This window comes from Erpetoichthys calabaricus, chromosome 8 (genome assembly GCF_900747795.2).
Source record: "Erpetoichthys calabaricus chromosome 8, fErpCal1.3, whole genome shotgun sequence".
NCBI lineage: Eukaryota > Metazoa > Chordata > Cladistia > Polypteriformes > Polypteridae > Erpetoichthys > Erpetoichthys calabaricus.
Genome location: NC_041401.2, coordinates 10,129,361 through 10,660,787, shown reverse-complemented (window position 1 = coordinate 10,660,787; position 531,427 = coordinate 10,129,361). Strand labels below are relative to the sequence as shown.

The following is a 531,427-nucleotide window of genomic DNA, read 5'->3' as shown; positions in this document are numbered from 1 at the left end:
CAGCACTCCGTCGCTGAGCCAATCAGCACACAGGAACTTTAACTGCGTGCTCTGATTGGGTAGCTTCTCAGCCATCTGCCAATAGCGTCCCTTGTATGAAATCAACTGGGCAAACCAACTGAGGAAGCATGTACCAGAAGTAAAAAGACCCATTGTCCGCAGAACCGGCCCGGACATCCTTCAGCGAGTGAGGTGATGAGGCTGACCCACTTGGCCCATTATTCATTATAATTTGCTTAAAATTTGTGAGGAGTTTGCAACTTGCTACTTGCTATGAGCCTATGATATGAACTCTTTCTAAACTGTTGCCAGACTTAATCTCTACACTGCTGTTTAGACACAACTTAAAATTTGACGACATGCTTAGAAATAAAATTTAATGAAAAATAAAAATTTAGTAGCACGGCTTACACATTATTAGAGTACATGTCAAATGTCATTGTCATGTCCAAGTGCCAGTACCCTAGTAGATTACGCAGTTCGCTGCTTTTAGCAGCCACGTCATCAACAATACTGTTAGTGTCAAATCTGGCTCAGATATTTTTCTCCACCGACATCAACATGAACACCTCAAGATGTTCTTGCGTCATTGTGCTTCTCAGGCGGCTTTTGATTCTCTTCGACGCAGAGGATGATCTTTCACACTGCACTTGTGACACAGGCAGCGTTAGCAGGAGCTTGTAGGCGAGCCCAGTGCTCTTGTGAGCATCAGAGGGTCAACCGGAGTAGCACCTTGTAGCAGCAGAGAGGACAGTCTTTACGAGACTTGCCAGTTGACACAGTTGTCCCATCTTGTTCACGGTCACCATCATTGTCATCTGCCACAGTATAAGTGTCTACTACTGATTGTTTAAGTGTTGACCACCGCTGTCCAAAGCTTTGCAGTTCTGTTCGTAGTTGTTCAGCAGTGACGCCATCATCAAATCTGAGCAAATGTCTATGTAGCTCTTCCATAACTCGTTAATCAAACTGCTCATTTACAACGGAATAAATTATAACCGAGGTTAGAATGAAAACCTCGCATGATTGAAATGTTCCATTAACTTGACGATAAACTATAAATGTTCCATCCTAATATGAATATTTCCTATCCCGTGCTTTATAACTTTATTTCATAATACTAATAATCACAGCTGAACACCACTAATTATCGCTCACACCGATGACCAGAGAACAATAAAATGCATAATACATAGTCTAAACTAACTATTAGCACCAAAGAATTTAAATACTAGATATGAGATAAAATAAATTGCAATAATGTATATGCTAACCTGAATGTAGCGGGTATCGAAACAGAAATCGGCAAAAGGCAGTTTGGACCAAATTTTTCGCTGCAAAGTTGTGTACTGACAAGTAAAACAACTTGATGACGTAATACGGTATATCAGGCATGTCAAACTCACTACCATTGGTGGGCCGCTTCGACTGCCATACGTGCGTCAGCGGGCCGTACTGTAACAAATACTATTATACAAAGTTACTGTAGCTTTCTTTCCAATACTGAAAACTTTAAAAAATATAACACTTAAAGTTTAAAGTTTAAAGAAAAGCAATTTATTTCCATGCAGTCTCCATACAACAGTGTAGAATTAGAGTCTTAACCTCTTAGCTAGGTCCTTATTATATTACTAGGCTCACCCTCCTTTTATCCTCAATTTGTGTGCGCTCCATGTGTACATGTAAGTGTAGGGAATGAGAACGTCAAAGTGCCCCTTCATAACATCTCCCGAAAACCTACGTTTATTTCATCCCCTCCAGTGCCTGTCCAAACTTGGAGTGTAGGACTCCATAATAATATACTTGAAACTCATAGGGGAACAACTCTCCCGCTGCCATTAGCTCAGAAATGGTACCATAAGTTTGAGACGTTGACATTTCAGTGAGATACTGAAGCTCATTTCTATAAGAGATTCCTGACGGCATCATTGTAAATGGCTGAAACCTTGACCAATTACTTAAAACATGTCATACAATGTCAGCCCGAATCTGTACCGCTAAAGACGGAGTGTCATGCACTAAATAAGCTATAGATGAGAATAAGCAAGCACCATCTCCCCTGATATTTACTACGCGGTGAGGCATTTGTACTCCATCAACATTAATTATTTCCAGAGACATCATTTTGTCTATTTTTCCAGCGCATCGCGCACAAAAGCAAGGGGACAGTGGCCAGTCTCAGCAGCCCAGTCAGTAGTGTAGCCTTAGCAGGGGCAGCTCTAGGCTCGTGGCGGCCGTGGCAGAGAAAGAATCGGTGGCCCCTTTGCCTGGCAATGTCAATACGGTATCTTATGAAAGCATTGCGGACACTGCATAGCCGCCTCGTGCTCATGACACGCTTCTATATACGCGTGTCCGTAACTTGAAAACCAAGTGGCGGGCAATGATATTCTCATTACGGCAAAACATTATAATACTACATATAGCTTACTGCTCCGACTCTAGCGACATTTGTAAATACAGCGTACTAATTAACAAGAAACACAATGTTTTTCAGCCACATTGCCGTCAGCTGTGTCGTTATTTTCTCTTTCTGTTTTATATTCAATATATATTGGCGTGGCGGCCCCTGGGATTTGGCGGCACTATGCAGGTGCATAGTTTGCACATGCCTAAGGCCACCCCTGCTGCAGCCTAGCACTTCATTTGTGACGCTGCGGCTCATTAACTTGTCAAGGCTCGTGGCTATACTAGCAGATGACGTTTCCGGTACCGTAATGCCGTGGGAAAACGCGCTTTTGTCAGAAGGCATAAGTAAGAAAAGTCAGTAAGTAACGCCGAAGATGCAGAATACTATCGTTTGTGATTGAATCAATCATTTTGTACAAGTTCAGTACTAACTAGGATCTGTCATGCGGGCCGCACAGATTTCTGTTGCGGGCCGCGTGTTTGACATGCCTGCGGTATATTATACAGGACTACAGAACTCGCAGTACCCGACAGATAATATTTAGTAGTGCAGAAATTTATTTTAATGTCAAACAGTAACCAATACATAAACTTCATTTCATGAAACGGCCAGCCCATGACCAGACCAGACTCCGCGGCCCACCGGGCAATGCCCAAATGGCCAGTCCGGCCCGGTGTCATGGTCGTGTATCTATAAGTACCCATAATGAGTTCATTTGTGCTTTAGAAACTGAAGGATTCTTATTTGGCCTATTTGAAGCGGTAAGGCTGGGATATACGTGACGCTCGGACCGAATATGCGCCTGCGTCATGGCTGCCACACGTTCCCAGCATTCTTTTGATGCGTCCTCTGAGCACATCATCAGAAATTAAACACGACGAATACAAGAGTTGCTGTAAACTTGGGTGGTGTAGTGTGATGGCAAGCCGGCCTGCAGCTCCAAGACGATCAGTGTGTGTACTTCAATGTTTGATGAACGGTTCGATGTGGTGAAGCAAATCATCAAACTTAAACGCTGACATGTGAATGCTTTTCTTCATCCACTTCTCACATAGGCAATACATATGTCACCATAGTAATGACGCGATACATTTAAAGGTCTCACATCCCATCTTCTGTGTCGCGGTTACCGTCTTTTCTTTGCACCTTCACAAAAGCATCAGAATGCAAAGAATTCTTATCTTTAATATTTTCCTTCCCTCAATTTACAGCGAAACCGGACGTTGTTTTCTCAAACCGTGCTGATGTCTTGCACTGCCACCTGCTGGAATCCCCCAGATTTACATAAAGTACATGTGCAGGTCTGGTCAGCACCCTGATTGTGTAGTAGCAGTCGCGTAACTCCCGGCCCTTAACTCACTTACATATTATTATGGGGTGTGTTATAAAGGGAGTTAGTACAGGGGATCCAGGCAGATACTTAAGTTTACCTTTTTCCAATATGAACATGGAGACACAGTTGGGCAGATTTTACCCAAGTTTTTATTGACACTGCAGACGCATGAAATAAATGACCAAGTAGTGTGGTAGACGTCAGGACTTCAGGGGCGATGTTATTTTGGACAATCCTGGTGAAAATTGTTGGGCTGAATGGCCTGTGCTCATCCTAGTGATTTGAATGCTGGGGTGTCCAACTCCGGTCTCGGTGGGCCGCAGTGGCTGCAGGTTTTCATTCTAACCATCTTCTTAATTAGTGAGCCATTTTGCTGCTGATTCACTCATTTTGCCTTCGTTTTAATGGACGTGACTCAGACCCTTTAGTTGTTTCTTCTTCCTTAACAAGGGGGCTTTGCCCCCTGCTCACTTCGCTCGCCTACCCACGGCGTTTTGAACCCATGCCCGCTGGGCAGCCGTAGTTTCAGACGCGCGTTGTAGGAGCTTGCGTTGTTTTGAATCCGTGCTTGCCCTGCTTCTGCGGTTTGAGACGCGCGTTGTAGGCGTATATCCGTCAGTCGAGCTCGTTCGGTTTGAACCCGTGCCTGCTTTGCCTACATAGTTTCAGACGGTGGGTCGCGTTCGGCGTTTTGTACGATCCCAAGCAGCACATTATTCCAAACTTCACTCCGCAGTAGTGCCACGCACAATATGGCGGTGACGCCTGCGCCTTCACTCCGCAGTAGTGCCACTCACAATATGGCGGCGACACCTGCGCATTCCGTATTATGTCGGGTTTTACCATGCTGTGTAGGCGCCTTTGCCTTTTGCACTTTCCCGCGCCTTCCGATGCGCGATGTAGGCGCCTGCACCTTCTGGGTCTGCCTCCGCTGTGTGGTGTGGACGTTTAACTGTCGTTGTTTCTGTCTTTATATTCTGTATCTCGGTGTGCATGTGTTTCGTGCCTAGGTTTTTTTGAAGCTGTTGCATTCCAGTTTTCATCATCTGTAACCTGCTCTCCATGTGTTTGGCCCCGTTCTTTAACCTCTTTATGACATTTTACTTTCTTTCCTACTCTGTCTTTTATTTCTGACCTCGCTTTATCCTGCTTGCGGCATGTCAGACGGTTCGTAGTCTCTCCAGTTTCGCTCTGGGGCGGGGGGGGGGGCTTTTGTGTGGCGCCTGCACACTATGTCTCCTGCGTCCACGGGCAGGTCCCTGCGTCCATATCCGGTTTACCATTCTCTGTTAGTAATATGGATGAGCAGCCAAACAATAATGAGAAACAAAGCAAGACCAGCTAACCTGAAAATAAAGAAAAGGTCTCGGTCATGCTGGTCTGCTCAGGTCACCAAAACATCTTGACGGTGGTCTTAGTAAAAACAGAAAATCAACAGTCTGCTGGGGCAGAATGAGAGCAGCGATAAGTCCTAATATTCAATAACTAACAGCAAGAATTGGCTTCTCATTAAGAAACTGGTTGGAGTGAAACTGGTTGGAGTTTGATATTCCAGTTTAGCTGGTCATCTGTCGGCTCATTTCTCAACTCATTTCGGTTTGGCTGCCATTTAACTCATTGAGGGCTGAAAATTTTCTCCAAAAAACAGTTTCTGAAAAGCAATGGTTTCACACAGAAATCAACATAAAACATCTGTTGCTGCATGCTGTGGCTCCCAGTTTGCCAGGAATATGTGTCAGGCTTGCTGCCAGGCTGTCTTTGCATGGCTGAGTCAAAGTCGCAGTGCACTGCAATCTGGTTTCTACCTCTTATCATTGTTAAGTGGCAGTCCTCCGTGGCGAACACTGTCAGTACAACGATTAGCTGGGGACCAATCAGCTGAAGCTGGAACCTGACATTCGTTTCCAATCACTTGTATCAAAATCTGAGTGCGACGTGTCCAGTTCAGAGATAACAGGCAAAACGTCTTCCACATAGTGTTTTGCTTTACACATTCACTTTGATCTCTTGCTAAATGTCAGTGCTATTTTTGCCGTTGTTTGCGCCTTGCTACTCACATGAGGGCAGGAAATCTCGGTCAAATAAATGAATCTAATTTTCCTTCTAGCAACAAGCGTCCAACTAAAACATAACGATTGGTTTTGTCAAAGCTTACAGTCGATTACCATCGTCAACTCCTCCTTTTGACAAGAGTTGACATCAGCCCTGAAAGAGTTACAGTAATCCCTCACTTATCGCGGGAGATAGGTTCCAAGGCCGACCGCGATAACTGAATTTCCGCGAAGTAGGGACACCATATTTATTTAATTATTTAACGTGTATTTGGACGTTTTTAAACCCTCCCTGTATTGTTTACAACCCACCATTTACTCTATTAATAACAAGGACAACTGCTAAGCAATATGAAATCGGTAGATAAGTTTACACTTACTGTATAGCGAAGTACACGTAGCAGCTTGTAGGCGGTCATGACGTCGTCGACCTTGTTGCAAAGATTCCTAAAGCAGATTCCATCCAGACTACTGCCTTATCACGTCCACTTGAAACTCGTTTTGCACCCTGGTTAAAGGACACTGCGGCCGTAGATCTTATATGCTTTTCCTCCTTTTTAAATAAAAAGAATCGTGGACTCATTGATGCTGTGATGGTGCCCTGCAGCGGTGTAGCTGTTCCCTTCCTTCAACATATCCAAAACTTTTACCTTTTCTGCAATCATTTGCATCTTCTGTTGGTGCTTGGACACGGCCCCTGAAGCAGTAGCATGTTAATGATGAATGAGTGAGATGAGACTTCCTGGTTAATGCAACACTCCGTCGCTGAGCCAATCAGCAGCACACAGGAACTTAACTGCGTGCTCTGATTGGGTAGCTTCTCAGCCATCCGCCAATAGCATCTCTTGTATGAAATCAACTGGGCAAACCAACTGAGGAAGCAAGTAAAAAGACCCGTTGTCCGCAGAAACCCGCGAAGCAGCGAAAAATCTGCGTTATGTATTTAGATATGCTTACATATAAAATCCGCAAAGTCGTGAATCCGCGAAAAGTGAACCGCGAAGTAGCGAGGGATTACTGTAATGAAGAAACAAATCAATTCAGAGGACTGAATCCTTAAAAAATAGGGCTAATAAAATGAAGGGAAAAGGAGTTAATTAGCAATGAAAACTGATCACTGATTATAATGAAAACCTGCAGCCACTGCGGCCCACCAGACCCGGAGTTCGACACCCCTGCTGTAATCTCTCCTCCGCCATACTGCTCGTCCTTCTTTGCCTGCCCCACATTTTGTATTTTATGCTTTGCGCCCTCCACCACCATTACCTGTCGTCTTTGAGGGAGGAGCGAAAGCTTTGGAGTCGTCAAAAATTTCGATATCCAGTTTTCGATGGATCGCGACATTTTTAGGGTCCCCCCCGATACCGAAAACATCAATATCTCGATGATGGGTGTGCGTCTGTACGTGTGTCGTAGTTTCTTGAGGACGTTCGAGAGCTAAAACGGCTGGACGGAAAAATACGAAACTCGAAACTGAAACCTGTTATGAGATGACGACGTGCTGATTGGTTTTTGAGCGAAATCGTGCAAGAGAAAGAGGGCCTCAAATACTGAAATTCTGCAATTAATTAAGAACTCTTCTCATCAATTGCTATCACAATGACCTATTTTATGATCAGAAAGATCAGCGTCAGAGCAGTAAATAATTACTGAAATGTTAGAGAAGAGTTCGGGTAACTTGGTTCCGAGGGTGCAAAGCCTTCTGACGCTCACATCCGAATTTTTGTTTTTCATTATTAACATCATGGAGCCATCTTGTCATCTTATTACTACGTTTTTTCTTTTCCCTCTGACCGGTCATTCATATCTCTTCTCAGGGGAACTACTGGAGCTCAAATGTTAATGAAGTCCATGGATTTGTGATGGACCAGGAAGGGAAAGTTGTCCATCGGCTGTTTGGGAAGTGGCATGAAGGCCTCTACTGTGGTATCCCACCCTCAGCAAAGTGTGTCTGGCGGCCAGGTGAGTTCCGGAGAGCCTCGGCCAGCGTATTTGAGCTGCCATGTTGGGGTTTGTCACTGCTGGGGCCAATGGCATGTTTTTAGGCTCACAGAGTCTCAAGGACATTAAGTGAAAGATGGCAGGGCTGTTTATCAGCTGAGTGGAAAACAGTTTTTGGGTTTTGGGACGCCAACTCTTTATCATTCACTTCCCAGGTCCTCCCTGCATGGAGTTTGCATGTTCTCCCCGTGTCTGCATGGGTTTCCTCCCACAGTCCAAAGACATGCAGGTTAGGTGGATCGGCGATTCTAAATTGGCCCTAGTGTGTGCTTGGTGTGTGGGTGTGTTTGTGTGTGTCCTGTGGTGTGTTGGCACCCTGCCTGGGATTGGTTCCTGTCTTGTGCCCTGTGTTGGCTGGGATTGGCTCCAGCGGACCCCCGTGACCCTGTGTTCGGATTCAGCGGGTTGGAAAATGGATGGATGGATGGATGGAAGTCTTCATCAGACTGATACAGAGATCACTGAAAATGTTTAGTGCGGGTCAGTGAGACCAGCAAAAACCCCAAATCACCAAACATCCAAGACCCAAGGTGATCCCATGCTTAAGACGTTTGATGCTGGGCACTAAAGCAGATCCTGTTTGGAAAGCCCATCAGAACGAGTGTCCTCTCATAGATGTTCTGCAAATTTCATTCTCGTTGACCAAAAGCATATTTGGCATTGGCGTAGGGTCAATCCATCTGCTTGTAGAACAATTCTTAGTCTATGGATGCAACCACAAAACTGTACCCATCAGAATGCTATCAACTGTATGCTATGGCTTCAAAGTCACAACTGCCAGGGTCTTCTCTCCTGATTTTGTAGGACAGCTCACCAGTTACCTAAGGGATGCTCAGAAGGCTGGATGCAGCAGAAAAACATTTCTTTCTTGTTTTGCAGGCTCCATGCCCACAGACTATGAACGCTACTATGGCTTCACAAGGTTTGCCATTGAACTCAACGAGCTTTGCCCTGAAATGAAGGACCTGCTGCCCCCCACTGATGCCCGATTTAGGCCAGACCAAAGGTAAGCCTCCTGCACTTTGTACTACCCTCTCAATCCAGTAGGCAAGAAACTGCTCAAGGGATCAGATCACGCTGCCGAGCCCCTCAGTTAGAACGTAAGAAGCTTTGTAGACAAGAAGGGAACACTTAGTGCGAGTGTCACACGTCTGATGAGTGAATAGCTAAGTGGTGCCAAAAATGACACCCTCTAAAGTTCTTTGGAGTTCTCAGGTGGCATGCTGGCACCATGTTTAGTGTCACACAGCCACAAGGGGCTGAGATTGAATCCCAAACCCAGTTCACTGTCCCCCTGAGTATTTTATACATGACCTCCTCATGTCCTGCCACATCCCAGAGTCACGCCAGTTAACTAAATGGCTCCTGTAGAGCAGACTGGTGAGAGTGACTGTGGGTGTGTGATCGACTGGTATGCTCTCCAGCTTTGTTTCCTATCTTGGGCCCAGTGGTGCTGGGCTGTAATAACCCGCTGTGTGTAAGTGTGGGTGGGGGACTGGGGGTCTCATTTATAAAATGTTACCTGGATTCAAGAATGAAACTATGGATATGTCAGAAAAAAGAAATCTTATTAAAGTTGGTGTGTGCACATTTGTACTCAATTTACCCTTTATACATCACAGTCATCTGTGCTTACGAGAATGCATCTTAAATGCCCCCGCCCCCCCCATGTTGGTCACCCTGAAACAATCATACGTGGCCCCTGCTGATCAGTCTTACACATAATAATAAGTGATGATCAAACCCTTCAGAGTTCACTTCGACAGGAGTTGTGAAATTACAGAAATGTTTGCAAACTTCGCCTAAACTCTGCAAAAAGTGCATCAAAAGTCAATGAGGAAGGAGGAACCAAACTACTTTAAGTGGGATATAAGAGTGCTGGGCGGCACGGTGGCACAGTGGGTAGTGCTGCTGCCTCGCAGTTGGGAGACCTGGGGACCTGGGTTCGCTTCCCGGGTCCTCCCTGCATGGAGTTTGCATGTTCTCCCCGTGTCTGCGTGGGTTTCCCCCGGGCTACTGCACTGTCCTGTAAGTAACTACATGGTGTCACAGAACAATGGGGCGGTGACATTGCTTTTGATGTTTTAGCTATTTACTAGTCACGTTACCTGTCAAGTAAGAGAAAAAAAATTTAAAATTTGATATTTGTTGCCCTCCCTGCGCGGAGTTTGCATGTTCTCCCCGTGTCTGCGGGCGCTCCGGTTTCCTCCCACAGTCCAAAGACATGCAGGTCAGGTGGATTGGCGATTCTAAATTGGCCCTAGTGTGTGCTTGGTGTGTTTGTGTGTGTCCTGCGGTGGGTTGGCACCCTGCCCGGGATTGGTTCCCTGCCTTGTGCCCTGTGTTGGCTGGGATTGGCTCCAGCAGACCCCCGTGACCCTGTGTTCGGATTCAACGGGTTGGAAACTGGATGGATGGATGGATAAGAGTGCTGTGGTCGTTTAAGTGCCCACTATGCTGCATTGATAATTATGGCCAAAAATGTGACCTGAGCCAACAGCTGCACCACGGTGCCTCAAACAAGAAAAGAGGGAAACAGAAAGATAAGCACAAAGTAGCAATAAGTCAAATCTATCTATCGTACAGTGCCTTTGATATCTTATCTATCCTGCCAACTATACTAAAACTAGCAAAATACCCGCGCTTCCCAGCAGAGAAGTAGTGTGTTAAAGAACTTATGAAAAAGAAAAGGAAACATTTTAAAAATAACGTAACATGATTGTCAATGTAACTGTCGTAGGCTCATTTTAGTATTGAGAGTGAATTTGATGATTGTAAACAGGTTAAATTTAAGATTGTAAACGTTGTGTATGAGAAATGCACATTTTTAGGATGTAAAGATCTCTTTGTAAACGACGTTTGCAGTTCTGCCCTCGGGCTGTAAAATGACCAAGCTGTCTGCTGAGCTTACTCTTCAGCTTGCAACGTACAGTCGGCCATGTGAGAAGCAATCCTGTGTCAAGTCAACGGCAACCTTTTTTAGAGTCTGGCGCTGTGACTTATTTATTGTCATGGCGAAGCAGACCCTTACTGGAAATTGGAGGGGTCTGAATTGGAATCAGTATGGGTGAGGTTTACAGGTAGCCTGAAAGAAAGCGGTGGAGTAAAGAAGAAGGGAGCAGTGAGCACGACGAACAGCTGAGGAAAGTAAGGAAGCGAGTGAGGAGGCACACGAGCGTGGGATGTCATTAATGTATATAGGCAGGGCGCCAACCACGTGGTAGGTGCGCGGAAAAAGGAAGGGGGACCGGGGACGGCCCTTGTGCGTCTCTGCCATGAAATAAATCCTCCGTTAATGGAAATAAGGAATGAAACAGCCAAAAGGAGAGGTCAGTTACGAAAGTTCCTTACGGCATAATGATGAGAACCAGCAAAAAGAAGACATTATTTTTGAAAGTTCGTTATGGGGCACGGCCCGAAATGAAACATACTTAACGTTTGTAAGTACAGTGTAAAGGATGAGCATGGGAAATTTGGGCTTCCTATCTATATTGGAAGTCAAAGAAATAGTGAGGAGGGGTTTCCCCTATCTATACAGTATATACAGTTTAGGGGGTACAGCCGTGTTTTCCCCCCCTTGAGTGTTGCAATAGGACATGAAACATACCTAACTTTTGTAAGTACACTGCAAGGAATGAGCACACGAAATTTCAGCTTCCCACCAATATAGAAAAAGTGGGAGAATTAGTGATGAGTCAGTGAGGGCTTTGCCTTTTATATGTAGAGATTAATATCTATCTATCTATCTATCTATCATATAGTGCCTTTCATGTCTGTCTATCTATCTATTATTATATAGTGCCTTTCAAACCTATCTATCTATTATATGGTGCATTTTACATCTATCTATCTATCTATCTATCTATCTATCATATAGTGCCTTTCATGTCTATCTATCTATTATTATATAGTGCCTTTCAAACCTATCTATCTATCTATCTATTATATAGTGCCTTTCAAACCTATCTATCAATCTATCTATCTATCATATAGTGCCTTTCATGTCTGTCTATCTATCTATTATTATATAGTGCCTTTCAAACCTATCTATCTATCTATCATATAGTGCCTTTCATGTCTGTCTATCTAGCTATTATTATATAGTGCCTTTCAAACCTATCTATCTATCTATTATATGGTGCCTTTCAAACCTATCTATCTATCTATCTATCATATAGTGCCTTTCATGTCTGTGTATCTATCTATTATTGTATAGTGCCTTTCAAACCTATCTATCTATTATATAGTGCCTTTCAAACCTATCTATCTATCTATCAATCATATAGTGCCTTTCATGTCTGTCTATCTATCTATTATTATATAGTGCCTTTCTAAACCTATCTATCTATTATATAGTGCCTTTCAAACCTATCTATCTATCTGTTTATCTATCTATCTATTATATAGTGCCTTTCAAACCTATCTATCTATCATATAGTGCCTTTCATGTCTGTCTATCTATCTATTATTATATAGTGCCTTTCAAACCTATCTATCTATTATATAGTGCCTTTCAAACCTATCTATCTATCTATCTATCTATCTATCTATCATATAGTGCCTTTCATGTCTGTCTATCTATCTATTATTATATAGTGCCTTTCAAACCTATCTATCTATCTATCATATAGTGCCTTTCAAACCTATCTATCTATCTATCTATCTATCTATCTATCATATAGTGCCTTTCATGTCTGTCTATCTATTATTATATAGTGCGTTTCAAACCTATCTATCTATCTATCTATCTATCTATCTATCTATCTATCATGTAGTGCCTTTCATATCTATCTCTCCATCTTACATGTATATCTAATTGCACTCTTGTTTTGAGATCAGGGCTGGGACAATGGCTAATTATGCCTCCAAATTAGCCATTCAGTTAGTGTTTGCTTTAAAGTTTAATAATACTTTGTGTATGTCATATATATGTATGAGACAACCAAATCTCAATACATAAAGTCCATTATATTCACTGCATGCAAAGTTGTATTTATGTGAATATTTCTGGGGAGGGGCGTCCATAGCTTTCATCAGATTCTTAAAGGGGTCCATCACTCAACAAGGGTTAAGAATCACTGGATTAGAGATCTTTATTGTCACATCTACTGAATGAGCACAGGCAGATTCTTGTGCCACGGTTTTGGTGATGTACAGGGTGGCGCAGGGAAACGGGAAGTCTTCAATTGATGTTCAATGCAAAAAAAAATTAAATTACAAAACATATTTAATGATGTTATTGTAATGTGCAGGATATGCAATTAATGATGGTAATCAATACTCATTCAATATTCATTTTATGAAGGAAACATCATGAAGGTGTTGTCCATTACTCCGTACTCATTCTGACAGCCTGCATTGCTTGACGTAACATGACAAGAGGAATGCCAGCGATTTCCTCTTCAATCTTCCTTTTAAGTTCCGCATATGACTGCTGGATGTGCGGCACCGTTGGCTTTAAAGATGTCCCCACGGGAAAATAAATAAATCACAGTGACATCTGGGGATCTTGGGGGCCATGGAATGTCACCGTTGTGTGAAATGACGCGCCTTCCAAACAATCGTCGAATAGCTGCCATCGACTGTCGGCCAGTAGAACAAGTGGCTCCAGCTGGGGACTTCTTTTTTTTTCAAGGCTGAAACCATTTATTCAAAACTACGCACCCATGTTGTAATCGCATGAGCAGACACGATCATGATGTCCAAATGCTTTAAGTATTTACGACCCGAGTTTTCATAACAGTTTTAATCGCGCCCCCCTAATGTTTTTTAGAAAGGAGCCCACTAATACCAGTTTGTTCTTTTTTAATTAATGATACATCATAGATGCATATTTTATTATTCCTACAGTGATACCTTGAGATACGAGTTTAATTTGTTCCGTGACCGAGCTCTTAAGTCAAAATGCTTGTATCTCAAATTAATTTTCCCCATTGAAATTAATTGAAATGAGATTAATTTGTGCCAGCCCCCAAAAAACCACCCCAATTTTTTGTTAAATGTTTTCAACATAAGAAAAATGTATTTATAATGAACAAATATTGTACACAAACAAAATAAAACCTAAAACATAAAAGAGAATCTAAAGAAATAAACAGACGTTGGCAAAGCCGATTAGCGTATTGTAATGTTTTTTTTCTTTCACTTCACTTTTGCTTAACTTAATTTTCTTCTTCACTAGTTTTTTTCTTTTTTGCCACGCTTTCATCACTTTCATTCCCATGGCATTTCAATAGAAACCTGTCCAAGGAGCTTTGTTTAGTCCTCCCCTTTAGAATGTTTCTGAAATGAGTTAGACAAGTGTCATTAAATAGCGCGCTGTAACCAGTTTTATTTCAGTAAAGTCAGGCGTTAGACAAGTGTCATTAAATGGCGCCACTGTATGATCAGTTGTAATTTTTTCATGGTGTTTCTTTTCTTTAAAGTTCGAAACTTTTTCCCACATTGCAAACACTTCCTTATACTTCCTTATACCACGATACCGATCTCCTGCAGAACCTCCATATGTTGCCGCGTCTGTAGTTCTGTCAACTCCTCTGTCATCAGTTCCTCGGAATGTGCGGCAACAAGCTCTTTGATGGCTCGTATTTCGAATTTTGGCTCGTAACACAAGACAAAAAATCGACCTCGTGACGGCTCGTATCTCAAAAAACTCGTACATTGGGGCACTCGTATCTCAAGGTATCACTGTACTTAACTTTTATCAACATTTATCTAACTCTACAGGTGCTGGTCATAAAATTAGAATATCATGACAAAGTTGATTTATTCCAGTAATTCCATTCAAAAAGTGAAACTTGTATATTAGATTCATTCATTACACACAGACTGATGTTTAATCAAATGTTTATTTCTTTTAATGTTGATGATTATAACTGACAACTAATGAAAGTCCCAAATTCAGTATCTCGGGAAATTAGAATATTGTGAAAAGGTTCAATATAGAAGACACCTGGTGCCACACTCTAATCAGCTAATTAACTCAAAAGCCTTTAAATGGTCTCTCAGTCGAGTTCTGTAGGCTACACAATCAGGGGGAAGACTGCTGACTTGACAGTTGTCTAAAAGACGACCATTGACATCTTGCACAAGAAAGAGGGCAAGACACAAAAGGTCATTGCTAAAGAGGCTGGCTGTTCACAGAGCTCTGTGTCCAAGCACATTAACAGAGAGGCGAAGGGAAGGACAAGATGTGGTAGAAAAAAGTGTACAAGCAATAGGGATAACCGCACCCTGGAGAGGATTGTGAAACAAAACCCATTCAAAAATGTGGTGGAGATTCACAAAGAGTGGACTGCAGCTGGAATCAGTGCTTCAAGAACCACCACGCACAGACGTATGCAAGACATGGGTTTCAGCTGTCGCATCCCTTGTGTCAAGCCACTCTTGAACAAGAGACCGCGTCAGAAGCGTCTCGCCTTTGGACTGCTGCTGAGTGGGCCAAAGTTATGTTCTCTGATGAAAGTAAATTTTGCATTTCCTTTGGAAATCAAGGTCCCAGAGTCTGGAGGAAGAGAGGAGAGGCACAGAATCCACGTTGCGTGAGGTCCAGTGTAAAGTTTCCACAGTCAGTGATGGTTTGGGGTGCCATGTCATCTGCTGGTGTTGGTCCATTGTGTTTTCTGAGGTCCAAGGTCAACGCAGCCGTCTACCAGGAAGTTTTAGAGCACTTCATGCTTCCTGCTGCTGACGAACTTTATGGAGATGCAGATTTCATTTTCCAACAGGACCTGGCACCTGCACATAGTGCCAAAGCTACCAGTACCTGGTTTAAGGACCATGGTATCCCTGTTCTTGAGTGGCCAGCAAACTCACCTGACCTTAACCCCATAGAAAATCTATGGGGTATTGTGAAGAGGAAGATGCAATACGCCAGACCCAACAATTCAGAAGAGCTGAAGGCCACTATCAGAGCAACATGGGCTCTCATAACACCTGAGCAGTGCCACAGACTGATCGACTCCATGCCACGCCGCATTGCTGCAGTAATCCAGGCCAAAGGAGCCCCAACTAAATATTGAGTGCTGTACATGCTCATACTTTTCATGTTCAGACCTTTCAGTTGGCCAACATTTCTAAAAATCCTTTTTTGCATTGGTCTTAATTGATATTCTAATTTTCCGAGATACTGAATTTGGGACTTTCATTAGTTGTCAGTTCTAATCATCAACATTAAAAGAAATAAACATTTGAAATACATCAGTCTGTGTGGAATGAATGAATCTAATATACAAGTTTCACTTTTTGAATGGAATTACTGAAATAAATCAACTTTGTCATGATATTCTAATTTTATGACCAGCACCTGTATATTTATTTTTCTAGTATCAGAATGTAGTTTAAGTTAAATACATCTATTGAAACCAAAACAAATTTTCATATTTTCGATTCTTGTTTTCTTTTTTTCACATCTTCACACCCCCCTTTTTGTTACTTTGCACCCCCCTAGGGGGGCCCGCCCCACAGTTTGAGAACCACTGCCCTAACAGGTAATGATGCTGAAATTCCCTTTGCGGAGCAGTGACACTGTCACCATTCTTATAAAAGGCTTTCACAGTGAACGCTCGTTGCACGCCACTCCACTGCTCCATTATAACTAATGGCAAGACGTTCTAAACGAGGTCACGTTGGTCTCAAACAACTGCCTTCTCTCCAGGGTCGCCAACACCTAGATCCAAAATTTCCCATTTCCCTGCGCCACCCTGTTTAAATAAATACAGTAAATAAAAGCAGCAGAAAATAAGTGTGAACGTAATGTAATGTACAGTATGATTTCTGATAAACTAGCCAGTGGGTACAGCACACAGTGCAGGGCAGATAGCATCAGGTCAGTGGGAGTTCGGTGGTCTTGCGGCTCTGGGGATGAAGCCGTCTCTGAAGCAGGTGGTGAAGCTCCAGCAGTGCTTCCCAGAAGTGTAAGCAAGAGATGAGCTGAGTGGCGTTCATCTCTAGTGTGGTAGACAGTAGGACTTTAGAGACCTTCAAACACGACTTGGTGCTATTTTCGTGGAGTTACGCTTCATTTACCTCATTGAATCACAACGCAGTATTTTATGAACTGTAAAGGTGAAATATTTTATATGTGGATCAAACATGTTAAGTAAGTTAATGAATGTAACATAGTATATTTTATGGAAGAAAAGAACACTAAATTAATAATCCACCCATCCATTTCCAAACTGATTTGGGTCCAGCTTCTCCACAACGCTGCTAATCTTAAACTTACCTGGCAGGGGAGATACCATGATCACTAAGGTGGTTCTCCCAGGGCGAGGCTCATCCATTGCCCTCTGGGTGTGCTGACCCCTGCGATTTCCCCAAATGCGGGAAACTCGACTGCATAATTTGTGGTAGTGGAGGACTGCGTTCGCGCTCTCCCCTGATAATTTTTTGTGAATTTCCCCTTGGGATTAATAAAGTATCTATCTATCTAATCTTCTACATCCTGTTCAGGATTTTAAAATCACCTGCAGCTCGCAAACCATTTGAACTGTTGACCTGAAATTTGGTACACATATACTACGTGACGTCTACTATCCGCTTTCGGGGTGATGCTTGACCTCCAAGGTTATTCCTCTTATTATTTTATTTTATTGTAGAATCAACTCTCGGTGTTGGCCAGCAGGGCGGCGCATGCGTATGGGCGTCGTTGTCATCCCTACCACTCTTTGCCGTCACTTCCCCTACCACTTCATAGCTTAAATCATTCTTTCCAGCTTTAGTGAAAAATTAAGGAAAACGTACTAAGTGATTGCCACACAAACACTGACTTGATCAGTTTTAACTTGAAAAGATGGCGACGAAAGAAGGGAAGAAGCGGGCCGCTAGGGTGGAGAGAAGAACAGCTGCTCAGGAAGCAGCAAGCACATCAACCTCTGAGCAAACGAATGGTAAACGTACAGAGAAAGAGGATGAAAAATAGGAATGGTCAAGTCAAGTGTTACTGTGCACGTTATTATTGTGCAGTGTACCGTTACTGGTTAATAATATTTCGGTAAATCTTGCAGTAATGAGACCGAGGTTTGCCTCCTGGGTTCTCCCCTTGACTGCTGCGTTTCCTCCGATACGCCAAAGAGATGCAGGTTAGGTGAATTGGTGATCCTAAATTGGCCTCTGTGTGTTCACATGATCAGGACCAAGCAAATTAGAAAAGGACTGATTGACTGACTGACTGACTGACTAAATCCATTGGTATTTTACACAGCATCTTCCTCATTGCACAAAATCAAAGGACTTCTTCATCAACTGTAAACTGCAACGTCTGAGCGACAGCAGTGTTCCAGGTGAACGGTTGCCGCAGTCGGATGCCTACGCTGACTCGCTCTCGCTTGCTTCCACGCAGGTATCTGGAGGAAGGGAACGTTGAAGCAGCAGCCTTAGAAAAGCAAAGGATCGAGGAGCTGCAGCGAGTACGCAGAAGGTACAACGATGAGAACAACATCAAGTATGAACCCCGCTTTTTCAAGTAAGTGGCATTGGGAATCACAAGCAGCACACATTAAGCACGTAGTGCAGTGCATGGACATCAGCGAGGCTTCAGTCTTTGGTCTCTCATCCCAGCTAAGCCTTCAACATTTGCAATATGCTTTTGAATTAAGTAACTGCAGTATGTAATGCCAATGTAACACCAGTAGGGGGCACCTAGCATATATTTTTTTTGGTAGCATTACAGGGTCATGGGGTCATTAATGTCACATGTACTGACGACACTCAAAACCTTACTTGCACATCTGTATTGTGGAAAATGACTAATTTAGCTGCTTCTTAGCGCTCCACCTATACAGCCTTATCTGCACATGGACCTCTGCTGTAGCCTCCTTCACGTTATGTGTACCCCCAGAAAAAACAAACCTAAAATGCTGAATTTCTACCAATAAGGAAAAAATATTACCATCCATATTACTAACCGAGAATAAACCGGATATGGACGCAGGTACATGGCATGCCCATGGACCCAGGAGACATAGTTGAGCTGTCGGCGCCTGCGCACTAATGGAAATACGAAATAAAGCAACAAGCACAGACAATACGGAACCCTAACCATCCACACTACACAGCATAGTCAAACCCGACATAGTACAGAAGGTGCGAGCGCCTACAACGCGCGTCTAACACACCGCAGGCAGACCCCCGAGATGGTACAGAAGCCCCAGAGATACGGACTCCACAGCATATGTGAATCACATTACAGTAATACAATAATATGAGTACTCACAGACAAATCAAACATAACAGGCTTCGGCGTCACGCCCCACAATCAAACCAGAGAGAGTACGACGTCCACAAAACACAGCATAGTCAACCCCAAGATAGTACGGAGGGCGCATGCGCCTATAACGACTACCACATGAAACACACACACGGCACCGGAGGTATAATATTAGCTCAACTAACGTAAATAAGCGCCTACAACGCGTCACGGCTCAAAAACAAAGGAGCTCAACTAACGTGAATAAGAAATGAAGCAACGCGCCCATAGGTAACAACATAGCCACACAAAAAAGTGGATTCAGCCCCCCGCCCCAGAGTGAAACGGGAAAAAGTACGGAGTCCACAAAAGGTCCACCATACACAGCATAATAGTACGGAAGGCGCGAGTTAGTACGAAAGCCGAAGGCGCCTACAACGCGTAATAAGAACAAACGAACGCTCCGTTTTTAACGTGCGTCATCCTCACACGTCCAAACTATACAGCATAAGTGAATCACATTACAGTGATGCATTATTAACAGTACAACCACAGAAACTGCTCCGTATTAACAGTAAGTGCAATTATTCATATAACTGACGGTAAACAACGGAGAACTAATGGAGTCACGATCACGGCTCCAAAACTATACAGCTCCACTAACGGAGCTACAAACACGAGCTCGCATGGACAAAAACAATAGACGTCAGCGCCTACAACGCGCGTCTGAAACCGCGGAAGCAGAACTGTCTCGGCTCCAAAATCAAACAGCTCGACTAACGGAGTTACAAACATATCTCATACATTCATCAATGTATTTCGGGTTACCCAACACCGGGGGTAGGCGAGCGAAGCGAGCAGGGGGCGGAGCCCCCTTGTGTGTAACAGAAACACAAATACCAAAGTACCAACCAGGGTCTGCTGATGGACCAACTGCTGTACTGATGCAGGTTTAGTACGCGTCTGTCACGTGACGTGTTTTGCGGTGGTCACCAACACACAACCCGATGCTACAACTGGAACAGCAGACACTCGTTTCTTTGCACACTTTTGATATTCTATTTTTTTTTTTCTGTTTCTTGCACATAAGGGGGTGGAATGTCAGAGCCTGATCCACACGACTGACTTGCCCCCTTGTGCCACATCAAAAGACTACCACAATTCCCCTCATTAGAACATTGACACTTGCCACCACATTGTGAACAGGGTTTAGGGGGATAACGTTTTCATTTTGCCCTTTTGCCACAATAAAGCTTCACACGACTGAATTCACAAAGGCATATCACGGCAGTTCAGTCGTCCAGTGCCGTAGGCGTCAGTTTCCGTTTGTGTCAACGTCTGATCACCGGTTCACGTTGTCACTGACGCCTGACTCAACTAATGCTTCACTTTCCATTTGTTTTAAAGCTGGCATTACAGCCTCCTGTTTACATGCCACTGTGAGTTTGGGTTGAAGGCTCCACCCCCTCATGAATATTGATGAGGTACCATAGAGCAGCAAAACATCTAGAAATACGCGTTTGTGCAGCATAATGCTATTTGATTCACCAAATAGCTGCAGAATACTGGCCCGAGATTTATTCAAATTTTACACTAACACTGACTTGGGGTTAACCATTTTAACATAGAATTATACAATACAATACAATACAATACACTTAATTTTTGTATAGCCCAAAATTGCACAAGAAGTGCTGCAATGGGCTTTAACAGGTCCTGTCTCTTGCCAGCCCCCCAGCCTTGACTCTCTAAGAAGACGAGGAAAAACTCCCAAAAAAAAACGTTGAAGGGAAAAAAGTGGAGGAAACCTCAGGAAAGGCAGTTTAAAGAGAGAGACCCCTTTTCAGGTAGGCTGGGCGTGCAGTGGGTGTCAAAAAGAAGGGGGTCAATACAATACACAGAACAGAACAAATCCTCAATACTGTTTAAAAATAAAAATTTTAGAAGTACGTAGCAGAATTTAACAGTAGACGATATCACATAATAAGATTTGGATTTGTTCAGAGTCCTGGAGACCTCATCCATCAAGCTGCCTCCCCCTATTGGCCATTCCACAGCTGAGTCAGCGCTGGGCCAGCCAATCCGATGAAAGGACCCCTCCTTCCCAGGATTCCTGCGATCCTCCATCAGGGATGACTTTACCTTAGGCAGGCAAAACAACTTGGCAGGTGGGCCGTGGGCACCAAGTGCCACATTTGAGTACCGAGAAGAGAAACGGAATAGGTGAGGGTTAGTAACAAATTCTAACTGTCATGTTACTTATGTTTTAGTGCTAACAACAGAGATGCAGTCTGTACAGTTAATCAGCAGCTCTAGTCAGGGTGTGCTAAACTGAAGTAGTGAGTCTTCAGCCGGAATTTAAAAGCTGAGACCGAGGGGGCATCTCTTATAGTAGCAGGCAGACCATTCCACAGTTTAGGGGCCCTGTAACTAAAAGCTCGACCTCTCGCTGTTATTTTATTAATCCTTATTTATGAACCCAAGTCACACTCGCCAAAGAGGATAAAGGAAAATAGGGTTTGGCGGACATCACTCCCAACTACACTGCAGTGTGTAATTTTGCTGTCATTGGAGTGGGTGAGTGGTTCTTCAACTTGGTTTGCAAAAAAAGCAATTAAATAGACGTGAAAGGCGGTATATGATAGAGAGAGAGAGATAGATGTGAAAGGCACTATATAATAGATAGATATTTATTTTAGCATAGTAGGCAGGATAATATAGACAAACTGTACATTTCTATGTAAATACAAAGCAAACTAAAACACATTAAATGTGTTTATAACTTCACACGAAAAACAATTCGACCACACAAATGAGCTTTCTAGCTGACCAGGTTGTATTTGTTATTTTATACAATTGACTAAGTTGAAAGGTCAGCATTTGCCGTGATCTCAAGCTCTTGGATGGATGGTAAATCTGAGTTGCTGAGTCAGAAATTCCATGTGAATGCTAGTTGAACAATTTGGACAAAACAAAGCTGCTCAAATTGTCCGAGTTGCAGCGTAATGCTGACCTTTCACCTTAGTCAATTGTTTCAAATAATTTAAATATATAACCTGGTCTGTCCAAAACACTTTCATACAAATGATGTCGCTCAAAGTGCTTTACATGATGAAGAGAGGAAAAAAAAGAAAATATCTAAAAAATAAAATTAGGCAATACTAATAAACATAGAATAAAAAAGTAAAGTCCAATGGCCAGGGAGGACAGCAAAAACAAACAAAAAAAAAATAAAATCTGCAGGGGGTCCGAGGCTGTGAGACCACCCAGCCCCCTCTAGGCATTCTACCTGACATCAATGACCTCACAATCAGTCCTCATGGAAGAACTTGATGATGACTGTCATGTGGACTTCTGGCTTTCAATCCATCAATGTCGTGACATCACGGTGCCCTGATCAGGTGGTGGTGGCGCAGATCAGCACCACAGAAAACCAGAACAAGAAAAGTAGGGTTTAGTATGGATTACGGAGCCATTTAGAAAATGATAATTCAATGCATATACAGAATATCAGGGTTACACTAAAATGAAGCTACGAGAAAGCCATGTTACAGTAATGAGTTTTCAGCAGTGTTTTAATGTGTTCCACTGTATTAGCCTGGTGAATTTCTATCAGTCAGCTATTCCAGATTTGAGGTGCCTAACAGCAGAAGGTCGCCCGCCCGCCTCACCACTTCTTTTAAGTTTAGCTCTTGGAATTCTAAGCAGACCCTCATTTGAAGATCTGAGGTTACAATTTGGAGATGTAAGGTGAGGGACATTCTGAGTTATTGGACGGAGCAGATTATTGAAGGTCTCTCCCTGCCTTCCATAAAAAAAAATGCTATTCATCTTTATTTTTTATTTTAAGTTGTATTTATTTTTATTTATTTTTTATTTAAAGTTTATTTTTTTTGGTAACAACCCACCTGAATATGGATGGTGAAACATCACAAGTCAGCGTTCTGAAAAGTCCAAGAGCTCACGAACACAGCATTTATATCCAAATTCTGAGACATACATACTAGAAAGATGTCAGCCCCCCAAGCACCGTTCGTTCGTTCGTAATGCAGCAACTGTCAATGTCTGTGTCAGTGGAAATGTGAAAATCACTAAGCCTTGCACTATGGCTGCCTATAATAACACAAGGGGGGCGTCAATCGTTCTAATCTCTCGTGGAAGAAACAGGGAAAAAAGAAATAAGAAAAAGCACACAAAGAAACAGGCTGTTGTCCTGATTGTGACGTTGGTGATGGTCTTAAAATATGTGACACAAAGGACGCGTATTAAATCTGAATCAGTACAGCAGTGGACACTCGACAGACCTGTTCTACTCTATTTATTTACAGTATGTTGAAGTTTCAGTCTTTGTGTGTTTCTGTTACACATAATTACATTTTTTTCTTGTCTGAAAGAAATTACCCCTCAGAAAAATGAGCCAAAAATGGTGAAACATATAACATGAAGGAGCCATTGAGTCTCACCCTCCTATTACTCAATGGACCGAAACAAAGATTTAGTAAATGGAAAGTGAATACGTTCAAAAAGCGCATCCAGAACTCCCCAATGACAAAATAAACGTACACATGTGCAGTGATAAAGAGAAAAATACAAAACAATCTCCAACCTTCTCTGCCTTAACTTCACCACATAAAAAATATAAAAAGCTCAAAAGGCTCGACTGATGTCTTGCGTAAAAAGACATCCAGATGGGTCAAACGTACCGGTGAGGTGCTGGCCAAAAAAAAAAAACTGAAGGGGTTTCAAAACGTTCATAAGCAGAGCTGATACAGAAATCTACGGCCCCCCACATCCGACTCGGACTCCTCTCTTTGTATATTTACTGTGTCGCCTAAAAGCACAAAACGTAACAAATACAAGGCCCTTCGTGAATCTTCAGGCCACTTTCTAGCATCTTCACCTGTTAACGTTTGGGGTGGAAGGCCGTAGTGATGCCGCTGCCTCATTAATATTAGGGGGGGTGGCTGCACTGATTGTTTTTTTTTTTTTAAATGATTAGTCTAGCGATCATTTTTTCGATTACCTTACATACTCCCCAACCAGTCTACATGTGTTTTGTGGACTTAGAAAAGGCATTCGACCGTGTCCCTCAGGGAATCCTGTGGGGGGTACTCCGAGAGTATGGGGTACCGGCCCCCCTGATAAGGGCTGTTCGGTCCCTGTACGATCGGTGCCAGAGCTTGGTCCGCATTGCCGGCAGTAAGTCGAACCCGTTTCCAGTGAGAGTTGGACTCCGCCAGGGCTGCCCTTTGTCACCGATTCTGTTCATAACTTTTATGGACAGAATTTCTAGGCGCAGCCAGGGTGTTGAGGGGGTCCGGTTTGGTGGGCTCAGGATTGGGTCACTGCTTTTTGCAGATGATGTTGTCCTGTTTGCTTCATCAGGCCGTGATCTTCAGCTCTCTTTGGATCGGTTCGCAGCCGAGTGTGAAGCGGCTGGGATGAGAATCAGCACCTCCAAATCCGAGACCATGGTCCTCAACCGGAAAAGGGTGGAGTGCCCTCTCAGGGTTGGTAGCGAGATCCTGCCCCAAGTGGAGGAGTTCAAGTATCTCGGGGTCTTGTTCACGAGTGAGGGAAGAATGGAGCGTGAGATCGTCAGGCGGATCGGTGCGACATCCGCAGTAATGCGGGCATTGCATCGGTCTGTCGTGGTGAAAAAGGAGCTGAGCCGCAAGGCGAAGCTCTCAATTTACCAGTCGATCTATGTTCCTACCCTCACCTATGGTCATGAGCTATGGGTAGTGACTGAAAGAACGAGATCGCGAATACAAGCGGCTGAAATGAGTTTCCTCCGCAGGGTGTCTGGGCTTTCCCTTAAAGATAGGGTGAGAAGCTCAGTCATCCGGGAGGGGCTCAGAGTAGAGCCGCTGCTCCTCCGCATCGAGAGGAGTCAGATGAGGTGGCTCGGGCATCTGATCAGGATGCCTCCTGGACGCCTCCCTGGTGAGGTGTTCCAGGCACATCCAACCGGGAGGAGGCCCCGGGGAAGACCCAGGACACGCTGGAGGGACTATGTCTCTCGACTGGCCTGGGAACGCCTTGGGATTCTCCCGGAAGAGCTAGAAGAAGTGGCCGGGGAGAGGGAAGTCTGGGCATCTCTGCTCAAGCTGCTGCCCCCGCGACCTGACCTCGGATAAGCGGGAGACAATGGATGGATGGATGGATGGATGGACCTTACATACTCGTGGATAAGTCGGGACTTGATTTTACCGTTTAATTTCTGGTATTTTAGAAAGTTGGTGGTATAAGTCAAATGCGGAAAACTTGCGCTATCGGTCCAAGAGATTACGATATGTTAACGCCCACCTGAGAGAGTAACCATGGGGCACACGGCCTTTTTGTTTTTTCTATGTATTGTGCCTACGTGACCACACGGTAATACCCGAACTATTCCGAAGCGACGTTTGCACTGTTTTTGTGTATCTCACACCCTCGTACACCTTAATCATAAGAGCATCCCTTATCTACAATGGATCGTTCGATCAGAAGAAAATAGGAAGCTGGTTTTATATTAAACGTTGTTGAAGTAACAAAATAAATCGGTAACTGCGCCGCTGCAACAAAATTCAACGTGTCTGAGAAACTGATACGAGATTGGAGGAGGCAAGAAGATGTTAAAAAAAAAAAAAAAAGTAAGTGTCGCGTTTTTGAACGGGTGTATAAGTTAGGGTTTGATTTTATGATCGATTTTTCGGGTTTCAAGACGTGACTTATATGCAAGTATATACGGTATTCAAGAAATGTGATAAATAACTTGTAGCATCTACAGAGATATCTGTTACTTTAAAATGTAAGGCTTATGGGATTAACTGCATATTATGGGATGGTATGTAGATTGTGGGATATTGATGAAGGAAGTAAAACGGCACAAGTGTAACGAGCCATCCTGCGGGTCTGAGTGCCTTTAATAGAACAAAGCGGCGGAACACACAACACACTTGTCAGTCAACAGTAATAATTTCAAATTACTGCATCAAAAATCTAACAAATAGCAAAAAAACAAACCTGAAAAAAAGTTTTATCATTAAGTTATCAACTCTGTATTGTGTAATCAAGTGCAAAAAGGAATGCAAACACTTTTTAAATCAAAACAATTTCAGTTCACAAATAAAAAGGGTTGAGAACAAAAGTAGTGCAGTTTGAATGTGATATCACAGACCAGATCAACCACACAAGTGCAAAAACACAAGATCATCGGACAGTGGAGTTTGAGTCGATTTCAACAACACACAGACGTGTCATCTGTTTAGCAATCTAATGTTAGTGCAAGTAACACAGCTTAGCAATTCAAGTAACACTTCAGATTATATAACAAAAACAAATCCAACGAATATAATGTGAGTAAAGTAACGTTATCACGATAATCACTAGCTAACAAAATGTAATCCTGCTTATTATATGCTACTGGGGGTTCACCCCCTGATCGCTTCACTCGCCAAACCCCTCCAGCCTGTGCTACGTGCCACCCACTTCATGTCTCTGCCGTTCGTGTTGTGAAGAGGGGAGCTGAACGCACCCCAAGGAGACGCGGTCGCTCCTCTGAAACCCCCTCTTAAATGGTGATACAATGGGAAACAGTTTTTTTTTTTTTTTCTTTTTTTAACCACCTCTTTGCTCGAGCATCATCATCATCATCATCTCTTCGCGTTGCACTTCGAACGTTTAAAAGCCCGTACAGCAGCTGTTCTACTCTTTGTCTTTTATTTCCGGCCCTGGGCATGGTTAAAGTCTTGGCACAAAGTCTCGTCTCACAAGTTCTTGATATTTTTTTAGTTTTTTTTTTTTTTTAATTATAAAGGGAATAAGAATCTGAAAATCACATCACATTAAAGTTTGAAAAATTCTGAAAAGAATGATACCAAACATACAGTCGTATGAAAAAGTTTGGGAACCCTCTTAATTCTTTGGATTTTTGTTTCTCATTGACTGAGCTTTCAAAGTAGCAACTTCCTTTTAATATCTGACATGCCTTATGGAAACAGTAGGATTTCAGCAGTGACATTAAATTTATTGGATTAACAGAAAATATGCAATATGCATCATAACAAAATTAGACAGGTGCATAAATGTGGGCACCCCAACAGAGATATGACATCAATACTTAGTTGAGCCTCCTTTTACAAATCTAACAGCCTCTAGATGCTGTCCTCCTATAGCCACTGATGAGTGTCTGGATTCTGGATGGAGGTATTTCTGACCATTCTTCATACAAAATCTCTCCACTTCAGTTCAATTTGATGGACAGCCTGCTTCAAATCATCCCATAGATTTTCAATGATCTTTAAGTCAGGGGACTGTGACGGCCATTCCAGAACATTGTACTTCTCCCTCTGCATGAATGTCTTTGTAGATTTCCAACTGTGTTTTGGGTCATTGTCTTGTTGAAATATCCAACCCCTACGTAACTTCAACTTTGTGACTGATGCTTGAACATTATCCTGAAGAATTTGTTGATATTGGGTTGAATTCATGCGACCCTCGACTTTAACAAGGACCCCAGTCCCTGAACTAGCCACACAGCCCCACAGCATGATGGAACCTCCACCAAAGTTGACAGTAGGTAGCAGGTGTTTATCTTGGAATGCGGTATTCTTCTTCCACCATGCAAAGCACTTTTTGTTCTGACCAAATAACTCAATTTGTGTCTCATCAGTCCAAAGCACTTTGTTCCAAAATGAATCTGGCTTGTCTAAATGAGCATTGGCATACAACAAGCGACTCTGTTTGTGGCGTGAGTGCAGAAAGGGCTTCTTTCTCATCACCCTGCCATACAGATGTTCTTTGTGCAGATTTCGCTAAATTGTAGAACGATGTACAGATACACCATCTGCAGCAAGATGTTCTTGCAGGTCTTTGGAGGTGGTCTGTGGGTTGTCTGTCACCATTCTCACAATCCTGTTCATATGCCGCTCCTGTATTTTTCTTGGCCTGCCAGACCTGCTCGGTTTAACAGTAACTGTGCCTGTGGCCTTCCATTTCCTGATTCCATTCCTTACAGTTACAGAAACTGACAGTTTAAACCTCTGAGATGGCTTTTTGGAGCCTTCCCCTAAACCAGGAGACTCAACAATCTTTGTTTTCAGATCTTTGGAGAGTTGCTTTGAGGATCCCATGCTGTCACTCTTCAGAGGAGAGTCAAAGGGAAGGAAGCACAACTTGTAATTGACCACCTTAAATCCCTTTATATCTCATGATGGGACACACCTGTCTATGAAGTTCAAGGCTTAATGAGCTCATCCAACTAATTTGGTGTTGTAAGTAATCAGCATTGAGCAGTGACAGGCATTCAAATCAGCACAATGACAAGGGGACCCACATTTGTGCACAGCCAGTTTTTTACATTTGATTTAATTTCATAAACTAAATACTGCGTCACTGAAAATTGTTCCTCCGCCACACTATGCGACTCTTCAGTTCCACCCGGTGGGTAAATGTTAACATTATTCAAAGTTATTGTCTGTTTTTACCTGCATTTTTATTACTCTTTAATTCAATATTGTTTTTTTTTTTTTTTTATCAGTATTCTGCTGCTGGAGTATGTGAATTTCCCCTTGGGATTAATAAAGTATCTATCTATCTATAAATCTTTGTTTGTAAAACACCGCAGTACTCAGATGTTCCTAGGAAATGAAAGACATACCACTGTTATCTTTTTTGTTTAAAGGAGAGTCAATTATGATGCAGGCTGAGAGGGGTTCCCAAACTTTTTCATGTGACTGTATATATGTAGGTTTTAAAATAAGCCCAATTTAAAGCGTGACAAAAAAAGTGACATAAAATCATTGCACTTTTAGGCTTAGGGTTTTATATATAGCGAGTAGATTTCTGTCATGCTGTACATTACTTTTAGAATTTTTTTTTTTTTACTAACCAACTACTGCATTGTTGTAGGGGTGACGGGTCCTTTATGCACCGATCTACCAACCAGAACTAACGTGCCACGCTGTAATGGTGGCGTCTTCATTGGTAACCCCGGAATGTTTCTGTCAGGAGTTTGTTCCCGAGTCTGTAGCGAGTTCCTCTTAATGTACGATGGGGAGTTCAGCACAACACGAGAATCTCCTGCACTTAGGAAGGAACTAATTCTATCGGGAATGGCACCAGACAGAACCTTTGCCCCAATTTGATCCCCTTAGCTAGAGATGTCCTTTATGTATTTAAAATGAAAATAACCATCCGAACAATTAAATAAATTAAAGAAACAATATATTATAAACAAACCAAACAAAAACTATACACAACCTTTAACCAATCCTACTCAAACCCAGCACAAATGCAGTGGAACCTCGGTTCACGACCATAATTCATTCCAAAACTCTGGTCGTAAACCGATTTGGTTGCGAACCGAAGCAATTTCCCCCATAGGATTGTATGTAAATACAATTAATCCGTTCCAGACCATACGAACTGTATGTAAATATATATATATTTTTTAAGTTTTTAAGCACAAATATAGTTAATTAAACCATAGGATGCACAGCGTAATAGTAAACTAAATGTACGAGGGCAATCCCAAAAGTAAGGTCTCCAAAGCGGTGGGGACGTAGAGAAACTGTTCGTACGGCTGTTGGCCACACTGTTGTGATTGGTGCTTCCTCCACTCCCAAACAAGCATGTGTGGCTTCGCTGGGATGCTCAATCTTGGCTTGGCAGCCCTTAGAAATGGAGCTCCCATTGAACGCTAGCGCCAAGTGCGAAGTTCGCGCAGGAGACCGTCAATTTCCGACAAGACAGTCACGAAGGTTGAGGAAAACGTGCGTAAAGATCGGCGGTTGGAACTTCATCACCCACTCACCCTATAGTCCGGACTTGGCACCCAGTGACTACCACCTGTTCCCTAAATTGAAAGAAGGTGATTCTGCTCCGACGAAGAGGTGAAAGATGAGGTTCAATACTTCCTGAAGGACATGGCGGCGAGCTGGTATGACATGGGCATTCTAAAACTACCACAGCGTCTACAAAAATGCATCGACCGAAATGGTGATTATGTAGAAAAACAAATAAGTCTTTAACCTTTAAAATGATGTAAACATTATAGAAAATAAACAGTCGTTTGTATTTCTAAAAAAAATAGGAGACCTTACTTTTGGGATTGCCCTCGTAAAAACATTGAATGACACGAAGAAAACCTTGAAGAACAGAGAAAACTAACACTGCAATAGTTCGCACTATAGTGCTACCAACCGCTGGCTAAAAACACTTTTTTAAATGAGTTTTAAGCACAGGGAAAAAAAATGAAGATTTGAAAAATCCGTAATTTAATAAACCACCAACAAAAGTAACATTGCAACAATGCACGCTACAAACCGATCGCTGTAAACAGAAGTGAAAACAAAATCAAGCCCAGTGCATCCTTTAACTGCCTTTTCTGCCTTAATAATAATAATAATTCATTACATTTATATACGAGTCCAGCTCTCTCTCGTGCTGTGTGTGTGTGTGTGTGTGTCGTGCGCTCTCACTGTCTCTCTTGCTCGCTGCACAGGGAGAGACTGAACATGTACAAACCGAAAGGGAAACTGGCTTATTCATATACTGAGTGTGTGGTCGTGAACCGAAGCAAAAGTTTAGCAAACTTTTTGGTCGTAAACCGATTTGTACGTGTACAGAGACGTTCATGAACCGAGGGTCCACTGTATACAGATACTAATTGATATGACCACCCCCTTTATAATGGACTCCCCAGAAAAAACACTGAAGAATGATGAATTTAAAAAAAAAAAAAAAGAAATCTGATCCACTTACAGACAGAAGCCAAATATTCACAGCACATACATTACAGTATCTATACAGTGTAAACAGATATAAATTAGACAGACATCCCCTACGTATTCCCCAGTCCCTTTTAGATTGACTTTAATTACCATGCTGGGAATGCCGCTGATCAATCCAGCATACTAGTCAAATATCCCACTGACTTGTTTGCTTTTTACAGATATAAAAAGAAGTGTTCTCACCGGCTTGGAGACAACTTGTGTCTTGAATGCTGAAGTCCGCCTCACCCGGGTGTAATGACGTTAACTTCCCTCCATGGAAGATGCAAGCGACAAAAATAAAAGGCAAAGCCGAGCACTCCGATGACCTTCCCTGCTCACTCTTTGTTTTTCCGTGCGCCCGAACCAATCTAGCTACGGAGCATTTCTTGCTTTTCAGATCGCTTCTTTCCTACCTACAACCACACGATCATTCAGGAAGTGGACCCCGGAGGCTGAGAATACTCTGAGAGAATGTTTTGGAACTACAGACTGGGATCACATAGTGAGAACATTGAGGAAGTTGTTGACTGCACTACTGACTACATCAACTTCTGTATGGACATTGTAGTTCCAGTAAGAACTGTACGCTGCTATGCTTACAACAAGCCATGGATTTAGTGAATTTCCCCTTAGGATTAATAAAGTATGTACCTAATATGCTTTCCCACCTCCTTCTCTAACAATCCTTTTCTTTTCAAAATGTGCACCTCCTTGTCCTTTTGAAGTCAGATCTTCCTCCTACGACACACACCAGCGTGTTTATTTATGCAAGGACCCACAGGCCCCCTGCTCCCCTTAAAGAGATATCCTTAAAATACTCATTCACTCGGACATCTATTCCAAAGGGAGCAAGCGGCAGAAACAAGTAAAGCACATAAAATATGGAGCAACCGTTACAAGTCTCACAACTCTTCCTGGCTTCAGTCCTCAATGCCCTTCCCCATTATGTCCACTGATGTCCTCGCAGACGAGATTCACCCTCAAACTGAAATGTGGATGGATCTACTTTAACAAGGCCTTGGAGGATGTTACAGACGTGTATGAGGTCCCCACGCTGCCTCCTCTGCTCAACGCTAAACGGGTTTCATGTTGTAGTCTGTCCAAGTGTAAAGAACAGGCAGGAGAAAGAAAGAGTTATACTTTAAACTCTGCATTACAGGTAATACCTTTTATTAGAACTAGTGCCACACAAGCAAACAGAATGTGGCTTTGCAGACTAAGACCATACAACCTGATAGGCAGCTCGTCATCTGCACAGGGCCAGGTAAGCCTGCTGTCCTCCGGATGCAACATGGCAAACCTTTGCAGGCCTCTGCGGCTCGCTGATATTTTCCCTTTTTCAGACCATTCTCTGTAAAGCCCTAGAGATGGTTGTGCGTGAAAATCCCAGTAGATCAGCAGATTGTGAAATACTCAGAGCAGCCCGTCTGGCACCAACCACCACTCCACGTTCAGAGTCTCTTCTGTCCCCTTTCTTCACAATTCTGAGGCTCAGTTTGAGCTTCAGCGGGTCATCTTGACAACGTCTACAGGCCGAATGGAATTGAGAGTTCCTACGATGTGATTGGCCGATTAGAGATTTATGTTAACAAGCACTTGAGCAGGTGGTCTTAATAAAGTGGCCGGTGAGTGTGTAAGTGACATACCGTAGGACTCCACTGCAGTGGGTTGCAGTTCACATGTTGCTTTTCTCCATCACCATACACTAACAAATCTATTTGATGCTCAAGTGGCAGGTGTCTCTGCCAGCGATTTTAACCATTTCCATTCTCCCTTTCCTTTTTTCAGGAAGGTGATCGATTCCAATCAGAGGGAAAGGTGGGTCAGCAACAGCACCTACTGGGACCTGCGCAAATCCCCTGGCTTCAGCAAACTGGACTACCTAACGCTTTGGTAACAGCTAGCAAGGAGGAGACGCTTACCTATGCACAAATATATAACGATTTACCGTGTTGCAGCTTTGGGTTTTCGGGGGGTGACGACGGTAAAGTTTTAGAACACCGGGGGACGGACGTTCACATCCCCGTTGACCGCAAGCACCAGCAGAAGCCCCATTTCAAATGAGGAGATGGCAGGATGACCTCCCCCCCCCATGGGCACCACAGGGGGGAGCAAAGCAGAAAGCTGTCGCCAGCTTTTAACCATCTGCGCTTGCCTTAAGAGAGACCCCTTTAGGAGTGGCACCATGCCAGTCTAGGTCAGCACATGAGAAATGGCACACGCAAGCAAGAAGGGACAACAGGGAGCCGAGGAAGCGCGGAAGGTTTTCACATGAAAATAAATACACTCAAGATATGGGTTCACCCAAGAGCGTTCTGGATCACGGTGCGTAACCCCCTCCCTGTCACCATGTGCCAACGCTCCCCTCCACTCCCATTAGAAACAACAGGTAAAGGCATTTTAAAAACGATTCAAATTGTGTGTGTCTTTAAAATACGGTGTCACCAGCTGGGGGCGCTGCGCTTACTTATTTTGATAGTAAAGGAGAGAACAGGGTTCAAGTGTCCCTCTGCTGTGGGAAGAAAAGATGCTGCCACAGGCTACATGTTCAGAGTTCTGGCTTTTGTTTTTCTTCAGATGGAAATAACTCTGCTTTAAGTTTGGTGCCTCGTTTATTTCTAACTTAGAGTCGTCACATGAAAAAGTGGTGAAAAGTCCCACGATATCTTGAGGGAAAAGTGGTAAGAAGCCCCGTCCCCATGTTGAGACAAACTGCAGAGAAGCCCCACCCTGTCTTCAAGTAAAAGCAGTGAAAGACTCAAGGCCAAGAAGCCCCGCCCAACTTTGAAGGAAAAGATGAGAAGCCCCGCCTCACTTTGAAATAAGTGCCGAGAAGCCCCACCCTCTCTTGAAGTAAAAGCAATGAGAGGCTCAGACTCATTTTCAAGTGATGGGGCGGGGCTTCTCAGCACTATTTTGAAGAAAAAGATGTGAAGCCCCGCCTCACTTTGAAATAAGTGCTGAGAAGCCCCATCTCCATTGTGTAGGAGTAGTGGTAAAAAGTCCCACCTCTCTTTGAAATAAAAGTGCAGAGAAACCCCACCCTGTCTTGAAGTAAAAGTAGTGAGAAGCCCCACCCCATTTTGAAGTAGTGGGAAGAAGCCCCACCTCACTTTGCTTTTACTTCAAGACACACTCTGCACTTTCAGAGGGAGGCTCCTACTCATTTTAAATAGTGCAGAGATGCCCCGCCCAATTTTGAAGGAAAAAATGAGAAGCCCCACCTCACTTTGAAATAAGTGCCGAGAAGCCCCATCCCCATTTTGTAGTAGTAGTGGTAAAAAGCCCCACCTCTCTTTGAAATAAAAGTGCAGAGAAACCCCACCCTGACTTGAAGTAAAAGCAGAGGGAGGCTCCGACTCATTTTAAATTAATAGTGCAGAGAAGCCCCGCCCAATTTTGAAGGAAAAGATGAAGCCCCGCCTCACTTTGAAATAAGTGCTGAGAAGCCCCACCCTGTCTTGAAGTAAAAGCAGTGAGAGGCTCCAACTCATTTTAAAGTGATGGGGCGGGGCTTCTCAGAACTATTTTGAAGAAAAAGATGTGAAGCCCCACCTCAGTTTGAAATAAGTGCTGAGAAGCCCCATCCCCATTGTGTAGTAGTGGTAAAAAGTCTCATCTCTCATTGAAATAAAAGTGTAGAGAAACCCCACCTTGTCTCGAAGAAAAGGTATTGAGAAGCCCCACCCCATTTTGAAGTAATGGGAAGAAGCCCCGCCTCACTTTGTATGTGCAGACAAGCCCCACCCTTTCTTGAAGTAAAAGTTGTGAGAAGCCCCACCCCATTTTGAAGTAATGGGAAGAAGCCCCGCCTCACGTTGAAAGTGCAGAGAAGCCCCACCCTGTCTTGATGTCTACCTCGCGCAATAATCTTCTGGTACTTCATTTTGGCTCAACCTGTACAACAATAAAAATGAGAAAAACTTTCCAATGGGAGAAGACTGTTCAGGCACTTGATAAAGTCAGATTTCATTTGCTGAGCAGAGGACTGGCCGAACACAAAACTGAGCTTTGATGTCTGAATGAGGGACCTCCAAGTTGCTGGTGGTTTGCGTCCTCTCCATCTGATGAGGCCATTCTGGCAGCGTGACCTACGACTCTGATGGATCCCACAATCTCGACCTGCAAAACTAGGTAACAAGACTGCAACTCGGATAGCACCGGAATGTGGGCGGAACAGGCACCTGTGTTTTTATTGGACAGTCACCGGTCAATGGTACCACCCCCATTAAATTACTGGGAGGAAAAGAATTTGAGGAAGCCTTCGGCCCCACTAAACGGCTGCACGTTTCATTGCCAGCCACCATCTGTGAAGGTCCGGGGTCGGCTCCACTCACCCTCGTTGCTTCCGGGAGCCTCTTGAACCCGAGCAAATGAGGACACACAGGGGTTGGAGAATATAGTGTGTTGGTGTTGCTATTAAAAACCAAATGAAAGACAAAGTCTCCAACAATAAATAATCCCTAAAATCCACAGTAACATGGAGGATAAAACAGTCACTCCATTCCAATTAAAAACTGTAGCAGCAGCAAGTTCCTCCTCAGCCAGCCCAACTCATAAATTCACCCCACATCTCCCCAGCGGGTCTTCTATCTGGCAGAGAGTCAAGACCACCTCTACCGACTCGACTGGCAGGATACGCACAGCCAGCCCTCCGTCATTCCATATGATAGCCACACACACTGATCCACAGGGATGCTCAGTCACTGCCAAGGCCCGGTCACTTTGCCACCTCTCTCCCGTTGGCGGCTGGTGTACCACCTGACCATTCGCCTCTCCAGCTCTCTTCTCGCCCGTATTTTTTTTTTTTTTGTTTCCACCAGTTGTCCCCTCCTGTGTCATGAAGGCTCCCTTCACAGGCCGGACTGGGTACAGTTCAGTCCTACACCTGCTCCAAGGTGTGGCCGAAGCACCTGACTGACCCACTCGTATTTTAATGGGAATCACCTCAATCAAGCTGAGTGACGCCTGCACCCATTTGGAGCCTGCCAGGTAGAAAATGCTTGGCGGCAAACACTTTCCACCCTGCTTTCACTTGCCAATCAATAATAATACTTTACATTTATAAAGCGCTTTGCATAGTGAGTGTGGAGCCACTTCAACCACCACTACTGTGCAGCAGCACCCACCTGGTTGATGTGACGGCAGCCACATTTGCACCAGTCGGCTCACCACGTATGAGCTGTTATGTGGTGAAGTGGAGACAGAAAGAGCGAGAATTAGAGACGGGAGGATTAGGGGGCCAGAATGACCAGACCATGGTGGGCAGTTTAGCCAGGACATCGGGAGGCACCCTACTCTTTCTGAATTGATGCCCAGGGATCTTCTATGACCACAGATAGTTAGGACCTCAGTTTTATGTCCCGTCTGAAGGATGGCAGCATTTTTACAGCACAGTGTCCCCGTCCCCGCAGTGGGGAATTGGGATTCTCACACAGACCCCAGGGTAAGTGGCCCCTGCCAACTGCACCAGGACCTCTTCCAGCAGCAACCCAAACCTTTTCCTAGATGGTCTCCCATCCAAAGACCAGCCGGCCCTGAACATGCTTAGCTTCAGCTTCTGAAATGCAGCTGGCATGGCTGCTCTAACCTACAGCCATTTGTCATTTATACCCAGCTGGATTGAGAAAACAAGTCACGGGTTACAAATTTCTTAAAAGCAAGATGTAACACTTAAACACTTTTACACGCCTGTACACTCCACCTCCTCGGCACACCGACTCCAATTTAGTTACCGCCAGTACTCTTCTTATATTACACACAAATTCAAACATTTGCTTGGCCTAATAGGAGTAAAGTTAATGCTCCCACTTCGATCCCAAGCCTTCCTTCCTACTGCTCACAGATTTTAATAATTGCAGTTATAAATTGATTGCCAACTCACCCCTGGACTGCTTCAAGATGGATGGGACGTTTTCTTGACGAGGATTTTAAAAATGTAAATTTGCATCCCAAGAGGAAGTTCAGGATGTTTCAATTTCCAAGTCTTGCATCTCAAAAGGCACAAGCTTTGCTCTACGTGGTGACCAATGGCCCACCTGAAGGGGGGGGGGGGGGGGCACTCAAAAGCCCAGAATTGTGCCTGCTGCTGGAAATCTCTTGCCGCGTATTTAGCGCGTTGCTTTTCAAGAAAAGAAAAAAAAAAAATTGTGCCGCTTTCTGAGGGCAATGATAGCTGTAAAAAAAAATGGGGGGGGGTGGGGGGGGGGGCCGAACGGGGGATTGGGGGTGTGTGGGTTTCAAAAAAAAAAATTTAAAAAGGTGCCGATTTTATTCACGGATGCCAAGCCTGAAGCGTGTGCTCTCTTTCTATTAGAAAGTTGCTTGAAAGAAACACAAATATTTTTTGCTTCAACGATATAAATCAGAGTTATTTATTTTTGGGGAACTTTGCTCAATTTCATGCTCTCTTTTAATTTCGAAACGCGATGCAAATCTTCTGTTGTAATGTAAACTCTACTTGCATGTGCAAAATGACAGCCTGCCAATGAATGTTGCAAATGCCTTACTGAAACGCTTTCTATTTATTTAATTTTTTTCTTTCAATTACTGTTATTAATTTTTTTTTATGACTAAGTACCACATGGTGCTACGCTAAACCATCTGCTCTCAAAGTCCATTTTTTTTGGTGGATTCCTCTAAATAAGTGCAATTGTATAATTTGGGACACATATCTCCTCATGAACACTCTGTACACTGCTGCTATATTAGTGCTTGTTCTAATAAACAACAAAAAACTAAGTCTGAAGTTCAGACCGGGGACGTGTGTGTCAATTGTGACATCGGTGTTTTAAATCGGGTCACCCACTTGACAGCGAAAGGGAGCAACTGACCGCTCAGATTCTTATTTAATGGGGGTTAGGAAGAAAAGTCAAAACCAACAAGTGGCAGACTTTCACGGTCGCTAGAAAACAGCGCAAAAGTCAAAGAGACACAAATGTGAATTAGCGATACTCCAATCAATCCAATCTAAAATTGTGGATTTTTCGCTATTTAAAAAAAAAAAAAAATGAAGAATTGATCAGTGATCAATAAATCGGCTGATCACAAAAGCTTTTTTTTTTTATATCCATCCATCCATCCATTTTCTAACCTGCTGAATCCGAACACAGGGTCACGGGGGTCTGCTGGAGCCAATCCCAGCCAACATAGGGCACAAGGCAGGAACCAATCCCGGGCAGAGTGCCAACCCACCGCAGGACACACACACACAAACACACCAAGCACACACTAGGGCCAATTCAGAATTGCCAGTCCACCTAACCTGCATGTCTTTGGATTGTGGGAGGAAACCCACGCAGATACGGGGAGAACATGCAAACTCCACGCAGGGAGGACCCGGGAAGCGAACCCAGGTCTCCCAACTGCGAGGCAGCAGCGCTACCCACTGCGCCACCGTGCCGCCCAATTTTATATATATATATATATATAAAATAAATAAATACAGCATCTGCTTTTCTGAGCTTTACACAGATTTAGTTGCCATGACATTTTACCGTAGTTGAGCAAGCAAACAAACACAAAGCAGTAAGGCAGACACCCTATCCTTTAGGCCAGGGGTTCCCCACTCCAGTCCTGGAGGACTGCAGGTTTTCATTCTAACCCTGTACTTAATTTGTGACCAGTTTGTGCTGCTAATTAACTCCTTTTACTTTCATTTTGTTTGACTTATCTTTTATTTTTAAGGTTTGTTCACCTGAATGGCTTCATTTCTTTCCTTAACCAGAACCAACTGTTCAGGCCTTCAACTCAGTCAGGGCCTCCAACTCCAACCACTTGCTTAATTAGGTGCCGATTCTTGTTGTTAATTAAACCCGCTCTTTTCTTTTTCAACATCTCTCCATTATTTAAAAAAAAAAATAAAATCTTGGAAGGTTGCAAGGAGACGAGACGCGACTTTCTCAGAGAGACACTTTCACATCCCGGGAGATGAGACTTTGTGCCAAGAGATTTAACCAGGCCTGGGGCTGGAAATAAAAGACAAAGAGTAGATGACAAAGTAGAACGTCGTAAAGAATTCAAAAACGTTTCTGTGATACACACGCAGAGCAGGTTAGAGATAATGAAAGTATGAAAATTCCAAAGTCTCAAAAAAATGACAGTAAAGATCGCATTATTGCAATCAAATGGAAATTATTACTCGGTGAAATAATGGAACAGGGAAAAAGAGATCGAATATATTGTTTGGATTTAAACTTCAAGTCAGAGACTTGTAGGTCGTCTAATTCGTGTTGCCATCAGTGAAAAGTAGCGTTTCTTCCCAATGAAGAGGCGTATCTGCGAGAAATAAAAGATTTGTTGTTTGGTGAAAGTGAAATCCCGCAAGAGAAAATTTCAAGCCCCGCGTGTTTATGCAAAGAGATTTGGAAAAGTCCCGCCCACATCTAAAACATTTACAACCACGCACACGGTTCAGTCATTTCGCATTTGTGCGAATGCTGTTATCAGACACGGTTCATGTAGAGAGAAAGAAATGATATTCACTCACGGGCAGTTATACGTTGCGTTGTCACAATGTAATTCCAAACACAGAATCAAAATTCAATAGGATATTGACGAAAAGGTAAAGAGCGTAAAGAGATTGAATATATGGACATAGGTGATATGACAGAAGTGCGCTGAGATGAAGATCACGTGGCACCGCAGCAGCTGATCGAGCAAAGAGGAGGTTAAAAAAAAAACCACCAACTTGTTTCCCATTGTATCACCGTTTAAGAGGAGGTTTCAGAGGAGCAACTGCATCTACTTGGGGTGCGTTCAGCCCCCCCCTTCACAACACGAGTGGCAGACACAGGGGGGGTTGCCGAGTGAAGCAACTTTTATTATAATCAAATAACATTTCATACAAGCAAGTCAAGTTGAACAAGATTAGTTTTAAAACAAATCAACCTCCACCCATGTGAGAGAGCTAGGCCAGCAGAGTAAAACTTTAATAATAGTAAAAAATATGGGGAAAGTCTTTGACTCAAGTCTGAAAAGACACCACTGCCATCCAGAAGTCCAGCCAGGAGCTTGGGACGTGGCTCACCAAGGTTGATTAGGTCTGGTCTGCCTGGATCTATCAGCACTCAATCCTGCCCCGAGTCCTATGGCCTCTGCTGGTATATGCAGTCCCAACCTTTGAAAAGAAGATCAGCAGCTTTCTTCAGAGGTGGCAGAGACTCCCACGCAGCCTCACCAGCACAGCACTGTATGGGACAAGTAACATCCTGCGGCTACCATTTAGCGGCCTCACTGAAGAACTCACGGTGGCACGCGCCAGAGAAGCCCTACAGTACAGGGACTCCAAGGATTGTAAGGTGTCAGCAGCTGGCATTGAGGTGAGGACAGGCAGGAAATGGAGGGCGGAGAAGGCTGTGGAGGTGGCAGTCATGCCTGAGACAGAAGGCTCTGGTGGGCACCGTGGCAATGGGTAGAGCAGGTCTGGGCTACATCCCAAAGACCCAGGTCAGCAAGGAGAAAATCCATCTAACTCCAGGAAGAGGTCTGAGCAGGGATGGAAGGAAGAGAGTGAGCAGGGCAGTAGGACTCCGGCAACAGGGTCCGTGGACAAGATGGGAGAGTACTCTCCAGTGAAAATCACCTGGTCAGACATCATGCCGGGAGATTTCTTTCGTGTCCAGATCCTGCTGCAGGCAGTCTACGGTGCTCTGCCAAGCCCAGCAAACCTCCACGTCTGGGGGAAGAGCAAGACACCCTCCTGTCCACTTCATTCAGGAAGAGGTTCTCTAGAACATCTACTTCAGCAGCTGCCCGCTACCAGTGTTGTCATCACAAGGTGCTCAAGGCAGTTGCTGAAAGCTTAGCTTCAGCCATCAACACAAGCCAACGCCTCCACGGCTCAAAGGCAGCAGTTACCTTTGTTAACGTTGGAGAGCAATCCCAGGCAAAGGCAGCAGGAACGACAGGCCTCTTGTACTCATGTGTACTGCATGTGTGTACTGTATAATATTAACAAAAAGAGCAGCTTACTACTGAAAACGGCAAATATAGGAGTGAGTGGGGATCGAACCAGGGACTCTTCATTGCACTTGGTTTGCGTCTGTACTTGCGCTGTTACTTAGAGAGTCAGACCGGTTGTGATGTTAGAGCGCGTGAGCTTATTCAGTGCAGCAGGAACAACGCACATGCTGATCTTTTTTTTCTTTCAGTACATGTGCCTTCCCTGTTTACCTCTATATCTAGTGACGTCTGTGCCTGTCTGTCTCTCTATTACGCAGTGCTCGGTCTGTCTGTGTGTTATGGATCTTAAACATAACAGTTACAAGGACAGTTGTTCATGTTAATTGCAGTCTCAATTGTTACAACAATACACTGCCTGGCCAAAAAAATAGTCGCCACCTGGATTTAACTAAGCAAACAGGTACGAGCCTCCTATTGGCTAATTACTGCAATGGGCGATTATCTTTCAGCTGGCAACAAGTTATTTAACCCCAACTGGTGCAATGAGTTGCTTCTCATTTCTTAAACAACCATGTGGAAAGACACATCTCGTAGTCGTGGAAAAGATGTTAGTCTGTTTGAGAAGAATCAAATCATTGGCATGCATCAAGCAGAGAAAACATCTAAGGAGATTGCAGAAACTACTAAAATTGGGTTAAGAACTGTCCAACGCATTATTAAAAACTGGAAGGATAGTGGGGACCCGTCGTCTTCGAGGAAGAAATGTGGCCAGAAAAAAATCCTGAATGATCGTGATCGGCGATCACTTAAACGAAAAACAACAGTAGAACTCAGGTCTATATTTAATAGTGAAAGTAAGAGCATTTCCACACACACAATGTGAAGGGAACTCAAGGAATTGGGACTGAACAACTGTAAGAAAACCACTAATCAGTGAGGCAAACCGGAAAAAAAGGCTTCAATTTGCTAGGGAGCATAAAGATTGGACTCTGGAGCAATGGAAGAAGGTCATGTGGTCTGATGAGTCCAGATTTACCCTGTTCCAGAGTGATGCACCCATCATGCAAGATCTTGGTGAAAAATTAATGCAACACTGGATGGAACGAAATCTTATGACATTGCAGAAGCTTATCGAAACAATGCCACAGCGAATGCGTGCCGTAATCAAAGCTAAAGGCGGTTCAACGAAATATTAAGTGTGTGTGACCTTTTTTTTTGGCCAGGCAGTGTATTTTAAAAGGAGCATCCCACGTGAAAATATAACGATCTCATTAATTGACCGTGCATACCAATTTGTAAATTTATGTCCGTTTGAAGTTAAAAAGAAAAAAAAAAAAAGTAACACTTTATCCCCAGCAGGGAATCGAACTCCGGTCTGTGAGGCACGGCAAAGCTGCTGCACTCTGAGGAGCAAATCTTAGCGCGCTACGCCACGGAAAGTGATGTATCATCCTTGAACCTTTTGTGAAAAAGTGTTCATTTGATCTTTGGCACTCAGGCTTTACACATTCTATAGTTTATGCCTACATTTTGTAACATTTATTACTAAAATATGAAAAAGTTTCTGTTTTAACAATGTATTTACACAGATTACTGCAGAAACGGAACACACATGAAATGCGTGTGTTCCAAATAACGATCCATTATTTCCACTCAAACTCCACTCCACTCCCAGATAATCAATCCAGGCCTGAGCTGGGAGAAGTTCATGAGGGGGGGATGGAATAGCCGGCTGCTGGCAGCTTGTCTTTATCAGCACATTTAGAGGACAAAAGACGCTGGCGGAGAGGTGCGAACGGATTTAAGGTGGGCCGGATCTACGAGTTTTTTCGTAGGCTGTGGTAATTCTAGTGTTAACAAGGTCCAAATTGTGTTGGCTGGATGACTGGGTCAGATCTCCAAAACGGCAGGTCATGGAGTGGAGTGGTTAGTGCCTACTAAAAGTGGTCTAATGATGGACCAATTGGTGAATGGTGGACAAGGTCATTGGTGCACATGGGGGAACAAAGGCTAGCCTGTCTGTGCGATAATAGCCCTTCTGTGGAATCGGACCAGACTGCTTAAAAAACGTAATGCAGCCCATGAGAGAACACAACACACAGTGCACTGCAGCTTACTGCATATATGGAGCTGTGTATCCACAGCCTGAGCAGAGCGTCCATGCCAAAGCAGTAGTAGATAATGAGCACACGAGCATCAGAACCGCACCACAGTCCAATGCAAGAAGTTGGCCTGGTGGGATGAAGCACGTTTTCTTTTTTATCACGAGGAATGCTGGGTATGCGTGCGTCATTTACCTGCGGAAGAAATGGCAGTAGGATGCAATATGGCAAGAAGACAAGACGGTGGGGATAAGTGTGGGGTATTCCTTTACTCCATAACCATCAATAAGGCTGGGTGATCACAGCCACTGCACCAGCGAGTACATACGAGGGGGGACCCAAAAATAACCAGAAATATTTTTAAAACATGTTTAATTTAATTTTCTGTACAAACTACAATTAGTCTCCTTCAAAGTACTCTCCATTAGCAGAAATACACTTATCTAGCCGTTTGTTCCATTGTTCGAAACATTTTTTAAATTCGTCTGAAGTAATGCCCATTAATGCTCTGGTCGTTTCTTGTTTTACCTCTTCGACGTCAGCAAAACGCCTTCCTTTCAAGTCTTTTTTCATCCGAGGGAACAAAAAGAAATCACACGGAGCTAAATCCGGTGAGTAGGGTGGGTGGTTCAGGGTTGTCATACCGTTTCTTGCCAAAAATTGGCGAATGCTGAGAGCAGTGTGAGATGGAGCGTTGTCATGATGAAAGAACCAATCACCCGACTCCCACAAATCAGGGCGTTTCCTTCTCACACTGTTGTGCAAAATTACTTTTACAAAAAAATTCACTGAACACAAGCACAACCTTCCAGACTGATGGCACTTGGCAGACTGACTTGTGAGGAGTGTAACGAGATCGCCCTAGCGGCCCAACCACGTACTACAAGTACCAACCTAACAACAACAAAATTCCGGTTATTTTTGGGTCCCTCCTCGTATTCTACCCTACAAAATGGAGGGAGACATCATAAAAACACTGAGTGAGTGAATGAGGGGTCAGACATCACCACATGAAAGATGGTGGCCTTGTTTGAAAATGATACATTAGTTCAGTCTGTGCCAGATTATTTATGTAATAGATGGTGTATGAGAGGTTCGACGCTAAGGAGGGAGAAAAGCACCGGCGGGCTAGACAGAGGGACCAAGCTGGGAAAGATGAGCAGCAGGTTAGGGTGATAAAGGATAAAGATGGAAACAAACTAACAAGGAGAAGTGTGACAGTAGTGAGGTCTGTGGTGGGAGTGACGGAGGTGGGATTACATCAGGGATCGGCTCCGAGTCCTTTCTTATTTGCAATGGTGATGGACAGGCTGACAGATGAGATTAGACAGGAGTCCCCATGGACTGTGATGCTGATGACATCGTGATCTGTAGAGAGAGTAGGGAGCAGGTTGAGGAGACCCTAGAGAGGTGGAGATCTGCTCTAGAGAGGAGAGGAATGAAGGTCAGTAGGACCACCAAGACAGAATACATGTGTGTGAATGAGAGGGAGGTCAGTGGAATGGTGAGGATGCAGGGAGTAGAGTTGGCGAAGGTGGACGAGTTTAAATACTTGGGATCAACAGTACAGAGTAGTGAAAAAGAGAGTGCAGGCAGGGTGGAGTGGGTGGAGCAGAGTGTCAGGAGTGATTTGTGACAGACGGGTATCAGCAAGAGTGACAGGGAAGGTCTACAGGGCGGTAGTGACACCAGCCATGTTATATGGGTTGGAGACGGTGGCACAAGAGACAGCTGGAGGTGGCAGAGTTAAAGATGCTAAGATTCGCACTGGGTGTGAGGAGGATGGACAGGATTAGAAATGAGGACATTAAAGGGTGAGCTCTGGTTGGGAGACAAAGTCAGAGAGGTGAGATGGTGTTGGTTTGGACATGTGCAGAGGGGAGATGCATGCTGGGTATATTGGGAGAAGGCTGTTAAGGATAGAGCTGTCAGGGAAGAGGAAAAGAGGAAGGCCTAAGAGAAGGTTTATGGATGTGGTGAGAGGACATGCAGGTGATGGGTGTGACAGAACAAGATGGAGAGGACAGGAAGATATGGAAGAAGATGATCGGCTGTGGCAACCCCTAACAGGAGCAGCCGAAAGAAGAATTAAAAATATCACAGTACATGCTGCATTTGGATGTCTTTTGTAACGGCCTTGGTCTTTTATTCTGTATTGACTTCAGAGTGCAGAGTATGAAAGGTTTCGTTTGAGAGGAGGTCGGTCTGACAGAGCTTCACATTCACATGGGTTTGCTTTGTTTGGAAAAGAATGTAACATCAGACATGTAGCAAAATTAATCCACAACAGAACTTCTTTTTTTACTTAAATATAAACCTCTATTGACGCACACTGTGCAGAGGTGAAGCTGCATGTGACAAATGGGGCAGAAAGGTTCCAACATACTGGGGACATAACCCATCCATCCATCCATTTTCCAACCCGCTGAATCCGAACACAGGGTCACGGGGGGACATAACCACTAAATGAAAAATAAAACACACACATACACATCATGACAGATTTCATTCTTGCACATGGTTATAGATTTAAAAATTTTTTTTTTTTTTTTTTTTTTTTTTTTTTAAACACAAAAAACAAACTGAGTCAGGTTAAAAATAAATAATAAATAAATACAACAAACTCACAAGTCCATCCCACAGTCGTGGAGACAAATACAAAGTCGCACTTCTTCAGCACAGCAGTTTCCAGAATATTCACTGGGCCCTTAGTTAGTTCATTTCTTTAAACTGTACATTTCCTCCAATACAAGATAAAAACATGAACTCATTTTACTATACCTGAAACTCTCCACATCTTTCAAATATATCTAAAGGAAATACCGGAAAGGGGGAAAAAAAAATAATAATAAGCAGAAAATTACAAACTTGACCCAATTTACTTCTCTTTGCATAGAACAGATAGCAAAATGAGATTAACAAAAAAAAAACTTTAAAGATAAAACAATTAAACAATAGAGGGCATATTTCTAAGTTTGGGTCTTCATTTATATTTTTGTCCCTGAATTTCTCCTGATCATCATCATTTGGACTTAACTGGAAAAATATATTGAAATTTTCTAATCTTTCTAATCTTTTTTAATGCATGTAAACTGTACAATATAAAAAGTTCTAGGACCTTCATTTTGATATTAGTTATATAAAAAGAAGTACGTCTCCAATTCATAAAGAAATTGCACCTGGCCCAGACCTTCATACAAATGAGAATTTCAGATTTAGACTTTAAAATCAGCCACACCATCAATAAAGTGACGGGCCACATGAGCTCTTATCAGACTGGTGAAGATGGCTGCTTTGGACTGGTTTATGTTTGCGCACCTTCTGTTTTTTGGGGGATTAATCCCGTACATTTTACCTAATCAGTGAAGACATCTATTTATATAATTCATATATTTGAAGGATGTCACCCATCACAGCTTTGTCAGTTGAGGCAATAAAAATGGGGGTCTATTTGAAGGCTTTGATCTTCAGGTACTGCAGTACATTGTGGGCTGCGTCCTCCCGAGCATTGCCTTGTGAAATCCCAGTGCCATGGCACAAAACAACTGGGACAGTGGAGAGTTCTGCTAAGCACTGGTATTGTCCATTTACTGTCAGCTCATCTGCAAAGAAAATACCAGATGATCAGCCATGTGCCACGACCACTGCATCATACAGAGAGAAGCGACAGGATAAAAGAGTGGGATGCATCGAGAGAAATGAAAGGCACCATTACATACACAGACATTTTGCTCACACATTATGTAGAAATGACAAATGAAATGACAACACTTCTTCTACATGGTCCTCCCCACCCCAATTTCATTGCACCCTGACATTTGGACACAGCAATGGGAAGTCTACTAAAGCCATTATATTTAGTTCTTTGTCACTTATCCCTCACATTCAGTGGCTGCTTGAAGTCTGCCATTCATAGACATCTCCAGGTGCTGAGGGTCTTCTCTGGCGATGCTCTGCCAAGCCTCTAATGCAGCCATCTTCAGCTCCTATTTGTTTTCTCTTCAGCATATGGAAGGCCTGCTCAGTTGGACTGAAACTGTGTGACTGGCTTGGCCATTCAAGAATATTCCATTCTGTAGCTTTGATAAACTCCTGTGTGGCCTCAGCAGTGTGTTTGGCTCATTATCTTGTTGTAGGATGAAGTGCCACCCAGCGAGTTTGGAAGCCTTCAATGGAACTTCAGCAGGTCAGATGTTTCTACACACCTCAGAATTCATTGTGCCGTCAGCAATGAAGAGAAGTGTGCCAGAACCTGTGGCAGCCATAACACCCCCAGCACTGCCATGTTTAACAGGTAAGGTGGTCTGCTTTGGACAGCAGTTCCTTTCGGTCTCCATACTTTGCTCTCGCCATCACGCTCATGCAGGTTCATCTTTGTCTCTTCTGTCCACAAGACCTTTTTCCCAGAATTCTGAATAGCTCTTTTTCCCCTCCACACTGTAATCTTGCTTTTGTGGCTAACTAATGTTGAGAATCTTGCAGTGAAGCCTCTTCATATCTGTTCGTGAGCCCCTGTTGCAGTTCTTGACACACTTCAGCTGAATAATTCATTGGCTGAAAGTCCTCAGTATTTGTGTGTCACAGAGAGGATGTGCAGCATTGGTTAGAATGGCCCTCGGTTTTCATTTCATTCTCTCCGTTTCTGCTACTACCATCTTACAACTGAGCCTGCCCTTTCATTAAGCTTGTTGATTCGGTGGGCCTCTCCGGACTGACATTACCTGCCCAGCATACCACAACGTAGAAATCTGCACTGGCCACCACTGCGCTGTAAAAGATGTGAAGGACGTCGCACTTCGTAAGTCATAACAGGCCATGCACTACATGTCCGGAGTGTCAAACTCAAAATTATATGGAGGACCAAAAATTACACTTTAGAGCACAGGTGTCGAACTCCAGGCCTGGAGGGCCGCAGTGGCTGCAGGTTTTCATTCTCACCCTTTTCCTAATCACTGACCTGTTTTCACTGCTAATGAACTCCTTTTCCCTTCATTTTAATAGCCCTGTTTAAGGATTCAGTCCTCTCAATTGATTCTTTTCTTCATTAAATGGCAGCCTAACAGAAATGTGATGTGAAACGAGCCAACAGATGACCAGCTCAACTGGGGTTTCAAACTCCAGCCAGTTTCTTAATGAGAAGCCAATTCTTGCTGTTAATTAAACCCGTTACTTAAATCCTCGGCTTGCTGCTGCTCTCTTTCTGCTACAGCAGACATTTCCCAAACTGTTGATTTTCTGTTTCTGATTATTGACCTGAGAGATCAAACTTAATAAGACCCTCATCTTTCTTTATGTTCAGATAATGTGGTTAAGCTGATCACCTGTTTGCCTGTTTTGTCTCTCATTATTGATTGGCTGCTAATTAAGGAAATAGAAGGAACTAAGGGGTCTGAGTTGAGTTAATTAAAACTAAGGCAAAAGAAGCTAATTAGCAACAAAAACAGGTCACTATTTAAGAAGGTGGTTAGAATGAAAACCTGCAGCCATTGCGGCCCTCCAGGACCAGAGTTTGACACCCCTGCTTTAGAGTATACACTCCGCGCAGGTCAAAATCAATCAAGTAACAACTGGGGCCAACAAACAAACAAGACAACACAGAAGGGGTCTGAAGACTTTCTGGATCCACTGTAAATGAACAGTTGTATCGTAAATGCTTTTGTCTAAGAGCTGCATGAGCTTACAAATGCAACTTTAAATCCAACAAAACTATTACACACTGCCTGGCCAAAAAAAAAAAAGTCGCCACCAAAAAAAAAAGGTCACACACACCAATATTTCGTTGGACCGCCTTTAGCTTTGATTACGGCACACATTCGCTGTGGTATTGTTTCGATAAGCTTCTGCAATGTCACAAGATTTAGTTCCATCCAGTGTTGCATTAATTTTTCACCAAGATCTTGCATTGATGATGGCAGAGTCTGACCGCTGCGCAAAGCCTTACTCCAGCACACCCCAAAGATTCTCAATGGGGTTAAGGTCTGGCCAATCCATGAACTTCTTCCATTGCTCCAGAGTCCAATCTTTATGCTCCCTAGCAAATTGAAGCCTTTTTTTCCCAGTTTGCCTCACTGATTAGTGGTTTTCTTACAGCTACACAGCTGTTCAGTCCCAATTCCTTGAGTTCCCTTCGCATTGTGCGTGTGGAAATGCTCTTACTTTCACTATTAAACATAGACCTGAGTTCTACTGTTGTTTTTCTTTGATTTGATTTCACCAAACGTTTAAGTGATCGCCGATCACGATCATTCAGGATTTTTTTCCGGCCACATTTCTTCCTCAAAGACGATGGGTCCCACTATCCTTCCAGTTTTTAATAAAATTGGGTTAAGAACTGTCCAACGCATTAGTAGTTTCTGCAGTCTCCTTAGAGGTTTTCTCTGCTTGATGCATGCCAATAATTTGACCCTTCTCAAACAGACTAACATCTTTTCCACGACCACGAGATGCGTCTTTCAACATGGTTGTTTAAGAAATGAGAAGCAACTCATTGCACCAGTTGGGGTTAAATAACTTGTTGCCAGCTGAAAGATAATCGCCCATGCAGTAATTAGCCAATAGGAGGCTCGTACCTATTTGATTAGTTAAATCCAGGTGGCGACTTTTTTTTTTTTTTTGGCCTGGCAGTGTATTGCGCACACTTGCAAAAACAAACGGACCTGGGAGTACAATTTGTTATTTTCTTTTGACATTACCTATGTCCAGGTACAGGACTTCAAAGCCTTGCTCTTGAGCCAGTTCGGATAACATCTGTTCATAATTGGCGTTAGGCAGACTTAACGGAGTTCTCTTCAGAAGTGAAATTTTTTCTGCTGCAGAATTCTTCAGATTCTCCCATTTGAATTTAGCCTTAGGTGAAAAAGAAAAAACACAAACATATTGATGTTTCATTTACAATTTGTATTTGAGGCTATGAAATTCTCCACTTCTTTTAAAGTTTTCATTAAGCCTTTTACATTCCCAAGTGCTTCGGCACTGGGGTGGGTCAAATTTGCTAACTTCCGAGACCTCCACCCGACTACGTAAACATTTGGGTCTCCATGAAAATAGACACCCACTTTTTTTTTTTATTCGAATAAAATCACGCAAAACCTCAAATTAAATATTCGCAAAGCACCAATGAAAAGGAATAATAAATAGGATTACTGCTGCTCTTTACGTACAAGGCTGGGATGTGGTAAACACTGTAAAGTACTTGACATTAAAATATTTTATATTTGGCCCCGTCTGTTAATGTGTGTGCAGACGAGTCAAAAGGCTTGTGATGGATGGGCCCTTTTTTTTTTTTAGGGATCGTCTCCAGGCCCCCACAACCCTGGACTGGATTAAGGGGTTAAGAGTGCCAATACCCAGAAAATACGAACAAATTACCCCCATCATCTTTACATTGTCTTTCTGTAAAATGTATAAAATATTGTTGCCCACTTGAAAAGCTTCATATGGTTTTGGACATCAATATTTTAAATGACATTTCATTACAATCCCTCAAGCCTGCTCTGACCACAAGGACCAGGAAGTCTTGCCGCCATGTACAGTGGAACCTCGGTTCACGACCATAATTCGTTCCAAAACTCTGATCGTAAACCGATCTGGTCGTGACCCGAAGTAATTTCCCCCATAGGATTGTATGTAAATACAATTAATCCGTTCCAGACCGTACGAACTGTATGTAAATATATATATTTTTTAAGTTTTTAAGCACAAGTCTAGTTAATTATACCATAGAATGCACAGCGTAATAGCAAACTAAATGTAAAAACATTGAATAACACTGAGAAAACCTTGAACAGCAGAGAAAACTAACACTGCAATAGTTCATGCTATAGCGCTACCATCTGCTGGCTAAAAACACTTTTTTTTTAAAAAAATGAGTTTTAAGCACAGGGAAAAAAATGAACATTTGAAAAAATCCGTAATTTAATAAACCACCAAGAAAAGTAACATTGCAACAATGCAGGCTACGAACCGATCGCTGTAAACAGAAGTGAAAACAAAATCAAGCCCAGTGCATTCTTTAACTGCCTTCTCTGTCTTATGAGTTCAGCTCTCTCTCGTGCTGCCTGTGTGTGTGTGTGTGTCGCGCTCTCTCTCTCTCTCTCGCTCACTGTACAGGAAATGCACAGGGAGAGACTGAACACGTACAAACCGAAAGGGAAACTGGCTTGTTCGTATACCGAGTGTGTGGTCGTGAACCGAGGCAAAAAGTTTGGTGAAATTTTTGGTCGTAAACCGATTTCTACGTTGTGAGGGATTGCCGGCCATATATTCCGGCCAACACCTCCAAGCCGCCAGATGGAGCCCTACCTGCAACATAGGGATGTCCCGAGTTCCAGCAGGGCATCATGGACTATGGAGTTTTAATACACAGCCCTGCTGGGTAACGTCAGGGCCGCCAGGAGTCGCTACAGGGAGGCTCACAGAGTGCTACGTGCCCTATAATCCGGAAGTGCGTCATAAACACATGACCGGAAGGAACGACGTGCTTCCGGGGTGAAGAAGTGGAGTTTTTATATGACCTGGAAGTGTTCCTCCTAGTCACGTGGACAGAGAGGGCGAAACACTTCCAGGTCAAGGACTATAAAAGGACTATGGGAAATCCCAGATGGCGAACTGAGCTGGGTGGAAGGGTGGCAACGCGTCTGGGAGAGGAGGATTGGTTATTATAGTGTATTGATTATTGATTGTATGAGTAGTGTGGAGTGGAGGGTGCTTTGTGCACATTATTATAAAACAAATAATAATTGGATTTTTACCCAGTGTTGGGAGTGGTACCTGAGGGTTCAAGAGGTCGATAACAGCCTCAACTGCGACAACGTGTACCAAGACATTTGTGAACCGAGGTTCCACTGTAATGGAGAGTAATATCTAGGATGTTGGCTGCCAATTCTTTTTTTTCTTTTAATGTCAAACAATACCTAGTTTTAAATAGCTTAACTTGGGATGGAAGCTGGATGAGCCAGTTGTTGTTTGGACCCCATTATGACCCTACCACATCATATAAGAACTTTAATGAAGTGCTTCTCAAGAGGTGGCGGCCTGAAGGCATTGCATCGACCTGCCTGTAATCGTCAGCACAAGAGTAACCCACATCACCGCCGAATGTGAAGCTGCTGCTTTGATACTCGATCTCCGACATCAAAAGTAGAATTTATGAGCCTCCGGGAGGAGGTCAAATTTTAGAAGAATGACAATCCCTTCTTCCTCTAGGAAGACAGCCTGGGGCATTGCAGGAGGTCAAAATAAAAAGGCCAGGGACGGAATGGAGTCTAGTGGCAGAGACGAAGAGACACAAACAGACCCCCACTCATCCAAGAGGTGTGTCAAGGACTGGATAAACTGGTGACGTGTCTCTCTCTGCAACTTCATTCATGCAGATGGCCACGCTGTCTTGTCTGCCATGCTATCCAAAGGCCATGCTGGACCACAATGCACCAGATATAATCAACATATTAAAACAGACAGCCTAAGCAAGATGAACTTCTTATTATCCTAATGGTACTGATATTATCATCACACTTATTTTTACTCGGCTTATAAATTTGGACACAATTTGAAATCCTAAATTAATCTAAATAAGAAGAAAAGTGCAACGCTCTCCCCTGCCAGTTCCAGTACTCCATTTAATTGCCTGGGGTTAGAGATGTAAAAGAAAGGGGGACATATTGAGCTACAATAGCAGCTAATCCGGACAATGACTAGATTGGTAAAAGTGAACATACGGTGGCTGCAGAAGGGATCTGGGGCAAAATAAAGAGTCGAAAAGAGAAAATAGGGTCACCATAGGACCCCACCATGACAAAACATATCCATAAAATTAAAAAAACACAAAGCCAGCAATAAAGTATTTGCTTATTAGGCATCCTATTTCAAGGTTGCTTTAATTTAGTCATGCTTACTCAAGAAAACACAAAATTTGCCGTCTCAGTTGCATCTAACAACAAGACAGAAAGAAATTAAATAAAACCAATAAGAGACCAGACAGGTTAAGGCAGTGCTTCCTAACCTCGGTCCTGGGGGGCACACTGTGGCTGCAGGTTTTTGTTCCAACCAGCTTCTGTTTTTAATTGGACTCCTGGGCTAATTAAGTGATGTGTTATTTTCCAAATTTTGTGTTTTGGGAACAAGAAAGAAATTAGAAAACTAAGTTTGGTAAAAAAAAAAAATTAGATAGATATATCTATATACACACACATATACAGTGGAACCTTGGTTCACGAACGTCTCTGAACACATACAAATCGGGTTACGACCAAAAAAGTTCGCCAAACTTTTGCATCTGTTCACGACCACACACTCGGGTGATGAACAAGCCAGTTTCCCTTCCAGTTTGTACGCGCAGATGATTTCCACAAATGTTCAGTCTCTCCCTGTACAGCAAGTGAGCGTATATATATTTACATACAATTAATCCGTTCCAGACCATAGGAGCAGTATTTACATACAATCCTGTGGGGAAAATTACTTTGGGTCACAACCAGAGTTTTGGAACAAATTAGGGTTGTAATCCGAGGTTCCACTGTATATTATATTATTTTATATTCATATATATACATACATACATACATATATACACATACATATACATACATACACATATATATACAGTACTGTGCAAAAGTTTTAGGCAGGTGTGATAAAATGCTGTAAACAAAGAATGCTTTCAGAAATATAATGATTGTTTATTGTTATCAATTTACAAAATGCAAAGTGAGCGAACAAAAGACAAATCTAAATCAAATCAATATTTGGTGTTCCTACCTTTTGCCTTCAAACCAGCATCAATTCTTATCGGTCCACTTGCACAAAGTCAGGGATTTTGTAGCATTCTAGTCAGGTGTTTGATCAACCAATTCTACCAAACAGGTGCTAATGATCATCAATGTCACACGTAGGTTGAAACACAGTCATTAACTGAAACAGAAACAGCTTCAAACTGGGTGAGGAACAGCCAAACTCTGCTACCAAGGTGAGGTTATGAAGACAGTTTCATGTCATGGCAAGATTGAGCACAGCAACAAGACACAAGGTAGTTTTACTGCATCAGCAAGGTCTCTCCCAAACAAAGATTTCAAAGCAGACTGGGGTTTCAAGATGTGCTGTTCAAGCTCTTTTGAAGAAGCACAAAGAAACGGGCAACGTTGAGGATCGTAGACACAGTGGTCGGCCAAGGAAACTTAGTGCAGCAGATGAAAGACACATCAAGCTTATTACCCTTCGAAATCGGAAGATGTCCAGCAGTGCCATCCGCTCAGAACTGGCAGAAACCAGTGGGACCCAGGTACACCCATCTACTGTCCGGAGAAGTCTGGCCAGAAGTGGTGTTCATGGAAGAGTTGCAGCCAAAAAGCCATACCTCCGATGTGGAAACAAGGCCAAGCGACTCAAGTATGCATGAAAACATAGGAACTGGGGTGCAGAAAAATGGCAGCAGGTGCTCTGGACTGATGAGTCAAAATTTGAAATATTTGACTGTAGCAGAAGGCAGTTTGTTCGTTGAAGGGCTGGAGAGCGGTACAATAATGTGTCTGCAGGCAACAGTGAAGCATGGTGGAGGTTCCTTGAACGTTTGGGGCTGCATTTTTTGCAAATGGAGTTGGAGATCTGGTCAGGATTAATGGTGTTCTCAATGCTGAGAAATACAGGCAGATACTTATCCATCATGCAATACCACCAGGGAGGCGTATGATTGGCCCCAAATTTATTCTGCAGCAGGACAACGACCCCAAACATACAGCCAAAGTTATTAAGAACTATCTTCAGCGTAAAGAAGAACAAGAAGTCCTGGAAGTGATGGTATGGCCCCCACAGAGCCCTGATCTCAACATCGAGTGTGTCTGGGATTACATGAACAGACAGAAAGATGTGAGGAAGCCTACATCCACAGAAGATCTGGGGTTAGTTCTCCAAGATGTTTGGAACAACCTACCAGCCAAGTTCCTTCAAAAACTGTGTGCAAGTGTACCTAGAAGAATTGATGCTGTTTTGAAGGCAAAGGGTGGTCACACCAAATATTGATTTGATTTAGATTTCTCTTTTGTTCATTCACTGCATTTTGTTGATTGATAAAAATAAATGATTAACACTTCCATTTTTGAAAGCATTCTGTGTTTACATTGTCTACCATTTACGCAGATTCACTCCATAGAACATTCGCAAAAAATAAAATCAGACCTTATCCAACATCTGGTCCAGGCTTTGGTCTTGACAGATGCTGGCGCTAATGCTACGTACCGAGTTGCAGTACTCCAGGCGTGACAATAAGTCAGAGCAGACGGTCCAGAATAGAGAAGCCAGTGTTGTATTTAACCAGCCAAGACAGGCGCATGTCACTCCTCCCTTTAAGTCGCTACACTTGCCCCCTGTAGCAGCACACATTAAAGTTCAAATTCTTGATGCTTGCATACAGAGTAGTCAGTGATCAGCACCTGTGAAGATACTCAAGGTGCTATGCACTTACTCTCCCACTCGAGTTGGCCAGTGAACAGTGACTGGTGATGCCACCTCTACTGTTACCAACTCTCAATACGGAATCTTTTCACTTGTACCTCCTAGTTGGTGGAACAAGCTGCCCACCTCCAACCAAACTGCTGACACCGTCAATGCTTTTAAGAAGTGATTTTAAACCCCTACTGTTGAGTGAATGTCTATCAAATTGTTAATGAAGGTTCTTTGCTCTGTGGATATATATCATACCGTTAATTGAGGATTTCCTCGATATGTTAGCTTTACAGCACTGCACATGTAGTGATCAACTTTTATAACCTGTCCTGCTACACTTGTTCAAAAATAATCCTTAGACTGAGGTTACTAGATTACTTTGACCTCTTTAGTACTAGGGTGTTGTAGTGTGTTGCCTGAAGTTGCCTCGAAAGCTTGCATATTGTAATCTTTTTAGTTAGCCAATAAAAGGGGTCATTTTGCTTGACTTCTCACTACTTTGATCTCCTCTTTGGATAAAAACATCTGCTAAGCAAAAAACTTAAAAGTAAAACGTAAATGCAAATCATTCTTATATTACAACAAACTCATGTTAGAATTTAAAAGATTGCTAAGGGGATGTTTTAAGGCCACTACACAGTCACTAAGTGCAGCTCATTAATATTTCAGTTGTACACAATAAGCATCATTAGTACAATCACAGGACACAATAAATGAAGTCATCAGTGGATAAATATACTAGAAAGTGAGAAACCTCCAGAGAAACTAACAGGGAACTATTGGTACTTTCCAGCCAGCGTGACTGAAGAAATTCCAAATCAAAAACAATCTGTAGAATGAGGAATTGCGATTTGTAGAATAATATTTCTGCTTTTGTAGTAGAATATTCGAGATGAGAACAGGCCATTCAGCCCATTAAAGCTTGCCAGTCCTGTCCACTTATTTCTTCCAAAAACACATCAAGTCGAGTTTTGAAAGTGCCCAAAGTCTTACCGTCTACCACACTACTTGGTTGCTTGTTCCAAGTGTCTTTCGTTCTTTGTGTAAAGAAAAACTTTACAAATGTTTGTGTGAAATTTTCCCTTCACAAGTTTCTAGCTGTGTCCCCGTGTTCTTGATGAACTCATTTTAAAGTCATCATCTCGATCTGCTGGACTAATTCCCTTCATGATTTTAAACGCTTCAGTCAGGTCTCCCCTTCATCTCTGTAAAGGCTCAGCTCTTTTCATCTTTCTTCATAACTCATCTCCTGTAGCCCTGAATCAGCCTAGGCGCTCTTCTCTGGACCTTTTCTTGTGCTGCTATGTCCTTTTTGTAGGGTTGAGACCCAAACTGCACCCAGGACTCCAGATGAGGCCTCACCAGTGTGTTATAAAGCTTGAGCAGAGCCTCCTGTGACTTGTACTCCACACATCAAGGCGCTATATAACCTGACATTCTGTGAGCCTTCTTAATGGCTTCTGAGCACTGCCTGGAAGTCGATAGCTTAGAGTCCACTACGACTCCTAAATCCTTCTCATAAGGTGAACTCTCGATTGTCCGACCGCCCATTGTGTATTGAAACCTCACATTTTTACCTCCCATGTGTAATTCTTTACATTTAATGACATTAAATTTTATCTGCCACAAATCTGCCCAAGCCTGTCTGCGATGATACAACGGATTCCAAATTATCTGCTAATCCATCTATCTTGGTGGATTATTACTTACTTATATAATATTACTTCATAAGGTAGTAGTACATCAAAAGATGTGTATATTTGATTATCTGGTGTCTCTAAAGTGACCCAGAGCTGACCAGTATGGAGTCACACACAAGTTTGCTGTGACAAGCTGGGTTTCTAAAAGTCGGTCCCAGACTTGACCTCTTTAACACAGCACAGTGTAAGGCACAAGATTATCAGAGAAAGTACAGTACTCTAAAAGTTCTAACCTCACAGTAAGTTAAGCTTTTATTATACATACATGCATGCTATTATGAAGCATCTCTTTGCAGTTAATGATAATAAAATTAAAGACCATAAGCCTTTTCATTCACATTAGACAGATTCCAACATTAAGGTGTTGGCTCAAGTTGTACAGCTGGATGCCCTTCCCGACACTAACCCTCTCTATTTATCTGGACTTGGGACTGGCACCAAGCTGGGCTGGTAGTCTCTCCTGGTGGCTATTTAAGCCGCAGGGAGAATATTGAAAAGACTGGGTAAGTGTAAATATCTGGGATCAGTGATAACCTAAGATGGAACATCAGATGAAGAGATAACACAGAGGAGAGCAGTGTGGATGGAACAACTGGAAGAAGTTATCAGGAGTATCACGATATTGAAGAATTAAAGTGAAGGTTAAATGTCAGGTTTTTAAGACAGTGGTGAAAGCAGCAATGACGCATGGAGCTGAGTCATAGGCAGTAAAGGAAGAGCAGGAGAAGCTGGATGTGGCAAAAATGAGAATTTGAAGATGGCCTCAAAAAAAGGACAGAATAAGAAACAAGACAGTTTGAGATACTACAGAAGTGGGAGAGATATCTAAGCAAGGACAAGAAAGTATGTTAAGTAAGGAATAATAGACAAGGAATATGTGAGGAAAAGAGTGATGGGAATGCAAGTATGGGGGAAAAGAGAAAGTGAGGCAGACCAAAATGAAGATTGATGAATAAAGTAAAAGACGACCTGAAGGAAAAGGGTCTGACTGGTGAGGGGGTGCAAGACTGAGCTGTATGGAGAAGGTCAATCAAGCACATCAACCCCACAGAGAAGTGGGACAATATGAAGACGACGACATTTTCATTCACTAGCAGATTTCTAGGACCATTTAATAGCACTAACCAAGGTCATTCTGCATACAGCAGAAAAATCATAACTACAAAACATAACCAATGGAACAAGCGGGTTATGTGAAAACTCCCGTGTATGTAGCGGTTAGTTCAGGCAGTCTTTATATAGTGCAATTAATACACCCAGACACACAGTATCAAGTCAAATGGTAATGGAACAGTTACACAATGGCAACTGGATTTTTGTAGTAATTTTCACAAAGGAAAAAAAAAAAAAAAAAAATCAATGAAAATGAATAAGACCTGCTTCGAAACCCGCTTCTCTCTTCCTGGTATTTTACTGTGGAACTTGGTGCCATCACTACATTTTTTATAAAAAATAAAAAATGTCTAAGACTGTACTTTTGCATTCTCATTCAATAAGGTATTAAGTGTTGCTGAACTGAACCAATCTTAGCACAGGGCTGCAACATAGCAAAATGCAAAAAAAGCACAAGAGGGTCTGAATGCAGTCAAAGTAAAAAGTTTGTGAACTATATTTATGTCTAATTCCCATATAAAACATGGTCGTATCTTCATGTCAGTCCCAATAATGAACAAACACAGTCTTCTATAACTAAATATACACAGATTTTCAGAGAATTTTTGACCATATTGAATAAATCATTCAAACTTTGAAACTGAAAACTGGAAAAAGTAAGTGACCCCTAAACTAATAACTTTTTAAAAAGCTCACTGCAGTCACAATTTCACACACCTGTAGTCCATTTAATGAAACGAGTTCAGAGGTGTGGTGCCCTAGAATGACTTTGATTGATCACAAACACTATAAAGTTTGAGTCTGAGCTTTTGACAAGAAGCATATCACGATGGGAATCGCGCCTCGCACAAAAGAGCTGTCTGAAGAGCTATGATCGAGAATTGTTCATCTACATAAGGCTGAAAAGGGTTACAAAGTCATCTCAAAGATTTGAGATATTCATCAGTCTACTGTTGGGCAAGTTGTCTATAAATGGAGACAATTTGGTATTGTGGCTACACTGCCTAGAAGTGGGCACCCTGCCAAGATGACCCCAAGAGCACAACGCAAAGTCAGCAATGAGGTAAAGAAGAACCCTAGAGTGACAACAAAGGACTTGAAGAAGTCATCAGAACTGGCTAACATCTCTGTTCATGAGTCAACTATACACAAAACACTGAACAAGAAAGGAGTCCATGGCAGGACACCAAGAAGGAAGCCACTGCTATCAAAAAAGAACATTGCTCAATGCCTGGAGTTTGTGAAAGAGCACTTGGACACTCCACAACGGTACTGGGAAAATGTTTTGTGGAGTGATGAAACCAAAACTGAACTATTTGGGAGAAACAAGCACAACTTCATTTGGCATAAAAAGGGCACTGCATATCAACATCAAAACATCATCCCTACAGTGAAGTATGATGGAGGGAACATCATGATTTGGGCCTGCTTTGCTGCATCAGGGCCTGGACAGCTTGCCATCATTGAGGGGAAAATGAATTCACAAGTTTATCAATAAATTCTCCAGGATGATGTGAGGGTGTCTGTCTGTCAACTTAAACTCAGAAGAGGCTGGATGATGCAACAGGACAATGACCCCCCAAACATCGCAGCAAATCCACAGCACAATGGCTTCAGAAGAACAAACTCAGCCTTGTGGAGTGGCCCAGTCAGAGCCCAGAGCTCAATCCTATTGAGATGCTGTGCACTAACTGGATGAGAGAGAGCCATACACAGAAGACAACCAAAGAATATGGAAGATTTAAGGAAGTTCTGCAGGGAAGAATGGGCTCAAATCCCCCCCACGCGATGTGCAGGTCTGATCAGCAGTTACAGGAAGCGCCTGGTTGAGGTCACTGCTGCCAAAGGATGGTCAACCAGTTATTAAATCCCAAGGTTCACTTACTTTTTCCACTACCACTGTGAACGTTGAATGCGTTTGTAAAATAAAGACATGAAAGAGTAGAATTGTTTGTGTGTCATTGGCTTAAGCTCAGTGTGTATATCAGGACCCGTGACTTAGATGAAGATCAGATCACTTTTTATGACCAATTCATGCAGTAAACCAGATCATTCCAAAGGGTTCACATACTTCTTACTTTGACTGTACTGTACACTCCAAACCTGTATGTTAACTGGCTTCCAAAAAAGCTAATTAAAAGAAACTTATTTATTTCTTTAAAAACACAGAAAAAACCTAAACATTAAGGGTGTACAGCTTTGCCCCCAATACAATTCAAAACACAAAATGCCATTTATTTTATACATTTGACTGTGGTAAAACGCCACAACTCAAGAGAATTCGAGTAGCTTTGTTTTCTTTGAACTGTCCAACTCAGATCTCCAACTCTGTAGGGCATTTATGTAAAATGTCCGACTCTGAAACTCCGATTACCCATCTGCCTTAGAACACGTGAATGGAATGCCGTATTGTCGTACAAAAATGCATAAGATCTCATTATGAGCTAGAATTGTTTTGTGACACATTTTTGCGAGGGGTCTGCATTCCCTTTAAAGCTCAATCTACAGCTCAGTTACACATTGAAGGAAACAACTTTACAAACTAACATTCACTCAATTTATTTATTATTCTATCCTATTAATGGCAAACAGGAATCTATTATCTCATCCCAAAATTAAAATATGCATAAGAAGCAACTTACCTTTGGACAGAGGCAATTCTCATTCTTAAATCCAACTTCGTTTTATTCATCTAGTTTAGTAAAGTTCATAAACTTGGAAAACTGACCCTCTGATATTGAACTTACCCCTGAAATATCAAAACACTCTGGGAGACTTTTCAGTTTTGAAACCATCTTTTCGGCTGCTAATTTTTTCGCTTCTTTTTTTGATCTTCCATTCCCTGTAAACACAGATATTGAAAACAGTCTTTCAATGGCACAACCTTAGGGGAAAAATCTAACGGAACACTTTTTGTAAAATACTTAACACAACTCAAATGTTATCCTGTGGGCATCTAAAGTAATCCAAGTAGGGACGATGTCTATCAACATAAAAGTAGCTACAACTTTACTCTACTGCCATAAAATGTTCAGTTTCATTTGGTGAAGCTCAAATAAAAAAAAAAAAAAGAAAACTTACTACAAACATACAATAGAACAGTAATCGTCGTTCTTCTGCAACCCTCAAACAACCAGTTTAATTTCAGTATTTTTCAATTCAAAGTTATTTCTTCATAAACATGCTAGATATTAATTTTCCAAGTGAAATTGTGCTCTTAAGTTAATTGCATTCTATTACATTTTAAAAACAAAATCTTGCCTGCACTGGCACTTCACATTTCAGTCTAAGCGCCACAGAAGAAAAGCTTACAAATTTACCAAATATGTTCAATTGTCAAGCTAAGACTGTTATCAAGTACTGATTTGTGCCTTGTGGTTACACATACCTTTAAAATTGCTTATACATGCAATTTTTTAAAAAATAAAAACACCAATATTATGAGATTCAGCCATTTGTTACTGTGAAGGACCAAGTGCTGAGCTATCACCTTTCACCCCCACGGTGTTTGGTTTCCTTACAACAAAACAAATCACAGCAAACTTGTTGTGCCAAGTGGTTGGTTTAGCTGCAATTTATGTTGGTATTTATGCCAAGCCAAATTAACATTTAGAGATATCTCAAAATGAATTTCAGATATCTTAAAATGTAATTTACTTTAAGATATCTGACACTTGCTTTGAGATATCTTAAAATAATTATCTTCACATTTTAAGATATGGGCAATACATTTTGAGCTCTCAAATACATTTTCAGATATCTCAAAATAATTGTGTCTGCATTTCAAGATATCTCAAATTAAAATGCATGAAAGGTTAATTTAAGATATCTGAAAATTCAAGATCTCTCAAAAACCATCCATCCATTTCCCAACCTGCTGAATCCGAACACAGGGTCACGGGGGGGTCTGCTGGAGCCAATCCCAGCCAACACAGGGCACAAGGCAGGAACCAACCCTGGGCAGGATGCCAACCTACCGCAGTCTCTCAAAAGCATTTCTTGTAAAAGTGCCTATTATTATTTCAATGGGACTTCTTGTTTATTTTGAGATATCTTGGTCAGTTGGTTGGTAGGTAGGTAGATAGATAGATATGAAAGGCACTTTATAAAGATAGATAGATACTTTATTAATCCCAAGGGGAAATTCACAGATATCTTGTATAATACATTATATTTATATTTCAGATATCTTAAATTGTATTGTAGATATCTGAAAATGCTATTGAGATATCTTGAAATAATTGAGTGTCATTTTAAAGATATCTTGAAATACAATTTCAGATATCTTGAAATACATTGTTCGATATCTGACAATGGAGCAGAGACCCATTTTAAGATACCATGAAATTAATTTTAGATATCTAAAAATGTATTTTAGATAACTTAAAATTCACTGTTTGAGATATCTTAATTATATTTTGAGATATCCTAAAATAACTTCCCACTAATTTTAAGATCTCAAATTCATTTTGAGATATCTTAAAATAGACATGAAGTCTCATTGAAAGAACAGGAAATTTTACAGGAAGTGATTTCGAGATCTCAAAAATGAGATATCTTGAAATGCACAGGAACTTATTTTGAGATTTCAAATTGCATTTAAGATATCTTAAAATGCTTTTCAGATATTTCAAAATGTACAGCATATCATTTCAAGATATCCATCCATCCATTTTCCAACCCGCTGAATCCGAACACAGGGTCACGGGGGTCTGCTGGAGCCAATACCAGCCAAGACAGGGCACAAGGCAGGAACCAATCCCGGGCAGGGTGCCAACCCACCGCAGGACACACACAAACACACCCACACACCAAGCACACACTAGGGCCAATTTAGAATCGCCAATCCACCTAACCTGCATGTCTTTGGACTGTGGGAGGAAACCCATGCAGACACGGGGAGAACATGCAAACTCCACGCAGGGAGGACCCGGGAATCGAACCCAGGTCCCCAGATCTCCCAACTGCGAGGCAGCAGCACTTCCCACTGCGCCACCGTGCCGCCCCATTTCAAGATATCTTGAAATCTATTTAAGATATCATAAAATGCTTTTTAGATATCTTAAAACTGATGCATTTTTAGATATCTGTAATTCAATTTGAGATATCTAAAATGCATTTCCAGATATCTTAAAATTCATTTTGAGATATCTCTAAATGTTAATTCAGCTGGCCATAGGAATTTATGTGGGAATTCGTACAAACAAAAGAAAAACCATACTAGGAATATGCGAAAAATGAGTATTTCCAGATCCCTTTTGTAGTCACAAACATGCATCGGGAACATGGAAGGTGCTGATCAGTACTCGACTGCTGTCTTGGCTTGAAAAAATGAACTTATTTGGCAAGTTTTTCAGATTCTTCCAAACCCATTGCCCTCTATTGTAAAGCAACAGAGTCGGCAAGATATTTTTTTAAACTTGTAGAAAGCACTTATCTTCAGAAGACAATTTTGTCTGACAAATGCATATAACTGTATACTATGTGCATGAAGAAATAAACTTTAAATTTGAAAAATCCCAAACTTTATCCTTTAACAAACTCAATTAGACACATTCATTCAAATTATTGTAAATAATCTTAAAATGGTGCTGCTGCTTCTGCCACTTCTTGGATCCCGTCTCTGAATCCTCAGATGCACTCAGTTGTTGTCCATGCCGAGTTTGCACATTCTTCCTTTGTCTGCGTGGGCTTTACAATGGGCTCGTTAGATTAACTGTCACTCTGTAAACAGGCGAGTGTGTGCATGAATGGGCCTACCTACCTTGCGTACAATACAGCTGGGACAGACTCGAGACCACACATGACCTGAATTAGGTTCTGCAGTTTGAGAATAGAGTGTTATGGCTCTTAAAGTGAGGTATCAAATAGGTTGCAGATGGCAAGTACTATGAAATTTAGATGGAAGGAGAGTGAACAGGAGGATTGCCTGTAAGAAATTAAGCAAAAGAACAAGCATCACATGGCAAGAACAGATGTGCCAGTGAACAGTCAACCTTGGTTGATTGTGTTTCACTGCTATGCTGGGAATCAGTAAGGAAGCAACAAAAGCTCACAATCTAACTGGTGCACACATTTATGTTGATTGTAAGAAAGCCAGATAAGAGGCTTCTAATCAATTCAAAAGATATGGGGAGTTTAAAATGCAGTATGTAAATGGATACAAAGTAGGCTTAAATATAGGAAGCAAAACGTTACAGTTAAAGTATAATATGATCTTGATAAGAACACAAATGAGTTGGGCAAGTTTACAGAGGATACTAAACTGGGTGGAATGGCAGATAATTTAGAATCCGCTGAATCATTACAGAGGGACTTGGGCCAAATTAAGACTTGGAGAAGTTGGGGAGTCAGATAGAGTTTAATGCAAGCAAAGGTTGTGAAGGATGGCTGGGGCCCTTAACACACATTGAAAGGACCGGGGGAGAGAGCGCGTCCTCAGGGTATTATCTCCCCTGGATTGCTAGATGGCAGCCGGCCCTTGGCTTGCTGCAGCACCATGGTCTCCCCACAGGGCATCGTGGGATTTGGAGATCTTTCAGTCAACCCTGTAGGGTGATACCAAGGGGTGGTTCGGGGACTAACAATGGTTACTGACAACCCACAGATCACCTCCAAAGACCTGCAAGAACATCTTGCTGCAGATGGTGTATCTGTACATTGTTCTACAATTCAGTGCAATTTGCACAAAGAACATCTGTGTGGCAGGGTGATGAGAAAGAAGCCCTTTCTGCACTCACGCCACTGTTATCTTTTTGTTGAAAGTACAGTAAATTATTATGCAGGCTGAGATGGGTTCCCAAACTTTTTCATATGTATGTAATTCAATATGCGTAACAGTGTGTATATGTGATTCAATACATGTACCAGCATTTCAATATAGCCATACTAAAAAATTTTTCATTTTTTTCCTTTTTCTAAAAAGGCACCTCACACATGGCCAAGTATTACATTGCATCAGCCCTTCCATTTTCACAAAGAAAGGCAAATGTTTACTCTTCTTCTTCTTCTTCCATCTCAACAGTTGTACTGCCATCCATTGCATTGTTTTTGAAGGTGAATGCCCACTCTCCACCACGCCACTGCAACACGTGCATCACATTGCAATGTGTAATAAGGGCGGCTTCCTGATGTGCTAAACCATGGTAAAAATGATGCATGAAAATTTCTCCCAGTTACCAAATTTCAATCAGCGTACCATGCACCACCAAGTTGGAAGTCTGAAACTTAGGAGGAAGGTCTGGAAGTCATAGTGGAAGACCAGTCCCTTCCCCACATTTACTAGTTAAGAAACCAGTTTTCAATTCAAAAGCATGATCATGTGTGTAGGGACTTCCTGTTTGTGAGCTACTTTCATTTTCCAGAGTTATTACTGAACAGTATTTTAGCAAAAAGTACATGGATTTTGCTCATTGTGAGCATAAGACTGAATGTGTGGATCTTGCATCACGATTAATGTGAGAATTTTCATGAACATTTATGATAAAGTTTGTGGTTGTCCAGCACTGGTCACCAGAAACGTTATGCCCATTCTCAAAGAAAATAGGCAAGAAAAAATTTTTTGCAGCTATAACTGCCAGCTACATAAGATAAAAAAAAAATGTGGATATACAGTAGCATTCCCTTAGGTGAACGATCAGCCGATTAGTCAGCTTGTAGCAGCAAGAAACCTGGCAGGCCCATCATCATGTCCAGAAGAGAACTCTCTTTAGTTTTACTGAAGTTTTTTTTTTTTACTAAACTTCAGTTCAGCCTCACGAGTGTCCACAGGTGAGGGTACAACCAGGACTGTGGAGTTGGACTTTGGAGTTACAGCTGCTTTGGGTTTGATATTTAGTGCCCATGTATGTGAAACTCGCACCCAAAACAGAAGCTGGGTTTATATTTTCACGATGGTGAAAACTATTTTTTTTTTTTATAAACTCTGCATCTCTAATCAAGTAACAAAAAGGTATCATTTTCATTAGGTGTGAATATAAAATCAATACTATACCAATTTCCTCAAATGTTTCCATTCTGCAAGTTACAGAATACTGCCATGTGCCAGCAGGTCCCACCTCCACAGTTGCAGAATAAACTGGAGGCCTCCATCCTTTCTGAATAGCCATTTCCTATGAAAGGAGTCAACACAGTAAGTCATCACATGATATGCTCGTAATAAGCTTGTCAGCCGCATCTTATACTGGAAGGAGGAAATAGTACTTAGCAGAAGGGAAAAAAAGCAAATACAGGTCTTCCCAAAGTATATTATGAAAAACAAACCTACACATTTAGAAAACCACAGGTATGATGGATACATCGTATGCAAAGCTGGTAAACTGCCAGGTAAGCATTTAAAATATTATTTCTGTCGGTTCCGAATTTTCAGGGTTAAAAAAAAAAAAAAAGCTTGAAATTATTGTTGTGAATTTAGTTTGCAACTTAAAATACATGTTAAAGAATATTTAGCCTAATTAGCTGTTCTACAAATAATACACTACAGACTACATCACACAGAAGAATCTCAGTTAAAGTTTTGAGCCCAACTCCGAACCACCCTAACAACAACAACTGCTAAAGAGTGAGGAGATGAACATGTTCACTAAAAACACATCCGCTTTAAGGTCTGAAAGAAAAAAAAAAATGATATACAGTGAAACCTTGGTTCACGACCATAATTCGTTCCAAAACTCTGCTTCGGTTCACGACCAAATCGGTTTACGACCAATTTCCCCCATAGGATTGTATGTAAATACAATTAATCCGTTCCAGACCGTACGAACTGTATGTAAATATATACATTTTTTAATTTTTAAGCACAAATATAGTTAATTATACCATAGAATGCACAGTGTAATAGTAAACTAAATGTAAAAACATTGAATAACACTGAGAAAACCTTGAACAACAGAGAAAACTAACACTGCAATAGTTCATGCTATAGCGCTACCATCTGCTGGCTAAAAACACTTTTTTTTTTTTTTTGAGTTTTAAGCACATGGGAAAAAATGAACATTTGAAAAATCCGTAATTTAATAAATCACCAAGAAAAGTAACATTTCAACAACGCAGGCTACGAACCGATCGCTGTAAACAGAAGTGAAAACAAAAACAAGCCTTCTCTAAAAATGAGGAAACCCAACATCTGGTGATGTCCAGGAGTTCAAGACTTCAGGCTGTCATTGTCAGCAAAGGGTTTTCAACCAAGTATTAGAAATGAACATTTGATTTCCAGTTATTTAATTTGTCCAATTACTTTTGAGTCCCTGAAATGAAGGGATTGTGTTCAAAAAATGCTTTAGTTGCCTCACATTTTTATGCAATCGTTTTGTTCACCCCACTGAACTAAAGCTGAAAGTCTGCGCTTCAACTGCATCGGAGTTGTTTCATTTCAAATTCATTGTGGTAATGTACAGAACCAAAATGAGAAAAAAGTTGTCTCTGTCCAAATATTTATGGACCTAACTGTATAACGTTGAGTCATGTGGATGGGTTCTGGTGAGCACTCAACAGGCAGAAACTAGTAAGTCCAGAAGTGACAAAGGTGAAACAGGATGTACAGTATGGTGAGCATGTGCTCCAAGCACCCAATCTCATAAATACAGTGGTACCTCGGGTCACAACTGTAATTCATTCCAAAACTCAGGACACGACCCGATTTGGTTGCGACCTGAACATAATTTCCCCATAAGATTGTATGTAAATATAATGAATCCGTTCCAGACCGTATGAACTGTATGTGCTTCATAATCTTAAAAAAATGTTTATTTACAGTTAATTATACCATAGAATGCTGCGGTGGGTTGGCACCCTGCCCGGGATTGGTTCCTGCCTTGTGCCCTGTGTTGGCTGGGATTGGCTCCAGCAGACCCCCCGTGACCCTGTGTTTGGATTCAGCGGGTTGGAAAATGGATGGATGGATGGATATACCATAGAATGCACAGTGCAATAGTAAACTAAATGTAAAAACACTGAATAAAACTAACATTGCTAGAGTTCGCGCTACACCCTTACGAACCGCTCGCTGTAAACTTACGAGTTTTAAGCACAAGGAAAAAAAAAATTAAAGTCTGAAAAATCCTTAATTTATACAAAAACTAACCATAAACAACCAAGAAAACTAACCTTGCATGAGTCGAGTTCTGGCATGAAGTGAGGAGGAAGCTGGGTGGAAAGGAGGTTAAAGTTTTGAGGGAGAGTCCGGCTCCGCGATGGAGGGATGTTCTCCTCCCGGTGTTTTCTCGGGTTTCTGGTGTTTTTAGCCGTTTACCTGGTAGACCAGACTTCACAAAATAGCGGTCTAATGTGACTTGCCTTTTCCTGCGCCATGAAAATTTTTCGGAAATGCAAGATGACATGGTCGTTCATCATGTTTCACTCTTTTCAATGATTTCTTTCTTTAATTGGATTTCAATTTTCTTCAAACCTTTCTTCTCACCAACACTACCACTCTTCACTTGCTTAGAGGCCATGGTTAATTGCAAAATTAATGGCAAAACACACGAAATAGAGCATAGCGAATGCACGCACGTCTGACCGAGAACGATGTACAGGGAGAGACTGAACATGTGCGGAAATCATTTGCGCGTACAAACTGGAAGGGAAACTGGCCGCCAGTGATTTTGTTCGCCACCACAGCATGTGGTCGTGAATAGATGCAAAAATTTGGCAAACTTTTGGATCGTAACCCGATTTGTACGTGTTCGGAAACGTTTGTGACCGGAGGTTCTACTGTAGGTCATTTTTGTGGATTGTAAGGCACTAGCAGCAGCCGGTTATTTGTCATTTTCTTTATTATTTTGTTACTATGTTCTTCCTGTTTTACCCATCTCTCTAAATTATTAAAGTTAATTAACAAGTAACATTCATTTGTTGACTTTTGGCAACCCTTTTACTGTTATAGGTTCAGGGTTGCCTTGTGGGTGCACTTACACTTAATACTAGGACTAAAACAGTCAAATGAAATTAAAATGAAGAAATCTGGAAATATACATTTTCAAAAATACCTGGAGAGTTCCAATGATGTTGCTGTGATTTGTTTGTTCTTTAGGAGAATCCGATCCTTCCACCTTTGGCACCTGAAAACTATTTAAAACAGATTACAAATGATAATCGATTATCATAATGTACTTCATAAAAATGAATAACATCAAAGAGCGGAAAAAATTAAACAATGTGTGTTTACTAGTTGAGCAAATGACAATTCACAGCCCTGCATTTGAATACACAAAGAGTTTATTTATAATGTTCCTAACTCCTAAAGTGGACATTTTAAAACATCGACAACACACTAAAACGCGAAGGTCTGCGTGTGTCCCGTCCCTCAGAGCAATCTGATTGGTCAGTTTGACTTTGGGGTGACTGGTCTGTTTGTGGCGACACACAAATCAAAAGCGGGAATGTGAGACACACAAGCAGAAGAAAAGCTACACACTGTTTGAGTTCACTAAAATTGTTCTAAGTAAGCAAACCATGGTTAGATTTTTAAATTTAAAATTCTGCAGGTACTATTCTGAAACTATTTAAAAGAGCCAAGGATATAAACACCTTGCAGCTGGACACATTGAAATGTCACAAATGTTGTGGCACTTCCCTATGCTACTATAGCACAGTAATAAGGATTAGGTGGATGGGACAAATTCTTCTAGAAACACTTAAGTGCAAAATTAAATAAAGGCCCGGTCTGAGTAGGATGATTTGTGATACGTAAAGTTTTTAAAATTCTTTCTTCAAGAAGCAAATGCAGAACCAGACTTTTCAAGTTCCCACACAAACATGGTCTTCACTTGAAAATAAGGAAGCACAGGATACTCCAGTTCTCTTTTTCTTGAAAGATGGTTTCTTATGCGCCTACAGTGCATCACTTGCAATTTAATTGTAATTCTGGAAAAACTTGGAAAACAATTTCAAGACAGTTCATTTTTAAAATTCAATTCATGCAAAAATGGGCAAAAACCCAACACCAACTCATTTATGTGATTGGTGTTTAGCATTCCCCCTCCCCCCCCCAGTAAAATATTAATGCACAGGAAAAATTAATTATACTGTCAACTGACGTGGCACTTGCATTACGTGCCAAATGTCAAATAATTATCAAGGAGTCCAATAACTTAACTTCACTATACAGGCATCAGCTCTGGAAACACTAATTTAATTTAGAGCCAGGCAAACACTGCAGTCAGTACAACATAAAGGACCTCAACCTTGCAGTTGTGATGTCGGCAAGATGTAAAAATGACTTGACTTATTTATTTTTTAAACAGTGGGTGCAAATATGTCAATAACGCCCTCATACATACTATAAAACAGGCAGACCAGATTCTTTTAAAAGAAAAGACTTTTGTTAAAACAACCACAATAAAAGGATTTAGCCCTCTGACAGAAAGTGACAGTAATCATAACATCCACACTACCATTTATTTCCCACTTTGTCCAAATCAGGGTCACGGGCATTGATGCCAAGCCTGATGGCATCACATACAAGGACGTTCACAGTCCCTGAGAGTCTTCAAGCAACTTAACAGGACTGTACTCGAGTAGTCTTGCAGAGACAGACGTATAAAACGCATAATTGGAGAAAAAGCAGTGTGAATTTAACTTAAAAATGATGTTACACTTGGAAGAATTAGGGGGTTCACTCATCCTACTTCGCTTATTCGAAGCTGGGTTACAGGGGCAACAGTCTTGGTAGTGGGGCCCATATGTCCCTTCCCCAGTCACACTTGTCATCTCATACTGAAGAGATTGAAGACGCAGGGCTTGCTGGGTGGAATACCTGTGGGTCTCTTCACAGCTCGTTATGCCAAGCTGGCTGAATTTCTGTTTGTGCTGTGGTACCGAGTATTGTAAAATGTTCACTGGCATTGGGATTAAATACAAAAATTCTGCCATTGTGACATCCCTACATGTATACATAGTTTCTGGACTCAGCAGACAAACTGATATTTATTACAATAAATTTAAAAAATAGACAAAAAGACATGTGCTGCCTAAAATGAACACAATATAAAAGGGACAACATCCATCCATTTTCTAAACCTGTTTATCCTCAGCAGGGTCGCAGGAAAAGGGACTAAATGTACTGCAGAATAATTTACCTAATTCTAATTAATTAATTTAATGGAAGAAAAATAAAGTGAGCAAAGAATTGTTTTACTAAATCTGACACAGCAATGAATAAAGTGTGAAGTATCTGTAAGTATAACTCACCTAACTCCAGCTTCGCCTTTTAAAATATTTAATGCAGCCTCAGATGCATTGTGTTTTGCAGCCTTTTTACTTGAACCTTGTCCTTCATTTAGAAAAGCAGAGAAAATATGTATTATTTAAGGAAGTGGAAGGGGGGTCTTAAAAATGGCATTTATCAAGTTTCAGTTAATGGTTTGCCATCAATTACATAAATTTCCTATACAAACATTTTAACAAGAATATTCCACAAATCAAAAGTACACCATAATAAAACAGTCAGTTATATATATATATATATATATATATATACACACACACACACACACACACAGTACTGTGAAAAAGTTTTACGCAGGTGTGAAAAAATGTTGTAAACAAAGAATGCTTTCCAAAATGGAAGTGTTAATCATTTATTTTCATCAATCAACAAAATGCAGTGAATGAACAAAAGAGAACTCTAAATCAAATCAATATTTGGTGTGACCACCCTTTGCCTTCAAAACAGCATCAATTCTTCTAAGTACACTTGCACACAGGTTTTGAAGGAACTCGGCTGGTAGGTTGTTCCAAACATCTTGGAGAACTAACCACAGATCTTCTGTGGATGTCGGCTTCCTCACATCCTTCTGTCTCTTCATGTAATCCCAGACACACTCGATGATGTTGAGATCAGGGCTCCGTGGGGGCCATACCATCACTTCCAGGACTACTTCTTGTTCTTTACGCTGAAGATAGTTCTTAATGACTGGCTGTATGTTTGGGGTCGTTGTCCTGCTGCAGAATAAATTTGGGGCCAACCATACGCCTCCCTGATGGTATTGCATGATGGATAAGTATCTGCCTGTATTTCTCAGCATTGAGAACACCATTAATCCTGACCAAATCTCCAACTCCATTTGCAGAAATGTAGCCCCAAACGTTCAAGGAACCTCCACCATGCTTCACTGTTGCCTGCAGACACTCATTATTGTACCGCTCTCCAGCCCTTTGATGAACAAACTGCCTTCTGCTACAGCCAAATATTTCAAATTTTGACTCATCAGTCCAGAGCACCTGCTGCCATTTTTCTGCACCCCAGTTCCTATGTTTTCATGCATACTTGAGTCGCTTGGCCTTGTCTCCATGTCAGAAGTATGGCTTTTTGGCTGCAACTCTTCCATGAAGACCATTTCTGGCCAGACTTCTCCGGACAGTAGATGAGTGTACCTGGGTCCCACTGGTTTCTGCCAGTTCTGTGCTGATGGCACTGCTGGACATCTTCTGATTTCGAAAGGTAATAAGCTTGATGTGTCTTTCATCTGCTGCACTAAGTTTCCTTGGCCGACCACTGTGTCTACGATCCTCAACGTTGCCCATTTCTTTGTGCTTCTTCAAAAGAGCTTGAGCAGCACATCTTGAAACCCCAGTCTGCTTTGAAATCTTTGTCTGGGAGAGACCTTGCTGATGCAGCAGAACTACCTTGTGTCTTGTTGCTGTGCTCAATCTTGCCATGACATGAAACTGTCTTCCACAACCTCACCTTGGTAGCAGAGTTTGGCTGTTCCTCACCCAGTTTGAAGCCTCCTACACAGCTGTTTCTGTTTCAGTTAATGACTGTGTTTCAACCTACGTGTGACATTGATGATCATTAGCACCTGTTTGGTACAATTGGTTGATCAGACACCTGACTAGAATCCTACAAAATCCCTGAATTTGTGCAAGTGGACCGATAAGAATTGATGCTGGTTTGAAGGCAAAAGGTAGGAACACCAAATATTGATTTGATTTAGATTTTTCTTTTGTTCACTCACTTTGCATTTTGTAAATTGATAACAATAAACAATCATTATATTTCTGAAAGCATTCTTTGTTTACAGCATTTTTTACACCTGCCTAAAACTTTTGCACAGTACTGTATACAATGTGTGTGTGTGTATGTGTATATATATATATATATATATATATATATATATATATATACACACACACACACACACTGTATACACACACACAGTCATATGAAAAAGTTTGTGAAGCCCTCTCAGCCTGCATAATAACTGACTCTCCTTTCAACAATAAAGATAACAGTGGTATGTCTTTCATTTCCTAGAAGTACTGCGGTGTTTTCCAAACAAAGATTTTTAGTGACGCAGTATTTAGTTGTATGAAATTAAATGAAATGTGAAAAACTGGCTGTGCACAAATGTGGGTCCCCTTGTCATTGTGCTGATTTGAATGCCTGTCACTGCTCAATGCTGATTACTTACAACACCAAATTGGTTGATGAGCTCGTTAAGCCTTGAACTTCATAGACAGGTGTGTCCCATCATGAGATATAAAGGGATTTAAGGTGGTCAATTACAAGTTGTGCTTCCTTCCCTTTGACTCTCCTCTGAAGAGGGACAGCATGGGATCCTCAAAGCAACTCTCCAAAGATCAGAAAACAAAGATTGTTGAGTCTCCTGGTTTAGGGGAAGGCTACAAAAAGCCATCTCAGAGGTTTAAACTGTCAGTTTCTGTAACTGTAAGGAATGGAATCAGGAAATGGAAGGCCACAGGCACAGTTGCTGTTAAACCCAGCAGGTCTGGCAAGCCAAGAAAAAATGCAGGAGCGGCATATGAACAGGATTGTGAGAATGGTGACTGACAACACACAGATCACCTCCAAAGACCTGCAAGAACATCTTGCTGCAGATGGTGTGTCTGGACATCGTTCTACAATTCAGCGCAATTTACACAAAGAACATCTGTATGACAGGGTGATGAGAAAGAAGCCCTTTGTGCACTCACGCCACAAACAGAGTCACTTGTTCTATGCAAATGGTCATTTAGACAAGCCAGATTCATTTGGGAACAAAGTGCTTTGGACGGATGAGACAAAAATGGAGTTATTTGGTCAGAACAAGAAGCGCATTGCATGGCAGAAGAACACCACCGCATTCCAAGAAAAACACCTGCTACCTCCTGTCACATTTGGTGGAGGTTCCATCATGCTGTGGGGCTGTGTGGCTAGTTCAGGGACTGGGGCCCTTGTTAAAGTTGAGGGTCGGATGAATTCAACACAATATCAACAAATTCTTCAGGATAATGTTCAAGCATCAGTCACAAAGTTGAAGTTACACATGGGTTGGATATTCCAACAAGACAATGACCCAAAACACAGTTGGAAATCTACAAAGGCATTCATGCAGAGGGAGAAGTACAATGTTCTGGAATGGCCGTCACAGCCCCCTGACTTGAATGTCATCGAAAATCTATGGGATGATTTGAAGCAGGCTGTCCATCAAATTGAACTGAACTGGAGAGATTTTGTATGAAGAATGGTCAGAAATACCTCCATCCAGAATCCAGACACTCATCAGAGGCTATAGGAGGACAGCGTCTAGAGGCAGTTAGATGTATAAAAGAAGGCTCAACTAAGTATTGATGTCATATCTCTGTTGGGGTGCCCACATTTATGCACCTGTCTAATTTTGTTATGACACATATTGCATATTTTCTGTTAATCAAATAAACTTAATGTCACTGCTGAAATCCTACTGTGTCCATAAGGCATGTCAGATATTAAAAGGAAGTTGCTACTTTGAAAGCTCAGCCAATGAGAAACAAAAATCCAAAGAATTACACACACACACACACACACACACACACACACACACACATACATATACACACATGGAGTCAAATTATGTTAACACTAATGGTACTGCTACGTATATACAATTTTTGTGGACAATTTATGTACCACATATGGTCCATGTGTTGAACATGACGGCGAACAGGCTGAGACATTCCTGTAAATCATCTTGCACATATGTTTTGTGAATAAATTGTTTCTACCACTCAAATGTTAACCCTTAAACTGTCACATACTTGGGGGGTTAATGCACCCCCCCCCCCCCCAGACACCAAATACTTTTTAAGGCAGTGTTTCTCAACCTCAGTCCTGCGGGGCACACTGTGGCTGCAGGTTTTTGTTCCAACCAGCTTCTGTTTTTAATTGGACTCATGGGCTAATTAAGTGAACTGTTATTACCCAAGTTTGGGAACAATATAGAAATTAGAAAACTAAGTTTGGTTAAAAAGAAAAAAAATATACATTTATTTATTTATTTATTAAAATGTACCAAGAAGTTATATGGGAATAATGTATTTTTTCTTTTTAACAATATTTTTATCTTGATTTTCATTCTACTTTTCTAGGTGTTCTAATTGTTTAATTTAATTCATTATTTACTAATTAGTGGATCTGATGCTAAAGTAATTGCTGCCTTTGCTTATTTAGTGTTTGCTAGCGTGTCTGCTCTGCTCATTTTTAATTCTCGTTAGTAAGATACAACAAAGGGGAAAAACTGCACAGAGAGAAAGGGCAAAATATGACGAAACCGACAAAAGAGAATTAAGCATTTAAATCTAAAGCAAAAGCAGAAATATTTCTAAATGTCTTATAAATGTAAAAATCATGCTGCTGTGCTTTTCTCAATGTAGGATAAAAGAAAAATAATAGCAGCTAATTAAATGAGATTAGTGCTATCAGGTGTTGTCACTGACTAGGAATCTGGTTGGAACAAAAACGAGGTTGAGAAACACTGTTTTAAGGAAACGTCACAATTCACAAAGAAAACTTTTTTTTCCCCATGCAAACAGCATCACAATTACTGCAATGCTAATCATTTTACACCCTGCCAATGAACTGTAAAATTATAAAAAAACAACTTTAACAATCTTATTAAATGTAGAAGGTGCAACTGACGTCAATGATGAAATTCAGTAACTCACTGACTGCAACTGCGCTTGAATTGGCTGCACGCAGGCACAGAGAGGCCAACGCTGATGCTGGCAGGCTCATCTAGTGCAGCGGCTCCATCCCAGTGATGCCGATTCATGGGGGAGTTAGTGGACAATGGTCCTAAGCTGGCTGCTCAACGAATGTATGGCACGGACTGATCAGCTTCAGCGTGCTGGCAAATTGCACTGAGAACTGCTTATAGCGGGTTGTGCCGTTCAACGAATGCACGTCACTAAATATACTCGGCTCCAGCGTGGTGGAAAATTGCATTGGGGACCGAATTTAGCCAGTTCCGGCGGTTTAAATGTTAACATAATTTTGACTCACCCTGTATTTCAAAAAGTGAAATCTCTCATTCATAGCTTTTATTAAAATTTGCAATATTTACATAAAAAAACCACACCCTTTTAGTTTATCAAGTGTTGATTCAAAGGCAAAACCTGCTAATTTTCTCATTTAAATCTACAAGACAATAAAATGTTCAGTAAGTGAAGGTGTCTGAATACTTTCTAAATCCACAGTGTCAAATTCATTTTTAAGGTTGCCCACTTCATAAATATTCAACACAGCGCATGCAGCCCACAATGACCATTAGTTTTCCAGCAGACCACCTCACCTTTATAAATGTGTACAGAAGGTGTTGGGGTCTGAATACTTACTAAATCCACTGTTCAAGCAACAGAACAAGAAACACGAATAAAATACCAAGTGCTGGAAGGCAACAAACAACAGAAAATCAGCGCAAGCACCTAGGCAGGCAGTGAGGTGTAGTGGTTAAGACTTTAGGCTTCAAACCCTCAGGAGGTGAATTCAAATCCCACTACTGACACCACTGTGTGACCCTGAGCAAGTCACTTGACCTGCCTGTGCTCCAAATGGAAAACCAAAAAGAAATGGAACCAGTTATATCATAAATGTGCTACATTGTCTTAGATAAAACGCATCAGCAAAATAAGTAAATGTTAAGTACCTGAACACACAGTGGACAGACAGAAAGGGTCAGAATGGCACTTTAATTTAAATCGATTCTTACGTCTGCTGGCTTGATTCTAAGCACTTGAGAAGGCCATTCCTAAGGCGCCGTTGTCCACAGTTGAGAAGTAAGGGCCGAGGTCAGGACAAGACCGCCAGGATCAGCAGACTGGAGTGCTGTGGGAGGTTACTGAGGTCATCCAGTGTGAGGTCATTTAAAGAACTAGAGGTTAGCAAAATGAACGTGCGCTCGATCGACAGTTCAACAATGAATTAATGGACAGCTAGCTCTGGGCTCCATTTAGGTTAATTGGTCTTGAACCACTTTGTTTCCGGTGTGTTTAAACAAATGTTTATCGTTATACAATCTCGGACTCTGTTGTGATGCCACTCTCTAAATCAAAGAGCGGAAGGGGATCAGATGTTGAAGACTTTGCAACAAAATGACTGTAAATGACTATACTTTGCTGTTTACATTGTTTAAATTATTATTAATACTAAAAACTTCCACTGAAAAGGCTACAGGTTAGTTGAAACTCTAAAATAACTGACTATCAAAAAAGTATTAACACCACCCCCCCCCCCTTTTTGTTTTAAATTGCGCATGCTCTATCGTTGATCTTCATGTTTTTCACATTTTCTTTTCTCCTTTGACGTCCCGTATGGGGTTGGCTTTTGCCATTCGTCTGTGCTGCCAAAATAGATTCAATAGATTAAATATTTTACGCCACTTTGTTGTTTTTTTTTTTTTTAAATCCCGTATCGTGTACCTCTCTCTTTGGCCCACCTCATCAACAATCATATACAAACACCAAATTAAACTTTCGACTTGCCCTTAAAAGGGTGCGTTGCAAAGTTCAAGTTTACCGTCCATGGTGCCATTAAATTCTTACTTGCGACTCTGCGACAATAAAACTACCAATAAAAGACAGACAGACACAGACACGACAGGTGCATCACATACCTGAGCAGGTAACGTCCCCGATCTTGACACTGAAAATAAAATGAGGCAGATGAGCCGGCCCTTCGGTTCTCAGCATCTCAAACACCGGCGGAGTGCCCGATAACGCGCCGTACTCCTGGAGCATCTGGATCGGTGTTTTTCCATCCTGGACAGCCATCGTTCTCTCCAAGCTGCACATAAAAAGCAGACGACGTTTAATTGCGGATTTAATTCTCTATACTCAAGGAAAGGTTTCTGTTCCCCTCCTACTTTGCTTGAACTGCGCGCATATTTAACTGAAAGCAAAAAAAAACAAAGGACTGAACAGCTCTTCATCTTCAGTAAGCACCCAATACGTATACAGTACACATCACTGAAATTTATATTTACACCTCACTGCACCCGAGACTCCCGACAATAAACATTACCTTGGAATTAAAATGGCATCAAAAACGCCTGGGAAAGCGCAGGAGAGAAGCATGGAGCAAAATGAGCGAGTCACCTCACCTGTGACACATCACTTTCTTTACACAGTTAGGTTACAACGTGTCATCACAGACAGGTATGTAAAATAGCAAAAGCAAAGCGTTGGTTTAACCGGAGACAGCAGCAACTTTAACACTCACCACGCCATCAGAAAATCTCCTTCGCCTCCGAGTCAAAGCGAGCGCCAACTTAATCCACTGCACACAAACTTCCTGTTCGCAATCAATGTGGGCGGGGAAGAAGTAAATCTGCACCAATAAGTATAGCGGCTTCTCAGCAACTTCCGGTTTTCCAGGTCACGCCGCGGGTGAAGCGTATGTCAATCTTCTAAATTCAACCAATCGTTTTCGTGCCGACGTTTCGAGGGGATGATCCGTTTCACTGGATTCCACTGCTTTCAGAAGCATTCGAGGAAAGTCAAGTTCAAATAGTGGAGGCGAAACGGCGGGATAGGTGGGTTATTTTCTTTCACTGTCCATGAAGTGTATTCCACGCAATGAACTGACTGACAGAGTGTCCTCAGCTACGGGCTGGCGTCCAGTCCCGTTTCCAACTTTGCCCACTATGCTTTTAAGATTGGCACCAGCTCCCCGTCACCCTAAACCTCTGTTCTGACATTTTGACCGACTTTATCAAGCTGTCCTTCCATTACAAACTAATAAATAAAAGTATCATGGAAAAAGATGATCCGCTGTGGCAACCCCTAACGGGAGCAGCCGAAAGATGACTAAGAAGATGATTAATTTTGATAAATATATCTACCATAATAAAACGTCAAGTGTCTGGTGTATGGGTATCTGCAAATCCATCATGTTATTACGTCTTTGTTATCCAGCACTGGACGTTAGCTCTGCATTTAAGATCACCTAACAAATGGCATATGGACAATAGGAAGCCGGTTAAATATCAATTACAAAATTTGTACCAGACAACAGGTGAAGTTAATACAGTCATATGAAAAAGACTGGGAACCCAAAAAATCCAGTTCTTTGAATTTGTGTTCCTCATTGGCTGAGCTTTCAAAGTAGCAACTTCCTGGTCTTGTAGCCCATTCCAGCCTTGTGCAAATCTTGATGTCCTTTGACAGCTCTTTGGTGTTGCCCATGGTGGTGGAGAGGTTGGTATGGAAGAAATTGATTCTGTGGACAGGTGGGCTTTATACACATCACAAGTTGAGATCGGGAGGATCTGAAATTGATCGATTGATTGAGTGTAAATCTGTGGGCCACATGGGCACGCGGCCAATCTGTGGGAGGCTGAATTCTGGCAGGGTTACAGGGAATCAAATTCTTATTTCTCTTAATGGCATGCAAATCAATTTATAACTTTTATGTGATGTGTTTTTTCTCCTGGATTTTTCGTTAATATTCTGTTTCTCTCCATTAACATGAAACTACCATAAAAGAGCAGTTGGCCCAGCACTGATCCTCGAGGCACACCTGTAGAAAGTTTCTGTGGAGAAGACAAACATTTGGATCGGGAGGAACAAAGGGATCGGTCAGAGAGGTAGGACCTGAACCACTAATTCTAAGCTTCTCAAGGGAAAAGACAAGCAGGGAGTGGTCACATGGTGATGGATAAAATGATGAGAAGTTCAATTCGTTCTTTGCCCGCTGAGCCGAGGGCACGTTTCTATATACAGTATGTTTCCCACATTCACAGGCTAAGTTTTCCGGCCAGGAGTAAAGACAGCTTCACCTGCCAGAAATGTTTAGTTAACTTAGAATTAGTTAGGAAAATAAGACTTCATTATGAAGCCGATAGCAATTAAACGATAGGGCAGGCTCTATTGTTGGCATGGAGCTGGACAGTTTGACATCTGTGGCAGAGCTACGGGCGCTGAGCAGACTCCTGTCAATCATGGAGAATCCACTGAACAGGATCATCTCCAGACAGAGGAGCAGCTTCAACGACAGACTGCTGTCACCGTCCTGCTCCACTGACAGACTGAGGAGATCGTTCCTCCGCCAAACTATGCGACTCTTCAATTCCACCATTGGGGTAAATGTTAACATTATAAAAAGTTATTGTTTGTTTTTACCTGCATTATTATCAATCTTTATTATTGTTTTTTGTATCAGTATGCTGCTGCTGGAGAATGTGAATTTCCCCTTGGGATTAAAGTATCTATCTATCTATCTATCTTAAGCAAACTGAAAATTGGATTGACTCGGTTTCTGGCCATTTCTGATTCAGCTTTAGTCTCTCCAGGCTCCACTGTAGTCACACTTGCTTACAAAACCTAATGTTAGTTAGAGAGAAATTCAACAAACAGGAGAGTCTTCCAGCACTTCTGGAATCGGGACTCTGAATGGAGGTGGGCAGCTTGTTCCACCAGCTAGGAGCTACACACGAAAAAGGATCCGGGACTGAGATTTGATGACTTGCAGAGGTGGCATCAGCAGACGTCATTCATCGGCAGACCTGAATGGTCAAGAAGGGGCAGTGGACCTCAGAAAGGCCTCCATTTATACAAGTGGGTATATAAAAGAATCCCCCCTTTGAAATATTCCCATTTTTTTTGCTTTATGGCCTTAAATGTAAACACACACAAACTAATATTTCTTCCCAGCTTTACTTACTCAATGCAACCTCTAACATCCAAGTGAAAGATATCACAGCTACAGTTCAGAAAAATGATTAAAAAAAAATCAAAAACAAGACTAATAAAGGAGACTAATAAAGCATCACCCCCAATGTCAATGTCATTTTGTTGACCCCCCTTTTGCTTTAATGACAGTCTTGAGTGTCTTGGGATTCTTCTCTATAAGCTTTGCACACCTAGAGTAAGCCCCCTCAATATTTGCCCCCCACTCTTCTTTACAGTTTAACTGTTCAGGTTCGGTCAAATTGGATGGTGGGTGTTGGTGGTCTGCTATCTTCTAATCTTTCCACAGATTTTCAATGAGATTTACGTCTGGGCTCTGACCGGCCACACCAGGACATTCACTTTTTTCTCCCTCAGCTACCGTGTGGTCAGTTTTGCTGTGTGCTTTGGGTCGTAGTCGTGTTGAAAGGTGAACATTCCGCCCATCTTCAACTTTCTGGCAGAGGGTAGCAGGTTTTCCTCCAGAATTTGACAAGATTTTGCCCCATCCATTTTTCCTTCGACCCTAACGAGAGCCCCAGGCCCCCCACAACAGGATGCTGCCCCCTCCATGTTTTACTGTAGGTATGGTGTGTTGTGGATGGTGAGCTGCATTGGTGTGCCGTTTGGTGTTGAGGCCACATAGTTTGATTTTGGTCTCATCTGACCTTAAGACCTTTTTCCCACTTGGCATCAGAATCTTCAAGGTGCCCACATGAAGGCAAAGCCCAAACGAGCCTTCATGTGGGCTTTCTTGAGAAGTACGACCCTCCCGAACAAAGCACAATTGTGGAGCGCTTGTGAAATTGTTGTCACATACATACCATTAATGACCACTCTTTGCCATCAAATCCTAGAACTCCTTCAAAGTGGCCATTGGCCCCTTGTTAGCCTCTCTTACCAGTTTCCTAATTGCTCTTCTATCCAGTTTGGAGGGTCCTAATAGTACCAAACACTTGCCTCTTCTTCATGATGGACTTTACTGAGCTCCTTGGGATTGATAAAGCCTTTGAGATTTTCTTGTCTCCATCTCCTGCCTTACGTCTGTCCACAACTCTATCCCAAAGATCTTTTGAAAGTGGCTTGCCATCACAGTCAGCTGTTTGCGGTCAGTTGCACTACCAAGCAAGGGAATGAATGAGCCAGGAACAGCTTCACTAATCAAACGGAGTACAACTGATCACCGGTGGAAGGAAGCCAGTAACCGCAATGGAAATGGTGGGCACTGGCACCCGATTGAGTTTTTTTTTTTTGGGGGGGGGGGGGGGGGGGGGTCATTTATTAATCTCAGTAGGTTTTGTTTTTGATTTTTTATCATTTTTCTGAACTGTAGCTGTGATATCTTTCACTTGGATGTTATACATTGCATTGAGTAAATAAAAGTTGGAAAAAATATTAGTGTGTTTTAATTTAAGGCTGTAAAACAAAAAAAATGGGAATATTTCGAAGGGGGGGGGGATTCCTTTCTATACCCACTGTTGATACAGGTAGGTGCTGAACATTGACTACTCTGTAGGTAAGCATCAAGGATTTGAACTTAACACGTGCTGCTACAGGAAGCCAATGCAATGACCCAAAAAGAGAAGCGACATGTGCCCACCTCCGATGGTTGAACACCAGACATGCCACTGCATTTTGAAGTATCTGAAGTGGTATTCCCGCCAGCAAAGAGTTGGCAGTATGTGAATTTCCCCTTGGGATTAATAAAGTATCTGTCTATCTAGTCTAGAAATGACAAGATCAAACCCTGGACTAGGAATTGTGCTGCATACTCCGTCAGATACAGTCTGATCTTTTGGATGTTATACCGACTGAATCTGCAAGACCATAGCAACAGCAGTGAAGGACAGCTGGTCATCAACCTCCACACCAAGGCTGTATACCAACTTGGCAGGTGTTGGTGACAACAAGCCAAGTTGAACAGAGGTGGGTTGCCAAATAGATGAATGAGCTGGGATAACGAGGTCGGTCTTTGTCAGACTGAGCTGGCAATGGTGCTTCCTCTTCCAGGCTGGCGCCCTGCCCGGGGTTTGTTCCTGCCTTGCGCCCTGTGCTGGCTGGGATTGGCTCCAGCAGACCCCCCGTGACCCTGTGTTAGGATATAGCGGGTTGGAGAATGATCGATTGATTGATTGACTGACTGACTGACTTTGTTTTAAATGCCATTCAGTTACAGAGTGGAAAATAAACAAAGATGAGTCGGGCCGATCATGTAAAAACGAACCCTTTTATTCCGATCAACAGCATTCCATCACTCGTTCTTAAAGCAGGTTGTTTAAAAATGGATTGCATTACAGAAAGGAAGCATTTTCAGTGGGCATTTCATAAAAAACGCTGTTCTTTGTTAAGGCAAACAAAGTTTCCCCCTCCATTAAAAAATCATTTAATATTAATGAGACTTTCATATTATTAGCGGCACATACTGGCAAAGTCATACCGACACGTGAATATGAAGGTGTTTGGGATTGGAGGTAAACTGTTAATAAAGCCTCTTTTACGGCTATCTACACATTTTTCACATTCAAACTGTGGTTTGGGTAAAACAATAACAATATTTTCACAATAACATTTTTATTTTGCCTTAAACTACAGCCCACATTTTTATTGCTGTCCACACCCTGTTTGAGCTTAGCTGTACCCTTAGTTCAAATTAATTTTAACGTCAAAAAAAAAAAAGTTGGTAACAAAAAGAAGAAGCAAGAAAAAAGTTCAATTAACTAAATGAGTGAAAAAGAAAAGAAAATAAATAAAAAGTGAAACCCCCCCCACCATCTGGCTAAAGCTGGAGATCACTAAGCATTCGCAATGACACGTGGCTACATTTGCGTGTCACTATATTGGATCCTGCTTCCCAAACACTATACAAAACTACTTAATATTTTATTTTATTTATTTATTTTAAACCAATCTGAAATTCACCATACTCCACACACTTTTCACCCAATGTGGGTGACACATTACACTCTGGAGTGGTAGTTACTTCCCAAAAACACGTCACTATCAGAAGGCAGTGATTCAAGGCTCGCCACTTCCTACAGGGTCTTACTGTACCTCTGTTTTGTATGCATGTCATGTTTAAGCTTAGTCCACACTAGCACGGATAAATCTTGACAAATTTTTAAAAATTTTCAGTCCACACAAACATTTTCTAAAGGTTTACCATTCCCACCGAAACGACAAAAACACGGAGGCCTTTCTTAATGAGTGTACGCAGCCTGTCGGCCAATCAGTTCTGTGTGTTTACGCTGCAAATCAAAATATCAAAAAGAATAATCTAAAACAAAACTGACGTCTTTGTCTGAAATATAACTGCTTTTAAACGTTACAAGCAAATGTAAAGATGCCAAAGCTTTGGATATTACAGACTGGAAGTCCCACCAAAGTAAATACAGCAAAACAGATGAGCAATCCAAGGGGCAGAACCCAACAGCTGAGGCAAAGACATTTAGGAATAAGTAAGATGAGATCACAAAAGGAATTATCAGAATAAACCATTAAACTATACGTCAATATTAAGAAAGCTCCACTACTAAACCACACTGCTACACGAGACCCAGTGTTTTTAAATTTACAACCTTCAAAGAACGTTGTCGAAACGATACGTTTTCGGTTGTCGCAAATTGTGTTTTATCGTGGACGAAGGCTAAACCTAATAAATCTTACATTTGTCAGTGTTAAGTTCATGTCACATTACACAACTTTTCCAGCGATTTCCAGGTACATAACTTTAGTGAGTTGGAGGCAGTCACCTAATGTGACTCCCAACTAGTCTGCGATTCATTCCGATAAGATTGGACAGGTTTAATTTTGTCGTTAGTTGTAGGTACAGGCTTGTGTGCATGAGCAGAAACCTTGATAACCTTTAAGGAGGAATTGGACGAGATTTTGGGACATCTTAGACATTAGCTAAACAAATGGGCTTGATGGGCTGAATGGTCTTGTCTCGCTTCTCAGATTTCTTATGAATGCCGACAACCAATGAGTGCTCATCTCGGAAGTACAACTGCATTAAATAAGGAATAAGGAACATGGGAGTTTTGAACCTCAGATGAGAAGTTCTTCTGTCTCGTGTTTTACATGCCACAGAATGGAGTTAGAAACGAGAAGGGCCGAGACTGTGTGGACTCTTCGCACCGCACCCTCTCAGAAACTGTACTGTAAATGTAGCAAAGTGTAATCTATCATTTGTAATTTTTTTTTTTTTTAAGTTCTAGCTATGAATTTCCCCAAAATTAATTGTTCTTGTATATAGTTAGCAGCACACCAATCGTGTGTTGTACTACGGCTGTTAATTAATGTTACACCCTACAGACCGCATGCCCAGGGCTTCTCTGTTAAGCCACCAGAAGCAAAGTGGATGCTGTAGGGATAAGTCGTGTTTTTAGCTCTCCCCAAGGCCTTTCTAATTTTATTTTATCTGTAATGTATATTATTTGGAAATGCTTGAGTGTGTATTAAGTCATGTGTTTTTTTTCCCTACTTCTTTACGTGAAGTTTTTGTATGTTTACTTTTGAAAAATAAGAAAAATTTCACGGGTTATTCGCGGCACAGCATTTCATTGTAATTCGGCTTGGTTTACAATATGGCCATATGTATATTTTGTGCTTTAATTTTTATTTTAAATCTTACTCTATTTATTTTGTATTAATAGTCATGTCTATAATAATTTGTAATCAACATGATTTATTATTTAGTATGCATAAGAGAGATGCTGTTTGTATGAAGCCCTGCCCTCTTTCTGTTTTGGTTTCTGGAAAGGTACACTACTCGATTTTTTGCTAAGGATATATAAGATTATAAAGTCAGAATATTATTATTGTGCAAGGCTATATATATATATATATATATATATATATATATATATATATATATATATATGTGTGTGTGTGTGAGGGATGGCCGGTCAAACATTCCAGTCCACACTTCCAAGCCTCTAGATGGAGCTCTCCCAACAACATGGAAGTGCCCCAAATTCCAGCAGGGCCATATGGTCATTGTAGTTTTTATAAACAGCCTTGCTGGATACCATGGGGACCACTAGGAGCCGCTGGAGGGAGGCTCACAGAGGGTTACGTACCCTATAACCCGGAAGTGCATCATGAACACATGACCGGAAGGAACGACGTGCTTCCGGGGTGAAGAACTGGAGTTTTTATATGACCTGGAAGTGTTCCTTCTAGTCACGTGGACAGAGAGGGCAAAGCACTTCCAGGTCAAGGACTATAAAAGGACTATGGGAAATCCCAGACGTCGAGCTGAGCTGGGTGGAAGGGTGGCAACGCGTCTGGGAGTGAGGAGGATTATTGATTTATTGTTTATTGATTGTGTTTATTTGAAGATTGTGGAGAACAGGGTGCTTTGTGCACGTATTGTCCTAATAAATATAATATTTGGACATTTGACCTGGTGTCTAACGTGTGGTCTGAGGGTTCAAAGGGTCACGGGGACCCTAAAACTGTCACAATATTATATATATATATATATATATATAAAATATATTGTAAATAGTTCTATATGTTTATTGTGCTATTTTAAAAAAATAAAACAGAAGCACAGTGGATGGTGTAGGGGGCACAGGGGAGAAGCTGTTTGTGTGATACCCTGTCCACTCCCCCTAATAACCCCCCGCCCAACGTTTCTCGAAAAAGAAAGAAAAGAAACTGCTGCTTCGCCCCAACATTCCTCCGAGTTGAGTTTCGCAGACAACGCGGAGTAGAATGGATTCCAGACGTTTACACAAAGTCAGCACCCAGTTGCTAAATTTGACCTGCCCAGTCAATTCAGTCATGTAAATTGACCCGGCCTGCCGATGGGATCGGCAAGTGCAGTGGGCAAAGTCTGATATTTCCTACAACTCGAAGTTGCGTAATGTGACATTGGTTTTAGTGTGGACTAGGTATTAATCTCTTCGAAATCAACATAAAATCCTTTAGCAGTGCTACTCAAATTAATAAGAAATCTAGTACATTTTGCTACAAAAAAGTAAAAGGCTACACTGTTAATTTATGTGACAGTAATGACCATAGAAAACCTAGAATTTCATTGTGTTCAACATATTTCGTAAAACAATGAAAATTCGAAATGGGAGTTTACGTAAACAGTAAGAAGGACCCATTGTATTGCACTTTTAAGAATTTATACAGTATAAAATACTTCCACAACCTGCACTTGAACTACGGAAGCTGAGAGAGGACATGCAATATCGTTATTTTTTTTTAATCGTTTCCTCCAACGGAATAATTTTATCGAGATCTCGATAAAACAAAAGATCTTGTTTTATCAAAATTATGAAATAATTGTATCTAACGTTTAATGTTTAGCTTATTGAAGCCGCGTCCTGTTTGAAAAGGCAAAAGAGCAGAACTGAATTGATCAGCACGTCACATTCTTGTTCAATCAACGGCTCACGCAGGCTGAAATATGTTTATGCCTTAGTTTAGAAAATAATAACGTTAGTGTCCGTCATTTAAGAAGACGGTTAGTAAGACTTCAGCTGTATAGACGTCACAATCTAAGCAAGCCTCATGCCAGGAGCAAAGGTTAAGTTTCGTTTTCTCGAGATCGCGATAAAATTATTCTGTTATCTCAAGAAAACAAATTTTCATTTTCTTGACATCTCCATAAAATTATTCTGTTATCTCAAAGAGACAATTTAAAAAAATAACGATATTGCATGTTCTCTCTTGGCTTTCGTATTGAACAGTCTGGTCATTGTGCATTTTTTTTTAAACACAAACCAACAATGATGACCATTAGGGGGTGCTAGTTCCCATTTTGCCATAAAAAGTGAAGTCTTATGGGTATGTATGAAAAAACACATTTACTTAGAAAACCTCTTTCTCTATGTGCATATAAATGTTACAATTAGCGTTTCACATACAAAAGTGTGCAAGATTTATATAAAAACAGTCAGAACTTACAATTTTATATTGTAGTAGTATTGGAAAAAAGCCTTTTTTTCTGGAAGGAAGAGGAGCAACTTATATTCCCATCACATTTTTTTCAGTTACGGGCTTCCCCTAAATTATTCACCGCTTTACAAAAATTCATGTATACAAAAAATGCTTTAAATATTTATTTTTTGTCTAAATTTTCATGATTGAACTGAAAGAAGACTGAATGAGCCAGTGCTAACACCCAATCATCTTCACAGTCATTCCATTTCCACCTCTGTTCTGCATGCAGAATTGGATGGGCGTGAATATCGTCATCTCGGTTGTTCATACACTGTCCACATGGCAGCCTGACAGACAATTGTGAGAATGCAAGGACGAGACGTTTCAAGGGGCTTAGCAATGTTAACGTTTCGCTAGAGAACTAGCAAGAGGTTTTTTTGAAAAGTAAGCAGGAGGAAAGACGTAGTCAAAAGTCAAAAGAGTCAAAAATGGGGATAGGCGAGTCACACAATCCACTCGTGCTACATTTTACTTATTAAAAATCGGTGAAAGACATAGACAAGCCTTAAGGAGATTTATTCTGAACTCATTTTGCCAAATGAGGCATAGGCGAGCCGCAGCGTAACCCTTAAAAATGACAAAACGTGCAAGTGAAAGGCAAGTTAAGTGTGTGTCGAAATTATAAGACAATACGCTTAACTGGAACTTACGAAAAGGAACAATGATATGCGTTTATGAATCTAATATCAATGACATGGATTACAAGAAATATTTTAATATGAGTCACGCTGTTAACCCAGGGACAACGTTAGAATTTGTCATTCCTTACCTCCTTTACTCTCAAATCTGAAAGGATACATTATGGAATTCTGTCTTTGACTATTTTTCATTATATAAATATATAAATATAAATCATTATTATGGTTTTCTTCCAAATTTCTTCTATGTTTTTCAATCATTTTTGATTATTATTCTACGTTATTTTTTGAATGTTTCTAAATTATGTTTGACTTGGTGCAGACTCAGAGTTTGTCATTTCTTATTTCGTGTTCTCCCAATTCTTAAAGGATACATTTGCCATTTTTGAATTTTAAATTATTTCTGAATTTTTCTAAAATTACATTTTTGACTCAGAGTTTGTCATTCCTTACTTCTATCATCTTAAAGACTAAATTCTATATTTTTTAACTTCAAATTATTTCTGACTTTATTTTGTCAAAACTTTTTTCTGAATAATGTTTTGTGATTTTTTTCAAAATTATTTTTGACTGTGTTTGAACTTTGTTGAAATTGATCACTCTTTACCTCGGTTTCCCCTACGTCTGGAAAGAGTAAATTTGATATCTTTTACTTGTATTTTTTTTCCTTTAAATTAATTTTTTGACATTTTTCTTAAATTATTTTTTCAGTGCTAGAATTTGTCACTCCTTACCTGTTACCTTAAAGTCTTAAAAGATCAATTCAGTGATTTTTTAAGTAAAATGTGACTATTTTTCTACATTTTTTGACTCTCAAATTTATTTTTTGATTTTGTTTTTATAAATTAGTTTCCACATAACAGTCTTTTATTCCTTACTACTGGTACTCCCAAATATTAAGATAAAATTGATATTTTGAAATACAAAATTATTTTTGACTATATTAATTTTTGACTTTTTTTCTAAATTACTTGTATTGAAATGATTTGACTCGGTGTACCCTGTTTGAATTAGTCACATTCCTAACTTCTGTTACTGCCAAGTTTTAAAAAATGAGTTTAGGATTTTCTAAGTCAAAATCATTTTCAGACTTTTCCTAAATTATTTTTGATTTTTTTAAATTACTTTTTTTTATTATTTCTTTTTTTACTTAGCACACTATCTTAAAATATGTCATTCTTTACTACTTTTATTCCCAAGTCTTTAAGGATAAATTTGGCAATTTTGAATTTGTTCTTTTTTTTTGCAGTTGTTTCAAACATTCATTTTCCCTGAAAACTTGTGCTGTTAAGTGTAGCAATCTTTATAGATTAAAAAAAGGAAATAAAGATCTCCCCAGCAGGATACAATGGTGACCTGTAGTGTACTGCCATTGTAAATGTCCGGCGAGGAGACTTTCTCTTCCCTCCCCAAACCACATTTACAAATAATTCTTCACTTATCAACACAACATTCCGTGGTCTGCCTAGTTGAAGAACTGGTAAAAAGAATAAAAAGAAGACATCTTTGTCTTGTGTAGGACATGAACGAGACATAAGCCAGTGCCAAAAGTACTAGCAATGGCAATTAAAGTCAAGAAGATACCAAACTACAAAACCCAAAATGTAAACCAAAAAAAAAACCAAAAAGACGAAGAGGCACAGTAGAGATTCTAATTATTTAAGCTGATTCCGCGCATTAACGACTACCACAAAAGTCATATGTTGCTCATATCCGGAATTCTGGACAACCAAGGAAGTGTGCGATGATGACCTTTATACTATGCTACGCCACATGCTTCTGGAAATTAGCAACCTTACACAAATGCTAACAAAAAGTAGTGGTGCCCGTAAAAAATGGCAGTGCCACAAGATGCAAAATATTTTTAGGTAATTCAAAATGACTTTAAATGAGAAAACTAATTAAAGAGGTTAAATCTGGATATTCCAAAACCTCCATAGGGAAGAAATAAGCAAGAAAGTATGTGGAATCAACAAAAAGAAAAATTAAAGTGTTCCTATTTGTGTTTTTTTTTAGTACTTAGTAGTTAGTTTTTTTTTTTACTGGTGTCAAAAAACACAATTTTTAACAGTACCATACCACCATTATGCTAATTTCAGTACCAGAAAAACATGGTGGTGTCAGGAACCTCACACTCTGTTGAATTTCAGCATGATGAGATCTTCATCCAGAACCCCCCCCCCCCCACTATTCAAGATATTATATATATATATATATATATATATATATATATATATATACACACACACATATATACATATATATACATATATATACATATATTATATATATATATATATATATATATATATATATATATATATATATATATATACACACACGTGTATATATATATATATATATATATATATATACACACACACACACACACACACACACACACACACACATGTATATATATGCACATGTAGATATATATATATACAGATATATGTAGATATATATGTGTAGATATATGTGTGTATCTATCATCACACCCAATACACAAAGGGGGAATGCAGCCCTCACCTCCGCCCCACTAGTTCCCATGCTGAACATTTCCAAATAATGTCTGCCTTACCTCCCGACAATTTGGCCCTGCCCATATATCCATCAGTTGTACGAGAAGCCACACCCCAGTTTTCCCAATCAAAATCATTGAGGGGAAAACCACATCACCGAGTAAGAAGTTCATTAAATCTAACATCATAGACTCAGACATGTAATCCCCCTGTGATGTCAACGGGTTTAACGTCGTGAACATTGCAGAAGCAGGTTTTATTTAATCTGCCCTCATTACCTTCTAAACAATCTAATGGTTCAAACACCCAGAGCTGACATGATTAAGGCCAATGTCTGTTTGAAGCTGAAACTCTGAAATGTTCTGCTTGAAAAGCGGTCTTTTGCGACAATGGTGAGCTTTAAAGTTTACAGTATCTACACACCATTTGTTTATGATTGTGCAAGCTGTGACTGGCCTATATAAAATGAACTGAAGAGTCCTGGTACAATGCCTATAAGGATTTTGGATTAGTTCAGACAGTAAAGAAGGCCACAAGAGTGCGTTAAAGTGAACAGAACATGTGGCAATAAACATTGCACTGACACAGCCCCTTACAGAAAGGTGACAGGACTCCAAAAGGTTTGTGTCGCTTTCATTTCATTTCATTTTATGAGTGCTTCACATCCAACACTTTCGTAGTCAATCCCTCCGATGCACTTGTGCAGGTGCCCCCCCACCGATGGAAGCCCCTTTGTCACACAGCAGAGTGGAAAAACCACAAAGAAGCAAAACAGTTGACAAAGAGCAGTCGTAATAGGAAGATTCGATGGGCTAATCAGTCTCTGCAAACACCAGAGTCCACGCCATTGATGTTTTCAAATGTTTGCTGCAAATGTTCTGCTCAAGTGTAACACCAGTAATTCATTTTTATTTTGTTTCAGACAATTCACTAATTTCTACTCAGCTCTCATTTAAAGGCGGCCATTTGGCATTTTGGTCTTTTTTTTTTTTCTCTAGTTTGTGTGCTGGAGAAAGAAGAGGCGCCGGCTGAGAGATTCATAAAACAAACCATCCTTAGGATCTTTTTTCCTTAGTCTTGATGTCTCATAGATTAAACAAAAAAAAAAAAAAAAAGACTTTTATCTTCATGTCCTGTGCCAAGCAACTGACCTCATCAGCAGGATATCCTGAAGAGAAAACAAAATCCCACAGTAGAAATGCTGGCATGACTGGCGTCTCTAAAGTTTGCTACCATAAACAACTAGCATAGGGACTTGAGTAGGTATTGTCTTTGGAAAGGAGAAAATAAGAATTTCATCAACACGTGTTATTTTCAGATGAGATGGTTAAAACATGCCCAGTGATGGCAGCTCTGAGCGTGTGCCACGATTCTCTGGTTGATTGGTTGGTTAGCAGTTAGTGCATCATCTGGAGTGGTTATTAGGAGTGAGAAGAGTCCGACCTGTGTGGCAGTGACCACTAGCGCAGCTCAGGCGGCAGGGCCAGTCCACTCACTTAGGCCTCTGTGATGCCATCGCCGTTTTCCTGAGGCTGCAATTGTTCTTTTTCTGTGCCATCTTTATGAGGCGGCCGGACGCGCTTAAAGAAGCCAAACTGCAGATGAAAAATACAAACATGCAGGTAAATAATGAAGAAAAACACATGTATAGTAAATCGACAGAAATGGAGACAAAGAGATAGATAGAAAGGCACTATATCACAGACAGATAAACAGATGAAAGGAAGTACACAGTAGATAGTAAGAGACGGACATGACACAATATATACATAGTATGGAAGCCATTATAAAACAATATCAAGCATATGAAAGGTACTACGTAAATAGCTAGGATATGAAAGACATGATAGGCAAGATATAGAAGCTACTATATAACAGTTTAGATCTGAAAAGCATTACACAATGATAGACAGTACATGAAAACCACAATATAATAGATAGTTTAGGTAAGCCATGATATAAAGGGATATCAATGACTTGACATATTAGGTAGGATATGAAAGACACCAAATAACTGACAAGTAAACAGACAGCTTGGTGGCTGCTAACGTTAGTGGCCATATGAATTGCTCTGAGTGTTGCTGCCTTGAGGACATGTTTGTAAATGTCACCAACACACTTGGGCTCTCCTGCTTACCAGTGAGTTATTGGCTGAATTGTAGAAAAGCACCAGGCATGCAAAGGTACTATTGTCAGGGGCACATATACATACATATATACATACATATATATACATACATATATATATATATATATATATATATATATATATATACATAAATATATATATACATACATAAATATATATATACATAAATATATATATACATAAATATATATATACATAAATATACATATATACATACACACAGGGAGTCCTCAAGTTACAACGTCTCAACATACGAGGTTTCAAGTTTACAACAATCACTTCCATAAAAACTTAAAAAAATTGAGACGTGAGAAGGAATAATGGTAAGAATTTTTTTTTTTTTTTTAACACTAATTTTTTCTGTTACTACAGTACAGTGTACAGTACAGTATATTTATGTCCTTTTCCTTTTTCTGTGGCTTAGTTGTGTTTTTATGTTCTAGATTATCCATCCATCCATTTTCCAACCCGCCGAATCCGAACACAGGGTCACGGGGGTCTGCTGGAGCCAATCCCAGCCAACACAGGGCACAAGGCAGGGAACCAATCCTGGGCAGGGTGCCAACCCACCGCAGGACACACACAAACACACCCACACACCAAGCACACACTAGGGCCAATTTAGAATCGCCAATCCACCTAACCTGCATGTCTTTGGACTGTGGGAGGAAACCGGAGCGCCCGGAGGAAACCCACGCAGACACGGGGAGAACATGCAAACTCCACGCAGGGAGGACCCGGGAAGCGAACCCAGGTCCCCAGATCTCCCAACTGCGAGGCAGCAGTGCTACCCACCGCGCCACCGTGCCGCCTGTTCTAGATTATGATTTTGCAAATGTGTTAGGATAGGTAACTGACTTAGGCTAGGGTGTGTTTCGACTTACACCAAAATTCGGTTTACATCATTGTTGTAGGAATGGAACTGTGTTGTAACCTGTGGACCCCCTATATATATATATATATATATATATATATATATATATATATATATATATACACACATACACACACACCGAATATTATGTATAAACAGAGAGACAGATGTGAAGGGCACTATATGTTGTACACATGGGTAAATAGGTGAAAAAATGAAAGGCACTATACATACATGGACAGGTAGACATGAAAGGCAGTATATAATAGATACATGTAAAATGTGCTACAAAGTGCTACAAAAGAGACAGACAGATAAGTATGCCACTAAATTATAGATATTATGGGATCTGGGAAGAAAGATAGGAAATAAAAAATACTGATATAATAGATACATAGGATATGAAAGGAATTAAAGTATATAAAATGATACAATTGGTACTAAATAACCATATAAAAAGATATGAAAGACTATAAAAAAATATGAAATGCATAACAGATAGTATATGAAAGGAACTATATAACAAGTAAACACAGACAGACAGATGTGAAGGATGCTATATAACAGATAGATAGATAGATAGACATTATCTCATTGTCAAGAGTGATTATCTCATGTAATAAACCCTCTGAAAATCCCTTGAGGACCAGTATAAAGAACTAAGACATGGCACAGTATGTTAGGTACGAAAGAAAAAATATTTACAATTTGTATAAAAACTCCTCCTATGCGGGGAATACATCAGGGGAATGTAACTTTTTATTTTTTTCTGCTAAGCAAACCTGAAGTGAAAAGTATTGACAGGGTTCAGTTGTCCATTCATCACTGGCTCTCACAATAATATATGAAGTGGACAAACAGCTGTAAATCTTGAGGACAAAGCCCAAATTCTCTAGTGCCCCACTGCTAACCCAAACAGACTGGTCATTAGTAAGTGGCAGACTTTACACCTCCACTCTGACTCAAGACGGCCATTCTCTTGGGGCAGGGGTCCACAACTGTAACAGCACAGAGTGAGCACACGCTTCCTAATGTTAAGTGCGGACATGACCCTGGGTTAACAGCTGTTCTCTTCTGTTGGAGTGGTTTTGCAGTTCTGTATAAGCACCCCTACATTACACCGATTTCCCTGGCATGTAAAGCCCATGTTTACACAGCGAATAGCTAGCGGTGGCTTGCAGCAAAGGATCTGCACGTGCAAGTGACTAAAAAAAATAATGGAGGCCTGCAAAGCCAGAGATGTTTCTCAGGTGTTATTGATGCTTAACAACCACCACAATAAGGAGACATCATAATAAAAAAATTCTGATATTTCATGCTCATGACTTTTCCTATAAAACACTCCGATTGTAAGAGCAAATACAGCATGCTAATATTTTATTAGAATGAAATGGAGGAATGATATCCTCCTGGTTGTGCTTCAGTTGGTGAAAAGAAATGCAAGATTATTCACTACTTCTGTAGAGTAAAATCACCTGGTGAACTTTTACTCAAACCGGTTGGCCTCCAGCATTCTGCTGCACTACTAACCAAGTTTCCCTCTGACTGAGTGTTTCAGACGTCAGGTCAATGGACTCCCATTCAGACGTCACTCAGACAGTGGGCAAATCGTGTTCATGACTGACTGGGATGTGTGAATCCATTGAAAACCTGAATTTGAAATAAAAAACCGTCTAACCCATCACAATATTCTCTATCTATGTTAATATCTATGGTGTATGTAGCAAACATTATTAACAGGAGTCGACCTAAGAACTGTTGTTAAAAAAAAAAAAAAAAAAAAAAAAAAAAGATTTTGCTGCTGAAGTGGATTGGGGGTGACGTATTAACACAAGTTTTTGAACAGACCGCCAAATGTAACTCGATGCCAGACTTACCTTATACATCACAAAGATGAGCAGGGCTAAGAGCAGGAGCCCTGCCAGTACTGCCAGTGCAATGACCCAGCCAGGGACGGGCTGTGAAGACTCCTGCTTGACCCATATGATGGACGTGCTAACCTAGGAAACAAAAATGGAAACACAGGCTTACAACTGATCTCGGGGGTCCACACATTGCACAGTACGAACTCGGCTATGGTCAGTGCTTAGGAGTAAAAGAGCACTTCAAGAAATGTTGATGGAGCAGGAGGCTGTGCCGAAATTTTTAAAAGCAGCATAGGATTAAGGCAATACCCTTGATTAACATCACTGTTACGCGTTCTTACACTGTTTTTCAAAAAGGGTAATGCAGAGGACAGCCTTGGATGTAAGAAGAGTCCAATCTGTGGATTTGGAAGGTCTTCAGACCCCTTCACCTTTTGTCACATTCCTATATGAACATCACACACTGTGCATGGGGCTTGTGATCGAAGGACTAATGCTGGAGGTGGTGGGGGGCACTTAACAGTCAAATTATCATCATAGACAGTCACCTGTTGTGAATATTTTTCATTAAAGGGTCAGGTTCAAATCAACACCAGTCAGGAACACATAAAATAAAAAAATGAAAGCATGGAGAAGCAGCATGTGCTGCACTTGCAGGTATGTTTAGAAATCTAAATATGTCCAACTTCTAGTAAACCCGCTAATGTTACAGCAATTGCCACTACAATAAACCATGATGTTTACTGGAGTAGCAATGGAGTGGCATGAGTCAACAATTTTGATATTGAGTGTTTAACAGATGTCATCTGACACAAGGCTGTGGATTATTTACAGTAACCCCTCGCTATATCGCGCTTCGACTTTCGCGGCTTCACTCTATTGTGGATTTTATATGTAAGCATATTTAAATACATATCACGGATTTTTTGCTGGTTCGTGGATTTCTGCGGACAATGGGTCTTTTAATTTCTGGTACATGCTTCCTCAGTTGGTTTGCCCAGTTGATTTCATACAAGGGACGCTATTGGCAGATGGCTGAGAAGCTACCCAACCAGAGCGCATATTACGTATTAAATAAAACTCCTCAAATATATTGTGAGCACGGGGGCTGTTCGCACCCCTAGTGGATACAGCCGCTCCTCAAAAAACGCTGAAAGATTACCTTCACATTGCTCTCTTCCTTGCTGGGCTTACATGTGGCTACTTTGTCAAGCGATATGCTTCCTGCACGGTGCTTCGCATACTTAAAAGATCAAACAGCACATATTGATTTTTGATTGTTTGCCTCTCTCTCTCTCTTGCGCTGACTTTCTCTGCTCCCGACGGAGGGGGTGTGAGCAGGGGGGCTATTCACACACCTAGACGATATAGACGCTCGTCTAAAAATGCTGAAAGATTACCTTCACATTGCTCCCTTCTCTGCAGCTGGTTTGTCAAGCGACATGCTTCCCGCACGATGCTTCGCATACTTAAAAGCTCGAAGGGCACGTATTGATTTTTGATTGTTTGCTTTTCTCTGTCTCTCTCACATTCTCTGCTCCTGACGGAGGGGGTGTGGGCAGAGGGGCTGTTCGCACACTGGCCTAGAGGATACGGGCGCTCCTCTAAAAAATGCTGAAAGACTACCTTTATATTGCTGCCTTCCTTGCAGCTGCTTTATCCGGCAGTGCTTCACATACTTAAAAGCCAAACAGCCCTATTGATTTTTGTTTGCTTTTCTCTCTCTCTCTCTGACATTCTCTGCTCCTGACGCGCACTCCTTTGAAGAGGAAGATATGTTTGCATTCCTTTAATTGTGAGACGGAACTGTCATCTCCGTCTTGTCATGGAGCACAGTTTAAACTTTTGAAAAAGAGACAAATGTTTGTTTGCAGTGTTTGAATAAAGTTCCTGTCTCTCTACAACCTCCTGTGTTTCTGTGCAAATCTGTGACCCAAGCGTGACAATATAAAAATAACCATATAAACATATGGTTTCTATTTCGCGGATTTGCACCTTTCGCGAGGGGGTCTGGAACGCAACCACCGTGATAGAGGAGGGATTACTGTATTACTGACATGCACACCTCAGGACATCAACACATTGTTAAAGGCTGCTAACATTAGTGGCCATATGAATTGCTCTGAGTGTTGCTGCATTGAGGACATGTTTGTAAATGTCACCAACACGCTCAGGCTCTCCTGCTTACCAGTGAGTCATTGGCTGAATTGTAGAAAAGCACCAGGCAAGCAAAGGTACTACATAATATATACATAGATAAATAGACATACAGATATGAAAAGCTCTGTTTAATACATATATACATATAGTAGATAAAACACACTGTATACAAATAGATAGGTATAAAAGGCACTACAAAACAGATAGGCCGAGAGACAGATAGGAAAGGCAACATATGTCAGGGGTCCTGGAGCTCTACTGCGACTACAGGTTTTCATTCTAACCTTTATCTAAATTAGTAACTAATTCTTGCTGCAAATTAACTTCTTTTTTCTTTCATTTCAGTTGTCTTTGATTTACAAAAAGAGCAATTAGTGGAGAATGACTTCAGCTGTTAGTTTATTTTATTAGTAGTTAACAATATGGTGTAGTTAACGTCATATTGCTATCTGCAGTCACTGGAAGGACAAAATGATGCTTAGATAAACTCGTGAGTGTATTTGATATATTCACATGTTCATTTTTTAAATATTAAATAATATCCTAGTGTTTACTGCATTAACTAAGTTCATTGAGGAGCATGTTTAGTAGTAGTTTTAGAAGTTGTTATTATTATTATTAGTGGTGGTAGTACTACTAGTAGTTGTTGTATTCTATAAGTAGTAGTAATACTAGGGGGTCGACTTGTTTTTCAATCCTATTTTTTGTAAAAATTGATCGATTTGTATAAATGATTACAATAAAATTAAAAAAAAAAAAGTAGTAGTAATACTAGTAGTATTTGGACTTTATAGTACTATTCTTAGTAGTAGTGGTAGTAGTACTAGTACTTGTTGTATTTTATATTATTAGTAGTAATACTTGGTCTTTATATTAGTCCAGTAGCAGTAGCAGTAGTAGTAATTGTATTTATTATTATTATAATAGTAAAATATAATAATATATGATCCCTGGGGCTGCTACTTCTTATTTATCCACCACTAAGTTCTCTTACTGCTTCTGAATTTTGGGATACCATTTCCTGATGTTTAAAGCTTCCAAAAAATAACAATAGGGCAAATTCAAAGCAAAAAAAATAGTCCAAATTCATAACAGTGGAAAACAGCAACTTACCAGTGTGACATTGGATGGATTTTCGTACGTCAGGTTCTTATAAGGCATTTCTATGACCTGGAATGATGCTGAAGACTTCAAGGAGTACGAATGGTTTTGGTTCTCACTCTGAATTGAAAAAAAAAAAAAACAAAAATCAAAAGAAAAAGGGAGAAAGAATAAGCATGAGAGTTAGAACAGAAAATTGAACATCCATACCAGTGCCTGTAGATATTAAGCTTCTCAGTGTAAGAATATGGATCTAGCTGGCTAAAACAAAAAATCTCAGAATGTCACAAATGTGATCGTACACTTAGGAACAGGAGTAAAAGTATTTTATCAGTTTTCCTAATTTATGAAGCTACTCCTAACTTCACCAAGGCTTAGAAGAACTCCTGGGCTGTCCTAACACACTAGGAGCTACCAGAAGATGACGAACAGGCAGAGATTGACATGTGCATCTCAGCAAAGGCTGAATGTTTAGGAAAAGCTGAACAATGAACTCAGAAAAAAGGTATTGATTTGACAAATGTTGTACGTTATGTGAACAGTCCATATATGTGGAGAAGACGTGTTGTCAGTCAAAACTGAAGTGCTGGTACTGTTATGATTTTTGGCAGTAAAGAAAACGCAGTTTTGCAATAGTTAGTATCTGGGTCTGTCACAACCAACTATTTCTCAAACTCTGAACGTCCTTGCAACTCATGAGGTAATATACAGATTTATATATTCCCCCATGACTTCACGTAAGGTAACTGTAAGAGCCAAACTTAGAAAGTTAATGCTTTAAGTCATATTTGCGTTTGCTTAATTTGAATAGAATATAATTTTCTCTGGGCGACACGGTGGCGCAGTGGGTAGCGCTGCTGCCTCGCAGTTGGGAGACCTGGGGACCTGGGTTCGCTTCCCGGGTCCTCCCTGCGTGGAGTTTGCATGTTCTCCCCGTGTCTGCGTGGGTTTCCTCCGGGTGCTCCGGTTTCCTCCCACGCTCCAAAGACATGCAGGTTAGGTGGATTGGTGATTCTAAATTGGCCCTAGTGTGTGCTTGGTGTGTGGGTGTGTGTGTGTGCCCTGAGGTGGGTTGGCGCCCTGCCCAGGATTGGTTCCTGCCTTGTGCCCTGTGTTGGCTGGGTTTGGCTCCAGCAGACCCCCGTGACCCTGTGTTCGGATTCAGCGGGTTGGAAAATGGATGGATGGATGGATAATTTTCTCTCATAGCTATAGATCATAGTATATAATCTATGTAAGTAAATATGAGATAGAACTTTCTAGCTAAATCTGTAATACAGTGTGTTCATTATGTCAGTGTGTGTTTAGAATTAGTCTCATCGCTAGCCATTTGCAGTTTATAAGTGGGATAAGCATACAGTTTTCTGACCGTTTAGAAATGGTTCAACTGTATAGGAAAACTTAAAGAAACAAACAAGATTTATAAGGCATAAACAGAACTTTTCTTTACTTTGCAATATCAATTTTTCTCTATTTTTGTGTGAACTGTTTTACTCTGAATTTTTACTAAAGCTTTTAGAAATTAAGATATTTTGTCTGTGGAATCATTTCAATGTGTGAAGCTATTGGCAGAATCCCATGAAGCAAACAAAAGCTGTAGAACTTTAGTAATTTTGGGTAAATGCAGCTACAGTAATATTAAAGCAATCTGTACTCACTGCAAATCAGTGTGCACGTAAAGACCACTGCCTCAAATGTGAATCAGCACACATATGTGAATCTCAAGCAATATCACAGCATCAACACCTGAGTTGTCATGGATGCAAACTGTACTGTAATAGCCAGCATATCCTCTGAAGATAGGTGGAGCTGGATGAGCATAGAATTCCCCTGGAATGTTCAAATTATACTTTACAGGGTACAAGAATGTAGGCGGAAACTCGTGCAGACTTGTAGAAAATAAGGTGGGAAATGGCATGCAACTCTGAAAGTTTGACATTCTGGGTTGGCTCCAGCAGCTACAACGCCCTTAAACCCGGAACTGTCAATAACATGACTGGGATGAAATGGGCAAATGAGGACACAAACAACCAAGAGGTACGGTGCAAAGGTGCTTTGTGCTTTTATTAACAAAAGCCAAACTGGGGTTCAAATCCCCAAAGTGCAAAAAGTGCAGTGCATGCTTCTTTAAATAATATTGGGGGATTGGGTTGGGGGGGGGGGGGGGGGGGGGGGGGGGTGTCAAGATAAAGTTAGAAAATGGGATTTATTAGAAAATGGAACAAACCTTAACAAAACTGAAAGTGTCATTTCTCAATGTCATCTTCACCCTTCTCAATGCACTTGCATCACCTGCCTGGAAGTGCCCGGATTCCAGTAGAACAAAAGGTTTTGTTGCGTCACTAAAGCCAAACTGACCAATCAGATTACTCAGAGACTGGACACAGGAGATCATTATTATTATCATCTTTAAGGTGAAGCCTTAGTGTTGGTATCCATCCATCCACTATCCAACCCGCTATATCCTAACTACAGGGTCACAAGGGTCTACTGGAGCCAATCCCAGCCAACACAGGGCGCAAGGCAGAAAACAAACCCCGGGCAGGGCGCCAGCCCACCACAGGGCACACACACACACACACACACACACCCCAAGGACAATTTAGAATCGCCAATGCACCTAACCAGCATGTCTTTGGACTATGGAGGAAACCCATGCAGACAAGGGGAGAACATACAAACTCCATGCAGGGAGGACCCGGGAAGTGAACCCAGGTCTCCTAACTGCGAGGCAGCAGCGCTAGTGTTGGTATCAGAAAACTAAAAAACGTCATCATAAGTGCCAATTTGTGACAGGATGTGCCGCAAAAATCATGATTTCATTCATTCTCTTACACGGTCTCCTGCTTCTCGCTGGGAGTTGGGTGCAAGACACTTCATAAATGCTTCTGATGTCCTACACTCTGGTAGTACAAACTCTTCTCCTAGTCAGACCTTTAGAGCTATTCCTAGGAGTAATTCTGATACACTTGAAACATGGACCCAGGTGTGTTAGCAAACGGTCAACATGACTTTAGACAGAGTAGGTTGTGTTTCACTAATAAGCTGGAATTCTATGAGAAAGAAACAAAAGCAGACGATCAGAGAGGTGCATGTGATATTCTTTGTATTTTAGAAGGCATCTGATAACAGAGGCTGGTGATCAAACAAAGAGGAGTGGTATGTTGGTGTGTACAAAACTGGCTTTAATCCATCCATCCATCCATTGTCTCCCGCTTATCCGAGGTCGGGTCGCGGGGGCAGCAGCTTGAGCAGAGATGCCCAGACTTCCCTCTCCCCGGCCACTTCTTCTAGCTCTTCCGGGAGAATCCCAAGGCGTTCCCAGGCCAGTCGAGAGACATAGTCCCTCCAGCGTGTCCTGGGTCTTCCCCGGGGCCTCCTCCCGGTTGGACGTGCCTGGAACACCTCACCAGGGAGGCGTCCAGGAGGCATCCTGATCAGATGCCCGAGCCACCTCATCTGACTCCTCTCGATGCGGAGGAGCAGCGGCTCTACTCTGAGCCCCTCCCGGATGACTGAGCTTCTCACCCTATCTTTAAGGGAAAGCCCAGACACCCTGCGGAGGAAACTCATTTCAGCCACTTGTATTCGCGATCTCGTTCTTTCGGTCACTACCCATAGCTCATGACCATAGGTGAGGGTAGGAACATAGATCGACTGGTAAATTGAGAGCTTCGCCTTGTGGTTCAGCTCCTTTTTCACCACGACAGACTGATGCAGAGCCCGCATCACTGCGGATGCCGCACCGATCCGCCTGTCGATCTCACGCTCCATTCTTCCCTCACTCGTGAACAAGACCCCGAGATACTTGAACTCCTCCACTTGGGGCAGGATCTCGCTCCCAACCCTGAGAAGGCACTCCACCCTTTTCCGGCTGAGGACCATGGTCTCGGATTTGGAGGTGCTGATTCTCATCCCAGCCGCTTCACACTCGGCTGCGAACCGATCCAGAGAGAGCTGAAGATCACGGCCTGATGAAGCAAACAGGACAACATCATCTGCAAAAAGCAGTGACCCAATCCTGAGCCCACCAAACCGGACCCCCTCAACGCCCTGGCTGCACCTAGAAATTCTGTCCATAAAAGTTATGAACAGAATCGGTGACAATGGGCAGCCCTGGCGGAGTCCATCTCTCACTGGAAATGGGTTCAACTTACTGCCGGCAATGTGGACCAAGCTCTGACACCGATCGTACAGGGACCGAACAGCCCTTATCAGGGGGTCCGGTACACCATACTCTCGGAGTACCCCCCACAGGATTCCCCGAGGGACACAGTCGAATGCCTTTTCCAAGTCCACAAAACACATGTAGACTGGTTGGGCAAACTCCCATGCACCCTCCAGGACCCTGCTAAGGGTATAGAGCTGGTCCACTGTTCCGCGACCAGGACGAAAACCATACTGTTCCTCCTGAATCCGAGGCTCGACTATCCGACGGACCCTCCTCTCCAGGACCGCTGAATAGACTTTTCCAGGGAGGCTGAGGAGTGTGATCGCTCTGTAGTTGGAACACACCCTCCGATCCCCCTTCTTAAAGAGGGGGACCACCACCCCGGTCTGCCAATCCAGAGGCACTGTCCCTGATTTTCCATGCGATGTTGCAGAGGCGTGTCAACCAAGACAGTCCTACAACATCCAGAGCCTTGAGGAACTCCGGGCGTATCTCATCCACCCCCGGGGCCCTGCCACCAAGGAGTTTTTTGACCACCTCGGTGACCTCAGTCCCAGAGATGGGGGAGCCCACCTCTGAGTCCCCAGGCTCTGCTTCCTCATTGGAAGGCATGTTAATGGGATTGAGCAGGTCTTCGAAGTACTCCCCCCACCGACCCACAACGTCCCGAGTCGAGGTCAGCAGCGCACCATCACCACCATATACAGTGTTGACACTGCAACTGGCTTTAATATAGCAAAGAAAAGGGTTTCGGTGACAGGAACGTTTTCGGAATTAGGCAATGGTAAAAGGAGTGTCTAGCAGGGGTCAAGTGCTGAGGCATCAGATCTTTTTAACAGATATACATGATCTGATAAAAATATAATCAATAAACTGATTAAGTTTGCAGATGATACCACACAAGCTATGAGATCAGATAATGGAGAATAAGCTAAACTGTTATAGAGGGACTTGGACAGCATACAGGCTTTGGCTGATTTGTAGCAGATGAAATTTAATGTGAGTAAATGTAAAGAATTACATGTTTTTAAGTCCTTACCTCTTTGATCTGGTTATGGAGGTGGTGAGTCATGACATAAATGACCATTTCCCTTAGTGCATGATTTTTGGTGATGACATTGTGTTGTGTAGCACCAGAAAAGAGAAAGTGAAGAGGAAGTTGGAGGAAGGGAAAAGGGCTTTGGATGATAGAGGACTGAAGAAGAAGACAACAGAATATACAAAACTTAATGATGATCAGAATTTAGAAGTTAGCCTTCAGGGAGAGCCATTAAAATGAGCGGACAAGTTTAAATACCTAGGATCAGTGATAGCTCAAGATGGAACATTAGATGCAGAGAAAACCCATAGAGTGCAGTGTGGTTGGAACAATTGGAAGAAGGCATCAGGAGTATTGTGCGACTAAAGAATTAAGACAAAGATTAAAGGTAAGGTTTTTAATACTAGGGTGTTGTATCATGTTAGCCACAATGAATGTAGTGAGAGGTCAAGCAAAATGACACCTTTTATTGACTAACTAAAAAAATCACATTATGCATTAAATCAACTGGCCAGACCAGCAATGATGTATGCAGCCAAGACATGGGCAGTAACGGGGGCGCTAGAGAAGTTAAAAGTAGAAGAAATGAGTGTTGAGATGAATGTGTGGAGTTACAAAGAAAGGACAGAAGAAGAAATGAGACAATCAGAGACACAACAGGAGTGGGAGAGAAATCTAAGAAAGGACAGGAACGGAGTCTGAAGTGGTATAGACACGAGAGAAGGAGATAATATGTGGGTGGGGGGGAGTGATGGGAATAAGGAGGAGAGGGTGAGGTGGTCAAACTGGAGATGGATGGATGAAGTAAAAGAAGATCTGAAGGGAAAAGGACTTGACTGAAGAGGAGGTGCAGGACCAAGCAATGTGGACAAGGTTGATCAAGCACATTGACTCCACAAAGAAGTGGGAAAAGATGAAAAGGGAGGAGAAAAAGAAAAATTGTAAAGAATTACACTTAGAAGGCAGGAATGTTAGATTTGAATACACAATGGGTGGTCTAAATCTCAAAAGAAGAAGAAGGACCCAGGAGTCGTAATGGACTCATCACTAGCTACATCAAGAAAGTGGACAGAAAGGATCAAAAAGTGATACTAGGTTATATAGTGCCCTCAATGTGTGGAGCACAAATCAAAGGAGGTTATGCTTGAGTTATGTAAGACACTAGTGAGGCTTCACCCTAAGAACTGTGTACAGAGAGTGACTAGGCTGAGAGGTAGGAGCAATGAGGAGAGATTGAAGGAACTGAACACCTTCTCAATTTAGGAGAACAGAGATTAAGCGGTGACAGTCCCTTCATAATTTTAAACACTTCAATTATAAGTACCGTGGGGGCCCAGCTGTTACAAAAACACATGTTGGAAATTTTGTTAGAGAGAGATTTCGCATAAAGAACCACAGACACATGGAATAAGTGAGTAAGTAATATGATGGATGGCAGGACTTTACAAACCTTCAATTCTTGACTTGATATTTACTTTGTATAATCTGGGTGAACAGGACGTACAGTATGAGCTTGTTAGGCTAAACAGCCTGTTCTCATCATAATATGTTAAACACATGTGATGGCATGACAGATGCTATTTATAGCATTACCCTTCAGTTTTTGCTTTTTGGTCTGTCAGTCTTCCATTCTCTCTACATTTACATTTACATCATTTAGCAGACGCTCTTATCCAGAGCGACTTACAACAGTGTTTGCTAGTTTTTTTTTGCATACCCCTTGGGGTCAGAGCGCAGGGTCAGCCATTGTACAGCGCCCCCTGGAGCAATTACAGGTTAAGGGCCTTGCTCAAGGGCCCAGCAGAGTAGGATCTCTTTTGGCACTGACGGGGATTCAAACCGGCAACCTTCGGGATACCAGCACAGATCCTTAGCCTCAGAGCCACCACTCCGCCCCTCTCTATGCATAGATATGTACCACCCTGTGATTTTGGCCTGCAGTGTTGTGTAATGGTTAAGGCTTTGGACCAAAGACATCAACCCCTGAGGTTGTGGGATCAAACCCTTGAGCACGAGCATGTCACTTCACCTCCCTGTGCTCCAACTGGAAAAACTGAAAGAAATGTAACCAATGGTATCTCAAATATTGTACGTCAACTTACATAAAGGTGCCAGTCAAATAATAATGTACATATGACAGTTAACTTTAAAAAAAGGCCCATTTTGTCTGACATGACTCACTTTTAAGAAGGTTGCAGCCCACAATCTTGATCTGATGTACAAGATTGCACTCTTTCCCCTTTCCAGGCGCCCAACCTGACATTTGATTTTCAGGCACTCAGCCTTGCCACAGCCCTGGAGATTAAAGAACAACATGAATGGATGAGCATCATCTTCATGTGGAGGACTGTGGATACATCAGAGCACATTCAATAGCAGCATCAGGTCTGGTTATTTTGACACATTAAATAAACACCTGAAAACATTATGGCACGTTGGCTAGTGTGGCTGCTTCACAGCTCCCTTCCAAACCCTGAGTTTAAATCCCAGCCTGATCACTGCAAATGTTTTAAGTTATCACTCAAATCTAAACAGGCCACAAAGTAAATGTGTACGTTGTAGTGGAGCGACATACAGGACTTCTTGTCTACACCTACCAGTGTTTCCAGCTCCCCTTCAATGTTCCTGAGGTCCCGTCGGTTAACATGGTTACGTGTTCTGCCATCATCTCGGGAATCGTCTCGTTTAGTGTCATTTTTTTCTGTCATTTTTGGCATCTGAAAATGACATGCAAACAGAATAGAAAGAAGTGAGTGACAATGAACAGAATTTTCTGACATCTGCTGGAGATGTCCTCCACTCTTTTCCTATCTTTATGACACCTTTACATTGCCTCACCGATCATCCAATTAAGAATTTTTTCTTCATTTTTGCAATTCTTGTGTGTATTTCACAGATTGCTATTCATCCATCCATCCATTTTCCAACCCGCTGAATCCGAACACAGGGTCACGGGGGTCTGCTGGAGCCAATCCCAGCCAACACAGGGCACAAGGCAGGAAGCAATCCAGGGCAGGGTGCCAACCCACCGCAGGACACACACAAACACACCCACACACCAAGCACACACTAGGGCCAATTGAGAATCGCCAATCCACCTAACCTGCATGTCTTTGGAATGTGGGAGGAAACCGGAGCGCCCGGAGGAAACCCACGCAGACACGGGGAGAACATGCAAACTCCACGCAGGGAGGACCCGGGGAATTGAACCCAGGTCCCCAGATCTCCCAACTGCGAGGCAGCAGCGCTACCCACTGCGCCACCGTGCCGCCACAGATTGCTATTGTCTGTTATAATATTTCTTGGACTTCTGTAAAAAGCTTAATTTACCCCTTGGGACAGATAAAGTTTGTTTGTTCATGCTTTCAGAAAAATGAAATGAGAAGCTTCTAAAATATCAAAAAATGTATAATTACATTTACGGGGTTCCCACTCTTTTTAAGGAATCATTTTCCAGGACATTTCCAGGAGCTTTTTCCAGAAATTCATGACAGGATCTGGTCATACAGTTATACACTTTAGTCGCAGGCTTAACGCCATTTTAATTTCTCTTTGATTATGCAGGGACTTAGTGTTATTGATATGCTAAATTACATAAAGGCAACACCAATTAATGCACTGATGTATAATGGAGTTGTTTGACCTCTTTTTGTTACACACTGTTTTAAACTGCAAAACTCTTTTAAAGAAATAAATGCCTCTTGGATTGTGGAAAACTATCCAAACACTGACATATACTGAGCAATTCCATAATGTTCAGTATAGAGCTGTTGATGACACTATGAAATAGGCTACCATAGTGACCTAATTTCAGTAAAAGTTACTTGCATATTACATATTATGTCATTGTTTGTATCAAATAAATTTATGTACAATGTTTGTATTAACTGCGGTGGGTTGGCACCCTGCCCGGGATTGGTTCCTGCCTTGTGCCCTGTGTTGGCTGGGATTGGCTCCAGCAGACCCCCGTGACCCTGTGTTCGGATTCAGCGGGTTGGAAAATGGATGGATGGATGGATGTTTGTATAAAACAAAACTGCATAAAGCCAATTTATTGTCTATATCATGTGTATGATGCCTATAACACTAATATATGCAACAATTGGCACGCGACAAAACAAAGTCAGAGTTAACTTTCAACTGGTAGCTTTACTGGGAATACAGCAGCTGTAGAATTTGCATAAATCAACGACAAAGATTATAATAAAGAACTTATCTTTGTGGGAAAAGAAGCAAAATACATCCATTTTAAATCATGATAGCCTTGCCATCAATTCCTGAGTTGAAAACTTGGTTAAACTAGAAAGAATACTAGGAACAAAGGATAAGAGCCTGAACTCCAGTATATTGGAAAAAAAACAATCTATAAGTCACTGTAGTGTAACCTATGAAAAAGGCATCTGGTGTAGGCCTAGGTTTAGAAACAATGCTGGTGTTGCTCCTTGAGGTCTGATAAAACTGCATCCAGACCGATGACCTCTTTCTTTTTTTCAGCAACACTTTTACGATAGGCATTAGATTTTGTGAGCAATGTAAAGTCCTGTTTTCTCTCAGCCTTCTCTGCCATTGCATCTGCTTCTTCTTGCATTGCCTCAATGCTAGTGATTATTTTCTGTCTCTTTGCTGCCACTTTTTGATTTCAGAGTGGAGCTCTTCTCTTTGCTTGTCATTTTCAGGTATTGGACATATTGCATCCTGGCATTTCTGCAATGCTGTAAGAGGGGCTTTGGCAATACTCCATCAAATGAGCCACCAGTCAAAGAGTCATTTATAAATATAATTGCCTATACATGTCTCAGTAGGTGGAGACATTGCGCAGCAGAGGCCACGACCTAGCTCAGCTGTCATCATATCTAGACTTACGAACAGCAAGCTGTTTCAAACAGAAAAATTAAAAAGCGAAAACAGAAATAAAATTCCAGGACAAGAAAGATTATTTCCAGGACATTTGGCCATTTCGATCAGTTTCCAGGTCATTTAAATGACTGGAAAATAACCCTCAAAATTTTCAGGTTTTCCAGGACGCGTGGGAACCCTGATTTACAGGCATTGAATCCTTGAACAATAAAAAGTACCTATTACAGCAGGTCTTTTTATATTTTCTTACAATGGTTGTGTTTTGTGAATGTATTTATGCTGTCAGTATAAGCAAACAACAAGTCAGCTACCTTGTATTTGTAAATTTATTTGGTTAAGCTGTGTTATTGTGGTACGGTCCTAGGGTGATCATTTTGTCTTTCACATTCTTTACCACATAGACCTGAACAGAATGCCCAAATGCCACTTATAGCCTTTCAATGTTTACTCTTACAAGCCTGGTCACTGTCAGGGTTGACCGTTATTGTAGTTCAAAATGTCCCTTTTAATTATCTATCTGCTCCACAAGGCTTATTCTCATCTGGACAAAGCTGGTCACCTTGTAAGGATTATGGTTTTTGATTTCTCCAGTGCCTTCAATGCCATCCACCCATCCCTGTTAAGGGTAAACTCCAAGATATGCATGTGGATGAGGCCTGTGGTGTCATGGATAATGAACTATCTGTCAGGCAGACCGCAGTTTGTGAGACTCAAACACTGTTTCTGATAGAGATGTGAGCAACACTGGAGCACCACAAGAATCAGGTCTTCATTCTGTACATCTTGGACTATAAATATAACATTAGGTCATGTCAGTTGCAGACATTCTTAGATGATTCTGCACTTATGGGGTGTATTCATAAAGGAGATGAGACAGAGGAGAGAAGTAAGGTGGAGAAGTTTGTTTCTGGGTGCAAAGAGAACTGTCTGCCTCTTAACATCAGCAAAACCAAGAATATGCATATTGATTTTCACAGCATCAAAGAACCTCTGTGTCTGGTCACTATTCAAGGAGTGGATGTAGAGGTGGTCCACTGAACAAGTAAGTACTTGGGGGTCTACATCAGTGATAGGTTGAACTGGTCTCTGAACACAGGGGAACTATAGAAAAAAGGACAGAGCAGGCTCTTTTTTCTTAGAGACCAAGTTCCTTTAATGTGGGAGGTGACATCTTTCACATGTTCTACAAATCTGCAATGTCCAGTGTGATTTTGTATGCTGTGGTGTGCTAGGCTGGTAACATAGTGTTGGGCAGTATACCAGTTCATACCAAAAACCGTTTTTTTATTTTTTTATGATATGGATTTTTCTTATATCACAACACCGGTTTAAATTGCCTAAACAACATTTGGAACGTGGCGCAGCGGGAAACTGTTTAAGGGGGACCTTTTTCACTGCTACACCGCTAAACACATGTAACAGTGTACATGCGGTAGTGGAGGTGTTGCGTGGTGAAAATAGAGAACATTCCGAAACTGAAGCTGTAGCAGACGATAAAGTTGAACATAATGACAAAGAAGAACTGTTGCTGGAAAAAGGAGCCGTGTCTGTTGTCTGGAGATACTTTGGATTTAAAAGGTCGGATGTATACCATTATGTTCAAATGTGTTTATACTGTTTCTATACTACTGGATAATACTGCAAGCCAAGTTGTACTTGTTTTATGTTTTTCAATACTGTGTAATGTACCTGGGTACTGTGTAATAGTGTGTCGACATGTTGACTTTATTCTCGAAGCTTATGACGAGAATAAAGTCGACATGTTCATTTTATTCTCGACAATTTCTACTTTATTCTCGCCATTTGTCAAGATTAAAGTCGTCATGTTGACTTTATTCTCGTAATTTGTTATTAAAGTAGAGCATCGTAAACTAAACTTCATCTTAAAATGAATATTTAATTTACTAGATTTTCTCAAACCCCGTCATAAGTTATGTAGCACATTAAATGCTTTGTGTTGTGTTCCCGGAGCCATGTTAATCGCTACTGCTTCTTAAATTGACTTCCTCTTGCACTAAGAGGAGGCGCAGGCAGCACCTAATACATTAATTTCATGCTATGCCTGCTCTTTAGGACATTTAGAATGCTAAGATAAATACTTAATACAATTTTTATGATGAAATGTATTAAAGCATGTATTAATCATGTGGGGGGCATGGTGGTGTGGAGGTTGCACTGCTGCCTCGCAGCAATGGGGTCCCGGGTGTTCTTTGTTTTGAATTTGCATTTTTTCTGGTGGGTTTACTTGGCGTGCTTCAGTTTCCTTTCAAAGTCATGTAGGATGTGGAGTTTTGTTCTGCTATATTGCCCCCTGCTAGTGTATGTGTTGTTCGTAGTCACCCTGCGATGTGCTGCCGCCCCGTTCAGGATTTGCTCCTGCCTCACACACAATGCTTGCTGGGATGGGCGCAACCCTGAATGGACGGCATAATTAAACATGTGTAACGAAGATTTTTTTTTTTTTTAAGTTCTGAACACTTCATGGTCTAAGTTTATATCTAGTTTTAATTTCACAAAGATGTTTATCGTGTGGTGATTGGTTATGTGGAGAAAGAAAAAGGAAGGATAGGAACTGGGGGTTTGGTACATCAGACAGATGGCACACATGCAATAAAGAAAGTCCAATCACTCCACAACATCCACTGAATTCTGTGTTCGTGTCTCCGACCACCAGATCACAAACCCAATATTTACACCTTAAATTAAGTTAAACCTGTGCGATACCCATTCATACATCCAGTTTTGTGGCGCCTCGTCACACCTGCCATAAAGTTCTCTACACTGAACGTAGACCTGGGGACCTCTTACTGCGAGGGAGCAGCACTACCGCCTCACTACCATGCATGTTTAATACCTGCTTTAATGCATTACATCCTCAAAATTATATCAAGTATTTATCTTAGCATTCTAAATGTTCAGAGAGCAGGAATATCATGAAGTGAATGGATTCTGTGCGGTGATCACTGCCGGCACCTCCTCTTAGCGCGGAGGATGTTAGTTTAAGAAGCGCGTACAGCGATTAACAACTGGGTCGGAGAACACTTAACACAAAGCATCTAATGAGCTACATTAACTTATGACGGGGGTTTGAGAAAATCTAATAAATTAAACATTGATTTTAGGATGAAGTTTACTTTACGACATTCTACTTCAATGACAAAATAAACTATAAGAATAAAGTGGAAATGTCGAGAATAAAGTCAACATGTCGACTTTAACCCCTTAACCGCCCTCTGCCGGATATATCCGGCACCGTTGTTTTATTGCTAACGCCATACTGCCGGAATTATCCGGCACATTTGCCTGTGGTTATATGAATGTCTGGCAAGTAGTATAACTGACGGTTTTGGCGTGGGTATTATTACTACGTTGTATTTCGACAAGTCTGTGGTTGTTTTGGCCGGTCATGTGACGTGATTCGCATGTAACAGCTGTGAATATGGCGAAACGTAAACTGACTTCAAGTGAGGCTTTGCAGGCGATTTTGGACAGTTCTGATCATGATTGTAGCAGTTCTGAAGAAGATTTTAGCGACAGTGATGAGCAGCAACGTGCGCTGCATGATACTGTGAATGAAGATGCATCGGATGACGGCGCTGAGTGGGTGTATCCCCAGCATCTCAGCTGGGCTGCTGCCCGTGGTGAACTACCTTTTCTGCATTCATTTGAGGGAACGTGTGGCTTTATTGTTGATGTAAACAATTACACTGCTGAGCAGTTTTATGAGCTGTTTGTGTCACCTGATTTGATCAGACATTTTGTTCATCAGACAAATCTGTATGCAGCACAGTTTATTGAGAAAAATCCCAATTTACCTCCACATTCCCGTGTTCGTGCTTGGTTTGACACTGATGAAAACGAAATGAAAAAATTCATTGGGATTTTGATGTTGATGGGAATAATCAGAAAACCAGATATTGAGATGTACTGGTCTACAGATCCTATGTATGCAACACCTATTTTTGCAGCTGTCATGACACGTAACCGATTCTCTTTGCTGCTGAAATTCTTTCATTTGAGTGACAACAGAAATGAGCCAGATAAGAAAGATCCAAACCGCGACCACTTGTTCAAGCTAAGACCTTCTGCTCAAAGTGTCCCAGCAATCCAGGACTTTGTGCAGTTCCCTGCTTTGGCCTGTGGCACAGCAAACTCAAATACTGGGAATGAAACTATGATCGACTGAACTACTTTTGACTTTTGAATTACTTTTGACTGTTCCGTTTTTGTAGTTGACAATAAATCCAGAAGCCTGAGAAAAGGTACATTTTGTGCTTTATTATGTGTTTGCCCATTTCTAGAACTTGCACAACATTTAGTGGTCAATACTGCTTGAATAAATGTAAAAAATGTAAAAAAAATGTAAAAAAGTAAAAAAACGAAAATTGTTCAGATTTCGCCTGGCGTGGGGAATATTTAGGGAGTTGGCGGTTAAAGGGTTAATCTCGACATATAGTTTTTTTTTTTCTTCCCTGTGTCCGTATTTTTTTTTCTTCACTGTGGCCCTAATACGCTTTCGTAGGGCTATATCACAAATAGCATTATAAATGCAAATTGCAGTTTTATTATTTATGCACATAGCTTAGCTTGAAGCAAGGTCCATATTAATGCAGCTTGCCTTAATGATGGTTCAGTTGGTAAAGATGTCATCACCAAGTTGCACTTGTTTTATTTTTATTTGGTGAATACTGTACTGTGTAATGCACCTGGGCTTGAAGTCTTGAAGTAATAGTATTATTACTGGAAGTTGCACTATTATTTGTTTTATTGTTGTTATTTATTAGTTTAAATATTATGCAGTTTAATGATGGTAAAGCTGTTTAAAAAGTCACTTTAACGTGTCAGTGGACAGAGATGGTTAACATTAACAGAAAGTGTAGTTAGTTTACAAAAAATATTTACTATTTATTCCTTTTCTAAGACATGTTCAGTGCAGTACAACTTTTGACAAGCACCTCTGGATATTTTACTAAGTCTAAATGCCTCTTTGGATGGTTGAAAATATGTTGTCAAAATTTTAGTTTAAGTTGTTTCCAAAATTTGTTCAATAAAAAGTTTCTATATTTTGACTGCAACTGTCATGCAATGTGATTCCTTCTCTTCATTAGTGCCACCCTCTTGAAAACTATCACTTTATGGGGCCATGCAAACCTGTATTAATACTTGTGTGCACATTAAAATGTTTTTTTGTACAATGTACAATTCTCATGACAATGGGATAGGTTATTCTTAGCCAGTAATTGCAGTGGAAAATGTGGTTAACATCACCTCATGCATGGGAAAAAAAAATACCGCCCAATACCGTGAAACCGGGATAATTTTGAAAAATACCGTGATATAGAATTTTGGTCATACTGCTCAGCACTATGATAACATCACTTCAAGAGAGATCCACCAAAACAATAAGATAATTAACAGGGCATGCTCAGTTATAGGATGTGCTCTGGACCCCTGGAAGTTATAAAAGAAATCAGAATTAAAACAAAACTGAGTGCCACTATGATCAATGCTGTGTATCCTCTGTGTGACACACTAACACTGAGGACTTTAAGCCAACAAATTATTCAGCAAAAGTGTGTCAGGAAATGCTACAGCGAAATGCCTGAATAGCACCTAACTGGGACTGAGACCGTCAAGTCAGAACTTTTCTTTGTTTTTAGTTTTCTTGTTTTATAGTCATTCTGGTATGTGTTCAGACCAAAGTTGTGCATATTTATTTATTCATTTACTTATTTATCTTCAAATGAGTGTCTGCTTATAATTGCAAGAGCTAAACTTAAAAGAAGTGGTTAGGTGGCTTTCTGCAGTCATGCACCTCAATTCTGAAATAGTAGACCAATAGAAATTCGCCAGGCTAATACGGTGGAGAACTTTAAAGAACTGCTAAAAACTCATTATTGTAACATGGCTTTCTCATAGCTTCATGATATTCTGTATATGCATTGAATTCCCTTTTTTTCATGGTTCTGAAATCCGTACTAACTCCTACTTTCTTTGCTATTCTTCTTCCGGTTTTCTGTGGTGGCGAGCTACGCCACCACCATTTGATCAAAGCACCGTGCAGTCCCTACAATGATGCACTGAAGGCCAGATTTCCGCATGCCCAACATCATCATATTCTTCCACATGAAGCCTGAAAGTCATGAGGACTGATTGAGATCATTTAGGTTAGGTAGAATGCCCAGTGGGGGGCTGGGTGGTCTCGTGGCCTTGGACCCCCTGCAGATTTTCTTTTTTTCTCCAACTCTCTGGAGTTTTTTTTTTTTTTGTTTTTTCGGTTCTCCTGGCCATCAGACCTTACTTTATTCTTAGTTACTTAGCATTGCCTAATCTTATTTTTATACTTTTCCTTTCTTTATCTTGTAAAAGCACTTTGAGCTACATCATTTGTATGAAAACATGCTATATACTGTAAATAAATGTTGTTGTACCTATTTATGAATTTATTCATTTAAAGAGCTTCTGTAAAAAGCCAAATTACCCCCTGGGGACAAATTAAGTTCATTTAGTAGTTCTGTATTTAGTAATTAGTATAAATCTATACTGACATTTTACCTGAGAATTTGTTCAAAGTGCTTTGCGCCTGCACTCAGTAAAGAGCACTACACAAAAATTAGTTGTATTATGCTGCAGAATGTGAAGTTTTAAAAGCAACTTATGCCGACTCTGTCTCGAGAAAATATCCCATTTAGGCCATTTACAATAAAAGTGATTGATTTGGCATTCACTGAACAAAACAGATACTGGGCTGACTGATCCATCAATACAAAAACAGAAGGGAAAAGTGAGTGTAACATGTTGGATTGCACATGCAAGTCAGAACTTTACTATACTCTGATCATGAGACAATAAGGATCCAATAAATGTATAGATCATTTAACAGTTGGGCACTGTAAAACTCCACAATTCAACTTACAGTGACATTCAGAGGGTTGATTTCCATATCCGTGCTGCAGTTCATGTATCCTTCAATGTCGTACTGAATGATGTAGAGCCGAGAATCATTCTTATATTTGTAGGGCCATTCAAGCTCTAGAATTGCTTTGCTGAAGGTGCTGGGACCGTTATTCCGTAGCTAGGAGTAAAAAAAAGAAAAGAAAAAAAAAATAAATCATACTTTAATCTGAAAACAGAACAGTTGAGAGAATTTAAATAAGTAGCCTGCCAATGCTATGTTACAGGCAACCTGGCTCAAGTGTCTCATTTTTCTTTGTTGTCTTTTGAATATTTTGTAAATTTTGTTATTGAATATCCATCCATCCATTTTCCAACCCGCTGAATCCGAACACAGGGTCACGGGACTGTGGAGACGATAATATCTGCAAACCTGATCTCAACCTGGCTGTCAAAAGGTACGTTTTAGTTGGCCAGCACACTCATGTGACAAATAGTATTTGCTCCACTTTATGTAGGTTTTGGTTTCATTATCCACATGCTGTTCTGCATTTTCTCCTTCAAACATCACCATCTTATAAGATGGTGTTTCTCAACCACTGGGTCATGGGCTGTCACCGGTGAGTTGTAAGTTGCTGTTATTTATATTGGTAGTGTGTCGCTGCTGTGACCATTATGCTCAATCCCACTCCTGCTCTAATAACTGCACTTGATTCATCCATCCATCCATTTTCCAACCCGCTGAATCCGAACACAGGGTCACGGGGGTCTGCTGGAGCCAATCCCAGACAACACAGGGCACAAGGCAGGAACCAATCCCAGGCAGGGTGCCAACCCACCGCAGGACACACACAAACACACCCACACACCAAACACCCACTACAGCCAATTTAGAATCACCAGTCCACCTAACCTGCATGTCGTTGGACTGTGGGAGGAAACTGGAGCACCCGGAGGTAAGCCACGCAGACACAGGGAGAACATGCAAACTCCACGCAGGGAGGACCCGGGAAGCGAACCCAGGTCTCCTAACTGCGAGGCAGCAGCACTACCACTGTGCCACCGTGCCGCCCTGTTATTGAATATGTTTATTATTATTATTTTATTATTATTATGTTTCTGTCAATTCAATGTATTTTTGAATATTGTATTGCTTATTGCTTAATTTGCATTTCTGTGTAATGTTAATGTATTTTTTGGTTCTTTAGGTTGTTTTCCTTAAGTGGAGCCTAAGGGGGTGGAACCCCATTGCTGTTGCAATTGTGGCACGGCCCACAAGCCTTTATTAGCCTACACACAGCATTATTTTAGCATTGTGTCTTTGTAGCAAATATTCTGCTGGCTATCATGGATTTCACATATAAGTACTACTTGCAGTGTTTCAGGTTTTTGACTCATTTTTCGCAATTTGTTGATGATTATTATGGACTGGCTTTAATGTTTTGAGGATTTCCTTTTTATGCATTCCATTCTTTTTTCTGTTCTTATCTTGAAACCTTTTGCTAATGTATTGCTGGGAACTCAAAACATGAAGTACAGGTAAAATTCTGTTACAACGAACTCCCAGGGACCTAAAAAATATTTCGTTGTAATGAAAATTTCGTAGTAATGAGATTCTGTATTTGTCACTATAGTGCTTTCTTTCACTTGCGTCCAGGCGTTTGCAATCATTTCAGTAGCTTCTTTCATGTTAATTTTAATCTCCTCCTGTCTACAAGTTATGCTGACAAGAATGTTTCTCAGCATTTCCTTGCGCTAATACACTTACAGGGTGCGGATGATGCCCAAATCCAATGGCTGAAGCACTGCTGTGCAATTGGGTGGGAGGAATTCCACATTTAGATAATGTTTGCGTTGAAGCATGTTGTGAGCAGCACAGTTATCAATCAGAAGCTGAATCATCCTTTTCTTCTTCTTCCTATTGTGAGGTTTCTGAGCTCTTTTGGGATCCCCCCCACTCCCCACACAACGGGAACGACACGCTGAAGTGCGTCCCAAAGCGCGATTGCTGCGTCTGTGGAAGATTGTTTGTCTGTTGCCAGGGCAGGGCAACAGCAGGCTCACATCGCTTCAGTGAAGCGCCACAGAAACAAATTATAAAAGATCGGGGTCACACTATAAGTCCCTGTCTTGCACCCCAAAACACGAGGCTGAGTCTCAGTACTTTAGCAAAATCAGCTTTATTCAGCTTGAAACAGGAACAGCCCGGTTATTTATTGTAGCGTGATCTGCCACTCTGCTATACACGGACACAGCAGTCAGGCAGGGTCATAGTCAGATTAGTGGCCAAGTAATCCTGTGCCCTTCATTTACAACCTTCCTTACATCACCCATCGAGATCTTTTCTGTTTGCTTCGGTGAAGAGACGCAGCAGAGTTGTAAGCCTACTGTTGCTCCGGCAACAGATAAACAGTCTTTGACAGACGCAGTGATCGCACTTCGGGACGTTCTTCAGCGTGTTGTCCAGTTGGGGGAAGTCCCAAGAGACTTTAAAAACCTCACATTTTCTTGAATGAGTGCCGCATTAATAGGAATGTTTCTTGAACGAGCATCACTGTACCACATAAAAACGGCTTTTTCGACATCTTCAAATGCAGCAGTTCGCATACGTTTGCAACCCGAGATTTTTCTTCTTTTTTGTTTGGTCTTTGAAGAAAGTTGACAGTATCGATGGCGAAATTCCGAATTTACTGGCAACATTTTTTCTTTTTGCAGCAATCAAGAGCCGCAAAAATGTAAAGTTTTTTTTTCTTCTAATATTAACTGTTATCGTTTTTTTAGTTCTGCCGTTTCTATAAGAGGGTGACAGTGAGTTAAATTCTAATAGATGGTTTTCAAATGTTGATGAGCAATAAGCAAAAGGTATCACTGAAAACCACCGAAAACAAAACCAGTACGAGGAAAGTTCGAAGAAGGAAAAATGACAGTGTTTCTGTTTGGGGATCGTTGTGCACAACTGAGCTGCGACCACAGAACTACCTGCTCTGTGGATGATTCATTTATGCAGTTCAAGGTGTTTTGGGCACTTCATTGTAATGAAAGTATCTGCTGAATGTATTTTGTAGTAACGAGATTTCTATAGACTTGTGTCATATGGGGAAACTGTTGGGTCCATAAAAATACTTCGTTGTAATAAAAATTTCATTGTAAAGATATTCGTTGTAACGGAATTTTACCTGTATCTCAGTTTGCAGATTTGCACTGTGGTGAACTGCCAGTGGTCTGTCGCGAACTTGCAACATCTGACTCAGAAGCAGTCTCCTTGCAACACGAGCTAATAGGAGAACTCCTTGTCTGAGTTGTACAGAGACCATTTTTGAACATTACGTGCATCATTACATCATCAACACATCAGCTCCTGCCTTTTCTGTGCAGCTTCACCACTACAGATGTAAATTCGAAAACATGCTTTTCCCAGCTATCTTATCACCAATTTCTAAGACTAATAAAACTTTAAGTAAACTTTTAATGACATTCCTGCCCATAGTCACCTCCACCAGTGTGAAGACTCAGTTGGGCAGTTCTTAAGCTCTTTTTAAGTGTATAGTACTTTGGGACTGAGTTCACTAGAGGAATGTGCTATATAAAATCTAGATAGGTATAAGGAAATATTGACCCTTTTTATGAGGGTAACTCAAATCACAACAGACAGAAGCTGACGCAATACAACACGTCTGCGATGGCTTATGGGTTCAGTTCAGAGCGCTATTCAACAGTGGTATAATCCTGCAGCAAAGTGTCCATGTCCATATGAACTTGGCTTCTACTAGACTAATGGCAGAGCACTGCACTGTGTGTGTTCAAATTACCCATAAGCCAATACAAATGTGTTGTATTGCGTCAGCATCTATCCATTGTGGTTACCGCATAATTTTCAAATTGCCCATACTTTTTGAGTTACCCTTGTACATTTTATCCTCAGCATTGTTTTGTTCAGCCCTGAATTGGATTCCCAAATGTCCTAAATGAGTGTGGAGTGAATTGAGATGTTTGCTTTCCATCTGTGCTCCAGATCTTTTTGCTGGGACATTTTTTTTTCCCAATGCTGACTTCTTTAATATTTCTTGAGAGCCTGTTCAGCTTCTATTATTATTGTTCTGGGAGGGAGCAAATCATAACTTTGGAACTATAGACACTGTATTAAAACCACAGCTAAAATCTGCCTTAATCATAAGTTTTTTTGCTCAGATGACTATGATGAACTGATTTTTAAAAGGTAATTTACTTAACTACATATACATTGGTTCTTTCTGTTGCACACTTAGTTTAAAATGACTAGTAATTTAAAAACTGACTACATTTATCTAAAGGCAATGTCACATTAGAGACTTTTACAGTTGTTTTCTGTCATAGCCTTTACTTACATTATCCCAGCAAGTCTGAGGCAGTTGGCAAGGCCTGTATTATAATCTCGACATACCCAGCATCTCCCTCCAAGTAGTCCACGACTTGCCCAGACAAATTCAAGTCAGATTGATTTTGTGTTTAGTCATAAGATGGGCTCTGTGTGCATGACAGATGACAACCAAGGAATGCTCATCCAGGAGTATAATTCATACAATGCAACTATGAGGAATAAAGAACATGGGACCTGACAAACAGAAAAGAAGCTCGTCTCTCTGATGTCTCATGTTTTACGTACCATGATAGAATAGGGGAAAAGGAAAAAAAAAAAAAAAAAAGTTGAGATTGTCATCCCTGTTAACCCTTCATACAGCTGCAGCACATTATTGGCTGTCACAAAAAAGGATGGGCACAACTGTACTGGAAAGTAATCATCATTCGCTAAATCGGACATACCCAGTGATTGTCAGTCGTGTAAACTGAAATGGTCTGGTGATGAAATCAGCAACTGGAGCCAGAAAGTCAGATATACCCAACAACTAGAAGCTGCATAATGCAATATCAGCTTTAGTCCGAACGGACTAGCAATTTATTGCCCAAAATCTCACTATGGTGCATTCTTCACCAATGGTGCAATCCCACAGTACACCATCTATGTTCATTTGACTGTGGCTTCAACTAGACTAATGACAGAGCGCTGCCCACAGGCAGTCACGAAGGTGTTGTACTGTGTCAGCTTCTACCCATTGCATTAACTGACTAATTTTCATATTGCCTTTGCCTTTATGATTTACTCTCGTATTTAGTCAATCAACAAATTCAATTCAACTATACTGTTTCCACAACAGGGTTGATCAAAAACGATTACAACCAAACCTCATAGATATGCTGTACAAGAGGTCCTATGTCGTCTTCCAGGACAGGATTCTCTTTGGGGTGCCAGTTGGCAATTGGAAGAAAGAGCTGGTCAGGTGTTGAAACGCTGCAGAAAATGGGAAGAGAAAAAGAAAATGTACAAGTCATACAAATTGCTGCCTGCCATTTATTTTTTTGCAACAATACGTCTGGGATTGCCAGTATAACAAGATGACTATTTGATATTAACTCATTTACAGGGACAATGCACAAAAAAATGAAAAATGATAATCAATGCTTTAAAAAAAAAGAGGTAGTTTTTTTTGTAAATATACTGGAAAAGTAAAGTAAAGAACAAGAAGTGACGCCTTGAATACATACCCTCTGATTTCAACTTTGGCTAATACCGCAAGTGCAGTCACGCTAGAAACAATGGGGCTTGACTTATTGAACAGGTTTGAGCTGTACAGAGAAGAAATGAACACTTGATGAGAGCACGTTCAGATGACACAGAAACAGAAAAAGAAAAAATAATTTGCATTCATGTGAGAAAAATATATATAACAGGAATCTGTGAAGAATTCTGAGCAGCATTTCAAGTAATCTTTAAAGCAATATGTGGCAAGGGGGTAAAGATCCCGTGAAAACACACTTTGTTTCCTTGTGGTTAATGTCCACAGTGGTTTTTGCCCTTGCCAGCCAATTATTGGCCAAGTGGTTAAGGTAACTGGAAACTGGGTTAAATGTCTCCGTCCTGTCAACATCTCTTATCTCTCTCTCTCTATATGTATAGAACTCTCTCTCTCTCTCTCTATTATATTATATATATATATATATATATATATATATATATATATATATATATATATATGTTGCAATGTTTTTACTGTCAAATAATGCTGGGCTTATCAGGCGTACACACTCGAACCTCGGACGTAAGCGTTAGAGGCGAAGCCTCTTACGTTGCGCCACGGCGTGTGGTTCGTTTATTTGACAGTATGTAGATCGGGGTAATTACATTCATGCCATTTATAGTTTGAATCACAATCTTATTGTATGGGTGGTTACCTACCAGGTACCACTTGTGGTTGGTCTGCAAGCCGGCAAACATCCGCCACGGGGCCCTCTTTCAGTTGCGAGAAGCAGATCATAGAATGTTGCAAAGTTTTTACTACTCTTTGCATTATTTGACAGTAAAAACTTCAAAGCAAAGTTGGCAAGCGAACCAAGCAGGGGGCGAACCCCCTAGCATAACAATAAAGAGTCAACTTTCTCCAAGTGCATACGCATCTGTCATCAAATCATGTGAGTCAATAGGTTTGATTGTGTGTACATATGTAATTCAAAACATTTGAATATAGCTGTACTTAAATCACATTGTTTTCCTACTAAAAGGTGCCTAATTTATGGTCAACTACCACGTTGCATCTGCCCTTCTGTTTTCACCATGAATCAAATTGACGCTGGCTGTGTACTTTGCATTTCAAGTTGTGTGAAAACATTACAATGCACAAACACTGCATACCTGACAGTGTGAACAAGAAAGGAGTGATGGAACATAGTACTTGGACATGAATGCGGTCCCTTTTACAAAAAAAGAATGATTTAAGCAGCAGCGATACTGAAATGCTGGTGCATGTTCTAAATCACATGCACATACACATGGTATGCAAACACAAGCAGAGAAAGGCAATCGTCTATTCTTGCTTTTGCATACATTGTTGGGTATGCGGTGTCTGTGCACTGTAATGTTTTTACAAAACCTGGGTTTTGCAGAGCAGCAAATTAGGAAAAGTCAAAGAGGGACAGGAGTTTGATGTGCACACTGACAAAATAAATAAAGATTTCAAAATATAACACCGGGTAGTGTTGGCTGCAGCACTTCTTGTGTTAAGGCACTATCTGGCTGAGTAATTATGATGAGAAAACCAACTGTGTGGCCTAGGGTTAAGTTACTGTGAAAACGGATCAAATGAATTTGGTATTAAATGATTAGAAATAAATGTTTCCAATGCAATCCCTATGTGACCCTTAGGAAAGTATTTAATCTGAGAAAGTGCAACTATAGTTTAGCCCTCGTAAAGAACTTTAGGATGGTTTTCACCGCAGACATCACAATAAAAATAATGAGTGTTAAAGCAAAGTAATTAAAAAGACAAATAAAATGTTGTGTTATATTGTAAAAACTGTAAAAATAAAATGAGGATTGTTGTGCTCAGACTATATAATGCACTAGTGAGACCGCATCTGGATTATTGTATGCAGTTCTGGTCTCCATGCTACAAAAAAGGCAGCAGAGCTTTGAACTGTGCAGAGGAGAGCAACCAGATGCATCCCAGGACTTGCGGGCACGTCAAACTCTGATAGACCCAGAGAATTAAACTTGTTCAGTCTCAAGTAGAGAAGACTGTGGGAGGACCTAATCCCAGTCTTCAGAATCCTTAAAGGGACAGATGAACTTTTCAGCTAAAGGGTGAATCACGTACTCTAGGACACCAGTGGAAATTAAGGGGAAGTGCATTTAAGACAAAAGCCAGAAAGCACTAGGAGTTGTGGGAATCTGAAACAAACTAGACTCATGGAGTTGAAGCAGAAATCTTGACAACCTTTAAGAAGGATCTGTATCAGCTAAACAAACGAGCCTGATGGACTGAAAGGTCTCCTCTCGTTTGTCAGATTTCTTATGTTTCTGAAGTAACTTGAGCCTTACTCTTCAAGATGAGCTACACCTGAATAACAGACCCTGAAGAAAAGTATTTCTGCAAACAGCCACTTCTGCCAGTAATGTGTGTTGGGAAGTAAATGCAGACACTTCAACGTGCAAGTACTCCTTTAAAATGAAAACAGTTTGCAAACAATTAAGTTCATTCACCAGGCACAAAAACAAAATTACAAAATGATCTGCTGGACAGTTGACGGAAAGGAGGAGAGGTGGGCTGACCAAAGTTCACACAATGTAATTCTTGTTAAACCGTATGGAATGTTTGCCTAGAAGAGCTGCATTTGATTGGCCCAGCACGAGTGTGGGTGCGCCTGTGATGGACTGGTGCCCATTCCAGGGTTGCTTTCTGCCTTGCACCCTGTGGTGCCGAGATAAACTCTGGATTAAGTGGCTGTGATAAGAAATGCAAACATTGCTAACTGATCCAAAAAATGCATTTACCTTTGAATCTGTAAATCAAATTTCACTGAAGTGTCCTGCTCCGACAACTGATGTACACTAAAGCGCAGACCAGCAACAAGCTATAACACAAGGAATAAAAGAAAGGATATGTATTTTAATTTTCAAGTAAAAATTCAGGGGACAAGTCAAATCAAAAGCAACAAACACATTCTGCTCTTCTAATATCAAGTGTGACAGTCAGTAGTTAAGTAATCAGTATGTAGAAATAAATAGTAATGCCTGAACATTTTACATGATTTTGAAATGTTAAGAAAGATAAACAGAAGTCGTATAAATGCAATTAAGCTTACAAATCTTACATAAACACTCTGGGTAGAAGCAGCAGACAAGCTGTGTGCCCTGTTGGAATGCACAAGTGCTGCCATCCAAAGAGGTTGGTCCTTATTTATATCCATTAATATGCTCAGTGTCCATTTTATTAGGTCCATTTGCACATTAACAAGTCACCTGCCACTCCAGAGGAATAGCTCTAGGCACTTGCATTGGGGGCTGGGGAGCCCATGGTGGATGTCTTGCAAGACTTTGTATGGTCCAAATGTGTTGAGTTTTTGCTAAAATATTAATAAACACTTACTTCCTGAAAAGCTGGGACTGAATTTAAACAAGGAAGACATCATTCCCACAATGCTGTGTATTTGAATTAAAGAAAAGGTTTGTACAAAACCTCTTCAAATCAAACACGCATATACTGTACAGGTATATATCATACACATATAAAGTATATACAGTGCATCCAGAAAGTATTCACAGCGCATCACTTTTTCCACATTTTGTTATGTTACAGCCTTATTCCAAAATGGATTAAATTCATTTTTTTCCTCAGAATTCTGCACACAACACCCCATAATGACAACGTGAAAAAAGTTTACTTGAGGTTTTTGCAAATTTATTAAAAATAAAAAAACTGAGAAATCCCATGTCCATAAGTATTCACAGCCTTTGCTCAATACTTTGTCGATGCCCCTTTGGCAGCAATTCCAGCCTCAAGTCTTTTTGAATATGATGCCACAAGCTTGGCACACCTATCCTTGGCCAGTTTCGCCCATTCCTCTTTGCAGCACCTCTCAACCTCCATGAGGTTGGATGGGAAGCGTCAGTGCACAGCCATTTTAAGATCTCTCCAGAGATGTTCAATCGGATTCAAGTCTGGGCTCTGGCTGGGCCACTCAAGGACATTCACAGAGTTGTCTTGAAGCCACTCCTTTGATATCTTGTCTGTGTGCTTAGGGTCGTTGTCCTGCTGAAAGATGAACCATCGCCCCAGTCTGAGGTCAAGAGCGCTCTGGAGCAGGTTTTCATCCAGGATGTCTTTGTACATTGCTGCAGTTATCTTTCCCTTTATCCTGACTAGTCTACCAGTTCCTGACGCTGAAAAACCCCACAGCATGATTCTGCCACCACCATGCTTTACTGTAGGGATGGTGCCAGGTTTCCTCCAAACGTGACGCCTGGCATTCATACCAAAGAGTTCAATCTTTGTCTCATCAGACCAGAGAGTTTTCTTTCTCATGGTCTGAGAGTCCTTCAGGTGCCTTTTGGCAAACTCCAGGCAGGCTGCCATGTGCCTTTTACTAAGGAGTGGCATCCATCTGGCCACTCTACCATACAGGACTGATTGGCGGATTGCTGCAGAGATGGTTGTCCTTCTGGAAGGTTCTCCTCTCTCCACGGAGGACCTCTGGAGCTCTGACAGAGTGACCATTAGGGTTCTTGGTCACCTCCCTGACTAAGGCCCTTCTTCCCCGATCGCTCAGTTTAGATGGCCGGCCAGCTCTAGGAAGAGTCCTGGTGGTTTCGAACTTCTTCCACTTACGGATGATGGAGGCCACTGTGCTCATGGGGACCTTCAAAGCAGCAGAAATTTTCCTGTAACCTACCCCAGATATGTGCCTCGAGACAATCCTGTCTCTGAGGTCTACAGACAATTCCTTTGACTTCATGCTTGGTTTGTGCTCTGACATGAACTGTTAACTGTGGGACCTTATATAGACAGGTGTGTGCCTTTTCAAATCATGTCCAGTCAACTGAATTTACCACAGGTGGACTCCAATGAAGCTGCAGAAACATCTCAAGGATGATCAGGGGAAACAGGATGAACTTGAGCTCAATTTCGAGCTTCACAGCAAAGGTTGTGAATACTTATGTACATGTGCTTTCTCAATTTTTTTTATTTTTAATAAATTTGCAAAAACCTCAAGTAAACTTTTTTCACGTTGTCATTATGGGTTGTTGTGTGTAGAATTCTGAGGAAAAAAATGAATTTAATCCATTTTGGAATAAGGCTGTAACATAACAAAATGTGGAAAAATTGATGAGCTGTGAATACTTTCCGGATGCACTGTAAAGCTGTTAGACAATTGCAGTAGTGTTAGTTAAAATTAAGAATCATAAGATACAAGGTTGAAGGCTATTGAACAGCCAGTCAAGATAATCTCTCTATTATATAAAAAAAATCCTGCGGAAGATTTTTTTTTCCCCAAGTCCCGCGAGATGAGACTTTGGCCATGAGATTTTTTCCAAGTCCCGTCCTCCTCTCAACCATTTTCAACCACGCACACAGCCCTCTCACCTCTCATTCGTGTGAATGCTTTTGACAGACACAGTTTCTGCTCTCTCAGCTCTTAAAAATTTTAACGTTTTCCTCATTTTAAGTTCCCAATGAAAAAAGACTTATTACGTCCAAATCTTATTGAAGAATTTCATCACGAAGGGTTATCAACATAAAACATAAGTATACGGGCAATCCTAGCACTGAGAAACAATGAAGTCAAATGAATTAACGCAAAAAATGACGATCGGTTACACGGCTAATTGGTTAAATGCATATCAATAGACTCGGCTGAAACGGCTGGTGGTGATGGTGCCGAAGATGAAAACATCAACTTACAATATCACGAAGAATATCTACAACCGTTAATACCATCCGGTCTTCCACCGCATGAATTACTGTAGAAAGAAGGATGTATCTAAGAAAAGTAATGTAGTACATCTTCAGGGGATAACATTACACAACAAAGGAGATCTTGATATGCCATTCGTATTAAAACGTTAACAGTTTCCCGTTAGAATAGCTTTTGCAAAGACAACAAATCTCAGAGACAAACATTTGAAAAATTCGTTTTATTTAATAGAGGGAAAGAAATGAAATTCAACCACGGGCAGTTATACGTTGCGACACTACGATGAAAATCCAAACACAGAATCAAAATTCAATGCAATATTGATGAAAATTTTATTAAAAAAAATTGTTTTTACTGATGTTTTACAGTAAAAGTATAAGTTTAAAAAGTATTTGTGTGTTAATTTCAAAGCCAAACAGAATGAAATTATATTACGCAGCAAATAACTCTTAACACCACATGAAACAATTTACTTTCAAATTATTATGTTTTACTCTTTTTTAATATGGTCAATTACTCACTGTAATGTAAAATAGTTCTATTAAGCATATGTAACAATTCCCATGCAAATAAAAATCTGTTTAAATTGTACAACCGCATCCCCATACGCGAGCAACAGAACCGCAAAGAGGCTAGCGCGTAACACAGGCCAGGGGGATGGCGACCGAAGCGAGCAGGGGGGGAAAAACCCCTAGTATTATATATAGTAATGTATTAATGATCAACTTGGCATAGCATTTGAGACACAGATGTGTCAAAGTAAAAATTAAACAATCTTAATGACTGTTGACTTCAAATGCACTGTTGAAAATGGATTTAATTGGAAGAATAAGCATCTCTTAAATGGGCAAACATTAAAACTTTTGTTAAAACTCCACAAATACTATCCTCAATTGTTCATCACCATCAGCGACTTGTTAATTATACTCTACACATGTGTTTCTCAAGTCTTATTCTGTAAGTGCCTTGAGCATGGGAAAGGCGCTATATAAATTAAAAATGCATTATTATTATATTATTATTAAGTCGTGCACCATGGAAAAAAGACAGTGTAGTGCTCCCGGGTTCAGACCTGAGAGAGACATGCTCCTCAGGTGGTTGAGGCCTGTCTGAGGAGGACAAGACTACGTTGAGAAGCCAACATAAAAACAGCTTGGTGATCACCATTTTGCAAACAGTTTAGCACGTGTAATACACATATACATTTACACACATACACATATATACACAACCACACTCCCTCTCACACATACAAAGTGTGATGTAAAACCAAGGAACTGCCAGTTCAATCCCATCCTCTTGAGTCTGAGTGACTTGCTCTCCTTGTGTGGACGCACATACTTAAAATACTGTACACAGTCTATACAATGTACATTGTTAAAATGCTGGTGATAGAAACAACAATGCAATAAGCACCTTTTGTTTCCTATTAAAAGGCACAACACAAAATGAAACTTGCTGATAAAGCAAAAAGGAATGTGACATTCAAGTACATCAGTAGAAAAACTAACAAATATTCAGTAGTTTAGAGTTACATAATTATGTCTTTTTCCACTTCCGTAGGCCTGGGAAATAGTGGCACAACAGCTCTAGGGTGTTTTAGTTCAGACCACTAAGGGTAACTAAAAGTATTAGCTGCTAAGAGGTCAATCCCCTCCTCACCAACTTCATCTATGTGACCCCAAGCAAGCCACAGAACTGACATGTGAATTATAAAGAGAAAAATAAAAGTAAACATTTGTAATATGTTGTAAGCTTGTCATCTTGGGTAACAGTATCAGTCAAATATGTCACAGTAACAATGATCCAGTAACTCTAAGTAAAAAGAAGCCTCAGAGAGATTCAGACTTACGCTTGTTCCTCCTTTCATTGGATTTCCAAGGTCGCAGACAACCATGCGGGTGTTGTTCTCCGTTTTGTAGGCACATGAAAGCTTGGCCAGCTTCTGTTTTTTTGCAAAGAGATATCTGTTAGTCTGTTTGAGCTAACATCCAAAAAGTGATAAAAAAATGTCATTAAATAAAATACATGATGCAAGATATTATACTGCTAAACGTCCCAACATGTGAGGAGTTTTAAATAAATCAGCTATCAGAATAAGGACCACTATACCAGACTGATGTATGATATCCCAGCTGCTCAGATGTCTCAAATGTCCCAAATGAGGAAATTTACCTTACGTTTTCAGTAATATATCCATGGTCCCTTCACCTGCCCTGGCTTTCTTTCCTCATTCCACTCCTAAACAACCTTTTTAGGTAAACCTCAATGAAGGCTATGCAGCGGAAATGTTCAGTCTCTCATCTCCTAATTTTTTCAACATGGAAATAACCTTTTCTTTTTCATTCCTTTGAGGATGCATGTTGATGCACTATCTACTTTAATTACAGCAGATAAAGTTACATTTGAAAGAGTGCCATAAGATTACCATTAAAATAAAGGTGCTTTTAAACTGTGACTATTGTGTATCTGGCACCACACGCACATAAATGGCAGATAACCACAGGATTTATTATTTGGTAATTCCACCCCAAGTCAAGGGCTGGCACTCTCACTCACTGTCTCTCCTTTCCTTCTATCCGCAGAGCAAAAGATTGATGGTACAAGGACCACTGACATCACTTCTGGGTCTGGAAATGTTGAACCTGCCTCTTCGTACCAACAGCCTGGCTGTTTACTTTGCCATTTTGTTTTCTTTCTTTGTTTTTTGCTATTTTGCTACTTATACAGGATTCACCTCTGGTCCCCCAACATTTCATCTTGTCGGACACCCATTGCATGCCCAACCTACCTGGAACAGGGTGTCTCCTGCAAGTTTTTTTGGGTTTTTTTTTCTTGGAGAGGTAAGGCTGGGGGGCTGTCAAAAAGCTGGACCTCTTAAAGCCCACTGAGATATTCCTTGTGTGATTTTGGGCCACAAATTGTTCTTATCTACCTCTCTTTACATTCACAGTGGTTTAAAGTATCTATAAACATTTCTTACTGTGAGCATCAGCACTATGAATGTATTCCATTATTCATTCTTAGAACATCCTACTTTACCTTTTTAAAGTATTTGCATGCTACCAGCTATATGTTAAAGATGCTAATAATTCTTTGTTCAGACAAAGATTTTATAGATATGAATATACAAAAGCATATCTACGACTACAATGTAAGTGTCATATTTTATATGGCATGCCCCTGAAATGACTGTGTTAAATACATTTTTTAAAATACTTTCTGTAGTCCTGACAGAACTTTGAATTCTATCGATATAGTGAAGCAGGGATGAAAAATTTTTCCCTATCTTTCCCTATCTAAAGAACCTAATTTGCTGAGAAGTATTATTTACTAACTAGTCATTTAGCCCGTTACAATAACGGGTGCTAGAACAGTAGTGCATAAACATTAGTAGGAACAGTCTATATTTAATGGCAAGGGACTTTGACCTCATTCATTTTTGTTGGTCGTATTTTTCTTTCTTTCAGCCTTTCTTTTGTTGATGTTTACTTGCTGAGCTGACCGTTCTTCGTGGGCTGCCGCCGTGTATTGTGTGTCTTTAATTTTCTGTGACAGTTATACTGTCTTGTACGGCTCTATTCAATAAGGGCGCGCACAAAAAGGCGAGCTTCAAAAGGGCGACCTCAATTGGGCGCAGCGAATAAAGGCGCACGTAAATAATGATCTGTACCTTTGTTGCTCTTCACATATTCCAGAGCCATTTGAACTAAATTATCTACGAACGCCTTTATTCGCCGCGCTCAATTGAGGTCGCCCTTTTGAAGCTCGCCTTTTTGTGCGCGCCCTTATTGAAGGATGCCTGTGCGCGCCCTTATTGAAGGATACCGTCTTGTACGTCCGCTGGCTTGTACGTCCATAATATACCTTAAATTTTCTCTGGCGGTAATACAGGCGTGCGCATCGGTAATATGCCTTTAATCTCCTTGACAGAATACTGGCTTGTATGTGGCTGTAATATGCTTCACTGTATTGTGTACCTTTAATTTCCTCTCGTAGTAATACTGGGTTGTATTTCCGTAAAACGCCTCTAACTTTCTCTGACAGTAATATTGCGCATCGCACCGTCCCCCGCGCATGCGCACTTCACCAGAAGACACCCACACACGGACACCTGGACGCACATAGGGATTTTATATATATAGATATTTTAAAAAGCAAGGTGCCTAAATTTAATTTTGATTACATGTTATGTCTACAAACGTGTCTTCAGACTCAGAAAAGTGGTCAAACTATGGTCAAGCGAGTCTAAAATGTGTAAATCCTTCGAAAACTAGAAGTCGTAATTTTGACCCTATCACAATAGAGCATAAAGTATATTGTGATAAGGATAGAAAGTAAAACATTGCGCTATACAGAAAGATTGACTTCTCTGTAGTGTGACTACTCACCTCACTGTTCCGAACCACCCCAATGAAGTCAGCCTGCGGTGGCATAAAGACAAACAGCTCAGCTTCATAGGCCCCCTCGCCTTTGTTCTCTGCAGTAACTTCAAGAGTCAGCGGATTGTCATCTCCTATGTACATCTGCGTCTGATCACTTTAAGATAAAGAAACAAAATACTGTCATGCTATTGCGGTGGACTGCATAACTGCATTTGACAGATAGGAGGACCGACTGCCACACTTGTTGGAAACAAATAAACATTAAAAGAGCTAAATCCTACTATGGAGTAGGCGGCATTTCTGCCAGCGCCAGAACTCTGACTTTGATCCTACTTTAAAGTAGAGTGTTTTCTTAAACGTAGAGAAGTGCCAAGTGCTACATGCAGGCAAAAGGAACGTCAACCATAAATACAAGATGGGAGACACTGACCAACAGGAAGTAACCTCTGAAAAGGGTTTAGGGGTTTACAATAAAACTGCATTCTCATTGTCTAAGTACCATAAAGAAATAAAATGTTTGGTTGTACTGTAAAAAACCATTGAATGTAAATCGAGGGACGTTATGCTCAGACTACATGATGTACTAATGATATCACAACTAGAGTACTGTGCGCAGTTTTGGTCACCAGGCAGCAGCAATTGAGGCGGTGCAGAAGAGAGCATCCTAGGATGTCAGGACATGTCCTACAGCGACAGACTCCGAGAATTAAACCTGTTTAGTCTGTGTAACACTGACCATGTGGGGACTTAATCAAGGTCTTTAATGTCTTTGTAAGGCATCAATATAACAGATCCAGCCAAATTCTTTTGACTAAACGATGAATCATGTACCACTACTACAGTGGCTTTCAACCTTTTTGACCTGTGGACCTTAACCGGATATATTTAGTACCATTAGATCAAAGAGCGGGAGACGGCAATCCTCCTTGGAGTTTTGAGTGGCTACATTTACTAACATTAAATCGAAGAGATGTGGGTGGAAGTCCCTTTTGGAGTCTGTAACATTAAATCAAAAAGTGTTGGTCACCTTGGAGTATCGAGCAGCTAGATTCATTAACACTGGTTTGGAGACATGGGGTGAGAATGCAATGGCTGACCCAATCGTCAGGACTGGGAACTACACCACCAAGATCTGTGGCCTGGCAACCTGAGGGGCGTCAGACTTACAGGTAGACAAAGCGTACTTCTTCCAATAACTCTCCCAATCAGCAATCAAAAATAAGCAAAAGGACAAACAGTATGTAAAATAATAAAGTGAATATATATATATATATATATATATATATATATATATATATATATTAGGTAGCCACCCATACAATCAGATTATGACACAGACTACGAATGCAATCAATGTAATTACCCCGATCTACATACTGTCAAATAAACGAACCACACGCCGTGGCGCAGCGTTAGGGTCTTCGCCTCTAGCGCTGACGTCCGAGGTTCGATTCCCATAAGGGAGTGCAATAAGTGTGTACGCCTAATGAGCCCAGAATTAGGGCGAAACACGTGTATACATACTAGTGAAAAAGAAGTGAAACAAAATGCCAAACAGTATAAATATCTCACCGTTCCTCTCCCCTAATACCCCCAACCGCACAAGTGAATGGCGGAATATTATAATAAACGGTGCAGCAATAAAAAAACACTGAACATAAAACAGATATGACGCACAAGAAACACACATCACTCATAAAGTCCAGGAAATTGTCCAGAGAACGATTAATGGAAATGACCTTGAACCGGTTAGAAACTCTCCAGCAGTAACTGCAATATGGAAGCACTTGATTGTTCGCTCCTCTCCCGAAATAAAAAAAGAAATGGTCTCACCAAATGGTCTTCAGCATGTCCTGATACAACTGAACCCCAGGGTTTTGTGAGAATGGCAAGATCGTTACAGGTCCAGCATTGAGAGCAGCATGCTGTGGATAAGTATGTGACGACCCGGATTGGCGTTTCTCTGTCTGTCGTGATGCATTCAGTGTTGTGTTCTGTTTATTTTCCTTCTCCTTATCTCCCTCCTCTTGTTTAAATAAGAAATAATCTGGATGGACTTGATGGGTGAACAGGAAAATTACCTTGAGGGGTCATGGTCCTGCAGCGTTCTCCTTTCCCCCTTTGTTTCTAGGGGGACGACATTTGCACAGACGCACCATAGATGACATAAACGGGACAATGCTACAAAAGACGTGACTCGGCACAAAACACATTAAGACATCCCCATTCATGTAGCACCACTACAAGGTGTTTGACGAGCACCTACCATACGAGTTTCGAGCTTACAAATGTATTAATAATGGAGAAGGCCGTGGACCAGTGACATGCCTTTCTTACTTTTTTGCAGACTAGCAGTTGGACATGACTGCACTAAAATACATGCCTTACCGGATTCTCATGGACCACTAAAATTTTTATACGGACTGGTGCCCTTCCAAGGAGCTACAATTGGGATACAGTACACTGCTCTAGGACGCCAGTGTAAGATAAGGGGAACTGCATTTAAGACTGCAGCCAGGGAGCATTTCTTTATGCTAAGAGTTGTGTGAGTCTGGAGTCATGTAGTTGAAAGCAGAAACCTTGACAACCTTTAAGAAGTATCTGGATGAATTATTGGGACAGCTGCTTACCCAGCTTAATGGACTGAATGATCTCTTCTTGTTTGTCACATTTCTTATGTTCAGATACAAATCCATCCACAGATGTCTGAAAACTATGCCTGTCACATGACTGCACAACCAATTTACAGACCATAAAGTCCCCAGCAAATCTGGGCTCAGGAGATTTACAAGGACACTCCACTAATAATGGACTTAACTATCTATGAGGAGTGATGAATGGATAATGGTTGGTTGATAAATGGCCATTCAATATTACTAATAAATAAAAAAATAAATAGAATACAAATATTCTAATGAGCTATTCTAGCTTTGTTCCTTTATAACAGTGTCTGTTAACCTTTTTGGGTTCACGACTCACATTTTTCTGTAAGTGTCTTTGTGACCCACCTAGTGAGGCTGGGACAGTCCAGTAAATCATCACAACAGAATGGGTTTCCCACTTGGTGAATCGAGTGCAGTTATTAGAGCAGGAGTGGGATTGAGCATAATGGTCACAGCAACGACCCGCTACCAATATAAAAACAGCAACTTACAACTCACCGGTGACAGCCCATGACCCAGTGGTTCAGAAACACCATCTTATAAGATGGTGATGTTTGAAGGAGAAAATGCAGAACTGCATGTGGATAATGAAACCAAAACCTACATAAAGTGGAGCAAATACTATTTGTCACATGAGTGTGCTGGCCAACTAAAACGTACCTTTTGACAGCCAGGTTGAGATCAGGTTTGCAGATATTATCGTCTCCACAGTCCAATAAAATGTGGGCCTGTGAAAAACAGCACAAAGGTCAGAAAGGCACAGACTATTCATGGACATACTGTAAGCTCTGGAGCTCTTGACATCCCAGGTGAGACTCAGCTTACCTGCCTGGTTATGTTAGCAGGAGTAAACTGGTCAGGAATGGGCGTTAGGCCAGTCTTGTCTGCTGCTGTGGTAGAGTCCAAAATATATTCCATGAAAACGGTTATGGGGGTAATTTTATCTCTGAATTCGGATTCATCCTAGAAGCAGAGACAGAAAATAACATGAATTATAAAGAACGACCAGCTGCTGGCTGAACAACGATCTCCATTTCGATAAGCAAGAATTCCAGTGACCTCTAGTCACACCGCAGTGTCCTCAAGTGTAAGCAGAGGAAGCCACTGATTCATAAAAAAGCCATCTACAGCCAGCAGGCAGGTGGAACTTGCTGAGTGTAGGTGAAGTTTGACATTTAAGCTGGGGGGCCCACGAGGAAAAACAAAAGTTGCATTTTTTTTTTTTTTTTGGAGTCACAACTGTACTTCTACATACTGTATTTACATCACAGCCCAAGTCAAAAATCATATTTTTCATAATACAAAGTTACAATGTAAACTTAATCTCACTTACAATAGCTAATTTAAAAGTTTGAAATTACAAAAAAAAGTATACAAGTACTGTTACTGACATTTAAATGACAGAAAGCACTTTTAGATTGTTTAATACATTTTGTATTGTGGCAAAAGAAGTATTTTTTAAACAGGTTAGAAAATGTTCACATGGCATAACATTCTGGTGTGGTTGGAGGTTGGGGTAACGGTTTTGAAAGTTGGAGTATGTAAATTTTACTTTGTTCATTCATGAAAAAGACATTTAGTTTTTACGGTGGTCTGTGTGATGTGTGATTGAGGTTTGCTCATAACACCACAGTTAAAGCTAAATATTAAATAGTAAACTAATTTCAAATGAAGTTATGCACAATGTTTCTCCATTTGTTTTAAGGGCAAGCGATATGCAAGAGAGAGTTGCTTAGGGTAAAATAATAATCAAATGTAATTAGTAAGTCTAACAGTTAAATTAACTGTGGCCTAAAAAAGTATCCTTTATTGCATGTGTATTTTAGTAACATAGTGTAGTTCAGGAGTTATAAAGTAACACTGACCTTTCAACCGAGTAAATAATATAAAATAAAAATTTTAAAAAGCAGGTGAGTTTTTTCATAGTAGGGTACTAGGATGACCCTCTTCTTCCTTTCTTTATTACAAAGACCTGAATTTAGTTATTAGCTAAATAAATGAGCTTGGTAGACTGAATGGTCACCTCTTGTCTGTCAAATTTTTTATGTATATTCTTATGAGAATACCCCTAATCATATGTAACAGTTCTTAAAAGTTTATTCTTACTAGCCTAGACAATGTCAGGAAAAGCAGAAACAGACAGTGTGGCCATCTGTATACAGCAGCAGGGACATTTTGCTTCTCTCTTAGCCCTTAGATAGATAGATGTAAAAGGCACTGTAAGATAGATAGATAGATAGATAGATAGATAGATAGATAGATAGATAGATAGATAGATAGATAGATAGATAGATAGATAGATAGATAGAGTGGTGTGAAAAACTATTTGCCCCCTTCCTGATTTCTTATTCTTTTGCATGTTTGTCACACAAAATGTTTCTGATCATCAAACACATTTAACCATTAGTCAAATATAACACAAGTAAACACAAAATGCAGTTTGTAAATGGTGGTTTTTATTATTTAGGGAGAAAAAAAAAATCCAAACCTACATGGCCCTGTGTGAAAAAGTAATTGCCCCCTGAACCTAATAACTGGTTGGGCCACCCTTAGCAGCAATAACTGCAATCAAGCGTTTGCGATAACTTGCAATGAGTCTTTTACAGCGCTCTGGAGGAATTTTGGCCCACTCATCTTTGCAAAATTGTTGTAATTCAGCTTTATTTGAGGGTTTTCTAGCATGAACCGCCTTTTTAAGGTCATGCCATAGCATCTCAATTGGATTCAGGTCAGGACTTTGACTAGGCCACTCCAAAGTCTTCATTTTGTTTTTCTTCAGCCATTCAGAGGTGGATTTGCTGGTGTGTTTTGGGTCATTGTCCTGTTGCAGCACCCAAGATCGCTTCAGCTTGAGTTGACGAACAGATGGCCGGACATTCTCCTTCAGGATTTTTTGGTAGACAGTAGAATTCATGGTTCCATCTATCACAGCAAGCCTTCCAGGTCCTGAAGCAGCAAAACAACCCCAGACCATCACACTACCACCACCATATTTTACTGTTGGTATGATGTTCTTTTTCTGAAATGCTGTGTTCCTTTTACACCAGATGTAACGGGACATTTGCCTTCCAAAAAGTTCAACTTTTGACTCATCAGTCCACAAGGTATTTTCCCAAAAGTCTTGGCAATCATTGAGATGTTTCTTAGCAAAATTGAGACGAGCCCTAATGTTCTTTTTGCTTAACAGTGGTTTGCGTCTTGGACATCTGCCATGCAGGCCGTTTTTGCCCAGTCTCTTTCTTATGGTGGAGTCGTGAACACTGACCTTAATTGAGGCAAGTGAGGCCTGCAGTTCTTTAGACGTTGTCCTGGGGTCTTTTGTGACCTCTCGGATGAGTCGTCTCTGCGCTCTTGGGGTAATTTTGGTCGGCCGGCCACTCCTGGGAAGGTTCACCACTGTTCCATGTTTTTGCCATTTGTGGATAATGGCTCTCACTGTGGTTCACTGGAGTCCCAAAGCTTTAGAAATGGCTTTATAACCTTTACCAGACTGATAGATCTCAATTACTTCTGTTCTCATTTGTTCCTGAATTTCTTTGGATCTTGGCATGATGTCTAGCTTTTGAGGTGCTTTTGGTCTACTTCTCTGTGTCAGGCAGCTCCTATTTAAGTGATTTCTTGATTGAAACAGGTGTGGCAGTAATCAGGCCTGGGGGTGGCTACGGAAATTGAACTCCGGTGTGATACACCACTGTTAGGTTATTTTTTAACAAGGGGGCAATTACTTTTTCACACAGGGCCATGTAGGTTTGGATTTTTTTTCTCCCTAAATAATAAAAACCATCATTTAAAAACTGCATTTTGTGTTTACTTGTGTTATATTTGACTAATGGTTAAATGTGTTTGATGATCAGAAACATTTTGTGTGACAAACATGCAAAAGAATAAGAAATCAGGAAGGGGGCAAATAGTTTTTCACACCACTGTAGATAGATAGATAGATAGATAGATAGATAGATAGATAGATAGATAGATAGATAGATAGATAGATAGATAGATAGAAAAGGCACTATATAATAGATAGATCGACAGACAGACAGATTAAAATGGAAGAAAATTAAAAAGAAAACTGACTGAACAAGTCTGACTTGGCTGTCCCAGTCCCAGTCCCAGTGAGGTGCTATACCATTGCATTCTTACAGAATCGAATATAAAATCCTACTAATAACCTACAAAGCCTTCTCCATCACTATGTGCCTGCCCGCCCACTAAGGTCCTCTGATTCTGGCAATCTTGTTGTGCACCCCACTAATCTACACTCCATGGGTGACCGGGCCTTCAGCTGTATAGCACCCAGACTCTGGAATGACCTACCAAAATTAATTAGATCAGCTGACTCCATGAATTCTTTTAAAAAAACAACTCAAAACTCACCTGTTCAGGAAGGCTTTTAGCTCTGTTTGACTTTATTACCCTTCTCTCAGTTTACTTTTCTGTCAAGATGATCATGTAACCTGTGTGTGTGTGTGCGCGAGACCATCATTTATGTTGTCTATTAGGCTTTTTCTCTGAATTTACTATCTTACTCTTCATTTATTTATTTATCTGGTTTGTACAATGCTATATACTGTATACCCTGCCATTCTTTCTTATATTCTGTAAGGGCCTTGAACATGGGAAAGGCGCTATATAAATAAAATGTATTATTATTATTATTGCCTTTTGGTATAAAGAAGCCCCAATCATGTTTCCTGGCCCACTTCTACTAAACGATTTGCTGGTTGAATGTCCTCAGTGTAAGTGTGTCATGGAGGGGAGGTGCAGCATTGTTCCTAATGGCACTCAGTTTGGTCTTCATTCTCTCCTCCTCTACTATCTCAAGGGGGTCTAAGAGTGTGTCCTATAATGGAGTTTGCCCTTTTGATTAGCTTGTTGAATTCAGTGGACCTCTTGTAAAGTGATGTTACCAGCCCAGCCCACCACAGCGTAGAAAATTGTATTGGCCATCACAGATTTGTAGAAGATGAGAAGGATGTCTCTACCCACATTACAGGAACGCAGTCTCCTAAGACAAATGAGTGTGTTCTGCTCGTTCTCCTATAGTGCGTCTGTGTTATGAGACCAGTCTAACCTGCCATTTCTGTGGACCCCCTCTGTGCACCACTTCTACATCCACTTCCAGAACACAAAGTCTTTTTGATGTGACAAAAGTCAGGTAACCAGTTCCTTGATTTTGTTGAAGTTTCGGGCAATTCTTACTGCACCAAGAAACAAAAGTTCTCCACCTGACTCCTCCTCTGTCTAATTCCCCTTATCAATGTACCCAATAAATGCAGAATCATCTGAGAATTTCTGCAAGTGACATGACCTGGTATTATATTTATACTCTGAAGTGTACAGAGCGAAGAGAAAAGGAGACAGGACTTTTCCTTGAGTAATGTTAAGTCCTGTCCTGTCCTGTTGTCCTTGACACAACTCTTGGATCCATGAATGTGCATTGCCAGCTCAGGCAGACTCAGTCCCAATTCTATCCCTGGCCTTTCATTTCAGTGGCCTGTATCCCCCCAGGCTATTTTCCTGGAGTTGGGAATGGAAGCTTGTACTTCCAAAACTTGTCCTTCTTGCAGAGGTTTATAATTTCTACCTGTACAACTAAATTCACACTTCTGATGACACAGTTGGAGTATTCGAAGTGGCAGCTTGCACTCAGCAGGGGTGTGGGTTGTATCAAAACACTCTTGTGGAATTATTTACAACCAGATTGTAACCTACTCCTACCATAAACTGCACACCTCCCAAAGCGAAAAACACTTAGTAAAAGATCTTATTATATCTGTAAGGCCATAAATGTTCCCAAGGAACAACTGGCTTATCCAGCTTCCCCTTAAACATTATTAATTTTAAAACAAAGGCATGGCTCAAACCTATTTGATAAAAACAATGTTACCAAAAAAATATGAACCTATGTGTTAGAGCCATTTGCTAGTTACTTAAGTTATATGAATGTTTTATGAAATATTAGTGCATAATCTATGGGAGGTTCCTGTAACCCCCATAAGATGACTGAATTGGTATACTGTAGCTATTTCTAGCTTCTCTGACTAAACATTATTCTCAGTTAGTGATCAGCCTTGCCATGTGTAAGGCATAGAGGGCACATGGTTTTAAACCGGGCCTTGCGTGCATGTTTTGTGTGCCAAGCAACATAAAAGACAATGCACTTAATTGTATGTGCTGCTCCGTACGTTTAAAGCATATAGAAGAAGTAAAGAATCTTTAAGTATAGAAGCAACTAAAGTTTTACACGAAAAGCTAAATTTTTTTCAAATTTTTTGCCTTTTATTCTACGTGTGTAACTACTTTTTTCTTTATTCTTGTGTGAACGGTTTGCTTTGAATTTTCATTAAAATATTTTAAAACGAACTTCTGGACTGAGAGATTTCTTTTGGCACGCGTTTTACCCGTGCTTGAACTCGCCTTACACTCCTGCGGCTACACTATATGTTTGATATTACTCTTCATTAAACCAGGAATGGCATTTTTGTGGTTGAATTGTATTTTGAGAAACACAAAATACTTTTAATATGTTTAAATTGCTCTTTATTGTCACAAAAAAAAAAAAAATAGTGCTAAGCTGTTGATGCTTCCATGAGAACCAAACGCGAATATTGTCAGAGTTTCTTTGCAGCCTGTCGATGTTCATAAAGCGTTCGACTCAGTTGATCGAACTGCCCTGTGCAACATCCTGAGGGTTTGTGGGAACCCCTCGAGGTTGCTGGATATCATGGCCGGCCTGTACACTGGTACTGTGAGTGCTGTGCAGAGTGAAAGCAGAACCTCTGTGTTCTTCCCAGTTGATTCTGGGGTTCGTCAGCAGTGTGTTCTGCTCCTACTCTGTTCAAAGCTTGTATGGACTGGGAGTTGGGCAGGTCGTGGGACCAACAGCTGTGGGGCATCTGTTGGTGAAGAAAGATTCACGGATCTTGACTTTGCTGATGATGCTGTGATCTTCACGGAGTCAACAGTGGCTCTTATCGGGGGTGTCGAGAGACTTAGTGAGGAGTCTGAGTGTCTGGGCTTGCGAGTGTCCTGATAAAAACCAACATCCAGGTCTTTAATGACCTCTTGGGCATGGCCATCAGCAGTTTGTCTATGGAGAGAGTGTCGACCTCGTCGAGCAGTTTACTTACCTCAGCAGTGACATTCATGTCTCTGGTCAGTAGACTGATTGGGAGAGCATGGGGGGGTCATGAGGTTGCTGGAAAGGGGTGTGTGGCGCTCCCAATATCTGTGCAAAAGGACGAAGGTCCAAGTCTTTAGAGTCCTGGTGCTTCCTGTCTTGCTATATGGTTGCGAGTCATGGAAGCTATCCAGTGACCTGAGACGAGGACTGGAGTCCTTTGGTCCTGTGTCTCTCCGGAAAATCCTTGGTGTGACTTTGTGTTGAATAAGCAGTTGATCATGGAGTCCCGAATGAGGCACATGACCTGCATTGTGAGGGAGCGTCAGTTCCTGAACTATGGCCATGTGGTGCATTTCCAAAAGGGTGATCCAGCACGTAAGATCCTCATTGTTGGGGACCCGAGTGGCTGGACCAGGCCAAGGGGTCGCCCACGTAACACCTGGCTGCGGCAGATAGGGGGTCATTTCCGGAGGGTGGGATTGGACCACGGGTCTTCCTGGGGAGTTGCCAACCGGAATCCTGAGTTGTTTCGTCTTGTAGTGGGTGCGGCAACGCACTGTACCAGTGCATGCTCCCCAACTTGTTGATGCTTGTATGTGAGGACCAAACAGCAAATCAACAGCAATCTAATGTTTGTCTGGAAAATCTGACTGGAATTTTACATGAACATGGAGATTTAGAAAATTCTGAAACACACGAATGCAGCACAGCTAAAAAAGCCAGTTTGAAGCCACCTTAAAATTTCAGTGACCCAAGTTTGACTCCTATTATTGCAGTCTTAGGGCTGGTGGAACAAAACCCTGAGTGAATTCCTAAGCAGATTCCAATGGGCCGCTGGATAATACTCACACGTAAATAGGCATCTAGTTCTTCACAAGCTGGTGACATCCCATTGGAAACAGTCATATTTTTTAAGTGGGATGCAGATTTGCTGTGCAAAAACAGCACTCTTTTTATAGCTCCTTTCTGCTTCAGTTTATCCAACAGTAGCTCCACCTTGAAGTCTAATGCCAAAAAACAAAAGAAAGAGAAGCCCACGTGTTCATTTCGTTTATGATTTACCAAACTTTGAGGACTGCCCCATAATTAACATTCAATTCTTGAACTGTTTTTCTCTGTCATTTTGGGGTACAGCTTGGAGGGAGTGAAGTTCAAACAACAACAAACTACATGAAACTGACATCATTATGGCAAAGAAAAGAAGGGGAATAAAAAGGCATGCATTACTTTTGAGGTGGCCCTGGTACTTTGAGAAATAAGAATTTCATTTATTTTATTTTGCCAACATAACTCAAACTTTACAGAAATGAAACAATTATCTTTAACATTGGTATTCTTTCATCTATTTAAAAATCAGACCGTTACAAAAAGACAAAAGAACTTCAGGGGTCTATGAAAATGCACAAGGCTGTCTGTCTCTTGCAGTACTTGCACTGCAGACAGCACACTTACCCAGTTTTGAAGGGGCTCCTCTTCCACTTGCCTTTAAGCAGAATTTGACCTTGAAGCTGCAAGATAAAAAAAAAAAAGAAAAATAATAAAACATCAATATTCCGCGTAATTTTTGGAATGGCCTCATAGTCTGTCCTGGGAAATAGAGTCAAACAATCACTACAGGATGCTGTGCATCTGCATAAAGTGTCCTAAACCCAACATTACATTAAATGACTTCATGTCAGAACGGATATCAAACTTGATGGCTGCCGCTGCTGATCTTGTCGCCTATGAATGTCACATTCAGGTTTGGATCTACCGGGTGTTCTGGGTGCACGCACAGTAATTAGCCACAACTTTAAAGCTACTTAGGCCGGGTTTATACGTCACGCGACGCGATGTGACGCATGCTGCAGCGGACGCTCCTGCTACGGAAGCGTTGTAGTGTTTATACTCACGCGCGTACTTTACATAAATCTGGAGGAATCCGCCAGGTGGCAGTGCGAGATATTATCACAGTGAGAACATGTTCAGCTTCTCTGTGTTGTGAATTACCTAAAACACCCATTAAATTCCAATGACACCTTACCACAATATCTCTGAAAAGGATGTTTATTGATTAAATTCAGGGATGTGCCCATTCCAACAAGCATTGGGCACGAGTGAGAAACAATCCCTGGACAAGGCCACAGCTCATTGCAAGGTGAATACAAGCACACACATACACTAGCGTCATTTTAGCGGCACCAAATCCCCAAATCTGCATATCTTTGGAAGGAAACACTGGAGCACACTGAGGAAACCCAGCAGGAAAACATGTCAGCTCCAGGCAGGGAATATCAGCGACGTGACTCCCTGCAAGACAGCAGCGCTAACGCCCTGCTACTGTGTCACCCCCATGTGTGTAATTATTAACAGTATTCATTATTTAAACGAAATTACCGATTTATCTGTAAAATGTAATATACATACTTTAATGCTTTTCATCATGAAAGTGATATCAAGTATAAATCTAAGGATTCTAAATGTGCAGAGAGTTGGAATATCATACATTTAATGTGCGATCTATAGCTGGCGATTCGCTGCTGTCAGGAGCAGAGGAAGCCCTAGAAAAAAAGACGGCACAGAAGACGGTATGTGAGACTTTTAAAATGTATCGTGTCATTACGATCGGGAATATGCGACGCTTGAATATAAAAGCACCACGAATACATCTGTATGTATTCCATACAGATCGAACCATTTATCAAACATCGAAGCGCGCACACCAATCTCGTAGGATCCGCAAAGCGGCTTTCTGTCACATGTAGATAGTAAACAGAGACTCTGACGTCACATTCCAACTTTTAGCACACTGCGCCCCCCGACTTTTTGCTGGTACTGCAACTCACGCACGCGTCGCTCAGAGGACGCATCAATGAACGCTGAGAATGAGTGGCAGCCATGATGCGGGCGTGTACGCATTCTGAGCGTGAAGTATAAACGAGCCCTTAGAGGTGAAGTGAACAACACTGATTATCTCATTACAATGGCCCCTGACAAGAGGTAGGATATATTATGTTGCAAGTGAATAGTCAGTTCATGAAGATGACATATTAGGCAACATAAGGATCTGACAAGGGGCAAATTATGATGGCTGGACGACTGGTCAGAGCATCTCTAAAATGACAGGGGTAGTGGGGGTGTTCAGGATATGCAGTGGTTAGTACCTACGAAAGGTTGTTCAAGTGAAGTGACGATACTGTGCCCAAGGCTCATTGATGCATGTGGGGAAGTGCAGGCAAACCCATCTGGTCTGATCCCGCAGAAGAGCTACTGAAGCACAAAAACTGCTGAAAAATGTAATGTTGGCCACGAGAGAAAGGGGTCAGAAAACAGCGCACCACAGCTTGCTGTGTTTGGGGTTGCATAGCTACAGGCCTGTCAGAGCACCCATGCTGACCCTTATCCATTTCCAAAAGAACCTGCAATGGGCATATAAGCTTCAAAACTGGACCATGGAGCAGTGGAAGAAGGTGGCCTGTTCTGATGAATCACATTTTCTTTTAAACCATGTGGATGGCTGGGTGTGTGTGCATCATTTACCTGGGGAAATGATGGCAGTAAGATGCTGTACGGAAGGAAGGCAAACTGGCAGAGGCAGTGTGATGCTCTGGGCAATCTGCTGCAGACCACATACACTTCTTCATGGGAACAGTACATTTTCCGATAGCAGTGACTTCTTTCAGCTGGACAATACACCCTGCAAAAATTGGCAGGAGTGGTTTGAAAAATGTGACAAAAAAGTTCAAGGTGTTGACTTGGCCTTCATATTCCCCTGATCTTCATCAGATCGAATATCTGTGGGATGTGCTGGAGAAACTATTCCAATTCATGAAGGTCACACCTTGCATCTTGCAGGACTTAAAGGATCTGCTACTAACATCTTGGGGCCAGATATCACAGGACACCTTCAGAGGTCTTGTGGAGTCCACGCCTCAATGGTGGCATGAGGGAGACCTACACAATATTAGGCAGGGGGTTTTAATGTTGTGGCTTTTCGATGGTACCACTGAGTCAGCAGGTAGACCTCTTCTCTTGCCATTGCTGGTGATCAGGCATGTGATTGCAATGTCATCAGCAAATTTAATGATGGAGTTGGACTTGTTCCATACCTACGGTCATAGTAGGAGACCCTGCACACTACCCTGTGGAGTGCTCATGTCAGGGTGGAGGATGTGATGCTGCCAGGCCATGTGGTGTGGTATCTGTCAGTTAAGAATGCCACAATCCAGCTACAGAATGTGACACAGGGTCCTAAATTGAGGAGTTTGGTGCAGAGCGTCAATTGTACCACAAAAGCTGAATCTTTAATGATTTTTGCTACTAATGAGACATAATTAAAGCACACAAGTGACACGCTGGAAGGTCCCCCCCACTGTTTGCTTTGGCCATTTATTACTTGAGACAATCAAAATGCAAGCACTGATTTTCATGAAGTTTCACAGAGAGAGTAACACAAATGCTCAGTTGGCAAAAAGACAAAATTAGATCATGAAAAATTAGCAGACCTCCAACTCCTGAAACTTGATTTGCAGTTTTATTTTAGACATACATTTTTGGTGAAGACATCCAAGTCATTAATATCTTTTTGGCTTGTAACAGCACTTTAAATATAACACTGTAAAATGTTTATCATGTGTATAAATATTATTGCTGGTCTCTCAGGACAGATGAACTTTAGAACCTAAACACTGGCGCCAAAGAAGTCATAAAGCACTCCTGGCAGCCATTTCTCAAACTGAGGATGGCAAGTATATCCACAGTATCTTGGGTGTTACGGCAAGACCAAGGATTGGAATTAATTTTCTGTTAAATGTGATATTTTCAGTCATAAAAAGAAATAAGGATTCATTACTTAGTGGGAAGCATCATGGCACAGTGATTAGCACTACTGCCCCCACAGGTCCAGCATGCAGGGTCTCAATTCCATATCTGGTCCTTGTCCATGTGGACTCTGCATGTTCTCCCCAGCCTTGTCTTCTGGGTCCTCCAAACACATGCAGGTTCAGTTAATAGGAGATACCTATTTGGCCTTATTATATTGTAAGGTGCTGTTATCTTAAATTTTTATTGCTTTCATATGAGGAGGTCTGTATGCATGTTGTATATGAAATATGGGGTTTTTGGCATTCAGGGTGGTGGTGGGATTACATCAGAGATCGGCTCTGAGCCCTTTCTTATTTGCAATAGTGATGGACAGGCTGACAGACAAGATTAGACAGGAGTCCCTGTGGACTGTGATGTTTGCTGATGACATTGTGATCTGTAGCGAGAGTAGGGAGCAGGTTGAGGAGACCCTGGAGATGTGGAGATCTGCTCTAGAGAGGAGAGGAATGAAGGACAGTAGGACCACCAAGACAGAATACATGTGTGTGAATGAGAGGGAGGTCAGTGGAATGGTGAGGATGCAGGGAGTAGAGTTGGCGAAGTTGGAGGAGTTTAAATACTTGGGATCAACAGTACAGAGTAACGGGGATTGTGGAAGAGAGGTGAAGAAGAGATTGCAGGCAGGGTGGAGTGGGTAGAGAAGAGTGTCAGAAGTGATTTGTGACAGACGGGTATCAGCAAGAGTGACAGGGAAGGTCTACAGGATGGTAGTGACAACAGCTGTGTTATATGGGCAGGAGACGGTGTCACTGACCAGAAAGTAGGGGACAGAACTAGAGGTGGCAGAGTTAAGATGCTAAGATTTGCATTGGGTGTGACGAGGATTGGATTAGAAATGAGGACATTAGAGGGTCAGCTCGAGTTGGACGGTTGGGAAAAAAAAGTCAGAGAGGTGAGATTGTGTTGGTTTAGACATGTGCAGAGGAGAGATGAGGGGTATATTGGGAGAAGGGTGCTAAGGTAGAGCTGTCAGGTAAGAGGAGAAGAGGAAGACCTAAGAGAAGGTTCATGGATGTGGTGAGAGAGGACATGCAGGTAATGGGTGTAGCAGAGCAAGATGACGAGGACAGGAAGATATGGACAAAGATGATCCACTGTGGCAACCCTAACAGGAGCAGCCGAAAGAAGAAGAGGACATTGATTTTCAGATTTATTTCTTGCTTTATTCAATATTTACAAAGTTGAAATTTTGATAACATCTTATAGCAACACCATATTGTTTAGAGTAGAGAGTCGCCATTTTTTATGGAACACATTAATTCACCTTGGAATATACAACATGTGATGTCATTTAGACTGCCAGTATAAAGCCTGCCACATTCTGTTCCAAAAGCCTGCCACAAAACTGTCGTAAAACAATGAGCGCAAAATTGAATGGGCAGTGAAATAACTATCACAAAATTAAATTTGCAGCAAACCAATTCACCCAAAATGAAAATCACAACAAAATAATTACCATAATAAAATTAAGTGCCGCAAAACAAATCACGCAAAACTGAACTGGCAGCGATATGACTAGCACAAAGTTAAACCCGCAGAAAAACAATTCATCCAAAATGAAATTTACGGCAAAAAGATTCATGCAAAATTAAATCTGCAGTTAAATGATTCACATAAAAATTCATCTGCGGCAAAATGAGTTGCACAAAATTGAATCAGTAGCGAAATGTTACACAAAAGGCAGTGAAGCGACTAATTGAATTCACTACAAAATGATTTACATAAAAATTACTTTGCAGCGAAACAATTCACGGAAAATTGAATTGGCAACAAAATAATTTAGGTAAAATTGAATTTTCAGTGAAAGGAGGCACAGAACATCGTGTTTGCAACCAAAAATGAAATTGCCACATGGGGCTTTGCTTCACACAAAAAAAATTGCTAAAGAAATTGTATTTTGCTTCCAGTGAAATCTAAGCCTCCCACACAAGAAGAAATGTGTTTATTCCCTATCTGGACATGTTTTCATGCATCAATACTGTGATTCAGTATTTAAAAAAACTAGAAAAATAATCAGAAAATGGGTTTGCATGGCTTGAGCAGCTGCACACAAGCCTCACATCACTATGCACAATGCCAAGTGTTGGTCGGAATGGTGTAAAGCACACCCACCACTGGACCCTGGAACAGTGGAAATGTGGAGTAATGAATCACACTTCACTATCTTGACAGTCTTCTTAACGAATCTGACAGATCCCAGCAGAACGCTTCCTTTCAGACTGTTAGTTTGAGGAGGACGAATAATGGCAGGGTTGCTGCTCAGCCCCTTGGCTTCAAGGAAGGGTCATCCAACCTCAGTATCTGACATCACAAATGGCACAGATTCCCAAAAGACACTCCAACATCTTGTGGAAAGAGGAGTGGAGGTCGTTTTACAGGGGCTAACTCCACATTCACATCCATGGTTTTGGAATGGGATGTTCAAGAAGCTCAGATGTTTGTGATGGTATCCACAAACATTTGGTCATTTAGTGTACTTAGGAGAAGCTCTACTGTGTATGAAAGATAAGATATGAAAGGCACAATATGACAGACACCGAGATGAAAGATAATAAGACAGAAATAGACAAGATATGTTATGTCTTTGCTAGAGTTCCTCCCCTGAATGGGTTTCAAACCCATGTTTTATGTCATCCTTCTTCATTTTTTTTATTCTTTTGTATGTATTTTTTTTTTTGGTTAATTTGTTATTGATTGTGCTGTCGTGAACATGCACATAGGGGATAGCGTAATGGCTCTGCCACCGTTCCAGGGGTTGGCGCGGTGTTCTAATGCCTGTTCCCTTCCTCCCTCTCCAGACCAGATGACTGACAGCTGTAACATCTCTGACATCACTTCGGTGTCTGTCTATCTGAACTCGGCTTTTCCTGCCAGGAGAACGTATAACAGTAAATCTTCCATTTTGAGATCAGTTCACTGTGGAACTCCCGCCAGAAAAGATATTCTTTACAATTATTGTTTGCTTTTCTATTATATGGGGTCACTGGGTGCTGCACCAGCTCTTTACCGTTGTCCATCTAATCTCTTACATTGTTTCAATGTCATGGTGACGTTCCATGTATTTTGTGGGTGGTCCCGAAAGAGGCAGGGTCAACTGGCCATCACGGTCAGGAACCGCCCTCAGTCTATAAATTCAGAAAGTCTCCCACAGATCCTGGTGGTCCAATGTGAGTTCGCTCTGGATTTGGTGAGTTTGTGCGTCTTTCACTGTGCTTTTGTAAACTTCTGGATTGTTTTCTTCCTTCTGCTATGCGTTTTGACCTTGCAATTGGAATCTGTTTTAGGATTTGTTTGGTTTGGATTGTTGGCACTGGTAACGGGAATAATAATGTGGCGGCGCCTGATTGTAAAACAAAATAATATGGAGGTACTGTGAATAATTAATCATTACATTCTGGAAACATAGAATTGTAAGGAAATCACAAAGAATGGTGCTAGAATACATTATTCGACAAATAGAATTCTCATAGTGAACAATTCATAACACCGCTCTTGCTCTTTGGAAACAGCTTCGAATAAACAAGTATAGCTTTTGCAATGGATGCGGACATATAAAGAAAAGAGTAAAAATACATATTGTTTGTGGTCAAAAGCTTATTGGTGGTGCGTGCTGTATGGAACCAGACTATTAGCATAAGGCATACTAAAGGCCATATTAGCAGAGTAGAGCGAGTGTATAACTTTATGTATATGTTGTTGTAAGAGTGTCAGAAAAATGTCTGAATTCAAGAAGTGTTGCCAGGGAAAAGCAAAATGTAATGTGGGGGGTGTTGTCCCCTTTCAAACTCTATAGATGTCAGTGTGCATTTCAATGGAGTAGGCTTGTGGTAGGCCTACAAAGTTTAACTCTTTGAGGGCTAAATATTTTTTCCAAAAAACTCAGTTTTCTGAAAAGCACACAAACCAATGGTTTCACACATAAATCAAAAGAAAAAGTCTGTTGCATCAGTGGGGCAAAAAAGTATTTAGTCAGCCACCAATTGTGCAAGTTCTCCCACTTAAAAAGATGAGAGAGGCCTGTAATTTTCATCATAGGTATACCTCAACTATGAGGGACAAAATGAGAAAAAAAATCCAGAAAATCACATTGTCTGATTTTTGAAGAACTTATTTGCAAATTATGGTGGAAAATAAGTATTTGGTCAATAACAAAAGTTCATCTCAATACTTTGTTACATACCCTTTGTTGGCAATGACAGCGGTCAAACGTTTTCTGTAAGTCTTCACAAGGATTTCACACACTGTTGCTGGTATTTTGGCCCATTCCTCCATGCAGATCTCCTCTAGAGCAGTGATGTTTTGGGGCTGTCGCTGGGCAACACGGACTTTCAACTCCCTCCAAAGATTTTCTATGGGTTTGAGATCTGCAGACTGGCTAGGCCACTCCAGGACCTTGAAATGCTTCTTATGAAGCCACTCCTTCATTACCCGGGCGGTGTGTTTGGGATCATTGTCATGCTGAAAGACCCAGCCACGTTTCATCTTCAATGCCCTTGCTGATGGAAGGAGGTTTTCACTCAAAATCTGACGATACGTGGCCCCATTCATTCTTTCCTTTACACGGATCAGTCATCCTGGTCCCTTTGCAGCATGATGTTTCCACCCCCATGCTTTACAGTAGGTATGGTGTTCTTTGGATGCAACTCAGCATTCTTTCTCCTCCAAACACGACGAGTAGAGTTTTTACCAAAAAGTTCTATTTTGGTTTCATCTGACCATATGACATTCTCCTAATCCTCTTCTGGATCATCCAAACGCTCTCGAGCAAACTTCAGACGGGCCTGCACATGTACTGGCTTAAGCAGGGGGACACGTCTGGCACTGCAGGATTTGAGTCCCTGGCGGCGTAGTGTGTTACTGATGGTAGCCTTTGTTACTTTGGTCCCAGCTCTCTGCAGGTCATTCACTAGGTCCCCCCGTGTGGTTCTGGGATTTTTGCTCACCGTTCCTGTGATCATTTTGACCCCATGGGGTGAGAACTTGCGTGGAGCCCCAGATCGAGGGAGATTATCTGTGGTCTTGTATGTCTTCCATTTTCTAATAATTGCTCCCACAGTTGATTTCTTCACACCAAGCTGCTTACCTATTGCAGATTCAGTCTTCCCAGCCTGGTGCAGGTCTACAATTTTGTTTCTGGTGTCCTTTGACAGCTCTTTGGTTTTGGCCATAGTGGAGTTTGGAGTGTAACTGTTTGAGGTTGTGGACAGGTGTCTTTTATATTGATAACGAGTTCAAACAGGTGCCATTAATACAGGTAACGAGTGGAGGACAGAGGAGCCTCTTACAGAAGACGTTACAGGTCTGTGAGAGCCAGAAATCTTGCTTGTTTGTAGGTGACCAAATACTTATTTTCCACCATAATTTGCAAATAAATTCTTTAAAAATCAGACAATGTGATTTTCTGGATTTTTTTTTTCTCATTTTGTCTCTCATAGTTGAGGTATACCTATGATGAAAATTACAGGCCTCTCTCATCTTTTTAAGTGGGAGAACTTGCACAATTGGTGGCTGACTAAATACTTTTTTGCCCCACTGTATGTGCCGTAGCTGCTGTTGGTGCATGTTTGCCATCTCTGGTGGCAGTGGTTGCATGGGGGCACCTCAGTGGTCAGCAGGAATACACGGTGGGCCAGCTGCCTGGATGTTTTCACACAGCAGGTGGGTGGCGGTGGAGGTGTGATGCAATATGGTTTGTACCTCTTGTCATCATAAGTGGTGGTCCTCCCAGGCGAATGCTACTGTAGGCACATCAGCTACACAAAAGTGTTCAGCACCATGATCAGCTGGGGACCGATCAGATGATGCTGGTACCTCACTTTCATTTTCGATATCCATCTCTAGATCACTTGCATCAAACTCGGAGTCCAACAAGTCAGGGTCCTATTCAACGAAATTACGTAAAACGTCCATGGAGTATTTTGCTTTGCACATTTGCTTTAGTCTCTCGTCAGATATCGGTGTCATTTTAGAGGATGTTTGCTCTTCGCTACTCATTCACGGGGAGGGAATCGAGGGTAAATCAACAAAGCTATGTAACTTTCCTTCTAGCAGAGAGTCAAACTAAAACATAATGGCGAGTTTTGTTGCAGTTTACAGCTGATTACCGTCCTCTACCCCTGAATTTTGACAAAAGTCGACATTAGCCGTGAAAGAGTTAAACAGACATTAATCCCTGCCTGTGCTGGATCTGAAGAAAGCAGTTCTTCTTCTGCTTCTCCTTACCTCCCTTTTTACTTCTAGCGAAGCAACACCAGATCTCACATACGCAACTTATAGCACCCACACTCAAGCTGTAAAGCGATGTTGCTAAGCATATGTTCCTTGAGCTTCACCGATTTTCCTCTTTCCATTTGACGCCTCACTTTCCATGCCAAATATGATGGTGTCTCCTGTCCAGGACACCACCCCTTCTTCATCCATCTGTCCATGCTATCAGTCAGTAGGGCTGTTTGAGGGGCCTGTCAATCACTTTTGCTCCACCCTTCTTTTGCATAAAGACCCCTCTCACTGCAGCCAAGTCAATGAACGTTAGCATGGCTACAGTTTTTACCCTGAAGTATTGTTATGTTGGGTCAAAAATTTGAGTTGAGAACATAGTCTACAGTCTTGCACTTTTCAAATGAGGGAGCAGAGTTTGATCCAACGGTGTGGATTTGTGTATTCAAGTCCTTCTGATTATGTTTTCAGAAGATACCTATTGGTTTACTTCAGATCATAACAGTGTAATTTCCTGCACAAGATATATCTAAACATGGATTTTTTGGGTCTAGAGGGCCAAAAATAGGGGGGAAACACCAAAACACTCAACGTGTTTAATAATTAGACATCCAGACGAGTAAAACGTTAAATGGTGGGAGTTGGGTGAGTCATACAAAAAAAAAAACTGAAGTGATTTCAAAACAATCGTAAGTAATTCTTATGAATACATAAACATAGACGTAATAGGCACTATATAATCAATTAAGACATCAAAATGAATGTAATAGAAAGAGATACAAATTGCACTGTACATCTAGTAAATATAAATGGCACTATATAACAGTTTGACCTGCTGGTGCCTTTAAATAACTCTGATTCTTTTATCCCCAGTCCATCTCTTCCCAGGTCATGTTAGACTCTTCTTTGTAAGTTAATCCCATATCCAATGATCCTACCCTGTACTTCATGTTATATGAAGGGCGCTATATACAATAAATGTTTAACCAATTGATCTCTGCTTGTGGAGTTCATCTGTACCCTCAGGGGCTCAGCCTGCTCTTTTCCATTTTTGGTGTGAACTGCTCTGTGGCTTAGTGAACACAAGGCACTTCTCTCTAATCATGTCCATTTAAAGTGGCACCCAATTTGTTTCGGTCTTTAAGCTTCGCTGTCGCTTCCAATAACAGATTTTTTTTCCTGTTGAAAGGAAGCAGTCTGGTTGGCACAAATACCTTGGCTGTGAGGTGTAAACACTCGCTTCAGCAGAACACCATGATCATTAGGCTGGCTGCTTATTACAGATCGCCTCTCAGTCTCTCGTTTTTCTGGTCACAATTTAAGGTTCTTTATTTGTAGACACGTCCTCCGGCAAACTTTACAGCAAGTCTTTTGGGTATATTCATCCTTTTTACACGTTCTCCCTCACATCATGTTTATATAATATTTTTATGTGCTTTGCTTCATGTTTCTTTTTGACATTCTGTGGTGTCCGTTTCATTCTATCTTGTTAAATAACTTCAATCCACTCATTAATTTTCTAAAGCCACTTTGTGTTGGTGTTTCTTGGTGTTTCTCTTTCTCTCTGTGACCTGCACATGTTATTCGGTTTGCCAGCTTCATTTTACCTTTCACACTTTTGAAAAATAAACTTAATAAAAGACGTTCCATGTTTCCTGTCCTACTTTAACCCATTTTCATAATTGTATCTCGGCTGTTCATATTGGGTTATGCCAGGACATTTTTACTGGGCGGGGGATGGAATGGCACAGTGGTATAGGGGTAGGGCCAGGGTTTGCACCCCTTGTCCTTGGACTTTGCATATTCTCCCCATGTCTGAGTGGGTTTCCTCTGGGTCCTCCAGTTTCCTCTCACAGTCCAAAGACATATAGGCTGGGTGAACTGGAAATGTTAAATTGGTCCTGGTAGATGGGTGTGTGTCTGCATGTAAAGATAGTGATGGCCTTGCGCCCTATGCATCCTGGAATTGGGTCCCCTTCTGGCTTCAAAGCACCACTCTTTTCTAGTATTCATCTGCCAATCCAGGTTTAACTTGAGACCCCCAAAGCACTATGGGATCAAGACTTAAAAAACAGTTAGATTCAACAATAACCTCATTCATTTGGAACTCAAAACACCCACGTATCCAAAGAGCAACCCTACAAAGACCTCAGGCAGGAGGTGGCATGGCTTTACCTAATTTTCAGTTTTATTACTGGGCAGCAAACATACAAGCCATAAAAACCTGGACACAAATAAATGAACATACACAGGCTTGGGCCGCAATAGAAGTAAAATCCCTAGTACTTCTTTATATTCCCTGCTCTGCTCTCCAATAAATGAAAGTTATCACAAATATACTAATAACCCAATTGTGCTTTACTCACTCAGAATATGGAACCAAATTAGAAAGCATTTTAAGATGGAAAATCTTTTATCAGTGGCACCTCTGCAAGAGAACCACCTCTTTCAACCTTCGGAAGTATATCCAGTTTTTAATACCTGGAAAAGTTTTGGGATTAAAATACTCAGAGATCTTTATATAGACAACATATTTACATCTTTTGAACAATTACGTTCAAAATTCAACCTTCCAGCTACACATTTCTTTTACTATCTTCAAATTAGAAATTTTGTTAAACAGAAATTGCCCGATTTCCCCCACCTTGCACCCTCCACAATGCTGGAAAAAATACTGCTCAATTTTGAGGAAATAAACACTATTTCCGCAATATATAAAATCTTATTAGAGTCCCTACCTTTCAAAGATCCAAGAGGACATTGGGAAGAAGATCTCTTAATCAATATATCAGAAAAGGAGTGGAAGGTAGCAAAGCAGAGAATTCACTCGAGTTCTATATGCGCAAAGCATAGAATTATTCAACTAAAAATTATATATCGAGCCCATCTGTCTCGCTTAAAACTGTCCAAAATGTTTCCAGGGCAGGATCCAACCTGTGAACGCTGCAACCAAGCTCCTGCCTCACTGGGTCACATGTTCTGGGCCTGCACCAAACTAACATCATTTTGGACAAAAATTTTTAAGTGCCTCTCAGACAGCCTTGGGGTCACAATCCCTACTAACCCACTAACAGCTGTGTTCGGTGTTCTTCCAGACGGACTTGAATTGGAGAAGGACAAGCAAACGGTGATTGCATTCACTACACTTTTGGCACGCAGACTTATTTTGTTAAATTGGAAGAATCCTAATTCTCCTCTTATAAGTCAGTGGGAAACCGATGTTTTATATTATTTGAAATTGGAAAAAATAAAATTCTCAGAGGATCTGTACAAAATTTTTTCAAAACATGGCAGGATTTAATCAATATTATTTTAGAATAAGAGAAATAACTATTACCGCATTTAACTCCCTTCTCCATCTCTTATTTACATAGATATTTACTTCTCCCTTTCTTTTGTTTAATGTTGCCTTATTAAAAAGCCTTAAGCAATTTTCCTTTAGCTAAGCTCTCCTTCTCAGGGGTGGGGTTTGATTTGTCTTCAAATTTGTTGGGTTATAAATTGATCTGTTTGTATGGAATGATTACAATGAAAATTAATAAAATAAAAAATATAAAAGACTTAAAAAAGGTAGACAACCCATTAGAGGGACCCTGAGCCTTTAAAAGGCCAGTCTCCAAGATCCCCCCTCTCCGCAACAAAATGTACATAAAACCTGTTACAATTTCACCCTCACTGGACATTATCTACTACTCTAAACCCACATATTCACATTTCAGGTTATTGGGACCCTCATCTGCCTTGATACAGTTTCTCCAGTTCTCTATGAAATTCCAAAGATATGTGTATTAAGATGAATGCCAGCTCTGAAGGTGCCCAGTATGAGTGTGTCCCGTGGCCGACTGGTATCCCATCCAAGGTGGTTTCCTGCTTTGCTCACAATGCTGTTACCAAACTCCATGGTGGGCTCAGAAAATGGATGTGATCCAAAGACTGGGGAACAATATTCCAACTTCTATACATATTAATTGCTCTGCAGTAATAACATGAGGATGTCCTCAGTAGTTTTATTACAGTGATCTTGTCAAAGCTTCTGAAAGCTTTCTTTTTATTCTGTAAGGTATCATTGGGAGCTCACCATTAAGAGGTGATACAAACTGTGAGAGAGTGGCACAGAGGTGGCACTGATGCCAGGGTTCACGCCCCAAGTCATCACTAGACAGACAGACAGACAGACAGACAGACAGACAGACAGACAGACAGACAGACAGACAGACAGACAGACAGACAGATAGATAGATAGATAGATAGATAGATAGATAGATAGATAGATAGATAGATAGATAGATAGATAGATAGATAGATAGATAGATAGATAGATATTATTAATCCCAAGGGGAAATTAATATATAGTCTGAGTGGGCTTACTCTGGGTGCTCTGGTTTCCTACCACAGTCCAAAGATACGTACTTTAGGTGAACTGGTGATGTTACATTGGCCCTACTGTTTGGATGTGTGAGTTTACCCTGTGAAGGTACCCTCTCTATGGTTTATTCCTGCCTTGTGCCCTAAACTCGCTGGGATAGGCTCTAACCCCACCTACAACACTGGTCTGGATTAATTGAGCCAGAAAATGACAAACTGTGGGGACTGGTTATACTTTAAATTCCCTCTAGTGTATGCATGCTTCTCCATGTCTGTGTTGTTTTTTTCCCTGCCAGTCATCTCAAAATGACATTCAGGTTAGTTGACCCCCTGTGAGTGGACCAGTGTCTTATCCAGGGTTGATTCTACCTTAAGTGGGTTTAGTAAAGGATCAATGAATACCTTTTACATTTCGCTCTGAAAGGCTCATATCGTACTTACCATGAAACTGCAGCAGATGTGCCCGGCAGTTTGCACTGTTTGTCATCCGGGTTGACGACCGAAGGTGTGATATCCAAGGTGGCATTCACGTTGATAACGGGTCTAGCCCTGGGAAAGACACAATAAACAGAAGGTGATGTCACAGAAATGTATGACGAAAAATAAATACAGTTAACCAAACCACCACAAGCAGATGATCAGTATGTTTGAATCATGCTGTTGCATCATAAACAGTGGATTCAGGAAGTATTCTATCCCTTTCACATTCTGTACAGTTTACTGTGGTATTGATTTAATTTTAAATGGCTAAATTAGCCATTTTTACCCATCACTCTACACTCAATAACCCATAATGACAAAGTGATAACATGTTCACGTAAAGGTTTGCAAATTGTTTAAAAATCAAAACTGAAATCTCTCATTCCTCAAGTGTACATTCAATCCATTTGCTGTGGCACTCCTAATTGTTCTCAGGTGCACCCGGTTTGCTTTAATTCTCCTTGTGTCGAGAACTTGATTGGAGTCCACCTTTAACAAATTGCATTGATTGGACATTGTTCAATGTATATATGGACCCACAATTCATAATGTCAGGACAACAACAAAGACAGGACGTCCAAGGAACTCTCTCTAGACCTCCACGAGGTCCAAGGAACTCTCTCTAGACCTCCACGAGGTCCAAGGAACTCTCTCTAGACCTCCACGAGGTCCAAGGAACTCTCTCTAGACCTCCACGAGGTCCAAGGAACACTCTCTAGACCTCCACGAGGTCCAAGGAACACTCTCTAGACCTCCACGAGGTCCAAGGAACACTCTCTAGACCTCCACGAGGTCCAAGGAATACTCTCTAGACCTCCACGAGGTCCAAGGAACACTCTCTAGACCTCCATGATCAAATTATGGTAAGGCACAGATCAGGACAAAGGGACTTTAAGAGTTCCCTGGAGCAAAGTGGCCTTGGTAATTGTGACATGGAAGTTTGGAATCAACAGGACTCTTCCTAGTGGTGGCTGTCCAGCCAAACTGAGCAACTGGGTAAGAAGAGACTTAGTCAGGAATGAGATCCTCAGGTCTAATGAAACAAAAATTGAACTCTTTTGTCAGAACTCCAAGCGCTACATATGTCTGCTGAAGGCCAGGCACTGTTCACCACCTGTTCAATACCATCAGCTACGGTGAAGTGTCCTGGTGGTGGCATCATGCTATAGGGGTGCTTCTCAGAGGCAGGCACAAGAAGACTGGTCAGAACTGAGGGAAAGGTGAATGCAGACAAATACTGAGAGGCCCGGCACCAGAGTGCACTCCACCTCAGACTGTGGCAATGGGTCACCTTCAAACATGACGATGACCCAAAGTACACAGCCAAGACAAAGCTGGAGTGGCTTTGGGAAGAGTGAGTATCCTTGTGTCGTCCAGCCAAAGCACAGATTTAAGCCCCATTGAACATGTGTGGAGAAATCTGAAGATGGCAGTTTACAGACGCTTCCCATCCAATCTAATAGAGCCTGAGAGGATCTGCCAGGAAGAATGGGATAAACTGCTCAAATCCAAGTGTCTAAAGATTGTAGAGATTAACCAAGAAGACTTGAAGCTGGAATTGCTGCCAAAAGGGCTTCTACAAAGTCATGAATTACAGGTCTAAATACTTCTACGAATAAGCGACTTCAGTTTTTGATTTTTAATAACCAAACAAGGAATCAAGTGTTTTTAAGGCATGTTCCATTCATGGACACTGCAAGCTGGACCTGCATATTAATGAATCTGGAGTTAAGCCTCTGGGACAATCTGAGCAGGTCCTAATCTTGATGACACCTACAATCCTGTTATTAGCAGCAGCACTCTGTTATCCAAGCCAAAAGTGTTTATGTGTTTGGGTTGTTCTTTTTATTTATATATACATTTTTTTATTTATAACATTTTAACTTCTCCTTGGGGACAATAAAGCATAATCTATCTACCTACCTAAAAACCGCTATCTGTTGTATATTGCAGCTGTCTTTCCTAAAACCAGTCTGTTGCTTACTTAAATGTCCATCTTCCAAGGCCAATCGTTCTTGAAGGACGTTCAAAATAGCTTTGCTTATGTGTGGCATTAATGCTATTGACCCATAATTTGCTCATCTTTTCATGTCACCCTTCTTTGGTAGTACCCCCATAACTGACTTACATCAGTCTTCTGGCAGTTGCTGTCAGTAGCCTATTTCTCTCCCAGGTGATCGGAGGTTGTGTGTGTCAAATGACATCAGAACAATGAATCTACTTAAGACAGAATTACTCTGTGTGAGGAGCCCAAATTTGTGGAAAATTAGAACAATCTAGACAAGAACAGGCCATTCAGCCCAACAAAGCTCGCCAGTCCTGTCCACGTAATTATTCTGAAATAACATCAAGTTCGAGTTTTGTAGGTCCCTAAAGTTTTACTGTCTGCCACACTACTTGGTCACTTATTCCATGTGTCTATGGTTCTCTGTTTAAAGAAAAACTTTCTAATGTTTGTGCAAAATTTACCCAGCTTAACAAGTTTTCAGCTGTGTCTCCGTGTTCATAATGAACTCATTTTAAAATAACAGTCTCAATTCACTGGACTAATTCCCTTCATAATTTTTTAAACACTTCACTCAGATCTCCTATTAATCTTCTTTTGCTTTAACTGTAAAGGCTCAGCTCTTTTAATCTTTCCTCATAACTCATCCCCTGTTGCCCTGAATCAGCCTAGTTGCTCTTCTCTGGATTTTTTCTAGCCCTGCTATGCCTTTTTATTAGCCTTGAGACCAAAACTGCACCCAGAACTCCAGATGAGGCCTCACCAGTGTGTTGTAAAGCTTGAACAGAACCACCTGTGACTTGTACTCCACACATCAAGGCGCTATATAACTTGACATTCTGTTAGCCTTCTTAATGTGTTCTGAACACTAAGTCTGGCAATTGATAATGATGAGTCCACTACAAATCCTAAATCCTCCTCATAAAGTGTACTTTCGATTTTCAGACCTCCTATTATGTAAAACAAACGTGTATAGCTTGCTTTTGGACGACTTTGGGTAAAAGAGTTTTTTATGTATATTTCAGGCAAAAATTTTCTTTTGATTTGCATTTCGGATTTGGAGTTTGGTTATTTCTTTGATTTTTGGTGCTCCTTCTCACATGCTGTAGATGTACATTTCTTCTCTGTATTCACTTTCTTCCTTAAAAATAATGCTCCCCTTTGAACTGGCATAATGATAAGATGCCAGTCTTGTCAAGAAGATCTACAGCCTTCAATGGCATGCAGAGGAGCTCTGTGTTTTGCCAGTATGCACCACATTACTCCACTTGGCACCCACTTCACAAAAATACAGGCTGAAAAGAACAGTATACACCAGCAGAGAATTAAAATGTCATTTTATTATTAATGTAGCTGCTACTCTAAATTCGTACAGTATACTCCTCCACATGTTACCATTATAAAGGAATTCAAAGATCTGTTTGTGTCTTACAGTTCACTAGGATTTAAAGTGTACTGAAAGGTCCTTGGAAGAAAGAAATAAAAAATGGGGGAGGACAACGCTGACGTCTGCCAAGCCCTGCACTGAAATGCACAGTTGATGCCTTTGTGTTACTCACGTTGTACGCCTGGCTATTGGTGGTAATCAGTGACAGAAGGCAACTCAGTTATTTGTAAAAAATAAATGAAAATGTGGACTCACCGGTAGAGCACAGCTTTATCAGCACCAAAAACTCCAACAATCAGATCTGCAGAAAAAGACAAAAGGTCAAGTTTTAAAAGCACATCCTCCACATTACATTGTTTTGGGATTACAGTCTGTGAACAAATCACCACAGCTTTGACTACCTCTACAGCAACAGCAGCCAACATCTTGGATTGGCAGCATCTCATTCTCCAGGCTTACCCTGTGGCACTCCACAGGGTAGTGTGCTGAGCCCCCTGCTATGACCATGTGTCCCGATTCAGCTCCAACCTCATTATTAAATCTGCTGATGACACCATAATTAAATGACCTGATCACCAACAATGGCAAGATGGTTTACAGAGAAGAGGTCTAACCTGCAGACTCTGTGGCACCAAGACAACAATCTCACCCTTAATGTCAGCAAAACCAAGGAGCTGGATAGAGACAAAGCAGAAGACACATCACACGGCCATCGACATCAGAGCGGATGACATCTAAAGGGTAAACATCCTTAAATTTCTTGGAAGGACAATCGCTAATGAACTGAAGTAGACAACACACTTCATCTCTTGTCAAGAAAGTTCACCAGCACCTCTACTTGCTCAGACAGAGAGTGGCCTGCATTTCTCCATCTGTGCTCATCAACTTCTACAGGTGGAGTTCATCATGTCCTGGTAGGGCACATGCTAAGTCAGGGTCACGGGGTATTAAAGGAGATGGTAAAGGTGGCACAGGTGGTCTCCTGTCTGAATGACTATCGCCCGATTGCACTGACATCGGTCATTATGAAGTGCTTCGAGCAACTGGTCAAAGGTTACATCTGCTCTTCCCTCCCCGACACGCTGGATCCTCTCCAATTTGCTTACAGAGCAAACAGATCGACAGAGGATGCCATTGCGCTAACAATAAACACTGCCCTCACCCACCTGGAAAGAGGAAATACATATGTAAGAATGCTGTTCATAGATTACAACTCGGCATTCAACACCATCATCCCCTCAAAAGTCGTCTTGAAGCTGGACGACCTTGGGTTGGGAACAACCATCTGCAGATGGATTTTCTCTTTCCTCACAAACAGGCCCCAGGTGGTGAGAGTCGGCAAACACACGTCCTCATCACTCATTTTAAACACAGGAGCGCCGCAGAGCTGTGTGCTTAGCCCCCTCTTGTATTCCTTGTTCACCCACGACTGTGTTGCAAAACACGGCACAAACACCATCATCACGTTTGCAGACGACACAACCATCATAGGCCTTATCACTGACAACGATGAGAGGGCCTACAGAGAGGAGGTGCTGGCATTGAGTAATTGGTGCCTGGATAACAACTTGTCTCTTAACGTCAGCAAAACCAAGGAGATGATCGTGGACTATCGAAAACAACAAGGCAGAGAACACCCGGCCATCTACATCAGCGGCGTAGAAGTTGAAAGGGTTAACAGCTTCAAGTTCCTCGGAGTAAACATCACCGAGGATCTCACGTGGACCCTTCACATAGACAGTGTGGTCAAGAAAGCTCACCAGCGGCTCTACTTCCTGAGGAGGCTGAGGAAGTTTGGCATGAATGCCAACATCACCTCAAACTTTTGCAGGAGTGTGGTCGAGAGTCTGCTGACAGGCTACATTACCGTCTGGTATGGGAGCTGCTCTGCCAGCAGCCGCAAATCACTACAGAGAGTGGTGAAGGCAGCAGAGCACATCACGGGCAAGAGTCTCCCTGCCATTGAAGACATTTATCTCCATCGGTGCTTGCATAAGACAAGCAGCATCATAAAGGACCACAGCCATCCAGCACGCCAGCTGTTCTCCTTGTTACCGTCTGGCAGACGATACAGGAGTCTGGCTGCTCGGACTACAAGACTTAAGAACAGCTTTTACCACCAGGCCATTCGACTCCTCAACAGCAACACCTGAACACTTACATACACTTACATTACACCTACATTGCATTACATCAACATTGCACTACTCACACACAAACTCTGAATACTGACTGGAACATGCATCTGCACTTATAAAACATTATCTGTGGAATAACTGTCATTTGTACTTGCTGCTCATTCAACTCATATTGCTCTATAACTTCTTTTAAAACGTACACATTTTATTTTATATAGCTTGTCTATTTAAAGTATCTATCTATCTATCTATTTTTAACTTGTAATTATTTTTTTTAGCTTTATTGGATCTAGGCTGAGTGACTTGTTTTTCTCATCATACACATTTCATTGTATGTTGACCCTGTGTTAACCTATATATGACAAATAAACTTAAACCTAAACCTACTCTGTACATATGCAGCACTCGTTAAGGTAGAAAGGCAAACGCGATTATTAAAGAGTTAAGCCATCCTCCCACAGTTTTTCAGACTCCTCCATTCCGACCATTGGCACTTACATGAGTAGAGTTTGAGATAGATTCTACTCGCAAGGTGCAAGATTAATGAACAGTTCATCAAAATAAGAAATGCTGCATATGTTATTATGCATGTATCTGTCCATACACATACATATACTGTACATATATATATATATATATATATATATATATATATATATATCAAATAAACACACACACACAGGGGTGTATCTACCATCAGGTGGGTGCCCAGGAGGCCATGACGGCTAGGGCACTTTCACCAATATATCACTCTCATCTGATGAAACGATTGAATAACCATGAGACACAAGGACCAAGGAGAAAAACAAAACCCACTGGCAACCCCATATTGAAATCAAGAGTAAGGAATGACATGCTGCTTTAAATGAGCAAGTGTCTCTGTGCATCACTGTTAAAAGTACGATCCACTCTCTGTTAAGGAGCCAAGTCACCTAGGGGACTGTGGGATTCTTAATCAGGCATTGTGTGTGTGTATATAAAATACACACACATACAGAGAGAGATATTTTATTATATATATATATATATATATATATATATATATTATCTAAATATCTCTTACTCTTTCTCTCTCTGTTGTGCTAGTCATTTCTGTAAAGCAGGATTAGTGAAATTGTAGTAGAACTTATAGCATGGCAAAAACCAATATATTTTATTTTATATATATATATATATATATATATATATATATATATATATATATATATATATATATATATATATATATATATAGCCAACCACAAGCGTTACCTGGTAGGTAACCACCCATACAATCAGATTGTGACACAGACTACGAATGCCGTGAATGTAATTACCCCGATCTACATGCTGTCAAATAAACGAACCACACGCCGTGGCGCAACATTAGGGGCATCGCCTCTGGCGCTGACGTCCGAGGTTCGATTCCCGAGAGGGAGTGCAGTGGAGTGTGTACACCTGATGAGCCCAGAATGAGGGCGAAACACGTGTCGTGTACTCTTTGCATTTATTTGACAGTAAACTATTTCAACCATTCTATGATCTGCTCCTCACAAACTGAGGGCACTGTGGCGGATGTTAGCAGATTGCTGGCCAACCACAAGCGTTACCTGGTAGGTAACCACCCATACAATCAGATTGTGACACAGACTACGAATGCCGTGAATATTATATATAAAACACATACACACAAAAAAAACTAAGATTCAGATTTGCTTAAGAAACAAAATGTCAGCGGCTACACATACCTGGGTACCCATTCAGATCGATATCCGTGCCACCATTCAAAGAGTATCCAAAGCTAGGTGGCATGGTGGAGGATGCCCACTTGCCTTCTAAGATCTGGGATGGTGTCAAGCTCAGCCCTGAAACTCTTCCGTTGTAAATGTACACAAGGCCGTTATTTTTGGAGCCTCCATAAGGGGCAGCGACAGCCACATCTGGAAGAGTAGCAAAAATTGAAAATTAAAAAAAAAAAAAAAAAAAAAAAAACCACAACATTCCTGAAATACCAGACTCTGCTGATGGACCAAATGAAAAAAGTTCAGGTCATGATTTTGTATTCTTTGTAGATTTTCTCTTGGTCTGCTTTGTGCTTTTTAACAATTTTTGTACTATCCGATAGAGGTTTTGAAGTGTAAGGAATCAATTTCTGTTGTAATTTCTTTAACTTTTTAATTTACACGAAAACAACCTCACACACCTTGACACTTCCTAATTTATCTATGAAATGCCACAAGGGCCTACTATCCATCCTAATCCATTGAAGCCAACAATTATAGCTGTTGAGACTTCAAACTAGAGACGAAGTCTCAATCAAGTAGTTCCTTCAAAATTTACAGGGGCATCTCAATAAATTAGAATATATCATAGAAAAGTGAATGTATTTCAGTAATGCAATTCAAAAAATCCAACTCATATATTATATAGATTCATTACACACAGAATGATATATTTCAAGTGTTTACTTCTTTTCATTTTGCTGTTTATGGCCTACAGGTAATGAAAACTCAAAATTCAGTATCTCAGAAAGTTAGAATATTACTTAAGACCAATAAAAAAAATATTTTTAATACAGAAACGTTGGCCTACTGAAAAGTCTGTCCGTATACGCGCTCAATACTTGATCGGGGCTCCTTGGACATGAACTTCTGCATCAATGTGGCATGGCATGGAGGCGATCAGCCTGTGGCACTGCTAAGGTGTTGTGGAAGCCCAGGCTGCTTTGATCGCTGTGTTCAGCTCGTCTGCATTGTTGTTCTGGTGTCTCTCATCTTCCCCTTGACAATAGCCCATCTCTATGGGGTTTAGGTCAGGCGAGTTTGCTGGCCAATCAAGCACAGTGATACCATGGTCATTAAATCAGGTATTGGTACTTTTGGCAGTGTGGGCAGGTGCCAAGTCCTGCTGGAAAATGAAATCAGCATCTCCATAAAGCTGGTCAGCAGAGGGAAGCATAAAGTGCTCTGAAATTTCCTGGTAGACAGATGCGCTGACTTTGGACTTGATAAAACACGAAGGACCAACACCAGCAGATGACATGTCAGATTCACTTTCAGATGAAAGTCAATTTTGCATTTCATTTGGAAATCAAGGTCCCAGAGTCTGGAGGAAGAGTGGAGAGGCACAGAATCCAAGTTGCTTGAGGTCCAGTGTAAAGTTTCCACAGTCAGTGATGATTTAAGGAGCCATGTCATCTGCTGGTGTTGGTCCACTGTGTTTTATCAAGTCCAAAGTCATCCATATTTATTGAAATGCACCTGTATATATTTAAGAAATAAGCTCACCAGACAAAAAAAAAATTAAACAGCCCTGGATAAATCTCATGTAATAACACACAACTCCTCAGCGAGATCAAACAGAAGCTACAATTCTGTCTGGCATGGATGCCACCAGTTTGCAGAAGCAGGAAAAATCCATTTTCATCCGCTCTTCCAGCACCAAATCCCACCGTTTGGAGAGATTGGTCTGCTGACTCCACCAGCGTTTCACTCTTTGCTCCAAATAATCCCACAGATTTTCAAAAAGATTTAAACTTTGGGGATTTTATGGGCTAGTTGAGATGCAGGAATGCTTCAGAATATTCTTTTGTGTTCACTCTGGAGAAAAAGTAACACATGGTCGTGTAGAAGCCCGGTGTGGCTCTTCTAGTTCAAGTTCATCATCACCTCAACCAAAGGACCCATTTCCTTGTAATTGAAACGCCCCAGTAACATCAGAGAACCACTTCCTGTTTGAACAGTAACTTTGATGCAGTCCTCACGGCAGGCTTCATGCGGTTTACCACGTACCTGTCGCCTCGCATCATTTGAGTACAAGCAGGGATGTGACCCATCCAACCAGGTAACACAGTGAAGGCATCAACAGTCCAGTGTTTGTGGCTCCATGCCCTCTAACCGTGCAGCTTTGTGAACAGCTGTTACCAAGGACATCATCTGTAGTACTCTGCACCAGATGTCCATGGCATGAATTTTCCTTCTGAGCGTTCCTTTGAAAATTACTTGTTTTTCGCCTGCGTTGACTGTATGCAGCAATTCTTGCCTTGTTGTCACAATGCGTGACACATGGCTATGGTCCTATCTTTCAAATGAAGTTCTGACGATGATTAGCAGTTGACTGGGATGTCTGCCACTGCTGGAAGACCTGCTGGACACACCTGCAAAGTTGGCAACTTTCTGTGCACTATGCCCCTTTGGCAAGGTTGAATACTGTTTGCCAATCATTCAGGTGTGTCTGTGAATGGTTTTTCATGGAGAAAACCAAACACATGTGGCACGCCACTACTCCTCATCACTCTATGAATGCCATTGCACACAAAAAAGTTGGAATAAGGAATAAGTAACCCAGTAGCAGGGTGGACATTAGGGACATTCAAATCTTAAATTGATGTTATTTTGGGCATTTGAGGTGAGTAGGATAGGTGAGCTTGTTGGGCTGAATGACATGTTCTCTTCACAATTGTTTTAATGTTCAAATCAAGTCTAAACCTGAGTGAAAAAACAGAAACATCTGGACTATCACTACACTTTCAATTTTAATTGAAGTGGATTTTTAAACCATGATAAAAACACTTTGAAATTTACCGTTATAGCCGTCAAGGTCAAGATCTCCCAGTGGTGCTATAGAGCTTCCAAATCTTGCATAAATTTCTGTGCCAGTCAATTTGTTTGCCTTTTGGAAGGAGGTCGGACCCTCCCGAAGATAAACATACACCTGTCCAACTTCTCGGAGTTTGCCATCAGATCCACGGTCCATAAAAAGTGGTGCCCCACTCAAGAGATCTACAAGACTGAAGAGAAGACATTCTTCAGTGGACATTAAAAATGATGTCTGAAAGGCATGGTTGAACATGCAGAGTTTCTCCTACAGCAATAATGGAACCTAGAAGAAATATCAAGGTTAATGGTGCCTTGATATTTTTTCTCCTAAAGGTGAACTGCACTTAGGCTGTTCCCTCATCTAGGACCAATTTGCCCTAGGTGACGCTACCGTGGCGACTTCGCCGGACAACAAACTGTAGACCCTAGGATCATCTAACAAAACCTTCCACCACGATAAGGTGGGAAAGGGAAAATGTAGAATGCCCTTTTCAGGCTGAGGATGAAGAAGAAAGTGGGAGAGTGTCAGCAGTCATGCAAACATTGTGCTGGTTGGTTGAGGTAAAGAGCGAGTTCAGCCAAAAAGGCAAGGCTCTCAATTTACTGGTCGATCTATGTCCCTGTCCTCACCTATGGTCAAGAGCTGTGGGTAGTGACTGAAAGAAGTAGATCACACATATAAAGGACAGAAATCAGCTTCCTTTGGAGGGTGTCTGCGCTCAGTCTTAGAGATTGGGTGAGAAGCGCAGAGATTCAGGAGGAGTTCAAAATAAGAGACAATGCTTCTCTGCACTTAAAGAAGGCAGTTGATGTGGTTCAGGAAACGGATTAGGATGCCTCCCTGGAGACGTATTTGGAGCATGTCCATCTGAAAGAAAGTCTCAGAGCAAGACTCAGGACATGCTGGACAGATTAAATCGCTCAGCTGGCCTGAAAATGCCTCAGTATCCCCTTAGGCAGATTGAAGATGGAGATGGGGAAAAGGGCTGTTTAGCTATCTTTGCTCAGACTTTTGCCCCGTGACCCGGACCTGGAAAATTGAAAGAAAATGGACCGATGGATGAATGCAAAACCTCATAATAAACAAGAATAGTTGCATTAAGTGTTTGATGATCTAACACGTCATCAGACCAGGCCACCTTGTTCCATTGCTCCTTGTCCCAGTTCTAATGCTCAAATTCCCCTTAGGCAAGTTAGAGGAGGTGATGGGAAAAAAGATTGTTTAGGCATCTTTGTTTAGACTGCTGCCCAGACAATCCGGACAAGTGCCAAAAAAATGGACAGATGGATGGATAAAAATGGAGTAAAAAAGAATAGTTGCACTAAATATTTAAAATATTAAAATGCGTGTTTCAATTTAAATGTTTAAAGTTTAAGTATCCCCGATTGTCACAGAAATTTGTCACACTCTGATACAAATCCATGGAGGGCTTGATCTCTACTAAAGGATCAAAAATCAAAAACAACATTTGTAATTACTGACCTTAAAACAGTCTAACATGATACCCCACATGCTTACAAGCATGTTTGAAATTTGTCATTTCTAACCTTCTGTGAGTGTCTCTTAAAGGACTAGGACCACCGGAGACAAATCAAATATCAAAAATAGGATTATATTCATGATCAGCTATCTATAAATTGCATAAAACACTCCACATGCACATATTAACAATCCCAATTTTTTGTGAAAAGAAGTCATTTTGACTCTTGCAACCCATTTGGGATGAACCTCTGGGATCTCTCGATATATCCTGTACAAAGTCCAAGTCCTTCTTATGATTTTTGCTGAAGACACCAATTGGTTTTTACTCTATAACATAATGATGTCATTTCTAGCAAAAAATGGTCCAAAAATGGTCTAAGAATTAGGTTTTTTTTATTTAGAGGGTTAAAATTAGGGGGGAACCCCAAAAAGCTCAATATCTTGTAAGACTAGACATCAAGATGAGTTGAATGGAATACCAAATGTGACAGGTGAACTTCAAACAACTTTTTCATCTACGCAGGTTCTGCAGGACCGACTTAATACAGAAATACAAAAAAAGCAATTTACAGTAATCCCTCCTCCATTGCGGGGGTTGCGTTCCAGAGCCACCCGCGAAATAAGAAAATCTGCGAAGTAGAAACCAAATGTTTATATGGTTATTTTTATATTGTCATGCTTGGGTCACAGATTTGCGCAGAAACCCAGGAGGTTGTAGAGAGACAGGAACATTATTCAAACACTGCAAACAAACATTTGTCTCTTTTTCAAAAGTTTAAACTGTGCTCCATGACAAGACAGAGATGACAGTTCCGTCTCACAATTAAAAGAATGCAAACATATCTTCCTCTTCAAAGGAGTGCGTGTCAGGAGCAGTGACTGTCACAGAGATAGAGAGAAAAGCAAACAAATCAATAGGGCTGTTTGGCTTTTAAGTATGCGAAGCACCGCGGCACAAAGCTGTTGAAGGCGGCAGCTCACACCCCCTCCGTCAGGAGCAGGGAGAGAGAGAGACAGAGAGAGACAGAAAGAGACAGAGTTTGTTTTTCAATCAAAAATCAATACGTGCCCTTCGAGCTTTTAAGTATGCGAAGCACCGTGCAGCATGTCGTTTCAGGAAGCAGCTGCACAAAAGATAGCAACGTGAAGATAATCTTTCAGCATTTTTAGACGAGCGTCCGTATCGTCTAGGTGTGCGAACAGCCCCCCTGCTCAGGATCAGAGAAAGTCAGCGCAAGAGAAAGAGAAAAGTAAGCTGAGTAGCTTCTCAGCCATCTGCCAATAGCGTCCCTTGTATGAAATCAACTGGGCAAACCAACTGAGGAAGCATGTACCAGAATTTAAAAGACCCATTGTCTGCAGAAATCCGCGATATATATTTAAATATGCTTACATATAAAATCCGCGATGGAGTGAAGCCGCGAAAGGCGAAGCGCGATATAGCGAGGGATTACTGTATTATCTTTTTTTTACATGACTGAGGCTACTCACCCATCATTGTTAATATCAGTAACTGCCACCGAATGACCAAAGTAGGCAGCCATCTGCAGAATTAAGCACAAAATAGAAACAGGATAATCATTAAAAAAAAGCAAACATCATGAGACACAGCCATCCATTAGTTCTCCTTTATGCCTATTGTGCTCTTTGGAGGTTAATAGTATTACAGAGCCTTTTTTGTGAAAATAAACTATTTTATTAAGTTCGCCCACCTTACCAGCCGGGGTTTGACGGGACATCCCCCCAGTGGGCATTTTTGGGACTCCAGGTCATGAAACAACACTGTCATGTTCAATGCACAAAGGAAGACAATACAGTTAAAATGCACAATTAAAATAAGAAAATATGTTCAAGGATCATAAGTGAATAGGAATTATTTGCATGATTCTTAGGTAATGACTCAGTGAATCAAATGAACGAGAATCATAAGATTCATTCTTGGGGAATGATTTGTTCATGAATCAAATGCATGAGAATGCTGTGCCTCATTTTCGGGTAAGGATTTTCATGTGACTCAAATGAACGAGAATGATTTTGGATCACAAATCAAGTAACCAAGAATGAAGTGCCTTGTTCTTAGGTAATGATTTATTTCACAAGTTAAATTACAAGAATCTGGAGACTTGTTCTTGGGTAATGATTCGGTTCACAAATCAAACAAACAAGAATTGTGAGACTCATTCTCAGCCTCGGGTAATGACTCAACTTAAACCTGAAAGAATCAGTGAATGACACCTGCCCAGTGCAATCAATGAGCCATAAAATATGTGCATTAACATTCAAAGCAAACAATTATTACAAATCGAATAATGCTTTAGTAAAGTTAAATTTTATCTGACTAATTTTGCATCTGCTTTTACCTTAATACATTGACTTAACTGAACACATCTATAAATGTAGGCATATTATAAGGACTGGCCCTGTTACAATGCAAAAACCTCTCCATCCTGGCAGATCAAAATGGCACACCACAAATATTTGTAGTAATAAAATGCATTACATTTGTCATTCCAAGAGATGTGGTGTCACAGACATTAACACTGTTTTTACGAATCCCATGTCAAATGGCATGTATGTGTGCGTATATGGCATCCTGTTCAACTATACAAGGGCAATCCCAAAAGTAAGGTCTCCAAAGTGGTGGGGACGTAGAGAAACTGTTCGTACGGCTGTTGGCCACACTGTTGTGATTGGTGCTTCCTCCACTCCCAAACGAGCATGTGCGGCTTCGCCAGGATGCTCAATCTTGGCTTGGCAGCCCTTGAAAATGGAGCTCCCGTTGAACGCTACCGCCAAGTGCGAAGTTCGCGCAGGAGACACTCAATTTCCGACGCAACAGTCGCGAAGGTGGAGGAAAACATGCATAAAGATCGGCGGTTGGAACTTCATCACCCACCCACCCTATAGTCCGGACTTGGCACCCAGTGACTACCACCTGTTCCCCAAGTTGAAAGAACATTTGTCCGGAAAGTGAATCTGCTCTGACGAAGAGGTGAAAGATGAGGTTCAACGCTTCCTGAAGGACATGGCGGCGAGCTGGTATGACATGGGCATTCTAAAATTACCACAGCGTCTACAAAAATGCATTGACCAAAATGGCGATTAGGTAGAAAAATAAGTACGTCTTTAACCTTTAAAATGATGTAAACATTATAGAAAATAAACGGTTGTTTGTATTTCTAAAAAAAATAGGAGACCTTACTTTTGGGATTGCCCTCGTATTATCCAAAATAACATCAAGTCGAGATTTGAAGATCCCTAACGTCCCACTCTCCACCATAGTATATAAATGGTGGATGTGTGTATGTAGATAGGTAGGTAAACGGTGGGTATGTAGATAAAAGTCTTTTGTACTTTTATACGTGCCACCCGTGCCCAATCTGGATCGGGTCGGGCGCTATATAGCGTCTTCTTACAATATATATAAGATAGATAGATAGATAGATAGATAGATAGATAGATAGATAGATAGATAGATAGATAGATAGATAGATAGATAGATAGATATGAAAGGCACTATACAATAGATAGATAGATAGATGTTAAAGGCACTATATAATAGATAGATAGATAGATAGATAGATAGATAGATAGATAGATAGATAGATAGATAGATAGATAGATAGATAGATAGATAGATAGATAGATAGATAGATAGATAGATAGATAGATATTGTGGCGTACAGTGGAGACGCTTATATGCTGGAACGGAGCCAGAGTCTCGTTAGGTGGCACTCATCAGGGCTGTAGCGATGCCTCGGACTCCCGCAGGGCTCCATGGGAGTTGGAGTTTGGTGCAGACCTGTTGGGTTCCATGGGAATTCCAGGGGGTACTGCAGCTGCTGCTGAGCCCTTAATTGCGGCAGTTCTGCCACACCCGGAAGTGCTGCCATAACTAGGTCAACGAGCACCTGGAGCACTTCCGGGTTCCTTATAAAAGGAGCCAGCAGCCACTACTCGGGGATCCAGAGTTGGGTGGAAGAGTAAGAAGCTTGCTGGAGAAGGAGTAGAGGTGGAAAGAGAGAAAGAAGAAGGAAAGGCTTTTGTGCTGGACTGTGCGTTTGGTGCTGGTATTGTGTACTGTGCTCTAGGGAGCAGGAAAATAGCGCTCCCCACAAAAAATAAAAACGTGTGCTGTGCAATACTTGTGGTCTCTGCCTGTCTGTGTTGAGTTAGGGCAGCTGTGCGCACCTGGGGGTCCACAATATACTGTATAAAGATTGGTGAAATTGTGCAATGTTTTTGTGTGACGTTTTCATTCGGCCAGTTGGCTGAGGTCTCCAGGACTGTGACTTTATTTTTGAGTTTCTCTTTTACAATTTTAATCTCCTCTGTTGTCAACTGTCCATAGTTCATTGATGAATTAGTGGACAGATATTGTTGGTTTCCATTTATGTTTAATCTGTTTCTACCTTATTCTCTGTGTGTTTAAAAACAAACTGCATTTATATATGTACCGGTTCAGTGGAATTTTTAACTGAGAATTGTTCATAGTACTCGGTGCCTGCACTCAGTGAAGAGCACTATACAAAAAATAGGTTGACAATATAAATTTGTGGCATTAATGCATGGAGAGAAAACTGCCCACACATCGCCTTTATCTCACTGTAACCTGATCTGCTGTTATTCCACAAGGCCTTCAATTGGGTGAATGCATATCAGATGAGCTTTGGTATATCTGCTGCTCTGCACAAAATGGATGACTAGTCAGAGATCTAAAACATATGGGCATCATCTCGTGAAAGGGCACAAGCTAGAACCTGTAGATGTTTGTCATCCCAGAAAATGTTGTGCTGCCCTTTTCCGTCAGTTCAGATAGGAAATATAAAGCGAACAAGCAACACATACAACCCTTTACTATATGTAAGAGATGGTATCTTTAAGGGTTTAATATCAAGCCGACTGGGCAGACACAAAAGTGTGGTCAGGATTTTAAAATGGAAGGGCTAGTTGATGTGTGGTTATTGGTCAGTTCAGGACTTTAATTATATACTGGACCTCCCACACATGAATGATGATTCTGCACTCTCCTTCCTAAGCCCTAGCCACAGTGACTCTGCTTAAAAGAACTGTAATGGACTCCAAATGTTATGGGCACTCAGTAAAAAAGACAAATGTTAATGTTGAAAATCAGCAAAGACATTCCTGGTTGTGTAGTCAGAAGGAAATTATGAGGTCATAAAAAAATCCACTCTTTAATAAATAAAAAAAACCCTCACTCTTTACTTTAGAAAGAAGGACACCATCATAATCAACATTTTTTTAAACATTGTATTAATTTTATTAAAATCATACAAGCAAGTCAAGTTTAACAAAACTAGGTTTGAAACAAATCGACCTCCACCCATCATAATGAACATTTATAATTTGCATACCTGTTCTCCTGTGAAGTTAAACATGGACTCCATATTCTTGCCATTGAAAATTGTCGCCTAAATAAAAAGAAAATGACAATTAAAAAGGCGCTAGTATGAAATTTGACAGTACATAGCCATCCTACTGAGAAGCTTCAGTCTGAGAAGTTTGGCAGCCACAAAGATCTGATCTGCAGGTCTAAGAACTCAAATTTAATTCCACAAAGGCGCAGGGTTTCTGTTTGTCCCCCATCATTGCTGTCTACTTGCTTGATGTGTTAATTGATTTTGGGCTGTTTCCACATTATTTTAAGCTGGGAGATCAAAATATATGCAAGTCATCGTATTAAAAATAAGCCATATTAAGATATTAACGTTCAAAATTCGAAATACTGACCTGTCATTTAATCAACATATAAAATAAGAAAATGGACTGCAAAAAGTCATCAAAATGTGAACTGTGTGAACTAACATGAATTAACCAGCAAGCAATAAGGACAGCGGAGTAAACAGCCAGCAATTAGAAGACCTGGAGCTTTTGATTTTATTTAAACAGAGCTTCCTAAAACTTTTAAACTCAGGACTCTTTAATCCCATTCTAAACACATTCTGTTTATATTATAGTGACAGCTATAGATTGATTTTAAATTCTGTACCATTACAGACTTGAACCTGGTATCCTTTAGATCAATCTTTTAGAATCTTAACCCTTATCCCGCCGGAACCGGCTATAGTCGTTTCCCAGTGCAATTTGCCAGCACGCCAGAGGCGAGTATATTCGGTGACGTACATTCATTGAACGCTGCAACCGGCTATAGTCACTTCCCACCGCAATTTGCCAGCACGCCGGAGCCGATCAGTCAGTGCCGTACATTCGTTGAACAGCCAGCTCATGACCACTGGCACCCCCTGCAGCCTCACTGTCTCTGGGATTGAGCCGCTGCACTCGACTAGCCTGAGAGCATCAGCGTTGGCCTCTGTGTGTTTGCGTGCAGCCAGTTCAAGCGCAGTTGGCTCGGTGATTTACTGAATTTCATCAATGGCGTCAGTTGCACCTTGTACATATTGTTTGTAGTTTTTACAGTTCATTGGCAGTGCGTAAAATGATCAGCGTTGCAGTAATTGTGATGCTATTTGCATGAAAAAAAAAAAAACATACCCCATTAAAATTTCACTTTTTCTTTGTGAAATGTGACGTTTACTTAAAAAGTGCAGCAAAAAAGTGTTTGGCGCCCAGGGGTGCATTAACCCCCAAGTATGTGGCAGTTTAAGGGTTAAACAGAATATTCATTTATTAATCCTGGAGTAATTAGGATCTGAATGAACAAAAAAACCTGAGAAAGGCAAACACTTATACATTATTCTTGTATTCTTTGTTAATTTCACATGAAGTTAGGCCTTTAAGTTTGGGGTGCATGCTGGGCAGATCAGGAAGGCAGGCAAAACAAGGAGAGTTGAGAAACAGAAGAGCCCAAAGAAACTGACAAAGGACCTCTGTGGACTGAACACCAATATGAAGCAGCTCTACGCCCAGACTCTAAAAGACTCCTCTTCCATCACCTTTATTTGATGCGGAAATATTAAAAAAAAAAAAAAAAAAACTCTTTATCAAATACATTTCCTAACTTTTAATGTCTCTTTAGAGATATATTTCATACTTTTGCTACAATCGATTTTACTGTACTTTTTATAATTTTGCATTATTGATTTGACACGGTTTGATTGGGTCAATGTATATTGTTAAGAACACCTAGTGTGGCTGACTGCCATTTTCCCATTGGAGTTTGGGAGAGCAGCACAATGAGTAGACACCTACTTTGCGCTTGGTCTGCGTGTGCTGAGCTAGTAAGTCACTTTGCTTTAAGCAGCAGTCCCTATGCAGATAAGACTGTACCTGAGGGGCATTACAAAGGGGTGTCACACACGTGCACATGGGAGGCAGCTAGAGGGACCAATCAAAGGTAATTCCACGGCAGGACAGGGGACGGCAAGGTGTACTAATATTTCCTCTCAAATTCCTTCAGATCAAATGCAAGAAACTCTGCTGGAGTCCGATGACATCGCTTCCAGTCCCCGGGCCCAAAGATGTCACTTCCGCTCCCTGAAGACATCACTTCCAGTTCTGCCCCCCAACCCCCACCCCCACCCCGAGGACGGCACTTCCAGAACCCCACCCCTAGATGACATCACTTCCGCCAACCTGCTTTAAAAGCAAGACAACCTCCATTTGTATTCAGTTCTGTTTTGGACTCAAACCCGTTCACAACTTTACATATTTTTACCCTTATGCAGCCAGGGATTAAGTATACAGGTGGCTGCCCCAAACCTTTTTCTGTGCGTCGAGGCTGTTTATTTTCACAGTGGCCATATTTAGGCAAAATTGCACATACTATCCGTGTACACATTACGCAAAACAAAATGGGCAGATTTTAGTTTGGTTACTAAACTGGAGATCGTGCAACAACACTGGGCGACAGTGACACTGTGCACAACAGAACAACGTCTTCAACTCAGTTTGGGTTCTTTTTGTCTAGTGTTCTTCACTGAGAAGAGACTCAGAATGCTGTCACAAGTTCACAGGTAATATGCAACTCAATCTTTATAAACTATTAATTACTCTATATAATGAATAGACATAAAGACACTAGGGCTGCCAGGTCAAATTTTATTATTCGAACATACAGTAATACCTTGACCGAGTGTCCCAACTAACGAGTTTTTTGAGATACGAGCAGTTTCTTGGCCGATTTTTTGCTTTGAGTTGAGAGCTAAATTTTGGGTTACGAGCCAGCTTCAGATACCCCACCCCACCGCTAGTTCGTGCAGCTCGCCACAGTGAACGCCACAACATCCCGTGTCTCACTCGTTCACTTTAAGCAGTTAGCTCGCAGTGGAAGCTTCAGCGTTGTGCTCGCAGTTATTTTGCAAAACTTCATTGTGTGAGTGTGAAGGACAGTACAGAGAAGAAGAAGTGGATGACGTGCATTGAATTAAAGGAAGAAATTATAGAAAAACATGAGCAAGGTGTGTGTGTAGTCGATTTGGCGAAGCAGTACAAGCATAGCACTTCTACAATCTGCACCATACTGAAGCAGAAGGAGTCGATAAAGGCTATAACGCCAGCCAAGGGAGTTAAAATCATTTCTAAACAGCGGACATCTATTCATGAAAATATGGAGAAGCTGCTGATTGTGTGGTTGACGGAGAAGCAGCTCTCAGGAGATACCGTGACGGAGGCTATAATCTGTGAGAAGGCACGAACGATTTACGCTGATTTGCAGCAGCAGACCCCAGGCACTTCGACAGACTTTGAATCATGCGAGCCGTTTAAAGCCAGTCGGGGCTGGTTCGAGAATTTTAAAAAGAGGACCGGCATTCACTCCGTTGTCAGGCATGGTGAGGCAGCAAGCGAGGATATGAAGGCAGCTGAGGATTACCTCAAAACTTTTGCAGGAATAATAGCGGCCGAAGGATACATCCCCCAGCAAGCCTGGACATGGATGAAGGTGACATCAATGAGCTCATCGAGGAGCACTCTGAGGAACTGACAACGGACGAGCTAAAGGAGCTACAGACGCAGCAGCACACGGAGGTTTTGCAGGAAATAAGTGACGTGGAGGAGGCGGGGGAAAGTTATCTCTACAAGTGAGATAAAGGAAATGTTGGGAATGTGGGAGAAACTTTCAGACTTTATTCAAAAGAAACACCCAGAAAAAGTTTCAACTGGGCGCGCGACTGCGCTATTTAATGACACATTTTAGAAACATTCTGAAAGGGAGGATGAAACAGACCTCATTGGACAGGTTTTTTTTCGAAAACCCCTGCAGATGAAAGTGAGGAAGGTGCGGCGAAAAGGGCAAAAATCAGTGAATAACATTCAGTTACTCACTTCAGCCTTTCTCCACCACCTCCGTCAGCATCTTCAACTCGTCTGATCTCCAAGGTAAATGCTGTACATTATACTGTACTGTACTTAATAAAACCAGTTTATTGCAGTACATTCTATTGTATTGTGTTTTTATACAATATTCATTATTTATAAGTACATTTTTCTTATTTAAAAACATGTAACAAAAAAATTGCAGTGTTTTTTGGGGGTCCGGAACGGATTAATGGCATTTCAATTCATTCAATGGGGAAAATTAATTTGAGATAAGAGCATTTTGATTTACGAGCTCGGTCACGGAACAAATTAAACTTGTATCTCAAGGTATCACTGTAATTAGACTTTATTTTTAAAAATTCTTCTTCAAAGGCAAAAGCTGACATTAAAGTGTCAAAGAACATTTGTTTGTTTTACCTGCAATCATTTTGGAATTGAGTTACTCCAGACGTGCTATGCAAATCTGCAGAATTTTGCTGATCTGTTTCTGCGCTTTACTTCCAACAATGGGTGCTTTCGTAATTTTGAAAGGTTAACTTGTTATCTTCATTAGTACAACTTACAGTCAGTGTTTTTATTTCTTTCCTTGCTTTACTGCTATGCTCTTTGATCTACAAATGTACTTAGGCCAGTTTTTCCAAACACTTCTCCTGTGCCCTAAAAGTATCATTTTGCATCTGATTCTGTCCCATTCACTCTTAAACCTGAGACCTCCGACTGTCATTTAATTTTAAGACCTTCTCATTACAGTAAATGGAAAATAACTGACATAATTCTGATTTTCATTTTATTATAGGGCTCCGTCAGCAAAACACAGTATCCCACAATTAGTCAATGTCTTACATGGCTGCTGGCTTGACAAATAATGCCTAAAAAAAAAAGAAGGCTGGCGTCCTTCAACATCTGCAATAAGATCTATCTATCTAAAACAATGAGGCGCAATTACAAATTTTCAGGCCATCTTTATTAAAATACTGGGCATCTCTAAAAGAGAAAAAAAAAAGTGGACAGGTAGTGTGGACCCTAACTTGATACTGTGATGATCCTGCTTTACTGGGTGAGTGCATGGGTGCCGACTGGTTTTTTATTCTGAGTGCTGTCATATTAACTGTACCCTGCTGCTGCTAAGGTGTTAAGACACCTCCAAAATAATAAAATACATCCGACATCGACCTGCCTGACTCTTGCCTGTTCTTTTACTTTGCTCGTTTCTCACCATGTCAGGGTATTACTAAATGACATGTATTCCTCCTGATCTTAAACTGCTCCGCCTGTGCCCATTTGTCACAAAGACACGTCACAATACGCTTGCACCGCAGGGCTCCAAGTGGAAACTATACAAAAGTGTCATAAGCGCTTCATGATATGCAGACACACAAGTAAAATTATTAATAACTATGTAGTCGAGTGTGGAACCCGTATTTGTGGTGCGTAAGGTTTTCCACTGCCTTTTCTGTGGTTGCTTTTATTGTGCCTGTCCTGAGAAGGACTTACGCACCTAGTTGTCAGTACTAGACTTAAAGAACGGAGCTGATGCTCGGGATTTTGATTGACACTTGTATTTAAATAACAGTTACCTGAGTACTGCTAGAATATTTGCTGTTGGTATTGAAGGGATTGTGTTAAAAAAATACTTTAGTTGCCTCACATTTTTATGCAATCGTTTTGTTCAGTTGTTTCATTTAAAATTCATTGTGGTAATGTACAGAACCAAAATTAGAAAAAAGTTGTCTCTGTCCAAATATTTATGGACCTAACTGCATGTACAGTATAATAAACGTGTGTGGTGTGTTGAACCATCGGTGTCTGCCCGTCTGTGTCCGGGCTGGTCTCCACAATACATACATACAAAGAACAAATAATAAAAAATAACAGTAGCAACAAGTATAGCAAATGTACTGCCTATAATAGGAGCAGATCTGTGGGCAGGGGGGCAGCACAGAGTTTAGAGTCCAGACTCTGAAGGGGTAGAAGCTGTTGCTGGTGTCGGAGGTGGACAGCTGCTGGGGATACTTCTTGTTGCTACAGTATGGTAAGGTGAGGTGGCGAGTAACTCTGCTGCCACAAAAAAAAGAGACGGAGATTACTGCTAGGTATTCCTAGGGTCTATGGGTGGGCCAGAGTGTGAGACACGGCAGAATCGGCTAGAGCACAGGAATATGCTAACCTGTGATGATGACAGATGGCCTGTATCCTAGTAATGCTTATTATGGGTTGCCAGCATAACTGACAATTATTTTATGTCGGCCTTATGAACTACTAGGGGGTCCACATAATATCTTGAGTGTTGAGCAAGTCCTGGCACAGTCACGCCTGACACAGACAGCACATCCTAGTGACAGTCTACACATGGTGATTACTGAAATTCTTTAAACTCAATATAAACACTTATGGCAATGTGGAGAAACATTAAGATATTCTTACATATCCCAGGGCACGGGCTCCTCGGGGAACACCAGTCACGAAGTCTGGAAGAAACAAAAATTATTTAAATATTAATCACTATGAGCTCATTTTTGAACACTTTAATAAAAACACATACACTATTAGGGTTTAAGCCTGACTTATGAACAAAATGAACAAGAATCATCACCCATCCTACCCTGTTTAGCTTTTAGGATAATAAGGCACTAGAAATTTCTTCAGATTGCAGGGCACAGGCTGATATATTCTATAAAGTTTCCCCTCAGTGCTTAATGCACTACAGCATTTTTGAACCTGTGGGTTGCAGCAGCATTCCAGGTAGGCTGTGCCCAATCCAGGATGAAACCCTAATTGCTCCAATGATTGCGCTTGATTTACAGGTGGATTGTGGCTGACCCTGGATTGCCCCCCCAACCCCTGCTCTGATGATCGCGCTCGATTCATCTACCGTGATGATGCTCTGGTGATTACACAGGACTAAACCCCTTCCTCTTGCTTTGACAATTCACTGAGAGGGACCAACCCACTCCCTAATGCTCAGATGGTCATGCTAAATTCACAGAGGGGGACCCCTGGGTGGGCGTGACATGTAAAAAAAAAAAATACTGGGCTATGGCAGCACAAAGGTTCAGAAACACTGCTTTAAATTTCATGCCTTTGCTTTTTCACACTGAATCTTTAAGAAAAGAAACACCAAAGCCAGGGGTGTTCAATCCTGGTTGGCCTCAAAGGTCACTTCTTAATTTGATGTCAATTGTTCCCATTATTTGGACTTCTCACAAGTGTGCCCTACAATGGACTGGCATCTCACCCAGGTTGAGGTCCTGACCAGTCTTCAGTGATGCACAACCCACAACCTTACTTAAACGTAACATGTGAGGTACCGAAAAGAAAAGGAGGACTTTGATGTTTACTCAGAGGGCTCACCCCAGCTCTCAATATATCCATCCATCCATTTTCCAACCCGCTGAATCCGAACACAGGGTCACGGGGGTCTGCTGGAGCCAATCCCAGCCAACACAGGGCACAAGGCAGGAACCAATCCCGGGCAGGGTGCCAACCCACCGCAGGACACACACAAACACACCAAGCACACACTAGGGCCAATTTAGAACCGCCAATCCATTTAACCTGCATGTCTTCGGACTGTGGGAGGAAACCGGAGCGCCCGGAGGAAACCCACGCAGACACGGGGAGAACATGCAAACTCCACGCAGGGAGGACCCGGGAAGCGAACCCGGGTCCCCAGGTCTCCTAACTGCGAGGCAGCAGCGCTACCCACTGCGCCACCGTGCCGCCCAGCTCTCAATATACCACCCTGGAAATTTGATTTTTACTTTGAAACTATTCTGCTTTTCAGCTAAAGGGTTACTGAAGAGAACAAATAGGTAACTACACCAGTGCAATGAGACCTGGTGTATTCAGAGTGTCAGCACAAGCGAGAGACGGATGCAGGCAGCTGCAACCTGATACAGTATTTAAACTGGCAAGTGTAAAAATGAGAAGGCAGTATTTAGGCATTGGGCAATTTAACAAACAGGGCAATTAAGTCCCCTCTTATGATCTCTCCACAATAAACCAGGAAAGAAATTTCAGACTTATGAATATGCCATTTGATGGGGTAGCATGTTGGCTTAGTGCTGTCTTATAGGTCCAAAGTACGTTTTCCTCTGGGTATGTCAGTTTTCCCTCCATTTCCTAATGTCAAGAGGTTTAAGTCAACTGACAGCTCTAAATTTGAGTTAAATAATGAGCCACCTGTAAAGACTTAAACATCTAGAAGTTTCACACTTTGTTTTGCATTTGTTTATGGCACTATCAAATAATGCTTCAAGATTAAATTGTATTAAAGCCTGTGGCAACACGCTATCAGCACATGCTCCCAGTCTCTCTCTCTCTCTATTTTCCTGCCTGTACATCTGCTGTATTCTGCCACCAGGGGCTAGGAATCGAGCTCCTCTCTCAGCTAGGTCAATAGCACATTTCCAACGTGAAGTGCACGGTGACAGTCATACCTGGGTGAAGTCTGAAAAAACTACGGACACAAGGTAGTGTACCATGGTCGTGGGTGCAAGTGTATTGCAGCTGTCAACTGTATATCCCCAAAGGTCAGAAAATGTTGAGAATAAGCAAATTAGTGACAAAAAAATTAAACACACGTACTGTATGTCCACAATAAAAGAATCTATGCATTTGATAAAGGGAATTTAATTTTTAAGGAGCGGTGTCCCCAAATACCTTTTCACAATGAAACATTTCAATGATGTTTAGGGAAAATTAGTTGGGGATTTTCTGACAGGCTAGGAATGCATTGTTATGTCTTCATTTAAAATAAACAGGAAATAGTTTTTCGATAAATGATTTTCAGGAACAGATTATGATTAATTAATGAATGATGACTGTATTTCACACACTAGTCAGGCAGTCTAGTGTAGTCGACAGCAAGCTGGACTGTAAACCACCATGCAGCAGGGTCAATGCCATCCTCTGACTCGCTTATCCTGCCACTGCTATCACTGTAAAACAGAATACAAAGAGCACTATACATCTGTTCTTATAAAGGATGGCAAGATTCTACCATCAGATCAGATAGCCCAGTTTAATGGAGAATGACCAGAAGGGGGTGGGCAGGTAGTTGGCGGAGGTCTCCAGGACCCTCACTGTGTCTGACATTATCCGTTCTAACTGATCACTGACCCTCCAGGGGTTTCATTTTCTTCACTTATACTGCAGAAGTGCAGTTTTTGCTTTTCTCTGCTCCATCGCCAACTGGCCACAGCTCAATGATAATGAACATACAGTGATGATCAGTTTTTAATTGCTTTAGGTTACTCTGTGTTTAAAGTAACTTGAATATTTATGAGTATGCATTATGCAATTAGGGTTTTGTAAAGTTTGTAGTTGTATCTTACATATGAGATGATTATTGCCCAGTGAGGGCTGGGTGGTCTCATGGCCTTTGAACCCCTGCAGCTTTTGTTTTGGTTTTTTTTCTCCAGTGCTCTGGAGTTTCTTGTTTTTTCTGTTCTCCTCATCATCGGACCTTACTTTATTCTTTGTTACTTAGTACAGTGATCCCTCGCTATATCGCGCTTCGCCTTTCGCGGCTTCACTCCATCGCGGATTTTATATGTAAGCATATTTAAATATATATCGCGGATTTTTCGCTGCTTCGCGGGTTTCTGCGGACAATGGGTCTTTTAATTTCTGGTACATGCTTCCTCAGTTGGTTTGCCCAGTTGATTTCATACAAGGGACGCTATTGGCAGATGGCTGAGAAGCTACCCAACTTACTTTCTTTCTCTCTCTCTCTCTCTTGCGCTGACGTAGGGGGGTGTGAGCAGGGGGGCTGTGTGCAGCTGCTTCCTGCAGGACATGCTGCACGAGCTTCGCATACTTAAAAGCTCAAAGGGCACGTATTGATTTTTTATCTCTCTCTCTTATCTCTCTCTAACTCTCTCTCTGCTCCTGACAGAGGGGGTGTGAGCTGCCGCCTTCAACAGCTTTGTACCGGCGGTGCTTCGCATACTTAAAAGCCAAAAAGCCCTATTGATTTTTTTTTGACTGCTTGCTTTGCACTCCTTTGAAAAGGAAGATATGTTTGCATTCTTTTAATTGTGAGACAGAACTGTCATCTCTGTCTTGTCATGGAGCACAGTTTAAACTTTTGAAAAAGAGACAAATGTTTGTTTGCAGTGTTTGAATAACGTTCCTGTCTCTCTACAACCTCCTGTGTTTCTGCGCAAATCTGTGACCCAAGCATGACATTCTAAAAATAACCATATAAACATATGGTTTCTACTTCGCGGATTTTCCTATTTCGCAGGTGGCTCTGGAACGCAACCCCCGCGATGGAGGAGGGATTACTGTACTGCCTAATCTTATTTTCTTTTTTCTTTCTTCATCTTGTAAAGCAATTTGAGCTACATCATTTGTATGAAAACGTGCTTTAGAAATAAATGTTGTTGTTGTTGCGGTTATAACACTCTGAAACGACACTCTGTGAAAGAGCACTATACGAAAATAAAATGCCATGGGATTGTGTTACTATTGCAGGTCACTATATAAAATAAAGGCTGGTTCATCCTGTGTTATTCATTTTTTTCCAGACAACCTTTCCCTGTAAATTTAACAAAACAGACAAACATATATAGCATTTACTTCAGGAGATTGTTTTTCACTTAACAGATGTTTCTTAAAATGAATACTTACCATCAATGCCATCACTATTAAAATCTCCAACAGCCACAGAATAGCCTGAAAACGCACACAAAAAGGGAAGAAAATTAGAAACAAACATTTGTTGAAAAATGACAATTGACAAAACAAGCATTAAAAATGAAGTGTATAAATAAAGGTATCTGAGAGCAGAAGAAAAAGATTGTCTGATGAGACACTGACTGAACTCTTTGGGCAACACTCTAAAGCACTAAAACAGGCACTAAAGGCACTCTCCCATATCAGGAACTTGGTTTTCTTTTTTTTAAATTACTATACAGTGTAGGCCAAGGGCCACATTCATGTGCTGTGTACCCCCTGGCAAAGCAGGAACTGTAATCTTTATGCAAAATATATGATGTACAAAGAAGAGTGGTGCAGTGTGCAAAGTGAAGCATGTTTGGAAATTCACAGAGACCACACTACTGCCTTATTGCTTTGACATACTCTGAAGTTCATGGGGGAACCCTTTGATGGAGAGGATGCATGTCACACCAGGAAGGCAGCTATGAAGAGTGGCGTGGTGCAAAATGCGATGCTACACCTTGGCAGATAACTCTTCAAAGTCCAAACTACTAACCGATTTGTAAGATGGCTCCAGTGCTTTTGGTCAACCAATCAGCACAATACATCACCAAAGCTTCACCCACAATAGTTCCTGGTTGAACGAATATTACATACTCTAGAGCAGTAGCTAAAAAAATAAAAAAAAAAAAAGTACCTGGAACTTCCTACCAGGAACTACAAATGGTCCGAGTTCCTGTAGGGGTAGTGCTATAAAAGGTCCACAGTTTCTAAAAAGTCCCTGGAAAAAGTTCCTGCAGCAGGAAAGCACCTTACATCTGCCGAAGATCAGGCACTGCTCTTCACCTGCCTAATACCATCCCTATGGTGAAGTATAGTGATGGCAGCACCATGCAATGGGGGTGTTTGTCAGGTGCAGGGACAGAGAGGCTGGTCAGAACTGAGTGGAGGATGAATGCAGCCAAATACAGAGAGATCCTTGAAGAAAACCTTCTTCAGAATGTAGGCCACTGACGGTTCACCATTCAAACTGGCAATGACCCGAAGCAGACAGTTAAGACAACAATGGAGTGGCTTCAGGGTAAGTCTCTGAGTTTCCATGAGTGGCCTAGCCAAAGCTCAGACTTAAACTCCAAAGAACGTGTGGAGAGACCTGAAGTTGGCAGTTTACAGAACTTCTCATCCAGTCTAAGGAGGAACGGGATACACAGTTCAAATGCAGATGTGCAAAACTTGTACAGGCTTACCCAAGACAACACAAAAGTTGCAATTGCTGGCAAAAGGGCTTCTACAAAAGTACTGAATTAAGGGTCTGAATATTGCTATGAGGGCGGCACGGTGGCGCAGTGGGTAGCGCTGCTGCCTCGCAGTTAGGAGACCTGGGTTCGCATCCCGGGTCCTCCCTGCGTGGAGTTTGCATGTTCTCCCCGTGTCTGCGTGGGTTTCCTCCGGGTACTCCGGTTTTCTCCCACAGTCCAAAGACATGCAGGTTAGGTGCATTGGCGATTCTAAATTGTCCCTAGTGTGTCCTTGGTGTTTGGGGGGGGTGTGCGCGCCCTGCCCAGGGTGTGTTTCCTGCCTTGTGCCCTGTGTTGGCTGGGATTGGTGACCCTGTAGTTAGGATATAGCGAGTTGGATAATGGATGGATGGATATTGCTATGAAGGAAAGATTTCAGGGTTTGATTTTTAATTAATTTAGTAAACTTTTCTGAAAATCTGTGTTCACTTTGTCGTCATCGGCTATTAAGCGTAGACTGATGACCAGAAGTGGCAAATGTATCCATTTAAAATTAAATCTACAACACAAGAGTGTTCAGAAAATGAAGGGGTCTGAATACTTTCCGAATCCACTGTATACAAAAAAGTATACATTGTATATACAGTATATGTTTCATTCTATTATGAGAGGGAGTCAAGCAAAAGATAGAAAATGGGATTTATTAGAAAATGGAACAAACCTTAACAAAACTAATCATGTAATTTCTCTAAGGTTGCCGGTTCGAATCCCGTAAATGCCAAAAGGGACTCTGCTCTGTTGGGCCCTTGAACAAGACCCTTAACCTGCAATTGCTGAGCGCGTTGAGTAGTGAGAAAAGTGCTATATAAATGCAAAGAATTATTATTAGTATTATTATGTAGTCTCCACACTTCTCAATGCACTTGCACCATTTGCCTGGAACTGCCAGGATTCCAGCAGAATGAAAGGTTTTGTCTTGTCCTTGAGAGTTATCGTCGAACACTCCATGTCGAGGGGTACTCCAGTCACTAGTGCAGGTTACTGTGACATGCTGGAGACTAATGAGAAGCCTGTTATTCGAACCAAGTGGTGTGGACTGCGGTCTCAAGGAGTCCTTTTGCTTCAAGACAATGCACGGACACTGCTAAGAACACCAAGGCTTGTCCGGAGAAACTGAAGTTTGATGTATTGCCACATCCTCCTTATTCGACAGATTTGGCACCATGTGATTTCCACCTGTTTTGGACCACTAAAAAAACACCTGGGTGGTCATCGATTCAAGACAGATGATGACATGAAGAAAGTGCTGCACAAGTGGTTGCAAGAACGAGACCAAACCTTTTACTCTGCTGGAATCCCGGCACTTCCAGGTAGGTGGCGCAAGTGTATTGAGAATGATGGAGACGACATGATCAGTTTTGTTAAGGTATGTTCCATTTTCTAAAAAAATCCCATTTTCTAAGTTTAGCTTGACTCCCCCTCGTATATACAATATCCATTTGCATGTATTTGTTTATACACACACACACACTGCAGTCATTTACAGTCATTGCTCCATCATTACAACTTGTCCTGTATTATAAATGTATGTTTATTGTCATTTGGCATTACAGCATAAGGCAGTGCACTTGCTGCAAGTCTTTCTGGCACAGAAACATCAGTTTTCACCTATGATTTTGGGAGATCCATTCTCTTAAAAAAAGCACCATACTGTTATTGTCAGCAGTTCTTTGTCAAAATGCAGTGCAGTGTCTGTAAAAATGAGCTAATAATTCATACAGCTACCATGTATGAAAGCCAGAGAGCCTTATTACAGTAAATCACACTACACAGGCTGCGCGCTGTTTTTTAGAAACAATGTTAAGTTCAGAGTAGGAGCTACAAATGGATATCTTGTACAGAAAACTCGACAAACTGCAATACTTACCCAAGTAACTGTCGTCAAAGTCACCACTGGCCACCTTGCTTGCAAGCTGATCCTTATATGGTGTATAAAAATTTGCTGAATTATATTTAGTCATAATCTGAGATATCAAATCAGAGATTAATTGACCTGTGGAGGGGAAAAGACAAAAAAAAAAAAAGATATGACATATTGAAATATACAGATGTCAAATTGATAAAGAAAAATTCCATTGGAAAAACAAAATATGCACAGTGTCTTGCTTTTTAGCAGAAATCTCATGCACTCTAAACATCCAGTCACAAGTCTTCCACTAAAACCGTTACAGCAGGGGTGGCCACCTTCAATCCTGGAGGGCTAGGACAGCTGTAGGTTTTCCTTAATTAGTAAGCAGTTTTTGATACTAATTAACTTCTTTTGCCCAAATTTTAAATGATATGCTATTTAAGACTCAGACCCTGTAATTGTTTCATTTTCTTAATTAGCCGCCAAACAATAATGAAATGCAATATGAGCCAACACAAGTCCAGCTAATATATATTATATAAATATTATATAAATATTATATATATATATATACACATATACACACACGTATACACACACACACACACGTATACATACACATACACAAATATATACATATACACACACACACACACACACACACACACACACACACACATACACACACATATACATACACATAAAACCCACAAACAATTTGCGCACGGTCCACTTTAATGCTAAAAACAAGAAATCGACAGCAGAAACATGAAACACAGTTTATAGCATTCCATGCAGTTCTTGCTCAGCGGTATACATAGGACAAACTTCAAAAAGAATCGCAACACGAATACATGAACATCGCAACGCCATCAGAAGAAAGGACTCACTATCATTGATTTATAGGCATACTAAATCAACAGGACATACATTTAACTGGGACAATGTACAAGTAAAATTTAAGGCCAGTACTAAAAGTGCCAAAGAGCTGGCCAAATCTTGGCTATCAAATGAGAACGCCATCAACAGACACTTGGACATAAATCCAGCATATGCAAACTTAAGAAGAACATGTACATAATAAATAAACTGTACACCCAATACCCCCCCACCTCCTGATCACACTGACTTAGCCACCTCCCCCACACGTAATTTTTTGCTATATATTGCCTTTGATTCTTGTAAGTCTAAGCATTATCCTCTGATGAAGACCCCTGGCAGGGGTTGAAAGCTCAGGAATAAAAAACTACTTTATGATACGCGATTTATTTTTTTCTTCCTTATATATATATATATATATATATATATATATATATATATATATATATATATATACACACACATACATACACATACTGTATATATACATATATACATATACTTATATACATATATATACACACATATACATACATAGGCGCACGCCCAGGACACCTCCTTGGCACTGAATCCGAGGGAGCAGCCATGGGAGGCTTATTTCTCCCCCCCCGGTACACTTGACTTGGTGGCAGCCCCCTGGGTTGCATCGGGGCCACAATTCTGGAACACTGGAGCTCATCCCTGTTGGGTTCTGTGGTCACCGCCAAGGGGAGATGCACGGCTTCCTGAGCCCGTGTGGGCTGTAATGCAGCCACAGCCGGAAGTGCAGCCTGAATTAGGTTATTTATCACCTGAAACACTTCTGGGTGGGCCATAAGAGGAGCCTGTAGCCACTACTCGAGGCACCAGAGTCGGGAGGAGGAGGACAAAGCTGCCTGGGAGGAGTGGAGGAAGAAGAGTGTGTGTTGGTGTTTTTCTTTTGTATACTTTGGGGACTGTGTAGGGTCTGTGGGACACTGGGAAGACAAGTCCACATCAATGTCAGGTTGGACTGGTTGCGCAACACAGAGGAACTGTGAAGAAACGGCAAACAAGGCTCTTTTTTCTGGGGAAAAACTGCATTCCTTTAATGTGGATAGTGACATCCTTCACATCTTCTACAACTCTGTGATGGCCAGTATGTGGAGGGCTGGGCCGGTAATTTCACTTCAGGAAAGGCTCCCTGAACCATCAAGTTAATTAAGAAGGCAGACTCAGTTTTGGGATCTGGACCCACTGGAGGCATGAGTGGTTTTGAAGGCTGGATAGATTTGGTTTTATTTCTTAGGGCTCTTATGTGTATGAGCAGTGTAAATGTGTCTGTATACAACACTGTAAAGCCGCAATACCCCTAAGTTCTTGCTCACCAATAACCAACCCCACGTTTCTTCAGAAGGCCCAGCTCATATTCATTCAGGTAGGTGGTCACCCTTTTCTTTTTAATCCACCTGGGCATCCTACAGTATCAAAAGTGAAGACTAAAATCTACTTACCTTGCCAGTAAAAACTACCAGGCCCTCCAACAAGAACTCTGTTCTCCTGCAGATAAAAAAGCATAAAATAACTTAACAGTATTTCACCATCATTTCCAACTTGCTTTCATTCTGAGGAATCTCATCTTCACTCCCTATCAAATACATGCTGTGAAGAATGTGGAGAATGGAGAATATTTTGGACAAAAGTAAATAGAAGAATATATCAATTTTTTTTTTTTTTTTTTTTTTTTTTTTTTTTTTAAGTAAAACAATTTTATTTACTTTAGTTATAAATGCATGCACTAAAAAGCAAAAAATTATTTTTTTCTTTAACTACAATTTTTGTGGTTATATGTGACTAAATAAAATTGTGGGGCACACATACAGTAATTGATTCAAACAATTTTTGAAACTTGTAAAAGTAAATAAAAAATTTTTACTTAAAAATTATTTTTTATATATTTTTTACTTTTTAGTTTTGAGTAATTTGCAAATGATTTTCCCTTAATTATTTTTCATGAATGGGAAAGTTCTTTAATTATTACATAATATATCTTCTTTGCAGAATTATTTGAATACTAAAAGAATTATATTCTGGTTTTTATTTTTTTGCTCAGGCCCCTATAGGATGAGTGGTCAGTTGCTGCAAAAAAAAAATATCAATGACAGAACGGCAAACTTACGGCAATACTTCCTCACTGCCATCATCAAGGCTACACCTTCACAAGAGTAAACAAGTCAAGTCGGCACACGAATATATCGACTCCACTCACTGGAAGAGTCAAGTGGGGGCAATCTGGTGCATCTCTCACTTGTATACTCCTATATCTCAGTATATTCTCTCTCTGTCATCTTTGTGCATGTGTTAATTGGAATCGCATAACCACGGATTACGGCAAACTTTGTTATGCAATTGCATCAGTTTTGACGGATTACTGTATTGTCATCGATACTGAACACGTAAGCAAAATTTGAAGAAATTGACTTCACCAAAAGTGGGTTTAAAATCAGTTACAAGATTTGACCCAGACAAACAGACAGACGGAGGAGTCAAGTGAAATAAAATCATTTAATAAACATACAAATAAATATATGCACTGTGAAATGTGACAATTTACTATAAATCTACTATACAATAAAACCCTAAAGTCTGTGTGTTCAGTTCTTCTGAGCAATCTCATTGGTCAGTTTGGCTTTGGTGCGACTGGCAAGTTTGGCTTTGGTAACACAATGGAAGAGGAAGCGAGAGTGTGAGACACACAAGGAGGAGCAATGGCATGGGAAGCATACAGAGAGTCACATTCAAAGGCGGCAAATATAAAAGCGGACAGGATGTGAGAAAGCCGCCTCAAAAATACAGTAATGAGAGTCTGAGAAGCAGGCGTCACAGGAACGCACTTGAAAGAGGGACCGCCGGTGTAGAAACATTCACACACGTAAATTCCAAGGAAAGTAAAAGTGCACGTAGGGCAAGAGATTGTACGTATTTTTTAATTATTCAATTACCTGTGGCAGGTAGCATGGCTAATATGTAAACAGAATCACAAATGATACGTGAGCATAATTAAATGTCTTTTTTTATTGCTCATTTCTTTATGCAATTAATTATTTCAGTTCCCTCTAGACCTTGGAATGACCAATAGACCTTAACTAGACGATCTTTGATGAAGTGTCAGCAATTCCGTGACATATACAGGAACTAAATTATGAAAGGCCTTATAAGTAATCAATAAAACTTTTAAATGTACTCTAAATGGAATTGAAAGTGATTGCAGAGAAGCCAAAATTGGAGTAACAGGATCACAAAGTTTTGTTCCTGTCAGTAATCTAATTGCAGAATTCTGCACCAACTGAAGCCGAAAAAGAGAAGAGCAGTTTAATGTGGCAAACAAAGCACTGTAATAATCACGATGAAACGTGACAGACAGACAGACAGACAGACAGACAGACAGACAGACAGACAGACAGACAGACAGATAGATAGATAGATAGATAGATAGATAGATAGATAGATAGATAGATAGATAGATAGATAGATAGATAAATAAAGGTGTGCATGATCCCTGCACTACCCTCAAATAATAAAGTTTTAATTTTGGCAATGTTTCTGAACTGATAAATACATGAAACTGTCACTTTATATACACGAGTTTTTATTTTTGAACAATGTCAAAAAAGTGAAATTACAGTACATCCACTGTGATTCAGTGTTGTATAACCATTAAATGTAAAAGCTTTAGAGGTGGTGAATACTTTTTTATAGGCACCGTATGCTATAAAGACCGCAAATTCAAGCTTTGAAGTGCAGACTGAGTGCAATCAGGTACGACATCCTGTATATTTTGAACTTTAAATTGCATATCTGATGGCTTTTTTGAATGACAACTCCCGCTTCCCTGAGAACATTCTAGTGCAGGCCTGTCTACTATCTTTTGACCACATAAGCGACTTTAACGCAGACTCGCCCACCTTCTCTCTACACAGGTGTTTATTTAAGGCTTTGAAAATGCCAATTAAGATTGGGATGCGCCTTTTCTTACACTTTTAATGTGAGAGCATCACAAAGGCTTGCTGGGAAAACTGCTGACTGGCCACATACCTGTGTATGTATTAGGATTGTGTCGGCTCAGCGAGATCCGCCTCGGTTACCAAGGCAGAAGTGGTGAAGCAGCAGTAGGAGGGCGGCTGTCTGCACGGTGGGTCATGCCGTGCTGTGACATGTCTGGTAGTTGTGTCATATTGCTCAATTTTCAGATTTCCTGTTTTTATTCCCATCCCATCCTCTTCTCACTCCCTTTCCTGAATAGGCCATTGTCTGGTAATGTCAGCACTTGTTCTGCTGATCAGTTGTAGATTTGAAATAAGGCATTTAGATTCAGCAATTACCCCAACACATACGATGCAGATGGACACAGGGAGAACGCAGGAGTGGCGTTTGAACCAGGATGCTGGATCACTGAGGCAGCACCGCTAATCACTGCACCGCCTCACCACAGTGATAATTATTTTTAAACCATGCAAGAAAAACAATCCATCAAATTGACAGACATGAGGACATTGGTGTTAAAAAGCTTGAGACCTGAACTGTATCCTGATCCATCTTCCTTTCAAAGAAAACTAAAAACAACAATACCATTGTGATGTAGGACTTAATCCAATCAATAATAGGGCTTTTCAAAACATTAGGACTATCATTTGAACATGTCATACACAAAAAACTGCAAGCATGCCAATGGTTGATGTAGGTTACCTGGACAAAGTTAATGCTGAAGCCTGCTTGACAAAAGCCTTGGCCTTCTGGTTTATTTGAAGCTGAAAAACACAAATAAAAATAAATTAAGCATTTAGTGTTTTATAGTAGAACAAAATGTTAGGGGCTCCAGATAGAACTGGGCTGTCAGCTACCATGAGTGAGACAGTTTTACTTCAGTTTCAGATGTTAGAACCCAAACAAGTTGTTTACCTGTAAATGTATCATGGAAGAATAATTTTAGGGTAACATGGCATTCATCTTAAAAAAAATAGCATAAAGTCTTAATAAATGTCAGACACCTGTACAGGCACACCAGGAAACCAGATAAAGGTCAAGTGAAAAATAAAACGTACACTGAAATATATGAATTGGTTTAGAAAAAATATTGAGGTGGTCAATTAAATAAAGAATGTACCAGAAGAAAGGTTGATGTAATATACAAAATGTATTGAAGGATGACTAAGAAATCAGCAGATGTCCTATAAGCAACGAGAATGGACAATTGTTACATGCACAGAAATTTCAAGGGTGGTGGCTCAACTCAAAAGTATTAGAAGTCAAGTTAAGGAGCATGCATTGGTACAGCGCGTTGCCGCACCCACCACACAACAAAACAATTCGGGATCCCGGTTTGCAACCCCACAGGTAGACATGTGGTCCAGTCCCACCCTCCGGAAGTGACCCTCTATCTGCCGCAGCTAGTTGTTACGTGAGCGACCCCTTGGCATGATCCAGCCACTCGGGTCCCCAACAATGAGGATCTTACGAGCTGGATCACCCTTGGGGAAACGCGCCACATGGCCGTAGTGCCGCAACTGATGTTCCCTCACCATGCAGGTCATGTGCCTCATTCGGGACTCCATGAGCAACCGCTCATTTGACACAAAGTCAAACCAATGGTACCCAAGGATTTTCCGGAGAGATACAGTACTGAAGGAGTCCAGTCTTCATCTCAGGTCACTGGATAGCGTCCATGTCTCACAACCATATACTGTAGCAAGACAGGAAGCACCGGGACTCTAAAGACTTGGACCTTCATCCTTTTGCAGATATCGGGAGCGCCACACACCCCTTTCCAGCGAACTCATGACCCCCCATGCTCTCCCAATGCGTCTACTGACTTCATAGGAAGAGTCACCAGAGATATGAATGTCACTGCTGAGGTAAGTAAACCTCTCGACGAGGTCGATGCTCTCTCCGCAATCAGACACAGTGCTGATGGCCGTGCCCAAGAGGGCATTAAAGGCCTGGGTGTTGGTTTTTATCAGGACACTAACAAGCCCAGACACTCAGACTCCTCACTCGAGACCCCTGATCAGAGCTTCCATTGATTCCGCGAAGATCACAGCATCGTCAGCAAAGTCAAGATCCGTTAATCTTTCTTCACCAACAGATGCCCCACAGCCACTGGACCCCACAACCTTGCCCAATACCCAGTCCATACAAGAGTTGAACAGAGTACGAGCAGAACACACCCCTGACAAACCCCAGAATCAACTGGGAAAAACACAGCGGTTCTGCCTCCACTCTGCACAGCACTCACAACACCAGTGGACAGGCCGGCAATAATATCCAGCAACCTCAAGGGGATCCCGCGAACCCTCGATCAACTGACTCGAACGCTTTACGAAAATCGACAAAGGCTGCAAAGAAACTCTGCCAATATTCGAAGAACCAGAATATACTTTTATTTTAAATAAATTATTTGGGTGTAAACAAAAGAACCAACCAAAGTAAACTGTATGCACTGATTGACACTGCATGTAAATTGAACGATTTATAAAAATTGTTTTCTCAGACCATTCACACCCTGCTGTAACAGACTGCTTTTGAAGAATGCTCCCTCTCTGGCATTTTGCTGAGGAGTAATTAAAAGATACAGTAAACAGCATTTCTCCTGCCCGATTACTGAATTGTCCTGTTAAGAGGATGTTTCTTTCTTTAATAAGATGTTAAATTTCTACCTCTAAACTTAGGAGTGTTCAATAATTTATCTATCTGACCATGAAAATAAAATCATTACTTCTCAATGTAAGCCTGCTTGCCTCTAGTGATTTAATCCCTTTGGGATGGAAGGGTTCATCTTGGCCCTCCAGCCAACCCACTACTGCCTCCTTGAAGTCTTCATCACCCGGAAATCGCCGTTCATGTAGGAATTTAACTAATCAGTGGGACGGGTCTGGATTGTACAGTAGATGGTTAAGGCTTTATGAAGCCACATTCCCCAACAGCAGCCTTTGATTTTGGGAATTTGTGGGATGGTGAGATGTCATGAAGCAGCAATATGCTTGCTGACAATTTCACACAATATTTCTACTAAATGGCCTCATGTAATGCCTTGATTGTGAAAGTGTAGGTTTTTCCAGTAATGGCTGATTTACCTTGACATGAATTCCAACAGCAGAACACCCTTTGTATCCCAGCAAACATTTTTTTGCCATGTCTTTTAAGACAGATTGCTGCACATGAAATTTCTTGGGGGTCAGGGAGCTCTGGTCTGGTTTCCGAGTCATGGTGGTGAGCCTATGCTTCATCCCCAGTCAAAATCTATGAGATTTTCTCCAAGAAGGTCCAAGTTCTCTTGACTGAATTACTGGCTATATGCTTTCTGTCAGCTTTCGGGAAGCCCATCAGGAACCAACCTTCAAATGAGTATGGATGATTGTGGAAGCTGTGCACGCTGAACCGCTTAGCTCCTTAGCTATAACATTTAACCTTAACACGACCATCTTCCATTATCATGGCCTCAACTTTTTGGCACATTTCCTGTGAAGATGCCTCCACAGAACTCACCTTGAGAGGGCATCTTCATTCAACTCCCAACTCCATTTAAACTGCTTGGCCCAAAATGTCACCTTATAGTATGATGGAGCATCAACACCATACACAGCATTCCACCTCTCATTGATTTTCTTTGTCTTCTTCCCCTCTTTTGTAAGAAGCTCTGACTCGATTTCTTCATAGACTCACATCCTCCCTCTCTAAGTGCCTGATATGAAATGGCTTCCAACTGCATGTGTGGCATGCCAAGACAGTAACAAGTTCAGATTTGTAACACAAATATACAATAATGCAGTAGATACATTAGTGAACACTCCTCATAAAAATCCACTGAGCTGCATCAACACTGAACTCACGTAACATGTTGTTGTTACAAACATGCTGTTTGTTTTAATTTATTGTTTACCCCACACAGTTTGTAATGATGATCAAGAACATTTTTAATCTCGTGCACAATGGAGAGAAAACGTTTTATGATATAATAGCTGTACCCTACGGCTTCATCTGCGTAGTAGTGAAACTGGACAAACTTTAAAAATCAACAAACAAACAGGTATCGCTAGCTAAGCGGAGGCAAGGTACCCTCCAAAATTCAGAGGTAGACCGACTCCCCGCCCCTCCACCCACAGCCTCTGTCTCAGGTTAGTGCGAAAATATCACTCCTGCAAGCGAACTATGATTCTCAGCGCGATGAGAGAAGTCGCAAAATTCAACCAGAATGTTCAAGCAAATTCTAGAAAAAAAAAACAATCTAATCAGTTAACTAGTTCTCCTCGTTCGCTAGCTAAGCTGATGTAAGGTACGCCTTAAGGCTGGCATGTGAATGAGGATGGCCCTCCCCCCTCCCCTCGGCCTGCTGTGTCTCTTTAGGATTAGTGCAAACAAAATTGGTACCACAAGTTAACTATGATACTTAGTGCGATGAGAGAAGTCGCAAAATCAACCGGAATATTCAAGAAAGTTATAGAAAAAAAAACCCTATCTAAATCCGTTAAGTAGTTCTCTCATTTGCTAGCTAAGTGGAGGTAAGGTACACCCCTAAGGCTGGCGCGTGAGTGAGGAGGGCCTTGGCCCACAGCCTCTGTCTCAAATTAGCGCAAATATATCACTCCTGCAAGCAAATTATGATACTTAGCGCGACGAGAGAAGTTGCAAAATCGATCACAACATTCAAGCCAATTCTAGAAAAAAATCTCAATCTAAATCTGTTAAGTAGTTCTCTCATTCGCTAGCTAAGTGGATGTAAGATACAGCCAGAGGCTGGCACGTGAGTGAGGAGGGCCCTGCCCCCTTCCCCTCAGCCCGCTGTATTTCTCTCGGATTCGTGCAAATAAATCGGTACCATAAGTGAACTATGATACTTAGTGCGATGTAAGAAGTCACAAAATCAACCGGAATGTTCTAGCAAATTATAGAAAAAAACCTGATCTAAATCCGTTAAGTAGTTCATTCGTGAAAAGCGGACAGAAACACAGACAGACGTTGGATTTTATTATACATACACATACATTATATATAAAATATATATATATATATATTATAGTGGTGCCCGGCGGGCGTTCATGCCCGACCGGGACGCCCAGGAGGACCGGAGGAGGGCTTGTGGATCCTCCGGAACATGAGGGGGTGTCCTCCCTGGTTGCTGTGGGGACCACAGGTACAGAGTTTGTAGGGGCCCGTGGTCACCACCAGGGGGCGCCCCAATGCCTTGGGAGTGTTGGACCTCAATACTTCCGCCACACCGGGAAGTGCTGGGGGGAAGAGCATTGGAGACACCCGGTGGACTTCCGGTTTCACCGCTGGAGCTTCCGCCAACACAGGGGTGTGGCTACGAGCCCTCGGGATGCAGCTGGAGCCCTTCCGGGGTGAATAAAAGGGGCCGCCTCCCTCTAGTCAGTGGCAAGAGTCGGGAGGAAGAAGGACAAAGCTTGGCGGAGAGGAGTGGAGGCGGACCAGAGACTATTAAGGCATTGTGTTGTGGCCAAGGACTTGAGGGGTGGTTGGTGCTGAGGCACTGGGTTTGTGCACTGTAAATATGATTAATAAACGTGTGTGTGGTGAAACCATCGTGTCTACCTGTCTGTGTCCAGGCTGTACCCCACAATATATACACACACACATTATATTATATTATATATATGTATATATATTAAATGTGTAAACCCTTGTAATAAATATTTTCACATTGTCATTATGGGTTTTTAGGTGTAGATTGATGGGCAAAAATGGCAAATTTATCCATTTTAAATTAAATCTACAATAGAGTGAAGTGAAGGGGTCTGAATACTTACTGAAAATGGTGATGTGGTAAATTTCGAAGTGAAAAAAAAAACTGAAATTAACAAAGCTTAGAAAGTAATATAAGGGTAAATCAAAAAGTGAAGACAATTTGAAAATTAAGCGGTAACTACAAAGGATAGAGGTTGACGCAATGTAACACGTTTGTTATGGGCTTATGGGTAGATCGAACATGCACAGTGCAGCACCCTACCGTTAGTCTAGTTGAAGTTAAATGAACATGGACGTTCCGCTGAGGGATTGCATCACTGCTGAACAACATACCGTAGTGAGACTTCTTTTGGCAGAGGAAGTGAAACCTGCTGAAATTCATGATAGCATGCTGTCTCAATTTGGAAGTGAAAATAGTACAACTCAATGCAAAATTAATGAATGGGGAGAAACTGATGAAGCTCAATCTGGTCGAACATCAAAATCGTGCACGCTATTACGCTATTTAACATCAACACACCAAATGCCTTCATCAGAGAAAACAGACTGATTATGTTGTCCACAGTTGCTGCACATTTGGATATCAGCTATGGATCTGCACACGTCATAGTGCATGATCATTCGGGGCACCATAGTTTGTTTAAGACGGCTACCCAAACAGCTTGCTGATCTGCACAAGCCAACCATTCGTCTGTGAATTTCAAGATTTCACACATATTGCCCAAAGAAATTTCACTATGATGCATTGCTTAGGGGGATAGTATCTTTCTTGTCTTTCCACTTGATCACATTCATTTTACCTTTCATCATGCTGAAGCTTCACGTGACTGAGTTCACCAGGCATATCATGTCGATATCGTGTCATATGCATCAGCTTCCCTATTTGTGTCAACATCTGATGACCAATTCACATTGTCATCACTATCACTTGATTCGGCCAGATAGACAAATAGAACTTGATTTCATCCCCAGAAAGGAACTAAAGGTATAGCTTGAGTTTGTTCTAAAATTGGCTTTACATTTTATCGTTTACACACAATTGTTTGTTTTGACTGAAGGCTCTACAACACTTGTAACTGATGAATAACCACAGAGTAGCCAAAGCACATAGAAATATTCATTATTTTTTTTTTTTTTTTTTTGCAGCATGATGCTATTTTGTCCACTAGATGGCAGCAGAATATAGTCCCGAACTCTGTACATGTAAACAATGCAGCTTAACCCGAGAGGAACTACAGGCTTAACCATATTTACATGGAATTCTGACACTGAGAGACACTCAGGGTTAACACAATTTTGAGTCACATTATGGGGCTGGTGCCGAGCCAGACAGAAATGGATATATTGTATAAGACATCACTGAGCTCACCAACGCACTCATCCACAGTAACATACAGGATATATGGAACTGACAATTTAATCCACCTGCATGTCTTTGGGATTGAACACTGTCAAATCCACTCACACACAGACAGCTAAGTTAGGATGGATAGTTAGTTTAAAATGGACATACAGTGGTGTGAAAAACTATTTGCCCCCTTCCTGATTTCTTATTCTTTTGCATGTTTGTCACACAAAATGTTTCTGATCATCAAACACATTTAACCATTAGTCAAATATAACACAAGTAAACACAAAATGCAGTTTTTAAATGATGGTTTTTATTATTTGGGGAGAAAAAAAAATCCAAACCTACATGGCCCTGTGTGAAAAAGTAATTGCCCCCTTGTTAAAAAATAACCTAACTGTGGTGTATCACACCTGAGTTCAATTTCCGTAGCCACCCCCAGGCCTGATTACTGCCACACCTGTTTCAATCAAGAAATCACTTAAATAGGAGCTGCCTGACACAGAGAAGTAGACCAAAAGCACCTCAAAAGCTAGACATCATGCCAAGATCCAAAGAAATTCAGGAACAAATGAGAACAGAAGTAATTGAGATCTATCAGTCTGGTAAAGGTTATAAAGCCATTTCTAAAGCTTTGGGACTCCAGAGAGCCACAGTGAGAGCCATTATCCACAAATGGCAAAAACATGGAACAGTGGTGAACCTTCCCAGGAGTGGCCGGCCGACCAAAATTGCCCCAAGAGCGCAGAGACGACTCATCCGAGAGGTCACAAAAGACCCCAGGACAACGTCTAAAGAACTGCAAGCCTCACTTGCCTCAATTAAGGTCAGTGTTCACGACTCCACCATAAGAAAGAGACTGGGCAAAAACAGCCTGCATGGCAGATTTCCAAGACGCAAACCACTGTTAAGCAAAAAGAACATTAGGGCTCGTCTCAATTTTGCTAAGAAACATCTCAATGATTGCCAAGACTTTTGGGAAAATACCTTGTGGACTGATGAATCAAAAGTTGAACTTTTTGGAAGGCAAATGTCCCGTTACATCTGGCGTAAAAGGAACACAGCATTTCAGAAAAAGAACATCATACCAACAGTAAAATATGGTGGTGGTAGTGTGATGGTCTGGGGTTGTTTTGCTGCTTCAAGACCTGGAAGGCTTGCTGTGATAGATGGAACCATGAATTCTACTGTCTACCAAAAAATCCTGAAGGAGAATGTCCGGCCATCTGTTCGTCAACTCAAGCTGAAGCGATCTTGGGTGCTGCAACAGGACAATGACCCAAAACACACCAGCAAATCCACCTCTGAATGGCTGAAGAAAAACAAAATGAAGACTTTGGAGTGGCCTATTCAAAGTCCTGACCTGAATCCAATTGAGATGCTATGGCATGACCTTAAAAAGGTGGTTCATGCTAGAAAACCCTCAAATAAAGCTGAATTACAACAATTTTGCAAAGATGAGTGGGCCAAAATTCCTCCAGAGCGCTGTAAAAGACTCATTGCAAGTTATCGCAAACGCTTGATTGCAGTTATTGCTGCTAAGGGTGGCCCAACCAGTTATTAAGTTCAGGGGGCAATTACTTTTTCACACAGGGCCATGTAGGTTTGGATTTTTTTTTCTCCCTAAATAATAAAAACCACCATTTACAAACTGCATTTTGTGTTTACTTGTGTTATATTTGACTAATGGTTAAATGTGTTTGATGATCAGAAACATTTTGTGTGACAAACATGCAAAAGAATAAGAAATCAGGAAGGGGGCAAATAGTTTTTCACACCACTGTATTTAGGAACATGGGAGGAATAATGAAGAAAGAGAACATGCAAACTCTACAGACACCAACCCGGAACAGGTTCATGCAGGTCTGAGAGTGTTACGTAAATTCAAAGCTGCTTCAGTTTGGCTTGGATTTGAACTCTGAACACTTGGTCTATGAACCAGCACAGACATCATACCATCCAGCTGAAAAGCTGTCAACATGGATTTAAAAAAATGAGTTACCACTGATACCAAATTAACATCAGCAGTCAGCAAAGAATGCACAGTATTCTTTTATAAATAAAGACAAATCAATTGGTCCAAGTTTTAATTTTACAGTATGTCATTATATGCATTAATGGATTAATTTAAAACACCACATTAACACAAAAATAAAAGTTACAAGCAATTAATACAGATCACCACTCAGGCAATGAACTCCTTGAAAAAGTACCTGTTCGGCACGGAGAATATTCAGCAATGATATTTCCTTGCTTGAGGAAGCAAGTGCCCACGGGTTCTCGTTCAGGTGACCCAAATGTTCGCCATTGGTACAAGGGGGCACAGGCCTAGGAACAACAAGGATATCAATTAAAGTGCTGCTTTTTATAAAATAACATGCTCAAGAAAAATAAGAAAGGTCCATATATAATTTCAAAAGTGCAATCTATATTACTAACCCACAGTTAATTTATGCACGGCGGATGCACCGAGGCGCATGCGCACTGCGGCCTTGGCGCCCGCCCCAGAGTCCAGAGTCAAACGCAGCGGCTTCCCAGAGTCAGTAGGTGGCACCCAGACAACACAACCTGTGAGCGCCCAAACAACACAACCTGTACAGTCATGGATACAAACAATGAACGAAGGCACCCACACAAAGAAACCGCTTTAGTTCAAATAGGGTTATTGAATTAAATGAAAACTTTACCGTGCCTACGACCTGTGAACTACACCTGAGGTAAAGCGTGCACGCCAGGTTGTACAGCCGCCCGGACGCGACTGCCCACACCACCGCATATACCCTCCATAATATGTCATCACGCAGCGGCTTCCCACCGAGGCGCATATTGTGCCGTGGCGCACGCCCCAGAGTCAAATGCAGCGGCTTCCCAGAGTCAGTAGGTGGCACCCAAACAACACAACCTGTTCACTACACTTGCTCTAATCCATTGTGCCAGTAATATAGATCACACACCGGTCACAGACTCAAACCCAGCGGCTTCCCCGACTCAGTGGCTGGCACACGAACACCTAGGGGTGGGCGGAATGACCAAAATTCTATATCACGGTATTTTTCTAAATTATCCCGGTTTCATGGTATTCAACGGTATTTTTTTCCCCATGCATGAGTGGATGTTAACCACATTTTCCACTGCAATTACTGGCTAAGAATAACCTATTCCACTGTCAAGAGTATTGTACATTGTACAAAAAAAACATTTTAATGTGCACACAATTATTAATACAGTTTTGCATTTCCCCATAAAGTGATAGTTTTCAAGGGGGTGGCACTAATGGAGAAGTTATCACATTGCATGACAGATGCAGTCAAAATATAGAACCTTTTTATTGAACAAATTTTGCAAAAACAAACTATAATTTTGACAACATATTTTCAACCATACAAAGAGGCATTTAGACTTAGTAAAATATCCAGAAGTTCTTGTCAAAAAATTGTATTGCACCGAATATGTCTTAGAAAAGGAATAAATAGTAAATATTTTTTGTAAACCAACTACACTTTCTGTTAATGTTAACAATCTCTGTCCACTGACACGTTAAAGTGACTTTTTAAACAACTTTATCATCATTAAACTGCATAATATTTAAACTAATAAATAATAACAATAAAATAAATAATAGTATTATTACTGATAGTTGCACTATTACTTCAAGACTTCAAGCCCAGGTGCATTACACAGTATTCACCAAATTAAAATAAAATAAAACAAGTGCAACTTGGTGATGACATCTTTACCAACTGAACCATCATTTAGGCAAACTGCATTAATATGGACCTTGCTTCAAGCTGAGCTATACTGGGAAGAAAAAAACAAACTATATGTCGAGAACAAAGTCGACATTTCCACTTTATTCTCGCCGTTTATGTCGAGATTAAAGTCGACATTTCCACTTTATTCTCATAGTTTACTTCATAATTAAAGTAGAACGTCATAAACTAAACTTCTTCCTAAAATCAATGTTTAATCAATTACTTAATTTACCCCGTCATAAATTAATGCAGCACATTAAATGCTTTGTGTTACATTCCCCTACCCAGTGGTTAATCAGTACGCTTCTTAAACTGACTTCCTCCGCACTAAGAGAAGACAGCGATCACCATACAGAATCCATTCACTTCATGATATTCCTGCTTTCTGAAAATTTAGAATGCTAAGATAAATACTTGATATCATTTTCATGATGAAATGCATTAAAGCAGGTATTACACATGCACGGTAGTGAGGCGGTAGTGCTGCTCCCTCGCAGTAAGGGATCCCCAGGTGTATGTTCGGTGTAGAGAACTTTATGGCAGGTGTGACGAGGCTCCAAAAAACTAGATGTATGAATAGCTATCGCACAGGTTTAACTTAAATATTGTGTAAATGTTGGGTTTGTGATCTGCTGGTCGGAGACATGAACACAGAATTCAATGCATGTTCTTCTGAGCGGGCTATCTTTATTGCATGCATGCATGCTGTCTCTATCTGACGTACCAAAACCCCAGTTCCTATCCTTCCTTTTTCTTTCACCACATAACCAATCACCACACGATAAACGTCTTTGTGAAATTAAAACTAGTTATAAACTTAGCCCACGGAGTGTTCAGAACTTTAACAATATCTTCGTTATACATGTTTAATTATGCCATCCATTCAGAGTTGTGCCCATCTCTGAACGAGTCGCCAGCATATCGCAGGATGAATACAAGCAAAACATACACTAGCAGGGTCAATATAGCACAACAAAACCCCACATCCTACATGACTTTGAAAGGAAACTAAAGCGCCGAGTAAACCCACCAGAAAAACATGCAAATGCAAGGCAGGCACGCCACCGTTCCCCCATATGATTAATGCATGCTTTAATGCATTTCACCATGAAAATTATATTAAGTATTTATTTTAGCATTCTAAATGTTTAGAGAGAAGGAAGATCATGAAGCGAATGTATTCTTGACTACAGATCGCTGCCGGCGCGTCCTCTTATTGCAAGAAGAAGTCAGTTTAAGAATCACTTAACACAAAGCATTTAATGTGCTATATAACTTATGACGGGGTTTGAGAAAATCTAGTAAGTTAAATATTCATTTTACGATGAAGTTTAGTTTACGATGTTCTAGTTTAATGACAAATTACGAGAATAAAGTCAACATGTCGTCACACTATTACACAGTACCCAGGTACATTACACTGTATTGAAAACAAATAAAACAAGTACAACTTGGCTTGTAGTATTATCCAGTAGTATAGAAACAGTATTTACACATCTGACATTTTAAAACTAAAAGTATCTCCAGGCTCTCTGTCCATTTTCACCGCGCAGCATTCCTATGCTACCGCCCACTATTTGGTGGTGTAGCAGTGAAAAAGAGCCCTAGTGCAACAAATCTGTGTTTAGCGGTGTAGCAGTGAAAAAGGTCCTCACTTGAACAGTTTCCCGCTGCGCCACGTTCCGAACGTCATTTAGGCAATTTAAACCGGTGTTGCGGTATAAGAAAAATCCATATCATAAAAAAAATAAAAAACGGTTTTCGGTATGAACCGGTATACCGCCCAGCACTACGAACACCACAACCTGTAAACTACACGTGCTGTGCTCCACTCTGCCAGCAGTCAGCAAAGGCAACAGAATCACGTCTCCACAAAACGAAACCGCTTTACTACAGATATGCTTATTGAATTAAATGACATTTCCCCAGACGCAACCACCCTCCATGATATGTCATCCATCCAAATATCGGACGGAACAGAAACTGATTGCCATTTCTTGAATTTCTTGTGTCTCTCTAATACAGTGTTATTCAGTCTGTGAGCCACAGCACAGTGGTGTGCCATGGAAATCATAGTGTAGCTCACTTGGGTCTGAACCAGGGAGGGACAAGCTCCGCAGGTGGTCAAGACCAGTCTGAGGAGGACAGGACTACCTGGAGCAGCTGGCATAAAAGCAGCTTTGTGATCGCTATGTTAGAGCACTTTGGATGCATCTCCTGGCTGCTACAGTCCATCCGTGTGGATGTGTGGTTGCCAGAGAGTCTCACGGGGCTGGTGGATAGTGGGCATACTGTATGAGGTGCCTCTCAGGCAGAGTGGGGTGGGCAAAAGGACAAAACAGTTCAGAGATGTCACTAAGTGCCACGTCTGAGAACAGTGATCTTGGAGCTGCTTTTTACTGGTTCCTCCCGTAGCCCCGCCCCTTCAGACAGTTGAGCATGTGTATGAGCTAAAAGATGTTTAGGGTTAATTCAACAGTGGTGTGCCTTGGGAAGTTTTTGGTTACACAAAGTGTGCCCCCACAGAAAAAAGCTTGGGAAACACTGATCTAATACAAAAGGGTTTTGGAGTTCAGTTCAGGAGGCCCCCTCCCGTGGATGCAGGTTTTTAACGCAATTAATTGATTTTGTTTTTCTAATTGTTAATTGGAATCCTCCATTAATTAACTAAGCTGCCACTTCCCAGTTTCTAAGCTTTACTGTGTTACTGTAGAAATTCTAAACTGGTTAAGCTAAATCCAGTGAAGTGAGCACTTACTGTGCATGTGTCATACTGGAATAAATTCATTTTTTGATCTTTCCTGTTTAATATTTTGTTCTTTGTTAACGTTCAGGCCATTTGAGAGATCTGTGCTAACAAGTAAACATGTTGACACGTAAGCATTAGAACATTTCAACAATCTGGAAGAGAACTGGCCATTTAGCCCGACAAGGCTTGCCAATCCTATCCACTTCATTCCCTCAAAATAATATCTGGTCAAGCTTTGAAGGTCCCTAACATTCTACTGCCCGCCACATGACTTTGTCACTTATTCCATGTGCCTTTGGTTCTCGATGTGAATAAAAACTTCCTAATGTTTGTGTGAAATATTGTGTCCCCGTATTCTTGCTGATCTCCTTTAAAAGTCACAGTCTTGATCCACTGGACTAATTCCCTTCATTATTTTAAACACTTTAGTCAGGTCTCAATCTCTGTAAAGGCTCAGCTCTTTTAATCTTTCCTCATAACTCATCCCCTGTAGCCCTGAATCAGCCTAGTCGCTCTTCTCTGGACATTTTCTTGTGCTGCTATGTCCTTTTTGTAGCGTGGAGACCAAAACTGTACACTGGACCCCAGATGAGGCCTCACCAGTGTGTTATAAAGCTTGAGCAGAACCTCCTGTGACTTGTACTCTTCTAAGCATTCTGGCTGTTATGAATATTGTGGCACCCGACTGGGGGTGGTACCCAGCCGGGACGCCCAGGAAGACCGGAGAAGGGCTTGTGCCTCCTCCAGACCACGAAGGGGCGACCACCCTGGTTCCTTTGGGGGCCACGGGTACGGAGCTGGGAAGCTCAACCCTGTAGGGGCCAGTGGTTGCCGCCAGGGAGCACCCCCATGCCTGGAGAGCCCTGGACCCCAGCACTTCCGCCACACTGGGGAGTGCGGGTGGGAGATTGCCGGGAAGCACCTGGAGCACATCTGGGTGCATATAAAAGGGGCCGCCTCCCTTCACACAGTAGCTAGAGTCGGGTGGAAGAGGACAAGGTCCGAGGAGAGAGAGAAGTAGGCGGTCTGAAGAAGAAAGGCATACTGTGGTATTGGCCTGGACTGGGGTGATTGGTGCTGTGGCACTGGGGTTTGTGCATTTAAATATCGTAAATAAACGTGTGTTGGGTGCAAACACGATGTCCATCTGTCTGTGTCCGAGGCTCCTTCCACAACGTACAATTCACAAAAACATTTGTCTCATGACAGCTCAGTTATGTCTTCTGAACTAGTGTGTCAATAAAAAAGGGCAGATTTTAAAGTTCCATAAACTCCTTTTGCAAATGTTCAGCAATACAATTCATGAAGGTCTTTAAAGTAAGAAACTTCTATGGATATTGGTGAACTTTAACTCCAGTTCAAAAACTTCAGCACTTTGTCTGCAAACAGCCCAGTTCTTGATGAACTTGCTGATGATGAAGGTAGAGCCAAAGTGGTAGACTGAAACAGAAATGGCCATGCTGAGGGCATAATACTGGCCAGGGAGACAGCCATACTGAAAAAGAGAGGCTGTGGTAGATTTGACAGTTTAACCTGCAGATCTTACACCATAGAGACATAAGCTGCTCATCCTGCATCATCAAGGTCTCTACCAAGCAGACAGGTGTTTCTAGATGTAACATTTAATGAAAATGTGAAATGAGAGTAAAAACTACTCACCAGAATCTGATTTCCTTTCGCCTTCACTGTGGCGCCAAACCACTGCTTGTCTTTAAACTCCATCTGGTCTCCCGATTGATTGTAACGCTCATCTGTAAGGTGAAATAGCACAGGATGATTCATTACATTACTCTACCAGCATTGCGGGCACTCAGTTTCACTCCAGGCCCCCAGGACACATTTCTACTTTCCTTGTAACTATAGACATGCAGTGTGGTCTTATGACCAAAGTGATGGATTTTGAACTTCAACGGTGTTGCTCAATTCTCACTGGTGACTTACAGTGAAGCTCCGAGTGAAACATCTAACATCACACATAAAACGTAACATACCACACAGCACAATACAACCATATGACATCTACTGTCCCAAGTAGCCATTGCAAGTTGGTGGTCAGGTGCACTGTGAACATTGGGCATTGAAAATCACAGATTGTCCTTCTGTGGTAATACAAGAAAAAGGCCATTGACATGAAAGACAATGGCGAGCAGGCCTGCAGAGTTGGATTATGTTCATCGATTACTTTAAAGACGGCTAGCTGAGGGTTGCTATTCATGAAATTGACCTCAATTTTAAGTAATACAAGGTATCCTTGTACTGAGGGAGAGGGTAGACATCCGTGCGAGTGGGCCCAGTGACAGACTGGCGTGGCAGGTTTGATGGTGAGTGGATGGATGTTCATTATTACCACCACTCTAAACTGGACTCTGCAGGTTTGATAAAGGATGGATGCATCACCATTATTATTATTATTATTATTCCTAAAATTTTTAAATACATTAAGCCAGTTTGATTAGTTGATAGAGGTATTACTATTATTCTTACACAAAGCCTGGACTGGACTAAGTGCATTTGATAATGGATGGATGCTTAATTGTTATGAGTAATTATAATTAAGACACTGAAATGAAAGGATTTGGTTAGATAATGAAGAGATGTATTACTATTATACCCACAATCCTGAATTTTATTAAGTGTTTGCTAATTGATGGATACATTGTTATTACTATTACTATTACTAAGATCTTGAAACAGATTAAGATATAATGTATAGATGCATTACTGTCAAAATGTTTTTGCCAACAGACAGATACATAATTATTACTGTTAATAAAATTAATAACAAGTGAAACATGCAAACCAACAGTCCTAAAATAAAATGCAAATAAAAGATTAATTTTATTAAATACATTTTTTTTTTAATTTTCTAGTACATACAGTAGAAAGGTTCTAGCCCCTTTAATTTATGTAAAATCACATTACAGACAGACGCATATATAGAGATATATAGATATAGAGATAGATATAGATATATATATATATATATATATATATATATATAAATATAGATATATACACACACACAAGATTATTCCTAACACATTGAAATGCATTAAGATTGTTTGACAATAAATAAAAATAAATAATCCCGGAATCCACACTGGATTAAGTGCATTTGAAACGGAGGGCTACATTATTATTAATTACTGTATTTCTAAAAATTAATTGAGTTGGTCCGAAAATGAACAGATTTTTTTTATTAATATTATTACTATTACTACTACTACTACTAAAGCCTGAAACAGATTAAGTGTATTTAATAATGGATGAACAGATGACTATTGTTATTAATATTACTCAGTATTAAGACCTTGATCTGGACAAAGATGATCTGATAATAAACAGACACACTATTATTATTATTATTATTATTCCCACAATCTTGAGTTGGATTAAGTTAGTTTGTGATAGATTGATGCAATATTATTATAATTATTCATAATTTCTAACACGCTGAAATAGCTTAAACTAGTTTGATAACACTGCGGTGGTGTGGCGCCCTGTCTGGGGTTTGTTTCCTGCCTTGCACCCTGTGTTGGCTGGGATTGGCTCCAGCAGACCCCTGTGACCCTGTAGTTAGGATATAGCGGGTTGGATAATGGATGGATGGATAGTTTGATAATAAATATTAACAATTATTATTATTATTACAATGTATTACTAAAACACTCAAAGGGATTAAACCAGCTTGATAATAAATAGATTCAGTATTATTATTCCCACAATTCTGAATTACATTAAATGTTTACTAGTGGCCGGAAACATTATTATTATGATTATTATTATTGTTTATTATTAAAAATTCTTATTAGCAAGACATTGAAATAGATTAAAATGGTTTCATAATGTTGGTGAGGCCAGCAGGGTATGCTTACCATGTGAACTGTGTGTGGAGCCCACTGCCCCAGTGCAGCGACAGGGACACTGTGCTATAAAAATGACACAGTCATTCAGAGGAGATGTAAAACTGAGGGCCTGACTCTCTGTTGTCATAAAAAATCCTTGGGCATCCTTGATGAAGAGTAGGGTGTATCCCAATGTCCAGACTAAATTGCCCACCATTGCCTAGTCATTCTGAGCCCCTAATCATCCGGTCTCTAATCGTCTCTCTCTTTCTCACCACTTCACCACCTAAGAGCTAATGTGTGGTAAGCATACTGGTGCAAAAATCGCTGTCACTGCATCATACAGGTGGGCGCTACGCATTAGTGGTGGTGGTTGAAGTGGCTCCCCACTCACTATAAAATATGCTTTAAGTGAGAAAAATGCTATATAAATGTAAAGAATTATTATGATTATTATTCCTAGAAATGGATTGAGTGTGTTTGCTAATTTATCAGCACATTATTATTCCCAACAAACTGAAATGAAATAAACTAGTTTGATAATAAACAATTATTACTAATTATTAAGGATAGAGCTGCCAGGGAAGAAGAAAAGAGGAAAGTCTAAGCGAAGGTTTACAGATGTGGTGAAAGCGGACATGCAGGTGATGGGTGTGACAGAGCAAGATGGAGAGGACAGGAAGATATGGAAGAAGATGATCCACTGTGACAACCACTAATGGGAGCAGCCGAAAGAAGAAGAAGAAGAAGAAGAATATTATTACTATGACACTCAAATGGATTAAGCCAGTTTGATAATGAATAGATGCATTATTATTATTCCTACCATCCTGAATTGTAATAAGAATTTGCTAAAGGATGCAAAATAGTAATAATAAAATCATCATCATTTTCATAAGCATTATCAATATTACTTGTTACTAAAACTTTGAAATAGACTAAGCTGATCTGAATGTATCACTCACTACTAGTATCATCTTTCCCACAATCCAGACAGAATTAAGAGTGTATCTTAATAGATGGATACATTGTTATGAATATTATTTTTGTTATTATTATTGTTATTGCTTGAACTGGACTAAATGTGTTTGATAACTGATAGATAGATAGATAGATAGATAGATAGATAGATAGATAGATAGATAGATAGATAGATAGATAGATAGATAGATAGATACTTTATTAATCCCAATGGGAAATTCACAGTTATTGATGGAACAGTTACTATTACTACTTATTAGTAAGACAATGAAATGGATTAAGCCAGTCTGATAACAGAGGCACGATTATTATTATTACAATTTTCCCCACAATCTTGAATTCTTTATTATCATCAAATGGATACATTTGTATTTACTATTCCTAAAACATTGAAATGGCTTGATAATGAATAGATGCATGGTTACTATTACTGTGCTGTTATTATCATAATCACTATTCCCACATCCCTGAACTGGGGTACATTGCTTTGATGATGGATGTGTTCTTATCCTTTCCCTGATCTTAAACTGGATAAGCAGGTCCAGGTTATGGACGCATGGCCTATTCTAGGCAGATTAGGATTCTTCCAGGAGAGCAGGATAAAATGGCACACAAATAGTGAACTGCAAATTATCGCAACACAGTAATAATGAAGATAATAATAATAATAATAATGCATTTTATTTATAGGGGCACTTTACATTAGCAGTAAATCTCAAAGTGCAACATAAAAAGTTTAAACAAAGGCAAGGCAAGATAAAAACAGACGAAACAACATTAATTATTCTTATTCTTGTTAATATGCTTTCCTAAATAGAAAAGTCTTTAGCTCTTTTTTAAAACAGCCCACAATGTGCTGTGTTCTCAGGTTCTCTGGTAGGACATTCCAGAGCCGTGGAGCAGCGGCTGCAAAGGCTCGGTCTCCCATTGTATGAAGTTTGGTCACGGGGGGGCAAAGGCGGTAGGTATTTGTAAAACGGAGGTTTCTTGTAGTGGATTGTAATATAAGGAGTTCTTTAAGATATTGTGGAGCATTTCCATGGATACACTGGTGAGTGAACAGAGTTTGTATTCGATACGGAGATGGATAGGGAGCCAATGAAGTGACCGAAGGATTGGTGAGATGTGTTTATATTTCCGCACCCTCATCAAGATTCTTGCAGCACTATTTTGAATTTGTTGGAGCTTTTGAAGGCTCTTGTTGGGTATCCCGATGAGGTGTGCATTACAATAGTCCAGTCTGGATGAGACAAAGGCATGAACCAGCTTTTCAGCATCACAGAGGGAGAGGTAGGGACGAAGTCTGGCTATGTTTCGGAGATGAAGGAATGCAATTTTACAAAGGTGATGGATATGTATATCAAATGACAGATGGGAGTCTAACTTGACACCCAGATTTGTAACTGAAGGGGAGAGGGTAATGATACGGTGAGAAAAGGAAATACAATTTACAGAGGAACGCAGTTGATGGGGGGGGGGGTGCCAATTAAAAGAGTTTCAGTTTTGGTGCTGTTCAGCTTGAGAAAGTTCTTGGACATCCAGGTCTCAATCTCATCTAACAGGAAAAAGTTGATGGAGGTGTAAGAGAAGTCGAATCCAGTCACACATAGAGCTGCGTATCATCGGCATAGCAATGGAATGAAACTCCATGCTTGCGGATGATGTGACCCAGGGGTAGTATATAGATATTAAAGAGGGTCGGCCCAAGGACTGACCCTTGTGGGACCCCACAGGTGACAGTGTGGGTATGAGATTTAGCATCCCCCAAGGCCGCATCGAACCACTCAAAAAGCAATGCCAGAAAGTCCAACTGTATAGTGAAGATAATAATAATAATCATAATAATAATAATACATTTTATTTATATAGCGCCTTTCCCATGCTCAAGGCACATAATGAAGGAGAATATTATGATCTACCGTATCAAATGCAGCTGTAAGGTCCAGGAGGATAAGGAGTGATGGAGAGCCCTGGTCAGCAGCCATCAGGAGGTCATTGGTGACTCTGACCAGGGCGGTCTTTGTGCTGTGAGAAGTTTGGAAACCAGACTGAAATTTTTCAAACAGATTGAATTTTTTGAGGTGATCCTGACGCTGAAACAAAACAACCTTTTCCAAAACCTTAGACAAAAATGGAAGGTTGGAGATCGGACGATACTGTGCTATCACTTCAGGATCCAAAGAGGATTTTTTTAAATGAGGTCTAATTTTTGCAGTTTTCAAGGCCAGTGGGACTAAGCCGCTCTGGAGAGAGTGATTGATGATGTCAGCAATAAGAGGGTTTATATCGGATACATTAGCCTTTACCAGAGGAGTAGGAAAAGGGTCCAATGAACACGTTGAAGGTCGCATCCCCTGTATGATGTCCTCAACTTCTTTAACTGTAGTACAGAGGAACTGGGAAAGGCAGCCCATTGGCTTTGATGTAGAAACATCCAGCGATGGAAGGCTGGAGGCAGACCATGAGGAGCGGATGCTGTCCACTTTAGAGGTGAAATATTCAATAAAATTATTGCACTGCTCCTCTGTGAAATTATTACAGGTGTAGGTGTGAGGATTGAGTAAATAAATGGTTTATCACGGAAAAAAATTTCCAGGACCTGTTGTTGATTAAATTTGAATAGTATTGAGATCTGGCAGTGGTCAGTGCCCTGGAGTAGTGTTTTTGGTGTTCCCGATAAGCTAATTTGTGGACCGTTAAACTGGTTGCAACAAAACGCCGCTCGAGGGCTTGCCCAGGTGTTTTCATCTGTCGAAGCTCACTTGTAAACCATGGGGCAGATTTTACAAAAGAGATCACTCGTGATTTAACTGTTCAATAAGACACCACTTAGGACTACCATAGAACTACAATTTAGTCCGATTCCAAATGTGTGAATATATCACTTTAATCAGAGGGTGCCAGAACACACAGATGCATGATGACAGACTCACCAGCACTAACAAGGCCTCCGCTATAGGACTCGTAACTTTTTGAACAGCAACCTCGGCTCTGCTTGTTAGAACGCATGCCTCCCGCCTCCAGGCCTGGCAGTGTGAAGGCATCTTAATGCAAGTTGAGACAGGGAAGATGTTCATGACTTAATACTAAGCTGGTACTACATTGCCTTTATTTTTTCTGTCTTAAAATCTTCACTCCTTCACACCGCTGAGTGGTGAGCTCTAATATGCTCAAGCATGAGCTGCAACTAAGCTGTTTAGATCTCTTAAGAATGCCCTAATTTGTGCATAAGAACAATTTGGCCTAATTAAGTGCTGTGCCAGCTATGAGTGAATATCTTCGGTGTTATTTCACGTTCACATAATGACTGCAATGTACAAACACCATTGGCCAAGGACACAGAGGAGCAGAAAAGGTCCACTCAACTTGTAGTTTTAAATTGCCCACTACGCCACGCCAAAGTAGGGGAAAATAAATAAAGACACCTTTCTAAATGTAAAAGTGCTTTGGCTAACCTGGAAAATTGCTGTTAAAGCAGTGACGATGGCGCATCTGTTCACTCAGACTTTTTATGACTTAATTGAAGGTGAGATCACAGGAGCCATTCATCCAAGAATAAATACAGAACATTCTAGAAACGTTTGGCTCACAACTGTACAAGCGCCTTTGAGAGACACACTGCTTATGGATGTTTTCACGTGCTGCTGCACTCAGCGGGTGTGGACGTGTGGTCTGGTGGACGACTCCACTGAGTGATGCAGGCTGAGCCATCCAGACCTAAATTGGTACCAAAGCCAAGAAGATGGCAGAAGATCAGCCTTACATTTCTATTTACCGTATATACTTGCGGATAAGTCGGAACCTGATTTTACTGTATCATTTCTGGTATTTTATAATGTCGAATGCGGAACACTCACGCTATTGGTCCAAGACATTACGATATGCTAATGCCCGTCCACCTGAGAGAGTAACCACGGTGCACACGGCCTTTTTTTCTCTATGTATTGTGCCTACGTGACCACACGGTAATACCCGAACTATTCAGAAGCGACGTTTGCACTGGTTTGTGTTTTTTTGTATCTCACACCCTCATACACCTTTATCATAAGAGCATCTCTTATCTACGATGAAGCGTTCGATCAGAAGTAAATATGAAGCTGGTTTTAAATGAAAAGTCGTTGAAGTCGTGAAAGAAATTGGTAACTGTGCTGCTGCAACAAAATTTGATGTGTCTGAGAAACTGATGCGAGATTGGAGAAGGTAAGATGATGTATAAAAAAAAATAAATAAATCTAAGTGTCGTATTTTTGAACAGGCGTATAAGTTGGGGTCTGATTTTAGGATCGATTTTTTGGATTTCAAGACCCGACTTATACATGAGTATATACACGGTCTGTTTTCTATTTAGTGCCTGCGTATAGTATACAGAGTTTCTGGTGAAAACTTGACTTGTATGTTCGGTCAACATGCAACACATCACAAATCTCCAGTACCATTAGTCCTGTTTCTATGCTGTTATTACCTAAAACCTAATAAAAGAAGTGGGAGAATCAGAAACAAAGTAGCAAGTGGTGTGGCGCTTTCCGCAGGAACTTTTTCAGGAAACTCAGGAAATTTAATAGAATTCCCACCACTGGCACTCCGACATTTGTAGATTTTGGTACTTTCTTTTTGTTAGCTTGTACTGCACAGGATGTACTTTTCGTTCAACCAGGAACTATTAAGGGTGGGGCTTAATTGATGAAATGTGCTGATGAGTTGACCGCAAGCACCGGCAACATCTTACAAATCTGTAGGTAGCTTGGACTTAGGAGAGTTATCTGTGAAGATGGAGCAACATACTTGGCACCACATCACTCTTCATTGCGCCAACCACCACGTTAAAGCAATACGTGGGGGTTGGGGGTCCACAATAAACTTGAGAGAGCATGAAAGCAATAATGGGGTATGGGCACCATGAACTCCAAACACATGCCTTACTTTGCATTGTATCACTCTTCTTTGCATGTTACATATTTTAGATGAAGGCTGCAGTTCCTGTTGTGGGAACACAAAACACAAAAGTAGCCAGACCACAAGTGGCCCAGGGCCTACCACCTGCACTTCAGAACAGGTCATCCACCTGAAACCCAGCAAGTACTTAGATGGGAGATCATCTAGGAGAAGCTAGGGTTGCTGCTGGATGAGGTGTTGGTAAGGCCAGCAGAGGGTTGTGGAAGAATTATTTTAGGATAATACAGCATGCATCTTAAAGAAATAGCATAAAGGCTTAATAAATGTCAGAGGCCTGTTCAGGCAAACCAGGAAACCAGATAAAAGGTCAAGTGAACAACAAAATGTACACTGAAATATAAGAATTGGTTTAGGAAAAATGCTGAGATGGTCAAGTAAATAATGTACCAGAAGAAAGGTTGATGTAATATACAAAATGTACTGAAGGATGACTAAGAGATGACTTAGAAATTAGCAGATGTCCTATAAAACGACGAGAATGGACAGTTGTTATATTCACAGAAATTTCAAGGGTGGTAGCCAATCTCAAAATATATAAGAACCACCAGAATATAATGTAATATACTTTTATTTTATATAAATCATTTGGGTGTAAACCAGTGAACCAACCGGAGTAAAATGTATGCAATAATTAACTATTTTGTCTTGGTAGAGTAATATATTGCTCTACTTTCCCCTTTTGTATTATTAATAAGTAGCCTTTGTCAGAATGCCTAATCTCCCAGACTTACCACTGTTTATAAGGTACAAGTAAGCCCGCGATTCTCTAGAGCAGCTGTGCGCAACCTGCGGCCGTACGGCCGCATGCGGCCGTGGGCAAGGACTTTGGCGGCCGTGGACGTGTATATTAAAGTGTACGTAATGGCGGCCGTGCAGGTGTAGGGTCTCTGGACTCCAGCGAGTAAGGGGTCAACGCCGCGGAATCTTTGTCGGCCGGGTTGGTATGGTGACGCCGAAAGCCGATTTGCTTACTTGAATATTAAGTTCGGTTGAAATGGGCTGACACCCAGGAGTACATTTGAAGTCACGTGACTAGCGGCTAGCCAATATGGAACTGAGAAGGAAATGGGAGTGTACGCCTGTACGGCCTTGTGGCTAAGTCCATACACTGCCTATCGCCATTAGCAAACGGTCATCATATGTGCGAAGCAGCGTTTTCCAGAATGAAATATCTGAAAAAACAAGTACCGAACCCGATTGGTAGACAGCAATCTAGAGTCTGGAATACGGCTAATGGTCTCCAGCGAGTCCCCTGACTTTGCAAGTCTGTCTGCAAACATGCAAGAGCAAGGAAGCCATTAATGGCGATGTTTTCCAAACTTCCTGAAACAATTGCTGTAAAGGTTTTTTGTCCTATATGACGTTTCGTAGACATTTTTTTACATATGTAGACCAGTAAATTGAATATTGTCAGATATATCATACTCTTGTTTTAATGTGTAATCTGTAAATTTTTACATAAATCATAAAACATTAAGTTTACTTGGACTTACTGGCGGCCGTTATTAAAGTAAAAAGTCTGTAGTGCGGCCGTCAATAGCGGAAAGGTTGCGCATGCCTGCTCTAGAGAATCGTAAATCCAAGAATGGCAATCAGTTTCTGTTCCGTCCGATATTTGGATGGATGACATATCATGGAGGGTGGGTGCGTCTGGGGAAATGTCATTTAATTAAATAAGCATATCTGTACCAAAGCGGTTTCGTTTTGTGGAAACGTGATTCCGTTGCCATTGCTGACACCGACTGCTGGCAGAGTGGAGCACAGCAAGTTTAGTTTACAGGTTATGGTGTTCGTGTGCCAGCCACTGAGTCTGGGAAGCCGCTGGGTTTGAGTCTGTGACCGTTATGTGATCTATATTACTGGCACATTGGATTAGAGCAAGTGCAGTGTACAGGTTGTGTTGTCTATGCGGTGGTGTGGGCAGTCGCGTCCGGGCGGCTGTACAACCTGGCGTGCACGCTTTACCTCGGGATTAGTTCACAGGTCGTAGGCATGGTAAAGTTTCCATTTAATTCAATAACCCTATTTGAACTAAAGTGGTTTCTTTGTGTGGGCGCCTTCGTTCATTGTTTTTATCCATATGGGCTCGTTTACAGGTCGTAGCCATACAGGCTCGTGTTTGTATTACTAATCGTTGAGCTCCCTCCATTTGGATACGTGCCTCCTTTACCTGTGCTGTGTCAGAAGCGCGTTGTGGGCGTGCTCGTTCAATGTGTTTATCCATACGAGCTCGTTTTGTATTTCCGTTAGTTGAGCTCTTTCATTGTGGAACCGTGATGTCTTTGCTTCTGGTGTGTCTGAAGCGCGTTGTGGGAGCCTCCGTGTATTGTTGTACCCATGCGGTCTTGCTTGTGGTGCTTTTGAAGCGCGTTGTAGGAGCCTCCGTTTATTGTGTTTATCTTTGTGGTCTCGTCCGTGTTGTTCTGTGGCTGTGTCAATAGGTAGATTGAACATGCCACACAGACTGCTGGCACAGTGGAGTAGAGCAAGTCTAGTTTAAAGGTTGTGTTGTTTGGGCACCACCTACTGACTCTGGGAAGCCGCTGCCACGCTTCGGTGCATCCGCCGCGTCTGCCATGCATAAATTAACTGTCATTTAGTAATATAGATTATAGTATATAACTTCTCCCCACCTTCCCATCTATATCTATAACCTCAGGCAATTAGGTATAGTAAAAGACAAGTAGGAGTTAAATTACAATTTAAACAATGTATTATTGGTAATATTAATAAATAATAACAATATGCAAAGAACAGTTGAATATTGGCAACCATACAACTTGATTAAATGGTGATGTGTAGTTTCAGGTGGCACACAGACTTGTTAGTTACTTAAAAATGTCTTTAGTTAAGGCATCATTTGTGGTCAGCTCGCCGCATGCCTGTTCAATATGGATGGCGAGCTGTGCTCTCCATTGTGTTGTCCTTTCAGTTCATAAGTTTGGTAAGAGAGAGAGATGCTCCTTCATCAGATGTTAGTAAGAAAGAGAGTGTGAGGTTAAGCAAGTAAATTTATAGATTCTCTGTCCAACCCCTATAACCAATAGGGCGTCATGGTACTTAAAGGCTTCTGATACAAGCCAATTCCAAACAGCCATACTTCAGACCAATGGGGAAATAGAACATCTTAACACCTGCCACCCCCCAAAACCATATGTTAAGGTAAAGCTTGGCAGTTAGGCAGCCTGGCTTTCTTGCGGAGGTTGAAAGACTTTAGCAGAGGAACAATTGTCAGACTTGTTTCAGGCACTTCCCCCCCAAACTCTGTCGAAAAATTCAAAGAGACTCAGTCGTAAAACGGGGGGTAAACATGAATGCTTCTCACTAATGTAACACTAAATTACATTGCTTTGCCTAAAATACAAATAAAGATATACAAAATATTTATCAAGTTATATGCAAAATCTTACACCACAACATTAACTGTATGTAAATTCAACAGTTTATCAAATGAACCTCTATTCTTTGTTTTCTCTGACCATACTGACCCTGCTGTTACAGACCACTTTTGAAAAATGGTCTCTCCAAGGCATTTTGCTGAGGAGTGACTAAAAAGATACAGTGAACAGCTCTTCTTCTGACTGATTACCGAATTGTTCTGTTAGAGGACATTTCTTTCTTTAATAAGATGTTAAATTTCGACCACAGGGTGTATACCCCGTGGTCTGAATATGGATCCCAATGTCCCAGGGCAGTGACAGGAATGCTGCGCTGTAAAATGGCGCCATTCTTAAGATGAAAAATGAAAGCAAGGTCTTGACTCTCTGTGGTCATAAAAGATTCCTGGGTATCCTTCGTAAAGAGTAGGCGTGTATCCCGATATCCCGGCTAAACTGCCTATCACTGCCTTCTCCATTCCAGCCCACTAATCATCCCCTGTCTCTAATTGTCTCTCTCTCACCACCTAACAGCTAATGCATGGCGAACGTACCGGCACAAAAATGGCTGCTGTCGTATCATTCAAGGGGATGCTGTACATTAATGGTGGTTGAAGTGGCTCCCAAATTGCGCTTTGAGTAGTGAGAAAAGCACTATATACAGTTAGGTCCATAAATATTTAGACAGAGACAACTTTTTTTCTAATTTTGGTTCTGTACATTACCACAATGAATTTTAAATGAAACAACTCAGATGCAGTTGAAGTGCAGACTTTCAGCTTTAATTCAGTGGGGTGAACAAAACGATTACATAAAAATGTGAGGCAACTAAAGCATTTTTTGAACACAATCCCTTCATTTCAGGGACTCAAAAGTAATTGGACAATTGACTCAAAGGCTATTTCATGGGCAGGTGTGGTCAAGTCCGTCGTTATGTCCTTATCAATTAAGCAGATAAAAGGCCTGGAGTTGATTTGAGGTGTGGTGCTTGCATGTGGAAGATTTTGCTGTGAACAGACAACATGCGGTCAAAGGAGCTCTCCATGCAGGTGAAAGAAGCCATCTTTAAGCTGCGAAAACAGAAAAAACCCATCCGAGAAATTGCTACAATATTACGAGTGGCAAAATCTACAGTTTGGTACATCCTGAGAAAGAAAGCAAGCACTGGTGAACTCAGCAACGCAAAAAGACCTGGACGTCCACGGAAGACAACAGTGGTGGATGATCGCAGAATTATTTCCATGGTGAAGAGAAACCCCTTCACAACAGCCAACCAAGTGAACAACACTCTCCAGGGGGTAGGCATATCGATATCCAAGTCTACCATAAAGAGAAGACTGCATGAAAGTAAATACAGAGGGTGCACTGCAAGGTGCAAGCCACTCATAAGCCTCAAGAATAGAAAGGCTAGATTGGACTTTGCTAAAGAACACCTATAAAAGCCAGCACAGTTCTGGAAAAAACATTCTTTGGACAGATGAAACCAAGATCAACCTCTACCAGAATGATGGCAAGAAAAAAGTATGGAGAAGGCGTGGAACGGCTCATTATCCAAAGCATATCACATCATCTGTAAAACACGGTGGAGGGAGGCAGTGTGATGGCTTGGGCGTGCATGGCTGCCAGTGGCACTGGGACACTAGTGTTTATTGATGATGTGACACAGGACAGAAGCAGCTGAATGAATTCTGAGGTGTTCAGAGACATACTGTCTGCTCAAATCCAGCTAAACACAGCAGTCAAATTGATTCATGATACAGATGGACAATGACCCAAAACATACAGCCAAAGCAACCCAGGAGTTTATTAAAGCAAAGAAGTGGAAAATTCTTGAATGGCCAAGTCAGTCACCTGATCTTAACCCAATTGAGCAGGCATTTCACTTGTTGAAGACTAAACTTCAGACAGAAAGGCCCACAAACAAACAGCAACTGAAAGCCGCTGCAGTAAAGGCCTGGCAGAGCATAAAAAAGGAGGAAACCCAACATCTGGTGATGTCCAGGAGTTCAAGACTTCAGGCTGTCATCGCCAGCAAAGGGTTTTCAACCAAGTATTAGAAATGAACATTTGATTTCCAGTTCTTTAATTTGTCCAATGACTTTTGAGCCCCTGAAATGAAGGGATTGTGTTAAACAAATGCTTTAGTTGCCTCACATTTTTATGCAATCGTTTTGTTCACCCCACTGAATTAAAGCTGAAAGTCTGCACTTCAACTGCATCTGAGTTGTTTCATTTCAAATTCATTGTGGTAATGTACAGAACCAAAATGAGAAAAAAGTTGTCTCTGTCCAAATATTTATGGACCTAACTGTAAATGTAAGAAATTATTACTATATTGTACAGGAACTCTTAGGTTGCTGAAAACAAAGTTTCTATGATGGGAAAGCACATTTAGTGCTTGAAGTTCTGCCCAAGGGGTTCAATTATTGTCTCATCAGACCACAGAATCTCTTTCTTCGTCTCTCAGATACCTTTAAATACCCTCATATGTCTTATTCTCAAGAATAGCTCCAGTCTAGCCACACTGTAAAAAATGTTATAGAGTGGCACACTTGGCACCACATCACTGTTCACAGCCTTCTCCAATGGTGCGCCACGCCATGCACTGCACTGAAACAATCAAGAGGTGGAGGAACCCCAGTGAACTCCCAAACACACCTCATTTTGCTCTGCATCACTCTTCTTGGCATGTCACATATTTTACATAAAGGTTCCAGTTCCTTCCTCCAACTTGGTTTCGTCCGTTTATAGGAGATGGACGTCTGAAGCAGAGCTCCGCTAGCAGCGGCTTTACTTTCCCACGTATTTCATATTATTTAGAGGTATCCTGTATTTAACCCGACCAAGGAACTTCCACTACAATATACAAGCATGAGTAACAAGAAGAAAAGTCAGAAAGAACCGGAAAAGAAACTTAAAGCTGCATCAAAGTCCGGACAGACTTCCGGCCTGAGTGCAAGTGTAAGGTATGGCATCACGGAGACTGACCTGGAACAGGCAGAAGAGTGCGCAGAATTCCTGGGACCCCGCTCCATTGTATCGTCTCCAGTCGAGAGTGAAAATGGGAGCGAAGGCACAAGTGATGCAGGTCGCGAGGGATCGCCGATTTCTGAGGATCATTCGAGACTAGAAAGGGCTCTGCAGGACGTGCTCTCATCTACTCATCGCGAGCCTGTAACAGGAGCTGCATTTTCACTTGCGGAGCACGAAAGCCGGAGCGAACTGTCCGAACTGAAAGAGATGATCGCTACACAGAAAGAGATGATCGCTACACTGGCCATTGCCATGGTTACGGCCATGAATGAGCTTAAGAAAAATAACACAAATGATCTTAAGAAGGTGGCCATTGAGCTCAAGAAGGATAACAAAGATAAGGAAACTCGTCTATGTAAACGTTTCGACGTGAACTTTAAAGGCATGTTGGAGAAATTAGTGGAACACATTGAAGAAACTAATTCCAAACTGAAAAGGCTTGATGATCATATTAATGACGTTTCAGATCAGCTGGAAGACGTTAAGCAGGGACTCACGGCTCGAGTGGAAACAGCGGAACAACTGGCATCTAACGCCGATGAAAAAGCCACAGCTGCGAACTCGGAATGCAAAAAACTTGGAGACAGACTTGCAGCCCTGGAGGATGGGTGCAGAAGAAATAATATAAGAATTGAGGGTATACCTGAGAAACGAGAAAGCTCAAGCCCAGTGAAATTTGCAGTAGAATTACTATCTAAAATAATTGGAGATGACTTTAAACTCGACAATGAGATAGCCACGGCTTATCGCACAAAGATACCAAGCGCCTTTAAATCTAGGTCTTTTATTGTCCGCTTCGACCGACTAAGATGTAAGCTTGATGTGATGGCACTTCTCAGACACAAGCAAGAGATTATATTCGAAAATAATCTTATTCGTATTTTTCCCGATTTCTCACCATCAACAGCTGCAAAACGCAGATCCTACATCGACATTAAAAGGATGCTACGGGAAGCCGATATCAAATACAGCCTCTTGTATCCTGCCAAACTGAAAGTGGAAGTTCAAGATCGACATTATATTTTCTTCAGCAAAGAAGAAGCTGGAAAAGAATTAAAGAAGCTGTTTCCGACACTTTTTTGAAAGTTAATTAAAATTAAAGAGCCGTATTCTATCAAAGCACGGGGAAGACCTATGATCTGATCGCTGGATCCATGTTTAAAGAGACTGGTATTATAATTATACATCCCTTATTTTCTTTTTTTTTTTTTTTTTTTTTATCTGGACTTTATATGTTATATGTTTATGTTTTAATCAGAGTTATAGAGTTATAGACGTGAGTGTGAAAATGTGGAAGTGATTAAAGTAGGATTCGTTTTATTATTATTATTTTTTTATTTTATTTATTTATTTATTTATTTATTTATTTAATTTTTTTATTTCACTATACCTTAAAGTAGACTGTTTAACTTCATACCCTTGGTTTATTGCTTGTTCTACTATTTATACAATTACCATTATACTATTACAGTAGGAATTACCAGGTTTATCCTAGACTAGTTTTTAAAATCATTCCCAGGGTTGTTTTTTTTTTTTTGTTTTTTTTTTAAAATCTTAATATCTTAACTTAAAAGTGCTGAAGATTATTTCAAGCTTAAATATTGTTAATGAGAACATTTTCGGCAGATAGTATTAAGGATTTAACTGTAAAAGATATCTCTGTTTTAATTCTGTATCGCCGCTGCAGGGTGGGGTTTGTTTTGTTTTGGACGTGCTCTGTCTCTTCGTATGTCAGAGGACTGGAACATCGCGAAGTGGGATCTAGCCTCATGTGGGGAGGCAAAATGGGGGGGGGGGGGGATAAAGGGGGGAGAGAAGGAGAGCAGGTTATATCTAATCTATTCTTGTAATCCTTATAATTATAAATATCAATGCAACAACAGGCTAAAATGCAACAACTCATGGGGAATCTTGAAACTAAGATTAAAACTGCCATATTACCAATTAAAACTATAAATGACATTAAAAACTCAGAATCAATGTCTCCATGATGGGACAGTTAACTTTGTGAGCTGGAATGTTAAAGGCCTGAATCATGAATTAAAGAGAAAGAAAGTATGCTCTCACCTAACAGGCTTAAACGCTAAAATAGTATTTCTACAGGAGACCCACTTACTAACCAAGGATCAGTTCAGATTACGAAAAGGCTGGACTGGCCAAATGTTCCATTCTAGATTTATAAAGAAAACTAGAGGGGTGGGAATACTCATACATAGAACAGTTCCATTTGTAGCATCAGAGGTAGTGTCGGACCCTGAAGGGAGATATGTGATGGTCATGGGCAACTTATATAACAGTAAAATGATTTTGATAAATGTTTATGCACCCAATGTTGATGATAAGGAATTCATGCAAAATCTATTGGCATCCATTCCCAATGTGAACACTCATAAAATTATAATGGCTGGGGACTTTAATTGTGTTTTAAATCCACTCTTAGATAGGACTCCTGTGACAGGGGGGACGACATCTAATACTGCAAAGATAATTACACAGTTTTTAAATGATCACAACTTATCAGACCCCTGGAGGTTTCTTAACCCAAACTCAAGAACATATTCGTTCTACTCACCAGTGCATTACAGCTACTCAAGAATTGATTATTTTTTTTATAGATAATAATTTCCTGCCTACAATTAAATCATGCAAATATGACACAATTGTTATCTCTGACCATGCCCCTCTAGTCTTGGAGCTAAAATCAATAAGCCCCTCATACTCACCTCGCAGATTGCGTCTTAACCCTCTTTTATTGGCAGACGAGAACTGTACAGAATTTATATCCAAACAAATCAGCTTCTTCCTAGAGACAAACACGTCCACAGAGGTTTCTGCAGGAACACTCTGGGAAACTCTAAAGGCCTTCTTAAGAGGCCAGATTATTTCATATCTTTCCCATAGAAATAAATTAGAAACCAAGAAAGTGTCAGAGCTAAGAAATGAAATTACTAGAATAGATGAAGAACAAGCCAGGCGTCCAAGTGAAGCTCTTCACAGGAAAAGGCAGGCCCTGCATACAGAACTTAACATCTTAACAACTAAAGAAACTGAACAACTTATTTATAAGTCTAGACAGCATTACTATGAACACGGAGAAAAAGCTAATAAGCTTTTAGCTCAACAAATTCATAAACAAGAAGTTCACAATGCAATACCAGTAATCACCAACAAGAATGGAGAAGAAATCATCGACCATAATAAAATAATGCACACATTTAGAGATTACTATAAGTCTTTATATTCCACTGAGCCCAAAGAAGACAACACGCAATCTAATGCATTTCTGGATAATTCACAAATACCACAAATAGATGCTTTAAGTGCTGAGGAACTGGATAAACCTCTAACGCTAACAGAATTACTAGATGCTATAAAGTCACTACAAAGCGGGAAATCATCAGGCCCTGATGGTTACCCCGTAGAGTTTTATAAGAAATTCTCCACTCAGCTAGCTCCACTCTTATTGGTAACATTTACAGAAGCTAAAGACCACCAAATACTACCTCAAACATTTCGACAAGCATTAATTACCGTCTTTCCTAAACAAAATAAGGACTTGTTACAATGTGCATCATATAGACCAATTTCACTCCTGAATAATGATGTTAAGATACTCTCAAAAATCCTAGCTAGAAGGATGGAGAAAGTGCTGCCCTCGGTAATATCACAAGATCAAACTGGATTTATTAAAGGCCGACATCTATCTTCAAATCTCCGACGCTTGTTTAATGTTATATATTCACCAGCAAAATCAAACACCCCAGAGATATTACTATCATTAGACGCAGAAAAGGCATTTGACATGATCGAATGGAATTACCTTTTCACTGCATTGGAGAAATTTGGGTTTGGCCCGAATATTTGTGCTTGGATCAAACTACTGTATACCAGTCCAGAAGCTTCAGTTTGTATTAATAACATTTGCTCAGACTACTTTAAACTAGAACGTGGTACCAGACAAGGATGTCCCTTGTTGCCACTGTTGTTTGCAATCGCTATTGAACCACTGGCGGTTCACTGCCGAAATTCTTATCAGATAAAGGGGATTGTCAGAGAAGGACTGGAACAAAAAATTTCTCTATATGCAGATGATATGGTCTTATATATATCGGACCCAGAAAACACTGTCCCTGCTGTTTTAACAGCACTAACAGAATTTCAAAAGATATCTGGTCTTAGAATTAATCTGAATAAAAGTATACTCTTTCCAGTGAACTCACAAGCATATAATATTAAATTAGACACCCTACCTTTTAACATAGCAGATCAGTTTAAATACCTAGGGGTAAATATCACAAGTAAACATAAAGCTCTTTATCAACAAAATTTTGGCGTCTGTATGGAAAAAATTAAGCAAGACTTGCATAGATGGTCAACCCTTCATCTCACTCTAGCTGGAAGAATTAACACTGTTAAGATGAATATCCTTCCTAAACTTCTCTTTTTATTTCAAAACATTTCAATATATATCAATAAATCGTTTTTTAAACAGTTAGATTCAATAATAACCTCATTCATTTGGAACTCAAAACACCCACGTATCCGAAGAGCAACCCTACAAAGACCTCAGGCAGAAGGTGGCATGGCTTTACCTAATTTTCAGTTTTATTACTGGGCAGCAAACATACAAGCCATAAAAACCTGGACACAAATAAATGCACATACACAGGCTTGGTCTGCAATAGAAGTAAAATCCTGTAGTACTTCTTTATATTCCCTGCTCTGCTCTCCAATAAATGAAAGTTATCGCAAATATACTAATAACCCAATTGTGCTTTACTCACTCAGAATATGGAACCAAATTAGGAAGCATTTTAAGATGGAAAATCTTTTATCAGTGGCACCTCTGCAAGGGAACCACCTCTTTCAACCTTCACAAGTATATCCAGTTTTTAATACCTGGAAAAGTTTTGGGATTAAAATGCTCAGAGATCTTTATATAGACAACATATTTACATCTTTTGAACAATTACGTTCAAAATTTAACCTCCCAGCTACACATTTCTTTTACTATCTTCAAATTAGAAATTTTGTTAAACAGAAATTGCCCGATTTCCTCCACCTTGCACCCTCCACAATGCTGGAAAAAATACTGCTCAATTCCGAGGAAACAAACACTATTTCCGCAATATATAAAATCTTATTAGAGTCCCTACCTTTCAAAGATCCAAGAGGACATTGGGAAGAAGATCTCTTAATCAATATATCAGAAAAGGAGTGGAAGGTAGCAAAGCAGAGAATTCACTCGAGTTCTATATGCGCAAAGCATAGAATTATTCAACTAAAAATTATATATCGAGCTCATCTGTCTCGCTTAAAACTGTCCAAAATGTTTCCAGGCCAGGATCCAACCTGCGAACGCTGCAACCAAGCTCCTGCCTCACTGGGTCACATGTTCTGGGCCTGCACCAAACTAACATCATTTTGGACAAAAATTTTTAAGTGCCTCTCAGACAGCCTTAGTATCACAATCCCTCCTAACCCACTAACAGCTGTGTTTGGTGTCCTTCCAGATGGACTGGAATTGGAGAAGGACAAGCAAACGGTGATTGCATTCACTACACTCTTGGCACGCAGACTTATTTTGTTAAATTGGAAGAATCCTAATTCTCCTCTTATAAGTCAGTGGGAAACCGATGTTTTATATTATTTGAAATTGGAAAAAATCAAATTTTCAGTTAGAGGATCTGTACAAAATTTTTTCAAAACATGGCAGGATTTAATCAACATTATTTCAGAATAAGAGAAATAACTATTATTGCATTTAACTCCCTTCTCCATCTCTTATTTATATAGATATTTACTTCTCCCCTTCTTTTGTCTAATGTTGCCTTATTAAAAAGCTTAAAGAAATTTTCCTTTAGCTAAGCTCTCCTTCTCAAGGGTGGGGTTTGATTTGTTTTCAAATTTGTTGGGTTATAAATTGATCTGTTTGTATGGAATGATTACAATGAAAATTAATAAAATAAAAATATTAAAAAAAAAAAAAAAAAAAAAAAAAAAAAAAGGTTCCAGTTCCTGCGGTGCAGTGGGAACGAAACTTACGAAAGTGTCCAGGGCCTACAAGTGACTCAGGGATTGCATCACACAGGAACTCTTTGGATCCTGAAAAACAAAGTTCCTGTGGTGGGAAAATGTCTGTGGAGTTGAAAGAGAAATTTTGTCAACCTTTAAGAAGGTACTGCATGAGATATTGGATGACAGATGCCAGAAGACCTGAATGTTCTCCTCAGATTTCTTATATTCTACAACATACTCCATCCTGCTCCAACTTGTGCTCACAGACACCAGAGCTAAACCTGTCAGGACGTTGCGTAAAGCAGCATCCAGGGATTCTGACTCACTGCTGAGATAAGCATGGGAAAGGCAAACTATTAATAAAAAAATTATATATATAATTTTTTTATTAATAGTTTGCCTTTCCCATGCTTGTATGTTGAACAACTAATGTCATATTTTCTGCTGTAACAATCCACCCATTGCTTAAAACAGGCCATATCAGCTTGGGAAACAAATGTTTACCACCAGCCACAGTGAGAACAACTTTAATGAATGCAAACAAATGCTTCTTATTTACGGGAAAAAATGCAATTGCAACATCTCAACCACAATGACATGACATGGTATGATGCGAGGGAGAAAAAAAAAAACAAAACAAAACAATCCAATAATGTACTTCAGTCATCATCTCTTTAAGTTACCAGAAATGCAGGCCTTCAAAAAATGAAAGCCTTATTTAAAAGCAGGACCCATGGTGTAAGGGACAGACTGAGGGTACCTTTCATACTTTCACAGAGGACAGCTACACCTCCCATTGTGGATTCAAGTCTAAGATTTTTACTCCGACTTGTGCAGTGGTACTCAAAGTGTTTTTGAACTTAGGACAACCTCTAAAAAGTATCCAGATGAGATATTGCTACAGCTTAGATATTACAAAACAAACCAGCCTGATTGGCTCAAAGGTCCCCCTCGTCCCTGTCTCGTTTGTCAAATTTGTTATGTTCTTATGTGTTTGCTGGTTGCCAGCCAGCTCTGTGCTCCAGAACAACGGACTGGTAAATTTTCGTGTTGAGGTGGATGGGCATCGCGCAGATGCAGAGCACTCAAGTAACTTGGCATCATTTGAGCCATGTGGTGTTGACTCATACACAGGTGTCAAGTAGCAGAAGGCTGACCCAAGATACTTGAACCGGATGACTTTCTTGAGATCCAAAGTGAATGGTACAGTATGTCTGCAAGCTGCACTTCATATACTCTGCCTTCTTGAAGCTGACCCACTTATCCCTTTTCCTTCATGCAACATCCTCCATTACTGCATGTGATACTCCAAATCATGATGCATCTCCTTCACAAGCAGGACGTTACTAGCATTAAGTAGCATACAGGGCTATGGCGCCTGGATGTCTGCTGTGGCCGCAATCATGTGGAGGAAGATTAGTAAGCGCATGCAGGGATAAATCCTCGGTGGATGCTGACTTGAATGGTGAAATGGTGGCAATACTGCGGCAGAACATCGTACATCGCTCATGACGTTATCATAGAAGAGTTGGATCCAGTAATAGGAAAACATATATGTTATAACATATTGATTTTGACACTTACTAGGTTACTAGTCATTTAAAAAAAATATATGGGTTTACCTTCCAATTTAAATCATCATGCTTTTAGAAATAAACCTCAGTAAAGACCCTCCTTTCCACTCCAAATAACTTACAAAAACAAAAAGACGGTGTCGTCAGACCTGGAATGGACTAACCATTGTCTAGTGTGAGAGCCACAGGGGATGGACGGGCATCCCAGAGGGCGATTCCTTGGCTGGATGGGATGGTACAATACAGTAGACTGGAAGGACAGTCTTTATGATTGGATGATGACAGGAATCCTAACCCGGCAGGGAGGCCAGTGTGTTGGAAAGCCTGGGGGAGACAACAGCATGTGAGTACCGTATCCCCAGATACGCTAGAGGGCAACATTCCTGGGATTTGGGTTCCTTTTAGATACCCACAAAGCATCATGGGATTTCAAGTCCTAGAGTAAAAGACCTGTTGGGTTCCACAGGTGCCACCTGGAGGAGCTGCAAGAAGATATGGTCCTTACTTTGTGTGTCCTAACCCCAGAAGTACTCTTTGACTGGGGAGTCAGCAACTGGAGGCAGGGGACTAAGTTCTTGTAACAAGTGGAAGGAGAGAGGAAGAATTCTTTATAACTATGTCTTTGGTTCTGTCGCTGTGCATTGTCAGTTGAAGTCTGTGAAATAAAATAGACATCATATGAATCCATGGTTGTGTCAAGATTGATTGTGTCTGGGGTTTGGGGCTCGGTGGCACCCCGTACTGGTTACATTGGTGTAGTCGGCAGAATTTCCTGGCTATCCGTTTGGCAGGGTCCTGAAAACCTTTTTACAACCAAACCAGACCCTCAAACTCATACAATTTTAACGGGCGAGGCCTGGTCGTCAAACATAAGAAAAAAGAAAAAAAAAAATCAGCAAAGAAGGTCAGCAAATTGGAAAGAGACCAGCGTCCTTCAGACATCAGAACTCCCGAGGGAAGACTGGACATTCGTGATTAAAAGCTGACAAGTACAGAGTCCTTATTAAAATCCTGGTCCTGAGCCCTACGTGATTAAACTCCTACCTACTCGTATATTCCTCTGCTACTGCATCCTTATATTACATCCAGGTCCTTGGGGTCTTCTGATTAGGGTTTGTTAGCTGTCCCACACACCAGACTTAAGACTATCGTGTGTTTAATGCTGTGACCCCTATATTGTGGAACTCTCTTCATATAGATGTAAGATCAATAGACACAGTGAATGTTTTATAACAAGAAGCATAAGACCCATTTATTCAAGCACGCCTTTGTGTAAGTTTACTGTGTTTTACTGAGTATGTCTCAGCATTTTATTCCACGTTTTAATGTATTAACATACTTTTTTGTTAGTGTCTGTGATGACTGTTTGTCAAGCACTTTGTGACACTTGTTCTTGAAAAGTGCTATATAAATCAAATTTACTTACTTACTATTGTGAGTGCCCACCTTATGAAACGACATTGGTTTTCGGGAATGTAACATCTTTGATTTGCAAGGGTTTTCCCTTCACTATATTTGCTCTTATAATGGCCATACTTAATAACTGACAAAGTTTAGGTTAATAAAATTATGAAAAATTGGATGTACTCCATACAACAGGGCCCTATATAACATCAGAATCCATTAAGAAGGCTAAAGACTGTCTGGCAGTTGATATTGTCGAATCCACCACGACTCCTAAGTCCTTCTCATGAGGTGTACTTTTGATTTTCAGACCTCCCATTGTGTTTTCAAGTCTAACATTTTCACTTCCTACGTGTAATACTGGTGCACACATAATTTGTGTTATATCACAAATTGTTATTTGTTCAGGCTTTTCTTCTAGTATTGAATTAAATATTGTGTTTTATTCTATTTAATGGTTTGTATATGGGTGTCACGGTGGCACAGTGGGTAGCGCTGCTACCTCGCAGTTGGGAGACCTGGGTTCACTTCCCGGGTCCTCCCTGTGTGGAGTTTGCATGTTCTCCCCGTGTCTGCGTGAGTTTCCTCCCACAGTCCAAAGACATGCAGGTTAGGTGGATTGGCGATTAAATATTGGCCCTAATGTGTGTGTGCTTGGTGTGTGGGTGTGTTTGTGTGTGTCCTGTGGTGGGTTGGCACCCTGCCGGGGACTGGTTCCTGCCTTGTGCCCTGTGTTGGCTGGGATTGGCTCCAGCAGACCCCCATGACCCTGTCTTCGGATTCAGCGGGTTGGATAATGGATGGATGGATGGATGGTTTGTATATCCTGTACTTATCTATGTTAGTGTTCTGTGCAAAAAATATCTTTATCCAATTTTATATATACCGTGTTCTTTGTGAGATATTGTGAAGTGCCTTGAGCATTGGAAAGGCGCTATATAAATAAAATTTATTAATTATTATTATATTTACTGACAGTACATTTCACTTGCTATAAATCTGCCCAAGCCCGTATGCTGTCCAAGTTCCTCTGTGATGATTAAAGATTCAAGATTATCCGCCAATCCACCTATCTTGGTATCATCTGCAAACTTGACCAGCCTGTTATTTTTGTTCCCATCCAAATCATTTATACACAGTACCCTCTATAATGTTTGGGACAAAGTCACATTTTTCCTTGGTTTTCCCTTCTCCTCCACAGTTTAAAATTACAAATCAAACAATTCAGATGCGATTAAAATGCACATTGCAGATTTTAAATTTCCGGGTATTTGCATACATTTTGGTCACAGTGGAGGACGCTGTATATTAACAACTAGCTGTCCCCCACGGCTCCGCCCATGTAGTAGTGAAACAGGACAAACTCTAAAGATCAATAAACAAATAAATAAAATGTAATTCTGGCCAAGCAGAAGGTAGGTACGCTCCAACGTCAAGCATTGGCACTGTAGCTGATCGTGTTTACCTCTGATGGGACAGAGTGTCCCCCACGTGGGGAGAAAAGCATGTGGCCGTGATATCTTTGGCAATGTGCAGCTACCCTGTAAAACACACGTGGCTCTGATCTCTCTCTCAAAAATGTCAAATGTTACTCCTTAACAATCTGTAGATGATAATGTCTGTTGAACAAACAGGTATCGCTAGCTAAATGGAGGCAAGGTGCATTCCAACATGTGGCGAGAGGTAGACCAACTCAAACGGAGGCTGGCGTGTGAGTGAGGAGGGCCCTGCCTCCCTCCGCTCGTCCCACAGCGTCTCTCTTGGATTTGCACCATTAAATAGGTACTGCAAGTGAACTATGATACTTGCGAAGAGAGGAGTCGCAAAACTGGAATGTTTAAGCAAATTATAGAAAAAAACACGATCTAAATCTGTTAAGTAGTTCTCTCGTGAAAAGTGGAAAGACATACAGACGTTGGATTTTATATACATACCAGTAACTTGACTTGAGCATTCATAGTGTTCATCCTCTTTCTCTGTACGTTTAGCATTCGTTTGCTCAGAGGTTGATGTGCTTGCTGCTTCCTGAGCTGCTCTTCTTTACTCTACCCTAGCGGCCCGCTGCTTCTCTTTCGTCGGCATCTTTTCGTGTTAAAACTGATTAAGTTAGTTTTTGTGTTGCAATTACTTAGAACGTTTTCTTTAACCTTTCACTTAATCTGGCACTTAAGTCTTCAATCTGCCTCAAGAATGATTAGCGAAGATGGTAGGGAATGAGAATGGCGCCCGTACGCATACGCCGCACGGCCGCCCTGTTGCACGGTGCTGAGAGTTGATTCTACAATAAAATAAAATAAAGATAAAAAGCGTAATAAAATCATCACCCTGAAAGCGGATAGTAGACGTCACGTAGTATATGTGTACCAAAGTTCAAGTCAATAGGTGAAACAGTTTGCGAACTACAGGTGATTTAAAATCCTGGACAGACAAACGAACAGCCACGGTAGTGTATTATAGAAGAAGATATAGATAGCAGCGGCTCTAGCATGGATCCATGACCCCAACACAGTATTATGAATTAGTCTCTGGTTCGGCCTGGCATTTGATGGCATCTCTTTAGGATGGCAAGTGGCAGAAACAGGCAGCATGACCCATCTGCAAAGGATAGCTGAGACATAGAGATAGGCCAGCATGCCACTGCAGGCCTCATTTATCTAATTCTAATGGTCGTTGACATGCCTCTTGCAAGACTGGGAGTGTGCAGTTCCTAATGACTCTGCATCAAGTAGATTTAAAATCCCGGCTGAAGACTCACTACTTCAGTTTAGCACACCCTGACTAGAGCTGCTGACTAACTGTACAGACTGCATCTCTGTTGTTAGTCATTAGCACTTAAACATAAGTAACACGACAGTTATAATTGGATACTAACCCTCACTTATTCTGTTTTTCTTCTCGGTACTCAAATGTGGCACTTGGTGCCACGGCCCACCTGCCAAGTTGTTTTGCCTGCCTAAGGAAAAGTCATCCCAGATGGAGGATCGCAGGAATCGTGGGAAAGAGGGGTCCTTTCATCGGATTGGCTGGCCCAGCACAGTTTCAGCCGTGGAATGGCCAAATGGGGGAGGCAGCTTGAAGGATGAGGTCTCCAGGACTCTACACAAATCCAAATCTTATTATGGGATATATCATCTACTGTTAAATTCTGCTCTGGACTTCTAAAATTTATATTTTTTATTTCTTACTATATTGAGAAATTGTTCTGTTCTGTGTATTGTATTGTATTGTATTGTATTGACCCCCTTCTTTTGACACCCTCTGCACGCCCAGCCTACCTGGAAAGGGGTCTCTCTTTGAACGGCCTTTCCCAAGGTTTCTTCTATTTTTCCCTACAAGGTTTTTTTGGGAGTTTTTCCTTGTCTTCTTAGAGAGTCAAGGCTGGGGGGCTGTCAAGAGGCAGGGCCTGTTAAAGCCCATTGCGGCACTTCCTGTATGATTTTGGGCTATACAAAAATAAACTGTATTGTATTGTATTGTATTGTATTTATGCCTCACTCTAGTCCAGTCCTGTCCAGCTGCAGCCTCTTCGTGCCGTTTCATCTTTGCCAATTCTAGTCTCACAGGCTAGTTGACCAGTCTGTTTACAACCACATCGATGCAAAGCCTTCCATCCCCCTAATCAAGAACAAAAATTCTTACCTGATCTAGTAGGGTCATAAATGTACAGTACATGAGCAACAAATCGTTATCCAGCTACCTTTACTTTAAATGTAGATACTTTTAACACTAACTTCCCTGTCAGAGTAAACATTTTTAAATTATCGTAAAAAAGTACAACTCACACATACTCAATAAAGCTTTCTACAAAAATATTTATCATATTAGATATTAACAATTCTGTCTTTACACTACAGGTGGATGCACTGGATAAGTGGGTGCTACCCTGAGAATCACCGATTGATTTTGTCCGTCTGCGGTGCATGCTTAGTGCTACATGGGGAACCTTAAACCACGAACTGTAGATTATTTCATGTGTTTTCTAATGGCTTTTCCTGTCCTCTGTGTTTCTCACTATCGGACTTACACTTGTGTATTATCTTTACCATCTGCTGGATACTAACAAGCATACAGTAACAACAAAGTAAGGTGGTTTGCTATTCCGTGTAAGAAGGTTACAGGTCACAAAGTAACGCAGTACAATAGTAGCTACCTAGTTTGGATGGAACACACTTAAAATGATCAACAGAAAAATCATTTGTACACCAGGGACTTCCAGTAGATCATTGCATTCTACATTGAACTCTGTTCAATGCTTGCATGGACTGGGTGTTGGGCAAGGTCGTGGGGTCCAGCGGCTGTGGGGCATCTGTTGGTGAAGAAAGATTCATGGATCTTTACTTTGCTGACAATGCTGTGATCTTCGCGGAGTCAATGGAGGCTCTGATCGGGGCACTGGAGAGACTGAGTGAGGAGTCTGAGTGTCTGGGCTTGTGATGGTCCTGATAAAAACCAACATCCAGGCCTTTAATGAGCTCTTGGGCACGGCCATCGGAAGTGTGTCTGTCTGTGGAGAGAGTGTTGACCTTGTTGAGAGGTTTACTCACCTTGGCAGTGACATTCATATCTCTGGTGACTCTTCCTATGAAGTCAGTAGACTGATTGGGAGAGCATGGGGGGTCATGAGGGGTGTATGGCGCTCCTGATATCTATGCAAAAAAGTATTTATAGAGTCCTGGTGCTTCCTGTCTTGCTATATGTTTGTGAGACATGGACGCTATCCAGTGACCTGAGACGAAGACTGGACTCCCTTCATGTGTGTCTCTCCGGAAAATCCTTGGGTCCTGCTGGTTTGACTTTGTGTTGCTCATGGAGTCCTGAATGAGGCACATTACCTGCATAGTGAGGGAGCATCATTTACAGCACTACGGCCATGTGGCACATTTCCCAGAGGGTGATCCAGCTCGTAAGATCTTCATTGTTGGGGACTCGAGTGGCTGGACCAGACCAAGGGATCGCCCACGTAACACCTAGCTGCGGCAGATAGAGGGTCATTTCCGGAGGGTGGGACTGGACCACGGGTCTGCCTGGGGGGTTGCAAACCGGGATCCCGAGTTGTTTCGTTGTGTAGTGGGTGTGGCAACGTGCTGTACCAGTGCATGCTCCTTAACTTGACTTGATTTGATTGCATTCTATCAAAACATGCCAAAGCAATATGACAACTGGAAAAAGCATGCCCCCCACAATGTTAATGTTATTTATTCTACGGATGGCCACCGTTCTCTCTTTCACTCGGCGAAGTGAGTGAAAAATACCCTTTAGGCCGCACCCATTGGACCCCCTTATAGTGCCAGCACTGGATCCGGCATTCCTTTATTTGCATTTCAATGTCCCAGATTTTAGCCAACGATCCATGATAGCCCCTTAGTCATGAAGACTGATTAGCAGCTGGCTGCCTGTCAGCACTGATACACACATCACCGCAGTTCTACCGATTTGTTCTTCACTGTTTTACTACTGTAACACAAATCAATAGATATGTCTGTCGGTTATAGTACAGCACTTAAACTGTTAAACCCTGACCTAGCAGTATGCAAACATTTCTATGCCCTGCACCCCTAGAAAATATTTGATTTTATGTTCACACCCCTTACAAAAGTAATATTACATTTTAAGATGGAGTCAAATTTCAAATTTTTTGAGCCACACACAGTACTGTGGGTTAACTAATCGAACTCCAAAATAAAACTGAAATATAAATTGAGCAATTTACCTTTAGTAATCGTGTAAATGGATTCCCTGTGAAGTTTACACTCTCGACTGGCAATCTGGGGGCTGGGATATTCCACAAACCATCAAGTGAGGGAATGACACACGTTCAGCAATGGAGACCCCCGTGAAGCAACAAGCGCCAGCGCACTGCTAAGCAGTGAAACAATCGTCAAGCTTTGTCCCCCTGATAACACCCGCAATGCAGCTCCAAAACTGATACACCACACAGTTAAAATGGTGGCCTTAATGCCGAGACTACCAGCAGGAGAGACAGACGGAGTGTAAGCAGCAGGTGTTGAATCCGACTCCACATTGTCGGGCAAAAAAGTCAATCAGACCTCAAACTCAGTGACGATTGGGGTTCGGGCAGAAACTAATACTAGAGCTCGCTCTTCCCTACAGATCATTGCAAGGTCGAAATTCCATTCTCATAAAAAGAAGTTATTCACTTTTGCAAATGTGCAGCCCCCAGCAAGGAACCCATGAGAACGAGCATTTCTGGGGCTCATTCACTGGGTGACAATTGTGCACACAATGCTCAGTTCTCACCATATCATAGAACAAGAGCACAAACTAATAAATACCTTCAATTGATGGCATTACTGCAAGACAACGATAGCATCATGATGAAGTCAGACAACGCACCTTAATCAATTTTGGCAAAACGCAATGCACCCTTCCTCTTTTTCGTATTCTCTTACCTATCCTAACCAAATCAACCCTTAAATCAACATCCATCATAAAACTGTACTGACATAATGGCACTGGAGCTGTACAAAAAGGTGATATGATACGAGAGAACACAACGTAATTCCAAAGTAAGCATGTGCAATAACCATAAGCAGTGCTGCTTGACAAGTAGGATATTCTGGCAGAACACCTGATGCATGAAGTTAGAAGACTGCCTTGACCAGACTGGATTGACTGTACCGACTCCTTTCATAATTTTAAACACTTCAATCATGTCAACTCTTAACCTTAATTTGCCTAAACCGAAAAGGTTCAGTTCCTTCAATCTCTCATCAGAGCTCAAACCTACTCATAGTTGCTCTTTTCTGAACTTTTCTTTCTTTATATATTATATATATTATATATATATGAATGGAAGAGAAGGTCTGTGATACGGTTTGCATATTTGCAGTTGGAGATCCACGAAGGGAGAAAAAACGAATCACGTATCATAAAATAGTTTTATTCCTGTGCTTTCAACCCCTATCAGGGGTCTCGTCACCTCCACCCACCCCACCCCCCCATTCTGAATGTGTTGCTATATATTGCCTTTGATTCTTGTAAGTCTAAGCATTATCCACTGATGAAGACCCCTGATAGGGGTTGAAAGCTCAGGAATAAAACTATTTTATGATACGTGATTCGTTTTTTCTCCCTTCGTGGATCTCCAACTGCAAATATATATATATATATATATATATATATATATATATATATATATATATATATATATATACATATTTATTATATATATATAGTGGAACCTCGGTTCACAAACGTCTCTGTACACGTACAGATCGGTTTACGACCAAAAAGTTTGCCAAACTTTTGCCTCGGTTCACAACCACACACTCGGTATACGAACAAGCCAGTTTCCCATTCAGTGTGTACATGTTCAGTCTCTCCCTGTGCATTTCCTGTGCAGCGAGCAAGAGAGAGAGCGAGAGAGCGCAACACACACACACACACAGGCAGCACGAGAGAGAGCTGGATGCATAAGGTAGGAAGGCAGTTAAAGAATGCACTGGGCTTGATTTTGTTTTCACTTCTGTTTACAGCGATCGGTTCATAGTGTGCATTGTTGCAATGTTACTTTTCTTGGTGGTTTATTAAATTACAGATTTTTTCAAATGTTCATTTTTTTCCCCTGTGCTTAAAACTCATTTAAAAAAAAAAAAAAAAAGTGTTTTTAGCCAGCGGTTGGTAGCGCTATAGCGCGAACTATTGCAGTGTTAGTTTTCTCAGTGTTATTCAATGTTTTTACATTTAGTTTACTATTACGCTGTGCATCCTATGGTTTAATTAACTATATTTGTGCTTAAAAACTTAAAAAATATATATATTTGCATACAGTTCATATGGTCTGGAACGGATTAATTGTATTTACATACAATCCTATGGGGGAAATTGCTTTGGTTCACGACCAAATCGGTTTACGACCAGAGTTTTGGAACGAATTATGGTCGTGAACCGAGGTTCCACTGTATATATATTATACAGTGAAGGTCACTCATGACCGAATGACAGCAGCCCCGGTGGTTCAGAAACATTGATGTAGCGTATTCTCCGTTATTTGCCCTTACACTTAGTTTGGTACCATCTGAAGATTTAACCGGCTTTCTTGACAATATTTTTATCAGACGATTTGTCTATTAAAAAGAGGGGTGTGCCCAGCACAAAAAGCCCCCATCATCATAACACCTTGCTTCCTGTGTTTCAGCCAAAAGCACAGGAAGCAGATCTGTGTATTCTATTAATAAAAATAAAAGTTCTGTATTTTAGTTCACTCTAGTTTATCATGGAGCTGGAGAGTGATTATGTCTTGCACGATGGTTAGACATGAGATTAGAAATTAAATGGATTCTGCCCACCTGACAAAATCAATGCTACAACTACTGGACATGTGTGTACCATGCACTGATTTTTGCCAACAGGCAGAAAGTGCCAAGTCATGAGCTGTTAAACTGATGGGATGTGCAGTATTTCATCAATATGTTCAGGCATAGCCAAAGCACACATTACAAGTGCATTCCTGGACATGTTCAAGCAGGCCAAAAAAAAACTGAACCAAAGTCATAAAATAGAGAATTATTGGGGACATACACAATTTAGTGCATGGGCGCTGAAGTGCAGTCCTTAGAGGGCTGCAGTAGCTGCAGATTTTTGTTTCAACCCACTTGCTGAATCAGAAAAGCCAATTCCTGCCAATAACAAGTCATGTAATTGTAAGGTTTTCATTCTCCTACATCAGATTGTACTCGTATTTTTGTGGCTATCATTCCAAATGATTTGTGGATCAGAGCAGATCAGTAATGTTTGGTCCTTCATGATTTCCTTTCCCATTTCTTTCTAAAAATTGTATTAAATCGGCATCATTGGAAGTTGGACCATTACTAGGAATGTTCATATAGTCACATGTGTAGAGTCCAGTGAAATTCTTACTTATGTGTGTGACCAAAGTGCCACCACAATAAACAAAGTCAGGTCAGGTTGGGGAGCGTGCATTAGTACTATATTAGTATTAGTAGTAATATTGCCAGACCCACCAGACAACGAAACAGCTCGGGGTCCCAGTTGGCAACCCCCCCAGGCAGACAAGCAGTCCAGTCCCACCCTCTGGAAATGACCCTCTGTCTGCCGCAGCCAGGTGTTACGTGGGTGTCCCCTTGGCCTGGTTCAGCCACTTGGGTCCTCAACAATGAGGCTCCTACGAGCTGGATTACTCTTGGGGAACGACACCACATGGCCATAGTGCCGTAACGGACGCTCCCTCACAATGCTGGTCATTCGGGACCCTGTGAGCAACACAAAGTCAGACCAGCAAGACCCAAATATTCTCTGCAGAGACACAGTACCAAAGGAGTCCACTCTTCGTCTCAGGTCACTGGATAGCATCCATGTCCCACAACCATAGAGCAAGACAGGAAGCACCAAGACTTGGACCTTCGTCCTTTTGCATAGATATCAGGAGCGCCACACACCCCTTTCCAGCGACCTCATGAACCCCCCCATGCTCTCCCAATCCATCTACTAACTTCATAGGAAGGTTCACTAGAGACATGAATGTCACTGCTGAAGTCAGTAAATCCCTTGATGAGGTCGACATTCTCTCCACAGACAGACACACTGCTGATGGCCGTGCTAGCTAGCTAGCTAGCTAGATAGATAGCTAGATAGCTAGATAGCTAGATAGATAGATAGATAGATAGATAGATAGATAGATAGACATGAAAGGCACTATATAATAGACAGACAGACAGAGACTTTATTAATCCCAAGGGGAAATTCACATAAAGGCCTGGATGTTGGTTTTTATCAGGACCCTCGCAAGCCCAGACACTCAGACTCCTCACTCAGTGTCTTAAGAGCCCCGATCAGAGCCTCCATCGACTCCGAAGTATTCAAATACTGAACTTTATTGTATTGAATAGAAAACACCAGGCAGCTTAACTGATGCACTCCTGACCCTGTTTTTAGAGCTCTAAGTCAGAGACATTTCTCATCCCTCTACTCTGTTGTTATCTGGCCATAGCTTAATGGTAATCTTAATGGCCAGATACTACTGGGTTCCGTTTACAGTGGATACAAAAAGTATTCAGATATCTTTCACTTCATTGTTCTGTAGATTTAATTTGACATAGATAAAATTTGCCATTTTAGATAATCAATGTACACTCAACTACCCATAATGACAAACTGAAGACACGTTTTCAGAAAAGTTTGCACATGTATTTAAAATCAAAAACTAAAATCTCCCATCTCTCAGAGCAGTCAGCCCTAGTCAAGAATTCAATAGGTGACATATTCAGCTGCCTAGGGCGCCATTACCCATGGGGTGGCATTTATCAAAGTTAAGGGGTGTGTGCTTCAGACACCAACAGTAACCCACATCCACCTCTCACCACACTCGCCTAGGGTTCCATACGAGATCAGACCAGCAATGCTCCAAAATGTGCTTAGGTGCATCCTCTTTGCTTTAAATTGTCCTTGAGACGTGTCTAGAACTTGACTGGAGTCCACCTTTTGTAAAATGAATTGATTGGATATCTTTTAGAAAGGCACACATGTACCTGGGAACAAAATGTCTAACTATTCACACCACGTCAGGACAAAAACCAAGACATAAAGTCCAAGGAACTCTCTGTAGGCCTCCTCAACAAAACTGGGGTGAGGGACAGATCAGAGAAAAGGGTTAAACCCCATTCTAAAGCTCTGAGTATTCCCAGTAGCACAGTGAACTCAATAATCGTAAAATGGGAGAAGTTTGGAACCCCTAACACTCTTCTGAAAGTTGGCAATCCAGCCAAAATGAGTTATTGGGTAAGTAGTGTCTCGGTCAATTAGGTGACCAAGAATTTAAAGGTCATTCTAACAGAGCTTCACAAGCCCACTGCGGAACCTGATAGAAGGACAACCATCTCAGCAGCACTCCATTAATCAGGGGTTTATTGCAGAGTGGCTAACTCTTGCATGGAGTTTGCCAAACAGCATTAAAAGGACTCTTCGAGTACGATGGAAAAAATTGTCTGGTCTGCTGATACTAAATTTGGATTATCTGGGCAAAACTCAAAGCACTACGTCTTGCAAAAACTGGGCACTGCACATCACACAGAAAGCAGAGGGTGATGGTGTGAGGAACCCTATCAGAATTGGCTGATGTGAAGAGTGGTGTCCAGCAGAGAACAATGTTAGGACCACTGCTATTTTTAATATACATATATTACTGTGTTACTATTCTGTGGGGACAATTTATTGCACTGCATGCAAATGATAAATCGACTTGACCTTCAATTTATTCACGTCAGGCTGACCACTAACAGAGCCACCTGAGTGGTTCCACTGTACTGAAGCGCCAAACCAGATACACATTTCACCCCGGCCAAGAAAACCAACAAATTTACCTGAATTGTCGAAGGCCACTTGTTCGCAGGCATTGCTGGTCTTCCATGGACAGCTGTACACAGCTCCCCTCTCCTCGACTCTCGGCAAGGACACGTTGGCCTTTGGGGCTCCAATTAAAACGTTTAACCTGAGGGAAGAGAAAAAAAAAAGGGTTTGCTACATTTTTGACAAATGAATTTGAGCACCACAGCATAAGCATTTTGCCATGGGACTTGCTCCCTGGCTCTTATGTGACCTTTACTCTCTTAACAGTCCTGGCACCTTCACCCACATACATTGTGGTACAGCCCTCCTGCTGCTTCTTTTTTTGTCTTTTGTCGCCAACTCTCTTTCAAAGATCTTGTCTTTTAATATTCCTCTTCTTCCTCATATCTTCCTTCTTTTGAATCTAACTGCATTAACTACCTCTCCGATTCAGCATAAAGTCCTGTTTTAAGCAGCTAAACTTGCTTTGGATTGAAGATGGAAATCTCCAGATTCTCTTTTGCCAAATTTCTCAAAATCCTCTTTTTTACAGCTCTGCTTCCTGGATTAACAATCCATCCAGTGCCACTAATGAGCATTGGCACAGGGTACCTCCAGATCCAAAGGGTCCCCTCATCAGATTTACACAAATACAAACCTCAAAAATATATACATTTTTGAAAACAAATAAATATTTTGCTTTTTTTTTTTAATTTTTTTTTACTAGTCTTATATAATACGCTACTGTGGCTGTCTGTCCAGGATTTTAAATCACCTGTAGCTTGCAAACCGTTTGACCCATTGACCTGAAATTTGGTACACATATACTATGTGACGTCTACTGTCTGGTTTCGGGGTGCCGATTTTTATTCCTCTTTTAATTTTTATTTTATTTTATTGTAGAGTCCACTCTCGACAGTGGCCAGCACAGTGGCCGTGTGGTGCATGTGTACGTAATGAAGAACATGAGGATCACTCTGGCTGAACCCCAGAGAATCTGTGTGGAGATGAGAGAAACTTCCAGAAAGACAGCCATCAGTGCAACACTCCACTACCAGATCGCACATGAGTCTGGTTGGAGTTTGCAAAAAGGTAACTAAAGGGCTCCAAGACTGTTAGAAACAAGATTCTCTTCTTCTTCTTCCGGCTGCTCCCGTTAGGGGTTGCCACAACGGATCATCTTATTCCATAAGAAACAAGATTCTCTGGTCTTATGAAACCAAGAATGAACTGTTTGTCCTCAGTTCTAAGCACCAGAAGGGGAGGAAACTAGGTGTTACTCACCACCTGCACAATATCATTCTAATGGTGAAACATGGTGATGGAGGTATCAATGACTGGGAGACTGGTCAGAGTCGAGGGGAAGCTAAACTGAGAAATGTACGGTGATATCCTCAACGAAAAGTTCTGGAACTAAGACCAGGCTGAAGGTTCACCTTTCAACAGGACAAAGCAAAGACAACAAATAAGAGCTTAAATGGAAGATGCTTTGAACAACCACATCTCTTCCTAGAGATGGCCACCCGGTCAAACTGAGCAATTGTGGGAGAATGGCCTTGGTAAAACAGGTGACTGAGAACCCAATAGTGACTGGCTGAGCTTTAGAGAACCTGTGTGGAGATGGGAGAAACTTCTAGGAAGGTCAACCATCAATCACTGCAACACTCCACCAATATGGACTTTCTGACAGAAGCCTCTCCTCAGTAAAAAGATACATGGAATCCCACTTGGAGTTTGTAAAAAGGAAACTTAAGGACCCTCAGACTGAATGTGGCAAAGTACAGAGATATCCTTGATGAAAACCTTCTCAGAGTGATTGGGACCTCAGACAGGGCCAAAGGCGACACCAAACATAGCAAAGACGACACCAAAGTCACTTAGTGACAATTCTAGAAATGTGCTTGAGTTACTCAACCAGAGCACAGACTTGAACCTAACCGAACAGTTCTGGAAAAAAATATATAAAAAAAGAAAATTTTAAGTGACATAATTTTATTCAAAAATGCACTAAAAAGTAAAAAAATATATATATATATATTTCTTGCACCAAGATTTTGTTGGTCATATAGGACTAAAAATAAAATCAGGGACACATAAAAGAAATAATTTAATTCAATATAAAATGCATAGATTTGTTAATCTAAAAATAACCAGCTTAACTATGGAAAGAAAAAGACACATCATATAAAAGTTGATTAAAGTATGTAGGATAATGGTAATAATTGGAGAAATTTTCAAACCAAGTTATTTTTTTTTTTTGGAATCATTTAAGGAATGTTTCATATACTGTATATGTGTTTTGGCTAAAAGCACTATATATGTGTGTAATCTGTAATAGTATAATGTAAGGCGGGATTGGCAACCTTTCAGCAGTGTCGTGCTGAACCTATGTTACAATGCTATTCCACATGCCGACACAATTCTACCTATTTTGTTATATATACTGTACGTAGTATCAAAATTGGTCCGATTATAATGGGCTTCAAAAGTATATCTATCAATTATATAAAAAAATTTTGGGTCGAGACGTGATCATCTCGGAGAGACACTTTGAAGTCCCGCGATACAAGGAAGTGAGACAAAAGGATAGCTGTTGTACAGGCTTTTAAATGATCGATGCGCAGCGTGACATGCATATCACGCACCTCGGTAGCAGCAGCTGTTGTACAGGCTTTTAAATAAATGATCAATGCGCAGCGTGACATGCAGATCACGCAGCTCGGTAGCAGCAGCTGTTGTACAGGCTTTTAAATAAATGATCAATGCGCAGCGTGACATGCAGATCACGCAGCTCGGTAGCAGCAGCTGTTGTACAGGCTTTTAAATAAATGATCAATGCACAGCGTGACATGCAGGTCACGCAGCTCGGTAGCAACAGCTGTTGTACAGGCTTTTAAATGATCGACGCGCAGAACGACATGCAGATCACGCAGCTCAGTAGCAGCTGTTCTGTCTTTAGTGTGCGTTCAGCTCCCCCCCCCCCCCCCCCCACCCTTCACAACGCGAGCAGCAGAGACACGAAATGGGTGGGCAAGAGAAGTGAGATGGGGGCACAGCCCCCTAGTGTTTTTATATATTCAAAAGTATATACTTTTGAAGCCCATTATAACCGGCTCTTATATTTATTGGTCATTCAATATTTTAAAATACATAGGACCATGTGTGAAAATAATGTTTTGTCAAATTTAAATTTTCAATATATTAAAAATTGTATTACTAATTATAAATTACAAGTTTTTTCAATTCAAAATACATAGTTTGAATTAAGAAAAAAAATTATCAGGAATTCTAATATGACTAATTAATCTTTATTATTAATCAGAGCTATTAATTAATGTGAAGCAATTGTATTACTACATTCAGTGGCTTTACTTTTGGTTTCAGTTTTTTGACTAAAATAGTTTGTTTCGTAAAGCTAGAAACAGCCCTTTTTATAGTGATGTTTAGTTTGATGATGTCTTTATACATTCGAGTACGACACACAACACTTTCACAGCATAACGCACACACAGCACAATCTTTTTGTTGTACAAATCCACATTCATTCGTGCAAGAGTCTTGAAAAAGGCGAACATTAAGTTTTTGTCTTTTATGAATCATTTTAGGGCAGTGTATTACTTAATAATAACGTACCACGGCCTGCACTGAACACATGGTTTCCATTTACATGCGAGTCACATAGGTGACAGTGAGAACGCATGCGCTGTAATTAAAATATATATATATTTTTTACTATATTTCAATTCAATCAGAAAATAGTTCCAGTTGCCGACCTCCTTATGCAAGAAAATGCAAAATTTAAATTTGATGTAATTAATATACAGATCCTGAGTCAAAACTGATGAAATATTGCAAAAAAATTGATTGCAAAATTTGACCCAGACAAATAGAGAGGGCAAGTTGAATTAAACTGTGTAATAATAAAAATTGCTGTCCACCTCGAGTCTCCATCCAAGCTGACATAGCTTACTTAAGTGGATTTGTAGAGGAAAAATGGTAGAGAATCTCCAAACTCAGAGGGACATTTTTTTAGCCTTCTTCAGATCAGTGCCTCAACACGATCCGGTGTCTAAGCTCTACAGACAATACTTTCATCCTCATGGCTCGATTTTTGCTCACCTGGTTGGCCTTCCACAGACGGGTGTATGCCTTTCGTAATCATGACAGGATAGCTCCTGCTACAAGGATGTCACCTACTGTATAAGCCTCAAAACAAGAAGACTCCAGGCTGGCATCAATACAAAAGAGGCATCAACTAAGTATTGAATAAAAGGGTCTGAATGCTTATGTGAATTTGATATTTCAGTTTGTTATTTTTAATAAATTCCCAAATGAATTACTAAAATCCTGCTTTCTTTTTGTCATCCTGGGGTATTAAGTGCTGCTTGATAGGGGAGGGAATGAATTTATTTGATTTAATTGAAAGGTTGCAACAAAACAGAATCTGAAAAAAGTGAAGGAGTCTGAATACTGTCTGAAGGCGCTAAATGTTTGTGATGTTAAGACATAAGTCCAGTTAAAAAGTGTATACGACTAAATAACTCCAAATCAAATCGAAGGGTGTAAGAGAACATGAGGGGAAACCATTAAGAATGGTATTAGGGAAGCTAAAAGGCAGAGAGAAACACAGCAGATAAGGCGGAGATCGACTCAAAGAGATCCTTTTCAGTATTTTATTAGTAAACAAACAGTCAAGTGAACAGGTGAAGTGCATCAGGAGTAATAAAGTGGAATTAAAAAATACCCACAGCAAAATAGAAATTGCCCTAAAGTTGCTTCACTCGAGGACGCGGCTAACCTTGCAGCAGATAACAGGGACTACTAAGAAGGTACTGAGGGAGATTAAATAGGGAGAAGAGCTGCTTAGATTAAATAGACTGAAATCAAACAAATCATTAGGACCATATATTTAACCTTGAGTACTAAAGAATATTACTGACTACAGATATAAACCCTTGAGGCATATTTTTAGGAACTATCTATACACTTGGGAAATTCCAAAGAGCTGGAAAATGCCAAATATTATCCTGTTACATAAAAAAGGCAGATCCAAGCAACTATAGGCCAGTAAGCTTAACGTGCATCACAAGTAAACTAATGGAAGGAATTATTAAGGGAAAGACTGAGTAACACATGACAAGGACAGGAGTTTTACTGAACAGTCAGCATGGGGTCAATCGAGGGAGGTCAAGTTTTACCAACATGTTGGAATTCAATGAGGAAGTAACAAAAGGATATGATCAGAGCGGAGTATTAGATATTATTTATCTGGACTTTCAGAAAGCATTTGATAAGGTTACACATGAGAGGGTGGGCATCAAACTAACAGAAGTGGGAGTTTGGGGTGTGGTGCAAAATTGGCTCAGACACAGGAAACAGAGTGTGATGGTGCGAGGAGCCTTATCAGAATTGGGTAAAGTTAAGAGGTTTGTCCAGCAGGGGTTAGTGCTGCGGCGATCGCTATTTTCAACACATAAACGAGCTGAACAGGAATATAAGTAAGCTGGTTAATTGATACCAAGCTAGGTGGATTGGCAGATAATCGGGCATTGGTTGAATCATCACAGAGCGACTTGGACAGCATACAGGCTTGGTCAGATTTGTGGCAGATGAAATTTAATGTCAGTAAATGTAAAGAATTACATGAAGGAAGTAAAAATGTTTGGTTTGAATACACAATGGGAAGTCTGAAAATCGAAAGTCCCCCTTATAAGAAAAATTTAGGAGCTGTAGTGGACTTGACGCTATCAACTGCCAGACAGTGTTCAGAAGCCATGAAGAAGGCTAACAGAATGTCAGGTTATATAGCGCCTTGATGTGTGGAGTACAAGTCACAGGAGGTTCTGCTCAAGCTTTATAACACACTGGTGAGGCCTCATCTGGAGTCCTGGGTGCAGTTTTGGTCTCCTGGCTACAAAAAGGACAATAGCAGGGCTAACAAAAGTCCAGAGAAGAGTGACTAGGTGGATTTAAGGGCTAAGCCTTTTTAGTTTAAGGATATTAAAAGGAGACATGACTGAAGTATTTAAAATTATGAAGGGTATTAGTACAGTTGACTGAGACTGAGACTTTAAAAAGAGTTCATCAAGAACACAGAGACACTGTGTAAAATTTACCTTTAACAAGTTTCTAACTAACATTCAGAAGATTTTCTTCACACAGAGAACCACAGACACAAGGAATAATTGACCAAATAGAGTGTAACACAGTAGGACTTTAGGGACATCCACATGTGTGCACATTCGGGATAGCTTGGCTCTGGTGATGGTATTCCCCGCTACTCCACGGGTTGGCGCCATATACTAACTCCATTCCTCTTCATCCCCCTGCAGACCGGAAGGTTGTTGGCTTTAACACCAATAACTAACTTCTGGTTTCGGTCCCCCTGGACCCGCCTCTTCGTGCTGGAAGTCTGCCATATTGAGCGATCAAGATTTAAACTCACGTCTGAAAAGACATTTTTCCCCTCAACGTCATTTTTTAAACCCATTTATCTTCAAATCTCTTTGCTTACGCTTGCCCCAGATCTTTGTGTTTCCATTTACTTTCGTAGAGGATCTTTTGAAAGAATTCAGTGGATTGGACCGGCGAGTATTATGGGCCTGAATGGCCTATTCTTGTCTAGATTGTGTTAAGTGTTCCAGATCTTGAGAAAACATGGTTCTCCTCTCTTGCTAAATGAATCTTAGCCTGAAGAGGTCTATTAATTTGTTACATTTAAGATATCTCACTTAAAGGTTTTCCAATTTTGTTAAATTATCCTAGTGTGTGTATATAAACACAGGGAACTCCAGTTTCTATATTATATCTTTGCCCGAAGAAGGGGCCTGAGTTGCCTCACATATTGTAATCTTTTCAGTTGGTCAATAAAAGGGGGCACTTGGCTTGACTTCTCACTACATTCATAATGGCTAACACGGTACAACACCCAAGTACTTAAGTGTTGCAAAAATAAAGCAGAAACTGACTGAAATGGAAACCTGCCATCAATGTTGCCCTCCCTACAGGAGCGGCTGTAATAGAAGAGGCTGGATTTTCTCCTGTGGATGAATAGAAGAATTGTGAGGTGAAAAAATATATCAAACGACTTTTAATAATAAGAAGAATTCTTTACATTTATATGGAGCTATTCTCACTACTCAAAGAGCTTCCACACAGGGAGGGCCATGATAAAAAAAAAATTATACATATATATCAAATGAGAACGCCAACAACAGACATTTGGACATAAATCCAGCATTTGCAAACTTAAGAAGAACATGTTTATAATAAATAAAATCTTTACAACCAATAACCCCCCCCCCCTACATAATTTGTGCTATAAATTGCCTCTGATTCTTGTAAGTCTAAGCATTATCCTCTGATTAAGGCCCCTGGTGGGGGCTGAAAGCTCAGGAATAAAAACTACTTTATGATACGCGATTCATTTTCTCCCTTTGTGGATCTCCAGCTGCAAATATGCAAACTGTATCACAGACTTTCTCTTCCATATATATATATATATATATATATATATATATATATATATATATATATATATATATATATATATATATATATACACTAGACAAAGAGCCCGTTTCGACAACGTAAGATGAAACGGGCACGAGTTTGTGTCAGCAGTGTATGAAGAACAAAATGATAAGTAACGAAGAAGTTGTTTTGTAATGATTGTAGTCCGATTTACTCATTACTGTACAGGCTTGTACTGTTAGTTGAAGAATTTTCCAGGCCTATAGTATAATATTGAATGATGAATGTTCCAGTACAATATGGAATAGTAATAAGTATAAGCACCACAAACCTGATATAGGTGTATTGAATGAATGTGTAATTGAATCAGAATGCATAATTAGGCCTCGAGCTGTAGTCGAAATTGCCTTTCAGGCCTCTAGAGCTTTAATCGAAGTCGCCTTTCTCTTTGAATTTTTGCGGCCGTAAATCCATCGCCTGCCGCGATGTTGGGGTTGGATGTCGGTATGGTAAGGTTTTTCGGGCAGCAGCGCAGAAGGCGACTGCACATTCGGCTTCGGACGGACATGAGTGAGTGAGTGAGTGAAGAGGCAGGCGAATTATGTATTAAGATTATATATATATATATATATATATATATATATATATATATATATATGTATATATATATATATATATATATATATATATATATATATATATATATATATATATATATGTATATACACACATATACAGTAATTCCTCCTCCATCGCGGGGGTTGCGTTCCAGAACCCCCCGCGAAAGGTGAAAATCCGCGAAAGTAGAAACCATATGTTTATGTGGTTATTTTTATATTGTCATGCTTGGGTCACAGATTTGCGCAGAAACACAGGAGGTTGTAGAGAGACAGGAACGTTATTCAAACACTGCAAACAAACATTTGTCTCTTTTTCAAAAGTTTAAACTGTGCTCCATGACAAGACAGAAATGACAGTTCCGTCTCACAATTAAAAGAATGCAAACATATCTTCCTCTTCAAAGGAGTGCGCCTCAGGAGCACAGAATGTCAGAGAGAGACAGAGAAAAGCAAACAAATCGATAGGGCTGTTTGGCTTTTAAGTATGCAAAGCACCGCGGCACAAAGCTGTTGAAGGCGGCAGCTCACACCCCCTCCGTCAGGAGCAGAGAAAGAGAGAGAGAGAGAGAGAGAGAGAGAGAGAGAGAGAGAGAAAAAACAAACAATCAAAAATCAATACGTGCCCTTCGAGCTTTTAAGTATGCGAAGCACCGTGCAGCATGTCGCTTCACGAAGCAGCTGCACAGAAGGTAGCAACGTGAAGATAATCTTTCAGCATTTTTAGACGAGCGTCCCTATCGTCTAGGTGTGCAAACAGCCCCCCTGCTCAATCCCCCTACGTCAGGATCAGAGAACGTCAGCGCAAGAGAGAGAGAGAAAAGTAAGTTGGGTTTCTTCTCAGCCATCTGCCAATAGCGTCCCTTGTATGAAATCAACTGGGCAAACCAACTGAGGAAGCATGTACCAGAAATTAAAAGACCCACTGTCCGCAGAAATCCGCGAACCAGCAAAAAATCTGCAATATATATTTAAATATGCTTACATATAAAATCCGCGATAGAGTGAAGCCGCGAAAGGCGAAGCGTGATATAGCGAGGGATTACTGTGTGTGTATATATATATATATATATATATATATATATATATATTAATTACACACACACACAAAGGGCTGCCTTGCCCCCTACTTGCTTCGCTCGCCCAATCCCCAACCCCTCTCTCCAGGGGCGCACTTCATGTTCGCCGCTTTGCGTCTCTGTTGCTCGCGTTGTGAAGGGGTGGGTTTGGCTGAATGCACGCTAAGGAGAGGTGGACAAGTCAGCTGCTGGCTCGCAGCTGCTGCTACCGAGCTGCACATTCTGCATGTTGCGCTGAGTGTCGATCATTTAAAAGCCTGTACAGCAGCTGTCCTTTTGTCTCACTTCCTTGTCTTCTGGGACATTAAAGTGTCTCCAAGAAACTGTAAGTAGGGCGTGACGTGCAAGTAGTCTTGCGGGACTTCAAAGTGTCTTTCAGAGATGATCGCGTGTCGACCCCAAATTTTTTTATATAATAGATATTAAAAAAAAAAAAACAGAGGGTTCACCCCCTGCTCACTTTGCTCTCCAATCTCCAATCCCCCCAGCCTCTGCTACACGCCAGCCACTTCATTTCTCTGCCGCTCAAGTTGTGAAGAGGGGGGCTGAAAGCACCCCAAGGAGACGCGGCCGCTCCTCTGAAACCCCCCTCTTAAACGGTGATACAATGGGAAACGAAGACAGTTTTTATTTTTTTACCTCCTCTTTGCTCGATCAGCTGCTGGCTTGCTGCTGCCGCCGTGCCATGCGATCTGCATCTTGCACTGCGCTTCAAACAATTAAAAGCCTGTACAGCAGCTGTCCTACTCTTTGTCTTTAATTTCCAGCCCCGGGCCTGGTTAAATCTCATAGCAAAAAAAAATTCTTGTCTCACAGGACGGGAGTTTATAATTTAAAAACAGAATAAGAATCTGAAAACCTAACAACATTACATTAAAGTTCAATCAATTCTGACAAGAATGACACCAAACATATATACAGTATGTAGGTTTCAAAATAAGCCAGATTTAAAGCGTGACAAAAAACGTCACATAAAATCATTGCACAAAATTGTTGCACTTTTAGGCTTAGGATTTTCTATACAGAGAGTAGATATCATTTTTAACCCAGCACTTATTCTCTCCGTGTTTGGCTGTGGAAAGAAGGTTTACTAGAAGAGGAGTTTAGTCACAAAATGAATAACACTATGAAAAGCCCCCGCAGTCACAAACACATATCAGTGTATCATCCCTGAAGTCAAGCCAGAGCCTCTCCTGACCGCACCTCAGAAACAGCAAATCATTCCACAAAGTTTAGGGAGGAACTCCAAGTTATTAGCCCTGGAGGGGAAAAGAAAAAAAAAAAAAAAAAGGGCTTGGTTTTTTTTTGTAAACGTGTGAAAGAAATAGATGGCTGCAAGGCAAAAAAAAAAAAAAAAAAAGTTTTCAAAAGGTACGGAGAAAAAAAAAAATAATAAAAAAAAAAGAATCCATTGATTTTCTGGGTCTGCTGAATCCAGTGTAGCATCACGGGCGTTGGAGCGTGTACCCCTCTAGTGCTGGGTGCAAAGCAGGAGGGACCCCACGAGTAAGGCACACATGCATAGAGACTTTCAAAACAGGCCAATTCAGGGTGGCCATGAATGTCTTTGGGATTTAGAAGGAACACTGGACAATCTGTTCCACCCCCTACCCCCCGTAAAAAAGAGAGCCGAAATCTCTACTTAAGTGAAAGGCAGGAACCAACCATGGAGAAGGCAGCAGTCTGACGCTAGTCTCGCAAAGCCAGACGTATAATAAATACATTTCTAGACAACCAAGAGTGAGTTTTACTTACAGCTGCGTGGAATCAGTTAGATAATTAGTCACATTTCCAAACCAATCCAGCGCCTCATGAAGGTGGAGCTCAGAGAGTTGGGGGAGGCAGCGATTTTGAACTGCTGAGAGCAATGGTGCCCTTGTTAACCAGCAAGTTTCTGATTACGATGAGCTGCCTACAGCCGGAAAGACTCCTCCTGTTAAACACACAAATGTGTGTTGCGTGTGTAGGGAGCACACTGCATGTGTTAAAAAATAAACATAACATGTTATAAGAGGGAAACGTTTCTTGAAGGAAAAAGAAAAAAAAAAAAAAATCAGATTATACTTTGGCATTCAAAGACATCAATGGGCTAGGGGTAAAGTATGAAAGATAAGGTGCCCGCTGGTACTGCTGTGTCTGCTCTACATTATTTAGCTACGACGGCAGTGTCATGAAAACATCAATTGAAAAATATGCATTCAGAGTTAACGGGTGTGTCACAAACCCATCAAAAGGAGTGCCGTTAAGAGAGCGGATAATGAAGAGCCACAGGATTCCAGATTTCAGTTCTCAAAACCTGGAATCAGCAAATGTGCCTAACAACACTCCAGAAGGACTACGATAGAGGAAACACAGTAGGGTTGTGTGGTACATTGGCACTGGAAAAGTACTGAAAAACCCACATTTTTAAACTAACATTTTTGGTACATATGGTAAATGTCAACATGTCTCTCAATTGTTGCCACCTCCTTTCCCCTTTGTTCAACACTTGCTTTTGTAGTTGATGAAAAACATCCTTTACACAGAATTCACAAAATGAAAGCACACGCTTCGATGTAAATCAGGACTTATAAAGGCTTCAAGAGGAAAGTGGTGTGTAGTGTGGCACAAATTGTGCCACTAGCTGGAGTTAGACAGAGGGCTTGGGAGTTATTCCTTATTTGTTTAGGCTCTATTATTTAGTTACGATGACAGTTTTGAAACCACTAATAAGGTCTGAAAGCTGTAAAATCAATATCAAAGACAACATTTTAGTGCCAATTAAACACCAAGTGCACATCTAAATGAATAACTAAAGAAAGTTAACATTACTCTCTAATATCTCTCTCTATACTGTATATCTCTATACATACATACATATCTATCTGGGCGGCACGGTGGTGCAGTGGGTAGCGCTGCTGCCTCGCAGTCAGGAGACCTGGGTTCGTTTCCTGGGTCCTCCCTTCGTGGAGTGTGCATGTTCTCCCCGTGTCTGCATGGGTTTCCTCCAGGTACTCCGGTTTCCTCCCAAAGTCCAAACACATGCAGGTTAGGTGTATTGGCAATTCTAAATTGTCCCTAGTGTGTGCTTGGTATGTATGTGCGCCCTGCGGTGGGCTGGCGCCCTGCTCGGGGTTTGTTTCCTGCATTGCGCCCTGTGTTGGCTGGGATTGGCTCCAGGTACCCCCCCGTGACCCTGTAGTTAGGATATAGCGGGTTGGATAATGGATAGATGGATGGATAACATAAATACTACCTTGCTCATATCAGGATAAATCATGGACTCTTGGTCTATTATTAAATCTCAAGTGTCATCTAATTAAAACAAATTCAACAAAGTAGAATTGCAGTCCACGATATCCACAACGTCACTCGCCACACACTAACACCAGGGTGTCATTCTCATACTTGGCCTTTCCAATGTGTTTGGCGCATGTTCTGATAAAATGCATCACATTTTTCATTCCAACAGGTGGAACATACAACCACCACTATAATCTAATCAAAGAAAAGTTAAAGATCGGGTCACATTAATCGACCTTTCCAGCAATTTTCAGTTGTAGCCTTCATTGACATTGTGATCTGTAGTGATAGTAGGGAGCAAGTCAAGGAGACCCTGGAGAGGTGGAGATCTGCTCTAGAGAGGAGAGGAGAGGAACAAAGGTCAGTAGGACCACGTTGGGTCATTGTCGTGCTAAACACTTCCCTGTGCCTTGAGCATGGGAAAGGCGGTATATAAATAAAATGTAGTATTATTATTAAACGGTGAACCATCACCCCAGCCTGCTGAGCACTCTGGAGCAAGTATTCTTCTTCAGTTTTGACCAGTCTCTCTGTCTCTACCATGACAGTTTGCCACTTTACAATAAAACCAATTGATGGAACGCTGCTGAGATAGTTATCTTTCCATTTTATTCTCCTTTCACAAGCTTTGTTAGAGTGACCACTGGGTTCTTGGTCATTCAGTCTGTCTGGACAGTCAACTCTTGGGAGAGTCCTGGAGGTTCCAAACTTCTTCCATTTCACAATCTTTGAGGCCACTGTGCTCCAAGGAACACTCAAAGCTTTAGAAATGGTGCGATTCCCTTGCCCTGATCGATGCCTCATCACAATTTAATCCCCAAGGTCTACAGAAAGTTCCTTGGACTTCATGGCTTGATTTTTTTGTCCTGACATGCAGTGTGAATTGTTGGACCTTCGATACAGATACATGTGTGCCATGCTAAGCGATGTCCAATCAAATCAGTCTGTCACAGGCAGACAAGTTCTAGACACATCTCAGGGAGAATTAAAGAAAACAGGATGGACTTGAGCACAATGGGGAGTATCACAGCAAAGGGTCTGAACACTTCTAGGAATGAGATACTTCAGTCAGTCATTTTCCAACCCACTATATCCTAACACAGGGTCATGGGGGTCTGCTGGAGCCATTCCCAGCCAACACAAGGCAGGAACAAATCGCTGGGCAGGGAGCCAACCCACCGCAGGGCACACATATCCACACACCAAGCACACACTAGAGACAATTTAGGATCGCCAATGCACCTAATCTGCACGTCTTTGGACTGTTGGAGGAAACCGGAGCACCCAGAGAAAACCCACGCAGACACGGGGAGAGCATGCAAACTCCACACAGGGAGGACCTGGGAAGCAAAGCCAGGACTCCAAACTGCGAGGCAGCAGTGCTACCCACTGCGCCACCGTGCCGCCCAAGATACTTCAGTTTGTGATTTTTTTAATACATTTGCAAACATTTCTGAGAAAAAAAAAAAAACATGATCAGTTTGTCATTATGGGTTACTGAGTTTAGATAGATGGGCAAAATCATTTGCAGTAAAATTAAATCTACAACATAATAAAAAGTGGGCAAAAGGTGAAGGCACCCTCTGTAACCGAGTTAATGTAAGACATTCCTTCCTAAGATTAGAGTCCCAGCCACCCTCATATCTCCACCTTAATGTACTGCCATGCCTGGTTAGTGACCTTCAGAATGTTAATCTCGACAGACTTCAGCTTCCAGACTCGCTACATACCATACGTGCCAACTCGTCATTTTCATTGAGTCAACATGGCCAGGGCCGGCAGTAAGTGCAGCTCACAGCATGCAATCAGTCATCACAAAGTAATCACACCACAACTGTAAAATTTTGGAAGAAGAAGTTTTCCAAAATAATACCACTACGTCTGGCCCACAGCCGCCTGCCCAGGGAGATGCTTTGGAATTTGGTGTCACCTCTGCAATCCAGGACTCTAGAACCATCAATATGCTTTATGCACAATATGGGCTTCACTAGTGAGGCGTGCACATGTGTTTTTGTGATATTGGTGGGCATTACATTTCATTTTCTTGATTCAGTTCTTTTAAAATTACCCATTTAAGTGAATTCATTCATTTAATTCAGCACTAGGACCCATTTTCCTTTGTAAAAAAAAAAAAAACAAAAAAAAAATCACAAAGGGCATCTTCCCACCGCAGGAACTTGCATGCATCGGATCCCCTACAGTTTGCATACCAGGAGCACACTGGTGTTAAGGACGTGGTCCTCTACATGCTATATCAGGCCCACTCTTTTTTGGATGAGCCAAGGTGTGGGGATGTGAATTATGTCAGGATTATGTTGTTTTGATTTTTCAAATTGCATTTAATACATTCCAACCCTCCATTACCAATACCTTCACCTCTTAACTACCTGACTGGACGACTGCCGTTTGTCAAACTGGAGTACCATGTTTCTAGGGCGGTTGTAAGCAATACTGGGGCCCCACAAGGGACTGTTCTGGCCCCATTCCTGTTCACATCATACACAGCAGACTTTAAATATAAGTCGGACTTGTGCCACATTCAGGTACTCTGATGATACAGCTATTGTGGTGTGTATAAGGACTGGGCAGGAAGGGGAATATAGGGATCTGATTGGAGCTTTCATGACTGGAGCAATAGAAGACCAAGGAGATGATTGTGGATTTCCGCAGGTCTAAGCTCCCCCATTAGCCTGTTAACATCCGAGGTGAGGACATTGAGGTGGCGGAGACTTATAAATATCTAGGGGATGACAGACTGGACTCGTCTTTCAAAAGAGAGGCCTCTGCAGAAACGGGTAGACCAGGGTCTTTTATCTCAGAAGAATTGATTTACCTACATATCTATCTTGTATATAAACGTCTACGTGTGGAAGTGTGTGTGTCGGTCTGTCTGACCCGGAAGTGCGGGGTTATAGCATGAAGCTCAAACAGCTGGCAAGGTGGCCCCAAGTTAATGAGTCGGAAGAAGAAAGAAGTGCGAGGCTACAGCATGAAGCTGAATGAAAGCGACTCTGTTGCCAAAGTGAAACCGGTGAGGAAAGACAAACTCACTTAGCCGCTGATAGACAAGGGGGGCGAGCACATCAGCCAAACGAAACCACCAACTTTTCTAACGATTTCAAAAGTTTCTAGGAGCTCAGGTTTTTACAGCACGGGCTTACACAGCTAGTGTATATATATATATTATATATACTGCATAGTTTACTGTCAAATAATGCAAAGAGTACGCGACACGTGTTTCGCCCTCATTTGGGCTCATCAGGCGTACACACTCCACTGCTCCCCTCTCAGGGATCGAACCTCGGACGTCACAAGCGTTACCTGGTAGGTAACCACCCACACAATTCAGGTCGGGACTCAGACTACAAATGCAATTAATGTAATTACTCTGGACATACAGGCTGTCAAATAAATGAACTACACGCCATGGTGCAGCGTAAACGGGCTTCATCTCTGACGCTGATGTCAAAGGTTCGATCCCCAAGAGGGGAGCAGTAGAGTGTGTATGCCTAATGAGCCCAAATGAGGGCGAAACATTATTTGACAGTGAACTATGCAACATTCCATGATCTGCTTCTTGCAACTGAAAGAGGGCACCGTGGCGGATGTTTGCCGAATAGCAGACCAACCACAAGCGTTACCTGGTAGGTAACCACCCACATAATTCAGGTCGGGACTACAAATGCAATGAATATATATCTATATCTATAATCCAACATTTGTTTGTCTGTTTGCTTAATGAGGGGACTACTTAACGGATTTAGATCTGGTTTTTTCCTATAATTTTCTTGAACATTCCGGTTGATTTTGCGACTTCTCTCATCGTGCTAAGTATCAGAGTTCATTTGCTGTACCGATTTATTTGCGCAAATCTGAGAGAGAGGCTGCAGGCCGAGTGCCTGCCTCCCTCACTCACTAGCCTCCATTTGAGTCACTCTACCTTTCGCCACACGTTGGAGCGTACCTTGCCTCTGCTTAGCTAGCGATACCTGTTTATTCAGCAGACATTTTCATCTACAGATTGTTAAGGAGTAACATTTGATGTTTTTGAGAGAAAAGAGATCAGAGCTACGTGTGTTTTAGATGGTAGCTGCTGACTGCCAGAAATATCACGGCCATGTGCTCTTCTTCCCACGCGGGGGATGCTCTCCCATCAGAGCTGAATATGATCAGATACAGTGCCAATGTTTGATGCTGGAGAGTACCTACCTTCTGGTCGGCCAGAATTACATTTTTTTCATTGATTTTTAAAGTTTGTCCTGTTTCACTACTACGTGGGTGAAGCCGCGGTGGACAGCTAGTTCAATATATGTAGCGAAATGTTGTCTGTGTTGTGGCACCCGGCTGGGATTCCTACCCGGCCGGGACGCCCGGGGAGAAGGAGGAGGGCTCATGCCTCCTCCAGACCATGAGGGGGCGACCACCCTGGTTGTATTGGGGGCCATGGGTACAGGGCTTAGAAGCTCAACCCCTGCCTGAAGGACCCTGGACCCCAGTACTTCCAAACACCAGGAAGTGCTGGGGGGAAGAAGAGAGGGAACACCCGGAGTGCTTCCAGGGAGACAGCCGGCACTTCCGCCACACTGGGGAGTGTCGAGTGGAAGATTGCCGGTGCACACCTGGAGCACATCCGGGTATGGATAAAAGGGGCCGCCTCCCTTCATTCGAGGCTGGAGTCGGGTGGAAGAGGACGAGGTCTGGAAGGAGAGAGAAGGAGGCGGTCTGAAGGAAAGGCGTTGTGGTATTGGCCTGGACTTTGGGGGAGTCTGTGGGTTGTGTGGCACAATAATTGTAAATAATAGTTGTATAATAAACGTGTGTTGGGTGACAAAACGATGTCTGCCTGTCTGTGTCCGGGCTGTTCCCCACAGTGTTTTATCAGACAGTTATCAGTGACATCTAGTGACAGATAAGAACATGAAAAGGCTGGAAGTCTGGCTCAGTGCTTGGCAGGACTGTTGATTCAATGGAAATTGTGCTGGAAAGGTGTATTGGGGGGGGGGTACAGACCATCCTTCACAATAGCAGTCACCCTTCTCCACAACATTCTGGTTGTCAGAAGTAAATGTAGCAGCCATCTTCTCTCACTGTACTGTAGAACAGGAGACTTTAGAATATCATTTGTTTCTACTGCCGTGTTATTTTATAGTGCTGTTGTCAATACAAGTGATTCATGACCTGGGGCCTCATGCATAACGGCGTGCGTAGAATTCGCACTATAGCAGGACATAAGCACAAAAGCAGAAATGTGCTTACGCACAAAAAAAATCCAGATGCATAAATCTATGCGAACACCAACTTCCACGTTCTTCCGCTACATAAATCCCGGTCAGCGTGAAAAGTAACACACGTGCACGTGCCTGCTGTCCCGTCCCAACTCCTCCCAGAATTTAGGTTTTATACATCGCAATTTGAATGTGGAAACATTCTTACGCAACATTTTTGTGCATACGCACCTTTTATATATGAGGCCCCGGGTCACTACTCTGCCTTCCAGCATTGTAACAAACTGACCAATTTGTTTATTTATGTTTGTTCTCCTTTCTTTAATAACACTAATTTTAACTGATGTTTTAGGGCTACTGGACACCTGAATTTCCCCGAGGGGATGAATAAAGCATTTATCTACATTTCTATCTTTAGGTGCCAGGGTCTTTTCAGAAGCTTGGGAACTTCTGAAGCATTCCCACTGCAGGAATTCATGCCATTTGTAGCTCCTGGTACATTTTTTTAGCTTCTACTCCAGGGTAAGCACAGACTTTTCATGAAACCAATAACTATGTTGGGTGGGGTTTGGGTGATGAATTGTGCCAATTGGTTGACCAAGAGCATTGATGCCATTTTATAAATCTGTTAGTGAAGTTTGGACTAAGGAGAATCAATCCATGAAGAAGGAGCGCTGCACTATCCATGAGCATCACAGAGGTTAATAATGACTAAACTGTTAGAGAATAGTTTGGGTAACTTGGTTCATAGGGCGCAAAGCCTACTGATGCTCATGTCTGAATTTTTTACACATTTTTTGAGAGATCTGACACTTTTTTGCGTTTTTTTTTCTTTTAGCGTGTGATTCTGAATCATTCATTAGTTTTTAAATGAGAAGCTTACTTTCGTTTCTATTGCATTTGTCATTCCAATAGGTGGTGCATCACAAGCAATAACACTGCTTTTAAAAATCCAATACCAATTGGCATATGACAGAGACATATGCATTGCATCTGTCATTCCAACAGATGGAGCATCACAAACATTAATACTGCTGTTACGAATCCCATACCAAAATCCATACGACAGAGACATGTGCGTTGCATTGTGTACAGCACATATTAAGGTTACTCTTAGACGGGTAACACAGCCAGTTTATTAATAAACTATTTACAAGTACTCATAGAAAATAGGAGTCATGATGGGGCAGAGGTCAGCAGTAGTAATTTGAAGCTCTAGAATGCCAGTCTAGTCACTACGTATATGGCGTTTGCAAGTTCTCCCCGTGCCTTTGCGGGTTTTCCCTATTATAAAAAAAGTCATATAGGTTTGATCAATGGGATCTCTGTGAGGGTCTTCTGATGGCCTGACATCGCACCCTTGACCGGCTCTGGCCAAAGATGGACATGTTAGATTAATTGGCCTGTTATGAATAAACGTGCAGTAGTGCACTTTTCAGAACTGTGTCCCATCTTGTGTCTAGTACTGGATTCCCCCAGCATGCTAAAAGTGGGAGTGATAAGTGACAGATGAAGCCAGAATTCCAGGAATGATGACATTAATTAAAAACTTAAAAACACAATGCTCAAGCACATTACTTTTTTTTTTAAAATCTCATTTCTGTATTTAAGAATCGACAGATTCCTGTTCCCATAACCTTCATATGGAGGCTGGCTGTTGAAGAATTTTTTTTCTTAAAAGACCACTTAACCCAAATCCCCCAAGAGTCGTTAAAGAATTTCTAATTGGTGCCATTAGATTTACGGCTTCCCACACTCCCATCATGAACAGATGACACAGGTTTGACGCTTTGTCCAAATGTTACAGATTCTCATAAAGGTTTCTTCTGCATTTTCATTTCCAGCTTTGTATTATAGGAAAGGCTTTTTTTGTGTTTGTATATGAATAATTAATTTCAGTAACATGCCTGCTCTGTTGTTTCGTGTGGGGACGTCAGACCCCGTCCTCAGGGGAAGGCAATACGCAGCAGCTTCTGGTTCTCATTACACTGCTGTCTCTCAACAGCTGCTGTGTGTTAATTTACACAACGGCTCTCCTTTTGGCTCCTCTCTTGGTAGAAGGTGAAGTTGGCTTGACATGCATGCTCTCTGGAAATCGTGTTACTAGGAGGAAATCCCCGGATGGTTTAACAAACGATGTGCAGATACTGCAGACTCCAACAAGCTAGTTAAAGGAAATTTAAGTTGAATTTGGTGCAGGGCCACCCAGCTCTAAGAGTCCAGGGTTCAGCTCTCAGCCCGTCTCTATGTGCTTCTCCGGATACTCCAGATTCCCTCTAGTGATGGGTGACTCGCAAGTGATTAGTTCTTTTTGAAATCATAAACCGTGTGTAAGCTCCACCAAATCAATTCAGATGAGCTCAACAGGAGTCCCAAAGCACATGCGTGTCCTGTGTAATGTCGTCAGTGTCTTTTGTTTAATCGGTTGACTTTTGAAAACGCATGTGTAAGAAAAGCCTGAATCGTAAATCTCGACTTATTTGAGTTGTTAACGAGTCACTACCCAAGAACCAGTCTAATGAACACTTCCCCTTCTACCATGTTTCCCGGAAAAGAAGACCAGGTCTTATATTAATTTTTGCTCCAAAAGATGCACTAGGGCTTATTTTCAGGGGATATCTTATATTTATTCATGTACAACAATATACATTTACCCAAATACAGTCACGTCATCTTCTTCTGGAATACTGTCAAAACTCTCCACATTCAAACCCTGAATTTGTCGCTACTCAACCCACTTTTAGGATCCTACAGGATCGATGTGCCTGCTTCGATGTTTGATGAATGGTCTGATGTGGTGACATACAGTATCTCACAAAAGTGAGTACACCCCTGATATTTTTGTAAATATTTTATTCTATCTTTTCATGGGACAACACTGAAGATATGACTCTTTGATACAATGTACAGTAGTCCGTGTACAGCTTGTTTAACAGTGTATATTTGCTGCCCCCTCAAAATAACTCAACACACAGCCATTAATGTCTAAACCGCAGGCAACAAAAGTGAGGCTTTTAATAGACTTGAGACTCTGACGGCTGAATTGATTATTATTTCCTTAAACATAAATTTGATGTGAGCCAACAGATGACCAACTAAGTCGGGGCCTCAAACTCCAACCAACTTCACTTCATTCAGTTTCTTAATTTGAAGCCAATTCTCGTTTCTAATTACAGTAATACCTCCTCCATCGCAGGGGTTGCGTTCCAGAGCCACCCGCGAAATAAGAAAATCCGCGAAGTAGAAACCATATGTTTATATGGTTATTTTTATATTGTCATGCTTGGGTCACAGATTTGCGCAGAAACACAGGAGGTTGTAGAGAGACAGGAACGTTATTCAAACACTGCAAACAAACATTTGTCTCTTTTTCAAAAGTTTAAACTGTGCTCCATGACAAGACAGAGATGACAGTTCCGTCTCACAATTAAAAGAATGCAAACATATCTTCCTCTTCAAAGGAGTGCGCGTCAGAGAAAGAGACTGTCATAAAGAGAGAGGAAAGCAAACAAATCAATAGGGCTGTTTGGCTTTTAAGTATGCGAAGCACCGCGGCACAAAGCTGTTGAAGGCGGCAGCTCACACCCCCTCAGTCAGGAGCAGAGAGAGAGAGAGAGAGAGAAAAACAAACAAGCAAAAATCAATACGTGCCCTTCGAGCTTTTAAGTATGCGAAGCACCGTGCAGCATGTCCTACAGGAAGCAGCTGCACAGAAGGTAGCAACGTGAAGATAATCTTTCAGCATTTTTAGACGAGCGTCCGTATCGTCTAGGTGTGCGAACAGCCCCCCTGCTCAATCCCCCTACGTCAGGATCAGAGAAAGTCAGCGCAAGAGAGAGACAGAGAGAAAAGTAAGTTGGGTAGCTTCTCAGCCATCTGCCAATAGCGTCCCTTGTATGAAATCAACTGGGCAAACCAACTGAGGAAGCATGTACCAGAAATTAAAAGACCCATTGTCAGCAGAAATCCGCAAACCAGCAAAAAATCCGCGATATATATTTAAATATGCTTACATATAAAATCCGCGATAGAGTGAAGCCGCGAAAGGCAAAGCACGATATAGCGAGGGATTACTGTAAATCCGTTATTTAATTCCATGGCGCTCATTCTGCCATGGCAGACATTTTCAAAACTGTTATTTTGACAGCGCTGTTCAAAAAGAAAATCGTGTTGTGCACCTGAGCAGATCAACATTACTGAGGCCTTCACCTTTCTTTATTTTCAGTTATTGCGTCTTGGACGCAAGTTGTTGTTTATGTGTTGGTACATTGTGTGTCTTAATATTGTTTGGCTACTAATTAAAGAAAAAAAATAATTAAGGGGCCTGAGTCTTAAGTTCTGCATCAATTAAAACAAAGGGAAATACAGTAGATAATTAGCAGCAAAATCTGGTCACTGATTAAGGGTTAGAATGAAAACCTGCAGCCATAGTAGCTCTCCAGGACTGGAGTTGGAGACCCCTGCTATAGAGGGTGATGTAAGTGTATGCTGCTTTAGGCTGCTGTAGCATTTGTACAGTGACAGTTGTGGTGCCTGGCGGGCGTCCATGCCCGGCCGGGACGCCCAGGAAGAGTGGAGGAGGGCTTGTGCCTCCTCCAGGACATGAGGGGGCATCCTCCCTGGTTGTATTGGGGGCCACCGCCAGGGGGTGCCCTGATGCCTTGGGGACCCTGGACCCCAGCGCTTCCGCCACACCAGGAAGTGCTGGGGGGAAGAGAAGAGGGGACACCCAGAGTGCTTCCGGGTACACAGCCGACACTTCCGCCACACTGGGGAGTGTCTGTGGAAGATTGTCGGGGAGCACCTGGAGCACATCCAGGTGTGTATAAAAGGGGCCGCCTCCCTCCAGTCAAGGACAAGAGTCGGGAGAAAGAACGATGATGTCGGGAGGACAGCAAGGAGGCGGCCTGAAGAGAGAGAAGGCATTGTGGTGTGGCCAGGACTTTGGGGTTCGTGAGCACAATATGGACTTTGTAAATACAGTAAATAAACGTGTGTTGGGTGACATGAGCGTGTCTGCCTGTCTGTGTCCGAGCCAGTCTCCACACAGTTAATTTACGAGTCCAAATGTGCCAAGTGGGTGATGACCACTTTCTTCAAACAGCTAACCTGGGTTCAATTCCTGGCTAATACACCGAACGTATGACATTGAGTGAGTATGGGCTTGTACCCCACTATGGACTTACAACCCATCCAGGGTGGGTTGCACACAGTGCTGCCAGGTTCAGCACTTTAAATGATGGATAAATGAACCAAGCTAGTGCAGACAGTGTGGAACATTTGCTAAGGACATTAAACCTCAAGGATTTCAGTTCAATCCCAGCATTCAACTTGCTTGCCTTTACCTACTTATATAGCATATCCTGCTCCCTATAAAAGGCACTATACAAATTAGAATTTGTTTTTCAAACTTTCACTTAAAAGAGGAGAGTTCAGTCTGGCCTGCTCATGCTCTTAAAAGCAAAACTTAAAAGGATACAAGCATCCAATCTTTGGCCCCTCCTGACCTGCTGCCACTCCAGCCTGTGGGCCCTGCCCACCCAGCTCAGCCGATGAAGTGCCAGCTTCTGGCTGCAGCTAACTTTTTGGAACCACTAATGGACACTGAAAGACTTTATAACACTATGACATGTTTTCCAAATTTTAATTCAAGGATCTGCCCACGATTTTAATTTTCATGTTTTCCAAGGGGTCCAAAACGGTTAATTTGGAAGTCTTAAGACTATTAGGACCTTCTGTATTTCGCAGTAGGAAAAATGAAACATTAGTATAAGGCAGCGGACACAACAGCAGAAGTGTAAGGGTTAGCAGAGGTCCAGCCGTCCATTCCCATCACTCCAGGGATGGGCGGCACATTCTTGCCACACTGGGTCACGGCTATCTTCATTAAATACGGCAACTCCCTTCAAATGGCTGAGAGATTCGTTTTCGTTTTTGATGTACAGTATAATGTGGGAGGAAAACGAAACAATATGGAGAAAAATCTACACAGAAAGAATGTGCAACCCTCACACCGATAATGACCGTGGACCTCATTATATATATATATATATATATATATATATATATATATATATATATATATATACACACACATACATACACACAAAAATGTTGCAGACACCCGTTTCCACACACACTTCAAGATGTATACAAAACTAAACTTGGCTTAGAGCTAAGCACATTTTTACGGCAGCCTCAGACCACACATATGCACATTTCTGCTCGGTTTTATAAATGGGCAGCAACCAGCACCAAAGCAGTGCTACTGTTTCTGTGCGGTTTCCCTTTCTCTTTTAGACTGTAATCCATCTGTAATAACAGAATGGTGCACCGAATGGTCAAACTACTCCAACTCCCATGGCTGCTCTAGCATTGTTAGAAGACATCACAAATTGAAGATTTAGAAGAGAGCGCGCATTTACTAATCATACTGACTTCTTGTCCCATGCTGGTGACTGGCTTCCAAGTCAATTTAGATTTCCAAGAGCTATCCCTTTGGAGCTGTGTGCTGTTAGAACACTAGGATGTATACTTGATATCATTTTCATGATGAAATGCATTAAAGTATGGATATTTTATGGATAAATTAACTACATTTAAATAACGTATACTGTTAATAACTAAACATGTGGGGGCAGGGAGCTGCTGCCTCACAGTAAGGGCTCATTTATACTTCACACTCAGAACGTGTACGCGCACACATCATGGCTGCCACGCGTTCCCAGCGTTCATCGGACGCGTCCTCTGAGCCCGTCCTCAGAAATTAATGCACCACGTGCACGAGTTGCAATACCAGCAAAAAGTCAGGGGACACAGTGTGATGAAAGTTGGAATGTGACATCAGAGTCCCTGTTTACTATCGACACGTGACAGAAAGCAGCTTTGAGGATCCTCCAGGATCGATGTGCCTGCTTCGAAGTTTGATGAATGGTTCGATGAGGTAAAGCAAAATGCCAACATACAAATGCATTTGTGGTGTTTTTACTGTATATTCAAGCATTGCATATTCCTGATCGTAATGACACGATACGTTTTAAAAGTCTCACCTACCATCTTCTGTGCCGTCTTTTTTTCCTGGGAATTCCTCCTTACCTGACAGCAGCAGCAAACATCAATAGATCTCTACACAGATCACATTAAATGTATGATATTCCAGCTCTCTGCACATTTAGAATCCTTAGATTTATACTTGGTTTCACTTTCATGATGAAATGCATTAAAGTATGTATGTTACATTTTACAGATAAATAGTTAATTTCGGTTAAATAATGAATACTGTTAATAATTACACACATGGAGGTGACAGGGTGGCGGAGCGGAAGCGCTGATGTCTCAAAGGGAGTCACGTCGCTGTTATTCCCTGCCAGGAGTTTGCTTGTTTTCCTGCTGGGTTTCCACAGTGAGCTCCGGTTTCCTTCCAAAGATATGCAGATTTGGTGACACTAAAATGACACCAGTGTATGCGAGTGTGTGCTTGTATTCACCCTGCGATAAGCTGATGCCCCATTTAGGGATTGTATCTGCCTCGTGCCCAATGCCTGCTGGAATGGACACATCCCTGGATTGATGGATTTGATCATTAAACATCCTTATCAGAGATATTGCGGTAAGGTGTCCACGGAATTTAATGGGTGCTCCAGGCAATTCACAACACAGTGAAGCCGAACCTGTTCTCACCATGATGATATCTCAAACTGCCACCTGGTGGATTCCTCCAGATTTATGTAAAGTACGTGCGCAAGTATAAACAGTACAACGCTTGAGTTGCAGGAGCATCCACTGGAGCATGTGTCACATGAAGTATAAACCTGGCCTAAGGGGGTCATGTCCCTGGGTGTTCCCTCGCTGGAGTTTGTATGTTTTCCTGTTAGGTTTCCTACACGTGCTTCAATTTCCTTCTAAAAGGCATGTAGATTAGGGGATTTGGTGATACTAAATTGACACTACTAGTGTAAGTGTGTGCTTGTATTCACCTTGTGATGAGCTGGTGCCCCATCTTGGGATTGTTCCTGCCTCGCAATCAATGCTTGCTGGGACAGGCGCAACCCTGGATGGATGGATGGATGGTATAATTAAACAAGTATAACAAAGATTTTTCAATGTTCCTTAAAAGTTTTGAAGAATTGGCATTTGAAGCTTACAGCTGGTTTTACGTTTATTACAGATGCTTATTGTCTGGCAAATGATTATGGAAAAAGAAAATGGAAGGACAGGAATTGGGGCTTGGAATGTTCAAGAGAGACAGTACTGCTGCAATAAAGAAAGCCCAACCAGAAGAACATCCATTAAATTCCTAGGACGAAGCTCCAAGTGGCTAGATGTAGAAATGGGTATCTCATATGGTTTAAATAAAATAATGTTTAAATGCTGGTGGTCAGGGACACAAACACAGAATTCAATGGATGTTCCGAGTGGGCTCTCTTTATTGAAGCCGTACAGTTTTTATTAAATGGACCAAACCCCAGCTCCTATCCTTTTGTTTTCTTTCCCCACATAACCACAAAATAAACAGCTTTATAAAACTAGTTATACATTTGAACACTTAGTGTGCTGAAATTTTACAAAAAACTCAAAAAAATCTTCATTACACATGTTTAGTTATTCCATCCAGGGTCACGCACATCCCTGGAAGCATATACAGTCATATGAAAAAGTTTGGGAACCCCTCTTAATTCTTTGGATTTTTGTTTCTCATTGGCTGAGCTTTCAAAAGTAGCAACTTCCTTTTAATATCTGACATGCCTTATGGAAACAGTAGGATTTCAGCAGTGACATTAAGTTTAGTGGATTAACAGAAAATATGGAATATGCATCATAACAAAATTAGACAGGTGCGTAAATGTGGGCACCCCAACAGAGATATGACATCAATACTTAGTTGAGCCTCCTTTTGCAAGTCTAACATCCTCTCGACGCTGTCCTCCTATAGCCTCTGAGGAGTGTCTGGATTCTGGATGGAGGTATTTGTGACCATTCTTCATACAAAATCTCTCCAGTTCAGTTCAATTTGATGGACAGCCTGCTTCAAATCATCCCATAGATTGTCGATGATATTCAAGTCAGGGGACTGTGACGGCCATTCCAGAACATTGTACTTCTCCCTCTGCATGAACGTCTTTGTAGATTTCCAACTGTGTTTTGGGTCATTGTCTTGTTGGAATATCCAGCCCCTGCGTAACTTCAACTTTGTGACTGATGCTTGAACATTATCCTGAAGAATTTGTTGATATTGGGTTGAATTCATGCGACTCTCGACTTTAACAAGGGCCCCAGTCCCTGAACTAGCCACACAGCCCCACAGCATGATGGAACCTCCACCAAATTTGACAGTAGGAAGCAGGTGTTTTTCTTGGAATGTGGTGTTCTTCTTCCACCATGCAAAGCGCTTTTTGTTCTGACCAAATAACACAATTTTTGTCTCATCCGTCCAAAGCACTTTGTTCCAAAATTAATCTGGCTTGTCTAAATGAGCATTGGCATACAACAAGTGACTCTGTTTGTGGCGTGAGTGCAGAAAGGGCTTCTTTCTCATCACCCAGCCATACAGATGTTCTTTGTGCAAATTGCACTGAATTGTAGAATGATGTACAGATACACCATCTGCAGCAAGATGTTCTAGCAGGTCTTTGGAGGTGATCTGTGGGTTGTCTGTCACCATTCTCACAATCCTGCTCATATGCCGCTCCTGGATTTGTCTTGGCCTGCCAGACCTGCTGGGTTTAACAGCAACTGTGCCTGTGGCCTTCCATTTCCCGATTCCATTCCTTACAGTTACAGAAACTGACAGTTTAAACCTCTGAGATGGCTTTTTGTAGCCTTCCCCTAAACCAGGAGACTCAACAATCTTTGTTTTGAGTTCTTTGGAGAGTTGCTTTGAATATCCCATGCTGTCACTCTTCAGAGGAGAGTCAAAAGGAAGGAAGCACAACTTGTAATTGACCACCTTAAATCCCTTTATATCTCATGATTGGACACACCTGTCTATGAAGTTCAAGGCGTAACGAGCTCATCAACCAATTTGGTGTTGTAAGTAATCAGCATTGAGCAGTGACAGGCATTCAAATCAGCACAATGACAAGGGGACCCACATTTGTGCACAGCCAGTTTTTCACATTTGATTTAATTTCATAAACTAAATACTGCTTCACTAAAAATCTTTGTTTGGAAAACACCGCAGTACTTCTAGGAAATGAAAGACGTACCACTGTTATCTTTTTTTGTTGAGAGTCAATTATTATGCAGGCTGAGAGGGGTTCACAAGCATTTTCATGACTGTAGGAGGGTCTATTTTAACCCCTACAAGTTAAAATGAAATGGAAGATTCTAACTATTTCTTGTCCCTCGGACTCAGACTTGTGTCAGTTAGTGTCCTGCCTTGCGGTGAATATGGCATGGAGGGCACACATTTTCAAACCCTGCGCTGTTTTATGTAATTTAATGTGCTCTATTGAACGTGCAGCGCCGCATGTATAGAACATACTGAATGTAGTAAGTAAAGCATAGAGAAATAACTCATATTTAAGTATAGAAAACAACTGAGGTTTAACAAGAAAAAAGTTAAGTTTAAAGAAGAAACATTTCTTCCTTGTTTGCCTTTTACTCTGTGTGTGTGTAACAACCTTTTTCTCCATTTTTGTGTGAACGGTTTGCTTTGAATTTTCACTAAACCTTTTTTAAAACAAGCTTTACCAGACTGAGGATTTTTTTTCGGTACATGTTTGACTCTTGACACCTGATCCTGCTTTATCAACTTAGCAGATACAGCCAAAGCCATACAAATATAGGCAGATTGTCTCCATATTGTATAGGAGGCAAGTTCAGTGATCTACCGAGGGTGGAATGGGAAGGATTTGATTGGCACCGTTAGTGTTTTATTGTGCCTTTCTACGGAGAATATTCCAAGACACATTACAGTGTTATTACAATGTTACAATAATTTTGAGATTTTTACAGCATGAAGCGGCTGACTTAGTGTTATATAGAAATTCAATTTTGGGGAATGAAATGTGCTATATAGTGCCTTTTTACGGTAAACATCACCTCAATCCACACAAATGCATTATGGGAGGATTGTCTTGTAGAGCAAGTTAAGTGATTTGCTGAGGGTCAAATGGGGAATGAGTGGCAGGCATTGAGTCCGAACCCTTGTTGTTTACTATGGAAAGGCTATAAACACTTAAACAACCCAAGCCGTGTTACAGGTAGGTTACTGAACAGCGTTACCTCTGGTACACGCTCACGTCCTCACCTACCCAGGTCATTCTCACTCACAAATGGATTTGTTATGTTTTACCAAAATCCCTGCCTTTTCAGTCTCTGCAGAAGCATTCACTTGAACTGCTGAAATACAACTTAAACATAGTGAGTGTGTGTGTGAAAAGATGGGTGTGCGACTCGGCGTCTGCAGCCACACACATATCTGCACTAATCCACAGGTTTATGTGTGCGATGGGCTGTAATTAAATGACAGCCAGCTGGGAGGGGTGACAGTCGGATAGGTGGTTGGCCAGCAAGGAGGACTGCACTGTGGCACAGACGGTAAACAACAATAAAGGCGTCAGACAAGTAGAAAGAACGCAGATGAACAACTAGGCGTCACTTAGTATAGTGCCTTTCAATGTAAACAACTGAGCATTGTTGAATGGCGTTCCTTTCTATATTAAAAACACAGCATTATACAATGTAGTGCCTTCCCATATAAACATCTTGGCATTATTTAATATAGTGCCTGTCCATATAAATAACAAGCCATTATTTATTAATAGTGCCTTTCCACAGAAACAACTAAGTATTATATGTGTATAATATAGCACTTTTCTATATAAACTACTAGTATTACATAAACTATTAAGCATTATTTAATACACTGCCTTTCCATATAGCACAGAATGCTTTGCCTTTAAATATAAACTACTAAGCATTAGTTAATATTGTTCCCTTCTATATAAATTAAGCAATATTTAATATAGTGCATTTCCATATAAATAACTTGTGACTCAAACTACCTACAACTGAACACCAGCAAAACCAAGGAGCTGGTGGTGGATTTTAGGAGGCCCAGACCCCTCATGGACCCCGTGATCATCAGAGGTGACTGTGTGCAGAGGGTGCAAACCTATAAATACCTGGGAGTGCAGCTGGATGATAAATTGGACTGGACTGCTGATACTGATGATCTGTGCAAGAGAGGACAGAGCCGACTATACTTCCTTAGAAGGCTGGCGTCCTTCAACATCTGCAATAAGATGCTGCAGATGTTCTATCAGACAGTTGTGGCGAGCACCTTCTTCTACGCGGTGCTGTGCTGGGGAGGCAGCATAAAGAAGATGGATGCCTTACGCCTGGACAAACTGGTGAGGAAGGCAGGCTCTATTGTAGGCACGGAGCTGGACAGTTTGACATCTGTGGCAGAGCGACGGGCACTCAGCAGGCTCCTGTCAATCATGGAGAGTCCACTGCATCCACTGAACAGGATCATCTCCAGACAGAGGAGCAGCTTCAGCGACAGACTGCTGTCACCGTCCTGCTCCACTGACAGACTGAGGAGATCGTTCCTCCACCACACTATGCGACTCTTCAATTCCACCTGGGGTGGTAAACGTTAACATTATACAAAGTTATTGTCTGCTATACCTGCATTGTTATCACTATTTAATATTGTTTTTTTATCAGTATGCTGCTACTGGAGTATGTGAATTTCCTCTTGGGGATTAATAAAGTATCTATCTATAACACCATTATTTAATATAATACCTTTCTATATAAACTACTAAGCATTATTATGGTGCTTTTCCATTTAATATAGTACCTTTCTATAAAAACTACTAAGAATTATAGAATATAGTGCCATTCCACATTAACAATTAGACATTAATTTAGTGGCTTTTCACATAAACTAAGTATTATTTAATATTGCCTTACTATTTAAACAACTAAGCATTATATAATACAGTGCGTTCTCATTAGTGCTGGGAGGTATACCAGTTCATACCGAAAACCATTGTTTATTTTTGTTATGATATTGATTTTTCTTATACCGCAACACCAGTTTAAATAGCCTAAACAACGTTCGGAACGTGATGCAGCAGGAAACGGTTTAAGGGGAGACTGCTAAACACGCATGCAATGAAGTACATGTGTTAGTGGAGGTAATGAGCAGTGAAAATGGAGAAAGAACACTCCGAAACTGAAGCTGTAGCAGACGATAAAGTTGAACATGATGACACAGAAGAACTTTTGCCAAAAAAAAGGAGCCGTGTCTGTTGTCTGGAGATATTTTGGTTTCAAAAAGGTCGGATGTGGACCAAACAACTAATTACTGGCAGTGCTGTTGAGCTAATGTTGACGTCAGTGGCGGCAACACTAGCAATTTGCTGCACATCCTTAGCCGCAAACATGCTTTGGGGTGCCATGAATGTATGGAACTAAGATTGGGACCCTCCACGTCCTCAGGTAAAACTGAAAAAGCCAGAGGACAGTCAAGTCAGACGTCACTTGCAGGCGCGTTTGCTAGAGGTACTGCCTCCGACAAAAAAAGCAAGCAGTGGATGGAGATAACCAACGCCATTACAATCCATGTAGTTAACGTGTCAGTGGACAGAGATTGTTAACATTAACAGAAAGTGGAGTAGGTTTACAAAAAATATTTATTATTTATTCCTTTTCTAAGACATGTTCAGTGCAATACAACTTTTGACAAGCACCTCTGGATATTTTACTAAGTCTAAATGTCTCTTTGGATGGTTGAAAATATGTTCTCAAAAAAGTTGTTTGCAAAATTTGTTCAATAAAAAGGTTCTATAATTTGACTGCAACTGTCATGCAATGTGATTCCTTCTCTTCATTAATGACACTCCCTTGAAAACGTCACTTTATGGGGCCATGCAAACCTGTATTAATACTTGTGTGCACATTAAAATGTTTTTTTTGTACAATGTACAATTCTCATGACAGTGGAATAGGTTATTCTTAGCCAGTCTACTGCAGTTATTGCAGTGGAAAATATAGTTAACATCCACTCATTCATGGGGAAATTAAAATTTGGTTCAAATACCGTGAAACCGGTATAATTTTGAAAAATACCGTGATATAGAATTTTGGTCATACTGCCCAACACTAGTTCTCATATGATCATATAAAACTAAGCATTATTTAATATAATGCCTTTATATATAAAAAAAAATTCAGCACTATTTAATAGCATGCCTTTCTATATAAACAACTCAACATTATGTGACATACATGTAAGCCTGCGATTCTCTAGAGAATCGTAAATTCAAGAATGGCAATCAGTTTCTGTTCTGTCCGATATTTGGATGGATGACATATCACGGAAGGTGGGTGCGTCTGGGGAAATGTCATTTAATTAAATAAGCATATCTGTACTAAAGCGGTTTCGTTTTGTGGAGACGTGATTCCGTTGACTTTGCGGACACCGACTGCTGGCAGAGTGGAGCACAGTAAGTTTAGTTTACAGGTTGTGGTGTTCGTGTGCCAGCCACTGAGTCTGGGAAGCTGCTGGGTTTGAGTCTGTGACCGTTATGTGATCTATATTACTGGCACTGTGGATTAGAGCAAGTGTAGCTCACAGGTTGTGTTGTTTGGGCGCCACCTACTGACTCTGGGAAGCCGCTGCGTTTGACTCTGGGGCGTGCACCACGGCGCAGTACGTATGCGCCTCGGTGGGAAGCCGCTACGTGATGAAATATCATGGAGGGTGGGTGCGTCCTGGGACAGTTCATTTCAACGCGCTTCTGTTATTATTTTTCTTCATGCAGTCTCGTTTCATGCAGTGTCGTCATATATGCGGTGGTGTGGGCGGTCGCGTCCAGGCGGCTGTACAACCTGGCGTGCACGCTTTACCTCAGGTTTAGTTCACAGGTCGTAAGTATGATAAAGTTTCCATTTAATTCAATAAACCCATTTGAACTAAAGCGGTTTCTTTGTGTGGGCGCCTTCGTTCATTGTTTTTATCCATTGTTTGGGCGCCACCTACTGACACTGGGAAGCCGCTGCGTTTGACTCTGGGGTGCCACGCCGAAGTGCACGTGCACCTCGGTGCGTCCGCCGTGCATAAATTAACTGTGGTTTAGTAATATAGATTAGTGCCTTTCTACTCATCATATAATATAGTGTCCTTCCATATAAACGACTAAGTATATATAATATACTGTACAGTATAATGATTAGTCATTTGTATGGAAAGGAATTACAATATAGTTCCTTTCCATATAAGCCAGGAGGCATTACATGATAAAGTACCTTTGTATATAAACAGCTATGTATTACTTCATATAGTGCCTTTCTATATAAACTACTTACCACTATTTAATAGCATGCCTTCCTACATAAACACTTCAACATTATATGACATAGTGCCTTTCTGCTCATCCTATAATAAAGTTTCTTTCCATATAAACAACTAAGCATATATATAATGATTAGTCATTTATATGGAAAGGCATTACAATATAGTGCCTTTCCCTATAAACCGCGAGGCATTATGTAATATAGTGTTTTTTCATATAAACAACTTGCCATTATATGATACAGTAAGTACCTTTGTATATAAACCGCCAAGTATTACTTCATAGAGCGCCTTTCAATATAAACCACTAAGCACTACATAACAGAGTGCCATGCTATCTCAACTGAGCAAGTGGTGTTGATTGAACGTCCATGAACTGTCTGTGACCTTTGCACTTAATTAGTTTTGACCACTAGGCCAATAAGGAGATGTTCATTAAATGTTAAAATGACCACCATGACCATGGTGGTGCACATGGATTGTTTTAGTGCTATATTTGAAATACAGTAATCCCTCGCTGTATCTCGCTTCGACTTTTGTGGCTTCACTCTATCGCGGATTTTATATGTAAGCATATCTAAATATATAACACAGATTTTTCGCTGCTTCTCTGGTTTCTGCGGACAATGGGTCTTTTTACTTCTAGTACATGCTTCCTCAGTTGGTATGCCCAATTGATTTCATACAAGGGATGCTATTGGCGGATGGCTGAGAAGCTACCCAATCAGAGCACGCAGTTAAGTTCCTGTGTGCGGATTGGCTCAGCGACGGAATTCGATTCTGCTGCGTTAACCAGGAAGTCTCGTCTCGCTCATTCAGCATCAACGTGCTCCTGCTACTGCTTCAGGGGCTGTGCCCAAGCGCCAACGGAAGATGCTAACGATTGCCGAAAAGGTAAAAGTTTTGGATATGTTGAAGGAAGGGAGCAGCTACACCCTGTAGGACGCCATTACGGCATCAATGAGTCCACAATTCTTTTTATTTAAAAAGGAGGAAAAGAAAATAAGATCTACGGCCGCAGTGTCCTTTAATCAGGGCGCAAAACAAGTTGTAAGTGGATGTAATAAGGCGGTAGTCCGGATGGAATCTGCTTTAGGGATTTGGATTGAAGACTGCCGGAAGAACAACGGCGGTGCTACACAGTCGCCTGAAGAGGCTCCTTTAGAAGAGCTGTAACGCTCTCCTTTGTTGTGCAGTAAAATTAAACTCCGTTATCAGACAAGTTGTTGGTGAGTAACCATAATTACAGTGGTGTGAAAAACTATTTGCCCCCTTCCTGATTTCTTATTCTTTTGCATGTTTGTCACACAAAATGTTTCTGATCATCAAACACATTTAACCATTAGTCAAATATAACACAAGTAAACACAAAATGCAGTTTGTAAATGGTGGTTTTTATTATTTAGGGAGAAAAAAAAATCCAAACCTACATGGCCCTGTGTGAAAAAGTAATTGCCCCCTGAACCTAATAACTGGTTGGGCCACCCTTTGCGATAACTTGCAATGAGTCTTTTACAGCGCTCTGGAGGAATTTTGGCCCACTCATCTTTGCAAAATTGTTGTAATTCAGCTTTATTTGAGGGTTTTCTAGCATGAACCGCCTTTTTAAGGTCATGCCATAGCATCTCAATTGGATTCAGGTCAGGACTTTGACTAGGCCACTCCAAAGTCTTCATTTTGTTTTTCTTCAGCCATTCAGAGGTGGATTTGCTGGTGTGTTTTGGGTCATTGTCCTGTTGCAGCACAAAAGATCGCTTCAGCTTGAGTTGACGAACAGATGGCCGGACATTCTCCTTCAGGATTTTTTGGTAGACAGTAGAATTCATGGTTCCATCTATCACAGCAAGCCTTCCAGGTCCTGAAGCAGCAAAACAACCCCAGACCATCACACTACCACCACCATATTTTACTGTTGGTATGATGTTCTTTTTCTGAAATGCTGTGTTCCTTTTACGCCAGATGTAACAGGACATTTGCCTTCCAAAAAGTTCAACTTTTGACTCATCAGTCCACAAGGTATTTTCCCAAAAGTCTTGGCAATCATTGAGATGTTTCTTAGCAAAATTGAGACAAGCCCTAATGTTCTTTTTGCTTAACAGTGGTTTGCATCTTGGAAATCTGCCATGCAGGTCGTTTTTGCCCAGTCTCTTTCTTATGGTGGAGTCGTGAACACACTGACCTTAACTGAGGCAAGTGAGGCCTGCAGTTCTTTAGACGTTGTCCTGGGGTCTTTTGTGACCTCTCGGATGAGTCGTCTCTGCGCTCTTGGGGTAATTTTGGTCGGCCGGCCACTCCTGGGAAGGCTCACCACTGTTCCATGTTTTTGCCATTTGTGGATAATGGCTCTCACTGTGGTTCGCTGGAGTCCCAAAGCTTTAGAAATGGCTTTATAACCTTTACCAGACTGATAGATCTCAATTACTTCTGTTCTCATTTGTTCCTGAATTTCTTTGGATCTTGGCATGATGTCTAGCTTTTGAGGTGCTTTTGGTCTACTACTCTGTGTCAGGCAGCTCCTATTTAAGTGATTTCTTGATTGAAACAGGTGTGGCAGTAATCAGGCCTGGGGGTGGCTACGGAAATTGAACTCAGGTGTGATACACCACAGTTAGGTTATTTTTTAACAAGGGGGCAATTACTTTTTCACACAGGGCCATGTAGGTTTGGATTTTTTTTCTCCCTAAATAATAAACACCATCATTTAAAAACTGCATTTTGTGTTTACTTGTGTTATATTTGACTAATGGTTAAATGTGTTTGATGATCAGAGACATTTTGTGTGACAAACATGCAAAAGAATAAGAAATCAGGAAGGGGGCAAATAGTTTTTCACACCACTGTATCTACGTACAGTACTTATTACATGTACATAGTTTAGTGTCACTGTACACACATTTTTCTGTATACAATTTTTCTTGCATTGTACGTTATTTATTGCTGGTGGCCTGTCTGTCGTAATGGCTGTAACATATGTGATATCAGAGACGCTCGATATCTTTAAAATAATATTTACGTTTTACTGTTGTGGTACCCGGCTGGGGTTCATGCCCGGCCGGGATGCCCAGGAGGACCGGAGGAGGGCTTGTGCCTCCTCCAGAACACGAGGGGGCGCCCGCCCTGGTTGCTTTGGGGGCCACGGGTACAGAGCTTGGAAGCTCAACCCTGTAGGGGCCCGTGGTCACCACCAGGGGGCGCCCTGATGCCTTGGGGGCCCTGGACCTCAGCACTTCCGCCACACCCGGAAGTGCTGGGGTTGGGGGGGAAGAGGATTGGGGACACCCGGAGGACTTCCGGATACACCGCCAGAGCTTTCACCATACAGGGGTGAGGCTACAGAAGCTCCTCAGGATGCACCTAGAGTCCATCCGGGGTGTACAAAAGGGGCCGCTTCCCTCCAGTCATTGGCAAGAGTTGGGTGGAAGAAGGACAGAGCTCAGAGGAGAGGAGTGGAGGCGGACCAGAGACTAGAAGGTATTGTGTTGTGTGGCCAAGGACTTAAGGGGTGATTGGTGCTGCGGCACTGGGTTTGTGTACTGTAAATATGAATAATAAACGTGTGTGTGGTGAAACCATCTTGTCTACTTGTCTGTGTCCGGGCTGTTCCCCACACTGTATATAAACAGTGTGTTTACATACATAATTTCAATGAGTCTTACCTAATATCTAAGAGAATACAAAGGGTTTATGCTGTATAATTGTCCGGGAAATGTTTATAATAGTGTGGGAGAGTTTATAAGGCCTTAAAATATATAAAAATCTCTATATATAATCTTCATTTGGATCTTGATCTTTGTTTGTCCGCGAATGAATTAGAAGAAGTAGCACTAGATGGCAGTAGAGAGACAGCTAAAACATAGGCATTGCATTAAGAATCTCCTCCAGGCTTATACTACTGTAGACTGTCGTACTCCAGTCACACCTCAAAACACAGACATTCAAACTAAACAAATTGTTGTGCTTTAAAATTAACTAATCTTTATATATAATCTTCATTTGGATCTTGATCTTTGTTTGTTAGCGAATTCCACGCATGCGTAGACCACCTTCCAGTTTAGTACGTTGTTGTTACTCACGGATGTCAACAATGTGCCGGAATAACGATAGGGGTGGTGGACAGTGTTACGCTGGTTAGCTCCTGAGGCCTGGTTAGAGAATGAGATTGCCGAAGATAAAAGGTACGTGCCTACGTAACATATGAATGAAAGAAAGACAGTGGGTAAAATGAATGACAACGTAATAGCACGTTCCGGAAATTATTATTGTTACGTTGTAGCCGGCGAGTGCTGCGCGTCTCACAGTTGTACCGTGGCTTGCTCACATGTCAGTGAAGTGATCCCTATATATGCTTTAAAGAGCCTGGATACCTATGTGTCCCCCTTTTATAACCATTGCTCCGTGTATATTGCCTTATTCTTTGGATTACCACAAAGCAACCTGCGAGATTGGAGAAAGGTTGAGAAGAGATCGTGAGAGGAAATGACAGCGTCGTGAAAACGAGACGGACTGTGAACGGAGAGAAGCAGAAATGCTCCTCCACCACCACATAATTACTATTCGGACAGTGATTCCGAGTAGGGCGTCCCTATCGAATCAATGTCCAAGGGTTTTCTTTTGTAATTTTGTTTCCCTTATAAAAAAAATCATAATCCTGTTACGACGAAGGGACCAGTTCACGACTGGCAACCGCGTTTAAACAGGGAGCCCTTCACAGACAACTTTAACACGCGCAACGTAGTTGGGCGCACATGGCTAGTAACCATATAATCATATGGTTTTTACTTCGTGGATTTTCACCTTTCGTGGGGGGTTGTGTTCCAGAGGAAGGATTACTGCATCCCAGACACCTAACTGTACATTTTAGGGGTTTTCAAATCAATTAAAACTAATTTTTCCAAATCTTGGTCTGTTTAACCCCACTAAACTTGGTTTATTTTTGACAAGAGGGAAAAGTTCCATTTTTACTGAGATGCACATCAAACATCATGCCCTGTGTGAAGTACAATGGTCCTAATGGTCTAGGATCCTTCGAAGGGACCATTTGGATAATCTGAAAGCTAGAAATGTTGGGGGTTCCTTGAATTTAAATTTTGAAAATATATTGCATTGTTATAATATCACATTGTGTCCATTACAGTTTCTGCCAAACAATTTTGCAGCAGCCAGAAGTGATCACTTCACTAGGTAAAAAGGAAGGCATCTACAGCTCATTGGGTGGGTGGGGTCAGAGGCTGGAGAGGCGGCGGCCATTCCGACAGTAAAGAGTGTCATTTGCTGAGCCTCAAACATTTGAGAAAGAGGGTGGCGACTTTCAGAAACAAAAATATAAACAGGAGCCATACGTGCATTATTGAAAATTAGCCTGGGCCTCAGTGATGCTGAAGGGTGTGGCAGTGGATAGCAGATGTTGTGGACTAGGAGTCCCAAATGCACGTCCAAAAATGCCTACTGAGCACCACCAAAAACTCTGGTTAATCAAAAAAGGGCCTCGTAGAAGGTTTATTTTTAATGAAAACGCTCCGACATAATACGAAGCTCCAATGAGTGCAAAGACAAAAAGGAATTGCTTAAAGCACTCCCACACAAACAAAGTCCTAAAACAGAATCCAACTCAAAGCCAAAAAACAGAGGACAGGTCCCAAAATATCCAAAAAAACATCATAAACATAGAAAACTCCCAGTGACTCACAAAACATTCCTAAGCACATTCAAAACAAAACTACCAGCACTGTGGCAGAATCTGTGGATGTATAGGGCATAAGGCGGTTGCTGGCAGTGACTGGCAGGTGACTCTGCCCCTTGGGGATCACCCACCAAACACAGGGAACTTAAGGACATTTGAAGACACAGGGCACATAACCAACTAACAAAGATATATACATACATACAAGACAAATAATCACATACCGTATATACACTGTGGCAGGCAGCTGGGGGTCAGACCCAGCCGGGACACCTGGAAGGACCGGGAGGCAGACTATACATCCCCCGAGCCACGAGGGGGCAACCGCCCTGGTTAGTGTGGGGACCACGGGAATGGAGCATGGAGGCTCAACCCCTGTGGGGCACGTGGCCACCGCCAAGGGGCATCCCGAGTTTCACAGAGCCCGGGATGTCTGCACTTCCGCCACACCTGGGAGTGCTGGCGGAGGAACTTCCAGGGACGCCTGGAGTGCTTCTGGGTGCTCATGCGGTCGCACCAGAAAGTGCCGCCAGAAGGACGCCAGGGAACACCTGGAGCACATCCGGGTGAATATAAAAGTGGCTGCCTTCCTACACTCGAAGAGCCGGAGTCAGGTGGAAGAAGGCAACGCTCGGGAGTGAGGAGGAAAGGCAGCCCAAGGAGGGCCATTCAGAGGACCGAGAACTGAATGGTGATTGGGTGCAGGGGCACGGTGTTGCTGTAAATAAACATGTGTTTTGTAGAACTGTTGTTGTCCGTCTGATGGTGTTCGGGTTACCTCTCGCAACACAAATGTGCAACAGCAAAAAGTGACACAGATGGAAGACGCCAAGAGAGTTCACATTGCATGGTGTCACTGCTACTGCCTATTAACCAACCAGAGCCACAATTCTGGTTTGTGGCAGGAAGCTGAGTTAGCTCACAGCATACACTTACCTTAATCTGTATGATGAAAATGCCATTTTAGCATTGAACATACACACACAAACAAGTGGCCGTTCAGGGTGATGCTGGTCAGAAATACAAGGTGGCTTGGCTTCGGTCGGCAAATTACGTATCCGCGTATGATGTGGTTTGACTAAGACACACATATCCTACCCAACATCATTTCCTATGGGTACTTTATGTTATATTCCAAAGCACTAGAGGAAGACGTCAGTGTTCAGCCAACAGGGATGCACATACGGGACACCTTTACTACCACAGAATATTTTACTCGCTGTTCTTGGTTAACCCAAAGGCCTTTGTCACTTTCCAGCTGAATACATGTCATGTATTAACGCAGGTTTATGCTTCATTGTTTTTGTTGTCTTGTATTTTAATCAGCTTACTTTTGTTATTTCTGTTCTTCGGCTTCTTCCTTCAGCTGCTCCCATTAGGGGTTGCCACAGCGGATCATCTTCTTCCATATCTTTGTCCTCTCCATCTTGTTTTACCACACCCATCACCTGCATGTCCTCTCTCACCACATCCATAAACCTTCTCTAAGGCCTTCCTCTTCTCCTCTTCCTTGGCAGCTCTATCCTTAGCACCCTTCTCCCAATATACAGGTGCTGATCATAAAATTAGAATATCATGACAAAGTTGATTTATTTCAGTAATTCCATTCAAAAAGTGAAACTTGTATATTAGATTCATTCATTCCACACAGACTGATGTATTTCAAATGTTTATTTCTTTTAATGTTGATGATTAAAACTGACGACTAATGAAAGTCCCAAATTCAGTATCTCGGAAAATTAGAATATCAATTAAGACCAATGCAAAAAAAGGATTTTTAGAAATGTTGGCCAACTGAAAGGTATGAACATGAAAAGTATGAGCATGTACCGCACTCAATATTTAGTTGGGGCTCCTTTGGCCTGGATTACTGCAGCAATGCAGCGTGACATGGAGTCCATCAGTCTGTGGCACTGCTCAGGCGTTATGAAAGCCCATGTTGCTCTGATAGTGGCCTTCAGCTCTTCTGAATTGTTGGGTCTGGCGTATTGCATCTTCCTCTTCACAATACCTCATAATCTATGGGGTTAAGGTCAGGCAAGTTTGCTGGCCAATCAAGAACAGGGATACCAAGGTCCTTAAACCAGGTACTGGTAGCTTTGGCACTGTGTGCAGGTGCCAGGTCCTGTTGGAAAATGAAATCTGCATCTCCATAAAGTTCGTCAGCAGCAGGAAGCATGAAGTGCTCTAAAACTTCCTGGTAGACAGCTGCGTTGACCTTGGACCTCAGAAAACACAATGGACCAACACCAGCAGATGACATGGCACCCCAAACCATCTCTGACTGTGGAAACTTTACACTGGACCTCATGCAACGTGGATTCTGTGCCTCTCCTCTCTTCTTCCAGACTCTGGGACCTTGATTTCCAAAGGAAATGCAAAATTTACTTTCATCAGAGAACATAACTTTGGACCACTCAGCAGCAGTCCAAAGGCGAGACGCTTCTGACGCGGTCTCTTGTTCAAGAGTGGCTGGACACAAGGGATGCGACAGCTGAAACCCATGTCTTGCATACGTCTGTGCGTGGTGGTTCTTGAAGCACTGACTCCAGCTGCAGTCCACTCTTTGTGAATCTCCACCACATTTTTGAATGGGTTTTGTTTCACAATCCTCTCCAGGGTGTGGTTATCTCTATTGCTTGTCCACTTTTTTCTACCACATCTTGTCCTTCCCTTCGCCTCTCTATTAATGTGCTTGGACACAGAGCTCTGTGAACAGCCAGCCTCTTTAGCAATGACCTTTTGTGTCTTGCCCTCCTTGTGCAAGGTGTCAATGGTCGTCTTTTGGACAACTGTCAAGTCAGCAGTCTTCTCCATGATTGTGTAGCCTACAGAACTCGACTGAGAGACCATTTAAAGGCTTTTGCAGGTGTTTTGAGTTAATTAGCTGATTAGAGTGTGGCACCAGGTGTCTTCAATACTGAACCTTTCACAATATTCTAATTTTCAGAGATACTGAATTTGGGACTTTCATTAGTTGTCAGTTATAATCATCAACATTAAAAGAAATAAACATTTGAAGTACATCAGTCTGTGTGTAATGAATGAATCTAATATACAAGTTTCACTTTTTGAATGGAACTACTGAAATAAATCAACTTTGTCATGATATTCTAATTTTATGACCAGCACCTGTACTCAGCATCTCTCCTCTGCACATGTCCAAACCAATGCAATCTCGCCTCTCTGGCTTGGTCTCCAAACCATCCAACTTGAGCTGACCCTCTAATGTCCTCATTTCTAATCCTGTCCATTCTCGTCACACCCAATGCAAATCTTAGCATCATTAACTCTGCCACCTCCAGCGCCGTCTCCTGTGCCACCATGTCCAACCCATATAACATAGCTGGTCTCACTACCGTCCTGTAGACCTTCCCTTTCATTCTTGCTGATACCCGTCTGTCACAAATCACTCCTGATACTCTTCTCCACTCACTCCATCCTGCCTGCACTCTTTTTCACTTCTCTTCCACAATCCCCATTACTCTGTACTGTGGATCCCAAGTATTTAAAAAACGACAATTACATTGACAATCATGTTACGTTATTTTTAAAATGTTTCCTTTTCATAATTTCTTTAACACACTACTTCTCCACTGCGAAGTGGATATTTTGCTAGTTTTTAATATTTGAGAGTTTTGAACTTTTAAAAAACCTAAGCCACACTTTGGCCTGTGCAGGCCTTGAGGCCTACTTTTTGCGTTGGGGGCCAGGCTGCCTGGGGTAGAGCCTATTATTGAGGCAGATCAGTGAATTCCTGGTCAAGTTTTTATTTGTTTTGAGGCCTGTTCATCTTTTTTGCCAGTATCCAATGCAAAAAGAGAAGGGTACAGGAACCCAAAAATAGTAAAATGCAATATACATTAATCTCTTCATCAATAATTGATGACATCTACTTTGAATTTGAAATACAGCATTAGATAATGAGGAAAAAAAGGCTGCGCGTAGTGTCTTTTGAGATATGTCTCCGCCAAGCATTTAATGCATTTTAAAAGAGGTTAACTGTGAACTCACTGGAGACTGCCGTGGAGCAAACAATGAAGGTCAACAGTGGATCAGCTACATAAAAAGGGACACCGGTTCATGCACTATACTGGAATGACACCTTTGTGACCAAAATGTGACACCACCCCGATGTAACAGGTAAACCCTGTAAAGATTGACTGTTTTTATTTAAACTGAGCCACAACTGTTTGTCGCTCCATCAGGTTTATTGAGACTAATGCCGCACTGCCATTGGCCAAACGGCAGAGAAGAACTCACTACACCTCTACTTTTATTCACTGCCAGTGCCCTGGGCATTATCAACATGAAATAAGGAGATGGTACAATTTCTAAATAATTAATTTAGCAGCTGCAATTCACACACACCATTTTGTTACACATGGATGACCCGTTGTTCTCAGAAGTGTGGGGTTCAAGTCAGGCCGAAGAAGTTTGAGAACCCTACTATGTAATGAAATGCATCAAAAGCACAGGGAATGCTGTAACCAATAAAACACACAGATGGGTTCATTCATACTGAAGGGCACACCAGAATGTTTGCTTAGGCCCCAAGGGTGACTGGTAAAGGTATTAAACTGATTTGGGTTCAATCCCACCACCATAAGGGAGTCACTTCACTGGACAGGCCTGCAAGTTGCAGACACCTGGAAACAACCGCAGGCCTCCCGTAAAGTGGCTTGGAATAGAAAAGCACAAAGCAAACAAGAGCCTGTTTGGACTAGCTAGGAGGCTAGCTAGCTAGCTGAAAGGCACTATAAGATAGATAAATAGAGATAGATATTTGTATAATGCTAACATTTACCCCCCGGGTGGAACTGAAGAGTCGCATAGTTTGGGGGAGGAACGATCTCCTCAGTATAATAATCTATATATATAATTCACTAAGCTGCTGACAAGTAGCCACCCATGGAAAGCATGCACCGCCGACAAGTAGCCACCCATGGAAAGAACGCAAGACAGCCACGCCCACCAACTCGAAGACCATTGGATACGACGACAACTCGCAGAGCCACGCCCACCAACTCAGATGCCGCAACTCACAACATCGGGCGTCATTCACGTTCGTCTCTGCTTGACTCCACATGCACCTCTGAGCCACGTTGACTTTTCATTAGTCAACCTCCGTGGAACCTCGGTTCACACACAGGCAGCGCCAGAGAGAGGGGGCTGGACTCATAAGGTAGGAAGGCAGTTAAAGAATGCACTGGGCTTGATTTTGTTTTCACTTCTGTTTACAGCGATCGGTTCGTAGCGTGCATTGTTGTAATGTTACTTTTCTTGGTAGTTTATTAAATTACTGATTTTTTTTCAAATGTTCATTTTTTTGCCCTGTGCTTAAAACTCATTAAAAAAAAGTGTTTTTAGCGAGCAGTTGGTAGCGCTATAGCGCAAACTATTGCAGTGTTAGTTTTCTCTGTTGTTCAAGGTTTTCTCAGTGTTATTCAATGTTTTTACATTTAGTTTACTATTACGCTGTGCATTCTATGGTTTAATTAACTAGACTTGTGCTTAAAAACTTAAAATATATATATATTTACATACAGTTTGTACAGTCTGGAACTGATTAATTGTATTTACATACAATCCTATGGGAGAAACTGCTTCGGTTCACGACCAAATCGGTTTTGGAACGAATTATGGTCGTGAACCAAGGTTCCACTGTATTCTTTTTGGTTATAACGCACGACCGTGTCCACCATCGCAAACTGTTTTACACGCCAAGGTCTTAGAGTTGGTGGGCGGGTCTCCGTGAGTTTCTCTTGCGAGCGGGCACATGACCAGGCAGTGTGTATGCTCCAAGAACAAGGGTGGATGAGGCAGGACTATCTAAGAAGAGGCATGTTTGTCGCGGATGTGAATCGCTGTATGCAGCGTGTAGAACAGTTTGCGAGGGGTATTCCATGGTCTTAGCAGTGTCTATACTTCAATGTGAATCGCTGTATGCAGCGTGTAAAACGCTGTATTGTATGTTGCCCTCTCCAGAGTTACATCTTTTCATTCACATACAGTCGTATCCTCAAAACCAACCCCATTTGGACAACTGTGTCTTTCAGGAAGTGCTTACCCATCAATACATAATTATGCGGCGTATGCTACGCCACGGGTTGGCTAGTATATAATAATATATAATAGTAAATAAATAAAAGTAATCAAAAATGTACACTTCTGGACACTCTGGGCTTGCCAACTAAGAAATTTCCTAAAGGGGAGGAACAACACCTCCATTTTAAACTGAAGGGTCCATTGATCAAGACTATGGACCATACAGAAAACAGGAAAATATTTGTTGGGCTGTTAAAAAGCCCAAATTTCTCTATGGGGACAAATCAAATTCAGTCTGTATCTGAAGTGGCCTAATGGATAGGAAATGATGATGGACCACACAGCCCATGTGGACAATTGGCCAAGGCTATGCACCAAATGACTAGTGTGGTTTAACAGGTTACGGCTACGGCCTATACGGGTAGTGTGGCCTAATGGTCAGGGCTATAGACTATATAGCTAGCGAGGTTATGGCCTGTATAGTTAAGAGGCCTACTGGATTGGTCAATGCACCATACAATTCATATGGCCGAATGGTCAAGACCATGGACCACATGGGTAATATGGCTAAAGCTATGGAGCATAAAACCAGAGTGGCCCAATGGATAGTCTGATGGAACATACAGCTTCTGTGGTGAAATGGCCCAGGCTATGGACTACATGAGTAGTGTGGCATGATTGGCAAGGCCATAGCTAATTTTAGGTAAAGGGTCAAGGCTATGAACCATATGGCTAGATTGCCTATGGACTGTATAACCACAGAGGCCTAATAGAAAGGCTGATGGACCATATAACTTGTGTGGCCAAATGGCTAAAGCTATGGACCACATGGCTAACGTGACCTAATGGGTTAAGTCTATGGTAATATATAGTAGCTAGTGTAGCCTCAAGGTCTAGGCTATGGACCATATGGTGAGTGTCGCTTAAGGGCTAGGCTATGGACAGTATAGCTTGTGTGACTATGGACTAAATCATAGTTTCTTAAACTATAGGAAGGTGGTGGTGGTGGTGAGGGGGGGATTAGAGTACAAGAGGGGAAAAAAAAAAAAAAAAAAGTTTATGATCCATTAGGCAACTCTAATCCAGTGTTTCTTACAGCTTATATGGCCAAAAGTCTAAGGCTATGGACTATATGGCTAATTTGACCTAATGGGTTAAGGCTATGGCCACATGGCTAATGTGACCGGATGTTGAAGGTAATGGACTTGATGGCCAGTGTGACATATTGGTCAAGGCTGTGTAGTCTGGTGGTTTGGTCAAGGCTATGATTGTCTGGCTAGTATGACCTAGGAGACGAGGCTATGAACCACCAACCACAACCTAATCCTATTCTTTGTCTAAGCTGAGCTACATTTTCACAAAGCAACAAGGTATTCTTAACCTGGAGGATGCCACATTAAAATGTTCACCTCAAGTTGGACAGGTCAGGCCACCTTACCTTCAGCAACATTTTCCAGCTCTTCCTGGGAAATTCCCAGACACTACCAGACAAGGGGGTGGCATTTGCTGGGTAATCCATGAGGCTGGATGTGGGATGCGGTGTGTTGACTCACCACTTCATCAAATGTCAAGCTATGTCTGTAACCTGTGATGACTCCCCCCCTTATGTAGAACAGGGAAGAGAGTAGTTCAAGTTAGGTAGCCACAGAAAGACACAATGGAGCTCTCAAGGTCTACTGGGACAGATGACTTCTGCAAAATGCCAGTCAACTCTGCAACTTTACACTTACCCAATCCAGCACGGTGACCGGCACACTGCCTTTTGAGCATTTGAAATGTGAAGCCTGAGGCTAGTGGCTGATCTCCTCCTAGAGTAAACAAGCACATTCCTCAGGTTAAAGGTCGTGACTTGGGCCCATGTTCAGCCCTGAGCACACAAGAGGTTTTGTGAGGTCCTTTCAGGGGGCTCATAACTGGATAAGGTGCTGAACAATAAAAAGCCATGGCAGAGTGTCAAGACAGACCTGTGTGACTTTGTGTAAACTATTTAACTCCTCTGGGTGCACATTTGAAAACTGTGCTTATACAGCACCTGGGAAACGCACACCACATGCATACAAAACTCAGACCCATCCTTCCCTCCCCCCCCGCCCCCCTTCATATCCATGAGTAAGCCACTTAACCTGTACAGTACTTGAAAAACACAATATATTAGTAACAAGCTTATGGTGAGCAATTCCAAATTGGCCAGGCTCCGGCCTCCTGCGGCCCATAACCGGATTAAAGAGGTTTGCAAATGTGATGGCTTTGTCATAGGAAATCAAACAACTGTAACTAAGACTGAAGTCTTTCTTCACACAAAAGGATCAAACAACAGAGTTGTGGAGTTAAAGTGGAACAACTTTTGTCAACTTTTAGAAATTACTGGGAAGACACGTGGCAGCCCCTCCGCTTTTAGCCAACCAGACGGGCTGTAAACAAACTGGATGACTTCCTCTCATCTGTGAGACGTCTTATGTGTAACACCAATATGACCCTCGAGTGAGTCACTTCACCCACCTCGGCACACAACAGAAATATGGAAACTGTTACACTGAAACTTTCAAGTACATTTTGGCATTTCTAGTCTCAGAATCAATTTGTCTAAAAGTGTGCTCTTTCCAGTGGATTCTCAAGCACACAATATTAGATTGGACATCTTCCCTTTTTATCATCGCAGATCAGCTTAAGTACCTGGGGGTAAACATCACAAGTAAACATAAAGCACTTTATCAACAAAATTTTGCTGTCTGTATGGAAAACATTTAGCAAGACTTGTATAGATAGTCTACCCTTCATCTCACTTTAGCTGGAAGAATTAACATTGTCAAGATGAATATCCTTCCTAAGCTTCTTTTTCTATGTCATAACATTTCAATATTCATCAAATAAATCGTTTTTTTAAGAAGTAAGATTCAACCATTAACCTCATTTATTAGGAATTCAAAACATCCACGTATGCAAAGGGCGACCCTACAAAGACTTAAGGCAGAAGGTGGCATGGCTTTACCTAAGTTTCAGTTTTATTACTGGGCAGGAAATATACAAACTATAAAAACCTGGACATGGACACAAATAGATGAGGCTTAGTCCACAATAGAAATAAAATCCTGCAGTACTTCTTTATATTCTTTGCTTTGTACCCCAATAAGTACAAGTCATCGCTAATATACTAACAACCCAATTGTGCTTCACTCACTCAGAATATGAGCCAATGTAGAAGTATTTTACGATAGAGAAGCTTTAATCTGTGGCACCTCTGCATGATAACCACCTTTTCCATCATCACAAACATATGCAGTTTTTCATGTCTGGAAAACACTTGGGATTAAATCGCTTAGAGATCTGTACACAGACAACGTCTTTGCATCCTATGAACAATTACACTCTAAATTTAATTTTCCAGCAACAAATTTCTTTCACTACCTTCAAGTTAGAAACTTTGATAAGCAAAACCTGATCAGTTCTCCTCACCTTCCACCTACCTCTATGCCAGAAAAAATATTGCTCAGTCTCAAGGACTCAGACAGCATTTCTGTAATATAGAAAACCATTTTAAAGTCCTTCCCTTTCAAAGATCCCAGAGTAGAGCGGGAAAAGGATCTCTCAGTCAACATCTCAGAAAAGCAGTGGAAGGCAGCCATGCAGAGAATTCACTTGAGCTCCATATGTGCAAGCATACAATCATTCAACTTACAATTACATATCGAGCACATCTGTCTCGTTTAAAATTGTCCAAAAGGTTTTCAAGGGCAACCTGTGAACGTTGCAATCGAGCTCCAGCCTCACTGGGCCACAAGCATTAAACTAACATCATTATGGACCAAAGTCTTTAAATGCCTATCAGACAGCCTTGGGGTCCCAATCCCTCCTAATCCACTAACAGCTGTGTTTGGTGGGCTCACAGAGGGGCTTAAAGTGAAGGACAAAGAAACTGTGATTGCCTTTACTTCACTATTGGCACGTAGACTTATCTTGGTCAACTGGAAGAATCCTAACTCTCCTCTGTTAAGTCGCCGGATAACTGATGTTAAATATGATCTGAAATTGGAAAAAATCTAATTTTCACTTAAGAGGATCTGTGCAGAACTTTTTCAAAACTTGGCAGGATCTGATCAATAACATTTTAGAATAAGCTTTTAAATTGAGGAAACAGATTCTCTCCCCTCTTTTTTTCCATTCAATTTATTAATTTATCTATTTACTTAATTTTTACTAGTTTAAAGTTTTACTCTGCTGGCCTAGCTATCTTTCTCATGGGTGGGGGTTGATTTGTTTCAAACCCAGCTTTGTTAAACTTGACTTGCTTGTATGGAATTTTGTTAGATTTTAATCAAAATGCAAAAAAAAAAAAAAAAAGTATGTTTCTGCAGTGTTCAGCCTGAAAGGCACTATATAAAAAAATCACAGGCTTATGGGCTCAAGCCCTGTGTAACTCCAACTTGTCACTTAACTCATCTCAGCTAACAAAACAGAAATTTGAAGATTATCACACTTGGATGAATGCTTACAATGAAAGGCGCTATATTAAAAAAAAACAAAAAAAAAAAAACACAAGGTTGCCTGTTCCGTTTCCCACCCAGGTCCCAGTCCAAAAATATGGAGTTACTGAACTACACCCACATAGTGCCTTTTGGCAGTATTCATCATGAAAGGCACTATATAAAATGACAGGCTTAAGAGTTCAATTCCTTCACCAAGTGAGTCACTTAACTCATGTCAACAAATGAGACACAGAAATTGTGAAACTGTCATACAATGCTCTTTATAAAGTGGCAGTATCGTATATACCGTATATATCCGTCATGCCCTCGACCCTCTGCAGTTCGCATACCAGGAGAACATGGGAGCGGAGGATGCCATCATCTACATGCTAGAGGCAGTGGTGCAGTAAGAATTATGTTTCTGAACTTCTCTAGTGCCTTCAACATCTTTTAGCTGTTCCTTGTACGAGACTGAGGACATGCGGTGATGGAGCTTTTCAGTCTGTGGCACCGACGGTTATGGAACAGCCTTCCTCCTGGTTTGCATGCGGAAGTTTCTAGGAGAACAAACAGTTTAACTGTTTTAGGGCGGATGTCGACATTTGTCATCACAAGGGGATTGAGAGCAGATATCAACTAAAGTCAACATCCAGGGGCAGAGGGTGTAAAAAACAAAGCTGTAAACGTTGATCAAACTTGCCGTTATGTTATAGGTAGACCCTCTTGGCTAGGAGGACTGTTAAACTCTTTGACTTCACATCGAATGTGCGCGAGTAGCATAGAGTAAATGGTGTCTAGAATGGCATCAACAAAGAGCAAAGCAAATTTGCAAAGCAAAATGCTCCTTGTGTATTATTTATTTATTGATTGCATATTATTGCTGAATCCGACTCTGACTTATCAGATTCCGATTTTGATGCAAGTGATCTGGAGCTCAAAACACTGGTCAACAGGCATTTTGCTACTGGGATTCTTTCACCTGTACTGTAACAAATTTCACTTGCTGACTCCAAATCTGAAAACTGTTTTCATCCAGCACGTCCCGTTTTTTAGTTAAGATGTTCCAGGTCTTGGACAACTAAGGGTGACTGGACAGTAAAGGCGATGCGTTTCAGCATTCAAGAAATAAGTTTGCTCTCGAGAAAAGTGAAGCCAAAATGAAGGAAGGTGTTTTTGTTGGCCCTGAAATCCGTGAACTGATGCTTGACGAGGAGTTCAATAGGAAACTGAAGCCCACTGAATCAGCACCCTCATTCGTGTGGGTTGTCTAGAATTTTCTTGACAGTCACAGAGCAGAGAATTATAAAGAGCTTGTGGAGAATATGCTGAAAGCATATCAGCTTACGGGAGTCAGAGTGTCACTGAAGATGTCATATTTTATATTCTCATCTCGACTTTTTTTCCACCAAATCTAAGCGATGTCAGCGACGAGCATGGGGAAAGATTTCATCAAGATATAAAGGTGGTGGAAAACTGATATCACTCCGAGCATGATGGGTGACTACTGTTGGTTCTTGCAAAGAGATGGATGTGCAGTACAAGCGCAAAAGCGAGGGCCTCCAACATTTTTGGGCACGCTGACCTCACTTATATTGAGGTAAATTGACATAAATATACTTTAACGTGTCTCTGGTATCGTCTTCTGGTTTGTTTTCAGAATAAACACATCAAAACAATTTTGGTGGGACAGAATCCAAACTCTTGAATATTAGTATAATATATCAACACGATATCTAAAGTGTCAAAACGTCAATGATGTGTATTTCGAACACCTGACATGCTAGCTTAATTCCAATTTCATATATGAAATTAGTGTAAAAAACTTAAGAGATGCTCTGAAGTTCCCAGAAGCAAATAAAAAATATTTTTTTGTACACCAGTGTAATGAAAGTCAGGTACCTGCATCAGCTGATCATGCAGCTGACAAACCAGCGGCAAAGTTCACCCTGGGAGGACTAGCAGACCGAGATCTATGGGAGGCAGGCTGGCAACTGGACTTCATCAAACGACACGGCCTGCTAGTGGACACTACGGATGACTTACCATTCGACTACATCAAGCTGTTTTTTCCCCAGAACGTGCCTTTCAGCTTATGAATGGTGATTCTTATTGAAAATTGACATACTCTAGTGGCTCATGGTACATAAAACAGAGTGACATTTGTCATAAATAAGTACTTTATGCTGATTTATTTGTGTAATCGTTGCTTTTTGGAAAAAATATTCAGCCCTGGGACAAAAGAAAAAGAAAAAATAATTAGCCCTAAAAGAGTTAAGAAAAATAATAATTAAGGTTGCCAGTTCTGCCTGAACCCAAATATTGGTATCCTGGCAAAGTTCACAACACAGAAATATTGAACTGTACCTGTAACGTATCACTAAGCAATTATCACCCAGAAAGACACTATATAAAAAGGACACTCTTATTGACTCAATTGCAACGTAACCCAGAGTGAGTTACTAAGACACTATGCAAAAATCCCACTACTGACACAAGTGTACATCCATCCATATGGGCACAGGGCATTCTAGAATCAGTTGGGACAAAGGGATGGGCTGAACAAGCAAATGAACGTAAAATGTGAACAACAGGGCTGAATCCATTCCTCACGTACCTTGAATCCTGGGTTTCAACCCTGTGCCATGACAGGCATATTCGTTCAATCCCTGTGCAGCAAAGAATGGGTCACTCAACCAATTTCAGTTTACAGTAATCCCTCGCTATATCGCGCTTCAACTTTCGCGGCTTCACTCTATCGCGAATTCTATACGCAAGCATATCTAAATATGTAACACAGATTTTTCATTGCTTCGCGGGTTTCTGCGGACAATGGGTCTTTTTAGTTATGGTACATGCTTCCTCAGTTGGTTTGCCCGGTTGATTTCATACAAGGGATGCTATTGGCGGATGGCTGAGAAGCTACCCAATCAGAGCATGCAGTTAAGCTCCTGTGTGCCGATTGGCTCAGCGACGGAGCACCGAATTTGATTCCGCTGCGTTAACCAGGAAGTCTCGTCTCGCTCATTCAGCATCAACGTGTTTCGCTGTGTAAAGAGTTAACTTTTGTGCTCTTTTGTGTTTATCTTTGTGCGTAGTCAAGCCCTTCGTTATTTCTCCAAAACGATCTGCTCCTGTTACTGCTTCAGGGGCCGTGCTCAAGCGCCAACAGAAGATGCTAACGATTGCCGAAAAGGTAAAAGTTTTGGATATGTTGATGAAAGGGAACAGCTACACTGCTGTAGGATGCCATTACGGCATCAATGAGTCCACGATTCTTTTTATTTAAAAAGGAGGAAAAGCATATAAGATCTACGGCCGCAGTGTCCTTTAACTAGGGCGCAAAACGAGTTGTAAGTGGACGTGATAAGGCAGTAGTCCGGATGGAATCTGCTATAGGGATTTGAATTGAAGAGTGCTGGAAGAAGAACAATGGCGGTGCTACACAGTCGCCTGAAGAGGCTCCTTTAGAAGAGCTGTAACGCTCTCCTTTGTTGTGCTGTAAAATTAAACTCCTCGTTATCGGACAAGTCGTTGTGTCATTGTTGGTGGGTAACCAGAATTAATTTTCTATGTACAGTACTTAGTACATGTACGTACATTTAGTGTCACTGTATACACATTTTACTGTATACAATTTTTCTTGCATTGTACGTATTTATTGCTGGTGGCCTGTCTGTCGTAATGGCTATAACATATGTGATATCGGAGACGCTCGATATCTTTAAAATATTTAGGTTTTACTGTATATAAACTGTGTTTACATACATAATTTCAACGAATCTTACCTAATATCTAAGAGAATACAAAGGGTTTATGCTGTATAAGTGTGCGGGAAATGTTTATAAGAGTGTGGGAGAGTTTATAAGGGCTTAAAATATATAAAAATAACCATATGAACATATGGTTTTTACTTCACGGATTTTCACCTTCCGCGGGGGTGTTCTGGAACGCAACCCCCACGATCGAAGAGGGATCACTGTATAACAGTGTAACGTGGCAACTGTGGCAGTATACTTGTAAAGCAACTTGAAACAAAATTTATCTCGAAAGGCATTACATGAATAAAAACAAAAACAACAAAAGCAAAAAAGTTGCTGATTTGGCCTGTCCCCAAATAATCGATGCCATATCATATCGCACAACACAGAAGCATTGACTATTATCTGCAAAAACACACTGAGGAGTCCGTGAAATGACATGCTTATTGACTCAATCCCAAAATGACCGGAAGTGAATCAGTTAACCCATCTCAGCTCTACGTTGGAGAAAAAACAGAAAGTAAAGCACCTTGGGAGAATGTTCACCATGAAGGACACGACTTACAATCATAGAGTTGCTAGTTCAATCCCACTACTGACACAAGTGTCCAGACACCAATATGGGCACTAGGCATTTTTAAAAAAATCAATTGGGATTAAGGGATTGGACGACCAAATAAATGTTAAAGGAGAAAGAGTCGTTTCTTGCTGGAAGCTGGCATGGCAATGCGGTGGGTAGCACTACCCTGTCACGTACTCAACATCATGGATATGAAACCCATGCCATGAAGAGCTTAAAAGGTTGCCTAGAGGTGGCTGGCTGGGAGCCTCTGTATATTCATTTAAATTATCATTATTATTCCTGGTGGCTCCGTAATCCGTACTAACCCTTACTTTCTCTTCTGTTCTTGTTCCGGTTTTCTGTGGTGGAGATCTGCGCTGCCACCACCACCTCATCAAAGCACCATGATGTCCCTACATTGATGGATTGAAAGCCAGAAGCCTACATGACTGTCATCATCAAGTTCTTCCATGTGAAGCCTGAAAACCACGAGGACTGATTGAGATCATTTATGTTAGGGGGGCTGGGTGGTCTCGTGGCCTCAGAACCCCTACAAATTTAATTTTTTTCTCCAGCCATCTGGAGTTGTTTTTGTTTTTTCTGTCCTCCCTGGCCATCGGACATTACTCTTATTCTATGTTAATTAGTGTTCCCTAATTCTATTTTCTTATTTATTTTGTCTTTTTTCTCTTTCTTCATCATGTAAAGCAGGGGTCCCCAACCACCGGTCCACGACCCACTACCGGGCCGCAGCCGTCTGACAGCCGGGCCGCGAGAGAACTGCCGGCAACGGAGACTCAGACTTTTCAGAACGCTTGGCGGGCGGGGCTTTGCAGCGGCGCAGAGAGAGGAGAGAGACCGAGGTGAGAAAGTATTACAACAAAGTTATTTTTATGGTCCCGACAGTTTCCCCATATGACACGAGTCTATAGAAATCGCGTTACTACGAAGTACATTCAGCAGATGCTTTCATTACAACGAAGTGACCTTGAAATGCCTGAATGAATCATTCACAGAGCAGTTAGATCTGTGGTCGCAGCTCAGATGTGCACGTTTGCACAACGATCCCCAAACAGAAACATTGTAAAAAAAAATTCTTTCTTCGAACTTTCCTTTTTGTTTTCTGTGGTTTTCAGTGATACCTTTTGCTTATTGCTCGTCAACATTTGAAAAACATCCATTGGAATTTAACTCATTGTCACCCTCTTATAGAAACGGCAGACATGAAAAAAACGATAACAGTGTTAATGTTTGTGATGTGCAATCTGTTGGAATGGCAAATGCAAAGCATATGTCTTTGTTATATGCAAAAAAAGAAGAAAAATCTCAGGTTGCAAACGTATGCAAACTGCTTAATAACTTAATAATAATAGAAATGTTATGTAAATTGTGCATAAACTGCCCCCCCGACCGGTCCGTGGAAAAATTTGCATCTAATAAAGTGGTCCTTGCTGTCAAAAAGGTTGGGGACCACTGCTGTAAAGCACTTTGAGCAACATCATTTGTATGAACATGTGCTATAACAACAACAACATTTATTTCTATAGCACATTTTCATACAAAAAGTAGCTCAAAGTGCTTTACATAATGAAGAAATGAAAAATAAAAGACAAAATAAAAAATTAAAATAAGACAACATTAGTTAACATAGAAAAGGAGTAAGGTCCGATGGCCAGGGTGGACAGAAAAAACAAAAAAAAACTCCAGAAGGCTGGAGAAAAAAAATAAAATCTGTAGGGGTTTCAGGCCACGAGACCACCCAGTCCCCTCTGCGACATTCTACCTAACATAAATGAAATAGTCCTCTTTGTAGTTAGGGTTCTCATGGAGTCACTTGATGCTGATGGTCATACAGACTTCTTGCTTTTAATCCATCCATCATTGTTGGAACATCATGGAGCTTAGAGTAGATGGTGGTGGCGCAAGCCACCACCAAAAGGACACCGGAAAAGGAAACAGAAGAGAGTTTAGGGGTTAGTACGGATTTTAGAGCATATATATATATCTCTATAGAAATAGATGTTGTTGTTCAATTCCTGTGCAACCCAGAATGAGACAATTAACCTATTACAGCTCCAAACACAAAACAAATTGAAATTTTATTCTGAAGAAGAAAAAAAAAAACGCAAACATAAGATTGTTTTGTTCAGCCCATGGCGAGATATCCCGGGCATGTACCAGCTTACAACACGGAAATATTGAAGTGTACCTGCAAAAGGACAACAAGTAATGATCACTCTGAAAGGAGCTATATAAAATGACAAGCTACTTGGCTCAATCCCAATTCTTATCACTTGTTACTTGCCTGAAAACTTACAGCATTTGACAAGTACATTTGGTTACATTTCTTTTGTTTTTGCCAACTGGAGCACAGGCAGGTGAAGTGACTGGTTCATGGTCAGTGTCAGTGTCAGGATCTAAACCTACAACTTCTGGGTATGACGTCCAAAGCCTTAATCACTACGCCACCCTGCCTATGTCACCTGGAGCTTAACGCTGCTCTGCTCACACCTGAGAAAAATGGAAACTAAATCCCTTTAGGAGAATGCTCACCATGAAAGGCACTACATAAATCCACAGGGCTGCAGGGGGTTCAATCCCACTGCTGACACAAGTGTACAGATATCAGTATTGGTACTAGGCATTTTTTTTTTACCTTTAATGGGATAAAGGGATCAGCCGAACAAGTAAATAAATGTAAAATCTGAAAGACGCCAGAGTGTGACATGGTGGCGCAGTTGGTAGCGCTAAGTAGGATGCACCCATCTGCGCCATGACAAACTTATTGGTTCAATCCATAATCGGACACATAATCCATTTATCTCATAAAAGACAAACATGGAAACAGTGGAACTGTACTTGTAAAGCAACTTGAAATAATATGCATCTTGAAAGGTGCAACATTAAAAACTAAGAGGCGGATTCAGCCCGGCCCCAAATATACGTGTCCAGTCACAGCAAGTCAAGTCAAGTTGGGAAACATGCACTGGTACAGTTTGTTGCCACACCCACCACACGACGAAACAGCTCAGGATCCCAGTTGGCAACCCCCCAGGCAGACATGCGGTCCAGTCCCACTCTCAGGAAATTACGTGGGCGACCCCTTGGTCTGGTCCAGCCACTCGGGTCCCCAACAATGAGGATCTTACGAGCTGGATCACCCTCAGGGAATTGCACAACATGGCCGTAGTGCCGTAACTGACGCTCCCTCACAGTGCAGGTAATGTGCCTCATTCGGGACTCCATGAGCAACACAAAGTCAAACCAACGGTACCCAAGGATTCTCTAAAAAGACACAGAACTGAAGGAGTCCAGTCTTCGTCTCCGGTCACTGGATAGCGTCCATGTCTCACAAACAGGAAGCTCCAGGACTCTAAAGACTTGGACCTCCGTCCTTTTGTAGAGATATCAGGAGCGCCACACACCCTTGTCCAGCGACCTCATGACCCCCACCATGCTCTCCCAATCCGTCTGCTGACGTCATAAGAAGAGTCACCAGAGACAGGAATGTCCTTGCCGAGGTAAATAAACCTCTCAATGACGAGGTCCACACTCTCTCCATAGACAGACACACTGCTGACGGCCGTGCCCAAGAGGTCGTTAAAGGCCTGGATCTTTGGTTTTTTTATCCAGGACTCTCACAAGTCCAGACACTCAGACTCCTCACTCAGTCTCTCGAGCGCCCCAGTCAGATAGATAGATAGATAGATAGATAGATAGATAGATAGATAGATAGATAGATAGATAGATAGATAGATAGGATACTTTATTAATCCCAAGGGGAAATTCACAAAAATATATTTAGCTGTACCTCTAAAATGCTACTAGGCAGTGAACACCATGAAAGACACTATATAAAATGACACCCTTATTGGACTCAATCCCAATATGACTCAGAGTTGGTCACTTAACCCTTCTCAGTTCACAACGGAGAAACAAAACATGGAAACTAAAATCATCTTAAGAAAACTTTTCCATGACGGACACTAGGCTGCTGGTTCAATCGCACAGCGGACACAAGTGTACAGACATCAACATGGGCACTGGGCTTTTTAAAATTGATCAGAATGAAAGAATCAGCAGAACAAATAAATTAATAAAAATTCTGACAGATGGGCTTAAGAAGGCAAATTTCATGTTTTCTTGTGTAAACATGACTAAATAAAGAAACCTTAACCCATTTCTTCCATGCTATAAAGGGTGGCAGGGTGATGCAGAGGGTAGCGTTATCCCCTCATCCTGGCTTTGAACCCTGTGTCTAGGGTGTTGATTTTGTAAAGTTTTCAAGTGTTCTTCCTACATCCTCGAAAAACATTGCAAGTTAAGGTGGGTGAGTGGCTGGCCAGGGTTGGTTCCTACGCCACAACCTCCAACCCTGCGCAATCCCAAATTAGATAAGGTGTGAACGAGTGTGGCAGTTTGGGCTTCTTATAGGTTCCCTCTGTTAAACCAGCAAACTGGGGCAAATTGAAGTCAACTGAACTGAGGGGTGACTTGGCAGACCTCTCACCCTTACTGATTCCAGCCCGGTTTTCAAAAGTTAACTGGCCTGTGTTACCGCCTGCAGCCAGAATTGAACCCCTGATCTGAGGAACGGGGTTTTATACATTTATCTAAATTAATGCCAGCGAATGAAACTGAAGCATCAAATGCGCAGTTCTGATTTACGAAGGGTTGGAGGAGATGGAAAGACCGATAGGGCTGCACAAGCACACCGAACGTGCCGGTAAAGGCAGGATTTAGAAATCACTGAAAGTAGAAACAAAAAACGAGTCCTGCCGAAGTAGCCTCAAATTTTATAAAAGTAAGCCGATGCGCAATCGCAGCCCCCAACTCAAACTTTAAAAAAATAAAAAAAAAGTAACGGCGGGGTGTAAGGGTGCACTTACTGGGTCTGGTCGGGTTTGTAAAAGTCCACCGAGTAGCCGAAGTAGCTGCCCTGGGGTCCCGAATAGACGAAGGGGTTGTCCGTGTCCAGATTGAAGGCGGCCGCGGAAGACAAGCACAACCACAGTGCCAATGCTAGTGCCAGTGCCGGGGCCGGGACAAAGAAGACGCGGCGATGGTAGCAACAGCTACGGCGGCGGCCACAGCGGTCCATCACGCACAGTCGATAAGGCTCAGGGTTACGAAGTCTGTCTGTTCCTCTGACTGACTGGCTGGCTGTGTGTGTGTGTGCGGAGAGATTTGGGAGCGTCGCGTCTCTCGCTCTGGCTCTGCGAATGAAGCAACAAGGGTTTCACGCCTCGACGCTCATCTATGATTAATACTTTCTGCCAGACAGATAAACCGCAGCTGCCGCCTTATTTACATAGCTCGCTCGGCCGCCGTCCGTCACTCTTGTCACCCCGTCCTGTCGCTTGTACGAGCACGAGCGCGTCTCTCACACACACTCTCTCTCTCTCTCTCTCCGGCTCTGTCTGTGCGGTGGACGCGCCAGACTCGGCAAAACAAACTCGCATTCCGAAGAGAAGGAGCCGAAGACGAGAGAGAGAGAGAGAGAGAGAGAGAGCGAGCAACAGGAAGTAGGGAAGAGAGGAAAAAAAAAAAAGAGCGCCGAGCTGGAGGCCGACACTTCCGCAATCCGCGATTTATCAATGGACTGCGGAGAGGGGCGGAGCTTCGTACTCGGCGCGGTCACTCAGGACTGCGGTCGGCGGATAAGCAGCAGTAGGGGGACCAGACGTCCTCCCGATCTTAGGCTGTGCGTCCCGGATTGGCTCAACAGACGTCCCGTTTTTATGGAATTAAACAGAACGTCCCGTTTTCAGGCCCCCAAAACGCGACCACCCGACATTTAACGATTTCATGTGTAATTTATACGAGGCTCACGATACTCCATGGGGAAGAGAGCACTTCGAATTGCATGTCCATTTTTACAAATTATTTCATTATCTTTTATTTTTTTTATCTTATTTACAAAACGCCCATCTCAGACAACAGTCATAGAGCGCTAAACAATATTTCATAAACATCCATCCATCCATTTTCCAACCCGCTGAATCTTAACACAGGGTCGCGGGGGTCTGCTGGAGCCAATCCCAGCCAACACACGGCGCAAGGCAGGAACCAATCCCGTGCAGGGCGCCAACCCACCACAGAACACACACACACACACCAAGCACACACTAGGGCCAATTTAGAATCGCCAGCCCACCTAACCTGCATGTCTTTGGACTGTGGGAGGAAACCCACGCAGACACGGGGAGAACATGCAAAGTCCACACAGGGAGGACCCGGGAAGCGAAATTCAGGTCTCTGCGAGGCAGCAGCACTACCCACTGCGCCACCGTGCCGCCCTATTTCAGAAACACAATATAGTAAAAACATTAAACATTTAAAAAATGACTGCACCAATAAAATCAAACAATAAGCGGCAAATAAATTTACTACTCAACTTAATGAAACGCTGCTGAATGAAGAGAATCCAGGGGTAGTATTTGGAGATGGAGTCTCAAATGAAGGGCTGGTATACCAAGAATGAGGAGGGAGGGAGGAAGAAAAGGAGGAACTGAAGAGAAGATAGATAGATAGATAGATAGATAGATAGATAGATAGATAGATAGATAGATAGATAGATAGATAGATAGATACTTTATTAATCCCAATGGGAAATTCACATTATCCAGCAGCAGTATACTGATACAATAAATAATATTAAATTAAAGATTGATAATAATGCAGGTGAAAAACAGACAATAATTTTGTATAATGTTAAATGTTAACGTTTACTCCACCGTGTGGAATTGAAGAGTCGCACAGTTTGGAGGAGGAACGATCTTCTCAGTCTGTCAGTGCAGCAGGACGGTGACAGCAGTCTGTCGCTGAAGCTGCTCCTCTGTCTGGAGATGATCCTGTTCAGTGGATGCAGTGGATTCTCCATGATTGATAGGAGCCTGCTCAGCGCCCGTCGTTCTGCCACAGATGTTAAACTGTCCAGCTCCATGCCAACAATAGAGCCTGCCTTCCTCACCAGTTTGTCCAGACGTGAGGCGTCCTTCTTCTTTATGCTGCCTCCCCAGCACACCACCGCGTAGAAGAGGGCGCTCGCCACAACCGTCTGATAGAACATCTGCAGCATCTTATTACAGATGTTGAAGGACACCAGCCTTCTAAGGAAGTATAGTCGGCTCTGTCCTCTCTTACACAGACCATCAGTATTGGCAGTCCAGTCTAATTTATCATCCAGCTGCACTCCCAGGTATTTATAGGTCTGTACCCTCTGCACACAGTCACCTCTGATGATCACGGGGTCCATGAGGGGTCTGGGCCTCCTAAAATCCACCACCAGCTCCTTGGTTTTGCTGGTGTTCAGGTGTAGGTGGTTTGAGTCGCACCATTTAACAAAGTCATTGATTAGGTTGCTATACTCCTCCTCCAGCCCATTCCTGATGCAGCTCACGATAGCAGTGTCATCAGTGAACTTTTGCACGTGGCAGGACTCCGAGTTGTATTGGAAGTCATTGGAAGAATGCAGAATGGAAAGACAACAGGACCAGATGAAAAACCAGGAGAACATGGAAGAGTCTAGGTCAGTGCTTCCCAAACTTTCCTTTGCCCGCATTCCTAGAAAATGTTTGATTTATTTTTGCACCCTGTACAAACCTAACATTACATTTGAATCTGAAGAAGTCTACTTTCTAATTTGTGAAGTACTGAAGGTGAACAAATTGAACTAAAAAAAATAAGCGTTTAACTCGGTGCATAAAATGAGCAGTTTACCTTTTTACAGTAAATTGTAATAATCTTGTAAATGTGCCCCCGGTGAGGCTTAGACACCCAACTGGCGATTTGGGAGTTCGGATGCCCGGTGGAACATCGAGTGGCGCAAAAGACACATGATCAACAATCGAGGGGTTTGGGGGGATTGGAGACCCCCGTGAAGCAACAGGTGCCGGCACGCCACTAAGCAATGAAACACAGTCGATGAGCTTTGTCCCCTGATAACACCTGAAGTGCAGTTTAAAAACAGATGCGCCGCACAATTGAAATTGACTGCGCCGCTGCCAGGACCACCAGCAGGAGAGGTAAGCAGCAGGTGTTGCAACCAATTCAGTCCCCCTTGATGGGCGAAAATGTCAATTAAACCTCAAAATCAGTGATGGTTCCTGGTCAGGGCTTGCACAGAAATCAATATTAGACCTCGCCCTTCTCTACATATACTGCAAGGTTCAAATTCCATTTTGTTAAAAATGGTTATTCTTGGGCGGCACGGTGGCGCAGTGTGTAGCGCTGCTGCCTCGCAGTTGGGAGACCTGGGGACCTGGGTTCGCGTCCCGGGTCCTCCCTGCGTGGAGTTTGCATGTTCTCCGTGTGTCTCCGGGCGCTCCGGTTTCTTCCCACAGTCCAAAGACATGCAGGTTAGGTGGATTGGCGATTCTAAATTGGCCCTAGTGTGTGCTTGGTGTGTGGGTGTGTTTGTGTTTGTCCTGCGGTGGGTTGGCACCCTGCCCGGGATTGGTTCCTGCCTTATGCCCTGTGTTGGCTGGGATTGGCTCCAGCAGACCCCCATGACCCTGTGTTCGGATTCAGCGGGTTGGAAAATGGATGGATGGATGGATATTCTCCCTTACAAATGTGCCACCCGCATCAAGGAACTAGCAAGAATGTGCATTTCTGTGGCACATTTAGAGGTGACAATTGTGTGCGCAATGGTTGATTCTTGTCATATCACAGAACTGGAGCACCAACTAATAACTGACCTACAAATGACGGAGCACTACAAGATACCGAATGCACCACGATAAAGTCGGATAATGCACCTCACTCAATTTTGGCGAATCATGATGCAGCTTTCCTCTTTGTCGCATCGCCTGAAATGTCAAGTCACACCCTCTCTGGTTTAGGAACCCCTGGTTAAGGAGAAAAGGGAGTAGATGTGTTGTGGGATCAAATGCAGAAGATCTATGAGCTGGAGAAAATACCAGAGGAGTGGAGGAACAGTGGGATTGTACCCATGTATAAGGACAAGGGGGATATTCAAGACTGTGGAAACTACCACGGATAAACCAGATGTCACACACAATGAAAATTTGGGAAAGGGTTATAGAGAGAAGGGTAAGGGAGGAGACCACCATAGGGGCCAAGCAGCTTGGTTTTATACCAGGAAGAGGAACATCTGATGCAGTCTTTGCATCGAGAAAAACAGAAAGGTTCACATATGGTGTTGATTGATTTGGAGAAGGCTTATGATGGAGTGCTACATCAAGACGGTGCATAACAGAGAAAGGACAACCAGACAAGTGTGGGAGGATTGTAATGAGGACTTGGGTTGCAGCAGTGCTGGGGTAACAGACAAGATCCCAGTTAGAGGAGGTCTGCACCAGGGGTTTTCTTAAAGTCCTTACCTCTTTGATCTGGTCAAGGATGTGTTGACTCATGGGATAAAAGACCGATCCCCCTGATGCCGTCTTTGCATTGAGATAGCTGATAGAGAAGCATCAAGAAAAACCGAAAGGTTCACGTAAGGTGTTGATTGATTTGGAGAAGGCTTATGATAAGAGTGCCATGTCAAGAGATCTGACAGTGCATGACAGAGGAAGGAGGACCAGAGAAGTGTGTGAGGATTGTCCGGGATTTGTATGAGTTAATGAGGACTTGGGTTGAAGCAGCGTTGGGGTAACAGACAAGATTTCAGTTAGAGAAGGTCTGTACCAGGGGTCTTCATGAAGTCCTTACCTCTTTGATCTGGTTAAGGATGTGTTGACTCTTGGGGTAAGAGGCTTTTTGATGATGTCATTGTGTTGTCCAGGACCAGATAAGAGGAAGAGGAGAGGAAGTTGGAAGACTGGAGAAGGGCTTTGGAAGACAGAAGATTGGAGATAAATAAGAAGAAGTTGACAGAATATCTGACATTTAATGATGGTCAGGATTCAGAAGTTAGCCTACAGGGAGAGCTACTGAATCTGATAAGAATCTAATCAATAAAGTAGTTACGTTTGCAGATGATACCACACAAGCTAGAAGGTCAGATAATGCAGAATAAGCTAAACTGTTATTGAGGGACTTGGACAGCATACAGGCTCGGGTAGATTTGTGGCAGATGAAAGTTAATGTGAGTAAATATAAAGAATTACATGCCTTTACCTCTTTGATCTGGTTATGGAGGTGGTGAGTCATGAGATAAGGCACATTTCCGGCATTGTAAGGAAGCGTCAGTTACGGCACTACGGGGACGCCCACGTAACACCTGGCTGCAGCAGATAGACGGCCATTTCCGGTGGGTGGCACTGGACCACGTGTCTGCCTGGGGGGATCCTGAGCTGTTTCCTCATGTGGTGGGTGCAGCCACACACTGTACCAGTGCATACTCCCCAACCTGACCTGACCCCTGGTGCAGGCATTTTGTTGATGACGTTGTGTTGTCTAGCACCAGACCAAAGGAAGAGGAGAGGAAGTTGGAAGAATGGACGAGTGCTTTGGAAGATGGAAGACTGAAGATAAATAGGAAGAAAATGACAGAATATTTGAGATTTAACACTGATCAGGATTCAGAAGTGAGCCTGCAGGGAGAGCTACTGGAGAAGTTTAAATGTCTCAGATCAGCGGTAACCCAAGAAGGAGAATGAGATGCTGTGATAACCCATAGAGTGCAGTGTAGATGGAACAATTACAAGAAGGTATCAGGAGTATTGTGTGATCGAAGAGTTAAGGTCAGGGTTTGAAGACAGTGGTAAGAAGTGGAGTGGTGGCTCTGAGGCTAGGGATCTGCACTGGCAATCGGAAGGTTGGCAGTTTGAATCCCGTAAATGCCAATAGAGACTCTGCTCTGTTGGGCCCTTGAGCAAGGCCCTTAACCTGCAATTGCTGAGCGCTTTGAGTAGCGAGAAAAGCGCAATATAAATGCAAAGAATTATTAATTATTATTAAGAATAGCAATGATGGATGGAGCTGAGACACGAGCAGTAAAGGGAGCACAGCAGGAGAAGAAGTCGGATGTGGCAGAAATGAGAATGTGGAGGTGAATGTGTGGAGTGACAAAAAGGGACAGAATAGAAAATGAGACCATCAGAGGTACAACAAAAGTAGGAGAGATATCTAAGAAAGTACAGGAAAGTAGGTTCAAGTGGTATGGATATGTAATAAGGAAAGACAATGAACATGTGGGGGAAAGAGTGATGGGATGGAAGTCCAGGGGAAGAGAAAGTGAGGGAGGCCAAAATGGAAGTGAATGGATGAAGTAAAGGAAGATCTGAAGGGAAAAAGGCTCGACTGGTGAGGAGGTTCAGGACCAAGCTGTATGGAGAAGGATGGCCAAGCACATCGACCACACATAGAAACAGGTAAAGAAGAAGAAGAAGACTCAACTCAAATCACTCCACCAAATGAAATGCTGGCTTAAACAGATGACTTTTTAATGGTTTTAGGGCTAATTATTTTTCCTTTGTCCCAGGGCTGAATATTTTTTCCAAAAAAAACTCAAGTTTTCCAAAAGGCACACAAAGCAATGGATACACACAAAAATCAACATAAAACACTTATTTATGACAAATGTCACTCTGTTTTATGTCCCATGAGCCACTACAGTATGTCAATTTTCAATAAGAATCACCATTCATAAGCTGAAAGGCACGTTCTGGGGAAAAAACAGCTAGATAGATAGATAGATAGATAGATAGATAGATAGATAGATAGATAGATAGATAGATAGATAGATAGATAGATAGATATGAAAGGCACTATATAATAGATAGATAGATAGATAGATAGATAGATAGATAGATAGATAGATAGATAGATAGATAGATAGATAGATAGATAGATTTGAAAGGCACTATATATTAAATAGATAGACAGATAGATAGATAGATAGATAGATAGATAGATAGATAGATAGATAGATAGATAGATAGATAGATAGATAGATAGATAGATTTGAAAGGCACTATATATTAAATAGATAGATAGATAGATAGATAGATAGATAGATAGATAGATAGATAGATAGAAGTGAAAGCACGATAGATAGATAGATAGATAGATAGATAGATAGATAGATAGATAGATAGATAGATAGATAGATAGATTTGAAAGGCACTATATATTAAATAGATAGATAGATAGATAGATAGATAGATAGATAGATAGATAGATAGATAGATAGATAGATAGATAGATAGATAGATAGATAGATGTGAAAGCACAATATAATAGATAGATAGATAGATAGATAGATAGATAGATAGATAGATAGATAGATAGATAGATAGATAGATAGAAGTGAAAGCACGATAGATAGATAGATAGATAGATAGATAGATAGATAGATAGATAGATAGATAGATAGATAGATAGATAGATAGATAGATAGATTTGAAAGGCACTATATATTAAATAGATAGATAGATAGATAGATAGATAGATAGATAGATAGATAGATAGATAGATAGAAGTGAAAGCACGATAGATAGATAGATAGATAGATAGATAGATAGATAGATAGATAGATAGATAGATAGATAGATAGATAGATAGATAGATAGATTTGAAAGGCACTATATATTAAATAGATAGATAGATAGATAGATAGATAGATAGATAGATAGATAGATAGATAGATAGATAGATAGATAGATAGATAGATGTGAAAGCACAATATAATAGATAGATAGATAGATAGATAGATAGATAGATAGATAGATAGATAGATAGATAGATAGATAGATAGATAGATAGATAGATAGATAGATAGATAGATACTTTATTAATCCCAAGGGGAAATTCACACAATTCACAGCTTGACGTAGTCGAGTGGCCGGTCATCCGTAGCGTCCACCTGCTGGCCGTGTCATCTGATGAAGTCCAGTTGCCAGCCTTCCTCCCACAGATCTCTGTCTGCTAGTCCTCCCAGGGTGAACTTTGCCGCAGGTTCGTCATCTGCACGATCAGCTGATGTGCAGGTACCTGACTTTCATTTTCGATCTCCCGATCAGTTGCATCAAAATCCGAGTCTGATAAGTCAGAATCAGATTTAGCAATAATATGGAATAAATAAATAATACACAAGGGGCATTTTGCTTTGTGCATTCGCTTTGCTCTCTCGCCCGATGTTGATGCCATTCTAGACACCGTTTATTCTACGCTACTCACGCACATTCGATGTGAAGTTGAAGATTCGAACAGTCCTCCTAGCAAGGAGGGTCAGCCTATACCGTAACGGCAAGTTTTATCAACGTTTACAGTTTTTTTTGTTTTTTACACCCTCTGCTCCAACAGTCAACATCCGCTCTCAACCCTCTTGTGATGACAAAAGTCGACATCCGCCCTAAAAGAGTTAAACGTTTTGTTCTCCTAGAAACTTCCGCCTGCAAAGCAGGAGGAAGGCTGTTCCATAACCATCGGTGCAACAGACTGAAAAGCTCCATCACCGCATGTCCTCAGTCTCGTACCTGGAACAGCTAAAAGATCTTGGCGAAATGACCTCAGTGCCCAATTAAAATAATAACAATGCATGAGATCAACAACATACAGTGCTGCGGAGCTCAACTGTGCGGCGCTCTTTGAGTGAATAGCCAGATATTAAAAATGAATTCTATATTTCACTGGAAGCCGGTGTAATGATTACAAAATTGGAGTAATAACCAACTATTAGACCTCATCAACTACCTGGCAGCAGCGTTTTATATTGAATGTTAACAAGACAGAGGTGTTTTACTAAAGCACGTAAATGTTGAATTACAATGACCTAAGTATGTTGAACAAGCATTGCCATATCTGCACTGAATGCCATTGATATCAAAAAAGTCACATAAAAACGTCACATAACGTCGTTGCACTTTTAGGCTTAGGATTTTATATAGAGAGAGTAGATTACATTATACCAGCTGTGCCACCCAACTAAGAGCGGTTGAAATCGAAATAGTCAATATAGAACTCACTGTTAACATTTGAATGGCACCATATCTACTGGTATGTATTTTGTACTGCATGCAGTAATAAAATGCATTGCATTTGTCATTCCAATAGATGGCACATCACAAAATTTGTAATAACAAAATGCATTACTGCAGCGTTTCTCAACCTTTAAGTATTTGCGACCCGAGTTTTCATAACAGTTTTAATTGCACCTCCCTAACGTTTTTTTGAAAGGAGCCCACTAATACCAATTTGTTCTTTTTTAATTAATGATATATCATAGATGCATATTTTATTATACCTACTTAACTTTTATCAACATTTATCTAACTCTATATTTATTTTTCTAGTATCAGAATGTAGTTTAAGTTAATTTGTTTTGGTTTCAATAGATGTATTGTTCATATTTTCAATTCTTGTTTTCTTTTTTTCACATCTTCGTGCCTCCCGCCCCACAGTTTGAGAACCACTGCATTACTGTAAATGTTTGTGATGCGCCACCTGTTCGAATGACAAATGCAGTGCGTATGTCTCTATTATATGTCCTTTGGAATGGGTATCATTAAAGTGGTTTTGTTTATGACATGCCATCTGTTAAAATGACAAATGTAATTCATTTTATTACTGAAAATGTTTGTGATGCCCCATCTGTTGGAATGACAGAGACATACAGTGCATTCAGAAAGTATTCAGAGCGCATCACTTTTTGCACATTTTGTTATGTTACAGCCTTATTCCAAAATGGATTCAATTCATTTTTTTCCTCAGAATTCTACACACAGCACCCCATAATGACAACATGAAAAAAGTTTACTTGAGGTTTTTGCAAATTTATTAAAAATAAAAAACTGAGAAATCCCATGTCCATAAGTATTCACAGCCTTTGCTCAATACTTTGTCGATGCCCCTTTGGCAGCAATTCCAGCCTCAAGTCTTTTTGAATGTGATGCCACAAGCTTGGCACACCTATCCTTGGCCAGTTTTGCCCATTCCTCTTTGCAGCACCTCTCAAGCTCCATCAGGTTGGATGGGAAGCGTCGGTGCACAGCCATTTTAAGATCTCTCCAGAGATGTTCAATCAGATTCAAGTCTGAGCTCTGGCTGGGCCACTCAAGGACATACACAGAGTTGTCTTGAAGCCACTCCTTTGATATCTTGGCTGTGTGCTTAGGGTCGTTGTCCTGCTGAAAGATGAACCGTCGCCCCAGTCTGAGGTCAAGAGCGCTCTGGAGCAGGTTTTCATCCAGGATGTCTCTGTACATTGCTGCAGTCATCTTTCCCTTTATCCTGACTAGTCTCCCAGTCCCTGCCGCTGAAAACATCCCCACAGCATGATGCTGCCACCACCATGCTTCACTGTAGGGATGGTATTGGCCTGGTGATGAGCGGTGCCTGGTTTCCTCCAAACATGACACCTGGCATTCACACCAAAGAGTTCAATCTTTGTCTCATCAGACCAGAGAGTTTTCTTTCTCATGGTTTGAGAGTCCTTCAGGTGTCTTTTGGCAAACTCCAGGTGGGCTGCCATGTGCCTTTTACTAAGGAGTGGCTTCCGTCTGGCCACTCTACTATACAGGCCTGATTGGTGGATTGCTGCAGAGATGGTTGTCCTTCTGGAAGGTTCTCCTCTCTCCACAGAGGACCCCTGGAGCTCTGACAGAGTGACCATCGGGTTCTTGGTCACCTCCCTGACTAAGGCCCTTCTCCACCGATCGCTCAGTTTAGATGGCCGGCCAGCTCTAGGAAGAGTCCTGGTGGTTTCAAACTTCTTCCACTTACAGATGATGGAGGCCACTGTGCTCATTGGGACCTTCAAAGCAGCAGAAATTTTTCTGTAACCTTCCCCAGATTTGTGCCTCGAGACAATCCTGTCTCAGAGGTCTACAGACAATTCCTTTGACTTCATGCTTGGTTTGTGCTCTGACATGAACTGTCAACTGTGGGACCTTCTATAGACAGGTGTGTGCCTTTCCAAATCATGTCCAGTCAACTGAATTTACCACAGGTGGACTCCAATGAAGCTGCAGAAACATCTCAAGGATGATCAGGGGAAACAGGATGGACCTGAGCACAATTTCGAGCTTCATGGCAAAGGCTGTGAATACTTATGGACATGGGATTACTCAATTTTTTTATTTTTAAATAAATTTGCAAAAATCTCAAGTAAACTTTTTTCACGTTGTCATTATGGGGTGTTGTGTGTAGAATTCTGAGGAAAAAAATGAATTTAATCCATTTTGGAATAAGGCTGTAACATAACAAAATGTGGAAAAAGTGATCTGCAGTGGGTTGGCACCCTGCCCAGGATTGGTTCCTGCCTTGTGCCCTGTGTTGGCTGGGATTGGCTCCAGCAGACCCCCGTGACCCTGTGTTCGGATTCAGCGGGTTGGAAAATGGATGGATGGATGGAAAAAGTGATGTGCTGTGAATATTTTCCGGATGCACTGTAAAGCGCCTAAGGACATCCATCCATCCATTTTCCAACCCGCTGAATCCGAACACAGGGTCACGGGGGTCTGCTGGAGCCAATCCCAGCCAACACAGGGCGCAAAGCAGGAACCTGAGGAGGGCACCCCATAAAATGAGTCTCTCTCGGATCAATGCTAATAAATCGGTACCGCAAGCGAACTCTGATACTTAGCACGATGAGAAAGTCGCAAAATCAACGGAATGTTCTAGCAAATTATAGAAAAAAACCCACAATTTAAATCCGTTAAGTAGTTCTCTCGTGAAAAACGGACAGACATACAAACAGGTCTAAAAAAATTATAAGAAATTTCACGCTTGGACTGCAAAATTTTTAAAACTGTTTCTTAGCAAAATTTCAAGTCCCAAGTCCTCATGGTTCGGGACATTTCGTGATGAGTGAGTCAGTGGTATTTGGCTTTTATATATATTGATTATATTATATTATACTAGCTGTCCCCCGTGGCTCCGCCCGCATAGCAGCGAAAAAGGACAAACTTTAAAAATCAATAAACAAACAGGTATCGCCAGCTAAGCAGAGGCAGGTGCGCTCCAACACGTGGCGAGACGTAGACGAACTCAAACAGAGGCTGGCGAGTGAATGACGAAGGCCCCGCCCCCCTGCTCTCGGCCCACAGCCACTCTGTTGGATAAATACATCGGTACCGCAAGCGAACTCTGGTTCTCAGCGCGATGAGAGAAGTCGCAAAATCAACTGGAAACTTCAAGCAAATTATAGAAAACAACCCGATCTAAATCCGTTAAGTAATTCTCTCGTGAAAAGCGGACAGACGTACAGACAGAACGCGATTGGACCACGAAATTTTTAAAAATGTTTTTGTTAGCGAGCACCAATGGGTAACCGACATTCTGAAGTCCCAAGTCCTTATGGTTCGGGAGATTTCGTGATGAGTGAGTCAGTGGTATTTGGCTTTTATATTATATTATATTATATTATATTATACTAGTTGTCCCTCATGGCTCCGCCCACATAGTAGCGAAAAAGGACAAACTTTAAAAAATCAGTAAACAAACAGGTATCGCTAGCTAAGTGAAGGCAGGTGCGCTCCAACACATGGCGAGAGGTAGAGCGACTCGAATGGAAGCTGGCACTTGAGTGAGGAGGGCAGGAGGGCAGGAGGGCAGGAGGGCCCCCCCCCCCCCCCCCCTCTCGGCCTACAGCCTCTGTCTCAGATTAGCGAGAAGATATCACTCCTGCAAGCAAACTATGATACTTAGCGTGATGAGAGAAGTCACAAAATCAACTGGAATGTTCAAGCAAATTATAGAAAAAAATCCAATCTAAATCCATTAAGTGGGACAGACAGACAGATGTTGGATTTTATATATATATATATATATATAGACAGAGAGATTATCCATCCATCCATCCATTTTCCAACCCGCTGAATCCGAACACAGGGTCATGGGGGTCTGCTGGAGCCAATCCCAGCCAACACAGGGCACAAGGCAGGAACCAATCCCGGGCAGGGTGCCAACCCACCGTAGGAGAGAGATTATATTATATTATATTATATTATATTATATTATATTATATTATATTATATTATATTATGTTATATAAACTGCATTAGAAAAATGATGGATGGGTATTAGGCACTATGTAAATTTCATCTACCTAAATAGAGTGGAGCTGTGGCATGGCCAGTATATCTGTGTCCTCACAGGTGGCGCAGTGGTAGTGCTGCTGCTTTGCAGTAAGAAGATTGTGGGTTCGCTTCCCAGTTCCTCCCAGTGTGGATAGTGCTTTGAGTACTGAGAAAAGCGCTATATAAATTTAATGAATTATTATTATTTTATTATTATTATGCTGCCTAAACTGTGTCTCTTTGGCACCAGCGCAGGCACAGAGTGGCGCCCACCTCCAGAAGGACCCCCTTATTTACAGAGCACACTTTTTTTTAATGCTGTAATATTGAAGACCCCCAACCTCTGCAGCCTGGGTGCACTAATGAAGTCTGCTCGGTATAAATTCATGTGGACAGCATGGTGGCTCAGTGGGTGACGCTGCTGTTTGTCACTTCCAGCAGCCTCGTGTGACACGTGTGTTACGGCATAGTGATCTGGTGCTGCCACACGACTTTGGGGTCTTGGATTCAACTCCAGAGTGTGCCGTTTCTCCCGGTGTCACCTTTTTTTTTTTTTTTTTTTACCTCCAACCTGAATACCCCAACTACAGCGTCCCATGGGGCACAGAGCCCACACTGTGGCCTGGAGGTACAGACTGGCATGTGAGCTTAACTGGCACTCCGTATCGGCCTGATGTCCAGTCCAGGGTTGATTCCCGCCCAGTGCCGGTTTAAAAATGAACTGCTTCTTAAGATTTATTGCATCCAAACCTAAAAACAACTTTTGAATGCCAGAGCTAAATTGTTTGGCACCAAGTCATCTGTTGAAAGCGAGCCTGAACCAACCTGCCAATTTGGAGAGTGTGCCAAACTGTGAATTAGAGAAGATTCAAGATGAAGTGGAGTCCATTTATGAAGACGCCACAGCAGGCTCCATAGGACATTCTCCACCCTGGTGCCCACCATCTCTATAGATATGGGTCCCAGCCTGCCTGAGCTGCCCGTAACTTATCAGGTCTTCAGTATTAACACATAAACACACACACGTCTATCTCATGGAGACACAGTGATCGGCATTGTTGACTTACAGCCCGCTCCAGAGACCTGGGTTCAATCCCTAGGCTGGTCGCCATGTCTCCCCAGGAGTGTTTCTCCAGCTACATCTTCAAGTCAAGAGTGTTTGGAAAACTGAAGACTTGAAACTGAGCCGCTGTGGATGTGACTCTTTGTGAGGTTGGCATCCACTCCAGAGCTTGTTCTTACTTTGTGCCCCCATACTGCCCTTCTCAACTCCCTGTGGTCCTAATATGGATAAAGAGAATTCAGAAAACAGCTGGCCGGACGAGTCACTGCTGTGGCCCCGATGGGGTTAAGTGCCCCTAATGCCAGGGCTAAGTGCGGGATTTAAAGGAACTCCGCAACTGCTGCCCAGCTGCCATGTGGGCTTTCCTTTCAGCATCGAGCCTCTTGGAAAATCTGCTCTGCTCTATTTATAATCATCCGGAGGGGTGGGATTTATAATTTGTGGGGAGAGGGGCAACAATCATAGGTCAGAGCGCTTGGATGCCACCTTGGAGTGCCCTCTGGGGAGAGGATCAGAGCTTCCTGACATTCTTCCATTGTCTCACTGCTCCATTTAGCTGTCTGCCGCTCTCAGGATACGAAACCAAAGGCTTGCTGGGATGGGCTGTGGCTTCCCCATGACCCTGCTCTGGAGAAGCGGCTTTGGAGGATGGATGGATGGATGGATGGATGGACGGATGGATGGGATGAAATTCTGAGGCCAGGCAGATGCAGGTGACCCATCCATTCTCTATCTTTATACCACACTCATCTTAGTCCATCCCATCTTACACGGGCCCATCACCAGTAAGGCCCAGTCAAAGCCTTGGCCCACACTGACATCATGTGGTGTATTGGTTAAGCCTTTAGACCTTAAACTCTTGCTACTGACATTGTGTGACCACGAGCCTGTCACTTCACCTGACTGTGCCCCAAATGGAAAAAAAACCAAAGAAATACAACCCAATCGTATCTTAAATGATATACGTTACCTTGGACAAAGGCATCAGGGTCAAATAATAAAACAGATGGCTGTACACTGGTGTCAGCGGTGGGATTGAACCAGCAACACTGTGCGTTTATGTAGTGACTGTCATGGTGAGTATTATCCTAAGGTACTTTCATTTCAATTTTTCTCTATTGTGAGTAAAGGTGGGTTAAGTGACTCACTCCAGGTCAAGTGGTTTAATCTTTGGACCTCAAGCCATGAGGTTGTGGGTTCAAATCCTGCTACTGACGCTGTGTGACCCTGAGTAAGTCACTTCACCCGTCTATGCTCCAATTGGAAAGCAAAAGAAAAGGAACCAATTGCATCTCTCAAATGTTGTAAGTTGCCTTGGATACAAATATCAACCAAATGATAAGATTGATGTCTATACACTGGTGTCAGCGGTGGGATTGAACCAGCAACCCTGTGCTTTTCTGTAGTGATTTTCGTGGTGAACATTATGCTAAGGTAGTTAAATTTCCATTTTTTTTTTTTGCTCCGTTGTGAGTAAAGGTGGGTTAAGTGACTCACTCCAGGTCAGCTGGTTAAGTCTTTGGACCTCAAGCCATGAGGTTGTGGGTTCAAAACCTGCTACCAACACTGTGTGACCCTGAGCAAGTCATTGGAAAGCAAAAGAAATGGAATTTCTCAAATGCTGTAAGTTGCCTTGGATAAAAACATTAACCAAATGATAAGATTGATGTCTGTGTACTGGTGTCAGCGGTGGGATTGAACCAGCAACCCTGTGCTTTTCTGTAGTGACTTTCATGGTGAACATTATCCTACGGTAATTTCATTTCCTTTTTTCTCCAACGTGAGCAAAGGCAGGTTAAGTGACTCACTCTCACTGGTTAGCGCTTTGGACTTCAAAATTGTGAGGCTGTAGGTTCAAATCCCACCACTAACACTGTGTGACCCCGAGCTAATCACTTCACCTGCCTGTGCGATAATAAAAAATGAAACAAAATGTAATCAAATGTATCTCAGATGTGGTACTGTGCCTTGAATAAAGACATCAGCTAAATAATACGATAGATGTTTGTACACTGGTGTCAGCAGTGGGATTGAACCAGCAACCCTGTCATTTCATGTAGTGTCTTTCATTGGTGAAAATCATTCTAAGGCACTTTCTGTTCAGTTTTTCTCCATTGTGAGCAAAGGTTGGCTAAGGGACTCACTCCAGGTCAGTTGGTTAAGGCTTTAGACGCCAAACCGTGAAGTTGTGGGTTCAAATCCCACCGCTAACACTTTGTGACTATGAGCTAATCACTTCACCTACCTTTAGTCCAAAGAAAGAATGAAAAGAAATGTAATCAACTGTATCTCAAATGCTGCGGTGGGTTGGCACCCTGCCCGGGATTGGTTCCCTGCCTTGCGCCCTGTGCTGGCTGGGATTGGCTCCAGAAGCCCCCCGTGACCCTGTGTTTGGATTCAGCGGGTTGGAAAATGGATGGATGGATGGATGTATCTCAAATGTTATACGTTACCTTGGACAAAGGCATCAGCCAAATAATAAAATAGATGTCTGTACACTGGTGTCAGAGGTGGGATTGAACCAGCAAACCTGTGCTTTTATGTAGTGACAGTCATGGTGAACATTATCCTAAGGTACTTAAATTTCCATTTTTTTTTTTGCCTCCATTGTGAGTAAAGGTGGATTAAGTGACTCACTTCAAGTCAAGTGGTTAAGTCTTTGGACCAAAAGCCATGAGACTGTGGGTTCAAATCCTACTACCAACACTGTCTGACCCTGAGCGAGTCATCGGAAAGCAAAAGAAATGGAATTTCTCAAATGTTGTAAGTTGCCTTGGATAAAAGCATCAACTAACTGATAACACTGATGTCTGTACACTGGTGTCAGCGGTGGGACTGAACCAGCAACCCTGTGCTTTTATGTGATGACTGTCATGGTGAACATTATCCTAAGGTACTTAACTTTCCTTTTTTTTTTGCTCCATTGTGAATAATAATGGGTCAAGTGTCTGTGAGTGACAGTGAGTGTCAGTCATTTATAATAATAATAATTCATTACATTTATATAGCGTTTTTCTCAGTACTCAAAGCGCTATCCACACAGGGTTTATGTAGCGCCAGTCACAATGAGTGCTTTTATTTAATGCTCAAAAATGTATATTTTGCAGAAAGTCCTACTATACATCAACCCATCCTTCTTTATATAGTGCCTTTCCCTTTGAAAATGATTATTAAGTAATTAATCTCATGTATACAGTGGTGTGAAAAACTATTTGCCCCCTTCCTGATTTCTTATTCTTTTGCATGTTTGTCACACAAAATGTTTCTGATCATCAAACACATTTAACCATTAGTCAAATATAACACAAGTAAACACAAAATGCAGTTTGTAAATGGTGGTTTTTATTATTTAGGGAGAAAAAAAAATCCAAACCTACATGGCCCTGTGTGAAAAAGTAATTGCCCCCTGAACCTAATAACTGGTTGGGCCACCCTTAGCAGCAATAACTGCAATCAAGCGTTTGCGATAACTTGCAATGAGTCTTTTACAGCGCTCTGGAGGAATTTTGGCCCACTCATCTTTGCAAAATTGTTGTAATTCAGCTTTATTTGAGGGTTTTCTAGCATGAACCGCCTTTTTAAGGTCATGCCATAGCATCTCAATTGGATTCAGGTCAGGACTTTGACTAGGCCACTCCAAAGTCTTCATTTTGTTTTTCTTCAGCCATTCAGAGGTGGATTTGCTGGTGTGTTTTGGGTCATTGTCCTGTTGCAGCACCCAAGATCGCTTCAGCTTGAGTTGACGAACAGATGGCCGGACATTCTCCTTCAGGACTTTTTGGTAGACAGTAGAATTCATGGTTCCATCTATCACAGCAAGCCTTCCAGGTCCTGAAGCGGCAAAACAACCCCAGACCATCACACTACCACCACCATATTTTACTGTTGGTATGATGTTCTTTTTCTGAAATGCTGTGTTCCTTTTACGCCAGATGTAACGGGACATTTGCCTTCCAAAAAGTTCAACTTTTGTCTCATCAGTCCACAAGGTATTTTCCCAAAAGTCTTGGCAATCATTGAGATGTTTCTTAGCAAAATTGAGATGAGCCCTAATGTTCTTTTTGCTTAACAGTGGTTTGCGTCTTGGACATCTGCCATGCAGGCCGTTTTTGCCCAGTCTCTTTCTTATGGTGGAGTCGTGAACACTGACCTTAATTGAGGCAAGTGAGGCCTGCAGTTCTTTAGACGTTGTCCTGGGGTCTTTTGTGACCTCTCGGATGAGTCGTCTCTGCGCTCTTGGGGTAATTTTGGTCGGCCGGCCACTCCTGGGAAGGTTCACCACTGTTCCATGTTTTTGCCATTTGTGGATAATGGCTCTCACTGTGGTTCACTGGAGTCCCAAAGCTTTAGAAATGGCTTTATAACCTTTACCAGACTGATAGATCTCAATTACTTCTGTTCTCATTTGTTCCTGAATTTCTTTGGATCTTGGCATGATGTCTAGCTTTTGAGGTGCTTTTGGTCTACTTCTCTGTGTCAGGCAGCTCCTATTTAAGTGATTTCTTGATTGAAACAGGTGTGGCAGTAATCAGGCCTGGGGGTGGCTACGGAAATTGAACTCAGGTGTGATACACCACAGTTAGGTTATTTTTTAACAAGGGGGCAATTACTTTTTCACACAGGGCCATGTAGGTTTGGATTTTTTTTCTCCCTAAATAATAAAAACCATCATTTAAAAACTGCATTTTGTGTTTACTTGTGTTATATTTGACTAATGGTTAAATGTGTTTGATGATCAGAAACATTTTGTGTGACAAACATGCAAAAGAATAAGAAATCAGGAAGGGGGCAAATAGTTTTTCACACCACTGTATATATCGCCTTTCATGATGTACACCGTGACAAAGAGCTTGAGATACGAGTTAGTTTTTAAATCCAATCCGCGATCTGTCAGCCTTTATATAGCGCCTTTCATCACATATCATCACCTATCACAGAACCAGCCTTTCTCCGCTAATCCAAGTTGTCTTGTGGGGAAAATCCATAAACCTTACAAACTGAATCCCACACTATTGTCTGAGTCTTTATATAGTGCCTTGCCTACTGAATGCTATCACAAAATGTACTACAGGACCTTTCCTAATTTAACCCGTAGGACATTATATAGCGTCTTGAATACAACACAAGACGGCGGAAGTCGAGCGACGCGCACGCGCAGAACGCCCGGCGTGCTTTTCCTGCGCCTCGCACTCGTGATCACAGTTCACCCCCGGGGAGATACCTCCGCGCGCGTGCGGGTGTGTTTTATCGGGTGCGTGTGCGCGCATGCGCGCAGCGGGCAGGAAGCCCTGCAGTCAGTCAGCTTCTGCGCAGCGCCTGAGTCATCGCCGTGCAGTCCCGACTGCTGAGCTCAGCACGGCTGACGTGAGCAAAGTCGCTGTTTTTGGACATATTTGGAATGGCTCGGGGCGCGCATACTAATTGGCGCTCTGACGTCGTAGTCAGATTGTTAGAGGGGTTAGGGGGTGAGAACGAAAACCATCAGGTTTATTACACTGAAGCAAGCGAGACTCCGGCCGAGACGTTCAAAGGTGGCGGGATTTGGCAACGTCGTCCGGAACTGGCACTGGACGGGGCAGCAGTCCATCGTAGGGCACACCCACGTACATTCCCACACGGGGTCGCCAAGAGAACGAATATTCACGTCATTTGGATCTGGGAGGAAATCCCACCTGAACAAGGCAGAACACTCAGACTCCACACACAGGAAGAAACAACAAAAACCACCGCTGAACTGTTCTGAATCTGAGAAGATGAAGCGCACACGTTAGTGTTGAACAGTCCGGGAAAAAAGACAAAACTAAAACTTAAATGAGAACAAACACTCCTGTCCTAAAAACTACATCATCGTTAAAAAGTTAAGAGACTCTAAAGAAACGTTTTTAAAAGACCAAACGCGTAGTCTCGACCCCTCTGATTCAGGGGACATCACAACATCCAGACGACCAGCAGGAGGACTGTGGGAACAAAAACGGGACAAGCAAGCGCGACCTTCAGGGTGACGCATTCCAGGAGCGGCGCGGGGCAGCGCGGCCTTCAGGGAAATAAAAATAACAAAAAAAAAGAACTGCGGCTTGGAAATCACAGCCGGGGGGTCAAAAGAGTCCAGCACTACAGTGCGTGGGGGTCGCTCTGTAAATGGGGGGTCTGCGTCTGCCTTCTGAATCGGCCACGTGCGACCAGGCCATCATGTCAGTCGAAGTCTGATTTAAAACAGCAGCTTCTCTGTTTATCTGCCTATTATATAGCGCCTTTCTAATCTATCTAATAGATAGATTTAATTATTCTATAAATCCCCTTTTGATTCTATTATATAGTATCTTTCATGTCTATGATATATAGTCCTGTCCTATCTGTCTATTATATATTGCCTTTCCTATCCATTTATGTCATAGTTATAGTGCCTTTCCTATTCATCAATTGATCTTTTACATAGTGCTGTTCATATTTATCTATCTATGATAAAGTGCCTTTCTTACCTATCTATTGATATAGTGCCTTTTCTATCTATTTTAAAATACTTTTCTTATCTATGTATTTTATGGTGTCTTTCCTAGATAGGAGAAGATATGGATAGGCACTATACAAATGATAGATAGATATGAAAAGCACTACATAGATAGATAGATAGATAGATAGATAGATAGATAGATAGATAGATAGATAGATAGATAGATAGATATGAAAGGCACTATATAATAGATAGATAGATAGATATGAAAGGCACTATATAAGATAGATAGATATGAAAGGCACTATATAATAGATAGACATGAAAGGCACTATATAAGATAGATAGATAGATAGATAGATAGATAGATATGAAAGGCACTATATAATAGATAGACGTGAAAGGCACTATAGATAGATAGATAGATAGATGTGAAAGGCACAATATAAGATAGATTGATAGATAGATAGATAGATAGATGTGAAAGGCACTATATAAGATAGATAGATAGATAGATGTGAAAGGCACTATATAAGATAGATAGATAGATAGATAGATGTGAAAGGCACTATATAAGATAGATAGATAGGTAGATGTGAAAGGCACTATATAAGATAGATAGATGTGAAAGGCACTATATAAGATAGGATAGGAAAGGCACTATATAAAGTAGATAGATAGATAGATATATAGATAGATAGATACTTTATTAATCCCAATGATAAGGCGCTATATAAAATAGACAGACTTTACAGAAGTTCAAGAAAGTATATAGCGCCTTTTCTTTACCCACTTTTATTCTATAGAGCCCAGTTGCACATGCTGATCCGGCCTCTCTGACCACAGGTGTGACCATCCTAAGCTGACCAGTTCACAGAAGTCCCTCACTGCTTTAATCTGCAGTCACATGTCGCTGCACACGGTGGTCTTTCTGATTAATTAATTTTTACCTATTTATCATCCATATCGGCGCAAGAGGGGAGGTGGGGGTGGAGAGAGTGCGTTGATTGGGGGCCCATTAATAAACTCCCCCCCGTAAGTTGTCCGCTGACTGACTTTTAGACGGCTTGCTCCCACCCAGGACATTACTGTCACAAATCAGAGTGGCGTCGCTGTTGCCTGCAGTGTGAACGGAGTCTTTATCAGCTCGTATCGAGTCAAACGCCGCAGATGTGAACGTTTCAACTCATTTCTGCGAATGATGCCCCAGCTTTCGGACTGGCGGCTGATACCCCTATGCCAAATCCCTCATCCCCACCCTATATCCCCTTCAATGAGCTCGATCACAAGCTTGGGGGTCAGGGCTACCACAACGCTCTTTCTGTGTCATTTTGTGCTTTGCTAGCGGGTCTTGCCCACTGTGTCCCCGATGTCGTGGTCTCGGTCTCCCTTTCTCTCTCTTTCTCTGTCATTGTCCACAGCGGGTCGACACGCCCTTCGCGCCCAGAGGATTCGCTTGGATTGGAGCTCCAAGGAGACACGACAGCCTGAGCGAGTGAGGCGCCTCCGTGGTGGGCACACTGGGACAAGTCGACCCCTCAGTGCCCTGAAGTTAAACGTCCGTTTGTTTTCTCGTTCCAGCTCAGTAACGCGCCAGGTGGCCAGTTGTGTGTCCAGTGGTCACCTGTGATGTGGACGAAGTTCGATGGACAAAAAGCGAGATGATTGACAAGCAGGAATTCGTGTCTTTGTTTAATTTCCTTACCAAAGTGTAATAATGAACACTAGGAAGAGCCTCACCATCGTGTAAACATTAACAAACACTATATAGTGCCTTTCATAGCAAGGCGTATTACAGGCAGCCGGACTTACTGTGGTGGTAAAAACAATAGGACCTTTAATTTGAAAGAACCATGAGAGGCGCTATATAACATCAGGCAGTCACAGGGCCTAAATGAGTCGCTTCACCTGCTCACATTCCCAATACGCAAAACAATAGAAATATGCAAACAATTTTACTGCTGTACACTAGCAAAGCACATTTAAGACCTGTGCATCATGAAAAGCACTATATACAATTATATGGTCACACATTATTTCGGTCCCTTTATCATTTTTATATACACATCTATCTATAAAAAAAAATCTTGGGTCGAGACGTGATCATCTCGGAGAGACACTGAAGTCCCGCGAGAGTACTTGCACGTCACGCCCTACTTATAAACAATTTCTCGGAGACACTTTAACGTCCCGCGAGATAAGGAAGTGAGACAAAAGGATGGCTGCTGTACAGGATTTTAAATGATCGACGCAAAACGAAGTGAGCAGGGGGCTTTGCACCCTAGTAGTACAAAAAAAAAAAAAACAGTACTTGTAAAGTCCATTTGAGAGGCGGAAGGATCTGTGAAAGGCGCTATATAAATTATGAGGTCATACCTTTATCCAGCTCCTCAGACCTTTTTATATTCACGTTGTACAAATTAAGTAACAATTATACAGTTCTTGTTAAAGTGCCCTTTGGGAGATGGAGGAACTGTGAAAGGCGCTATACAAACCACAAGGTCACACTTTTATTCACTTGCTTTGACCTTTTTTTGCTCACATAGTACAAATAAACAGTTATACAGTAGCTGTAAAGTCCCTCTGGGAGGTAGAGGAACTGTGAAAGGCGCCATATAAACCGTAAGGTCACACCTTTATCCAGTTCCTCAGACCTTTTTATATTCGCATTGTACAAATGACGTAACAATTTCACAGTTCTTGTTAAACTGTCCTGAGGGAGGTGGAGAAACTGTGAAAGGCGCTATATAAACCATAAGGGCACACTTTTATTCACTTGCTTTGAGCTTTTTATGTTCACATAGTACAAATAAACAGTTATACAGTAGCTGTAAAGTCCCTTTAGGAGGTGCAAGGAACTGTGAAAGGCGCTATATAAACCGTAAGGTCACACGTTTGATAGATAGATAGATAGATAGGAAAGGCACTATATAATAGATAGATAGATAGGAAAGGCACTATATAATAAATAGATAGATAGATAGATAGATAGATAGATAGATAGATAGATAGATAGATAGATAGATAGATACTTTATTAATCCCAAGGGGAAATTCACATACTCCAGCAGCAGCATACTGATACAAAAAACAATATTAAATTAAAGAGTGATAACAATGCAGGTATACAGACAGACAATAACTTTGTATAATGTTAAATGTTAACGTTTACACCCCCGAGTGGAATTGAAGAGTCGCATAGTGTGGGGGAGGAACGATCTCCTCAGTCTGTCAGTGGAGCAGGACGGTATATTTGACATTTTTATATTCACGTTGTACACATTAAGAAACAATTATGAAATACATTGAGGGAGGAGGAGGTAACTTTGAAAGGCGCTATATAAAATTCAGCAGTCGCAGGTTGATTTCCCACCACCAGCTACTCAATGTTTGACGGAGTCACTTAATTTTTCTGGGTATTATTTCTCTATAGCTGTAAAGCGCCTTGGGGTGGTTCTTACTGTGAAAGGCGCGATATCAAATCACAGATACTTTGCATTTGCAGTTTGACCCCAAGTGAGTTGCCTGTCATCCTACATGCACTGATATTACAGAAACAGGGAAGTGATTTGTAAAATATCTGTAAAAAGTTCCTTGGGGCTCGGTACTCGATACTCAAATGTGGCACTTGGTGCCACGGCCCACCTGCCAAGTTGTTTTGCCTGCCTAAGTAAAGTCATCTCTGATGGAGGATCGCAGGAATCCTGGGAAGGAGGGGGCCTTTCATCGGATTGGCTGGCCCAGAGCTGTTTCAGCCATGGAATGACCAAATGGGGGAGGCAGCTTGATGGCTGAGGTCTCCAGGGCTCTAAACAAATCCAAATCATATTATGGGATATCATCTACTGTTAAATTCTGCTCCGTACTTCTATATCAAATTACAAAGTCACAGGTTTAATTTGCACCACTGACTCATCATTGAACTCAGAGTAGGTCACGTAACTTTAGTTTTCTACTTTTAGAAATATGGAAGTAGCCATTTCTATAGCTCTAAACCACCTTATGATGGTGCTCAATATGCAAGGCGCTATAAAGTCACACACAGGTTTTAATCTCTTCTTTTGAATTTCTGACTAAGTCTGAGTGACTCACCTCCATTCTAGAATTAAGCCAGAAGATGATCAAATAGCTGTGAATTGCCTTGGGGGGCAACGTGCACTATGAAAGGCGCTATATAAAATGATACAGGTGTAATTCAAACCACTGACTCACAGCTTGACCCCGAGTTATTCATTTAACTTTTCTCTTGTTTTAAGTTTTATAAATATGGAAATAATTATTCAATCTCTCTATAGCAGCCTGGAATGGTGTGCACTGTGAAAGGCACTATATAAAATGAAGCACAGGTTTAATCTGTTCTTTTGAATTATCATATAACTCCACTACCTGCACTCACATTGTAGAAATGAATAAACAAATGATAAAATATCTGTAAATGACCTGGTGAAAGACGCTATATAAAAATGACAAAGTCACAGGTTTAATTCACGCCACCGACTCACATCTTGACTCTGAGTTAAGTCACTTCACTTTCCCTTTTTTCGATTTTTAGAAAGACAGAAATAATCATTCCTTACCTGTAATGCACCCTAGGATGACGCTCACTGTGAAAGGTGCTATATAACATCAGTAGTGATTGGACTCACCACTTGACCCTTCTGCCTGCACTCAAGTTGTGGAGACAAATAAGGAAATGACAGCAAGGCGCTTGATGACTTAGGTAGGTGACTTGACAACTGGCCCAGTTTACATTTCTTGAGCCACTTCATCAAAGAGTCAATCGCCTTGTTATACAGCAATGATAGAACACAACGGTATGTGTTAGTAGATGGCGTCCTCTCTTTATCCTTTCAGACCCCAAATAGGCTGGTGGTGGCTCAGTAGACAGCCGAGTCCTACTGAAGTGACGTGTCTCAGTGCTGGAAGGCCTGTGGCTCACTGGTCTTCTTAAATGTGACATTTTTGTAAGCTGTACCTAGTAAAGAGCTAAAACACGGTCATGTGAAAAAGTAAGTGCACCCCAAGGAAATTATTGATTTTTTTTTTTCAACGCTCAATTTGAACAGGGGACACCACAAATCTTCCTGCAGACGTTTGCTTACAGATAAAGGTGACGTCCACCTTAATAAAAGAACAAGTGACTGTGAATCTGTATGTCCATCCAGTTGCTGTGTCTATGTCATTCCAACATATGGTGCATTATGTATTGTACATTTTTAGTAATAAAAGGCATTGCATTTATCATTCCAACAGATGGTGCATCACAAACATTAACACTCTTTTTAGAAATGTCATACCAAATGGCATAGAGCAGATCTGCCAACTCAAGGGGAGGACTTTTGAAGGGCTGTTGGGGTGACCATCGGGTTCTTTGTCACCTCCATGTCCAAGGCCTGACTGATGGAGTGAGGCTGAGATGGTCATCTTTCCAGCAGGTTCTTCCATCTCAACTGAGGACTTCTGAAGCTCTGCTAGAGTGACCGTTGGGCTCTTTGTTGTTTCCCATACTGATGGAGAGAGGCTGAGATGGACATCTTGGTTCACGCAGCTCAATGGAGGACTTCTGAAGCTCTGCTAGTGTGACCATTGGGCTCTTTGTATTCTCCCTGATGGGGGCCTGACTGATGGAGTGGTGTTGAGATGGTCATCTTGGTTCACCCAGCTCAACAGAGGACTTCTACAGCTGTTAGGGTGACCATTGGGTTCTTTGTCACCTCCCTGACCAAGGCCTGGTTAATGGAGTGAGGCTGAGATGGTCGTCCTTCTAGCAGGTTCTGCCATCTCAGTAGAGGACTTCTAAAGCACTATCAGAGTGAATATTGAGTGTGTTGTGACCTCCCTGACCAAGGCCTGATTGATGGAGTGGTGCTGAGATGGTCATCTTTCCAGCAGGTTCTCTCATCTCAGTAGAGGACTTCTTAAATTCTGTTAGAGGGACCACTGGGTTTTTTTGTCTTCTCCCTGACTGGGGTCTGACTGGTGGAGATGACCTTCCGGCATGTTCTCCCAAATCAGCAGTGGATGTCTAAAGCTCAATCAGAGTGATCCTTGTGCTCTCTGTCACTTCCATGACCAAGGCCTGACTGATGGAGTGAAGCTGAGATGGTCGTTTTTCTGGAAGGCTCTTCCAATTCAGCAGATGACTTCTAAAGCTCTATCAGAGTGAACACTGAGTGCTTTGTCACCTCCCTGACCAAGGTCTGATTGTTGGAGTGGTGCCGAAGTGGTGCCAAGATGTTTTTCCTTCCAGAAGTTTCTCCCATTACAGCAGAGGACTTCTACGGCTCTGTTAGAGTGACCATTGGGTTCTTTGTCACCTCCTGGTTGATGGAGTGGTGTTGAGATGGTCACCTTTCAAACAGGATCTCCCATCTCAGTAGAGGACATCTAAAATTCTGTTAGAGTGACCATTGAGTTCTTTGTCATCTCCCAGACTGGGGCCTGACTGGTGGAGTGAGACTGAGATGGTCATCTTTCTGGCAGGTTCTTCCATCTCAGTAGAGGACTTCTAAAGCTCTATCAGAGTGAACACTGAGTGCCTTGTCACCTCCATGACCAAGGCTTAGTTGATGGAGTGGTGCTGAGATTGTCGTCTTTCTGGCAGGTTCTTCCATCTCAACAGAGGATTTCTAAAGCTCTGCTACAATGACCATTGGGTTCTTTGCCACCATCTCGATGAAGACTCTTCTTGCCCGAAGTGAACAGTGGCAAGGAGGCAGTCGAAAGCAGAGAGAAATGTCAATATAATTGAAACTTAAATACTCAAAAAAATAAAGCAAACACAACATGCACGAGGCACAACAGAAAAGACGCTGACGCTAAGTCAGCCAACTGTCGGCTCTTCACATGCATGACACTGATTACTCATTTTGGCAGGACGGCCAACACTGGGAAGACTCCTGGTGGTTCTAAACTTCTATTATTCTATTCAAAAAATTAAAAGGATCACTTTGAAAAGCCATCAGATCTCAATGGGAAAAAAACAAATCCTGATGGCTCTCTCTACTGCTATGGACCGATATGGTGATGTGTGAGGAACAAAGGGATGGAAATGAAAAGGATCAACCTACAGAGTCAGGGCTGAATTCATAGACACCCCAAAAATCAAAGGGAAAAAATGAGGCGGTGGCAGGCTGGTGAGTCCATTTGACTGAAATGTCATTGCAGCAAATCCAAATTGTCCTCAGTAGTTTGTATGCAATACCTGACATCGTCTTAATGAGGTGACAGATGGTGTCCTGGGGGATTTCCTCCCAGATCTGAACCAGGACATCACTGAGCTCCTGGACAGGCTGAGGTGTCTGATGGACCCCAACATAATGTCCCAGCCAGAGGTGTTCTATTGGATTGAGGTCAGGTGAGTGAGCGGGGTGTGGCAATCAATGGTATCAATTCCTTCATCCTCTCGCCACATGAGGCCAGCATTGTCATGCACCAGGAGGAACCAGCATAGGGTCTGAAAATGGGTCCAAGGATTTCATCCTGATAGATAATGGCATTCAAGGTGCCATTGTCTAGCCTGTAGTGGTCTGTGTGTCCCTCCATGGATTTGCCTCCCCAGATATACCATCACTGACCCACCACCAAACCCGTCATGCTGAACGATATCACAGGCAGCATAACGTTCTCCACGGCTTTTGCAGACCCTTTCACATCTGGCACATGTGGTCAGGGTGAACCTGCTCTCATCTGTGAAAAGCACAGGGTTCCCGCCAGTGGTGGACCTGCTAATTCTGGTATTCTATGGCAAATGCCAATCAAGCTCCATGGTACCCACTAGAGGATGTTGGGCCCTCAGGCCACCCTCATGAAGTCTGTTTCTGATTGTGAGGTCAGAGACATTCACACCAGTGGCCTGCCTGCCTGCTGGAATTTCCCCTTAGGATTAATAAAGTATCTATCTATCTATCTATCTGGAGGTCATTTTGTAGGCTCTGCCAGTGCTCATCCTGTTCCTCTTTGTCCAAAGGAGCAGATACCGGTGGGTCCTGCTGATGGGTTAAGGACCTTCTACAAGGGGCCCTGTCCAGCTCTCGTAGAGGAACTACCTGTCTGTCTCCTGGAATCTCCTCCATGCCCTTGAGACTGTGCTGGGAGACACAGCAAACCTTCTGGCAATGCCACGTATTGATGTGCCATCCTGGAGAAGTTGCACTACCTGTTCCACCACTGTAGGGTCTAGGTATGGCCTCATGCTACCAGTAGTGACACTGGACGTAGCCAAATGCAAAACGAGTGACAAAACAGATGAGGAGGGAAAAATGTCAGTGGCCTCCCTCCACCTGTTAAACCATTCATTCCTGTTTTGGGGGTCATCTCAGTGTTGCCCCTCTAGTGCACCAAAGCAGCTGAAACTGATGAACAAGCCCCTCTGCTACTTCACTGACCAGGTCAATAGCCCAGAAGTGTCATTGACTTGATGCTCTACTCTCACTAAAAAGGACTCCTTTCATTTTTTAAGCAGTTTATTGTTAAACACAATTATGGAGGTCACTGTGCTCCTGGGAACTTTGAGCTTTACAAAAGCTTTTATGTACTTTGCCCCAACCTGCACCTCACCACAACTCAAATGTGGGGGTCTACAGAGAGTTCCTTGTTTTTTGACCCGCCGTGCAGCGTGAATTGTGGGACTTTCAATACACAAGTGTGTGCCTTTCTAAATGATGTCCAATCACGTTTGCCACTCCAGTCAACTTCTGGAAACATCTCGAGGAGGATTAAAGCAAACAGGAGGCACCCGAGAAGAACCTGGAGGGCCGTAGCAAAGGGCCTGAGTACTTCTAGGAATGAGGAATACCAGTTTGTGATTTTTAATAGCTTTGCCAACCTTCCTGAAGACCTATCTTCACTTTGTCACTATGGACTATTGGGTGAAGATTGATGGGGCGAAAATGAGCAACGTATCCATTTCAAGAGAAATTGTCAATATGATAAAAGTGCACAGAAAGTGAAGTGAGGTGGTCCGAAGACTCTGTGAATGCACTGCATGCCACATCAAGATGGGCTTCAGGAAATGGATGGATGAGGAGTTTGGTACAAAATAAATGGGATTATCGGGTCTGCCCTGGACAAATACACTACATTGTTAAAAGTATTGGGACCCCCACCCCAAGTATTGACTTCAGGTGTTCCAGTCACTTCCATGGCCTCAGGTGTATAACATCGAGCCCCTTGGCATGCAGGCGGATTCTACAGACGCTCTCAGGAGCTCAGTGAATTCAAGCCTGGTACCGTGATAGGATGCCACCTGTGCAGTAAGTCCATTTGTGACATTTCCTCGCTACTAAATATTCCACTGTCAACTGTTAATAAAGTATCTATCTATCTATCTATCTATCTATCTATCTATCTATCTATCTATCTATCTATCTATCTATCTATCTATCTATCTATCTATCTATCTATCTATCTATCTATCTATCTAGTGGTATTATAACAAAGTGGAAGCAACTGGGAACAACAGCAACTCCACCACAAAGTGGTAGGCCGTGTCAAATCACAGAGCGGGCACAGCACAAGCTGAGGTGTGCAGAAGTCGCCAGCTTTCTTCAGAGTCGATAGCTACAGACCCCCGAAATTTCGCTCAAAAACAGTGCAGCATAGAGGGAGAGCTTCATGGAATGGGTCTCCATGGCCGAGCAGCTGCAGTCAAGCCTGACGTCACCAAGTGCAATGTAAAGCGTTGGCTGCAGTGGTGTAAAGCCCACCACCCCCCCCCACTGGACTCTCGAGAGCAGTGCAGACGTGTCCTCTGGAGTGACGAATCACACAATCTGATGGACGAGTCTGGTCAGGAGAACGGGACTCGCCGGACTGCATTGTGCCAAGTGGAACATTTGGATTATGGTGTGAGGTTGGGCTTGGCCCCTTAGTTTATTTCCAGTGACAGGAACTCTTAATGCTTCAGCATACAAAGCCATTATCACGGAATTGTATTAGGGCCACGGTGAAGAAAAAAAATAACTATATGTCGAGATTAAAGTGGACATGTTGACTTTATTCTCGTAGTTTGTAATTTAAAGTAGAACATCGTAAACTAAACTTCGTCTTAAAATAGGGTTGCCAGACATCCCTTATATACGGGACATGTCCCATATTAGATAATTTTGTCCCCTGTCCCGTACTGACCTTTCGGGGACACCCAAATGTCCTGTATTTAGTTCATTTTCAAATTTCGTAATAAAATATATATTTTTACTACCTTCTTACAGTACTTAGTTGTAACTTTCTAAGTAATTATACTTTCTTTTCTCAGATTCTCTTGATAAAAATAACCCAAATGTAACGAGGACACGAGTGTTTGCTGCCTGTTTCTTTTCAGTTTGTTCAGTTGCTATTGGCTGAGGACGGCAACACTTTTATCGTTTTGCTCTCCAGCCGCGCTGCTCTGCAGTTCTGGGTCAGCATTGCAACATACAGCAGGGTCGACAAAGTTGGGTTGTTACTACTCGCCACAGCCCAGTTATTTTCTAACTGCCTGTATTAAATAATAATATTTCTATGTTGTCTGTATTAAATAGATATTTTCAAATGATTTCACTTTTACAGAATTTTTTTTAGCTTGTATTAAATAATTTTCAAATGATTTTACTTTTGTTTTCCTCATAACCCATTAAAATCTTTGCTTTATGTTTTTAACTTATGTCTCTACTTTTATATAATACCAGTAACGGCGCACTGGAATACACTTGACTTGAGCATTCTTACTTTTCATCCTCTTCCTCTGTACGTTTAGCATTCGTTTGCTCAGAGGTGGATGCACTTGCTGTTTCCTGAGCAGCTTTTCTTTTCTCCACCTTAGCGGCCCACTGCTTCTCTTCTTCTGTCGGCATCTTTTTGCGTTAAAACTGATTATGTTAGTTTTTGTGTTGCAATTACTTAGTACATATTTCTTAATTTTTTACTATTGCTGGCACTTAAATCATTCTTGAGGCAGATTGAAGACTTAAGATATGAAGAGGTAGGGGAAGTGACGGTGAAGGTGGTTAGGGATGAGAACGGCGCATGCGGCCGCCCTGCTGCGCGCTGCCGAGAAATGATTCTACAATAAAATAATAAGAGTAATAAAAATCATCACCCCAAAAGCAGGTAGTAGACATCACGTAGTATATGTGTACCAAATTTCAGGTCAATAGGTAGAGAAAAGCCAAGCAAAATGACACCTTTTATTGGCTAACTAAAAAGATTACAATATGCAAGCTTTTCCCTGAGTTGCCTCGGAAGTTTGCATATTGTAATCTTTTTAGTCAGCCAATAAAAGGTGTCATTTTGCTTGGCTTTTCTCTACATTCATAATGGCTAACACAGTACAACACCCTAGTACTACTAGGTCAATAGGTGAAACGGTTTGCGAGCTACAGGCGATTTAAAATCCTGGACAGACAAACGAACAGCCACGGTAGCGTATTAAATAGAAAGATATTGGTCTGGGTGTGTAGGGGGCATGTATAAATGTATATATATAGTAATATAGAGAGAGATTTTAAGAGTGTCCCGTATTTCTAATTTTCCAATCTGGCAACTCTATCTTTAAATGAATATTAAGTTTACTAGATTTTCATTGTCATAAGTTAATGTAGCACATTAAATAATTTGTGTTAAGTGTTCGCTGACCCAGTTGTTAATGGCTACGCGCTTCTTAAACTGACTTCCTTCTGCACTGAGGGGGCGCAGGCAGCGATCACCACATACAATACAATCATTTTTATGATATTCCTGCTCCCTGAACATTTAGAATGCTAAGATAAATACTTGATATCATTTTCATGATGAAATGCGTTAAAGCAGGTATTAAACACGTGGGGGGCACGTTGGCGTGGAGGGGGTCCTGGGTGTTCCTTGCCTTGAGTTTGCCTGTTTTTCTAGTCGATGGGTTTACTCGGTGTGCTTCATTTTCCTTTCAAAGTCATGTAGGCTGTGGGGTTTTGTTCTGCTATATTGCCCCCTGCTAATGTAGGTGTTGCTCGTATTCACCTTGCGATGTGCTGGCGCCCCGAAGTGCTGGATTGTTCCTGCCTCACACACGATGCTTGCTGGGATGGGTGTAACCCTGAATGGATGACATAATTAAACATGTATAACGAAGATTTTTTTAATGTTCTGAACACTCCGTTGTCTAAGTTTATAACTAGTTTTAGTTTCACAAAGACATTTATCGTGTGGTGATTGGTTACGTGGAGAAAGAAAAAGGAAGGATAGGAACTGAGGGGTTTTGGTACGTCAGACAGAGATGGCACACCTACAATAAAGAAAGCCTGCTCAGAAGAACATCCATTGAATTCTGTGTTCGTGTCTCCAACCACCAATAACTGGAATCATATTTCAGTTTAACCTGTGCGATACCCAATCATATATCCAGTTTTTTGGAGCCTCATCACGCCTGCCATAAAGTTCTCTACACTGAACGTAGACCTGGGGACCCCTTACTGTGAGGGAGCAGCACTACCGCCTCACTACCATGCATGTTTAATACCTGCTTTAATGCATTTCATCACGAAAATGATATCAAGTATTTATCTTAGCATTCTAAATGTTCAGAGAGCAGGAATATCACGAAGTTAATGGATTCTGTGCCGCGATTGCTGCCTGTAGCTCCTCTCAGTGCAGGAGGAAGTCACTTTAAGAAGAGCGTAGCGATTAACAACTGGGTCGGCGAACACTTAACACAAAGCATTTAGTGTGCTACATTAACTTATGACAGGGTTTGAGAACATCTAGTAAATGAAACATTTATTTTAAGATGAAGTTTAGTTTACGACATTCTACTGACAAAATAAACGGCAAGAATAAAGTGGAAATATCAACTTTATTCTCGACATATAGGGTTTTTTTTTTCTTCACTGTGGCCCCAATATGCTTCCGTATTTTGGACAATTTCATGCTCCCAACTTTGTGGGAACAGTTTGGGGACGGCAACATGACTGCATAGGCACTGGTGCGCAAAGCAACGTCTATTAGGACATGGAGGAGCGAGTTTAGTGTGGCTGCACAGAGAGAGCCCTGATCGCAACCTGACAGAACACCTTTGGGATGAATTGGAGCGGAGACTGCGAGCGAGCCAGGGCTTCTCATCCAACATCAGGGCCTGACCTCACAAAGGCTCTCCTGGTCACAAATTCATCATCAACACACTCATCTACACCTTGTGGAGAGCCTTCCTAGAAGAGCTGAAGCTGTTAGAGCTGCAAAGCGTGGGCTGACTCCATATTAAGAATGGGACGTCGTTAAAATTTGTGTGTGTGTGTAAAGGCAGGTGTCCCAATACTTTTGGCAATATGGTGTACGTCAACACAGGTGGACCAGGAGAACATCAAGGGGGACTCATACAGCATGGAGAATTTAAACGTTTAATATAAAATTTCAAGATGGGACATGTATGGAAAAATATGGGAGTATGGATGTATGATAGATAGATAGATAATTTATTAATCCCAGGGGGAAATTCACATACTCCAGCAGCAAAAAATATTAAAGAGTAATAAAAAATGCAGGTAAAAAACAGACAATAACTTGAATAATGTTCAACGTTTACCCCCTCTGGTGGAATTGAAGAGTCGCATAGTTTGGGGGAGGAATGATCTTCTCAGTCTGTCAATGGAGCAGGACAGTGACAGCAGTCTGTCGCTGAAACTGCTCCTCTGTCTGGAGATCACACTGTTTAATGGATGTAGTGGATTCTCCATAATTGATAGGAGCCTGCTGAGTGCCCGTTGCTCTGCTACGGATGTCAAACCGTCCAGCTCTATGCCAACAATAGAGCCTGCCTTCCTCACCAGTTTGTCCAGGCGTGAGGCATCCTTCTTCTTAATGCTGCCTCCCCAGCACACCACTGCGTAGAAGAGGGCACTCGCCACAACCATCTGATAGAACATCTGCAGCATCTTACTGCAGATGTTGAAGGATGCCAGTCTTCTAAGGAAGTACAGGCGGCTCTGTCCTTTCTTGCACAGAGAATCAGTATTGGCAGTCCAGTCCAATTTATCGTCCAGCTGCACTCCCAGGTATTTATAGGTCTGCACCCTCTGCACACAGTCACCTCTGATGATCACGGGGTCCATGAGGGGCCTGTGTCTCCTAAAATCCACCACCAGCTCCTTGGTTTTGCTGGTGTTCAGTTGTAGGTGGTTTAAGTCGCACCATTTAACAAAGTCCTTGATGAGGTTTCTATACTCCTCCTGCCCACTCCTGATGCAACCCACGATAGCAGTGTCGTCAGCAAACTTTTGCACGTGGCAGGACTCCGAGTTATATTGGAAGTCCGATGTATATAAGCTGAACAGGACCGGAGTAAGTACAGTCCCCTGCGGTGCTCCTGTGTTGCTGACCACAATGTCAGATCTGCAATTCCCGAGACGCACATACTGAGGTCTGTTTGTAAGATAGTCCACGATCCATGTCACCAGGTATGAATCTACTCCCATCTCTGTCAGCTTGTCCCTAAGCAGCAGAGGTTGGATGGTGTGAGCGAGTCCTGTGGTGGGCTTTTGCTTTCTAAACCAGAAATCTTGACAACCTTTAAGAAAGAAGGGTCTGGAGGAGACATCAGGACAAGCGGAGCTTTCTCCTAAACAAAGTCAAGTCTGATGGACTGAGTGGTCTCGTCTTCTTATGTCCTTATGGTCAACGTTCCCTCTAAGGAGTAGCATATAGTGAGCAAAAAACATTGTTTATGAGCGACATTTTGTTTAAGCCAAAAATTTATGAGCACCAACTCCAACGGTCGGAGTGAGCGATCGTGCAATAAGTACGAGCGACGCCGTCGGAATGAGCGATCGTGCGGGAAGTATGAGCGACGCTCTGAATTCGTGTGAGCGATCGCTCACGCGCTCAGCTTAGAGGGAACATTGCTTATGGTGTAATGTCCAGAACTTCTTTTTTCCTGCCCAGTGCTAAAATCTGCTGGGATGATCTGAGGCCACCTGTCATGCTGGACTGAATCAGGGTGATCCGAGTTCCATGAAGAGCTGCTTGTTTCGGTGGTCTCGGTGTTGAAGGTCATACAGGAATGGGTGACAGAGACCCACTTTTGTATCCCACCTTCCCATGTCAGTTAACTCACATATCTGGACACAGTGGGGACTGAGAAGGTCTGTGGCCAGTTACTGTGTCGTCACGTCTCGTACTGTTAAATGCACCCCCCCCCCCTTCTTTGTTCCTCCAGTATCCACGATGCCTGCTGCCTTTGCTGCTGTCCCTTTTTCTACCTAACACTCCAAGTCCCCCCCCCCTCCCCCACCCCACCAACAGGGCAGCATCATGTGCCTCCCTGGGGCCAAAATTGAATGTGACGTGACTCATCTGGTAGGCACTGGCCTATCCACATCACGCCACTGCTTACAATCCCCGTCAGTCTCCCAGACAAAAGAGCGATTGTTTGGAGAAGAAAAGCCCCCAATTAGAGTGAAAAAAAAAGGATTGTCAGATCTGAGCTAATCAGACCAGCGGTAACAACTAAAAACTAGAGTCATGTGTGCCCTTAGCGGTACCACTCAAGCTACGCCAACTATCCCGGAAGCTGAGGCCCACCATATCCAGACTGTGGAGGTCGAGAGACAAGTTGTGGAGTGGTCTGCAGCTGGGTGGGTGCTACAGCTCAACAAAGTCATCCTGCAACACTCGGCATTGGCAGCTTCTGGCTTTGAATCGTTCAGATCCCAATGCCATGGCCCTCTCTGCCCTTCCCCTTCTTGCATTTTCACTTAACTTTAAGGGCTATCTTCTATTCTTAATGGAAAACCTGGGCTGCCTGTGGCCTCGCTTCTCTATTCTCCCACTGAGTCAAAGACCCTCACTTCCAAAATGCTGACAATTCCTCAAGGAACGCAATCATTGATTCATGCAACTTTAATATGTACAATGGAGTCAGAAAGCCTTCGGGGCCCCTTCACATTTTCTTAGGTTGCAACCTTGTGCTAAAATCATTTCAATTCATTTTTTCTCTCATCAAGCAACACTCAGTATGCCAGAATGACAAACCAAAACCAGGACTAAAGGCCTGACCTCAGTGTTAAAACCTGCAGTGCACATTCTACTGGAATGTATTTTGTAATGCACATAGTAATAAAATGCACTGTATTTGTCATTCTAACAGATGGCATATTGCAAACATTAACGCTACTTTTACGAATCCCGTACCAAATGGTATATATTAGAGACAGAAGCACTGTGTTTGTCATTCCAACAGATGGTGCATCACAAACATTAGCCCTGCTTTTACAAATCCCATCACAAGTGGCCTGTAATGGAGGCATATGCACTACATTTTTCATTCCAACAGATGGTACATCGCAAACATTTGAAGTAATTAAATGCATTACTCATTATTACATGTTTGTGATACGCCATCTGTTGGAACAACAAGAGATTGTTAGGATTTGTAAAAGCAGGGCTAATGTTTGTGATGCACCATCTGTTGGAATGACAAACATAGTGCTTCTGTCTCCAATATATGCCAGTGTTGGCTGGGATTGGCTCCAGCAGACCCCCGTGACCCTGTAGTTAGGATATAGTGGTTTGGATAATGGATGGATGGTATGGGATTCGTACAAGTAGCATTAATGCTTGTAATGTGCCATGTGTTGCAATGAGGAATGCATTACATTTGTCTCTGTTATAGACCATTTTGTAAGAGATTCATAAAAGTAGTGTTAATGTTTGTGATGCACCATCTGTTGGAATGACAAATGTAATGCATGTTATTACAATGTACTACAAACGCTTGTAATGCACAATCTGTTGGGAATAACAAATGCAACAGATGGCACATTACCAACATTAACATTGCTTTTACAATAGAGGCTGATGGTGGGTCGCTCTCCAGAGATGTTTGACTGGGTTCAAGCCTGGACTCTCTAGAGACACCTCTAAGCACTCCAGTGTTTGAATGTGAACCTTTGGCCTAGATGGAGCTCCAGGGCACTCTGACCAAGTTTTTCCTAACCTCCATGGCATTATTAACCCAGAGCGGGGTTGGAATACTATGCAATTACGGTTAAATGTGAGTCGGACCCGGGGTGACTTTATATTTTCAAGCCCAAACAACACTTGGGAGACAGTATTCTGCTGCCATCTAGTGGATGAAACAACATCATGCTGCAAAAAAAAAAAAAATCGTACTTCTATGCGTTTTGCCACTCATCAATATTCATGTCGGAGGCGGAGCCTCCAGCAAAAAACACACAATGGGAAATGAAAAGCCATAAAGGCAGTTTTTAGAATAAACTGACACTGAATCATTGCTCAAATCAAGTGACAGTGATGACGATACGACTTGGTCTTCAGACATTGACACGGAAAGTGAACCTAGTGCATGATATGGTGATGGACGACCAAACCGCTGTGACATGCCCAGTGAATTGGTTTGCGTGACGCTTCAGCATGGTGTGGATAGTAGCTGTGTGACAAAAAGGCAAAATACGAGGGAGAATCAAAATGTAGACGCCATTTACCCCTTTAATGGCGGTAACTGTAAGCAGATGAACGTTAACAGTCATATCACTTTCTCCACATCTTCTCCCCTTACAGGTCGATGCACTTCTGGTCTCAGTCCAGTATGGAAAGGCGCTACATAAATAAAATGTATTATTAACTTCTTTCCTTTTTGGGTGCCCTGCCCCATATCCAGGTCTGCACCACTTCCTTAATCAGTGGTGAGTCAGTTGAGGCAAATCAGGATTTTCATGGTGGAGATGTGATGTTCGAATTTTTTCTTTACTGGAGAAGACAGATCTTTACCCTACATGCTTTGTCTTTCGCTTTCTAGCTCACAGTGATGGACTAACATGTCTCATTTCCAGGTGACAATCTGCTACAAAACACTCGGATCTTCTTCATATCAGAAATTGGAATGCAACCTCCATGCGCTGTTGGCTTGTGAGATCATGAAGCTGTTTGGGAAGCCATCTTGCACAAACTTTATGGTACCCCATGTCATCCTGCCCTATGGCACATCCAGATCCGGAGCTGATATCCAAATGTGCAGTGGCAGCGGACAACATAATCTGTCTGTCTCTGATGAAGGCATTCGCCGTGTCGATGTGATAGATAGATAGATAGATAGATAGATAGATAGATAGATAGATAGATAGATACTTTATTAATCCCAATGGGAAATTCACATTCTTCAGCAGCAGCATACTGATACAATAAATAATATTAAATTAAAGAATGATAATAATACAGGTGAAAAAAACAGACAATAACTATGTATAATGTTAAATATTAACGTTTACCCCCCCTGGTGGAATTAAAGAGTCGCATAGTTTGGGGGAGGAACGATCTCCTCAATCTGTCTGTGGAGCAGGACAGTGACAGCAGTCTGTCGCTGAAGCTGCTCTTCTGTCTGGAGATGACATTATTTAATGGATGCAGTGGATTCTCCATAATTGATAGGAGCCTGCTGAGCGCCCTTCGCTCTGCCACAGATGTTAAACTGTCCAGCTCCATGCCAACAATAGAGCCTGCCTTCCTCACCAGTTTGTCCAGGCGTTTTTGTTTTTGTGGGCGCCCATGCTTCATGTTGATGGTCGACCAGATCGAGCTTCGCCGGTTACACGTGTTCTTCCCACCCATTCATAGACTTTTTGTTGAGTTGCTGTTTTCACCTCCGCACTAAGCCAACATCCTTAGGTGAATTTTAGCAGATTTCACTCCCTGTACCCAAAGATATCTCACAGAAGCGCGTCATTCAGCAATGGTGCCATCCCGCAGTGCGGCGTCCATCCATGTTTATTTGGCACTTGGCTTCAACTGGAATAGCAGCAGAGTGCTGCACTGTGCATGTTCAAACTACCCATAATCCGTTGCAAACCTATTGCATTGCGTCAACTTCTACCTATTGCGGTTACTGCCTAATTTTCAAATTGCCTTTACTTTTCAAATCACCCTCGTTATCGCAATTGAGTGCAGGGACAAGCAAGACGCTAGCCCACTAAGTGCTATTCAGAACATGGCAACTGCCAAAGACAAGGGACACGTCAATCATGAGGATCAGGCACTGACATTCCACCCCTTCATCAACGAGCAACAGGAAAAAAAAATAAAATAAAAAGAAATTGTCATGTCGGGCTGTGCGATGGTGACCCTTCTCAAAACACGTCACACAAAGGACATGCGTTAAATCTGCATCAGTACAGCAGTGGACACCACACAGACCTGCCCTACTGTATTGATGCTGACATTTCGGTATCTACATGTTTCTGTTAAATGGGGTAACATTTTTTGTTATTGGAGAAAAAAAAAATTCACAGTTTCTTGGCTTGTTTTTTTTCAGGGGTAAACATAACACTAAGGGGGGCTATGGTAGCCATACCACCCCATACTTCAGAAGAGGTCATCCACCTGAAACTAAGCTTGGTCAGGCCTGGCCTGCACTTGGACAGGAGGCCACCTAGGAAACACTTGGGTTGCTGCTCAATGAGGCCAGCAGGGGGCGCTTACTCTGTGGTGTGAATGTGAATCCAATGCCCCAGTGCAGTGACGGGGACACTGTGCTGTAAAAATGGCAACATTCTTTGGATGAGATGCAAAACTGAGGTCCTGACAATCTGTCAGATCCCTGGGCATCGTCATTTGATGGGAAGTTCGAGTGTCTGATGTTTTGTGTTTTACTTACCACAGCAGAATTGGAAAAAAAGAATAAGGTGATGATATTCCGGTCAAACTCACCATACAGCACTGCCTCTGTCAGGTAAGAACGCCATTAGCTGTCAAAATGAGGGGCGAGCACAGCTGTGAGGGGAAAGTCATCACACAGTTCTTAAATATGACATGCAGAATTTATGTTAAGTAAACTGACAAGTTCTGGGGATAAGATCAGCAACAGGGAAGTCTGACGAATAGAAGGCTTCAGAGGTGGCTTTTCAAAAACTCCAAGCAGCTTTCAATGTGCATTTTGACGAATACGCGTCTCAAGCCACAAATTGGCAGTGGTCAGTTCAGTCAAATAAAATGGAGAGAAACTGAACACAAATCCACTAAATAATCCAAGTCCATTTCCAGAAATACTTTTTTTTTCTCTAATTTCTTCCCAAGAACACACTTCAACCCGTTATTAGCCTTCAGTTTAGTCAACTGAAGTTTAAGATTAACAGAAGTTTAGTTTAAACTTTAGTCAACTTTCTTCTAAAACTCTGTTTAAACAAAGGGCACCATGCACCATCGGTGACTAATGCTACACGGTTGTGTGGCTCCACGCTTCACTCAAGAGCAGCTGGAACAGGCAAGCTAAAATCCTACACACGCCGAGCTTGACAAAACGTACACAATGAAGAAAAAAAAGAAAAAACATGTTAATTCATATGTAGCAAATAAGGCACAAATATAAAATAGTAACTTTAAAAAGATGAAAGAATGCTTTATCAAATGGCAAGAGCAGGGGTTTTACTGAACAGTCAGCATGGGGTCAGTACAGGGAGGTCGTGTTTTACTAAAATGCTGGAGTTCTGTGAGGAAGCAACAAAAGGATACGACCAGAGTGGAGAATATGATATTATTGATGTGGACTTCAGAATGCATTTGATGAGATGCCACATGAGAGGTTGGGCATCAAACTAAAAGAAGTGGGAGTTCAGGGTGATGTTTGTAGATGGGTGCAGAATTGGCTCAGACACAGGAAGCAGAGGGTGATGGTGTGAGGAACCTCATCAGAACTGGCTGATGTTAAGAATGGTGTTCCACATGGATCGATGCTAGGGCTGCTGCTTATTTTAATATATATTATTTTTACGTATTATTTTGATAGAAATATAAATAAGAGGTTGGTTAAGTTTGCAAATGATACTAAATTAGGAGGATTGGCAGATAATCGAAAATTTGTTGAATCATCACTGAGGGACTTGGACAGCACACAGGCTTGGGCAGATTTGCAGACAATTAAAATTTAATGTCAGTAAATGTAAAGTATTACATTCAGGAAGTAAAAATGTTAGATTTGAATACACAATGGAAGGTCTGAAAATTGAGAGTCCACCTTATGAGAAGGATTTAGGAGTCATAGTGGACTCTAAGCTATCGACTTCCTGACAGTGTTCAGAAGCGATTAAGAAGGCTAACAGAATGTCAGGTTATATAGCGCCTTGATGTGTGCAGTACAAGTCACAGGAGGTTCTGCTCAAGCTTTATAACACACTGGTGAGGCCTCATCTGGAGTCCTGCGTGCAGTTTGGGTCTCCAGGCTACAAAAAGGACATAACAGCACTAGAGAAGGTCCAGAGAAGAGCAACTAGGCTGATTCCAGGACTTGGACAGCAGACAAGCTTGGGCGAGTTTGTGGCAGATGAAATTTAATGTCAGTAAATGTAAAGCACTACACGTAGGAAGTAAAAATGTGAGGTTTGAATACACGATGGGAGGTCTGAAAATCGAGAGTCCACCTTATGAGGATGATTTAGGAGTTGTAGTGAACTCTAAGCTAACGACTTCCAGACAGTGTTCAGAAGCCATTAAGAAGGCTAACAGAATGTCAGGTTATATAGCGCCTTGATATGTGGGGTACAAGTCACAGGAGGTTCTGCTCAAGCTTTATAACACACTGGTGAGGCCTCTTCTTGACTACGGTGTGCAGTTTTGGTCTCCAGGCCACAAAAAAGACAAAATGGCACTGGAAAATGTCCAGAGAAGAGCAACTTGTCTGATTCCAGGCCTACAGGGCACGAGTTATGAGGAAATATTAAAAGAGCTGAGCCTTAACAGCTTAAGCAAAAGGAGATTTATGAGGAGTAAGAACATTAAGAGGTCCGACTACAAAACTGACAGTCACAGGAATGCACCATGACTGCCTCCGAATCTCTAAGATTATGTAAATGATGTGGGCGACTAAAAAACTGCTGGAAAGTCATGTAACGTGACACGGCCTTTACTGTAACACTGACTGGGCCCTGTGCACCTCAACGGGATTCTGAATATTTGGGGCTCAAGCCCCAATAACCCCTCAATCCTGTAGCCAACAAGTTTTGTCAGGTTAAGCATAAAGTTTCAAATACATTTTGACATCACCTGAAGAAAAAATAAGAACCAAAAAGATTTACATGTTTCATTCAAAATAACGCTGCTTCTAGAAACAGGCAGTAAGACAGCTCTTATGAAAGGTACAACATAACAAGAGATTAAAAGCAAGAAAAAAATGCATATTTAAATTTAATTTTAATTTGATAATCTTTATTTACAACTTAATGTTGGCATCATGATGGAAAACTGAAACCAATATGGTGTAATGTGTAGGGTCCAATTTGATTCAGCTTTGCATTTCACATTCCAGTTTAAAATCAGCTGATATACAGGAAAAAAAATGAATTTGACTTACGTATTTGTCTTGCCTGTGTTGTTCTGCTTATTCAAAATCTGCCGCTGCAATTGAAATATAGCCTATAGGGTTGTTATATTTTTAGTTTTTTACACCTGGGGAGACCAATAGATTGAGTCAGAAATAGATGAACTACCATTTTTCTTTAAAAGCCAATATACTGCAGGAAATCGTTAGGTCTTTTAAAATAAAGGTGTTGCTTTTTGAGAATTGGGATGTTGGGACCAGCCGCTTATTCAAAGTTGGATGCAAACTGAATTTGGTTGTTCGTTCTTTCAGCAGGATCATTTCTCTTCTGTCAGTGGGCTTCATGTAGCAGCATGTTAAGTCAAAGGAAGTGCCAGGAGGAGGATTATTTGTTTCTTCCCCAACATACCCCCCCCCCCCCCCCCAAGTATAAATGAAACAGTCTCAGTCCACAAATAGTCAAAATAAACGCGGGTCAACCTTGCCTGCTGGGAAACTCCTTGGATAAACACAGCATTGGATAAACACCGTTGTGAGTCAGAGACTGGGGCAGAAGGGGTCCAAATGTTCTTGTCCCTTTTTCAAGTTTAAGCTCATATTTGGTAATACAATGAAATTTGGAAGTGGAGAGAAAGTTGTTGTGACACTTAAATATTCGGAGTCGTGAATGTGCACTGTTTAATTATGCCCTTCTGTGACCTCTAAAGAAATCGTCAAGATAACCTGGGAGACGACACTGTCCTGCTAAGTCGAGCCAAACACAGCATTACATATTCCTCATCTTTTTCTTTTTTGTTTAACTGATGGACATTGTTTGAACAAAAAAAAAAAAAACAAAAAAAAAACCAGCGCAATACATTCACTCAAAAACTGTACGCATTTTTTGTTTTCCCTCCAAACGCACCATATGAGGTGCACTTGCAGTCCATGTGTTTTGGCCATGATGGTCCCAACTCAGAGTGCTGCTAGGGTCCAGCAGAAAGATATTTTACATGAAACACTGTCACTAACGGCAGCCATTTTGATGTCCATGAAGCACTGCTAACGGGTGATATTCCTATTCGTCCAGATCCAATGTGTTTAATTCTTCTTCAAGTTCATCTAGATCTTCGCCAGTGAATAGATTTTCATCCACAGGTACGTCTTCAGATTCTCCATCTGGCTGATTATCCTCTTCAGACTCGTCCTGCTCCCCGTTTTCTTCTCCTCCCCCCGAAGCTTCGCTGAGCTTGTTATCTGCAATACAAACATGGCTTCAAGTCAGCTCGTCATACCACTAGACATGCACTTTTATGCAAACCTCATTTTCCAAATAAGGGCTGTGCAAAGACGCAGGCTTGCTGGCGTTCATTTCAAAAGATTTTTCCGTAAGTGGCCAATTTGGGTCTTTAACCGAGAAACCTACTTAACCTTGAACATTCCTTTATTTACTCAATGCATCAATAAGGCTGGGAATTGCATGATTTAATTTAAAAAGTGTCAGTAAGGTTTGTGCTCTTTACTTAGACTAGGGGGCAAAGGCCCCTGCTCGCTTACCCTCTGGGCACACTTTGCGTCTCTGCCGCTTGCGTTGTGAAGTGGGGGAATGCATGCTAAGGAGATGCGGACGGATCAGCTGCTGGCCTTCTGCTGCTGCTGCTACCGAGCTGCGTGTTCTGCATGTTGTGCTGCGCGTCGATCATTTAAAAGCCTGTACAGCAGCTGTCGTTTTGTTTCACTGCCTTGTCTCTCGTGTCTTCTGAGAAGATCACGTATCGACCCAAGATTTTTTTTATTATAATAGAGAGACATCTCAGTACAGTAAGTCCTCTATATATGAAAGAACTCTGTTACAAAAGCACGTTCACAAGTTCACTTTGTAAGTCCAACAATGTCCGCCAAAGCACTCAACGAACACAATGCAACACCCAAACCCCAACTCCTACAGAAAACATGTACAGCTATTTGTACATAAGAAAATGCTTTTAAAAGTTAATATCTCAATTTTGTTACAGATTTCTTGTGCATCTCTCTATTATATAAAAAAAAAAAAATCTTGGGACGAGACGAGACTTTTTTTTCCTGCGATGAGACATGATCTTTTCAGGAGGGATAGAGAGACACTTTCAAGTCCCGCGAGACGGTCAAGTCACGTCATACTTACAACCTTTGGGAGCAAGTCCCGGGAGACGGTGACTTTTGCAAGTCACACCCTACTTACAACCATGTTCAAACAAGACCATGGTCATCTAACCTCTCAGTTGTTGGAATGCTTTTGGCAGACACACTTACTGTGCTCTCAGCTCTTAAAAATTTTAGAAATTAGAACGTCGTAAAGAATTCAAAAACACTGGCGCAATACATATGCAGAGCAGGTTAGAAATAATGGAAGTAGAAAAATTCGAAAGTCTCAAAAAATGATAGTAAAGATCACAGCGCAAACAAAAAAATTTAATACGTTTTAGATGACACGTCAACGATTAAGCAAAGAACAAAGAGCAGCGCGTCGAAAACAGACCCAAAAGAGTTGGAGAGAAAAGAATGTAAAAAAAGAACAAAAATAATCTATGTGCAAATTCTGAAAATAAGGAAAGTAATAATCAGCCCGTCCTGCAAGACTAGACTTTGTGCCAAGAGATTTAACCACGCCCGGGGCCAGAAAATGAAAAAGCAGAATGTCGTAAAGAATTAAAAAATGTTGGCGCGGTACACATGCAGAGCAGGTTAGAGATAATGGAAGCAGGAAAATTGTAAAGTCTCAAAAAAATCATAGCAAAGATCACATTAACACAAACAAATGTAAAATATTACTCCGTGAAATAACAGAATAACAAAAAGAGAGTTTGAAGATGTCTGGGGGAGAAGAGAGAAAAGGTAGTGAGACAAAAGGACAACTGCTCTACAGGCTTTTAAATGTTTGAAGTGCCGCACAAGATGCAAATCACGCAGCATGGCAGCAGCAGCAAGCCAGCAGCTGATCGAGCAAAGAGGAGGTAAGAAAAACACTGTATTTGTTTATAATTGTGTCATTGTTTAAGAGGGGTTTCGGAGGGGTATTCAGCCCCCCTTTTCACAATGGTGTTTCCATTGTTTCCTGTCAGCCGTTATCGCTGTTTACGCCATAGGCTAGCCTACGTATGTAGACCGAACTTACTTCTCCTCAACTCCTATTGAAAACATATTTGTACTGTACAATACACAAGAAAGTGCTTTTAAGTTATTTTTTTCATTGTTGTTACAGATTTCTAGTGCATTTTAACTTTTAGCAACAAACAACTGAAAGTTATTTTTTTATTCTTATTGTTTTCCATCAGCTGATCTCGGTACTGTAGACTCGCTTACCGCTTCTTCAAATCCAATTTTGGTTGCCACCCACAAAGTAAGCAATCACATGGTATCACCACTCAACACTTATTGCCCATCATTTAATATTGATGCCCATTAAGTGTTTGCAGTGAAGATTCGTGGAAGGTTTTGAAGCGAGGACAACAAATGCCGTCACAAAAAAAGTTCTCCCACCGCTAACTCCAGTTTAAGTGTATCAAAAGAAAAGTCTTTGCTATGAGCATGGTACACCTGATGGGATGCTCATATCTGAAAATCATACATTTAGAGTTGATTAGTGCAAGCTGACGAAAACAAGCTGTTCAAAAGATCCAACCAAAGGTCCCTATTGTGCTTGCTCTTCGCCACAATACTTGGCTTTCTATTGCATGTTAATGTGGTTCTCTGAGTGAAGAAGAACTTACCCTTAACAAGTTTCTAACTGTGTCCCACTGTTCTTGTTGGATTTCTGGACATCCTGGCTTGAAATAAAGTGTGTTAACTCAGTGTAAACACTGATACAACCACTTGTAGAGGATGCACACATATAACTGACAATTTAAACAATAACAGTGTAGGTTTGGCACTCTGCCTAATGCCAGACATGCAAACTTACGTGATGCCGCGAAATTGGAAGTTTTGCTACAATTTTTCATTTTTCACTTATTTAAATAATTTTCAGTTTATTGGAAATGCACGTTCACATCTTTGAAAGTTTGTATGTAGGGGACTTACTGTATATCACCTATATCACCTCAATCTACTTATTCAGAGTTTATTTTTACACAGTTACAAAGGACACGAAACAGATTAGGGATTCTGTGACTGAAAATGTGACTTTGAGGGCAATATTTAAAGTACATGTCAAATCATTTTATATCCGGTGCAGACTACTCATCGTCACTGAACATTAAATGTTCTGAGCTTAGTTAACTTGAGCTGGGATACCACATTCCAACTAGAGGCAAAGTCATCAGCCTCACAGAAGAGGATGCTGGAGCTGAAAGCCCAACTACCCATAGCCAATAGACTTGCACTAAGGAAGGACACCTGACAGTGCAAACAGCTGGGTTCAATTACAATAATGTGTCACCACATAAGATAAAAATGGTGATATCACTAGCACAAAATTATCCAGACAGATAAATAGCATGCTGCCATGCAGGAAAGCTGTTACCATGGAGAAAAGGGGACTCAAGGATGATGGCAATGAGCAAAAGACCCTTAATTTACTCACCCCTGTGAATCAGTTCACTACAGCATATTTCACTTATACACTGCAACCTCTAACTAAAGATGGATTTGTTAAGTACAGTTGTCTTGTGCACCCATTTGCCACGAAAGTGAACATTGGTGAAAACATTTTGGGCCCATGATTAAATATTACGTTTTTTGCACTAAATAAAATGCAAAAAGTTGTGAATAGCCTGAGACAAAATGATCACTGCACAAGCAAATTAAGTGTGTGAGGCTGGCTGCTAAGACAAAGTGCGTAGTTCTGCAACTCTTTACTTAACCGTAACTTTTAACAAAATTTAACTTATGATAAATAAGTGTGCATATTTATGTAATAAATGATAAAAATGATTAATATTGCATATAATTTACACACTTATGACTTAGTAGATCTTTTAAGTTTTCCATAAATTTTCTAGTCTGCATGTGTTGTAGAGGCCACGAGGTGCTCAGATTCCTATTGCCCTAAAACGGTGATTTACTAAATTTATCTGGAACACACCCAACTTTGATTTTGCTCACACAACTCAGAGAAATGTAAATGGCAAATCAATCAAAAGGAAAAGGTATATATATAAATAATGACGCAAAGACAAGTATCACATATACAGTGAAACATATATATATACATATATGTGAATTTCCCCTTGGGATTAATAAAGTATCTACAGTATCTATCTATCTACAGAAACTCACTCAAAAAACAAACAAAGATAATAAATACAGTGCCTAGTGAAAGTACTGATTCCCCCATACAACACCCCCCCACCCCCCCTTGGTGCTTATCCTGTTTTCTCACATTACAACCTGGAATATAAATGGAGTTTTGGGGTTTGATTCATACAGAATGCGTAGCACTTTGAAGATGCCAAATATTTTTTTTATTGTGACAATGATCAAGACAAAAAAAAAAATCATGAATGTGTCAATACTATGTAGAGCTGCAATTGCATTTGCAAGTCTCTTGGGGAATGTCTCTATTAGCATCTGTAGCATGACTTGAAGATTGCTGACCACTAACGCAACCCATTAAACCTAAAGGAGTCAGAGCAGTTTTGCCTTGAGGAATGGTCAAAAATCCCAGGGGCCAGATATGCTAAGCTAATAGAGACATTCAACAAGAGACTTGCAGCTGGAATTGCAGCTCTAAAAAGTATTGAATTTGCGGGGTGGAATACTTATGCACACTCATGATTTGTTTTTTCCTTTTGCCCTAATTATTGTCTGTGTCACAATAAAAACATTTTGCAAGTTCAAGTTGGTAGGCATGTCTGTAAATCAAATGCTGCTAACCCCCCCTAAAATCCATATTAATTCCAGATTGTAATGCGACAAAACAGGACAAAAACTGAGGGGGAAGAATACTTTCGCAAGGCACTGCATTTAACTAAACACAGATACAAAAGTAATTCAACAAAACACTAAGTACAACGGGCTGCACTCGGGCCCTAATCTGTGATCCTAAGTTGGTTTGTCATGTGGTGGGTATGGCAATGCGCTGTATCAGCGCGTGCTCCTAACCTCACCTCACCTCACTAAATACAAAATGATAAACTATCAAGACACAGTCCAGTGATGGTGGTGTAATATTGAAATGAAATCTCATGTAAACAGCCTCCTGAAGGTTATGTAAAGTTTTGTCCTAGCATGATGCACATGTAAGATTTGTAGTTGGGAGTGCTCCCCAGATGATGATGTTTTCCAACCCAGATGAAATACAGGACAATAATATACATCCAAAGAAAACATATCCAATGAGTTTAAATAGTAATTCAACTATTCAGTGAAGAAATGAAACAAAAAGACACCAGACGACTGTGATCCTGCTGGCTTTTTATGGCTCCCTTTTAAAAATAGTGCCTCATCTTGTTTTACCCAGTAACCCATGCGGCAACCACCAAAGCTGCCCAATGGCACAATACTCCTGGGAATGCTGGGATTTGCAGTCCATTTCATTAGTGCTGCTACATTATTTTCTGTCATTTTCTGCAATAGGCCGCAAAACTGGCAAAGTAATTTCCATTTAATTGTCTATAACCAACTTGCAAATTGATCTGCGAATCGTAAAACCTACAGTATGTATCTAATGATTAACAGGCTACACACGCATACATACAGACAACTGACTCCCAAGAGCATCAATATGTGCTTACTGCTAAACAAAAATGTATGAAGCCTTCTTTTGTAATGTAAACAAACAGTTTACTCGCCCACTCAGTTCTGCTAGTGAATGGCATATAGTAATGCCACAGCTGCGTGGCATCAAAACAAATTTTTTTCACGTGCAACTCCTGGCTGGTGAAATGAGCTGCCCATCTCCATTCTAACGGGTGACTCCCTCAATATGTTTAAGAAGCGTGTGAAGATTCTTGACCTGTGATTATCTAATTGATAATGGCTTTGATAGGTTCTTGTAACCAAGGAAGTATAACTTGCTTGTTTTCTGTAATGAACTCTTCCCTTGTGATGATCAGTTTTGTAACCTTGTCCTGTACCTCATTCCTTAAACAGTCCCCCAGGCTGATGTTTACTCTTTAGGTTGAACTTTTTTTTAAGTCACTTTGTATAAAAGCATCTACTAAACAAGTACATGTAAAACAGTGTGCAACAGGTTTTCAAGATCACTGAAACACATTCTTACATGCAAAAAGAATAAATAAACCCTTTTCTGTTGTATTAACAGGGTGTCTGTTTTCAAATAATAATGGTAATTAATCAATAAATCAATGGAGATCAACTGTTAAATATAAAACATACCCATGAAACTAAAACAGATCAAGAGTAATCTCTCACATCCTTACACCAACTCAAGTTTCTAACCCAATTCATTTGAACTAGCATTTTACAAAGCGGGCTCACTCTTACACTGACATAACTACACACCAAGGTTCTATTTTAAACTGCATTTTAGACAGGTCTACCTCCTACCTGCCGCTGGGACTGAGTGTTGACTAGCAACATTACAAAAAAGTGAAAACCTTTTATGAACTTACTTGCTGAGCAAACATACAGTTTGCAGTTTTTGATTTGAACAAGAATAGGTACTATTTGTTCAACTTTGGCAAAAGCTAAGAGTTTGCACCATAAAGCGGTAAGTGTCACCTGATCTTCTCCATATCTGCTTGTCATGTTGCCTAACAAGAGGGTGGCTACAACTTCACTTAATCCTCCTTAAGGAGAGGATAAATTAAAATACTAGTTTCAAATGTCATAGCAAAACAATGTGTATTACACAATGCTCCATTTAACATGCTCTAGAATTATTTTAAACAGGAGTTCCTGACATTGAAGAACTCTTTGACTATCAGCCAAAAACAGAAAAACTGAAACCCAAAATGTCGAGCTTCAGATTCTGACATTTTAGTCTTTCAACGATAACAGAGTGAAAGTGCCTCAATCACTATTATGAACAAGTTTTATTAAAACTTGGCGGTTTAGTTTTTAGCTTTGTAACTACAGTGCCGTCCATACTGTTTGGGACAAAGACACATTTTTTTCTTGTTTTCCCCCTTTGTTCCACAGTTTAACAAACATTACAAAACAAACAATTCAGACTTGTGATTAGTGAATATTGCAGACTTTCATTTATGGGGATTTTGCAGACATTTTGGTCACACCACAGATGTCGACACTTTTTCTACATGGTCCCCCATAATGTTTTGGACAAGGCAGTGGCAGGTTTATTAAAGTCGTCATATTTAGTATTTTGTCACATATCCCACACATGCAGTATCTGCTTGCTTCTCTGGTGATGCTCTGCCAAGCCTCTAATGCAGCTATCTTGTTGTAGGATGAAGCACCGTCCAATGTGTTTTAGAGGCATTTACTGGAACGTGAGCAGATCAGATGTTTCTACACACCTTGGAATTCATTGTGCTGTCAGCAGTCACATCATCAATGAAGAGAAGTGTGCCAGGACCAGTGGTAGCCAAACAAGCCATAGCACCCCCAGTACCATGTTTAACAGGTGAAGTGGCCTGCTTTGGATCTTCGGCAGTTCCTTTGCATCTCCAAACTTTGCTCTTGCCATCACTCTGATGAGTTTCATCTTTGTCTCGTTTGTCCTCAAGACCTTTTTCAAGAATTCTGTAGCCTCTTTGAAGTCCTTTTTCACAAACTGCAATTTGGTCATCTTGCAATTGTGGCTAACTACTGGTCTACATCTTGCAGTGTGGCCTCTGTATTTCTGTTCTTGAAGTCCTCTGCATATAGTTGTCTTGAACTCGTACACATCGGCCCCCTGAAGACTGTATGATCTGTTGGACAGGCATTTGGTGCTTTTTCTTTACCATAGTGAGGATTCTGCTCTCATCAGCAGTTCAAGTATTCCTTGGCCTACCAGTCCCTTTGCGATTACTGAGCTTCCCCAGTGTGTTCTTTCTTCTTCATGATATTCCAGACAGTTGAGTTACATCACCCAAAGTTTTTAGTGAAGTCTCGAATGGTTTTGGTGTTGTTTTCCAGTCTCATGATGGCTTCTTTGAATTTCATTGGCACAGCTCTCATCCTCATGTTGAACAATGGCAGCTACAGACTTCAAAGGGTAGAAGCAAGCTGAGGTGTCTTATCAAGCCATGAAACACACCTGAGGAATCACAAACATGTGTGATACAAATTTAACCAAACATTATGGTGCCCTGAAATGGGGGGGGGGGCATTTATAAAAACTGTGGTCATTTCTATATGGTGCAGCCAAAATGTATTCAAATCCCCTTAAATGAAAGTCTGCCATGTGTACTTTGTTTTGCAATTTTAAACTGTGGAGCAGGGGCATTAATCAAGAAAGAATGGGTTTTTGTCCCAAACATTACCACGCTTATTTTAACTTCACCTGTTTGTTGTCTGATGCAAATCTTGTAATCGGTATTTAACCCACTTCCTGTTGTCCGAATTACTTGAAATTTCGCAGACTTACTCACTTCCTATGACAATACATGAATCAATAATCAGTTTCACTAATTGATCAATTAATCCATGTTAAGAAATGAAATTTTCATATGAAGAATAGTTCAAGATTTCACTAATAGATGGCGCTAGTAACATAAGTCTCTCATATATCACTCATAAAATAAAAGCGTGGGCTCTTTTCATCAATCAACATTCAAAAAACACTTCTTAAAATCTTATCAAAGGCGCCCACGCTTTTATTTTACGAGTGATGTATGAGAGACTTATTTTTTTTACCTTTTAGTACACTTTTAAACTTAATATAAGCGTGGTTTTAAAAAGTATTTTTCATATATATACACTAGACATTAAGCCCGTTACAATAACGGGTGCAAGAACAGTAGTGCATAAACATTAGTAGGAACAGTCTATAATAAATGGCAAGGGACCTTGACCTCATTCTGTTTCTTGTAAGACAGTAACACTGGCTTTGATGTCCGTAATATGCCTTTAATTTTCTGTTACAACAGTGGGCAATCAGCAGAGTCTCCCCAGCAACTGATGTAATGTGCGGCGTGCAGCTGATAATCGTGCCTGTGGCATCTCCCCAGCAAGTACTGTGCAATTACCCAGCAATGGCGTGCAGCTGATTATTGTATGTGTGCCATCTCCCCAGTAACGGATTTTATGTGCGCGGCCGCGACTACACAATCAGCATTCTCCCTAGCAATTATGTCCTTTATTTGCTTATCATGCACAGCCCTGGCTAGGCCATTCACTGTGTGCGCATCCACAGGGCATGGTGCGATGCGCGGCCCCGCACATGCGCACTTCACCAGAAGACACACACACACGGCCACCCTGGACGCACACAGGGGTTTTATTAAAGAGGATATTTTACACTTTCCACTGATGGGAGAATCATCTTTTTATATTTATTTTTCATCCATAAGTAGTTAAATGTATCCTTCTTCTTCTACTAGGATGCTATATACATCAAAAAATCTAAAATGTGAATTTAAACTGCATTATCTAGGCTACAAATCAAAACGTTATGTGACATGTTCTTATTTTAGAGCGGCCTGAAATGTAAAGGCAGGAAAAAAAAGTTGCTCTGCAGAACTACAATGCCAAATATAAATGAGTTCTCTGAAATGGTGGTTTAAAGTTAACTCAGATATTCAATAGGTGACCATGGCTGGAGTATAAAAATTCAACAAGACTAAACAGAACTAAAGATGTTTTCAATCTGGTGAATAAGGCTTCTCAACATTGGGAAAGTGTTGCACTTATATTGCCTTGCAAAAATATTAAAAACACTTAAAAGTTATTACAGTTCTCTTTATTTCAAAAGGTACACGCATATACTCCACCTTTTTTTTTTTTTTTTTTTATAAATTGACAACCTAAACGTTTAAATTTTTTTTAAAGCCAAAATGATAAGTTGTCAAAAGTACATATAAAAAAGATTAGATCAACTGAAATCTAAAAAGCTCCAAAAATGTGCAAATTAAAGTATAATCTCCACAGGAGGCCAGGCTGATGCATTTTCTGTAACAGAAGGTCAGTGCAGTTCCATGCACACACACATTATCCGGGTTACGGTGAACAACCTAGTTAAGACAGAAACCTGGTTTCTTAAAATCTGCGTTTACATTTACTCAGAAGTTCTCTTTTGTCAAAACGCTCTGACGTTGTTTTCATTAAAGCAAGTATGAAGCCTGTGATCATTTTCTGGTGTTTTACAAATAATGTTTAGTCAAACTGATGCTTTATTAATAGGGTTCTGTTACAGGGCTGCACAAGGCAAACTCTTTTCTGCTTCGCTGTGCAATTGGACCCTGCAAAGGATGCAGTAAATATACTTCTTGCCTTACACGCAGTGCTGCTGTGATAACAACCACAACACAGGTATTTTTATTTCAATTAGACTACAGGGCGTCGCCCCCTGCTCGCTTTGCTTGCCAACCCCCGTGTTTGGTTTTCCAGATACACACTTTTAAGATTTTTTTTTCTTTGAATTGTTGCTATTTCATTAGTTTCACTTTTATTTCAGAACTTATGTAAAAACAATATTTGTAATCTTTCGAGTCCCGATATGCTGAATCTTTTAAATGAGGTCAGTGAGACATGTGTTTAATGACTTTGTACCATAATTCAGGATAGGTTTCCCTGTTTGGAATTTCAGCACAGACAAAGCGATCGACATCATCAGCAGTTAATAATTTTTTTTTGCAAAGTAACCAATAAATGCATGTAAGGTAAACCCCGTTTTTGAAATTCTCTGACTTAAATTTAAATATCTGACATATCACCTGTGTCCATATATTTGATCTCTATTCGCCTTTTAGTTATTTCTCCAAGTAATAATTTCTCTTTTTTTACGCTTATGTGATGTTTACTGTCTTTTTGTGACACTGTCCATTTTTTCTGCTTTCATATTCTGTATCTCGCTCTGCATATGTTTCCCGCCTATGTTTTTTTTTTTTTTTTTTTTGAGTCTTTTGAATTCCAGTTTTCATGATCTCTAACCTGCTCTGCATTTGTTTGGCCCCCTTGTTTTGTAACCTCTTTATGACGTTTTACTTTGTTTTCTGCTCTATCATTTATTTCTGACCTCGCTTTGTCCTGCTTTTTATTTCAGTGACACCTGGTCCGTGGTGATTATTTTCCTTTTTTTAAGTAATAATTTCCATTTGTTTGCGCTACTGTGATCTTTACTTTCTAATTTTCCTACTTTCATATTCTTTAACTTTCTCCACATTTGTATCGTGCATGTTTTTTTTTTTTTGAGCCTTTCGAATTCCACTGCTTTCATAATCTGCTCTGCATGTGTATAGCGCCAACATTTGTGAACGTGTTTATGAAGTTCTACTTTGTCTTTTACTCTGTCTGTTAATTCTGAGCCCGATTGGACATGCTTTATTTCAATTCCACTTGTTACGGGCTGATAATTACTTTCCTTATTTTCTGAATTTGCACCTAGATTATTTTTTCTTTTTTGCTCTTTTTTCTCTCCAACGCTTTTGAGTCTCTTTTCCCCGCGCTGTTTTCTTCTTCGCTTAGTCATCGACGTTTCATTTATAAAGTATTGTCCTTATATGCTTTATATGCGTGGAGACACTGGATCTGTGTGTGCTCAAAGCCTTCACAAGACTGAATGTTTTGCTGCCCTGTTGTCTTGTTTGATATTGATTGTAAGTAGGGCGTGTCTTGCAAGAATCCCATGTTCTATGTCATCGCAAGATGGTCCTGGGTCAATCTCTTGGCACAATGTCTCATGTTTAATATTTCAATTAGATAAGCATTGCATTAGGTTACTAGTTACTTTAAAAAGTAATCAGACTACGTTGTTACTTTCAATGTGTGACTGAGTTTAGCACTGTATGTTCAGCTCATCAACATATTATTTAGCAATTTCTGAAATAGAAATGGATCATTTCAGCTAGGAGAAGGAATAAGGTGATCACCAGAGCACTTAACTCTGGAAATGTGTTTTGTGGTACCCATGGCTGCTGTGCAAAGCAAATGTATGCACAGGGTGGCAGAGTGCAGACTGAAAAATCCTGAACAGTAAGCCGGTTAAGGGTTTACATAGCCATATAGTCAGGTTATTCACTGAGAAATTTCTCTCTCTTAATCCGGTTTCTCAAAGGCCAATAATCTGATTTCTCAAACTGGAACACGGGTTTATGTGGCATTTTACAAACCAGGTTTCTGTGAATAACAGGGTTATATTGAGGTGCATGTAAACATATTCTGGGAGAGTGAAATATGAGAAGCACTGGCCACCATACAATAAGATATACACTGATATCCTTAGGCAGGGTTCAAGAGAAAGTATAAGAGGGCCAATGCTCAGTGGTGAAACAATGCCAAGAAAGGCTAAAGAAAGGAAATCTGTAAGATTGGAAGAAAGGACAAGAGCAGACTTGATAGAGTAATTTAAATTACCAAAAGGGAATACAAGTTAGACTGTTTAGGGAACCAACAATAAGGAAAGACAAAGACTGATCAGTCCTGTTAGACTTCTGCAATTCTGGTAGCAGATAAAGCTTCACACACTGAAGAAAGACTACACATGTACTGGGGGTTCAGCTTTTTTTGTCTCTCTCCATGCTACCACTGCACTGGTCCCAATCCAGTTGGCTCGTTGTGTGGTGGGTGCAGCAACATTCTATTGGCGCATGCTCTTCCTCAATGCTACCAAACAAATTTGGTATTTTTTTCCCTATATCCTTTGTTCTTGGTAGATGCTCTCATGTTTATCTCATCACATCAAAAAAAAATCACTTTTGTCACTTAATGGATTAGAGAAAAATAAATGTTATGCTTTATGGACTGAAACATCCCAACATGACAGTCTCAGACCTGCTTAATCCAGTCTAGAGAAGCAGGGGTCCTACATTTATCAGTGCAAGGCAGCAAATATCCCTGGATGCAGCACCAGCTCAGCGCAGGGCCCACTCAACATGCACACATGCGGATCGACAAAGGGACAATTATAAATTACCAATTAACCTAACTAGCACACCCTTGGGGATGTGGGAGGAAAGCTCAAGCAGACAAGGGAAGAAAGTGCAACCAGCATTTGGACAACATTCGGGTGTGTATGTGAATTGAGGACACAAAACCTGCGAGACGGCAGAGCTATCCACTGCACCATCAAGCAATGCAGCACAGCACTGACACCAGACGCTTTCTGCTTTGGCCAAAAACAGACTACGTGGATGGTTGGAAGTCAAATTTATTACTGCTTATAACTGAAGTGTTCAACTAATGGACAACTAAAATTACTTTGCTAATATATAGAAAGTTTTAGAAAACGAAAGTACTGGACTTGAATTTTCTCATTTGGCCTGTCAACCACAGCAGTCTCTCATTATGCAGATCACTGGGTTTAAAGACAAGACTCTGCTGCACAGAAGCATTTCATGGTTACCAAAAGGAAGCAAAAGTTTTTGGCAGTTCATAAAATACATTGCAGAACATGCAATGAGAAGAAACGTGTAGATTTTCTGAAGCTGACTTTGAAATTTGAGAAACTCACACAGTTTACTCTTTAGACAGTGCAAAATACTTATTGACAGATTAAAGCAAAAACAATAGGCCTTAGCACTTGTGAAATAATTAACAGTGATTGTGCAAATCAGTCATCCTTCATTTTATGTGACTAATGTGAAAATTATCAGACCAATCTCCAAACTTTATTTCAGTTAAAAACTTTAGCCAATATAAATCTCACTTCCAACTATTCAGACAGAGCCCCGTTTTAATAACTCCTCATAATTCAAATACAGACTTGATAATAAAAAGATTACAGTTTTAAATAGTTTAGCCTGTTGTTATATTGGAAAAAGACATTTAACTAAAGTTGGCTTCATGTTTTATATGTAATATCAACAAACTGCTTGATTCACGTTGGTTATTTTGGCATTTTAAGCGGAAATGAAATGGGAGCTGTTCACTTGTGGATTCAGAGTCACTTCAGTCAGACTCCCCAATGAAACACAATCATATGATACATCATTTTTATTTAAATGTAGTGCTCTTTGTTATGGCATGTTCCCCTGATGCAGAAAAATTTCTGCCAAGGACTGTGCATTCCTGCAAACAGGCAGAGACGGACATTGTATGCTGATCACAGGCCAGTACAGGTTTCAAGATGAAAAAATAGAAGCTGTATTTTTTTTTTTTTTAAACTATATATACTCCAGTCTCCTTTTTTGAAAATATAGTACATTGGCTGTGTGATTTAAAACACGGAACAAAATTTTTCGGCTTTGGCCAAAACTACTAGTAAAAGGTTCAACAAGTCTTTAGTGAGAAGCAGTTTAGAATGTTAGGCTGCTTTTGCCAAAAATCTCAAAAGATTCAATTATTCTTTATAATGGAACGTGCAATTAGTGTTCAAATTTAAGCAGTAATATAAATGCATGGAAAATTAAACATAAGGAAAAAAGGACTACATAAAACTTTACATTATTATCACTTAGTAAGTTTTGAATTATGGTCATTTTAACTCCTCTCATAAAAAGGTTAAATCCTAGGGTAGTATTTGGGGATGGAGTTAGTAACACATAAAGTCATATGAAAAAGTTTGGGAACCCCTCTTAATTCTTTGGATTTTTGTTTCTCATTGGCTGAGCTTTCAAAGTAGCAACTTCCTTTTAATATCTGACATGCCTTATAGAAACAGTAGTATTTCAGCAGTGACATTAAATTTATTGGATTAACAGAAAATATGCAATATGCATCATAACAAAATTAGACAGGTGCATAAATGTGGGCACCCCAATAGAGATATGACATCAATACTTAGTTTAGCTTCCTTTTGTAAATCTAACAGCCTCTAGACGCTGTCCTCCTATAGCCTTTGATAAGTGTCTGGATTCTGGATGGAGGTATTTCTGACCATTCTTCCATACAAAATCTCTCCAGTTCAGTTCAATCTGATGGACAGCCTGTTTCAAATCATCCCATAGATTTTCGATGACATTCAAGTCAGGGGACTGTGACGGCCATTCCAGAACATTGTACTTCTCCCTCTGCATGAATGCCTTTGTAGATTTCCAACTGTGTTTTGGGTCATTGTCTTGTTGGAATTTTCAAACCCCTGCGTAACTTCAACTTTGTGACTGATGCTTGAACATTATCCTGAAGAATTTGTTGATATTGGGTTGAATTCATGCGACCCTCAACTTTAACAAGGGCCCCAGTCCCTAAACTAACCACACAGCCCCACAGCATGATGGAACCTCCACCAAATTTGACAGCAGGTAGCAGGTGTTTTTCTTGGAATGTGGTGTTCTTCTTCCGCCATGCAAAGCACTTTTTGTTCTGACCAAATAACTCAATTTATGTCTCATCAGTCCAAAGCACTTTGTTCCATAATTAATCTGGCTTGTCTAAATGAGCATTTGCATACAACAAGCGACTCTGTCTGTGGCGTGAGTGCAGAAAGGGCTTCTTTCTCATCACCCTGTCATACAGATGTTCTTTGTGCAAATTGCGCTGAACGATGTACAGATACACCATCTGCAGCAAGATGTTCTTGCAGGTCTTTGGAGGTGATCTGTGGGTTGTCTGTCACCATTCTCACAATCCTGCCCATATACCACTCCTGTATTTTTCTTGGCCTGCCAGACCTGCTGGGTTTAACAGCAACTGTGCCTGTGGCCTTCCATTTCCTGATGACATTCCTTACAGTTACAGAAACTGACAGTTTAAACCTCTGAGATAGCTTTGTGTAGCTTTCCACTAAACCGTGAGACTGAACAATCTTTGTTTTCAGATCTTTGGAGAGTTGCTTTGAGTTACATGCATTTAAATCGGCAAAATGACAAGGGGACCCACATTTGTGCACAGCCAGTTTTTCACATTTGTTTTAATTTTGTACAACTAAATACTGATTCACTAAAAATCTTTGTTCGGAAAACACAGCAGTACTCAGATGTTCCTAAGAAATGAAAGACATACCACTGTTATCTTTTTTGTTGAAAGGAGAGTCGATCATTATGCAGGCGGAGAGGGGTTCCCAAACTTTTTCATATGACTGTAAAAATATTTGTGGGTGTAGTATTCCTTCAATATTATTTTAGCAAAAAATGCACGTGTTCTGGACGTTGTAAGCATACGATTGAATAACTGATTAATTAACTTGAGTAACTGGTGGTCTCCATGGAAACATAACATTAAAAGGTTTATCTAAGAAATCACTACAAATAACACAGGGCAAGTAACATCCATCCATCCATTTGCAAAACTTGCTTTTTCTGAGAAGGGCTGTGGGGAAGTTGCAGCTTTTAGGGTGCAAGGCAGGAACAATCCCTGCATGCAGTCAGTCTATGCCAGGTTGAACACGTTCACACAAATGCAACGAGGGCCAATTTAGAAACACCAGTTCACCTTACCTGCATGTCTTTGAACTGAGGACATAGGGAGAAAGTGAGAACTCTACACAAGGTACACGTGCACCTATGACACAAACCCTGGTTTCCTTGCTGCATGGCAGCAGTACTACCACTGCTCCACAGTAATAACTGAAGCTGGACAAAACGTACAATAAGTACATCAGGACAAAACCAAAACACTAAATGGGAATAAGAAAATAACTTTCATTAATTAACTGGCCAAAGCTCAGGGGGTTGTATCTTAACCAGTAGGGTCTACCACAACTAAGTTTACCATGGGAAGATTCTGTCTGCCAACTGGCCATCTGCTGCCTTTACATTCATAGACTTCTCATGTTTGATCATCTTGGATAGTGCTAAATATTTAAACAGCAACACTATTAAATGATTTCAGCAGCATAGACTTACCCTACACCTCAAAATGACTGAATAAGAGGAGATATTATATGAGGCAAGTATTTGTTTATGATATTACAGATCACAACAAAATTAAATGTGTGAATTTCCCCTTGGGATTAATAAAGTATCTATCTATCTAAAGTTTTGTGAAATCACTGTTTTCAACATAACTCTCGCAACACTCATTCTCTTAAAAACCTAAGCCAGCAATAATCACTGATTAAGCTCAGTTTCATTCTGTAGTGTGGGTGGTTTTGCCTAAATGGTTTCAACAGTTTCCAAAAACCATACACTATAAACAGAAAAAATTGATCCATAAGACTAGATGACTGCATTTTCATATTTTATACAAGCAGCATTTTGACAGTAAAGTGGGGGTAGTGGGGGCCTTGAAAACATGGGGATTTCCTAAGAAAGGTAATTATTAACAAACACATCCTTGCAGAACATAAGCTTCTAGGCCATTTTTGTGCTGGCAGTTTAAAAACCTCAGTTAATCTACCACTGTGTTGACAAGTCATTCTAAGGCCTTGGGAAATCCCGAGGGCCATCAACTGCACCCTTTTTGTGAGGTCATTCTTCAGGTAAGTAAGTCACTGCTCCATAAGCTGAATTTGCTAATAGCAACTGTCAGAAAAATGTTCAAGGAGTGGAATGGTGGTGTAACACACCATTAATGTAAATTAGAAGTTAACTATTACTTGTCATAAACTGCAATACCTCACTTCAATTTGCAGACAAGGCAAATGGATCTGAATCACAATCTGATTGTATGGGTGGTTACCTACCAGGTAACGCTTGTGGTTGGTCTGCAAGTCGGCAAACATCCGCCACAGTGCCCTGTTCAGTTGCGAGAAGCAGATCATAGAATGTTACACAGTTTACTGTCAAATAATGCAGACCAAGCACAAGTATTACCTGATAGGTAACCAGCCATACAATCAGATCGTGATATATATATATATATATATATATATATATATATATATATATATATATATATATAAATATATATATTATATACACACACAAACACACCCCAGAATGACTAAAAGGAAGAAAAATTTGAAAAGAGAGAACTTCTGACTTGGCAGTTCCAGTCCCAGTGAGGCATTATGCACACGTATTGCTGTTGGTATAAAGGAGCCTCAGTCGATTTCTTGACACACTTCTGTTGACGGATTTGTGGTATGAAAGTCGTCAGTGTTGTTGTGTCAAAAAGAGGATGTGCAGCATCATTCATAATGACACTCAAGTTTTATTTTAATTTTCTCCTTTGTCCAGAGTGTGTCCCATAACTGAGCCTGCCCTTTTATTAGCTTGTTAATGCAGCAGGCCTCTCCTGAAGTGACATTACTCACCCAGCAGACCACAGCGCAGAAAATTGCACTAGCCTTCATAGAGTTGTTGAAGATGTAAAAGATTTTATTTCCCACATTAAAAGGAAAGCAGTCCCTTAAAGAAGAAGAGCTATTTCCTCTGTGTTATGTCTCCAGTCCAACCTGTCACGGACTCCAGAGTACTTGATTCTACAGTCAGTATGGTAGAATCCATCAAATTTTGGACACAAGTATCACAAACACTCTTATTTACAACACTACTGCCACTTCCATCACTAAGAAGTCTCAGCAGCAGATGCATTTCCTACACCAGCAAAAGAAATTAAATACTTCCCAGCCCATCTTAGCTCAGTTCTAAAAAACCATAATTAAGAGTGTGATCACATTCTTCAATGTTGTCTGGTTTGGTTTAGCAAAGGTCCACTCCAAAAAAACCAAAACAAAATTACAGCATGTCGTGAGATCTACTGAGACCAGTATACATCCAGTATTAAAAGCCACCAACTCATCTCAACCAGGTCACCACTTGTTTCAGTAACTCCCATCTGCTAAATGCTTCAGGTCAATTAAAACTAAAACTAACAGACACCTAAATGATTTCTTTCCCGGAGCAACAGGCTGCACAACCCAATAATTTAGCTTGTCTTCCTCGCTTATTCATATGTTCTTTCATATATGAACACGTGTGTGTGTGTGTGTGTGTGTATGTATGTAAATGTACATGTATGTGTGTGCATGAAGATACACACTATACACGCACACACTTTCACTTGCACATCTCCTTTATACCTACACTATTCTGCAGCTGTTTATAACGTATGTTGTTTAATTAATGTTATTTGAACATGATGCTGTTTTTTGTTATTAGTAGTACCAGAGCTATGAAGTTAAATTCTTGCACATTAAATACAGATAAATAAAAGTTACTCTGACTATCAGCAAAATACATTATTTAAAAAAAAAAACAAAACAGATGCATAGACTTGGGCTGATCAATCCTACCTCCACAATAAGCTTGTGTTTCTTATTTTAATATTCTTTTAATCAGCTTGTAGGCAGTCTGGCCTATAAACCACAAAAACTACAAGCTGACCACCAACCCCCACTCCCCAGTAAAACTGCAACCAAAACAACTTTCTAAAAATGCCAACATAAAAATACAGCAACAGTGGGAACTCACTTTAGGTTTGAAGTGCTACCAAGACAAATATACCTACGGTCAAACTATCCATCATCTGGGTCTATGAGTAGAGCAACAAATCTGATGTGGTGTCTATTAATCAAGTAGCTTGCACGATAACTAGTCAAAAAAAAAAAAAAACACACACTCTAAAAATAAAGCAACAGACACAACATGCTATCTACTGTAGCATCTCTTTGCTGACTGACCAGCTTAAGTACCACTCTTATGGGTGCTAAAATGTTTTCATTATATCAAAAATAGCCAGTTAAGCTTGTGATGTATAGTGTCCTCCATAATGTTTGGGACAAAGACACATTTTTCCTTGATTCATCACTGTGCTTTACAGTTTATCTATTTATATATACATTTGTTTATTGAAAAAGCTTCTGTAAAAGAGCCAAATATCATCCTGGGGACAAATAAAATTTCTTTCTACCTAGTATTAAAATAGTGTTTTTCATATCTATCTATCCAAATCTATTATATAGTGCCTTTCATATCTATCCATCCATCCATCATATAGTGCCTTTCATATTCATCTATTCAATATATGGTGTCTTTCTTATCTATCCGTCCTTCTACTTAGCTATCCATCGCACATATCTATTATACAGTGCCTTTCAGATCACTCTGTCTATTATACAGTGCCTTTGATACCTATCTGCACATTCTTAGATTTTATTAAAGGGCTTTTTTTATTTTTATTAATATATCTTGGTTTCACCATGTAGAAATTATAGATTTTTTTTTTTTTATGCACAGTCCACATCATGTCAGAGCAACATAATGTATGGGATATAGCAGTGGTGTGTGTATATATATACATATATATATATATATATATATATACACACACACACACACACTAGGGGGCTCCGCCCCCTGCTCGCTTTGCTCGCCCACCCCGTTTGGTTTACCGGATATACAATAGAATACAATTTATTTTTTGTATAGCCCAAAATCACACAAGAAGTGCCGCAATGGGCTTTAACAGGCCCTGCCTCTTGACAGCCCCTCAGCCTTGACCCTCTAAGAAGACAAGACAAAACTCCCCCAAAAAAAACCCTTGTAGGGAAAAAAATGGAAGAAACCTTGGGAAAGGCAGTTCAAAGAGAGACCCCTTTCCAGGTAGGTTGGGCGTGCAGTGCCCTTCGATGTTTTTAAAGACTGTACAGCCGCTGTCCTTTTTGCTACGGCCCTGGGACAATCTCTTGGCACCAAGTCTCATGTTTACGGTCCCCACGAGACGCACCATGGCAAGTCTCTTTGGTCCCGCAGGTCTTTTAAATGTCTTCTGAGAAGATCACGTTTCATTGCATTGCTTTCCAGGACAGGATTTTTTTTTATAATAGAGAGATATGTGTGTGTATTATATATATATATATATATATATATAAATAAAAGCTTGTACAGCAGCTGCTGCTGCCGTGCTGTGTGATCTACATGTTACGCTGCGCATCGATCATTTAAAAGCCTGTACAGCAGCTGTTCTTTTGTCTCACTTCCTTGTCTCGTGGGACGTTCTCGACCCAAGATTTTTTTATATAATATATATTGTGGCAGAAGGCTGGGGGCCAGACTCAGCGGGGATGCCTGGAAGGAGATCTATACGTCACCCGGGCCACAAGGGGGGAACCACCCTGGATAGCAAGGGGACCATGGGGAAGTAGCAGGGAGGCTCAAACCCGTGGGGGCCTGTGGCTACCGCCAGGGGCGCTCCAAGCCTCATAAAGCCCGGGAGATCTACACTTCCGCCACAAATTGTAAGGTGGAGGAAGGACCGTCCAGTGATGCCCGGAGTGCTTCCGGGTGCTCATGCGACACTTCCGCCATACCAGGAAGTGCCACCGGAAGAACATCAGTGAGCACCTGGAGCATGTCCGGGTGATTATAAAGGGGGCCGACTTCCTACAGTTGGGGAGCAAGAGTCGGGAGCTTGAGGTGGACGAAGCTCCAGCGACAGAAGGAAGAAAGCCGTCCCACGGCCCGTGTTTAGTGAGGGAGCACTGTGTGGGACTGTGCTGGGACTTTGGGTGAAAATAAACGTGTGTTTAATAACCCTGTTGGTGTTTGTCTGATGGTGTTCAGGCGACCTCTCACTATATAATAATAATTCATTACATTTATATAGCGCTTTTCTCAGTACTCAAAGCGCTATATATATATTTTAGATTTTGGCAAGTCAAGAATTTTAAAATTTTTAACTTTTAAAAACCCCTTTATTGTTTTAATGTCAGATCGCTGTCTTGCTGTAGCATAAAGCACTGTCCAGTGAATTTGGGATGCATTTGCTTGAAGATGAGAAGATAGGATACTTCTATATACTTTAGAATTTATTTTACTACTGCCATCAGCAGTTACATCATCTGTGAAAATCTGTGAGCTTGTATCTGTATTACTGATACATGCCCAGGCCATAAAACCGTCCACCATGTTTCACAGATGAGGTGGTATGCTATGGATCCTGGGTACTTCATTATTCCCTCCACCGTTTCCTCTTGTCATCATTCTAATACAGGTTAATTTTGGTCTCATCTGTCCACAAGATCTCTTCCCAGAAATCAGCAGGCTCTTTTAAGTATTTATTGGCAAGCGGTAACCTGGCGATTCTGTTTCTGTAGTTCAGTACTGGTTTGCAGCTTGCTTTGTAGTGTCTTTCTTTCCGTTTAGGAAGTATGTGGATGGTAGTGATTGACAAATCCACTTCTGCATCTGGAGGAAAATGTCTGATCTGTTGAACAGGTGTTTGAGGGTTTATACATCATCATTCCGAGAATTCTTCTGTCTATAGCTTTGAAGATCCACATGTTGAAAAATGGCAACAGCAAACTCTAAAGGCAATTAAATGCTTAGAAGGAAGTCTCAGTGTTGAAAGCTCTCCTATACCTGCACTAATGAAGCACATGAGTAATCACAAACACCAGTCAAACCAAATGGGTCCCAAACATTATGAATCCCTGTAAAGCTCTGTGGCAGCAGGAACTGCGGGGTGGGGGGTTTAAAAAATGCTGAAATTTCTACATGGTGAAACCAAAATGTATAAAAATATCCTTTAATAAAATCTGAGAATGAGCACTTCATTCAAATGTGATTTTTTTTTTTGGATACCAATTTAAAACTATGGAGCACAGGGGCAATTCAAAGGAAAAATCTGTCTTTGGCCCAAACCTTATGGTGGGCACTATAGTATAGTATTTCATGAGAGAATCATGGTCATGCCATAAAGGTTTCTTCAAAATCCAAGTGTTCTATTTTCCTTATTTACTGTCTGCCCACCTACCTTTCTTTCCAGGTCAGACTTCCTGTGTTTAAGCAACTCAAATCTCACTATACATGAGCAAACCCTCAACACAAAACCTGCATTATTTCTCCCAACCCAAATCCCATTACACTTTATGACAACATAAGCAGCTCACATGTGCCAATAAAGACTTAAGACTATACTAACTAAAGGAAATAAAAGTTGCAACAACACTTCCACAGTTGGATCTCAAACACTGCATTTAATGTAGCGTTTCAATTCTGACCATGATTTTGGATAATCTTAACTCACTCCAATCATTGCCGCTGGTAATAAAAGGCTAACAGTATAATAGAGTCAGTTTTCCAGAAACATGGATTAACTATTGAACCACATTAATCATACATTTACGCAAACTCTGTAACCAATTAGATGTTTTTGTCTTCTAATAATGATCCATTGTTTATCATATAGATATTGTTGGTTAGGGGATCTTATTTAAAAAGTGACCTTACAGCATTAGAATATGGGTGTGGCTACTTTTGATATACAGTGTAAACGCCTACAAGAAGAATTATATATTTACTAAACGACTGGGCTGCCAAAAGCAATATACACAACCAAATTAACAGACTTACAGGTAACTTTAGGATCTTTTATTGCACTGTTGCTTTCAGTCAGAGATCAGCACGGTTTTAAATTGGCTTGACATAGCAGCAGCCTTTGCTAGAATAAAAACTACATTTCAGAGTAAAAGATGGGAAAAAAATGTTTCTCCACATTCCATGGCTTCAGTTTAGCATAGACATGGCATAGACATCGCATTTTGTTAAATACTGTAATTTGCCTGTAGAAATGGCAGCCAGGTAGACCAATGAGACAAATAACAGTTAAGATTGAAGGATGGTGCATGAAATGAAGAAAAATTACTATACTGAACATACCTCAGTGTGTCTATAATACTTTTAATGTATACCCCTAAAGAATAGCTGTGTTTTGATTAAAATGTATTCTAAACTTTGGCCAATTAAGTGTATAGTTTTAAAATTTAGGCATGGAAACTCAATTATATGTCCAATGTAAACAATTTTCATACATTAGAAAGAAATATGAGAGAAAGACACAAGAATTCAGACTCACCATCTATCTGATTTGTTGACTTTGCAGTTAACGCTGAAAATCTATCCATTGCAGCAACAGTAATGCCTGAATCATCTACTTCCTTTGGAACAAACCTTGCAAGGTCAATGTCATTTACCTCTTCTGTTTCTTCTTCCTGTCAACAAGAAAGCAAAACCATCTATAAATAATAATTATTCGTTTTACCCAGAAACCAAGCAAAACAGGAAACAATTCAGATAGCCAAAAGCCGTACTATGTAACTCTTCATAAATGCTTATCCCCGCCTTTTTGTGATGCCTGTGATGTGAAACTTCTGAAGTCAGTCCATTAGATAGATAGATAGATACTTTATTAATCCCAATGGGAAATTCACAAATTGAAATTGAATAAAATTGAAATTAAATAAAAAAAATAAAAATAAAAAAAACTAATTATTCAAAAATCAGTCCATACATTATAATTCTCACCGTTTCCTTTGCATTTTAGATCCAGCAATTCTGATACTTAATCTTTAAAGAGCGGTCTTGGGGTTAAAGACTTTGTGGCATTGAATTAATTTATTACAGTGCTGTGAATATACAAGTTGGAACACTTCAAACAAGATGCCTATGATATTTACTTACTTTTGTGTGGTGCTCCGGTTCTTAACACATTCTTTACATTGAAGGGCTGCTAAAATAACCCACAGCAAAACATGTCACTTAGAATTAGTGTGAAAACTTGCATACAAGCTTGCAATTTTTCATGCACTGTCATTCACTCCAAGTGACAGCTCCAGTGACTGAGGAATACCAAAAACTTAGCAACTAATATCCTTCAATGTGATGTGTTTGGTCTAAAACTCACTGTGAGTTGTTTCAAGATGTAAGTCTAAAACTGCCTTCAGGCAATAACATGAGCCCCCATTGCCACACGAGTATCTTCAGGCCTGCTCATCACGGTTTTCATAAATACTGAATGTTTATAAGTGATGACGGCAATAATAAGCAATGGGGAATTAAAAAAGCTTGTTGTGCAGTCATTGCCCCTTTGCAGCAAAACACAAAGTTGTACCAAAGCCAGTAATGTAAAACTTAATTATTTAATGCTCTGCAATTGCAAAAGGCATAGTATCTATTGCTTTTATTCTCAGTCTTGATTTCAGCTGGTATCGTTTTTACTTTACAGACATACCGAAGGGACTTTATGCCAAATATGCCTAGTACCTACAGTATATTCACGACATCTCTGAATAACATCTATCTCGATTTAAGATGGATTTTTAAAAAATACATGTGAAATGAGTAAGAATGGATTCATTGTAACTCTAAGGTCTACAAAAACTCAAAAGCCTAATTATTTGGACTTATTTCAAGTTGGACTGCTGACAACAAGTCATAAGTCTATTAATCATTTTTGATTTAAGATAACATTGTTATCAAATAAGATTTGTCTTCTTGCTGGAGTTATTTTAATTGTGTTTCTTTGTGTCCTTATGTTGATATGTTTTCAAAATATAAATATTGAAATGATTTCAGAAATATTAAAGATCAGCTCACATTCATATGCTTATCTGAATTTTTTTTTAGACAAAATTAGGGGGAACCACTGGGGGAAATCACTGGGGAACAATTTAACAAATTTTTTGTTGACTTCAATTTTTAAGCTTATTTACACTAAAATAGGTATGCTGATTCTGAAAGTGTAGTTAGTTTTCTTCTATCACGTCAGGTTTTTTCTCTACCGCTTATATTAGTGTGATTACTGTAATGTGGATTTGTATAGGCTATTCATTTATACGCAAGACAGTGTGGTCAGAGGTTGTGCGCTGCTCTATGTAGTGAATAAGCAAAATCTATTTTTCTACTTACACACGTATTTCCTTTCTTTCAGATCATGTCTGGCTCTGCTGTTTCTCGGCATAAGTGCCTAAACAACCCTGATTCATTTTGTTATATCTGTGGCAGTTTCACCATTCCCAGTCAAAAGGCGAACATCAGCACATTTGTAGAGCAAGCCTATTTGACATATTTCAAAGTTAAACTTGGTGATCAAGATAAGTCTTGAGCCCCTCATAAGGTGTGCAAACAGTGTGTTGATGGTTTATGGATGTGGACAAAGGGAACACGTAAGATGCTCGTAAGATAAGATGCCATTTGGTATGCCTATGGTTTGGCGAGAGCCAGGAGATCATTTCTGTGACTGTTACTTTTGTATAGTGAAAACTTCAGGATATAACAAGAAAAATAAATGTAACACAGAGTATCCTAGTCTACCATTGGCTATACGCCCAGTGGCTCAATCAGATGAAATCCCAGTTCCGGTTTTCGTTACACTACCCTCTCTTGAAGAACAGGATTATGGTGATGAACTAGGTGACAACAGTGATGAAGAGTTTGAAACTGAAGAGGTCTCTGTTCATAAGGGATTTGATCAGCATGAGTTGAGTGATTTGGCACGTGATTTGGGACTATCGAAGAAGGCCTCAGAACTCCTAGCATCAAGAATGCGTGAGAAAAACGTACTTGAAAAAGGAACAAAGGTATCGTACTTTCGAACCAGAGAAATTGCATTTCTGCAGTACTTTAGAACTGACAGTGGCTTTGTATATTGCCATAACATACCAGGTTTAATGGAGGAATTGGGAATTCCAATCTATAACTCAACTGAATGGCGACTATTCATCGATAGCTCAAAGCGGAGCTTAAAGTGTGTCTTCCTCCACAATGGCAATATATTTGGGTCAGTCTCAATTGGCCATTCAGTTTCACTTTGTGAAGAATATGCAGACATAAAGAGAGTCATTGAGTTGTTGCAATATCATCAACACTGTGTTGACCTCAAAATGGTATGCTTCCTTCTTGGTCAGCAACGCGGATACACCAAGTATCCCTGTTATCTGTGCATGTGGAACAGCAGAGCTCGTGAGAGGCATTAGATGGAAAGGAATTGGCCTCCAAGATCTGCCCTAAAACCAGGTGATCCAAACATTCTACATGAGCCACTTGTTGATAGAATATTATATTCCCGCCTCTGCACATGAAACTGGGTCTGATGAAGCAGTTCGTTAAAGCTTTGGCAATTGAAGGAGACTGTTTCAAGTACCTCAATTTGGCATTTCCTAGCCTGTCATTTGAAAAAATAAAGGCCGGTGTGTTTGATGGCCCACAGATTCGGCAGCTCATCAAAGATGAACATTTCATCACGACAATGTCAGAAGTCGAAAAGAATGCTTGGTTATCATTCAAAGCCATTGTCAAGGACTTTCTTGGAAACACAGGAGCAAATAATTACAGAGAAATTTGTCCAGAAACTCTTGGAGAGCTACAAAATGCTTGGTTGCAATAGGAGCATCAAGGTGCATTTTCTGCATAGCCATCTTTCTAACTTCCCAGAAAAGCTTTGTGCAGTCAGTGATGAGCAAAGTGAACAATTCCACCAAGATTTGAAGGTCATGGGAGGACGGTATCAGGGTAGATAGGATGTACATATGATGGCTGACTATTGTGGAAGCATCTGGCGGGATTGTCCTAACACTGAACACACCAGGAAAAGCTATAAACGTAAATTTTTACCTTAACCGTAACTGTTTTACTGTAAAAAAAAACGTCAGAGTAACAATAAATCGTTTGTATGAACAAAATAAATTTAAATAAACAGTGCATTCAAGTTATTATTTCATTATTTTTTCATTGTATGTAAAATTTGTATGTTTTTTGACAAAAATGGAGGGTACCCTGTATCGTAAAAACTGGATGTGATAGCAAAAAACTGGGGCCATTTCTGGATTCACCACCCAAAAATTAGTAAAAAACAAGTATAAGATCTAACTCAACAAAAAATGCATTCCCCAGTGATTGACTAGTTAAAATAGTCGAAAGATCGACTGTTTACAAAAGTATCCACAGGGGGTAGATAGGGGGGCTGCCATCACAGATTATTGGTGCTATTTTTCTTGCTCGCAGCACCAGCCCACCAGCTATAACCTCACCAAGTTACATTCTGCTTATTGCTCCGATTTTGCAATTCTGTTTCTCTTGTAACACCAGACAGATATGGGCTTAAATCATATTTTTTCCTAAACGGCACCTACTTTTTGCCTATTACAATTATATGTTGCTATTGTACATAGCCTACGGAAATTTATGCGGAGTGGCAGTGTGGTGGTGAACAGCGCAGAGCTTTACAGTACCAAGAATATCAAAATTATTATTTACAGAAAGCTTTGTCACAAGCAAGTCTCAGAAATGCAGAAGGCACATTTTCTTTCTTTTTTTTCCCCACACTGGGACCCTGGTACCCTTCTCCTCCATTATAAAAAGTAAGAGCAGGCTAGTTATACTTTAAAATTTATGAAACATAACAAAAATTCATGTGGGAAATTACTATTTACCAGGATTGTGAAGAAATAACTTCAAGTTGAAACTTAAACTTTCGTTTAAGGATTTAGTTTTTTTTGGAAAGTAGGACCAGGTTAGGTCAGGTTGGGGCCCAGGTGTTACATGGGTGTCCCCTTGGCCTGGTCCAGCTTCTCCGGTCTCTGTGAGCCACATCACCCTCGTGGAATTGTGCCACATAGCAGTACTGCCACAATTGACACTCCCTCACAATCTGTGCCTCATTTGGGACTCCATGAGCAACAGCTCATTCGACATATTTAAACTAAATTGTTTACATCATTAAAGAAATCACATTTTTGTGTACTCAAAGATTTTTGTAACAATGAGTCATATTAGAAAATATTACAGTAATGACAGAATGCATCTGCATGTATCAGTGGAGAACATAAAATACTTATCCTCTGAGTGACAGTCTATCAAATTATGTAAATCAAAACTCAGCCCAAACAGAATATCAATGTAATTTCAATTTAAACTAAAGTTTGTGGGAAGTAATGTATCGTATATACTCACATATAAGTCAGGTCTTGAAACCTGAAAAATCAATCATAAAATTAGACCCTGACTTGCATGCCTGTTCAAAAATACGTCACTTAATTTTTTTTTTTTTTTTTTTTACATCTTCTTGCTTCCTCCACTCTTGTATCAGTTTCTCAGACACATCGAATTTTGTTGCAGCAGTGCAGTTATCAATTTCTTTAGCCACTACAACAACTTTCAATTTAAAACCAGCTTCATATTTTCTTCTGATCAAATGCTCCATCGTAGATAAGGGATGCTCTTACGATAAAGGAGTATGAGGGTATGAGATACAAAAAACACAAAACAGTGCAAACGTTGCTTCGGAATTGTTTGGGTATTACCGTGTGGTCACGTAGGCACAATACATATAAAAAAAAAGACAGTGTGCCCCATGGTTACTCTCTCAGGTGGGCGTTAGCATATCATAATCACCTGGACCAATAACGTGAGTTTTCCGCATTCAACTTATATGACCAACATTATAAAATACCAAAAACTATACAGTAAAATCAACTCCCGACTTATCCGCGGGAGAACTTAAACACTAGTATATATGGTATATTGTTATTTATATGTTTCTCAAACCTGCTAAGTCCAATTCATGGTCATGGGTGTTAAAGTATAACCCGGCAGCATCACGTGCAAAGCTGGGACACCAATGATTCACAGGGGCTCAGTTACACCTACACCAAGACAATTCAGAATTGCTCATTAACCTGCTTTACATGTCTCTGACATGAGAAGACTGGAATGCATGAAAGAAAACACACAGAGACAAATGGGGAACACGCAACCCCTACAAAGATGGCCCAGGATTTAAACCCAGGATGCCGGATTAGTAAAACATCTCTAACTGTTGTGTCACAATGCTGCCCTTCATTCAGCTAGCATTTTTGTTATTTTCTGATGGTTGGTATTCTTACTTTCTTTGTAAATCATCATGTGGTGGTGACTGCTATGACAGACATTATACTGTATAAAAGAGAAAATAGTATTTTTTTCTAAAGAAAATCCTTTCAATATTGGCTACTTTTAAAAGATGAGTTATGGCAAAGAACACTTGCAAGACCTTTAAAAATTTTTTTAAATATAAGTTCTACAACAAATATTTATGTATTTTAAATATCTGGCATAAAAACTCCAACTCTGCAAAAAGCACACAAAAAAACTCATTGCTTCTTTTCATGTCACACAAGTGGTGTATTGATTAGGTGACTGGCATTTGTAGACAGACCTTACAATTATTAGTACAGATATTTTTGGACTATGCCATAATGCCAGGGAAACACTTTCTTTAGCTAGTAACATGCCATTTCCTAACTAAAGATGAAGCTTTGTGTAATGTAGATTTTCTTTAAGAAAGCAAAGGTAGACAAATTACAGCCATTTTGAGGCACACAAACAAAATAACATAATCCAGACAACTCCTACATTTCAAAGCTATAAACCTTTGATTCACGGAATCATAATAATAATAGAATAATTCATTACATTTATATAGCGCTTTTCTCAGTACTCAAAGCGCTATCCACACAGGGAGGAACCGGGAAGCGAACCCACAATCGTCCACAGTCTCCTTACTGCAAAGCAGCAGCACTACCACTGCGCCATCAGAGAATTCTTTTTCTGAAAGGACTACTTAATAAAGCACCTTTTATACTAGAATGGAATCTGGTTATGTAATCCAGCTTTTTATTGATCCACTGTGTAGTGAGAAAGACCTTGAAAAAAGGAAAGCGAGCCAAGTATATTCAATATCTAGGTATCAGCCTAGATAGGAGATTGATTTTAAAACACGGAAAACATCACCTGAAATTGAAATTAGCACAACAGGAGTTTATGTTTGTGTTCGGCTTCTTGCACAGTTTCTATTCTACTAAGCTAAAATACTAGAAAAATGGGCAAATCCCTTTTTAAGACCATTTAAAAAATTTATCATACGAGAAGAGGGCATTCAAACTAACCAAGTTTGCCATTCCTATCCTCCTAACTACTCCAATAAAACATCAATTCAAATTTTCAGGATCTCTAAAAGTCAGACCACTACACTACTTGACAGTGTACTCAAAATGTCAATGTTTCTGTGTGTGGAAAAACCTTATTGACATTTGTTTGATATTTACTTTTAACTTCTACCCATGTCTCTGCGTTCTCACTGAAGAATTTGCGTTCTCACTGAAGCATTTGTGAGAAGGTATCAGCCTAGGCCAGGAGTCTTGAACACGTTGCTTGCGAGCTACCCTTTCCAAGTAGCTTGCCAAAGGGTTAATCTGTACATCGTTCTACAATTCAGTGCAATTTGCACAAAGAACATCTGTACGGCAGGGTGATGAGAAAGAAGCCCTATCTGCACTCATGCCACAAACATTGTATGCAAATGCTCATTTACACAAGCCAGATTCATTTTGGAACAAAGTGCTTTGGACGGATGAGACAAAAATTGAGTTATTTGGTCAGAACAAAAAGCACTTTGCATGGCAGAAGAACACCACCACATTCCAAGAAAAACACCTGCTACCTACTGTCAAATTTGGTGGAGGTTCCATCATGTTGTGGGGCTGTGTGGCTAGTTCAGGGACTGGGGCCCTTGTTAAAGTCGAGGGTCGGATGAATTCAACCCAATATCAACAAATTCTTCAGGATAATGTTCAAGCATCAGTCACAAAGTTGAAGTTACGCAGGGGTTGAATATTCCAACAAAACAATGACCCAAAACACAGTTGGACATCTACAAAGGCATTCTTGCAGAAGGAGAAGTACAATGTTCTGGAATGGCCGTCACAGTCCCCTGACTTGAATATCATCGAAAATCTATGGGATGATTTGAAGCAGGCTGTCCATGCTCAGCAGCCATCAAATTGAACTGAACTGGAGAGATTTTGTATGAAGAATGGTCAGAAATACCTCCATCCAGAATCCAGACACTCCTCAAAGGTGACAGCATCTACAGGCTTTTAGATTTCCAAAAGGAGGCTCAATTAAGCATTGATGTCATATCTCTGTTGGGGTGCCCACATTTATGTACCTGTCTAATTTTGTTATGATGCATATTGCATATTTTCTGTTAATCCAATAAACTTAATGTCACTGCTGAACTACTACTGTTTCCATAAGGCATGTCATATATTAAACGGAAGTTGCTACTTTGAAAGCTCAGCCAATGATAAACAAAAATTCAAAGGATTAAGAGGGGTTCCCAAACTTTTTCATGACTGTGAAACAAGTATACTCTGACTACCAATGTAATTGAGCTTAAACAGGATTCATTTCCAAGAATGTTGAAATCTGTAACAAGCGATTTTAGCACCCAAAATGCAGAAGTTAAAGGAGATGCTTTATAAAAACACCAGGAATTCTGCTGTGATAGGCTTCAGTTTATCTGAAGTGGATTAGAAGAAACAGGGCAGTGGGGCCAGAGGGCACATCAGGTCGGCTCTTAAAATCCTGCTTTAAGCAGCTCTCTCCGATTTCTCATTTGTTTTTTAACTGGTCTCTGACCTGTGGCGTTGTACCTAAGCTGTGGAAACAACCAGTCATTACCCCAGTTTCTAAGGTTTCCACGCCAAGCTGTTTGAATGACTACAGACCAGTGGCATTCACCTCTATTCCAATGAAATGCTTCGAACATCCATCCATCCATTGTCTCCCGCTTATCCGAGGTCGGGTCGCGGGGGCAGCAGCTTGAGCAGAGATGCCCAGACTTCCCTCTCCCCGGCCACTTCTTCTAGCTCTTCCGGGAGAATCCCAAGGCGTTCCCAGGCCAGTCGAGAGACATAGTCCCTCCAGCGTGTCCTGGGTCTTCCCCGGGGCCTCCTCCCGGTTAGACGTGCCCAGAACACATCACCAGGGAGGCGTCCAGGAGGCATCCTGATCAGATGCCCGAGCCACCTCATCTGACTCCTCTCGATGCGGAGGAGCAGCGGCTCTACTCTGAGCCCCTCCCGGATGACTGAGCTTCTCACCCTATCTTTAAGGGAAAGCCCAGACACCCTGCGGAGGAAACTCATTTCAGCCACTTGTATTCGCGATCTTGTTCTTTCGGTCACTACCCATAGCTCATGACCATAGGTGAGGGTAGGAACATAGATCGACTGGTAAATTGAGAGCTTCGCCTTGCGGCTCAGCTCCTTTTCCACCACGACAGACCGATGCAGCGCCCGCATTACTGCGGATGCCGCACCGATCCGCCTGTCGATCTCACGCTCCATTCTTCCCTCACTCGTGAACAAGACCCCGAGATACTTGAACTCCTCCACTTGGGGCAGGATCTCGCTACCAACCCTGAGAGGGCACTCCACCCTTTTCCGGCTGAGGACCATGGTCTCAGATTTGGAGGTGCTGATTCTCATCCCAGCCGCTTCACACTCAGCTGCGAACCGATCCAGAGAGAGCTGAAGATCACGGCCTGATGAAGCAAACAGGACAACATCATCTGCAAAAAGCAGTGACCCAATCCTGAGCCCACCAAACCGGACCCCCTCAACGCCCTGGCTGCGCCTAGAAATTCTGTCCATAAAAGTTATGAACAGAATCGGTGACAAAGGGCAGCCCTGGCGGAGTCCAACTCTCACTGGAAACAGGTTCGACTTACTGCCGGCAATGCGGACCAAGCTCTGGCACCGATCGTACAGGGACCGAACAGCCCTTATCAGGGGGGCCGGTACCCCATACTCTTGGAGTACCCCCCACAGGATTCCCCGAGGGACACGGTCGAATGCCTTTTCCAAGTCCACAAAACACATGTAGACTGGTTGGGCAAACTCCCATGCACCCTCCAGGACCCTGCTAAGGGTACAGAGCTGGTCCACTGTTCCGCGACCAGGACAAAAACCACACTGTTCCTCCTGAATCCGAGGCTCGACTATCCGACGGACCCTCCTCTCCAGGACCCCTGAATAGACTTTTTCAGGGAGGCTGAGGAGTGTGATCCCTCTGTAGTTGGAACACACCCTCCGATCCCCCTTCTTAACATTTGAACATTTGGTGAAAAATATTTCAATGACAGAGACCAAGTCTTTTCAAGATAACCATCAACTTGCTTACGGTGCAACCAGAACTGTTGAAGATGCTCTGCTTGTAATCTTACAACAAATCTATACTTTTATAGGGGACTATTTCTGGATTTTTCTTCAGTGTTCAATACCATCCAGCCTCACATACTGATTGGAAAACGGAATACCCATTTATCAGATTATGGATTCAGGACATTCTTTTAAATCGTTCGCAGACAGTCAAGGTACAGGATGCTTTTTCAAAAGTCATTTAGTCAAACACAGGAAGTCTGCAGGGGTGTGTCTTATCACCATTACTATTTACTCTGTACACCATTGACCTGAGACAGAACAATGAGCACTGATTCATTATCACTTATGCTCATAAGATGCATATCTGGGGAGGATGAAATCCACTATCTAAATCAAGTGGATGGTAAACTGGTGTAATAAAAACTCTCACTTGGAATGTAAAAACGACCAAAGAAATGATATTTGATTTTAAGAGAGAGAAATCTGTATGTTCACCCATTGTTGTTTTGGGGGGGAGGAGGTAGAAATAGTAAATGAATATAAATACTTAGGAACTAACTTAGATAACAATCTAAACTGGAATACTAAAAAAAATATTCTCTAAATGCAATCAGCGTTTATTTCAACTCCATAAACTCAAACTATTTAAAGTAGACAAGGACCTCAAGTTGTCCTTTTATCACAGTCTGTTATTACTTTCAGTTTCATTGTCTGGTTTAGTGGTCTAACAAACCAAAATGTAAAAAAGTTCCAGCAGATTACTATGCATGCAGCTAAAGTTTTTGGGACTGATGTAGATGATCTGGCAAGTGTGTGTCAGAGGACACTGCTAAAGAAACTAGAAATAATCTCAACTATTACATGTAGAACTTAACTTCAGTAAATCAGGAAAAGATAGTCGCTTTGAAAACCCACATAAATTGCTCCAGAAATTCCTTTCTTCCCAGTGCCATACGACTTTTTAATAAGGAATATCAGAGAAAATGATTAAGGTTTGATATGTATCCTGTAACAATTTTTGTGTAAATATGCATTATCAAACTGCCTTATCTTAACCTGTCTTGTCTCTATTGGTTTTGTTTCATTTCTTTCTGTCTTGTTATTAGACACAACTGAGAAGGCAAATTTCATGCTTTCTTGTCTAAACAGCACTAAACAAAGCAACCTTGAGCTAGGTGGAAGTGGCTGCAAGGGTTGCACGGAGATGCACGATTTAATCTTTGCCACACAAGCAAGTCATGCAAATAAAGTTATGGAGTGACTGCAAGTGCCAGTGCAGCTCCAGGGTGTTTATATGTTGTGTGTGCAAGATTAATTTAAATCCAGTCTCTACAAATAATCTGACTATTTCTTCCTGCTGCACTGTTTTGTACAGAACTCAGTCACATCTCCCAAAGTAAACATATAATAAAAGGAATTTAAAATCTGTTCTGGGAATTTTTTTTTATTTTAATGAAAAGACCAGGGACACATTGGTTGTTTAGATTTTACCAAGGACTGAATACTCTAAGCTGCTTGGACACATAATTTTTTTTTTTTTTGTTTGACTCAGGCGCCTCCGAGGGTGGCAGCCTTTTTCAGCAGCTCCGTGTATGACTTTATTTTTCTACCTTTTTTTTTTATTGATCACTCCTATCACTTTCTTTCTTTTATGTGGATTCGTTCCCTGGACACTTTTACTTTTCCTACGTGGACTTGAGTTTTACACGCCGAGACTCATCTATTCAAGTAGTCAACTTCAAGCACCGAGAACAAATGCCAGTGCCTATTTACCTGACGAGGTAAGAAGGCGGTATCGTGGCAGCAGAGCCAGCACTAAGCTAAAAATGAAGCGGCTTGCGAGAAAGTGGCGTTTTAAGCCTTCGGTGCCTTCAGTGATCCTGGGAAATGGGAACTCAATATCACGTAAGATCGACGAACTGGCTGCGCTGCTGAAAAACGTCAGGACCTACAGAGAATGAATGCAGTTTGTTGTGTTTTTGCGAAATGTGGCTAACTACTACCATCCCAGATGCTAACATGGAGCTACCCGGGTTTAGCACAGTTAGAGCGGACAGCGACACAAATACCCGCGGGAAGCAGAAAGGAGGAGGTCTAGCTCTCTATGTCAATACAAGGTGGTGCAACTCTGGACATGTAAACGTCAAAGTCTCCACTTGTTGCAGGGACATCGAACTGTTGGCCGTAAGTCTGCGTCCCTATTACTTACCCAGAGAGTTTGGACATGTCATTGTGGTTATCGTTTACATCCCTCCTCGGGCAGACGTGGAGACAGCAGGTGACATCATACATTCTACTGTTGCTAAGTTACAAACACAGCACCCTAAGGCGCTTGTGCTAATCGCTGGAGATTTTAACCATGTGACGATGGACAAAACATTACCTGCCTTCTACCAGTATGTGGATTGTAACACCTGGGAAAATAAGACTATTGACTTACTGTATGCAAACGTTAAAGACGCATACAGCGCCACCCCGCTGCCTGCGCTTGGGAAAGCAGATCATAACCTGGTTCTGCTTCAGCCTCACTACAAACCAAGAGTGAGGGTCCTACCTGTAACCACACGATCATTCAGGAAGTGGTCCCCTAAGGCAGAGCAGGCTCTGAGAGACTGCTTTGGAACTACAGACTGGGATATCCTGCAGAGATCACATAATGAGAACATTGAGGAGGTTGTTCACTGCACTACTGACTACATCAACTTCTGTATGGACATTGTAGCTCCAGTAAGAACAGTACGCTACTATGCTAACAACAAGCCATGGATTACAAGTGACATCAAGGGCCTTTTGAACCAGAAGAAAAGGGCTTTTAAAGGCGGTGACCAGCATGAGCTCAAGCGCATGCAGAAGGAACTCCGAGTCCAGCTCAGGGCGGCGAAGGAGCAGTACAGGAGAAAGCTGGAGTAGAAGTTGCAGATTAACAGCATTAAGGAAGTGTGGGATGGGATGAAGATCATCACTGGCTGCAGCTTGAAGCGGGGTGCCACCATCGAGAGAGACGTGAAGGGAGCAAACCAAATGAACAACTTCTTTAACAGGTTTGACCACCCTAACCCACTCTCACCTCAGAGTACTGCACCCTCCACCCACCCTTCTGCTGATACCAGCATAGGAGAGAGTTTCCCCCCACCCACAATTAAAGCAGCGCAAGTGAGCAGAGAGCTGAGGAAACTTTGTGCCAGCAAAGCAGCGGGTCCAGATGGAGTATCGCTGGGAGGACCTCTACAGCGCATCTTCAACCTGAGCCTGGAACAGGGGAGAGTCCTGAGGCTTTGGAAAACATCTTGCATCACCCCAGTAACAAAGGTATCATGTCCTAGTGAGCTGAATGACTTCCGGCCTGTCGCTCTGACGTCACATGTGATGAAGACCATGGACAGGCTGGCTGCTGCTTCACCATCTGAGGCCACAGGTCCAACACGCCCTCGACCCTCTGCAGTTCGCATACCAGGAGAAGGTGGGAGCGGAGGATGCCATCATCTATATGCTACACCGATCCCTCTCCCACTTGGACAGAGGCAATGGTGCTGTAAGAATTATGTTTCTGGACTTCTCTAGCGCCTTCACCACCATCCAACCTCTGCTCCTTAGGGACAAGCTGACAGAGATGAGAGTAGATTCATACTTGGTGGCATGGATCGTGGACTTTCTTACAAACAGACCTCAGTATGTGTGTCTCGGGAATTGCAGCTCTGACATTGTGGTCAGCAACACAGGAGTGCCGCAGGGGACTGTACTTCTCCGGTCCTGTTCAGCCTATATACATCGGACTTCCAATACAACTCGGAGTCCTGCCACGTGCAAAAGTTCGCTGACGACACTGCTATTGTGGGCTGCATCAGGAGTGGGCAGGAGGAGGAGTATAGGAACCTAATCAAGGACTTTGTTAAATGGTGTGACTCAAACCACTTACACCTGAACACCAGCAAAACCAAGGAACTGGTGGTGGATTTTAGTAGACCCTCCTGGACCCCGTGATCATCAGAGGTGACTGTGTGCAGAGGGTACAGACCTATAAATACCTGGGAGTGCAGCTGGATGATAAATTGGACTGGACTGCCAATACTGATTCTCTGTGCAAGAGAGGACAGAGCTGGCTGTACTTCCTTAGAAGGCTGGCGTCTTTCAACATTTGCAATAAGATGCTGCAGATGTTCTATCAGACGGTTGTGGCGAGCGCCCTCTTCTATGTAGTGGTGTGCTGGGGAGGCAGCATTAAGAAGAAGGACGCCTCACACCTGGACAAACTGGTGAGGAAGGCAGGCTCTATTGTAGGCATGGAGCTGGACAGTTTGACATCCGTGGCAGAGCAACAGGCGCTCAGCAGGCTCCTATCAATTATGGAGAATCCACTGCATCCACTGAAGAGGATCATCTCCAGACAGAGGAGCAGCTTCAGCGACAGACTGCTGTCACCGTCCTGCTCCACTGACAGATTAAGGAGATCGTTCCTCCCCCAAACTATGCGACTCTTCAATTCCACCCGGGGGGGGGGGGAGGGGGGGATGGGGGGGTAAACGTTAACATTATTCAAAGTTATTGTCTGTTTTTACCTGCATTTTTATTACTCTTTAATTTAATATTGTTTTTATATCAGTATGCTGCTGCTGGAGTATGTGAATTTCCCCTTGGGATTAATAAAGTATCTCTCTATCTATCTATCTAAAAAAACACAGCACAGAAACATGGCAAGGAATACGTTTATTTTGGTGCAAGGGTTTATTTAGACTTTACTTCAGGTAAACCACTTCAAAATGTCATGTGCTCATCAGAAGTTCCACTTTTTTTCACTTTTATGTTAGGGCTGGAAATGGAAACTGAGGTTCATGCAGTAAGAGCATATCCATTATGAATGTATACATGTAAAAGATGTTATATGGAATTAAATGAATAAAATCAAAATTTGGAGGAGACACAGCATTATTCACACACTGATAGTCAGACTTACAGTGGTGTGAAAAACTATTTGCCCCCTTCCTGATTTCTTATTCTTTTGCATGTTTGTCACACAAAATGTTTCTGATCATCAAACACATTTAACCATTAGTCAAATATAACACAAGTAAACACAAAATGCAGTTTTTAAATGATGGTGTTTATTATTTAGGGAGAAAAAAAATCCAAACCTACATGGCCCTGTGTGAAAAAGTAATTGCCCCCTTGTTAAAAAATAACCTAACTGTGGTGTATCACACCTGAGTTCAATTTCCGTAGCCACCCCCAGGCCTGATTACTGCCACACCTGTTTCAATCAAGAAATCACTTAAATAGGAGCTGCCTGACACAGAGTAGTAGACCAAAAGCACCTCAAAAGCTAGACATCATGCCAAGATCCAAAGAAATTCAGGAACAAATGAGAACAGAAGTAATTGAGATCTATCAGTCTGGTAAAGGTTATAAAGCCATTTCTAAAGCTTTGGGACTCCAGCGAACCACAGTGAGAGCCATTATCCACAAATGGCAAAAACATGGAACAGTGGTGAACCTTCCCAGGAGTGGCCGGCCGACCAAAATTACCCCAAGAGCGCAGAGATGACTCATCTGAGAGGTCACAAAAGACCCCAGGACAACGTCTAAAGAACTGCAGGCCTCACTTGCCTCAATTAAGGTCAGTGTTCACGACTCCACCATAAGAAAGAGACTGGGCAAAAATGGCCTGCATGGCAGATTTCCAAGATGCAAACCACTGTTAAGCAAAAAGAACATTAGGGCTCGTCTCAATTTTGCTAAGAAACATCTCAATGATTGCCAAGACTTTTGGGAAAATACCTTGTGGACTGATGAGTCAAAAGTTTAATTTTTTGGAAGGCAAATGTCCCGTTACATCTGGTGTAAAAGGAACACAGCATTTCAGAAAAAGAACATCATACCAACAGTAAAATATGGTGGTGGGGGAAGTGTGATGGTCTGGGGTTGTTTTGCTGCTTCAGGACCTGGAAGGCTTGCTGTGATAGAAGGAACCATGAATTCTACTGTCTACCAAAAAATCCTGAAGGAGAATGTCCGGCCATCTGTTCGTCAACTCAAGCTGAAGCGATCTTGGGTGCTGCAACAGGACAATGACCCAAAACACACCAGCAAATCCACCTCTGAATGGCTGAAGAAAAACAAAATGAAGACTTTGGAGTGGCCTAGTCAAAGTCCTGACCTGAATCCAATTGAGATGCTATGGCATGACCTTAAAAAGGTGGTTCATGCTAGAAAACCCTCAAATAAAGCTGAATTACAACAATTTTGCAAAGATGAGTGGGCCAAAATTCCTCCAGAGCGCTGTAAAAGACTCATTGCAAGTTATCGCAAACGCTTGATTGCAGTTATTACTGCTAAGGGTGGCCCAACCAGTTATTAGGTTCAGGGGGCAATTACTTTTTCACACAGGGCCATGTAGGTTTGGATTTTTTTTTCTCCCTAAATAATAAAAACCACCATTTACAAACTGCGTTTTGTGTTTACTTGTGTTATATTTGACTAATGGTTAAATGTGTTTGATGATCAGAAACATTTTGTGTGACAAACATGCAAAAGAATAAGAAATCAGGAAGGGGGCAAATAGTTTTTCACACCACTGTACATCTTGCCTGAAGAAGGGGCCTGAGTTGCCTCGAAAGCTTGCATATTGTAATCTTTTTAGTTAGCTAATTAAAGGTGTCATTTTGCTTGATTTCTCACTTCACACACTGATATTAATCAAAACTGCTGCATTTCGCCTCCATTTCAACAAAGTAAAGGCAAAAAGCTTTTACCAACCATGAAAGCACAGGGATGAATGTCTTCATATACAAGGTAAACACAATTTGCTATTTTGTCTTGCTCAGCTTTTACCACGGAGAACGACTGAACCAAAACCGTTTGCCTTTTTTTACTGTGCTATAATATTTCCAGGCCTTTAATGACCTCTTGGGCACGGCCATCAGCAGTGTGTCTGTTTGCGGAGAGCGTGTCGACCTTATCGAGAGGTTTACTTACCTTGGCAGTGACATTCATGTGTCTGGTGACTCTTCCTATGAAGTCAGTAGATGGATTGGAAGAACATGAGGGGGTCATGAGGTTGCTGGAAAGGGGTGTGTGGTATTCCTGATATCTGCAAAAGGATGAAGGTCCAAGTCTTTAGAGTCCTGGTGCTTCCTGTTTGTGAGACATGGACGCTATCCAGTGACCTGAGATGAAGACTGGACTCCTTCAGTGCTGTGTCTCTTCAGAGAATCCTTGGGTTGACTTTGTGCTGCTCACAGAGTCCTGAATGAGGCACATCACCTGCATTGTGAGGGAGTGTCAGTTACGCCACTACGGCCATGTGGCACGATTCCACAAGGGTAAACTGGCTCGCAGAATCCTCATTATTGAGGACCCAAGTGGCTGGACCAGGGATGCCCACGTAACACCTGGCTATGGCAGACAGATGGGTCACTTCCGGGGGTTAGGACTGGACTGCATATGTGCCTTAGGGGATTGCCATCCAGGATACCAAGCTATTTCATCGTGTGGTTGATGCGGCAAGGCACTGTATCAGTGCGTGCTCCCCAATCCAACCTGACCTATAAGGTACACTTAGAAAGCTGCTATATAATAAAGGCTGAGTTGGAGCCACCCTTTTTAAGCATCTGGAGTTGGAAGCTTTATCAATGACTCTGCAATTCTGGTTGTCATTATGCCAAATTGATAGTAAAATTAATGTGTATACAACATTTATAATAAACATCCGACCTGGCACTCAAGTAGTCACCATCCAAATACCACAGTGGCGAGACTTCTTTCTTTTTCAAATACTGTTGTTTTAGGCCAGTAAAATCTGTGGCAGTGACCAGTGCTGGTAGGATGTGCAGCAGAGCACAATTAGATTCAACCAATAAAGCAGTGTTGTTCTGACATGCTAAGAGAAGGATGAGGTTGGGAACAATGCCATCCAGACAATGGACAACAGCATTTGTAAGAGACTAAACAGTGTCCTTAACAAATTATAGCTGGTAAAATCACGAGTCACTGTTTGTTAATTAGCTCAATACTTTTATCACCCTGAAGAAATACTTTCTCCAAATAAAAAACATGAAAAGTGTAAAATGCTACACCACTGTCATTCCCACCCTTTCTATAAGCTGTTTGTCTCTTTTATTATAAATAAATAAAATCTGCACTCATTTCTGTACATAGCAGTGTTACCACATAGGAAACAAATCTAGAATTTTTGTCTTTGTACCTTAAGTTCAAAAAGATAATGCATCACTGTGGTAATCTATTCTTTTATAATCTTCAATCAAAATAGCTAAAGTAAATATGCATAACAAAAGGAAATAATGACAAAGGTGTGAATTATGTTAACATGAAAAGATAGTTGTGATTTATTGGGATCCCTGACAGAGCTGGTTCTGCCTTGTACCTGATGCAACAAGGAATGGTGCTGGACCCCCACAACCATAAACTGGATTAAGAGGGTTTGAAAATGTTATATTAAAATAATTAGTGATGTTTAGTGATGTCCGCTTTTACTAATATTTAAACATTGAAAAAGGTTAAAATGGCTAAAAGTAAAACATAAAAATGGGAGATAAACAGAGTTCAATGTTCAGAAGTATAATTGTGGGAATACTGAAATTCAAAAATCAGGCTAATGAAGTAATAAAAAAAATGTTGACTCGTTCCCAATGAGCTTATGAAAACATTACTCATCAAATGACATGATGTTATATGGATTCTGTAGCCATATAGAGCACACTCCCTTCCAGCATGCAATATGTATATACTTGCCCATGGGACTGGCTTGTAATTAAAAATAACAAAGTTGAGCAATGGATGTAAAAAACTGTAACACAGTATGAAGGAGGCTCTTCCAAAATGTAACATTAAAATAAATAATACTACAATCACGGCTATAAAAATAATAAAATAAAATAAACAAAAAAATAGTTCATCATTTCAACTAACTATTCTGCCTTAAAAAATGTCTAACTTTTCCATCTTCTGGATCCCCTTTTTCTTTTAAATGATGCAAGTACAACAGCTTTGGATTTCAACATATTTTTTATAGTCAGGATGGCACAAGTAGCATGGTTTTAGTAAATATTACAAACTGCTACATGTATGTTTATTATAGTAAATACTATCCTCATGTACTGCACAGGAAAGCACTTATTTTACCAGTGGCAGTACAACACCTAGTATGATGTTTCATGAGTTTCACAGAAACCTATTATTTTAATGCATTTATTTATGGATGAAAAGCAACACTCTGCATGACAATTCATATTTAGTTTGGTTTACAATAAACACTCTGAATGACAATTCATATTTAGTTTGGTTTATTGGATATAGGACTTTGATAACACACTAGTTAGGATGTGGGAGTTTTAGCTTGTGCTAAATTATACTGGATTAAATAAACTTCAAAGAGGATTTCCGCAAATACCATAGGAAGTGGTGCAATATGTTTTTTTTTAATGTTTCTTAACCCATGTACCATAGTTTTTAGTGGTAGCCGAGATAAGTTTATCATCTCATGTCTTCGTGAAGAATTTAAATGTTGAATGTTCCACCGCAACATGGTCAATAGATGGCCAATATTGTGCAGCTCCAAACAATATTAAAAAAAGTCCATAGGGGGGCGAATTCTAGTGCATCTCGTCTTGCATAATCCACATGTGCAGTAACCATTTATATGGTGAAAATGTGCAAAAAGTGTGCATGTTATGCTAAATTATTATTAAGTATGAAAAACTGGAGACAAAAGAGGAAAAGAGAATGACTTTTAGAATAGTGAAAGCTAGGAGCAAGGCAGGAAAGGATTTTAGTCAGATAAAGCAGAATGAAAGATAAGCAAGGTGAGCATGATAGGCCCAAGAATACAGCAGATGGAAGAGGAAAAGTTGTTGAATGAAGAAAATCCAAGGGTAGTATTTGGGGATGGAGTCCCAAATGAAGGACTAGTACTAAGAATGAGGACGGAGGAAGAAAAGGAGGTGCTGAAAAGAATGAAAGTAGGAAAGGCAACAGGACAAGATGAAATACTAGCGTAAGTGTAGAAGAGTTTAGGAGAAGAAGGAGCAGATGTGTTGTGGGATCTAATGCAGATGATCTATGCACAGGAGAGATAACCAGAGGAGAGGAGGAACAGAGCGATTGTATCCATTTATTAGGAGAAAGGCGACATTCAGTTGTGTGGAAACTAGAGAGACAAAGTTGATGTCAAACACAATGAAAATGACACAATCAGAGGTACAACAAAGGTGGGAGCGATATCTAAGAAAGTACAGGAAAGTAAGTTGAAGTGTCATGGACATGTGATGAGGACAGGCAATGTATCTGTGGGCAAAACAGAGATGTGAACAGAAATACAGGGTAAGAGAAAGTGAGGGAGGCCTAAGTGGAGGTGGATAGATGAAATAAAAATGATTGGAAGGAAAAGATTAAGACTGGGGAGGAGGTGCAAGACCGAGCATTATAAAGAAGGTTGATCAAGCACATCAACCCCGCATAGAAGTGGGAAAAGATAAAGTGGAAAAAGAAGAAGAAAATAATTCAGTCAGTTCCTGAAAACTGCATTAAATGTAAACAAGAAAGACACTGTTCCCACAATCCTGTGTGTTTTAAATGAAGATCTGCCTCTCCCCCTCATTCACTGGTCTTTCATTCAAATGCACAGCAAGATGGGAATGACACCTTTCTTTAATCTTTACATTTAATTTATTGTTTTCAGGAACTAATTTGTTAATGTTTCGACACAAAATGCAGACATTTTGATCACACAAATGGTTACTGGATATGAGGATTGTGCAACACGAGTGATGTGAGAATTTATTTGTCTCTCTCCATGGACTTTTTTAAAAATCATTTGGCACTATATAGCATTAATCCCCTATTGACCACTTTGAGCGTGAATATTCAATGTTTAATTTCTCCATGAAAATATGAGATTTAAAAATTTTCTCAGCCACCACTACAAACTACATGGTATGAGTAAAATTTAAAATAAATATTTTTGGGTGGAATAATTCCTTTAAGTGACAAACAACAGACGAACATCTTATAAGAGTCTAACAGGCAGAAGTGGTGCGAGTATAATCAAGTGTGTGGATAGTACTGCTTTGGATGTGGGCCTAAAGACGGTGCAAGTGAATCAGTTTAAAGGTGCTGAGCTATTCACAGTGTGGTATCATGTTTCATTGATTGTACATCAGTTTAATGGTTACATATCTATCTATCTATCTATCTATCTATCTATCTATCTATCTATCTATCTATCTATCTATCTATCTATCTATCTATCTATCTATGTGATTATTAACATGAACAATAATTTGCATCAGTTGGTTGAACAAATAAAATCCCTGGTAACTTTACTTGGACTTTTGAGAATGAATACAAGGTAATAATGTGGAAAATGTGGGAAAGAAAACTGCAGAGTTGAATATCTGATTTTTGGGAGATTTTGAATATCTGGTGTACTTTTCAGTTACAAATGTATAATTTCAGTATAAAAGCTACAGCTAAACCACTAAGATAATGTAAACAAAAACGTAATAAACTAACTATAATGTAAAAGATTTAAGATTGTGGCACCTTCAGAAAATACGGAAAACGTACTTTCCAGCACACTCGAATATTAAAAACAGTAGCAAGACAAAACATGACAGATATATTCAGACAAGTTACATGGGACAGGGAATTGCACAATACCTCATCATCGTCATAGTTCTGAATATATTTAGAGTCATCTGCTTCTTCATCGTCATCATCCACCAGTTCAGGTCGGAATTCAAACACTTCACGACCACTAACCTAGGAAAACAAAAAACACATTATTAATTACAGAAAGCACGCTTCACACACAGCAAACACTACCACCTATTGGTCAAGAGATGCTATAGCCATTAACATGAATAAAGCATTATATGATGTGTTCCTATAAATACAGGGTGAGTGAAAATTATGTTAACACTAGTGTATTGTAGTATATTTTGTGAATAAATTGTTTTCGCCATTCAAATGTTAAAATAATTTTGACTCAACCTGTATATCGTAATTGAAAACTATAAAATGGTAAGACTATTATTACTAGCTTACTGCACGCACGTTTCCAGGACTTCAATAAATTGAACTTTTTGAATGAATTTTAATTTGTAACGATCATTCTCAATGAATGACAATAAAACAGCTGATCAAACTTTGTGCCTCATTTAAAACATCCATCCATCCATCATCCAACCTGCTATATCCTAACTACAGGGTCACAGGGGTCTGATGGAGCCAATCCCAGCCAACACAGAGTGCAAGGCAGGAAACAAACCCTGGGCAGGGCGCGCACACACACACACACACACACACCCACCCACACACCAAGCACACACTAGGGACAATGTACGTAGAATCGCCAATGCACCTAACCTGCATGTCATTGGACTGTGGGAGGAAACCAGAATACCCAGAGGAAACCCACGCAGACACGGGGAGAACATGCAAACTCTGCGCAGGGAGGACCCGGGAAGCGAACCCAGGTCTCCTAACTGTGAGGCAGCAGCGCTACCATTTAAAAAAATATTACAGAAAAATATAAAAATTAAAATATGGGCTACACAGTGGACCAATTTTGCCACTGTGCATATATGGGAGTTTAACAATCCTGAATACGTGTGTTTTGTGGACCTGCAAAAAAAGCTTAATGAAGGTGCACTACATGGTGTCTCTTAGAAGGTGCTCCGAAAAGAAAACGGTTTTGAGCTGCAGCCACTTGGTTCTTGTATTTGCACCGTGAGAGTTATGATTGTGTACTTGGCACTTGACTCCTTCAATGGTGCATTTTATCTTCTTTCCTGTTCCAGATATCAAAATGCTGCTGAGGCTTGGCGACTACTCAATTTGGGAGACAAAGGAAGAGACCTTTGTTGATTACAAATGGTGTTGTTCCAATGGGTTTATCAGACTGTTTTTGGCCTAAACTGAAATGCTTCACAGCTGAATGACATGCAGAAGGGAAATCTGAGGTCAATGTACTGTACTGGAAACAAGTAGCTTGTTCTCTATGGCTAAAGTGGTGAACAACATCCCCAGAAGGATGAGCTGAAGTACTTAGGGGCCTTGTTCAAAATCTTGGTTCAGTAGCAGTGTGTTGGTCTCCTCTCGTTTGTCAAATTTCTTATGTGTTGTGGTTCATGGAAATATTTTGAATTTGAGTATGTCTTTACTCTGTAGACCAGACTTAAATTTTGCATGCTTAGTATACGAACAAAAAAAAAACATTAATGTAAAATTACAGCCCAAGGGATTGTAATGAAACAATTAAGTTCATTATATTTGAAAGATGCACCTAATAAACTGGCAACCCAGTAGATATCAAGTAGCGTGCTGCACAAGAATTTGTCCGACCATGGATTCCACAAGATGCTGGGTGCATTGATCAGGAATGCTGTGCCACACAGAAATGACTGTGATGCACAACTGCTGTAAACTATAAGACTGCGCAATCTTGTTGCCTACAACTACTTCCAACATATCTGAAAGATTCTTGACAGGGTTGAGATCCACCATAGACCACTGAAGCAATAAAAATTTTTTTGTCACGTTCTCAAGTGATATTCAGTGATGGTGTATGTGCTTTGTAACATAGTGTGTATCATTATCCTAGAAAAGTCAGTGTCGCCCATGATGTACCCATGATGACATACACTTGGTCTGCAAAAATGCTCAGATACACCTTGCTGTTTAGACATATCAGGGCTACTAATGTGTGTCAGGGAAACACACACAACCACCACTGGTCACCACTTGTTGGCAATAAAATGGATGACTCCATGTGCTCATTTTGATTGCACCAAATTCTTATACCTGCAGGATCAGAAGGAATCTGAATTTGTCCAACCAGGCAACTTTTTTTTTTCCCCACTCCTTAAGAGTCCAATTTTGATGCTTCAGAGGCCACCAGAGATGAACCTTCCTGTTTTTCAATGACAACATCAATAACGGCTGTTGTAGACCATTTGTGGGAAAATTTGCTAAGTGATACATTCAGAGATGACATTCTGTACTCAAATACTGAAATCAGAGGTGATCTGGCTGGTTGTGGAGTGCCTGTTTATTTGTATAACTCACTCTGTTCTCCTTTGACTCTTCCAATCCACGAGCTGTTTTCATTATGTGGTCTGGTTTTATTTTGTCTAGTAGTTTTTTGTACCATACTAAGAAAACCCTTGAAATGTTTTGATCATAAAACCAACAACACCTGTTTACAATCTGCTACAGCTGACAGGCCTTGCACAAACTATTGGGCCACAATGAGTGTAAAGAAGGTCACTAGTTTTCCCATCCCATCACTTAGTTTAACATGAAGGATGCAGCCACACCACCTACACTTCAGAGGAGGTAATCTACCTGAAGCTAAAAATGTAAAATAAGTATTTGAAAGGGAGACCATCTATGGAAAGCCTGAGTTGATGCTGAAAGATGTGTTGGTGAGGCCATCAGGGGGAGTTTACTGTGTAGTGGATACCATAGCCCCAGTGCAGTGACAGGGACACTGTGCTGTATAAATGGCACAGTCTTTCAGATCAGGCATAAAGCTAAGGCTGACTCTCTGTGGTCAAAAAAAGATCAATGGGCACCTTTCTGAAACAGTAGGGTGTTTCATGATGTCCTGGCTAAATTGCCCACCATGGACTGGTCAATCTGGCTCTCTAATCATACATAATCCCTAAATGGCTAACACACTCTCCCTCTCTCTCTCTCTCTCTCTCACCCTTTCAAAACCTAATGGCTAATGCGTGGTGAGCTTACTGGTGCAAGTATGGCTGCCACTGCATCATCCAGGTGAATGCTGCACATTAGTGGTGGTTCCCCTATATTTAAAGTGTTTCTGAGTAGTGAGAAAACTGCTATATAAATATAATTTATTATTATGAAATAATGCTAACAACATCAGTATGCCTGATTAATACCACCCACTGCTACTATGTGTCAAATGACGTGTTAAAATGGAGAATTTGTGTATAGGTGGACACAATTAAGTTAATAAATCGTAACATTATTGTACAGGTCTAACTTAATATTTATCACTGTGTCAGCAGGTGATCCAACACAATAACTTTTGTAAACCCGTTTTTTCTAAACCTGTTTTATCTTGAGCAATGTGATGAGTAAGCTGGACCCCATCCCAGCAAGCATGTCTGTAAAATTAGAACTTTTTCAGAGAAAAATGCTATATAAATACAGTGGAACCTCGGTTTGCGAGCATAATTCATTCCGGAAACGTGCTCGTAGTCCAAAGCACTCGTATATTAAAGTGAATTTCCCCATAAGAAATAATGGAAACTCAGATGATTCGTTCCACAACCCAAAACTATTCATATAAAAATGATTAATACAAAATATAAAGTAAAAATACATAAAACAAATTAACCTGCACTTTACCTTTGAAAAGAATCATGGCTGGTGTGAGTGAGTTGCTAAACTCTGGTGGGATTCCACCCAACGGGACGACACGTGGAAGAGCGTCCCAAAGCAATTGCAGTCTCCCAGTGGTGTAGCAGTTCGCCGTAAAAGCGAATTCGAAAAGATCGCGGACATGCTATAAGCGCCTGCCGTCAATGGGTGATACAAGGAACAAAGAGCATTATAAATGCGCAGGGCACAGTATTACTTGGCCACGATCCTGGCTGACTGCTGTGTCTGTGTATAGGAGAGTGGCAGATCACGCTACAATAAATAACCGCGCTGTTGCCGTTTCAAGCTGAATAAAGCTGGTGTTGCTAAAGTACTGAGACTCAGCTTCGTGTTTTGGGTTGCAAGTCGGGGACTCGCACATCACAGCACACACACACACGCACAGTCACAATGCTGCAGTAAACAGTATACACTCGTACGGATGTTGACTACATGAGTGAGGCACGCCGACTCAGACAGAGAATAGGAGACGATTGCCCTCAAGAACCATCAGCTCAGTTGTGATCACATGATGCTCAGCAGACAAAGAGTATACATACTACTCGTACTGCAAGACCTCGCTCGTTTATCAAGTCAAAATTTATTAAAAATTTTAGCTCGTCTTGCAAAAGACTCGTAAACCAAGTTACTCGCAAACCGAGGTTCCACTGTATAAAGAATTATTTTTCTTCTCAATCCACTATAAGAGTCACTATTCTCACAAACACATAAATAAAAGAATATGATAAAATGTAACAAAATTTAGAATAACTTAAAAGAAAAAAAATGAATAGTATGCCTTGAAGCATATTCAAATTTTATGAATTTGAGAAACTCAACACTTATTAAACAGTCCCCTTATTTTTGACTTACAAAAACAGACAGATCAAACAAAAAAAATAACAGCCTACAGCTGCATAGTCAAATGAAGAAAACTATTTCACAGTTTAAGAACGTCTACATACCCCTAATGATCGTCCTGCGTTGAAGTCTGCTTTTCTCTTCTCCATTTCCATTTCTGCTTTATTAATTTTTTCTTGTCGTTTTCTCTTTTTCCAGGCCAAAAACGTTTCAAGTGTAATTCTGGTAACATTGGGTCCCAAAGCAGATCGCTGTGGAATACAATAAAACGACTAATTAGTTTGTGTGTCCTCACAGTTAAATAAATAAAAAAAATATACATATAATATAATGTTATGCAGGTCAGTGGGAGCCTGCCCATTTGCCTAAGCCAAAGAATATCATTGTATGTTAAGACTAAACTGAAAGCCAGAGATATGTTGCTAGTAATGGCATATCCACCAAAATGGAAAACACTACAGTTATATAGTACTTTTAGACTTGGCACAAGTTTGGAGATTTTTGCTCAAACTATGCTGTTATAAAACATCATAAAAATTGGTTTATGAAACACCAATTCAACCTGTGCGGTTTATTCCTACACAACAAACTATTTTCAATACATGTCAGAACCAACAGAAACTTGCCAGATGAAGCATTTTACTCCGGTATGGTACAAATAATGAATAGAAAAAATATCTAAATTGTTCATTAACATCAAAACTGTCTTTCAACAGGCTCATTATTGTATACATTGTTATATGTTGGACTGAACCCCTACAATGTTTGCTTGTTCCCAGAGTGATTGGAACTTACCTTTTAATGTATTTCCCTTTTATTACCCTTATTTATCTGTTACCAAGAAGTCAAGTGTGAATAAGCATGTTAATTAATACAAGGGATGCATATTGTAAATATAATCTGGACATATTATTTACCAGATAGAAATAGCTTATACAACAATCAATACATTAAAATTAATGGTGCCATAAAAACATTTTAATTTACTTTAAACAGACTTGTGTCATAGTATTTTACATTTATATACATCAAAATAAATAAAATACATGCTAATGTTGAAACAAACAAAACAAGGTACTCAATTACTATTATGCAGAACAATATGTTTACAGCAATATTATTATTATTATATACCTCATGCTCAATGAGTTCTTCCAGTGATATTTCTTCTTCTTCTTTTTCTTCTTTCTTTTTGTCCTTCTTCAGCACAAACCCAGGAGGGAGGGCATGGCGGTACATACAATTGTCTCCTCCTCCAGGACATACCCAAAACCAACCATATTTGCTATTTTCGATTGCGTCAAGGAAATACTTGCAGACCTAGAAATTGGCAAAAAGTGAAAATGAGATGGCACACATGTACTGAAATGTCTAAGAGAAGTGTAAGTTTGCAAATTAGTAAGTGACAAATGAGCCCATTTTTATTCTTGCAATTCAACCTTCTTTACACAAACATGACAAAGAAGGCACAAGTGCTCAATATCAGCAAAATTATAACTTTGACAAAGTTTAATGCTGTCTATACGTTACAGACAGCATAACTGGAATTCACATAAAATCAAAAGAATCGGTAATAAAATGTTGCGTTCCATTTGAAGTGGGAAGTCGGAATTTTTAACTGGAATACCCACCTTAAGTCGAATTTCCAACTTGGAAACTCAGGTCTGGCCTGTCAAGTCTGAGTTTGTCTGACTTCACGTTATGATGTCAAACCAAAATGGTAACATACACTGCAAACATTAGTGAAAGTTGTTGTATTACACTGCTTATTAGCCCTTTGTCTATTTGTGTCTCATTAAAACAGTCGTAAAAACAGTACTATCCAACTTGTACCCATTGGCATTTTGATATGGTGATGGGATGCATAACAAATGTGTAATACAATGTTATCAACTATTTTTATTATTCCAATGGTGCAAGCACAGCAAAGTTTTTCCTGGACATGTCCACATTGGTTCTCCGAATGTTTTACTGGAATGCAGTCAACTCATTTGTGTCTTCATTCCTAGCTCCGACAGCAGACTAACAAAAGAAAATGGAATGCAGCATAAAAGAACTACTTTTGAATATTCAACAAAAACCCATTCATTATGGTAGTAAAGAATTTGATTCCGATCAAAATATTTTCCATTAGTTATTATAAAATTAGAGGCATATTTAAGAACCAAGTTGAAAAACATTTATGAAGGAAAGGAAGGACACATTTTTTTTTTAAAAGAATACGAAGCTAATGGTAGGCTTATCATGACACAAAATCTTGGATCTTACATTAATTATCTTTTGAACACCAATAACAGCTACTGGTGCATATGTCCACCAATCAACTTGAGTGTAGCCATGTACCAGTGATTGGTAATATTGCCTAACAGCTCCACAGTACAGAGTTCTTGTTCTGTTCCAGGCACTAGAATTGTCAAGTCTGCTTACTGCCTCTTTCAGAGGGGGCTCCAACCTCATCCTAAAGACATGCATGTTATGTTGATTGGGAACAGCAGAATGGACCTGTGCGAGTGAGTGCACAAGTGTATTTGAGCATGCCCTACAATGAAATGCCAATACATTCAGAGCATTTCAGTGATGCTAAGATATGCTCTGGCTTCCATGATCCTGAATAAGTAGCTTCAGATAATGGATAACTGAACATTAGAGGTACATTTAAATTATAAATCAATCATCAATCAATGCTATATTTGAACTGTAAACATCAAATTGAAAAATTACCTAAACACACCACATCTTGCAAAGTGATGGCTTTTTGCCCACCACATGGCAGGTAAGGCATTTTTGAATGCCGTTAGTTAAACACTTGCCACAAAATATGGATATGGTCAATTGCACAGACTTTTACAGTAAGAATGAACACTCACGTTTTGATTTACTGCCTACTGGCAGTCCAAAAATTGAGGATAGGCATTTTCAATTACAACTTCATTTCTGTATTTGAATATCCATAAGTGAAAGCAGGATTAACCAAATGCTTCATGAAATAATAAAAAATAAGCAGACTTCTGTGGAATTTTTGAAGTATACTGAAGGACAGATAGCAGCTGTTCTCCTAGTGTATGGCACGGGATGAAAATGTTCTTTTCTCAATGGGAGACTTTGAAGCCGAACTGCAGGTAGAACTGATTTCATATAGTACCATGATACTACATTTACAGTTTTTTCACTGTAAATGGATAGGATAAATTAAATAAGTGATGCTGTTGTGAAAAATTCTACATTTCCATAATTAACGCTTAAATAAAAAAAAAGTGCATTAGTATGCATTGAATACATACAATTTGAGTTTTTGCCTTCTTCTTTTCTGCCTCTCCATGCTTCTTATTTACTACTTCTTCCAATTTCTTTTCATCCCACTTATCCATTGTATCTGTTTAATTCAAAATAAAAGTTATCTTACATATATTGCTCATTATGCCCCCAACCAAAAAGTTGGACATTAATCCAATAACATGCAACACAACATAAATTAAGGATAATAAGTATAAAAAAAAAAATACTCTGCGATTAACCTATTACAATAACGGCTGAACATATGGACAGAAGCAAATGACTGGAAGTGACAAAATGATATTTGTAAGATCAAGGGGTGCCAAATATTACTGAAGTGTAAAACCTAGGCATAAGACAAAACTCAGATTTATCAAATTTTGTGATACAAAATACTATCAACATAAAATGTGGCTTTGTTATTGCGCACTATATGACATTACCACATGAATGAAATGAAGCACAAAGGTAAATGACAATGTCTTTTGTCAAAAGCAAGGAATTTAAAAAACTGATGGAAAAACTAGAAGTAAGGTGTAACAGGACAAACTGCTCTTTAGCAGAACCGTTATTCCCTGTTTGCATAATGATGTGCAGGTGAAGTTTTCAGTGCAAAACATAGACGTCATAGACACCGCAGGTTATTTGTTTCGCACACACACTTTATTTTATGAGTAGCGTCCTCAGACAAGTACAACAAATCCCAACACTGTTTCATAGGTGCACTAGTGCACGGGTGTCGAACTTCAGTCCTGGAGGGCCGCAGTGGCTGCAGGTTTTCATTCTAACCTTCTTCTTAATTAATTTGTTGCTAATTAACTTCTTTTGCCTTAATTTTAATTAACTTGACTCAGGCCCCTTAGTTGTTTCTTTTTCCTTATTTAGCAGCCAAACAGTAATGAGACACAAAATGGGCTGCCACACAACCAACTCACCTGTGCTATCACACAATATCTGAAAATAAAGAAAGGTGAAGGTCTTGATAAGGTTGATCTCTCAGGCCACCAAAACAATTTGACGGTGTTCTTAGAAAAAACAGATAATCAGTTGTTTTAGTAATGTCTATTGTGGCAGAATGAGAACAGCAGTACATCCTGGAATTAAATAACGGGTTTAATTAACAGCAAGAATCGGCTTCTTGTTAAGTAATTGGTTGGAGTGAAATTGGTTGGAGTCTGAAGCTCAAATTTTTGCCGGTCATCTGTTGGCTTGTTTCACGTGTCATTTCTGTTTGGCTGCCATTTAATGAAGAAAAGGATGAATTGAGAGGAGTGAATCCTTAAAAACAGGGCTATTCAAATGAAGGGAAAAGGAGTTAATTAGCAGTGAAAACTGGTCACTGATTAGGAAAAGGGTTAGAATGAAAACCTGCAGCCACTGCGGCCATCCAGGCCTGGAGTTCGACACCCCTGCATTAGTGCATCCACAGATTGTTTTCAAATTCAACTCTATTGGGATCGTCAAAGCACAGGAGCACACAGTTACTGTATTGGAACACTTCTCGTGATAAACTTAAATGTTACTAGATACAGGAAGCTGCAATTATATGTGAGAACAAGTGCTTGTGACACTGATAACACCTTTCACATATACTGATTTAGAAGTGGGGATGTTTACAGCAGTGGATCTGGTGCTGTACTCAAAAGCAGTCCTCTAGCTTGGTTGAAAGAGAAAGCAGCTAAATTCCCAATGCTTGCCTTTCTGGTCAAATCACGCTGTGTTTGTACCCAGAATCTGAAGGGGATATTGTCACAACCTCATGCAGAATGCTGACATCCTCATACAACATTAAACACCATTCATGCACAACATTAATACCATTGACAGACGAAGTGAATATTTTGATTATCTTGTTACAACGGTGCCTGTCAAGGGGCGAGATAAATGAAGCAGCAAGTGAACAGTCAGTTCTTGATGGTGATGTATTGAAGGCAAGAAAAATGGCCAAGCATAAAGATCTTTTACAATGGGCCAAAAAGTGATGGCTAGATGACAGGGCCACAGGATCTCCAAAATGACAGGTCTTGTGAGGTGTTCAGGGTATGCAGAGGTTAGTATCTACGAAAAGTGGTCCAAGGAAGGAAAACTGATGAAACAGTGACAGGGTCATAGGCCCCCAAAAGCTCGCTGATGTATCTGAGAAGCAAAGCCTAAAACGTCTGTTCTGATCCTACAAAAGAGCTACTGTAGCACAAATTGCTGAAAACTTAAAGTGGGCCATGTGAGAAAAATGTCAAAACACACAGTGCATCACAGCTTGCTGCCTATGGGGCTGCACAGCCACAGACCGGTCAGCCCACCACATAAAGTGATTACAATGGGCACTTGAGCATCAGAACTGGACCACAGAGCAATGTAAGGAGGTTGCCTGGTGTGATGAATCCTATTTTCATTTAGATCAAGAGGATGGCCAGGTGTGTGCACATTATGTACCTAGGGAAGAAATTGTAGCAGGATGCACTATGGAAAGAAGACAAGCCAGTGGAGGCAGTGTGAAACTCTGGGCAATGTTCTGCTGGGAAACCTTGGGTCCTGGCATTCATGTGGATGTTGCTTTGACACATACTACCTACCTAAAGATTGTTGCCTACTATGTACACTCCTTCATGGTAACAGTATTCCCTTATGGCGCTGACCACTATCAGCGGAATAATGTGCCCTGCCACACTGTCACAATTGTTCAGGAATGGTTTGAGGAACATGACAAAGAGTTCAAGATGTTGAGATGGCCTCCAGACTCCTAAGATCTTTATCTATTCGTGCATCTGCAGGATGTGCTGAAACAACAAGCCCGATCCATGGAGGTCTCACCTTGAAACTTACAGGATTTAAAGGATCTGCTGCTATTTTCTTGGTGCCAGATAGTATAGGACACTTTTAGAGGTCCTGTAAAAAGCATGGCTCAGTGAGTCAGCACTATTTCGGTGGCACAAGGGGAACCTGCTCAATATTAGGCAGGTGTTTTTGTAATATTGTGGCAGTTTGATGCAATTTCCAGTCAGAACTCACAGCGAACAGGTCAGTATGTAATTCAAGATGGAAATAAAGAGACAGCTATTGTTGGAACAATGTCTGATGGCAATGCAGAAAACAAAATAAATTACATTTGGATGGTTTTGTACTGCAGTAATTTTGTATTATGTTACAGCAGTGGAAATATTTTATGTAAATACTTACGATTATTTTAAATGGGAAAGGTGCATTATAAATAAAATATTTTAATAAAAAAGCATACAAAAACTGGCATTAAAACTTGTGTATTTGTGCAATGATTTGAATGTATTTTGCCTTGCTTAGATTTATGGATGTCCAATATTGTCCATCCATCCATTTTCTAACCCGCTGAATCCAAACACAGGGTCACGGGGGTCTGCCGGAGCCAATCCCAGCCAACACAGGGCACAAGGCAGGAAACAATCCTGGGCAGGGTGCCAACCCACCGCAGGACACACACAAACACACCCACACACCAAGTACACACTAGGGCCAATTTAGAATCGCCAATCCACCTAACCTGCATGTCTTTGGACTGTGGGAGGAAACCCACGCAGACACGGGGAGAACATGCAAACTCCACGCAGGGAGGACCCGGGAAGCAAACCTGGGTCTCCTAACTGCGAGGCAGCAGCGCTACCACTGTGCCACCGTGCTGCCCAGATGTCCAATATTGTGCTATCACTAAATATACAGTACATTTTTTTCACTTTCTCAGAGTGCTCAAACAAAGGTAAAGGCTGAAACCCCATGTTTTATGGAATACACTACACTATTGTGTTTTTATTTGGCATTTTCATTCGGGTAACTTGCATTCAAAAAATCGGGAGTGGTCTGCCTTTGACTTTCTCATATACTTTGATATGGCGATGGATGATTGTGGAGTAAACCGCAAGACAATGATTATATTTTTACATTACGTACATTAAAGAACCATCAACAACAAATCAAATCAAATTAATAATATATTGAACAATTATTATAAAGTAATGTTGAATAAATGGGACTCTGCAGCTGCATGAATAAAAGGTAAAGTACCAGTTCTGGTTAGCAGAAATAGCTCAAAAGTTGATATAAATTTACACTTTGTACCTAAAGTATCTATCTATCTATCTATCTATCTATCTATCTATCTATCTATCTATCTATCTATCTATCTATCTATCTATCTATCTATCTATCTAATACTTTTATGCAAAATTTGGTTGACCCAAGTGAAAGCAAACTCAAGTTATTGTGTTTACACACACACACAGACAGATAGACACACAAACATAATTCCAAAAATGGTATTTTCGGACTCTGGGAGGTCTAAAACGTCAAGATTCATCAAAATCTTGAAATGGAATTTTTGGAGGATTCCAATACTTTCCCTATACTTTGTATAAGAGAAAGTAAAAACATAAGCCATTTGGCAATTTCATTAGTTTGTATACTGCCAGGTTCAGGGATAAGTTTAATACTTTTGAAGTGTAACTTATTTGTTAACAACAATGTCACACATTTATCTGCCCCAGATATTTTCTTTGTATTTAAAATTTTAAAAATACTTTTAAAAACATCAAAAAAAAAAAAAAAATTTAAATCCCCAAGTGGCTCACAATTGTTGCCAATATTTTGTTTCATCTTTCTTCTGATACCTTACTGGCTACAATTACAAATTGTTTGTCAGGTAGGGGGAGATGCAGTGTTTTTTTCTCTCCTTTATTTAAATTAATAAAGCTTCGCTTAGCCTATTTTTAGGGAAAATGAATGAATGCCATGACTGAAAAAGTAACTGGCTTAAAAATACCAAAGCTAATTAATAATATGGGTGATCTTTTTCAAATACACTTTTAAATTATAATACTCTTAAATTACTACATCAAATGCCAGCTTTGTCATACACAACTGGCAAATTAGGTGTTTGTTTAAAATAAACTCCAGAATTTTTTCTGTACAACTGCATGCTAGAGCAAAAAACACTATTTCATAGTATATCAATACAAATTAAAGCCTATGTCATTAAGTGGGACAGGTTTTTTTTTTTTTTAGATTTTACATTATCATACTTTATTAATCCCCAAGGGGAAATTGTCTTTTTGCATGACCATTGGGGGACACAGCATTGTATTGCACCCCTGGAGCAATTTTGAAGCTAAGGGCCTTGCTCAAGTGTTACTATTGTCAAAGCTGCCTGCATAAAACACAAAATATTTAATAAAAAGTATAATTCTTCTATTAATATTAATTCTATTGTCACTTGCCACAAAATGTGCCAGAAGGGGAAAAAAACAAAAATTCTGAAATTTCAATCATTCATGTATTTGTTAACAGTAATTATCGAGTAAACATATGAATTAATGAAAGCTGGCAGAATTACTTGGCTATGTCAAAAAGTATCTGTAGTTTACAGATGAAAGTTTCTTCTGAGAAAGCAAACTTACCTTTTTCCAAATCTTCATCTCTTCCATCAACATAAACACTCCTCTTTTCACCTTTTCTTTCGAGTGATAAATCATGTGAAAATTTGCACTTATCTCCTTTAGTGCACTGCCCTTGTTTAAAAAAGGCACAAACGACAGACTTGGGGTCAGCACCTGCAGTGAAGATGGTGAAGAAAATGAAAATATAGAAGAGCACAATTTTTTTTTAATACAGCACAGCTAAATTGATTTTGTAATTTATACAGATACACAGTAATGACTTTAAAATACAGTATTCCCATATCCCTGATAATGTGGCAATGCTGAGAAGTCATTTGGTTGTCTGTATGCTGAAACTGCTCTGAGAAACTCACAAATAAAGATGACTACTTCCAAATTATGCACCTCAGTTGTTATTGACAGCAACATAATTAAGTATTTGTTAGTTAAGTCAATCCTAATTTCAGATGTAAATAAATGTGGATGAAACCTTCAGAACTACTCATTATGTGAAACACCATGGTAGCCAATGAACAAGCTATTACTAGGCAGCACTTCTGACCAAAGAATGACGGGGAGAGGCAGGAATTCAAGTCAAAATAAATCTTTGGGCTTATTGGTTATGTGCAAGCTAATAACTTTGGAAGTAACCATTTAACGATATTTTAGCAAAAACAGCATTAGCTCTGCATGCTTTAACGACTTGATAAAAGACACGAGAATTAAGCGACACAATTAATACAATACTTTCTTTTCTTTCAATGGAGGTTTTTTCACATTGTTTGCCGTTGTACATAAGTGGTAGCCTTTTAGTTCTGTTGGGTAATAAACTTCCAGCTCTCCATTCTGCATGAAAACATGAGATTAAAACTTTCTTGGTCACAACTACAAAGTACATGGGGTAAGTAGCATTTTTGGGTGGAGGCTTTGTCACAATACACAACTTTCAAGTGATTTTCAGTTATAGCTTTTATTTACATCATCTTGGACCTGTCAGAAGCACATTTCCGTGAAACCAGTTATATAATGTCATATACCCAGCAACTGACCCCCATCTAGTCTGTGACTTCCACAGAACGGTCTTGATTTTCTCCTTAGTCTTTAGGACGAGCACTGTTTGTTTGCATGACAGTTTAGAAGCGACAACAAATAGAGAAAATGAACTTCACAAACAGAAGAGAAGCTTAATTGCCCAATATCTCTTGATTCATGTTCCACAAAAGTATCGAAAATTCAAAATATAGGGCAGAAACTACAGCTGAATTTGCCTTACCTGTGAACCCTCAGGAAGCACATTATTGGCTGACACAAGGAGGAGTGAGTACAACTACACTGGAAGGTCAGCACTCTGTCTACAAACGTGACATGCCCAATGCGCCCAGTCATTTAAACTGACATGTTTTGGTAACGAGATCAGCATCTGCAGTTGGAAGTCTGACATACCCCACAACTAGAAATCACATATTATACCAGCTTTAGAGAAAACCAATGCTTCAACAAAAGTACCTAACTTTATCAGTAGATATTATGCAAGATAACAAGCATGGTGTCCACTATACATACCAAGTTAACCGATGGCCATCGTGAAAGGCCTTACTCTGTCATTAAGACACATTTCATACTACTCATTACTACAGTCAATCATGCTGCTTGGCTTGGAACTAATGTAATGATGGACTGTTTCCATAACTCAAGCACAATACCACTTTAGAGCAGGGGTCGCCAAGTCCGGTCCTAGAGGACCACCGTGGCTGCAGGTTTTCATTCTAACCCTTTTTTTAAGGAGTGTCCTGTTTATACTACTAATTAACTTCTTGTGAATTCATTTTAATTGAATTGCTTGTTTAAGATTTGTTCCCCTGAATTTCTTCATTGTTCCTATGAATTGCTTCATTTCTTTCCTTAAATGGCACCCAAACAGAAATGAAATGTGAAGTGGGGGAGCCAACAGAAGACCAACTTAGTCAGGGCCTCAAACTCCAACCAATTTCACTCCAACCAGCTGCTTAATGAGGTGTCGAGACTTGTCGTTAATTAAACTCTTTAATTCCATGGCTTGGTGCTGCTCTTGAGGTGCATTAGCAGACATTTCTGAAATTGTTGATTTTCTCTTTCTAAGAGCACCGTTAAAATTTTTGTGAACCTGAGCAGATCAACATTCCTGAGACCTTCGTCTTTCTTTATTTTCAGATATTGTATGATGGACACCAGTTGTTTTGGCTCATTTTGTATCTCATTATTGTTTGGCTACTAATAAAGGAAAAAGAAACAATTAAGGGGTATAAGTCTTCAAGAGTAGTTCAAAAGAAGTTAATTAGCAGCAAAAACAAGTCACTCATTAAGAAAAGGGTTAGAATGAAAATCTGCAGCCACAGTGGTCCTCCAGGACCTGACTTGGCAACCCCTGCTTTAGAGAATCTTTTAAAGAACAGTTTAAAAATTGCAGAGATCTGCTTGAAACAGAACTTCAAAAGTAGCCCTAATATAGTCGTCTGGCCCCGTAATGCACTGTTGGCTTTTGACCTGGTGCACAAATGTTTCTAGTCCAGCTATGCTGATCTCCATCCCAGTACCATTTACACAATTTTTTAAAAAAGCATTTCCTTTACTAGTTAATTCTGGATGTTGAAATCATTGGTTTCAAATGTTGAAACATTCTGCCTGGGTCACTGGTGAAGAGCTCATAGTTTTTGTCTGTTGTAATGTATCATCAATTTGTGGGAAGATCACGTTTTAGCTACCAATCCTGTGATAGTGTTTAGTCCCTTCAATGCCTGCTTTAGGTTGTAATAATTAAATCGCCTCAGCCACCCCCTACCAGCCAGGTACATCATTTTACTTTATTAGTCCTGGTTATCCTTCTCCGTATAACCCAGTTCTTATACCACACTTTCCAGGTAATTATGTTTTTACTGGAAAAAAGAGCTCTTTCATGATTAAGGGTCTTTCTATTTGTGCACTGTAACATTACAGAACATTGGTAAATGGTATTGAAGGACACTTCTGTAGATTTGTGTCTGAAATTACAGACATGTATAAACCATACATATTGAGCATGGGAGAAAGTAAGATCATTGTGCTTTACGAGAAGTGTAAGAGTTGTCATGGAGCATTTCATTATACACAATGCCTCAGAATTCAGCCCATGTGTGAAGCTAATGTCACAAAACCTGCGGCAAGGTGGCATTGATATCGGGGCATTTAGAATAAAAAGCCAGTCATCGCTTGTAGACTAACCTGAAAAGGCGGCTCCTGTATTGCCTACGGGATCGGCATAATATCACGTCAGGGGCTGCGCAATCTGCTTTCTTTTTTCTCCTTTAGAGATACAACAATATTTTGATAAACGTTATCTGAATATTTTTAATTACACCTTAATTATTTTTGGCAGTATGTGTCAAGCCAGCAGTCGCATAAGACGGAGACTAACTGCGGGACAAGGTGTGTTGGCTGGTGAGGCTCTCAAACATTGACAGATGACAAGATATTTTCCATTTGCTTTAATGTGAAGTTTTAGCATTAAAACAACAGTCGGAGATCTTAGAGTTTAAGAGTGAATGTGACAAAATTGGATACAAATGATACTTTTAGGGCACAGGAGAAGCATTTAGAAACTGCTCTGAATACATTTGTAGATCAAAGTTCACAGTAATGGGATATTTTAAAAAAACAAAACAAAACACTATGTTGTTAAGGGGTCAGGCTGCAAGTTTTGCTAATGAAGAAAACCAGCTAACCATTCAAAATTAAGAAAAAAAATTGATCATGAAAGTGAAGCACAAAAACAGATCAATAAAATATTGCAGCTTGGCTTAGTGTGTCTTGAGTAATGACAAAATTAGATCGGGTAAAACAAACAGTTCATTGACAATAAAATTCCAATTTTTGCCTTCGAACAAGGCCTTTTCTAAATGAATTCATATAGCCAAGTTCAAACCAACAGACCTAGCAGGAAGGGTTAACAGGTACGGTCAACATTTCAGCTTTAATCCTTGTCCTTCCCTTTGTTCCTTATGTAAAATATGAGATATTAGAGCCTCTGCTCTGTTTGTGGTACAAAACACCCATGTTTCTTATTGTTCATTGCTGCATTTTATTAATCAAACTTCCAGATAAGCATTCATTGTTTGTTAGCTCTCGTCTACACAGAGCCCTCCCTTTCAACTAAAAACAAAAAACCTGTCTTGACTTTGATGGGGCAAGTCACAGACTAGATGGACTCAATCGCTGAGTATGTCAGACTAGATGACTGACCTTCATTAAAGCATGCCATCTATTGCCTCCTAATCGCTAAGATTATGTAAATGAAGGCTATGACTGAAAATAATTATTTGCTTTATAAGGATTATATATATAAAACTGATTTATGATGTTGCTGAAACTGCAAACATACAACAAAGTAGAGAGAGAGAGAGAGAGAGAGAGAGAGAGAGATAGATAGATAGATAGATAGATAGATAGATAGATAGATAGATAGATACTTTATCAATCCCAAGGGGAAATTCACAAAGTGAACATCTTTCCACTGTTATGGCCAATATTTTAGAACTGACCACTTAGACCATGGCTTATTTTTACGGTCCACCGAAAAAATAAATCTGAAAAAAGTATTTCTTATGGATCATTTACCTTTACTAATTTTTTGAGAAGCAACAACTGGTTTAAAAAGTTCATTTAATTCAGCTACATCCTTCTTCTTGTCCGTTTTCTTGGTCTTGTCCACCACCTCTGATGTTGCAACCTAGCAAAAATTTAAAATAATTAAGCAATCATCAAGAACACAAAAGATTAGTGAGAGTACTTAACAGGCTATGCTGAAGCCATTTTGTACCCAAACAAAATAAAATCTTTCATTTGACACTGTGGCAATTATTAAAAATGTATATTCAACTATACCTGTAAACTTAAAAGCAAGTCTGCCTGGCTGTTGTGAATTTTAAGATCATACCTTACCCTATGTTCACATTTGACACCTGTAACATTTCTTATATCAAAGTAACAACTTACTTTATGATTTTCTGTACATGAATAATGGCATCATTAACAGATAATACAGTGCCTCCCATAAATTTTGAGTCAAAGGCACATGTTTCCTTGATTCCCACCTCTGCTCCACAGTTTAAAATTACAAATCAAAAAAATCAAACATTATTAATGTGCACATTCCAGACTTTCAGTTAAAGAGATTTGCATACATTTTGGTCACAGCGTGTAGAAATGACAACACTTTTTATACATGGTCTCCCCATTTCACAGCACCATAATGTTTTAAAGTTTAAATGAAGATCAATTCTTGGACCTGTCCACATGTTAAAAAGAAAATCACTTCATAGGGTGTATTTACTTTATCCTGACTGCATGTAAGAAGAAGAAAAGGACTGGAACTTATAGCTGACTGATCAAGAATAATCAAGTAAAGAAAATAACTGTAAAATAAAGTGGTATTCTTCAGTGAGTGTCTGAAAGGGCATTTCTGTCCTCTGACAGCTTTTAACAAGTTAATGAGTACCTCAGTTAATGTAGATGACAGGAAATGCTTCAAAGTAAATGCTGCAATGCATATTTTTTGGTTGAATGCACAGTCTGGTGCAGACACTGCAGCAAATGTCACTCCTGGAAATGATGATGTAAAGTGAAAAGCACAAATACCTGCCCTGTGTATTTGATTTGCATTACGCTGTAACAGTACCCATTCTTACTCCTGTCATACTGCAGAAACAAAAACCGGGTTCATTTAATTTATCATGGCAAGTGTCAAGGTATCATCCTTCCCCATCCCCTCAGCCCCCCCTTTCCATTTATTAACTTGTTATATTTAACAGTTTTGCTTGTCTGTAAACTGGTAATTGCAAGAATATTACTACATGAATGATTAAACCAAAACTGACAATGTTGCTTTCTTATCTAGTCATTTTAGCTTTACAAAGGACCACTCACAATTTTCTGTGTCTAAACAGCGAAAAATACTACAGCTTTGAAAATAAATGTGCCATGAAAAGATTGCACCTGTTTTCATATAAAAAGCAGTACAGTGATCCCCCGCTATATCGCGGTTCAATTATCTCGCCCCCGCTACATTGCGGATTTATTAATACTATTATTATTACTAGGGGGCGGAGCCCCCTGCTCGCTTCGCTTGCCCACCCCCCGGGTTTAGTTTACCAGTTAAACAATTTAAAGAGATTGTTATTTTCATGGGAATTGTTACATATGCATTATTTTCATTTTTCCTTTAAAACTTTTGTAAAAACAATATTTGTCCTTTATTTCCTGCCCCGGGCGTGGTTAAATCTCTTTCTCGCGGCACTTCGAACGCTGCTTGCGTTGTGAAGGGGGGGTCTGAACGCACGCTAAAGAGATGTGATCGGTTCAGCTGGTGTCTTGCTGCTGCTGGTCAGCTGTGTGTTGTGCTTGTCGCACTTTGCGTCAATCACTTAAAAGCCTGTACAGCAGCTGTCCTTTTGCAACTTCATGTCTCTGCCGCTCGCTTTGTGAAGGGGAGGAGCTGAACGCACGCTAAGCAGAAGTGGACTTTACTCAAAATGTCCCCCCACGCTACGCACGCTACGCTCCTGCCACTTCGAGTTCTGAAGGGGGGGAGCTTAATGCAAGCTAAGGAGAAGTGTTTGTGCTGGCTTTGTGCTGCTTCTGCCAAGATGTTTGTTCCGCTTGTCGCTCTGCGTGTCAATCATTTAAAAGCTTGTACAGCAGCTGTCCTTCTGTCTCACTGCCTTGTCTTGCATGACGTTAAAATGTTTTATAATAGAGAGATGTTACTCATATCCTTAGCCCGACATCCACATATCATATGTGTTTACAAAGTGTGTTTTAATAGGTTTACATGTGTTTAAAGCATGTGGGATGGGTATTTCAAGGCTTAAACTATAAAAAAAAATGTTTATATGGTCTTTCTATATCGCGAGTGGGTCTGGAACGTAACTTCCGCAATAGGCGGGGGATCACTGTATAGTGATATCACTTACTGTGGGTATAGAAAAGAATCCCCCCCCCACTTTGAAATATTCACATTTTTTTTGTTTTACAGCCTTAAATGAAAACACAAACACAAAATATTTCTTCCCAGCTTTACTTACTCAAAGCAACCTCTAACATCCAAGTGAAAGATATCACAGCTACAGTTCAGAAAAATTATAAAAAATCAAAAACAAGACCTACTGAGATTAATAAAGGACCCCCCCCTCCCCAATTTCAATATTTTGTTGATCCACCTTTTGCTTTAATGATAGCCTTGAGTGTGTTGGGATACTTCTCTATCAGCTTTGCACACCTAGATTGACTAATATTTGCCCCCTCTTCTATACAGAACTGTTCAAGTTCGGTCAAATTGGATGGTGAGTGTTGGTGGTCTGCTATCTTCAAATCTTTCCACAGATATTCAATAGGATTTACGTCTGGGCTCTGACTGGCCACACCAGGATATTCACTTTTTTCTCCTTCAGCCACTGTGTGGTCAATTTTGCTGTGTGCTTCGGGTCGTTGTGGTGTTGAAAGGTGAACATTCTGCCCATCTTCAACTTTCTGGCAGAGGGTAGCAGGTTTTCCCCAAGAATATGATGGTATTTTGCCCCATCTATTTTTCCTTCTATCCTAACGAGAGCCCTAGGCCGCCCCCATAACAGGATGCTGCCACCTCCATGCTTTACTGTAGGTATGGTGTGTTGTGGATGGTGAGCCGTTTGGTATTGAGGTCAATTAGTTCGATTTTGGTCTCATCTGACCATAAGACCTTTTTCCCCTTAGCATCAGAATCTTCAAGGTACATTCTGGCAAAGCTCAAACGAGCCTTCATGTAGCCTTTCTTGAGAAGTGGCTTTTTCCTTGCAACCCTTCCGAACAAGTCACAATTGTGGAGCGCTTGTGAAATTGTTGTCACATGCACACAATGACCACTCTTTGCCATAAAATCCTGTAACTCCTTCAAAGAGGCCATTGGCCCCTTGGTAGCCTCTCTTACCAGTTTCCTCCTTGCTCTTCCATCCAGTTTGGAGGGACGGCCAGATCCAGGGAGGGTCCTAGTAGTACCAAACACTTGCTACTTCTTTATTAGGGACTTTACTGTGCTCCTTGGGATTGATAAAGCCTTTGAGATTTTTTTTGTCTCCATCTCCTGCCTTACGTCTGTCCACAACTCTATACCTGAGCTCTTTTGAAAGTGGCTTACCACCATAGTCAGCTGTTTGCTGTCAGTTGCACTACCAAGCAAGGGAATGAATGAGCCAGGAACAGCTTCACTAATCACATGGATTACAACTGATCACAGTTGGAAGGAAGCCAGTAACCGCAATGGAAATGGTGGGCACAGGCACCCGATTGAGTTTACGAGAGGGGTGATTCTTTATTAATCTCTCTGTTTTTAAAAATTTTCTGAACTGTAGCTGTGATATCTTTCACTTGGATGTTATAGATTGCATTGAGTAAGTAAAACTGGAAAAAATGTTGGTTTGTGTGTTTACATTTAAGGCCGTAAAGCAAAAAAAATGGGAATATTTCAAAGGTGGCGGATTCTTTTCTATACCCACTTATCTAGTACTAAACTGGAGAACTCCAAAACTTAAGAACCAAGAATGCTGTTTCCTGCCACAAAATACTTTTTACTGTTAAAAGAAGGAACTTAACTATTTCTAATTTAATCATATTATGTAAAGGCTGTTCACATATTCATGAATCTAAAAACAGCCAAACACCTGAAATCAGCAACAGTCTGCTCCTTCTTTAGTCTCCAAAAGCCATGTTGCTGTTGGCTATAAAATGCTACAAGACTCACCGTTATGCTTGAAGACTAAATTACTGAGGTAAATGATTCTCAACCATTGTTCCTTTCACTTTATAGTCTCGTCACTCAGATCTAAACAAATGTAATTCAATTTCCACCAGTACCTGTCGGGAATTTTGCTGGCCATACTTTACTTGATGAGTCACCGTTTTTATGAACTTCTGTTGCTTTGCTCCTTTCTTGTTCTTCAGGCCGAAAGTCTTGTCCTAATGAAATAAAAGATAATGGTCATAAAATATCACAAAATTATACCTCCCAAGCAAATTATTATTTGTATTATTTTAAATTTACAAATTACAAACAAGTGTACATACTTCAGTGCTTAACCTGACATAACTTCACAAATTAAGTACAACACAGAAAAGTTTATAAAGAATTAAAAAAAAAAAATCAGATGTTAAAATAGCAGTGTTTTTAAATTGTACATTAGAAATAAGCTATTAACTTATATATACATTCATACACAAACACACCCCCCTCCATAATGTTTAGGACAAAGACACATTTTTCCTTAATTGCCCACCACTCCACAGTTTAAGATTATAAATCAAACAATTCAGATTTTGTGGTTGAAGACTTATTTGCATACACTTCGGTCACATATAGAAATAACAGATATTGAATTTTGGGTTTTCATTAGCTATAAGCCATAATCCGCAAAATGAAAATACAAATGCTTCAAATATATCACTCTGTATGTAATGAATCAATATAATAAATGAGTTTCACTTTTTGAATTGAATTACTGAAATAAATCATCTTTTCGATGATATTCTAATTTATTGAGATTCACCTGTGTGCGCACACACACACACACACACAGTGTACAGTAATCCCTCCTCCATCGCGGGGGTTGCGTTCCAGAGCCACCCGCGAAATAAGAAAATCCGCGAAGTAGAAACCATATGTTTATATGGTTATTTTTATATTGTCATGCTTGGGTCACAGATTTGCGCAGAAACACAGGAGGTTGTAGAGAGACAGGAACGTTATTCAAACACTGCAAACAAACATTTGTCTCTTTTTCAAAAGTTTAAACTGTGCTCCATGACAAGAGAGAGATGACAGTTCCATCTCACAATTAAAAGAATGCAAACATATCTTCCTCTTCAAAGGAGTGCGTGTCAGGAGCACAGGCTGTCACAGAGATAGAGAGAAAAGCAAACAAATCAATAGGGCTGTTTGGTTTAAGTATGCGAAGCACCGCAGCACAAAGCTGTTGAAGGCGGCAGCTCACACCCCCTGCGTCAGGAGCAGACAAAGAGAGAGAGAGACAGAGTTTGTTTTTCAAGCACAAATCAATACGTGCCCTTCGAGCTTTTAAGTATGCGAAGCACCGTGCAGCATGTCGTTTCAGGAAGCAGCTGCACAAAAGATAGCAACGTGAAGATAATCTTTCAGCATTTTTAGACGAGCGTCCGTATAATCTAGGTGTGCGAACAGCCCCCCTGCTCAATCCCCATACGTCAGGATCAGAGAAAGTCTGCGCAAGAGAAAGAGAAAAGTAAGCTGGGTAGCTTCTCAACCATCTGCCAAAAGCGTCCCTTGTATGAAATCAACTGGGCAAACCAACTGAGGAAGCATGTACCAGAAATTAAAAGACCCATTGTCCGCAGAAAGCCGCGAAGCAGCGAAAAATCCGCGATATATATTTAAATATGCTTACATATAAAATCCGCGATGGAGTGAAGCCGCGAAAGGCAAAGCACGATATAGCGAGGGATTACTGTATACACATACTATACTTAATCAATACAATGCATGGGCTTTCATAAGTTGCAAAAGATGTTGGAGGAAGTGTGTGAGTGGATAGCAGATTGCTGATTTACCAAGTGTGAGTTCAGATACTAGCAAAGGCATTGTTTTGGAGAAAATAGGCACCTGACACTCTATGGAGACGAAGGTGCGAACAAAACCTGGGTGAGATGTGCAATGAAGAAACTACGGGAGCTCTGTACCATCTTACTTCTAAAGGAGTCTTCCTGGCATTAAAAGACCAACCTTATGAAAGCTGCCTGAGGAGCAAGATGTGAACAAAAAAGGTTGAACATGAAGCAAAGCTGGAAAGAACAGAATGATCAGGCGGATGTACTAAGTGTTCACAGAGTGAGAAGATGAACAGGGAGTTAAAGAGAAAGACATGGTGTTGGAGAATCAGACTACAGTTATAGTGTGTGGAAAAATGATCAATTGGATTAAGAGGGCCACCCAAATGGTGGTGAAGTTGGAGATGAAACTTGACATGGATGAAAAGAATGAATCTCATTCCAGGACCATGGAGACTGAAGTAAACAGATTAAACTGGATAACAAGTCCAAGCTTAGATGTTGTATTAAGGGAAAAATTAAAGACAACTGCAGGGCTGTGGAGTTAGTACACAAAACCTTTGACTCCTGAGTCCAACTCCGACTTCTCTGCTTGGAATTTAAGCCAATATATAGTACTGGTCAATACATAGTACTGAGCCCTTTCTTATTTACAATGGTGATGGACAGGCTGACAGATGAGATTAGACAGCAGTCCCTGTGGACTGTGATGTTTGCTGATGACCATTGTGATCTGTAGTGAGAGTAGGGAGCAGGTTGAGGAGACCCTGAAGAGGTGGAGAGGAATAAAGGTCAGTAGGACCACCAAGGCAGAATACATGTGTGTGAATGAGAGGGAGGTCAGTGGAACGGTGAGGATGAAGGGAGTAGAGTTGGCGAAAGTGGATGAGTTTAAATACAGTACAGAGTAATGGGGATTGTGGAAGAGAAGTGAAGAAGAGAAGGCAGGCAGGGTGGAGTAGGTGGAGAAGAGTGTCAGGAGTGATTTGTGACAGACGGGTATCAGCAAGAGTGAAAGGGAAGGTCTACAGGACGGTAGTGAGACCAGCTATGTTATATGGGCTGGAGACAGTGGCACTGACCAGAAAGCAGGTGACAGAGCTGGAGGTAGCAGAGTTAAAGATGCTAAGATTTGCATTGGGTGTAACGAGGATGGACAGGATTAGAAATGAGGACATTAGAGGGTCAGCTCAAGTTGGGAGACAGAGTCAGAGAGGCGAGATGGCGCTTGTTTGGACATGTGCAGAGGATCTCTGGGTATATTGGGAGAAGGATGCTAAGGATAGAGCTGCCAAGGAAGAGAAAAATAGGAAGGCCTAAGAGAAGGTGTATGGATGTGGTGAGAGAGGACATGCAGGTGATGGGTGTAACAGAATAAGATGCAGAGGACAGAAAGATATGGAAAAAGATGAGCTGCTGTGGCAACCCCTAACGGGAGCAGCCGAAAGAAGATATAGTACTTGTCAAAAGCTTGGGGTCACCCAAGTTTCTCATAGAAATGGATACCTTTTATTACCAAGATACAGTTAAATGTATTTAAAAACAAAACCAAGGGATTACTAAGTGTGGATAATGGCTGTTACTGCATTAAATGATTTTTAACTGATTATTCACATAACTGAAAAGCCCTTTTTCAGCAGCCACTCTGTCAGTGTCCTAATAGTAAATTTCTTTAACGTATCCTTAATTCATCAAGTGTTAATGCTAATTGGTTATTAGAGAAACCTTTTTAACTGGTTTAGCACCACTGAAACCTGTTGTCCTGTTCATCTGGAACTGGCATTCCTTCTCTGCCACTCAAAGATTAAGGCCTGCATTGTAATTTGATATTTATGAATATCAATACTTGTTTGCTTTAATGATAGTTTTATAACTACTTGCTGGAAGGGTATACCAGTATTTTAAAGCTCTTGTTACTGTCAGTATTTCATATTGTATTACACATAAAGTCACAATAATGTTCACTTCAATTACATAAGTACTTTAATAAAAAGCCATCGAATGGGAGTTCTGTTTTTGCAGTGGTATTAAATATCATAAAATCTCAAACACAAAAATTCTGTCATCATGACATAAATACTCCATACAGTTAAAAACTTACAATTTTACAACTCTTCAGAAATTCTCATTTAGTTTTGTGGCCCCTAACTTCTAGAATTATTCCTGTATTTATTTGTGATCCCCTAACTATCTTAACCTTTAAAAATCACATCACTGCTCAATCTTTTCTTCTGTCCCCCACAACCACATGTTTTCAGTCTAAGCTCTTCAATGTCACTCTCACTGTATAATATTTACTTGGTCTGCCAGCCTTTCAGTTTACCTCGCTTTCATACTTTTCTATGGCTATGCCAGATGTTACCTTTTTCTGCAAATATTTTTAGATATTTTGTTTCATATATTTCAACCTTGATTCTGTGCAGGGAACAATGAAATTTACACAAAGAACGATAGACACTTGGAATAAGCTACCAAGTAGTGCGGTACACAGAAAAACGTTGGGGACTTTCAAAACTTGACTTGCTGTTTTTTTGGAAGAAATAAGTGGATAGGACTGGCAAGCTTTGTTGGGCTGAATGGCCTGTTCTCGTCTAGAGTGTTCTAATGTTCTAAATCTCAAGACCATCAAGACATTCTGGAGTAAAACATACAGCCCAGTGTCTGAAAGCTCAGTCTCAGATGTAGGTCATGGATCCCCCAACAGGATAATGAGCTAAAACACACAGCTAAAAGCACCCAAGAATGGCTAAGAACAAAACATTGGAATACAGTGGAACCTCGGTTTGCGAGCATAATTCGTTCCGGAAACGTGCTCGTAGTCCAAAGCACTCGTATATCAAAGTGAATTTCCCCATAAGAAATAATGGAAACTTTATTTGTTCCACAACCCAAAACTATTCATATAAAAATGATTAATACAAAATATAAAGTAAAAATACATAAAACAAATTAACCTGCACTTTACCTTGAATCATGGCTGGTGTGAGTGAGTTTCTAAACTCTTGTGGGATTCCACCCAACGGGACGACACGCAGAAGAGCGTCCCAAAGCAATCGCAGTCTCCCAGCGCTGTAGCAGTTCGCCATAAAACCGAATCCGAAAAGATCACAGACATGCTATAAGCGCCTGCCGTCAATGGGTGATACAAGGAACATTATAAATGCGCAGGGCCCTGCCTGAATTCTGTGTCTGTGTATAGGAGAGTGGCAGATCCCGCTACAATAAAAAACCGCGCTGTTGCTGTCTCAAGCTGAATAAAGCTGGTGTTGCTAAAGTACTGAGACTCAGCTTCGTGTTTTATGGCGCAAGATGGGGACTTGCACGTCACAGCGTGCGCGCACGCACGCACGCACACACACACACACACACACACACACAGACACGAGCGAGCGAGCACACACACAGTCACAATGCTAATGCTGCAGTAAACAGTATACGCTTGTACGGATGTTGATTATATGAGTGAGGCACGCCGACTCAGACGTAGAATAGGAGACGATTGCCCACAATCCCACAGCGAGAGAGAGAGAAGAACCATCAGCTCAGTTGTGATCACATTACGCTCAGCAGACAAAGCGTATACATACTACTCATACTGCAAGACCTCGCTCGTTTATCAAGTCAAAATTTATTAAAAATTTTTGCTTGTCTTGCAAAACACTCGTAAACCAAGTTACTCGCAAACCGAGGTTTCACTGTATACTGAAGTGTCATTCTAGGAGCCCAGAATCAAATCTTATCAAACATCTATGGAAAGAACCAAAACATGCACCCTACATAAGACCCCCTTCAAACCTGACACTGCTAGAGCAGTTTGCTCAGGAAGAGTGGTCACAAATACCTGTTGAGAGGTGCAGAAGTCTCAGGAACTGTTCGTTTGCAGTGATTGCCTCTAAAGGATGTGCAACGAAATATGAGGTTAAAGGTCCCATCATTTTTGTCCAGGCCAATTTCACTTGTGCTTTTGCTTCAAATATTCTGTTGAATCAAAACTCTAAAGCAAATACTGATTTTTTTGTTTAATACAAAGCAAACAATGATGGGTGTCAAGTACCTTTATCAGTTTCAGAGTTATTTCACAGACAATTAGGGGTTCTTCCTTTTATGTGGAGGGGTACCACCGTAGCTGCAGGTTTTCATTCTAACCCTTTTTTAATGAGTGCCCTGCTTGTGCTGCTAATTAACTTCTTGTGAATTCATTTTAATAGAATTTGATTTCGTAAGATTTGTTCCCCTGAATTTCTTCATCATTCCTCTGAATTGCTTTATTTCATTCCTTAAATGGCACCCAAACAGAAATGAAATGTGAAGTGAGGGAGTCAACAGAAGACCAACTAAGTCAGGGCTTCAAACTCCAACCAGCTTCTTAATGAGGTATAGATTCTTGTTGTTAATTAAATCCGTTCTTTAATTCCATGTCTTGATTTTCTCTTTCTAAGAGCTCTGTTAAAATGTTTTGGGGACCTGAGCAGATCAGCATTCCTGAGACCTTCATCTTTCTTTATTTTCAGATATTGTATGATGGACACCAGGGGGGTATTTTACGTATGTCGCTTAAATCATCCGAGATCAGATGCCTCATCTTGGATGAGTTAATGCCGGTTGAAACTCACCCGGGATAAGTCGGTTTTTCAAACGCAGCCGTGTAGTAGATTAGTCTAGCTGGATCTAATCATCCGGGATGAATGTGAGCGCCCGCGCTGATTGAAAAGCCCATATATATTGTGTCTAGAAAACATGATCAGCAAGTCTTTGATAGGCTGTAACAAAATGACGAAAGAACGGGCGCATTTTTTTCCACACAAGCGGAGCAGGACTTTTTATTCAAAGGACATGAAGAATTTCAAGATTTGATATGCACAAGGGGTAACACTGCAAAAGCAGCCCACACCAGAAAAGACAGCTGGCAAAAAGTGGCTGACAAATTAAATGCTAAGTAGTGTGCATCGTACTTACTGAATGCAGCGTTTCATTTCCTATGTGTCAGATTAATTATTATTTAGTATGTCATAATTCCAGATCAAACGTGAGCACAAGGAGAACATGGGAACAGGTTAAAGTACAAGAATATACTTCAAACTGGTAAATATTGGTATATAACTACAGTATTTAAAGAATTGTTGACATAAATAATCATATATAAACATAAAAAACATTAATTTTAAAGCTAATAAGAAGGCAGCCAAGCAAAAAACAGTTGGTGGTCCACGTGGTTAAGTGTTGGCTATCCAGCAAAATGCCCATCGCCCTGTTTCTGAGGGCATTCCAGGGGGAAGCTCCACCCCAGAACGAGTGGCAGGATGCAGTGGCCACTTCATTTCAGGTAAAGGATGGTCATTGCATATATTTGTCCTCAAATGTGTGCCATAAGTATGTTCCATATAGCCATTTTTTTTTTGTTGGGTCAGTTGCAGGGAATGTCATATCCCTAGAACTTGTGTCTGACCAACGAGATATTGATGAAGGTCAAATATTTGACGAAGACACTGTCTGATTATTCGGATCTGCGTATAATCCAGTGCCCCAATCACATTTGGAAATCCTGGGTAATGAGAATGTTAGGGTGATTGAGATTCTTCATGGAACTGTGGGTGTTTTTGCCTGTGTGTTGCCTACCTGCAATGGCATGAAACGCCTCTTTTATTGTTTGCACATGCAGGTGTCCAGGAAACACTATGAAAACCCGAAGGAAATATTTCAGAGCCAAACAGACTTTACGAATTGCCTGGCAAACTGCACTTTTTGATAGATTTTCCAAAAATGCCTACAGTATATAAAAAAGTGCCGCTTGCAAAAAACCTCAAAGCAATGCATACTGTCTGTGTGGTTGTGAGAGCCCGACTTCGCCTAATTTGACTTCGAATATAAGGTGCTAATAAATCTTTTGAGGTACAATATTCCCCCTCGGCTAAAGCGGTATCTTTCGAAAAGAATTTCCTCTGGGAGCAATAAAGGATTTTGCCGATCGCGCAAAACCCTCTCTATATGAAATTGTCTTCTTATAATTTGCGCACCAATATCAATTGGTCACTCATTCATGAACGGCGAAGCCAAGACTGAATGAATTCCATGCATGGACACTGATTAAGTGTGTGAGTTAATCCTTGTTTACGTAGAACAAACCTGCTCTGCTATGACAACACATCCAGCAAGAGTTTTGAAAAACCGACAGATCCAGGATCAGGCCAAATCGTCAACAATTACATCCGGCGAAACGAGTAATCCACGTACGAAAAATACTATGTTTTGGCTCATTTTGTATCTCATTATTGTTTGGCTGCTAATTAAGGAAACAAAACAATTAAGGGGTCTGAGTCTTCAAGGGCAAGTCAATTAAAATTAGCTCAAAAGAAGTTAATTAGCAGAAAAATAGGTCACTAATTAAGAAAAGGGTGAGAATGAAAACCTGCAGCCACGGTGGTCTTCCAGGACTGGAGTTGGCGACCCCTGCACTAAACAGGGAGGAAGAATCCACAATCTCAACCAGACAACCAGAAAGTGTATGACCCTGACCTTTACACCATCACGGATGCCCATGACAAAAACAATATGCATCGTGGGAGAGTGTACTTTATTTTTATCATTGTTAAAAACACTTCTAAATATAAAAATAGCTTTCTTTAGACTTCAAAACTCTACATACACTGCTCAAAAAAAAAAAAAACCATACTAGACCAAGAATCCTTAAGAAAACGTAAAACAGCACTGCAGATAATAACATCTATCATATTATCTTCTACACATGTTGATCGGCATAAAAGTCCTTTCTAATAGCATGAACAAAAACAAAATGCATAACATATTCCAAAAATAAGTGTGCAATTTGGCAACAACTCAATCATTAAATTTACTTTTGACATCACTATCATTAGCAACGATAACTTTCAGAGAAGATTGCTGACTTAGTGGTACCGGGACAATAATCGCACCTTTAATGTTAGCAAAATCGTGGAGCTGGTCATAAACTTCAGAAAGCAGACCAAACTGAAGTCTACCTTGAAAGGGAGGCTGTTGAAAGAGTGAGCAGCATTACATTTATTAGGGTGACCTTCCACAACAAATTTGGTCTCTTGGCAAAATAGCTCACCATTACACATGCCTCAGACGTCAGCTCACGCTTCTCCATCTTTCTCAGTAACCTCTACAGGGGTGTCCATCCTCTCTGGCTGTATCATATCCTGGTGCTCATTCCAGGACCACAGGGCCCTACAGGATGGCACCAGCTGCCTTCTGTTGAGGACATTTAACACACCTGCTGCCTTAGAAAGGCAAACACAAGTATTAATTAGCTCAGCTATTTTGCAGAGTTGTTTTTTTCTCACTTCTCTCCATTGGCAGTTGCAGCAGCAGATTCATAAACAGTTTTTACTTACAAGTCATAAGGTTATTAAACATTCAATGATAAGAATTCAAATACTGTACATATTATTCTGCATGCAATGTATACTATTTATTTACTTGTACTTTTGTTAACTATTCTGAGGATGTGTGGAGGATGTAAGATGACATTTAACTGTTCTTTGCGCAGTTTAATGACGTCAGACTGTTTCGACAAAGATTACTTGCCCAATGTATATGCAGACTATTAAGGAATCAGGTTTCTGCCTTAACTGGATTATTCACCTTAAGCTGATTATGTAGGTGCATGTAAATGCAATAATAGGATGCACTGATAATGAAGATAAATTAAGAGTACAGGAGGCTGGCGGAGAACTTTCTCTTGTGGTGAAGGGACAACTACCTGCGACTTAACATCAACAAGACTAAAGAGTTGGTAGGGGACTTCTGAAGAGTCAAACTAGTCATCATCCAGTGGGAGGAAGTGGAGATGGTGCAGGGCCATAAGCACCTGGGGCTCCATAGGAACAGTAAACTGGACTGGTTTGTCAAAATAATGGTGATAGATAGATAGATAGATAGATAGATAGATAGATAGATAGATAGATAGATAGATAGATAGATAGATAGATAGATAGATAGATAGATACTTTATTAATCCCAAGGGGAAAATTCACATACTCCAGCAGCACCTTACTGATACAAAAAAAAAACAATATTAAATTAATATGGGACTCTACTTTTTCTATGACTTGTATATGTAATAAATAAATGTGCATTGAATTACTTTTATTTATTAAGTTTGGTATGACATTTATTTATTCCTATTTATGTTAATTGTAATTTGTTTTTCTTGTCTTGTAATTACTGTATATACTCGTGCAAAAGTCGGGTCTCGAATCCTGAAAAATCGATCATAAAATCAGACCCCGACTTGAAGGCCTGTTCAAAAATGCGACACATTTTTTTTTTACATCTTCTTGGTTCCTCCAATCTCGCACCAGTTTCTCAGACAAATTGAATTTTGATGCAGCAGCACAGTTACCGATTTCTTTCGTTACTTCAACAACTTTTAATTTTAAACCAGCTTCATATTTTCTTCAGCTCGAATGCTCCATCAAAGATAAGGGATGCTCTTACAATAAAGGTGTTTGAGGGTGTGAGACACAAAAAACACAAAACAGTGCAAATGTCGCTTCGCAATAGTTTGGGTATTACTGTGTGGTCACGTTGGCACAATACATAGGAAAAAAAGTTGTGTGCTCCGTGGTTACTCTCTCAGGTGGGTGTTAGCATATCGTAATCTCTTGGACCAATGGCGTGAATTTTCCACATTCGACTTATACAACCGACATTATAAAATACCGGAAATTATATGGTAAAATCAAGCCCCGACCTATCTACGGGACAACTTAAATGTGAGTATATACGGTATTTCTTTGACATCTTAAAAACCACATGATTTGTATGAAAATGTAGTATAGAATTAAAATATTGCTATTGATGACTTAATTTTACTTTTCAGTTAAACATTTTACTTTACTTTTAATTAAAAAGAGGATACAGAGAGTTTTGTTCTCCCTTCAATATAAAGCTTCTGGTGTTGATAAGGTCTCCAAACATTTAGCACAATGCAAAAGTAAGCAAGTAAACAGTGGGCTGGTAGTTGTTAACTGTTGTGGTAGACAGTCAGGGACCTTAACCAGCCTGGGATGCCTCGATAGTGGAAGGACCGGGGGAGAGAGTTTATTCAGGATATTGTCACCCCCGGAACGCTAGAGGGTGGCCCCCCCCTATGCTTTGGAGCATACAAGCTCAACCCTGCTGGGGCCAGTGCACACTGCCAGGGGGCACCTGGATGTTTGCTGTACACTATTTGGCAGCACTTCCACCACACCAGGAAACGCTGCCAGAAAAAGCTCTTTGGGTACCTGAAGTGCTTCCGGGTGTCCTATAAGAGGAGCCAGCCACCACTTCTCGGGTAGCCAGAGTCGGGAGGAGGTGGACGAAGCATGCTGGGTGAGGAGTGGAGGCGGAGAAAAGAGAGAGAGAGAGAGAGAGACAGAGAGAGAAGAAAAGGACTGTCAACTTTTCTTTGGTGCTTTTATTGTACTGTGCTCTGAGGAGCAAGGAAAAATGCTTCTCAGCTCAAAATAAAGAGTGTCGTGTGTCACACCTGTGTCTCCGCCTGTCTGTGTTGGGGAGACTGTACGTGCCCTTGGTTTCCACACTGTATAAATCTTAATATTCCCTCTACTTGGCAACAACAAAACAACAACAGCAGCAAAACCCATTGATCTTTAATAAAGTGAACTTGAGGTGTTCTGGTTGTAAACCACAGCTGTGGAGTAGATACACAATAACTTTAACTCCGACTCATAAATTTACAGTGCCACCCTCTCCATCTCCTCTATTTGTAATCAGACTAATATATTTACTGTGTTGATTGAAAGCACACAACATACAAGCTACAAGGCATTTCAACATTGCCAGCGTGAATCATTTTAGCACCCTAACCTCTTAAAGTTTGGTTTTGAAGGCTTTTTTAATATCACTTATTAAAGACGTTTCAAACACAGTAACTTTAAACATAAGACTTAACTAACAGAATAAAACCAATGTTATATGTTTAACCAAAAGGCTGGAAAAAAAATAGTTTGTGTGGAAATTTTGGCACAATTTACATTCAGTCAATACATTTTTACTGACTAATGCTCCAGTAATGCAATACAGTAATCCCTCCTCCATCGCGGGGGTTGCGTTCCAGAGCCACCTGCGAAATAAGAAAATCCGCGAAGTAGAAACCATATGTTTATATGGTTATTTTTATATTGTCATGCTTGGGTCACAGATTTGCGCAGAAACACAGGAGGTTGTAGAGAGACAGGAACGTTATTCAAACACTGCAAACAAACATTTGTCTCTTTTTCAAAAGTTTAAACTGTGCTCCATGACAAGACAGAGATGACAGTTCCATCTCACAATTAAAAGAATGCAAACATATCTTCCTCTTCAAAGGAGTGCGTGTCAGGAGCACAGAATGGCACATAGATAGAGAAAACAATCTCTAGCAAACAAATCAATAGGGCTGTTTGGCTTTTAAGTATGCGAAGCACCGCGGCACAAAGTTGTTGAAGGCGGCAGCTCACACCCCCTCTGTCAGGAGCAGGGAGAGAGGGAGAGAGAGAGAGAGAGAGAGAGAGAGATAGAGAGAGAGAGAGAGAGAGAGGGAGAGGGAGAGAGAGAGAGAGAGAGAGAGTTTGTTTTTCAGTCAAAAATCAATACGTGCCCTTCGAGCTTTTAAGTATGCGAAGCACTGTGCAGCATGTCGTTTCAGGAAGCAGCTGCACAAAAGATAGCAACGTGAAGATAATCTTTCAGTATTTTTAGACGAGCGTCCGTATCGTCTAGGTGTGCGAACAGCCTCCCTGCTCAATCCCCATACGTCAGGATCAGAGAGTCAGCGCAAGAGAGAGAGAAAAGTAAGCAATCTAGCTTCTCAGCCATCTGCCAATAGCGTCCCTTGTATGAAATCAACTGGGCAAACCAACTGAGGAAGCATGTACCAGAAATTAAAAGACCCACTGTCCGCAGAAATCCGCGAACCAGCAAAAAATCCGCGATATATATTTAAATATGCTTACATATAAAATCCGTGATGGAGTGAAGCCGCGAAAGGCGAAGCGCGATATAGCGAGGGATCACTGTAATTGCTTCCATCCCCAAGACTCCAACTCATTAACCAAAAAACAGTATTCTGGAATAAGCTACTCAAGGCTCACACATCAGTTCAACCGAGAAATGTTAAAATTGTTTCAAATGATAGTTCATCAAACTTTCCCATTCAAATATGAGGGAAGATAAATACGCTTCTCAATAATGAACACAACAAGCACAGTTAGAAGAGACATATACAGGGCGATTCTAATGGGTGGGGCCCTGCGTTATGATGTACTACGGTCTTAATAATAAAATAATCCAAATGAAATAAATCATCACAGTATTCCTGGATAAATGTACGATCGAGTGAGGCATGGCTCTCTTCTTGACTTATCTGCGAATGTACTGAAGGAACGTGAGATCAGTGAAGATTATTTCCAACAAGATGGGGCAACCTGTCACACGTCAGCTTACAGCACGGCACAAATTGAATCGTTTTTTTTGGCAATCGGGTCATTTCAAAGGGACTATGGCCACCTTGTTTCCCCGGACCTGTCACCTCCGGATTTCTTCCTCTGGGAAGCGCTGAAAGGAAAAGTGTACAAGAACAAGCCTCGTACACTGGAACAATTACAGTACAGAGAAACACTGAACAGGAAATTGTGCCATCACCCCTACAATGCGTGAGGATACTTTTGCCAATATAGAGCACCGTGTCGATCTGTGTTTGCAAAAAGAAGGCGACCATTTTCAACACTGAATGTGATTGGATCGTTTACACATCTATCAAGGTATGCACTGTATTTATTTAGTTTCTATCGCTTCATTATTAAGGGAGTAACTCGGAGCCCACCCATTAGAATCTCCCTGTATTATGGGACTCTACCTATGGCTTAATACAGTGCTATTTTAGTGTGTATTGGTATATTTTTATTGACTAATTTTTGTATGCCATTCGCTCATCGATATTTTTATCAATTCTCTTTTTTAATAGCTATTTCTTTCACATCTTGTAAAACACTTTGAGCTGCATTCTTTGTATGGAAATTTGCTATAGAAATACAGGTTGCTGATGTTGACTTCTACTTTTATATTAAAAATATTGGCTCAAAAATGTGTGTATAATTAAAAAACTTTCTTTACTTGTAATTAAACAGATGATACACAGAATGTTGCTCTCCCTTCAATATAAAGATTTTAATGATCATTTAGCAGAATGCAAAAAGTAAAACAGTAAATGGTGAGCTGGTAGTTGTTAATTGTATAAAACCTAAGCTTTGTACTTGACAACAAAAGAAACAGTTTCATTTTTCATAAAGTAAGTTACACACACAGAGCTCTCCTAAAAGTACAGATTCACCAATCTCCATTTTTCATAAAGTGAATTACACACACACAACTCTCCTGAAAGTGATGCATCACCAATCACCATACGTTCAATAAAAATGCTTTCAGCAAACCTCTCCATTTCAAAATCATAACCCCAGCTTTTCTTCCTTGTGATATATATATATATAAAATACAAAACAAAATCCCCCTCCGAGATGCTCGGTGATGCCTGTACAACCCATTTTTCCTAACCGCTTCAGTAAATCAGGGCTCATGGGGTCGGTAATCCCAGATGCTGACTGGAACTCTTTCATTTTAAAAGTTCTGACATGGCTTATCCCTTCAACTCGTCATGATTTCCTTTTTCATTTTTAATTTTTTTTTCGGAATGCCCAACCTTTGCGAATACCGGCAACGCTAGGCCCTAATACAGCATGGTTAGCGCTAAAGTGACATGTCTGACGTGCACTACAGCAAGCCTCAAACGCTCACCTCGATTATCTTCTCCTTTTTCTTTTGGTCGGCTTTTTTACTGGGAGCTGCCGATGCTGGTTTCTTGGGGGGCATACTGTCTTCAAATAAACAAAACGAAGCAAGCGGTGACAAATTTCTTTAATAATAAACTACTTCTTGAATCCACCAACACCACCACCCGAAACTCAGGAAGCAGGCCTGCACACTGGCAGGGCCGTAAAGCATCATGGGTAGAATGAGAGCGCCGCGCTCGTCGCGCACGCGACATCATAACCGGAAGTGCTCTGAACCAATAAGAAATGGCCAGTGCAGTACCGCGCGCTTGGATGCTGAGATTGACATCAGCAGTTTAATATCTGGATTTTTTTATTATCCATCTATCACAGCCGAAGTGTAAGGAACATCGCCTGAACAGAAAAAAGATACCTTTTGGTTTATTAATATTGTTGTTTTTAAATGATAATAAATTGACCTCTGGCAATTATGGCAGTTTGGTGTAAAGGCAAAGATTCGGAGCAGGCCACTTACACTGCCAGCACTCCAACTCTAAAGCAGTCTGTAGCCTACTTAGCGTTATGTTTAGTTGAAAACGAATAAAAAATGTTACATTTCTGTGAGGTCACAACCCAGAGCCTCTCCTAAACACAGTAAATAGAAGAAAACACTGTAAACATTAATTACAAGACATCACAATATATATACAACAGAAACAGAACACCCATCCATCCATTATCCAACCCACTATATCCTAACTACAGGGTCAGGGGGGTCTGCTGGAGCCAATCCCAGCCAACACCGGGTGCAAGGCAGGAAACAAACCCCGGGCAGGGCGCCAACCCACTGCAGGGTGCACACACACACACACACACCAAGCACACACTAGGGCCAATTTAAAATCACCAATGCACCTAAGCTGCATGTCTTTGGATTGTGGGAGGAAACCAGAGCACCCGGAGGAAACCCACGCAAACACGGGGAGAAAAGGAAGCGAACCCGGGTCTCCTAACTGCAAGGCAGCAGCGCTACCCACTGCAGAACAGAACAAAAATGTTTAAATACTTAAACGTCAATAAAATTATAATAGAAAGTTGTATTCAGAGCAGGTGAAGAAGTGTTGGGTAGGACGACTGGCGTAGCTAGTGGGGGACAAGGGGGGACATCTGTCCCCGGGCGCAGCATACAGGGGGCGCACAAATTTCCCTTCCCCATTGCATTTTGGCAAATAGGAGGTGGTGCGAAATCTTTAGTTGTCCCCGGGCGCTGAAAACCCTAGCTATGCCTCTGGGAGCCCCCCCAAGGGACAAAGAGACATGGTGATGGAACAGACAGGTGCAGAATGTGATAAAGGCAAAGGTTGAGGTGGTGCACTCCTACAACAAGTACTTGGAGGTCCAAATCAGTGACAAGTTGGACTGGTCTTGTAACACAGAGGAAGTAAATGAGAAAGGGCAGAGCAGCGTCTTCTACCCTTAGGAGACTGTGTTCCTATAATGTGGGAAGTGACATCCTTCACATGTTCAACAACTCTGTGATGGCCAGTGTAGTGTGCTGGCCTGGTAACATCACCTTCAACAGAGGCCCACCGAATTCAAAAGGTCATTTAAAGGACAGGCTCAGTTATGCGACATACTCTAGACCCCCTTTAAGGTAGTAATGGAGAAGAGAATGAAGACAAACCAGAGTGCCATTATGAACAATGCTGCACATCCTCTGTCTGAGACATCAACACTGAGGACTTTCAGTCAATAAATTATTTAGCAGAAGTGTGTCAAGAAAAGGGCGGCACGGTGGTGCAGTGGTAGTGCTGCTGCCTCGCAGTTAGAAGACCCGGGTTCGCTTCCCAGGTCCTCCCTGTGTGGAGTTTGCATGTTCTCCCCGTGTCTGTGTGGGTTTCCTCCGGGCGCTCCGGTTTCCTCCCACAGTCGAAAGACATGCAGGTTAGGTGGATTGGTGATTCTAAATTGGCCCTAGTGTGTGCTGGGTGTGTTTGTGTGTGTCCTGCGGTGGGTTGGCACCCTGCCCGGGATTGGTTCCCTGCCTTGTGCCCTGGGATTGGTGGCGCAGTGGTAGTGCTGCTGCTTTGCAGTAAGGAGACTGTGGAAGATTGTGGGTTCACTTCCTGGTTCCTCCCTGTGTGGATAGTGCTTTGAGTACTGAGAAAAGCGCTATATAAATGTAATGAATTATTATTATTAATTATTGTTATTGGCTCCAGCAGACCCCCGTGACCCTGTGTTCGGATTCAGCGGGTTGGAAAATGGATGGATGGATGGATGTGTCAAGAAATGTGGCAACATACGTGTATAGCGCCTCACTGGGAACGGAACTGCCAAGTCAGAAAGTTTTCTTTCTTTTTTAATTTTCTTCCTTTTTAGTCATTCTGGTGTATGTTCAGACCAAACATATGTGTATATACATTCTATCTATCTACCTTTGCAGGCCTTGAAGCCTGCCTTTTGAGTTTTGGGTCAAGCTGCCTAGTGTGAAGCCTGCTTCAAGGTAAACTAGTGAACTTCTGGTCTGGGTTTTGGGTAATTAAGAGGTCTTTTCATCCCTTTATGACATTTTGTGTCATGAAAGCACAAAAGACCGTCTTTCTTTGTAATACCACTGAGAACCTGTAGATGGCAGTGCCCAGAAAGGTTGAAATTTTGAATACCAGATTACTAAACTCACAAGGAAAAAGTACAGTCGTGGCTAAAAGTTTTGAGAATGACCCAAGTATTAGTTTTCACCAAGTTTGCTGCTTCAGTGTGTTTAGATCTTTTTGCCAGATGTTTCTTTGGTATACTGAATTAGAATTACAAGCATTTCATTAGCTTTTATGGACAATTACATTAAGTTCATGCAAAGAGTCCATATTTGCAGTGTTGGCCCTTCTTTCTTTTTCTGCAATTCACCCTGGCATGCTGTTAGTCAACTTCTGGGCCAAATCCTGACTAATGGCAGCCCATTCTTGCATAATCAGAATTGGTGGGTTTTTGTTTGCCCACCCGACTCTTAAGGATTGACCACAAGTTCTTAAGGGGATTAAGGTCTGGGGAGTTTCCTGGCCTTGGACCCCAAATTTAGATATTTTGTTTCCCGAGTCGCTTAGTTCTCACTTTGGCCTTATGGCTCGGTGCTCCATCTTGCTGGAAAGGACATTGTTGGTCACTACACTGTTCTTGGATGGTTGGGAGAAGTTGCTCTCGGAGGATGTTTTGGTCTCATTCTTTATTCAAGGTTGTGTTCTTAGGCAAAATTGTGAGTGAGCCCACTTCCTTGGCTGAGAAGCAACCCCACGTGGCATGAATGTCTCAGGATGCTTTACTGTTGGCGTGACACAGGACTGATGGTAGCACTGCTTACCTTTTCTTTTTTCTGGATGCCCCAAACAATCAGAAAGAGGATTCATCAGAGAAAATGACTTGACCCTGGCAGTACTTAGCAGTCCATTCCCAGAATATTAGCCTTTCCATGATGTTTTTCTTTGCCTCCCTCATACCTGCCTGCTGCCATTCCTGACCAAGCTCTGCCCTGGTGGTGCCCGCAGCTGAATCAACTTTAGGAGACGGTCTTGCTGGACTTTCTTGGGTGCCCTGAAGTCTACTTCACAACAACTGAACCTCTCTCCTTGAAGTTCTTGATGATCTGATAAATGGTTGATTGAGATGCAGTCTTACTAGCAGCGATAGCCTCACCAGTGAAGCCCTTTGTGTGCACTGCACGTGTTTCCTTGCAGGTAGCCATGGTTAGCAGAGAAAGAACAAGGATTTTAAGTATCAGCCTCCAGTCTGCTATTGTAACTTGGTCAGAGTGACAGAGTGATCTCCAACCTTGTCCTCATCGACATTCTCACCTGTGTGATCACTAAAGTGACGTCAGCAGGTTCTTTGGTGGCAGGGCTGACATGCAGTGGTCTTTTGGGATGAAGTTCATTTTCATGGCAAAGAGGGACTTTGCATTTACTTTCAATTCATCTGATCACTCTTCAGAACATTCCGGAGTAGACGCAAATTGTCATCATAAAATCTGAGGCAGCAATCTTTGTGAAAATTAATATTTGTGTCCTTCTCAAAACTTTTGGTCATGACTGTACAATGAAAATGATTAAAGGATCTCACACATGCATGAGGTGACACCTTTCAGGCTCTCTCATGAGGTGAGTAATACCACCCTGCTATTGCTAACCACATCTCCTTTGTTCCCACAGTTCCGAGTGACCTGATGCAAACTCTGATCTGCTCCAAATGCCCCGCCACTGTCAGGTGAGTGCTCATATTTTCTGGTTGCGCAAAGGAAGTTGCGCTCACTTAAAGATTATTGACCCGAACAGGCAGAGCTCCTAAGAATTGTGACGTAACCTCAACTTTGCCATGGCAATAGCCGAATATTTATGTGTTGTCCTGTTACTTTAAGTTTAAGTTCTAAAACAGACGGTTATGCCAAGTAGGCGTCAAGTTTCAAAATCGTCTTGCTAATTTATAAAACTGAAGAGTGGCATACAGTCGGGGCTGGATCTTGAAGTTTAGCAATTGTTTTATCAATATACAGTGGTGCCTCATACTTCAAATGATTATAACTTCAAACGTTCAAGAGTTTGAATGCTAAATTCGGGAGAAATTTGATCCGGAATTTGAATTATGCTTCTACATTTGAATTGCATACGCAGTTAAAAAATGCAGCAACAGATGGCGCTTACACAGAGAAGGTAAATGTCATCTGTTGTACGTCCAAGTCATCTCTAGCTCTCGCTGTGAAAACATCTCTTGCGTTATGCTCGTGTGTATTCCGTGCGTTTTTTGGTTTATTTTTGGTGTGTTTGGTTATATATATAACCCCTATATATTTACTATGGCATCTACATGGGACATCACTTCTCCTTACTAAGGTACAGTAAATGCAATTTTAATTTTATTACACAGTATTTATGCATTTAATGTATTGTTTTCATGTCTTAATGTATTATTTAGGGCATTTAAATTGGGTTATTTTTAGCTTAAATTATGTGTATATGCTGTTTAAGTTAGCCGACGTAGGTATGTTTAGGGTCTGGGGACTGATTAATTCACTTTCCATTATTTCTAATGGGGAAACTGATTCGGACTTTATACAATTCACAGTTCAAATGGCCTTCTGAAACAAGTTAAGTTTGAAGTACAAGGAATGACTGTATAATATAAAAGAGATGTGGGGTTGATTATTGATCAGGGCCTAAATTGTATTTGATCGATAAAGAAAAACATCAGGGGCTTACTGCTCTTGAGGTGGTACATGGTCGAGAAAAAGATCAGGGGCTGCATGCAATAGATCAGGGGCTTAAACCTCTGAAGCATGCTCCCAAAACCCTACATGCTACTGCTACAGCTACTCGTGCCCATAGGAGTCAAGTCTGCCTACTTGGAGCACTGGGGTGGAGGCTTTATTCTGCAGAGATAAACACTTGAACCTGATAGTAACCATGTGTAGTTCCACAGCTAACCTGTAGATGGCACTGGTGTCAAAGATCAGACAATGTTATTCCCACCTTGTTTGTGGGACTAGGCTCTGACTGTCCCACAGACCTGCCCTGGATAAGCAGTTTAATAAGGTGGGTGGATGAATGGATGGATGGATTAATGTTAAACTCACAAGGAAGAAAAAATCAATTTCAATTGTATGGGATGCACTATGGGGCCACCATCCGGTCCCTACTTAATCTAGCTGAGAATGAGGCCTGAAATGACTCCATTGTAGTACCACTGAAAATCAATAAGGGACAACATTTCCAGGGGCTAAGATTTTGCATGCTGATTCTTGACCTCACTATGATTGAAGCAGCCTCCATATTAATAGACTCTGTTACACTTAACCTGGGCAAAATCAAGGATGATAGTATAAAAGTGTGCAGTACCAGGGAGAACCTGCAGATGGCAATGATGCCAAAGGTTTGGATTTTTATGACTAAATATTGAGCTGTTGAAGAAAAGCGGATGTCAAATGTATGGTGGGCATAATATAGTGCCTTTCATATCTATCTATCTATCTATCTATCTATCTATCTATCTATCTATCTATCTATCTATCTATCTATCTATCTATCTATGTTATCTAAAATCTATCTATATTATCCTGCCGACTATACTAAAATTAATTTCTATCTATCTATCTATCTATCTATCTATCTATCTATCTATCTATCTATCTATCTATCTATCTATCTATCTATCTATCTATCTATCTATCTATCTATCTATCTATTATATAGTGCCTTTCTTATCTATCTATTTAGAGAGCTTCTGTAAAAAGTATCCATTCAATCTATTTCTATTACATAGTGCCATTGATGTCTATATATCTGTCTACAGTATCTTATATATAGTGCCATTGATAAGTTATTTATCTACTAGTCATTAAGCCCGTTACAATAACGGGTGCTAGAACAGTAGTGCATAAACATTTGAAGGAACAGTCTGTATTAAATGGCAAGGGACCTTGACGTCATTCATTTTGTTGGTCGTATTTTTCTTTGTCTTTCAGCCTTTCTTTTGTTGATGTTCACTTGCTGAGCTGACCGTTCTTCATGGGCTGCCGCTATGTATTGTGTGTCTGTAATTTTCTGTGACAGTAATACTGTCTTGTACGTCCGCTGGCTTGTACGTCTGTAATATACCTTTAATTTTCTCTGGCGGTAATACAGGCGTGCGCGTCGGTAATATGCCTTTAATTTTCTCTGACAGTAATACTGGCTTGTATTTAGCTGTAATATGCGTCACTGTATTGTGTACCTTTAATTTGCTACCGCAGTAATATTGGTTTGTATTTCCTGTAAAACATCTGTAACTTTCTCTGACAGTAATATCGTGCATCGCACCGTGCCCCGCGCATGCGCACTTCACCAGAAGACACACACACGGACACCTGGACGCACACAGGGATTTTATTAAAGAGGATTATATAGTGCCTTCCATATCTGTCTACATGTTGATATTGCCACTCATGTACACTACCAATCAAAATACTGGTCACACCCTAATTTTCATGTATTTGATAGACATTGATGCCTGTTTTCTATGAAGATACCATTAAATTGATTAAAAAAGCCAGCCAGTGTATTGCTAGTGTTTCTATTGGCTGTTACTGCCTAAAATTACTGATTTTTCATTTGATATTCACATGTAGCTGCAAAGCCCCCTATTTCTGCAGCCACATCTTCAGTGTCCTAAACTTCCCTTAGTTTATCTTTAACTAGTCATATTTACATGCTAATTAATTATTAGAGAAACCTTTCTAATTGCATTAGCACCACTGAAACCTCTTATTCTGTTCACTTGGGTTGCAAGGTCCTGGCATTCCTAAAATTCAGTTCTGGGTTTTAAAAATGGTCAAAATGAAACAACTTTCTCAAGAATCATGTCAGTCAATTGTTTTATTGCAGAATGGAGGTTATTCCATATGACAGATTACCAAGAAACTGAAAATGCAATTTAAAAGTATCTGTTACTTTTTTGAGAGAAGGGCACACTGGATCTGAACAGGACAGAAAAAGAAACAGACAGCTGAGCCACACAAGAGAAGAAGGACAAGAGAATATGTAGACTGAGAATCAGACACCTTACAGGCCCTCAGCTGGCTTCTTCATGAAATACACCCCAAAGCTGAGTGTCATCTGCAACATCATTAGGTCAGAGCCTGTGCGTATTTTTTTTAGTTTTCTTAACCAACTCAACTTAGTTATCATAATCAGATTTTTGCAAATTTCCATGATATGCTCAATGCAATTTCTTGTCTAGAGAAACATTACTGCCAGCCTGTCTCTCAGTCTCTAGACTCCATAGTGTTTTGGGAGTCGTTTGCACGTGAAGCTCTGCAGTCCCTCCTGTCTAGTGATCATTGTTTGAATTTCCCACGATGCCTTTTAAAGGCTAAGGATCTGCACTGACATTTGGAAGGTTGCCAGTTTGAATCACGTAAACGCCAGAAGTGACTCTACTCCTTTGGGCCCTTGAGCAAGTCCCCTAACCTGCAATTGCTCCGTCCTGGGTATGATGTTAACCTGCATCCTCCCTGCAAGCAAGTCCTCCAACTTACAGGGAAAACTTGGGGGTTGGTTGCAGGATTGGCACTCCTAAAAAATCCTCAGAGTGTTCCAGTGTGGTGCTGAGGTGTTACCTGCTGCACTAGGGTCCCAATCCAGGTGGTTTGTCATGTGGTGAGTGTAATAACGTGCTATCAGCATGTGCTACCAACCTTTTAGAGGCTATATGAACTTAAATATCTCACTGTATTGGAGTAACCATTATCACCATTACCATGGATCACATTGATTTTTTAAGTACAATAGAAAGTCAAATCAAATCAAATAGCCTTTTATAGCAATTCACTATATGTGCAGAACATACAGGATAATCGAAATACTGTTTCTCTCTCATCTTCGTAGTACAATAAAATATAAAAAGTATAACATATAAGATAAATAACATTAGAACTTGTATGTAGACTTGTGTACAATGTGCAATAGATAGATAGATAGATAGATAGATAGATAGATAGATAGATAGATAGATAGATAGATAGATAGATAGATAGATAGATAGATAGATTTTAGTATAGTAGGCAGGATAACTGAGATAGATAGATAGATAGATAGATAGATAGATAGATAGATAGATAGATAGATAGATAGATAGATAGATAGATAGATAGATACTTTATTAATCCCAAAGGGAAATTCACAATGCCGTGTCATTAAATTTAACTTAACTTAAATGTGTTCAATTCACAGTATAGTTTTTTTTACTTAGAATAAGTTATAAAAAATGTTTACATTTTAAGAAAAATAATAAGTTAACATTACTCTTAATTTTTTTATTGAATTAGAATTAATTAATAAAAAGTGTAAAACCCATTTTTATTAATTAAAGTAATGATTGTTTTGCGTATAGTTAGCTATTTTTTATTATTATTTTTCACGCATGCAAGATTTATTTTTTACAGTGCAGTTATATCATGATGCAATGGCAATATCCAGAACTATCGGTCGGCCAGATTTATTTTTTACAATGACGTGCAATCCACAATGGCCAGAAATCTGCAGCTTCTTGAGAACAATGCCACCTGCTACATCGGCTCTGGATATTCCCACTTTCATAAGTAGATTGTTTTATCTGAAAAGTCTTATTTTTATTGTAACGATATTCTCTCATGGCCAGTTATATGTTGCATTATCAAAAGTGAACATAATGCATATGTAATATGCATATTATAAAAAAAAATCCTGGGAGGGAGGCTAGGGAGACGAGAGGTGATCTTCTCGGAAGACAATCTGACGTCCCGTGAGAGACACATTAACATCACGCGAGACAAGGAAGTGACGCAACATTTAAAACAAGTTCACGGACATCTAACCAAGCAGTTGTTGGAATGCTTTTGGCAGACAGACATCATGTGCTCCCAGCTCTTAAAACAATGACAAGCGATAAGCAGAACATGCAGCTCGCCAGCAGCAGCAGCAACAAGCCAACAGATGATCCGACTGCTTCTCCTTAGCGTGCGTTCAGCCAAATCCCCCACCCTTTCACAATGCAAAGTGGCAAAAGGACAGCTTCTGTACAGGCTTTTAAATGATCGACGTGCAGCGCGACAAAATCATGTGCTCCCAGCTCTTAAAACAATGACAAGCGATAAGCAGAACATGCAGCTCGCCAACGGCAGCAGCAACAAGCCGATGATCTGACTGCAACTCCTTAGCATGTGTTCAACCGCCCCTTCACAATGCAAGCAGCAGAGACACAAAGTGGCAAAAGGACAGCTGCTGTACAGCTTTTAAATGATCGACGTGCAGCGCGACAAAAAGAACACACAGCTCGCCAGCAGCAGCAGCAGAAAGACGGCAGATGTTCCGATGGCATCTCCTTAGCATGCCTTCAGCCAATCCCCTTCACAACATGAGCAGCATTATACTGTACATTGTGTGAGAAAGATTTAACCAAGCCCGGGCCAGAAATAAAGGACAAGTATTGTTTATACAAAAGTTTTAAAGTAAAAGTGAAAATAATGCATATGTAACAATTCCCATGAAAATAACAATCTCTTTAAATTGTATATCTGGTAAACCAAACCCGAGGGTGGGCAAGCGAAATGAGAAGGGGTAGTATATACAGTATATAGTATATATATATATATATATATATATATATATATATATATATATATATATGGATTGGCGATTCTAAATTGGCCCTAGTGTGTGCTTGGTGTGTGGGTGTGTTTGTGTGTGTCCTGCGGTGAGTTGGCACCCTACCAGGGATTGGTTCCTGCCTTGTGCCCTGTGTTAGCTGGGATTGGCTCCAGCAGACCCCCGTGACCCTGTGTTCGGATTCAGCGGGTTGGAAAATGGATGGATGGATGGATATATATATATAGAAGCAGATCATGGAATGTTGCATAGTTTACTGTCAAATAATGCAAAGAGTATGCAACACGTGTTTCACCCTTATTTGGGCTCATCAGGCGTACACACTCTATTGCTCCCCTCTCGGGGATTGAACCTCGGATGTCAGTGTCAGAGACGGAGTCTCTTTACGCTGCGCCACAGTGTGTGGTTCATTTATTTGACAGCCTGTATCTGCTTCTCGCAACTGAAGAGGGCACCGTGGCAGATGTCTGCCGAATGGCAGTCCAAGCACAAGCGTTACCTGGTAGGTAACCACCCACACAGTTCAGGTCGGGACTCAGACTATGAATGCAATGAATGTAATTACTCTGGACCTACAGGCCGTCAAATAAACAAACCACACGCCGTGGCGCAGCATAAAGGGATATATATTTTATATATATATATATATATATGTATATATATATGTATATATATAAAATGCCCCCATTTAGTGATTGTGCTGTATGACAATATCATATGTTCATAATTCATAATTTTGTTTAATTTTTAAGGCATTATTCTTCTGACAGTTCACCATCATTGATGGTGGTTAGCCACTCTGATCTTACACGGCTCCGTCCATGCAGCTCCAATGATCTTTTCTCTGCCGTGTCCATTGCCTTGCCACAGGGCAAATGAAGAAGTAGGGCCAAAGCCAAAAGCTTAGGGTGCCAACCAGACACAAGTTTGTTTAATTCAGGTCAGGTCAGGTCAGGTTGGGGAGCATGCACTGGAACAGTGTGTTGCTGCACCCAGGACATAACGAAACAGCTCAGGGTTCAGGTTGGCAACTCACCCCTACGAGGTCCAGTCCCACCCTCTGGAAATGTTCCCTCTACCTGCTAAGTGTTACATGGGCACGCCTTTGGCCTGGTCCATCCACTCGGGCCTTCAACAATGAGGATTCTGTTTAATTCAAACAAATAAACAAAATAAAATCAAAAAACATACGAAAAGGATGTGCTGGAGTGCGCTATTTGTCAGGTACAACTTCCCTTTGGGAATCCCTTTGGCAGCAAATTCTGGTCTTGATTTGCACATTAGCAAGATCAGTACTGAAATGAGATGCCAACTTCAGTGAGGATTCTGGTTTTATATTGGAATACTGGAAGAGGCAGGGCTTCCTTGGCTTTGTTGACCTCGAAGGGCTGTGTGGGAAAATGGAGACAAGACTGCTAGAGACAGCGCCCCCTCTCTTCCCGGGATGGTACTGCTTACTTTAGGCGAACCTGCAAGGTGACCCTCTGGCATACATGTGTGACATGCTGGCAGCTCTGTCACTTGGAGTCACCGGTAGCACCATCTGCACTCACTTTCCCCTACTCTGTGATTCAGTCTATGCCAGAGTGCTTCTTGGGACTCGCCCGAAGGCCATGACGTATCTCGGCCAAGGGATTAAAACAAAAGTTTGTAAGAACTGCTTGATCATACCTTTTTCTCTTGCACCTTTCTCTTCTATTATGACTGGCTACTCAGGATGACTCCTTTTGACTTCTATAGACTAAGAGAATTAAACCTGTTCAGTCTGAGCAGAGGAGATGGTGTGGTGACCTACTCCAGCTCTTACAAATTCTCAAAGGCACTGATAAAGTAGATCTGGCAGAAATGTTTGAGTTTAACGGTGAATCACGTACTCGAGGACATCAGCCGAAATCAAGGGGACGTGAATTTAGGACTGAAGCCAGGAAGCACTTCTTTACACAAAGAGTTGTGGGACTTTGGAACAAACTACCAAGACATGATGTTGAAGCCAAAACTTTTGACAACCTTTAAGAAGAGTTTGGATGAGATACTGGGGCAGCTTAGCTGTTAGCAAAACAAACAAGCGGCCAATGGACTGAATGGTCTCCTCTTGACTGTCAATTTTTTTATGTTCTTATGGCTCCACTCCTTCTAACAGTCTGTAAACAATAAGCCCCACCAATATTTATTTTCATATAAAAATGTCACTATCCATCCATCCATCCATCCATTATCCAACTCACTATATCCTAACAAAGTGTCACTATATACTGCAAAAATATACACATAGTAAGAGAAGGACAAAATCATGATAAAGAGTTGGGGTCACCACTTTATATAATTGAAGGTTTGTCCATAAACAAAAACATGCAATAAGTGGCGCAAATGTCTTTTCAGATACGATTTCAAACTGCACTAACAAAGATGGCAGAGCTTCCAGTTTTCAGCAATTCTGACAGGAAGAGGCAGGTCTTGGTGGACATAGACAGGATGTGACATCAGAGGTGTTCTAGCCATTAGTTATACAGTCTGCAGAGGGAGGAGGAAGAAAATGACATTAGGACACAGTGCCAACCCCTGGAGCAATGGAAGAATTAGTCACCAGAGCCCTTCAAATGTCCTACATGCACACTTTATTAGATACACCTTGCTTGTCCCCAGTTGGATCCCATTTTGCCTTCAGAACTGCCGTAATTCTTCGTGTCATAGATTCAACAAGGTGCTGGAAACATTCCTCAGGGATTTTGCTCCATATTGACATGACAGCATCACACAGTTGCTGAAGGTTTGTCCGCTGCACATCCATAATGTGAATCTCCTGTTCCACCACATCCCAAAGGTGCTCTATTGGATTGAGATCTGAAGACTATGGAGGCCATTTGAGTCCAGTGAACTCACTGTCATGTTCAAGAAACCAGTTTGAGATGATTTGAGCTTTGTGACTTGGTGTGTTATCCTACTGGAAGGATCCATCAGAAGATGGGAACACTGTGGTCAAAATGGGATGGACACAGTCAGCAACAACACTCAGGTTAGCTGTGGCATTTAAATGATTCTCAGTTGGTACTGAGAGGCCCAAAGTATGCCAAGAAAATATCCTCCACACCATAACTCCACCAGCTGCAGCCTGAACTGCTGATACAAGGCAGGACAGATCCATACTTTCATGATGTTGATGTTACATTCTGACCCCACCATCTGAATGTCACAGTAGAAATCAAAACTCATTAGACCAGGCCATGTTTTTCCAATCTTCAGTTATCCAATTTTGGTGAGCTCATGTGAATTGTAGCCTCAGTTGCCTGTTCTTAGCTGACAGGAGTGGCACCCGGTGTGGTGTCCTGCTGCTGTAGCCCATCTGTTTCAAGGTTTGACATGTTGTGCGTTCAGAGCTGCTCTTCTGCCCACCTCGGTTGTAATGAGTGCTTATTTAAGTTACTGTTTCTTTTCTATCACCTCAAACAAGTCTGGCCATTCTCCTCTGACCTCTGCCATCAATGAGGCGTTGTCAACAACTGGATATTTTCCCCTTTTTTGACTATTCTCTGTAAACACTAGAGATGGTTGTGTGTGAAAATCCCAGTAGATCAGCAGTTTGTGAAATACTCAGAGCAGCCCGTCTGGTACTAACAACCATGCCGTGTTCAAAGTCACTCCAGTCCCCTTTCTTCATCATTTGGATGCTTGGTTTGAACTTCAGCAGGTTGTCTTGACAACGTCTACAGGCTGAAATGCATTGAGTTGCTGCGATGTGATTGGCTGATTAGAGATTTGCATTAACAAGCAGTTGAGCAGGAGGACTTAATAAAGTGGCCACTGAGTATATTTTTATTATATATACAGTATTACAGTACACCTCCAAAATTCGGGGGGGTTACGTTCCTAGAGCATCTGCAAATTGTGAAAAACCGCGACTTTTGGATGTGGTTAAAAAATGCCTTTTAAATGCCTATTTTTATAGTTTAAACCCAAAATACAGTATGTCCCCAAAGTACTTTAATTGCATTGCAAACTTAGCTTAATACATTGCCTAAAAAATTACCTTAATACATTACCTAAAAACAGAATGTAAAGGTAAACCCGTGTACTGTACAGTACTGTACTGCTATGTCTCCCGCAGTGCTAGAATGTAAATACCGATGTTACCGCTGTACGTACTGTAATTCATGCAAGCGCGTTTTTTTTGGTTTGTGCTATCGTTTTCTTTGTTATAAGTAGAATAAATACATAATTTAATTTAATTAAAATACAGTAAAATGTACAGGTACAGTACTCACCAATGATGAATGATATTGATGATGATGATGAAGTAGCTGTACAGTACGATGCAGAGGATTTAAAACTCCTCGGGTGGCGCCTCTTCTTCAGGCACTTCAGGAGGAGTCTTGTCTTTGGACGGGTCTTCTTCTGGTGGGGTTTTGTGTTGGCTTTTCTTTATAGGTTTCAGGAACATTGTGATGGGAAGTTGCTACATTGTCTCCTGTAGCGAACTGCTGCTACAATTTCCGTGCTTTCTCATGGATGATGTTACTGTCCAAGGGGATGTTCTTCTTCCTGCAGTCGGTGATCCACAATGCCGAGGCAGATTCCATCCTGATGATATTTTTATTCCTTACGGTCGTTAGCTTTTTGGCACTATCACAGAAACTTAGATACGGTACTCCAGATCGCTGTTTCGTTCTTCTTTATGTAGCGTGCAGTGCTTTCATTAATGCCATAGTGGCGTGCTACTGCAGCATAACTTTTTAGTTCCCGGAGCAAATCCAGTAGTTCAACCTTCTCCTGGAGTGTTTTAAACTTCTTCTGGCGCTTAGGCTCAGTGCTAGAAGCCTTAGAAGGTGCAGGGCATTTCGGCAACATCTTGTACGTTTAAGTATAACAAAATGAATATAATAACAAAATGGAAAACACAAGGACACTCGGCTGGAGACGCATCACAGGGCAGCAGTCAATCAGCAGCAAGGAGAAATGAATAACACTCACGGATTGGCTACTTTCACCATCCTAAACCATGTTTCCTTCTTGTTTTCTCTACAGCACAGTATTGCCACGAGAAAAGCCATAAAAAATTGCAGAGGATATTTGCACTTTCCGCTAACAATTAATAGTTAGCTTCTAAGGAAAAATATGTGAACGACTGAGTCTGCAAACCCTGAACCGTGACTTTGCGGGGGTCTACTGTATATATTATATGTTTGGCTACCACTAAGCCGTCCATCCATCCATCCATCCATTATCCAACCCGCTATATCCTAACTACAGGGTCACGGGGGTCTGCTGGAACCAATCCCAGCCAACACAGGGCACAAGGCAGGAAACAAATCCCGGGCAGGGTGCCAGCCCACTGCAGGGCATGCTCACACACACACACCAAGCACACACTAGGGACAATTTAGAATCGGTCTACTGTATATATTTTGCATGTTTGGCTACCACTAAGCCGTCAATCCATCCATCCATCCATTATCCAACTCTCTATATCCTAACTAGAGGGTCACGGGGGTCTGCTGGAGCCAATCCCAGCCAACACAGGGCACAAGGCAGGAAACAAATCCCGGGCAGGGTGCCAGCCCACCGCAGGGCACGCACACACACACACACCCACACCAAGCACACACTAGGGACAATTTAAAAACGCCAATGCACCTAACCTGCATGACTTTGGACTGTGGGAGGAAACCGGAGCGCCCGGAGGAAACCCACGCAGACACGGGGAGAACATGCAAACTCCACGCAGGCTACCACTAATCCTAGACATTTATATTATCCATTCTTTTCAGTAGCTCCCCCTATAGGCTAACTTCTGAATCCTGATCATCATTACACCTCAGATATTCTGTCTTCTTCTTCTTCTTCCTATTTATCTTCAGCTCTCTATCTTCCAAAGCCCTTCTCCATTCTTCCATCTTCCTCTCCACTTCCTTTTTTGGTGCCACACAACACAACGTCATCCACACAAATCCTACCATACTGGGTCACGGTCGATCACTGGTCAGTAAGTGTGCAGCAGAGTGACAACATTCACGTCGTATTCAGTGGATTCAGGAAGTACCGAGACCCCCTCATTTTCTGTACACTTTCTTGTGTTATAGATTTCATTTTTAAATGGATCAATTTGCCATTTTGGTCCGTCAATTTACACTCAATAGCCCATAATGACAAAGTGCAAGCATGTTTTCTGAGAAGTTGTCAGATTTATTTTAAACTGTAAAACTGAACTCTCTCATTCCTAGAAGTTTCCATACACTGGACATACAGATGAGCGTCAGTGGCTGGGACTTGTGTGAACTGGAAGCCGCTGCTTCTTTGGCTTGTCATGTGTATATTGGGGGGAGGGGGGGGGGTTCAGGCAGATTTGACAAATAGGGGCCTTTAATTTGCAATTGCCAATCTGGCAGATATATTACAGACCATTTACCTCTTTTGCATAACCACCCCCCACTGCCAGCTCTACACATATGCCTACTAATGCATTGTGGGCATCGCTAATGATACCTTCTCCATCGCTCATTCCCTCTCCTGAGAGCCATTCACTCGTTGGCATTGTGCACACTATGCCGTGATGGAGCACACTCCTGACACGCTCAATAGTCCCATTCAGCCGGGTTTTCATCTTTCAGGTGGATCCTTAAAACACGGCTCTCAGCGAAAGTGCCAATTATTCTTTCTCATCTGCATTCAGCCGAACGTCGCCATTAACTCTTACATCTATCGACTGGTTAATGCGCTCAGCAAAGTGAAATTAATGCAGATCTCCTTTTTTTTTTATCTCATAGACACAACGCTAAGTAGTAAGTTGTGTGTTGCTGCACCTTGTAATGGTGCCCATTGTGAAAGGAGCTACTGTATATAAAGTTTAGAATGGTTGGTTTCTTTCTTTCATTACCTCTGTTGTTTCTTTACAAGAAGGGAACCAGAAGTGGAGAAATTTGTTTGGTACCCCTTTTGGACATCAGGGGGCGTTCCAGCTCCCCATACACCCAATACAAGCAGACACGGACAAAATTTAAAACAGAAAGTGTCTTTATGGTGGGAAACTCTTCCCACAACTCTTTTGCCACAATCACAGCCACAAGTACACTAAAGCACAAGACAGCATCCAGCCACTCTGTGTCTTCTCGCTGCCTCCTCGCAAGTGTTGTTCACCTTCCTCCTGTCTCTGGATCATCCCTGTGAGGCAGGCAGCTTCTTTTATCTCCCACCCGGTTCTCTTTACATGTGGGCCGAAAGCACTTCTGGGTGAAGTTGGAGCCCCATGAAGTTGGGCTCTCCAGGCCCTGCAGCATCCCCTGGAGGCACCCATGGAAACCAAAAAGGGCTACAGCAAAGAACTTCATCTCCCATGATGCCCTGTGGGAATCTGAGGCACTGCTGCAACCCAAGGGGGCTACCATCTAGCACTCCAGGGGAGATAATGCTTGCTGTCTCTCCCCGGTAGGTAAGGATGTGGGCCGTCACTCACACCATCCATGATAAAGGAAGAACCCACAACTGTCTCTGAAGGATATCTCAAAACTCAAAACACTGACACCCATCATTGTTTATTTCATATTTAACAAAAAATTGACTTTGCTTTAGAGTTTTGATTCAACAGAAATTTTCAAATAATCTTCTTCTTCTTTTGGCTTCTCCTTCCATGGCGGATCATCCGTCTTCCTTTATCCCTGTCATTTACACCATGTTCTGCCACGCTGAGTGTCTTCCTCTTTGGCCTTCCTCTTTTCCTTGTTCCTCCACATTCTTTTCCAGATGTTCCCCTTGTCTCTCCTTTGCACATTCCCCAACCATCTCAATCTCTCCTCTGTCACTTGGTCACCAAACTGTCGTACCCGTGTTTTCCCTCTCATATACTCATTCCTAATCTTGTGACTCCAAGCGAAAATTGTAGCATCTTCAACTCCACCACTTTCAACTCTGCCTCCCGTCTTTTTATCAGTGTCACCGTCTCCGAGCCGTACAACATAGCCGGTCTCACTACCATTTTACAGACCTTCCCAAGTACTCTTCAATCACAAATCACTCCTGCCACTCTTCTTCACCCAGTCCCCCCTGCCCACACTCTCTTCTCCACATCTCTGCCGCACTCTCCGTTGCTTTGGACTGTTGAACCCAAGTATTTCAATTTGTCTTCCTTCACCACCTCTGCTCCTTGCAGTTGCACCCTTCCACCACCTTCCCTCTCATTCACACACACAGACTCCATCTTACTCCTTCTGACTCTCATTCCCTTTCTCTCCAGTGCGTACCTTCACCTCTCCAGGTTCATTTCAACATGCTCTCTACTCCCACTACTGATCTCAATGTCATCCCCGAACATCACAGCCCACAGAGACTCCTGTCTGACCTCATCTGTCCATCACCATTGCAAACAGGAAAGAGCTCAGAGCCGATTCTTGATGTAATCCCACTGTCATCTTGTACCAGGCTAGCATTCCCACTGTAGTCACACTGTCCTCATACGTATCCTGCACCACCCTCACGTACTTTTCTGCTACACCCGACTTCCTCATACAGTTTCCATACAAACTTGTCACCCTGTCATATGCTTTGCTTTCTCTAAGTCCACAAGCATGCAATGCAATTCCTTCTGACCTGGTCTGTACTCCTCAATCAACACTCTTAAAGCAAACAAATCTACCAGTTGTGGACCACTGGGGTGCATACAGCCACCCTAACCCGACACAGATGGGCAGACATAAGTTCCAGTCCAGCACTCATGTTTTATTTACTATTCTCTGCTCCCCAAAGCACAGCACAAAGTGTTGGGCCCACCCTTACTAGCCATCATCAATGAATCTATTAGTTCGGGAGTTGTGCCCTCATTTTTTAAACATGCTGCAGTCCGTCCCTGTCTAAAAAAGGCAGAATTAGATCCTGGAGTTTTAGCCAATTTTTGTCCAATTTCCCAACTGCCATTTCTGGCTAAAATTCTAGAAAGAATTATTTATAATCAATTGGTTGATCACCTTAACTCCAATAATTTATTTGAGATCTACCAATCTGGCTTTAGGCATTATTATGGTGTTGAAACGGCACTCCTGAAAGTGTTCAATGACATCTCTCTTACTACTGACTGTGATGCGGCAGTCCTTCTCCTTCTTGACCTGTCCGCTGCCTTTGACACTATTGACCATGATATATTGCTGATGCGGCTTGAACATCTTGTTGGGCTCAAAGGGGCTGCTCTTAACTGGTTTAGGTCATATTTAACTGGTAAACACTTTTCAGTGACTTTTAATTCCTCTTCTTCATCTACTGCACCTCTTAAATGTGGAGTTCCTCAGGGATCCATTTTGGGTCCTGTTTTATTCTCTATATACCTTCACCCTATTGGATCTATTTTTAGGAAATTTAACATTTCTTTTCACTGCTATGCTGATGACACACAGGTTTATATTCCTGTCTGCAACTCTACAACAAATCAACTCCACAACTGTCTGTCTGAACTAAGATCCTGGATGGCTAATAATTTTCTTGATCTGAATCAAAATAAAACAGAGGTGCTTATAGTGGGTCCATCAGTCAAAGCCCAAATTGGTCTTGGACTTCTCGGCTCTTTCTCTGTCTTTTCCAAACCTCAAGTCCACAATCTTGGTGTTACCTTTGACAGTAACCTCTCTTTTGAGAAACAAGTAAATTCTGTAGTCAAGAGTTGCTTTTTCCAACTTCGTCTATTAGGTAAGATCAGGCCATTTTTTTATCTTCTAGGGATCTTGAGATAGCTACTCATGCGTTTATTTTTTCTCGCCTCGATTACTGCAACTCGCTGTATTCTGGGATTAACAAATCTCTGATACGCAGGTTACAGTTGGTCCAAAATGCTGCCGCTCGCTTTCTGGTTGGGGTAAGAAACTATGACTCTGTTTCTCCTATTTTAGCTTCTTTACACTTGCTGCCTGTCAGTTTTCGAATTGATTTTAAAATCTTGCTGCTAGTTTTTAAATCTTTACATGGGCTTGCTCCTGCCTATTTATCTGAACTGTGTGTTTTACATCAGCCATCTAGAGTGCTTATATCTTCTGGTCAGCTGTCTCTGGTTGTCCCTCGTACCAAGTGTAAAACCAAGGGGGACAGACAGGGCTTGTGCAGCTGCTGCCACTCGCCTGTGGAACTCTTTACCTCATCATATAAAGGAGTCGTCTACAATTGAACTGTTCAAAACAAGACTAAAGACTCATTTCTATTCACTTGCATTCCGTGACCTTTAGTAATACTGATGGTTTCCTCTTTGTGATTATATAACATTACTTCTATTTTTTTATGTATATAACATTACTTCTATTAATTATGTATTTTATTGGGCGGCACGATGGCGCAGTGGGTAGCACTGCTGCCTCGCAGTTGGGAGACCTGGGGACCTGGGTTCACTTCCCGGGTCCTCCCTGCGTGGAGTTTGCATGTTCTCCCCGTGTCTGTGTGGGTTTCCTCCGGGCGCTCCGGTTTCCTCCCACAGTCCAAAGACATGCAGATTAGGTGGATTGGAGATTCTAAATTGGCCCTAAGTGTGTGCTTGGTGTGTGTGTGTGTGTCCTGCGGTGGGTTGGCACCCTGCCCTGGATTGGTTCGTGCCCTGTGTTGGCTGGGATTGGCTCCAGCAGACCCCCGTGACCCTGTGTTCGGATTCAGCGGGTTGGAAAATGGATGGATGTATTTTATTTTATGTTCATATATTTTATTTCTATTTATCTTTTATGTTAATTATTTTGTTTTTCTTTTATTCTATTATTGTAAAGCATTTTGGCCACAGCATTACTATGTTGTTTTAAATGTGCTATATAAATAAATTGACATTGACATTGACATTGACACAGCACACCTCTTTTCTCTTCTTTCTCTTCCTCTCTTTATCCTTCCGCCTCCATTCCTCCTCCAGGCGAGCTTCGTCCACCTCCTCCTGACTCTGGCTCTCTAAATGGAGTCGGGCGATTCTTTTTAAGCTGATCCTGGGCGTGTTCAAGGTGGCTCATTAGTCTGACCTGGAATCACTCCCTGGTGTGATGAGACTCCAATGTAGGGCTCTGCAGCTCCCCCCTGGCGGCCACCATGGAATACCCAGCAGGGCTGTGCCAAACTCCAACTCCAGGCGTACCCTGCGGGAATCCAGGGTGCCACAGACGCCCAGGAGAGCTGCCCTCTAGTGTCCCGGGGAAGGTATTGGCCTGCCGATGCTCGATGCTTTCTCCCCCAGGTCCTTCCATGCAGTTGGCGACAGTGGAGGCATGGAAATGTTTAGGGGAGGTGGCAGTTGAGCTTCTAACTAGATTGTTTAACAAAATCTTGAAAAGTGAGAAGATACCTGAGGAGTGGAGAAGAAGTGTAATAATACCAATTTTCACGAATAAGGGAGCCGTGCAGAGCTGCAGTAACTACAGGGGTATGAACTTGATAAGCCACACCATGAAGGTATGGGAAAGAGGGATGGATGCTTGGTTGAGAGGAGAGGTGGCGATCTGTGAGCAGCAATACAGAACATTTTGAATAGATAGATAGATAGATAGATAGATAGATAGATAGATAGATAGATAGATAGATAGATAGATAGATAGATAGATAGATAGATAGATAGATAGATAGATAGATAGATACTTTATTAATCCCAATGGGAAATTCACATTCTTCAGCAGCAGCATACTGATACAATAAATAATATTAAATTAAAGAATGATAATAATACAGGTGAAAAAAAAACAGACAATAACTATGTATAATGTTAAATATTAACGTTTACCCCCCCTGGTGGAATTAAAGAGTCGCATAGTTTGGGGGAGGAACGATCTCCTCAGTCTGTCTGTGGAGCAGGACAGTGACAGCAGTCTGTCGCTGAAGCTGCTCTTCTGTCTGGAGATGACATTATTTAGTGGATGCGGTGGATTCTCCATAATTGATAGGAGCCTGCTGAGCGCCCTTCGCTCTGCCACAGATGTTAAAGTGTCCAGCTCCATGCCAACAATAGAGCCTGCCTTCCTCACCAGTTTGTCCAGGCGTGAGGCGTCTTTCCTCTTAATGCTGCCTCCCCAGCACACCACTGCGTAGAAGAGGGCGCTCGCCACAACTGTCTGATAGAACATCTGCAGCATCTTATTGCAGATGTTGAAGGAAGCCAGCCTTCTAAGGAAGTATAACCGGCTTTGTCCTTTCTTGCACAGCGCATCATTATTGGCAGTCCAGTCTAATTTATCATCCAGCTGCACTCCCAGATATTTATAGGTCTGCACCATCTGCACACAGTCACCTTTGATGATCACTGGGTCTATGAGGGGTCTGGGCCTCCTAAAATCCACCACCAGCTCCTTGGTTTTGCTGGTGTTCAGGTGTAGGTGGTTTGAGTCGCACCATTTAACAAAGTCATTGATTAGGTCCCTATACTCCTCCTCCAGCCCATTCCTGATACAGCCCACGATAGCAGTGTCATCAGCGAACTTTTGCACATGGCAGGACTCTAATAATAATATAATAATAAAATAATTGTGTCTGCTGCCCCCTAGTGGCACCCTTTTTAAGGTCAGATAACCAGGATGTGGGGATAGACTCTCTTCTACTGTATGTTTTACAGCTATGGCAGACCCTCAGAGCTCTGGGCACCAGCCCTGGGCAGGACCAAGAGTGGCACTTTATCTGCTTCCATTTCTTGTTGTTTAATCGTTTAGTCTAATCCAGCTGTTGGTGACCCGATGGACTTTATTTAGCACAGCAGACCCTCGTGACCCTGTTCAAGACTAAGCGTGTTACGCAATGATTGACTGATTGACTGACTGACCTTTCGATCCAAAACAGCTTCTGTATGTTCCTCAAAGATCACATGCTTTGTTTTAGCAGTTCTGTCTTTCCATCTTAATCTCGGTCATCAACTTCTCCCTTTTTCCCAACATGAGATTCTTCTCCAAGGAATCCCAGTTCCTCATGATGGGGCCAAAGTATTTGAGCTTTTCTTTGACGATCAGTCTGGTTGTATTTCTTCCAGTATGGATTTGTTGGATCTTCTTTCTCCAGCCCCAAAGTTCAAGAGCGCTGTCTATTCTTTTGTATCCAGCTTTAGCGAATAGTCCATCACCCACAGCCATGCATCACTACTGGAAACACCAAAGCTTTAACAATACGGCCCATTGTTGAGGAGGTGATGTCTCTGCTCTCTAGTTTTGTTGTCTAAAGTGATTCAAGTGTCATTTAATTTCATGGCTGCAGTCTCTGTCTACAGAAATCCTAAAGAGTAGGGTTTATCCCATTATGGCCTGGTCATTCTAATCATCCTCTGTCTCTAACTGGCTGTCCCTCTTTCTCTCACCAGTTCACCACCTAACAGCTAATGTATGGTAAGTGTTCTGGCACAAAAATGGCTACCATCACATCATCCAGGTGGATGCTACACATTAGTGGTGGTTGAGGTGGCTCCCCACTCAATGAAAAGTGCTGCATAAATGTAAAGAATTATTACTATTATTATTATTATCTCTTTATTACAAAAAAAAAATCTTGGAAGGAGACGAGACGTGATTGTCTCAGAGAGACACTTTCATGTCCCGTGAGACGAGTCTTCGTGCCAAGAGATGTAACCACTGCCCCGTGAGACAAGAGCTTATGCAAAGAGATTTGGAAAAGTCCCGCTCACATAACCACGCACACGGTCCAATCATTTCTCATTTGTGTGAACGCGATTGTCAGACACATTTCTTATAGAGAGAAAGAAACGATATTCACTCACAGGCAGTTTTACGTTGCTTTGGCACGATGTACTGTACAGTAATCCCTCGCTACTTCGCGGTTCACTTTTCGCGGATTCACGACTTTGCGGATTTTATATGTAAGCATATCTAAATTCATAATGCGGATTTTTCGCTGCTTCGCGGGTTTCTGCGGAAAATGGGTCTTTTTACTTGCTTCCTCAGTTGGTTTGCCCAGTTGATTTCATACAAGAGATGCTATTGGCGGATGGCTGAGAAGCTACCCAATCAGAGCACGCAGTTAAGTTCCTGTGTGCTGCTGATTGGCTCGGCGACGGAGTGCTGCATTAACCAGGAAGTCTCATCTCACTCATTCAGCATTAACGTGCTAATGCTTCAGGGGCCGTGTCCAAGCACCAACAGAAGATGCAAATGATTGCAGAAAAGGTAAAAGATTTGGATATGTTGAAGGAAGGGAACAGCTACACTGCTGCAGGACACCATCACAGCATCAATGAGTCCACGATTCTTTTTATTTAAAAAGGAGGAAAAGCATATAAGATCTACGGCCGCAGTGTCCTTTAACCAGGGTGCAAAACGAGTTGCAAGTGGATGTGATAAGGCAGTAGTCTGAATGGAATCTGCATTAGGAATCTTTGCAACAAGGTCGACGACGTCATGACTGCCTACAAGCTGTTACGTGTACTTCGCTATACAGTAAGTGTAAACTTATCTACCGATTTCATATTGCTTAGCAGTTGTTCCTTTTTTTAATAGAGTAAATGGTGGGTTGTAAACAATACAGGGAGGGTTTAAAAACGTCCAAATACACGTTAAATAATTAAATAAATATAGTGTCCCTACTTCGTGGAAATTCAGTTATCGCGGTCGGCCTTGGAACCTATCTCCCGCGATAAGTGAGGGATTACTGTAATTCCAAACACTGAATCAAAATTCAATGCAATATTGACGAAAAGATAAAAGCAAAAAAAAAGATTGAATATATGGACATAGGTGATTGTTGTGAGGTGAGATTTTGCATATAACTTGATACATATTTTGTATGTTTTTATTTGTAATTTAGGCAAAGCAATGTCATTTAGTGTTACTTTGGTGAGAGGCATTTGTGTTTGCCCCCCCTTTTACGACTGAGTTTCTTTGAATTTTATGACAGGATTTGGGGGGTGTGCTTTAAACCAGTTTGGTGAGTGTTTTTCTGCTAAAGTCTTTCAACCCCAGCAAGGAAGCCAGGTTACTTTAACATATGGTCTTGGGGGGGGGGTGGCAGGTTTTAAGATGTTGTTTTCCCCCATTGGTCTGAAGTATGGCTGTTTGGAATTGGCTTGGATCAGAAGCTTTTAAGTACCATGGTGTCCTATTGGCTGTAGGGGTTGGACAGAGAATCTATAAATCCGCTTGTTCAACCACATTCTCTCTCTCTTACTAACATCTGATGATGAAGACAACAAAATGGAGACCACAGCTTAGCAGCCATATTGGAACAGGCATACGGCCTGTTCTGAAGAAAGCTGAGCACCAATGATGCCTTAACTAGAGACATTTTAAATAACTACAAGTTTGTGTGCCGCCTGAAACTACACATCACCATTTAATCAGGTTGTATGGTTGCCAATTTTCAAATGTACTTTGCATATTGTTATTATTTATGAATATTATCAATAATACATTATTTTATGTGTAACTTAACTCCTGCTTGTCTTTTTACTACACCTAATTGCCTATAGATATAGAAGGGAAGGTAGGGATAAGTTATCCTCTTTAATAAAATCCCTGTGTGAGTCCAGTGTCCGTGTGTGTGTGTGTCTTCTGGTGAAGTGCGCATGCGTGGGGCACGGTGCGATGCTTCAAAGGCCGCCTGACGCGTCACACAAGACAGAGAGGGCGGGACCTGTAAAATATCGCGCGGCCGATCCAATTGGATTTCGGTAAATGAGGTAAGACCTAAAACATAACGCACGAAAAATCCAGTCGGGTACTGGGACGCGGAGACCAGCTTCCCCAAAGAGGTGGGATTAGTGCTTGTTGTCGTGAAAGTGTTCACTCTGAGGATGTCAGATTTGCGATTAACAAACTTGGCCCGGTAAAGTGTAAAGTGTTTTCCTAAATATATACGAATTTTCATGATATTACAATAGGATGACTTTTAAAAGTAGATTTATTTTCACGCACATAAAATCCGTTGCTGGGGAGACGCCATACATATAATAATCAGCTGCACGCCAGCACAGATTAAAATACTTGCTGGAGAGACGTATTACTGTGAGAGAAAATCAAAGGCACACAATACAGTGACGAATATTACAGCCACATACAAGCCAGGATTACTGTAACAGAAAATAGATGGTCCTTTGCCATTTAATATAGACTGTTCCTACTAATGTTTATGCACTACTATTCTAGCGCCCGTTATTGTAACAGGCTTAATGTCTAGAACAGGGGTAGGCAACGTCGGTCCTGGAGTGCCACAGTATGTGCAGGTTTTTGTTCCAACCCAGTTCCTTAACGAGAACTCAATTATTGCTGATGAAGCACATATTGCTTAAGTGACATTTTAATGCTTCATTTTAGTGGTCTCGCTTGTTAAGGTTCTCCAACCTTAATTGCTTATTTCAATCTTAAACTGCTGCATTCAGTGTTTTAATTGCTCCTTATTAGCAATAAGATGTAAAACAGGGGTAGGCAATGTCGGTCCTGGTGAGCCGCAGTGGCTACAGGTTTTCATTCCAGCCCAATTGCTTAATTAGAAACCAATCATTGCCAATCTCAGACCTTATTTAATTTTATGGCTTGTTAGTCTGTGCAATGTAAGGCTTTTATATCGTAGATTTTTTTCCTTTCCAAGGATATCATCCAAATGATTTGAAGCCTAAAACAGATCATTTTCAGTCTGTCACATTTTTCTATTAAGTGTTTTATTAAATCAAACCGTGCATGATGAACACACACAGATGTAATTGGAAAAAAGCTAGCTGGAGAACTGCTGGGTGCTTTGTCTTTTACATCTTATTGCTAATAAGGAGCAATTAAAACACTGAATGCAGCAGTTTAAGATTGAAATAAGCAATTAAGGTTGGAGAACCTTAACAAGCGAGACCACTAAAATGAAGCATTAAAATGTCACTTAAGCAATATGTGCTTCATCAGCAATAATTGAGTTCTCGTTAAGGAACTGGGTTGGAACAAAAACCTGCACATACTGCGGCTCTCCAGGACCGACGTTGCCTACCCCTGGTCTAAAATACTATAATACCTTATAAACAGTGGTAAGTCTGGGAGATTAGGCATTCTGACAAAGGCTACTTATTAATAATACAATAAGGGAAAGTAGAGCAATATAAAGACAAAACAGTGATATGACAGAAGTGCGCCGTGTGAGATGAAGATCATGTGACACGGCAGCAGCATCAAGCCAGCAGCTGATCGAGCAAAGAGGAGGTAAAAAACAAACTGTAGGCCTATTTGTTTCCCATTGTATCACCGTTTAAGAGGGGGTTTTGGAGGAGCAACTGCGTCTCCTTGGGGTGCATTCAGCCCCCCTTTTCACAACGCGAGTGACAGAGACGCAAAGTGGCTGGGAGGGGTTGGCGAGCAAAGCGAGCAAGGGGTGAAGCCCCCTAGTTATTATTATTATTATTATTATTAGTTATTATTAGATAATAATCCAACAACAACTACAATAACAATATCACGTCATGCCATTTTCTAACCCACATGCAGTCGTGGGGTGGGCTGGCCCCCTATCCCGGCTAGCATAGGACGCAAGGCAGGAGCAAACCCTGGAACGGGTGCCAGTCCATCACAGAATATCAACAATAATACCAATATTAATAATCCTCGAACTGGCATAGCATAGGAGACACAGATGTAACAACATAAAATCAACACGGAATCACGACTGCAATTGTAGAATTTGAGAACATTGCTAACGATTTCATTCCAAATTGAGCTTACATTGCAGTCTGCAGTAAATCTTTACAGATCCCATCCTCTGCTGGTCACCCTGGCTTGATGATCCCACTCCTCACATTCTTTATACTGCCATTTTTACCATTGTGACTTTTCTCCAGCACCACTCATGTATTTCTCACAATGTTTTTAAAAAGGCAGTATATAAATAAGGCACTGGATGTAAATGTAATTCTTAGCCTACGCACGTCACCTTTTTATTTTATTATTTTTTAATATTAAAAAAATAATTCCATGCCCTTACCAAAGTGCTACTTGAGCTGATGGCCTTGTTGGATCACTCCACATGTATTTTTCATATTTTCGATTCTTGTTTTCTTTTTTTCACATCTTTGCACCCCCCTTTTTGTTACTTCGCGCCCGCCCCACAGTTTGAGAACCACTGCCATAAAGGTTGAGAAATGCTGCTCTTGAAAAACACTGTGTGACCACCAGGGGGCTCCAGCTCCCCAACACCCGACACAAGCAGATACAGGCACATTGTGATGTGGGAAACGCTTTTCTTTCATTCCCCGCCACCAATGCACAGTCCGACACAATGAAGCACACAGCACTTTACCTTCTCTCTCTCTCTCGCTTTCTTCTGCCTGCACTCCTTCCTCAGGCTTCGTCCTTTTCCTCCCAACTCTGGTTCTCTGAATGGAGTGAGGCGGCTCCTTTTATAGAGCGCCCGGAAGTGCTCCAGCTGTCTCATAATCTCCTGAACAGTATACATCCGGGTGTGACGGAAGTACTGCAGATGAGAGCTAAGCTTTTCCCCCTGTGCCCCCTGGTGGTGGTCACGGGTTGAGCTTCCGTGCTCCAAACCTGTGGCACTAAAGCATGCCAAGGGTACTGCCCTCTGTTGTCCCCGCGGAGGTACTGCCCCATGCAAGCTGTTTCCCCCAGTCCTTCCCTTAAGAAGTCGTCCCTGCCAAGTAAGCATCCCAGTTGTCCATTACTTATGGGGTGGCAGGATGTGATAGAATCCCAGCTGAGCTTTTTATACATCTGCAGGCTGTTGCCATAAAAGTGTCGGCCAGCAGACCTTTAGAACTCAACAATGGTCATCGGATTGGAAGAGATCAACTTATATCCTGTCACACGGGCTTGTGTATTTGTAATTCTCCACCAAGACATGAGATGGCGCTATCTAATAACGTTCTCTTTTCTTCTTCTCCCACTGCAGAAAGGGAGATGGACACTATTCCACCTATGATTTCACTTTTGGGGTCTGCCCACCTGGACGCACCTCTTCCTACCAGAATTCATCTTAAAACAAAGCAGCACCATCTTGGGGAGTCAGACTAGGACTAGGAAGTTTGGGAAGACTCAACATTTTGCAATTCATGCATGTCAAACCCCCTTATAATATAGTCTATGTGTTTGTCTCTTTACAGTTGCCGTAGTCGGCAGGATTCCTGCGGGAATTTTACAATATCAGAACCCCAGGATGTCGGCGCAATAATTCAGGCAATGGCAGGAGAGAATTACAAATACACAAGCCTTTAAGCTGTTCCCCATGTGCACGCGTGTGACAATCTCAATAGCTGAGAACAGAAATGTAAAAGACTTCAAAGTACTGGACTCATCTGCTTAGACCCTAATATTCTCCTTCATGGCGGCTGCCAGTCGTCCCTGATGCCCCCAGTCATTCATTGTACATACACACTAAAGAAATATCCCTTAGGGAAATCAGTTGACCACCCCAGACAGCAAATGGATAGCAACGTCTACTCAAAAGAGTATCCCAGGTGAGGATGAAACACCATGCTGCTGGCAGTGCCTGCCCTGCCATGATTCCACCTTTATTAAACACTTACAGACTAAGTGGAAATCCATTCCTGAACAGATGCTCGGCAGGAGCCCCTCGCTGGCTGTCAGGATGTGGCGGTGCCGTACTTCAACGAGGTGAAGAACACGAAGCTGACTCACCAGGAGGAGAGTGGTGGGGGGGGGGGACGGGCAAGGCTTCATGCCAAACCTGACAGTGATAGCGAGGCCGGGAGCAGGCTGCCAGTGATCGACACAGTCGGAGTCCAAGGCAGAACAGCAAGGACCTGTCTTTAGCTCGTCTCCGCGTGCCCAAATGGTTGTCAATTAAGCTCTAAGTGAACGCAGTTGTTGGAAATTGGAAGACAATCAGCCCTGTGAGCAGATGCTCTATTTTTGGAGTAGCAGCAGGAAGAAACCGAATCAATGTCAGAAAAAAAAATGAAAAAGTAATACAGCGCCTCCTGGTGGACTGTAACAAAAGTGCAACTGCCAATCCCTTTTTTTAAATCAACATAATCCAACTGCAGAGCTGCAGAGCCACACATCACCACAGTTTTTAACCACCACTGAACATAATGAGCAGCAGTTTTCACAGGCGGATGTTACCTCACGTCTATAGACAGTGTGGCCACCAGGGGGCGCTCCAGCTTCCCAAACACACGACACACACACACACACACACAGGCTCAGGACACAAGTACCAGCAAATGATGGCTTTCATTCTTTTTCTCGTGGGAAACTCTTCAAGTAAGTGTTTCCCACCTCAGACAGTGGTACAACAAACTGCACACAATAATGCTCTGTCTTCTGTCCATCTTTCTCTGCCTCTCTGCGTCACTGCCTCCTTCACACCTCCCAGCAAGCTTCATCCTCCTTCCTCGTGTCTCTGGCTTCTTGAGCTACTAGGGGGCTCCGCCCCCTGCTCGCTTCGCTCGCCAACCCCTGGCATTGGGGCATGACAAAGAGTGAGATGTATGAATTAGATATAGAATAGTGTGCAGCTTTGGATGATGCGCATAGAAATAAAAAATAGAGTGTTTGGCATATATTAATGGTTTATTGGAATATTTCTTTGTATACAACATTAGTAGTAAAGATGGTGTCTTGTCCTTGAATGAGTCTTCCTTGGCATGGATCATTTATAATTTTAACTCTAACGTCAGATGAACGTCGAACACGTGAGAAGGCAACATAAAGTTGTCCATGTCCAAAAACGGGTTCAGAGAGGTAGATGCCAACCTTGTCCATGGTTTGTCCTTGTGATTTGTTGATGGTCATGGCAAATGCAGGTTTAATGGGGAACTGTCTGCGTTTCAATGTAAAAGGTAATTCTAGGTCAGAACTTGTAAGGTCAATTCTAGGAATGAGAACAGTATTGTTAGCATGTGATCCTGTAAGAACTGTTGCTTGAATAACATTGTGTGTCATGGTGTTGACGACTAACCGTGTGCCATTGCATAAACCCTGTTTTGTGTTAAGGTTTCTTAATAGCATGATTATTGTTCCGTTTTTAAGGGTAAGGTCGTGTTGTGGTAATCCGGCTGGGTTAATAGTGTTCAAATATTCTAAGGGGAAATTTAGATGTTCATTGTCGTCATCAGAGTCAACTTTGTCTGAGCTTAGAAAGAGCCGTGTCTCTCCAGGAAGTAATGAAATGACCTGGTTATTAATGTGATTAACATTAATATTTTTTGGACATAATATAGTGCGTTGTGTTAAAAGGGGTATTTGGTCTAATGTGATTGCTGTTCCAAATATCTCTTTTACTAAGTCGTCGCAGATAAAGGATTGTGGAATTGTAATAATATCTGGGTGAAGTCCATCTGTATTGGTGAGTGTACCATTTCCCAGTTGTATTAGCCAACTGTTATATTCTGGATCTGGACATCGCATGTTTTGTACCAACTGTATTGTTTTAAAGCAATGCCAATTGTCTGCGTATTTTAAGGTGGACTGAACAATAGCTGAGCGCATGGCATGTGGAACAATAGCCAAGCATTGTCTAAAATCTCCTCCTAATAAAAGTACTTTTCCTCCAAAGGGAATATTATTATTCATCAACGTTTGTAAAAGTTTATCAATGGTGTTGAGTAAGTGACTGGATGCCATTGTACATTCATCAATAATTATCAGTTTCGCAAGACGGATGTCTCGGGCATTGCTACTGTGAATGTTCAAAGTGGATACTGATGTCTCTGTGATTGGGACCGGTATTTTGAATATTGAGTGACATGTACAACCATTTATTAACAGATTTGCTGCCACTCTGGTTGTAGCAGATGCGATAATCAACTGTTGTCTTGCAGCAAAGAAATGTATAAGTGTTTCATAAAGGTATGTTTTTCCGCTTCCGCCAGGGCCGTCAAGAAAGAAGCATTTGGGTATAGGGCTGTCGTCCTCCATGGCATGAATAATTTTGTGAAAAGCATTAGATTGTAATTCATTTAAAGAGGAAAGCATAGTTTGTGCAATTCGTTCTTCTTGTTGTAGATCAATAGTTGTGGAATTTATATCCAGTAAGGAATCTGGAACATTTGGTAAATGGAAGTTATCCAATGTATACCCAATGAGCATAAGAGCTAATCGAATGTCGTTTAGTGCATAGGCTTCACAGTCGATGCAGGAATCATTTGTATCATGAAGCTTGTGGCAAATATCTTCAATCATTCCCATTTTGTTTGTATTCCAGAGGGTGAAAGGATCTGATGGTGATGAGAAGGCACAGATATAAGCAAATAGTTGTCGAACTTGACATGGCATTGAATAGGATATCACATCGTGTAGAGTTTTTTGCCAAATTGTATCATCTAATAAATATCCTTTGTCATTTACCGCCTGTTGGAATGTCTGACAGAGTTTGATGGTGCAGCCATCTCGGACAGTTCTAATGTCGTGAAATGAAGTAGCTCCGGTTTCATGTTGAAGAAGTAATCGAAGGTAAAACCTTTCAGGTTCTTTAATACTGACAGTTGTAGCAGTAGATGCTCGTGTCCACCTCTCGAACCCTCAGGTACCACTCTGATGACCAGGTGAATGTATAAATTATATTTATTTTATAATTATACTGTAGTGCACCAAGCACTCTCCACACCACACTCATTAACTACAATACTCTCAATAAACAATCCTCCACTCCCAGACACGTCGCCACCCTACCTCCCAGCTCAGCTCAAATGTCTGGGCTCACCCAGAGTCCTTTTAAAGCCCCTGACCCGGAAGTGGCTCTAAGCCAAACCCACAAGTCCGTTTTCCTTCCGGGTCAGGGCAAAGTCCTTTTCTTCGTCCCGGGAGCACATCGCTTCTTCCAGTCACGTGACTGGGATGCACTCCCGGGTTATAGGGCAGAAAAGAGTCCATGAGGCCCTTTGCAGCGACTCCTGGCGGCCCCCAAGGTATCCAGCAGGGCTGTGTATAAAAACTACAAAGTCCATGAGGCCCTGCTGGAACTCGGGGCACCAATATGCTGTCCGGAGGGCTCCTCCTAGCGGCCTGGGGGTGAGGGCCGGACTGGAAAGCCGGCAATCCTCCACACAGTGTACATTCGTCCTATGACATTATCACCGTGGTGATGTCGTTTTCTCCATAAATTGCCATTGTCAATCCAAACATAGTGAAGAGGAATTTCCCAATATTTCCAACGGTGAGCGTTGGGATCGTTTTGATTGAGTTTAAACCACGCGGTTAGTTTAGTATCTTTTGTGGCTGCTCTCTTTGCCGCTTGTACCTCATCACCTGCATGAAAACAGACAGTTTGTTCGTGCTCCAAATGAACTGGTAAGCGACATATTGTGTGGCTCTGATGGTGCATAGGAAAGCAAAATATTCTCCAAATGGCCTCTGGAGCACTGACGTACCGTGAATCAACATACATTCGAGTTTCATCGTGATCATTCGTTTCAGATATGGAGACATTAGCACAATCGTGTCCTTTGTATACGTATTTGAATAGATATTTAACGCTTTGTACTGTAGCACAGATCTCCACATTTATATGGCAGTTGTAGCGTAAACATAAATAAGGATTGTATGGTACGACCCAGCTATTGTCAATTGAATGACCTGTACGAATTTGTAATTGACTTGTTTTTCGTCTTCTAGATAGATAGATAGATAGATAGATAGATACTTTATTAATCCCGATGGGAAATTCACACATTCTATATTTAGGGTATCCATTTATATTACCAAGTGTAACGTCTTGGAAGTCTTTGGGGAAGCCTTTTGAACATTTGCCATTAAGCATACATGGACTGTTTGGATTTGTAGCGCCACATGGTGAATGAATCATATTTTTTATAACAATTTGAAAGAGGCGTGGAGAGGTGTCACGGTCTGGAATTTCAGCTTTGACTATTTTATCGATGTCAGATTCAGTGCGTATTTTGGAATCCTCATCGAGTATTAGTAATATATGGGCGTGTGGTAAACCTCTCTTCTGAAACTCGATAACGTGGATAATGGCTGTGACAGTTCCAAATAGAGATTTTTGTTTGATATCTTGTAGGAGGTTATTCAGTTTAAGTCTAAAGACTCTTGCAACCAAATCAGGACGATGTTCGACTCTCTGCCACGGCTTAAGATTAGTTGTAATTTCTGTCCATTTAGGATTGCAGGTCATAGTGATAAACAGATCAGGTTTTCCAAATTTTCTGACGATAGCCATGGCATCTTGGTAATGTTGTTGCATATTGCGTGGGCTGCCTTGAAAGGATGATGGTAGAATAACAGGTTTTCCAGCCGGGTGCTCCATGACGTCAGCATCCCGATTAATGTAGTCCATCAGTGATTTGTATTTATCGGCTCTAAGTGAAGGCTGGTTGTTTTTTATCCACTGCAGATCATTTGATTCCGCTCGAACATAAACGTCAACGATGTATTGTTGAGTCAGCTTTCCTGCATTGAGTAATGGATTAAAGTCGTCCCTTACTGAGAGTCTGTAGGAGAAATATTCTTTCATGGATACACGTGATCGTCTCTGTGCCTGATGTTTTTTAAATCTTGAAATTGTAGCACTCCATCCTTCCTGTCCAGTTGGAAATAATATGGGGTATGTTAAAGTATCAAGAAGCGGAAAGCAAATGTCTATGCGTTGGAATGTAGGTGTGTTGTTTTTATCAGGACGTAAATGTAGAACAATATCTCTGTGAAATGGAGGCTCACCATCTTTACTTTGAAAGACAATTGCCACTTCATTAACGACGGGCAGATTGTATCGTCTTGGATCTTGTTCTTTGTCCTTTATCAAGACCAAAGCAATTGTAGTTGCCGCTATACCTTCTGCATTTGCTTTTGTATTTGCCTCCTTTTCAACTTCATGTAGCATTTTTATAGACTTAGCTGATGGGTGATTGTTTATGACATGAGTGACGTTTCTCATTATAAGCTCTGTGCATTGTTTGTTTTCAGGAAGGTTCATGCGTTGATAGATCGCCTCATCCGGATCTAGGATGTAGATTTGTGCATATTTGCGTTGTTGATTTGTTTCAGGGTGCACTGTTCCAATGCGATGCAATATTTGTCCACATATGCGAAAGCAGTATGGGCCATTGCCTTTTGGTGGCCTGATATTTACTCCGGTAGATGCAAAAGCAAATGAACTATTGTAGGATCTAATGCAGTTCATAAAGTTTTTACTTTCAGGCACATCGTTAGTTAGAAGCTTCTGTAGATATTCAGGATATGAATGTAAAGGAGGCAGTGTAATCTGACCTTTTTGACAACAACGTGTAAATTCATTATTTGTATTGCCAGTTGTTTCTTCTGTGAAGTTAAGTGAATGACAATGATTGCAAATGACATTCATTAATCCCAAAGAATTTTCCTCAATAGTGGATTCCTTATTGAAGGCGTTTTCAGCCATTTGGCGTAAGCGTTTAACAGGTGTCTGGTGTTGATGTCCGCGACGGGCATGTTTTGCTTTTGTCGTTTGATTGCCTTTTTGTTGCATGTCCATTATTTGTGACGCGCTATTTTTTTCTTTTATTTTATTCGCCTCCGCTTTGCGCAAAGTCCGTTTCAGTCTACGTCGTGCATTGTTTGTATCGAGCCTTGTCCGTTTTTGTATGTTGGTCATTTGAGCTTTCTGCTTTTCGAGTCTTGCTTTCTTTTTTTCTGTCAGTTCATTTGCGCGTTGTTCACGTCTCCGTTCATTTATTCTGTCTCTTCGCTCCCTTTTTTGTATGTCGGAGACGCGAGCTCTTTCGGTTTGAAATCGTGCTTGTTTCGATGCAGCACTTTGACACGCGCGCTGTATGCGTCTACGTTCATTGTGTCTGTCCATTTGGGCACGTCTCTGTAACGGTGTCACTTGTGATTTGCGTTTTTTGATCCGAGACATTTTTTCTCCCGGTGTTTCAGAAGCGCGTTTTATGCGCCGCCGTCTATTCTCTTGTTTCTTTCGTGTTCGTGTGTTTGTTCCCGTTATCCTTTCCGAATTGTTTTGTACCCGTGACCGTGTATTCATGACCTGTTTCTTTCTCAGCATGCGAAATATGGATAAGTAATAAGGAGGATCGCACTCACTGTTAATATGTAGCCTTTTCTGCAGTTGAACGGTTAATAGTGCTTTATTGTAAGGAGATCCACCTATGCTGACACCTATGCTGCCTAGTGTGAAGGTGCTGACGTTCTCTTTAGAATATGTGGCTTTGGGTGTCACTTCTTATGGATGTGTGTGGGGGGGGGGGGGGGGGATTGTTGTTGCGCAAGCGTCTTCTTTCTTTTTGTGTTCCTGTGTCTTGTTGAATCCCCCTCTTTGTGTGTGTCCCGTCCCTTGCTTGTAGGGTCTGTGGGGTGGTTTTGTGTTCTTTTTTTTTGTCTTCCATGGGCTTGTTGAATCCCCCTCTTGGTGGGTGTCCCGTCCCGTGCCTGTAGGGTGGGGGGGGGGGGGGGTTGTGCCTTGCTGTTGTGCGCTCGTCTGTTCTTTTTTTTGGGGGGTTTAGTTTCGTGTGCAATGTGTTTCGTGCTTTGCCCGCGTTTGACTACTTTTTTATGTGCCTTTTCCTTTTTTCGGTGCTTGTTGCGCCTCATTTCTGTGACTCCTTTTTTATGTGCTCGCTCCTTTTTTCTGTGGTCTTGTCCGCCTCTCGCGGCCCCTCATCCGCCTTTGTCGCCCTCTTTTGTCCGCCTTTCTCGGCTCCTCAGCCGAGTCTCGCGGACTATTTTTGCGCCTGCTCCTCTCGCAGACCCTCATCCGCCTCTCCCGCCCTCTTTTGTCCGCCTTTCTCGGCTCCTCAGCCGACTCTCGCGGACTCTTTTTGCGCCTGCGCAGTACGTCTTTTTGCGGCTACGGCCCATGGCCGGATGTCCCTGCGTCCATCCAGTTTAGCATTCTCGGTTAGTAATATGGATGGCTGGCATCTCCTTTTTATATTATTAAGTACATACGGTATCCCCAAGGCTTCGCCTAGGAGTACATCTGTGTAAGGCTGGAGCCCCTCAAAGTAGCGTGAGTGAGAGCAAGAGAAGGGGAGAGTGTGAGAGTAAGACAGCACGTATGCCATGTGGGCCGATCAGTTGCGGTGCGTCAGAGGAAGTGGCCTGTCACACCTGCACCCAGTTAGAAAGGATAATTGAAATGGAGCCTGTGCGGAAGGAGAGGGGAAAGAAAATGAACTGGCCAATGAGAGAGTGAGAGAGAGACAGAGAGACGGCAAGAGCGAGAGAGTGTGAGTAAGAAAGTGTGAATGAGAGAACGAGTGATGGGGAGAGAGCAAGAGATGAGGAGAGAGTGAGAGACGGAGAGAGAGAGTGAGAGTCTACTGAGGAGCAGAAGTGACCCGTTATGTTGTATTCCCATGGACGCCAAGGGGCAGGTGGCAGGAGCCTGTGTGGAAGGGGTGGGGGGGGAGAAAATGGATTGGCCAATGAGAGAGGGGTGGCAAGAGCGAGAGAGTGAGAAAGCAGAGGCGTGACCACAGGGGGGCTGGGGTGGGCACTGCCCCGACAGAGACAAGCCGTGCCCCCCCTGCGAAATGCTCTGTCTGTCCAATGAAAGCTCTGGAGAAGAATAACATTTGATTTTCAAAACTGAGTTGCTTTCCAATTGGCCCGTTTGAATTTGGGGCGTATCCGTCAGTGTCTCCTCCACTAGACAGGCACTCTGCTGCTCACAGTTCACTTTGCCTCACATTTTGCAGCACGTTTTGAACTTGTTGACCGCATTCTTTTATTAAAACAGCGTATACAGTGCATCCAGAAAGTATTCACAGCACATCACTTTTTCCACATTTTGTTATGTTACAGCCTTAATCCAAAATGGATTAAATTCATTTTTTTCTTCAGAATTCTACACACAACACCCCATAATCCATCCATCCATCCATTTTCCAACCCGCTGAATCCGAACACAGGGTCACGGGGGTCTGCTGGAGCCAATCCCAGCCAACACAGGGCACAAGGCAGGAACCAATCCCGGGCAGGGTGCCAACCCACCGCAGACACCCCATAATGACAACATGAAAAAAGTTTACTTACAAATTTATTAAAAATAAAAAAACTGAGAAATCCCATGTCCATAAGTATTCACAGCCTTTGCTCAATACTTTATCGATGCACCTTTGGCAGCAATTACAACCTCAAGTCTTGTTGAATATGATGCCACAAGCTTGGCACACCTATCCTTGGCCAGTTTCGCCCATTCCTCTTTGCAGCACCTCTCAAGCTCCATCAGGTTGGATGGGAAGCGTCGGTGCACAGCCATTTTAAAATCTCTCCAGAGATGTTCAATCAGATTCAAGTCTGGTCTCTGGCTGGGCCACTCAAGGACATTCACAGAGTTGTCCTGAAGCCACTCCTTTGATATCTTGGCTGTGTGCTTAGGGTCGTTGTGCTGCTGAAAGATGAACCGTCGGCCCAGTCTGAGGTCAAGAGAGCTCTGGAGCAGGTTTTCATCCAGGATGTCTCTGTACATTGCTGCAGTCATCTTTCCCTTTATCCTGACTAGTCTCCCAGTCCCTGCCACTGAAAAACATCTCCACAGCATGATTCTGCCACCACCATGCTTCACTGTAGGGACGGTGTCAGGTTTCCTCCAAACGTGACGCCTGGCATTCACACCAAAGAGTTCAATCTTTGTCTCATCAGACCAGAGAATTTTATTTCTCATGGTCTGAGAGTCCTTCAGGTGCCTTTTGGCAAACTCCAGGTGGGCTGCCATGTGCCTTTTACTAAGGAGTGGCTTCCGTCTGGCCACTCTACCATATAGGCCTGATTGGTGGATTGCTGCAGAGATGGTTGTCCTTCTGGAAGGTTCTCCTCTCTCCACAGAGGACCTGTGGAGCTCTGACAGAGTGACCATCGGGTTTTTGGTCACCTCCCTGACTAAGGCCCTTCTCCCCCGATCGCTCAGTTTAGATGGCCGGCCAGCTCTAGGAAGAGTCCTGGTAGTTTTGAACTTCTTACCCTTATGGATAATGGAGGCCACTGTGCTCATTGGGACCTTCAAAGCAGCAGAAATTTTTCTGTAACCTTCCCCAGATTTGTGCCTCGAGACAATCCTGTCTCAGAGGTCTACAGACAATTCCTTTGACTTCATGCTTGGTTTGTGCTCTGACATGAACTGTCAACTGTGGGACCTTATATAGACAGGTGGTGCCTTTCCAAATCAGGTCCAGTCAACTGAATATACCACAGGTGGACTCCAATGAAGCTGCAGAAACATCTCAAGGATGATCAGGGGAAACAGGATGCACCTGAGCTCAATTTCGAGCTTCACGGCAAAGGCTGTGAATACTTATGTACATGTGCTTTCTCAATTTTTGTATTTTTAATAAATTTGCAAAAACCTCAAGTAAACTTTTTTCACGTTGTCATTATGGGGTGTTGTGTGTAGAATTCTGAGGAAAAAAATGAATTTAATCCATTTTGGAATAAGGCTGTAACATAACAAAATGTGGAAAAAGTGATGCGCTGTGAATACTTTCTGGATGCACTGTATATTCCATTGTTCTTTTATTTTCTGGTTGGTAAAACCAAAGGCTATGCATAGGTGGCTTATTAAAAAGCAGACATCTTCAACCTCTGTCCCTCCGCAAGCTGCTGGCTCCACAGTTGAGCCCAGCACCGCTGCTACCAACACGGAGCACAGCGCACCCACATCGGGAACTGAAACTCCAAAAGATGTAGATAAGCCTACACAATCCTCCAGCTCTGCGCCCGTGTCGGGTACTCCAAACCTCTGCCTTCAACAAAATATACAGTCCGGTCTGCCTGACTTAAATATGGATAGCCCATCCCAGCCCATTTTAATTAATTATCCCAAGTGCGCATTCGGAAAGACACTCAGATGTTTTAGTGCAAGCTGGTATCAGTCTCGACCACGGCTTGAATATTCTGTTGTCCGTGATGGCAGTTTTTGCTTTGACTGCCGCAAATTTAGTGTTTCCAATTCGGACCGCGAGGACATATTCACCCAACACGGCTACACTAATTGGAAAAAAGCTCTAGAAAAAGACGGTGGCGGCTTCCATAAACACGCGTCTAGTATCTCGCACGTCAGAGCCATGTCTGCATCATATCACTCATCATTGGTGTGTCTTCAGCTGCATGTGAAAGCTCTTTCTCTACTTTGAACCGCATTCTCACTCCACTCCGCCGAACAATGCTGCACTCAAGGAAGAGAAATTTAGTCCTTCTGGCACATGAGAAAAACATCACAAAAAATCTAGACATGAATGAATTTATTTCAGAATTTGCCAAGAGTAACCACAGACTGGTCCTGTAGATAATATCCAGGTTAAACGCTGGAAACTGATGTCCTATAGCCTCCCATGTCTACAATAAGCCACGTTTCTGTTCTCGCTCTCATATGTTGTATACATTTGACTTTATTGATATTTATCTTGTAGATGTAGTTCTATATTTGTTCACAAAAAATAATAATACAAGTTCCATTGCCTCTGTTAATTTTATTGAACAATAGGTTATGATTTATGTCACAATTTTTGCTTTTATATGTTATATAAAACTATATTATTATTATTATTTGACCCCCCTACAAAAATGGGGGATGGATGGATAGAAAGGGAGAGAGAGCAAGAGCACAAGCTAAGAGACGGAGAGAGTGCGAGAGTGTACGAGCATGTGGTGAGACAGAGAAAGAGTGAACACGCACGGGGGAGAGAGTAAGAGCGCCCGTGCAGGAAGGAGCGAGAGGCAGGTGGTCGGGAGTGACTTTCAGGGATGTAGGAGCAAGAGGCTAAAGAAAGGGCACTCATACCAACCGATTGCCGAGGAGTAGAAGCGGCACGTTATATGGTATTCCCACGGACACCGAGGGACAGGTGGCAAGAGACGTATGTGGCTCGATGTGGTGCCCCAGGATTAATTAGAGAGGATAGCTGAAATGGAGCCTGTGCGGAAGGAGAAGGGGAAAGAAAATGGATTGGCCAATGAGAGAGAGAGAGAGAGAGATGGCAAGAACGAGAGAGGGCAAGTAAGAGAGAGCAAGAGACGAGAGAATGAGAGAGGGGGAGAGAGTGAGAGTCTATCGAGGAGTACAAGCGGTCCGTTATGTGGTATTCCCGCAGACGCTGAAGGACAGGTGGCAGGAGACGTATGCGGCTTGGTGCAGCGCCCCAGGATTGCTGAAGGCCTACCAATACGGACCTGAGCCGGGATGTGATGGTGGACTGCACCTGTCGGTGGGCGTCTCCTCCTTCTGAGAGGTCCAAACAGGATAAGAGAAGGAGGTGCCAGGTTTCAAAGGGCAGCATAGTTTTGTGGACTGTCTCTGGATTTTAACCTCATCGTTTTTAATGGAATATATTTATTGAGCTTTTCACCTTCATCTTCACACTGTTTATTATGGATTATTTATTTCATTGAGAAGATTTCACTGCACTAATTATTTGGACACTTTGATTTGTTTTTTGGATTGTTTTTAATAAAAGCACTGTGACACCTACCCTTTGCTAAATGTGTGTGTCCTCACTTGCCCGGCTCAACCTTGGTTATGTTATCAAAGGTGGCAGGTTCAAGAGGCTCTCAAAGGCAGCAGGGAGTTTGGAGCCAACATTCACCGTCACAGTGCAGGGGGACAGATTTTCTTGCCTGGGCCACCAAGTAGGTCAGAAACGGCCCTGTAATATCTGACATATGTTTAAGCTGATTCTCTGTAATAAGCAAATTCCACAGTACCAGGAAGTCCTTTCCATCTCTATATCCATCCATCCATTTTCCAACCCGCTGAATCCAAACACAGGGTCATGGGGGTCTGCTGGAGCCAATCCCAGCCAACACAGGGCACAAGGCAGGAAACAATCCCGGGCAGGGTGCCAACCCACCGCAGGACACACACAAACACACTCACACACCAAGCATACACTAGGGCCAATTTAGAATCGCCAGTCCACCTAACCAGCATGTCTTTGGACTGTGGGAGGAAACCGGAGCGCCCGGAGGGAACCCACGCAGACATGGGGAGAACATGCAAACTCCACGCAGGGAGGACCCGGGAAGCGGACCCGGGAAGCGAACCCAGGTCTCCTAACTGCGAGGCAGCAGCGCTACCACTGTGCCACCCCATCTCTATATATAATCTTCATTTGAATCTTGATCTTGATGTTTGTCCGTGAATGAATTAGAAGAAGAAGCACTAGATGGCAGTAGAGAGACAACTAAAACATAGGCATTGCATTAAGGATCTCTTCCAGGCTTATAGTACTGAAGACTGTAGTACTCCAGTCACACCTCAAAACACAGACATTCAAACTAAACAAATTGTTGTGCTTTAAATTAACTAATCTTTATATATAATCTTCATTTGGATCTTGATCTTTGTTTGTCCGCGAATTCCACGCATGCGTAGACTACCTTCCAGTTTAGTACGTTGTTGTTACTCACGGATGTCAACAATGTGCCGGAATAACGAAAGGGGTGGTGGACAGTGTTACGCTGGTTAGCTCCTGAGGCCTGGTTAGAGAATGAGATTGCCGAAGATAAAAGGTACGTGCCTACGTAACATATGAATGAAAGAAAGACAGTGGGTAAAATGAATGACAACGTAACAGCACGTTCTGGAAATAATTATTGTTACGTTGTAGCTGTTACAATATGTTATATATGGTCAGCAGGATGTGACAGACCATATATGGTTGAATTGTAATTTGAGTGTGTGACATCATCGGGTTGCGCGAGAAAAAATAAAGAGGAAGTAAGCACAAGAAAAGACCTGTGTTTCGGAGACTATTTGTATTAAGAGGGATAACTGATTACCGGAGTGAACTAAGCTTAAAACATGGTGGCAGCGGTAAAGTACCAATAAGAAAAGTGAAAGACTGAGGTAAATTGCTTCGGAAGAAGAAGAAAAAAAAAAAAAAAAAAGCGATTAAGGGAAACGCGCGCCGAGCATGGAGGGTGCTTTCGGATTGAAGCCTCCAGCGAATTTTGACTGGAATGCAATGAACATACCAAAAGCTTGGAAAGCATGGGAAGAGGAGTTTTCCCTGTACATTGATTTATCGCTTACAGATGCGGATGACAAGACGAAGGTAAAAGTTTTCCAATATCTAATCGGAGAAACCGGGAGGGAACTGAGTAAGACGCTAGGCACTGCCCGCCCGGCTGACTGACGTTGGAATGGCTGTTAACCGCGTTTAGAAACCACTGCAATCCGGCACCGAACGAAACAGTAGAAAGGTACAAATTTTTCTCCAGAAATCAGAACTCAGGCGAAATGATTGACAAGTATATTACTGATTTGAAAGTGCTGGCGGACACGTGCAATTTTGGTTCGGCTAAAGATTCACTGATTAGAGACCGAATTGTGTGCAGCATACTGAACTCACAAGTGAGAGAACGTCTATTAAGAGAGTCAGACCTGACGCTTGAGAAATGCGTAAGGATTTGTAGAGCATCAGAATTGTCAAAAGAGAATGTGATGACCATCGAGGGACAGAAAGTTGAAGAAGTGCACACAGTACAGAGACTCCAACGAGTTCAGGGTGCCAAACAAACACTAACATCTAAGTGTAAATTCTGTGGAAAACAGCATGAGTGGAAAAAACTGAGTTATCCAGCTTATGGAAAGCAATGCAGAAAATGTGGCAAATGGAACCATTTTGCTGCCACATGCAAAACAAAAGAGATTAAGAGAAAAGAAATACACAGTGTAGCAGAAATAGAAGAGGAACCGTTTCATGAAATCCTAAGCCTTAGTTCGCAAATGAGGGAGGACAAACAGGACAAACAACTGTTTGCAACCATGTTGATAGGAGAAAGACTAGTAAAATTTCAACTAGATTGCGGAGCCAGTTGTAACGTAATCCCCGTTCAGCTGCTAAACCCTGACACAGTGATGGAAAAGACTGAACAGATTCTGGTCATGTATAATAAGAGCACCCTGAAACCAGTCGGAAAATGCAGAATAAAAATAAGAAACCCGAGAAACAGAAAACTGTACCGGCTGGAGTTTATTGTAGTGGAGGAAACCTCGTCAATGCCCCTGCTGGGAAACAAGGCTGTGCAAGCAATGGATCTGGTAAGAATACAGCACGAAAATATTATGGCAATTGATGATATTGTTACCACAGAAAGACGCAGAGAAAAGGAACCATGGGACAAGAGCGACATGCATAGGGAGTATGCTGATGTATTTGAGGGGGATGGATGTTTGGAAGGAGAATATAACCTAGAGGTGGATCCTGCAGTGAAATCGGTGAGGCTTCCAAAGCGAAGAGTTCCTGTGGCACTAATGAAGCTTCTAAAAGATGAGCTGGGAAGTCTTGTAGAGAGAGGCATTATAGCTCAGGTGGAAAAGAGCACGGATTGGATTAGCAGCATGGTGGTGGTGAAGAAAGCATCTGGAAAACTCAGAATTTGTATTGACCCAAGACCACTAAACAAAGCTCTGAGACGTCAACATTTTCCCTTGCCCACCATAGATGATGTTCTCCCCAATCTGACCAAAGCGAGAGTTTTTACAGTGTGTGATGTGAAGGACGGGTTCTGGCACATAAGGCTTTCAGAAGAGTCAAGCTACCTCACTACCTTCGCAACACCATGTGGCAGGTATAGATGGATTAGAATGCCCATGGGAATCAGCCCGGCTCCGGAAGTGTTCCAGCACAGGTTGACTCAGGCATTGGAGGGGCTTCCAGGAATTTGGATAATAGCAGATGACATCCTTGTCTGTGGGGAAGGCGACAACAATGAGGCAGCTGAGATAGACCATGATGTAAAACTAAGACTACTTCTGGACCGTTGTAGAGACAGAAACATCAAACTAAACTTTAACAAACTCAAGCTAAGACAGAAAGAGGTGCCATACATTGGACACAGACTGACTTCCGAAGGACTAAAGATTGATCCAGAGAAGGTGAGAGCCATATTGGAGATGCCCAGGCCATCAGATGTGAAGGGACTTCAGAGATTATTAGGTATGGTGAACTATTTGTCCAAATTTTGCGCACACTTATCAGACACCTGTGACACATTGAGGCAACTGACACACAAGGACGTGATTTGGGAGTGGACTGAGGTACAGGAAGACGCATTCAACAAATTGAAACAAACGATTGCCTCAGCACCTGTTTTGAAGTACTACAATCCAGAAGATGACCTGGTTCTTCAATGTGACTCCTCTGACACAGGCCTGGGTGCAGCACTTTTGCAGGCAGGACAACCAGTCGCTTATAGCAGCAGAGCCCTTTCAGCCACAGAAAAAGGATATGCACAAATTGAAAAAGAATGCCTAGCAATTCTTTTTGGAATGGAGAAATTTCACCAGTACACCTATGGCAGGAAAGTAGAAGTACATTCAGACCACAAGCCCTTGGAAACCATCATAAGAAAGCCATTGCTTAATGCACCCAAGAGATTACAGAGAATGCTTTTGAGACTGCAACGATATGACATTAATGTTGTCTATGTGCCAGGTCGACTGATGCACCTAGCGGATACTCTCAGCAGAGCGTACCTACCAGAGTGTGCTGAAGAAGGATCAGTGGAGACAGAAATTGAGACAATCAACATGTTGCAGTACCTACCCATATCAGAGGGGATTCTACAAAAGATACAGAGAGAAACTGCTAAGGATGAGACATTTCAGATGTTGCAGCAAGTGATATCTCAGGGATGGCCAGAGGAGAAAACTCAGGTGAAAGAAGAGGTAAGACAATTCTTTTCGATAAGAGAAGAGCTTAGTGAACAAGAAGGAGTGATTTTTAGAGGAGAGAGAGCTCTAATACCAGTAAAGCTGAGAACAGAGATCATGGAGAGAATTCATGCGTCACATCTAGGTATGGAAAGCTGTTTACGAAGAGCAAGAGACTGTGTATATTGGCCTGGGATGAGTGCTGCTATTAGAGAATACATAGGGAAGTGTGCTGTTTGCAGAACTGTGGATATGCGTCAGCAGAAAGAGACAATGTGCGCACATGACATTCCGATGAGACCATGGGCAAAAGTCGGGACAGACTTATTTTCATACAACAACAGAGCATATCTCATCACAGTTGATTATTTCTCTAACTTTTGGGAAATTGATTATCTCCCAGATACCAGCTCAAGCACAGTGATACACAAGCTGAAGGCCCATTTTGCACGACACGGGATCCCAGATACAGTAATCTCTGATAACGGACCACAATACAGCTCTCAGGAATTCAAACAGTTTCGCATAGCTTGGGAATTCAGGCATGTGACATCGTCTCCTGCATATCCGCAAAGCAATGGCAAAGCCGAGTCGGCGGTTAAGACGGCCAAACAGCTCATGGGAAAAGCTACGAGAGCGAAAGCGGATCCATACCTGGCTATACTAGAGCACAGGAATACTCCATCCCAGGGATTCAATGCCAGTCCTGCTCAAAGACTCATGAGCAGAAGAACTAAGACATTACTGCCGACACGGGACAGCCTCCTGCAGCCAGGTGTTGTGAACACAGAGCATGCGGTAGAACTCAACCAACGCAAACAAGCCTACTACTACGACAGAGGAGCGAAAGATCTTAGACCTCTGAAGGAGGGTGAACAAGTAAGCATTCAGTTGGACACGAAGAGTAGAGCACATTGGACACCGGCAAAGGTGGAAAGAATGACCAATAACCGATCATATACTGTCAAGTTGGAAAATGGAACTGTTGTTCGGAGAAATCGGAAACATCTCAGGACTGTGCCGGGAGGACCACAGAGAGCAGACACACAGAACACAACTGTCAAACAGGAGCAAACTAATCATCCAAATGACGGACATTCAAAGGCAGTACCAGAGTCATGCATAACTCGCACAAACCATTCAGACACCAGCAACAGCGTTGTGATAACCAGAAGTGGCAGAATAGTTAAGAGACCAACACACTTGAGAGATTTTGTTTAAATATGTTTGACTGATCTTAAGACACTGAAGTATAATTTTGAGTATACACTGTTATGTTATGATGCACAAGTTGTAATGTTATGTTGTTTCTAGTATGCAAGAAAAAAAAAAAAAAAAAAAAAGGAAAGATGTTACAATATGTTATATATGGTCAGCAGGATGTGACAGACCATATATGGTTGAATTGTAATTTGAGTGTGTGACATCATCGGGTTGCGCGAGAAAAAATAAAGAGGAAGTAAGCACAAGAAAAGACCTGTGTTTCGGAGACTATTTGTATTAAGAGGGATAACTGATTACCGGAGTGAACTAAGCTTAAAACAGTAGCCGGCGAGTGCTGCGCGTCTCACAGTTGTACCGTGGCTTGCTCACATGTCAGTGAAGTGATTCCTATTTATGCTTTAAAGAGCCTGGATACCTATGTGTCCCCCTTTTATAACCATTGCTCCGTGTATATTGCCTTATTCTTTGGATTGCCACAAAGCAACCTGAGAGATTGGAGAAAGGTTGAGAAGAGATCATGATAGGAAACAACAGCGTCGTGAAAACGAGACGGACTGTGAACGGAGAGAAGCAGAAATGCTCCTCCACCACCACATAATTACTATTCGGACAGTGATTCCGAGTAGGCCGTTCCTATCGCATCAATGTCCAAGGGTTTTGTTTTGTAATTTTGTTTCCCTTATAAAAAATCCTAATGCTGTGCGACGAAGGGCCCAGTTCACGACTGGCAGCCGCGTTTAAACAGGGAGCCCTTCACAGACAACTTTAACACGCGCAACGTAGTTGGGCACACATGGCTAGTTTTACTTTATTCCTTCCTCCATATTCTTTTCATCTTTGGATGAGCTGCTGCTGCTATAAGGTACAACAGTCAGCGGTGATCGTAGAGGTACTGCATTCGATTTATACAACCGACATTATAAAATACCAGAAATTATACGATAAAATCAAGTTCCAACTTATCTGCAGGAGAACTTAAATGGGAGTATATACGATATTTGTAGTCGGAAAAAATAACCTAAAATCTAATAGGCACTGTCTGACACGAGCATGCGGTGAAGCTCCGCTTACGCTTTTAGGAAAACGTTGGACTTCGTGATGCCACTTTATTTTTTTCCCCATTGGACATGCAATATGTGACGTGAATTTTGACAGGTTAGTTCACCTACACGCTGGTTCCACAGTCACCATTTGTCTCACACGGTTGGATATAGAGCGGTATTTTATATGTATACTTGCATTTATTTAATTTCTTTTTTGACCGGGAGGATATCAGCATATATGGTTATATGTGTTTGTTGCTGGGTATAACTCAATAAAGTGTATTTAAATAAAAAAGTCCTCATAATTATTGTGTTTTATTCAAGAACGCTGTAATAGCCTAATATAAGGCATGCAAAAAGAGAGATTTTGACTTTTAAATCGACATTCATTTGAATACTAAGTACAAATAATTTTGCTGTCTGTCCTACAAATACAAAACAAACACAGTTAGGAAGTTACGTTCCAGACCCATCAGCGATATATATAATCCGCGATATAGAAAGACCATATAAATAAACATTTTTTTTTATAGTTTAAGCCTTAAAATACCCCTCCCACACGCTTTAAACACATGTAAACTTATTAAAACACACTTTTTAAACACATATGATATGTGGATGTCGGGCTAAGTATACGAGTAACATAATAATAATAATAATATAATAGTAATAGCTTAGGACGGCACAGTGGCGCAGTGGGTAGCGCTGCTGCCTCGCAGTTAGGCGATCTTGGGTTCGCTTCCCGGTTCCTCCCAGCGGGGTGTCTGCATGTTCCCCCCATGTCTGGTGGGCTTCCTTCGGGTGCTCTGGTTTCCTCCTACAGTCCAAAAACATGCAGGTTAGGTGCATTGGCGATCCCAAATTGTCCCTAGTGTGTGCTTGTTGTGTGTGTGCCCTGCGGTGGGCTGGCACCCTGCCTGGGGTTTATTTCCTGCCTTGTGCCCTGTGTTGGCTGGGATTGGCTCCAGCAAACCCCTGTGACCCTGCAGTTAGGATATAGCGGGTTGGATAATGGATGGATGGATAGTAATAATGTAGCGTATCGTCGATTCATTCAAGCCATAATGGCTAGCGACGTCCGTGTAACGCTTTCCTTCCCTTCTTAGAAGATGCAGGATGCTTGGGAGCCATCGTAGAACTTAAAACAAAATGAAAAGTTCACAAAAAGTTTGCTCACAACAATCGGACCACAAGCAAGGTACGCGATACGCAGAGAACTGCAGGGACCCACGCTTGCTGTTCTTGCGAGATTACACCACGTTAGCAGCAGCCAATCAGAGCCCAAGAGAATGAAAATCCCACTCTGAGTGGTTGAGTCTCCTCTTTCAGCCAGTAACAGGCCTTGTAAGAAATCATCTGGGTACTGTAACGCAAAACTCTTTGTCTAATGTAGCGTACAATTTATGTAAATTAAATGATTTACTTTATTGCTTAAATGTTAGATATGTTCTACAGAAAAAATCCGTGATATAGCGGGGGAGCGATAGCTGAACCATGATATAGCGGGGGATCACTGTACTTTTAATACTCCAAAAATACAAATATAAACACAAATACAAATACAAATAGTGGATGCTCTACACACCCCGGAGCAAACTATTTTATTCAATATTCTCATTCCCATTTCAAGTGTCTAAATTGCTAGAGGATAATTAATTTCTTTGCAAGGCAGAATAGGCCTACATGTAATTAGTTGTTTGAAGGGCATTATGCATTTTTCATATTTGAGTAGTTAGTAGTCTATTTCAACTGATGCACATAGGCATACATGTGAAAACTAAGAAAATGTCTTCTTAGAGAGTCAAGGCTGGGGGGCTATCAAGAGGCAGGGTCTGTTAAAGCCCGTAGCGGCACTTCTTGTGTGATTTTGGACTATACAAAAATAAATTGTATTGTATTGTATTGTATAACTATAATCTTTTACTTCCACTTGTACAATACATAACTTTGTAACAATATCCACAACAGTTAGGCCTTTACTGAATGGTAAATGGTAGTGATGGGCTGCTGGTTGTATTGAAAAAAGTAAACTCAATGGGTCATTTATTCTCACTCCTTAAATAATACAAAATGAACTGAACATGAACGAGTTCAAAATTGAAATGATGAACTATGAACGTGAATGGATTCATTTGAATCTGTGTGAACTGAACTTTGAGTGAGTTCTTGTGAGGTGTGAACTTGTACAACACTGATCACTGGTCAACAAGCATTTTGCTACTGGGATTCTTTCACCTGTACATTAACAAATTTCACTTGCTGCTGACTCCAAATCTGAAAACTGTTTATCGTTCAGCAGCACGCCCCATTTTTTAGTTATGATGTTCCAGGTCTTGGACAACTAGGGTGACTGGACAGTAAAGGCGATGCATTTCAGCATTTAAGAAATAAGTTTGTTCTCGAGAAAAGTGAAGCCAAAATGAAGGAAGGTGTTTCTGTTGGCTCTGAGATCCGTGAACTGATGCTTGACGAGGAGTTCAAAAGGAAACTGAAGCCCACTGAATCAGCACCCTCATTCGTGTGGGTTGTCCAGAATTTTCTTGACAAGTCACAAGAGTAGAGAATTATACTGAGCTTGTGGAGAATACGCTGAAAGTCTATCAGCTTACGGGAGCCCGAATGTCACTGAAGACGCATTTTTTACATTCTCATCTCAACTTTTTCCCACCAAATCTAAGCGATGTCAGAGATAACTATGGGGAACAATTTCAAGATATAAAGGTGGTGGAAAACTGATATCGGGGAAAATTCACTCCGAGCATGATGGGTGACAAGTGTTGGTTCTTGCAAAGAGAGACGGATGTGCAGTACAAGCACAAAAGTGAGTGCCTCCAACATTTTTGGGCACACTGACCTCACTTTTATATTAATAATTAATAACAATAATTCATTACATATTGATGTAAATTGACATAAATATACTTTAACGTGTCTCTGGTATCGTCTTCTGATTTGTTTTCAGAATAAACACATCAAAACCATTTAGGTGGGACAGAGTCCAAACTCCAGATATCGCGTTGATATATTATATTGATATTCAAAAGTGTCAAAATGTTAATGATGTGGATTTCAAAAACCTGACATGCGGCTTAATTCTGATTTCATATATGAAATCAGTGTAAAAAACTTAATGAAGAGCTGCTATGAAGTTCCCAGAAGCAAACAAAAAATATTTTTTTGTAGACCAGTGTGATCAATGCCTCCTTGTGGAGGATTTACAGGTACGACCAGCTGAGAGGAGACCCCAGATTAGCTCTCCCAGATGCCCTGGGAGTGCTTTGGGGTCCCACAATATGAGTTGGCAGGGGTGGATGATGAGCGATGAGTATGGGGAAAGATTTCATCAAGATATAAACGTGATGGGAAACTGATATCAGGGAAAATTCACTCCGAGCATGATGGGTGACTACTGTTGGTTCCTGCAAAGAGAGACGGATGTGCAGTACAAGCGCAAAAGCGAGGGCCTCCAACATTTTTCGGCACGCTGACCTCACTTTTATATTGTGGTATATTGAAATAAATATACTTTAATGTGTCTCTGGTATCGTCTTCTGGTTTGTTTTCAGGATAAACACATCAAAACAATTTTGGTGGGACAGAATCCAAACTCCAGATATCATGTTGATATATTATATTGATATTCAAAAGTGTCAAAACGTCAATGATGTGGATTTCAAAAACCTGATGTGTTAGCTTAATTCCAATTTCATATATGAAATCAGTGTAAAAAACTTAATAAAGAGCTGCTCTGACGTTCCCAGAAGCAAACAAAAATATTTTTTTGGAGACCAGTGTTTTATTTGAGCCTGTAAACCGTCTAACATGTGCACATATGTGACAATCTTTTTTTTATCATCATTCTCAGCACATTGTGTAGATTTTTATCATTTTTTTGTAAGTATTTTTTAAAATGTATTATTTTATTTCCTTATTACCATTGCTTGCATGGGTGCTAAACTTTTAACAGCTTCACAAATCCTTTCTTTGTCTGTGTCTTTGTCTAAGTCAGCCTCAGTGTGAGCCTCTCCCAGTGTTTATTATGCTGTGTGAGAAGAGCATTTGTAGCAGCAGAGTTTGAGTACTCAGATGTTTTGTGTTTTAACATTTCATCCTGTTAATAATAAACACTAGCAGATAAAGGAGTTCAGTGTGGTTTCATTACCCCTTCATGGCAGTTCGCACGAAGCGGCATGACCAACCCAAGAGGGTGCCATTAAATCTGGCATCCTATGTGGATCCTTATAGCCATCCTTATATGTGAATGGAATCCTATTATTGAACAGCTGGCAGTTGAGCATCCCTTTTGCATCCATGATATTGTACATTAAGATCTCAAAATGCCGGTCTACTTATAATTTCAAAATCCTCCTTAACATATAAAGCATTAAATGGCCGAGGTCCAGCTTACTTGTCTGAACTTATCATGACTTACAAACCTGAGCGCACATTAAGATCTCAAGATGCTGGTCTGCTTATGATTCCAAGGATTAATAAAATAACAATGGGAGGTCAAGCTTTTAGTTACAGGGCCCCTAAACTGTGGAGTGGTCTGCCTGCTACTATAAGAGATGCCCCTTCGGTCTCAGCTTTTAAATCCCAGCTGAAGACTCACGACTTCAGTTTAGCACACCCTGACTAGAGCTGCTGATTAACTGTACAGACTGCATCTCTGTTGTTAGTCATTAGCACTAAAACATAAGTAACATGATAGTCAGAATTTGTTACTAACCCTCACCTGTTCTGTTTCTCTTCTTGGTACTCAAATGTGGCACTTGGTGCCCACGGCCCACCTGCCAGTTTGTTTTGCCTGCCTAAGGTAACGTCATCCCTAATGGAGGATCGCAGGAATCGTGGGGTAGAGGGGTTCTTTCATTGGATTGGCTGGCCCAGTGCTAACTCAGCTGTGGAATGGCCAATAGGGGGAGGCAGCTTGATGGTTACGGTCTCCAGGACTCTGAAGAAATCCAAATCATATTATGGGATATCATCTACTGTTAAATTCTGCTCCGTACTTGTAATAATTTTATTTTTACACTATGTTGAGGAATCCTTGTGTTCTGTTCCGTGTATTGTATTGTATTGACCCCCCTTCTTTTTGACACCCACTGCACGCCCAACCTACCTGGAAAGGGGTCTCTCTTTGAACTGCCTTTCCTGAGGTTTCTTTCATTTTTCCCTACGAGGTTTTTTTGGGAGTTTTTCCTTGTCTTCTTAGAGAATCAAGGCTGGGGGGCTGTCAAGAGGCAGGGCCTGTTAAAGCCCGCTGTGGCACTTCTTGTGTGATTTTGGGCTATACAAAAATAAATTGTATTGTATTGTATTGTATCGTATCGTGAGTCACAATGTGGAAGCTGCGGAGGTTTACTGGATTGAAGCTGTGCATGTGCAGTGAGCACCGGTTACAAAGGGATAACTTACACATGCGATCACATTTGTTTTCATTCCTCCCTCATACTGCTTGATCACATTCATTTTTGTGTCAAGATAAATTGCCTTCTTTCCTGTAATTGTAATACAAACATAACTGAATGTAGTCGAAACCGCTGCAGGTAATAAACTGAGATCGAGATGAATGAGTCACAGCAAACAGAGCTGGCGTGGCAAAAACTGTCATATGCCTGTGAGACGCAGGAGCAGTTGTAAAAGGCAAAGGTCATAAGTCGATGACTACCTGTAATCTTAAAATAAAAAATTCAGACATGAGCGTCAGTAGGCTTTGTGCCTTAGAAGCCAAGTTACCCGAATTATTCTATATTGTATCAGTAATTATTTACAGCTATGATCTTTCTGATCATAAAAGAGGTCATTACGATAGCAATTCATGAGAAGAATTCATAATGAATTGCAGAATTACGGTATTTGAGGGTTCCTCTAGAGCAGGGGACTCCAATTCCGGTCCTGGAGGGCCGCAGTGGCTGCAAGTTTTCATTCTCACCCTTTTCTGAATGAGTGTCCTGTTTTTGCTGCTAATTAACTTCTTTTGAGATCATTTTAATTGACTCAGACCCCTTAATTGTTACTTTTTCCTTAATTATCAGCCAAACAATAATGAGATACAAAATGAGCCAAAACGACTGGTGTTCATCATACAATATCTGAAAATAAAGAAAGATGAAGGGCTCAGGAATGTCGGTCAACTCAGGTTCCCAAAACATTTTACCAAAGCTCTAAGAAAAGAGAAAATCACCAATTTCAGAAATGTCTGCTATTGCACCACGAGAGCAGCAACAAGCCACAGAATTAAAGAACGAGTTTAATTAACTGCAAGAATTGGCACCTCATTAAGCAGCTGGTTGGAGTGAAATTAGTTGGAGTTTGAGGCCCTGACTTAGTTGGTCTTCTGTTGGCTCCCTCACTTCACATTTCATTTCTGTTTGGGTGCCATTTAAGGAAAGAAATGAAGAAATTCAGGGGAACAAATTTTAAAAAAGTAGTTCAATTAAAATGAATTCACAAGAAGTTAATTAGCAGCACAAACAGGGCACTCATTAAAAAAAAGGGTTAGAATGAAAGCCTGTAGCCACGGTGGTCCTGCTCTCGAGTGCCTCTTTCTCTTCTACGATTTCGCTCAAAAACTAATCAGCACATTGTCATCTCATAACAGCCTTAAGTTTCGATTTTAGTATTTTTCAGTCCAGCCATTTTTACTCTAGACCTAAGGCTCTCAACGGGGGCGTTACCGCCCACCAGTGGGCACTGAAGAAATCCAAGGGGACATTTCTGTTCCAAGACCTATTAAGGGGGCGTTGAGGACCAGCCGCCACCCCCTTGGGCAATACTCGCAAGAGCGCGCTGAAAAGTTTGATTAATACTAAAAATCATCGAACCAATTATTCTAAATGTCCATTAAGAAAGACCTGTCCCTATTAAATAGTAGGTATTGGTACATTATATTTACAAGTTTGCACAAGTCATGCATTCTCAGATCATGCAAGTCCTTATAAGTGCTTATAAGTACCTGCAGAGGACCGAATCTCAATACCAGATTGTTTCGGAATTCCTTCAGAGCAAGTGTAAACCTAAAATTACAGTGTGGTACCAGCAGATCACATTCAAAGGAAAACTTTCGTGGACCTACTTATTAAAAACTAGGGGGCTTTGCCCCCTGATCGCTTCACTCTCCAACCCCTTGGCCTATGCTACACGCCAGCTACTTTGCATCTCTGCTGCTTGCGTATGTGGATTTCACTTTCACCAAACAACAAGTCTTTTAATTATCGCTGATACGCCTCTTCATTGAAACACTACTTTTCCCTGATAGCAACACGAATTAGACGATCTACAAGTATCCCATCATCATATTTAGCTGAAAGAGAATTTAGCATGGTCAACAATCTATTAACAAAGAAAAGAAAGATTGTCAATAGTGGAATGTGGTGATTTAAGATTGCTGATGACAAAAATGGCACCAAACATCGAACAATTAATGTCATCACACCAAGCTCAGCACCTCTCACTAATAATATCCATCCATCCATTGTCCAACCCGCTGAATCCGAACACAGGGTCATGGGGATCTGCTGGAGCCAATCCCAGCCAACACAGGGCACAAGGCAGGAACCAATCTCGGGCAGGGTGCCAACTCACCGCAGTCACTAATAATATTAATTTTTTAATCATACTTTGAGCAATACACCAATATTGTTAATATCCTCTAATAAAATAATTTAAAAAAATCTGTCCTTGTTTTTCAATATCTATATATATAACTCACTAAGCAGCCGACAGGGCACGCAAGACAACCATGGGGTACGCACGACATAGCCATGCCCGCCAACTCACAGAGCCACGCCCACCAAGTCTAAGACCATGGGACGAGAATGCTTGCTGACCCACCCGCCTGCCTGACTGTTACCAGCATTCACCGCAATGTACTGGAATGTAAAACTATTGCAGCTGCTAAGCTTTCAGCCACGTGAAATTGAGCAATACAAGGTTTGTGATGCCCTTAGATGTCCGGAGCTGCACACGCGCTACACTGAATGGATCAACATGTGTCTACCCGGCGCCGAGAGGCGTGGGTAAGCTGTTGAACCCCATTCGTGATGGGGACCGGGGCTTGCAATTGTTCCCTACGAATGAGGAATTCCCAGTAAGTGCGGGTCATAAGCTCGCACTGATTAAGTCCCTGCCCTTTGTACACACCACCCGTCGCTACTACCGATTGGATGGTTTAGTGAGGTCCTCGGATCAGCCCTGCCACGGTTGCTCGCGGCCTCTGGCGGAGTGCCGAAAGGACGATCGAACTTGACTATCTAGAGGAAGTAAAAGTCGTAATTCTGTAGGTGAACCTGCAGAAGGATCATTACCAGTTGTGCCGACCCGTCATTGGACGGTTAGGACCTGAAACCTCTCGGGCCCGCTTCCTGGAACCTTTCTCCGGACAGGCGGAGGGGGCGGAAAGGGCGTCCTCCCTGGGCATCCTTCCCCTCTCCCCCCGTTCCGCCCTCCGTGCCCGACCGCCTCGCTCTGGGAGGTGGGGGGCGCAGTGGCGGTCCTCCAGTTTTCAGTCACGGACAATTGTATGTTGCTCTCTCCAGAGTACCATCTTTTCATTCACTTACAGTCGTATCCACAAACCAACCCCATTTGGCCAACTGTGTCTTTCAGGAAGTGTTCACCCATCAATACATAATTATGCGGCGTATGCTACGCCGCGGGTTGGTTAGTATAGTATAGTTCACCCAATTGCTATGGAATCACTCTTTGAAAAAGTGGGCTTTGACCCAAAAAAGGTTGGGAACCCTTGCTCTAGACCATCCTCAAGAAATGTGACCCACAGACAGACAGACACAGAAAGACACACACACCAGTAGATATATGGACCCTAAAACACTGAAAACCAGAAGTTTTTGACAAATCTAAAGCTTTTGCTCCTCCCTCATAGACGATAGGAACAAAAAAAAGTTGTCCCTAAAAAAAAAAGAAGAAGAAAGAGACAGAGAGAAAGAGAAAGAGAGAGAGAGAGAGGGAGAGAGAAAGAGCTTCTGTTAAAGAAATGCTGACCACCTAAACCCCTCACCTTAAGTCACCCAATCTTACTTCCATCAAGAAACTGAGTTGTCTCTGCAGTTGGGTATTATTATTGCCAGATGGCTGGAGACTAAACCCAGCAGCACTGTAGGGGGCGCCAGTCTGCACTAAAACAGCAAAGAATACATAACAAGGGATCCAGAAAGTACTGAGACCCCCTTCACTCCCTGCACACTATATTGTGTTGAAGGTTTAATTTTAATAATAATAATAATAATAATAACAATAATAATAATAATAATAATAATAATAATAATAATAATAATAATAAAAAGAAGAAGAAAAACAAGAAGAAGAACAAGAAGATGAATTCATTTCATTTAAAGATATCTTTCATAGTTGCGTTTGCATGTTCTCCCCGTGTCTGCGTGGGTTTCCTCCCACAGTCCAAAGACATGCAGGTTAGGTGCATTGGTGATCCTAAATTGTCCCTAGTGTGTGCTTGATGTGTGTGTGTGTGTGTGTGTGCCCTGTGGTGGGATGGTGCCCTGCCCGGGATTTGTTCCTGCCTTGCACCCTGTGCTGGCTAGGATTGGCTCCAGAAGACCCCCGTGACGCTGTGTTAGGATATAGCGGGTTGGATAATGGATGACTGATTGACTGAGCTTTCATAGCACTCAAGAACACCTTACAAAAGTAAAACAAAACAATACAATAAAGCTATTAAAATACATTATGTAAATCAAATAATATAGATAGATAGATAGATAGATAGATAGATAGATAGATAGATAGATAGATAGATAGATAGATAGATAGATAGATACTTTATTAATCCCAATGGGAAATTCACATTCTCCAGCAGCAGCATACTGAGACAATAAATAATATTAAATTAAAGAAAGATAATAATGCAGGTGAAAAACAGACAATAGCTTTGTATAATGTTAAATGTTAACGTTTACCCCCCCGGGTGGAATTGAAGAGTCACATAGTGTGGGGGAGGAACGATCTCCTTAGTCTGTCAGTGGAGCAGGACGGTGACAGCAGTCTGTCGCTGAAGCTGCTCTTCTGTCTGGAGATGATCCTATTTAGTGGAATGGAATGGAATGGACACATCCCTGGACTGATGGATTTGATCATTATGTATATATATATCTATTTATATGTCACACACGTACAGTCAAAAGGCTCAAATCGGGGTATTTGTAAGTCAGATCAAGGGTTGGCGGTGAGTACTGATGCCTCTTCTTCTCTTCCCACAGACCCACCGAGGAGAAAAACCACCTGAACACATCACTTCCACGTCTCTTCCTGACCTCACTTCCGGCACCCCCTGATGACCTCACTCCACTTCCTGTCCTGCAAACACGCCCTTCCTGTCCTCCCGCTATAACTTCCGTCAATAAACCCAGTCATTCAGTCAATGTACAAGGTATATATGACTGACTCCAGCCTGATGAGCATCAACAACTCTTTTTCGGAGGTCCTCAGAAATCTCCTTTGTTCGTGCCATGATACACTTCCACAAACGTGTGTTGTGAAGAACAGACTTTGATAGATCAAAACTCAGGGTGCCCACTCACACCTGATTGTCATCCCATTGATTGAAAACACCGGACTCAAATTTCACTTTCAAACTAACTACTAATCCTAGAGCTTCACATACTTTTGCCACTCACAAATATGTAATATTCGATCATTTTCCTCAATAAATAAATGACCAAGTATAATATTTTTCTATCATTTGTTTAACTGGTTTCTCTTTATCTACTTTTAGGACTTGAGTGAAAATCTGATGATGTTTTAGGTCATATTTACGCAGAAATATAGAAAATTCTAAAGGGATCACAAACTTTCAAGCACAACTGTAGAATCCTTAGATTTATACTTGATATCATTTTCATGATGAAATGCATTAAAGTATGTGTGTTACATTTTACAGATAAGTCGTTAACTTCATTTAAATAATGAATACTGTTAATAATTACATACATGGAGGTGACAGGGTGGCAGAGTGGTAGCGCTGATGTCTCACAGGGAGTCACGTCGCTGGTATTCCCTGCCTGGAGTTTACATGTTTTCCTGCTGGGTTTCGACCAGTGAGCTCCGGTTTCCTTCCAAAGAGATGCAGATTTGGTGACACTAAAATGACGCCAGCGTATGTGAGTGTGTGCTTGTATTCACCTTGTGATGAGCTGATGTCCTGTCTAGGGATGGTTTCTGCCTCGCGCCCAATGCTTGCTGGAATGGACACATCCCTGGACTGACGGATTTGATCATTAAACATCCTTTTCAGAGATATTGTGGTAAGATGTCATGGGAATGTAATGAGTGTTCCAGGAAATTCACAACACAGCAAAGCCGAACCTGTTCTCGCCGTGATGATATCTCGCACTTCCACCTGGTGGATTCCTCCAGATTTACATAAAGTACGCACATGAGTATTAAACAGTAAAATGCTTGCGTAGCAGGAGCATCCACTGGAGCATGCATCGCGTCGCGTGAAGTATAATCCTGGCCTAAGTGTTAGGACTGTGCTCTGATAGCCTGTTGTTCCAAACACCACACGACAAACCACCCAAGTGCAGCGGGTGACACTTCAGTTTGGACAGAGGATCTATACATTTGCTTGCTTTACGCCTCCATCACTCTCTCTGTCACACCATCATGATGAAGGAGCATCTCACACACCATGGACTGAAAAGAAGACCACACTGAGAAGCACAACTCGGCAGCCACATTGAGACTAGTGATGGGAGGTCCGGTTCTTTTCAAGGATTCGGCTCTTAAGCCTCCCAAATGGCTCTTTATTTAGTATCACAGGGAGCCTTCAATTTTAGCCTAATTTAGCAGTTATGAACAGTAAGTAATTTTTCATTCGTGTTTTCATAAAAACCTCATTTTTATACATTTTTTTGTTAAAAAAATACACAGTTACTATTGTGTAAAGACTTTTATCTAAAGTGCCATAATGTTAAGACGTTGGCCTTTATTTATTTGACTTGTTTGCTGTGGTTCTGTGTTCAGTTGTTCATTTAAAGGTTTGATTAAAATGTTAAACCAGGGGTCTCCAACTCCAGTCCTGGAGAGCTGCTGTGGCTGCAAGTTTTCTTTCTAACTCTTTTCTTAATTAGTAGCCAGTTTTTGCTGCTAATTAACTATTTCCCTTTATTTTAATTGACTTTTCTTGAGACTCTGACTGCTGAATTGATTCTTTTTTCCTTAAACATAAATTTGATGTGAACTGAGCCAACAGATGACCAACTAAATTGCGACCTCAAACTCCAACCAACTTCACTTCATTCAGTTTCTTAATTTGAGGCCAATTCTCATTGCTAATTAAACCCGTTATTTAATTCCATGGCGCTCATTCTGCCATGGCAGACATTTTCAAAACTGTTGATTTTCTTTTTGAAGAGCGCTGTCAAAATGTTTTGTGTACCTGAGCAGATCAACATTACTGAGGCCTTCACTTTTCTTTATTTTCATTTATTGCGTGAAGGACACAGGTTGTTGTTTACGTGTTGGTACATTTTGTGTCTTAATATCTTGTGTCTTAATATTGTTTGGTATTGAAAGAGTTCATTAGCAAAATCTGGTCACTAATTAAGAAAAGGGTTAGAATGAAAACCTGCAGCCACAGTAACTCTCCAGGACTGGAGTTGGAGACCCCTGGTTTAACATTTTAATCAAACCTTTAAATGAACAACTGAACACAAATAAATAAAGGCCAAGGTCTTAACATTATGACACTTTAGATCAGTGGTTCTCAATCTGTGGGGCGGGCCCCCCTAGGGGGGTGCGAAGTAACCAAATGGGGGCGCGAAGATGTGAAAAACAAGAAAACAAGAATCGAAACTATGAAAAATACATCTATCGAAACCAAAACAAATTAACTTAAACTGCATTCTGATACTAGAAAAATAAATATAGAGTTAGATAAATGTTGATAAAAGTGAAGTAGGTATAATAAAATACAGTTAGGTCCATAAATATTTGGACAGAGACAACTTTTTTCTAATTTTGGTTCTGTACATTACCACAATGAATTTTAAATTAAACAACTCCGATGCAGTTGAAGTGCAGACTTTCAGATTTAATTCAGTAGGGTGAACAAAACGATTGCATAAAAATGTGAGGCAACTAAAGCATTTTTTGAACACAATCCCTTCATTTCAGGGGCTCAAAAGTAATTGGACAAATTAAATAACTGGAAATAAAATGTTCATTTCTAATACTTGGTTGAAAACCCTTTGCTGACAATGACAGCCTGAAGACTTGAACTCCTGGACGTCACCAGATGTTGGGTTTCCTCCTTTTTAATGCTCTGCCAGGCCTTTACTGCAGCGACTTTCAGTTGCTGTTTGTTTGTGGGCCTTTCTGTCTGAAGTTTAGTCTTCAACAAGTGAAATGCCTGCTCAGTTGGGTTAAGATCAGGTGACTGACTCGGCCATTCAAGAATTTTCCACTTCTTTGCTTTAATAAACTCCTTGGTTGCTTTGGCTGTATGTTTTGGGTCATTGTCCATCTGTATCATGAATCAATTTGACTGCTGTATTTAGCTGGATTTGAGCAGACAGTATGTCTCTGAACACCTCAGAATTCATTTGGCTGCTTCTGTCCTGTGTCACATCATCAATAAACACTAGTGTCCCAGTGCCACTGGCAGCCATGCACGCCCAAGCCATCACACTGCCTCCCTCCACCGTGTTTTACAGATGATGTGCTATGCTTTGGATAATGAGCTGTTCCACGCCTTCTCCATGCTTTTTTCTTGCCATCATTCTGGTAGAGGTTGATCTTGGTTTCATCTGTCCAAAGAATGTTTTTCCAGAACTGTGCTGGCTTTTTTAGATGTTCTTTAGCAAAGTCCAATCTAGCCTTTCTATTCTTGAGGCTTATGAGTGGCTTGCACCTTGCAGTGCACCCTCTGTATTTACTTTCATGCAGTCTTCTCTTTATGGTAGACTTGGATATCGATACGCCCGCCTACCCCCTGGAGAGTGTTGTTCACTTGGTTGACTGTTGTGAAGGGGTTTCTCTTCAGCATAGAAATGATTCTGCGATCATCCACCACTGTTGTCTTCCGTGGACGTCCAGGTCTTTTTGCGTTGCTGACTTCACCAGTGCTTGCTTTCTTTCTCAGGATGTACCAAACTGTAGATTTTGCCACTCGTAATATTGTAGCAATTTCTCGAATCGTTTTTTTCTGTTTTCGCAGCTTAAGGATGGCTTCTTTCACCTGCATGGAAAGCTCCTTTGACCGCATGTTGTCTGTTCACAGCAAAATCTTCCACATGCAAGCACCACACCTCAAATCAACTCCAGGCCTTTTATCTGCTTAATTGATAATGACGTATTGACGGACTTGGCCACACCTGCCCATGAAATAGCCAAAGAGTCAATTGTCCAATTACTTTTGAGCCCCTGAAATGAAGGGATTGTGTTCAAAAAATGCTTTAGTTGCCTCACATTTTTATGCAATCGTTTTGTTTACCCCACTGAATTAAAGTTGAAAGTCTGCACTTCAACTGCATCGGAGTTGTTTCATTTAAAATTCATTGTGGTAATGTACAGAACCAAAATTAGAAAAAAGTCCAAATATTTATGGACCTAACTGTATGCATCTATGATATATCATTAATTAAAAAAGAACAAAATTGGTATTAAAAAAAAAAACTCGGGTCGCAAATACTTAAAGGTTGAGAAACACTGCTGTGGATAAAAGTCTTTAGTGATTGGCCACATGGTGTGCCCATCAAAATAAAGTCCCGCCCCTGACTGCAAGGATTCTCAGCAGAGCTGAGCAGGAGCGGCTGAAGAATCGGCTCTTCCACGACAGGAGTCGGCTCTTCTCGTTCACTAAAAAAGGAACATCTCTTAGTGTGCTGGCTCATTCACGAACAACACATCACTAATTGAGATAGGCATGTGGCCTGCTCTGAAGAAAGCTGATGAGAAATAATGACGTAACGAGAGACATTTTAAGTAACTAACAAGTCTGTGTGCCGCCTGAAACTACACATCAGTATTTATCAGGTTGTAAGGTTGCCAGTGTTCACTTGTACTTTGCCTATTGTTATTATTTATGAATATTATCAATAATACATTGTTTAAAGTGTAACTGAACTCCTGCTTGTCTTTTACTCTATGTAATTACCTGAGGTTAAAGATGTAGAAGGGAAGGTGGAGAGAAGTTATAAAGTACAACACCATATAAATAGTGCTAAGTCTATGGGATTTGAGGCATTCTGACAAAGTCTACACAATAAAGAAGACAAAAGGGGAAAGTAAAGTAATAGAGAACTCTACCAAGACAGAACAATATCCAAAGGATATTAGGGTTCCAGTTTAAGAAGAGTTTTAAATGTTAATAGCAAAAGCTTGAAATCAATACAGTGTTTAACAGGAAGCCAGTGGAGTTCACACAGAACCGGAGTAAAGTGTTCTGTGCTTTGCTGTACCGTACTGCACAAGCCACCACTGCAAAGTGACAGACCTCTGTGAGGCTGTAGAGCAGTGTGGCACCAAACAAGTCCCCATCTACCTTTTAATGAACTAAGGGTCAGTCATGTCATCGGCCCACGCAGTACTGCGCCTCATTATATCTCCTCTCTTGTGGTGCGGGAAGCACAGCCAAACTCTTAGGGGGTACCCACTACAAGTTGTGCTGTGTGTTGTAGAACATGACTGGCAACATGAGTGGCATGAAGGATACCACCAATGGTAGGTTATCAGGGATTGCCATGATTGTTGGGCTCACAGGGCGGAGTGGTGGCTCTGAAGGCTAGGGATCTGCACTGGCAATCGGAAGGTTGCCGGTTCGAATCCTGTAAATGCCAATAGGGATACTGCTCTGTTGGGCCCTTGAGCAAGACCCTTAACCTGAAATTGCTGAGCGCTTTGAGTAGTGAGAAAAGCGCTATATAAAAGCAAAGAATTGTTATTATTACAATGATGAATGGCTTATAAGCAAGTTTAGACTTCCTAGAGCCATCCTGCTGGAATTGTGTTGTGAATTGGAGTTTACATTACAGAGACCATCACACAGAAATCACACAATCTCTGCTCCATTACACTTTTTAACAACCCTAGGGTGTTTGACGATGGGGGCTTTATGTGACCAGTGAAGAATTTTACAGTCATCCCTGAGCTGCATCTCGCCATCTGTATGGGCTGGTATAATTAAGATGCTGCCCAGATACATTCAGTTCCCATAGGGATGAAAAAATCCAAAAAAAGAGATCTCCTTAATGTCATTTTGGTTTCTCCTTTTCAACCACGAGAGCAGAAAAAAATAAATTGGAAACACATTCTTTTATCTCATGCTTCTCCAAATCTTTTGCCTGAGGAAAAAAATACCCCCAAAAATACACACAAGTATCTCCTCTCGAGTTTCAGCAGAGATCTCAACAAACTCATATGATGGGCTCAAGTTTTCCAATTAGTGCCTTGACATTTTTGTTTTTGCAATTTGAAAGTATTTGCGTTGCGTATTCAGTAATACGTGGTGAAATGAATCAACAGTTATTTGTGGTATTAAAATACTTTACTATGATTACAAAACTGTAGTTCTTCATCCATTGTCCAACCCGTGTCCAACCCGTTGAATCCGAACACAGGGTCACGGGGGTCTGCTGGAGCCAATCCCAGCCAACACAGGGCACAAGGCAGGGAACCAATCCTGGGCAGGGTGCCAACCCACCGCAGGACACACACAAACACACCCACACACCAAGCACACACACTAGGGCCAATTTAGAATCACCAATGCACCTAACCTGCATGTCTTTGGACTGTGGGAGGAAACCCACGCAGACACAGGGAGAACATGCAAACTCCACGCAGGGAGGACCCAGGAAGTGAACCCAGGTCCCCTGGTCTCCCAACTGCGAGGCAGCAGCACTACCCACTGCGCCACTGCACCGCCCAACTGTAGTTCTTGCTTCTGAATAATATTATTAGTTGCTCTGATTTACATTACTGTGTTATACTTGGATCATACTCATTGTAGATGAAAAGGCAGCCAGCATGGCATAGTGGTAAAGACTATGGACTTCAAACTCTGAGGTTGTGTGTTTAAATCCCACTGCTGACACCACTTCATCTGCCTGGGGACCAATTGGATAACCAAATGAAATGCAACTGATTGTATCTCAAATGTTGTAAGTCACCTTGGATAAAGACATTGGTCCAATTTTCTTCTTCTTCTTCTTTTGGCTGCTCCCGTTAGGGGTCGCCACAGCAGATCATCTTCTTCCATATCTTTCTGTTCTTGTCATCTTGCTCTGTCACACCCATCACCTGCATGTCCTCTCTCACCACATCCATAAACCTTCTCTTAGGCCTTCCTCTCCTCCTCTTTCCTAGCAGCTCTATCCTTAGCACCCTTCTCCCAATATACCCAGCATCTCTCCTCTGCACATGTCCAAACCAATGCAATCTCGCCTCTCTGCCTTTGTCTCCCAATCGTCCAACTTGAGCTGACCCTCTAATGTCCTCAGTTCTCATCCTGTCCATCCTTGTCACACTCAGTGCAAATCCCAACATGTTTAACTCTGTCACCTCCAGCTCTGTCTCCTGTGCCACCGTTTCTCCAGCCCATATAACATAGCTGGTCTCACTATTGTCCTGTAGACCTTCCCTTTCATTCATGCTGATACCTGTGCATGCAGAAAAACACAACAGTATGGTTTTTAGATTTATAAGACACTAGTCATGCCCCGCGGCTCCATCCATGTATTAGTGATAAAGGACAGTGAGGAGTCCAGTCTTCATCTCGGGTTACTGGATAGCGTCCATGTCTCGCAACCATATAGCAAGACAGGAAGCACCAGGACTCTAAAGTCTTAGACCTTTGTCCTTTTGCAGAGATATCAGGAGCGCCACACGCCCTTTTCTCCTTTCCTGATCCCCCATTGCTCTCCCAGTCCGTCTACAGACTTCATAGGAAGAGTCACCAGACTCATGAATGTCACTGCCAGGGTAAGTAAACCCCTCGATGAGGTTGACACTCTCTCCGCAGACAGACACACTGCTGATGGCTGTGCCCACGAGGGCATTAAAGGCCTGGATGTTGGTTTTTATCAGGACCCTCACAAGCCCAGACACTCAGACCCCTCGCTCAGTCTCTCGAGAGCCCCGATCAGAGCCTCCATTGACTCTGCGAAGATCACAACATCGTCAGCAAAGTCAAGATCAGGGAATCTCTCTTCACCAACAGAAGCCCCACAGCCGCTGGACCCCCACAACCCTGCCCAACACCCAGGCCATGCAAGCATCGAACAGAGTAGGACCATGAGCACACTCCTGACGAACCCCAAAATCAACTGGGAAAAAACACAGAGGTTCTGCCTCCACTCTACACAGCACTACCAGTGTACAGGATATCCAGCAACCTTGAAGGGATCTCGCAAACCCTCAGGATGTCCCACAGGGCAACTCAATCAACTGAGTTGATTGCTTTTGTGTATGGCCTGCGCATTTTTCCAAGTGTAAGCACATTTTTTTACATGAGGCCCCTGGTCTTATCTTATGGCCAAAAGTATACATTTTGGGTTTGGAGTTGGCTCAGTAGTGACCACTGCGGTTTAGAGTGGTGTAGTCGGCAGGATTACCTGGCTATCCAAAGGCCTAAATCTGTCTTGTTTTTAACTCCACACGGCCATCCTTGGCACAGTATTAAGTGTATCCTCCTGCTATAGACATAAGAAAGGTCCACTCATGTGGTGGTCAGTGCAAGCTTGACCTGAGGCTGGCCTTCATCCATTTCTAAAGCGTCAGCCCAGACAAGTTAAGTGGCTTATTTAGGGTGCAGACTGAGTCAGTCTGCACTCTGTCTGATGAACACCAGCTAACTTCTCACAACAATCACTAAGGTGATGCCATCGTGTCAGCCAATAGTTTAAGACTGAGTTTGCCCTTTTGGTTTGTGCTCAGTCCTCTTGACTTGACAGGAGCTCATCCTTCTCCATAAAAGCTTTAAAGTCCACGGTGAGTAGTTGAGAAAGGAACCAGGAGGAACTGGGCCAACTTAAGAAGTCAGATTGACTTTAATTAGACACACATGTCAGGCCTTCTGACCGAGTGACGGCCCACGGCGCTCCACAAGTGCTTCTGCACAACCGCCTCCCTGAACATGAAATTGCTCCGGCCCAACCAATGAATATTCAACAGCTGCCGTTCATTAGACCCCCCCACGGCACTCACGAGTACATCTGGACCTATTTATCAGCCCAGTGTTTTTTGCTTATAGCAGCAAACCAATTATTCCTTATCTGCGTCTAAAAGCAGTTTATTGTGATTTACGCTCCAGCCTAACAAACATAAATCTCTACAGTGCTCCGGGTGCAGAGCAATAAATATTGTTCAAGTACCCAGGGGAAACGCACGCTGCAAAGAGAGGATGACTGTTAATTTTAGATTATAGAGGCAAAGTCTGAGAGCCATTAAATATACTGTATGTGGTGGAGCTGGTGTCCAGTTTAATTTATATAGCGCCTTTCTCAAGCTCAAGGCTACAACACATAGCATTCATAAAAGGACAATAAGACATGCACTGCTTTTCATAAAGGATCAGATTTCTGTGCTAATTCTTCAATGATCTGTATTTCAGGGTGATTAATGATTCTTGTAATAATAATAATAATAAAAGCAATAATGATAATAACATTTATTTTTGCAGCATCTTTCTGAAACCCAGGCTTGCAACACATAACCTTATTAAAATAATAATTATACACATAAGGATTTTTGCTGGTGCTCTGATTTTTCTCCCACATCCTCAATGATGAGCATATTAGGCTGAATGGTGTCTCTAAAAATTATAAGAATAAAAATTAAGCTTTCTTTATATAGCACCTTTCTGGAATGCCAGCTAACTACATGTAGCATTGATTAAAAGACAATAAGACACAAATAGCTTTTTTGAAGGTGCTGTAATTTAAGTCCCACTTCTCCTAATATGTGTTCATTTTTTACTCTAAAAAAAAATAATAATAGTGTTTTATGTATACAGTATAGCATCTTTCTCAAACCAAATCTTAATATGTATAGCATTAATAAAAGGGCAATATGTCACACAAGGTGAACCAATTTTTAACCCACATCCCCACAGCTGGGTATATTAGGCTGACTGATGACTCAAATAATAATAATAACAATAATAATAATAATAATAATAATAATTATGTTGTATTTATATAGTGCCTTTCTGAAACTCCAACTTGCTACATGTCACATTCATAAAAGGACATTAAGACACTCTGACACATGGGGCTTTGTTGCAGGGGATATTGTTTTTGTCCCACATTTCTAAATACATGCATATTAGGGTTATTGATAATTCTAATAATAATAATAATAAAATTAATAATAATAAGAAGAAGAATGCTTTAATTATATACTTCATATGTGTAGCATTAATAAAAGGACAAAAGACACTTTATTCCACATACACTAAAGACAAGTACATTAGACTGACTGGTGACTCTAATAATAATAATAATAATAATAATGTTGTATTTATATAGCGCCTTTCTGAAACTCCAGCTTGCTACATGTCACATTAATAAAAGGACATTAAGACACTATGACACATGGGGCTTTGTTGCAGGGGATATTGTTTTTGTCCCACATTTCTAAATACATGCATATTAGGGTTATTGGTGACTCTAATAAAAATAATAATAATAATAATAACAAGAAGAAGAAGATGAAGAAGAAGAAGAAGAAGAATGCTTTAATTATATACTTTATACAGTATGTGTAGTATTAATAAAAGGACAAAAGACACTTTATTCCACATGCACTAAAGACAAGTACATTCGGCTGACTGGTGACTCTAATAATAATAATAATAATAATAATCATGTTTGAGTGGAATAGTGTCCTTATCAATCCTGAATTTGGAACACAGTGAGTTTATAGGAGCACAATGACACACACTGGTGCTTGAGTTTATCTCCCACATCCTCAAAGATGCTTATAATAGGCTGATAGGTGACTCTTATAATGATGATTAAGTTTTGCTTATATAGTGTCTTTATTAAACCTAAGCTTGTTGCATTTAATATTAATAAAAGGACAATTAGGCACACAGCACTTTTGTTCAATTTTTATCCCATGTCCCCAAAGACAGGCATATTAGGTTTATTGTTGACTTTAATAATAATAATAATAATAATGATAATAATATTAATAATAATAATAATAATAATAATGTCTTGCTTTAATAATGCACCCTTATCAAAACTTAGAATACATCAAATTAATTGGAGGACAGTAAGTCACATATTAGGCTTACTGATGACTCTAATAATAATAATTATTATTATTATAATAATAATAATAGTAATGACAATAAAAATAAAGCTTTGTTTATATAGAATCTTTCTGGAACCCCAGCTTGCTACATGTACCATTAATAAAGGACAATAAGACATGCAGGGCTAAGGTGCTCCAATGTTTTCCTTCAACATCTCCAAAGGCGTTTATATTAGGCTGATCAGTGACTCTGCTAATAATAATAATAATAATGTTTTAACTGTATAGCATCATTATCAAACCAAAACTGGGAACACATAAATTAATAGGAGGACAGTACGTCACACGGGGCTTTTTTGCTGGTACTCCATTTTTTCTTTCACATCCTTAAAGATGAGTCTGATAGATGACTCTAATAATGATAATGCTTCATTTATATTGCGCCTTTATTAAACCTAAGTTTGCTACATGTAGCATTAAGAAAAGGACAATAAGAGACACAGTGCTCTCCTACGTCCTTAAAGATGTGTATATCAGGGTGACTGGTGAGTCTTGTAACGATAATAATAACAATAATTTTTATTTATATTGCTCATTTTTGAAACCTAAGCTTGCAAAAGAACAATTATACACACAGGATTTTTTTTGCTGCTGCTCCAATTTTTCTTCCACATCCCCAAGGACATGTATATTAGGCTAATGGGTGACGCTAAGAAACCCTGGCCAAGATCTAACATTACTGGGGCGCCTCGCCTTCTGATCCAGACTAGTCAAATGTTCAGAGGTGCTTATGGCTGTGGCACTGTCCCCAAGTTCTAATCTACCAGTATGTTTCCTCAACCATCCTCTTCAATCCTTCCTTCTTTGATACGCCCCACAATCCTGCCCCCTGCTGACGCTTTTTTTTTATGCATGCCTATAATCTCTCAGACCAGCCATTCTTATTGGTTGATCTAAAAGAACCAAAAGGGAGGGGCTGTGAGGGGAAATTTTGCATATCTACCGAAGCATAGCACCTGTCATTATATATAGTGCCTTGCATGATCTATTGTTACACATTTGGGAGTCAAATAAAAGGAAAAGAAAACAACAATTCTGCGCCATGCCGGGGTGTGGTGGGTTGCACTAAATCTCTCCCTTTTCTCTCTCTGCAGAACAGACACGAGAAATTCTGGCTGTATATCCGATTACGGTCCGACGATGTCACTTCCTGTCCCAGCCCTGAGGACATCACCTTAAAAACCTGTCATCCTCCATACTTGAATCAGTTCTCCTTTGGACTCAAACCTGTACACATCATATGCAAACTTCAGCGTTTTGCAGCGAGGGAAACTATGAGGGTGGCCGCCCCAAATCTTCGTTGTGTGTCTGGCTATTTATTTCACACTATCTATTGTAAGAGGGAAACTTTTGTACTCTTACAGTATTTGCTTGTGCTTATATATTTGGATTTTATTATACATTACTTTTATGTAAGTAAATATATTTTTATATTATTAGTTAAACACCTCTTAAGCCATCACCGCAGCCTGCAATGGCACCTGCTTCCAGTTATGGAGTAGGATGATAACCAGGCAGTGGGCTGTCACCACCTTTTAAGTAACCACATACTATATGTCTTTGTTACTGTAACGCACTCCTCTCAGGACTACCCAAATAAGACATCAATCGATTGCAATGAGGGCAGAATGGAGCTGCCAGAATCTTAACTAGGAAAAGAAAATCCGAGCACATTACCCCAGTCTGAACATCACTACACTGGTTACCTGTGTCATATAGGATTGACTTTAAAACACTGCTTATGGTTTACAAAGCCTTCAATAATCTTCTCCATCTTATATCTCAGAATGCCTCTCACCTTGCACTCCAAATTGTAACCTCAGATCTTCAAATGAGGGTCTGCTTAGAATTCCAAGAGCTAAACTTAAAAGAAGTGGTGAGGTGGGCGGCCTTCTGCTGTTATGCACCTCAAATCTGGAATAGCTGACCGATAGAAATTCACCAGGCTAATACAGTGGAGCACATTAAAAAATTGATAAAAACTCATTACTGTAACATGGTGTTTTGTCTTGGTAGAGTATAATATTCCTCTCCTTTCTCCTTTTGTATTATTAATATGTAGCCTTTGTCAGAATGCCTCAGATCTCCCAGACTCACGACTGTTCATAAGGTATTGTACCATATAACTTCTCCCCACCTTCTCTTCTACATTTATTAGCTCAGGCAGTTAGGTGTAGTAAAAGACAAGCAGGAGTTAAGTTACAACTTAAACAATGTATTATTGTTAATATTCATAAACTAGACAAAGAGCCCGTTTTGACAACGTAAGATGAAACAGGCACAAGTTTGTGTCAGCAGTGTATGACGAACAAATGATAAGTAACGAAGAAGTTGTTTTGTAATGATTGTAGTCCGCTTTACTCATTACTGTACAGGCTTGTACTGTTAGTTGATGAATTTTCCAGGCCTATACTATAATATTGAATAATGAATGTTCCAGTACAATATGGAATAGTAATAAGTATAAGCGCCACAAACCTGATAGAGGTGTATTGAATGAATGCGTAATTGAATCAGAATGCGTAATTAGGCCTCGAGCTGTAGTCGAAATCGCCTTTCAGGCCTCTAGAGCTTTAATCGAAGTCACCTTTCTCTTTGAATTTTTGCGGCCATAAATCCACCGCCTGCCGCGATGTTGGGGTTGGATGTCGGTCTCGTAAGGTTTTTCGGGCAGCAGCGCAGAAGGCGACTGTGCATTCAGCTTCGGACGTGAGTGAGTGAGTGAGTGAGTGAGTGAGTGAGTGAGTGAGTGAGTGAGGAGGCAGGCGAATTATGTATTAAGATAATAAAAATATGCAAAGTATGTTTGAATATTGGCAACCATACAACATGATAAATGGTGATGTGTAGTTTCAGGCGGCACACAGACTTGTTAGTTACTTAAAATGTCTCTAATTAAGGCATCATTGGTGGTCAGCTTTCTTCAGCACAGGCCACATGCCTGTCTCAATATGGTTGCCGAGCTGAGCTCTTCATTGTGTTGTCCTTTTCAATTCATGGTGTGTGTGATGGTCTTTCATCAGTTTGGTAAGAGAGAGAGAGGTTGAGGTAAAGTAAGCAAATCTATAGGTTTTCTGTCCAACCCCTTGTATTATCATAGTTCTCTCAAGGGTAAGTGTTCTCGTCAAGTTCGTTATCGGGTTCGTCTACTGTTGCACTTTAAGATGAACACACACATACATAGCTATACGCAGACACACAGACCCTAACCACAACAGTGCCCCATAAATGACACACACACGCTGATTAATCTTTAGCACTTTAAACCACACAAGTGCTTTAGGAATAACACAGCCTGTCACTCAGCACTTCAAGAAGTTTACTTATTATCAGCATGAACAACATACGATGTTTTAATGATATGTCAGACCTAAATATTACTTTTAGTCTACAAGAATACATTTAAACATAGAAAGACTATTGGTCATTTATCAGCCAAAAATACTTTACATCCTGTTCCCTACTATTGAGTGGAGCTCTCACTCTCAGCCTTAATAAACCTCACAGCACGGAGCGTATGGCAAATATCCGGCTACACCAGGTGCTCAAAGAAATCTAACTTATTACTTCAATCACTCTATAGACATTAAGACAAAGCATAGAACGTTAAAAGCAGCATGGTATTTATTACAGAATAATAATAATACCAGTGGAACAATGAATAATAGAAAATAGGTACTGATAGGAAAGTCTGAATATATATAGTCGTTAGAAAAATCTTACGAAAAAAAGTTACAGATGACAAGGACGAATGTCCCTGGGTGGCGTTTGATTTAGCAATCAACGTTCATGAAAATGCTGTTAACTGATGATCGGATGAAAACTGGTCACACGTGTCTTTGTTGTCTTCTCTGACGTCGTTCTTCTGTCATCGCTGTTTCTCTTCTTCTGACGTTGCTTTCAAATGAGGCATATTTATTATAAAGTTTCATGTCGTGGTTTCACAACACATGAATGTTCCATGCACCTGATTGGCTGGCTGTCAATATGATGGATGGATTTTGCTCAAATTCTTTAATCTATCTTTTCCCAGATAATTAAGTTTTTTGATACTGCCTCATGTCCTCCTTTCCCAGGCTGTAAACCAAATTGTTGTCCCAGATGTCCATCCGTAAAGTAATCAATAGTCTGAGGCATGGCTTAGTCTTCCTTTCCCAGGCTGTAATACCATTTTAGCACTATGCTGTGAACAACTGTTATAAAAGTGAGGTGTAAGGGAGGGGGTTAGGCCTTTTTATTATAATGCCTCCTACATCTGAATTCATCATGTTGGGATTGAGCAAAATATAATAATAAAAATATAGAGAATAATTTGTAGATTTTATACACCATAACACCCCTACAGCCAATAGGGCACCGTAGTACTTAAAGGCTTCTGATACAAGCCAATTCCAAACAGCCATGCGTCAGACCAATGGGGTGATAGAACACCTTCACATCTGCCACCCCCCAAAACCATATGTTAAGGTAAAGCATGGCAGATAGGCAGCCTGACTTTCCTATGGGTGTTGAGAGGCTTCAGAGAGACATTTACCAAACTTGTTTGAGGCACTTCCTCCAACTTAGTCCTGGGGGGCATGAATGCTTCTCATTAATGTAACACTAATATTACATTTGCTTTGCCTAAGTTACAAATAAAGACATACAAAATATTTATCAACTTGTATGCAAAATTTCAAATCACAACACATGGCTTTCTCAGAGCTTCATTTTAGTGTAACCCTGATATTCTGTACATGCATTGAATTATCATTATCATTCATGGTGGCTCCACATTCCATACTAACCCCTACTTTTCTCTGCTGTTCTTTTTCCGGTTTTCTGTGGTGCTGATCTGTGTCACCACCACCTGATCAGGGCACCTTGCAGTCCTTCCATTGATGGATTGAAGGCCAGAGGTCCACATGACCATCATCTTCTAATTCTTCCATGTGAACCCTGAAAACCATGAGGACTGATTGTGAGGTCATTGATGTCAGGTAGAATGCCTAGAGGGGGCTGGGTGGTCTCATGGCCTCGGTCCCCTTGCAGATTTTATTTTTTTTCCCCAGTCGTCTAGAGTTTTTTTTTTTTTCTGTCCTTCCTGGCCATCAGACCTTACTTTTGTTGTTTGTTAATCCATCCATCCATCCATCCTCTTCCGCTTATCCGAGGTCAGGTCGCGGGGGCAGCAGCTTGAGCAGAGATGCCCAGACTTACCTCTCCCTGGACACTTCTTCTAGCTCTTCCGGGAGAATCCCGAGGCGTTTCCAGGCCAGCCTGGAGACATAGTCCCTCCAGCGTGTCCTGGGTCTTCCCCGGGGCCTCCTCCTGGTTGGACGTGCCCGGAACACCTCACGGGGGAGGCGTCCAGGAGGCATCCTGATCAGATGCCCGAGCCACCTCATCTGACTCCTCTCGATGCGGAGGAGCAGCGGCTCTACTCTGAGCCCCTCCCGGATGACTGAGCTTCTCACCCTATCTTTAAGGGAGAGCCCAGACACCCTGCGGAGGAAACTCATTTCAGCCGCTTGTATTCGCGATTTCTTTCTTTCGGTCACTACCCATAGCTCATGACCATAGGTGAGGGTAGGAACATAGATCGACCGGTAAATTGAGAGCTTTGCCTTACGGCTCAGCTCCTTTTTCACCACAACAGACAGATGCAGAGCCCGCATTACTGTGGACGCCGCACCGATCCGCCTGTCGATCTCACGCTCCATTCTTCCCTCACTCGTGAACAAGACCCCAAGATACTTGAACTCCTCCACTTGGGGCAGGATCTCGGTCCCAACCCTGAGAGGGCACTCTACCCTTTTCCAGGCTGAGGACCATGGTCTCGGATTTGGAGGTGCTGATTCCCATCCCAGCCGCTTCACACACAGCCGGGAACCGATCCAGAGAGAGCTGAAGATCACGGCCTGATGAAGCAAACAGGACAACATCACCTGCAAAAAAGCAACACAACCTCCCCCTTTGTTAATTAGTATTGCCTAATTTTATTTTTAAATTTTGTTTTTTTTCTCTTTCTTCATCCTGTAAAGCACTTGGAGCGACATCATGTGTATGACAATGTGCCATAGAAATAAATGGTGCTGTTGTTTTTCTACTTGCCAGTTTTTTAGAAGCTGAGGAAAGCAACAGTAAAGTAATAATAATAATAATTCTTTATATTTATATAGCGCTTTTCTCACTACTCAAAGCGCTGTCCACACAGGGAGGAACCGGGAAGTAAACCCACAATCCCCTTACTGCAAAGCAGCAGCACTACCTCTGCGCCACCTGTGAGGCGCCCGCTTCCTTCTTCTCTGCAGCACTGTGTAGATTATTTGAGACTTTGTTTAAACATAAGAAAACCATACAAAAGAATAAAACTGATAAGAACAGATCCGTCATGAAAGCCCTCGATGTTTCCGTGACATCACCTACTTTCGACAGATGGCTTGCTTATTACAGGGGGGTTCCTGGGCTGGAGAGCAAGCGAGTTCAGGTGTCTTCTGACTGGCGTTTGTCAGCACTGCTGAAGTAAAGGGAGACCACGCTAGCCACAGTGCCCCCCCCATCTCAAGTCAGAGGGGTATTTCTTGTCTTGCAACAGTCCTGAAGGTGCCCCCCTAGATGCACGTTCTTCACAGTGTAATTACACATATGACTCATTGTCATTTCTTCACGGGCTGGGGAAAGATTTCTAAAACTGTGCGTATGCATCAAAAATAAGCCCAAAATGTGTGTATGCAGCATACCATGCAGAACTCAGCATTTCTAAAAGAAAACTTGGCAGGAAAACCTGAGCAGATTTATGGCTACTCTGAGCTACGTGTAAGAACAGAAACTGGGAAATGGCGACACCTCTGGTGGAGTAGGGAAACGCAGCCAAAGCAGCTGAATGATGATCATTCTCACACAATCATTCATATCATCAAGTGTGATATAGCGGGTCCAGTTTTTAAAAAAATAATTGCCGCACTTAAAGAGGGGGGCGGAGTGGTGGTGTGGTCGGAGCAGTTCCCGGGTGTGATATGGGCATGGGTGTTTCTGCACTGAAGTGCACAGGTGTGGGATCGCCCGTATCTGTAACTGATGTTGAGAACTGCTAATCGCCGCACCTGCGCCACGTCCCCATTATAAATGGTAGGAGTGTGAGTGTGGAGGGGAGAGATGGAAAAAAGAAAAGGACGGAGGTTAAAAAGGAGAAAAGGCAGAAAGCTGGAGAAGGAGCTGGTGCAGGAGCAAGCGAGAGAACGCAGGCTCGCTGTAATAATGACTGGCAGCTGGGAAGTGAGCCCTAGTGAGGTGTTTGGCTGGCACTCAGGGGTGGATGGATTGGGTCACTCCTGCTGAGTTTTTCAGAAGAGTAGGAGTGACCACGATCGAGGATGGTTCACCGCATAAGGCCACGGAAGGCAGAAGGAGTCGGAGGCTTGGGAGGCTGAAGCCCCAGCGTGAGCACCCTGGTTGCTGAAGAACCCGAGTCTCAGTCTGGAGGGAGCCGTACGGAGCCAGGGGCCGGGAAGCTACCAGACCAGCAGGAGAAGGTCAGCTGCAGGTAGGGCACGACTCCCCTGTTGCAGGTCCCAGATGGGAGAAGCAGGGGAACCGCCAGCTAACGAAGGCACCTGGTTTTTTAAAGGACTGATTTTTAACCTCGTTTTGATGGATTTATTTATTGGATTATTTTAACCTCCAAATTGCACCTGATTTTATGGATATCTTAAATCTGTCTATCTTACAGACAGACCTCAGTATGTGCATCTTGAGAACTGCACGTCTGACATTGTGGTCAGCAACACAGGAGCGCCGCAGGGGACTGTACTTTCTCCAGTCCTGTTCAGCCTACATACATCGGACTTCCAACACAACTTGGAGTCCTGCCACGTGCAAAAGTTTGCTGACGACACTGCTATCATGGGCTGCATCAGGAGTGGGCAGGAGGAGGAGTATAGGAACCTAATCAAGGACTTTGTGAAATGGTGCGACTCAAACCACCTACACCTGAACACCAGCAAAAGCAAGGAGCTGGTGGTGGATTTTAGGAGGACCAGGCCCCTCATGGACCCCGTGATCATCAGAGGTGACTGTTTACAGAGGGTACAGACCTATAAATACCTGGGAGTGCAGCTGGATGATAAACTGGACTGGACTGACAATACTGATGCTCTCTGTAAGAGAGGACAGAGCCGACTATACTTCCTTAGAAGGCTGGCGTCCTTCAACATCTGCAATAAGATGCTGCAGATGTTCTATCAGACAGTTGTGGCGAGCGCCCTCTTCTACGCGGTGGTGTGCTGGGGAGGCAGCATAAAGAAGAGGGACGCCTCACGCCTGGACAAACTGGTGAGGAAGGCAGGCTTATTGTTGGCATGGAGCTGGACAGTTTGACATCTGTGGCAGAGCGACGGGCGCTGAGCAGGCTCCTGTCAATCATGGAGAATCCACTGCATCCACTGAAGAGGATCATCTCCAGACAGAGGAGCAGCTTCAGTGACAGACTGCTGTCACCGTCCTGCTCCACTGATAGACTGAGGAGATCGTTCCTCCCCCAAACTATGCGATTCTTCAATTCCACCCGGGGGGTAAACGTTAACATTACACAAAGTTACTGTCTGTTTTTACCTGCATTGTTATCACTCTTTAATATTGTTTTTTGTATCAGTAAGGTGCTGCTGGAGTATGTGAATTTCTCCTTGGGATTAATAAAGTATCTATCTATCTATCTATCTATCTATCTATCTATCTATCTATCTATCTATCTATCTATCTATCTATCTATCTATCTATCTATCTATCTATCTATCTATCTATCTATCTATCTATCTATCTATCTATCTATCTATCTATCTATCTAATAGTGCATTTCATATCTATCTATCTATCTATCTATCTATCTATCTATCTATCTATCTATCTATCTATCTATCTATCTATCTATCTATCTATCTATCTATCTATCTATCTATCTATCTATCTATCTATCTATCTATCTATCTATCTATCTAATAGTGCATTTCATATCTATCTATCTATCTATCTATCTATCTATCTATCTATCTATCTATCTATCTATCTATCTATCTATCTATCTATCTATCTATCTATCTATCTATCTATCTATCTATCTATCTATCTATCTATCTATCTATTGAACCGTTTTGAACACCACACTATTGTTTTGAACACTTTTTGGTTTGGACTGTTTTTAATAAAAGCACTTCTGCACTTTGCACCTTTCCCTTTGGTTCGTTTTGGTGTCCTCATTGTCCAGCTCATCTGGTTACGTTAACAACAGTTAAAGAGGCTCCCTAAAGAGAGATGGGAGCGTGAATCAGAACCCGCATCGTCACACAGAACCGTTATTAGAATGTATATTGACGTGACAAACGCATTAAACCCCAAAAGTAATGATCATGAGGTACAGACTCCGTCTGAGTTGCCTTTAACTCTTTGAGGGCTGAGTATTTTTTCCAAAAAACACAAAGCAATGGTTTCACACAGAGATCAATATAAAGCATCTGTTGCTGTGTGCTGTGGCCACCAGTACGCCAAGAATGTGCAGCAGGCTGGTTGCCAGACGGTCTTCACATGGTGGGGATCAGCAGCAGCGGTTATAGCGCATCGCAATCTGCTTTGTACTTCTTATCCTTTTAAGTGGCGGTCCTCCCAGGCGAATGTTTCCGTAGGCGCATCAACTACACAAACCTGTTCGGCTCCAGTATCAGCTGGGGACCAATCAGCTGATGCTGGTACCTCACATTCATTTTTGATCACCTGTATCAAAATCGGAGTCCGGGCAAGTCAGAGTCCAATTAAGTGACATGCAAAACGTTGTCCACTGAGTATTTTACTTTACACATTCGCCACGATCTCTCACCAGATTTCGATGGAGTGTAGGGAATCTCGGTCAAACCTGTGAAGCTAACTTTCATCCTAACAAAGAGTCTCCAGCTAAACATAAGAGCGGGTTTTGTCTCCGTTTACAGTTGATTACCATCGTCAATGCCTCCTGTTGACAAAAGTCGACATCTTCACTGAAAGAGTTAAAGAGGGCCAATGCTGTGTATTTGCACTGAAGAGCTTTTTGTTCCAGCAACATTCTTTCAACCTAATGGAAAATCACACACTCGGGGACGTCAGTGGACATTAAGGGGAAGGGCTTATTATTTAGGACTGAAGGCAAGGTTGTGGGATTCTGGAACAAACTACCGAGGCATGGAGTTGAAGGAGAACCCTTGAGAACCTTTGAGAAGAATCTGGAGGAGATATCAGGACAGCTGAGTTATTAGCTAAACAAATGTGCGACCAATGGACTGAATGGCCACCTCCCGTTTGTCAAATTTCTTATGTTTCTCGTTTTCATAACAATGACTTCTGACCACCTTTCAGTTTTGACTCATTGGTCCGAGAAACCCCCACATACGAGGGCTGTCTGGGTTCCGCGCGGAATCACTCGAAATAAGTAGCCAAGGATTTTTTTTCTATTTTTCTCATGGACTTCAATCCTTTTTAAACTTGTTCCAAGTATTCACCGCCAACATCAATGCACTTTTGCAAAACACTCACGAAAGGCTGTCTTTGGGAGGTTGTCCAGCTGTTCTTTGACAGCTGCAATCAGTTCCTCTCGAGTTTCGAAGTTGTGGCCTCGCAGGGGTTCTTTCACGTTCGGGAAGAGCCAAAAGTCACATGGTGCAAGATCGATTGGCCAATGTTTAACTTGTCAAGGAAAAACTTGCACCATTCCATGCGAGCTTGCTTTTGTTCCACAGTCAGCAGCCTTGGAACCCATCGGGCACATTTCTTTGTAAAGCCAAGATCTCGTCGAATGATGGTGTCGACAGCATACCGGGTCATCCCAAGTTCCAGGGCAATTTTCCTGATGGTCACACGACCATCTTCTTCCAGGAACTCCTTCACATGATCAGCATTTCTGCCATCAGTCGAACTTCGCGGTTTCGGTTCACGTTCTTCATCGTCAAAGTTGAAGTGGCCTGTGCTGAAGCATTGGAACCACTTAAAAACCATCGTCTTCTTTGGAGCATTCTTCTTGAAGATGCAAGAAAGTTTTTGGCAGCACTCTTTAGCTGTTAAACCATCAGAAAAGTCGTAAAAAATCATCACTCGAAAGTCACGCACGCACGGAGTCTGGAGCTTCGCTGCTAGCGCCGGCTGTGCACTCTCAGTTCGTTTGCTTCTCCTGTTCATTCTGAAGGAAGAGAGGGAGCAAAACATCTGAACAAAAACATGCAACCACTTGAGTAATCCCTCTACACAGCAGAACAGGTTTCGACAGGCTGACATTCGATAAACGATAATTCCGCGCTGAACCCAGACAACTCTCGTATGATATACCGTTCAACTCATTTTGATATCTAGTGAAGCAAGATGTCAAGCTATTTATTTGGGCAGGGGGGGGTTCCCTCAATTTTTATTTCTCTAGACATTTATGGACCTTATTTTGTGCAGGAAATTACACTTTTCTCTTAAACCAACAGCAAAAATGATCAGAAGTACCTGAAGTTGTGCAGGGTAAATTAACTGACTTCCAGGGGTTCACCCTCTAATGGGATACGAGTGGGTCAAATAAAATAGAAAATAATGGGTTTCGATAATATCGGCATATAGAGTGTCCTTTTATGATATTTTTGAGGTTGCTTGTCACAAATATGATCATATTTTTGATATTTGATTCTTTATCAGTGGTCCTACCCCCCTAAGAGCCACTCTCAGAAGGTTACAAATGACAAATTTCAAACATAAGGATGTGAGGCACTGTTTTAGACTATTTCAAGATCAGCAATGTAAATATAATGTTATTTTTGATTGTGGATCCTTTATTAGGTGTCTATGGACCTCTATCAGATGGTGACAAATGACAAATTTCCATTACAGTTAAGAATATTTAGTTTAAATATTTAAATCGAAGAACACATTTTAATATATAATACTAATATTAATATAATATTTATTAATATTAAAAATGAATGTTTTAATATGGTCTTAATGTACTGTATATTATTGTCTGCACATACTACTGACTACATGTCATGTTTTATTGTACAGTGCCCACAGCATATGTAAATTGGATGTAGCGCCTCGCTGCTCGGTTAATGGCTTCCAGACACAGAAGGCGTGATGAAGTGAAACTTGGCAGAGATATTCCTGACCTGTCGGCCAGTTCACTGAAAAGCGACAACAGGAAGCTGATATAGATAGATAGATAGATAGATAGATAGATAGATAGATAGATAGATAGATAGATAGATAGATAGATAGATAGATAGATAGATAGATAGATAGATAGATAGATAGATAGATAGATAGATAGATAGATAGAAACTGATGAAAAAGCAGAAAAGTTCTTTAGTGCACTAAAAAGGGAAGTAAACTACAGTCTGTACATCACATTTGTCACTTTTGAGATGTCATATGTTTGTCATGTCAATACACATAATAATGGTTCAGGGATATGAATTATGAGTAGGGAAGCAGTGTGGTGTGGTGTAGTGGGTAAGGCTTTAGACTTCAAACCCTGAGGTTGTCGGGTTCAAATCCTAGTACTGATATAGTGTGACCCTGAACAAGTCAAGTCATACATCTGTGCTCCAAATGGAAAACCAGTTGTGTCCTAAATGTCGTAAGTCACCTTGGATAAAGTCGTCAGCCAGATAAGTAAATGTAAATATGATTTTTTTATACAGGTGCTGGTCATAAAATTAGAATATCATGACAAAGTTGATTTATTTCAGTAATTTTATTCAAAAAGTGAAACTTGTATATTAGATTCATTCATTACAAACAGACTGATGTTTAATCAAATGTTTATTTCTTTTAATGTTAATGATTATAACTGACAACTAATGAAAGTCCCAAATTCAGTATCTTGGAAAATTAGAATATTGTGAAAAGGTTGAATATTGAAGACACCTGGTGCCACACTCCAATCAGCTAATTAACTCAAAACACCTGCAAAAGCCTTTAAATGGTCTCTCAGTCAAATTCTGTAGGCTACACAATCATGGGGAAGACTACTGACTTGACAGTTGTCCAAAAGACGACCATTGACACCTTGCACAAGGAGGGCAAGACACAAAAGGTCATTGCTAAAGAGGCTGGCTGTTCACAGAGCTCTGTGTCCAAGCACATTAATAGAGAGGCGAAGGGAAGGACAAGATGTGGTAGAAAAAAGTGGACAAGCAATAGGGATAACCGCACCCTGGAGAGGATTGTGAAACAAAACCCATTCAAAAAAGTGGTGGAGATTCACAAAGAGTGGACTGCTGCTGGAGTCAGTGCTTCAAGAACCACCACGCACAGACGTATGCAAGACATGGGTTTCAGCTGTCGCATCCCTTGTGTCAAGCCACTCTTGAACAAGAGACAGCGTCAGAAGCGTCTCGCCTGGGCTAAAGACAAAAAGGACTGGACTGCTGCTTTCTGATGAAAGTAAATTTTGCATTTCCTTTGGAAATCAAGGTCCCAGAGTCTGGAGGAAGAGAGGAGAGGCACAGAATCCACGTTGCGTGAGGTCCAGTGTAAAGTTTCCACAGTCAGTGATGGTTTGGGATGCCATGTCATCTGCTGGTGTTGGTCCATTGTGTTTTCTGAGGTCCAAGGTCAACGCAGCCGTTCACCAGGAAGTTTTAGAGCACTTCATGCTTCCTGCTGCTGACGAACTTTATGGAGATGCAGACTTCATTTTCCATCAGGACCTGGCACCTGCACACAGTGCCAAAGCTACCAGTACCTGGTTTAAGGACCATGGTATCCCTGTTCTTGATTGGCCAGCAAACTCGCCTGACCTTAACCCCATAGAAAATCTATGGGGTATTGTGAAGAGGAAGATTCAATATGCCAGACCCAACAATTCAGAGGAGCTGAAGGCCACTATCAGAGCAACATGGGCTCTCATAACACCTGAGCAGTGCCACAGACTGATCGACTCCATGCCACGCCGCATTGCTGCAGTAATCCAGGCCAAAGGAGCCCCAACTAAATATTGTGTGCTGTACATGCTCATACTTTTCATGTTCATACCTTTCAGTTGGCCAACATTTCTAAAAATCCTTTTTTTGCATTGGTCTTAATTGATATTCTAATTTTCCGAGATACTGAATTTGGGACTTTCATTAGTTGTCAGTTCTAATCATCAACATTAAAAGAAATAAACATTTGAAATACATCAGTCTGTTTGTAATGAATGAATCTGATATACAAGTTTCACTTTTTGAATGGAATTACTAAATAAATCAACTTTGTCATGATATTCTAACTTTATGACCAGCACCTGTATATGTGTGTGTGCGTTATTGTGATATTTCCCTCTACTTACCCTTTACCAAGAGGTAAGTGTAATCATCAGATTCGTTACAGGGTTGGTCTACTGTCACACCTTAAGATTATTACACACATACATAGATATATGCAGACACACAGGCCCTCAACAGAACCCTACGAATGACACACACACCCAGCAGATTAACCTCTAGCACTTTAAACCACACAAGTGCCTTAGGAATAACACAGCCTGTCACTCTCTTAGCACTTCAAGTGATTTACTTATTGTCAGCACAAACAAAATACGATGTTATAAAGATATCTCAGACCTGAATATTGCTTTAATCTCTAGGAATATATTCAAACATACAAAGGCTCAACATCCTTGACTATAGGCCATTTATCAACCCAGAGTGCCTTACTTTACGTTTACTTTACAGAGCTCACACCCTCAGCCTTAATAAACCTTGTGGCACAGAGCGTATGGCAAACTTCCGATTGCTCCAGGTGCTCTTAAAAAATATCTACTTTATTACTTCAATCACACTAGACATGAAGACAAAGCATAGAAAGTTAAAAAGCAGTGTGGTATTTATTACAGGAATAATAATACCAAATAGAACAATAACAGAAAAATTTTGGTAGTAAAATCTGGATATATATAGTCTTTAGAAAAAGCTTACAAAAAGTAAAGATGTCAAGGATGAATGTCGCAGGATGGCTTTTGATCTTAGCACTCGAAGTTGTTCATGAGATGCATTGCTGATAATAAGATGGAAACTCTGGGTGATTTTGTGACTTCTCTCATCAAGCTATGCATCATATTTCGCTTGCAGCACCAATTTATTTGTGTGAATCCGACAGACACGCTGCAGGCCAAAGGAAGGCGGGCGAGGACCTCCTCACTTATGCGCCAGCCTTGGTGTGTACTTTACCTCCACTTAGCTAGCGAACAAGAGAACTACTTAACGGATTTAGATCTTTTTTTTTTCTAGAATTTGCTTGAACTTTCCGAGTGATTTTGCGACTTCTCTCATTGCGCTATGTATCACAGTTCATTTACAGTACCGATTGATTTGCGCAAATCCAAGAGACACGCAATGGGCCGAGGGGAAGGTGGCAAGACCCTCCTCATTCATGTGCCAGCCTTTGGGCGTGTAACTTACCTCCGCTTAGCTAGCAAATGAGAGAACTACTTAATGGATTTAGATTTTTTTTCTATAATTTGCTTGAGCCTTCCTGTTGATTTTGTGACTTCTATCATGCGATTGTCAGATATTCTGACTGGCTGGCTGTCAATATGATGGATGAATTTGCTCAAAGTCATCAGTTTTCCCAAACAATACAGATTTTTATGTTTTTAAGCAATCTCCTGTCTCAAGCTGTAAACCAATTTAGTAACTTGTTGTCCAAGATGCCCATCCTTTCTCAAGTTATAAAGTAATTGATAGCCTGAGGCATCGCCATGTCTTCCTCTTTTTGTCTGAACAGCTCTTTTAAAAGTGAGGTATGATTCGGGAAGAGAGTATGCTCTGATGTGTCCTGTATTTAAGTTCATCGAGTGTTGTCATGAGCAAAATAAAATGAAAATAGAGAGAAAAATCTGCAGATTTTGCACACCACGACTGTGTGAATTGTCCTTTAGCTGGTTTGGCTGCAGTTCCTTACTTGATCAGGGGTGTCACCATTTTCCTGTTTTTCTGACATGCATGGGCCAGAGTTTCCATAAATTTACACACATTCTCCTTATCAAGTGTACTTATGTAAATCCTGTTGTCACAATAAAGAGTCCAAGACATCATTTGTGAATTTCCCCTTGGGATTAATAAAGTATCTATCTATCTATCTATCTATCTATCTATCTATCTATCTATCTATCTATCTATCTATCTATCTATCTATCTATCTATCTATCTATCTATCTATCTATCTATCTATCTATCTATCTATCTATCTATCTATCTATCTATCTATCTATCTATCTATCATATAGTGCCTTTCATCTATCTATCTATCTATCTATCTATCTATCTATCTATCTATCTATCTATCTATCTATCTATCTATCTATCTATCTATCTATCTATCTATCTATCTATCTATCTATCTATCTATCTTATCTCATCTCATCTCATCTCATCTCATCTCATCTCATCTCATCAAAACATCTTGATGGTGTTCTTAGAAAAAAAACATAAAATCATCAGTTTTGGAAATGTCTGCTGTGGCAGAATGAATAATTAAATAACGGGTTTAATTAACAGCAAGCATTGGCTTCTCATTAAGAAACAGGTTGGAATTTGAAGCCCCAGGTTAATCTGGTCATCTGTTGGCTCGTTAATCCCAATGGGAAATTCACATTCTCCAGCAGCAGCATACTGATACAATAAATAATATTAAATTAAAGAATGATAATAATGCAGGTGAAAAACAGACAATAACTATGTATAATGTTAAATGTTAACGTTTACCCCCCTGGGTGGAACTGAAGAGTCGCATAGTTTGGGGGAGGAACGATCTCCTCAGTCTGTCAGTGGAGCAGGACGGTGACAGCAGTCTGTCGCTGAAGCTGCTCCTCTGTCTGGAGATGACACCGTTTAGTGGATGCAGTGGATTCTCCATAATTGATAGGAGCCTGCTCAGCGCCCTTCGCTCTGCCACGGATGTTAAACTGTCCAGCTCCATGCCTACAATAGAGCTTGCCTTCCTCACCAGTTTGTCCAGGTGTGAGGCGTCTTTCTTCTTTATGCTGCCACCCCAGCACACCACTGCGTAGAAGAGGGCGCTCGCCACAACCGTCTGATAGAACATCTGCAGCATCTTATTGCAGATGTTGAAGGACTCCAGCCTTCTAAGGAAGTATAACCGGCTCTGTCCTCTCTTGCACAGCGCATCAGTATTGGCAGTCCAGTCCAGTTTATCATCCAGCTGCACTCCCAGGTATTTATAGGTCTGTACCCTCTGCACACAGTCACCTCTGATGATCACGGGGTCTATGAGGGGTCTGGGCCTCCTAAAATCCACTACCAGCTCCTTGGTTTTGCTGGTGTTCAGGTGTAAGTGGTTTGAGTCGCACCATTTAACAAAGTCCTTGATTAGGTCCCTATACTCCTCCTCCTGCCCACTCCTGATGCAGCCCACGATAGCAGTGTCATCAGCGAACTTTTGCACGTGGCAGGACTCCGAGTTGTACTGGAAGTCCGATGTATATAGGCTGAACAGGACCGGAGAAAGTACAGTCCCCTGCGGCGCTCCTGTGTTGCTGACCACAATGTCAGACCTGCAGTTCCCAAGACGCACATACTGAGGTCTATCTGTAAGATAGTTCATGATCCATGCCACTAGCTATGAATCTAATCCCATCTCTGTCAGCTTGTCCCTAAGGAGCAGATTTTGGATTGTGTTGAAGGTGCTAGAGAAGTCCAGAAACATAATTCTTACAGCACCACTGCCTCTGTCCAAGTGAGAGAGGGATCGGTGTAGCATATAGATGATGGTATCCTCTGCTCCCACCTTCTCCTGGTATGCGAACTGCAGAGGGTCGAGGGCGTGTTGAACCTGTGGCCTAAGGTGGTGAAGCAGCAGCCTCTCCATGGTCTTCATCACATGTGATGTCAGAGCAACAGGCCGAAAGTCATTCAGCTCACTAGGACGTGATACCTTTGGGACTGGGGTGATGCAAGATGTTTTCCAAAGCCTCGGGACTCTCCCCTGTTCCAGGCTCAGGTTGAAGATGCGCTGTAGAGGACCCCCCAGCTCCAATGCACAGACCTTCAGCAGTCGTGGCGATACTCCATCTGGACCGGCTGCTTTACTGGCACATAGTCTCCTCAGCTCTCTGCCCACTTGCGCTGTTGTAATTGTGGGTGGGGATGTCTCTCCTATGCTGGTATCAGCAGAAGGATGTGTGTAGGGTGCAGTACTTCGAGGTGTATGTCAGAAGGGGACCTTGTTTTTCGATTTCCTGGATAATCCAGTTACTGATTGTGTCAGGGTTGTCTGTGTAGGTATTTGCTGTCTTGCAAAGGAGTCACCACTTTGAAGTCTGGCTGGTTGAGTATACAAACAAGACCAAGTTGTGATAAAAGACCTGCTCCTTCCTTGGAGGATGTGTGTATTTACCTGTCTTGGAGATTACATGTCTGACGCTATTGGTTTCTAATCAGCATATCTGTACTTATTCATGGTTGGTAACAATTCTTTTTGTTAACTTGTGTTTTCATTAATTGTTAAACCCAGGAAATGTAGATGTGCCATTGTTTAATCTGATTGTCCAGAACTGATAATGGCAGGGACTGAAGGAGATTTAAACTCCTGGGCAGGAGAAGAGAGGAGGGGACAGTCCACAGAAAACGCTGCCAAGACACTTGGACAGAGCACAGGGGCTTGCAGGCAGACAAGGGTACCTGGTTGGCACGACGTGAGGCACAAGGACGGCAACACTTCCAGGGAGGAAGAGACAGCTCCACAAGGAGATGCCGGTTGTGGGTCCATCGAGAGAGGGAAGCCGCATGAAAGGACCAAGCAAAGCTGGCAGACAAGAAATGAGGCGTGCCTAGGTCACAGCAACACAAGGAGCCCAGAGTGGAAAAAAAGGAACGACGAAGAGACGCTGACAGGGACTCAATGTTTTGACAAAACTTCTGTTGGGAAACGAGTGTCCAGTGAACAGAGTGCATCCGTGGACAGTTGAACAATTAAGTGTTGGGGTAACACAGTGCACAAACTGGACTCTGCACCACTAAAGGTTGTATCCTCCAATTCTTGTTTTTAACGGACTTTTAGAGTGTGGACTGTGTGTTTTCCTTTTTAAAAAAGGAAATTCGTTCCTGATATGTTTAGATTTTGTTATGTTCGTTTATCTTTTTAATGTACTTTATATTGTCTTGTGTAATAGAACTTACTATGTTTTTTTTTCTGAAATTACTGTTGTGTCTTTCATTTTGTGTTTACTCACCGCCCAATTTAAAGAAACCTGTGTGCTATTAATTGGCGATTCTAAATTGGCCCTAGTGTGTGCTTGGTGTGTGGGTGTGTTTGTGTGTGTCCTGCGGTGGGTTGGCACCCTGCCCGGGATTGGTTCCTGCCTTGTGCCCTGTGTTGGCTGGGATTGGCTCCAGCAGACCCCCGTGACCCTGTGTTCGGATTCAACGGGTTGGAAAATGGATGGATGGATGGATGTGAGCTATTATCAGTAAATTTCAAGAGTTCCCAGTCTCTTAATAAAACTGTGTGGTGTAGTCGGATATTTAAATGGTGTCTAAGTTAGATTACCTGTAAGTGTGACCAGACACCTGTCACATTGCCATCAGAGAAAAGTAGCGTTTCTTCCCAATGAGAGGCGAATCCACAAAAATTAAAAGATTTGTTGTTTGGTGAAAGTGAAATCCACACACGCGAGTGGCAGACACGTGAAGTGGCTGGCACGTAGAGCAGGCCGGGGGGTTGACGAGTGACGCGAGCAGGGTGCAAAGTCCCCTAGTTTACAAAAAGATTGTGATTCATAAAGGGTAAATTGCTCGGAAATGTGTGCCCGCCGGGTTGTATAAATGGTTGGCGTATTCATTTCTTCTGTTTTTTATTAGCATACGCATACTTTCATGCTCGAATCCACACAAAGTTTTCTAAAAGGAGACCCCTGGGGAGATGGATTTCACTTCTGATGCCCCCAGCATCTGCCCTGGCATATCCCAGTTGGCAGTAGGTGGGCAGGAACTGAAATGCCAATATAAGAAAAATGAGAAAAAAAAGAAAAAAGAAAAACAGCAGCTGATTTTCATTCCAAGATGAATTTAACATGAAATCCGCTGTTTGGAATCATAATCCGAATGAAGCCCTGGAGCCTCCTTGCTGGAAATCATCTCCATATTTAAAGTTTCCTTGAGTCCTCAGGGTGGCTGGTGGGACTGCTTTAAGAAAAATTAAAAAAAAAATGTAAAAATCACTTTTTTATAGAAATCGAAATCCAAACCAGAAGCTGCGATGATAAAAAGGCTTACTCATTCTTTTAATTGCAACTCCATTATTCACAACTGTGGATGAAGAGCCGTGAATAATCTCACAGTTCCAGCTCTATAAGCGAAATTCAAAAAGTTAATTAGGCCCCAAATCACAAGGCTGTGTAGAAATTACTAAGGCGTGTTTTGACTGCACCTAATTAATTTGCAAGTACTATTTAAAGCGTGAATCACGGAGAACGTTTAAAGGAACCAATGTGGCGAGAGCTCGGGGGCCGTCACACACACACACGCACGCACACATATGCACACCGAGGTACACACCAAGTGTGCCCACATGAAACAAGGTGTACACGTGCACACACTCACACATACGCCCAGGCCTTACACATACCCTTAAATAGGGGACACCTGCAAGACTCATCTTGAGGTAAGAGGTTCCACTCGGGGACAAGAGGGGGCGCTGTCACAAACACACACACATACTTACAAGTGCGAACATGTGCCTCCCAGGCATAACATACAATCAGAAACACTTAAATATTGTCACATACGTGCACTTCGGGGACACCTTCAAGGCCATTATTGAGGTAAGAGGTTCCACTCTGGGACGAGAGGGGGCGCTGTCACATACACACACACACACACACATATACTTACTTGTGCAAATGTGTACCCTCTGGCATTACACATAATCACACACACTTACAGTGCATCAGGAAAGTATTCACAGCACATCACTTTTTCCACATTTTGTTATGTTACAGCCTTATACCAAAATGGATTAAATTCATTTTTTTCCTCAGAATTCTACACACAACACCCCATAATGACAACATGAAAAAAGTTTACTTGAGGTTTTTCAAAATTTATTAAAAATACAAAAATTGAGAAAGCACATGTACATAAGTATTCACAGCCTTTGCCATGAAGCTCAAACTTGAGCTCAGGTGCACCCTGTTTCCCCTGATCATCCTTGAGATGTTTCTGCAGCTTCATTGGAGTCCACCTGTGGTAAATTCAGTTGACTGGACATGATTTGGAGAGGCGCACACCTGTCTATAGAAGGTCCCACAGTTGACAGTTCATGTCAAAGCACAAACCAAGCATGAAGTCAAAGGAATTGTCTGTAGACCTCTGAGACAGGATTGTCTCGAGGCACAAATCTGGGGAAGGTTACAGAAACATTTCTGCTGCTTTGAAGGTCCCAATGAGCACAGTGGCCTCCATCATCCGTAAGTGGAAGAAGTTCGAAACCACCAGGACTCTTTCTAGAGCTGGCCGGCCATCTAAACTGAGCGATCGGGGGAGAAGGGCCTTAGTCAGGGAGGTGACCAAGAACCTGATGGTCACTCTGTCAGAGCTCCAGAAGTCCTCTGTGGAGAGAGGAGAACCTTCCAGAAGGACAACCATCTCTGCAGCAATCCACCAATCAGGCCTGTAATGTAGAGTGGCCAGACGGAAGCCACTCCTTAGTAAAAGGCACATGGCAGCCCGCCTGGAGTTTGCCAAAAGGCACCTGAAGGACTCTCAGACCATGACAAAGAAAATTCTCTGATCTGATGAGACAAAGATTGAACTCTTTGGTGTGAATGCCAGGCGTCACGTTTGGAGGAAACCTGGCACCATCCCAACAGTGAAGCATGGTGGTGGCAGCATCATGCTGTGGGGATATTTTTCAGCGGCAGGGACTGGGAGACTAGTCAGGATAAAGGGAAAGATGACTGCAGCAATGTACAGAGACCTCCTGGATGAAAACCTGCTCCAGAGCGCTCTTGACCTCAGACTGGGGCGACGGTTCATCTTTCAGCAGGACAACGACCCTAAGCACAAGCCAAGATATCAAAGGAGTGGCTTCAGGACAACTCTGTGAATGTCCTTGAGTGGCCAAGCCAGAGTCCAGACTTGAATCAGATTGAACATCTCTGGAGAGATCTTAAAATGGCTGTGCACCGACGCTTCCCATCCAACCTGATGGAGCTTGAGAGGTGCTGCAAAGAGGAATGGGCGACACTGGCCAAGGATAGGTGTGCCAAGCTTGTGGCATCATATTCAACAAGACTTGAGGCTGTAATTGCTGCCAAAGGGGCATCGACAAAGTATTGAGCAATGGCTGTGAATACTTATGTACATGGGATTTCTCAGTTTTTTTATTTTTAATAAATTTGCAAAAACCTCAAGTAAACTTTTTTCACGTTGTCATTATGGGGTGTTGTGTGTAGAATTCTGAGGAAAAAATGAATTTAATCCATTTTGGAATAAGGCTGTAACATAACAAAATGTGGAAAAAGTGATGCGCTGTGAATACTGTCTGGATGCACTGTAAATATTGTCACATACATGAGCTTAAGGGACACCTTCAAGGCTCTGTTGAGATAAGAGGTTCCATTCTGGGACAAGAGGGGGCGCTGTCACATAAACACACACACATACTTGCAAGTGTGAACATGTGCCCCCCAGGCATAACATACAATCAGAAACACCTAAATATTGTCACATATGTGCGCTTCGGGGACACCTTCAAGGCATTTATTGAGGTAAGAGGTCCCATTCTGGGACGAGAGGGGGCGCTGTCACATACACAAACACACACACACATATACTTACTTTCCTGACACACTTCTGTTGGATAATTCAATGGCTGAAAGTCCTCAGTGTTGGTGTGTCAGAGAATGGCTGTTCAGCATTGTCCATAATGGCACTCAGTTTTCTTTTCATTCTCTCCTCCTCTATGACCTCCAGGGGGTCCATGGTGTGTCTTGATAACTGAGCCTGCTTTTTTAATTAACTTGTTGAGTTGGTGGTCCTCTCTTTAAGCGATGTTACCTGTCCAACACACCACAATGACCATCACAGAGTTGTTAAACATGTGACGGATGTCACTTCCCACACTAAAGGACCACCGTCTCCTAAAGAAGAAAAGTCTGCTCTGCCCTTTCTCATTTAGTTCCTTTGTGTTCCAAGACCAGTCCAACCTATCATTGATGTGGACCCCCAAATACTTGTTGTGCGGACCACCTCTACATCCATTTCCTGAACAGGGACCAGACATTGAGGTTCTTTGGTGTGGTGAAAGGCTGCATGTTTAGGGGTCATGAGTTGGGGCTGATCAGCCACCTCCCTGATGGCACTGCATGAAGGCCAAGGCCCATCTTGAACGTCTCAGCAGTGTGGGAGCCATCACTAGTGATAGAATCACCAACTCTGTTTACTCTAAGCTTGCAGGGATCATCTACCAAGCCTCACTGTAGCTTGTAGACGTTCCTCCATGGCCCGTTTTCCAGGCCTTCAGCCTTCCCTTCCATTACAGCCACTTTAACTCATAAGACCAGAGTAACCTGCTGACATTTTCCTGCACCCCAGTCATATGTATGTGAGCCATTTAGCACCTTGGAGGAATTTGTTTTTTTTTTGTCCCTCCTCTTTCATGAAGACCCCTTCTGAGAAGACTTCTCCAGACTGTAGATGGGTGCACCAGAGTCCCAGGGGTTTCTGACACGTCTGAGGTGATAGTGTTACTGGACATCTCCCAAGAACTAAAGCCAGATAGACTTCCATGGAGAAAAACACTGTTGTTTCCAGTCCTTAAGCTTCCCCATTAGTTTGTGCTTCCACAGAAGAGCATGGAAGCAGCTCCTTAATGTGCGCTCAGGTTTGTAAGTCATGATAAGTTCCGACAAGTAAGCAGGACCTCGGCCATTTAATGCTTTATATGTTAAGGAGGATTTTGAAATCTGCCCTAAACTTAATCGAGAGCCAGTGTAAGGATTTAAGAACTGGAGTTATGTGTTCGTATTTTTTTGTTCTTGTAATAATTCTTGCAGCCACATTTTGGATTAACTGGAGGCTGTATAAAGAACAGTTTGAACATCCAGTGAACACCGCATTGCAGTGAAATAAATGCAGGAATTATTTTCTCAGAATCCTGTTTATTTAGAAAGCGCCTTAATTTCCTAACATTTTTAAGATGGAAGAAACATGATTTGGACAACTTTGTAATATGCGCTTTAAATGACATGCTAGAGTTGCAGGAGCGATTAATTTGCCGAGTGAGCGACTGCAGGCCGAGGGGATGTGGTCGGGGCCCTCCTCACTCACTCACTCACTCACCAGCCTCCGTTTGAGTCGCTCTACCTCTCGCCATGTGTTGGAGCGCTCCTTGCCTCCACTTAGCTAGCGGTGCCTGTTTGTCCAGCAGACATTATCATCTACAGATTGTTAAGGAGTAACATTTGACATTTTTGAGAGAAGGAGATCAGAGCTACGTGTGTTTTAGAGGGTAGCTGCTGAATGGCAGATGAACTGAACACGATCAGATACAGTGCCAACGTTTGACGATAGAGCGTACCTAACTTCCGCTTGGCCAGAATTACATTTTTGTAAATTTTTTTTATTAATTTTTAAAGTTTGTCCTGTTTCATTACTATGTAGGCGAGGCCACGGGGGGAAAGCTAGTTGTTAATACAGTAAAACTTCCCAGGGTCTTGCAATACTGTTTACATATTGTTAATACAGTAAAGCCTCGATTAACTGTCAGGGGGTCGGGACCGAGGCCATAACAGATAACAGAAAAAACGAATAAGGGAACAGCTACTTTAAAAATGATATTCAGTAGATTAGTTTAGCAAATAGTCATATTTATTTATGAAACAACATTATATTAACAAAATGTAATCCAGTAATAACAAAATTAATTAATTCGTATAATATTGTAATGGGGCGGCACGGTGGCGCAGTGGGTAGCGCTGCTGCCTCGCAGTTGGGAGATCTGGGGACCTGGGTTCGATTCCCGGGTCCTCCCTGCGTGGAGTTTGCATGTTCTCCCCGTGTCTGCGTGGGTTTCCTCCGGGGGCTCCGGTTTCCTCCCACAGTCCAAAGACATGCAGGTTAGGTGGATTGGCGATTCTAAATTGGCCCTAGTGTGTGGGTGTGTTTGTGTGTGTCCTGCGGTGGGTTGGCACCCTGCCCAGGATTGTTTCCTGCCTTGTGCCCTGTGTTGGCTGGGATTGGCTCCAGCAGACCCCCGTGACCCTGTGTTCGGATTCAGCGGGTTGGAAAATGGATGGATGGATGGAATATTGTAATGACGAACTTAATAAGCAAACACAACTCAGAGGTATTGGAGTTTTCCACGTTTCACTTCACTAGTCTTCGTTCCGTAACAAACGGTGCCTTGTCTTATACTCCATTATCTGGGCTCCAAAACAAGCTTTCCCCACCAATCAGTTTACCTCCTGCCATTCACATTCTGTCTCTCCCTAAACCGCAAACGCTCCTGCTTATTGTCTTCCGGCTGCCTACTCAAAACCTCCTTCGGCCGCACTTTCCTTTTGCTCCCAACTTCTCCTGTCACTTATTTCCTAAGAGACGTGTCAGAAAGGAAGCCCCTTCCCCAGTCGCATCACTTACAAGTTCAAGTTCAAGTTCAAAGTTTATTGTCATGTGCACAGTAAGGAAACACATTTCCCTCCATCCATCCATTATCCAACCCGCTGAATCCGAACACAGGGTCACGGGGGTCTGCTGAAGCCAATCCCAGCCAACACAGGGCACAAGGCAGGAACCAATCCCGGGCAGGGTGCCAACCCACCGCAGGACACACACAAACACACCCACACACCAAGCACACACTAGGGCCAATTTAGAATCGCCAATCCACCTAACCAGCATGTCTTTGGACTGTGGGAACACGTTTCCCTGTACAGTAATCCCTCACTTATCGTGGGAGATAGGTTCCAAGGCCGACCGCGATAACTGAATTTCCGCGAAGTAGGGACACCATATTTATTTAATTATTTAACGTGTATTTGGACGTTTTTAAACCTTCCCTGTATTGTTTACAACCCACCCTTTACTCTATTAATAACAGGGACAACTGCTAAGCAATATGAAATCGGTAGATAAGTTTACACTTACTGTATAGCAAAGTACACGTAGCTATATATGACGTGATGATGGTGATGAATATGCTGCGCAGTAAAAATGATGACACTTGCCTAACGCCTGACTTTATTGAAAAGAAACTAAACTTGCAGTGCCGCTGTTCTGACGATTTGTCCTACTTTGTCGAAGTATCCTACCGTAGTTTATTTCGACAGATATATCTATCGATTGGTGCTACCTTATCGAAACATCCTACCTTTATAATGCATATGGGTAGATCATCTCGATGGGGTAAATAACAATAACTAAACATCCATCCAACCATCCATTTTCCAACCCGCTGAATCCGAACACAGGGTCACGGGGGTCTGCTGAAGCCAATCCCAGCCAACACAGGGCACAAGGCAGGAACCAATCCCGGGCAGGGTGCCAACCCACCGCAGGACACACACACACCAAGCACACACTAGGGCCAATTTAGAATCGCCAATCCACCTAACCTGCATGTCTTTGGACTGTGGGAGGAAACCCACGCAGACACGGGGAGAACATGCAAACTCCACGCAGGGAGGACCCGGGAAGCGAACCCAGGTCCCCAGGTCTCCCAACTGCGAGGCAGCAGCGCTACCCACTGCGCCACCGTGCCGCCCCTAACTAAACATCCTACCTTTATTATACACATGGGTAGATCATCTCGATGGGGTAAATAACACTAACTAAACATCCTACCTTCATAATGCATATGGGTACATCAGTAACACATTTCCAAGGACTGAAATATACTGCAAAACTGACACATTATATACTGTACAGTATAGTATAACAAAATAAACAACAACTGTATTACATACAACATTATAAAGTATATGTAACTATTTTCTATTGAACATATTAAGTGAAACTTTTAAGGTCCATAAAGCACCTTATTTGAGGGCATTTCAAATAAAACAATAGCACATCATAGGAAGAATAGAAAGGCTTTAATTTACATACATTTGTGAACAATAAAACACTCCAACAACAAAGACCAAAGAACAATATTTATTTATCTATACATTTTTTACAAACATATGCTATTTCAATTTTTTCATTGTATTTTGCACATCCAAAATGTGCCCAACGACTGCACATATCACACTGCACCTGAAAAATAAAACATAACGATTAGTCTGAACATGGAAACAGGAATAATTCAATTAACTATTTCTTCCGATGCGGCCAAGCAGGTGTAGAAGCAGTTAATATGTTACTTGTTAAATTATATTACTAGACTCCAAGAACAAAATTATGAAGACTGAAAATGAGCATAGTAGGATATTATATTATTGTGGATGGTACATGTTGAAATATTGTTGCCATTTCAATTGTGCTTTTGTTGGGATCATCTTCCAGCTTGGAACAAACCAAGCAATAACCTTCTGCATTGCCTAGAATCACAGTTGTTCTCATTAGTATACAAGCTTTAACATCAGTCATTTGATTAATTTTCAGTATTTTGAAAAAGCAATAGTAGTGTTAGGTGTAACACACTGCTGTTATTCAAAATAAGAAAATAATCTTCACTCAATATTTAATTTACTTTCAATTATTGTATTGCTAGTATGCTAATATTTGCGGCTTCTGACAAAATAATTCTTCAAGCAAACCTAACCTAAAATTTGAAAGTGTGTTGCATCATGTTAGGTTTTCCAAAATGCAATATCAAAGATGTTAATCAGATATCATTACAAACAAGTATTGGACCTTAGAACATTGGGATGCTCCTTTCACATTAGCAGAACTTTTGCAGAAGAATCCTTATGAACTGTATGATATAATATATTACTGTATGTGAATCATATCATTGTATTATCTCTGTATTCAAGGAGAGCACAGGCAATGTCCATCCTTGCAGTTCTCATGGCAGACTCACTGGTTAACACATCCATTAGCCCTCCTTTTATGAGTTATAAATTTCTTCCCACTTTTTTTCCATAGCTTACAAAAGCAAAATAAACAAGTTGTAATTAGCACATTAAATTAACAGTTTATTTATTACACACTATGTCAACAAAAGCAACAGATTACTTGGCATGAATGGTATATACACCGTATATGTTACACCCATCCTTTTATTGTATGTCGTAGCATTAAACTTATAACGTTATACCATGTCATCAGTTAAAAATACCTATGCAGTAAACTGTAATAAATGCATTAATGTAGTAAGGCTAAGAGAAGCATACATATTACTGAAATACAGTAACACTTACCTCAAACTTCAACACTAGGTAGGACAGATCGACAAGCAGTTGGTAAGCTTCGAGAAAAGTTGCGTAATTTTGGTCTGCGCATGCGTAGTATCAATAAGCAGATCATTTCGATGGGTAGAATGTTTCGTTAGAACACCGCTATTCAATTACACTTGCCTAACGCCTGACTTTATTGAAAAGAAACTAAACTTGCAGCACCGCTATTCAATGACACTTACCTAACGCCTCTCCTAAGGGGAGATACTGTGGGATCTAGGCATCAGTCCAAGCACCAATCACAGGCCCGATTAGAAAGCAGGAAGCTGTGATTTGTCGTCTCCCTCCCATGTAACTATCACAGCCCGTGTTACAACGCACTTAGTCACCGAATTTGTTTTGTTGTTCTTAGACTAGGAAATACTACTACTATATTTAAAAACCCGCGAAGTTGTGAATCCGCAAAAAGTGAACCGCGAAGTAGCGAGGGATTACTGTACAATGAAATTCTTTTTTTCCTGTCCACACCAAATAACAAAACCAAAGTATAAAGATAAACATAAATAATAAATAGCAGATAGATAATAAGTAACAGAGGCAGCATAAAGTATAAAAACAGAATAGAAATATAAAGTGTAATGTGCAGGCAGGTGTGTGATGGACAAGTCAAATACAGTTGTGTGAGGTCGATAGAATGAGGTGAACCATGGTTATAAACTCCAGTCAGTTATTTAGGAGTCTAATGGCCTTGGGGAAGAAAGAGATCTTTAGCCTGGAAGTCCTGCATTTCATACGTCTGTACCTCCTGCCAGAGGGTAGAAGAGTGAACAGTTCGTGTTGGGGGTCCCTGAGGATCGAGGCAGTTCTCCTGCGGACTCTGCAGTTGTAGATGCTCTCCAGAGATGGCAGTGGGGTCCTGGTGATCTTCTCAGCAGTCTTTCCCACTCTCTGCAGGTGTTTGTGGTCCATAGCAGTAGTGTTGCCGTACCACACAGTGATGCAGCTGGTCAAGATGCTCTCAGCAATACAGTTGTAAAAGTTGCCGAGGATCTTAGCCGAGATACCAAACTTCCTCAGCCTCCTCAGAAAGTACAGCCACTGTTGAGCCCTCTTGACCAGCTGTGTGATGTTAAGTGTCCAAGTGAGGTCCTCACTGATGTAGACGCCCAGGTATTTAATGCTGCTCACCCTCTCCACTCCAAGCTCTAAGATGAACAGTGGCCGGTGAGGTCTCCTCTCCTTCCTCATGCCCACTATCATCTCCTTCGTCTTGTCTGTGTTGAGGGTGAGGTTGTTGTCCTCACACCATGATGCCAGACTGTCCACCTCCCTCCTGTAGGCCACCTCATCCCTGCCAGTGATGCGTCCAATCGCTGTGGTGTCATCTGCGAACTTTAGGATAATGTTATCTTTGTGGGAGGTGACACAGTCGTGGGTGAACAGGATGTAGAGGATGGGGCTGAGGATGCATCCCTGTGGGCCGCCTGTGTTTGTGATAATGGTGGCTGAAATCCTATTACCAATCCTGACAGATTGGGGCCTGCCAGTCAGAAAGTCCAGGAGCCAGTCACAGACGGTGGGGTACAGGCCAAGTGCAGACACTTTATGGGAGATAACCGTGTTAAATGTGGAGCTGTAGTCAAACAAAGAGCATCCTGATATAGGAGTCTTTGTTCTCCAGATGAGAGAGGGAATGATGTAGTGCGGCCGCGATGGCATCTGAGGTGGACCTGCTGGGCCGGTAGCATTCATTCTGGCCTTTCTGCTCCTCCACAGTGCATCGCTAGCTGCCTGCATGTCACAATATATTAACAAAATGTAATATAACAGAATTTAAAAAGAAAATTACAATGCAGAAGAACATTAACACTAATACAGAATAACATTACAAGCAGTGGTTTCCATTATCGACACGTTTTTCAATTTTGTCAGCATCACGCTTTCCATCGTTCAATGTTGTTCTTCCTTCCCTGAAGCGCTTGCTCTCTTTCGGAAGCGTTTTAATAATTTCAGTTCTTTGTGGCAATTCCAAAACCACATGCATATGTTTACTGGCCATAACAATGTATAGTAGATTTGTAGCAGTCCTACAACTTGATGGACTCCATTTCCCAGCTGCCCCGAAAGGGTATTCCCCTCATTGGACATCTGAAACAGGTACAGGGGCTGCTGGGGACAAGAGGGGCCAGCAGGAATCTTTTAACCATTAAACCTCCGGAAATTTGCCATCACGCTGGAGCCGAGTACATTCAGCGACGTACATTCATTGAACGCCACAACTGGCTATAGTCGGTTCCCACTGCAATTTGCCAGCTGATCAGTCTGTGCTGTAGATTCGTTGAGCAGCCAGCTCATGACCACTGGCGCTCCCCTAGTGAATCAGCGTCAACAACAACAACTACATTTATTTCTATAGCACATTTTCATACAAAAAAGTAGCTCAAAGTGCTTTCCATAATGAAGAAAATAGAAATAAAAGACAAAATAAGAAATTAAAATAAGACAACATTAGTTAACATAGAAAAAGAGTAAGGTCCGATGGCCAGGATGGACAGAAAAAACAAAAAAAAACTCCAGATGGCTGGAGAAAAAAAATAAAATCTGTAGGGGTTCCAGGCCACGAGACCACCCAGTCCCCTTTGGTCACTGTCTCTGGGACTCAGCCACTGCATTAGACTGGCCTGCCAGCATCAGCGTTGGCCTCTGTGTGTTTGCGTGCAGCCAGTTCAAGCGCAGTTGGCACAGTTGGTGAGTTATTGAATTTCATCAATGGTGTCAGTTGCACCTTCTACATACAACAAGGGGGCTCTGCCCCCTGCTCGCTTCGCTCGCCTACCCCTGGCATTGGGTATCCTGAAATACATTGTTTGTATATCCATCAGTCGAGCTCGTTCGTTTTGAACCCGTGCCTGCTTTGCTTCCGCAGTTTCAGACACGCGTTTACTTCACTCCACAGTGGTGCCACTCACAATATGGCGGTGAAGCCTGCGCCTTCCGTACTTTATGGACCCGTGGGGCCTCCATAGCCTCTTCCGTTTGAATCTGGGCTGCAGCGCAGAGTCCTCTTATTTGTGTGGCTGTGTCGGTAGTCGTTAGCCATGGGCACGTTGTTGCTTCATTACTCATTCACGTCAGTTGAGCTCCTTCGTTTTTGGGCCGTGACTCCTTCGTGCGCGGTGGATAAGACTTTGCGTGTGGTTTATGAGACGCGCGCTGTATGCGCCTGCGCAGTACGTCTCATGGTCCCATCGCCATGTCCCTGCGTCCATGCCATCCGGTTTGCCATTCTCGGTTAGTAATATGGATAAGAGATTGTTCCAGTACTTTTTTTAAATAATTTTTACAGTTCATTGGCAGGGTGTAAAATGAGCAGTAATTGTGATGCTCTTTGCATGAAAAAAAATATGAGTTCCATTAAAATTTCACATTTTTTTGGTGAATTGTGACGTTTCCTTAAAAAGTGCAGCGAAAAAGTATTTGGCGTCCGGGGGGGGTGCATTAACCCCCCCAAAGTATGTGGCAGTTTAGGGTTAAAAGAGCAGCAAGAAGTGGGTGGTCTGTGGTTTTGTTTACCCATTTATCCCATCTAACATAACCCTTGTGGAATTTCGTCTATACGTGTAAGGATGTATGGATTGTCTTGTGCCTGCCTGTCATGTGAAGAGTGGTGGATTAGTCGATGGGCGTCTTCGGAGGGAGCACTCCCACTAATCTCACTCCTCGCCGCGTCAGGACTACCGGTAGGACTGTTTATTACGTTTCTTACGGAAAGCTGTTCTCGAAATTGTCACCTTTCACTCCACACCACTCCTTTCCGTTACTGCCGAATTGGGTCTGATTCATGGACATTGTCGTGGGTATGTCGCGTTATTGTTGTGTGTTGTACTTGTTATTGCCGAAGTGGAAGGGGAGGGTTACCTGGTTTTTTGTTGTTTATGTTTCATTTGCATTTAACGTACAGTGGAACCTTGGTTCACGACCATAATTCGTTCCAAAACTCTGGTCGTAAACCGATTTGGTCGTGAACCGAAGCAATTTCCCCCATAGGGGGTATGTAAATACAATTAATCCGTTCAAGACCGTACGAACTGTATGTAAATATATATTTTTTAACATCTTTAAGCACAAATATAGTTAATTATACCATAGAATGCACAGCGTAATAGTAAACTAAATGTAAAAACATTGAATAACACTGAGAAAACCTTGAACAACAGCGAAAACTAACACTGCAATAGTTTGCGCTATAGCGCTAGGAACCGCTCGCTAAAAACACTTTTTTTAATGAGTTTTAAGCACAGGGGAAAAAATGAACATTTGAAAAATCAGTAATTTAATAAACCACCAAGAAAAGTAACATTGCAACAATGCAGACTACGAACCGATCACTGGAAACAGAACTGAAAAGAAAACCAAGCCTTCTCTACATTATGCGACCCTCTCTCTCTCTCTCTCTCTCTCTCTCTTGCGAGCCTGGAGCACCTGTGTGTGTGTGTGTTTCTCTAGCATGCTCCTGTGTGTGTGCGCGTCACTCTCCCGCTCCTGTGTGTGTGCACGTCTGTCTCTCTCTGGCACTGCCTGTGTGTGTGTGCGTGGCTCTATCTCTCTCGCTGCCTGTGTGTGTGTGTGCGCGGCTCTCTCTTGCATGCTGCCTGTGTGTGTGTGGCTCTATCTCTCTCGCTGCCTGTGTGTGTGTCTCACGCTCGCTCTCTCTCTCTCGCTCACTGTACAGGAAATACACAGGGAGAGACTGAACACGTACAAACCGAAAGGGAAACTGGCTTGTTCGTATACCGAGTGTGTGGTCGTGAACCGAGGCAAAAGTTTGGCAAACTTTTTGGTCGTAAACCGATTTGTACGTGTACCGAGACGTTCGTGAACCGAGGTTCCACTGTACTGTTCATTCATTTATTTAATTTTGTGGATTCGTGTCTCAGTCTGTGAGTGTGTGTGCAGGTCAGGCCAAGGCTGGGTGCGTTCCTGGATATCCCCACCAAAAAAATAAATAAATCACCGTCCCATCGACAGTGTGAATCTGAGCACCACTGGTCTCCTACAGATTAATTATAACAAAAGAGAAAAGCTACGAAACACAATTAAAACTGAAGGTACGGAACTGACCCTGTGGTTTCGATATGCGGCCTGAAGGGAGAGCTGATCCAGTGTGCAAAGCAGTAGGAATCAGTAGGCCGTGGAGTTTTGTCTATTCTCTTTTGCCCTGACGGTTTTACTTTACTCGTTTTTCAGTGATTTTACACTCTGCACTTTGTATGCTTGTGTATATATTTCCATTCTCTTACTGTATCTCGGGTGTGTGATTAACACGTGTGTGTATGTCGATTATGTAACTTATACTTGGACAGGGTCAAAGATGAGACAAGAACCACAAAAAGGTTTGGGGCAGCCACCCGTACAATTGTTCCTGGCTGCAAAAAGCTGAATATAATGTACAGTTGTGTACAGGTTGAGTCCAAAACAGAACTGATTTGATAAGGTAAAGATGGCGGTTTGAAGGGAGAGTAGAGGAAGTGATGTCAGCGGGTGGGCAGAACCAGAAGTGATGTCATCAGGACTGGAAATTGGAAGTGATGTCAGTGGACCCGGAACTGGAAGTGGCGTCGTCAGGACCTTGTGAAATTTCCCATAATTGGTCTGCAGTGGAAAGAGAGAAAGGATCAGCACACTCCGCCACCCCCCTGGTCTGGTGTGGAATGACCCTCATTCAGGCCCTTTAGCTGCTTCCCATGCGCATGTGTGTGACAACAGTCACCAAAACCAGAGTCAGATTCCTTGTATGCGTGCATACTTGGCCAATAAATGTGATTTTGACTCTGATTCGGATTCTGATTTTCTCCGTTTGAACCGCCATTCTTTCTTCAAAGGTTTGGAGCAGCCACCCGTACAATTATTCCTGGCCACAAAAAAGCTAAATATAGTGTACAGTTGTGTACAGGTTTGAGTCCAAAACAGAACTGATTTGATGAAGCAAAGATGGCGGTTTGAAGGGAGGTTAGAGGAAGTAGCATCGGCGGGGCCAGAACAGGAAGTGATGTCATCAGGACCAGGTGGAATTTATGTGATGTTATTGGAACTGGAAACCATAAGTGATGTTGGTGGACCCGGAAACCGACAATCGATCTGCAGTGGAAAGAGAGAAAGGATCAACACACTCCACCACCCCTCTGGTCTGTCGTGTACAGCTTCGAGTCCAAAACAGAATTGATTTGATAAGGCCAAGATGGTGGTTTGAAGGGAGAATAGAGGAAGTGACATCAGCGGGGGCGGAACTGGAAGTGACGTCAGCGGGACCAGGTGGAATTTCCCATAAGTGGTCTGCTGTGGAAAGAGAGAAAGGATCAGCACAGTCTGCCACCCCCTGGTCTGGAATGTACAGGTTCGAGTCCAAAACAGAACTGATTTGACGAGGCAATGATGGTGGTTTGAAGGGAGAGTAGAAGAAGTGATGTCAGAGGGGGCAGAATAAGAAATGATGTCATCGGGACAAGAAACCAGAAGTTATGTTATTGGGCCTGGAAAACCAGAAGTGACATTGGTGGACCTGGAAAAACTGGAAGTGACATCATTGGGCCCAGATGGAATTTCAAGTAATCGGTCTGCAGTGGAAAGAGAGAAAGGATCAACACACTCCACTACCACCTGGTCTGGCGTGTACAGGTTCGAGCCCAAAATAGAACTGAT

The 531,427-nt window shown here is 41.5% G+C and overlaps 4 protein-coding genes, 2 long non-coding RNA genes and 1 other non-coding gene across 7 annotated transcripts in view; 2 read left to right on the top strand and 5 right to left on the bottom strand.

The window, feature by feature from the left end:
• The window catches only part of osbpl6 (oxysterol binding protein-like 6), a 229,441-nt gene extending 195,952 nt beyond the window's left edge, over window positions 1-33,489 (top strand). Inside the window, exons 20-23 of the mRNA XM_028806230.2 lie at window positions 7,612-7,756; window positions 8,675-8,801; window positions 18,138-18,260; window positions 32,531-33,489. Of these exons, the coding sequence (XP_028662063.2) occupies window positions 7,612-7,756; window positions 8,675-8,801; window positions 18,138-18,260; window positions 32,531-32,639 (504 nt within the window). The 3' untranslated portion in view covers window positions 32,640-33,489. The remainder of the gene's footprint in view (window positions 1-7,611; window positions 7,757-8,674; window positions 8,802-18,137; window positions 18,261-32,530) is intronic.
• On the top strand, window positions 17,014-17,177 carry LOC114656810 (U1 spliceosomal RNA). Its single transcript, XR_003717103.1, has one exon. It is a non-coding gene; the product is annotated as a U1 spliceosomal RNA (small nuclear RNA).
• Window positions 33,490-33,725: 236 nt separating the features above from the next.
• Window positions 33,726-34,201, bottom strand: LOC127528926 (uncharacterized). Its single transcript, XR_007935548.1, has 2 exons — window positions 34,068-34,201; window positions 33,726-33,850 (listed from the first exon to the last, which is right to left on the bottom strand). It is a non-coding gene; the product is annotated as an uncharacterized LOC127528926 (long non-coding RNA).
• Window positions 34,202-45,314: 11,113 nt separating this feature from the next.
• On the bottom strand, window positions 45,315-78,778 carry prkra (protein kinase, interferon-inducible double stranded RNA dependent activator). The gene is made up of 8 exons (XM_028806229.2): window positions 78,472-78,778; window positions 77,867-78,036; window positions 71,184-71,265; window positions 68,981-69,059; window positions 65,989-66,106; window positions 60,743-60,837; window positions 49,440-49,593; window positions 45,315-46,349 (listed from the first exon to the last, which is right to left on the bottom strand). Exons 1-8 carry the CDS (start codon window positions 78,477-78,479, stop codon window positions 46,195-46,197), a joined length of 861 nt encoding a protein of 286 aa, XP_028662062.2. The 5' UTR covers window positions 78,480-78,778; the 3' UTR covers window positions 45,315-46,194.
• A 9,943-nt stretch (window positions 78,779-88,721) lies between these two features.
• On the bottom strand, window positions 88,722-90,698 carry LOC127528927 (uncharacterized). Its single transcript, XR_007935549.1, has 2 exons — window positions 90,573-90,698; window positions 88,722-90,531 (listed from the first exon to the last, which is right to left on the bottom strand). It is a non-coding gene; the product is annotated as an uncharacterized LOC127528927 (long non-coding RNA).
• Window positions 90,699-91,812: 1,114 nt separating this feature from the next.
• On the bottom strand, window positions 91,813-302,094 carry itgav (integrin, alpha V). The gene is made up of 30 exons (XM_028806227.2): window positions 301,484-302,094; window positions 243,133-243,260; window positions 208,268-208,359; window positions 202,321-202,435; window positions 193,747-193,808; window positions 190,515-190,560; window positions 188,182-188,307; window positions 184,987-185,031; window positions 180,775-180,818; window positions 174,489-174,545; window positions 170,605-170,657; window positions 167,616-167,821; window positions 164,781-164,972; window positions 161,171-161,216; window positions 157,485-157,592; window positions 143,052-143,107; window positions 142,449-142,603; window positions 135,302-135,439; window positions 135,137-135,204; window positions 131,820-131,967; window positions 129,281-129,373; window positions 124,508-124,587; window positions 121,726-121,806; window positions 121,366-121,471; window positions 116,168-116,326; window positions 106,992-107,111; window positions 106,576-106,689; window positions 99,197-99,304; window positions 95,936-96,058; window positions 91,813-92,630 (listed from the first exon to the last, which is right to left on the bottom strand). The coding sequence occupies exons 1-30, from the start codon at window positions 301,693-301,695 to the stop codon at window positions 92,532-92,534; spliced, it is 3,180 nt and encodes a 1,059-aa protein (XP_028662060.2). The 5' UTR covers window positions 301,696-302,094; the 3' UTR covers window positions 91,813-92,531.
• Window positions 302,095-344,722: 42,628 nt separating this feature from the next.
• On the bottom strand, window positions 344,723-427,444 carry zc3h15 (zinc finger CCCH-type containing 15). The gene is made up of 10 exons (XM_028806226.2): window positions 427,231-427,444; window positions 412,690-412,791; window positions 408,421-408,532; window positions 403,813-403,965; window positions 398,401-398,492; window positions 396,254-396,439; window positions 395,224-395,370; window positions 390,524-390,625; window positions 368,947-369,082; window positions 344,723-345,540 (listed from the first exon to the last, which is right to left on the bottom strand). Exons 1-10 carry the CDS (start codon window positions 427,303-427,305, stop codon window positions 345,362-345,364), a joined length of 1,284 nt encoding a protein of 427 aa, XP_028662059.2. The 5' UTR covers window positions 427,306-427,444; the 3' UTR covers window positions 344,723-345,361.
• Between the last annotated feature and the right edge of the window lie 103,983 nt (window positions 427,445-531,427).

Excerpts from the sequence above, each read along its gene's own strand:
- prkra (XM_028806229.2), bottom strand. Across the intron at positions 60,838-65,988 it reads GGAAACATTTGAGGAAATTG|GGAATGGAAGATCAAAAAAA; the intron begins GTATAGTATTGA and ends CTGTGTTTACAG. Across the intron at positions 46,350-49,439 it reads AGTCCTGTACCTGGACATAG|ATGAGCTGACAGTAAATGGA; the intron begins GTAATGTCAAAA and ends TTTTCTTTGCAG.
- zc3h15 (XM_028806226.2), bottom strand. The coding sequence starts at position 427,305 with ATGCCCCCCAAGAAACCAGCATCGGCAGCTCCCAGTAAAAAAGCCGAC. Across the intron at positions 395,371-396,253 it reads AAGAACTCATTGAGCATGAG|CGATCTGCTTTGGGACCCAA; the intron begins GTATATAATAAT and ends TGTATTCCACAG. Across the intron at positions 390,626-395,223 it reads ACGCAGGACGATCATTAGGG|GTTAGTGGTCGTGAAGTGTT; the intron begins GTATGTAGACGT and ends TTGTTTTCCTAG.
- itgav (XM_028806227.2), bottom strand. The coding sequence starts at position 301,695 with ATGGACCGCTGTGGCCGCCGCCGTAGCTGTTGCTACCATCGCCGCGTC. Across the intron at positions 167,822-170,604 it reads ACTGATATTAACAATGATGG|TCTTGTAGATCTCTTGAGTG; the intron begins GTGAGTAGCCTC and ends TCTTCTCTTCAG. Across the intron at positions 131,968-135,136 it reads CTCAACCTGGCTGTCAAAAG|TGATCAGACGCAGATGTACA; the intron begins GTACGTTTTAGT and ends TTTATCTTAAAG.